The following is a 576,716-nucleotide window of genomic DNA, read 5'->3' on the forward strand; positions in this document are numbered from 1 at the left end:
GCTTAAAAACGCTGAAAAACATGGCTATTCAGCATTTATCAGCGTTTTTGAGCCATAAGCTTTTATGGGAGTATAGTTTTGCTAAAAAAAGCTGAAAAACACTAGTGCAAAAATGCTTAAAAACTCACTCTACAGCTTTCTACAGCTAACTCTACTGGCTTTTTCATAACGTACATTGTGCATGAGGCCTTATTGTCAAAGCTTAATTAAGCAATCTGAAGTTAGAAGCTAATTGGCTACCATGCACAGCTGCACCAGATCCTGAGTGCACCAGTTTTAGTAAACCCCCCCCCCGACTCTCTCTAAGATGCTCTTTTATACCCAGTTTTGTTACTCACCTGATGTCAATTAACCTAATTAGTTTCAAAGATGTTTTTCCAGCTATTCTATTTTAGTATCGCATACCTTGCCAGCTTTGTGTTAACCTGCCCCAACTTTTTTGAGATGTGTTGCTGCCGCCATCAATTTCAAACTGACCTTATTTTTTTCCTAAAATTTTACATTTTCTCAGTTTAAACATTTGATATGTTTTCTACTTCCCATTGTCAGTAAACTATGAGTTTGAGATTTGCAAATCAATGTATTCTGTTTTTATGTAGATTTTACACAGCGTCCTAACCTTTTTGCAATTGGGGTTGTAGATGCTAACCCAATCACTAAAATGTTATAGAACCTTTTTACGATGTTAATGTAATTTCACAAATCATTTCCAACCTCTTTAAATTGAAAGCTTTCATTTAGGGCTCATTTACACTTGCTTCGACTGCACAACACACATCGAATCGCCTATCGCTTCAACATACTTTTTTGATGCTTCAGTGGTGCTTTGGTAAAGCTTTTGGAAGCTTTAACCACTTGCCCTCCCAAAGTGACTAGGACATTTTTTGCGATGCAGCAATGCGTTACTTAAACTGACAATTTTTATTTTTTGCGCTATAAACAAAAAAAAGACCATCAATTTTGGAAAAAAAAACTTTTTTTTTAAATATTCTGCTATAAAACATATCCAATAAAAAAAATGTAAAAAATCGAATGGGCGTTCTGCCTGTGTACTGAACAATCGGCGGGAACTGGTGGACAGAATCCACGGTACCCAACGCTGGGCTCCCGCTGTGTGTGATCAAAAAGGGAGGGAGCAGGATGCGTGCCCCAGACCCAGAAATGTCCCATCACATACTAGGTATGTGATCCGGCACAGCTGTGCCACTTTGCCCCCATATATCTAAGTTATATGGTTGGCAAGTGGTTAATGAAGCTTGGCAGATGCCCTGTGTGTGTGTTGATATCTCATGCCTGCAATACCTCCAAAATAAAGCGAAGCTAAAGCTGAATTAAAGCCTCTCAAAAGCTGCAGCTGCTTCAAGCGAGCTTTTGCATACTTCTATGGAGGCTTTGAAGACGTTTTGAAGCACTAATAAAGCGACATGGACTGTAAGATAACCTTTTTATTTAGTGACAGGAGCTTTGACTGGAATTCAGAGAGCTTTAAAAAAAGCATGTCCGAAGCTATGTTTTGAAGCTAGTGGATCTATGCCATGATGTTCCTTGTTCAGGCCTTTGAGTTATAGCATGACAACTGTCTCCCTGTTGTGCTTCTGTGTTGTCGGCCTGTCACATGCACTCCTGATAGATATTACAAATGAAAATATTAATAGGATAAACTCACGTTTAGACCACCAAGAGCAGCAGCACCAAACCTAGTCTGAACACTAGACTTCACGTGCGCTTATCTCTATAAATAATGTCATATGCTTAAAAAAAAAAACAATTCATGTATGTGAATGTGCAATCAAATACTCAATAATCAAAGTACCACAAAAAATCTTGATCACAAATAAATATACATAAAAAATAATAAAATAAAAAAACAAAATAAAGAATAACCCAGATGTGATCCAATCACAATTTTTTTCTTTTTACATATAAATAGGTATACTGTATACAATGAGGGTGAGGGAAAAGGTATTTGATCCCCTGCTGATTTTGTATGTTTTCCCACTGAAAAAGAAACAATCGGTGTATAATTTTAATGGTAGTTTTATTTTAACAGTGAGTGACAGAATAAGAACAAAAATATCCAGAAAAACGCATTTCAAAAAAGTTATGAATTGATTTGCATTTTAATCAGTGAAATAAGTATTTGACCCCTTCGCAAAACATGACTTAGTACTTGGTGGCAAAACCCTTGTTGGCAATCACAGAGGTTAGATGTTTCTTGTAGTTGGCCACCAGCTTTGCACACATCTCAGGAGGGATTTTGTCTCACTCCTCTTTGCAGATCCTCTCCAAGTAATTAAGGTTTTGAGGCTGACGTTTGGCAACTCGAACCTTACACTCCCTCCACATATTTTCTATGGGATTAAGGTCTGGAGACTGGCTAGGCCACTCCAGGACCTTAACCACTTCAGCCCCAGAAGGATTTACCCCCTTCCTGACAGAGCATTTTTTGCGATTCGGCACTGCGTCGCTTTACCTGACAATAGCGTGGTCGTGCGACGTTGTAACCAAACAAAATTGACCTCCTTTTTTTCCCACAAATAGAGCTTTCTTTTGGTGGTGTTTGATCACCTCTGCGTTTTTTATATTTTGCGCTATAAACAAAAAAAGAGTGACAATTTTGAAAAAAAAGCAATATTTTTTACTTTTTGCTATGATAAATATCCCCCAAAAAACTGATTTTTTTCCTCAGTTTAGGCCGATATGTATTCTTCTACATATTTTTGCAGAATCGCAATATTTGTATATTGATTGGTTTGCGCAAAAGTTATGCGCAAAATAGGGGATAGATTGATGGCATTTTTATTATTAATTTTTATTAATTTTTTTACTAGTAATGACGGCGATCTGTGATTTTTATTGGGACTGCGACATTATAACAGACACTTTTGACACTATTTTGGGACCATTGTCATTTATACAGCAATCAGTGCTATAAATAGCCACTGATTACTGTATAAATGACACTGGCAGGGAAGGGGTTAAACACCAGGGGGCGATCAAGGGGTTAAGTGTATCCTAGGGAGTGATTCTAACTGTGGGGGGGTTGGCTACCACTGACATGCCAGCGATCACTGCTCCCGATGACAGGGAGCAGTAGATCCCTGTCATGTCACTAGGTAGAACAGGGAAATGCCTTGTTTATCTCCCCGTTCTGTCTCTCCTTCTCACGATTGCGGGCCGCCGGCGAACATCAAGTTTGCAGAACCCACGGGCATGCTCCTGTGGGGGGCGTGCGCCCGCAAGGCGGAAAATTCAAAGAGATGTACAGGTACACCCATTTGCCTGAACGAGCCATTCTGCTGGCGTATATTTTTTTGTGCAGCGGTCGGCAAGTGGTTAATGTACTTCTTCTTGAGCCACTTCTTAGTTGCCTTGGACGTGTGTTTTAGGTCATTGTCATGCTGGAATACCCATCCACGACCCATTTTCAGTGCCCTGGCTGAGGGAAGGAGGTTCTCACCCAAGATTTGATGGTACATGGCCCCATCAATCGTCCCTCTAATGCGGTGACGTTATCCTGTCCCCTTAACAGAAAAACACCCCGAAAGCATAAGGTTTCCACCTCCATGTTTGACGGTAGGGATAGTGTTCTTTGGGTCATAGGCAGCATTCCTCCTCCAAACATGGTGCGTTAAATTGATGTCAAAGAGCTTGATTTTGGTCTCATCTGACCACAACACTTTCATCCAGTTCTCCTCTGAATCATTCAGATGTTCATTAGCAAACTTCAGACAGGCCAGTACATGTGCTTTCTTGAGCAGGGGGACCTTGCGGGGACTGCAGGATTTCAGTCCTTCACAGCGTAGTGTGTTACCAATTGTTTTCTTGGTGACTATGGTCCCAGCTGCCTTGAAATCATTCACAAGATTCTCCCATGTAGTTCTGGGCTGATTCCTCACCATTCTAATAATCATTAAAACTCCATGAGGTGAGATCCTGCATGGAGCCCCAGACTGAGGGATTGACAAATATTTGGTGTTTCTTCCATTTGCGAATAATCTCATCAACTGTTTTCCCCTTTTACCAAGCTGCTTGGTGATGGTTTTGTAGCCCATTCCAGCCCTCACATCCTTGGACAGCTCTTTGGTCCTGGCCATGGTGGAGAGATTGGAATCTGATTGCTTCTGTGGACAGGTGCCTTTTATACAGGTAAGAAGCTGAGATTAGGAGCATTCCCTTTAAGCCCCGGTTCACACAGGGGCGGCACGACTTGCAGGTCGCCTCACCGAGGCGACCTGCACACGACTTCCACGGCGACTTGCAAAACGACTTCTGTATAGAAGTCTATGCAAGTCGCCTGAAGTCGCCCCAGAAATACTACAGGAAACTTTTTCTAAGTCGGAGCGACTTGCGTCGCTCCTATTAGAACGGTTACGTAGTACAGAACGGGAGGCGACTTGTCAGGCGGCTATGTCGCCTGACAAGTCGCCCCTGTGTGAACCAGCACTAAGAGTGCTCCTAATCTTAGCTCGTTACCTGTATAGAAGACACCTGGGAGCCAGAAATCTTGCCGATTCATAGGGGATACGCATTTCACTCATTAAAATGCAAATCAATTTATAACTTTTTTGAAATGTGTTTTTCTGCTTATTTTTGTTATTCTGTCTCTCATTGTTACAATAAACCTATCGTTTCTTTGGCAGTGGGCAAACGTTCAAAATCAGCTGGGGATCAAATACTTTTTTCCCCCCACTGTATAATCCAGTCCAAAATTATATGTGCAAATATATACAGTACCTCACAAAAGTGAGTACACCCCTCACATTTTTGTAAATATTTTATTATATCTTTTCATGAGACAACACTGAAGAAATGACACTTTACATTGTAGCAAAGTAGTGAGTTTACAGCTTGTATAATAACAGTGTAAATTTGCTGTCCCCTCAAAATAACTCAACACACAGCTATTAATGTCTAAACTGCTGGCAACAAAAGTGAGCACACCCTTAAGTGAAAATGTCCAAATTGGGCCCAATTAGCCATTTTCCCTCCCCGGTTTGATGTGACTCGTTAGTGTTACAAGGTCTCAGGTGTGTTAAATTTGGTGTTATCGCTCTCACTCTCTCACACTGGTCACTGGAAGTTCAACATGGCACTTCATGGCACAGAACACTCTGAGCATCAGAAAAAAAAAATTGCTAAAAAAAAAATTGCTGCTCTACATAAAGATGGCCTAGGCCAGTGATGGTGAACCTTGGCACCCCAGATGTTTTGGAACTACATTTCCCATGATGCTCATGCACTCTGCAGTGTAGTTGAGCATCATGGGAAATGTAGTTCCAAAACATCTGGGGTGCCAAGGTTCGCCATCACTGGCCTAGGCTATAGGAATATTGCAAAAACCCTTAAACTGAGCTGCAACATGGTGGCCAAGACCATACAGCAGTTTAACAGGACAGGTTCCACTCAGAACAGGCCTCGTCATGGTAGACCAAAGGAGTTGAGTGCACGTGCTCAGCGTCATATCCAGAGGTTGTCTTTGGGAAACAGACATATGAGTGCTGCCAGCATTGCTGCAGAGGTTGATGGGGTGGGGGGGTCAGCCTGTCAGTGCTCAAACCATACGCAGCACACTGCATCAAATTGTTCTGCATGGCCCAGAAGGAAGCCTCTTCTAAAGATGATGCACAAGCCTGCAAACAGTTTGCTGAAGACAAAGGACGTGGATTACTGGAACCATGCCCTGTGGTCTGATGAGACCATTATAAACTTATTTGGTTCAGATGGTGTCAAGCATGTGTGGTGGCAAGCAGGTGAGGAGTACATTGTTATATGTTTATGGCACATGTTTTTTATATTATATATTATTAAAAGATACATTTTTTATCATTGAGATGGTGGTCTGTTAAAGTCCCATGTAGGGGGTTTACTCTTTCTTGAGGTAAAAAGGAGTACAAAGACAAGTGTGTCTTACCTACAGTCAAGCATGGTGGTGGGAGTGTCATGGTCTGGGGCTGCATGAGTGCTGCCGGCACTGGGGAGCTACAGTTTACTGAGGGAACCGTGAATGCCAACATGTACTGCGACATACTGAGGCAGTATTCCAACATAACGACCCTAAACACACCTCCAAGACCACCACTACCTTGCTAAATAAGCTGAGGGTAAGGGTGATGGACTGGCCAAGCATGTCTCCAGACCTAAACGCTATTGAGCATCTGTGTGGCATCCTCAAATGGAAGGTGGAGGAGCGCAAAGTCTCTAACATCCACCAGCTCCGTGATGTCATCATGGAGGAGAGGAAGAGGACTCCAGTGGCAACCTGTGAAGCTCTGGTGAACTCCATGCCCAAAAGGGTTAAGGCAGTCCTGGAAAATAATGGTGGCCACACAAAATATTGACACTTGTGGCCCAATTTGGGCATTTTCACTTGGGGGTGTACTCGCTTTTGTTGCCAGCAGTTTAGACATTAATGGCTGTGTGTTGTGTTATTTTGAGGGGACAGCAAATTTACACTGTTATCCAAGCTGTACACTTACTACTTTACATTGTAGCAAAGTGTCATTTCTTCGGTGTTGTCACATGAAAAGATATAATAAAAATATTTACAAAAATGTGAGGGGTGTACTCACTTTTGTGACATACTGTAGATTCAAAATATATAAAAAGTCCCAGCTCCAAGAAAATAATCCAGTGATAAGGTGCTCTCAGTGCCAAAAATGCCAATCACAGTGCTAAGGTGCAAATTTCATGCAAAGCAGCTTACCAGATACAAGGCTCTCACTGCCCTAAATTCTGATAGCCTGCCGTCATTTGACTACAAGTGGTCTACATGGTCACGCATGTTTGTCTGACAGGATCGGTTAGTAAAGTGTAAATGATTCAATCATTTCTATGGTGCACGGAAAAATGTTTGGTTTTAATCCCTAACTCATTTTACTTTTCTCCCTACCTTTTTGGGGTTTTTTTTCTTTCCTATGGTTTTGTTTTGCTTTGTTCTCTCTTCATATTAGCATTGTCGCATATAGTGCTTGAGCACATCAAAAATTAAGAGTTTACAATAGTGGGTTCCAAGATTGACAAGTGTTGTGCAACTGATTATAATCTAATGTGTTTTTACATTTTTCACTTTGTCTTGGTCATTACTATATGGAACAAATGATGGCAATGCTGTTTGTCTTAGGTTGTTTGCTCTTTGTTCAAAGTGAAAATTGTTCAATAAAAATTATTGGAACAAAAATGAGCTTATGGATATACATGGTAATTAACACTGTCAGTCAGCTCAGAATGACAACCGTCTCATGAGGATCACAGCACAAACTCCAATGTCATTCATGACCAAATATACCAGTTAGAAGATGAAAAATAGTGCAGTAAAATCTATTAAAATAATAATAATGTTATTGCACTTACACACTCAGCAACACTTCAAGCAGTGTATCAAATAGCACGGTCAGCTCTGAGCACCGCCAGAGCCTAGGCGGTGTATTCAGCGCCATACAGCATGTTTCCCCCCGAAAGGGCATCTTCAGGAATTTGGATTGGATCACATTTTGGGTATTATTTTTATTTTATTTATTATTTTATGTATAATTTATTTCTGAAGTATTTTTTTTTTGTGGCACTTGGATATTTGATTGCACATTCACATATATGAATTGTTTTTTAAGCATATGAAATTATTTTTAGAGATAAGTGCAGCTGTTTTATTAAGATATTACAAATGGCTGAGTTGACACATATTACAGTGCCTTGCAAGAGTATTCACCCCCAGCATTTTTCGTGTTTTGTTGCCTCACAACCTGGAATTAACATGGATTGTTTGAGGATTTGCATGATTTAAGTTACAGAACATGCCCACAACTTTCAAGATGTTTTTTTTTTTTTTTTTTTTGTGACGCAAACAACAAATAGGACAAAATAACAGAAAACGTCAATGTGCATAACTATTCACCCCCCTAAAATCAATACTTTATAGAACCACCTTTTGCGGCTATCACAGCTCCAATTCGCTTTGGATAAGTCTCTGAGCTTGCCACATCTTACCACTGGGATTTTTGCCCCATTCCTCCTTGCAAAACTGCTCCAGCTCCTTAAAGTTGGATGGTTTGCGCTTATGAACAGCAATCTTTAAGTCTGACCATAGATTTTCTATTTGATTGAGGTCTGGGCTTTAACGAGAAATTCCAACACATTTACATGTTTCCCCTTAAACCACTCAAGTATTGCTTTAGCAGTGTGTTTGGGGTCATTGTCCTGCTGGAAGGTGAACCTCTGTCCTAGCCTCAAATCGCACACAGAGTGGTACAGGTTTTGCTCAAGAATATCCCTGTATTTAGCTCCATCCATCTTTCCCTCAACTCTGACCAGTTTCCCATTCCCGACTGCTGAAAAACATTCCCACAGCACGATGCTGCCACAAACAGGTTTTACTGTGGAGATAGTGTTCTTTGGGTGATGTGTTGGGTTTGCGCCAGACATAGCAATTTCTTTGATGGACAAAAAGTTACATTTTGGTCTCATCAGACCAGAGCACCTTCCTTTATGCATTTTGGGAGTCTCCCACATGCCTTTTCCTTCGCAAACTCAAAACATGCCATTTTGTTTTTTGCTGAAAGTAATGGTTTTCTTCTAGCTACTCTGCCATAAAGCCCAACTCTATGGAACGTATGGCTTATTGTCGTCCTATGTACAGACACTCCAGTCTCTGCTGTGGAACTCTGCAGCTCCTTCAGGGTTACCTTAGGTCTCTGTGCTGCCTCTCTGATTAATGTCCTCTTTGCCCGGTCCGTCAGTTTTGGTGCGCGGCCGTCTCTTGGCAGGTTTGCTGCTGTGCCATATTCTTTCCATTTGGTTATGTTGGATTTGATGGTGCTCCTAGGGATCATCAAAGATTTGGATTTTTTTTTATAACCTAACCCTGACTTGTACTTCTCAACAACATTGTCCCTTACTTGTTTGGAGAGTTCCTTGGTCTTCATGGCAGTGTTTGGTTAGTGGTGCCTCTTTCTTAGGTGTTGCAGCCTCTGGGGCCTTTCAAAAAGGTGTGTATATGTAATGACAGATCATGTGACACTTAGATTGCACACAGGTGGACATCATTTCACTAATTATGTGACTTCTGAAGGTAATTGGTTGCACCAGAGCTTTTTATGGGCTTCATAACAAAGGGGGTGAATACATACACACATGCCAATTATCAGTTTTTAGTTTCTGAAAAATAGTTTTATGCATATATTTTTCTAATTTTACTTAACCAACTTAGACTATTGTGTTCTGATCCATCACATACAATTCAGATTAAAAAAACATTGAACTAAAGGCTGTAATGTAACAAAATAGGTAAAAAGCCAAGGGGGTGAAAACTTTCGCAAGGTACTGTACACAGGCATGATCCATAGTCAGCAATAATGTGCAGCAGACACTGGAGAGGGTATTTGTAAACAGGAAGTGGCTGAAAGAGTCTGTGTGCGATCAGCAGTACTGGTCTCATACAGATTTATGTTTAGATCTACTTTAAGCTGAAGATTAGGGATTTTTTTGTTTAAACAGCACCAGGAATGGGACTTACCATGAATGACGAGTGTCCTGTGTACTGTTGGCTGCTTTGTTAGGTTGAAATCCTCAGTCCTCCGTCCCCAAAGACCCCTGCAGTTTCCGGTGCCCCCATGCTCTATTCATATAAGCCATACTATCGGTTCCCACAATTAAAGGAGCTGAATGAGTGAAGGATGGGAGGATGAAAGGTCTGCCTCCTCCATTCAAAGAAAGCTTTTCATTTGGGAACCAAATGAATGGCACACAGGGGAAGAAAGGGCAGGCACAGTCGACACTTGACAAGTGCCTATCACAACTGCAGCTGGAATATCACTGCTGCTTCAGCATCTGGGAGGCAAAGGACTTCAGATTGCAACCTAACACAGGCCTAAAGAAGAGGCTTGTGTAGCCTAAAAGCTTGCACTTCAACCTACTTAGCTAACCAATAAATGGTATCACCCTAGATCCAGACTACTTTTACCAATGGCTAACAGGGTACAACACTCTGCTTACCTGTTTGTAATGAAGGAGAGGCATTCCCAAACACATACTCTCTCTCACATATAAAAGGGCTGATGCATGAATGTTCAAGGCTTTATTCATTGCATATAGCTACACAAAAAGAGGGGAAGACGCTTGTAGTTGGAAATAATTCACTCAAAATAGATGGTCTCTCATAGATCACTCACTGTGTAGGGTGTAGTTACCGTAACCAAATACATATAAACACGACAAAACCTGGTATAGAACACCAGAAAGGGTTACTAAGGTAACAAATGGATCATAATAGAGTACTTCTTAAAACATTAATTTATTGTAACAAAGTTGGCTAAAAGATTATCGGCCAAAAATAATAACAACTTCACATAGACAAAGGCTGTCACTGCAACGTACACTGACACGTGTAGATTACCAAATAACATTTAGACATAGATATGACATATAACATAGAACATATAGAAGTGTCTGGGCGCCATGCAACAACACACAGGAGGGATGCCCGGCGTAATCACGCCATGTAATTAACGTTGTGGTTTAAATAAATCTCAGTAAGGAAAGAACTTGAACACTGAGACTGGTGTGCTTAAATTGGATGGATAAGGAAGTGAAGGTAATCAAGCTCAGAGAACTGGTCAGTCCTATTATGCTGTAGACACTGGTGCATGGAAAAGTCTCTGTACTCTGTCCACGGCTCACTATAATAACTGAGGTCCTTTTGATCAAATATGGTATATTCAATAGCTGTATTGGTGAACAGTTAAATAGAGTTCCTCTTGGGAAACAATTCATGTAAATAGTTACTATAGTTGAGACCGCAATAGGTCAGCAAAGTGATGTTGGACAGATGTTCATACTTGCTACTGCAAAGGTACATGGAGATACATAGGATATGTAGGTATAGCCCGGTCAGTGTGGCATGTTTCCTGTGGTTACATCAATGTACTGTGCTTGTGGAGAGTACATAACCATTTCCACGCTGTAGTCCATGAGGGAAAAGAAGCCATTGGTGACCAGTCCAGGCAAGTCCTGTTAGGTTATCTTCCTAATTTACCCACTGGTAACCGAAATGGAGCAGAGAAGAGCATAGCATATTTTTGGCCGATAATCTACTTTTAGCCAAATTTGTTACAATAAATTAATGTTTTAAGAAGTTCTCTATTATGATCCATTTGTTACCTTAGTAACCCTTTCTGGTGTTCTTTACCAGGTTTTGTAGTGTTTGTTCATTGCATATAGCACGCGTTAAACACTCTTGAGTTTACTGCACTGATGTGCAATTATTTTTCAACAGCAGAAACAAAAATACTTTGTTTTTCTTAAAGTGGAAGTCCAGGCTCTAACTTGGCTTAAAACTGCTCCCATTCCCCTTCTAACGCCTATTTACCTTGTGAAAGGAAGATTACCTATTCTCAGGGCGGTCCAGTTACATGATCAGCTCCCAGCCATGGCTTCAAGGGAAAGGAGGGACAGCCAACAACGATACCCCCTAGTAATCCTATAGATGACATCAACGCACAGGCATTTCAGCCATTGTCAGCGATCCCTCCTCTCCCCTGAGAATAAGTAATTATAAGCATCTTCCTTTTACAGGGTAGTTAGTATAGAAGCTATAAGGTGAGGGGAGCAGTTTTAGGCGTAGTTAGTTGGAACCAGGACTTCCACTTTAGAGTGCATTGCAGTGTGTTGCACAGTATTCATAGTTGCATGTGTTCCATTTTCACCATGTGACCCAAACTAAATTGACAGGTGCCACTCAAGGCTCCGCGGGTCCTCTTATGTAGCAACTGCTTTGAGTGCAGACAAGGGAAGAGCTCATCCCAGCTCTAGACATCTATGCCAGTCATGCCATGACTATGCTCTGTGGGCGAAGTGAAATGTGTTGGGGGCGTGGCCTGGTTGGAGTGTGGGCTGAGGCTGTCATACACCCACCTTCTTATGGGGTTTTGCAGAGATGTGCAACATCCTGGACTTCCATTTTCACCCATAGCTGTTGGTACAAACTAGGCCTATTGGACTCAATGGATCTCAGCTTCTTATTGCATTAAGCCTACATTAATCAGTGCAGCCCAATGCACTTGATGTAAAAGGGCCCTTAGAGCTTTGTTTAGAGGGGCTGTATTGGAAGTTTGAATCTGACACCTAACACACGGAGGTCAATTTACTAAAGGAGTTGAGAATAATCACTCAAAAGTCTTGATTCACTTCAATTATCCATTTAATTTCCTGCCACTCAGCCACAAGTTAACATGGCCAGCAGCCATGCAAGTACATGCTGCCATGGTCATTGTGCAGCAACATTTATATAAAATTTTGTGACAGACATAGTTACATAGTAGGTGAGGTTGAAAAAAGACACAAGTCCATCAAGTCCAACCTATGTGTGTGATTATATGTCAGTATTACATTGTATATCCCTGTATGTTGCGGTTGTTCAGGTGCTTATCTAATAGCTTTTTTAAACTATCGATGCCCCTGCTGCTGAAACCACCGCCCGTGGAAGGGAATTCCACATCCTTGCCACTTTAAGGTTAAGGCCAGTTTAAGGTTAAACCTCTTTTCTTCTAATTTTAGTGAGTGGCCACCTGTCTTATTAAACTCCCTTCCGCAAAAAAGTTTTATACCTAATGTGGGGTCACCAGTATGGTATTTGTAAATTTAAATCATATCTCCTCTCAAAGCGTCTCTTCTCCAGAGAGAATAAGTTCAGTGCGCGCAACCTTTCTTCATAACTAATATCCTAAAGACCCTTTATTAGCTTTGTTGCCCTTCTTTGTACTCGCTCCATTTTCAGTAATCCTTCTTGAAGACTGGTGCCCAGAACTGGACAGCATACTCCAGGTGAGGCAGGATCAAAGTATTGTAGAGTGGCAGAATTATCGTTTTATCTCTGGAGTTGCTTTGTTAGCAGCAGCTTGGCATTGCATGCCATTGCAGAGCCTATCATCTACTAGGACTCCCAGGTCCTTTTCCATCCTTGATTCCCCCAGAGGTTCACCACCTAGTCAGTAGATTGCATTCATATTTTTGCCACCCAAATGCATTATTTTAAATGTTTCTACATTAAACCTAATTTGCCATGTAGTTGCCCACCCCATTAATTTGTTCAGATCTTCTTGCAAGGTTTCTACATCCTGTGGAGAAGTTATTGCCCTGCTTAGGTTAGTGTCATCCGCAAATAGAGGTTGAACTATTTACCCCATCCTCCAGGTCGTTTATGATTAAATTAAACAGGATTGGTCCCAGCACAGAACCCTGGGGCACCCCACTTCCCACCCCTGACCATTCAGAGTATTCCCCATTTATTGCCACCCTCTGAACTTGCCCTTGTAGCCAATTTTCAATCCATATACTCACCCTATGGTCCATGCCAACGGACCTTACTTTGTACAGTAAACATTTATGGGGAACTGTCTAATGCTTTTGCAAAATCCAGATACACCACATCTATGGGCCTTCCTTTATCTAGATGGCAGCTCACCTCCTGATAGAAGGTTAATAGATTGGTTTGGCAAGAACGATTCTTCATGAATCCATGCTGATTACTGCTCATGATACCATTTTCATTACTAAAATCTTGTATATAGTCCCTTATCCCCTCCAAGAGCTTGCATATAATTGATGTTAAGCTAACTGGTCTGTAATTCCCAGGGATGTATTTTGGACCTTTTTTAAATATCGGTGCTACATTGGCTTTTCTCCAATCAGCTGGTACCATTCCAGTCAGTAGACTGTCAGTAAAAATTAACAACAATGGTCTGGCAATTACTTGACTGAGTTCCCCAAGTACCCTCGGGTGCAAGCCATCTGGTCCCGGTGATTTATTAATGTTAAGTTTCCCAAGTCTATTTCTAATTCTGTCCTCTGTTAGCCATGAGGGTGCTTCCTGTGATGTTATGAGGACAAACACTGCAGTTTTGGTTACTGAAGCCCCCCAATTCCCTCGTGAAGACTAAGGAGAAGAATAAATTCAATACCTTCGCCATCTCCCCATCCTTTGTAACCAGATGTCCTTCCTCATTCTTTATGGGGCCAATATGGTCTGTCCTCCCTTTTTTACTGTTTATATACTTAAAGAATTTCTTGGGATTTTTTTGCTCTCCTCCTCTATGTGTCTTTTGCGTTCTATCTTAATTCAATACTTTCGCCATCTCTCCATCCTTTGTAACCAGATGTCCTAATTGCCCTCTTACATATCTTGTTGGATTCTTTGTAAAGTCTGAATGTATTTTGCTTTTATATGCATTTTTACATCCAGGACTTTTAAATTTATTTCCCAATGGGATGCATTGGCTAATGCCCTTATTTAATATGCTCTTAAAGCAAACTCATCTCTCCTCCATGTTCTTTGTTTCTAATATTTTATCCCAATTTATATCTTCTAGCAAGGTTCGTAGTTTAGGGAAATTGGTTCTTTTGAAATTCAGTGTTTGTGTTCCCCTTGTGTTTCCTATTTGTGTGATTTATACTGAAGCCAATTGACCTGTGATCGCGGTTTCCTAAATTGTCTTGTATTTCAACGTCCATGATCAGGTCTGTATTGTTGGTAATCAGTAGGTCTAGTAACACCTTTTTTTAAAGTGTGGCGCTATTTGTTCTGTGCATAAAACACAAAAATCCTAAGCATTAAATGACATTAAAACATTACAATGTGAACAAGGAAGAAAAATCAATGTCCAAAGATACATTATCTCGAACCCTACTAGAAATATAGCCAGGGCGGCAACGTCCGGCACGGTACATTCAGGTTTATCCAACCCCTCTCTCTTCAGCCCCCAACACAACTTCCACCCACCATTAATCTGTTTAAAGAATTAGTGATACGAGATTTAGCGAAGATTCCACTTAAACGTAAATTTTATAATCCTTTACCTACAGTGGGCCTAAAAACCCTATGTGAAAATAAAAACTTGGTCATTCGCCCCGCCAATAAAGGCGGAGGCATAGTTCTATTAAACAAAACAGACTATCTAGATGAAATGCATCGCATTTTAGGAGATCGAGAGACCTATACCGAGCTACCAAACAATCCAACACATGAGTATAAAAAGGAATTGAAGAAGTTAGTAACCAAAGGCTACGATTCCTATATTTTAAATAAAAAGGAGAGATCATTTTTAGTTCCCCTTGCCCCACGTATTCCAGTTATGTATTATTTACCCAAAGTTCACAAAGACCCCCTCCACCCCCCAGGCCGACCCATAATTAGTGGCATCGACTCGGTCACTTCTAGAATCGGGAAGTACATAGATTTCTTTCTTCAGCCATCTGTACGTAAGATGCCGTCCTATCTAAAGGATACCAAGGACGTGATCAGATTATTATCAAACGTTCCCTATTCTGGTGACCTTATTATGGCCACTGCGGACGTGGCGTCCCTATACACCTGCATTCCGCACCGTGAGGGTGTGGATGCGGTAAAATGTTTTCTTAACAGGGATGTCTCCCTTGCTTCACCCCAGATTAATTTTATTATGGATCTAATTGAGTTTGCAACGCAACGCAATTATTTCTGGTTCAATGGCAATTACTATCGCCAACATAAGGGGGTGGCAATGGGAGCTAAGTTTGCTCCCAGCTTGGCTAACTTGTTCATGGCCAAGTGGGAGGAGGACATTGTCTATGCCATGGACAACCCACATCTTCTGCTGTGGGCCCGGTACATAGACAACGTCCTCCTCCTGTGGACGGGTAGCCATGATGACCTGGTTGATTTCATGACAACTTTGAATGCTAATGATAGGGGTATCGCCCTGACATTTGAAGCTAGCACCACTTCAGTTCACTTTTTGGATTTGGTCATTGATAGAAAGGAAGGTGGATTTAGTTTTAGTACTTACTTTAAGTCCACCGATAGAAACGGTTACATATCAACCGATAGTTGTCACCACAGCTCTTGGATCAAATCAGTCCCTAGGAGCCAATTTTTACGGCTGCGCAGGAATTGTAGTGATCAAGACACTTATATGGTTCAGGCTGGGATGCTTAAAGACAGGTTTGTTGAAAAGGGCTATAACCCGTCCGACCTGGATAGAGAGATTGAGAATGCCTGCAGTGTAGATCGCCAGATACTATTGCAGGACAGACCCAAACAGTCCAATGATGAATTCAAATGGTCATTTCTGACGTCCTTCTCTATGCAACACAAACATATCAAGAAGATTTTTGAACATCATTGGGATGTTTTAAAAACGGACAAAATATTGGGACCACTGTTACCTGACACCCCTAAGGTGGTCTTTAGAGGCGTTCCATCCCTCAGGAACAAGTTGGCACCCAACGTTATTGATCCACCAAAGAAACCATCTTTTTTTCATAATTGGACTGGTTTTTTTCCTTGCAAAAAATGTTTGGTTTGCCAGTATAATACCTGTGGCAGAAGGGCGAGTCACGAGTTTGCTTCTACCGTGACCGGCCGCACATATGCAATCAAGCAATTTTGCACGTGTGCCACTACCGGGATTGTATACCTGCTGACTTGCCCTTGTGGCAAACAATATGTGGGCCGTACTATTAGATCCTTTACTGTACGTGTTTCAGAGCATATTAACCTTATTAAGGCGGGTAGTACCAAACATACCGTCCCTAGGCACTATAGAGAATGCCATGATAGAAATCCTGCTGGCACACAGTTTCTCATCATAGATAAATACACGGCCCCATGGCGGGGGGGGTCGACTCTTAGGGGTGTCTCCCGTTTGGAGACATACTGGATATACGAATTGGGGTCCCATTTTCCGCAAGGTATTAATGTCGATTGGGACATCAATTCTTTTATTAATCAGGCGTAAATTTAATTTTGATCTCTTCTTTTTTTCATATTGAATATGGACATTTACTATTCATGCTAGCCCGATAGCGATGTTTTTTTAATTTTTTAAATTTTTTTACATATTGTTATGGGACTGTATGACCTTCTATGTTTTTTACCACCCTTATATACTGTATATGTGATCTAGACATTATAGTTGTTCAATAGATTGCTCCTATGCCCCCTATTGGCAGTGTTTGGTAGGCCCTGTGTCCGAACCTCTACACTGTAGATTATGGAGTAATGTTCCCGATTTTTTTAGTACACATTTATATACAAACCAACATTTTTTATAACTTGCTCTGATTTTTTAGATTTTTGTAGGTACTTATAACACATTCAAGTTCTCATGCATCATGTTATTATGATTTTTTTGGGATCTTTATAAGTACTTATAGTGCATTCAAATTCCCACATATCTCAGCACTATGCTTTCCATCCTTGATGACACTTTGATGTCTTTTCCGCCCCTTTTTTAGGAGGCCGGGCTCCACTTCCTGTGTTGTGGTGGATTACTGACTGATAACGAGGCTTGGTTGACGCCTTTGAGCGCACCGCCGTCGTTATTCAGTTACACGCGTGACGTCATCACGTTATACGACGGCTGATTGATAACGAGGCTTGGGTGACGCCTTGGAGCGCACCGCCGTCGTTACCCAGCCACACACGTGACGTTATCGCGTCATCGCGCCCAAACGAGGCTTGGTATTGAGTGTGGAGCGCAGCGGTATCGTTGCGCTCTCACTCATTGGATGGAGACACTGATGGTGAGGCTTGGTCATGGATTTAACCATCCGGACCATTGCCAATCCATATCTGCCTCATTATTTTATTATTTAAGTCTCACAATAAATTACATGACCTGTGTGTCTAGTTTTCTCAAACAAATGGCTTTAAAATGCTAAGCTTGTAATATATGCCCCTCTAACCGGAAATAAGGTCATCTGAATCACTTCCGGTTTCGGACACTTCCAGTGGGGGTCATTATCTATCTGTTTATAAATAGAGCGGTGGGGTGAGAGGGTTCCACACCCCAGAAGACGACTTTTGTAGTTGAAACATGTCGGGTGGACCCCTCATGACTGCCGCTATACGATTTACATGCTATTCTTATCTTCTAAAAATGTGAGTTTGTTTTTTATTGCTAATTTTTTAAAAAAATCCAAGTTTAAACATTATTACACTATGTGAGTGTTTTCATCCCTCACATGCTACACGAATCTTTCGCTTGGCTTATGGTGGTACATCTACTAATGAGGAAGCCGTGCTGACCATTCCCCCCCCCCCTCGTTTTGTGTGATGATGACATCTGACCAGATAACACTTCTAGACCTGTTGGTCATCAAGCTTTTTTCACCTGTATGGCATATGCTATTTCAGGCCACTACTTCTGGTAAGCCTCCATAATTTCTGGTGATGGTCCTGGCACTGTTTTCAACCTTCCGTGCACCTCTGGTTTTCCATGGTCCATTTATCTACCAGGCTGCCGGGTCTAAATAACCTTTCTGCACGTGCAAGAAAACACCTGTTCATCATCGCCTATGCACTGCTATCATAGACATTTTTTTTTTTTTTTTGTTTTTCATATTTTATCCATCGGGATATGGACTTTTATATGATATTGCCTTTGATGTTTATTTGAATTGAACACATATATGTATCACTATTTTGTTCACCAGTCACTGTCACACGTGCTCACGTGGCATCTTCCTTGCTCACATTGTAATGTTTTAATGTCATTTAATGCTTAGGATTTTTGTGTTTTATGCACAGAACAAATAGCGCCACACTTTGAATTTTTTGTTGTTATTTTTGATCCTGAGTCTACGGGTGTGTTGGCTGCTACCTTAGTTTACTTTTAGCGCAGCGCTGTACTTAATCTTTTTAATTTTTTCACACCTTTTTTTAGTTAGTGCATCTACCATCTGACCCATGAAATTGTTCTGCAAGACATTTAGGAACTGGCGAGCCTTAGACGAATGCGTGGTTCCCTCCGCCCAGTCTATGTCTTGATAATTAAAATCCCCCATTGTGATAACACTTCCCATCCTTGCTGCTAATCGATTGTGATAGGAGGTCCGTCTCCCCCTCCTCCCTCAGGGTAGGGGGCCTAAAGCATACTCCCAGTATTATTTTCCCCTTAGCTTCATCCCTTTGGAGCTATACCCATAAGGATTCCACCTCCTCCCCAGCTCCCTTATTGATGTCATCTCTCACATTCACTTGTACATTATTTTTGATATATAGGCATACCCCTCCCCCTTTTTTACCCTCTCTATCCCTGCGATAAAGGGAATACCCTTGAATGGTTGCCAGCCAATCATGAGAGCTGTTGAACCAGGTCTCTGAAATTCCCACAAAATCTAAATCCTCCTCGTTCAACAGTATCTCTAGTTCACCCATCTTGTCCGCCATGCTCCTGGCATTGGTGAACATGCCACGTACCTTAGACCGGTTGCATACCGACCTCTTATTGGGTGTTCCTAAATTGCAAATAGGACTTGTTACTATACTTACCTCGGGTTTATGTGCTTTAGTCAACCTACCACTAATGCCCCAATACTACCCTCTGGAATATGTTCATTGCAGACTATCTCTACCTCTGCCCCCCCATTGCCTAGTTTAAAAACTCCTCTAGCTTTTCGGCCATCTTCACTCCCAGCAGATCAGCACCCTCCTCATTTAGGTGCAGTCTGTCCCTTCTATAGAACTGGTGACCGACTGAGAAGTCGGCCCAGTTCTCCAGGAACTGAAACCCCTCCTTACTACACCAGCTCCTCAGCCACTTGTTTACTTCCCTAATTTCCCTCTGCCTTTCTGGTGTGGCTCGAGGTACTGGTAGTATTCCTGAGAATACTACCTTGGAGGTCCTTTTCCTCAATTTAGCTCCTAAGTCCCTAAAATCGTTCTTTAGGACACTTCATCTGCCTCTGACTTTGCCATTGGTGCCAACATGCACCATGACAGCCGGATCTTCCCCAGCCCCTCCCAGTAATCTGTCCACCAGATCCGTGATGTGCAGAACCTGAGCGCCCGGTAGGCAGAATACAGTTCAGCGCTTAAGGTCTTTCTCACAGATTGCCCTCTCTGTCCTTCTAAGAATTGAGTCCCCTACCACCAGTATCTGTCTATCCTTTCCCTTCACTTCCCCCCACTCTCACTGGAGGAGTTCTTCCCCTGGCAGCTAGAAGAGTCCCTCAGCTCCAGCAGTGCTGGTCCCTGACTGGTTTCACCAATGTCACTCAATGGAGTGTACTTATTGGGATGTTCCAGCCCAGGATCGGCCTCCCTGACACTTCCCCCTCTATCCTTTCTGACGTCTATTCGTTTCTAGCGTCTCCACCTGCCTCTGTGCTGGCACCTGCCGGGTAGGTTCCCGGCTCTCCTTTAGTATGGAGGGTCTTCTCAGTGCTGACAGTTGCTACCTTAGATTCAGAACCTGGGCTTCCAGGGAAACAATGCACTTACATTTTGCACAGCAGTATTCGCCCTCGATCAGATGATCAAGGATGTACACCGAGATGCCACAAGATGTACACCGAGTCACATCTCCACACCCGCCAGGCATCGTACCTACTAATTTAATGAGGATTGGGGATTATACCCTGTTCAAATTACCTGACAACTAGCTTCCTGTCAAATGCAACTCAATCTCTTGACTTTTGGTTGCAGCATTCAAAATAGGCCAGCTGCAAAAAAAAAAAAAACCCAAAAAACAGGCATTCAGGAGGTGGCAGTATCGGATCTGTTTTCAGAGAGTGCCACTCGTGTAAATTAATCAACTAACATAAATGAAAACCATGCTGCTATATATGTACATTAATAAATATAATTGTGCAAATATAAAATAAGTCAGTGCATCCATTGATAGTCCCACTGTACAGACTGAAGTGAACAGTGTTAACTCTTTAAGCCAGTGCTCATGCTCTTAAAACGGTAAGTAGAAAGTGCTCCACTCCAAACGTGCTCCAAATATCCCCACATGGACAGACACTCACCAGATAATATTGACCCACTATTGCTAGTTAGATCACTATGCGCCTTTGGGGTATTCTCCTCAGATAAGTACCACTGTCCACACTGGGGATAGCCTTTTCCTCTTGTTGGACACTTCCGCTCCAGAAAAAATGCTAATAAAGGAAGTATGTAACATAAAACCATCCAATTGGGGGTTTGTTTAATTGACTTCTTATAAGGTGTATCTATTACCTAAACTGTGTATATTTTTTCCATTTTGTTTCTTTTATGAGTGTGTATGCCAGTCACACTTATCACCTTTAAAACCACAAGGAAAAAAAATAATGAGGCACTTGTACTTGTTCTCAGTCAGAGGCAGTTTATTTTATTTTGATTTACATTTATAAGCAGCTTTGACAGGAGTTCTTGATTCATTAATTTGCCTTCAGTTTGAAAACATAAAACCCCTGTCACCTTCAAACTGAATGTACTCTGTCCCCAACAAAACATATGAAAATATAATTTAAACACACTTTTCACAGACACAGTACAATACATTCACTATACACAATGTAACAAAATAGTCCCATCCTTACCTGTTTAATAATACTGTCACACTGAGTAGGTAAATAGAAACTGGAATTTCAGTTTTATAGCTGAAAAGAATTGACATGCAACAATGATATTATTTTACAACTGTTTAGCTATTGAGCAAACATCCTGCCTGGAATATAAAGTAAGTTGCCAAAAAAGATACATAGATTTTTCTTTTCCTTGCAGGTCTGCCAAAATTGCAGCAGATAGCAAATAGCCAAATAGGGTTTGCTGAATGCCTTGGTTCATCCCCATGTCTGGAGCAGCCAAGACAAGTGAAAAGTACTATACAATGATTCTGATCCAACAGAAACAATAGTCTATGGGTGAGTCTTACAGAATCATAACAGCAGCAGTTATTGCTACTTTAATCTGAAATCTGAATTTTCTGTAGTGAAAGTAACATCATTTATTAGAGGAGGAGGAGCTAGATTTTATTTCCTACATTGTATTTGTTTTACTACCGACTTAATATACCTTGTTGGCATTTTTGGAGTTCTCCACCCTACGGTAAACTTGTCACAGCTGCCTGGAAAACTTTTTAAACTTTTTTCAGCAACTGAAAGAAATATTTTTATGGTTTTATGATTGTTCAGATCAGTTGCCATACAACCGAGGCTGCCTAACAAGGAGGCATTCTGGTACTTCCATTGTGGAAAATTTTTAAGGGACAACAAGCAATGTTTTAAGAGACCGTATCCATTGGCATAGTGAAACAGTTTTCTAGTGTAGCTGTTTATTATAAAAAATAAAGGTTTACAGAGTTAGCCCTGGTTCACACCAAAAATCGCACTACTTCACTGAGATTTCAAAGCCGCAGATCAGTGCGATTTTGATGTGAGATTTCATTGCGGCTTGTGAGTTCATTTAACAGAAGTCAATGCAAGTCGAAATGAAATCACAGAAAAGTAGTGCAGGAATCTTTTTCAAAGTCACTGCAACGTGAGTCGCAACGATTCCAACTATCCCATTGCCGCAAATAGGGTGCGGCTTGTCATGCGATCTTCATCTGTCAGATCACATGACAAATCACATTGGTGTGAACCTGGGCTTAAAGCTTATTTTAATATTCTGTTTGCTTGCTATTTTTAAAATATTCAGCATTTAATGAATGCAGTTCAGCATTAAAGGAGAAGCGGTACCAAAGCTCTTTTGGCCCTACTTCTCCTGTAGGTCAGAGGAGTGCACCCCTGTGACCTGTTTTCAGCCAACAGCAGGCTAAAATCCACTGTCGGCTGACATCACTCAGCCAGTTCAGGCTCTGGATCAATCACAACTTTAATGTTGGGATTCACCCAGATGTCTGGACTGGCAGTTGGCTCAGCCTTCCCTGCTCCTCCACAGCCCGGTGCTCCAGTGAGCGCTGGAGGGGCAGAGCACAGAGCCGGTGACTGAGAGTCACCACTCTCTACTCACTGAAGACCGAGAACTGAGCAATCAGCAGTCTTTGATCGCTCAGTTCTTGGTCTTAGAGGCGGCGGAGGACAGATGCAGCATCAGACCAATGCTGCACCCACCGAGGTGAGTATGAATGTTTATTTATTTCAATTCCCATACTTCTCTTTAAAAAATGGTGATCTTGCCTGCAAAATAGATTGTTATAGGAAACATGGCCAGACCATGGAAACACCAACAACCATTAATAATTGTGCATGCTTGGTGCAGCCTCTCTGTGAACTCTGTATAGTACAGTTAGGGCTCGTTCACACGTGCGGCTATTATTGCTGCCCCTATGAAAAGTGATTCCTGGTGTATTTGACAGGCAGTGAGGAGTTATATTGCCTCCTCACCACCTGTTTTGACCCTCAAACTGTGAACCCACTTTTGATCACAGATGCTGGTTGGTTGTGGCTACTTGAATCCAAGTTGACCTGGCTGTGTATTACTTTATAGTGCCTGCACTGATTGGTCTAGCCATACACGCATAGATTTCCCTTGTTCGGCCTGCTTAGTTGCTGATCATCTAAACAACACTTCAAAGCTCAAAGAACTAGTGAACTCCCAAAATGTTGTGATTTTCCAATCTAAGGGGACAGACATTTTCAACTTTTAGAATTTGTTACAGCTCACCAGTATGAAGATTAGAAATGACTGCTGGTCTCCTATTACACAAGCAAGGTATGATCCAGACATGTTAATGTAAGACAGGTGATTTCTCCCTGCAGCACACAGCACTTGGCTCTCAACATATGGTTTGTTGGTTCACCAAGGTGACCTGTAAGGCTAAACAGACAACTCAGTCTGGAATGAAATGACCATTACAATGAAGTCAAAAGGAAAGTACAGTTACAATAAAAAAAAAAAAAAAAAGATTGGTTTAAAAAGTCCACTATAAACATCAAAGGAGAGTCACTATAATTCCCATCCCACAGCCGTGCCTCCTTTCAATGTGGAGAATGTAAGGGTGCAATAATCACAATTATTGGCATTGCAGAAAGCATGAGCTTTGTTGGCAATCAAGAACTACAAAGTGCTTTTAATGTCTCCATGTTAAAATGGAGGATTTTCACAATTTAGACAAAATAAAAAACAAAAACATGGAATTAACACTACAGGCAGCATTGCATGTTTGTGAAAACAAAGGCAAAACCCGGGATTGACAAATAATTTAATGTTCCTGAGAATACTTGAAATGTATTTTTTGTGGCTTGCCTAATGAGCTTAAAAAAGTGTGTTGGGAGAGACACCGATGTGTGTGCAGGAAAAGGGGGATATTTACTAAAGCAAACTGCAAACATCATAATATAGATGCTTGGAAATTCTATACAGTTTTTCTTTACCAGTTAACTGCAGCTAATGTGACACAAATCCAAAGCGTTGTGCCTGGGAATTAGCAGTAAAGACTGGCAAACAAACTTACTTTAATTCCTACTTTATTTCAGGGAAATGTCATGAACCTGCAGCAAGGTATAAAAGTTCTCCTCTTTAGAAAAGGAAATATATAGATTGCTGAAACTTGAAAATAATCAGACGCTGCAATATGAAGTTTACGGAGGCTGAAATCTGTTTTTACAAAAACTTCTGGGTGGTTTTCCCCAAGTTGCTTCACAAACAGTAAAAAGAAAGGTTTGTACATTGAAATGCAGGCCCAGCTGCTCTTAGACAAAAATGCCTCTAGAAGGCGCCATACTGTTTACAGCATGGAGATTAGTACCGCTAACACAAAGCTTCCTGTTGCTTGCATAGTACAATCATGTGACCAGCACATGACCCCCAGCATTTCAGGATCGCACACAGGACAAAAGTTGCAAAAGTTGTCCAGAATGTACCAAGCATTTCCAACGTTTATACAGGTCTAGGCATGTATATAGACACACCTCTTTTGGGTCTAAAATGTCACTTTTGCAAATCATAAGACTCTACTGAACATGTAAAAAAGCTACACATTATTCACTCTCAATATATATATAAAATGTTTTTGTAGTGTTCTAGCAGTAATCAAACGACAGTCATTCAAACCATAGCATAGAAATATAAACGTAAGCAGATGTTCTGCTTAAAACATATATGCAGCCCTAGTAATCAGTCATTAATATATAAATATAACTTGACTTCCATCATGCAATTCTAACAGAGAAAGAGCCTGTGTCGACTGGCATCTGTTCACATCAAATGGGGTTTGCAAGGCCATACAAGTCTAAAGGAAAGCAAAACCCCCTTGAGGTCAACTGCAATTCAAATGCTTTTTAGACTGATGCCATTGACAGAAGCCAAAAGGCCATCAACACAGGCACAAACATTACTATGGTTGATTCTGACTGCTGCTATTTGTGCTCTAATGCAATTTCCTTTTACGGGCTATACAAACCACACTTGGTTGGCTGTTCTCACGGGCAGTACTTCATAATCAACTGACACTTGGTTGGCCATTCTTGTAGATAGTACTGCAATATCTACTGATACTTGGTTGGCCATTCTTGTAGATAGTACTGCAGTATCTACTGACACTTGGTTGGCCATTCTTGTAGATAGTACTGCAGTATCTACTGACACTTAGTTGGCCATTCTTGTAGACAGTATCTACTTAAACTTGTTTTCCTGTTCTTGCAGGCAGTAATGCATTTTCTACTGTCATTTGCTTGGCCATTCTCATAGACAGTACTGCTATATCTACTAAAACTTGGTTGGCTGTTCTCGCAGGCAGTGCTGAATATTTTCTGACACTTGGCTGGCCATTCTCACAAGCAGTACGGCAATATCTGCTGACACTTGGCCGGGTGTTCTTACAGGCAGTACTACAAAATATGCTGACTTATATTTGGCTGTTTTCACAGGCAGTCCTGCAATATCTACTGACACTTGGTTGGCCATTCTTGCAGACAGTCCTGCAATATCTACTGACACTTGGTTGGCCATTCTTGCAGGCATTCCTGCAATATCTACTGACACTTGGTTGGCCATTCTTGCAGACAGTCCTGCAATATCTACTGACACTTGGTTGGCCATTCTTGCAGGCATTCCTGCAATATCTACTGACACTTGGCTGGCCATTCTTGCAGGCTTACTGCAACCTCTACTGACACTTGGTTGGCAATTCTTGCAGGAAGTTACTGCAATATCTGCTGACACTTGGTTGGCTGTTCTTGCAGGCAGTACTGCAATATCTACTGATACTTGGTTGGCTGTTCTCGCAGGCAGTACTGCAATATCTACTGACACTTGGTTGGCTGTTCCCACAGGCAGTACTGCAATATCTACTGACACTTGGTTGGCTGTTCACACAGGCAGTACTGCAATATCTGCTGACACTTGGTTGGCCTTTCCCGCAGGCAGAGCTGCAATACTTAGCTGTTCTGACAAGATTTCCAAATGTTTTGAGGCAGGCATGGTGAGAATTCCATTGTTTCTCAAACCTGCAATGCTGCTTGAAATTATAAACTTGCTCAGTGATGACTAAAACAGTGATTTACCAATGGGAGTAAGTTTTACACTACCTCAGTAGATTCTGTTTACTTACATTCGGCCTATTACGAAGTATGAAGTAAACACAGGGTCACTGACATGAAGTAAAGCTTATGCCCTTTGGTAATTCACTCAATAACCTTAACAGACATTTTAGCAACCTGGTCCACAAAAGAAATTTGTCTACAAATGACAGTTTCAGGCTTATGTGGCACCTGTAAATGCAGTGTCACCACTGGAACATTTTCCGCCTTCTCTTGAAAGCTGATGACGAAATGTTTGAGAACTTTAAATGGTAACAAAAATAGATTAAGCAAGATAATAGGAAAACAATAGCAAGCACAACCTTTATATGTATGTTATTTAAGTATGAAAATATTTTTTACTATATGTTAAACATTCTTATTTATATTTCCATTACCTATGCAACCGATACCAAATATACTGAGTTTAACAAGTAAGGCAGGTTAACAAGTCTGAAGTGGTGAGAATTTGGTATTAAAATGCACATTGCATACCTGTCAGATAATGGCAGGATTCAAGTGGTAAAAGCCACAATAAGACCCAGATGGCAGATTTCCCTTCAGCTTTTCAGGTTCAGCGATCCATACAAATTTGTATAGTATGTGTGTATATGGTGTTTATTACCCAGAATTCTTAGTTTTCAATCTTAGTGATCTTTCTTTTACCTGGTACAGTGAGGGAAAAAAATTATTTGATTCCTTTCTGATTTTGTATGTTTGCCCACTGACAAAGAAATTATCAGTCTATCATGATAATGGTAGTTTTATTTTAACAGTGAGAGAGACAGAATAACAACAAAAATATCCAGAAAAATGGATTTCAAAAAAGTTATAAATTGATTTGCATTTTAATGAGTGAAATAAGTATTTGACCCCTTTGCAAAACATGACTTAGTACTTGGTGGCAAAACCCTTGTTAAAAATCACAGAGGTCAGACGTTTCTTGTAGTTGGCCACCAGGTTTGCACACATCTCAGGAGGGATTCTGTCCCACCCCTCTTTGCAGATCCTCTCCAAATTTTTAAGGTTTCGAGGCTGACGTTTGGTAACTCGAGCCTTCAGCTCTCTCCACATATTTTCTATGGGATCAAGGTCTGGAGACTGGCTAGGCCACTCCAGGACCTTAATGTGCTTCTTCTTGAGCCACTCCTTTGTTGCCTTGGCCGTGTGTTTTGGGTCATTGTCATGCTGGAATACCCATCCACGACCATTTTCACTTCCCAAGCTGAGGGGAGGAGGTCCTCACCCAATATTTTCCGGTACATGGCCCCGTCCATTGTCCCTTTGATGCGGTGAAGTTGTCCTATCCCCTTAGCAGAAAAACACCCCCAAAGCATAATGTTTCCACCTCCATGTTTGACAGTTGGAATGGTGTTCTTAGGGTCATAGGCAGCATTCCTCCTCGTCCAAACTTGGCGCATTTAGTTGATGCCAAAGAGCTCGATTTTGGTCTCATTTGACCACAACACTTTACCTCAGTTCTCCTCTGAATCATTCAGATGTTTATTAGCAAACTTCAGACGGGCCTGTAATGTGCTTTCTAAAGCAGGGGGACCTTGCGGGCACTGCAGGATTTCAGTCCTTAATGGCGTAGTGTGTTACCAATTGTTTTCTTGGTGACTATGGTCCCAGCTGCCTTGAGATCATTGACAAGATAACCCCTGTATAGCTCTTGGCTGATTCCTCACCATTCCAATGATCATTGAAACTCAATGAGGTGAGCTCTTGCATGGAGCCTCAGACCAAGGGAGATTGACAGTTATTTTGTGTTCCTCCCATTTGTGAATAATCGCACCATCTGTTGTCACCCTCTCACCAAGCTGCTTGGCGATGGTCTTGTAGCCCATTCCAGCCTTGTGCAGGTCTACAATCTTGTCCCTGACATCATTGGACAGCTCTTTGGTCTTGGCCAAGGTGGAGATATTGAAATCTGATTGATTGCTTCTATGGACAGGTGTGTTTTATACAGGTAACAAGCTGAGATTAGGAGCACTCCCTTTAAGATAGTGCTCCTAATCTCAGCTCGTTACTTGTATAGAAGACACCTGGGAGCCAGAAATCTTGCTGATTGATAGGGGATCAAATACTTATTTCACTCATTAAAATGTAAATCAATTTATAACTTTTTTGAAATTTTCAGGATATTTTTGTTGTTATTCTGTCTCTCACTGTTAAAATAAATATACCATTAAAATTATAGACTGATCATTTCTTTGTCAGTGGGCAAACATACAAAATCAGCGAGGGATCAAATACTTTTTTACCTCACTGTATAGTTTATGCCCACTATCCTATTTATTTAAAGTGGTTGTAAACCCTTACATAACCCAGTGAAGTGACTGGCCAGTGATACTCAGGAAACAAATCCTCCTATATCAATTGTACCTGTTTATCCGCAGCATTTGTTCTGTACAGCATTCTACAAAACACAAATTAAAGAAGCAGGGGGTGGGAGGGGCGGACTGATAACTCATGGGGCCCCCGGGCAATAGGAGATTATGGGGCCCCCAGGCAATCAGAGATTATGGGGCCACACACACACACACACACACACACACACACACACACACACACACACACACACACACTATACAATCACACAGTATACACATACATGTACACACAGTATACACAGACAGATTTATACATACTGTCCCTGCTTTTACTGAGGCTGGCAACCCTGATGGGGCCCCCTAGTGGCCCAGGGCCCTCGGGCAGTGCCCGAGGGGCTCAATGGTCAGTCCGCCCCGGGGTGGAGATCTGATGTCACACACCATGCAGAGTTAGAGCACAGAATTGCGTATAATCTGAGATCTGATTGAAGGAAACTGACACACACCCCTCTTCACAGGCTCAGAATAACAAAGCTTAGGGTGAGTCATCTGCTGTTTGCTGGAGGGGGGCGGGCCATTTCCCAGGAGACTGTGATGTTGGATTAATCTATTAGGAGTGAGTCATGCAGATATCAGAGAGAGGAGCGATCAGAGAGGAGCCACACTCAGTGCTTTGGATATAGGCAAGCATACACTATAGTGGGATGTGCTTTGTTCATTTTTCATGTCTGAGGTTTACAACCACTTTAAAGGAAACCGGTCATGAGAAAAACATGAAGGCTGCCATTGCTGTCCCGAAAATGGTAGGTGCCTGGCTATCATGCTAATTCACTTGCATCAATACTTTGAATCATCAACCTAGATCAAGTATACAGCTAAAAGGAGGCCCAACTTTATTTAACTTTCCTGATCTGCACTTTTTCCAGGTCAGTGATTAAAAGCATTGACATAAAGTGGTATGCGTAATGGCCAGGAAATTTGTATTTTAGGAAGGTCAATGGCAGCAATGTATTTCTTTCAGTTTTTTAATGGATGGCCCTCTCTGACACTTTATACTTCCTGCAATGCTTTAGTAAACAACAGTATGGTCTTTATCTGACTACTTCATAGATCTCTCTAAGGACTGAACCATATTGATACAGTTTAAAGAGGACCAGAGTATTTGTATGGAGTAGCAGTAGCAGATTTCACCAGGAAGTGGCTACAAAGAAAAAAAATGAAAATACCTTCCTGTCCAGCTGCTATAGCCCTGGAATTCATAATATAATTATTGTGTATTATTGCAGGACAGGATTGCCCTGGTCTTTAGGGACTACTAACAGTGCAGGTTTTCCAGTTCCCTTCACAGAGTCACTGGTAAAATAATGAAAAAAACCTGTGCTCCTATTGGGAACTATGGAAACCGTGAAATGGTAGTGGTCTTTGGGATACATTATATAATGATGTCTGGCATTATTCATTAAGAGTAGCAGTTATTTTCGTACTCTGAGTAATGGGTGTCCGGATAACAGATCCCACATTTTACACTTACATGTATTACACATACACATACTAGGGAGGGGTTGCAGTCTAGCTGGTAATAGACTACGGTGTAGCATCTACATACAGTGCAAGTTACCCTCTGTGTAAGGAATGACTTTGCTTGTGCTCTGAGGTGGCTGTTCTTCAAACAGGCCTGTTACATAACTTCATATTTCAGAGATCAGTGCACTTATTAAATATAATTTTATGGGATTTTACAGGAAATATAGAGTATGTATCATATAAGGGTAGGCATGGGAGAATACCCACTGCAGTAGAAATGCCAATCTACAACTGGTCAGTCTGTGGTGTCTGGAACCCATTGTAACCAGGCCCCTATGTTCATCTGAGATACCAGACCTGTGATGAACTGGCACACAATGTGTTAAGGCCCATACAGACGGGCCGAACATTGGGTGGTATCGGCCGGTTCAATAGAAACTGGACTAAATTCGGCCTGTGTGTATGGCAGCTGGTCTGACAGAAACCGGTTGACTGTCTGTCAAAGGGGCATGACCAAAAAAAGGTCTGCCAGTCGGCATCCGACCAGTGCTCTGAGAGCGCTGACTGGTGTGTTCTGGCGGGGGGCATCCCCCTGTCAGAACACAATAGCTCAGCTGGGGAGATTGATGTACTAACATCAGATTGTTAGTACAGGATCTCTTCCTGAGCTCTCCATGTTTTTTTTAGTTCAGCTCACTGGGTTGAACGGAAAAAAAAAACTGATAGTGTGTACCAGGCTTAAGGGTCACAAAATAATCAGCCACAGTGTACCAAGGCCTGCAGCACCACTGGCCACTTCTATTTCTGTATCTTTTCTTATTCTTACTCTTATGCACTAAATAGACTGTGTGTTTTATAGCTGCACTTTAATGAACAATGCCTGTGGATAGAGTGTAAAGCCGGCCATACACACATAGATGTGTTTCATTTAGCCTGTGGGCTGAACAAAGGAAACCTAGCAAACACCTACATCTTCACTAAGTGTGAATGAACAAATCTCACCCACCAGCTATTGTATTCTGACAGCTGGCTCCAGTGGATGTTACAATACCCAAATAATTTGGCAAGCAATTTGCCATTTAGGTCATTGTTTACGGACCTGTTCCGTCAACCTTTGTCAAGCCAGGTTGTGCCGACAGGGGCATCTACAGCTTGAATTTTGGCAAGTTCAGTATGAACTAGCCAAAATTTAAGCCGTGTACGGTAACCTTAGGAGGTGTACATTGTAAATGTACACTTATCTCTTGCCGCCTATTGCCACAATCCTTTAATTCAGTCTATCTATCAGAAATCAGCATCCAGTCCACTCCATTATAGGATGTTTTCCCAGTGGAAGTCAAGGAGGAAATCCTCTTGCTTCCACTGAGTAGTAAGTGAAGGTGCACACAGATATGAAGATTGGCAGGCTGTAGCAACAAGTGATCAGTCACATTTGCTAGGCCCCTGTCTTCCAAAAGCTTTGGGTGGAGTTCTTCTATAGCGAATTACATTGACTAAGGCCCAGATTCTTTAATTTAAGATAATGCTACCAACATAAAAATATGTTGTTAAATAATAATAATAATATTAACAAGGCTAACATATTAATATGTTACTAGCAATCTTATTTCTTTCTGGCTAGCTTCCTATATAAAGCAAGAAGACAATTGCCCAGGTTCTTACATAGACAAATATAAAAAAATATAAATGTAACAAAATGGCTGCAATAATTCTTTTTTTTAGAAATGCTAAAATAAGGCAGACATTGACAGAAAACACTGCTAGTCGTATGTATGAAAAGTATGCTAACAAAATGTCGTAATACCTGCAGCAACCAATCAGCTTTAACTTTGAACACGAAACAAGTATTCTTATTGGTTGCTATGGATTTTTTTGTTGGGACACCTTTCATAGAAAGGACCATTTGTGCGTATTTAGCAATTATTGTCTTTTGGGTATTATCTATTCTATTTTCCGATGTTGCTCATGCTAGCTGTTGCTTCCTGCTTGAAAGATGAAGTGTAGTGTTGCTAATACCATGCTGCCTTTTTCAGTCAAGCTCATTGTAAGTTTTATTTGTTTAATTGAAGATAATGGGGCCTGTTTTGACTATACATATGTTATGTACATTTTGCTGGCACACATTTTATCAACTCTGTATAAAGGTATCAAGGTGCCATCTCCAGCCCCCGAAATGGGACCATATGCTAGAGCCGTGGGCAGCAGGATTTTAGAAGGGTAGCAGACATCATGCTTTATTATATTTTGACATTTTTATGTAAGTTATTTATATTAAAGCTGGGTTCACACCATTGCCAATTGGATTTCTTCGCATCCAATTTGCATGTCAGTAGATTGTGACCAGCTCTCAATGGAGCAGGTTCAAACTCCGCTGAGAACTGCACAGGAGTCCTGTGTGTCTTCTGGTCTGTTTCAGGTCTGAATTCAGCCAACAATTCAAGCTGAAATCAGACCTGAAGCGGTGAACAGGGACGCACCGGACCCCTGCTGTGAGCCGCTCTGTGCTGTGAACCCAACCTTAAGGTGTAAAGTAAAGCAATGGATGGTTTATATACAGCAACAAAGATCTGTGCTCATAAAGGTGCAGCCCTAAAAGCTGCCTTGGGGGGGGGGGGGGGGTTGGGGTGCGTTTAATTAAAATTTGACCCTGGCCACCCAATCTTCTCATAACTCCAATGATTAAATTGAATATTCCTGACAATATGGAAGAATACTGCAGGGAGCTTTATTTTATTAACTTGGTGTGAAGAGCAATGAAGTGCAGTAACACAGCATCTAGTAAGAAACATTCTTTAGTCTCACTACACTGAAGGCCTGGGCAGTTAGAAGTAAACCATTTTACATCCATTTGGGCAAGATTATATCCTGTGTACAGGACATTACTATGGTGGTCCGAATGATCAAATTTAGGCCAACTGAGCTCATTTAAAATAGTAAGGGGCAATGTGCAAAGTAAAAAGAAAACAATACAACCAGAATAAATCTTTCACTGACTTAACTACGACTGAAATCTGATTGGTTGTTATGAGTTATTGTACTCTACCATTGCTGTATGCAGTGCCCTAGCAGTGTATGCAGTCTTGTGATGATTCTATTAGTGTACAGTATGTAGCCTGATAATGATTCTACTATTGTTTGTGGTCTAAGTACTCTAGTAACGTTTCTATTATTGCATATATGTAACCTATTCATGATTCTATTAATTTATGTAGTATAATAATGTTTTTTGTTACTGAGGCACTGCAATGTATTCCTGTTGCTAAACTGACAATTAATTACATCCTAGATATGACAAACATCTGGTCACCCAGGTTGGTGTATTTGCTTCTGTATGTAGGAGCATTCCGACATCATATGCTGCCCCCTGCTGATAAGACAACACACATTCTGCCTACTCATACTTGCAGGAGGCAGCCGGGGACCAGATCTGTACCTTGCCTCATGCCACCCTGCCTATGAAAAAGTGCTCATCTGTCCTCATGGCAGGAGCATCTCTAGATGTATACCCAGCCCAAGCTGCTAACTGCTGCTGTTGGCTTAAGCACTTTATTGCGCTATATACAACGTTATCAAATAAAGCTCTCAATATTCCTTAATAATAAATAGTCATTACCTAGATATGGCTGAACCTGAACCCTCCTCACTCATTATGATTGGCCAGTGTTCCCTAACTTATTAAGCTCTTCCTACTCTCAGAAAAAAAGGTTTGTTCAGTGTCAGGATCTCTTTCCATTCACACAACACTGCCACATCGAAACATCACAACATACATCCAATTGAATTTAATTCTGGGTGGAGTGGGATATGCATTTCCCCAAAAGAACAGGATTCTTTATATTATTACTGTAGCACCTTATTAAATTAATGAAAATGGGTCTTGTGACTTATGTGTGCAAAGTACAAAAAGGTAATTTTCTTTAGGAAGTACCTATTGACCGTACAAAAAGGAGAAGTCATTTTGTAGGTTGGCCAAGAACAAAGCTTGTCAATTTCCCTAGAACCGGAGTCTGTGGAATGAAGCTATATTACTGTGGCTTGAGGCACTTAGTGCTTTAGACCACAGCAATGTCACCCATTATCAGTGAACTGACTCAATGTGGTCTTGTGCAACACAATGCTTCCTCTACTCTGTATCGGAGATAGGTACACCTTGCAAGACAGGCAACTCCAAACAACTGGAATTCTTTGATTAAAGCATGCGCTGAAACTTAGGTTTCATAGGACTATTGAGCTCTTCCCCTGAAATACATTGGAAAGCAGAAAAACAAAAACAAAAAACAAAAAAACAGAAAAAGGTGGCTATTGTGAACTTCTCATCTGCTGGTGAGGGTTTCTTGGCACAGATGTCTTCAGCTTTTATTGCTGCATTTTCCTGATAATCTCTGCAGAGACGGGAGGATGAAAATTGATTGTGTGGTGACGGAGACCCTGAGCTGTCTTGTAACTCTTCCCGCAGCGGCATTTGAAGGGTTTGCGGACTCGTATTTGTGTTCGGTGGCCGTTCTTGGCATGGTACTTAATACCATTTACATTCTGCACGAGAGAAGAAATCTTGGTTAGAACATGAGTGAACAGATGAAAGATGGCCATACACTAGTAGATTTTTGAAGGTTTGTACAAATATTTATATGAACATTTGCATGCAATTTCTTATTTTGGAAGCAATGTCATTTCCTGAACAAAAACACATTCACTGTTAGAAATTAATTTCCTTGAGAAAAAATTTACACCCAGCTCCTTCAAATTCTCTCAACACTATAGCCTAAAATAAATGTTGATTTGACCCCACTAATGATTAAAAAATCAAACGTTCTTAAAATGAAAATTTCAAATTAAATTCTGCTAGTGTATGGCAAGCTTTTTAATCATCATAACCTGACAATTTTACCTACATAAAATTACCTACATAAAGGAAACCTCTGATTATTGTATAACTACAGTCTTAGGCCCTTTTCACACCAGCGGACTGATTGGGTTCACCTGTCAGTTTTTCAGGCGGACCCAATCGGACCACCCATTGTTCTCTATGGGGCTGACATCCGCTGGGCTTCTATTCCGCCAAAGATCGCTGAAAACAGACATATGGCGATACATTCGCCATCCGTCCAGCGGTTTGGATCGGATGACAATCAGATGGAAATGGGCATGCAGTCCATTTTCATCTAACTGCCCCATAGAGAAGAGCGGGCTGTGTCCGTGTCCGTGTCCGCTCAGTATAGCGGAGCAGACACAAACCTGTCATCCGCCTGCTCAGCGAGGATTAGCTGGATCGATCCACTCCATGTGAAAGGGGCCTAAAGAAGAACCTACTGCAATGTCCATGCATAACATTAAAATTGAACTCCTGGCAAATAGAAAAAGATACAAATTAATTCAGGTCTGTATTCATTAAACCATCATTTAATGTATTCTTTTAATGCAGCTAGTGTAAGTACCTATATCTGACTAGTTATCAGCCTTTTGCAAGCTCCCCATACAGCAGAGTTCAGACTTGGGGAGGGAGAAGCAGCACAAGGAGCCAATCAGTTGTATAGCAATCCTCATGTGCTAACAAAGGGACATGCTAATAGGAGGGAGCAGAGTGACAAGATGATCTCACCAGCCTTCTCCTTCTCCTTTTGCTGTCCATTCACTTTTTGGAGGTGGGGAGGAGACCTGTAAGTATTCATCTGTGTATTACGTTTTTTGCCAGGAGTTCAGCTTTATGGAAAAATTATAGCATGTAATAATGTATAGAGAGACTAAGATGGGAGACATTTATAAAAAGGGTGCAGCCTGAAACTCAGGCAATTTCAGAGCTCAGTAAAAACATACTGTTTTGCTTAATATTTGCCTTAAAAAAACCCAGCAAAAAAGTTCAGCTGTGCTTTAATAACAAAAATCTAGGAAACAAAATATGCAGAATTACAGTAAAAGGTATTGGGCCTCCCCTCTACCATTTCACATAAGCAATGGTGAGGCATGTAGTGTGAGGACCTCAATGACATCATTTTGCTCCTTAGCTTTCGTCTTGTTAGTGACTGGAGGGAATGAAAATGGGAAGGGCTGCACACAGCAATCAATGAGATGTTGGTTATATATTACAACATACATGAACAAATATCTTACACACGGTCTACTCTCACCATCCCTGTGCTTTATCCTCCCACTTTTATAAAGTCCTTATTTTGAGATTTAGGGTAATAGATATCACTTGGTACAACAGTGAAACATTTGATTAAGCCTAGGTTTACACTGAATGCGGGTTTGAAATTGTGTAAATTCAGCTGAACAAGTTCAGCTAGAGTGCCAAGGTTGCCTTTACCTCCGATCTAATGCCTTTAGCCCACGTCACATGTCAAAGCGGCCCAATGAATGTGGTGAATGTGGGCTAAAGGCATTAGACCGGAGGTAAGGGCAACCTTGGCTCTCCAGCTGTGTTGAAACTACAAGTCCCATGAAACACAGCAAGACTGGCAGCCACAGGCATGAGTTCCAGAGGCAGAGACATGTTGGGATTTGTAGTTACACCAAAACTGAAGTGCCGAGGTTGCCTATTCCTGCATTGGACTGTATTAACACAGAAGTTGATGAACCTTATGCAATTAAGGGAGGATCAGTAACACTTTTATTTTCCATTAATTCAATAAAGTGAATCAGACGGTGAGAAAGGTTTTCTCTTTAGTAGAGGGAAGGGGGGAAGGGGGGGGGGGGGTTCTTTAACTGACTTAAAAAAGGGAAAAGTTTAAGAATAAGAGGGAGAACAGGAAAGGAAAAAACGAGTACAAGGTCGGGTGCAGCAGTCGTGTTGGTAAAAGTAGAGTGTGGCGTCTTTTCTACCCCTCCTTTACCCTCTCCTCCAATCCACCTCACCAGGAGCACCAACTACGTCTCTCACTTGTACACATACTGGGTAAAATGCATGTGAGGTTATTTTAATAAATAAATGATATAAAAAAGCAGTAACATTGTAGTTGTCAGAGACATAATTGAACAAGGTTGTTTGAAGAAAAACCTCAGAATTTTGCTTGGCTTGTTTGCTGAACTGACACACACGGCTCTCACGTCTTAAAACGCAGATAAAGGTGAACCTGTTCTGTTTGGTTTTTATAAGCTATAAAGAGAGCTAACCTTCAGGTAAACATATCTTCAGATATGCTGACGTGTAGGAACTCAATAGTTGTGCTTCATCAAGTTAAGTGTCACGTATAGCCTTGTGTATAATAGTGGAGGCAGGAGAAGTGAATGTGTTGACTCCAACACCCATTATCCAGTAACCAATGACAAGAGCAGAATCTAAAGAATCTTAAGTGTTGTGAAGGGCATAACCTACTATTTCACCTTGTGTTTTATAAACTTTATTCCTGCAAAATACACCCTTCACATTTCTCTGTATTCTCCACTATATACATAGCATACTGGTCACTAGATCATACTCACCAATAATTATTGCAGTCGCTGTGTTAGTAAAGGCCAAGGCGAGTGAGAATAGTAGGGTGGGAGGATAGAAGGTAGGTATTACCTATTATCTCTGTTACCAGATAGATTAAGGCAGAATGGGGCCCTTGGCAAGGTAGCAGCTTTGGCCCGCCATTGCAATAAACATAGAGAAGATGCTATTTACATTGTCGTTACTGGCATGACCAATCTGTTTACAAGTGTATCCCTGTCATACAGTAGCAAGCAGATACACAGCTTTGACCTGTTGCTTTACCCTTCCTGGTTTATGGCAGGAATAAGACGTTTGTAGCTGGTCCCCTGGAAATGAACCAGGCCCTAGGCACCTGCTTGGCTTGGCTTTGGAAGACCCAGCCCTGAACATTACTTGGCCCAAGTGTAACGTTTCTCAATGTGTGCCATGGCACTGTGGGGAGGTGGTTGAGGGATCAAGTCACTCCTGCTGTATGCATTCAGAGTTACTGACTGTCGATATATACGGTGGATTGCAGTGGCAACATCATATATCCAGGATCTCAGCTAATCACTTTTAATTGCTTTATGACTTCTCATTGTAAGGGTCATACCATTCCTGTAAGCCTTTGATTTGGGCACTGCTGTGGGAGCACAGAGTTTTTTTGTTTTTTTACACCATATGAAGATTACTTCATCTTAAATTCACAGTGGACTTTTTTGTTTGCATGGACATTCTGGACTGTTATCAGTTTTGTTTTTGTTTTGTGAGCATTGCACTTCAGTTTGAATTTATTTGATATTACCATTTTGTATCTAATAGTGTGCTAGTTGCTGGTTTAGGGTTTTTACCCTTTTAGCGCAATTTTTTCATTTTAAAGTGATCCAAAAGAAAAAATATATATATTTTTTAAAACAACAAACATGTTATACTTACCTGCTCTGTGCAATGGTTTTGCACAGAGCAGCCTGATCCTCTTCTTTTTCAGTCCTCCGCTGTTGGTCCTGGCCCCTCCCCCTGTCAAGTGCCCCCAATAGCAAGTCTCTTGGTATGAGGGCACTCAAGCAGGCTCTCTCCCAAGCCACACTCTGTGTGTCCATTCACACATAGAGTGTGGCTTGGCCCTGCCCCCCACTATCTCCTTTTTGGCTCACTGCCTGTGATTGACAGCAACAGGAGCCAATGGCTCTCCCTGCTGTGTGAGCCAATGAAGAGAGAGAAACCCGGGAGAAACCCCCTGCTCTTGTGCTGAGATTGAGGCTTGTGTAAGCATAAGGGGGATGCACCCAGAAAGTTTTTTACCAAGGTAAAAACCTTGATCCTTTAGAATCACTTTCGGTGTTATTGGCAAGATTACAGGTAAAACTAAAGGAAACAATGTCTAAAAAAAGAAAACCTTTGCATCCGGCACATCGAAGGACTGGTAAGCTGCAATATATTACTGGTTCACACCAATGCATTTTTTAGTGCATTTTCATTTTTGCAGAAACTACACTACACTACAGTCCATTTAACATTGTTTCCTATGGATGTACAGTCAGGTCCATAAATATTGGGACATCGACACAATTCTTAACTTTTTAACTCTATACACTACCACAATAGATTTGAAATGAAACAAACAAGATGTGCATTAACTGCAGACTTTCAGATTTAATTTGAGGGTATTTACATCCAAATCAGGTGAACGGTGTAGGAATTACAACAGTGTGTATATGTGCCTCCCACTTTTTAAGGGACCAAAAGTAATGGGACAATTGGCTGCTCAGCTGTTCCATGGCCAGGTGTGTGTTATTCCCTCATTATCCCATTTACAAGGAGCAGATAAAAGGTCCAGAGTTCATTTCAAGTGTGCTATTTGCATTTGGAATCTGTTGCTGTCAACTCTCAATATGAGATACAAAGACCTGTCACTATCAGTGAAGCAAGCCATCAGGCTGAAAAAAACAAAACAAACCCATCAGAGAGATAGCAAAAACATTAGGTGTGGCCAAATCAACTGTTTGGAACATCCCTAAAAAGAAAGAACGCACTGGTGAGCTCAGCAACACCAAAAGACCCGGAAGACCACGGAAAACAACTGTGGTGGATGACTGAAGAATTCTTTCCAAGTGAAGAAACCACCCTTCACAACAGTTGGCCAGATCAAGAACACTCTCCAGGAGGTAGGTGTATGTGTCTCAAAGTCAACAATCAAGAGAAGACTTCACCAGAGTGAATACAGAGTGTTCACCACAAGATGTAAACCATTGATGAGCCTCAAAAACAGGAAGGCCAGATTAGAGTTTGCCAAACAACATCTAAAAAAGCCTTCACAGTTCTGGAATAACATCTTATGGACAGATGAGACTAAGATCAACTTGTACCAGAGTGATGGGAAGAGAAGAGTATGGAGAAGGAAAGGAACTGCTCATGATCCAAAGCATACCACGTCATCAGTGAAGCATGGTGGTGGTAGTGTCATGGCGTGGGCATGTATGGCTGCCAATGGAACTGGTTCTCTTATATTTATTGATGATGTGACTGCTGACAAAAGCAGCAGGATGAATTCTGAAGTGTTTCGGGCAATATTATCTGCTCATATTCAGCAAAATGCTTCAGAACTCATTGGACGGAGCTTCACAGTGCAGATGGACAATGACCCGAAGCATACTGCGAAAGCAACCAAAGACTTTTTTAAGGGAAAGAAGTGGAATGTTATGCAATGGCCAAGTCAATCACCTGACCTGAATCCGATTGAGCATGCATTTCACTTTCTGAAGACAAAACTGAAGGGGAAATGCCCCAAGAACAAGCAGGAACTGAAGACAGTTGCAGGAAAAGGCCTGGCAGAGCATCACCAGGGATGAAACCCAGCGTCTGGTGATGTCTATGTGTTCCAGACTTCAGGCTGTAATTGACTGCAAATGATTTGCAACCAAGTATTAAAAAGTGAAAGTTTGATGGATGATTGTTAATCTGTCCCATTACATATACAAACTGTTGTAATTCCTACACCGTTCACCTGATTTGGATGTAAATACCCTCAAATTAAAGCTGAAAGTCTGCAGTTAAAGCACATCTTGTTCGTTTCATTTCAAATCCTTTGTGTTGTTGTATAGAGCCAAAAAGATTAGAATTGTGTCAATGTCCCAATATTTATGGACCTGACTATAGTTCACATCTTTGCATTTAATGGAAAGGGCTAGGGACTTTTTTCTGTTTTTTTGGTTCCATAGACTTCAGTGGATGAAAAGCGTGTACTGAAAAATGCGAAATGCACCTGCAATATGCAAACTGCAAAAGTGTGACTCAGGCTTAAGTGCATTTTGCATCCAAGATACCAAACTGTTACTTTGGGAACTCTGCCCCATTGTAGTTAAAAACTGGGTTGACCAGCTAAATATTACTCAAGAAAGTGTATAGAAATCCATTTTTTCCTTTGTAGAGGGGGTAAACAGTAATTAGAACAGTGGGTTAAAAAATAAAAAATGACAGGGGATTTAACCCCTCTCTAAAAAAAAAAAAAACAAAAAAAAAAACAGCATAATATATTTTATTTATTGCCTTGAGACTGATTTTAACCTAGTTGCCATCTTTTTTGATGGACTCCAACCAGCAGCAACCACAACACCAATTAATGCTATTTGCTTACGTGTTGGTATGCTTTTAGTACAGAATTACACAGAAAAAGTTATATTTGTAAACTGTAAAAACCTTTCTTTGAAATTCTTTGAAACATTAGACACTGACAATCATTAACATGTTTCCCCAACCGTTAATCAGATGCTTATTTTTTATTACACCCACTAAATACAATTTTGCTTCCCTCTGACACATCCTGTGACTCTAATCTTCTAGACCGCGCATTGAGGAAACGCTTTTATGAATTCTCTGCATAACACATGATGTGTGGACAAGAGAGTTTTTACAACATGAAACAAACAAATAAAAATCATCTTCCACTTATATAAAAAGAACAAAATGTTCTGTTAATGTGACATGATGAGTAGTAAACTCTACAGATCATAAATACCACCCGCTTGTTAAAGTCCATGCAGCTGCACTGATCATTGAAGACAAATCTATTGCTGTTCTTATCGCTGGTGGCTTCTGCGCCGAAGACTGTTATTCAGCAGAAAGATGATGAGTTTGTAAAGGCAGCTTTCTGCCCACGTAAATGAGACCATTAGGATCTCACACCTGAGATCCTAAGATGAGATGAGAATCATCTAGTTGCTGCCGGTGCGAAAAAGAACCTATCACAAGTCTAATGCAGCTGCTGTTACCATCCCAAGAAAACAGAACTTAATGCACTAAAAAAGAACATATTTGTTGTCTTGTTTCGATTTTCATCCGCAGCATGTAAAATAGCTTGGAAATTGAACCTGTCAAAGATTTTTGTCCATACAGTCCTAAGATTTACGCAGCCTTGCCAGAGAACACAGCCAGGTTGCTGACCTAACTTTTCTTGACTGCAGTTAAGAAATAGAGCTTGGTCAACCCCCGTCCCCAGCCTGTGATAGGACAGTGAAGAAACAACAGCAGACTGAAGATGTCATCTCTCTTCTCTTCTGTCAGCATGTTCCTTGTCAGCACATGTGCATACAGCACACCTGGTTCCTAACTGCATTTAAAAACAGCTGCTGAAATAACAAGTACTGGGCGGGGTTGTTGTCTTTTTCTAGCAGCTGTGGGTAAGCAAAGGAGGTTTTTTTCCAGCGCTCGGACTATTAATTCTGTATATGCATTTAAACATAAAATGTAATGATTTTTCAGAGAATACTTAAAGTGGAACATCAATCTCTTAATCAACCTTGACTAGTTTTAACCACTTGACGACCAGCAACTTACCATTATGTCACTTGACTTCAAGTGGTTACACCAGGATGATGCCTGCAGATGCAAGCATCATCCTGGTATTGTTTTTTTTAGAGCCGATGGTCGGCTCTCTTATAATAGAAATTCTAGCGGCTAACTAGCCACTGGATTGCTTTAACAAGCAGCGGGAGGGGACGTTCCCCGCCACCTTCCGTGGCTTTCTCTGGCTCTCCCATCCCACTGAAGGCCCGATTAATCAGCTTCCACTGGCTATAAAAAAAGGGAAAACTGCGTTATAAGTTCCAATGATCCTAAAAAGCAGCAACTCTGCTGTAAGATATATACAGTCTCAAATAAACAGTTGTAAATAGAGTTGCGCTAAACCACAAACATAAATTGTGAATAACTATAAAATAATAAAGAGAGATGAACCAATTAGAGAAAATAAATGTTCCAATATGGAATGACAATCTTTATTACAGAATCAAAATGTGATGTTACACCGATCGTGCAAACCGTGAGAAAGTCTTAATTGGATAAACATGTCCTTCCAGTAATAGTAACACCATCCAACACTGCAAGTGACATGAAACTTTCACCATAAGAAATGCAGGCTTACCAGCTTGCATGGACCTCCTATCACTGGAGGTCTATTGCGCTTGTGGCTAATACTCAGCCAGAGCCTTTATTCTTGCAAAGAGTTATGTATATGGTGATTCCCACTGTATATGAACTTCCCACAACAGAGTTTCAGTGACAATCACAGCTCAATCTCAGCAGGAAATCTCCACAGAGTCCATATGGTATGAAATCCCCCTTCGAATAGTCATGCTCATGGAATTTCCCCAAAAAGAAAAAGGCTCTCCATAGTGTAAAACCATACAGTGGGGACGGTAAGTATTCAGACCCCCTTAAATTTTTCACTCTTTGTTATATTGCAGCCATTTGCTAAAATCATTTAAGTTCATTTTTTTTTTCATTAATGTACAGACAGCACCCCATATTGACAGAAAAGCACAGAATTGTTGACATTTTTGCAGATTTATTAAAAAAGAAAAACTGAAATATCACATGGTCCTAAGTATTCAGACCCTTTGCTCAGCATTTAGTAGAAGCACCCTTTTGATCTAATACAGCCATGAGTCTTTTTAGGAAAGATGCAACAAGTTTTTCACACCTGGATTTGGGGATCCTCTGCCATTCCTCCTTGCAGATCCTCTCCAGTTCTGTCAGGTTGGATGGTAAACATTGGTGGACAGCCATTTTTAGGTCTCTCCAGAGATGCTCAATTGGGTTTAAGTCAGGGCTCTGGCTGGGCCGTTCAAGAACAGTCACAGAGTTGTTGTGAAGCCACTCCTTCGTTATTTTAGCTCTGTGCTTAGGGTCATTGTCTTGTTGGAAGGTAAACCTTCGGCCCAGTCTGAGGTCCTGAGCACTCTGGAGAAGGTTTTCGTCCAGGATATCCCTGTACTTGGCCGCATTCATCTTTTCCTTAATTGCAACCAGTCGTCCTGTCCCTGCAGCTGAAAAACAGCCCCACAGCATGATGCTGCCGCCACCATGCTTCACTGTTGGGACTGTATTGGACAGGTGAAGAGCAGTGCCTGGTTTTCTCCACACATACTGCTTAGAATTAAGGCCAAAAAGTTCTATCTTGGTCTCATCAGACCAGAGAATCTAATTTTTCACCATCTTGGAGTCCTTCAGGTGTTTTTTTAGCAAAGTCCATGCGGGCTTTCATGTGTCTTGCACTGAGGAGAGGTTTCCGTCGGGCCACTCTGCCATAAAGCCCCGACTGGTTGAGGGCTGCAATGATGGTTGACGCTCTACAACTTTCTCCCATCTCCCGACTGCATCTCTGGAGCTCAGCCACAGTGATCTTTGGGTTCTTCTTTACCTCTCTCACCAAGGCTCTTCTCCCACGATAGCTCAGTTTGGCCGGATGGCCAGCTCTAGGAAGGGTTCTGGTCGTCCCAAACGTCTTCCATTTAAGGATTATGGAGGCCACTGTGCTCTTAGGAATTTTAAGTGCAGCAGAAATTTTTTTGTAACCTTGGCCAGATCTGTGCCTTTCCACAATTCTGTCTCTAAGCTCTTGAGGCAGTTCCTTTGACCTCATGATTCTCATTTGCTCTGACATGCACTGTGAGCTGTAAGGTCTTATATAGACAGGTGTGTGGCTTTCCTAATCAAGTCCAATCAGTATAATCAAACACAGCTGGACTCAAATGAAGGTGTAGAACCATCTCAAGGATGATCAGAAGAAATGGACAGCACCTGAGCTAAATATAAGAGTGTCACAGCAAAGGGTCTAAATACTTAGGACCATGTGATATTTCAGTTTTTCTTTTTTAATAAATCTGCAAAAATGTCAACAATTCTGTGTTTTTCCGTCAATATGGGGTGCTGTGTGTACATTAATCTACTCTATGGCCTTGGAGGACTGGAGTGACGTCATAACGTCACTTCCAGTCTAGGCTGAAAGTAAATAATTTTTTTTTTTTTTAAAGCAAAAGATAACATTTTTTATTTTTTTTATTTTATCTTTTTCTTTTAAAGTGGTTGTAAACCCTTACAAACCACTTTTTACTACAGGTAAGCCTATTATAAGGCTCACCTGTAGCTACCGTGGATATCTCCTAAACTTGCACGGTTTAGGAGATATGCCCTGTATCAGCATGTGCCAACGGCATTGGCACATGCGCACTGAAGCAACGGCACCGGCGGCTCCCGCGCGCATGCCAATCACAGCGCCGGAGCCCGCGATACCCGGAAATAATTCTGGGAGACATGTCGCCGGGAAGAGCAGTGTGCCGGGACCGATGCGGGGGCTTTGATCTAAGGTCAGTATTTCATAATGAGCTAGTATGCTATGCATTGATACTAGCTTCTTATATCTTTGTCTTGCAGGGTTTTTTTTGTTGTTGTGGGTTTACAAACACTTTAAAGGTAAGGACCTGTCATCTTTATTTCTATTACAAGGGATATTTATATTTTTAGTAAAAGGAATAAAAGGTGATCAAAAAAATTAAAGGGAGCTTAGAAATAAAAAATAAAATAAATAAGAAAAAATTTAAAGCGCCCCCATCCCTCCCCATACGTAAGTCACGCATGCATATGTAAACGGTGTTCGCACCACACATGTGAGGTATCACCATGAATGTTAGAGCGAGAGCAAAAATTCTAGCGTATCTCTGAACAGGTAACCTGTAAAGGCCTATAAAAGATTTTTAAGTACCGTAGTGTGTCACCATTCCATGAGCGTGCACAATTTTAAAGCGTGACATTTTAGTTATCTTTTTATCATCATCTGTCACATTTTACAAAAAAAATTGGAGTAAATATTGTGTTTTTTTTCTTTTTTTAATTCATTAAGAAAAAATATTCCCAAAAATTGCATTTGCAAAATCGCTGCGAAAATACCATGCGACATAAAAAATTCCTAGGGTTTCTGCTAAAAAAAATTAATTAATTTATAATATTTGGGGGTTATAAGTAATTTTTGAGCAAAAATACTGATTTAAATTCATAAACAAAAGGTGCCAGAAAAAGCCTTGTAAGTGGTTAAGTTGGCTAAATATGAGTAGTTTTATTTTCCTTAAGCCAGCAGGCTGAATTAAAAAAAAAATAATATAATGAATAGAATAAACAAGATAACAACAGCTTTCAAATTGATAAGTAAATAGTTTTTTGTGAAGTAAGAGTAATTCCTTCTGCAGGAGAGGGGAGAACATGAATTATGACGGAGGACAAGACTTCGTTCAGCCCTCATAAAACCTGTACAGCACACAAGCAACAGGCAGGGGGTAAGCAAAGTAAAGCTGGAGCCGGATCCGAGTGAGTAAGAGAAATAAATTCTGTTGCTATAATTAATGGGGACTTGCTACTTCTTTTTCCACTCTGCTAATGTCAACATTTTGTTGTGTGTCTTGGTGGAGCTTGCCAAGGTATGGAGGTATGAGGCGAAGAACACTGCCAATCTTGTAAAGGGGTTTTTACTGCCTGGCTAAACTGCACTGAGGATGACAAATGATGAATTCAGGCAACAATCATAAAAGATAAAAACACGGCTGACGGTGGACTGTGGCGCAGAAAATATCTCACGACTACATCATCTTTTCAAAACACTTAGCCTTAATCTAACCCTGAAACTTATCCCTTAGACCCCATTCACACCCAATGTTTTGCAAAGTGTTTTTTTGTTTTTTCCGCATTTACGTGCAACTCGCATAGGGCAGCCTGCTTATTTCAATGGGCTGCCCTACGTGGGACAAATGTGGCAAATTATCTGATGTAGCTTTTTGCCGTCTTCTTTATTGCCCGTTTTTCTCCATTTGTTGTGGCAAAACCTTTATCGGCTTGCTGCATTTGGGGTAACATTAACAATGCATGCCTATACAAAAGCGGCACGTATTTCTAACGCGTTTTGTAAATGTGTGCATTTATCAAATGCTCAGGTTAGAATGGAGCCATAGGGCGTTTTGTACACACGTAAATGCAGCACTATAGGAATCAATGGGGCCACACACACAGCTTTTACAAACAAAAATGTGTGCCGAGTTTAGTGGTGTACAAAAAAGAATAGGACACAGCTATATCTGGGGCCTTACATATCTGTAGATTGTGCACATGTATGTGTCTAAACGCATGTAAACACATATATGCATACATGTGTAAAGTCAACAGAAGAATTGTATGTACTGTATATTTGTAATTGTATATATTGTAAGATTTAAGGCTACATTCACACTTGTGATTAGGGCCGGTGCAAATAGTAGCAGCAGGAAACAGAGATTCACATTCTCAGCAGCTAGGCACTACTGTTCACTATAATGACAGGTTGCCAGTGGCCACAGCTATTCGCGGTTCTTTGCACAGTCAGCAATTGATTACTGTACTTGCATTGATCACTGCTGGCCACTGAGAGCAGAATCATGGACTGCCGCTACAGTTGCACCGGCCTTAATCGCAAGTGTGAATGAAAAGGATGCATATGTGCAAAAATCTAAAAAGGTGTATTCAGCACAGCTCCCCAATACATGCACATTTCCTCTCTTCTAAATACACTGCAAGCCCAGAAAAATTTCCAGTGATGTACTAGAAGTCCAATAAGCTTCTAACTTCCTGCCTGCCTGCCTCTGCTGCACTCAAATCCCAAGCAGTGTTGTCAGCCCTGCCTTAGTTCTCCTATGTTGGTGAACACCACCCCTTTTCTTCAAAGCTCCTTCTTGTATACCAGCTGCCTGGTATTTTCCACTTTCTCCTAATATTTCAGTGCAGCAGAAACAGCAATGTCAGTACACAACAGGAAGTTAAACGTTTACTGGATTTCGCTCAAGATCAACAATTTCTCTGTACTAGCAACATTTCACAGGGAAATGTGCATGTATTGCAGAGAGGTTTTAAAAAAAAATGTTCTTTGTTTAGATTTTGCCCTGACATACACTTTAAGTTACGGTTTGTCTAACATAATTCTTCACAAAAATGTTATACTGTATATTAAAGCTTACCAACTTTAGATATGGTGGACGGCTGCATTTTGAAAATTTTTTTCAGGCTAAGAACATTTTTAGTATAGAATATACCTGTCAGTCTTGCTAAAAATGCAACATCCTTTCAATTACTTGTGAGATGAGCTGGAAGTAAAAAAAAGTTATTATTCTTTGTGTAAACTACTATTCCCATCATCCCCCATGTAATAGAGGATGACATGTTTAAAAGAGATGTATGGGATTTTCTCTTCAAAATCATACCAATCATACTGATGCTGCATCTGTCCCCGCCGGCTCTAACACTGAGAACCGAGCAATCAAACACCACCAATCGCTCGGTTCTCAGGGCTCCGTGAGCAGAAAGCTAGTGACTGTCAGTCATCGCTCTCTGCTCCCCCCCCCCCCCCCGAGCTCACTAGAGCTCTGGTCTGTGGAGGGGGCGGGATTGACCGGCACAGGCTCTCAGTGGCTCGCAAGTGGGCGGATCCCGACTTCATTGTCCCGATCCTGGACCGGATCTGTGACATCAGCAGAAAGCGGCCCTCCGCCCGCTGTCTGCTGAAAACGGGTCATAGGAGTGCAAAGCGAACTGCACTCCTGTGATCCATAGGAGGAGTACAGCCAAACAAGCTTTGGCTGTACTTCTCCTTTAATGCTCAGCCAGGGTGACAATCTTGGCTCCTTCGCTAGATACAATGGAGGAATGAGAATAGCCACCCAGAGACTGGAAATGGGCAGGATCATTAGGTGAAAATAAAAAAAGTCTGAAAAAAGGGAACTCAGGGCCAGTTCACACCAGAACACGTTTGTGTTCCCTGCAGCTTTCCCATGCCACATTCAAAATGCACTGCAGTTGCGACCTGCAGTGGAAGTCAGTGTTAACTTAATGACACCCCAAATACAGTGCGTTTGCCTGCAGCGGATTACTGTACCATGTGATCCAGTTCCTGTGCATTTTATAAAGTAGTGCATGGCCTACTTTTGGTGTGGCCCAGCATGATTTCAGCCTATTCAAGCGAATGGTCTAAAATCGCACTGCACCCGAATCACATGTTAATCGGCAGTTAAAGTGTAACTAAAGGCAAATCTTTTTTTATTTTTTTTTTTATTTTTAGTTTTGGTTAACGTGGAGAGTGATTAGAACACTTGTCAGTTTTTAGTGCTGTCTTTGTCCCCCGCCCCGTTAAAGAAGATTCACCCTCTTTATTTCTCCTGTTTATCATTTTTATCGAAAGTGAAAAAAAATCTAAATTTTGGGTTGACATTAGAACATTAAAAGTTGCTTTAACCTTAATGAATGTAAAAAAAGTAATATAGAAGTCTTGGGATCTATTTATAAAAAAACAGCTTTGTGAATGTTCCATCATTTGCCCAAACATAATAGATAATACTATATGTATGTCATTTTTTTGTTGCCTTTTGCCGGGCAAATGTAACATTCTCTAACATTTGTCCATGAGAGTTAATATTCATCAGAAGGGAAAATAGTCTAACACTATAGGCTAAGAACATTCAACCTGCAGGGGAAATATTATGAGGGAGACCTCAACACTGTGTACATCTATGGAGATTCCTATGTGAATGGCTGAAATAATGGGAGTTTGGCTAAGCGAACCTCTAGCTGCATTCACAATGTGAAGTGAAACATTTAGCAATGGTATTATTACCACTGCTAAATGTGACCGCTTCCTCCTGGTTGTTAGGCAGATGGCACCTGCCAGTGTCCTAACAACCAGTGACCCATCCCAGCCCAGCACATTCTGCTGTAAGATACTTGACTGATAGGTGAATGTAAGCATACAGCAGGGATAGTGTAAAAAAACAAAACAAAAAAACAACTGTGGGGTCTCCACCAAAATTTACAGCAGCTCTTTAGGTCTAGTGTAACTTAGTCAGTGTACCCCCCCAGACAGCGTCAGTTAGTGTCAGAATTCAAGCCACACTATCACAATCCCACTATAAGTTGCTGATCACCACCATTACTAGTATAAAAATAAATAAATACAAAAACTTACAGTATATATACCATAGTTTGTAGACGTTATAACTTTCACACAAAACAAATAATATACACTTATTTTTTACCAAAGACATGTAGCAGAATAGATTGGAAGGTAAGATGGTGAACCGATATTGGCAAAAATTGAGAGCTTGTACTGTTTTTTATCCTGTAAGTGTTTTAATCTTTGGGGGAGTGATAATAAACAAAAATATAGAGCTCTATGGTTCTGCTTTCTTGTTTTATATGATCTATACTTAGGGATATCTGTGCAATATGGAGGAGAAAGGAGTAATGTGAAGCTGAAGCAAGTGATGAAGTAGAAACTGAACTATCTTCCAATCTGTGGAGAGAGTATCACAAGCAATTTATGACCCATATGTATGGCCTTAGGAGGGGGTATGCAGATTGCGTGACCACTGGGTGGAGGCACATTTGACACATAAGGTAGAGTTAAGATTGTACATCACTAGGGATGGGCGAACGGTTCGGCCCAAGCATAAGTTCGGGCCGAACTTTGGTTGTTCGGATGTTCTGCGAACACAGAACAATATGCGGCGTTCGGGGCAAATTCGAAAGCCACCGGAACACCGTTAAAATCTATGGGACATTAACATGAAAAATCAAATGTGTTCATTTTAAAGGCCTATATGCAAGTTATTGTCATAAAAAGTGTTTGGGGACCCGAGTCCTGCCCCAGGGGACATGTATCAATGAAAAAACATTTTTTTAAAAACGTCCATTTTTCGGGAGCAGTGATTTTTTTTAATGCTTAAAATGAAACAATAAAAATGAAATATTCCTTTAAATATTGTGCCTGGGGGGTGTCTATACTATGCCTGTAAAGGGGCGCATTTTTCCCGTGTTTAGAACAGTACCACAGCAAAATTACATTTCTAAAGGAAAAATTGTCATTTAAAACTGATTGCGAAAACTGACTGATTGTCATTGAAAAAAAGAGCATGGGGTCCCCCCCAGTCCATTACCAGGCCCTTTGGGTCTGGTATGAGTATTAAGGGGAACCCCGAACCAAAATTTAAAAAAAAATTGCATGGGGGTCCCCCTAAAATCCATACCAGGCCCTTCGGGTCTGATATGGAAATTAAGGGGAACTCTGCGCCAAATTTTAAAAAAATGGCGTAGGGGTCCCCCCAAAATCCATACCAGACCCTTCAGGTCTGGTATGGATTTCAAGGGGATCCCTGCACCAAAATTTTAAAAATCATGGCGTAGGGGTCCATACCAGTCCCTTATCCGAGCACGCAACCTGGCAGGCCACAGGAAAAGAGGGGGGGACGAGAGAGCGCCCCCCCCTCCTGAACTGTACCAGGCCACATGCCCTTAACATGGGGAGGGTGCTTTGGGGTAGCCCCCCAAAGTACCTTTTCCCCATGTTGATGGGGACAAGGGCCTCATCCCCACAACCCTTGCCCAGTGGGAGGCTCCCACCGTCTGACGCTACTTTGCTGATGACAGTTCTTATATAACTGAGGGTGGGGCCACCTGGGTGACCCTGCCCCCTCTGACGCCACAGGGACTTCCCTATGGCTTCCCCGTGGTGTCAGAGGGGGCGGGGCCACCCAGTTACATAAACAGGTGACCCCCACCCCCCTCTGACGCCACGGGGAAGTCCCCAAGGCGTCAGAGCGGGCGGGGTCATCCAGGTACATCACCGTGTGGCCCCCCCCTCAGTTATATTAGAACCCATTGAGGCGGATCAGTCTCGGCTTTTTTTTTCTTTTTCGGTCCATCGCAGGGAGAAGAAGATGAATTGACATCGTGGGACATTTTTTTTTAATAAAGGACTTGTGCCCAAGCTGTGTCTTGTGGTTTTTAACATTTTGACACTTTTTTGTGAAATGATAGGGGCACATTTGTACCCCATTACCATTTCACACAGGGGGGGAGGCTGGGATCTGGGGGTCCCCTTGTTAAAGGGGGCTTCCAGATTCCGATAAGCCCCCCACCCGCATACCCCCACAACCACGAGCAAGGGTTGTGTGGATGAGGCCCTTGTCTCCATCAACATGGGGACAAGGTGCTTTGGGGGGCTACCCCAAAGCACCCTCCCCATGTTGAGGGCATGTGGCCTGGTACGGTTCAGGAGGGGGGGTGCTCTCTCGCCCCCCCCTCTTTTCCTGCGGCCTGCCAGGTTGCGTGCTCGGATAAGGGTCTGGTATGGATTTTGAGGGGGAGCTCTACTCCATTTTTTTTTACATTTTGGTGCAGGGTCCCCTTAAAATTCATACCAGACCTGAAGGGTCTGGTATGGATTTTGGGAAGGACCCCTACACCATTTTTTTTTTTTTTTTTTTAATTTGGCGCAGGGTTCCCCTTAATTTCCATATCAGACCCAAAGGGCCTGGTATGGATTTTAGGGGGACCCCCACGCAATTTTTTTTTTTTTAGATTTAGATCGTGGTTCCCCTTTATATTCATACATGACCCAAAGGGCCTGGTATTGGACAGGGGGGGGGAATCCCATGCTCTTTTTTTCAATGAGTTTTATCTATATTGCCGAGACCCGACAATTAATTACAGCTGCGAGCAGTTTTAAATGACAATTTTTCCTTTAGACACGAGAAAAATGTGCCACTTTACAGGCATACTATAGACACCCCTCAGGCACAATATTTAAAGGAATATTTCATTTTTATTGTTTGACTTTAAGCATTAAAAAAATCACTGCTCCCGAAAAAAACGCCCGTTTTTTAAAAAAATGTTTGCATTCATACATGTCCCCTGGGGCAGGACCCAGGTCCCCAAACACTTTTTATGACAATAACTTGCACATAAGCCTTTAAAATGAGCACTTTTGATTATTCTTGTTCGTATCCCACAGACTTTAACGGTGTTCGTGTGTTCTTGCTGAATTTGATGCCTGTTCGCATGTTCTGCTGCAAACCAAACAGGAGGGTGTTCGGCTCATCCCTATACATCACGTTTTCACAGCGGTATTGGTTGTCACTGCAGTTATTAAAGATTGAATATACAAGTTGCTGGCACTGATTTTGTTTTGTTTGATATATATAGTTGCATTACACAACTTTTTCAAGTGTATTTATATGATGGAGGTGTTGTGGAATCACGTGTAAGTGTTTGAGCGGCAAATAAAAGTATTAATTGAGCATAGTTATATACATATCACATATAGGAATTATTTATGTTATTTCAAAGTGGTTGCGCAGATTGCACTTTAGCTTTGGTATACCACCAAAAGAAAGCTCTATTTGGGTAAAAAAAAAATTTACTTTGCGTACAGTGTAGCATGACTGTACAATTGTCAGTTAAACTAGCGCAGTGCCAATGTCCCAACAGTGATCCCCTTAAAAATGTTTTGTATCATCAACTTGATATTTAGGACTTTTATATGGTTAAAAAGGCCTCCAAGGATTAAATTGGAACAACCTCAGAGACCTAAAGATGCGTGGGGGATTGGCACTGCCCAACCCATGGCTTTATTACCTTGCAGCCCAGTTGCAACATATTGCTCGAGCCATGCCCACAGACCCAATTGCAGTGGGCGGGGGTGTGAATTCCACCACTGCCTTGATGTGTCATGTAACTGGAGTTAGTGATATGGCTATGGGCCTGGAGGCATTGGCATACGCCAATTCTAACAAGCGCTTCCCCACGTATGTCCTCATGCAAAAGGAATGGAATAAGACCAGACAATTACTTCTGCAAAGCGTGACTAGATGGAAAAAAATATGGGGTTACCTGTCTGAAGCATATATTCCTTAATGGTAAATTATGTCCTTTTTCTGACCTGCAAGGTAAATTCCATCTACCGCAATCAATGAGCTTTTACTATTTCCAGTTACGGCATGCTTTTAACGCACAATCGGGTGGGGAACTGTGGATACAATTCTCAACTCCTATTTTCAATTATATGGCTGAGATCCCTCATCTTAAAGAATTTATATCAAACTGCTATTCTATGTTATCTTCCATATTCTTAAGAAGCTTTCTTGTTGGAGTCATGAGCAGATGGGTGAGGGATGTGGGCACATTTGAGGATGAACAGTGGGAGGAAGCTCTGCAGGCTGTGTAGTCCTCAAAATGTCCTCAATGTCACACAACGCTTGTCAAGCTTTATATTGTCCTCCAGGTGCATCTCACTCCCACTAGACAGTGTAAAATGAGAGTGACAGACAACCCAATGTGCACTAGATGCTCTAGGGGCCATGGAGACTTGATTCACATTTTATGGAGATGCCCAAAATTACATCTGTATTGGAGTGGGGTAATTAATACCCTTTAATAAGGTATTTCAGGTCAATAATCCTACTGATCCCAAGCCTTGTCTATCAGGTATCCTGGATGAGCTTTCAATTGAGAAAAATTCTAAACAGGCCATTGCCAGAGCTTTTATTTTCTGCTCACTCAAAAAAATTGCAGCATAATGCAGCGCAACAGTGTGAAACCAGCCTAAAACTTAACAACTCTTAACCCCATTAAACCCAAATCTAACCTTACATGTGTTATTATTTACTGATATGAAAATTTGGATTTTATTGTGATCACAAGCCATGTTGTTTCAGTTACACTTGCTTGCTATGTGTTTATATTAATATTAGCACTGATTACGTTTCTGACATCCTGCAAGTGCTTATCCAAACTGTTCACAACTAATCAAACCTTTCAAGAACTTGGTAGTTGGCTGGGGGAGTGTTATACTGAGGAAGGGACAGTCCTATAATATACAATATGATGCCAAAAGTATTGGGAGACCTGCCTTTACACGCACATGAACTTTAATGGCATCCCAGTCTTATGCCCCGTACACACGGTCGGACATTGATCGGACATTCCGACAACAAAATCCTAGGATTCTTTCCGACGGATGTTGGCTCAAACTTGTCTTGCATACACACGGTCCCACAAAGTTGTCGGAAAATACGAATATTCTGAACGCGGTGACGTAAAACACGTACGTCGGGACTATAAACGGGGCAGTAGCCAATAGCTTTCATCTCTTTATTTATTCTGAGCATGCGACACACTTTGTGCGTCGGATTTGTGTACACATGAACGGAAATTCCGACAACGGATTTTGTTGTCGGAAAATTTTATAGCCTGCTCTCAAACTTTGTGTGTCGGAAAATCCGATGGAAAATGTGTGATGGAGCCCACACACGGTCGGAATTTCCAACAACAAGGTCCTATCACACATTTTCCGTCGGAAAATCCGACCGTGTGTACAGGGCATTAGTCCGTAGGGTTCAATACTGAGTTGGCCCACCTTTTGCAGCTATAACAACTTTAACTCTTCTGGGAAGGCTGTCCACAAGGTTTAGGAGTGTGTCTATGGGAAAATTTGACCATTCTTGCAGAAGCGCATTTGTGAGGTCAGGCACTTGTGTTCAACGAGAAGGTCTGCCTTGCAGTCTCCGCTCTAATTTATCCCAAAGGTGTTCTATTAAGTTGAGGTCAGGACTCTGTGCAGGCCAGTCAAGTTCCTCCACCTCAAACTCACTTATCCATGTCTTTATGGGTCTTGCTTTGTGTACTGGTCCAAATCATGTGGTAGAGGGGGGGATTATGGTGTGGGGTTGTATTTCAGGGGGTGGGCTTGGCCCCTTAGTTCCAGCGAAAAGAACTCTTAAAGTGGTTGTAAAGCCTAAATATTTTTACCTTAATGCATTACTTGCATTAAAAAAAAAAATGTTTAGGTGTCAGCATCCCTCCTCACCCCCCACCTTTTACTTATCTGAGCCCTCATTTGATCCAGCGCCATGCACGTCTGCAGCTCTTATATCCCCTCACTTCCGGGTCTTGCTGGCTTTGCTGGGGCACTGGGAGCCATTGGCTCCCAGTGCTGTCAATCAAAGCCAGTGATGAGGGCCGAGTCTCGCTGTCTGTGTCAATGGACGCAGAAGTGAGGCTCAGGTGTGAAGCAGCTTCTCATGAGGGTACGGGACAGAGTGGAGGGGCCAAAAGCAACGGCAGAGGACCCAAAAAGAAGAGGTTCGTGGCAGCAGGTAAGTAAATATGTTTGTTTTGTTTTTTTAAAACATTTACCTTTACAAGCATTTAAGGCGTCAGCATTCCAAGACATTTTGGACAATTTCATGCTCCCAACTTTGTGAGAACAGTTTGGGGATGGCCCCTTGCTGTTCCAACGTGACTGCGCACCAGTGCACAATGCAAGGTCCATAAAGACATGGATGAGCAAGTTTAGGGTGGAGGAACTTGACTGGCCTCCACAGAGTCCTGACCTCAACCCGATAGAACACCTTTGGGATGAATTAGAGCGGAGACTGCGAGCCAGGCCTTCTTGTCCAACATCAGTGCCTGACCTCACAAATGCTCTTCTGGAAGAATGGTCAAACATTCCCATAGACACACTCCTAAACCTTGTGGACAGTCTTCCCAGAGGAGTTGAAGCTGTTATAGCTGCAAAGGATGGGCCAACTCAATATTGAACCCTATGGACTAGGACTGGGATGCCATTAAAGACTGTGTGCGTGTAAAGGCAGGCATCCCAATACTTTTGGCAATATAGTGTATGTTGAGCTCTATAATAAAATTGAATATTTTATCTTATGTTTGACAAGATAACTGACCCAAAAGCCTTGGAGAGAAAGAAAAAAAAAGCACACCTTATATTTATTCGAATCCCTGTATCATTACATTTTATTTCCTGCCCTCTCAATGTTTGTCATCTTTCCCCTGCCTCATTAATTCCATTCCCTTGTGACTTAATGGTGTGCAAGATATTTTTGAGACAGTCCTTGTGCACTGGAGATGAAGGTGATGTGATAGGAAAAGCAGGCAGGAACAGTTTGCTTATTTGGGCAATAAAAAGAGGGCTGGCAGTCAAACAGAGAACAGACAGGATGTAGCAAATTACAGGCCTCTACCTCCAGCTTTTCTCTTCTGAAAAAACACTTGCTGCAGTAGAGATACCCCCTGGGAAAATGCACCCTTCTAAGGTCACAATGGCTTGTTTGCTTCCTGGCTGAAGACATTGTCTGGTTTACAATACATCCTCCCACTACCAGCACTTTCCTCATAAACAAACTGTATTCTTGAAAAGCAAAAGGATGCGCCTGTCTAATGGCCATCAGTGGCATTCTGAAGGTCTGAAAGAGCTGACCACCAATCCCAGACAAAGCGGGGGGGGGGGGGAACAAAAAACATCTTGACAGCTGCCATCAGCCAGAAGCTCTGGGTGCACTAATGGTGCCATAATTAAAAACAAGAGCTGCATACAGTAGAGTAGCTGGGTGTGCCACAGAATACCAGGCTAACACTAATTTATTGTATCTGGCTGCGCCATAAATATGTTCACACTATTAGAGGTTTAAACGGACAGGAATAAACATCATGCGAGACACAAGTGTTACTGAGAGAGTCAAGAGGCTACAGAAGAAAGAGGCCCAGTCAAAGCAGCGACAGCCCCAGGCACCCCCTCTGCATGCGCAGCGACAGAGACACCACATTTAATTGCTGCTTTAATACGCTTTTATTTACAGTCTCTCCCTTTCAATACACAATATTATATGTGCACGTACCTCTAGGCATAAACAGGGGACAAAGGCAATTAGGAAAGCAGCTGAAAACGCCACCAATTATATTGTCAAGTAAAAGATTAAGGTGTGCATGGAAGGGAGCAGAACAGAATTTCAACAAGCCTCAAGCAAGACTGTAACATGTATCGTGTGGGAGATCCTAAACGATGCAATAAAATGAATAGAGAAGGTACTAGGTTTGTAAAGTAAGCTGGAACGATCTGTTCACAATAATTGAATTTCTAACAAAAGAGAAGGTTCCAATACTCTACTGTGACCCGCTGTTAAGTGGAGTCTTAAAGCTCGGCTAAATTAATAAAAGTGATTAGCAGTGTGACCAGAAGTGAGGTCATCGCAGTCCAGAATTGGGATTTGATGAAGATATTGGCACCTGGCCAGAGGGTTTGTGCTTCAAGGTCCTTGAGGTGGGGTTGGTATTAAAGAAGAGACCCTCTGTAGGCTGAATTTACAATATTAACGTTTTACTAAACCCAGGACCCTGCATTCACTATATCTGGTCTCCCACAGTACACAGAACATGAAAATGCTATTATTTTAGTAAATATAAACTGCTAAATACTTTTTCTCATCAGCAGTATATAGCAGTCTTATGACTTCTTTGAGTGTTTAGCTAAAGCTTGTAGGAGGAGTTTTCATTCTCCTTTGACTGTCCTATGAGGCTGAATGACCCCTGGCTTTCTGTCTGGACAGTGCTGATTGACCCTGTGCTGATCACATGCACCCTCCCAAAAAATAGCAATACACACCAAACTGAGCATGTGCAGAGGCCCCAAGGCTTTGTTCTATCAGGAGATAGATTGGGGACCGAGGAAGGAGGGGAGGATCAGAGAAGACATGATCAAACAGCCTTTTTACACAATACGGAGGACTAACCCCTTAAGTACCACAGTGAGTATAACAAGCATGCTTTACTGCATATAGCCCCTTCTAGATTGTAAGCTCTAACGAGCAGGGCCCTCTAAACCCTCCTGTATTGATTTGTATTGTAAGTGTACTGTCTGCCCTCATGTTGTAAAGCACTGCGCAAACTGTTGGCGCTATATAAATCCTGTATAATAATAATAATAATAATAATAATAACAACAATATACATTTAGTAACACTTTAAATGTAGTGTCCCTTTAAAGCAACCCTTTATGAGATGAGCCACAGCTAGCCACCTAAAGTGATAATGAACCCTTATTATTATGGGGTTTTTTTTAAGTTAAGGTCCACACTTTCATTAGACGATGATTGTTTTTAAAATTACAGTCAGTCCTTAAACCACTGCCACCCACTTGTTAAGGAGACACCCATGCGTGCATGTTACTGGCCCATGCTGTGTGCGTCTACAGATAAACGCACTCCCCAGCAAGCCACACCTCCGCTCCCTTCTCCTAGCATTTTGACTGATAGCAGCAGAAGCATATTGCTCCCTAAAGGAGGTAGATCTAGGAGGCAGTGCAGATTGCGGAGGACCCAAGTGCAGTGATAAGGGATCACAGGTAGTTGTTTGGGGACAGGGGGACATAGAAAGGTACCTTAAAGATGAATTCCAGGCATGGTATATTTTCACATAACTGCATTGGGTAAAGTGGTTGTTAAGCCACTTCTATAAAATGCTCCTATCCCCTGTGTAATATTACAATAAGCTCCCCTGTGTCTGTGTTATATAATAAATATACTTATCTGTACTGATAACACATCGGCTCCTGGCGCTCAGGTGCCTCCTCCGTACAGCTGACAGTTCCAGCAGGTGGGGCCGAGCACTGCCGCCAACCTCAGTCGGGGAGGAGAGGAGAGAACCGAGGAGTCACATGATTACAGGGAGTCGCTGAGTTATCAGTACAGATAAGCATATTTATTATATAACACAAGACACAGGGGAACTTATTGTTATAATACAGAGGGGATAGGAGCATTTTACATTTAATATGAAAGCAGCAGGAGTTGCGAGGGTGGGCGCTGACACCAGCAGACAGACAGGCAGGGAGGGAGGGGGGAGAGAGCACAGAGGAGACAGACAGCAGGGCTGCAGATGACGGAGGCACGTAAACTGAACACGGTGTCAGTGCTCAGCAGCCATGATACACTGTGGTCAGTTTACAAAGGGGAGGGTATAGCCAGGCAAGATCAGACAGGTATTTTTAGGTGTTACAGGGGTCCAAATGACACAGCACAAGCACTGTGCTGTATAACATGCTTTAAAGGAACAGGATCTTTTTTTTTTTTTTTTTGGGTTAACAAACGCTTTAATCTCGGACAAAGTTCAAATTTAATTTTATACATACCTGGAATCTGGAAATCACTGAAGTAGACACCACTATCAACACCTAATTTCTGCGTTTGTGTATATAGCATTCCAGAATGCCAGTGTGTATGGTGTACATTTCTGGATCTCGTAAAAATAGGTCTACATGATGTAACTATTCATGGAAATACAGGCAGTTACATGTTTGTATGTGGATGTTGGATGGTGGGGTTTGTTGAGGGTATGGTGTATATGTGGTGTTTCTATGCATGTGCGTTGATTGTTGAGTTTCTACTGTTCTATTGGTGCATGTCTGAGTGAATGTGTTGGGTGAATGTCTTGTGTTTGTAATTTGGTCTTGTGCGGATGTGGTGGTGTGTGTTGTGTGTATGCATGCCTTGGGGCCCATTTAGTCTTGGCGTAGGTGCATCCAAGGGGGGTAAGGGACTGTTTTGATTGGTCCATCCTCATTCCCCCTATAAATCTAATTTGTATTTAGATCTTATGTATGACACCCTTTCAAAAGGCAGCAGTTGTTAAACTTTTGTTTGACATTGTAGTAAGCCCCAAGCAGTTATATTATGATGTATCTTGTCAAAAAATGTTAATTCGTAATGATATATGTACTGTTAAAATTTCCTTCAACCTTTCAGACAATCCCACGGGGACCCTGATGAAGCAGCTGTGAACTGCGAAACGCATGGCTAACCAGCGGGATACAACATTTTTCCATGTATTTGTATTGTTTTTAATATTTGGTGTATAATTACATTTGTAACCTTTATATGGATTATGAACTACCCCACATTTTTTTACGGGATTAATTAAATATATTGTGCTATCTATTTGTGTTGTCATTTTAGTATGGTGCCTTAAAAGTCCCTTAATCTTTATTGGTGACCCTTCTTCTGTTGTTTCTGATGTAACTATGTAAGAAAATACTATAACTGGAATTTATCTTTATTGCAGAGAATGCAATAAAGAAGGTAAAAAAAACGCCTAGCATTTAGTACAACTTTACAATACTAAATATGCTTAAACTTTAAGATTCTATTTATGTACAGTGCCTTAAAAAGTATCCATACCCCTTGAAATTGTCCACATTTTGCCATGTTACAACCAAAAACTACAACCAAAAATGTATTTTAATGGGATATTATGTGATAGACCAAAACAAAGTGGTACATAATTGTGAAGTGGAAGGAAAATGGTAAATGGTTTTCATTGGTTCATAAATATAAGTGTGGCGTGAATTTGCATTCAGCCCCCTTTACTCTGATAATAACTAAAATCTAGTGGACCCAATCGCCTTCAGAAGTCACCTAATTAGTAAATAGAGTCCACCTGTGTGTAATTTAATCCCAATATAAATACAGCTGTTCTGTGAACCCTTAGAGGTTTGTTAGAGAACCTTACTGAACAAACGGCATCATGAAGGCCAAGGAACATACCAGGCAGACCAGGTATAAAGTTGTGGAGAAGTTTAAAGCAGGGTTAGGTTATAAAAAAATATCCCAAGCTTTTAACATCTCACAGAGCACTGTTCAATCCATCATCTGAAAATGGAGAGAATATGGCACAACTGAAAACCTACGAAGACATGGCCATCAACCTAAATGGACAGGCCGGGCAAGGAGAGCATTAATCAGAGAAGCAATCAAGAGGCCCATTGTAACTTTGGAGGAGCTGCATTAATCCACAGCTCAGGTGGGAGAATCTGTCCACAGGACAACTATTAAGCCCCATACACACTATTAGATTTTCTGCAGATTTTTGTCTTCAGATTTACCAAAACCATGTAGTGCAAGGGCCTGCCTGATTGCGTATAAATTTAAACTCTTAAGACTTAATCTCATATTATATGGTTTTGATAAATTTCTGATGACAAAAATCTGCAGAAAATCAAATAGTGTGTATGGGCCTTTAGTCGTGCACTCCACAAGTCTGGCCTTTATGGAAGAGCAGCAAGAAGAAAGCCATTGTTGTTGAAAGAAAGCCAGAAGAGGTCTCATTTGCAGTTTGCGAGAAGCCATGTGGGGGACGCAGGAAACATGTGGAAGAAGGTGCTCTGGTCAGATGAGACCAAAATTGAACTTTTTGGCCTAAAAGCAAAACACTATGTGTGATGGAAACCATCATTGCACATCACCCTGAACACACCATCCCCACTGTGAAACATGTTGGTGGCAGCATCATGTTGTGGGGATGCTTTTCTTCAGCAGGGACAGGGAAGCTGGTCAGAGTTGATGGATAGAGATGGATGCCAAATGGAGCCAAATACAGGACAATCTTAGAAGGAAACCTGTTAGAGTCTGCAAAAGACTTGAGACTGGGGCGGAGGATCACCTTCCAGCAGGATAACAACCCTAAACATACAGCCAGAGCTACAATGGAATGGTTTAGGTCAAAGTCCAGACCTAAATCCAATTGAGAATCTGTGGCAAGACTTAAAAAATTGCTGTTCACAGAGGCTCTCCATCCAATCTGACAGAGCTTGAGCTATTTTGTAAAGAAGAATGGGCAAAAATGTCTCTCTCTAGATGTACAAAGCTGGTAGAGACATCCCCAAAAAGACTTGCAGCTGTAATTGCAGTGAAAGGTGGTTCTACAAAGTATTGAGTTGGCTCTTCCACAACAAAGGTGTGCAGTAACTACGACAGTGATGTCACTCATTTCTGGTTAGCTGATTTTGGCTGATACAGCCAATAACATATATGCCTCCATTTTTGCCTGGAAAGTGGATTTAAAAGGACACATTTTTAACTACAGTACATATATGAAAACTAAAAGTGGTTGTAAACCCTCACATATACCCAGTGAAGTGAGTGGCCTCAGGTGATACACAGAGATTAAACAAATCCTCTTACATAAGTTGTACCTGTTTATTTGCAAACATTTGTCCTAAACATCCTCAGAGATGAAAAAGATCTTCATGAAAAGGGTTTTTCACACTCACAAAGCAAGTCTGAGTCTGTCAATCACAGATTGATCCCTCCCCTGTCACCTTTTTAGCTTTTGGTGTCAGGAAAATTTGTCAGAAGTGACTCATGCTGATAACAGAGGAACTAGACCACAGAGAGAAATGACACTTAGTGCTTTGGAGAGAGGCAAGTAAACACTATAGAAATATGTGATTTGTTCAGATTTCATGTTGGTGGTTTACAACCACTTTAAGTATATCTAAAGCCAAAGTCTAAAGCAGTATTAAACTCAAAAACAAAAATGTGTTATATTGCCGCTTACCAATGTGGCGGCTTCTTTAGTATTCTTTTATTACAATGGATGTTTTTCTTTTGTTTTCATCTAGTGATCCAGCCTGCAAGTCTATTATTTTACAACTTCCTTTAACAGACCAAGCTGTTCATCAAACGTGGCAGCTAGAGGGTTGAAACAAACCATTCGGTACTGACAGGTACCTACAATAGTCCGATTTTATTTATTTTTATAAAACCTTTATCTCAAATAAGAAAGTGCTTGGAAAGTGTTAGCTGGAGATCAAGTTTAATTTGTTAGGTCCAACTTATTTTTCTAGTGGATCTAACACTACTCTCTCCACAAGCTGATGTCTAAAGTGGTTTAGGTTGCTCCTCCATCCAGAGCAGAGACACCCTAAAACATGAAATGTGTTATTGGCAGGATCACTAGCTAAAAAAAAAAAAAAAAAGGAAAAATGCCTAAAAAAAAAACTACAGCAACGACCTCATCTAAGAATTGGTAAGCTGCGATATATTAGGCTCCATGCACACCTGGGTGTTTTGGGATCACAGCAGTATTGCTGCTATTCTGCCCATGAACTCAAAACGCTCTACAATCGCAAAACGCCGGTTCAGGTGCCGTTATTGTCAATGGCACCTAAAACGCAATGCGGTTTTGCCTCAATTTATCATGTGGCAAATTGTATCCCGTGAAGCTTGTTGCCCGAAAAGGAGCAGGAGCAAGAGAGCAAGAGAAAATTACACCAAAATAAAAGAACAATTATCACTGGAACAAGTGTCCAAGCTGAAAGATTTCCCTACAATTCCTGTTTGGCAACAACTCAACATTTTAGATTTTCTCCCACTTTCAGTCCTGTGACAATGGTCACTATTGGGGACAAAGACACCAAATAAAAACCTAATAGAGTTCTATCCAAAAAAAATAAATACATTTTATTTTAGCTGCACTTTAATTGATAAAATAATCGAATGCGCTCATACATAGACTGATCATGTATGTATCTGACGTATATAATAAAACTAGAATGGAAGATACGGTCATCTGTCCATGCTTGCAGTTCCTGTACAAGTTTTCTATTGCTCCCTGCACCACATTACTTGCCACCATACCGAAAGGCCACATTGGTCAAATGTGGCCACCACTATGGATCTATAGCAGATCCTTCAGTATATGATTTACACATATTTTATTACATTTTTATGTGGTGGTTTATACTGTATCAAATATTCAGCATCATACAAGCTGTACTCCATAACTCAATCAGAGAAAACCTGTTAGCAGTTACCTTTCAGTGTCTCTTGTTGATTTTACCACCTCTTACAGTAAAACTTCATTTTCCATTTTACCTTATATCTCTTTTTACACCCAGGAACTGGACAGGCAAATGGCTTTTCATCCCCTCCATTCATACACATGGAGCTCAGGATTGCTTCGGAGCTAATGGCACTCTCTGTGGTCCAGGATTCATCGCTATCTGAGTCTTCATAGTCCACTTCTTCCTCGTCATACTCACTACCTGCAGAGGGGGAAGATAGGATATCAGGATAAATTATCACTGTGCCTTATAAAACATACTGCCAGCATTATCTGAATATGAATGTGTACTTTGACAATATAAGATACTACTCTCACACATTCCAATTACGTGTGGAAATAGACTAGGGAATCCATTGACTCTTTATACAATTTCAGTGGTTTCTGGAGGAGGGGGTAACACATGGAAATATATGTAGTCAGCAATTTTTTGATTGTCTCCATGTTGCTGGATATGAGTGGATCATTCATTGAGATTAGTGGTGAGACATCCATTGATGCTCATGGGGACTGTACACCGCTGGCACAGATTGTTTCTCTTTTTTATAGTAGAATGATAAACTTTGCTGTTACTTTTAACATTCTGGGAAATATATCCCTGCAATATTCAGCTCACAAGCATAAGTAACCACTTAGCCCAATAATAACAGGTATTAGCCCTGGGGCAAGGTGTGAGCAGATGGTTTGCAGGCTGTCCCACTGTCCGGGTGTATTCTGGCAGCGTTTAATTGCCAGTAGTGTAGGTACCTCCAAATTCCAAATATCCAACTTTCAAAAAGTAGTAATACTTATAGCAATAATATACAGTATATGACAACTATCAGTTAGAAATTAAGGATGCCCATAGTAAATATTAATCCAAAACTGAAAATATCACCCAATATATTAATATTCAAAAAAACAGGATTAAGCTGGAATATTCTGCTCCTGCTTGGATCTGTTTGGTAACTATGGACAGCATATTAGATTTCTAAATGTCAGACAATGTCTTTGTAAGAATTATTCGGCTAAAAAGGTACCACAAAATATTAATGTATATGCTTAAAAGTACAAAATGTTAACAAAATACTATATATGATATATAAATATATAAAAAATGACTAATGACACCACATAGCAATTTATTTACTCCTTGATTATTTCCCGCCTTGACTACTGCAACTCTCTCCTTAATGGCCTACCCTTATGCAGGCTATCCCCCTTTAGTCTATTATGAATGCTGCTGCCAGACTAATACACCTCACTAACTGATCCGTGACTGCTGCCCCTTTCTGCAAATCCCTTCACTGGCTTCCCCTACCCCACCGTATAAAATTCAAAATGCTAACCACAACATACAAGGCCATCCACAACATCGCCCCCAGCTACATCACCAACCTCATCTGCAGATATCGCCCAAATCGTCCCCTCTGGTCCTCCCAGGACCTCCTGCTCTCTAGCTCCCTTGTTACCTCCTCCCATGCTTGCCTTCAGGACTTCTCCAGAGCCTCTCCCATCCTCTGGAACTCCCCGACCCGGTATATCCGATCAGCCCCTAACCTGTCCACCTTTAGGAGATCCCTGAAAACGCACTTATTCAGGGAAGCCTATCCCACACCCACCTAACAACTGTTCCCGAGCCACCCCCATCAAATCATTCCCCGCATCTATTACCTTTTGTACCACCAATCCCCTCCCTTTAGAATGTAAGCTCTACGAGCAGGGCCCTCCTGTCCCTTCTGTATTAAACTGTACTGTAATTGTGCCGTCCCCTTCTACATTGTAAAGAGCTGCATAAACTGTTTAATACAAATCGTGTATAATAAAAATAATAATAAAAAAACAAAAGAGCTGACAACAGGTATAAAGTGTGACCACTTAGCAGCACTGGTTGCTCTTTCCGTATGTTCAAATGCTGTGCAGCTCTTGAAGTCCTTGTAGTGATGAAGCTTCCCTACAGAACCCCCGCCATCACCCCACAAATACATACATTCCTTTGGCCCGTGACACGGCCCATTATAGTGATAGCCCAAAAAGAATGTGGGGAAGGGGGAGCAAAAAAGCTCTGACATGCTCTACTTTGAAGTGTCAGAGCTTGGCCTATTACAAATAGTAATGATTTTGAGTATACAGGGAGCATGGTGGGTCTGCTCAGGCAGCTCTAACAACTTTATTTTGGTAAAATGTATGTAAACCCCAATAATAAACATCTTTTATTTGCTTCTTTTTTAGTCTGCTAAATATACTAAAAAAAAGTTTTTTGTTATATCTGTTTGAGCAGTGCAAAAATACTCGTTTATTTTGCCAGAATTCTGTTGATAAGTTGATAACTTCCTATGCTCTCTGCCTGTACACAAGAAGGGATTATGGAGATGTGGAGAGGGAGAGGAGATGAGGATGGATTATGGAGATGAGGAGAGGATGAGGAGATGAGGACGGATTATGGAGATTTGGAGAGGGAGAGGAGATGAGGATGGATTATGGAGATGAGGAGAGGGAGAGGAGATGAGGAAGGATTATGGAGATGTGGAGAGGGGGAGAAGATGAGGATGGATTATGGAGATGAGGAGAGGCAGAGAGGATGGGAGGGGAGGGGTTGAGGAGAGATTATGGAGATGAGGAGAGGGAGAGGAGATAGAGGAGTTATGGAGATGAGGAGATAAAGAGGGGTTATGGAGATAATGTGGGGTTATGGAGATGTGGAGAGGGGGAGGAGATGAATAGGTGTTATGGAGATGCAGAGAGGGAGAGGAAATAGAGATGAAGAGGGGGTTATGGAGATGAGGAGAAGGGGAGGGGATGAGGATAAATTGTGGAGAGGGAGAGGAGATGAGGATGTATTATGGAGATAAGGGAAAGGAGATGAAGAGGGACAATGGAGATGAGGAGAGGGGGGAGAGATGAAGAGGGGTTATTGAGATGAGGAGAAGGTGAGGAGATGAAAAGGGGTTATGGAGATGCAGAGAGGGCAAGGAGATAAAAAGGGGTTATGGAGATAAAAAGGGGTTATGGAGATGAAGAGGGGTTATGGAGATGAGGTGAGGGGGAGGAGATGAGAATAAATTGTGGAGAGGGGAGGAGATTAGGATGTATTATGGATATAAGCAGAGGGGAAAGGGGATGAAGAGGGATTATAGAGATGAGGAGGGGGGGGGGAGGAATTCAGAGCTAAAATGACAGCAAGTTGTCAAATCAAAGAAGAAGATAGGACCATGCAATATTTCTGACACAGTAACAGTTCATTTCCTGTACTTGCAGTGTGTTTAAGATATAAAATTGATGACATATGCATGAACTGTGGAGATGTCAAAAATATTTTTCTTAATTTTGACTTGTCATATACTTTTAGCAACAGTTAGTATAAAGATTTACTGAAAAAAATGTGAAAGTGTCTTAACCTGTGCTTTATTTCTCACCCCAGTCAAGTAGAGAAACCGACTGCACTGTCTGACTTACAAATAGCCAAGAAAGCACGTAAAAGCTGAAATTCCCAATAAGATGATTTTGCAATAACAACTTGAAATATGTACCCACTAAATGCATGCTCCAGTTTCCCTTTAAAAAATGTTACCTACACCATTAACACCAAAGACATTGCTAGCTATTGATTAAAAGCTCAGGCATCACCACCTTGAAAAGTGCTTTTGGCCAGCCTGAAAAGACCTTTCTCCAAGGTAAAGAGCAGGCCTTTCTTCAGTGCTGCCCAATCCAGAGGAGAATAATTCTACAGATCATAAACTGTGTCAAATAATATGTTGACAAGTCCTAATGCATTTACTAGCCCTGTGGAATTAATAGGAATTATGTCAGAACATTAATAAGAGTTACAGCAATTACGCTCGCTCACTTCAATCCCTCAGGTGTGGGAATGAATGGCATTGTATGGCTGGCCTGGCCCGGCTCTTTGTACACAGCACAAGGTGTCCAGGCACCTGGAGTTCATTTCTCTTTTCATTTCAATTTGTGTTTTAAGCTTATTAATCAAACTGTCGGAAGGGGAGCTGCACCCGAGGGGGGGCCTAGTTTTACTACTGTTCTTTAATCAAAGGGAAGCCTAAAGACTGCGCACGGACAGGTTACATTATATTAGAGTGACACAACAAAGCAGAAGCACATAGAAAACCACCATGGGAAATCACAATAAACATTATAAGCATTAATACTGTAGGTACATATCGCTTCCAACATGAATTGCTGCTAACATATGTATAGGTATGCATAGCTTTCAACATGAATTGTTTTAACGTACATATAGGTATGTGTAGCTTCCAACATAATTTGTCTAGCCTGCCTCTTAAAGTGGTAGTAAAGTCACAATGTTGATTTTTACCTATAGGTAAGTCTATAATAAGGCTTGATTTCACCAAATCTTCAGTGTAACCCAGAATAATTCCAACAATGTGTGTGATATGTCTAACCACGCACCAGAAAGTGAATAAATTCCAGTATGAGATAAACATTACCCAATGTGCTTGGGAACAATTAGTCACACACGTGCACCTCCACCAATCTGTACACTCACCAGATATAAAATGATAATGCGCCTTTAGGTCATTACTCTGAAGCAAAGAGACATCTCACCTGGTATGTTCGTAGGATGGTGGTCCCCAAAAAACAAAAAAAGTGCTTCAGGAATGCATCTGTGCTGTGACAGCGGCTGTGTGCGGAGCCGGGACCGGGGACCACCCAGGGGAGGGGAGAGCCGCCATCCGGGCTACAGTCATCATACCTGTACCGTACATACTGTATCACTTTTTTTGCTTAGTGTCTGAGTTTTTTGGGGTTCACCATCCTACCAACATACCAGGGTGAGATGTCTCTTCGCTTCAGAGTAATGACCCAAAGGCACAATATAATTTAATATCTGGTGAGTGTACAGATTGGTGGAGGTGCACGTGGGTGACCAATTGTTCCCAAGCACATTGGGTTATGTTTATCTCATACTGAATGTTTATCTCATACTGGATATCTCATACCAGATTCATATATCGGGACTTTATCTATATTATAGGACTGTTATGTACTTATTTACTTATCACAGGAAGCGCTATACATTTATTGTTGTTTTTTGATTATTTGAAGGTTGTATTTTCCCCTTTTTTGTGTCAGCTGCTAAACAAATTCAAAGTGCTCACATTTTTCTTATTCTATAATAAGGCTCACCTATAGGTACAGTAAATATCTCCTCAATGTGCACCGTTGAGGAGATATTTACTTTAGCAGCAGCTAATGACGTCACCAGTGCATGTGCACTAGGCCCTGAATGGACTATGCTGTCCATTCAGAACAGGAGTGACATCATCGTGACTCAGCCATTCATACGCCCGAAGGCCGCAAACCCGGAAGGAAGACCGGGTGAAGATGGAAGCGCTGGGACCCGTGTGTTTTTTGTTTTTGTGCGGCTTGCTTTAAGTTGGCCAAACACGATTAGATTTTCATTCAAATGTTCGCAAAAAATGAGTTTATTAGAACATTCCTTCTTGCCATCAATGAGTATTTTTGTTCAAAAGTCATTAAAACTTCATCTAGACCTTCTATTTGAATGGAATCCCAGACCTAATAAACAGGTTTCATCTCAATTTGCATAATTTTTCTAGAATGAACACCACGCTCACAGTTAGAATATTGTTTGTTCAATCACATTTTCCACACCGGTCCTTCGAATTTTTTATGTCCCAGCATCGAAAATATATGACGATTTGACCTGCTGGAAAATCGAACAAACGTTCTAAAAACTAATATTTTTGAAAGGAGTTCTACTGGTTTATGGCCAGTTGTCATGAAAGAATTATGTTAGCTGCCACTGCTGACCTCCATCTGGAAATGCTAAATGGCTGGCTTTGATTAATTATTTTCTGGAAAGTCAGAGTAAAGTGCTTATTTGCAAAGTGTGCCCTTTGTAAACAACTGAAATGTAGAATGCACATGGTATGATCCTGTAATCAGATATTTGAGGGAATTATTCCCGCGCTATCAGATATGGAGGCGGCTAGGGGTGGAAAAGCTGCATGTACGGGTAAACACCTGACCTTTTTAAATGAGTATTTGTATGGGTGGTGCTGCGCTAATCCTAAATATAAAAACCAGTGAAATTTATGTGATAATCATATCTTAATCTCCAAAAAAGGAAAAAATATTTAAATATATACAAACTGGTTAAGTGGTGCGTATCACTATACTGGATATACTGGATATAAAAAACATAAAACATGGCAGAAATTAATGTGATAAAACACACATAATACTGATAAAATCACCGAAATAAATAACTGATATGTGTTAAGTGGTTCAAAAAAAATCCTAAATAATGCGCAAAGTGATCGGAGTAGTGTGCATCCCCTAGTCAAACGTGACAGTGTGCCAAATTCAGACAATGTGTACAATGTGGAAAACCTCTATAAAATAGGACAATGCAAAGCTATATTTCACATAAAGTGCATAATGTGCAAAATGCCATAGAGACAATTGATACGATATCAATATCATCTGTGTGACAGCATGTATCTCTACAGTGATCCACTGGTAGCTGATAACAGTGAGAAACAGATCATTACATTTTTTTTTCTAATTTTAATTAATTAAATATGACAAAATAAAAATATATGTACTCAAATGTGCTACCAAGCTAAAGCCTTACCTACCTATACTCCCAAATCTCTGTAAACTGGTGGCGGTAAACAAACCACCTGAACTCCCCCCCCCCCCCCCGTTCGGTTGGTCGGTTATCAGATCCCTCTCCATGTGGGTTGGTCGGTGGGTGGTATTCATGCAGTCATGATTTTATGGAGTGCTTCATACTCTCCAGCTACCGGAGGCTGCATCTGTCCGCCCAGGAGTGACTTGCCTCTATTTTCCAGACCACCTGGTGCTGTTCGTCAGCAAGTTCTTGCAGGTGTTCTTCCTGTCTAGTACCCTTCTGTTCACCCACACGGTGATAATGCCGCTGTGGTGCTGCATCTGCATCGGAGTGCTGCTGATATTTGCCATGAGATGCACAGCCTTTGTGTTCAGCTGCCACCTGTGTGCCGCCTTCTTCCTGGCCTATGCCTTCATCAGTCCATCTCCTGGATCTCCCCGTACATCCACCCTAGTACTGGCCAATACCGTTGCTTCTCCTCTCGACCAATCGGGTCTCAGGACCCGCTTCCAGATTGGCTGGGAGGAGAAGCAGGAAGATAATAGCGAATATTAATTCGCTATTGTGACACAAATGGTTGGGCTCAGGGTGCAGTGCTTTGCGCCCCGAGCCCACCCTTTTTTAAGCCAATTAAAGCCTCAGGCTCTAATCAGGTGCTTAAAAAAAAAACCCATTGGAATCCATGCGTCCAGCGCCCTGCATGTAGATTAGGGGCCTGGCACATTGATTGGGGGGGGGGGGGGGGGTCCCTAATGGAGCAGCTGCCACTGTATGAAACCAATGTGAAAAACTTTGATAGCTGTGAGAAAAAAACTCTGGGAATCAGGAGCTCCGGAATACAGGAGCTTAAAGCTACACATACACTCTACAATCCAATTGTACAATCTCCTTTAGTACTACCAAAAACTATGTAAAGAAAGGACCTGTGCAATGTGATAGAAATTGATTGAACTGTATAGATATGTCTGCTTATTACATAGTTCTGGTAAATTTAATTGAGATTGTTCAGCGATTGTACAATGTGTATGGCCACCCCAAGAGTTAGGGTTGCACCAATACCACTTTTTTAAGACCGAGTACAAGTACCGATACTTTTTTTAATGTCATGTGACAGTTTTCAAAGTACAGTTTTGTAAATAAGTAAGTTTTATCCTTGCGCTGATGAGGTTGCATTGATGAGGGGGCACTGAAGGGCACTGATGGGGTGGCACTAATGAGGAGGCACTAATATGCAGGACTAATGGGCACTGATATACAGCACTGATAGGTTGCACTGACTGGGCACTGATAGGCTGCACTGATGGGCACTGATAGACAGCACTGATGAGTTGCACTGATGGCTGGCACTGCTTAGTGGCACTGATAGGCGTCACTTTTTGGGCTCTCTCACTGGCCCGGCAGCAGGGAAAGGAGGAGGGAGGAGGAGGGGGCCGAACTTGTGACGTAACTCGCCGCATTGAGGTCCAACGGAAGTGGGAAAAGGGTACCTGTTAAAAACAGGTACCTGCTCTCCCCTCCCCCCAAAAGGTGCCAAATGTGGCACCGGAGGGGGGAGGAATCAGTTAAGTGGAAGTTCCACTTTTGGGTGGAACTCTGCTTTAAGAATGCTGTCCAAAAGGTTTCTCTTAGTAGAATTGACTTAGGGCAATCATTATGTCTCACTCTTGACCACTCTATTACAGGCCATACATGGGTAGACTTTCGAAGAATTTGTTTAGAAATTATGTGCATTTTCTAATCCGATGGTGCCACCATTTCGAAATCTGACCAACCAAGCCTTAAGTTTCACCTCATGTTGCTACAGAAAAGAAATTTTGTGTCCGGGAATTTTATTTTCTTTCCAGGTCACAGCTCAAGTGCATTTCTTTTTCGATTACACTTCTCACATGATTTTCCCATCATTGATTAGAAATTTGTTAGTTTTTCAAAAAAATTTCCAACATGCCCGATCACTCAAAATTGACAGCTGCATGAAAATCGTCCCAATAATGGTGTAAAATTCAAATGAAAATTCATAATTATGATTTTTGAAAGAAAATTTGTTTGGAATTCAACCCATGTATGGCCGGCTTAAAGCAGAAATAGTAGCCACACATGGAGTGCATTGTTTTCAATATGTCGGTCAAATCATATACTTGCATTTTGTGTAAGAGCAGTAAAGCACAACAATCTATAGTTCCAGCATACTGTATGTGTATATATGTAATGATCTGTATTTAACGTAAACCAAGTACAGTACAAATACCTTTACATTCCAGACCGGGTAACGAATCGAAGCAACAGTGTTTCATTCTCACTGTGCAGTAAATAACGATACTGAAATTTTACAGAAAAATGAACATTGTTTCCATAAAGCCATATGCCAGTGTAATGTATCCCTTGTCTACTCTGTGGTATAAGCAGGAAAAAATATAGTATAGTTTTCAGAAAACAAAGCAAGACATTTTCCACCTCCAGTCACGGGATGTTAATGGCACTCTGGCAAATGTTTAAACGATCTCCAAGACGCCCCCTCCATCAAACACTCACCAAGAATTAAAAACAGTTGGGGCAGAGAAAAATGAACATCTGGTACAGGCTTATACAGTATGCGCCTTCGAAGTACTCCCCTAATTAATGTGGTTTTGGCATGTGTTACTGGAGAATGTAATTATAGATAGAAACACAATTCTGAATAAGCTTACTAACAAACTCCCCTGCTGCAAATAAAGAGGCCGTCCAACTGTTTAGAAAACCAAGCGGCTCATCCACACTTTGAGGGAAGAAAAAGCGTATGAATGAAAAAGGCATGAAGTGACTGAACGTGAGCATTACTGAGAGCAGGAGAGTGAACCATCTCTACTGGAGAAAGAGAACAGTGTGTACTACTGCTGTCAGTCACTTGCATTCCCATAAATATTCAATTTACACCAGCTGCCATTACCACAACTGTCCTGGCCAACGTAGTTCTGGTTTGGACCCTAAAGTGGTTGAAGCTAAAAGTGGTTAAAAACCTCGGAAATGCAAAATGAAAAGGCATATATCTTTCTATAGGGTGTACGCACTTGCCTCTGTCTTGATTTCTGTCTGCTCTATGATTCCTCTGCTTTCTGCATAAGTTATCTCTGACAAGTTATGCTGACACCAGGCAATCCTGCAAGAAGCCCTGCTCCCTCTCCCCAGCACACAGTAGGTGACTGACAGCCTCAGTTGGTTATGTTTCCCTATGAGACAGGGTAAAGGGGGTGCGTCCATTCCCTCCACTCAGGTCTCAGATTACACTCAGCTCTCCACTCTGTGCTGTACAGTGTATCAGATCCCCATCCCCTGAATGCTGGAGCAGAGAAATACTGTGGCTAAGCTGCTTCATGTTTCACAGTGTAATAAATCCTTGTGGTATGCAACCCAAAGTTTTGTTTTTTTTGCCAGAAAAAAAACACGATTGCAAAACAGCTATTTAGTGGCAAAATTCACAAAGATGCAGCACTTAAATAAAAAAAAAACAATGTGTATGTACGGGCAAAAAAAAAAAAAAAAATTCAGTACATTTCTCAAATACATTGATGTTTTATCACTCTATAAATGTTACATGTACAGAAAAATAACTGGTAAACCTCCCCAACCACAGAACAACTCCCCTTTATGCTACAGAGATGGTGGTGGGGAAGGGGGGTGGTATTTTGTAGTCCCGAGACATTCCCTGTTATATGGTGACAAATATTTCCTTCATAGATACAATACATTTAATGAGTGTTGTCATCCTGGACAGGAAGTATGTTACTGGCAGGCTGACAGGTGAAAAAAAAAAAGAATAGAGCCACCACATCTAAGGATTGATAAACATAATTATATTATTTTTTTTATTCTTGGGTTTAGATACACCTTAGCAAATGGATAAGCTAGCTATAATGGATAAGCTAGCTATAGTGCCATGCTAAAAAACAATGCCTGCCTCCTGGGTCTGTAGGTACGACTGTGAAATGCTCTACGGTCTACCTATTAAATGACATAGTAACATGATCTTTCATAGCCCAACTGGATTCCAATTACTGTCTATTAGGTATCCTAGAGGGAGGTGAACTATCAGACCACACTAAAGTGTCTATTTCTAGAGCCCTGTTTTAAGCTAGGAAACCTATATTGCAATATTGTAGGTCTGAGCAACCACCAAACCATCAGGAATGGATCCTAATGTAACCTTACTCTGGAACCTTTAATAAACTTTACCTGATTAAAAAAAAATATATATATACCGGTATATATATATATATATATATATATATATATATATATATATATATATAAAAATATATATATATATATATATATATAAATATATATATATATAAATAAATATATATATATATATATATATATATATATATATATATATATATATGAGACAGTGCCAGTGAGTCTTCTGCTCTAGCTACCGCTCTCATTGTCTGTGCTATGTGATGTCTGTGCCGCACACTGATGGACTTATCCAGCCACCTGAAAAGTGTAACGTAGGACAAAAGACAACAGAAATCAGCCACCTGAGTATTGTCATCTCTTACAATACTAAGAGAGAACATTCTGTTGTGTACTTACGCCAGTCATAGTTGGACGGTCTCTTTATATGTGGCTGGGGAGTTTCTTGGTAAGCCTACTCCTAACTGTTTATCTTGTTAGGCTGTATTTCATGAGCAGCTGGATCTCTAGGGCACAGTATCTACATTTTGCCTTGCCATGAATGCAAAGATTATGTCTTTCTTCCAAGAATATCATTTTTTTTTTAACCTCTGAGCACACATTCATGGTTACATCCCTGTTCTTGTGTACATCCAGAAACACAGCCAGCGTTTTTTACTTGCCTGTTCCATATATTGACAATCTTTTTAAAACTGTGATACACATAGCTGGAGACTTTTATATAGGCTGACCCTGTGAATTATTTCATATGAAGCCACATTCAAAGGCATTATTGGTAGGGTGCATTGATTAGCAGTGCTTTAGGAGTCTAGCCTTCAAAGTGTTTAAAGGAGCCTTTATCAACATTCCCCCCCCCCCCCCCCCCCGAGGAATTCTTGAAATCATTCTGCTAAAATGGATTATACCTACAGTTCATGGGGTATTACCATAATCAATAAGTTGAAGAAAGTTTTAAGTTATAAAATAAGTAAAGTGACATGTCTAACATATTTGAAATCCAAGGCAGATAATTTTGTTACGAACCCCTACAAAATTATTTTCAGTATTATTTTTTAAACTACAGAAAAGAAAGGTAGACATTAAAAATTGTGGTGGACAGTGTAGAAGTGATCCATTACTTTGGTGCATTGTACTATCAGGTATTGCACACTGCAAGTCCCCGCCTTAAGAACTCCAGGTCTAAAACTGTGTTGTCTCTATCAGTAGTGGTCAGTGTAGAAGTGACTCTTTACATTGGTGGTTAGTGGAAAATTGCCCCCTTGCCTTGGTGATCAGTGTAGTTGGAAAAATCAATCCACCACCTGAAACCGTTCAAGAAACGCCTAAGAACCTCAGAAGGAACCCCAGAGTTCTACAGAACCATGGTTAAGAAACACTGGCTTAAAGGGCTAGTCTTATACTATACTAAGCTAAATCACCCATTAGCTTTAGGTGTATTTGGGACTCTGTTGAAGATTCATTCATATGCCCAGCTGACATGGTCTTAACAAGCAAGATTTATACTCCTTGGATGACATAATAAATCTTATAATAAATAATGTTTCAGGAGGGAGGTTGACACTCCTTTTGCTGCAACGAGAGGAGTGTGACATTACAGCTTGGCTGAGAACTTGGTATTTTGGTATCTTGTCACCATTTTTAAGTAGTATGTAGATGAAATGGAATGTTTGTATACGTATAGAGGGGTCCAGAAGAGGTTATACCATTTTTGATCCATCCTGGGAAATGCTTCTATAGCTTGGTATACATGTGAGATTTCACCAGTTCATTGAGAAGTAATACAGTCAATGTAGTCATAAAACTCTGTGACTCTGTATTAAAAACGATATTCTGTATACACTTTATAAAAGTATTCCTGTAGTTAATTGTCATAGACAACTATCACAATAAAGAATAATAGGGAACCAAGGGCAAGTGGCTAACCTTACAATTCTTTATTTGTTTAAAACTCTTTTCCACATATCCCATCTACTCTGTTCTTTTTCATCACATGCCCCGCACAGAGAATGTAAGAAGCCATTCAGTTTGTACTGGAATGAAAGCATGCTTACCTTTACAGGAAGGAAATAAGTCTGTGTGCTATATATTCTGCACTAAATACAGGGAGGACTGAGTGGCCCTAATCCTGCTCTAGGCCCTCTTTGTGTCTCTTTGATGTCACTGCTACTTATGGTTGACCAACTAATTAAGGGTTTTGAAGTCTGTTGTACACTGATTTTCCCACTGTGGCTCTGGACCATCACCTGTGGAGCTTGGCACACAGACCTGCACTCAGCTGTGTGTATTTACAGATGTGATACCTATTAGGACTACAGTGTAAAATGTCTGTAATGGATTTAATAAACTCTCCGGAACAACAAATGTGAACCATATTTGTGCTAGTACTAGCCTGTAGCTTGTCTCCGAAGGAAGCAACAGTGAAAGCATACTAAAAGGTAAACACAGTACAATTGTATGCTGCAAAAAAAGCTAATAAATCTACATTTAATATTTAAAATGTAATTACTGGTTTTTAAAAATGGGCATCATTTATAATGTATATGCCTTACATGCAAACTATAATAAGGGCCTATTTACATTTGTGCAGTGCGTTATTTTATGTTATGTCACATGTTAAAAAAGAACTTATCCCTTATCATACAAATTACAACATAGCCACCTTTAGAAATGTTTATTAATGATAATCTAAAAATGCATAATTGCAGCTATTTTATTCTTTCCCTCCTTATTTTTCTCACAGTGGCCATTTTCACAAAGGGCAGATAAATCCATTCAATCCATCATATGTGGCCGGGTCATACTCATACACTGTAGCTCAGCAAGTTTTTAGAAACCAGGGCATGTAGTATTTTTTTTATAATAATTATTTAATAATTTCTATTATTGAATGTTCCATTCCCACTTTGGATAATATATGTATAAAAAAATGCATTTTAATGCAACTGTAAAGCAACAATGTCAGTTCCATAACAAAATCCAAAAAGAAATTCCCTGTAATAGAAGAGGTGTTGTAATACTCTAGAGCATCTCGTGTCTCCTACCTCCCCTTCATTCCACTGCTGCAGTCTCTGTCAGACTTTTCATGCCAGTGTACCCCACTAGGAGCTGTGGTCTCCCCCAACCTCTACTTCACTGCAGAACTGAGTCCTGATTTAGGGGCCGGAGAAAGGAGTCATAGCTTGCAACAGGGGATTGCATCATTAACCTCTTGCATTACAGGGATCTTCCTTTTGTTTTTTGTTACAGAAATAACAGGCTTTTACAGGTGCTTATGGTAACAACAGTACTGATGTGAGGCACCTTCTGGTTCCTGCAAGTCATGTATAAACAGAAAAAAGAAGGAGAGTAAAGCACCACTACCTAAGTGTAGCATTTATTAAAACAGTGGTGGAATGAAAAACAATAAATATGCACTCATAATTAAAAGACATTAAAAAGCGTATCAATAAATCTCCAGCAGGTGGCAACCTTCCAAGTGGTCAATGGTGAGCAAGCCCCTCCACGTAGATGTAATGCAAGATGTTTGGAACCAGGAAGTTGACAGGGAAAGACAAGGAAGAGCCAGCAAAAGCAGCGGACTGAGTGTGTATATCACATGGATGAGAACTGCTGTGGACAGCAGGGAAGTGTTGCAGGCACACAAAATGGCCATGATAATGTCATGTGTGATGCCGATGGTCGTGGTTTTATATTTCAGGGTGTGGCCCCTGAAGTTTGACAAAGGGGGCCACACCCCAAAATGCATAATTATGCCCATAAACATCACACATGGCATCATCACGGCCATTTTGTGAGCCTGCAACACTTCCCTGCTGTTCACAGTGATTCTCATCCATGTGTCATACACACTCAATCTGCTGCTTGTATTGGCTCTTCTTGGTGTTTCACTGGTCAACTTCCTGGTTCCAAGCACCTTACATCACATCCACATGGACGGGCTTGCTCACCATGGACTACCTGGAAGGTCGCCACCTGCTGGAGATTTATTGATACGCTTTTTAATGTCTTTTAATTTTCAATAGGTCTTTATTACATTTTTTGAAGATACATGGAATAACCTGTACAAGTGTTCAAATGTAAACAACATTGTAAAAAAAAAGTACAGAGTGCAGCTGTAAGCCATAGAAAACAATAACGGCTATGATGATACAGATCAATAAGTATGGCACGATGTGAGTTAGGTTTACAGTTATAATACACTTATTACAAGCTACAGGGATAGGTAGGAAAGGGTAGGTGGAGAGGAAAGGGAGGGGGTCAAAAGTTTAATGACCATAAACCGGGAGTAACTCTTAGAGTAGATATGAAAGTCAGGTCTTGCACAGAGGATAATCAAGAGACTTAGTTGCTTTTGAATATCTTTTAAATGTGAGTGCATATTTATTGTTTTTAATTTCACCAGTATGTTTTAATAAATGCTACATTTAGGTAGTGGTGCTTTCTTTTTTCTGTTCATACATGGTTTACTGGTGGAAGCCTCCCCAGATCTTGCTTGGAAGAGAGACTGCTGATGCTACCATATTGGAAACTTCATGCCACTGTGTTTTTATGGACTTTTCTCAAGGATTAAAAAACCCTACTGTTCCTTTATCATTCCTTGCCTGTTTTTTTTTTTGGTAGCTGCACCAGTGCCAACCCCCCTTTTTTTTGCATCTGGGTATGTTTAGGGTGCTAATGCCCTTTACAAATCTCTTTTTGGTTCCTGTAAGTACCTGGGTTAGAGCTGCTCACACTTAAGTGGCTTGGCTCAGCATTGAGCTGCATATCTGCCGATGAGAACTAGACTATTTTATTCAACAATTCAGTTCAAATGTATGGGGTTGCATGCAATGGACACTGGCAGTGTCACTGTATTCAAACTGAACTCTGAAAGCCACATGTATTTTTTTGACCATGGGTTTTTGTCACTGAAAAGTAATGGACCCCTCAGTTTTCAGACAGATCCGTGTATAGCTATATGAATACCAATCAGGATACTGCCTGCATGGAGTTTGCATATTCTCCCTGTGCCTGCACGGGTTTCCCTGGGCACTTTAGTTTCCTCCTACACGCTAAAAACATGTTGATAGGTTAATTAGCTCCTTTCAAAACTGGCCCTGGTATGTGTATGTATGTATGTATGTATGTGAGGTGGGAACCTTAGATTATAAGCTCCTTGAGGTCCAGGACTGATGTGAATGTACAATATGTAAATAGCTGCGTAAATGGTAAATATTAAAAAAACCCTATAATAAATAAATACATTAAATAAATGCAGCCCTAGGCTCAGGCTATGGCACTTGACAGTTGACAGTTGACTGACAAAAGGTTGGGCTTAGTGTGGATATGGGGCTTCATCTGGGCTTGGGGAGAAGTTGAAGTGTACAGTTTGGGCCAAAGGATCAAAGGGGAGCTTGAAAGAACATGAGGATCACCTGAAGACCAAACCAGGGTACTCACACATTCCTTATCAGTGTTATCTTTTTTATTGACCAGGTCAGGTTCAAGTGTTCTTCCACAATCCAAAATCATACTGATGTCTTAATAACATTCTTACCATACTGGCTTTGTGCATGAATTTGTCAATGTTGTGGGGATACTGACCTGAAAACGTTTTAGGGGACAGTAACGTGTACCCTGAAAAATTGCATCACTATAAGGGCCTGTGCTGATGGTCATGATCTTTCACAGTTGACTGACAGGTGTTTTTTACCTGCAGTTGACTTCCTTCTGACCTGCATTAGACCTCCCTCTAAGCTGCATCACCCAGAATCCAACTTTTGCATTCCCATTGACTTGTATAGGGAGAGAAGCAATTCTGACACTAACAAAAGCCCACTGATGTAGGCCATTTACCTGCAGGAAATAAATAAGTAAAGGACTATAAAATGGGAGAATTGTGATAGTTTTTTCTGAGCAGCAAAAATATGTATTTTGTTAAATTCTACCTATTGTACTGTATATATTATACAATGGTAGCTTATACACATATACAATATATATAAAATACAATTGGGCGGGAAAAAAACCCAATATAGGTATGTGACATTGTATAAGCTTTTGAATAGCAAATTATTTTTCTTTCAGCATAGGTCAGAATGTAAGCTGACATTTTCAGAAGCTGTTATAGTTTGTATCTATCAAGCACTGAAAGTGAGTCATTCAGTTCCCACAATATCTTAAAATACTTATTAAAGGGATGGCTGGATAATTTTGTACTTTATCTTTGAGAATAAAGAGAGTGGCTAAACATAATTTTTGTGCCAGCCGCTGACACCCGCTGTGGCAGCTCTAGATGCATTAGAATTACTTAAGAGATATTCTGAAGATGATTGGGGAAAGTGGTTGGACAAGGAAACTTTACAACTATCAGGGTGGTCCTGAAATCCACAGGCTTGTTTCACTGCATATGCAGACTCCATTACCTCTCTGTAATAAAGATTGTGAGGGAGAGCATTCTAAGCCACTTCTAGCCTATGCCTCATATTGAGACAAAGCTGAGGTGGCTATAAAGAGTTGCTGTAAATCTTTTTTTGGACTGATTTTCACAGAGCTGTGTAAGGATAAAACATGGTATGATTAATTTGGAGCTGCTAAAGCTGTCCACAGGCAGCACATCATGCGTGTACAATTCAGTCATCAGTCAATCGTTCAGTTGTTTAAAAAGAAATTATAACCCACAACTTTAAAATGAAAAGGGACTAAAGGAACCAAAAAGCTGAGGCATAGTAGAGTCTTCTTTGAACAGAAGGTATTCACATATCTAATTTCATCACATATCCCAAAAATCTGAGGATTATTCCTTATTTCAAACAAGTAGGAGAGCAAAGTAAATAATTCCTTTTCACACCAATGGCTAACTGTACATCCAAAAGCACTGGTGTATATCACAGCTGCAACCTAATGTCATAGAGCCATTTATCCCAAACTGTATACAGCTATTTCAGGCTTATATTGCCCTTCCTTGACCTACTGATTACGCTTCAAGATGGCCGCCTATTCACCCGTACGTTCCGCAAAGAAACGTCGGCAAATACCCTCCTGAGTGCCACCAGTCACTATCCACATTGGTTAAAGAACAGTATAACAGTAGACCAATATTTACGAATAAAAAGAAATTGTACAAAGACCAGTGACTACAGGAAAGAATCCCTAGAACTCTATGCGAGATTCCACGAACGCGGCTACTCGCATAGACAAATCAGAAAGGCAAGACAAAAAGCAGCAGCCAGGGACCGCGCCAGTTTACTCACATTACATACATCTGACACTACAGTTTCTAAACGGACAGCAAGTGACCAAACTAGGCTAATCACTACCTTTGGCCCCCAATGGACGGAGGTCCGTTCCATATTGGAAAAACACTGGGGGGTCCTCACTAACTCACCAACCCTGCTGAACATAGTCGGCACCTCACCAAAATTGGTGGCCCGCTGGGCCAAAAACTTGGGAGACCTGTTGGTGAAATCCGAATTTACTAAAATGCCTGACCCCAACTGGCTAACCAACTACCCACGTAGCAGAGGGATGTTCCCCTGCAATAAATGCCAGATCTGTCCATTTGTCCATAGAACAGCCACTTTCTCTGACTCCTTAGGACAAAAAAACTACCAAATACGAGATTTAAATAATTGCTCTACGCCTAGGGTAATATATATGATAACCTGCCCCTGCCCGAAAATTTATGTGGGTAAGACAAAGAGACCCCTTAGGGTTCATATTGGCGAACACCTAAGGGAGATCAAAGACAAAGAAAAAATTCCGGAAAAACCATTAGCCAAACATTTTGCAATAAAACATGACAGAAACATCAAGGGTATGCAGGTGAAAGGTATATATGCACTTAAGCTGTCAAGTCGACGAGGTGACTTTGATCGGGTGTTACTACAAAAAGAAAAGCGCTGGGTATACCGGTTAAAGTCCCTTGTCCCTCTAGGCCTTAACACCGAATTGAATTTACAGGCCTTCTTAGAACATTAATGACCACATATGAGCAAAGTGATCCTATTTATGGGCACAAAAGATCTTTACTTGTTCAAATCATGCGTTTTCATTAATGCAGAAGGTGGTGTGAATTAATGCTTTAAACGATTTCAACCCCTTAAAACAGACCCTAGGCCCCTTATCTGTCTTTACTGTTCCATATTGTGGTAATCGTTATGTAACCGTATGTATTTCCCTCCTCCCCTCTCTTTAAATTTGCAGCAGATTGTACTCCCTTTAATATGCCTCTTTCTTCATGCATATAGCATACCGTCTAAAATGATTTATTAAGGACTTAATAGAGTAGCAAATGTCTCCTGACAGAAGCATGCCTTGGTTATACCCGACTTTGAAGACAACTGCCAATAATATGTGGACGTATGCCCCATATCATTCTATGGCCAAAGACAACGTTTACTGTTTAATCACACAGCTGATTGGATACACGGCTGTCAAAGCACACAATATAATGGGTGCGCCGGCCTTACCAATCAAACGTCCAGGAAGAAGCTACGCCATCGCGTTGACGTCATCACGACGCCGTCACGCCCCACCAGGCGGGCCGTGTTAGACGAGCAGAACAGCTGAGACTACCAGCCGTGTGTCACCAAACTTATGCGGATAACGATCCAGGAAGCCTGACAGACCGGGTAGGAGATAGACGCTTATACACCACAAGACCAAAGGCACAGCCCTCGATTCCCCTCCCTCCATCGAACCAAGCAGGGCGGTACCGTATGAGTGGAATCAACATAACTCCTGCCTCAATATATGTATAGTATTGCTGCCAACTACTTGCATAGCTGTTATCTATACTGGTTTTACATCTAATCCCTATGCTTATGAGCAGTGCCTTACTATTGGAGTCTGTTTGGAACTCTGCGGTGATCTGTGCTATGTAAACCTCTTCAAGTCTATCATCTACTAGACCATCTTGATCAATTAGCGTGTTTAGCTCTATATGCTTTATATACCAACTTGCACCAACAATTATTACTTTGCCATTGCTGGACACAGCCAGGCACCCTATCCACGCTAATCGTCCACTCCTGTCAGCCGGCTGCCAGGCAACAATCTCCAGTGACCCCCAACAGTTCTCTCTCCCTCTTTCCTCCCCGCCTCTCATATATGCTCCTCAGGCAGGATAGTCATTTAAATTTATAACCCATATCAGACGGCTATGCCACTGTGCCTGCCCATATCAATTTTGACCCACTAGCTGCCGAACAGCATATTAAGTCCAGACCGTGTCGGTGTCGTTATGTATGTGTGTCTGTTTTTAATGTTATCCTAGGTATAGTAATACCTTGGTTATTTTTGTTGTTTTTTGCCATATCCATACCGTCAGCAAAACCTCCTTGATTACCTCTAACATATGTCGTGGATTTTAAATCATTCAATAAACTGAGTATTTTATCTAATTACCTCTGGTCACTCATTGCCAAAGTAACCGTTTTCCCACTTGATATCCTATATATCAAGAGCCCCTTCCCCTACCCTTCCTTAGCATCCCCTTTTGATTCTTATAGCCATCATCAGTGCAGTACAGTATATGGAAATGATGGCTTCTAATGGGTTGGGTTTGGGAAACAATGAGAAAGTATAACCTAGAAGGTTATGGTGAGAGGGAAATGAAAGGAATCAAAAATCCCTCCACTGAACCACTGGGTAGCACAACCGAGATTATGCTTTGTCTCTCTTCCCCAAGCCCTGTGCCATAGAAGTAATTGTTTTCATACAGTACATCAATGATAGCCAGCAAGACCATCATCAGTGGAGTGAAGACCATAAAACATCTGTATGCATGTTGTTTACAAATCGGTGTGTAAAACAATCCCATATAGTGATGTCACCATACAAAATCCCTGCCATATGTCTACAGTGTATATACAGTGCTGTGCCTTGCCATTGGGTTCAAATTGACAAAAAACACACATGGTTCTCAAGGTTGCAGACTGAGTGACTCCAGAAGATCTGTTCAGAGAGGAGAAAACTGGTCTTTTGGTTTTCTCTGGGTTTTGTAACTACTAAATAGTGGCTTGGAGACCAGAAACTTCAACGAGCTTTGGGATGGAAAAAGCCTTGAACCAGGTGTCTAGGTCATATCAGAGACCAGCATGCTGTGTGTGTAGGCTGTGTGCACAGCCTTTATAATTTGGAGCATGGGTGCTCAACTTGTGGCCCTCCAGCCTTTGCAGAACTACAAGTCTCATCTTGCCTCTGTCTTTGGGAGTCATGTTTGTAACTGTCAGCCTTGCAATGCCACATGGGTCTTGTAGTTTTGAAACAGCTGGAGGGCCCCAGGTTGAGCACCCATGATCTAGGGCCTGCCCATAATTAAGGTCTCCACCTGGGAGACAGGAGGTCCCCTGCTCAGGCCATGGCAAGAGTGCAGAGTGGGCCAAGTGAGTGAGCTGCGAGAGTGAAGAGTGAGCCCAGTGAGAGCAGAAAAGAGGTACAAGAGGGGCAGAAGTGTGCACAAGCACAGTGGTGCTGTGTATGGTCGGAGGCACCAGTAAAAGTTATGTTACAATAATAGTCTGAGATTAACCAATTGATATTCCGCATAATCAAAAGTTCAGCCAACAGATGGAAAATCTGTCCCAGGGGTTGAGGAGACAAGGAATGGGCTGAAAAATGCCCAGAGGGTGAAGGTGAATGGGCAACCATGGATCACGCACCAAAAAAAGCCCAACTCAAACATCCATAATGACCAAATGCTGAGTAATGTAACCCGTCCAATAAATTGGTACAAAATGTCTTGTCTTGTATCCTTAACGCGTGGGACAGACTCTCCATCTGGTGGCTGATCTTTGATCATGCAAAATATCGATTGGGTAATCTCTGGCTATTACATACATTCTGTCAGAAACATCAACTCCTGATGAAGTGGACACTGTTTAACAAAATGTATTCTAAAGTATTATAGGAAAAGGGGGAGACGGTTTCAATTCCTCCTTTTTCTTATGGGACAGCGGCAGGAATAGGCAGTTTCAGGTCTCCCCTGGGAGTGCGTGGCTCTCAGTGGAGACTTCTAGAGGCTCATGTGGCTTGGTAGGGGAATACAGGTGACCTCTGCTAGGTCACGTGTACCTTTTTTGAAAACTGGAAAAAACCGGAACCCCAAAAGAGCTATAAAAAGGGGGTTCCGTTGAAGCAGGCTCAGTCGCCTCAGAAGACGCTGTTTGCCTAGTGAAGACAAGCTCCTAGAGCACCACAGCTCTATCTTCTGAGGCCAGTGGGCGCGTCCCGTAGGCGGAATCAGAGGCAGAGCCATGGTACAGAGGCTGTTTGTGAGTCAGCGTGCAGAATCTCCATGGCAACGAATGTCGCCGATAGAAGCCAGAGCGGAGTCAGCGCCAGATACCGCAATTAATACAGCTCCTATCGCTCAAGTAAGCAGTGAGATTGATAGTGCCATCTCGGTTCTTGGTTCATCTTTAGGTCCTATAACACAACAAAAAGGGGCTGGTGAGTTAACTTCTATTCCTCCCTTATCCAAAGCTCCCACCTGTCCCTGATTTCGAGTGAATGTCCCTATTTGGAACAAAGTCCCTCTGTCCCTCAAAGCTCCTCATTTGTCCCTCATGTTGGTCAAATCTATATAGTTGTATAAAAAATGTACTATTTATCTATCAAAAAGTGTTTCCCAGTGCTAAACCTTCTAAACCTTTCTAAATTGCTGCTTTTGTAAATTCCAAAAGCCAATATAACAGGATTTAGTACTGGTAAAAAAGCATTTGTGGGTTTAACCAATCAATTTCTTTTGTACAATTCTCCTTTGGGGGGCGTGGCAGGGGTGTGACCTATGCCTACATACTTGTTCTAATAGGTGTCCCTCATTCCCCTTTCAGAAAGTTGGGAGGTATGCTTTATCTAAGGCCCCTTTCACACGATCGGACCGTTCAGGTCCGTCTGTCAGTTTTGACGGCGGACCTGAACAGGCGCTCCATGTTAGTCTATGGAGCGTCGGATGTCAGCGGAGACATGTCCGCTGACATCCAACCCGGTCCGATCCGCTGAAAAGCAGACGGATGGCTCTACGTCCAGGTCCATCGCTGGCTGATCGGATCGGTTGAGATCTGATGAAAATGGACATGCTGTCCGTTTTCGTCCGATCCCTCCATAGGCGGCAGCGGCGCCTGACAAGCCCCTTGTCAGGTGAGCAGAGAGGGACTCGTCATCCGCCGGCTCAGCGGAAATCAACGAACTGATCTCCCGATGAGCCAGCAGACCGAGGCGGGTTCCGTGGAAACGGAGTCCGCCTCGTGTGAAAGGGGCTTAATATAGCTGAATTGTTGGCTAAATATCTGCAGTCAGCTAACAGCCAAGCTCAGGCTATGTCAGCTTCTGTTATTCAGCAAAATTATGTTTCTGCTGTTGGGGTATGGGCGCCATCTAGTGGTATTTCTGCTAATGGTGTTCAGTCGTCTCAACATAATTTAGACCCATATGTTTCTTCTACTTACCAATTAACTAAGTCACAGAACATACCTGAGACTTGTTTAAAAGAGTCTATACCACGTGAACTCCATTAGGGTTCTATTTATCTCTGTCAATAAAAGAAAAAATTTGGCACGGAGAGTTTATAGATATTTTATCTTTGCTTCCGTCAGCCAAAGATTTTAATGTTAAATCAGAAAAAAAGAAGATGAGGATAGAAGAAGACCTGTTTCCAGGTCATTTAACAACTGGTTACAGGCCTTTTGTATTTTTTCGGGAATTTTATGTGAAAATTTTCCAGAAAAAAGCACTGAACTTCTCCAGCATTTAGATATTATCCTTGAAGCTTTTAAGAATTTGGGGGGTACTGCTTGGTATAATTACGACGAGGCGTTTTGTCAAAAATTATAAGTGCATCCTTTGAAATGGGGAGTGAAAGACGTTGCCCTCTGGCTCAACCTTTTTCTCCCTGAAAGGTCAGTTTACACCAAGCAGAACCCCAATTCTCAGCCCACAATCAATTCTGTTTATAAAAAAGGAATTTGTTTCAACTTTAATGATGGCCAGTCCAAATGGCCGAACTCATGCAAGTACAGGCATGAGTGTGCCTTTTGCACCGGAGCTCATCCAGTATCAGAGTGTTTCAAAAAAATGTCCACAGCTAATCAACAACAGGGTGTTTCAAAAAGCATCAACACCAGTGAGATGGCAAGACATGCTACCATGGCTCCAATGATACAAAAAAGACGCCACTTGCCCCCATCTATAGCTGGCTATCGCAGTAAGAAGCATTGGAAGGCTAACAACAGGCATAAACAAGACCAAGGATAAATCCAAGAGCAAAACCAAGTTTAACTTACCACCAGCCCGCAGATAACCAAATAACCTGTCTAACAGTATGCGTTAAAAGCAGGAGTTTAGTCTGCGGGCTGGTGGTAAGTTAAGCTTGGTTTTTTCCCTTGGATTTATCCTTGGTATTGTTTATACCATGGCTCCAAGCATTTCCAGACAGATTAAGGACCCAGCTTCTAATTGAAGGTTTTCGGGATGTTTTTTTGTTACCTACCTTCTCTGGTCAGGGATGCACTTTGGTTAACAATTTCAAATCAGTAGAGAATTTTTCAGACATTGTTGTTGAAAAAATTCATAAGGAAGTTAAAGAAGGCAGAATGGAAGGCCCCTTTAGTTCCTCGCCTTTTCATAATTTTAGGATTTCTCTTTTGGGCATTATCCCAAAGAAAGAAAAAAACTCATAGATTAATTCATCATCTTTCATTTCCAAAAGGAAAATCCCTTAATGATCAGATTGATGATAACCTTGTGTCAGTTAGTAACGCTTCTTTTGAAGACGCTCTTAAAAAATTTTGATGTTTAGGCAAGGAAGCTCTCATGGCGAAGGCTGACATCAAATCAGCCTTCTGCCTTTTGCCAATGCATCCATTATGCTTTAATTCTTTAGGTTTTTTCTTTCGATAAATGTCTACCGATGAGGTGCCCGCTGTCTTGTTTCGATTTTGAATTATTTTCTTCTTTTTTAGAATGGGTTATTCGTAAACAATCTGGTTCCCAATCTGTTTTTTTTAGTTTTAGGTTTGGCTAATTCTTCTGACTGTTTTTTATTATTGGAAACATTTTTTAAATTTGTTCCCACTTTGGCATTCCTTTGGCTTTTGAAAAGACGGCTTGGCCCTCAACTTGTCTGGAATTCTTAGGTATCACTATTGATACTAATCTAATGGAGTTTAGGTTTCCTGAAGAAAAGATAAAACAAGCTCAGATCCTTGTTGTTGCTTCTGATTCACAAAAAAAAGTGTGTTTAAAAGAAATGCAGTGACTACTGGGTCTTTTGGCTTTTGCCTCTAGGATTATGTCTCTAGAAGATTATATTTAGCAATTTCTAGTTTAAAATCCCCTTTTCTCATGTCAGAGTTACGCATGATATGAGGGAAGATCTATTAGTTTGGCTGCAATTTCCCTTGTGGCAAGAGGAATTTATTTTAGACAAAGAGTTTCTCCTCTTCACTGACTCAGCTGGGTCCTGTGGTTTTGCCGCAGTTTTGGGGTCCCATTGATGTGATGACCTTTGGAATCCCAGCTGGCAGGGCAAGGGTTATTTAAGGAAACATAGTTTTACTGGAATTATTTCCAATTATTGTGGCTTTGGAGATTTGGGGGTCACAACTTTACAAATAGTTACATAGTTAGTAAGGTTGAATAAAGATACCAGTCCATCCAGTTCAACCTGAGTGAGTGTGGGTGCGTGTCTACAATTATCCCTATTTATTTAAGGTACCCATATAGTGCTATCAATTTACACAGCGCTCCACACATATGTCGCACACTCACATCAGTCCCTACCCTCAAGGAGCCCACAATCCTAGGTCCCCAACTCACATTCATATACCAGGGCCAATTTTGTATACTAAGTATTTAATCGGAGATGTCTGTAAACTACCCAAATACTCCCACAGACATCTAGGAAAAAATAAGAGGCGCTTTCAAACAAAAAATCAAGTGTATTAAACACAGTGATGGTGTGACCCTCTACACATGTGTATGTGAACACTAATGCAAAGGTGAAATCTATAAACAAATCTACACAAAATGTATATAGGTGTAAATGTACCAGCCAGATCAGTGGTCAAATAAAAAATAAGAGGCGCTTTCAAACAGAAATCAAGTGTATTAAACACAGTGATGGTGTGACCCTCTACACATGTGTATGTGAACACTAATGCAAAGGTGAAATCTATAAACAAATCTACACAAAATGTATATAGGTGTAAATGTACCAGCCAGATCAGTGGTCAAATAAAAAATAAAAAATAAGAGGCGCTTTCAAACAAAAATCAAGTGTGTTAATCACAGTGATGGTGTGACCCTCTGCACATGTGTATGTGAACACTAATGCAAAGGTGAAATCTATAAACAAATCTACACAAAATGTATATAGGTGTAAATGTACCAGCCAGATCAGTGGTCAAATAAAAAATAAGAGGCGCTTTCAAACAAAAAATCAAGTGTGTTAATCACAGTGATGGTGTGACCCTCTACACATGTGTATGTGAACACTAATGCAAAGGTGAAATCTATAAACAAATCTACACAAAATGTATATAGGTGTAAATGTACCAGCCAGATCAGTGGTCAAATATCGATCAACACAGTGATTTTGCGACCCTCTTAATGTGTATAAACCTTACATGCAGTGTAATCTTAGGAAATACATATCTCAATACATTTCCAGTGATAAAACCTATCCTGTCACTTCATATCATGCTGTACATGCAAAAAATATATCCAAAAATAAAAAATACAAAATACAAATTAACTTCAAAAATATAAATCAATCCACAATAAAACGTGACCACACACGTGAGAAAAATGTGTCCGAATAAAGTGGTAATAAATCTTGATAAAGCACAGGTGATGTTGTGTCTCCTCCACCTCTCCTCTTGTGTGCAGTGATTCCACTCCCTCAAGACCTACACTCACCGACTTAATTTGCCAGCACTCTCATGCAAGGCAATAATCGCTTATCTACCATACACCAAGGTAGTAGGATCAATCGTTATTCCACAGTGAATGTTTCCAACCCGGTCCACATGAAAAAAATAATATGTGCTCCAATAGTGTAAACCAGTATCACACATTTATTAAAATCACTGCAATCTTCAATCAGTACACTCACATGTAAAATGATAAAATACAGCTCAAATAAAGTGCAAATCACATCAAACGTAATTCCAGTGGATCCAGATAAAACAAGTGGTCACGGCGGACCCGAGGTGTGCTGGTGCAGGGTTATCAATCTCACCCCTCCCTTGGATGTCCTCCGTCCCTCCGTGTAAACAATGCTCCTCTCCTTCAGTGTGGCTCACAGTGCTGCACGTCACGTCTCACAGCCATGCCCCCGACGTTTCGTCATAGGTTGACTTATTCATGGGATAGGCTGTGCTCCCTGCCACTCATCCTTTATATGCCTATCTAGCTAATGCTCATTGGCCGGCTCATCGCGCATGCGCACATCTCGGGTCCCCGTTATGTGAATTACGCTGAGAGCTCCGGTACACAGCATAATGGGAATCAGGCATTCTAGCGATGTGAACTGATGTTTGCAAAGAATCTCTTGTTATGTGAGGTGTCATGCAGATACAGCTGACGCTCCAACTGATCGCTGCATGTCACAAGGGATGAGTGGCAGGGAGCACAGCCTATCCCATGAATAAGTCAACCTATGACGAAACGTCGGGGGCGTGGCTGTGAGACGTGATGTGCAGCACTGTGAGCCACACTGAAGGAGAGGAGCATTGTTTACACGGAGGGACGGAGGACATCCAAGGGAGGGGTGAGATTGATAACCCTGCACCAGCACACCTCGGGTCCGCCGTGACCACTTGTTTTATTTGGATCCACTGGAATTACGTTTGATGTGATTTGCACTTTATTTGAGCTGTATTTTATCATTTTACATGTGAGTGTACTGATTGAAGATTGCAGTGATTTTAATAAATGTGTGATACTGGTTTACACTATTGGAGCACATATTATTTTTTTCATGTGGACCGGGTTGGAAACATTCACTGTGGAACAACGATTGATCCTACTACCTTGGTGTATGGTAGATAAGCGATTATTGCCTTGCATGAGAGTGCTGGCAAATTAAGTCGGTGAGTGTAGGTCTTGAGGGAGTGGAATCACTGCACACAAGAGGAGAGGTGGAGGAGACACAACATCACCTGTGCTTTATCAAGATTTATTACCACTTTATTCGGACACATTTTTCTCACGTGTGTGGTCACGTTTTATTGTGGACTGATTTATATTTTTGAAGTTAATTTGTATTTTGTATTTTTTATTTTTGGATATATTTTTTGCATGTACAGCATGATATGAAGTGGCAGGATAGGTTTTATCACTGGAAATGTATTGAGATATGTATTTCCTAAGATTACACTGCATGTAAGGTTTATACACATTAAGAGGGTCGCACCATCACTGTGTTGATCGATATTTGACCACTGATCTGGCTGGTACATTTACACCTATATACATTTTGTGTAGATTTGTTTATAGATTTCACCTTTGCATTAGTGTTCACATACACATGTGTAGAGGGTCACACCATCACTGTGATTAACACACTTGATTTTTTGTTTGAAAGCGCCTCTTATTTTTTATTTGACCACTGATCTGGCTGGTACATTTACACCTATATACATTTTGTGTAGATTTGTTTATAGATTTCACCTTTGCATTAGTGTTCACATACACATGTGTAGAGGGTCACACCATCACTGTGTTTAATACACTTGATTTCTGTTTGAAAGCGCCTCTTATTTTTTTTTTAATTTGACCACTGATCTGGCTGGTACATTTACACCTATATACATTTTGTGTAGATTTGTTTATAGATTTCACCTTTGCATTAGTGTTCACATACACATGTGTAGAGGGTCACACCATCACTGTGTTTAATACACTTGATTTTTTGTTTGAAAGCGCCTCTTATTTTTTCCTAGATGTCTGTGGGAGTATGTGGGTAGTTTACAGACATCTCTGATTAAATACTTAGTATATGCATTATAATTTAAAGGGGCTGCTTCATAGTGGGTGTGGGAATTCAATTCCCCACGTGGGTTATTGTATAGATTGATTTTGAGCACATTCACATTCAGTTTGTGAAACATAGTGGCGCGGTGGAGGTATTAGTTTTTGGTGAAGGGCGGTATACCATTTATAATACCTATTACTTATACAGGGCCAATTTTGGACAGAAACCAATTAACCTACCAGCATGTCTTTGGAGTGTGGGAGGAAACCGGAGTACCTGGAGAAAACCCACACAGGCACAAGGAGAACATGCAAACTCCAGGCAGGTAGTGTTGTGGTTGGGATTCGAACCAGCGACCCTTTTTACTGCTAGGCGAGAGTGCTACCCACATCATCACTGTGTCGCCAAATAAGAGGATACTTGTCAGAACAGATAACAAGGGCGTGCTCTATGCTATCAATTGCCTAACATCCAAGTCTCCGCCAGTTATTGTATTGCTGCGCCACATGATCTTCAAATGTCTTAGTATAAATATTTGGTTAAAGGCGATTCATGTGGCGGGGAAGGACAATGACATGGCGGAATCGTTATCTCACCTGCAGATGGATTGTTTCTTCTAGCTGTTTCCAGATGTGGACCAAGTGGGAATACCGTGTCCATCCAATTTATGGGACCTTCTTTAGGGTCCATATCTGAGTGTATTAAAAATTCTGTGGCGTCTTCAACCTGGGCTGGATCTCAATCAGCCTGGTTACTTTGGCTTTCTTTTTTAAACGCTATGCAGGAACCAGCTGTTTCTTTTTCTGAAGGTTTGGTTTTGCTATTTTTGAATTTTTTATTTAATAAGCAATATTCTTGGTCGTATGTACAGAAAATCTTTCCTGGAATTTCATTTTTTCTTAAATTAAATAATAATTTACTTTCTTGTTTACAATATTTCTCGGTTAAACAAGCTTTGAAGGGATACAAGAAAAGTAATTTTAAGACGGATCAACGTAAACCTATAACATCTGATATTCTTATTAGAATTTGTTCGGTAACAAGTCAGGTTTGCTTTTCATTCTTTGAGTCAGTACTATTTAAAGCGGTATTTTCTGTTACATTCTTTGCAGCTCTTAGAGTTTCTGAGCTGAGTATTATTCAAGCTAATGATATTATTGTTTCTGATACAATGGTAAAAGTATATATATTGGAAGGTCATAAAACCGACCAGCTGGGAAAAGGTAATTGGATTAATCTTTATGCTTGTATTGGCTCTCCCATTTGTCCTGTAAAATTATTAAAGGATTATTTACAAATCAGACCATTAGCTGGTTTTGTTCATGAGTCTGGTACCCCTCTTACAAAATATCAATTTATATGCGTCTTTAAACTTTTTAAAAAAAGTTTGAATTTACACGGTTCTCATCTCACATCTCATTCGTTTAGAATTGGGGCAGCCACTGAAACATCAAGATTAGGATTGGAAGCTAGCATCCTAAAAAAATTTAGGTAGATGTAAGTCTGATAGTTATTTATTATACATTTGTCCTAACCATTCTCTTTGATTCGTTTCAGGTAAATCCCGGGTAATATTGATTGTTGGACATTCTTACACCTTTTGGGCACAACAGAGAGCAAGGTAAAGGGTTTATACGAAAAATTTAGGTTTGCATCCACAGAAGTTTAGGGTTTTTTGGAGCGGTAGGAGAGGTATGGTGTGGGCTGACCTAAATTTCAAAATAGGCAAGCTACACCAGCGTCTTCCCCCGCCAGATGTATTGATTATATATCTTGGGAGAAATGATATAGGGCAAATGAAGACTTTGAAGCTCTTTTTTGTCTTTGCCTCACACTGTGATATTTTTTTCCAAGGTGGTTCAAATGTTAAGGTAGCTTTCCCCCCCTTGAAAAAAATTAGAGAACGGGTTAATAGAGCAGTTTCCATATTATTACTGGGCTTAGGTATTTTATCCTTTATGCATGTGGAATTGGAGGGACGTATCGAGGGTCTGTATAGAAAAGATGGCATTCATTTATGTGAAATTGGGACGGATATTTTTAACGCAGACTTGGATTCTTGTGTTGAAATGCCCGCGGTGCGGGGGACGGGTGGGTTTAGGTCCACCTGTCTTGTGGAAAGTTATTGATTCTGGAATATATTGTATGCAGCCTGAGTCATAGTGGCTAGGTTGTGTTAAAGTTGATATATTTGAGTTATATTTGTGATGAATTAATCTATTTTTTTTAAATCAATAATAAACGGCCGCAGCCTTATTAATTCCAATACTTGTCTGAGTTTTTTTATTCTTAAATTTAAGATTTATTCTTAGGGGTTTCCTGCCTCCTGTTCCATGATAGGAAAAGGGGGAGACAGTTTAAATTCCCCCTTTTCCCCATGGGACAGCGGCAGGAATAGGCAGTTTCAAGTCTCCCCTGGGAGCGCGTAGCTCTCAGTGGAGACTTCTAGAGGCTCACGTGGCTTGGTAGGGGAATACAGGTGACCTCTGCCAGGTCACATATACCTTTTTTGAAAATTGAAAAAACCAGAACCCCCAAAAGGGCTATAAAAAGGGGGTTCCGATGAAGCAGGCTCAGATGTCTCAGAAGACAGAGCTGTGGTGCTCCCCTCCTCTTAGGTCGCGGCTGTTGTTATGTGGTGGTGTCACCTTTGTCCAAAAAAAAAAAAAGAGACAAAGGGGGACTAATATATGTTTAATAAAGTTATTTGAGTACCTATGATATTGAGAAATGCTGAATTTCTTGTGTGGAAAGTTATTGATTCTGGAATATATTGTATGCAGCCTGAGTCATAGTGGCTAGGTTGTGTTAAAGTTGATATATTTGAGTTATATTTGTGATGAATTATTCTATTGTCTTAAAACTAATAATAAACAGCCGTGGCCTTATTAATTCCAACACTTGTCTGCGTTTTTTATTCTTAAATTTAAGATTTGTTCTTTGGGGTTTCCTGCCTGCTGTCCCATGATGTTTCCCATTTCTGCACTTGGAGTATTCATATAACCTGTATCGGTCTGGAAGAAGAAGTCATATAATCTGCATTGCAAAATTGTAACAATGATGTTTGTAGAATTTTCTATGTTTTTAACTTTTTTTTATGTAATAAAATATATGAATTTGTTTTTATGCATAGTATTTATATTTGTCTACACCTCCATCAAAAGTCCCTTGGGCAGTCTTATTTGACTTCTTTGCAAATATTTGGGATGGAAGTATTTTAGCCTCTGTATTAGTTAGATCTAGTTATTTTTTTGGAAGCTGGGAGTATGCCTTGTTTGGTGAAGTTACTCAGTGCTACTTCAGTACTACAGATGTCATACCGTGGTGACACCTTACACCCAGCTCTTGTCATAAAAATAGTAATTAGCACCCTACCCGTTGCAGGAATGGGTCACTGACTTTTAGTATAAGAGCTGGTGGGTCGTTTTAGGGAGGTGTTTTTTTGGGGAAAGGGCTGTACCATGTAGCTGTACTTTAAATATGTTTCCACCTTTTAGCACTAACACAATCTGACCTTTTCAACATGACTACAGAATGATTAGCAGGGAAAAGCAGTGTGTACCATCTGAATCACGGATCTGGCATCTGTAGAGTAAGAGGTTGACTAGATCAGGGATAGGCAAAGCCCTGATACAAATGATGAAGTGACATTTATAAAGAGAGCTGAACTTTAAATCTGTGGGACAGAATAATGATGTTTTCATTTTACACTCCATTAGCCTTCTGCTGCCTTTGACATGTTATGATTCCACATTTGCAGAAATAACAGAAGTGTTCTTAACTTGTAGAGTTGTAGAATTTGTTATAAGACTGTGCGTCTGTGGTTTATATACACAGATAGGTGTGTGCAGTTGCAGCCTTTTCCACGCAGATAATATTTCTTTGTGCTCAAACTGCCAAGGCGTGTAATATAAGACTATATTCAGAGGAGGGATTTTCACAAGAATACACTTTTAAATTTCAATTATTTTTTCTTTCTGTAACCAGTGTCCAAATTTTAATCACCAAGAACAAACTTTACTGCCTGTCTTTCTATCTACTAAGACTAAAATTATGCATGCAGGTGTTTAGAGATTGCAGATCCAACTAAATAGCTATGATCTGAAATAAGACAACATTACAAATAGTCCACCAAAGATACCTCACCAGCCATGGAAGGGTCTCACTTGAATATTTAAAGGTTATGAGTATCCTCCTACTGTATCTTTATGGTGCTTATGGAAGAAAGAATTACTTTAACCAAACATTCAACCTTAACCCAGTACAGGGGGTCCCCTAGTTACAAACATCCGACTTACAAACGACTCCTACTTACAAACGGAGGGAGACAACAGGAAGTGAGAGGAAATCTACCCCTAGGAAGGGAAATTCACTCCTGTAAGAGCTATTATAGGGAAAAGTTGTCTCCACTGATGCTTTATCACCAATCCTTGTTTCTACAACAGCCCAAAATTTTCAAAATCCAATTGTCATTGGGACAGACAGTGAGGTGAAATCTTCTGAACAGGGGCAGACACAGCAAAACAAATGTTACAGGGGTGTTAACCCTTCCCTATGCTATCCAAAAAGCTTAAAAATAGTTTTTTTGGCTGGAGCTACACTTAAAAAATGTACCTGTTCCGACTTACAAACAGATTCAACTTAAGAACAAACCTACAGTCCCTATCTTGTTTGTAACCCGGGGACCCCCTGTACGTTCATCCAACCTTGGAGAACCACAACACGATCAGCATTTGTCTCTAACAGGAGTGTAATCAACTGAGGGGTGTAGTATCATCTTAGGCCACCAATACAATCTCCCATTTACATTACTGCGCTTACCTACAGTACAATAATCAAATACTGAATCAAATATGTATGAGTATGTGCAGACTTTATGGTCTTCTAAAAATCTTCAAAACCTTCTTTCTAGAACATCTGATAATGTGAGGCAGAATCTTATTTCCTTATATCTGAAATTGATCTGTCAGTGGAATGTGTTCTCTTTGTGGGAAGAGTTTCTTGTTGTCATAGGAAAGTTGTAGATTCATTGCATACTCTGTCTTAGAATCAATCCATAGACCACTGTATATAATAGTAGGCACCTGTATTCACACCTCATATATGGCAGTACTCAAAATCAGAGCTTTTCTTTTTAGATAGTTCAAAAGCCTGTTTAAGTATAATGGAACAATCTAAGCAGGGTAGCCAGATTTAATGTACAAAAAAAGCCAACTCTGGCCTTGAAAGGAGGCAAATATAGCCAAGACCCTTGCCAAAACTTGCACAAAGAACAAAGGATTATAATAAATGACCGAAACCTAGCCAGTCTGGAATCCCCAAATATAGCTAACAGATACTACTTGGAGACATGGATAGTTAACATTTCTTTCTTACTAGATACAGTTTGGTAAAGTTATGCTGTCAAAACCATCTGTATCTGTCTGGAAAATTCAGTTGAGCATATAATAAAAAAAAAAAAAAAAGCAGAAGTTTAAAGTAATAATAAACAGTTTTTTTAGCCCCCATTCACACATGTACAACTTGTCATGCGACTATGGACCTCACAGTCATGTGACAAGTCGCACCCCATTTTTCCCTATGATAACCTTTCATATCTGTGCGACTTCAAGTCGCAACAACTTTAAAGTAGTTCCGGCATCACTTTGGTCTGACTTTAATGTGACTTGAGGTCCATAGACCTCAAAGTAAATCCTCAAAAGACACATGAAAGTCGTACCTGCATGATATAGATGCAATTTGGGTGCGGCCGGTGTGCGACTTGTAAAAAGAATGCCAGCAGGCCCTTTGGGTCTGGTGTGGATTTTAAGGGGAACCCCATGCCTGCATGGGGTCCCCCCCAAAATCCATACCAGACCCTTATCCGAGCATGCAGCCCAGCAGGTCAGGAAAGTGGGGAAACGAGAGATGCCCCCCTCCTGAACTAGACCACATGCCCACAACCAGTCACTCAACCGGGTGGCACCCTTGTGATGTCACCAACTGGTGTCTCCCTTGTGACGTCAACGACCCAGCATGTCCTCGGTCAATGACCTTACAAGGGGCGATGCTGTGGTGGGGAGATGAGACTGATAAGTTCTGATTTATCTTTGCTTGTGAGTGCATTTTGTTATGTTTTTTAATTACAAAAATAAAGAGTATTGCACCAGAGCCTGTGTGCTCTTCTCTTCTGTTGGTGTGCTTCTAATAATGTTTGTGATGGCCTAGCAACTCAACCCTTTCCCTTCTCTCCTTACATAACCATTCATATAGATGCCAGGGAGGAGCAAAGTAATACTATATAGCAACCTTTGTCATCCAGGGTTCTGTGGATTCCTAGAGTTCCTCCAGAGATTGCTGGGGTCCTTGATCAATGAGCACTTTCTGACAGGATGAGTAACCACTGACACCAATGATTCTTTTTTAGTAATCTGTAGGAGAACGACTTTTCTTTCTGATTACAAATTTGAGGAACACTCTTACTAACCATCACGCACACTCTTACTAACCATGTACTGTGAGCTGTCGATATAGTAATTGATAGCTGGGGTTCCTTGACACCATAAAGCTATTTCAAGAGTTTCTCCACGTTAAAATGGATGAGAAATACGGCAAAAGAGTGTCATTTGAGTGACAGCTCTGAATGTGCTGGGGCTACTGACATCACATCCAAGATGGTGGCACCCAGCAGCAGTTTCACGTGTAGATATTTACACAAGGGGGTATTTACAAGTAAATACAATGCCTAAAATATGTAAACAATGCATATGTAGGTATATCGTATGGGAAGATTATTGTTGAAATGATTGGTCTGATGACAGGGTCTCTTTAACCACTTCCCTACCAGGCCAATTCTGACATTTCTCTCCTACATGTAAAAATCATCATTTTTTTTTGCTAGAAAATTACATAGAACCCCCAAACATTATATATGTTTTTTTAGCAAAGACCCTAGAGAATACAATGGCGGTTGTTGCAACTTTTTATCTCACACAGTATTTGCGCAGGAATTTTTTGAACGCGTTTTTTTGGGGGAAAAAAACTGTTTTGTGTTTTAAAAAAAACAAAACAGTAAAGTTAGCCCAATGTTTTTACATATTGTGAAAGATGAAGTTACGCCGAGTAAATAGATACCTAACATGTCACGCTTCAAAATTGCACACGCTCGTGGAATGGCGCCAATGCTCGGTACTTAAAAATCCCCATAGGCGACGCTTGAAATTTTTTTACTGGTTACATGTTTTGAGTTACAGAGGAGGTCTAGGGACAAAATTATTGCTCTCACTCCAACGTTCGCGGCGATACCTCACATGTATGGTTTGAACACCGTTTTCATATGTGGGCGGGACTTACGTATGCGTTCGCTTCTGCGTGCGAGCACACGGGGACATTGACGCTTTAAACTTTTTTTTTTTTTTTTTTTTTTATTGTTAATTATATATTTTTTTTTTATTTTGACACTTTTTTGAAAAAAAAAAAAAAATTGATCACTTTTATTCCTATTAAAAGGAATGTAAACATCCCTTGTAATAGGAATATGACATGACAGGTCCTCTTAATAGTGAGATATGGGGTCAATAAGACCCCATATCTCACCACTAGGTTGGGAAGCCTGAAATAAAAAAACAAAATAAAACGATCACCGCTTCCCAGCCGAAGCGGCGCCTTTTTTTGAATGGAGAGGCCGGGCGTGACATCATAACATCGCGCCCGGCCTCCGATGATCATAGAGACTCCGGCGACCATCTGGTCCGCCGGAAATCTCTATGATCTACATCGCGGATCTGCTCTCCGTCTCACTGATCGTAATGGTGAGTCGGAACAAGCACCGGAGGGCGGCGGGAGTGGGGGGACGTCCCCTCTCGCCTCCCATAGGAACGATCAAGCGGTGGAACAGCCGCTATGATCATTCCTATGGTGTAGAGATTCGCCGGCTGAAACCGGCAATATCTGAATGATGTCTGTAACTACAGGCATCATTCAGATATACCCGCTCAAAGCCCAGGACATCATATGACGTTGGCGGGCGGGAAGTGGTTAAAGTGTATGTAATCCTCAAATTAATTCTATGTAGTTGGCAATTACACTAGAAATATGAAGAGCCTATGGGTTTAAATCTGTGCTGTGGTTTTTCTTTTACCTGTTGACCCTGACAGTTTATGCAGTGCCTCTTCAATTTCATAACAGGGCAACAATGCTAAGCTAGCGACTTTCAAATCTGCCAACCTTCTGTGCCTCCTGTTTACTGAGCATGCAGCAACATCACCAGCATTAAGCATTTGCTGCCACTTTCTATGTAGCGCCATAGTGATCCCAGACAAAACCTACCATTACATTGGGCTAGACACAACAAACCATGTTACTTATTGTAATTAAACCTAACCGTGGACACCTGCATTATTCTACATTATGTAAACCTATAGGACTTTTTTTTTAAATTTTAGAATCAGGCCCCTTTGCAGCCCATAATAAAAGTAGGCAACCTAATATTGTACAATTTCCCTGGCAAAATATATCTTGCCTGGATTTTTCATTTAGCATAAATATATCTCTATATCCAATGACATCTTCTAATATTATGAGCAGCACACTGATTAAAAAAAAAATATTGTTAAACTATTGTTTTTAGGCTGTATGAATAATTTGTTATTTAGCTGTAAAAATCTAAGACACGTCTGCTGATTTCCTAAACTTATGGAAAATATGAAGAAGGAATCTCAGGAAGTGACATTACAGAAAAAAATAAGGTGTGGTCTGTGGAAGCTGAAATTTACGAGTCTTTAGGGTCTCTCCACTATGGATAAACACAACTCTGCAGCAATTAATGCATTGTTTATGTGCTTATGTGACATTCCAAAATCAAGCTATTCATTATCCATCTCCTACCAATGCTTTAGGGGATTGAGACAACGGATAATAAGCCAGGAGACAGTATCCCATAATGCCTCTCTCAACAAGAACCTAGAAATGAACAAAAAGGCTAATTTTCTAATACAGAGGTCACTGTTAATTTGAATGGATATACTGTAAGACAGTGTTAGTGAAAGCACATAATGTATACTAAAGTTCACATAGAGCCAAAACTTTGTTTCAGATGAAATGGGGAAGAGTTAGACCGGTAGTTACTGGGTGGGCAAGTCTGCAGTAAAATTCAAAGTTCACGGAAATCAGAGTAATGAGTAATTTACTGTACATGGGAAAGAAGTTTAATTAAAAAAAACATTTCTAAAGAAGAAGAAATTATCTTGTAACAAAGTAGGCCAACAAGGCAAGATCTGTTACAGCATACATACACGCAGGTCTAAAGTCCAGCTCCAGCCTCAATATTATTCTTTTATTTTAGATAAAGCAAGGAAGTATTAGACCTGCTATACGATGTCTGATGAGATTTATCCTCACTTTCTGTCTCTGTGACACCAGCATCAGAATTTAGGGAATGGATCTTCCTGTACAGGACACAGACACTTTTAATCTTACCTCGCTGTGCTTAAAAAAATGTTTTTTTGTACTGTTGGGCTCGTTTACACTTTCTTTCGGCTCCAACAACATTAAAGTGCCTATCGCTTCAACATGCTTTCTTGATGTGTTTTTGATGCTCGGTGGTGCTTCGGTGAAGCTTCGGTGATGCTCTTTTGAAGCTTTGTTGAAGCTTGACAGATGCCCTGCATGTGTTTGGATATCTCATACCTGCAATTTCTCCAAAACAAAGCAGAGCTAAAGCTGAATAAAGCCTCTCAAGAGCTGCAGGTGCTTCAAGCAAGCTTTGTCATAGACTTCTATGGAGGCTTTGAAGACGCTTTGAACCACCACTAAAGCGACACAGGGTATAATTTCTGAAGCAAAGCAAAGCAAATGCAAGGGTAAACACGACTGTAAGCTAACCATTTTATTTAGTGACAGGAGCTTTGACTGGCATTAAGAGAGCTTTAAAAAAGCATGTCTGAAGCCCTGTTTTGAAGCAAGTGTAAACTAACCCTTAACCACTTCCCAACCAGCCACAGCAGTTATACTGCAGCAGGATGGCTCCCCTGCGTGAGCCGTCATAGCTGTAGATTCGCTTTTTACGATGCTTTAGCAGGTGCGCGTGCGCCCGCAGCGTGTCCCCAGAGCCAATGTGCGTGCCCGGCAGGCGCGATAACCGCCGAGCACCCATGATCGCACATGACAGAGCGAGAACCGGGATCTGTGTGTGTAAACACAAATCCCGGTTCTCTCAGGGGAGTAGAGACAGATCGTATGTTTGGGAAAAAAAAAAATATTTTGTAGAGTTTCTTGAAGCGTTCTTCCAGTAGAAATGCTGCTAAACGCTCCTAAATGCTACTAATAGCGTTATAGCTTTTTTCCCCTTCTACTGCAAAAACGCTAATAAAATGCTAACTCTCAGCGCTCTTAAACGCTCCTAAAACGCTACTACAGAAAGCTATTACCAGCATTTTATATCTAGCATTTTTTCCAGTGTCTTTTTAGCTTAAAAAAAATGCTAGTGTGCATGGAGCCTCAGACCTACTCTTTACAAGGATCTAAAAAATAGATAGTTATTACACCCTGCTTTGGCACTTCGTTCTAGTGTACAACAATAAGGGAAGCAGGGCACACTCACCGGTCACCCCCACTTTCTCCCTTCAGATGGTACACTTGTACACCCTTCTAGCATATGTTCAAATAATGTGGCAAGTTTTATTTTTTATCTACAGACCTGCTTCAATAAAGATTGAATTGGTTTATGAGAGGCTGTAATTAAATAAGTCACGTTAGTAAACACAGCCGTCTCTAACAGAGAGAACTATGGGGCCACATTTTACACTTATTCTACATTCTGCTTCATTGTGTAATAATACATTCTGGATTTGAGTTTTACACTACACTATTTTTACATGGAGGTATTGTGAAAGAAAAAAGCACAGGAAAAACACAAGCATCCTATAGTTAGGTTTTGGACATTTAAATGATTGTATATATAGTAAAAAGTCAGATTCCTTTTGCTAGTATGTCCCTTATGGGGAGTACACACGGTCGGACTTTTCAGCTACAAAAGTCCGACAGCCCGTCCAACAAACTTTCGACGGACTTTTGGTGGACTTGCGGCGGACTTTCTAACGAACGGACTTGCCTACAAACGATCACACAAAAGTCCGACGGATTCGTACGTGATGACGTACACCGGACTAAAATAAGGAAGTTGATAGCCAGTGGCCAATAGCTGTCCTAGCGTGGGTTTTTGTCCGTCGGACTAGCATACAGACGAGCGGATTTCTGGGTCCGGCGGAGTTACGACGTAAAGATTTGAAGCATGTTCCAAATCTAAAGTCCGTCAGATTTGTGACTGGAAAAGTCTGCTGAAAGTCCGGGGAAGCCCACACACAATCGGATTGTCCGCCGGATTTGGTCCGTCGGCGTCCGTCGGACTTTTGTAGCCGAAAAGTCTGACCGTGTGTACGCCCCATTACTCTGCGCTTACAAATCACTTTAAGTCCAGGTTCACACTGACTGCGGGTTAGAAATCGCGTGAGTTCAGCTGAACTCGCACTATTTCAAACCTGCATGTCAGTCCGACTTCGGGAGTGATTTCAGAGACATCTGTGCGTCTTCATGCTCAGATGTCTATTGAAATCGCCCCTGAAGTCGCCAAATAGCCACCGCCGATTTGGCATGCGATTTGACATTTGAACGTGCATATATGATTAGGTTGGGTTTTTCCCAGGTGATCAATAAATTAGATATGACGTGGTTGTAAGGGGGTTGTAGGGGCAGGACGGAGCTTGTACTGAAATTACCCACGCTTCGCTGGAGTTGGCATCATGGCGGTTTACATTGTTTCAATGCACTATCCATAGGATGTTCTGTGAGTAGGTTTTATGTAATAGAGAATGATGGACATTATGTTACATTGAATATGTATGGAAATTTACCTTATTCACTTTGTCACTTGAGGTGATCTTTCGATTTATTTTATTTATTTATTTTTGATTTTGCATTCACTGACTGAGATTTTATACAGTATAGTGCAACAGCATTGATGTATATCAGGGGTATTGAATTAAAATTCATGGAGGTCCGATCAGAAACATTTTCTGCTAGCAAGTTTGTGCGATGACTCAGGTCCTTCACATCATAGCCCCCCTTTTTTTATATCACAATTCCATTCTTACATCATAATCCTCTGCCCCCATCCCGTCACACCCCACAGTGGTGTCCTCTGCCCTCCTTTATAGCATCCCCTCCCCACAGCAATGTTCTCTGCCTCCTCTTCCCATCACAGCCCCCCGTGGCTCTGCCCTCCTTCACACTGCAGCCCTTGCAGCTCTGCCCCCCCCATTCACATTACAGCCCCCCACAGCTCTGTCCCCCCAATATACATTGCAGCCCCTGCAGCTCTGTCCCCTATTCACATTACACCACTGCAGCTCTGCCCCCCATTCACATTACTGTCCCCTCACAGCTCTGTCCTCATAATTTACATTACAGCCCCTGCAAATCTGCCCTCCATTCGCATTAAAGCCCCCCACAGTTCTGTCCCCCAATTTACATTGCAGCCCCAACATCACTGTCCCTCCCCCACATTCAAATTACAGCCCCTGCATTGCTGCCCCCTCCATTCACATTACAGCCCCTGCAGCTCTGCCCCCCCCCACAGTCCCTGCAGCTCTTTCCCCTGCCCATCCACGGCCCCGTCCCCCTTGCAGCCCTGTCTCCCCCCCATTCACATAACAGCCCTTGCAGCTCTGTCTTCCCCATTCACATTACAGCCCCTGCAGCTCTGTTCCCTCCCTATTCACATTACAGCCCCTGCAGCTCTGTTCCCTCCCCATTCACATTACAGCCCCTGCAGCTTTGTTCCCCCCCATTCACATTACAGCCCCTGCAGCTCTGTTCCCTCCCCATTCACATTACAGCTCCTGCAGCTTTGTTCCCCCCATTCACATTACAGCCCCTGCAGCTCTGTTCCCTCCCCATTCACATTACAGCCCCTGCAGCTTTGTTCCCCCCATTCACATTACAGCCCCTGCAGCTCTGTTCCCTCCCCATTCACATTACAGCCCCTGCAGCTTTGTTCCCCCCATTCACATTACAGCCCCTGCAGCTCTGCCCCCTACAGCCCCTGCCCCCCCACATTATAGCCCCCGCAGCTCTGCCCCCTCCTCCCATTCACATTACAGACCCTGCAGCTCTCTTCTCCCAACCCCATTCACAATGTAGCCCCTGCAGCTCTGTTCCTTCACTCTTCTACCTTACTCGGGCACAAAGCAGAGAGCCACAGTAAAGACTGCTCTGGATGAAGGGCAGGATTGGCATCTGCTGGAATTAATTTATGACTGCCCTGCATCCCAACAACCAGTCACCGGCTGGTTAACTTCTAGAGTTAACTCCGGTAGCTCCTGCACCCACCCTCCATTCATAGCAGCTGTGCCTCCCAACAGTGACAGCGTCTGATTCCAAAAACCAGCTCCTATATGGTAGAACCAAGGTGGGCTGGGTGGAACAGTGATGTGGGCGGAACCTGCACCGCGGGCCACCATTTAGGGATGCCTGATGTATATGAACATTGCACTTGTATTTTTGTTCTTCTAAGTGCAGGTGTGCAGAATAGTCACTACTTTCATATATGGTTAATATTTCTTTAATTATTATGAATTTTTTTCTTTATTTAATTCAAGCACCGAGCGCAGTTTTTTATTTTCTATAAAGTGGTTTTAAACCTCAGCATGAAATATGAACAAAGCATATCCCTCTATAGCAGCCTTTAAACCAGGGTGCCCAGGCACCGAGGTGCCTTGAGGTTTCTTCAGGGGTGCCTTGGCAAAATTGCCCAAAAATTGTATACAAGCCAGCCGGTGGATCAAGCCTACCTTTTAGTTACAGAAAACCACAGGTTTTCATGGTGCATCAATAGGACATGCTAGCCACCGGCATCCTAACAACCAAATATTGTCTTCAGTTTAAAAGGAGGATGTCGGACACCTACACAGCATCCTTTTGTAACCCTCCCCTGCCCCTCTCTATCAGCATTGGGGTTACATTAGCTGACTGATGGGAGAGAAACTGAGGGAGAAGAGAAACGTTGGAATACTAGTCAGTACCAGTGTGCAAAAGTGTACAGTATTTGCTTTGGAAGAATAAATCACCTCTAACATTGGGTTTCCTACGCATGGATGTTGCTGCATTATGTAAAACTATTGGTATAGTTTTTTTACATTTTAGAATGGGGTGCCTCGAGATTGTCCTTAACTTTAAAGGGTACCTTGAGATTGTCCTTAACTTTAAAGGGTACCTTGAGATTGTCCTTAACTTTAAAGGGTACCTTGACTGAAAAAAGGTTGAGAAACACTGCTCTATAGTATGAACTTGTATTAATTAGGAGCATTAAGTACGATTTTTGTCTCCTGCTTCGTTCCTCTGCTATCAGCATGAATCACTTCTGACAAGTTTTCCTGACACCAAGAGAAAAATGGTGACAGGAGAGGGACCTCCAACAGATTGGCAGTCTCAGCTCTGTTCTTGTGTGCTGTGTGAAGCAGGTGTGTCCCTTCCCTCCAATCAGCTCTCAGAGCTCTCCTCACTGCAGAGTGTAATTTCAGCTATTTGTCCCTTTTATTCTGACAGCCAAGACAAGCTTTATAAATTCTGGACTTTGAACAGTTGTAGAGGAAAGAAGACTGCAAATTAACAGATGCAACTAATGTAGGAGGATTTGTTTCATCTCTGTGTATCATCTGGGGACAGTCACTTCACTGGGTACATGTAAGGGTTTAAAACCACTTTAAATGGCTGTACATAAATAATTGCTCATCACCAGTATATTTGAAACTGATCAGCAGTTGATCATGAGTTCACTATAAACACATATTATACTTTTACATATCGCCTATGGCTATCTTTAGTATAAGGAAAAAATAAATGTGAGGACAAAAATATGCAAGCAGAGATTACCGACTTCTAATTCTGGCTTTAATACCAAGAGGGTCACTGACATGGAACAAGCATGTGACCAGAGAAGTCAACCTGTACTTTAACCAGGTAGGGCAAAGCAACATGTTGACTTTATTCCCCCCTTTAATTCCTTCTCCCCAGCAACATACTGTATACTTGCATTACTTTTGCTACACGTTTGCTCCATACACAAACTGGCAACAAGAAAAAAAAACAAAAAACAGTAAACTGAGGTCAGCCATATAACAGCTCTGGGCCAATCACCAAGCAACAGAGCTATCACATAGGTTATGTCATATACTTCTCCATAACTAGAAGTAAGAGGTATTTCCATCGCTCCCAGTGCTTGGATGGTGTTAAGTGCAATGAAGAAATGTGAGTATGACCCGATGCCCAAAGCATGGGTTCGCTTTGATGCCCAATTGAACTCTCTTTATTACTGTAATGCTGTTAGGCGGCATAAACAGTAATAAATATGCCTCTTTTTTACTGTTTTTATCAGTAAGGTGCTGCAGCAAGGGTTACAACCTTGTACTGCCACACAAAGGCTCATGTACCGGACACTCCTGCAGTCTACTTGCATGCTCTGTGCAGTGGGGGCACCCAAGTAGGTTCGCTCCCGAGCTGCTTCTCTGCGTGTCCATTTCTCTCTTCTCATTGGCTCCCTGGCTGTGATTGACAGCAACGGGAGCCGATGGCTCCCGCTGCTGTCTCAGCCAATGAGGAGGGAGAGTCCCCAGAGAGCCAAGGCCCTCATGCACATCGCTGGATCGTGATTGGGTTCAGGTAAGTATTAGGGGGCCTGCTGCACATAGAAGGTTTTTTTTACCTTCATGCATAGGATGCATGAAGGTAAAAAAACTTGAGCCTTTAGAATCACTTTAATGCCTAAGCACAATTTTGCAATTTTGCCATGTGTTAGTAAAATCATGCTTATCATCATAACTACTTTGTGCATCCAGGTGGATTATAATTTTTTTTTTTTTTTGCTGCAGCACTTTGGTAAAAAAAAAAACATACTCATTACTGTATATGCAGCCTGACTGCAATACAGAAATACATTAGGATGGTTCAATTGGCCCTAAGACCCAGCTTTAAAGTCAGTAATGGCAACTCCTGTATTACTGTCCTCATATATTCCCCTTAACGTGTTCTCTGTGGAAGCTAGAGCAGTCTGTCATGGTTATATTTACTACATGATCCCATTTTTTGTACCATGATGAAAACAAATTACAGAACCAGAATCGGTATCCAAAACAAACTGGTTTTTAAGTCCCCGTGTACAACACAGTATAAATTACTGGAAACACAAGCATTCTCTAAAAATTTTACTGAGCGAAAATAGAAAATGAATCTGTAGACGGAAATATGCCTCCTCCTTTATTGCTTGCATTCTCTTCTCTATGCGGCAAAAATTTGATAGCTTAGTAATGGATCTGACAGACATTGGGCTGCTTACGTCCAGACCACATCATAAATTACCTTCTTCAACAGTGGCTAAGTGAAAACTCATGTTTTACTCTTCCCTGAAGTAGAAGCCAAATGAAACAGTCATCTGCATTCTTCTGAATTCATTGATGAAGTCACATATGTGTATATGCATTAACTCCTTACTACCTTCATTTCCAAAATGATTAGCAATTTTTTGTGAACTAAAGAAAAATTACAGTTTTTAAAGTTCAACTCTAGGTTCAAATTCTTGGATTTAAATAGATTCCTCAAAAGTCACAAAAGGTATATATGCACTTTGTGTGTACCAAATGCCTTTTAAAAGCCAGATGTTACTTTGTAAATGCAGCAGTGACATCATTACTGTGCTGTACATTTCCTGTGCAGAGAGTAGAGCTGTGGAAGGGATCCAGCAAGTCTGCCCACTACAGGCTGCCTGCAGAAAAAACAGGAGGAGGGGGTGGACACAAGACCAGTCACCTAGCACAAGGAGAGAAGTAGCAGTGACTGGTCTTTACTACATGAAACTCCTGCACAGAGACAAAGTAAATACGATTAGGAATACACATTATTATAGAGGATTATACAGGGTGCCTCCTGTATTTAAACAATATTTATTTAGACTTGAGTTCAGCTTTAAAGGCTGTTAATATATAGATTTGATACCTCAAACCAGGGGTTCTTACACTGGCCTTACACTGGCTTGAGTTGCAGTGGCATTTTGTAGAATCCAAACATCCAAATAGTAGCAACCAACACATCAATGTTACAGCTTGCTACAATACATACACTACCAGGGGTATTGAATTAAAATTCACGGCGGTCCAGCCACTAAAGTTTTCTTCCAGCAGTGGTCTGAATCGTATGTTTGATTCTTAATGGCACCTTGAAGCATTGGCAAAAGCTGCACGTTTTTGTGAGCGCCAAACCAGCTTGGTGCAGCGCAATTTAAAAGGGTCAGGGACTACTTTATGTGTTATAAACCAAACATCACATCACAATCCCATCATTACAACAGTGTTCTCAGTCCCCCTGCACATCACAACCCCCCCCCCCCTTTACATCACAGCCCCCCTTCACATTACTGTCCTCAGTCCCCCTTCATATTACCCCCCTCCCCTCACATCCCTGTCGTCACCCCCTTTACATTCCTATACTTATCCCCCCTTTATATCACCTCTCTTCCTTCAGATTCCTGTCCTCAGCCCCCTTTATATCACCCCCCCTCCTCCTTCACATTCCTGGCCTCAGCCACCCATCACATTACTGTTGTCACACCCCCACCCCTTTACATTCCTATCCTCACCCCCCCTCCCCCTTTACACTCCTGTCCTCACCCCCACTACCCCTTTGCATTCTTGTCCTCACCCCCACTACCCCTTTACATTCCTATCCTCACCCCTTCCCCCTTTACACTCCTGTCCTCACCCCCTGTGGCCAACCTTTTGCATTCCTGTCCTCACCCCCACTACCTCTTTATATTCCTATCCTCACCCCCCTCCCCCTTTAAACTTCTGTCCTTGCCCCCACTACCCCTTTACATTCCTGTCCTCACCCCCACTACCCCTTTAAACGCCTGTCCTCATCCCCACTACCCCTTTACATTTCTGTCCCCACCCCCACTACCCTTTTACACTACTGTCCTCACCCCCACTACCCCTTTACATTCCTGTCCTCACCCCCCCTCCCCCTTTACACTCCTGTCCTCACCCTCACTACCCCTTTAAACTCCTGTCCTCACCCACCCCTTTACACTCCTGTCCTCGCCCCCACTACCCCTTTACATTCCTGTCCTCACCCGCACTACCCCTTTACATTCCTGTCCTCAACCCCATTATCCCTTTAAACCCCTGTCCTCACTCCCCCTACCCCTTTACACTCCTGTCCTCACCCTCACTACCCCTTTAAACTCCTGTCCTCACCCACCCCTTTACACTTCTGTCCTCGCCCCCACTACCCCTTTACATTCCTGTCCTCACCCCCACTACCCCTTTACATTCCTGTCCTCACCCCCACTACCCCTTTAAACCCCTGTCCTCACGCCCCCTACCCCTTTGCATTCCTGTCCTCACCCCCACTACCATTTTACATTCCTATCCTCACCCCCCCTCCCCCTTTACACTCCTGTCCTCACCCCCCACTATCCTTTTATACTCCTGTTCACACCCCCACTACCCCTTTACACTCCTGTCCCCACCCCCACTACCCTTTTACATTCATGTCCTCCCCCCACTACCCCTGTACACTCCTGTCCTCAACCCCACTACCCCTTTACACTCCTGTCCTCCCCCCACTACCCTTTTACATTCCTGTCCACACCCCCACTACCCCTTTACACTCCTGTCTTCATCCCCACTACCCCTTTACATTCCTGTCCTCAGCCCCCCCCCCCTTTATACCACCCCCTCCCTTCAGATACCTGTCCTCTGCCCCCTTAACATCATCCTCGGCTTCCTCCACATCATTTACAGCAGTAAGAGCTCTCTTTAATGTCCTACCTACACAAAGTGGGAGGTACATCAGTCTAGAGCTGACATTGGCAGCAGGACAGCCCTGCATGGATGTCGGGAGGCTGACAACGGAAGCAGGACAGCTCCAAGGGCACAACTTTTCCTGGTAACCAGCTTGTGATTGATTGCTAGCAACCAATCACCTGCTAGTTAGCTTGAACTCCCTCCTTCCATCCAGAGCTGTACTGCCTTCGATATTAGCCTCCTGCCATCCATGCGGAGCTGTCCTGCCACCAATGTTGGCTTGAAGAGTATGACAGCAGTGAGGGCGGCTGAGCGGGCTCCTAAATGGCAGGATAGCGACTGGTCTGAATGGAACAATGACTTGGGCTGGACACGGACCACAGTTCGCCATTTAGTGATGACTGCACTATATCGTGTGTTGTTGCACACTGCCTTGCAGAAAAAGCTGCACATGTAAAACACGTTCATTAACACAAACACAGGAGTAAGGGGACCCCTAAACATCTAAGTGCCCAATTAAGGATTTTACCCCCAGATTTAAAGTGAGTGAGCCTGCTCATTTTTTAATGACAAGCCCATTACTGGACACTGTAGAACTGATTTATGGGATAGCTGGTGGATAGTTAAACCCCTAAAATTGACAAATAATTTGAAATACCACCTAACTCACTCTTTTTTTTCAGTACACCTAAGCAGAAAAAACTTAAAGCGGCGCTCCATTCAAAAGCGGAAGCTCCGCTTGTTTGCCTCCTCCCCATCTCCGCTGCCACATTTGGCACCTTTCATGGGGGCGGTAGGGGGGAGCGGGTACCTCGTTTTGACAGGTATCCGCTCCCACTTCTGGCTGACTTCGCCGCAGCAAACTCAGCCGGAAGTTCGGCCACCCTCCTTCCTACGCCGCCGGGCCATTCACAAAGGCACATCACGTCTTCTGCATGCGCAGTGGGGAACTGGCTGTAAAGCCTCAAACCTTCACTGCTGGTCTCCCTTAGCCGAGATGGCGGCGGCAGCATCTGAGAGCCGATTAAAAAATCGGCTCGGGTGAAGACACCGCTGGATTCGTGGACAGGTAAGTGTCCTAATATTAAAAGTCAGCAGCTACAGTATTTTTTTTTTCTGAAGGAGCTTGGAGCTCCACTTTAAAGCTGGTCATAGATGGATCAAATCCTGGCTGGTTCAGCCAAGAAATCGATCCATCTATAGGTAGGCTGATTGTATCCAGGTCAATCCATTGCTCGACTTTGGTACAACCAGCATGTTGGATTTTTAGCATGCGGTATATAGCCGCTAGCAGTAATCACTATGTTCTCCCGGCAGGGATGGCTCCTAGCGACCCCCTCTCCTGCTGCCAGCATCACTGAACACTGCTCCTCTGCAGAATAATCCCCAGGTAAAGTCTTTTAAAAAATAAATGACGCTACTGTATCCTGCAGTGACAGGTCAGCAATACCAAACGGTGCTGATTGGACACAAGAGATCAACACTACCGAAACTGCAACTGAGTAAGGAAGAGTTGCTTTATAGTTAAGGTCCATTAAAACTTGGAAAAATATGATGTAAAAAAAAATCTTAATTATTAGAATAGGATTAAATTGGTTCTTTGGTAAGGTTTCAATTGCTGTCTGTGCCCCCAATAAAATTTCCTGTCCTGCAGTGTCAGTTCGTGTCAAGGTGTTAGGGACATTAGGGAAACTCTTTCCAATGGGGATGCAAAGAATAAAAATCCATCAGAAGCTCTAATCTTTCCTCTACCCAAAATGTAAAACTGATTGGCTGCAGTTGGAATTAACAAAACAAGTTTGTCACAACCTTATAACTACTCTACTAAAACAGAAAACATTTTTTTTACTTGAAAATGTGAATTGTTGCTAATTATCGCCCTCTAACTTATAGCAGTTTCCTAATATTACTGGTAAATTATCCAAATATCTTTATTGGAAAATAATTTTACTGCTAAGCATTTGTACTAATCTGGTTTGCGCAAACTGCTGGAAACTGCCAAGGACTGAACCAATCAGAGAACAGAGGCTTTGTTATAATTCCAAAGCACACTCCCCAGGTTTTAAGGTTTGACTTGACTTCTTACATGGCCTTCATTTATTCCTGCACACAGTAGTGAACCCCATGCTGGCAGCAGCGCTGATACATATAACATTTTCCTTAATATGCTTCTTAAACTGATAAAACTATTCAGTGAGGGTCCTGTCATAAAATGTGTGCACATTATCCAATATTGCTTTGGGTGCTCCTAAGATTTCTATGGTTGATTAACAATTTCTACGGTTTAATCATTCTGCAGGAAAGGGAATGTTTACTTTGGAATAAAAAAGTCATTATATACTGCCCTTGGAGCATAAAAAAGCCGCCAGGACCCAAAATGAGTACAACTTGGAGTGATTCTTTCAAGGCCAAAAAGATGAATTTATGACGTCCAAAGTAAGATATGAAAAGGCGAGACTGCAGTGCGGTGTCTCTGGGCAAAGATGTGGGATAAGACTTTCCGATCCTTGGGGCTTAGCATGTCTGGTCCATGCTTGTTCAATTATTCCACTCACACCACCAACTACAGACTTGGATGGGGCACTGCAAGGTGGTTCAACTTATAAAAGGAGTGTCTAGTATGGATAAATCCAATCTGGCTTATGAAAGACCGCCACTAACAAACATTAATTAGAGAACCATCTGCCTCCCTTGGAAGCCTGGAAGTAGAACCCTTGCAGCAAAAGCCTGGATGTATAATGTAAGAAAGAAATGTTTAAAGAGGACTTTTGTAGGTAAAAAGCAGTATGAAGCAGTAAAAAGTGGTATGAAAGCAGTTCCATAAGGTGGTAGAAATACATGATAACCTCTCCACACATGCCCTGTATTAGACACTATATCTAATATGATATTGCACTAAGGAGCATATTTAAAAAGCAGTAATTTTCACTTTCACTAAACACTCACTGGTGGTGTATCAAACACTGCCATTTAAACACAAATACCTGGTAGATTCACCTGCAGTGAATGTTTGTTGAATGTCAGATTCATAAATACACCCCTATTTGTAACTTTGTACCTACTTTTCTTGGAGTCCACTGAGGGACACAAGAACACTTTTGGGTTATACTTCCACTCACAGGAGGATTGGACACCAGAAAATAAAAATGGTAGGCCAGCCCAGGATAACTCCTCCGGCTACCAGCATGCCTCAACTGTAGCAAATCAGTACAGACAGCATGATCATAAACACAGGAGTGAAACCTGCCCCTTGAAAGAAAATGATTTTATGGGTTTTTAGGATTAGAAATTTTCAATCTCATCCATTGAGGGACACAGGAAGTCTTTGACCTTTGGGACATTCAAAAGCAGGTAGAGCTTTGAGAATGTGTGAACAGACCAGGTAGCAGTCTTGCAAATCTGAGAGAAAGTTGCTTGATGCTAAAAAGCCAACAAAATACTATATTATAGTGTGCCTTTACAGAAAAGGATGGAACCGGATTCATGAGAACATAAGTTTGGATGATGGTCTTCCGGAGCCACCTAGAAATGGTGGAATGAGTTATAGAAACTAGAAAGGAAATCCTTCTTGTTAAAAGAAGCAGTGCCTGAGAGATAGACTCTCACAGTCCAAATTACATCTAGACAATGGAAGGAAATTTCCTTTTAGTGAACTGGAGCTGCACAGAGGGACAGAAGAACAATTTCCTGGTTGATGTGAAAGGCAGAGACTACCTTGGAGAAGAAAGTAGTCCTGGGCTTCAATAGCACCTTGTCCCTATGCAGAACCAGAAAAGGTTTCATGCAGGAAAAGCCACCAGCTCAGAAACTCATCTGGCAGAAGTAATGGGCACAAGAAACATCACATTTTGAGTAAAAGCAGAGAGAGGAGTGTCTCTAATGGATGCAAAAGGCAATTTATGAAGCACAAAGAGAACCAGATTCAGATTCCATAGAGTAATAGGGAACGGATAAGGAGAGACACATGGGAAACCCCCTACACAAATATTGTCATCAGAGAGAGATGCCCAAAATCTCAGAAACAGAATAAAAAAGTAAAAAACCTGACCCTTTCTAGTGCTGAGAGCCAGACCCTGGTCCAGACCTAGCTGTAGGAAAGAGAGAATTAGTTCCACTCCTGGGGTGAAAACCCTAAGACTTACAACAAGTAAATGATGCCTTCCATGTTCAATGACAGACAATGCGAGAAATAGATTTCCTGGCTTTAAGCATCATAGGAACCACAGACTCAGATGTTCCTGTCCCTCCAGAACCTAAGCTTCAACTGCCATGCTGTTAGAGTCAGAGAATGTGAAGCTGGATTGCAAATCAGTCCTTGGGACAGATATTGCTGACGATCTAGTACAACCCACATAGTGTCTGCTGGGACCCCTAGTCTTACTGGGGCTTGTGTACCACATACACCTGTGCCAGCCTAATGCAATGAGGATCATCAGAATGCCCTCCAGCTCGATCCTGCAAAGCAGATAAGGAAGATGTTTTAGGGGAGGAAAGGCATAGATTAGGGTGTACTGATCCCACAGAACCTCCAGAGCATCCATGGCTTCAACCAGATGTTCTTTAGACCTGAAAACAAACCTGTCAAAGTTTACTGTTGAAACTGTCAGCCAGGAGGTCCACATCTGTTGTCGCCCCCCCCCCCCCCCCTGACAACACCTGAAGCAATCTGGAGTAGATTTTTAATTTCTTTTTTTTTTTTAGCCCTGATAGTAAAGATACAAAATATGTACACATTCACTATGCGTTCCTTTTAAAGGGGTTTGGGAGTATAGACGAGCAGTAAAATCATCACTACATGTGGAAACTCTTTTTTGAATAGATTTTTGGTAGGTGAATTATACTAAAGACCCCTTACCTGTAGGGGTGCTGCTACGGAATGATGAAGATGGAGTGATGGGTGGGGTGACTGGTGGGGTGAGGCTGCCGCTCCCATGACGTGGGGGTGTGGACACATTTCCTCGGGATACAGAATTTGACAATGTCAGTGAGAGCTTGGGCTGGATTTTCTTCTTTAAGGTTTCTTGTTCTCGTCGAGCTGCATCAGTCATAAATCTACAAAATTACAATAAAAAAAAAAAACATTGTAAATTCAACAGTATGAACAGTAGATGGATGCCTTATAATGATGTGCTCCTGTAACTATGTGACAAATAAGTTTACCGTTACCTTTGCATCTATTTTTATTCACATATTGCCAGCATGAATCATACCAGACCATATTAAAATATTTCTTTGCTGTGCTACTAAAATCTAAGTCATCTGATACACATTTTTATTGTTAAAGACCCAATGGCTTTAGGATGAAGTTTCCGGGGAACCAAAAGTCCCTTAACAGCTGACTGTTGGGTACTGCTTCTAAGTTGTTTTGTACACAAAAAAGTACCACTACTATACAGTTGTATTGTTGGAAACTTAATGAAAATTACTGATCCAAAAAAAAAAAAAAAAGCACCCAGTGTTCCCACATTTGATGCGCTATGGATACAATCTACGTTAGACTTGCCAATAAATATGTATTGTGAGGGCCAAACTGAGAAATGAATTCAATTTATATTCAATCAAGTAAACCCTGATTGCACAGATTGTTGCATGTGCGGTCAGCTTTATCTCTTCTGCAATGTTTTTACTGAAGCTTTCATAACTGAAAAGAGAAACAAAACAACATGGGCACTTCCTGCCTTCTCTTTTTTTTTTTCTCGAACCATGGGCAAATGTTAACAACACACCCTTTAATCCAGTGATGTGCTTTACATTTACTGTAAAGCACAGGTACCTTCAGGAGTTTTTATATCAGCCTCCTGTAATCCCTTATACAGCAGCATTTAGACTGGGGTAGGGAGGATCAGCACTTTGAGCTAATCAGTGCTTCATTGCTTTCCACAGCTCTTGCAGCCTAAAGCCCCATACACATGGGCAGTTCAATAGAAACCAACCGGCATGCTGCCCATGTGTACTAAAGCCAGTCCGAGGCCAGCTGTTCAGTTGGTATCTGTCAAAGGGTCAAGACTGGAAAAGGTCTGCACTTACTGGAGTGTTCTAGCGGGGGGGGTTCAGAACACAACAGGATAACATCGGATTGTTAGTACAGTGGTCTGATCTGAGCTGTGTAAAAATAGTGTGTACTAGGCTTTACACTAAATGCATTTACAGGAAATCAGAGGCATAATGTTTTCAAAGTCATGCTGCTCCTTCACTTCCCAATCAGGGGCTCAGGGAGAAGAAATAACCAATTCAAATGTCATGTTTTTCAATATATACCCATCAGGTACTGATAGCTATTTTCATATTTATAAGGGGTTAACCTAAGTATGCAGCTATAATGCTGCATACACATGGTTGGAATTTCCATCAACAAATGTTCGATGTGAGCTTATTGTCGGAAATTCGTGTGTAGGCTCCATCGGACATTTGTTGCCAGAATTTCTGACAACAAAAATTTGAGAGCTGGTTCTCAAATTTTCCGACAACAAAATCTGTTGATGGAAATTCCGATCGTGTGTACACAATTCCAACGCACAAAATTCCACGCATGCTCGGAATCAAGCAGAAGAGCCGCACTGGCTATTGAACTTCATTTTTCTTGGCTTGTCATACGTGTTGTACGTCACCGCGTTCTTGACGTTCAGAATTTCTGACAACATTTCTGCGACCGTGTGTATGCAAGACAAGTTTGAGCCAACATCCGTCGGAAATAAACCCAGGATTTTGTTGTCGGAATGTGCGATCGTGTGTACGTGGCATTAGGGTAATTAAGAACATACAACATATGAAGGGCATACAACTGATATCATGAGATAATTCACTTTTCTTGCAATTAAAAAATATTTTTTTTCTAACAGAGCTTGGTACACTGTTTAAATTCTGTCTTCAGTTTGTGCTTCCTTGGGGGTATTCTAGCTTACGTCAGCCATCTTTAGATTGAGTTGCAAAAGAACTTTGGAAAGTTGCATCACCACCCAGAAAAGGCTTAATAAGCAACCAATCATAGGATTCTGGCAGCAAACTAATCACCTTTTGTTCTAAAGAACGTGCAATAAAGTTAAAAGTAATAAGAATGGAAACATTAGCCAGAATAAAACAATGGGAAAATATCTGCAATGTAATTAAAACAAGTGGAAGAGTTTAACAGTATTTGGATGTTACAGCTGAGTTATAGTTCTCAAAACTCACAAAATGCAACTAGGATCATATTAAACAAATAATAGGATTTTGGACTTACTAGTAACATTCTTTTCTTGGAGTACAGTACAGGACAATAATCGTTAGTCCTAATCCATGAGTTTTATGTGCCTACCTTCAGGTAATTGGACACTGGCAAAATAAAAGAAAGGGGCAAAATACAACATCTCCCACTCCGAACAAGCCTCAGTTTTAAAGCAATTCAATAGGCAGATCCTAGAAACAGAGGGGAAGGACCAGTGTCCTTTACTGTACTCCAAGAAATTGATTTTAGTTTGTCAAAATTCTTATTTTCTTCATTTAAAAACCATGGAACGTCCAAAAGCAGTCCAACTGAGGGGTGAGCAAAACAGCAAATAAACCCCAACAAATCCATGTAACAAATGGGTCAAGAAGGCTTGACAGGCTCAGATAGCAGCTTGTACCACCATATGCCTGAAACTGGCACAAGAAGAAGCCTGAACATCCACTTTGTAGAGCTTAGGAAACGTAAGAAAAAAAGGTCAAGTGGCAGCCTGAGAAACAGATGCCTGATGCTGAAGAACCCATTAAGCATTAACAGATCTTGGTGCACTTTAACAAGGAAGGGATGAACCCTATTCTTTAACCCAGTGGTCTCCAAACCTTGTAGACAAAGGGCCAGTTTAGTGTCCTTCAGACTTTAGGGACTGAGGCCAGTGGAAGTAGAAAATGCCCCTGCATCAATGGGAGTAGACCATATCTCAGGCTTGATGGTCAGTGGAAGTAAAAAACTATTACCTAGTGGAGTGGTCAGAAGGTGGAGGAATAGTGCCCCATCATTGGTGCTAGTGAGAGCAATAGTGTGCAACTGTTTATATCAGTAGAAGGAATTATGCCCCATCATTGGTGTCAGTGGAAGGACTAGTGCCCCATCGTTGGTGTCAGTGGAAGGAATGGTGCCATATTGTCAGAGGGAGAAACAATACCCCAAAGGGCTGGATAAAGGCAAGCCAAATTTGGCCCAGAGGATGCAGTTTGGAGACCACTGCTTTAGACCATAGGCTCAAATGATAATCTGTTGATAATATGTTTAATCTACCTAGCAATGGTGGAGTGAGAAACAGGAAGTCCCCTGTGGGAACCCTCTAAAAGCACAAAGAAGGGATCTGATTGCCTAAAAGAGGCTGTTGCTGAAGGTAAACTCACATAGCACATACCCCAGCCAAATTAATGGAGTCAAATCTCCTTTGGATGTTTTGGAGCAGGATATAAGGAAGGAAGGAAGGTCTATTTGGTCCTCATATACATTTCAAGGCTTACTTTTCAATTTGGTTTCTAGGAACCCCCCTTTCCTCATGAGATCATGACAGGAGGTAGTTTCAAGGCTCCCCTTTGTGAGCTTAAGGTATGCAGGGAGCCTTGTTTAGGTTTAGTGACCTGAGGTGAGTTCACATGGCATATAGGGGTAGGCCATGTGAGTCTTGCCACAGTATATTCAGGCTAGATAAGAGCCTGATTATGATTGGTTATTTTAAAATTGAGGTCACATGGCTTGCTAGAGTGGGCCATGTGAATTCAACCGGAATATTCCAGATCCCCCCTCTGAGCCTGCCTATAAAAAGGGGTTCCGTTTTTGGCGAGCTCATTCGCCTCAGAAGGCACAGCTATGGTGCTCCCCACTCTCCCAACCCCCCCAAAAAATATATATATATTTTTGTCACGGCCAAGATATTGTGTGGTAAGGTCACCTTGAAATCAAGGGGGACATTTGGAGTACTATGCAAGTTGGCCTGAGTTTTAATGACTGGGTCTAAGGCCCCTTTCACACAGGGGCGGGAGCAGCGTCGGGGATAAAACGGCGCTATTTTCAGCACCACTTTACCATTGTTTTAGCGGCGGTATTCGGCCGCTAGCGGGGGCGGTTTTACCCCCCCTGCTAGCGGCCGAGAAAGGGTTTAAACCACCGCAAAGCGTTGCTGGCGCTATGCTGGCGGTATAGCCGCGCTGCCCCACTGATTTCAATGGGCACCGCTCCTTCACCGCTCCAAAGATGCTGCTAGCAGGACTTTTTTTACTGTCCTGCCAGCGCAGCACTCCAGTGTGAAAGCCCTCAGGGCTTTCACACTGGAGACACAGCAGCGGCTCTTTCAGGGCGTGTTGCAGGCGCTATTTTTAGCGATGTAGAGCCTGCAAAGTGCCCCAGTGTGAAAGGGGTCTTAAAGTATTATAAAGCTGAATTTGAGTAATTTTGGGAAGTTTCAATTTTGAATTATTTATGATACAGCTTGAGCCGTGGTGGCTAAGCTGTTTTGAGTGTTGTCATTTATTGAAAATTAATTTTATTATTCAATATATCTTGTTTTAACCACTTAAGCCTCTTTCTGAAATTTGTTGTTTACAAGTTAAAAACAGGTTTTTTTGCTAGAAAATTACTTAGAACCCCCAAACATTATACATTTTTTTTTCTAACACCCTAGAGAATAAAATGGCGGCCATTGAAATACTTTCTGTCACACTGTATTTGCGCAGCGGTCTTACAAGCGCACTTTTTTTTTTTAAAAAATAGACTTTTTTGAATTAAAAGATAGAAGTTAGCCCAATTTTTTTTTTATACTGTGAAAGATAAAGTTACGCCGAGTAAATTGATACCGAACATGTCACGCTTCAAAATTGCGCCCGTTCGTGGAATGGCGACAAACTTTTACCCTTAAAAATCTCCAAAGGCGACATTTAAAAAATTCTACAGGTTGCATGTTTTGAGTTACAGAGGAGGTCTAGGGCTAGAATTATTGCTCTCGCTCTACTGATCATGGCGTTACCTCACATGTGTGGCTTGAACACCGTTTTCATATGCGGGCGCTACTCATGTATGCGTTCGCTTCTGCACACGAGCTCGTCGGGATGGGCGCGTTTAAAAATTTTTAAATTATTTTACCTTTTTTTTTACACTTTTTTTTTTTTTTTTTAAAGTGTAAATTTTATTCCTATTACAAGGAATGTAAAGCATGACAGGACCTCTTAAATATGAGATCTGGGATCAAAAAGACCTCAGATCTCATATTTACACTAAAATGCAATAATAAAAAAATAAAAAAAATAAAATAAAAATTGTCATTTAAAAAAATACTTTAAAAAAAATGGCTCCTTAAGAGCTATGGGCGGAAGTGACGTTTTGACGTTTTTACATATTTCTAACTCTCTCAGTAGAATTTTATTTTCAGCCTGACTAGGGGCTAAATACTATTAAATAGACCATAAATAGACAATTAAAAAAAAAAAGCCTCACTCCAAATCTCTTAGCTGCAGTTGACCTTAATGATCTTGTGCAAATTAGACTACCAAGAGCCTTCCGTTGATGCATTTCATCATTTAACTACTTCCCGCCCAAGGTAAGTCATATGACGTTCCTTGAATTTGTGGGGGTATATCTGAATGATGCCTGCAGCTTTTTCAGCTGGCGATTCCCTGCACCATAAGATTGATCACAGCGGCTGCTCCGCCGCTTGATCGCTCTTACGGGTGGCGACAGGGGACGCCCCCCCTCCCGCCACCCTGCGGTGCTTCTATCGACTCACCGCTTCCATCGGTGAGTCGGAGACAGGATCCGCCAGCCCTGGATGGTGACGATAGAGATTTCCGGCAGACCAGATGGTCGCCGGAGTCTCTATGATCGTTTGGAGGCCGGGCGTGATCTTATGGCGTCATGCCCAGCCTCTGCATTCAAACTAATGGCGCTGCCTCAGCTGGGAAGCCGAGATTGTTTTATTTTTTTATTTTTATTTCAGACTTCCCAGCCTAGAGGTGAGATGTGGAGTCTTATTGACCCCATATCTCACTGTAAAGAGGACCGATTGTGCCATATTCCTATTACAAGGGATGTTTACATTATAAAAGTGATCACATTTTTTTTTTTTGTCAAACTAAAAAAAGAAAAGTAAAATTAACAATAAAAAAAAAAAACTAAAGCACCCCTGTCCCCGTGTGCTCGCTTGCAGAAGCGAACGGATACGTAAGTCCCGCCCACATATGAAAATGGTGTTCAAACCACACATGTGAGGTATCGCCGAGAACGTTAGAGCGAGAGCAATAATTCTAGCCCTAGACCTCCTCTGTAACTCAAAACATGTAACCAGTAAAAAAATTTAAATTGTCGCCTATGGGGATTTTTAAGTACCAAAGTTTGGCGCCATTCCATGAGCGTGTGCAATTTTGAAGCGTGACATGTTAGGTATCTATTTACTCGGCGTAACTTCATCTTTCACATTATGCAAAAAAACTGGGCTAACAAATTTTTTTGTTTTAAAGCTTGAAACTGTTTTTCTTTAAAAAAATAAAACGTGTTCGAAAGATTGCTGCGCAAATACCGTGCGAGATAAAAAGTTGCAACGACCGCCACTGTATTCTCTAGGGTCTTTGCTAAAAAAAAACATATATGATGTTTGGGGGTTTTATGTAATTTTCTAGCAAAAAAATTATGAATTTTACACGTAGAGAAAAGTCAGAATTGGCCTGGATGGGAAGTGGTTAATGAGTGATTATTGAGCAAAACAACTTTTCACCAATAATCAGAAATAAAGGCATTAAAACTGAATATTAATACAAAAAAATCTGTAAATAAAAAACACATGGAATGTCATTACCGAAAGCATTAAATGTACTTCAGAGACCCAGAACAATGATGTACAAGTCATGCTGAAAACATTACATAACCACATAAGTTCAAGACCAACACGTATAATGCTAACTTTTCCAAACAGTTCCTGCCACTGCCACAAAATAAAAATAAATAAATAGAAATAAATTATTATATATTTTGGAAATGTAACATCACAGCTAAAGTGACAAAATTCTAACTTTCACCATAGGCAGAAAGTAACTAACCACACCAAAAAACATCTGGGAAGCCATAACCCACTTAAAAGCATAATCCAGACACTATTTGAACATTGCTAAGCCATCATATTACTTGATGTTCATTAGTAATTAAAAGGATATTTATGAATGAATCCATAATGTATAAGCCTTTATAATACACATAAAATGTTACATATACTTTAAGTTAAACACTAATTACTGCTGGTACATGGAAATGCATAGAGACATTTGAGACTGATTTACTAAAGGAGCACAGTATGTTCAGTTTGCAAGTTAATTTTCATTTAGGGGCTAATTTAAAGAGAAAAGAAAAAACACATTTCTGAAGCACAGCAATTGTCTTCACAAATGTGCTTTGCACTTGACTGGCTTCAGAGTCCCGATTTTAAAGAAAGTAACAAAAACAATGTGAGGAAAGTCTGGTCATGTGACCTGTTAAAGTCACATGACCAGCTCTCCTACAATCATGGAGTTCTCTCTGCTCTGTTACAGAGTATTACGGGGCAGTGTTATGGAGAATTGGAAGTAATACCTGTTCTCCGTTATAAAGTATACACTAATGCCGCGAACACTCGAGTGGAATGTCCGACAGAAAAAGTCAGACGGAAGCCTTTCATCGTCTATTCCGATCGTGTGTATGCCTCATTGGACTTTTTTTTTTCGAAAATTCTGATGGACCTAGAAATGGAACATGTTCTAAATAATTCCGACGGAACCAATTCCTATTGGGAAAACCGCTCATCTGTATGCTGTTCCAACGGACCAAAAACAATGCCTGCTCTGAAGTGCGAGACAAAAGCTATTGGCTACTGGCTATTGAACTTCCTTTTTCTAGTCCCGTCGTACATGCTGTACGTGCTAAAGCTATATGGACTTCAATTGTGGGAGTAAATTAATTTTCATTGAACTTAATTGGCTATTCTTTGCAAGTTTATTTTCACCTAGCTTCACCTCATTCACTTACCTAAGACCCACCCCATTCACATCTAAGTATTGTGCTTATGTCAAGCCATAAAAACGCCAAATTCATAGAATCCAATTCATGTCATTATACCCTAGTCACATTGCAACGCTCTGTAGCATGTTGCCCCTCCCTAGACAAGGCACAGGAGCTTCAACATGAGCACCTACCTAGGGTAAAGTTCTGCAGCAGAGAGGTGGTGACATGGGGTGGAAAAGTGAATATACCTTGCTGTTTGGGTGGTCTATCAGCAGATGCTTTCACTTTGCCTTAAATAGGTAAAGTGACCATGTCACTTTATTTTGCTGTAGCCAGATAGTAAAAACCAAGTCCTCTTCTGGTAACAGTTTGCACCAAAGGATACTGGTGTTATTGGTCAGAACTCATGATGCACTTGCTACTCCTATGGCTTGTTGAACCTTTGGAATGTAAGTGCTACAGTTTGTACATGTAAATAGCTGTTTTTCCCCGTGTAGTGTAAAGTGTACAAAATGCTTCTCCCTGTGCTTGGTAATATAGTTAGGTACACACCTACATATTAGGACTACCACTACTAGAATTCAATTGAATCCTATATGCAAGTGGTGAGCAGGCCACCTTCTCTGTGCTGACCCAAGCCCAATATAGGTAGGGTTCAGACAGCCCCTTAAACATTCATTAACACATGCCCTAGATATATTTTGATTCAATCTGTATTTGTTAACGTTTGGGCAGAAATAATACAAAACAAGAAAGTATAACATGTAAGATATACATACCATATACTGTATATACAGTATAGTGCATACAGTACAGAGTTCTTGAGTTGGGATAGTAAATGAGAGTTGTGAGAGCCCTGGATATGTTGTAAATGACCAAAGCCTTTAACTTTTCATTAGCATTAGATTTTGCAAACAAGCCTCAATCACTTTAATCATTGATAACAGTTTGTAGTGTGAAGCCTCTGATTTGATTTCTAGTAGCATGGATTAAAGCAGACATTTAATCAAACAATCCAGGATGAGGTTATTGAAGGACAGCAGGGAATGATTTCTTTTGGCACCCATATATTATTCTTAAAATAAACCTATGTGGAATGCAAAGCAGGTGCAGACTGCAAGATGTTCTTTAATTTCTCGAACTTCAATTTAAAAACATTATTGATAAGTCAGTTAAAAGTCTGTGAACATTTACTCATGATCCCAAAAAGAAAATTCCAAAAAGTGTAAAGACAAGTTACTAATATCTGCTCCTAAGCATTTGGTTAACCATCCTTTTCTCCTGCAGAAATGTGACCCTAATTGTTCTTACTTTGGTGGGACACTTTTAGATTGTGATATCTGTGGATATTAGTATGGTAGGTATGTGTTGTCTAAAAATGAATACATTTGAACATAAGTATTGGCAGATCTGGTGTAGTGTAACGTGTTAAGTCCAAGCAAAAATCATAATCTCAGGATCTCACTTATATGAACCACATTCACAGCTTACCATTTTATATCTAAAGTGGTTCTAAAGGCTCAACATTTTTACCGTAATGCATTCTCTGCATTCATGTAAAAATATCCCAGTAATTGTACTGCCCCCTTATACTTACCTGAGTCCTATCTTGATCCAGCGCTGTGCCAGTCTGCAGCAGCTCTCTCCTCTCTGTGATCACAGAGGCAGCAGTGGGAGCCATTGGCAATCAAATGTTTCAAGTGTTTGGTGGGGCTGAGCCGCGCTGTGTGTGTCAATAGATACACACATAACCTAGCTTGGAATTGAGTCTACAGGTGTGCTCCCATAGGAAGCGGCTTCCTATAGTGGTGTACTGAGAAGAGGAGGAGCCTGGAGCACCGGTGGGGGACTCCAAATAAGGAGGTTTAGTGCCGCTTTGTGCAATACAATTGCACAGATCAGGTAAGTATAACGAGCGATTACAAACGCTTTAACAATTTTAATACAATGGTGGACTAAAACTTATTTTTAATTCTGAACTTTGAGTGTCTTCATTTTTTTCTTGTAAGATGTTCCCACTGTTGCATTATCATAAGTGACATTTAAAGCACTAGAAGAAAGTTAATATTGGTTTGTGTGGGCAGACCTACAGTAGTTAGATGCCCAGATTGTAGTGATATGATGTATAGTGGTATCGGGGGTAGATAATTAACAGATACCAACATGGCCTGTTTCACTCACCCCTTCCTGGCCTGGTCAATCTTGTACTGTATGTGAACATATATATATATAAAATAATAATATAAAATCCCACATAAATCTACCAACATATTACAACACAGATTAGACGTGCTTTGACAGGAGGTTGAGATGCCACACCCAGATCCATATTTTCTAACTTCTCACACACATGTATGATTGTTGGAGCCATGTTTTCATGTAGCTATAAAACAGCCACATTTTCTAAGTAGTGACCTACACCCATCCAATCTTCTTGGTCACTCACAATCACACTACAAGCCCTGGTCCACAGTAGAACGCATAAGCGTTTCCCGCACGGCGTTCAAATCACACTGCCCTTGGAATGTGCAGAAGGTGTCAGTACAATGATAATGTCACCCCAAATGCAGGTCTAAAAGGCAGTGCGTTTGACTGCACTGGATTGCATGGTACAAAATGATCATGTAAACCGGTTGCAGTGCACTTCTAAAATTGGTGCATGTACTACTTTGGTGCTATGCAATGAGATTTGAGCCCATTCAAAATGAATAGGCTCAAATGGCACTGCACTGAATCGCATATGAATTGCACAGGAATGCAGTCTGATTCATAGGCGATTCATAGTGTGAACAAGGCATAAATGTGTTTTGTTTGCTAACTGCATAGAAGCCATTTGATTCCATAGAATCAGGTTGGCTTTGTACTATAAACCAACCGCTTTGAGTGTATAGTTATCCAAAGGGGAATAAAACATAAATCTGCATGGTTTTGCCTGCTGTCTTAAAATGAAGAATAGCCCCCCTTATTTTGGGGATTTGTGATGGAGTGAGACATGTTACCTATTTTAAGATGGCTCTACTGTGCTTTGCACTAATTCAGTGGAAGGTAGTTTGGTCCCTTTTGGCGCACCTCACCATAACCAGTTGGGTTATGTTTTCTCATTTACTAACATTACTAAATTATATAAACACAACATTAAAGTTGTATTAAACTCTCAGTGTTTCTTAGTTTAACACATTGAGCATGATAAAATAAACTTTCCCCAGTAAACTATTTCTGAACATTTTTACTCTAGCACTCGCAGTTTAGAACTTTCAAGGCTGCTGGCTCTTGCTCTCTCAGCGCTGCTTTCCTGAGCCTCTCGTCTCCATAGGAAGGCGTTAACAGTGGACAGTGCGGTCTCAAATTAGTCTGTTAGTGAAGGTGGGGATCAGGAGAGCACCTTGCAATCCTCAACGACAGAGCTGTGTGTTTCTATTGATGCACACAGTGTATGGAGACACATCTCTAGTCCATGCATTGCAAGGATGACTCCATAGTGCGCTGCAAGGGAAATGAGCCACCCTGAGAGAGAGGAAACCCGGGGCAGCAGTCATGGCACAGCTTTAAACTGCACCATAGGCATGGATTAAAAGATAAAGAAGCTGCATACTCTGATTAAATGAGCTGCTGAAAGTCTTTAAAAAAAAAAGGGAGAGTTTAATATCACTTTTTATTGTGTGTATTTTATTTCAGATATGTGGATAATTAGATTTTTGGGAGGGGATATGTTTTTCAGTTTAGCTGTGCTCAATGCTGCCACCCTGATTTAAACATCCTATCCTGAGAAGACAGAAATGTTTGGATAGTTTGTAACTTTACACCCTGGTGATGGATAAAGCTTCAGCTTGCTTGCATTATCTCATCTGCGTACAGACATTGCTCAGCTAAAAGCTTCGGATGGATGCCAGAGGTTTGAAATACTTTAGCATTAAAGTCTGGTTTAAAAATGTGTAGCGTTCTAGGCTTTATATTGGTAATATGATTAATCCAAGCCTACTAGGATGCAAATAACTGATTTATACAAAGGTACTTCTTTTATAAGCAGTGAAGCATACAATACAGTCAACATAGTTTTTCTTTATGGTATTACTGATACACCTGATAATTGACTTTTCTTTATCATACATCACAGGACACAGAGCAGGCTATAAACATTACTATCTGGGTTATGCGCCACCTATAGGTAAATGGACACTGGCTGACCAAACAAACAGGAAGTCCCCCTCTAACCTCCCGTGTGTCCTTGAGACTTAAACTTAGTTTTGTCTGTTTTGCAAAAACAATCATTTGAATCTATTCACAGGATTCCTTTAATTCTTTTGACAAGGAAAATAGCCTTATTGATCGCTACCACTTTGGCAAGAAGGGTGTCCAAGTTGAGAGTTCTTTCATGTAAGGATCCATTTTTTGGTCTTTCACCAGGACAGGGTGGTGTTGCGCCCTCTTCCTTCTTTTTTGCCTAAGGTAGATTCCAGTTTAAATTTGAATCAGAATATTATTTCTTCCCTTCCTTTTTCCACAACCACGTTCAAAAATGCTGCATTCCTTGGACATAGAACGAGCCATCAGAGTTGATCTGAAGATGTCGGCACAGTTCAGGAAATCAGATTCCTTGCTTGTGTTAAAAAAACAAATAGATAAAAAAACTAAATGATTTGCGCTTATGGAATAAACATATACAAATGTAAAAGAACAATGTAATAAGCAGCCAGCACAAAAAGTTCCTGAGAAACCAAATCATAAATAGCTATAGAAATGCACCGCTTATAAAATAGTAACCACCAAGTGAGATACGGTGTTACATGAATATAAAGTCCATATATTAAGAAAAAGTCCCACTAGCTCCAGTGACAATGATCCAAAGCGATAGGTGTTACAATGAAGGCCACCACCGATAGGGAGGACACACACTGACCCTTACCCTATGTGTTGGACTACCCAAATAGAGCAGCCAAAACAGCTTTATTTAAATATGGCTTTGAGGCTCCTCAAAGTCCGCAACAGGTAAGATCATCAGGTGTGGTCTCCTTCCCAAGGGTCAATCAGATCTTGCTTGTGTTGCCAGAAGGTGCCAGAAGGGACAAGCTGCATCCATGGCATCTATCTCCCATAGGCCATCAAGCATCAGTGGCTCAGATCTGCAAGGCCTCTACCTGGTCTTCACTACACACATATACAAAATTCTACCACATGGATGTTAGAACTGCAGAGGATACTGCTTTTGGCCATAGTGTCTTACAGGCTGCGGTATAGGTTTCTTGGCTGTTGATGGTTCTTATAATAGGTGTCTCCCTCCCCTCATGGGTATTGCTCTGGGGTGTCCCAGATAGTAATGTTTTTAGCCTGCTCTGTTCCCCGTGATGTGTGATGTTCATTGCTTGCTACAAAATTGAAGTGCTTCCTGTATGGGAGGGGTTATATAGAGGGGGACTTCCTGTTTGTTTGGTCTACCAGTGTCCATTTACCTATAGGTGGCGTATAACCCAGATAGTAATATTTATAGCCTGCTCTGTGTCTCGTGATGTACTCCAAGAAATGGATTTTACAGGTAAGTATGTAGAAAAAATCCAATTGTAAGTGACAGGGTAAGTAAGTAAAGTAAGTAAAGGTAAGTGACAGAATATCACCCTCAAAGCTACACAGCTCTAGCAGAGTTTCTCATTAGCTTACATGGCATTTAGTGGAGGATCACTACACCCCTTTATCACTCAGAGAGTTCAACTGGAGCAAGAATATTACCAAACCACTGCATACTGTATATGTGTAGATATTCTTAAACAATCTTAACCCTTACCCTTAAGGTAGTCCTAAACTTCATTTTACAGCGGAGTTCCAGCATTTCCAGAATTTTTTTTTAAAGTCAGCAGCTACAAATACTGTAGGACACTTATTACTTGATCCGTCCATCGCCTTTGGGTGCAGGCACCGACATTGCAAGTAAAGGGAAACTGGCAATGAAGCTTTGAGGCTTCACAGCTGCTTTCCTACTGCGCATGCACGAGTCGTGCGGCGCTTTCTGAATGGTCCCATCATCTTCTGGGACACACACAGGTCCCAGAAGGCAGCGTGTAGAAGGAGGAGGGCCAGATGCAACCACGGAAGTGATGTACCTCGCCGCGGCGACATAGAATGGAAGTCCCGAAGAAGAAATACAAAAAAGGTACCAAAAAGTTAAAAAAAATACCTAGCCTTTGAACTTATCCTTACCCCATCTCCCAAGTCTATGATGAGAAAACAAATACTATGGTACTGGCAGATAACACCACCTATAAATAATAACTAAATATAAGTATAAGGCTGGGTTCACACTATTGCGAATTTATTGCGAATTGGATGCGGATTCACCACATCCAATTCGCATAGCAGGAGATTGTGACCGGCTCTCTATGGTGTGAATTGCACAGGAGTTCTGTGCGTATTTTGGTCCATTTCAGGTCCGAACTCAGCAAAAAATTTGGGCTGAAATTGGACCTGAAACTGTGAATGGAGCACCGGACTCCTGCTGTGAGCCGCTGTGTTCTCCAGTGTGAACCCAGCCTTAAGGTCAAGATTTGTGTGCCCCTGAATTCACCAACATATCACCTCTCAAGACTAATAACCCAAATTTAGTGGTATCTTAGTAAAAAAAACATTTTGTAAACCTCTTCTGTACAAATAAGAGCTATATAATAAGCTATAATGATAAAAGCTTGTCAGTGTGTTTTCTGCCCGCTAGCCCAACTCCAACACAAATCATTTTTGCTTTGAATAGTATGGAAGTAGGTCAGAACCTCTCTTGTATGTTATTGCTGTTTAGGACGATTTCCCCTCACTTCCTGTTCCAGTAACATCATTATGTCAAGGTATGATGGGGTGTCACTAGGACAGGAAGCAAAAGGAATCTACGCTAAAAGCGGCATTGAACTCATTAGAAATGTTTTTTAAAATGGTCCCCTGTTGTTTGTTTTTTGTTACAATGGTACAAAGGTAAATCAATATACATCTCTGGCAGTAGCATAAAAGCAATAAGAACAATAATAATGAATTCAAATGGTATAGCCATATATACACGCACCGGCCACTTTATTAGGTACACCTGTTCAATTGCTTGGTAACACAAATTGCTAACCAGCCAATCACATGGCAGCAACTCAATGCATTTAGGCATCTAGATGTGGTGAAAACAACTTGCTGAAGTTCAAACCAAGCATCATGTAATTAAAGTAATACCGTGGATTATGAGCATAATCCCTTTCAGAAGCATGCTTGTAATCCAAAGCACTCATATATCAAAGTGAGTTTCCCCATAGGGATCAATGGAAACTCAGATAATTCGTTCCACAGTGACTGCTGGTGTATGCAGTACTGTATGTGGCCAGAGGTGCGGGGGCGCCGGTGTATGCAGTACCGCATGTGGTCAGAGATGCGGGGGCGCCGGAGACACTTGGAGACGCTCGGGAACGGAGTGTCTCAGAGTGTCTCAGAGCATCACCGGCGTCACCGCACCTCTGGCCAAATGCGGTACTGCACACCCCAGCGGCTTGAATCCTGCTCATCTTGCGAGACAAGGCTCGCAAATCGAGTCAGGATTTCTAAAAAAAAAAAGTTCTTATTGCGACGCGCTCGTAAACCGAGGTTTTACTGTACTTTTTTTTGCAAAGTGGGAAAAACATACTGGTAAACATGTGTATATGCACTTTCTTAGGTGAAGTTATTGTCCAATTAGGTGGCTGATTTACTAAAGAAGTAGAGGTTGTTCACTGAGAAAAGTTTATGTTCACTTTGTATAATGAATGCTAGTGAATAAGGTGAAGCTGTGTTCATCTAAAGTACCCGATCATGTGGGAGAGAAATATCCTTGTGGCGTGAAAAAAAGGGGGGATCATGCCTTTCAGACCAGCGTCTATCCTTCTATGATGCTGCATCATAGAAGGATAGATGCTGGTCTGAAAGGCATGATCCCCCCTTTTTTTCTTACTGCACAAGGATACCCTATAGGTAGCCATAGAGGGGTTCATTGCAACATATCTACTCGAGGTGGAGAGAACCTGGAGGAGCTAAGGAGTCCAGAGATACCCCAGTATCCATTGAGCTAAGGAGGAGGTGATCATCCCGTGAACTGCCTGGACACTCACTACACGCTTTCTACCCCTGCAGGGGTGCAGAGTTCTGGTGAGTGGGGACCTGAAGTGGAGCACGAAAGTCACCTGTTTTAAGGTCACAGCAGGAACCACATTGGTTAAAGCACAAAAGTCACTGGAAATTTTGACACTACATGCAATATATTTTGTGGTTTTTAAAATAGAAATATCAAATTAAGTGTACCAGATTCTGCTGTAGAAATTCTTCACTGGACTTTCACCATATCTTTTTTTACTGCATTTTCAAGTTTATTTTTTTTCATCACTTTTCAAGATTGTATTTGTATAGTTTATAAGGAATTATTTGTCATGTATGGTAGGGTCTCCCATGTGGTAGATTTCCAATTTAATTGGGGGGCACATGCAGACCTGATAAGAAATATATTATAAACTTGCACATGCACTTTAAGTCTATAGTATCAAGTATTCACAGGGATAAAAACATCACTGAAATAGGAGCACAAATCAGTATACACATATTCTCTGGTAAAGAGAACACGGATAATATTCCTTACCCCAAATGTCCACCTGGGATAAGCGATCCAAATAGTGGTTCACTTTTCTGGTGACGGAAGTGAAAAAAAACACCTTCCCTGCTTGCACACCCACCCGGTAAGAGTGACCCATTGTGACGGACAGTGGCATAAACCCTGCACACACATATATATATATATATATATATATATATATATATATATATATATATATATATATATAAAAAGATTTACATATGAAACCGCCGACATGATACAATACAAAATGAACTAAAATGTTGCCTGCAAATTCTTCATTTTAGATGATTTACAATATTACCAATGTTAAAATGAATCTGACTAGTTTATAAAATATGCCTCGTTAAAAAAAAAAGAAAAAAATAATAAAATAAAAAAGGGGGCTGGGGGTCTTAATAAACTGTCACATCAAAGATGATATCTACACATTTGAATTACCATGAAAGAAAACTAAGTAATAGCAAATATATTTGTATTTTACTTGTTACTGAAAATTGCTTTGCATGTTATATCTAAATTTCTGTTAAAATCAGTGAAATCTGGGATAAAATGAAATATACTTTGGGAAAATTCACATTTTTGGACCCATTTAAGCGACAGCTACAATTTTAGTAACTAATAATATAAGATTATTAAATGATTGCTAAACAGCTCAAATTCAATTTCTTTGAGTAATAGTTTTTCAAAAGAAAAAACAGTCTGTGGGAATATATCAGCCTGCACACACAAATCATGAATAATACCCGTGTGAATAATTACATTTGTGGGAAATGTTATTTTCTGCTATTCACATTGTTTTGCAGGGCAAATGTAAAATTAATTTAGAAAATTCTGTTTGTCAAATCGAATGTAACTAGAATGTGTTAACCAATATTTATGTTATTGTATGGATTTCTCGGCCAAATATAAGCAGTACTGAATTCAATACATTCTAAGAACATTTAATCCTAAGAGAAAATAGCCTAAAACTGGCAATAAACTGTTTGAATCTTGGCCGCTTCAACAGGCACTGGCTGCGATTCGAACCATGTATGGACAGGCTGATTATACCCATGTTAATCAATCAATCAATCATTCAACCTGGGTACAAGCAGCACGTCGGATTTTTCTTCATACGATTACTGGTAGCAGCTATAGCCACTAGCAGTAACCATAGTATTCTGCTGGCTGAGAATGCTTCTCACACCCCACACTGATAGAATACAACAGCGCAGCGGGAGGCATTTCTCCATCAACACTGACTGTGTTAATGGGGAAATCGAGTGATTTTCTAGCCTTCCACCCATGGTGGAAGGGAAGAAAATCGTATCATCTATGGCCAGCCCCGTACACACGATCGGACTTTCCGACGGGAAATGTGTGATGACAGGCTGTTGGCGGAAAATCTGACCGTGTGTACGCTCCATCGGACAATTGTTGTCGGACTTTCCGCCAACAAATGTTGGCTAGCAGGTTTTCAAATTTTCCGCCAACAAATGTGTGTTGTCGGATTGTCCGAGCAACTAGTCCGTTGGACAAAAGTCCAAAGTACAAACACGCATTCTTGGAAGCGGAAGCGGTCGGTCTTGTAAACCAGCGTTTGTAATGGAGAATTAACATTCTTGACGTGGCAAATTATGAAATCTCCAAATGCAACACACAATTCTCTTCTTCTTTAATGGGATAATAATGAAGCTGCTTTGCTGGTGATACTGATGGAATTATTGTAAATTAATTTTCAAAGGCTTTTTTTTCTAGTGATATCAAGAATAATATTATTATGTTTTGTTTTGTTTTTTTTTTATTTGTGCAAGTTACCACAACACCATTATCCCATAGTTTATAAGATCAAAGATACAACTATGTTGGTGCCCCTTGTCAATTTTACATTGTATTTTTTAAAATGTAACTGCCTACTCCCAAACTGTCATTTGAAGTAAAACACATAGCCAAGTATTATTCTTCACAATTTTTTTTATTGTGCAATAGAAAAAAAAAAAAAAAAATTAGACATGCTATCTGCCAATAAAACTTAACCTAAAAGTGCATTCTATGCATCCAAAAATATAGAAAACATACCAAATCAAATCATTATTCAACCAAAAAAATAATGTCAAAGCAATAATTTCAAGGCGAATAATAAATAAGGCGTTATCTCCTCCGATTCCGCAACATGTCTGGTTGATGAACGGACTGAAAAGCACGAAATGAAAAGCGCAAACTGAAAAACGCTAAATTAAAAACGCAAAAAGAAAAGCGCAAATCAACACTCACCAAACTTCTACTAACATGAAATTAGCAGAAGGAGCCCAAAGGGTGGCGCTAAAGAGCTGCAAAACCACGTAGTACGTCACTACGTTCGTAATTTTTGGACAACATTTGTGTGACCGTGTGTATGCAAGACAAGTTTGGGCTAATGCCCTTTGGACAAAATTCCACGGTTCTGTTGGCCAACAATCCGATCGTGTGTACGAGGCATAAGAGCATTTGATGATTTCCTTTGAAGCTCAATATGCATTTGGATCGTGCTTCAGAGGCTACCGACAGGCAAGCAATACGACACCTCCTCAACACCTGTTTTAACCCTACTTTTGCTGACATACACGTTTGCAACACTTCCCTATTTGCTTGAATATCTAGCGTTGGGTGAGCTTGCCGCCCGCCGATTGCTACATGTCAGGTAGTAAACAACCCCATCTGCTGCCTATTGCAGCTTAAAGTGATTGTAAAGGTGAATGATAAAAAAAAATAACAAACATGTCTATACTTACCTGCTCTGTCCAATGAAATTGCTCAAAGCGGCCACGAACCTCCTCTTTTCGGGTCCCCCCACTGGCGCTCCTAGCCCCTCCTCTCTTTCCAGTGCCCCTATGGAAAGCCGTTTGACACCTAATGCAAGGAATGCATTAAGGTAAAAATGCTTAGGCTTTTCCACCACTGAGAGCGGTTCGTGGGTGGCAAAAATGTGGCTCCAATGTGCATTTTTGTCATCCCCTTACTGCATGTCTAAATGAAGCCTAAGAAAAATGCGAGAAATATCTGATCAGAATAGAAAATGCTTTAACATTCGAGTTCGCCCCATTCGCACTACAGCATCAATTTTATTTATTGGCACCACAGCAACAATTATATTTATTCGTACGACAGCAACAATTTTATTTATTCGCACCACAGCAACAATTGTATTTATTCACACCAGAGCCACAATTTTATTTATTCGCACCACAGCCACAATTTTATTTATTCGCACCACAGCCAAAATTTTATTTATTCGTTCCACAGCCACAATTTTATTTATTGGCACCACAGCCACAATTTTATTTATTCGCACCACAGCCAAAATTTTATTTATTCGTTCCACAGCCACAATTTTATTTATTGGCACCACAGCCACAATTGTATTTATCTGCTCCACAGCCACAATTTTATTTATCTGCTCCACAGCCACAATTTTATTTATTGGCACCACAGCCACAATTTTATTTATTTGCTCCACAGCCACAATTTTATTTATTGGCACCACAGCTACAATTTTATTTATTTGCTCCACAGCCACAATTTTATTTATTCGCTCCACAGCCACAATTTTATTTATTGGCACCACAGCCACAATTTTATTTATTCGCAATACAGCAACAATTTTATTTATTCGTACTACAGCAACCATATTAAACATTATGCGAAAAATCCCTGTTGGGTAATTAACACAGAACAAATGTAAATGCAGCTTCGCTGGCTGAATAGCTATGCAAGTTTTTTTTATATAACTAGACCCCCCTAGTGTATAAGTAGAATGCGGCATTGGTCAATTTTTAAAAAAAATTAGAGCGTTGTGCTATCACGCAATAATAATCACTATTACTTGCAAATACTACACTAAATGCAACTGCTTGTTCCTCCTTTTTAGCAATTGATTGATGCAACTTTAAATGATTAATTGTAAATCTGGGCGCACAAATAAGCTAGTAAAAATGCCAGTAGTGCAATATTTTTGGAAACGAACAAAGTTAGAAAGCGTGGTGCATCTGTGAGTTCATGGCAAGACGGTGGAATTCTTCAAATCATGTAGACCTGGCTCTACAAACAATCGCATTGTAAATGTGTCTCACACAAACCTGGAGGCAGTGAAGGTGTTTGTACAATTTAAATGCAACTAATTTTACTCTGAAATTGCGTATTTGGGTAAAACCCCTAGATAAATAACACTGGATCTAAAAAAAATGCATAAAAATGTACAGCTCGTGCACACATCACTCAATCAAATTTCCTGTTTCAATGTCGGTGCGTTGCCATGGGTTACTGTTCTCTAATTCCTCCGGTTTCTATAAATGACCTCCTTGTAGTATCACCCTTCTGCACATAGTGCCGCTTTTGGGCAGGTAACAGGAATTTTAACTGCTCCTGGCCAGCTTGCTCTGCTGTTTTTACTAGAACCTTTGATTTTCATCATACGAGGAACAATAATAATATGCGGCTCACTTTTATAGTCCAGACTACTAATGCACTAAAAAAACACAAAGTAATACAGTGAGGCTTAAGACATGGAAAAAAAATCAATGCGCGGCGATCGTTATTAATACGCTAATGGAGAGTGCAGCGACAGAAAAAAAAACGGAAAATATCATGTAACTCACTTAACGTTAATTGGAGCTGGACGCCCCCCCCCCCCCAAAAAAAAAAAAAAAAATTGAACGCTTGCTTTTAGACAATGTCAACACTTCAACAATACATTTACAGATGAACTGGCAATAGTAAATGAGTCAGGCACATTACCTAAATGAAAGTAATATAATAACGCTACAATATAGCAGTTTTGGTTTGTAACAATTAAATGCCTATTTCTTCAGACTCCCGCTGCTGCTCCAAAAAACTATTACCATCTGACAGCTGTAGCCCGGACTGAGTCATATGATTTCATAGTTGGTGCTGAGCCGAGAGATCGGACACTGCCCACAATTCTGGGCTGTTTACCAGACTCAGGCTAGACTGCTTGCAAGAAATGTGCTGCTAAGCAACACTCCCCTCCCCCCACCCTCTATTACCATCTTATTGAATATAGTACAACAGCACCCTCTGCAGGCCACTGCGAAAATGAATGCGGGAAATGGGTTCAAATATAGCAACTCCATCAAAACATCACATTTTTATATATCTGAAAGCAATTAATTATTATTATACATGATTTATATAGCGCCAACAGTTTACGCAGCGCTTTACAATATTGAGGGGGGACAGCACAATTACAGTACAGTTCAATACAGAAGGGACAGGAGGACCCTGCTCGTAGAGCTTACATTCTAAAGGGAGGGGGTGGTGGTACAAAAGTTAATAGATGGAATGATTTGATGGGGGGTGGCCCCCATTTGATTAATAAATTAATAAACTTTTTAATTAATTAATAAACTTTTCAATTAATAAACTTTTGCTTTTACTATGCATAGTGAATACAATTCACTGTAAAAATAAGTGAAAAAATACAAGATTTTTTTGCTTGCACATGATGAATGCAGTGAACACTGCTTCTTCATAATTACTGAACCTAAACATGCAAAGTAAACATTCCCTAATTCTTTCTAAAAAACAATCCCTGTGTTTCAAAATGGGGATTTCGAAAGCACGTCCCTTTTAACAACTTAAGGACCGGAAGATTTGCCCCCTTAATGACCAGGCCATTTGTTGGCGATGCGGCACTGCGTCACTTTAACTGACAATTGCGTGGTTGTGCGACGCTGTACCCAAACAAAGTTGACATCCTTTTTTCTCCCCACAAATAAAGCTTTCTTTCGGTGGTATTTGATCACCTCTGCGGTTTTTATTTTTTGTGCTATAAACAAAACAACAATTTTGAAAAAAAAAAAAATTTTTTTTTACTTTTTTGATATAATTAAAATCCCCCCCCCCCAAAAAAAAATTTCTTCATCAGTTTAGGGCAATATGTATTCTTCTACATAGTTTTCGTATAAAAAAAAATCGCAATAAGCGTATATTGATTGTTTTGCTCAAAAGTTATAGCGTCTACAAAATAGGGGATTGAATTATGGCATTTTTATTATTTATTTTTTTACTAGTAATGGCGGCGATCTGCAATTTTTAGCGGGACTGCGACATTGTGGCTGACAGATCAGAATTTTTTGACATTGACATTTATACAGCGGTCAGAGCTAAAAATAGCCACTGATTACTGTATGTATGTCACTGGCAGGAAAGGGGTTAACACTAGGGGGTGATCAAGGGGTTAAGTGTTCCCTAGGGAGTTGTTTCTAACTGTAGGGACAGTGTACTCACTGGAGGAGGAGAGAGATCGCTGTTCCTGATCACTAGGAACAGCAGATCTCTCTCTAGTCCCATGTCAGAATGGGGATCTGTTTGTTTGCATACACAGATCCCCGTTCTGACTCTCTGTGGAGCGATTGCTGGTGGCTAGATGACATTGTGGCCGCCGAGCACGTGCCTCGGCTCTGGCGTCGTGCCACGGGTTCTCGTGCCCCCTATTGCTCTTAAAGTGTCCGACGTACACCTGCAGTGATTCACCCAGGTTAGCCAACCTGCCACAGTATAATGACGGTGGCTGGTTGGCAAGTGGTTAAAAATCACTAAGACCCCTTTCACACTGAGACGTTTTTCAGGCGCTACAGCGCTAAAAATAGCGCCTGTACAGCGCCTGAGCTGCAAACCCAGTGTGAAAGCACATGGGCACTGCGCTGGCAGGACGTCACAAAAAGTCTTGCCAGCAGCTTCTTTGTAGCGGTGGAGGAGCGGGGAATACACTGCTCCTCCACCGCTCCTGCCCATTGAAAACAATGGGGCAGCGACGTGATACCGCTGGCAAAGCGCCACTGCAGTGGCGTTTTGCAGGCGGATTTAACCCCTTTTCGGCCACTAGCCGGGGGTTAAAACCGCCCCGCTAGCATCCGAATAGCGCTGCTAAAACGCCGGTAATGCAGCGCTAAAAATAGGGCCGCTTTAGCACTGACGCCCAGGGCGGCTCAGTGTGAAAGGGGTCTTAAGAAAAGTTACCTTTTTTAAAATGCAGCATTAAATCCAAAAGAAAACATTATTATATTGCAGCTGACCATTTCTTAGATGTGATGGCTACATTAGTTTTCTTTATAGGCTTTCTTCATTTTCATCAAATTAGAGAAGGTGTCCAATATGGACACAGGCAGCAATAAAACATTGTCAGCACTAAAAAATCTAAACTAAAAAAAAAAAAATTGGACTAGAGTAATACATTAACGTTCAAACTCCAGGTATGATCTTGGACCAATGTAAGTATGCATAGTTACCTCATACCTGAGAGGCTGCTGGGGAAGCTGACAATCACTGTAGTACTCGGCGCTATCTTCTGGGTCAGGAATGTATTTTTTTATTGAATACGAGACTCTCTTTCTGGATGAGGTGGAACACCATGTATTAATTTAAAAAAACACAAGGTATTCTGTGAATGGAAGCAGTGCCAAGCGGGTGGCCCAGGAGGTGTCATAGGTGTGCCCGGGGGGTGTGCTGGGTGTGCCTGGGTACACCCTAATCATTATTATTCCCCAATTCTTGGAATGGTGCTAGGCTATCAGCGCTCAATCACTCATGAGAAATGTAAATGATGCAGTTAAAAAACAATCCATAAAATGAACAAAGACAATACAGACCGCTTTATGAGCGGGTAGCCCTTATAGCTAGACAAAAGGAACTGATGACCTAAGGGTGTTGCTGTCAAAACGGAGGTGGGACTCCATCTGTAAAACAAATGGGAATCCACTGGATAGTGTAAGACTGGAAGACCAACTGAGGAAGAGGAAGGTCCCTCAAAACGCATCCCGTGTCCCTGGACTCTAGGTGGACATCACCATCCATCATTGACACCGGGAACAAGGAAGTTTCGACACTACACATGCTTACTGGGCTATCAGCGTCATTTCCCCATTAACAGCCAGTGGCACAGAGGTCCAGATTTTGTGCCTGTAGCAGCTCATCATCCATCCAGCGGCACCCTTTTAGGACTATGCCTCCACCAAAGGCTTACACTCTCCCGTGGACTTCTATATATATATATATATATATATATATATATATATATATATATATATATATATATATATATATATATATATGTGGTTTTTATACTTTTGTGAGTATCCATTTTTAACTTTTCTTTGTAATCAAACCTTCTTGGAACTTAATATACCAGAGTGGTTGTGCTGTCTCCCTCCCTCCCACACCCTTATCACCCTGTGCAGATTCCCCCGTTGTCTGGTGCTGATATTTCACCAAAGCCCCCCCATCAGGGCTCCCCAAAAAATTGTAAAAAAAAATATATATATATTATTGCAAAAGAAAAAAAAAAAAAAGAAAAAACTACTGACCCCATCCAATGCCCTACTTACTGACCCCATCCACTGTCTTACTGACACCAACCTCTGCTCTACTGACTGACGTCACCCTCTGCGATACTGACACGTCAACTGCTCTATTGACACTGTCCATGTTTTAATACATTTTAAAATGTTTGTTTGTGTGTATGTGTTTAAACTTTGGGGTCCACACCCTAATGCAATAAGCTGCGCACACCTATGGTCAGTGTATAGAAGGCAAATTGCTTGGCACAGGTTATAAAAAGATTGTGTCCATCACTGTAGTAGTACTGACTACTACAGTGAGGCTACTTTCACACTGGGGTGGGCGCCGGCGTTAAAGCGCCGCTATTTTTAGCGGCGCTTTACCGTCGTTTTAGCGGCGATATTCGGCCGCTAGCGGGGCGCTTTTAACCCCTGCTAGCTGCCAAAAAAAAGGTTAAAATGCCAGCAAAGCATCACTACAGCGGCGCTTTGCCAGCGGCTTGACGGCGCTGCCCATTGATTTCAATGGGCAGGGTGCTTTAGGAGCGGTGTGTATACCGCTCCTACAGCACTGCAAAGATGTTGCTTGCAGGACTTTTTTTTACTGTCCTGCAAGCGCACCGCTCCAGTGTGAAAGCACCCGGGCTTTCACACTGGAGTGAGAGGAGATTGGGATTGCAGCTGAGGCTTTTTTCAGGCACTTTACAGAGGCTATTTTTAGCGCTAAAGCTTCTGAGAAACGCTTCCAGTGTGAAAGGGGTCTAAAAGCTACAATCCAGGTAGACCTAAAATACCTCTTGTAATCCTCTGCACAGCAGGAGAAGGTGGCACAGTACAGGTGTGCTGCATTACCATTTGCTGACAAAGAATGTGCGCCCACAGGAGGAAAGAGCAGAGAGATGACCTAGAGATACAGTAAGTCAGGTCATCACACTGGCTGGGCTGTGTAAATATGAATGGCGGGACAGTGTTTCAAACCCGTGGCAGGTAAATATACTCCCAATTTTGTATTTCAATGGTGTATTTCGATTTTTGCCATCAGTTCAGCTTTACTATTGCACGTAAACAATTACAAAATATGTTCCTTTTCATTTGTTTACCTGGCCTGTGTACAGCTAACCTCATCTTACCAAGCAGACCTGTATCTGTCCCACTGAGCCAAGTAATGGCATCAGAAGGGGAATTTATTCAGCATAAAGATGCATGTTAATCCAGTTAACAATTGATTATCTTGTTGAACATTTAGATCTAAACGGGTGTTAGAAAAATGTCTGCAATTACTTGTGCTCTTCACACCATCTCGTCTTCAGCACCCTAAACAAACTGTGAATGAATTATTAAGTAAAGAGCAGCCTTGTGAATTAATAGCTTGAGGCATTTGTGGTGGGGGTTTAATCTCTAATGAACAACTAATAGTGTGAAAAGTGGTTCCATTACTGTCTGATGGAGACAGATGGAAATGAATCAACTGCAATGAAGTTTTGTAAGCGTCATGTAGTTCAGGAGACAGCAAGATAAACATATTGATCATAACGTATTGCCAGCAGAATGGTGTGAGCTGCAGAATTCAGTTACTCCTGATATTTTTAGTGTTACTAAACCCACAACAGTAAAATCAGTCTGTATATGCAGTAAAGCATGCTTCTTATACTAACTGTGGAACCTAAGGGGTTAATCCTCCGCATTGTGTAAAAAGGCAGTTTGATCCTGTCTTCTCTGGTCCTCCCCTTCTTCCACTGTCCCCGATCCATCTCCTGATAAGACAGTCACTCTGCACATGCTCAGTTTGGTGTGTATTGCTAGAGAGTTTTTTTTTTTTCCTGGGAGTGTGCATGTGATCGGCACAGGGTCAATCAGCACTGTCCAGACAGAGGGTCAGAGGTCCTGCAGACCTTATAGGACAATCAGAGTAGGATGAAAACTCTTTCTACAAGCATTAACCAGACATTGATAGAAGTCGCAAGGCTGCTATATACTGCTGATGAGAAAAGGTATTTAGCTGTTTATATTTACTAAAATAATTGCATTTCCATGTTCTGTGTACTGTGGGAGACCAAATATACAGTGCCTTGAAAAAGTATTAATTCCCTTTGAAATTTTCCAAATTTTGTCATGTTAAAACCAAAAACATAAATGTATTTTTATTGGGATTTTATGTGCTGAGCCAACACATAACTGTGAAGTGAAAGGAAGATGATAAATGGTTTTCACATTTTTTTACAAATAAATATGTGAAAAGTGTGGCATGCATTTGTATTCAGCCCCCTTTACTCTGATACCCCTAACTAAAATCTAGTGGAACCAATTGCCTTCAGAAGACACCTAATTAGTAAATAAAGTCCACCTGTGTGTAATTTAATCTCAGTATAAATACAGCTGTTCTGTGAAGCCCTAAGAAGTTTGTTAGAGAACCTTAGTGAACAAAAAGCATCATGAAGGCCAAGGAACACACCAGACAGGTCAGGGATCAAGCTGTGAAGAAGTTTAAAGCAGGGTTAGGTTATAAAAAAATATCCCAAGCTTTGAACATCTCACGGAGCACTGTTCCATCCATCATCTGAAAATGGAAAGAGTATGGCACAACTGCAAACCTAACAAGACATGGCCGTCCACCTAAACTAACAGGCCGGGCAAGGAGAGCATTAATCAGAGACGCAGCCAAGAGGCCCATGGTAACTCTGGAGGAGCTGCAGAGATCCACAGCTCAGGTGGGGGATTCTGTCCACAGGACAACTATTAATCGTGATGAGAAAAGATGGTCTGCAACTCCTTGCTTGAACAGTAGTGAACAAGGCCCGCAAGGCCTGCAAGGCTGAAATGCGTTTACATCTGCTGTCTGTGCCTTTTATAGAGAACCAATAAATTTTAAAGAGCAAGCAAGGAGTTGCTGACCATCTTTTCTCATGATTGCTACTGCAGCTGTGCGACTGCCTTTCCACACCCAAGTAGCTCTAAACAATCTTCTGATCATATTGGGTAGTAGCACCCTACTTCTGCTCTAAACTATTAGTCGCGCACGCCACAAGTCTGGCCTTTATGGAAGAGCGAAAAGCAGAAAGCCATTGTTGAAAGAAAGCCATAAGAAGTCCTGTTTGCAGTTTGCGAGAAGTCATGTGGGGGACACAGCAAACATGTGAAAGAAGGTGCTCTGGTCAGATGAGACCAAAATTGAACTTTTTGGCCTAAAAGCAAAAAGCTATGTGGGGCGGAAAACTAACACTGCACATCACCCTGAACACGCCATCCCCACCGTGAAACACGGTGGTGGCAGAATCATGTTATGAGGATACTTTTCTTCAGCTGGGACAGGGAAGCTGGTCAGAGTTGATGGGAAGATGGATGGAGCCAAATACAGGCCAATCTTAGAAAAAAGCCTGTTAGAGTTTGCAAAAGACTTGAGACTGGGGCAGTTTTACCTTCCAGCAGGACAACAACCCTAAACACAAAAAAAGAGAGGAAAGTGCACCAAAAATGAGCCACGTCCATAAATCATTGAGGATACAAAATAAGGTAGTACTGAGTATTACCAGGGAGGAGGACTTTTTAGGCTAAGAAACAGTGGAGAAGATATAGCAGTATAAAAAATATAAATTTATTGAAAAATACAAAGGTTAAACCTTGGCCGTGTCCTGAGGAAGCCTAATGGTGAAACGCGTAGACATACAAGGGTTCACTGCACAATAATCATAGATGCTATATGTTACAATTGTCATTGTTTTTTAGATATTTGTATTTATCAAAAAATTTATATTTTTTATACTGCTATATCTTCTCCACTGTTTCTTAGCCTAAAAAGTCCGCCTCCCTGGTAATACTCAGTACTACCTTATTTTGTATCAACAACCCTAAACATACAACCAGAGCTACAATGGAATGGTTTAGATCGAAGCAAATTCATGTGTTGGAATGGCCCAGTCAAAATCCAGACCTAAATCCAATTGAGAACCTGTGGCAAGAGTTGAAAATTGCTGTTCACAGACACTCTCTATCCAATCTGACAGAGCTTGAGCTGTTTTGCAAAGAAGAATGGGCAAAAAATGTCACTCTCTAGACATGCAAAGCTGGTAGAGACATACCCAAAAAGGGGATGCAGCTGTAATTGCAGTGAAAGGTGGTTCTACAACGTATTGACTCATGCCACGCTTTTCACATATTTGTTTGTAAAAACAATTTGAAATCATTTATCATTTTCCTTCCACTTATTATATTCCACTTTGTGTGGAACACAAAACACATAATGTTTTTGGTTGTAACATGACAACATGTGGAAAATTTCAAGTGGTATGAATACTTTTTAAAGGCACTGTAGAGAATGCAGGGTCCTGGGTTTAGTAACACTTTAAATTTATGTAATCCATATGCAGTATGAACATAGGTCGGATTGAGCATTACGCACTGTAGGCCTGTGCCTATAGGCTGCAGAAGTAAAAAAACGGCTTTTCTCTTTATAGTTATTGACCACTCATTATTTTCCCATTATCAGAAGAAATGTTATCATCTCATTTACTTGAATTTAAACCGACTGGGCATGCCAGGTTAAAACCAGTACACAAGCAAATGTTTTGTTCGATGGGTATCTAAATCCAAGAACAAAATGTAATATATTGCAATTGTTGTGGCTGCATTCATTTTCTTTTTTCAGGCTAAATGCATTTTATGCAAGTAGAGGAAAAATGCCTGTTGATCCTGCCAGAAATTCAGGGTGATTGTAACTTAAACCGTGCACTGAACTGAAATGTGAAGCAATGTTATTAGACTTCCAAGTTTTCAACTGTGAAAAACAGAATTAATCCCTTATGTTCTGGGGGTGAAGAGAGGGAGGTGTTCTGTAATCGAATAAAAGAAAGTAACCCACCTTGGGTGACAATTCTGTTTCTCCATAGATACTGTACTGTGACTGAGGGTTGTCACCCTAGGGCAGGAAGCATGCTATTGGCCAAATCACCATATGAAAGTAAAGGCATAAAAACCTGTTGGAACTGAAACCATCATACTCATAAAGCCACTCCACAATAGCAAGGATGAGCCACAGTGGATCTGGCAAGCACACCTGCATGTACCTGAACCGGTAAAAAGAAACGCACCGGACCCCATGCTAGAAACTGCGGCCGCACATATGTCAACCCGGCCTAAATATAAATAAATTCACACCAAAAAACATTAGTATATATAAATTTACATGAAGTAGAGACCTTTTTTCATTTGGATATATGTATATTAATGTTTGTTGGTATGAATTTATTTATATTTAGAGCATATTTATTAATGAGCACAGGTTAAATAGGTGGCGCAGCATTAATCATGTAACACATGTTGAAATACTGTGGGAACACAAGTTTCTGTTTTCAGCCACTGATTTATATTGTATAACATTTTTATTTTGACACGTGGTTGTACAATTTATATTTTTCATTTTTCATTATTTGTGGTAAAGTAATTGATTACATTTTTGTACATTGTGAGGAGCGTGGGAGCGTCATAAATATAAGTATTTCACACGCACATTTAGCTCCCTGTCCTGGACACATTTGGATGCAAGAAAATCTCTTCATTTTACAACTGATAGCTCACAAACAAGTGTATGTTCTCTTTATAACTAAGATCTCCCAAATTTTCATTATAAAAGTGATCATTTTTTTTTTCTGTAGCAGAGATCCAGATATTAGTAGCTGCTTTTCTGTCTTTTAAAGCTATCCTTTCCTTCTTCTCTATCTGCCCCTCTTTTCTTTTATGGTGTCTCCTTGCCCTAGCAGGGTCCTATTGAGCCACCTGTTTGTATGCATTCACATAGTCCTGATGGGTGTGGGCGCTCAGATCAAAAAACTTTAGGGAAGTGCACAGAAAGCACTATACTGCAGATGGACATTAGTTGATTTGTAAGATTTAATGGACTGTGCTATCTACAATAATTTATTGCAATGTGCTATTTGGATTAGACAGATTGGTTTTTGAAGAAAATGAGGAGGCTTTAGTACTACTTTAAAATACAGTAAGTTTTGGACAGAGTCTGGGTGCCTGTGTACTAATGGGGTGATTTCCATTCATTTCCTGTCCTGCATACACAACAGGCAATTTCTCCTCACCTTCTTTTCTGGTGATAACTGCAAAGTCTTGGATTTCCCGTCACCTTGTATTCCCATTTGTGCTTTATGGTGTGCTGTATTGCACTTATGTTGGGGTGCACTTGCAAGGTCTATTAAAGTGGCATTCATACTAAATGTCAATGCAATACTCTGCTGACGCTGTGTTGCCATGGGGGTTATTTACGAAAGGCAAATCCACTTTGCACTACAAGTGCAAACTACAAGTGCAAAGTGCACTTGAAATTGCACTTAAAGTGCACTTGGAAGTGCAGTCGCTGTAAATCTAAGGGGTAGATCTGAAATTAGTAGAAGCTCTGCTGATTTTATTATCCAGTCATGTGCAAGCTAAAATGCTGTTTTTTTTAATTTTCCTTGCATGTCCCCCTCGGATCTACAGCGACTGCACTTCTAAGTGCACTTTCAGTGCAATTTCAAGTGCACTTTGCACTTGTAGTTTGCACTTGTAGTGCAAAGTGGATTTGCCTTTAGTAAATAACCCCCCATGCGTTGTCGGGGCACATATTACAGCATGTTCCTGAGACAATTCTGCAACAGATTCACATACACGTTACTGACAGTTACATGAATCTGTCACAAATCATGCAATTTTTTTTTCCGAGGACTGGAAAAAGACATCTAATAGGTGTCTACAGCACTTTTTAGGATTTTCTAGGGTGTATGCACTTAGTAATTAATATCACAGTAACAATTACAACTTAAAATATTTTATCCACAAAAAAAAATACGATAAAACATTTCCTGAACCAATCAGCTGTAAAAAATGTACACAAGCATAACCTTTATCCACCGGAGAACAGCTGGGGCTGATTGGATTTAAATCTTTAAACCGACTGAGGGGTGCAAGGATGGAGTAAGAGGGCTTCATGCATCCCAAAAAAACACTAATTTGACGTTACTGCCGTAAAGCTGAACTCCAGGTATAGATTTTTTTGCATAGTTACATTGGTCCAGCTTGGCTCAAAGTATATGTATTGCATACATGGCTGATCAATTTGGAAGTGGAGAATCACAATAGTAGCCACCACCACAATGATCCTCATGGTCTTCCTGTGCCTGTGCTGAGCAGCTGCCTTGCTACATAGTAGCCACAGTAGGTTACCCACTTGGCAGGGATGCCATTTAGACACCTTGTATTTTTGTCAATTAAAAACATTTTTTAATTGGATGAGATGGAGATTGTGTTGTCAATGCCCTGCCTCTCCAACTTCTCCAATCAGAGAATACAAAGCATTCTCTGAATGGTACTTGTTCCAAATGAGTGATTGTAACGAAACATCCCACACTCCGCATGTGTGCTTTCGTCATATACCACTTCCTCCCAGTCTGAATATAGATATTAGATATTCCAACTGCTAACAACTCCAAAGAAGGCAATACTCATTTTGCTGAACATGGACTGTTTATTGAAAACACAGGTACACAGGTAATACTCTGGACAAACCCTCCACCTTTGCATTTCGGGCGGGGTAGACTGTCCAATCAGCAGTGAGAGCTGTTGAAGGAATTCACCCCCACCAATTTCACAGCTAATCCACATACACATCCCATAATATCCAAGGCAGACAGACACAATAGAACACTGGAATACAGCCACACCCCAAACGGCAGAGACCATCATGGCCTCCTTAATAATGTCCTTTTGCACTACATAACAGAATATCTTCCTATATGCTTGTAGCTCCCTCAAATGCCAGGGCCCATAGTCGGTAGGCAAGAGGCAAGCATTCAGTCCCCTCCAAAAGCCTCTGTCCCAGATGAGACTGTCACAGTGACCCTGTCTTTTATTTTTTTTAATTCTTTATTTAATTGTCAAGGAATTCGGCACAGCAATGCGGAACAATACAAAGTCACATCCAGTCACTTTCAGTGCACAACAATCACTAGGTCAACCTGAAAAAAAAAACACACTAATAAGTACACCAAATGTTATCAACAGTACAAAGCACAGGATGGTCAAAAGTATAGATTGTCAAATTCCAAGAAATTTTTGTATATTATATGAAAGACCAAAGAGTCGGTATTGTAGACCAAATAGAGGTGCAAAGTGCACATTAAAGGGACAAAGAGAAAGTGAAAACGTCTAGGAGATGGGAAGGAATTAAGAGCTGAGGGGGAAGCAAGGTGAGGGAGAATTGCCGGATAGAGGGGGGGCAGGGAAAGAAAAAAAAGGGGGAACTAAATGATGAAGTGTACTCCCTCTCGAAGCGCTCACCCAAAAGAACTCACCGCACCATCAGTCGCCCTGAAGAACTGTTAAGATTGGGAGGCAAGTGGGGTCTGATCCCTATAAAAGAAGTAGGGAGTCCAGATCTTCCAATATTTGTCCTCCCGTTCCTTCAAGATCATAGTGAGATCTTCCATAACCTGGATTTTTGCAATTCTCGCCCGCCAATGAGCTACTGTAGGGGGACTTGCACAATGCTGGAATACAGGCGTTAGCCGCTGTGAGTAAATGACTGAGTAGTAAATTCTTAAATCTCTTGTTAGATAATGGAGTATAAATTAACATATATGCCCTATTAAGGGAGAGTGACCCTGTCTTCCCTATGCAGCAGGGCAGCAGTACTCTATACCAGGGACCAGCCAGGTATAGAGTACAGGTGTATAGAATACAACTATGCAAAAAAAAAAAATCCCTACCTGGAATTCAACTTTAAGGAGAACATGCTGTCAATAGTCTGGTGACTGTCAACAGGAAAAAGGACTTTTGAAGACTGAAAGCAAAAACACACCTATAACAAATAGGAGGTGGAGGCATACCTCCACCTGGCCCATGCTGCTATTGCTTTACTAGTAAGGCCGTGGGCTGGAGGAAGCCAATGAAGTGAATGGTTTGGTGCAGTCCAAACATTCGGGATGGCAGAGTGCAATAATGTTCCAAAAGAACACAAAAACAATATACCCTCTATACACCGGCCACCTGCCATGTGTGAACTTTAAAGTGGACATGAAGGTTCTCAAAACCTTTTAGTAATGTAAGGCTGCAAGAACTACTGTATTTATTGGCGTATAACACGCACTTTTTCACCCTGAAAATCGGGTGCAAATAGCATGTGCGTATTATATGCCGATAGTGCAATTTGGGCTCCCTAGGAGAGAACGGGGAGGGGGGCAGGACGAGCGCCATCAAATTACATACAGCCATAATCTCCTGTCTACTCAGCTGCCTCTGTAATAGGAAGTCCCATCTCCTGGGCTGGCATTGGACCAGTGTTCTGTCTATCATAGAAGCCGGTCCAGGAGGCGGGACTTTGTATTAAAGAGGCCGCTGAGTAAACAGGAGATTCTGGCTGTATGCAATCTGACGTCGCTCGTCCCGCCCCCTCCCTGTCCCCTCCAAGGTAGCAGTAATCTGAGGTGAGGCTGCAGATAGGCATTGATCAGGCTGCAGATGGACATTGATCAAGCTGCATTGATGGGCAACTGTGAGGCTGTAGATGGGCATTGATCAGGCTGCATTGATGGGCAATTGTGAGTCTGCAGATGGGCATTGATCAAGCTGCATTGATGGGCAATTGTGAGGCTGCAGATGGCATTGATCAGGCTGCAGATGGGCAATGGTGAGGCTGCAGATGGACAATGGTGAGGCTGCATTGATGGGCACTGTCCCTTTTTTTGCTTCAAAACCTGCATAAAATGTATATATTCTCCACAATTTTCAGATTATTTTAATCCCAAATGTATAACGGCAAGGTACATTTTGATAAAACTGGTCCTAATATATGTGTGTGTGACTGTTGAAAATACCTTAGGTTGCAATCAATTCCTCTAAAATCTTTCCTCTAAAAAGTTATCTAATGAGTCTGATTTGCTAAGGGCCCATTTATAGTTGTGTGGTACATTAATACATGTGTGTTAACAAGTAACATGCTGCTCGTTAAAATTCACTGTGTTAATGCAATCCTTTAAAAACAATGGGCTTTCAATGCACCAAAACATCACAAATATCAGACATGACACAAGTTTGTTGCCCAATCACACGGCCATGTTGCCTTAATGTGCTGGGGTGCTATTCAAAATGAACGTGGTTGTTAAGCCACTATAATCTATTCATGCCATCCCCTCTGTTATATAATAATTTGTGTCCGATCTATATACCAAAAATGCCATCTATACTACATATCAGAGCGTCTCCCGTCGCTCACGTGACTCCTCGGCTCTCTCCCCGGCTGACAGCTATAGCGGCGGGGCCGAACATTCCCGCTGACGTCAGCCAGGGAGGAGGGGAGGAGAGAGGAGAGAGAGCTGAGCGGTCATGTGAGTGCTGGGAGACGCTCTGATTTAAGGAATAATCTGCATTTTTTTAATATAGATCAGACACCGGGACACATATTGTTATATAACAGAGGGGATGGCATAAATATATTATAGTTTTTAAAGCAGCAGGAGGGGAGGGGCAGGCACTGTCACCAGGGACAGGCAGGGAGGGAGTGGGGAGAGGAGGACAGAGAAGGACAGAGCAGAGCTGCGGATGATGGAGGCATGTAAATTGACCACGGTGTCAGGGCTCAGCAGCCATGATAAACTGTGGTCAGTTTACAGGGGGGAGGGCAGAACCAGGCAGGATCAGCCAGGTATTTTAGGTGATACAGGAGAGCAAATTACACAGCACAAGCATTGTGCTATGTAACATGATTTAAGGGAACAGGATCCTTTTTTTTTTTTTTTTTTTTTTTAGGGTAACAAACACTTTAATGGCGTCACAGTTTGTCATTGCATGTAACATATGTTGCTCTAACATATGCATTAATGCCTGTGCTCCTGTAATACATTGATGTAAATCAGCCCTAAAGGATTTGAGAATATTCACACAAAAAAATGTGTGAAAATTTGCTTCAATTATCCAATCATGTAAAAAGAAAATCCCTGGTTATTTATTTTACCGGCACGTGATTAATAATTGAAGCCGATATTCACAAAATGTATTGTGTGAACATTCTCTAATCCTCAGTAAATCAGCTTCATTAGATTGGGGTTATATAAATATGGGACTTTCATTAATGGATAGCAGTAGCACACAACTTTTGCTACAGCTTCTAATCAGTAGTCCAATATATACAGTATAGCAATGCTGTCTAGCTTCTTGTATTATGAGTGCTCTATTTGCTCTGGCATGAAATTAGCGAATGTTTCATTTTTACTGATCAGACCTCAAACACTGTAGCTGTTGTTACCATGGCTACCCGCTGTGCCCATCACAGCTTCTGCATAGAATGTGTTTTATGTCTATAGCTACACGCGTGCTACCTCGGCTGCTGAGTTATGTCCGGTTTTCTTTTCCAAAACAGACAAAACTTCAAGTATTGCTCTGTTTCCTTTTTCCCATTCGCCCATAGTTTCCCAGCAGAGCGAGGCCAAAAAAAGTAACTGCTTTCAAAGTGCAGTCTGATTAGCTTGGTAACGTTCTGCTACAATACCCAAACAGTACAAAATTGAGAGCTGCCAATCACTTTGCTTCAAGTTCACAGAGATGTCTGGCCAGTTCTTTACGGTGAAATGTCTTACTATTTATGCCACTTGCGCTATTTTGTTTCAGTATGCTCTTATATTAAAGTGGTTGTACATCTCAGACATGAAATATGAACAAACCCTCTATAGCAGTGATTCTCAACTCCCGTCCTCAGGACCCACCAACAGGCCAGGTTTGCAAGATAACCAAAACACATCACAGGTGATATCATTTGCTGCTCAGTGATTGCAGTATTCTGGTCTGCATCACCGCAAGGTAATACTTAAAATCTGGCCTGTTAGTGGGTCCTGAGGACAGAAGTTGAGAACCACTGCTCTATAGCATGTACTTGTCTCAATTAAGAGCACTAAGGGATTGATTTACTAAAGGTAAATAGACTGTGCACTTTGCAAAGTGCAGTTGCTCTAAAGCTTAGTAATTGAGGTAACGCTTTACTTTGCAAAAAATACCCAATCACATGCAAGGAAAATGAAAAAAAAAACAGCATTTCTGCTTGCACGTGATTGGATGATGAAAGTCAGCAGAGCTTCTGCTCATTTACTAAACTCTGTAGCAGCACAGTCTATTTGCTTTTAGTAAATCAACCCACAAGTGCCCTTTCTGTCTGGTTTTTCCTTCCACTGCAATCAGCATGAATCTCTTCTGACAAGTTTTCCTGACACCAAGAGAAAAATGGTGACGGGGAGGGAGCTCCAGCAGATTGACAGCCTCAGCTCTGTGTGAAGTGGGAGGGTCCGTTTCTTCCAATCAGCTCTCAGAGCTCTCCCCACTATTCTCTGCAAAGTGTAATTTCAGCTCTCTGCCCCTTTTTTTCTGAAGTCTCAGACAAGCTTATAAATTGTGCACTTTGAACGGACGTAGAGAAGAGAGGGCTGCAGATAAATTGGTACAACTTATGTAGGAGGATTTCTTTAATCTCTGTGCATCACCTAAGGGCCAGTAACTTCACTGGGTATATGGAAGGGTTTAACCACTTTAATATACAGTGGTGGAAAATAGTTATTTTAAACCCTGCAGATTTTGTAAGTTTGCCCACTTACAAAGAAATGAAAGAGGAAGTAAACCCTGATGGGTTTTACTTCTTTTGCTCCCTGCAAATTAAAAGCATAATGGGCTAGTATGCATTGCATACTAGCCCATTATGTGACACTTACCTGCAAACGAAGCCCGCGCTGTCCTCTATGCAGGCTGCGTCCATCTTTGTCCCACTTCCTTCCGGGGCCACGGACTCCAGGCTCTGTGACTGTCTGGAGCCGCCTGATATCACTCCCGCGCATGCGTGTGGGAGCCGTCAGTCACGACACACGCTGGGAAAGAAACGCCACGGATCGGCGCACTACAAGTAAAATATCTCCTAAACGGCGCATGTTTAGGAGATATATCCACTACCTATAGGTAAGTCTTATTCTAGGCTTACCTATAGGTAGGAGTCACACAAAATAGTTTACAACCACTTTAAGGGTCTACAGTATAATTGTTATCATAGGTGTATTTTAAATGATAGAGAGAGAAAATCAACCAAAAATGCAAAAAAATATAAACTGAGTTGCAGTTCAGTGAGTAAAATAAGTATTTGATCCCCTACCAATCAACAATAATTCTGGCTCCCACAGACTGGCTACAGTATGTGCTTATGTGGTACACAGATTTTCCTGTCAATTCAAGAAGATGCTCCTAATGACAACTCGTTATGTGTATAAAAGACACTTGTCCATAGAATCTCTTTCTTACATTCAAACCTCACTATCATGGGCAAGACCAAAGAGCTGTCAAAGGACGACAAGAATTTAGACCTGCACAAGGCTGGAATGGGCTACAAGACCATTAGCAAGAAATTTGGTGAGAAAGAGCCAACTGTTGGAGCGATTATTTGCAAATGGAAGAAATACAAAATAACCATCAATAGCCCTCGGTCTGGAGCTCCGTGCAAGATTTCACCTCATAGGGCAAGGCGGGAAAAGTGAGGAATCAGCCCAGAACTACACGGGAGGAGCTTGTAAAAGATCTCAAGGCAGTTGGGACCACAGTCACCAAACAAACCATTGGTAACACAATACGCCGCCATGGATTCAAATCCTGCAGCGCTTGCAAGGTCCCCCTCTGCAAGAAGGCACATGTACAGGCCTCTCTGAAGTTTGCCAGTGAACATTTAAATGATTCATAGAAGGATTGGGAAAGTGCTGTGGTCAGATGAGACCAAAATTGAGCTCTTTGGCATTAACTTGACTCACTGGAGGAAAAAAAAATGCTGACTACGACCCTAAGAACACCATCCCTACAGTCAAGCACGGTAAAGTTATGCTTTGGGGCTGTTTCTCTGCTAAAAGTACAAGCCGACTTTTCCACATTGAGGGGCCAATGGACGAGGCCATGTATTGTAAAATCTTGGTTGAGAACCTTCTTCCCTCAGCCAAAACACTGAAGATGATTGTGGATGGGTCTCCCAGCATGACAATGACCCAAAACATCCGCCAAAGCAAGAAAGGAGTGGTTTAAGAAGAAGCACATTATGGTCATGGAGTGGCCTAGCCGGTCTCCAGACCTTAATCCTACAGAAAATTTATGGAGGGAGCTGAAACTTCGAGACAGCCAAGAAACCTTAAGGACTTAGAGAAGATCTGTTAAGAAGAGTGGACCAAAATCCCTACTGAGATGTGTGTGAACCTTGTAACCAACTACAAGAAACGTCTAACCCTTGTGCTTGCCAACAAGGGTTTCTCCACCAAGTACTTATTTTACTCACTGAACTGCAACTAAGTTTATAGCATTTGTATCATGCTTTTTTCTGGATTTTGGTTGATATTCTGTCTCTATCATTTAAAATACACCTACGATAAAATTATAGACCTTTCATTCCTTTGTAAGTGGATAAAATTACAAAATCTGCAGGGGATCAAATAATTATTTCCCCCACTGTATAGGCCAACACAAAATACTGACCCAAAAAGACATGTATATCTGAACTTGTGGAAAGCATACAGGATGGATGGTTATGTGTAAATGCTTTTGTCTGTAGATCAAACGTTGAGTTCGGAAATTATTACTACTCAAAAATGTCTCATCTAATTAGTTAAAGCAGATCTTTACTCATAAAAGCAATTTCCTCTCATCTGCTCCCCATTCCCTTCCGCTTTCATAATTGAAGATATCAAAAAGGTTATGGGGTATTCCTGCGCTATCGTGAGACGGGGTGAGGGAGAAAAGAAGAAGCCCAAATCAAAGTAAAACAAGGAAAAGCAGCCTACACCGAATAGGGTACAGCCTGTCCCCAGCTAGAGTAGAAATGGATAAAATGTGGTGCTGCGCTAATCCTTTAGATAGGCAATGGTTATACGTGTAATAACTCAGTGATGGTGGGTGCCTCCAAGCACAAATAAAATAAATATTTTCAGATATAAATAAATAATATACCAATAAAACAGTGACAGTGGTAAAAGTATATAGTGATGATATATCTGACTATATACTTATTATACAGGTGCTCTGCTCTGCTAGTGCTAGCAATAAAACACACGCAATATGTGAAAAGTGATTAGTGCTTATACATCATAATACACAGAATATATATAAGTATATAAAAAATATATATATAGCAGCTAGCTTTAAACGTAACCAGTCTCTGATTGGCTTAGCATATACCTGGTGTAACTCAACACACTCCCAGGTGTGTGTATATATACAAAGTGAACCGTGCTTAAAGTGCATAACATACAGTTACAATCTTAATATGGCTAAGTGATAAAAGGTTCATTCCTATGCATGCAAATAACGCATGCAAAAAAATATAATATAAATAATGCTCCGCTTGGAAATGATAAATTATTCAAAGTCCACAAAATATGAGTGATTCATTTGGTGCTAAAATATAGGTGACGGTGATGGTAAATCTTCATGCAGCAACGCACATACTGGTGGGCAGTAGCCCCTTACCTGAAGGTAATGGGGTACTCGCATTTAGCCACTTTGAGGCATGGCAGCCTTTGTAGAAACCGTGGAAACAACCAGCTGTGAGAGATGATGGAGATGTGGTCCTATCCTGGTCACTTCTCTTATGGGGGCGTCTAGTCCTTTCAAGTAGTGTCCCGGGGTCAACCAGATAAATTAGAAAAGGAAGCCCACAATAGTATAATATTGTATGGAAAATGTACCACTTTTTATAAAAAGAATCATGTGTACTCACATAACAATCATTAAAAACCGGGTGGAGATCCGACGAGCGGCGAGCTCGTAATACAACAACAGTCATAGAGTGCCTGTCCCGTCCCTACGCGTGACGTCACGGTCACGTGACTTCTTCAGGGGATACAGGGAGGCACTATCAGTGTCCTTAAATATCTCCCCATAGACTGTAATGAGCGGCCATTTTCCAAGAGCCGCCAGGAAGTGTTAAGGACTTAAGGACACTGATAGTGCCTCCCTGTATCCCCTGAAGAAGTCACGTGACCGTGACGTCACGCGTAGGGACGGGACAGGCACTCTATGACTGTTGTTGTATTACGAGCTCGCCGCTCGTCGGATCTCCACCCGGTTTTTAATGATTGTTATGTGAGTACACATGATTCTTTTAATAAAAAGTGGTACATTTTCCATACAATATTATACTATTGTGGGCTTCCTTTTCTAATTTATCTGGGTGACCCCGGGACACTACTTGAAAGGACTAGTCGCCCCCATAAGAGAAGTTACCAGGATAGGACCACATCTCCATCATCTCTCACAGCTGGTTGTTTCCACGGTTTCTACAAAGGCTGCCATGCCTCAAAGTGGCTAAATGCGAGTACCCCATTACCTTCAGGTAAGGGGCTACTGCCCACCAGTGTGTGCGTTGCTGCATAAAGATTTACCATCACCGTCACCTATATTTTAGCACCAAGTGGATCACTCATATTTTGTGGACTTTGAATAATTTATCATTTTCAAGCGGAGCACTATTTATATTATTTTTTTGCATGCGTTATTTGCATGCATAGGAATGAACCTTTTATCACTTAGCCATATTAAGATTGTCACTGTATGTTATGCACTTTAAGCACGGTTCACTTTGTATATACACACACCTGGGAGTGTGTTGAGTTACACCAGGTATATGCTAAGCCAATCAGAGACTGGTTACGTTTAAAGCTAGCTGCTATATATATATTTTTTATATACTTATATATATTCTGTGTATTATGATGTATAAGCACTAATAATTTTTCACATATTGCGTGTGTTTTATTGCTAGCACTAGCAGAGCACCTGTATGATAAGTATATAGTCAGATATATCATCACTATATACTTTTACCACTGTCACTGTTTTATTGGTATATTATTTATTTATATCTGAAAATATTTATTTTATTTGTGCTTGGAGGCACCCACCATCACTGAGTTATTACACGTATAACCATTGCCTATCTAAAGGATTAGCGCAGCACCACATTTTATCCATTCATAATTGAAGATAGTATCTTTAATTTTTTTTAAGGAAATAACTTTTTTTTGTCACTAGTGGCCCCTCACTTCTGGATTCCTTACCTAGATGAGAATGACCTATTATCCACCAGCGGCAGCCATCAAGGATACCTCAAAGGATACCTCATTGGAGGCTGTGCCAAAGTATCATGTTAATTTGAACCAGCTGGCTGTTTAAGACCTGTGGCAATTCTGAACATGCATTGTTGGGGGGCAACTTTTGTTGTTCAAGATGGTGACATGGGATGTGCAGCAGGTAAGAAAAGGACAACACAGGATTCACTGGACTGGGGATTATGATATATGGCAATTAAAATTCATTAGAGAGGCAGGAAGCTTGTGGAACAACTTACAAAGCCTTTGATGTGACCAGTGGTTCAACATCAGTTACTCCTCTTGCAATGCCCTCCTTCTCTAGAACTCCCTTTCATTAACTATCAGGCACTCATCTACTTTGCAACACCTTATAAAACCCCTTCCAGTCAAAAACATAAAAAACATAGTTCACATTTCTTGTTTCAGACTGTAAGCTATATGTTAAGAGGGTACTCATTCTGTCCTAACTGTGAACACTGTCCTATTGATCCTGCCAGAACTATTGTGAGTTGATAACATTCTGTGCTCACTACCCATGCTGTCACATCGCTCCCTGTTATCTCTGAGGACTAGGGCCCCCCTTCCATGTTATTGAGAAAAAGGGAGGTGTTCTATAGTCTTGTTCTAGGTTGGCAACAGTGCTTCTCCATAGCTACCATACAAACCATGAGCATTGTAACTCTGGGACAGAAAATGTGTTACTGACAGGATCACCAGGTGAAAAAAAGAAAAAAACCTCATCTGACCACCTTAAACGTACCATGAAGATTCCGCGGCCACATGGAAAATGTGTTATGGTCAGTTGAGACTAAAATGTAATTATTTGGCCTCAACACCAAATGATATGTCTGTCAGAAATGCAATACAGCTCACAATCCAAATAACACCATTCCTACAGTAAAGCATGGAGATGGTAATATCCTGGTATGTCTCTGCAGCAGGGACTGGAGCACTTGTCAGGATAGAAGAAAAATGGATGGGGCAAAATAGCTTCAAATTCTTGAGCAAAATCTGCTGCCCTATGCCAGAAAGTTGTCAATGTAATTGTGACAGACTCACCCGGGACAGAGGCTTTCGGAGGGGACTGAAGGCTAGCCTCTTGTCTACTGACTATGGGCCCTGGAATTTGATGAAGCTACAAGCATTTAGGAAGATATTCTGTTATGTAATGCAAAAGGACATTATTAAGGAGGTCATGATGGTCTCTGCCAGCTTGGGACTCAGTGGACAGATGTATGTGAAAGGAATGCTGATTAATGAGATCTTGATAGCCCGGGTCTTTCACTCAATAGTTTATTGAGTTCATTAACACACCTTTGTCTCCTAGCAAACTATTGGGGGATGTGTTTATACTTATGTGTATTGTAAGCTGTGAGTGAGGAGACGGCAAGTCTACCCTGAATGGTCATATCTCTGAGTCACCTAGTCTGGGTAAATGATTAGTAAACTAGCTCATGTTAATTAGGTTTCTGGTTACAGTTTGTATTGTCATCCTGCTGTATATTTGTGTGTCATCTCAAATAAATCGGTTCATGTTGAGCAACCAAACGAGTATTGCCTTGTTTACTGGTTGTCAGCGGTTGGAATATCTGATATCTATATTCAGACTGGGAGGAAACTGTGTACTGACGGAAGCACTCAAGCGGAGTGCGACGGGGATCTGTTACATTGGTGGCAAGCAGTGGGATGCTTCCTGCAGTCTGGGACATCCAAACCTCCACCTGGATCCAAGATCCGGATAGCAGGAGAGGAGAGGTACAGATACCAGCCGCCATGGAAGAGGAATTCGGAAGGAGGTTGTGAGAGATGCAGATACAGCACAGAGGACCAGTATCAGAGCAGGTCCTGCTGGGATGGTATGATTCTATCCGCTGAAAACTCTGGAAGGAAATGCTAGCCCGTGAGCAGCACCACCAGGGAAAAGTTCTCCCCTCCATCCAGGAAAGGTACTGATCGCAGTATGGATTGCGGGTTCTGTTTTTGGGAGAAAAACCGCAAGGCGCAGACAGCTGAATTAAACAGGTTGGTCTGGGCAGAGATGCGGCTGGATGAGAGCTACAGAGCCATCCAGTGGCATGTATCCCAGCCTTGGATAGCGGATGACAGCCCAACGGAAGGCTTTAGTTACGGCAGACTGGGACTGTTGTACGTGAAGCTGACAGGGGACCCTAACTTTGGTAGTGATTTGGGGTGGTGGTTGGACGAAATCATGGATGTCAGAGGAGAGCTACTGAACGTCTCGGAAGTGCACTTGAAGATATAGAGTTTATGGCCCTTCAGGAATGGGAGCTGGAGATCGCCTACTGACGGCTGCTAGACTCTGCTCAGCGCCAGACAGAGCTGGGCTCCCTTTGTCTGGGACTATCAGGAAATACCAGCAGACAGCTCTGAAATCCTGACCATAGAGTGGGAAAGGTGGCATAGTAACAGTGTGCTTTGCCAACCAGCCCCCGCAGCTATGGACGCGGAGGTCTTATAACGGATGCAGCAAGTGCTGACTGACCTTGACGAACCTGTTTCTGCTCAAGATGAGATTGGATGGAGGAATGTGCCTGTTCAGCAGCATGCCAGAGAATCGGCAGTGGAAAATCTGGAGATTACCATCCCCAAAGCCCAAAGCTGAAGTGTTGACAACAGGGCAGAGGTCTGCTAACCTCTGCCCAGCACCGATTGCATCTTTTGCGTTCCACGGACAGGAGATGGTGAACCTCTATGCCCAGACACCAGTTGCACAGAGACAGGGAATTTGATAGACTTTTCTGCTGAAGAAGAACAACCTGGTGAGCCTCCAGCAGAAGAGCTGGTATAAGGGCCAAACTTCACTGAGCTCTGCCCAGCACCAACAGCAGTATCTGTGAAGTTACAAGGAACTTCCCCAGCTGAAGCACTGGCCACCAGACAGAGGGTCCAAGACAGTTCCGGAGGCTCAGGGTGAAAAGGTGGCGGTCACTTCCCAGCAGCAGATCAGGATACAGGGGGAGAAGGGAGAGGAGGTGTTTGTCATCCCTCCCTAACAGTTGGCCAGGGTGGAGAAAGCGGTCTTTCCTCCCCAGTAAAGATCCGTGCACCTGGGAGACAGTACCACGGACATGTCGTCCCAGCAGCAAGATGAGGGAATGGAAAAGAAAGCAGCAGGCTCACCTCCCCAATGGTAGCTACACAGTTTGGGAGTGGAGGAAGCCAGCCTCCTGCCCCAACGGTTAGCCGGAGCGGAGGATGTGGAGTCCCCAGCAGAAATGCTGGCAACAGGACAGAGTGCTACCAACCTCTGCCCCACACCGGCAACAACTGTGGAGTTCCAGGGATCCGGGGAAGTCGGCCCCTCTCTCCAGCATCAGCTGAATCACTGGCAACAGGGCAGACTGCCACTGGCCTCTGCCTAGCACCTACAATGTCTCTACAGCTTCCGGAAGCTAGGGCGATCGGCCCCTCTGCCCAGCAGCAGACCGAGCCGAGGAATGTTAAAAAAACCACCAAGCTGAAGCGCTGGCAACCGGACAGAGTGCCAATAACCTCTGTCCCACACGTACTGAGGTCAACTATTCCTTGCAGCCAAGAATGGAGATCATGCGGACTGACTATGTGGGTTCACTCTGCCCGACTAACGCATGTCCAGACCAGGTGGGGGTCTGAGACCTTATTAGTTGACCTTTGATGGGGGAGAAATGTGACAGACTCACCCGGGACAGAGGCTTTTAGAGGGGATTGAAGGCTAGCCTCTTGCCTACTGACTATGGGCCCTGGCATTCGAGGGATCTACAAGCATTTAGGAAGATATTCTGTTATGTAATGCAAAAGGACATTATTAAGGAGGCCATGATGGTCTCTGCCAGCTTGGGACTCAGCGGACAGATGTATGTGAAAGGAATGCTGATTAATGAGATCTGGAAAGCCCGGGTCTTTCACCCAATAGTTTATTGTGCTCATTAACACACCTTTGTCTCCTAGCAAACTATTGGGGGATGTGTTTATACCTATGTGTATTGTAAGTTATGAGTGGGTAGACGGCAAGTCTACCCTGAAAGGTCATATCTCTGAGTCACCTAGTCTGGGTAAATGATTAGTAAACTAGCTCATGTTAATTAGGTTTCTGGTTACAATTTGTATCCTGCTGTATATTTGTGTGTCATCTCAAATAAATCAGTTCATGATGAGCAACCAAACGAGTACTGGCTTGCTGAGACTGCCATCAATCAAGGCAGCTGGCGGATCGAGACTTGGGAAGTCAGGATGACGCTCTGCCTCGACTGATGGCAGTGACGTCAGCAGAGAGCGGACTTCAGTCTACTCTCCACTGAAAACGGGTCACAGGAGTGCAAAACTGATTGCAATCCTGTGACCCAGAGGAGAAGCCCTGCCTAAAAAGCTCAGGCTGGACGTCTCCTTTAATGGAAATATTTTAACTTACTACTCATTTTGCTAAGTTTAAGGTCACCAGCCTAAATAAAGTATTCCTGTGCTCCAGCACTAAAATTAACCAAAATCAGGACAATTTCCAGACATCCTGAAAAACCCAGGTTACTCAACTAAGCTGACAGTAACAGAAATTGCTATGGCAGCCCTGTGGTCCTTACCCTTCTGCTCCCTTAGTCTTCCTATACCCTGTGAAGGGGGCAGGTGCCCATAAGGATCAAAAAGAAGGTGAGAAGAACAAGTAGACCCCACAGCATCACCAGAACACCTCTGTTCACTGTCAAGTTAGTGTTATGACCTTGGTTATTTGGGGTTCCCGGGCCACTGTGCAAATTAATTTTAGATGCTGCATTATCTTCCAGATGCTTTTTAGTATGATGCTGGAGAAAATGGGTTTGCTTTAAATTTTATATATATATATATATATATATATATATATATATATATATATATATATATATATGTATATAGTTTCTTTCACTTGAGCTTAAGTTAGTCAGGGTTTCATGTAAATGTATACCATATTTTAATATGTACTGCAAAGGAAAAATAAATTAATCAACATATGATACATGTAAAACTTCCTTCCTATAACACACTGACATAAAAAGAAAGACCATTCTCTATATCAGCCTTTTTTAATGGCTTGTCTGTATCGTTCTATATGCAGATGTATGCAACATGTGGCCAGCTTGCTGAGTGCTGGAATCGACTTGCTAGGCAAGGGCTCTTTTAGCGTACAAAATATTCACAGCAGCCTGTGTCTCAATTTTGTGCTGTGTAACTTTCTGCTATTAAATGACTGAAACAAAAACCGACACCAGAAGAATAGAATGGCTGGTGTACAGATTCCAATTTAATCTGCTATGCCAAGTTCAAAGACTTTATAACAAGTCCTTGCTTCTGTGAGAGTTGGCAATTAACATAGAACAAGATAAAAAATATTTTGGAATTTTGGAATTTATCACATGGTATTTAACTATTTCCAAGCAAATTAACACCTTTTACAATTCATTCTAATAAGCAGGACATAATATAAAGCGCCATGACTGATATATCAGAGAGGAGATTATTTGGGGTATTTTCTTGTTAAATGACTATATACTTTACTCTGGGGTTTGCAGTAATTTCTCTTTAGATATCATCGGTATACTTAAAAGACTTTATAGGATCATCTGTTTATAGTTTATACTTCAATGGCTTCTAAGGGAAAGATAAAGAAAATGAGTAAATATGGTTACTATCTAGTTTAGATGTACATACTTAAACAAAACAGATGAACCTAGAGTAGTAAGACTTCAGGGCACCTTGCAGATGGGACAGGACCTGCCTTGTCACATCTAGGGTTGCCACCTCATCCCTTTAAACCCAAACAAATATTAATTACACAGCTTCTGAGGCTGATTAAGGTGGTAATTAAACGCACTTGTTGCCTTATCTGCATTAAATTAGCCTTCAGAACCTGTGTGATTCATATGTGTTCGGGTTTAAAGGTGGCAACTCTAGTCACATCACACATTTGCCTTGCTAATCCAGTGGTATGCAGTACTATGGTCAGCCTATAGACATTCAAATATTTCCATATTTTAAAATAATAAGTAGAACAGCTTAAGACCTCATACACAAGGGCGCCTGGGGCCAGATAACATAAAATATGAGAGTCCAGGGCCGTACACAATACTTGCATACAGTCACTGATTTCTATGGATGGCTGTATGCATCTAAATTTCATGTTATATGGCCACAGGCGTCATGTGTATGAGGCCTTAAGACAAGCCCTCACTGACCTCTGTAGCTGCAGGCCCTGTGGAGCACAGCAGAAGCACTAAAGTCATTTGCATTCTTTTCTACGCAGCTCTGCTCACACTACTCCCCCTAAAAAGCATTGCCTCAGCAGTCTTCTAATGTCCACTGTAAACACCGGGCCGTTTTGTGGGAGGGGGAGAAGTGTGAGCTGCTAAGAGAACCACTTGTTTGTCTTCAGTGCTTCTGCTGTGAATATTGATAACAAATTGCCCCATAGTGCCTGCAGCTACAGAGGTCAGCAGGGGGGCTTGTTTAAAAGCCTATTTACTATTTGTAAGTAAATAGCTTGGCAACATTTTATGTTTTAACCACTTAAGGACCAGCCTCGTTTTGGATTTTAGGTGTTTACATGTTTTAAACAGGTTTTTCTGCTAGAAAATTACTTAGAACCCCCAAACATTATATATGGTTTTTCTTCTAACACCCTAGAGAATAAAATGGCGGTCATTGCAATACTTTTTTTTTGCACCGTATTTGCGCAGCGGTCTTAAAAGCGCACTTTTTTTGGAAAAAAATCACTTTTTTGAATAAAAAAATAAGACAACAGTAAAGTTAGCCCAATTTTTTTTTATATTGTGAAATATAATGTTACGCCAAGTAAATTGATACCCAACATGTCACGCTTGAAAATTGCGCCCGCTCGTGGAATGGCGTCAAACTTTTACCCTCAAAAATCTCCATAGGCGACGTTTAAAAAATTCTACAGGTTGCATATTTTGCGGTACAGAGGAGGTCTAGGGCTAGAATTATTGCTCTCGCTCTACCGGTCGCAGGGATACCTCACATGTGTGGTTTGACCACCGTTTTCATATGCGGACGCTACTCGCGTATGCATTCGCATATTTATTTTACAATATTTTATTTATTTTTACACTGTCTTTAAAAAAAAAAAAAAATGGTGTCACTTTTATTCCTATTACAAGGAATGTAAACATCCCTTATAATAGAAAAAAGCATGGCAGGACCTCATAAATATGAGATCTGGGGTCAAAAAGACCTCAGATCTCATATTTACACTAAAATGCAATAAAAAAAAAAAAAAAGTACTTTAGAAAAATGACATTTGAAAAAATGTGCCTTTAAGAGGCGTGGACGGAAGTGACGGTTTGACGTCGCTTCCGCCCACCAGTGTCATGGAGACGAGTGAGCGCCATCTTGGCCTCACTCGTCTCCAGACAAACCACGGAGGAGGACGCGATCGCCTCCGCCGCTCCGGAGTGCACCGGATCGCAGCGGGCGGGGGGGCCCCTCTCCCGCCACCGATAAAAGTGATCTTGCGGCGAATCCGCCGCAGGGACCACTTTTATCTGACAGCCTGTTGCCGCACGAAAATGGGGATACCGGGGTTATGGCAGCTAGCTGCTGCCATAACAACGATATCCCCGTTCAAAGTTTGGATGTACATCGTCGTGCGGCGGTCTTGAAGTGGTTAAGGGGGAACAGTATTACCATTTGGCTCCAATGAGTACTCTTTCAACCTGTAAGGCACCTCTCACACGGGCATTCTGATCAGATCTGCCTGACAGTTTTTCAGGTGGACTTGGTTGGAAGATCCATTCAACCTTTTGGACTGGTGGGTATAAACTGACTTTTACACCCGCCTACCTTCGGGTTTGATCGGGTCTGCTAAAAATAAAAACTGAAGGGACTCCATCCTCTTCTGTTTAGATAGAGAGGATCAGAGACAGTCAGGTATAAACGGACAGCGGAGTCAGTTTACTCCTGATCGCCCATGGAGCAGGGTGGGGTCTCTGTCCATGTCCAGAAACTGAGTGGACATGGATGTGTCATCCGCCCGCTCTGCTCCGATCTGTGAGCTGATCCCCTGCTGATCAGAATGTAATCTACCCCATGTGAAAGAACCTAGGAGTATAGGGCACAATAACTAGGCCGTTATTAAAAAGAAGCCCTGTCATGTAAAGCCCATATTTATGGTTAAGCAAATTTTATAGAGCAATACTTTATTAAGGCAACTGAATTCTAGCCAAATGGGCAATAAAGCAGTTACCAGATGTAGAATGTTAGTTTGGCAAATTGCACATATCTGGCTAAAACACAATCAAAACACAATAAAAGTAATAAACAAAGCCGTGGAAAAATAACATCCTCATAACTTTGCCAGGCAGGTCCTCTTCAGAATGGATTCTTTCTTAAACTGAGAAGGAAGATTTGTTTTCTTCAGGAAAATGTGTCATAAATTACTGGAGTGTAAACTAATTAAATTGAAGCTGCTTTAAATTAGATGTACAGTGTTCCACTAATGTTAATACGTTAGCTTTCCTTAAAATAACAACATATCTTTCCTCAAACCTGTCATGTTTTTGATAGAAGAATAATTTTTAATGTAATGCCGCATACTGGTGATTTAGTTCTTAAACGTTCTTTGTTCCTTAAATGAGGAAACTAATAAACAGGCTGTTTCTATGGATAACTATTCTGGAGGAACATAACCATGTGGCCGACAGGAGTCAACATTGAATTGAGGACAATAATAATATATAATGCCATCTTATCTCCTGGTGTATAATTCTAGTTCATGATTTAAAAAAAAAAAAAAGGTAGCCCAACATTTGTAAAAAAAAAATGCACCTCTTGCTACAATACTCAACTACTTTATAGTGCTGTCTCTCCTCCGCACATCCCAGAGATCCAGGACCAGTCTTCTTCTTGAATGACTGACACCCGGTGTTATTTAGCTCACTTCCTGTAAGTGTAGGTTGTCAAGAAACAAGAGACCCCATTGGATGCTTTCCCAACTATTGTTCTATATGTTCTGGTGAGAAAAAAGGAGCACGCAACAAGTGCAACAGGGGCCGCCCCCTTGGACTTTTAAGGCAGAAATAAAGGTAATGGAGTAAATAAAAGGCAACCATGTGCCACTTTTATTGAGTACACAATACCTGATCAATTTTGTAGTCATAAACAGTCACATTAAAATATACAAAAAGTACACCAATGAACCAATTAATCCGTAGACATATATATCAAACCCAAAGCTAATAATTCAGGCACTGCCAGAGTCGAGCTGAGGTCAGTCCACAAAGATTTGTAGAATACATCCCAACATGTTTCGGAAATTTTATTGGTACATATTTTCCTTCATCAGGGGAGATTTATACTAGGGTGACTTTATCTTTATATATAGGGTTCATTGGAAAGACATGGGAAATGGTAAAAACAAATGCAGGGAATCCACATTGGCTGAAAGAGTCCGCATGGACACAAAGATGGACAAGCATGCAACCCAGAGCCGGCCACTGATTCACATCCACAAGAGACGCCCCGATGTTAGACCAGCAAAGGAGTATTGCTGTCTTTCACTGTGCTGATAGAGGTGCAGACATCAGAGCGGCAGTCCTCAGACTGCCAGAGTCAAGTCCTCAGACTTGACTCTGGCAGTGCCTGGACTATTAGCTTTGGGTTTGATATATATGTTTATGTATTAATTAGTTCATTGGTGTACTTTTTGTATATTTTAATGTGACTGTTTATGACTACAAAATGTATCAGATACTGTATACTCAATAAAAATGGCACATGGTTGCCTTTTATTTATTCTATTACCTTTATTTCTGCCTTAAAAGTCCAAGGGGGTGGCCCCTTTTGCACTTGTTGCATGCTCCTTTTTTCTCATGTTTTAAGGATGTTGGCAGTCCTACACATTCCCATAAATAACCTTCTTCTTTATATGTTCTGGAGACAATTTTGCATTTTCCCTCACTTTCTGACCCAGTAGCAATGGGAGACATAGCAAATAGAGAGGGGCACAACAGTAAAAACCTGACGGGCTGTCATGGATGTCAGGCTAATGGCTGTCATTTTAATGCTTTCGTTTCAAAATTTTCAGATTAAGTGTTAGGCCCCTTTTACACCAGCGGACCCCCATCAGGTCCCCCTGTCCGTTTTTCAGGCGGACCCGATGGGACCACCCATTGATCTCTACTTGGCGGCGGATGTCCATTGTCACCTGCCGGCATCCAATCCAGGCTGCTAAAAATCAGACCAATGGCGATACATTCGCCATCCAGCGGATCGGACAACAATTGGATGTAAACGGACAAGCAGTCCGTTTCCATCCGACTGCTCCATAGAGGAGAGCGGGCTGTGTCCACTCTGCATAGCGGAGCGGACACAGACCTGTCATCCGCCTGCACAGTGGGGATCAGTGGACAGTAGACATGTGCGCTGTCAATAATCAATTTTGTTTCGTTACGTTCCATTTCGTATTAAAATGATTTCGTAATTCATGTCCAAAATTAGATTCAGATTCGTATGAGATACGAATTTTCGTTAGGTTCGTAAATTTTTTGTAACAATAACGAAAGTTCGTTATGATAAATTTATCATTATGAGGAGCACCCACCATCCCTGTGCTGTGCTGACTTCCTGGGGTTTTTAACTTTTAGGTTCGTTAACTTTTCGTGACAATAACGAATGTTCGTTATGATAAATTTATCATTAATGAGGGGCTCCCACCATCCCTGTGCTGACTTCCTATGGTTTTTAACTTTTAGGTTCGTTAACTTTTCGTAACAATAACGAAAGTTCGCAGCGCTTTACATATACTTTGTACATTCACATCAGTCCCTACACTCAAGGAGCTTACAATCTAAGGTCCCTAACTCACATTCATATACTAGGGCCAATTTAGAGAGAAGCCAATTAACCCACCAGCATGTGTTGGAGTGTGGGAGGAAACCGGAGTACCCAGAGGAAACCCACGCAGACGCAGGGAGAACATGCAAACTCCAGGCAGGTAGTGTTGTGGTTCGAACCAGCGACCCTTTTTACTGCTAGCGAGAGTGCTACCCACTATACCACTGTGCCGCTAGTGAGTGAGATTTTAAAGCTTTTTGGCCAGGGAGGGAGTGCCTCTATATGGTAAATGGTAGCCTCTCCTCTGTGATTCTGCTATTAGTGACATGTCACCAGTAGTAGAACTGCCCATCTGACATGGCCCTAACTCATTTAACAGCTCCTGCCAGCTAAACAACTGCTACAGCACAAGCAAGGGGAGGACGACGGGTAAAGTCAGGTTGCTAACAAACTGACACATTCCAAAAGAATGTATGAAAAAAAGGGAGAATAAAGCCATTGAGGCCAAATTCTATCACATTTCTCTGGGCAACCTTAATGTGCAACTACTAGTTTTTTAAAGATCATCTGAGAGGTTTATCCACTGGGAAACACAAGGACAGTCATGGCACAGCCAGTGAAGGACAACAGCCTTTCTAGCTTGAAACAAAAGTTTGTGAAAGAGGGTGGGAGCAGATGATGAGGATAAAGTCAGGGTCTGCATAACACCCAATACACAAGTAGAGTAAAAAGAACTGGACAGCCCATCAAATTACACAGGATTTCTTGGACCTTTATCCAAAACGTGTTCACCCTGGGACAAGCCCATAGCATGTGAAAAAAGTAGGTTTGGAGCAACTACTGATGGTATGGGGATGCATTAGTGTGTATGGAATGGGCAGCTTGCATATCTGGAAAGGCCCCATCAATGCTGAAAGATATATCAAGGGTTTGAGCGGCATATGATTCCATCCAAATGATGTCTTTTTAAGGGAAGGCCTTGCATATTCAGGCAGGATGATGCTAAACTGCGTACTGCATCTATGACAACAGCATGGCTTCGTAGTAGAAGAGTCTGAGTCCTTAACTGGCCTTCCTGCTGTCCAGACCTTTCACCAATTGAAAATATTTGGTGCATCTTGAAACAAAAAATAATACAAAGAAGACCCAGGACTGTTGAGCAGTTAGAATCCTATGTCAGGCAAGAATGGGACAACCCTCTAGCAACCGGTCTCTTCAGTTCCCAGATGTTTACAGAGTGTTGTTAAAAGAAGAGGGAATGCTGCACCTTGGTAAACATGGCCCTGTCCCAACTTTTTTGAGACGTGTTGCTGCCATTCATTTCAAAATGACCTTTTTTTTTTCCCTTAAAATGGTACATTTTCCTGGTTTAAACGTGTGGTACATCTTCTATTTTCTTTTGAATAAAAAAAGGGTTTGTGAGATTTCCCAATCATTGCATTCTGTTTTTTATGTAGATTTTACAGCGTCCCAACTTTTTTGGAATTGAGTTGCTTTAGAGAATTTAACCAATATTTGTGGAGTTGATGAATAATGTATGTTTGAAAATATTGCTTCCTTGCACATAAGGATACTCAACCAGCTCATACACCTTCTGCATTATGAGTTTGGCCCTTGTGTCCACCAACCACCTGTAAAGGTCTGCTAATAAAACTTAACTGTAGCCTACCTATATCGCTTGTACCAGGTCATAATGAGTGGGGTTTGGGAATTGTTCCTGGTAGAAGGACAGAGAACTTTTATACAGCTGTTTCTTGCTCCTAGACTGAGCTGCCACCACAGTGAGCTTTTCCAGATACGGACTTCTACTCTTTATGGACATTTTGCCAATTGTGAACTCAAGCGCCATTTTAGTCCTCCATATTTGCGCCAATTTCTGTTTTTGTTTGAAATTGATCCTGACGTGTGTGCCTATTTTCATCTGTGTATTTAGCCATTTGCTTGAAGTTTAGCTTTAACTTATCTAATAGCTGAAACCTGATCCACAGCTGTGAGTTGCGCTACTTTGTAAATTACAACTGTGATTTGTACCTTTTAATCAATTGTGGACCAGCCGTCCCAGTTTTATTGTGGCAGGTGGCTCGGCTGGGCAAATCGATGTTACCTTACATCGCTTTTCCTTTTGGCCACTAGAGGCGCGTGCGTGCGTGCATGCCTGCAGCGTGTGCCCAGAGCCGATGCGAGTCACTCGTGACAGAGCGAGAACTGGGATCTGTGTATTTAAACACACAAATCCCAGTTCTTTCAGGGAAGTAGAGACAGATCATATGTTCATACTAAGTATACATACTAAGTATACTATACTAAGTATACTAAGCTCCTCCTAGACAGTCCTATCCCCCTACAGTTAGAACACAGTGAGGGAACACGGTTAACCCCCTGATCGCCCCCTAGTGTTAGCCCCTTCCCTACCAGTGACATTTATACAGTAATCAGTGCATTTTTATAGCACTGATCACTGTATAATTGTCAATGGTCCCAAAAATGTGTCAAAAGTGTCCAATTTGTCCGCCGCAATATCGCAGTCCTGATAAAAATTGCAGATCGCTGCCATTACTAGTAAAAAAAAAAAGTATCAATAAAAATGCCATAAATCTATCCCCTATTTTGTAGACGCTATAACTTTTGCGCAAACCAATCAATATACACTTATTGCGATTTTTTTTTTTTTTTTTTACCAAAAATATGTAGAAGAATACATATCGGCCTAAACTGAGAAAAAAATTTGTTTTTTTGAAAAAAAAAATGTAGGATATTTATTATAGCAAAAGATAAATATTGTTTATCAAATACCACCAAAAGAAAGCTCTATTTGTGGGAAAAAAAGGATATCAATTTTGTTTGGGTGCAGTGTCGCACGACCGCGCAATTGTCAGTTAAAGCGAAGCAGTCCCATATCGCAAAAAATGGCCTGGTCATTGAGCAGGCAAATTTTACGGGCTGAAGTGGTTAATTAACATACTTGCAGGAGTTTTGATTTTCCATACAGTAATCACCTGTCCTATATTTTTCTCCTTGGCTGTGAAGAAAGATGTGTTGCCTGTAAATGGACGATGGCCTATTTTGTGGCGATAAAACTGTACTTAATATTTTATTCATCATTAAGGAGTATTTACTGTGTGACCCTGACAGCTTTCTGCTGCCTTGATAAATTATCTGATTCAAGTTCCGTGGAAAAAATGCAAAGACATAGCTAATTAACCTAACAGAACTACTTAATAAAAGCTTTTCTCGTCAATTACAGCTTCACAGCGTGGGTGCCATTCACGCACTGGAACAAGGCTCTAGCTAAGATGATTCCTCATAATGCACCCGTACCTGACACATGTAAATACAGTGTTTGGGGATATCTGAAGTGACCTTTAGTATTGCCTTCACTAAAGTATATCTGCTAATTGCTAGATAAATGTCACTGCTGGAAATGTAAAGACTACAGCTTAAACTGTTGGACATTACGGTAATACCCAATGTCTGAGAGATGTATTTTCCCCCTAAGCCAACAACTCATCAAATGAACAGCAGTATGGCAAAGGCAGTTGGGGACTCATTAGCTGGTTTCCCTTAAAGTGTTACTGAACCCAGGACCCTGCATTCACTATATCTGGTCTCCCACAGCACACAGAGCATGGAAATGCAATTATTTTAGTAAATATAAACTATAAATACCTTTTCCCATCAGCAGTTAGCGCAGTCTTATGACTTCTATCAGTGTCTGGTTAATGCTTGCAGGAGGAGTTTTCACTCTACTTTAATTGTCCTATGAGACAGGACCTCTGACTCTCTGTCTGGACAGTGCTGATTGGCCCTGTGCTGTTCACATGCACCCCTCCAAGAAAAAAAAAAACTTTTTAGCAATACACACCAAACTTAGCACGTGCAGAGTGTCCCCAAGGCTCTGTTCTATCAGGAGATGGATTGGGGACTGTGGATGAAGAGAGGATCAGAGAAGACAAGATCAAACAGCCTTTTTACACAATGCACAGGATTAACCCCTTAGGTTATACAATGAGTATAACAAGCATGCTTTACAGACTGATTTTACGTTTGTGGGTTTAATAACACTTTAACCGCTTTGAAAAGAGGTCATTGAAGCTTAGATGCCTAGACTATCGAGCCCATCAAGGGCTTGAATCTTGGTCAGTTTGAGCCGTAGGTGGCCCTGCAACCACCACCCACATACCTCCCAACTTTTTGAGATGGAAACAAGGGACACCTATTAGCAAAAGTATGTAGGCATAGGACACACCCCCTGCCGCGCCCCCTTAAAGGAGAATTATACATAAAAAAAAGATTAGTTAACCCACAAGTGCTTTTTTTTTACTACTATCATTCCTTTCCAATTTAGAAAGTGGATGAAAGGTTTAGCACTGGGAAACACTTTTTGAAAGATAAAAAGTGCATTTTATATACAACTATATAGATCAGACCAAAATGATGGACAAATTAGGTGGATAGAGGGACAGAGGGACATTGTTACAAATCAGGAACAGTCCCTCAAAATCTGGGACAGTTGGGAGCTCTGACCACCCAGCTTGACAAAAGTCTATTTAAAAATTCAGGTTGATAATATATTGGTCAAACTGCTTTCTATCAAATGCAGTCATTGTTCGGAAGTGCCAGTGTATTCAGGCAGCCGTGGGTGATGCAGCTGCCTGAATACAATAACCAGCAGGGGAGATTTCTCCACACTGTTAGCCAAGGCATGTTTGGCGACCTTTAATGCAGCAGCTTCTAAATGTTTAAAGTGACTGTGATAATAATTTGATTTGTCCACCTAAATAACTTAACTGTGTTTTATAATAACATACAGTGCCTTGCAAAAGTATTCACCCCCTTGGCATTTTTCGTGTTTTGTTGCCTCACAACCTGGAATTAACATGGATTTTTTTTATTGTGAAGCAAACAACAAATAGGACAAAATAACAGAAGAAGTCAATGTGCATAACTATTCACCCCCCTTGTGAACAGCAATCTTTAAGTCTGACCACAGATTTTCTATTGGATTGAGGTCTGGGCTTTGACTAGGCCATTCCAACACATTTACATGTTTCCCCTTAAACCACTCAAGTGTTGCTTTAGCAGTGTGTTTGGGGTCATTGTCCTGTTGGAAGGTGAACCTCCGTCCTAGCCTCAAATCACACACAGAGTGATATGCCGCATACACACGATCGGAATTTCGGCCCACAAAAAACCGATGAGAGTTTTCCGTCGAAAAATGCGACTGTGTGTATGCTCCATTGGACTTTTGCTGGCCGAATTCCAGCCAGCAAAAGATTGAGAGCATGTTCTTAATTTTTCAGTTGGAAAAAGTTCCTATCCGAAAATGCAATAATCTGTGGCAAGTCTGACGCGCAAAATTCCAACGCATGCTCGGAAACAATTCGACGCATGCTCGGAAGCATTGAACTTAATTTTCTCGGCTCGTTGTAGTGTTGTACATCACCGCGTTCTTGACAGTCGTAAGTTCAGCGAACTTTTGCGTGACCGTGTGTAAGCAAAGGCAAACTTGAGCGGAATCCCGCTGGAAAAGCCGTCATATCTTTTTCCGACGAGTGTGTACGCGGCAGTACAGGTTTTGCTCAAGAATATCCCTGTATTTAGCACCATCCATCTTTCACTCAACTTTGACCAGTTTCCCAGTCCCGACTGCTGAAAAACATCCCCACAGCATGATGCTGCCACCACCATGTTTCACTGTGGGGATGGTGTTCTTTGGGTGATGTGATGTGTTGGGTTTGCGCCAGACATAGCGTTTTCTTTGATGGCCAAAAAGTTCAATTTTAGTCTCATCAGACCAGAGCACCTTCCTCTATACATTTTGAGAGTCTCCCACATGCCTTTTCACAAACTCAAAACGTGTTTTGCTGAAAGTCATTGCTTTCTTCTGGCCTTTCAAAAAGGTGTGTATATGTAATGACAGATCATGTGACACTTAGATTGCACACAGGTGGACATCATTTCACTAATTATGTGACTTCTGAAGGTAATTGGTTGCACCAGAGCTTTTTATGGGCTTCATAACAAAGGGAGTGAATACATACGCACATGCCAATTATCAGTTTTTTTTATTTCTGAAAAATAGTTTTATGTATATATTTTTCTAATTTTACTTCACCAACTTAGACTATTGTGTTCTGATCCATCACATATACGTAATTCAGATTAAAACTAAACTAAATAACTAAAGGCTGTAATGTAACAAAATAGGTAAAAAGCCAAAGGGGTGAATACTTTTGCAAGGCACTGCATATCATGTTTATTTGTTACACTGTTTTAATGCCCTACTCTAGTACTATATTCTACTGATTTTTTTTTTTTTTTGCATTATTAGCTGACAAATTGACAAAAACTTTTAAATAAAGGAGTAAAGGGAAGCACTAATGTATTTTTGTTTCACAAAAGTTTTTTGGGGATTTTTGAAATAATAAACAAAGGGTGTTGTACAACGTACTGGATATCAGTACCAGAATACAAATACAGAGGCATTTCAAATCACATCTCCAAAGGATATGTAGTTATGCGTAAAAGTAGGAAATGGTAAATTTACAAATCCTATGAGAATTGCTCAATGACAAAATCATAAAATGCCCCTATAAGGAAAGGAAGGGATGGATGAATTCGCTCATGACTCAGACAATAAAGACTAGAAGAGGGGGAAGAATATAGAGACAAATAAATGGAAAAGAACAAACACAAAAAAGGAAATTGGGACACTGTAAAGGAAGGGGAGAAAAGGGGGCAAAAGCACTAATGTATTTTAAAGCTGTTGTAAAGCTTTTTTTTCTGAAAATAAAAAATATTTTATACTTATCTGCTTTGTGCAATGGTTTTGCACAGAACAGCCCTGAACCTCCTCTTCTGGGGTCCCCTGCCAGCGATCTTGGCACCTCCTCTTCTCCGAGTGCCCCCATAGCAAGCCCATTATTTGTGCTGGCTTAATCCCTGTGCCCAAAGACACACACAGCACAGCTAGGCCCGCGACATGTGCTCCCTTCTCAAAGGATTTGACTGATAGCAGTAGAAGCCAATGAGAGGGAAGAGCTGCTGCAGACAGGCAAAACGCTGGATGGAGAACGGGCTGGGAAAGCAGCTTTTAAAAGTTTTTTTACCTTAAAGTAACATTAAAGCTTTGTATTTTGCATTAAAATAACAAACATGTTAAACTTACCTGCTTTGTGCAATGGTTTTGCACAGAGCAGCCCCCAATCCTTTTCTTCTGGTGTCCTATACTGGCTCACCTGACCCCTCCTCTTTTTATGAGTGTCCCCATAGGTAGCTGCTTTCCATGGGGCCACTGGTGCGGGCTCGCTCATGAGTCGCCTTGTCTGCATCTATTGACACAGATAGTGTGGCTCGGCCCCCCCCCCCCCCCCCCCCGCTCCCTCGTCATGGAATTTGACTGATAGCAACAAGAGCCAATAGCGGGGATTTTAGTTTTTTCCATATTTTGCATTTTGTATATCATATAAAGACTTGGAAATGCTTTCTATTGTGGTCAGATGCATCCCATGAATAGGACTAAAGATTACCTGTCTGTATAACAATTGTCTGTCTGTATAGCAATACACAAACTGCCACTGCTGACCTGTTTTTCTGAAACTGCAACCTTTGGGGTACCGCTGTCATCCTAACTTCACTAACTGATAATGAACTTTGGACAGACATTATATTATAGGCATATTTGGTTTCCTGATACTTTACTAGCTGCATGCATATAAACAGTGGCACCATGCTTATTTCTTCAAATATTTGTTCTTGGTACTTGGATTCTGGTGAACTGCTTTTAGCTGATCATGCTGAGAATACAATGCCTACAGCTCCTCTATCGGCTGTGCCCATGCTTCCCCGAAGCCTCTGCCACTCTCCTTAATAGCAGAGCGGGGTGAGAGGTAAAACAGTGCTGTATGGAGGGTGGGAGCACGGCAGCTGCTTTGGTTAACTTTGCAAGTCAACCAGCAGGTGATTAGTTGCTTGTTAACATGAAAGGTTAACTCTGGCAGCTCCTACCCCCACCCAGCACTGTGCTACCTCTCACTCCACCCTGATGTACAGCCTGTGTACACGTCTGTGTGATGTGAAGGGGGCAAAAGACACTACTTGAGGGGGACAGAGAACACTCCTTGGGGAGGTGCAAAGGAAACAGCTTTAGAGGGGCAGAGGACACTACTGTGTCTGTGTGTGTGTGTGGGGGGGGGGCAGAGGACACTGCTATGGGGGTGGGGGGCTTCAGAGTACAGTGCTATGCGGGGGGGCAAAGGATGCCTGGGGGGGGCAAAGGACACTACTGTGTGATGGGGGGGGGGTGAAGAGGACAGTGCTATGCAGGAGAGGCAGGGGACACTACTGTTGGGGGTGGATGCAGAGGACATTGCTCTGGGGGGGGGCAGAGAACATTACTGGGGGGGCAGAGGATACTACCATGTGGGGGTGCAGGGGATTCTACTGCGTGGGGAGGGGGGAGGGGGCACTGCCGGGGGAGGCAAAGGGGCAGACAACACTAGAGTAGTTTTTTTGGGATGATGTGAAAAGGGGGCAAAGGACACCACTGGTGGGGGGGGGGGGGGGCAGAGGATACTACTGTGGGGGGGTGTTTTGAGGTGGGCCAGAAGACATTACTGTGACTGTGCTCTTCATGCGTTCTTTTTTTTAAAGGGTGGCGACACTCCATGTTGTCCAGGTAGATCTCAACGTCTGAAAGTTTGCCTACACCTGTATTAAAGCATCTCAACCCCCTTTACACATAACCTAACCAACGACACATATCCCGACCCATGGCTTATTGCCTAACCCCCCCTCCCCAACCCAACTACTAAAGTGAATCCTAAACACTTAACCTTCCTCTCAACAAATAATTCAAAGCCGGTCATACCACATCCTCACCTTATACTGCGCTGCAAATCTCCGCACCAAAAGAATACAGGTCCTGTGCCAAAGTCATGCAGCTCCAGAAAAAGTTTAGGATATGTTTAGGTCTTCCAGTAGTTCCCTTCTCACTTTGGATACTATCTTCATGGAGTTTGCATGTTCTCCCTGTGTTAACATTTTCTTCAGGCTCTCTGCTATTCAACTCCAAAAAAACTTACACAATACCACACTGGCCCTAGTTGAAAATTCCTGTTCCACCATAGCTAATCCTTAGCCTGTGCTGAGAAATACAAAGAGGGTTGGGTATACAGCTAGGTACAAAATCAATCACTGGAAACACGGAACAGCTGCTCTGTGTTCTCTGCCATGAGTTATATAATATAGTATTAGTATTAAGACATGCTATGGGGGACTCTTACCTCTAAACAGCAGTTTTTAACATCTGTATCCCACTGGGGTGATCTCCCTTTGCTTCCCGCCCTATAGACACAAGTGAGTGGTACTTTTTTCAAAGTGAAGAAAATCACCAGTTTAACAGTTGTCCCCATTGGAAGATGTCTGCCCTATAACAGCTGTCATCAGAGCATGAATCCCCATTGAAAGATTTCTGCTCTATTTCTTCTCTGTTGACATCTCACAATTTTGGATTTTCTCTCACTTTCAGTACCAAGACAAGAGAGAGAGAGTGAATCTCCTTAGCGGGGCCACAGACAATGATAAGGAACCAGAGTGAGGTTCTTAACACTCTACCATTCTATCAAAAAAAAAAGGTTTTGGCTTTTGACATATTAGTGTATCATTATACTGAAAGAGGCACTGAGCGTTGAATAACATTATATGATCCCTACTTAAATGACAAAGGAACAAATCTGCTGTCAAAAAACATTTTGCAACTCTTTATATAAGAATATCATAAAACATATTAATCTGAATACAGAATATAAAAAGACTGCTTAATGTTTTTTTTTTACTAACAGCCATAAAGCAATCTAGGGCAGCCAAACAGTCTGAATAAACTGTTTTACATGTCTCTGAGGGCCTACGATACACTTCATGAAAAGGAATCCCAGCCACAGAATGCATAAATAAAACTGTAATTGGTAATCCACTAATTCATTAGTGAAACGAGTCCAAGAACATAAAAGTCAACTTGTGAGACCAGTATCTTTAAAGGGTTGAAAGGCAGAGAGGTATTTTCTTTATTTGTAGATATTTTTGCCTTGTTGTAAGTTGAAAAACATTTGCTGATATCCTCTCTTACTCCACAGTAATGAATAGGAGTGCAGAGTGCATGGCGAGGTCCATTCGGGAAGATGTGTGATCTACTGATCAAAATTTTGCTGCACTGCTGCAAGGTGGGTAAAAATCTGGGAGGGGAGTTTGGGAACACCACACCAAAGATGCATTCACACTTTAAATAGAACTTGGAGGATAACTATATGGAAATTAACCTTGTTGACTTGCTTTTAAAAGGTGCAAGCTCCTGTGTCGTCATCTTGATTATGGTTGTCCTGAAACAAGTATTTAGGAGAGGAGTTCAGACTTTTCAGGTCTCACATGCTGCCTGTTTGTTCTAGGTCTTTGACTGAGGTATCTGCCATATGTTTAGTATCTAAAGACAAATCATTTAGTTTTTAGGTTTTTATAGTTGTCCTGGTGACCACTGTCCATGGGACAGAAAGTGATGGAAAATACATAATTTGGAATTGTCACCAAAATAGAAGGTGGAGGGAAAACTCGACTGGGGGCACTTGTTCTGTCTAAGAGGGTATTTCCCTAATTTTGGAGAGATTTGCTATCACTTCCTGTTAGGTCCATAGGACAGGATGTGAAAGGAAATCTCCCCAATGGGACAAAGGATACATAAAAGAAATCCAACAGGGGTTTTATCCATTCCTTACCCTTTTTAAAACTAGAAAAAAGTTTGGCTTTTAAAAAAGCTTTAGTGATGTCTCATATTTGATATTTCTAAACCTTTTTTGAATGAAAAGATACATAGAAATGCTATGGTTGAAATAACTACTACTATAGCAGCCTATATGGTTGCTATGGTGCCTATGGGCTGGGTGAGCCCAACTATAAATTTTGAGTGTCTAAATAGAGTCAAATGAGCACAGTGCTTAAACCAATATCTACCTGTGAATGTTGGCTGTGAATGTTGATAAATAATAAATGGCTTCAGCCAAACACTAACCATGAGAAATCATAAATTGTATGGTATCTAAACTGTGTGTGTGTGTGTGTGTGTATATATATATATATATATATATAAATATAAAATATCTTTTTATATATTTATATTCTATGTAATATGTTTCTCACAGTACAAATTCAATAGTGCATGGGCTTAGGTATTAGGTAGTGGTTTTAGCGCTACACTCATTTGATTCTATATTTAAGTAGCCTGTATGATACATAGGAGTGCTGGCAAGATTAGACAGATAGAGGATACTTTTTAAATGCAGAAGTTTCCTATGTGTAAGCAGAAAAAACACAATATACTGTGATTTCATCTTTGCATTAGTATATCATATATATATATTTTTCTAATATACATAGATGAAAAGCAGACACTGTACAGAATGCTTGTTAGAAGCATTTTTAAAGCCTTTATGCCTCAGTTATGCTTAGATCTTTGGCTGGCAATAGACTTCAGTTTTTGCCCTCTTCTCATGACCTAACCCAAGCTCCCCGTCACACACGCACACTTGTATACTTACCTAGATTCAATGGATGTGGTTGCACTGTTTGTTTACATCCAGCAGCATTAGTCTTCAATGTCCTGAATGTGCCTGGGTATTGGAGCCTCGCAGACTTCTCTGGCACCACCTCTGAGCATCTCAGCCTTGGAACCCAGCTCCATAGAGGTTTAGGGTGCACCAATGTGCAGGTGTAGCCGGACAGTGAAAATGTGCACTGCTGGATGTAAACAGAAGATCCACAGCCCTCAGATAGAGCTAAGTGTGCATCTGTGGAGAGGGAGGGTGTATTTTTAGGCCAGGGGAAGGGGGCAAAAAGGATAAATGCACTTTAATTTAAAGTGCACTGATCCTTTAAGATAAAGAAGTGAACGGGATGATATAGACAAGTGAACGGAGTCTACTGCCAGACACAGATCTAAGCATAGCTGAAGTGCATAAAAGCTTTATAAATGCTTCCAATAATCATTCTGTGCAGTGTCTGCTTCTCATCTATATATCCTCATCCTCTATCCTTTAAAGTATTTTTATGAGCTGCATGTGAAAAAGATCAGCATAAAGTAAATAATTTAATCAAAGTGTGTTCATGTTTTCAAAACTTGTATTGTTTATGGATATTATTTATATGGTGGAAGCCTCATTTGCTCATTACATATGTAGGCTCTGCTTCCTAATGATTTTCATATATCAGTGCTAGTCTATTAAACAGCGTTGGCTTTACTGAAAATATTCGCTGCACTCTCAAATGATGCCAAAAAATTATCTAGAATGCTTCAACCAGAGGCCATATTATCCTAGAGGAGCACTCTGGTTCTTTCCCTGGACTTTTACATCACTACAAGAGTCAGCAGCATGCTGCAATGGACACAGGCATCCAACGCTTCCACAAGTGTCGAATGCTAAAGAGAATAACAGAAGCTGCAGCACTGAAACACAGTGAAGGTAGAAAGCATAGACCGCTGGGGAGTTGAGTGTACTACCTCTTCCATTGTAGGGAATTGGCATATTGTTTTTTTTTTGTTTTTTTTTAGGGTCCCTTTAAGCCCAATGATAAAGTATCCAAAAGATATACTGCATGTGGCCCCTAGAACATGCCCTGTATGGACTTCTTTAAATAATATGCTATCACACTTGTGTCAGCATCAGAGCTTGAGCAGTCCTCACTGTGAAACAGACAGATAGGGAGCACACCAATCACATCATCTTCTTCAAATCAAACTTTATTTATGCAAACAAAATATACTACCAGTTCCAGCCAAAAAATCACACCTTGCTAATGCATTTCACTCTCCCAGGCTTAAAGCAGAACTGACGTAATTTTACAACTATTAATGCAGTAGAGAGCTTGCAGTCTTCCAGGGCATGTAAACTAAGTTGCACATGCGCAGCTCAGCTTACATCTCCAACACAGCCCCTGTGTGTCGGGATGACTAGCTACTACACATTCACAGGAGTTATGTCATCTCACGCCATCCAATATAGATGCCGGAGACCAGCATCCAAGAAGAAGTGTGGCACAGTGGTGTAGAGGGTAGCACTCTCGCCTAGTGGTAAAAAAGGGTCGATGGTTCGAATCCCAACCACGACACTACCTGCCTGGAGTTTGCATGTTCTCCCTGTGCCTGCGTGGGTTTCCTCTGGGTACTCCGGTTTCCTCCCACACTCCAAAGACATGCTGGTAGGTTAATTGGCTTCTGTCCAAAATTGTCCCTAGTATATGAATGTGAGTTGGGGACCTTGGATTGTGGGCTCCTTGAAGGTAGGGACCGATGTGAGTGTGCTATGTATGTGTGGAGCGCTGCATAAATTGACAACGCTATATGGGTACCTTAAATAAAATAATAATATAATAGATGAGTATCTTAATGAGACACAATGTACAGGGATAGGGACAACACTCAGGTTGAACTGGATGGACTGGTGTCTTTATTCAACCTTACTAACTATGTAAGTTGGCAAGGGACTCAGACTGTTAGAGCGGAGTTAAGTAAGGTGCTTTTAGTTCCACTTTAAGGCCTCATTCACATGGCTGTAACATTTTTCTGATCATTAGGCAAGGAAGTAAAGTTCCTGCGTAAATGATCAGTAAATAGATCTTTTTTTTAATGTGTAAAATTTTCCTGTTCTTTTTTCAATGGTATACTGTGCGGTGCATGTTTATGCAACTGTGTGACTGTCTCCATTGAAAACAATGCAGCTGCATTCAGATCTGTAAATAAAAAACGGTTGGAAATGCATTTTATATGGCGATGAGGCTTAGGCGTTCAAATAGCGTTAAGCCCAGGAGGGAGAAATGTGTTAGGCTTCATGTACACATAACCTAATATGACCACCGGCAGCGGGTAAACTCAAAACCCAGCAAAATTGTGGCACGTTATTCGGTGGGCGGTCAAAACGTTCCTATCCTGAACGCGATTCTTCTGCATTCAAGAGAGGGAGGTTAAAGGTGGTTCAATCTCCCCTAACCGCAGCAGCTCCTGAACGATCCTAGAAGCCTATGTGTACATGGACACAAAGGCTTTTGTGGAGTTGAGTTTAAGAGCTTTGGCAAAAAAACACCAAAAGCTCCTAAACTCAATATTAGGAGCTGTAGTTTACATGAAGCCTTATAAGGGGGGTTCATGGGAAGGAGTTGACAAGATGTTTTAACCACATGAATAAAGTTTGATTGAAAAAGGTGACATTATTGGTGTCTGCCCTTATGTCTCTTGTAGCGCATTACAGGGTGCAAGGACAGGCTCCCAGTGCTGGCACCTAGAGAACCCAAAGGGATTTACGGGAATTGAAGAAGTGGGTGTCCTTTTGAACTGTACTGAGTTTTTACTGAATGTCTACCATAATATTCTTACAATTGTTATGGTCATATAAAGTGTTTCCTAAAATGAACAGAACTTATGTTAATGCAATGTTGTAGTAACTGTGCTTTTTTCCTTCTTATTCTCCGAGGGTGTAAAGCACTTATATTTTCTTTTCAGACAACTGATCTTTACAAACCATGCCTATGTACCGATTATATGGCTCCAGCGGAGCAGAGTTACAAAACCCCAGGCTTGTTTTACACTTTAGTACCACACAATTTATTGAAATACTAAAATATTACAAGAGGCACTGCAGTGTTTAAATATTTTTATGTGCCTTTCAAAGAGAATGCACACACTGAAGACAGACTGCCAAGGAAGCATAAATCCCAAATATGAGCCCGTAAGAAGTAATAAGCATCTCTTCTAATGAATTTATATAGAACTGTATATAGGAAAACAATCTTCCCCTTTGCAATGTTAGTGTGTCACTTTGCTTAGTTGGTACAATATTTTTTTTTCAATACCATAGCTGCCTTATTTGTAAAGGTAGAAAAATCAAAAGGACAGAATTCCTGCCTTAGTCTGAGTGAAAAAATGCAACTATTATTTCTCTATCTTGTGGGAAGGTAAAGCCCGGTACACACTGCTAAGAGTTCAAGAGTAGACGCTGTACTAACCTCCCACCAGAACACACTGGTCAGCTCTCTCAGCCGTGATCGGATGCCGATCGGCAGACCTTTTTTGGTCATGCTCCTTCGACAGAAGCCAGCCTAACGCTCAGCTTTTGCTGGATTGTTGTGTCTGCCGAACACATGGGCCGAAGGTTCAAAAGAAACTGGCCAATTCCGCCCAATATTCGACCCCTGTGTACTAGGCTTAACATACAAAGTCTAGAAACTCACAGCTGCCAATCAGAAATCAATCGCTTAGCCTATTTAACATAATCTAAAACTGAATTGGTTGTTGTTATGCAGCGTACACACGGGCGGACTTTCCGACCGGACTGGTCCGACTGACTTTCCGACGGACTTTTGACAGACTTCCGACGGACTTTTTTTACGAACGGACTTGCCTACACACGACCGGACTTTCCGGCGGACCTAGTTCCCGACGGAGTTACGGACTTTCCAAATGAACGGACTTGCCCACACACGAACAAGTCCGTTCATTTCGAACGTGACTCGGGTACGACGGGACTAGAAAAGGAAGTCAATCTCGCCGCTTTTATCGGCGAGATTGACGCCTTGCGAGCCCCGTTGCGAGGCATACCAGGCCCTTAAGTCTGGTATGGATTTTAAGGGGAACCCCCTACGCCAAAAAAACGGCATGGGGTCCCCCCAAATTCCATATCAGACCCCTTTCCGAGCACGTAGCCCGGCCGGTCAGGAAAGGGGATGGGGATGAGCGTACGCCCCCCCTCCTGAACCGTACCAGGCCACATGCTCTCAACATGGGGGGGTGGGTGCTTTGGGGGAGGGGGGGCGCCCTGCGGCCCCCCCCTCCCCCAAAGCACCTTGTCCCCATGTTGATGAGGACAAGGGCCTCTTCCCGACAACCCTTCTTCTTCCGACTTCGGGGGTCTTCTTCCGACTTCGCCGCTGTCTCCAGTGTCTTCTCCTGGTGTCCGGTTCTTCTCCCGATGTTCGACCTCTTCTCTGGGTGTCCTGTTCTTCTGCCGGCCCCTCCGCTATCTTCTGCCACTCTTTTGCTAGCGGTGGCCCGGACTTCTGCGTCGTCTTCTTCCCTCTTCTCTTCTTCCGATGTTGACACAACGCTCTCTTCCGCTGTAATGCTGTGTGAGCGGTGCACGATGACTTATATAGGCGGTGACCCCGCCCCCTTTATAACGTCACAGTCACTGGAGATGCTGGGACTGTGACGTCATAAGGGGCGTGGTCAACATCACACGGTGACCACACCCCGTATGACGTCACAGTCCCAGAATGCCCAGGGACTGTGACGTTATAAGGGCTCGGGGTCACCGCCTACATAACTCATTGCGCACCGCTCACACAGCATTACAGCGGGAGAGAGCGTCGTGTCAACATCGGAAGAAGAGAAGAGGGGAGAAGATGACACAGAAGTCCAGGCCACTGCTAGCAAAAGAGCGGCAGAAGATAGTGGAGGAGCCGGCAGAAGAACCGGACACCGGGAGGAGAGGTCGAACACCGGGAGAAGAGGCCGGAGAGCGGGAGAAGAACCGGACACCGGGAGAAGAGGCCGGAGACAGCGGCGAAGTCGGAAGAAGACCCCCGAAGTCGGAAGAAGACCACTGGAGCTGTCTAATAAATTACTTTAAAAACCTGTCTAGTGTGTTTTTTTAATTGACACTTTTTTCCCTAGGTGAATGGGTAGGGGTACGATGTACCCTATACTCATTCACATAGGTTGGGGGTCGGGATCTGTGGGCCCCCTTATTAAAGCGGGCTCCCGGATTCTGATGAGGCCCTTGTCCTCATCAACATGGGGACAAGGTGCTTTGGAGTGGGGGGGGGCGCAGGGCGCCCCCTCCTCCAAAGCACCCACCCCCCCATGTTGAGGGCATGTGGCCTGGTACGGTTCGGGAGGGGCGCTCGCTCGTCCCCACCCCCTTTCCTGACCGGCCGGGCTGCGTGCTCGGATAGGGGTCTGGTATGGATTTTGGGGGGACCCCACGCCGTTTTTTCGGCATAGGGGGTTCCCCTTAAAATCAACACCAGACCTAAGGGACATTGTTGCATTCCCCTCGCATTTGCTGCAATAGGAAAATTTGTTTTTCCTATTGCAGCGAGCGTAAGATGCAGTACCGTGCCCTTGTCATATCTGGCCCGTCGGACCAGCATACAGATGAACGGGCTTTCCGTTAGGAACTGAGTCCAGCGGAGTTACGATGAAGAGATTTGAAGCAGGTTTCAAATCTAAAGTCCGTCGGATTTCCGACCGAAACGGTCCGTCGGAAGTCTGATGCAGACCACACATGGTCAGATTGTCCGCCGGATTCGGTCCGTTGGACCAGTCCGGTCAGAAAGTCCGCCCATGTGTACACGGCATTAGATACAGAACTTTTCACATCATCATTGCTCTGATACACAGCTTCAGCAAATAAGCTTGTAGGTGTGTCACATAGAAATGATTTATGCATTCCATTGCAGAATATGATTGCTATATGTGAAAGTACCTTATAACATCCCTAGCAGACTTTACTATGAGATGTTAGCTGGGCAGAATCGACAGCCTATCCCTTTAATTACTGACACATATAAATCGCACAGGTTCTGTGATCGATTAATGAGCAATTCCAAGCGACAGGTGAAATTGGACAGTGAATTATTGTTCAGTAAAATGTTCAGTAAAGGGAAAGTGTAGTGGTTTTGTTTCAATTACAGACAGCGATGTCTGAATGAGATGATGGGGTCTCTTTAGTGGTCAGAAACACACCAGAAATGCAGTAAATGCCCAGGGCTTCCAGTATAGGTTATGTTTCTGGCCACTTTCCTACAATCATAAAATGCTCACCAGTCTTCCCCGCTCCATGCAGACCTCTGATCAGCGCAACACCCAGCTAGCAAATATAAATCTTCTGTCCCTGACATCCCTTATTTCAGGAGTAGGCAACCCTGGAAAGGTGGAGATCTACCTGAACAACATGGAAGAGATCAAAGATAACCAGGGTGCAGCAGGTTTGGTTTCTTTTTTTTAAGGAAACCTAGCAGGGTCCCATAAAGAAAGTTTGAAGAGTTCAGGGGTCAGTAGTAAGTATCGCAGAATTCAGAGGTCCCGAGCCCCTAATGCAGAGTTCAGAGGTCATTAGTAATTACAAAGAGTGCATAGGTCAGCAGCAAGTAATACAGAGTGCAGGTGTCAGGAGAAACCATTGCAGAGTACCAGTGGTCAATTGTTTGTAAAGCAGGATTCAATAGTCAGGTGTAGGTAACACAGAGTACAGGGGCCAGTAGTAACAAAGAGTTCAGAGATCTGTAGTATGTAACCGACAGTTTAGAAGTCTACAGTATGTAATAATGTAGTAAGTAACACAGAATTCAGAGGTCAGGAGCAGCTAACACAGAGTACATAGTTCAGCAGTAAGTAACACACACAGAGTGCAGGGGTCAGGAGAAAGTACTACAGAGTTCAGAGGTCAGTAGTATCATGTAACCCAAAATTTAGAGGTCTGCAGTATGTAATGCAGAATACAGGGATCAGGAGTAACACAGAGTACAGGGGTCAGTAGTATGTAATCCATAGTTCAGAGGTTAGTAGTTTGTAAAGCAGAGTGCAGGATTTAGGAGTAAGTAACCAAGAATTCTGGGGTTAGAAGCAGCTAATGCAGAGTACAGAGGTCATTAGTAATATTGTGGAGGTCAGCAGTAAGTAACACAGAGAGCAGGTGGCAGGATTGCCAGAGTGCATTGGTATATAATATGTAAAGCAGAATTCAAAGGTCAGAAGTATTGACTGCCATTTTTGCTCTTACTCTCGTGGTTGGGCACCTGGTATTCAAATCGGTTTCAAATCGGTTTCAAAGATTTTCTTTCCCACTCCACATGCTTTTATACGTACGGTGTTTACATCTTTTTTAAACTAAGGGATGATAAATGTCCCTATCATCTGTAGAACTTGCTATGACATTCACATAAACCTAATTAGAGGTACTTTACAATTTTTACATATAGTCATTAAAGCTTTCATAAAGCCGGTGGCTGGGTTTGCCATTTTCCTTATGTTAGCAGCTAATGTGCTTGAATATTTATCTACCCCTTTCCCTTTGTTTTCTTTTAATATTGCTGTGGCATTTGTGTTGGCTTAAAATATTATATATTAAAATGGAGAGATATTGCTTTACCATCAAATTTATATGAACCATTTCTTGAGCTGAAACAGTGTTCTGAGTTAGCCTTCAGGTACCAAATAATTTAACTTTCAAAGTTAATTTTAAACTGGGGCTCCCCCAAAGCAAACTAAGTTCAATGGATGTCAGTTTATTAAACTTGCAGGAAATGCAGTGTCTCATATATCTACCCATAATCCATTCAGTTATCACATATTTGCCAGTTACTAAGCACTTAGCCATAAATGAGGCTGTGTTCATTGTTCCTAAGCTGATGTAGTGCTATGGAAAAAAAACGGGAAAAGTTAGGTACTTAGAACAAAACTATTCTTAATATAAATATTACTATAAGTACTCTTAAGTTAATAAAATATACTTAACAGTACATAAAACTTAGGGATCCTACCATTTGCCTTTAAAACATGGTTATGGATTGCAGAAAGGATAGAAATCATCTAGATTGCTCATGTATAAGCATCAAAGAGAAATGAAATGAGGCATTTGAAAGCAAAAATAAGTGCAAATACATGCTAGTAATGCAAGTGCCCACATACTACTGTCTAGATATATAATTCTAAAACACTATCCATTACTGTAGTCTAAAGCCAGCCATAGACGGTTCGAATCTCGGTCGGTTCAGCAGGAACTGGCCAAGATTCAAACTATCTATGGGCAGCCTGAACGTACCCTAGTTGATCAATTGATGAACTTGGGAACAACCAGAATGTCAGATTTGTATTGCGATTATTGCCAGTAGCTATACCAGCTAGCAATACTCACTGTGTTTTGCAACTCTTGGTTGCAGGAAAGAAAATCGAACCATCTATGGCCAGCTTAAGTTATAGGGTGTATACTGATAAACTGCCTGGCATCGATGTGAATAATTTTCAGTGTGTGCCAGACACAGACTAGCCATATGGCATGTATGGCAAACACCAGAAAATTTGGTTTGTCTAAAGCCGGTAAAAAAAATACCAGCCGACATTCTGCCCATGTGTATGTCGGTCTGTCTGATATAAGCTTCTGTCGAACGTGCACGCTGGAAAACCAACAGCCAACCAACTCCCTATCAGCGCTCGCAGCCAATGGCAGAGTTCTGGCGGAGTGGCTGCCCCCCTGTCAGAACACAACAGCTCAGCGGGGGAGATCACTGGACTAACCTCACATGACCAGAGCTGTCAGTTTTTTCATGCGAAAACTGTAGTGTGTACCTGACTTAAAGCCGGCCATAGATGGAGTGATTTTCACTTGATTCCCCCATCAGTACAGTCAGTGTTGATGAGGGAATCCCTCCTGCGGAGCCATTGTGTTCTCCCAGCGGGGGGGGGGGGGGGGGGGCAGGGGGAGTATCCCCTTGGGAAAACACAGTGATTATTGATAGTGGCTATAATAGCTGCTAGCAATAATTGCATGTAAAATCTGACAGGCTGGTTGTACCCAGGTTGATTGATCGAACTTGGGTACATTCAGCCTGCCCATACATGGTTTGAATTTTGAACCGTCTATGCCCGGCTGCAATCCATTCAATATCGATCTGTTCTACAGGGAAACAGACATACTGTATATCGATTTTTTTTGGTGAAGGGTGGTGGTTTGCTAGAAAGTAATTTTACCCATTTATGCAGTTTAAAAAAGAAATATCGTGACTCTCGAAGCAGATTTGCCAATATATACCTTCTATCTTCTTATTTTGTCTATGTATTAGTCTAAAATCCTGTCTGAGCCAGTTCAAGCTGACATATAATGCACAATTACCCATCTTTACAACAGATGTGCGCACAAGAGCATCTTTCGACAGACAGCATAGTAAACCTTTAATGGGCAAAACAACAGCATACCATGCTGGGTTCCACACCCATCATCCGAGAAAGGAAAAATTAGGCTATAATGAGCAAAAGATCAGCAACACTGCATGTCTGAAGACTGGAAAAATTTTCTCTAGCCAGATTAATCTAACAATTCTGCTGCAACAGAACTAAGGTCAACATTTCACAGACGCAAGGTGAATCTATAACTTTATCCTGTAAATCAGGGGTCTCAAACTGGCGGCCCTCCAGCTGTTGCAAAACTACAATTCCCATGAGGCATTGCAAGGCTGACAGTTACAAGCATGACTCTCACAGGCAGAGGAATGATGGGACTTGTAGTTTTGCAACAGCTGGAGGCCTGCCAGTTTGGGACCCCTGGTGTAAATAGATGGTGCAGGTATAATGGTGTAAGGAATGAGAGTATTATTTACAGGTCACAAGGTACCCAAGAATTGGTGCTAGCCATGTACACCACTGTTTAGTTACTAGCAGGTGTACCTAATAAAGTGGCCATGGAGTATGTATAGAGTACATATATGTTGAGTATGATTTAATGTCTTGTATCAAGATGTACAGGAAATAAAATATAGCTCGGTAATGTGTGGTCTCTGTCAGATAGCACTGGTCATTTTTCTATTAACAAAGGGCATATTTTGTAACATATACTTCTTTGTTCCCCATGGATCCTTTTTTGATCTTTACTACTGATATATAAATAAGATGGAAGTGTTTTTATCAAGTTCAAGAAAGTTACACTCTGGTGAACCTAATATCTGATAAAAGGATAGAAATTGAAGTCAAAAACATAAATCATTGTGCAACACAACACGTTTCCCTTTTCCCTGACCCAGGAGCCATTTGTGCACATCTTGTTTGAATTGATATCTAAAGTTTTCCTGTTTCTTTTTGTAGAAAGAGCTCAGATAGCACAATGTAGAGGTTTTAGCTCATGAATAAAAACACATGATCAGCGTAGTCACCACAACATAAAAATGGGAAGAAGAAGGAATTATTATCTGATGAGAGATGTGTGGCTTTGATCCATCAGTATCTGCCTCACGTCAAAGAAATCTGAACCAGCTCCTATTGAAGGACTAAAACTTCCACCATAGCACTAAACTCCTCGGAAAAAAAAAAAAGGTTTCCATAGCAATGAGGCTGAAAATGTTCAGACATTCTCAACGTGGTGAAAATGGCATTTTATCTACTCTCTTATATAAGCCTGGCATAAGCTGGAAATGTAATTTGTGTTTGCATCGGCATTGCCTGGCATAAGCTGGAAATTTAATTTGTGTTTGCATCGGCATTGCCCAAAGTGCTTTCAGCACTTTTGCAGTGTCGTTAGATCAAGCTCAACAGAATCATTTACTAAAACACAAAAATGGATTTGCAGACAATGAAAATCTAATAGTGAGCGTGTGTTGGTTCTGGAACAAGAGGCTTGTAGGTAGACCTTTTAGGGACCTAAAGCCTAAACTATATAGGGAATTTTAGCAAGCTTTTCAGTCTTATGCCCTGTACACACGGTCGGATTTTCCAACGGAAAATGTGTGATAGGACCTTGTTGTCGGAAATTCCGACCGTGTGTAGGCTCCATCACACATTTTCCATCGGATTTTCCGACACACAAAGTTTGAGAGCAGGATATAAAATTTTCCGACAACAAAATCCGTTGTTGGAAATTCCGATCGTGTGTACACAAGTCCGACAGACAAAGTGCCACGCATGCTCAGAATAAATAAAGAGATGAAAGCTAATGGCTACTGCCCTATTTATAGTCCCGACGTACGTGTTTTACGTCACCGCGTTTAGAACGATCGGATTTTCCGACAACTTTGTGTGACCATGTGTATGCAAGACAAGTTTGAGCCAACATCCGTCGGAAAAAATCCTAGGATTTTGTTGTCGGAATGTCCAAACAAAGTCCGACCGTGTGTACGGGGCATTACAATTATTGCTCATGGCTAAGGATTCCTGTAGTCAATCACAGGAACCTCTTCTCTGATTTAAACTGTGATCACTAGGGGTCGACCGATATATCGGCCGATATTTGGTGTTTTTTTACTTAATCGGCATCGGCTGATTGTGCTGATAAAAAAGGCCGATATCAGCGGACTTGCAAATGACTTCTGTAATAGAAGTCAATACAAGTTGCCTGAAAACTTCTGTGAAGAGACTTCTGCCCTCCTCTGGGCAGCCTGCCAAATCTGATAAAAAGAACCTGAAGGATACAATGTTTACACTTATGAATGAACTGAGCTCTGTGTGTAAAAGCTCTCAGTTTAAACATTTAAAGACTAAATCTTTTATGACACTTGTTGCTTACAAGTAAAAATCCTGTATTTTCTGCTAGAAAATCACTTAGAACCCGCAAACATTATATATATATATTTTTTTTTTAGCAGAGACCCTAGGGAATAAAATAGCGGTTGTTGCAATATTTATGTCACACGGTATTTGCGCAGCGGTCTTTCAAACGCAATATTTTTTGAAAAAATACACTAATTTAAAAAAAAACTAAGCAGTAAAGTTAGCCCATTTTTTTTCATCCAAAAGTTTTGATTACCTGTTTTTGTGTATTTAATATTTAAGATATATATATATTTTTATATATATATATATATTTTTTTTTTTAATCTAAATTTTACATACAAGTGAACTGATTGGAGGTTTGTTTTGTTTAATAAATGTTTAAATGTAAAAATTTTTCTGTATCATTTAAGGTTGCTTTCACACTGGAGCAGGCATGCGTTGACGGTAAAACGCTGCTAGTTTTAGCGGAGCTTTAACGTCATTTTAGCGGCGCTATTCGGCTGCTAGCAGGGCGCTTATAACCCAGCTAGCAGCCGAGGAAGGGGTTAAATGCGCCCCTGAAGCGCCACTGCCGAAACGCTTTGCAGGCGCTTCGGCAGCGGTGCGCATTCATTTCAATGGGCAGGAGTGGTGGAGGAGCGGTATACACTGCTCCAAAGATGCCGCTTGCAGGACTTTTTTTTAACATCCTGCCAGCACATCGCCTCAGTGTGAAAGCACTCAGGATATCACACTGAGACTGCAGGGGAGCAGTTTTACAGGCACTTTACAGGCGCTATTTTTAGCCCAAAAGCGCCTGAAAAACGCCCCAGTGTGAAAGGGGTCTAACTGTTAGATTTTATGAGATGAATGGAAAAAAAAAAAATCGGCCTAATATATCGGCCCAAAAAAATCGGCATCACATATCGGCCATCGGCCACCGCGATTTCTAAATATCGACATCGGCCAGAGAAAAACCCATATCGGTCGACCTCTAGTGATCACTATTGAATGCATATTGGTCCACAATTGCAATGGGTATTATGCCCATTGAGCCCTACAAGGGTTAAAGAGACCATGACCGTCTCCTTTTCTGGGAGTGTCTGATTACTTCCTGTGCTGTCCTAGCTCCTCCTGGAAGTAGATATTATTCTCTACAACTAGAAAAGTGAGGTCTAGGGATGAGGTATCTTGCAGGACTTGGAATCTAATGAAACCCTGAAATGTTGGTTGGTGGAAAAGGTTGGTGTTACCCATTACTAACTAGCTAGTTGGGCAGTTCAACCAAAGATCATTTTATAGCGGAACTTCACTCTCCCAGTTAATATTATTTTTGCTCATTATGCTGCTAGCATTAGTAAATAGAAGGGAAAGTATTTCATATTTACTTGTTTTAAACTTTTTTTTTACGTTTCTTCAGTTACTTCATGGTTTCCAGGCCTAGGCAAATTATGTCATACATCCCAGGAGTCATCAGGAGGGGAAGAGGTTTTTTTTTTTTTAGCTAAGCACACCCTCCTGCATGCATGCCTGTGTTAAGAGCAGATGGATTCCAGGAAGTAAATGCTACATGAATCATCTGCCCTTACTTAAGATGGCCACAGCCAGAAATGCTAAGAAGGGTGCTTTTCAAAGTGATTTCTCAGCAAAAAAAGCATTGAGATGTGGATGGATGGGTGAGTTTGCTTTGATTATTAAAAATTAATTACCACTTGCTGACCTGCTCACGCAGATATACTGCGGCAGGTCGGCGCTCCTGCTCCAACCGACGTACCTGTATGTCAGTCAGTAAAAGCAGGGTAGCGAGCGCACGCAGACTCGATGTCTGCCGGTGGCCCGCAATCACGGTGAGGAGAGGCAGAACGGGGAACTGCCTATGTAAACAAGGCATTTCCCTGTTCTGCCTAGTGACATGACAGGGATCTACTATTCCCAGTGATCGGGAGCTGTGATCTCTGTCATGTTTCAGTAAGCCCATCCCCACTACAGTTAGAACACGCTGAGGAAGCACACTTATCCCCTTGATCACCCCCTAGTGTTAACCCCTTCCCTGCCAGTGTAATTTTTACATTGATCAGTGCATTTTTATAGCACTGATCAATGTAATATCACTGGTCCCCAAAAAGTGTAATTTGGGGTCAGATTTGTCCGCCGCAATGTCGCAGTCCTGCTAAAAATCGCAGATCGTCGCCAATACCAGTAAAAACAATAAAAGTCCCTAAATCTATCCCATAGTTTGTAGACGCGATAACTTTTGCGCAAACCAATCAATATACGCCTATTGCAATTTTTTTTACCAAAAACATGTAGAAGAATATAGATCGGCCTAAACTGATGACTAAATTCTTTTTTTAATATTTTTTTTTTTATATGTATTATAGCAGAAAGTAAAAAAAGTGTTTTTTTCAAAATTGTCAGTCTTTTTCTGTTTATAACGCAAAAAAACCCCCAAAAAACGCAGAGGTGATCAAATACAACCAAAAAGAAAGCTCTATTTGTGGGAGTAAAAGGAAGTCAATTTTGTTTGGGTACAGCTTCGCAATTGTCAGTTAAATCGACATAGTGCCGTATCACAAAAAATGCTCTGGTCAGGAAGGGGGTAAATCCTTCCAGGGCTGAAGTGGTTAAATAGCGTTTTTAGTTTGTGGTGCTCAGATGCAGTGTAGTTCTGCTTTAAGGTGGAGCTGATCATAAAATGTACTTTAGATGAGTGTTGGCCAACATTTTTTGGCTGAGAATGGAACTTGGGTTTAAAGTTCTATATACCACATATCTGTCCAGTGCAACATAGTACAACGTGAATAAAATGATTGCCTCTGAGAAAAAAAGCCCATGTCTTCATAACAGATGGGGAACATGTATTACTTTGCAACCCTGTTTTGTTGAGCTTGGTATACATGGCTTCAATTTTGGCTGATTTCTGCTGAATTCAAGCTTTTGGTGGCCCTACCGGCTTGAATAACTTTGGTTGAAACCACAAAGTAGCCGGATGGAAAATCTTTGCTTGAACAATAACTGCATCCTATCATCTATGACTCAGCATTTTCACACAGAAGAACCAACATACATGTATTGACCATTATGGTTCTTGAAGGACGTTTGTTAAACTTTCAAGATACAACCGGGTTGGTAAGCAAAAGAAAAGCCATAACATTGTAATCATAAGCCTAGTCTGAAATATTCACCTCATAAATGTGAGTAATATAAATCGGGTCAGAACTTGCCCCTAGTGTCATCCCAATAGTATGCTCTGACTGCAATGATTGATATTACTTAATAATGTTTCTTTGACTCTAAAACTGCTAAAAAACATAATATGACCAAATATTTTAATAAAGTAACAAAGCTGTTTTCATGGCATCGTAAATCTGGTTGCACTGTCGTATGTTGTGGCTCGGCTGCCTCAATTTCCATAGCTCAGTTCCAGAATCAGTCACCACCTTATTAGATGCTTGTAGGGGACTATGCACAGTGCCAAAACAGTTTTCTTTCACAGCTCATCCCAAACAGTTCGGATTTAATGACACTGGGACTTTAATGTAATCTTTAGAATGCTAAAATAAATGAATGTCTAAAAACTCCAAACAGAATAGTATTGGTAATATAAAGAAATGCACATGTACCTGTTGATGTAGCTCAACGCAACATATGTTGGCTGCTGAAGTTCCTGCTTCTCCAAAACACGTGGATCTGTGTCTGTAATAAAAACATAGCTGTGAGCAAAGGACTTAGATCCCATAGAAATGATATACAGTAGATGTTTGAAGTAGTATTCTCCATATTCTGATGATGATGATGTAAATGAACAAACTAGTTTGATATAAAACTCCCTATAGCAGGTATAAAGACTGTATACATACACATACACACACAGTATATACATGCATACACACACACACAGTATATACTGCACATACACACACACGTACACACAAACAGATGCTGAATGGCCATGAGGAATACATGACTATGCTACAGTTTGTTACCAAGCTTTTCCCCTATGATCTCAGCTTACATAATTTTGGAACATATAAAATGCAGTAGGGTATCACCTTTTTGCTTCAGATATAAATCATATTACATAGTACTTGCAGAAGATCCTTGCCATTATTTGCCTAGTCTAGACTTTATTCAATTTTGACAAGCTGAAAAGTAAACATCATATACAGGTCCCACTTCTTTTGTTTTTCTTTTACACCTGCCTCCCTGTTAGCAAGAGGACCCCTATGAACCAAAACTGTCCTTGTCCAAAGCAAATCTAAGGTAATACAAGTGCTAAATTGCAAAAATCTTATGTATGGTGCATTGCAAGTTTATCTGCTTGAACCTGACTGTGCAGTAATCCATCCCCCTAGCAGTTGGCATAAGATTCGGCTGGTGGGTTCTTCTTTGGGGGTGGCAGCAAACAAACAATCCCCCCCACCCGGCAGCGTTGTACGGCGCACCCCCCCACGGCACTTTATTGCTCGTGTGGTGGGCTGTGGTGTCCTCTCCTAGAGTGCGGGCAGCAGCCACGGCGGCTGCGGTGTCCGCTCCTCCAGCTTCCTCCGTCGTGTGTCTTCTGCCAAAGCGCTAGGCATCCAATAGGATCATCTGACTCTTTGGCCAATCGGGAAACAGCTCTAACAGACCTGCCTCCTAAATGGCGGGGAGGAACTGTAGTGTGCTAATAGCAGAGTGCAATGCTCTGCACCCCGAGCCCACCCTTTTTTGAAGCCTATTAGAGCCTCTGGCTCTAATCAGGTGCTTCAAAAAAACACCATTAGAATCCATGCTCCGGTGCCACTGATATGTAGATGCACCCTCTATGGACGGGCCGCTACTGCCCCCTAGACTGTCTTTTGAAAACAAAGCATACCGGCAAGATTATGTAAACTGGTTTTACATTGTTATGGAACCTTTACAACTTTCTTTCATAAGAAAAAGCTTTTAATGCATGTTCTCAAGATTTCTAAACAATGCCCTTGTTCTGTTGCTTTGATTGTTACTTTTAGGCCTTAGACACACTAGTATGATTTCAGACGTGACTTAATTCACACAGAGTCATATGACAATTGAAATAAATTTGTTCTCTAAGGTGCTCGTTCACATCAATACGCACAGCATAGTGTGTTTTTGGAGAAGGGTCCTGTACCATTTTGGTGTGGTTGCTGCACAATTTTGGCCCCATAGAGGTCAATGGAAATACAGTGTCGTGTTTTTTACGTGTTTTTGTAGGTTGTTAGGTAGCCGGGAAACTCACCAACACCCTAACAACCAGTGACTATTCCTGCTGTCAGCCCGGGATTCCCGGCTGACAGCAGAATGTAAGCAAAGGAGCCTGTCATTGAAAAAAAATAAATACAGTAGTATCAAAAAAAGCATGAAAAACATAAAATACAACCAAGTCACACTATATAATTGGCCTGAAAATCATTTTAAATTTCAGCTGCACTAGTGTAAAAGGCTAGGTCCACACCACTGCAGCTTCCCTGCGGCAGCGTTTGCACAGGCACAGCAGTCTGTTGTACCTACAGAAAACGCATGGACAGGGTCCCTGTGCCTTTTCCAAAATCTCAGGGAAACCGCATAGCTCTATGCATGATCATAGCTCATCTCAGCATCTATTGGTTTATGAAACTGAGATGATCAGCGGAGTACATGTTCTCCACTGATCATCTCAGTATACAGAGAATTTGTCATTAACAGAAACAGAAACGGCCAGTTTATGAAGGTGAGATCTCCATACTTCACTGGTGATCTCTGAGAATTCTCCGAGGTGGAGAATCGGGGAGAGACGACAGCAGCCCTGGAGAACTGAGGAGGAAGATTATTGACTCAATCAGACCCCTCAAGACAATAAAAAAAAAGCCCCCCTGCCTCTCACAAACCCCCCCAAACCGGTAAAGCAGGTTAGAAACACTATATATATAAATTTGTGTAGGCAGGAATTTAACTTTTATTAATATGAGGTGTAGTGTGCGGTACTGAGGAGAGCGGTCTCCTCTGAGAATGCCGGAGAACTCAGCAGCGGTTATTTTCCACTGCTTGATAAATGGATACCTGCAGTAAGTGTCATTTCTGTCTACTGCTTTGTTCCTCTGCTATCAGCACAAATCATTTTTGACAATTTTGACACTAAGAGAAAAATGGTGACAAAGGAGGGACCTACAACATATTGACAGCTTCAGCTCTGTTCCTGTGTGCTGGGTGAAGGGGTGTGTGTCTCCTCCATCCAATCAGCTCTCAGAACTCTCCTCATTGAGCTCTGCAGAGTGTAATTTCAGCTTTCTGTCCCCTTTTTCTGACAGCTCAGACAAACCTTATAAATTCAGCACTTTGAATTGATGTAGAAACGAGAAGACTACAGGTAAACAACGTACAGTATGTAGGAGGACTTGATTCATCTCTGTGTATCACCTGAGGTCAGTCACTTCACTGGGTATATGTGAGGGTTTACAACTACTTTAATCACTTCCTGCAAAATCACGTACCTGCACGTCATTTCGCTTAAGTGGTTGTACCGGGGTGATGCCTGTAGCTGCAGGAATCACCCCAGTACCATTTTTTAGAGTCGAAGGTCAACTTTCTTGTAATAACAACCAATGCAGCAAAGCAGCCGCTCGACTTTTACTACACACAGCGGGAGGGGACGACGCCCCCCTCCAGCCACCTTATGCAGCTCCGCCGAGGTCTCCTGTCCCACTGGGAGACCCGAGCCACCACGTCCACCGGCTGGCCGGAGACCAGAACAAAGCTGGATTTGGCTTTGATTGGGTCTCCGATGTAGAAACCCGGAAGCAATGTCACTTCTGGTTTACTCACCAGCCAATTGTGAGAGTTTTTAAAAAAAATGGCAGTATTAAAAAATGCAGATCTTGGCGCTTTAAATACTTTCAAGTGCAGAGGAGGGGTTTGGGTCTTCTATCTAGACCACAGATCCCTCCATAAAAAAGTACCTGTCACTGTCTATTACTGTCACAAGGGATGTTTACATTCCTTGTGAAAGCAGTAAAAGTGTTCAGAACATTTTTTTTTAAAGCTACAGTGTAAAAATAAATAAATAAGAAAAAGGTATCGCCGCAAATGTTGGAGCGAGAGCAATAATTCTAGCGCAAGACCTCCTCTGTAACTTTAAACAGGTTTTTTAACGCATCGCTTATTGAGGTTTTTAAAGAGGAACTGCAGTCTGCTCACATAATTTGTAATAAAAACATCTTTGCCATTCTGAAGCTTCCCTCCAACCACTTATTATTTTATATATACAGTGATTCTGTACTTGCCAAGTGTGCTGCATAAATCTCCCTTAGCTAAGTCTGGCTGCATCCATTTTAACTGTGGGCAGCTGAAGCTGCTGCCTGTTCACTTCCTGGATTCACACAGAGGCACACATCCAGCTCTGCAGCTCTCATTGGCCCTCTTATGACTCATCCCTCCTCCCTTCCTGGCAAACTCTCACGAGAGTTAGAGAGAGAGAGAGAGCTGTGCATGATGTCATAAGCCTAGGCAAGAAAGAAAGAGGAGGTGGGCTGTATAAGGTATTTACTGGTAGAAAAAAAACTTTCTATCTAAAGTTAAAACAACAAGGGCAGAAGATTTAATAGATGGAAAGATGAAAAAATAACTGATGGTCCGCTTTAAGTACCGTAGCTTGTCGCCATTCCACGACTGCATGCAATTTGAAAGCGTGACATGTTAGGTATCTATTTACTTGGCATATCATCATCTATCACATTATACAAAAAAAATTGGGCTAACTTTACTGTTTAGTTTTTTTTGTTTTTTTTAATTCATTGAAGTGTACTTTTTCCCAAAAAAATGCATTTGAAAAACCATTGCACAAATACAGTGTGACATAAAATATTGCAACAACCGCCGTTATATTTTCTAGGGTCTCTGCTAAAAAGATATATATAATTTTTGGGGGTTCTAAGTAAATTTCTAGCAAAAAAAAATGATTTTAACTTGTAAACAACAAATGTCAGAAATAGGCCTAGTCTTGAAGTGGTTATGTTCTGTTTTTTTACCTGCAATAAAGCCAGTTTCAATTTAATTAGCTGCTCCAAACATCACACTCTTATTTCCTATACTCTAGGGTTTATACATTACAATTTTCCCCCATGAAAGTTCCTAACAACTTTTCTTTTCAGCAGCTACTATTTCAATACATTGTTACTCATGACATATTATAGAAATATGCTCTTAATTCTCCATTAGGATTCTGATTAAATATGACTGTCCATTCCATCATTTATCATCCATTTGTCTATTTGCAGAGGATGGAAAGAGATATATATCCCGGCATAAAGCAATAAGCCCAACTATAAAATGCACAGTAACGCACACAAATTCTGTTATTTAGGTGATTTGTGTTTTCTGACAGCTGCAAATAATGTTCATTCAGCATTTTATCAAACCATAGCTTGCATTACAATGCTTGGAGTCTGCAGCCTCTAAATTCTGCTACATAGAAAAACCATGTCATCTGAATCATACATATTCCTCCCAAGTCCAGTCTGTTTTATTATGCTGCCAACCATGCGCCATAAGACATATATTACTGGCTGAAATTGACTGTCAAACTGTATCTGTTCGCTGCCAAAGACCCGGAATGATTTAACCCCGCCCATGCCGCAGTCTGGGGAGCCCTTGGTCGAAAAAAGCTGGCTTAAAATATAGTGCTTTGCCTCACTTCAATTAATGATGTTGTTGTTGCTGGGTAATGGCAAACTTTATAGCAGAAAAGCCATAAAATATTTATGTTGAGTTAGCGAAGATCAAGAGCAGTTCGTTCGGCTCCTTGAACGAAAATTGATTCTTGTTTAAAAAGTTTGTTAATGTGTATTAGCAGGGCTATAGCCAAAGTGCTGGGTACTTTCCAAGGTTTGTTTTCCTGGGCCTGGTGTTTGCTTGGGGTAATTATTGTAAAACGGAATATTCTTTTAAAACAGAAATGATCCCTGGAATCTGGTGTTTTTTAAGTGGTGTGACAGTTGTAGCAGAAATGTGTCAACTGCATAGTGTTTGCACTTACTAATCTGGTCAGGCTGGGTTCACATATATACAGGTCCGGTTTTGGTGCAGAGTCAGGTACGGTTTCCCTTCAGCGGTTCAGGTGCGAATTTGACACTGAAATCGCACCTGAATCGAACTGAAAAACACACGACTCTTTTTTAATTCGCATCGCCTGTATATATGTGAACCAGCTTCATTGAAAGCCGGTCTTGTTCACATGGTATGCGAATCTGATGCGGTTCAAAATGCGGTTCCCTGAATCTGTGTGTGCTGGGAGGGAGAATCTGCCACTGATGTATAAAACGTGAAGGAGTTGGGCACAACAGCCAATCCAGAATCAGCTTTTTTTTTTTTCCACTCTGCACTGAACACTAAAAGGTGTTGCTGTTATGAGTTTAAAGCTGAATTCCTAGAATTCAGCAACTTTGCAAAAAGTGCAGGCACACTATGAGCTATATCCATATCACCTCTGGGGCTTATTTCTATTACTTATATGTGACAGGTTTATTGCACTCTCATAGGATATCCTTGTCCCTCCCCTCTGCTGCCCATTTACAGAAGCCTTTGTATTTTGTGAATGAATTCACATAATACAAAGGCTTCTGTGAATGGGCAGAAGGAGGGAAAGGGCAAGCATAGCAGTTCAAGCAACTCTGCTCTTAAAGGAACCCAGAGTGAGCAGCGTTGGAGCTCCAGAAGTTATCTTCCTGGAGTACAATAAATCTGTCAGATAGGGATAAGTCTATGAGGCGGCAAGCACTATGTTAGACTTAATTCATGGCATGCCTGCAATTTTTACAAAGTAGCAGAATTCCTGGAATTCAGCTTTAAGCTGAACACCATGCAAATAGCTAAATACCTATTGTTTGAAGAAAGAGGTTTGGGACTTTGTATGAGGCATACAGCTGGGGGGTGACCATGATGCAAATTGTGTCTGACCAGTTCGTTATATAACTGTAATTACCAAACTTCAATACAATGCACATACAGAGTATAATAGAATAAAAATGTATTCCATATATGATGTGTACAACCAAAACATCATAAAAATAATACAGCATAATAATCCATAATAATAATAATGTCAGACACATAACCCATGTATCACACAATACATATATAAAAGTGCATGATTGTTACAACATATTGCAATAATAAATATTTATAGATATATATCAAGCATCTGCTTCTGGTGAGTGGAGGTCATTCCTGAAATGCGTCGAGCTATGTTTATGCCACTATCATCTTTACAGTCAGGATCATTCCATCAGTTTTATTGCAATATGTTGTAACAATCATGCACTTTTTTATATATGTATTGTGTGATACATGGGTTATGTGTCTGACATTATTATTATTATGGATTATTATGCTATATTATTATGATGTTTTGGTTGTACACATCATATATGGAATCATTTTTTTATTCTATTATACTCTTTATGTGCATTGTATTGAAATTTAGTAATTACAGTTATATAATGAACTGGTCAGACACAATTTGGATCATGGTCACCCCCCAGCTGTATGCTTCATACAAAGTCCCAAACCTCTTTCTTCAATGAATTGTGAAACAGGGATGGAGGCAATGTACCTACAGGTCCTACGTCTCATATAAAGTCCCCAATCTCCCCTTTCCCCCAAATACCTATATGTTTAGCCTGCCATTTTATTTGTCATTCTGTTTGTGACACAGGGACATCTTCCAGACATCACAACCAGGCCTTTGACCTCACTGCAAACTACACTGCAGCTAAGCACTGCAGCTTGGTCAGGGATCTATACAAGCTTATGAATGGACAATGCACTACACAAATGAGATCCCCCTTGGCTTTTCCGAACTGTATGTTCACAGTGTTAGACTGACAATACTGTGCTGACCCCTCTCTCCTATTATGAGTTTTGTTGCATAAAGGATAGCAGGAAGCCAATATAAAACCAAATTCAGGTAGATTATAATGCTTTATTTAAAACATATTTAGGGCCCATTTATACTTGTGCAGTGCATTAATGTACAGGCATGGACGTGCATATAATGTGTGTTGAATTAAGGAATCAAAAGGCTTCTGACATAAACCATCCCAAAAATCGCACAAAATTCTGACACAAGGCACCATAGTGCCTGTGCTTTGCCTTAGCGCACTGGAAGTGCCAAAAGTTGTGGGTCTCCATCACAGGAAGTAAAAGAAATCTCTTTAAATGACAGCAAAAGAAAATACCTGACAGCAGTTAAAGCCATTTACTACCCTATCCAAACATTTTGGTTTCACAAATACACTGATCAGCCACAACATGATAACAACTGACAGGCAAAATGAACAACATTGATTATCTTGTTATAATGGCATCTGAAAGTGGATTGGACATATTAAAGCGGAGTTCCACCCAAAAATGGAACTTGGGCTTTTCCGGTCCCCCCCCCCCCCTCCGGTGTCACATTTGGCACCTTTCGGGGGGGAGGGGGGAGCAGATACCTGTCTAATACAGGTATTTTGCTCCCACTTCCGGGCATAGATACCAGAGCCACCCGCGGGTATCTACGCCACTTCCGGCGCCTTCTCTGTCCCCCCCCCCACCGCTGTCTTCTGGGAGACACACAGGTCCCAGAACACAGCAGGGACCAGTGGGATAGCGCAGCGCGAGTCACGCATGCGCAGTAGGGAACCAGGAAGTGAAGCCGCAAGGCTTCACTTCCTGATTCCCTTACCAAAGATGGCAGCAGCACCCAACAGCCGAGGGATAGATCGGCTTCGTGTGCCGACATTGCGGGCGCCATGGATAGGTAAGTCTCCTTATTTTAAAAGTCAGCAGCTGCAGTATTTGTAGCTGCTGACTTTTTTTTTTTTTTTTTAAATCGGCCGACCTCCGCTTTAAGCAGCAAGTGAACATGTTGTCCCTAAAGTTGATGTGTTGAAAGCAAAATAAAATGGGCAAGTGTAAGGATTTGAGCGACTTTAACAAGGGCCAAATTGTAATGGCTAGACGACTGGGTAAAATCATCCCCAAAATTGCAGCTCTTGTGGGATGTTCCTGGTCTGCAGTAGTAAGGACCTACCAAAAGTGGTCCAAGGAAGGGAAAACCACCAAACTGGCAACAAGGTCATGGGTGGCAAAGGCTTATTGATGCACGTGGGGAGCAAAGGCTGGCTCGATCCAACAGAAGAGCTACTGCATCTCAAATTGCTGAAGAAGTTAATGCTGATAGCCTGGTCTGATGAATTCAAGAATGGAGCAATCATCTACCAATGAACGGGACCAATATAGTATGTCTATCAGTACATACAAACATACACTCTTGTAGATTATGAATGTACATTCACCGGCCACTTTATTAGGTACACCTGTTCAATTGCTTGGTAACACAAATAGCTAATCAGCCAATCACATGGCAGCAACTCAATGCATTTAGGCATCTAGACGCTGTGAAGATGACTTGCTAAAGTTCACACTGAACATCAGAATAGGGAAGAAAGGGGATTTAAGTGACTTTGAATGTGGCATGGTTGTTGGTGCCAGACGGGCTGGACTGGGTATTTCACAAACTGCTGATCTACTGAGATTTTCACACACAACTATCTCTAGAGTTTACAGAGAATGGTCTGAAAAAGAGAAAATATCCAGTGAGCGGCAGTTGTGTGGACAAAAATGCCTTGTTGATGTCAGAGGTCAGAAGAGAATGACACACAAATTCAAGTTGATAGAAAGGCAACAGTAACTCAAATAATCGCTCGTTAAAACCAAGGTATGCAGAATACCATCTCTGAACGCTCAACACATGGAACCTTGAAGCAGATGGGCTACAGCAGCAAAAGGCCACACCGGGTGACACTCCTGTCAGCTAAGAACAGGAAACTGAGACTACAATTCACACAGGCTCACCAAAATTGGACAGCAGAAGATTGGAAAAACGTTGCCTGGTCTGATGAGTCTCGATTTCAGCTGTGACATTCAGATGGTAGTTAGTACCAATTGAGCATTGTTTAAACGTCATGGCCTACCTGAGTATTGTTGTTGACCATGTCCATCCCTTTATGACTACAGTGTACCCATCTTCTGATGGCTACTTCCAGCAGGATAATGCACCTTGTCACAAAGCTCAAATCATCTCAAACTGGTTGAATCTATGCCACAAAGAATTAAAGCAGTTCTGAAGGAAAAAGGGGGTCCAACCCAGTACTAGCAAGGTGTATCTAATAAAGTGGCCGGTGAGTGTATATTCCTATGCCACAGTTGGCCAAAGGAAAGATGTCAGTAAAGCCACGTACACATGATCGGATTTTCCAACGGAAATTGTGTGATGACAGGCTGTTGGCAGAAAATCCGACCACTTGTACGCTCATCGGACAATTGTTGGATTTTCCGTGGACAAATGTTGGATGGCAGGCTTTAAAATTTTCCGCAGACAAATGTCTGTTGTCGGATTTTCCAAGCGGGTGTACACAAGTCCATCAGACAAAAGTACAAAGTACAAACACGCATGCTCGGAAGCAAGGACAAGCCAGAAGCGGTCGGTCTTGTAAAATAGCGTTCGTAATGGAGAATTTGTGATGTGGCAAATTATGAAATCTCGAAATGCAGTGCACAATTCTCTTCTTCTATAATGGGATAATAATGAAGCTCTTAATATAGGGGGTCAACAAAGCCAAGAGTTGGTGAAAGCAGGGGTCCATCATCCGGAGATAATTCTGAAAATCATCCGGTTTATTCTCCTGAAGCTCCCGCAGCAAAGGCATATGACATAATTGGTCACCATTAATAAAGCAACCAATTTTTGGTCCAAGAAATCCTCCTCCTCCTGTTCCTGGACTGGACTTGGGTCAAAGCAATAACTCCAAGGCCAATAATAAATAACACGTTATCTCCTCCGATTCCGCAACATGTCTGGTTGACGAACGGCCGTTCAGAAACTAACTGAAAAGCGCAAGATGAAAAGCGTGAAATGAAAAGCACAAAATGACAAGCGCAAACTGAAAAGCACGAAATGAAAAGTGTGAAATGAAAAGTGCTAAATGAAAAAGCACGAATCAACACTCACCAAACTTCTACTAACATGAAATTAGCAGAAGGAGCCCAAAGGGTGGCGCTAAAGAACTGAAAAAACACTTAGTACGTCACTATGTTCGTGTTTGTTTGCCGACAATTCCTTGCCATTTGTATGCAAGACAAAATCCAGGCACACGTCTTCGGACAAAAGTCCGAGGTTTTGTCTGCGGAAAATCCGATCGTGTGTACGAGGTTTTAGACTGAGTAGCTGGATCACTTGAAAACATTTTACCACGATCTACTTTTTGGGCAACTTTGGTTTAAAAAGACAACCAAAGCAGCTCTAAGAACAGAAATAAAAACTCCTTTTACTAATTGGACAGATCTTTATATATGGTTTAACATAGGATTCGGGAATACAGGTTTATGGAGACAGCCAATCATTTTGAATTTAGCTGCAGAATCCGAATTTCTTCTGATGGTTACTGACACACAATTACCCAGAACCCCCTGCTGCATTGATTAGGCAGGTGCATACAATCAAGACATCTGTAGATTGCCAAAGGAAAAATGTGAAAGTCCTGTACATGCCCGCGCTGAGCAGAATTAATAATGATAAATGTAGTTATCTCTAATGATTTCCTGACTTACAACTGGCTCGCACACCAGAACAGCCTGACTTTGCACTTTCCAGCCAGTTAAAACACAAAATCCCGGGACTCTTTCTATAAATTATTCCAAATCTGTACGAGCGCCGACCATTATTAAAGCCTGCTCAGTAAATCATGCACAGTTTTTTCATCTTCTGCCACTTTTACGATAGAAAAATATCTTCATCATATGAAATTATGTGCGTCTCGGCCGTTACCCACCTCTTCTCCATATCAATTATTACAGCACAGTAATGAGACGAGCTGCTATATATGTATGAACAATTGGTCTTAACTGTAACCTTTACAGCTGTCATGGCTGCCTGAAATATGCAATTAAAATGAAAAATAAGTGTGTGAAGAGGATTCATGCATATTATTCCTTATAACACAGAGATTCAGACAGCAGCAAGAGGGCGGCACTGCAAATGAACATTAATCAGTGACTGGCTGAAGGCAATCAGTTTTAACATCAGTGCCCATCATGCATTTACTGGAGAGCTGAAGAGCCAAGGCAAATGGCAGAATCTGGGTAGGAATTAAATGAAGAATTTAGGAATACTCATGAACAGGACCCATTGTAAAAAGCTTGATAAGAGCCTTTGAAACACTCCCAGAAGAATATGAAAATGAAGGTGTATCTAAACCCAAAACCAAAAATATAATCTAATACAGCTTACCAGTTCTTAGATGTGGTGGCTGCATTCGTTTCCTTTATTCGGTTTTTATTTGCTTTATTTTCACTTGGTGATTTTGTCATTAGCACACTCCCTGCCCTGGGGTGATAACGTTCATTCATTACACTGTATCCATGGCAGAACAGCCTAGTCACCCAGGACAGAAAGAGTGTTAGGACTACAAAACACCTTCCCTTCTCCTGCGTAGAGGGGCATTGTTTTGGGGTTCACAAAATATACAGTGCCTTGCAAAAGTATTCATACCCCTTACAACCAAAAACCTAAATGTATTTTATTGGGATTTTATGTGACAGACCAACACAAAGTTGCAAATCATTGTGAAGTAAAAGTAAAATGATAAATGGTCTTCAATTTTTTTTTACAAATAAATATGTGAAAAGTGTGGCGTGCATTTGTATTCAGCCACCTTTACTCTGATACCCCTAACTAAAATCTAGTGGAACCAATTGCCTTCACAAGCCACCTAATTAGTAAATAAAGTCCACCTGTGTGTAAATTTATCTCAGTATAAAAACAGCTGTTCTGTGAAGCCCTCAGAGGTTTGTTAAAGAGCCTTAGTAAACAAACAGCACAAGGAACACACCAGACAGGTCAGGGATAAAGTTGTGAAGAAGTCTGAAGCAGGGTTAGGTTATAAAAAAATATCCAAAGCTTTCAACATCTCACAGAGCACTGTTCAAACCATCATCTCAAAATGGAAAGACTATGTCACAACTGCAAACCTACAGAGACATGGTCATCCACCTAAATTGACAGGCCGGGCAAGAAGAGCATTAATCAGATAAGCAGCCAAGAGGCCCATGGTAACTCTGGAGGAGCTGCAGAGATCCACAGCTCTGGTGGGAGAATCTGTTCACAGGACAACTATTGGTCGTGCACTCCACAAATCTGGCCTTTATGGAAGAGTGGTAAGAAGAAAGCCATTGTTGAAAGAAAGCCATAAGAAGTCCCGTTTATAGCTTGTGAGAAGCCATGTGGGGGACACAGCAAACATGTGGAAGGTCGGTGCTCTGGTCAGATGAGACCAAAATTGAACTTTTTGGCCTAAAAGCAAAACACTATGTGTGGCCGAAAACTAACACTGCACATCACCCTGAACACACCATCCCCACCGTGAAATGCGGTGGTGGCAGCATCATGTTGTGGGGATGCTTTTCTTCAGCAGGGACAGGGAAGCTGGTCAGAGTTGATGGGAAGATGGATGGAGCCAAATACAGGGCAATCTTAGAAGAAAACCTGTTAAAGTCTGCAAAAGACTTGAGACTGGGGTTGAGGTTCACCTTCCAGCAGGACAATGACCCTAAACATACAGCCAGAGCTACAATGGAATGGTTTCGATCAAAGCATATTCAGGTGTTAGAATGGCCCAGTCAAAGTCCAGACCTAAATTCAATTGAGAATCTGTGGAAAGACTTGATAATTGCTGTTCACAGATGCTCTCCATCCAATCTGACAGAGCTTGAGCTATTTGACAAAGAAGAATGGGCAAAAATTTCAGTCTCTAGATGTGCAAAGCTGGTAGAGACATCCCCAAAAAGACTTGTAGCTGTAATTGCAGCAAAAGGCAAAAGATGATGCTACAAAGTATTGGCTCCTGGGGGGGTTGAATACAAATGCACGCCACACTTTTCACATATTTATTTGTAAAAAATGTTGAAAACCATTTATCATTTTCCTTCTACTTCACAATTATGTGCCACGTTGTGTTGGTCTATCACATAAAATCCCAATAAAACACATTTACGTTTTTTGTTGTAACATGAAAAATGTGGAAAATTTCAAGAGGTATGAATACTTTTTCAAGGCATTGTAGCTGGGAAAGTTGATAACATTGCAAAGAAAAGAAGGAAACTAATGCAGCAATCAAGTCTAAGGACTAGTAAGCTGCAATAAAAAATTTTTGTTATTGAGTTTAAATACACGTTAAAGTGACTGTAAAGGTTTGTAAAAAAAAAAATAATTAAAAAATCACAAATATGTTATGCTTACCTTTTCTGTGCAAGGGTTTTGCAAGGGTTTTGCACAGAGCGGCCCTGATCCTCCTCTTCTGGGGTCCCCCGCGGCGCTCCTGGCTCCTCCTCTTCTCGAGTGCCCCCACAGAGAGCCACTTTCCATGGGGGCACTCATGCGAACGCGATCCCAAGTCCTGCTGCTGCGTCCATTGATACAGACAGCAGGAGTCGGCCCCGCCCCTGGCGTCACTGGATTTGAGTGACAGCAGCGGGAGCCAATCAAAATCAATCTATCCAATGAGGACCTAAGATAGCGGCTGGAGCTGCTGTGCTCGTCTCCATTGCTGGAACGATCGGGTTCAAGTAAGTAAAAGGGGGGCTCTGGGGGCAGCTGCACTAAAGGTTTTTCACCTTAATGCATAGAATGCATTAAGGTGAAAAACCTTGAGGGTTTACAACACCTTTAAGCTTTGAAAGTCATACAGTGAACACAGTCTACATGTCAAGGCACAACTTTAGTACACCAGCCCACCCTTCCATTTTGTTAGTGATCTGGGAACTCTTTTTTGCTTACCTATGTTGCCAAACACACTGACTGTAGGCAACTTGGCGTCTCTTACATACCAAAAGCCTGATGTATCAAAGTGTCAGAACTTTCTCATGGACACCAACTACTGTAGGTACAAACCATCCCTAGAATTACACCAAGCAGAAAGACTAGAGCAGTGACTAAAATAAGCCATAGACAGTGCAAATTTCTTTTGCATGATTTCTGCTTCAACTCAGTGTTGACAGGGGAATCCCCCCTGCTGAGCAATTGTCTTCTCCCCAGGGAGGTGGGAGCAGGCGAGGGAAGCTGTGCCCGCTGGGAGAAGACAGTGATTATCTCTAGCGGTTATAGTAGCCACTTGCTATAATCGCAAGCAAATTCGGCAGCCTGGTTGCACCCAAGTTAATCGATCAACTTGGCACATTCAGCCTGCCCAATAATGGTTCAAATCTCAGCTGGTTGATGCTGAACAGGTCGAGATTCAAACCGTGTATGGCCGGCCTTATGAAAAAGACTCATACATGTAACATTTAATGAGCTCTGTGAAATCTAGCTTTGGGTGGCGGTGTCAGTGAGAGGGTGGAGGATAACTAAAATCTTAAAAATGGGCTTTAAAGTAATAATCAAGACAATCCACATCCCCTAGTACTACCCTGTTCACCCCCATCCCTTAAAGTAAAAAAAAGGCTAAAGAAATGATGAAGGTTAGTCTTATAACAAAATGCGAAGGCATTAGATATGTAATAACTGCAGAAAAGAAGAATCGCCTTTCAGGTAAAGCTGCCGATTACCCTTTGGTCATATCACTGGCCACCTTAAGATTTTCTATCAAAGTAAGTATTTCAAGACTTTCAGTTTCTTCTCAATTAAGTGAACCTGTACTTTGTCTTTACTATGAAAAGTAAGAGCTATCATTTAAAGGAGGGACTATAGGGACTCACAACCTTACTTTCCACATGCTTCTGATCCACCACCAAACCACCAAGGAATACCCAGTACTTAAAGGTACTGGGAAACATGTGATACTCCTTATGCAAGGAGCCCATTGCTGTTACCTGAGGGCAGATGGAGTTTGGTAATACTCAATAAGCCAAAACATGCACAGGGATGCCTGGTGGTAAGGTAGCACAGGGAAGGTAAGCTTTACTTCGGTAAGTACAGGTTCACTTAATTATACACTAGCAACTGTCCATCCAGGGCAAAGTGAAAATGAGGCCACATCTGCAGCAAGACATGCGCACCCATTTAAGCTCTTTCACTATTTTAGGAGTCTACCCTGAATAACTCTGGTGTCGTAGCTTACCCGGTTAGGTGAGCTGCTTCTCTATACCAGATAGCATGCTCCATTAGAGCAGCAACAGAGTGAGGGCTCCGAAGGAGTGGGGACTTGGCAAGGGAGTGTGAAATGATAACTATAACTTGATGAGCAAAAGGAACAGGGGGGCTATTAGGAAACATTGTCACTTTACCTTAAATGGGCAAGTGACTGTGTCCCTTTAAAGGAGTTAGGTGGGCAGGGAAGCTGGGGAGTGGTTTGGTTTTTGGCAACAAATATGATAAATTTGATGAAATCTAGCAGAAATTTATTTTTTTCCAGTTCTCCTGCAAAGCAGTCCAACACAAATTTTGTTTTAAAAGGAACTATATTTCTTGGAAGATAAAGAAAAATGTCTTTGTGTTTTGGGTACATAAAAAATTGCTCTTATTTGAACCGCACATAAAACAAATTTAATAAAAAGGTCAAACCTGGAAGCCAACATGGAGAGCAGTGAATGAAATGTATATATCGCTAACTAGGAGATCATTAGGCCTTTTTACATGGTGTAATGTTTTTGTAGCTTATGCTAATGTGAGCTGATTTAAAAGCTATAATTATCTCCATGGCCCATGGCATTTATTAATGGGCAATTCAATTTGGCAAAAACCTTCATTAATCAAACCAGCCAACAGTAGACCCGGAGAGTTAAGGAAGAAATAACAAGCAGAGTAAATCATCAGTGTATTTTAATAAATATGGCTCAAGGCTAGAAACATTCCTTTTTGTCAAAGAAAGGAGGTAAATATAAAGCAAATATTTTACTTTGGCTCCTAAACTGTACTGAATAGTCACTATTGTTTTATTTCCACTTTGTTTGAAGATTTCTCCTTAGAAATTATGTTCCTGGCGCTGTCCCTTATTTTAAGGTTTGATCAATTCCAGTACAAAATTCTCATTTTTTGATCTGTTCTATTCAGACGTTATTTTCAATTGAAGCAATTCAGGTAACAAGTGAAAACTGTAAACTGCTAATGTCAGCAAACATCATAACTGTGAGAAATTTAAGTCAATATTCTTTTAGCTAAATTATCCATAATTTACAAGGAGGTGAGTGGATCTGCCTCCTGCAACCTGAGCTTTATAAGGTCATCTCTCTCTTCTGGATCTATCACCATTCACATTCAAACTTGCAAGGTGGGTTTGAATCTAATTGATGGCAGTTAGAAATCTTACTATTGACAGTTTAAAACATTTAGGACTTCTGTAACCGCAATAACAGGGAGCCAGCACTGCGTGTGTTTAGGGACAGATTTCCTGCATTACAAGGAAAAAAGAGAAAGCACTCCCCGATGACCAGTAAAAGGTATTGTAGTACCCTGTACACTAAAGCAATGGCCGACTAAAATGCTGAAGCCCCAATATGTGTTACCTGTATGCATTTCAAGACTGACTTTTCTTGACACCAAGACTAAGCCCCATGAACTGTCATCATCCTGTCTAATAAGAGTGACTGTACTGGTAACTGGACAGAAAATGGCAGTTGACAGACCAGAAAAAGTCAGAACCCAGTAATCAAATGAAACTAAATCAGACATGCCCCTAAAAAAGGGCAACGGCAGGAATACTGTGCAGTCTGCCAAAGCTTTTTACTTAAAGTGGTTGTAAACCTCAGACATGAAAAACGATCCTTTTTGGAAGTTAAGGTCCTGCAGGATCCAGGTGATGCCCAGTGGAAGTCAGGTCAGAAAACTGACCAACAAAAGGATCCCCCTATTACTTGGGAGCTGTTTGTCCAGAGAATGTATCTCAAGGGACAGGCAAGTCGATACATATGTTAGGGAATTCTTCCAAGGATAGAGGGAAGGGACCATTCTCACCCTGGCCAGAGTCTGACAAATTACATCTGGGACTTCTTAGTCCAAAGGCCAGCATAGAGCCTTGCCTAGATTCCAGACTCTCTAACTCAGAGCAAGAGGCCAAAAAGGACTTGGAGACAGGACAAGAAGAGGTGGCCTACCATATGGAGATTTCAATAATCCCAAAACCCCACAAAAGAGGCAAACAGAAAAAAGTCCGTCATACATAAGGGAAGGGTCAAAGGTGCACAGGGAGTTGACTCAAAGTTCCACTTCACGGCTACCCAAGTTTACTAACACCTGATAGTTGGAAATTCATATCTAGACAAGGTTTGCAGAAGGCAGGACCCTTGGCTTTGCTTGAACTCAGATAATCTAGAAAATTGACTCTTCAGACTTCAGGAGAGGTCTCCTGAGCATTCCACTTTGGGGATGTCAGAAAACAGTGCAATGGACAGGGTCAGGAAACTATTGGAGGACAAAGAAGAGTCAGGTACTGCTATGGAAGGGAGCCATACAGACTGGTCCTTGTTGAACTTGTAGGTCAATAATTCCTTCAGGAGAGAAATAGGTCTGAGGGGAGTCAAGCTCCACAAGGGATGCATCCATCTGTGAAAAAATTACTCCTCTCTAGGGAAGAGTGCATATTTAAGTGGGATACCATCCCTAAGGATCAACTGCTACTAAAGTAGGAAGGTCCTAGGATGTGGTAAAGGTAAGAATGTCCCAGGATGTGGTAAAGAGCACGCAGGGTACACGCCACTCCTAGGCAGCCTGTACAGAGATCCACAAATGCTAAAGATACCTGGGTGCCAGCCCAGTCCACAGCCGCAATGGATAGAAATGAAAGGTGAAGATGGTAGTACTCCAAGATAAAAAACAGCTTCTTTATTGGGTCATTCTGTAAAATGGAAAAAAACAGAAGACACACACAGTCCAAGAACAGTCAGTAAACGCATTTCACATGTCAGTGCTTATTTTTTACTAACGAACACAAACATGTAATGAATAAGCACTGACCTGTGAAACGCATTTGCTGACTGTCCTTGGTCTGAGTGAGTCTTCTGTTTTTTCCATCTTAACGGAATTACTCTATTTTTTTTATCTTGGAGTGCCGCCATCTTCACCTTTCATTTGTATCTCAGGATGTGGTAAACCCAACCAAACCTGAAAACGTGCACAAATTGGTGCAGCTTTACCAGACGGTGAGGAAGGGCAGCTGAAGGAGGAGCTGACTGGGGGCTACAGATGGAAGCTTGAGCATCCAAACTGCATGGTAAACTACCAAGGAACCCAACAGGATGAATAAATAGCCCCCCACTTACATAAATTGGCATGCACCTTTATACTGAATACTGAACCAAGGATTTAGGGGACCTCTGACTTTGAGACATGTGGTACAGATACAAGGTAAATGATGGTTGGCGTTCCTCTGCTCCATCAACAGATCTCCTGCATAAAGGTAGGAGCACACGCTGAACACCAGTGGCACTGCTGATGATGGTGTCGAGGGCATGTCCAAAAAGACTACTTTCCTTAAAGAGCAAATTAATCAGATTTTTTTTGTTCTGGGTATCCTTGGCATCCCAGGCACATAGCCAAAGTGCCCGACACAAGTGAACGGACATCGGCCCCATGCAAGACACAAGCTTAGATGCTTGTAAGAGACCATCACATCTAAAGAGCAGGGCTCCAGACATTAGTTCCAAATGTTCAAGGACACAAGGTTTGGCCTTGTGATGGAGGGGGTCTGCTTTTAGGGATTTTAGTGAAATGGTTTCACAAATAAAAGTTACTGCCAATAGAGGACGAACAGTCACTGTAGCTAATTCAAACTAAGACCTAAGTGGGGAGTCTCTCAGTGAAATCTAGAAAGGTAAATACACCATCAACCTGTTTGTATGTATACTTGTTAAAGTGGAGCAATGGAGCATTTACAGTGGGCAGAGATCATTTATCAATACATTTCTTGTTAAAGGTAAGAAGTTCCATCACATTATCAAGAGAAGTCAAGAACCCTATAGGTTGTGTCCATTCCTCGTAGAGGAATGTTTTCAATACTGGGCATAGTGGGAAGATCTTTGCAGCCGTAAGAGCTTTAAAAGACGCTACACCTAAAACAGCAGGCTGATCCTCCAAATACAGGGTATTACATACTGCATCAATCAGGTTAGAAAAAAACCCTTGTAAATGAGTTGTATGGAGTTTGCTCAAAAACAGCCTCTCCAGAACAGTGAGTGATGATTTTGAATCTGACTCAGATATGTTAATAGGGGCCTTAGACTTAGGGGCCCCAGAAGGGGATTAGATAGTGCCAGGTACTTAAGAGCTCCCCCGAGCCAATTACACCATTAATTGTGCCCAAACTGACAAAAAGTGTAAAGCATACTAGGTAGCCAAGTGGATACAGGGGAGGAGCCTCACCTGACTGAGCTGCAGAAGCCTCCACTGAGGAAGTACCTATAAGAATAGGGGTCCCAGGATCTAGGATACAGGCATCGGCTCCTTCTGGGGATACTGAGATATCACTCCTTGTTGTAGGGGAGAATGGGCTGAGGTCACCCTTTGCAATAGGACCTTTTAATCGTCTGCCCGTCCTCCATTTATAGATCTTGTTTCATTTAAAGGGGCTTCTAGTACCGGCTTCTAAGAATGGAGAAACTGGGCAGAAAGGTGGGCATAGTTGATGACCATCTGTCACAGCTCTCTTAGTTAGATTATGGCAGCATGGTTTGGGGGGGCCTTCGGAGGAGAAGAATTTCTTCTAAATCAGGACACAGCAGCACAAGGGACTTATCGCAAAGTATGCTGCATCTGTCCCCCGGTGCTTCTGACACTGAGAACTGAGCGATCTAACATCGCATAGCTCCCCGAGCAGTGAGTTGTGACTTTCAGTCAGTAGCTCTCTGCTCTGCCCCCCTCCCCACCTCTGCGCTCACTGGTGCCAGTCCAGGCATGTGGGCGGATCCCAACTCCATTGTAGTAATCTTGCCCAAGTCTGGACCGGCTCTGTGACATCAACAGACAGCGGACTTCAGCCCGCTGTCTGCTGAAAACGGGTCACAGGAGTGCAGAATGAACTTCACTCCTGTGATCCACAGGAGAAGTACAGCCAAACAAGCTTTGGCTGTACTTCTCCTTTTAAGGTAAAAATAAAGAAAGACATTTCTTAAACAAATTATTAGATATTATATATATCTGAATAGCTGACAACAACATACCTTTAAAATAGTCAGTGGAAGGAATGGCAGTCCTTTTGAAGTCCTGTTAGAACCAAATTCCCCATCCCTCTTTTTCTACACAAACGTCCCACTTTTAGGTCTAGCTGAACAAATAATTGCACTACTTTAGTTTTAAAATGCATATGAAGTCCTAGATTTTATGACCAATATCTAAATTACTTTGTTGCAAAAGTACGGCTGGCAAAAAGGAAATAAGTAGCGATGTATGGAATATGTTTAAAGTTTAACCACTTCAATACAGGGCACTTATACACCTTCCTGCCCAGACCAATTTTCAGCTCTCAGCGCTGTCGCAGTTTGAATGACAATTACGTGGTCATGCTACAGATCGGGAAAAAAAGTCCTGCAAGCAGCATCTTTGGGGCTGTGCGGGAGCAGTGTACACACCGATCCTAAACCGCCCCTGCCATTGAAATCAATGGGCACTGCTGCCGAGGCACCTTCGGACGCTTTTAACCCTTTCCTCTGCCGCTAGCGGGGGTTACATAGTTACATAGTTACATAGTAGGTGAGGTTGAAAAAAGACACAAGTCCATCAAGTCCAACCTATGTGTGTGATTATGTGTCAGTATTTCATTACATATCCCTGTATGTTGCGGTCATTCAGGTGCTTATCTAATAGTTTCTTGAAGCTATCGATGCTTCCCGCTGAGACCACCACCTGTGGAAGGGAATTCCACATCCTTGCCGCTCTTACAGTAAAGAACCCTCTACGTAGTTTAAGGTTAAACCTCTTTTCTCCTCTTTTCTTCTAGTTTTAATGAGTGGACACGAGTCTTTTTATTTCTATTGTAGGGTCACCAGTACGGTATTTGTAAATTGAAATCATATCCCCTCTCAAGCGTCTCTTCTCCACAGAGAATAAGTTCAGTGCTCGTAACCTTTCCTCATAACTAAGATCCTCCAGACCCTTTATTAGCTTTGTTGCCCTTCTTTGTACTCGCTCCATGTCCAGTGCATCCTTCGTGAGGACTGGTGCCAAAGCTCCCCGCTCGCGACCGAAAAGCGCCACGCTATAACAGCGGTAAAGCGCCGCTACAATTGGCGGCACTTTACCGCTAGCGCCGCCCCAGTGTGAAATTAGCCTAAATATACTTTCAACTAAAGCCCCAAACTCCACCCTGCTCTACACCACCAGGTTTATTTATTAAACGTGCAGATATACTTTAAGTGTATCTTTAAAGCAGTATTAAATGCAAAAGCAAACATTTATTATATTGCAGCTTACCAATTCTTGTGATGGCTGCATTAGTTTCCTTATTTTAGGCTTTCTTTCTTCACTTTTCATTTGGTAAACCAACCGGGAAGTCTGTTTTTTAAAAGCGCAAGCTATCCAGCAGAATGTATCAGTTTACATGAATGAGACAACCACGTAACACTGGCAGGGGTGATTAAAATTCAGCTTTTATTCATTCATGCAAAACTTTTTCCCAAAAGGAAAAAAAGTTTGCTGTAACTGCTAAAAGTATGTGAGCTGGAGCTTGGCTTCAATTTGTTAGTGTATCTAAATCTGGTAAAACATTTAACACTACCCTTTACCTAAGACTGACAATGCTGCTGTCTGCTGTGCCTACTGTCTCATTCCTCCAGAGTTGTATCTCATTAATACAGGAGGTGTGTTATTGGCCAGATCACCAGGTGAAAACAGAGGGGAAAAAAGCCAAACAAAAATAGCAACCAGCAAAATTCTTACTTTTCACCTTAGCATTAAAGTATTAAAGGGAGAGTCTCATGGAATGCTATGATGAGGTTAGTCTTCTCAATCAATTTTTTTAAGCACTGTGTATGGGCACAAGCTGAACTCTAAAAAGCAATCTTTCTGACAAACCTATTCCGCATATACTGTAATGAATGCATGTACACTACAGTATGTGTGTAAATGTGTATATATGTAATGACACTTTGCTACAATGTAAAGTAGTGAGTGTACAGCTTGTATAACAGTGTAAATTTTGCTGTCCCCTCAAAATAGCTCAACACACAGCCATTAATGTCTAAACCGCTGGCAACAAAAGTGAGTACACCCCTAAGTGAAAGTGTCCAAAATGGGCCCAATTAGCCATTTTCCCTCCCCGGTGTCATGTGACTCGTTAGTGTTACAAGGTCTTGGGATTGTTTGACCATTCTTCCAGAAGTGCATTTGTGAGGTCAGGCACTGATGTTGGACAAGAAGGCATGGCTCTCAGTCTCCGCTCTAATTTATCCCAAAGGTGTTCTATCGGGAGACTGCGAGCCAGGCCTTCGCGTCCAACATTATTGCCTGACCTCACAAATGCACTTCTGGAAGAATGGTCAAACATTCCCATAAGACAAGGAATTGGAACTCCAAATTATCTCGATGTCATCTTTATTGTCAAAAAAGGGTCAGACAGATACAGGCAATGATAGACGTTTCACAAGCGATAGCTTGCTTGTTCACAACCAATGTAACACTAAACACCAAGGAATTGGTCGCACACTGGAACTCCAAATTCGATGTCATCTTTATTGTCAAAAAAGGGTCAGACAGATACAGGCAATGATAGACGTTTCACAAGCGATAGCTTGCTTGTTCACAACCAATGTAACACTAAACAGGCAGGTCTTTTAAGGGAGTCCATCCAAACTGGGATACACCCAAAAACACACGTGGCTCTAATAGTGCCACATACAAACATTTCAACCAACATTTTAAAAACATTGCAACGTTTAAAACGCATACATATGTCTAAACAAATGCACACAAAAACAATAACAGTCATAATAAAAATATATATAAGTAAGCTTGCGGTGTATCCAAAGTTGAATCACAAGCAAATCACGAAAAAGGAGAAAAAGTAAAGAAAAGGACAACAAAGTCTAGAGAAAAAAGACACAAAGTGTCCAAATCCAGGCTTGTAAATGCCCAAAAAAGGTTAACCAAAAACACACCTGCTCACTGAATATATGAAATGCAAAATATCTATGCACACATTATGAACATTCATAAATTTATTAGGAATGTGGCACTTAAGAAACACTATTATAACAATCATGTGTCAGATCATGAAGATTTTGTAGATTTGTCAGTTTGTAGTAGTGTTGATGATCAGGATGTGTTAGATAGGTCTCCGTGTGACATTGATGAGAGAGAGGGAGTTTCTGTTGTTTTCTCATCGTTCAGGGAGCAATGTGCACTGGGAGATTTGGAGGAGCTATCATGGGAGGGGGCGTCTGGGAATCACAGTAATAGTGGGTCCATATGTACACCTGCCCACTTGTTTACCAAATGCTCAGATTTTTATCCGGTTAATGCACGTTGCCCAGAAATGGATAGATTTCAAAAGGCTGTTGAAAGAGACCTGACCAAACTGTCCATGCAATCATCTTTGGACAGTTCAGTGAGGCATGACTACCTTTCTAGTCAGGAGAGAAAGGCACATAAAATCTTAGAACAGGACAAAGGTATTACCATCAAAAACTCCGACAAAGGAGGTTTGGTGGTGGTAATGGACACTGAACAATACAGGTGTGAGGCTGAGAGACAGTTGTCTGATCGTGACACATACTCTAGACTCACTGGTAATCCCACCAAAAAATACAAAATGTTGTTGACCAACCTAGTGAATGAAGGGGTGTCTTTGATACAAAAATGGCAGCCAATTTGATTCCGGAATACCTGGTATACCCAAATATATATTTTTATTATGACTGTTATTGTTTTTGTGTGCATTTGTTTAGACATATGTATGTTGCAATGTTTTTAAAATGTTGGTTGAAATGTTTGTATGTGGCACTATTAGAGCCAGGTGTGTTTTTGGGTGTATCCCAATTTGGGTGGACTCCCTTAAAAGACCTGTCTGTTTAGTGTTACATTGGTTGTGAAGAAGCAAGCTATTGCTTGTGAAACGTCTACCATTGCCTGTATCTGTCTGACCCTTTTTTGACAATAAAGATGACATTGAGATAATTTGGAGTTCCAGTGTGCGACCAATTCCTTGTCTTGTTCGTCTTCCACGGTGGTGAGCCGAGGTTTGCACCTGTGATCCATCCTGCACCTGAGTTTGCCTGGAGCGGTGTGCTTCTCTGTTCTTTGCTGAAACATTCCCATAGACACACTCCTGGTGGACAGCCTTCCCAGAAGAGTTGAAGCTGTTACTGCTGCAAAGGTGGACCAACTCAATATTGAACCCTACAGACTAAGACTGGGATACCGTTAAAGTTCATGTGCATGTAAAGGCAAGCATCTCAATACTTTTGGTAATATAGTGTGTGTGTGTGTGTATATTTTTTTTTTTACAAATGGATGTATGCACACACTTTTACTGTGCAAGCCTGTAGTAATTACATCAAATTTGCAACAGCAGTTAATTAATCATGAAGTTGTCCTGTCCGAGCAAATGTAATGAATCAAGGTAAATCTATGATTATAAATGACTTTTATTTAGGTAAAGAGACTAAATCATTTCTCTGCTTCCTAAATGCACAAGGCCCTGCTATGTTAAAGCAAAGCATGGAGCATTTTCTAAACACAGGCCTTGGATTAAATGAACCGGTTGGGATGGAGCTTCCATTCCTCCTGTTTTAAGTGGAAATTTTGTTTGCACACAATGGTCTAGTGTGTGAAGGAAAGTAGCTAGTTACACAGCTCTCCTTTCCCATGTACAGCAGTTGTGCTCTGCTATATAACTTAGCACTCTCAGCAGGATATCTTGGTAACCAGGTGCAGAGAGATTGACAGCATAAGTTTTATGACAGCTGTCATTTTGCCTGACTAAAATTAAAAGACACTCCAGTCAGCTAACATTTATAGGTTGTATTCATTCTTTTAAGCTGCGTAATACCTCACGTTAAAATGAAAAAAGTAAATAAATAAAAAATTGACCGCTGAAAAATTTCTTAAAAAGATTTTGCCAATATTTTAACGGATTGCTTAGACTAATTTACAATGTTAGAAAAACGGTTTTGTTTTGCAAAGATAATAAATGCCGGCTTTGGTTGTGATAAAATCTGGCATAAGGAACCGAGTAAAACTGTCTTTCTTTTTAATGTCAAAACACATGTGTTTAAAATATTATAGCCAAAAATAATGAATTTGAAGGGTTCTTCAAAGCTTTCGCACTTTTTTTTTTTAACTGTATCAAATATAATAAGATATATATATATATATATATATATATTTACTTCCAATTACTTGTAGTATTTATATATTACCTTATACACCGTTAACCTCCCTGGCGGTATGATTATTTCAGATTTTTGATGCTGAAAGCGGTACAATTATTTTGCACGGAAATTTGGCGTTTTATGTTGTAGACCTGTAATTCTTAGGAATAACTCACTTAAATCTGTCCAAACAAGAGTCTAGTAGACATCCCGGGTATGATAAAGTTTGCAAAATGAAATAAAAAATTATTTTATAATAAATAACTATAAATAAATCTAACAAATAATAATAAAAATTATTCAATAATGTAATCAAATCAAAAACACTGACATTTGCTCAGTTGCAGAATTGTCGCTTTCGTTACTTTCAGTGTTTAATGACGGATTTCCCCACAAATCACTATCGCTCAATTCTGCAAGTGATTCTAATTTATTATCGCTGTTTTCTAGCTGGTCTAAAAGCACTTTTGATGTAAATAGACATTTTTTGGTTGCTATGGACAATCTCCAGTTTCCAGGCAGAAAGAACAATATATATATATAATATAAAACTGCATGCAGGACACTGGACAAACCACTAGGAACAAAGGGGATGTGTAATTATTTGATGCAGTACTGTAATCTGTAAGATTACAGTATACTGTATCTATACTGTGTTTTTTACTTTTTGAATTTGGCGCCGAACTCCCTCCCCGTGCGTCGCAACGCTCGCAGGGAATGGAAGCTCGGCACTGTGAATTGAGCGAGACACGGCGGCTCGCAGATCACAGCGGGGAGACATTGCAGGATCCAGGGGACAAGGCTCGGGGTTACCACTTTTGGTATTGAAAATCCACCCCGAGCCAGACTCGGGAATACCGCCGGGGGGGGGGGTTAAGGTTGATTTACAAAAAAAAAAAAAAAACACTTGAAAATGCATGTAGGTGTCTAAAAATGGCCATACACCATACCATCTGATTGTACAATCTCTGTACATCTTTAAGTTTTATGTGAAAAACATCACTGCTGCCATGGAAGTTTAGGCTGTACCTATGGGGGAGATTTACTAAAAATGGTGCATACAGAATCTGGTGCAGCTGTGCATAGAAACAAATCAGCTTCTAACTTCAGCTTGTTCAATTAATCTTTGACAATTAGCCCTTGTTCACACTGCCACAGATTCAAAGTCATGTGATTTTGAATCTGACCTCCTTGCGTGACTTTATCGAGGCTTGCATATGGCTTCTTTAAAAGAAGTCAATGCAAGTTGTGTTGAAGTCACACCAAAAGTAGTACATAAACCTCTTTCTAAGTCAGAGCGACTTGAGTCGCATCAATTAGCACAGTCCCATTGCTGTTAATGGGATGCGACTTGTCATGCAACTCTGAGCTCTCAAGTTGCATGACAAGTCGCTTCAGTGTGAATTGGGGTTAAATCTGAAGCCGATTGGTTACTAGGAACAGCTGCACCAGATTCTGTGTGCACCAGTTTTAGCAAATCCCCCCCCCCCCCATCTGTCACTCATTTATGCCCTAAATACTCAATTTTTGATTGCATTAGATATCAAATGGGTTCTATGTATGTATGATTACAATAGGGTCTGTTACTGACCACATAAATAGAATCTTCTCTCATGACATCAGTGGTCAATCTCCAATTTCTGAGCTACATTGTAATTCCAAGACAGTAGATCAAAGAGAAGCTGAAAAGTTTCAGCTTTACTGCCCTGAACCTAACATGGTGCTGCAAACTGATCAGACACTACTGTCAGATGATGGAGGCTGTTTCTAACAGGGAAATAGATCAGCAATAATAAACCCGTCACAGCCAGGATAATAACTGCATGGAGTTTGCATTTATTACCTGTGCTTGTGTGGGTTTCCTCCGGGTACCCCAGTTCCCTTCCACGCTCCTAAAACATGCTGGTAGTTTAATTCACTCCTGTCTAAATTAGTCCAAGTATATGTTGTATGTATTTATGTATATAGGTGCAGTGTATTTATGTATGTACAGTATGTTTGTGTGTATGTATGTACAGTATATTTGTGTGTATTTATGTATGAATGTACAGTATGTTTGTGTGTATTTATGTACAGTATGTTTGTGTGTATTTATGTATGCACAGTATATTTGTATGTATTTACAGTATATTTGTGTGTATTTATGTATGTACAGTATGTATGTATGCATGTATTTACAGTATATTTGTGTGTATTTATGAATGTACAGTATATTTGTGTGTATGAATGTACAGTATGTTTGTGTGTATTTATGTATGTACAGTATATTTGTATGTATTTATGTATGTATTTACAGTATATTTATGTATGTACAGTATATTTGTATGTATTTATGTATGTATTTACAGTATATTTATGTATGTACAGTATGTGTGTATTTATGTATGCTTGTAAGGTGGGGACCTTAGATTGTAGTGAGATAATGAATGAAATGTATTTTAATTGATGACACTATACAAAGTACAAAAATGTCTGAAATTAAAGTATACAGACAGCAGTATGGGATTGATTCAACACTAAACTGTAATGCATTAGTCTGTGTATTTTTTTTTTTTCATTTCCTTTATTTTCTTACAGAGTTTAAACCCCCCCCCAAAAAAAAAAACAGCAAAGCAGATGATTTGTAACTTAGAAAAATAATCCCATCCCACAGATATTGTCATTCAGCACCGCGAGGATGTCTAAACTGTCCGTTTAGGCAAGGGTCACACTACTGCAGTTGCTATTTGATCCGATTTTCAGTGTGATCATCTAGTGCGACTTGGTGGCATTTTGGATTGGGTTTGCATATTCTATTGGGCCAAAATTGCGCTGGAATCACACAGAAGCAGCACAGGATCCTTTTCTAATATTGTGCTGTAATTTGCTACAGTGATGTGATTTGCTAATAAAAATATTAAGTGGAAATACCACCAACCCGGGCAAATGGCAAAAAAATCTTGTGATTAATAACAATAGTAGCAGCACGTTGTAACAAAGGAAAATGTTAAAAATGTATTAATTAATTGAATAAATTAATTGGAACCGCGCTCTCTATAGATGTAATAAAAGTGCTGAAAGTGCATAAACCAGTGACCACAAACACAACAGATAATAAATTATATATCATATGTAAACTTCTTGGCTTAAGAGTCCAAGTAGAGGAATCAAAAATCAAACACAAAAATCAAAAACCAAAAAATGAAATAAAGTACCCAAATATACAATTTATGGATATGGATAGGATCTTCCTATAATTGGCAGTCAGCAAAGAAGTAAAGAATGTTGTGTTTTTGTTATGCAATTGAACCTGGGTATGCCCAATAGGCTCTGTTATGTAATGTTAATTTGGAAACCTGCAATAAAAATAATTTTCAAAAAAAAAATCACACTAATGTGAGCCAGGCCTTAATTAGGGACAAAGCAGCTATGGCAATTTTTATAATTTAAAAAACTGTGACAAATTATGTACAGATAACCAAGTTGGAAAAACCCAAATCCCAAATATTTTTAATAGAAGCGCCTATATTATAGATTTCTATATTTATATTATGGATAATATTACATTTACATTATAAAATAGTATATTATAGTATCATTTTTCACAATCCATTTCTTTTGGATTGATATATTTTCTTTTTGCTATATAAACAAATAGGGAGTCTAGAACATGTTTGACAATGGAAACACACTGCCATCTAGTGTCTGCTATATATTATGTACAGGGTGTTGCGTTATTATTTAGGTGTTGAAATTATAATATAACAGACAACCTAACAGGCCTGATGTATTAACTATCAAAAAAGAAGCAGCCACATTTGTGCTTTGAAAATTTTGCCTGATACCTCATTTACATTTCTGGGGTTTTTTTTGCATTCATAAATGCTAATACAGATTCAATATTTTTGTAAAAATCTTGGTTTATTCATGCAAAGCAGTAGAACTAAAGGCAAAACTTTCCCTTCAAATAACAATGAAAACTTTGTGCCACAAACAAAAAACCACCAAAAAAAAAAAAAAAAAAAGGAGCACAGATGAATGTGATTGTGGTGGCTGCAGTCTTCAAAATGTGTCCTACTTCCACATTTGTGAACCCTATAAATGTGTATATAGACCGCACTGCCAAAAAGTGAATCAAAATTACTAAATTATTTGCTACATGTAAAAGTAAACAACACCGGAAAATACAACTAATTTCTAATATATCAATAAGTCCCATTCAAATAATAGTTGCTAAAAATAAAAGGTTGGTGAACAGGTGCTGGTGCCGTTAGTATGTGAAACCATGACCACTTCCAGGTGCTCCAAGTGACCCCACATAGATTTACACCCACCACAATGGATGGACCTTCTATCACTAGATAGGTCTCACTGCACTTTTTTGTGCTTGGATTCCCAGCGGCAGCCGCCTTGCTCTGCTTGCAGGGAGGAAGCCGGAGTTAGGGGGCGGAGCTGGTAGGTGGACCGGATCTAGGGCTAGGAAAACTCCACATATGAGCAGCGGCAAAAGCGTCATTGGTTGCTAGAAAACCGGCAGTCCTAACAGCCAATGACTTCAAAGCAGATTATGTAGGGGGGGGAGGAGAAGACAAGACAGAGGGATACAGAGGTGCAGCTGACAGGGTCTGAGTTGCTGCACTGGCTTCACAGGACAGACAGATTTACCTGATGGGACTGGAGATATGTTGTGTCCGGGTTTCAGGTGGACAGAAACCCGGGCACAAGTTGCAAAACCCGGACTGTCCAAGTCAATCCTGTACAGGTGGCATTACTGTGTATCTTGTCACCAACTTGACCATTCACATGTACCAGGATGCAATTCTTTCCAATGCCATACACCGCCACTCAAAAAACAGTATCAGCAAAAAAAGGTTCATTGCGCAAAGCAGCTGACTTTATAAACCATATAAAATCTTACAATTACACTGCACTAACATATATGTGTGCCTATGGACTGGCACTAAGTACATACAACGCTTTTTTGGTAAGATGGCTGACATCGCCTCGTAACTGGAAGGCGACCTGCGCTCCAGGGATGGGATGTGACGTCACCGGAAGTGACGTATCAGCTAGGGGACACTGTCTCAACTAGTTTTGTCTGTGATTAGACATCTTCAGGAAGCTGTCATTTGTCAAGACGGCTGATTTTCAGGTTTTCAGTTTTATTCCATGTCATCTATTATAAATTTGGTTGTATATAATCCTAAGTAGCATTTTAAATGCAAAACATATATTTAAATTAATGTAAAATACAAACCACACTTCTTGCTATTATAATCCATATTGGATGTTTTTGGAAAACATGCAAAAACCTTTTTTTAGTCAGAGCTGCAGATTTTTTTTCCAGTAACTTTTAGGTCCTATTTAGATAGCATGTTGAGGTGTGTTTTTAGTAGCGTTACGCGGGTGCATTGTCATGCATCAACGTATGCTTCCTCTGTGTGCTGACATGCAATTTGACATATGTTTTACTTATTTATTACAGGTATTTATAGAACACTGACAATTTATGCAGCACTTTACATAATTTATGTTCACATCAGTCCATGCCCTTAGGTGGCTAAAAATCAAAGGTGCCTATCTCACATATACGGTATTCATACATCTACTAGGACCAATTTTGTACAGAAGCCAATTAACCTACCAGCAAGTTTTTGGAGTGTGGGAGGATGTGTGTGAGATTCATACTGAGGATGCCAGTGATGCAAGGCTGAAATGCTAACCACTGAGCCACTGTGCTGCCCCATACCCTGCATTTTTGAATTAAGAATTTGAAGTGGGGTTAACAGCAATTGATCAAGGCTTGGTTTAGCAGCACTGGGGTCATTGGTTTGAATCCCAACCATGGCACCACCTGCACAGAGTTTGCATCTTCTCCCTGTGTCTGCGTGGGTTTCCTCCGGATACTTCGGTTTCCTCCCACACTCCAAAGACATGCTGGTAGGCTAATTGGCTCCTGTCTAAAGTGGCCCTAGTATGTGTATGTATGAATGTGAGTTAGGGACCTTAGATTGTAAGCTTCTTGAGGGCAGGGACTGATGTGAATGTACAATATATATGTAAAGTAGAGCTGCACGATTAATCGTCAAGAATTGTTATCGCGATTTTTTTCCCCTTTGCGATCTTGAGAAAAGTATTTCCCGATTCTTTCTATGCAGAGAATTTTCTCTGCTCTGCTGAAGCCACAGCTGTCAAAAGAAAGGAAGAAAAAAAACGGGCAGTCTGCCAAGTATCACAACATTCTTTAGCAGTGGAACTAAGTCTAAACATTGTAACAATTTGTCAAAGGAACAGACTTCGATGTGTAAATGAGGAAAGTTTAACCAATTAAATACTAAACCTTTTTCTGACATTCATTTTTTTGCTAGAAAATTACTTAGAACCCCCAAACATTATATATATATTTTTTAGTAGAGACCCTAGAGAATAAAATGGTGGTTGTTGCAATATTTTATGTCACACTGTATTTGTGCAGTGGTCTTTCAAATGCAATTTTTTGGGGAAAAAATTAATTTAATGAATAAAAAAAAAAAAAAAAAAAAGAAAAACGCTAACCAGTAAAGTTAGCCCAATTTTTTTGTATAATGTAAAATATTTTATGCCTTTGAGAATCGCGAGAGAATCGTGATGTTTATTCTAAGCAAAAAAATTGTGATTCTCATTTTGGCCAGAATCGTGCAGCGCTAATGTAAAGCGCTGCATAAACTGACAGTGCTATATAAACACCTGTAATAAATAAATAAATACCCATTGCCAATGCATTGTACAGCATGCTATATGCATATGTTTTGATGCTCTGCCATTGACCTCTATAGGCCTCTCAGAGCATCAAAACCCAGAAAAAAACAGGCATGGTGTATGTTTCAAAATGCACTGTACTGCTGCGTTGAGACTGAAACTGGCACCATTTTTATTATGGGAAAGATGGTCACAACACATGCGTCAAAATACAATAGTGTAACTAGGTTCTAAGGATGCTGGATCAGCATGACAGCCAGGCAACTCGCATTGTCAAAAGTCGATCAGTTCATCGGCCAGTCATGACAGCTTCTGATAACTATACCGTGCCACACACTCTTCCAAGACAGCACCACTTGTGAGCAGCTAAGGTTTACTGGCTGAGCATCAAGATCTCCTTGGGAATTATTTTAAAAAGTTGGCAGCTATGTTTATGTACTTCAGGAAATATAGTAACTATTTTCAGGACAAGTGCATAATGCGTATAAACCTATTAGAGAACACTGCAGCTACAAGCCCCAGCAGTACACTGTGTCTGCTGTCCTCCAGCCATGAATGATAAGTATCTGGCACTTGTTTGAAGTAGTCTTGCACTCTGGCCCTAAACTAAGTAAATGTCATTGTATCCCTCTGCTGGAAGAGTCTATCTAGCATCCTGTTTGATTACTGCTTCCTGTTGTAGTCTGTTGTGACTGGCAGGATATAATAAATGGGGTCATCAGAAGCACGGCTGGACGTATATCACTTAGGATTACCAGCACGCCCTTAGTACAGTCCTTTGACTAATTTCACCCAAGATCAGAGAGAACAGTGATACTTTACTCACTGCAGAATGAGAGAATGGGGTGTCTTTGAAACTTAATATAAATAAAATTGGGGGGAGGGGGTCTTTGAAACTTAATAGGAATAAAAAGTGTGCAACCTCTCATTTGCAACCATTTTAAAGTTAAATTATAAACATATATTGTTATTATTATTAAAATTATAAAGAAATGTATAATAATACTATAATATATTATAATATAATATACCATACTGAGTCTGAATAGCTAAACCAAAATGTATGTTTGATAAGCTGTCATTCTCTGGCAACAGAAAAAAAAAATTACGGGGTTATATCCCTTCCCTAAGCCTACTACACACCGAATATCTGGCGGCATCAGCCGGTTCAATAGAAACCGGTTCACATTCGGCTTGTGTGTAGGGCAGCCGGTCCGATAGAAGCTTGGCTGCCTTTTGTCGAAGGAGTATGACCAAAAAAGTTCTGACGATTAGCATCCGATCAGCGTTCCCAGCCATTGGCTGACCGATGTGTTCTGGTGGGGGGGTTTGATAGTTTTGTACAGCGGTTCTTCCCAAGCTGTCAAGTTTTTTTTTTTTTTTTTTTTTTTTTTTTTTTTTCATTCAGCTTGCTGGGTTGAATGAAAAAAAAAGAAATAAGCTGCGCTTCAAACAACAAATGACAAAAATATGTGAATGAAGGGATCCGTGATGGGTCCATTCATAAATCAAAAAACAAATAACATTAGTGCCAATGAGAATGACAGAGTGACTAAAGAACATTGACCAGTGAATCATAAAAAAAAAAAAGATAAAAAATAAAATAAAATAAACTCTGTGAGTATGAATTCAGTGATGGTTCAGTAAAGGTGAAATAAGGCTTCCTAGTCCCGCAGATAACACCCCATGATGTGGTCCACCACCGTATAAACTGCACGCTTACCAGAGGGCAAGCTTGTATAAGCTTGTAAAGCAGCCTGATGTCCAATCTGTAGTACCATCACAGCACGGCTTCATAGTGTAGAACCAGAGACAAACAGGATGACTCCATCCAGTAGGCATGCGGGGAAGTCAGCAGAAGGGACCCAGAGAGATAAAAAAATGGCTCTCCATAGTGTAAATCAGTGTGGCCCAATTTTATTAAAAATAAAGGTAGCACTTACATCCAAATGCAGATAACGTGGATAAAAACAGTAGCCGGCTGGCTTGCAAACACCCATTCAGGACGAGGTAGACCGCGATGACGTCAGCGCGTCAACCACCCGACGTACGTTTCGTCTCAGAAAGACATCGTCTAGGGAACGTCAGGTGGATGTAAATTTACTATATTTGTGCATATCTCACATTTTTTGAGCTACAGCTATTTTTCACTTATCTTGGCCCACTATCTGTTTATTAGGTAGCGCAATAATCCTTTTTGTTTTTCCATATTGAATGAAAAAAAAACTAGTAGTGTGTACTAGGCTTAATAGTGAGTACCAGGCTTTTCTTGTTTGGCTGTCCTTCTCCTATGGATCACAGGAGTGCAGTTTGTTTTGCACTCCTGTGACCCGTTTTCAGCTGACAGCAGGCTGAAGCCCACTGTTGGCTGATGTCAACCAGCCGGTTCAGGCTGGGGAAAGATCGTGACCATATGAGCCTGGATCGGCACTTGGCTAAGCCTCCCAGTGAGCCGCTGAGAACCTGAAAAAGCCGCTGCGGCCCACTCCACAGCCCAGCACTCTAGTGAGTGAGGAGGGGGCAGAACAGAAAGAGTGGTGACTGACAGTCTACAGCTCTCTGCTAAGGGAGCACTGAGAACTGAGCGATCAGCGGTGTTTGCTCACTCGGTCCTCAGCTTTAGAGCCGGCAGGGGGGGGGGGCAGATACAGCATTGGACTGATACTGCATCCACCTAGGTAAGTATAATTCTAAAAAAATAAATTAAAAAAATACCCACACTTCTCTTTTAACGTACTTTATTCTTAGTCTGTCCCAACAAATTGTTTAGAATAGCAGCTTGCAATCTGTAAACAAACCTGCTTCAAATAAACAAGAAAAAAGGTATGAAATATGTGTTTTATTAATTTTAGGTATGTTGCGAAAACCCAAATTTGGAGCTTACGCTGGGTTTATTACTTCCTCCCCTCTCTCAAATGACAGTATTCAGCCTGGTGGATGGAGCTCAGACCCGAGCCCCTGCATCCTGCGAGGAAGTCACATTTCCCAATGGAGGGGTGTAATGAAAGTATCTGCAAGTATGGGGGGGAGGCGGAGGTGAGAAGTTTCTCTTTCAAGTGAACCTGTCCCTTTTCTCTAATGGACAAAGTGGCCCATTATCTCTAAAGGGTCATAAAAAGCATTAAAGTGATAATGGTAATAGCCAATGAAGCTTTATTTCCAAAGTTATAACTGAAGAGTCTTAAAAATGTATATATACAAACAAGATTTAAAAGAGAGTAATTGGAGAGAGAATAAAAAGAATGGCAATGGCATTTATCTCTGATAGGGAAGGCAGTTTATAAATAAATAGCTATAATAAGAATTCTAAGCATGGCTGCAATGATACGTGCATACTGTAAGTCTCAGTGAGAAAATAGAGAGCACTTTTGGCAAGTTCTTTTACAAGTGATCTGATTTCCAAAGATTTATTTTATAATACACCACACACACAACTTGTGGAAGCCAGAACACCTCCTGCTGGGTGAGCAGAAGCAGTGAAATACATAATCTGCCTGAGAACTAAATGCACACAGGCCATGTCGTCCAGTACTACACCCAGCCTGTGCCTGTATCCTAACACAGGAAAACATGAGGGCAGCGCTTAAAACTGGAGCCGTGATTCAACCTTTCAGGGTACATCTGCTGGTGACGAACAAAGTATTTATTGCACAGTATAAAAGCAGCAAAAGCTGGACCCAATACACTGGCAAGGCTCTCCTCTTGCCTTGAGGTTTTACACTTGTTTTGTCCAGAATTTGTCATATGCATAACTTTACTACTTAAAGTAGTATTAAACCCTTTTAAGTTTAACACGCTGAACACAATAAAATCAACATTCCCCATTGAACTATTTGTTAAAATTCTTACCCCGGTAGTTGCAGTTTACAAACTTTCAATGCTGCTGGCCCCTGCTCACTCAGTACTACTTCCCTGAACTTCCAGTCTTCACAAGAAAATGTTTACAGTGGACTTTGCAGTCTCTATCCAGTCTGCTAGCTTGAAGAAGGGAGTGGAGGGGAGGAGGGAGGAGCAGGGGAGTGCCTTGCCACCCTAGACACAACTCTAGTCTCTGAATATTAGGGTGGCTCCATAGGGTGCTGCAAAAAAAGGAGCCAACCTGAAACAGGAAACCTGGGGCACTGGTCATGATACCAGCAGGTACATAGGCAAAGATTAACCACTTCAATACAGGCCACTTTCCCCCCTTCCTGCCCAGGTCAATTTTCAGCTTTCAGTGCTGTCGCACTTTGAATGACAATTGCGTGGTCATGCAACACTGTAGTCAAACAAAATTTTTATAATTTTGTTCACAGGAATAGAGCTTTCTTTTGGTGGTATTTGATCACCACTGGAGTTTTTTTTTTTTTTTTTTTTCTAAACAAATAAAAAAGACCGAAAATTTTGAAAAAAAGTTTTTCTTTGTTTCTGTGATAACATTTTGTAAATAAGTACGTTTTCTCCTTCACTAATGGGCGCTGATGAGTGTGCACTGACCGGCTATGATAAGGCGGCGCTAATGAGGTGGCACTGATTATGAAGCACTAATATGCAGCACTGATGGGCACTGATATGCAGTACTGATGGGCATTGATAGGCGGCACTGATAGGCGACACTGATGGGCACTTGTGGGTGGAACTGATGGGCACTTAAAGGGCTGCACTGATAGGCGGCATTGATGGGCACTGATAGGTGGCACAGATAGATGGCTCTGATAGGCAGCACTGATGAGGAGGCACTGGCAGGCATTACTGATGGGCACTGATTGGCACCTCTAATGGGCACTGATTGGCAAACCCAGGTGGTCATGGGTGGGCAAACCTGGTGGTCCTGGGTGGCATCCCCAGTGGCCCTGGGTGGCATCCCGGGTGGCCCTGGGTGGGCATCCTCAGGGGGGCTGCATTGATAATCAGTGCAGACCCCCCCTGTCAGGAGAGCAGCTGATCGCCTCTCCTCTACTTGCGTCTGTCAGCGTGAGTGGAGAAAAATCCGATAGACGGCTCTTCCTGTTTACGCTGTGATCAGCTGTGATTGGACATGGTAACGAGTCAGAAGCTCTTTACCAAGATCAGACTGACACACCACACCAACGATGGCTTTGCTGCGCGCCCCCGCGGGCACGCGATCGCAGCTTATCCTGCTGGACGTCATATGATGTCCAGTCAAGATAACTTAACCACTTTGCGCACATCATTCTGTTATATGGCGGGTGCGAAGTGGTTAAAAGATAAGAAAAAGCTACATACCCAGTAAGTGATTAAATCCGCTGCTGAAAGTGATTAAAAAATCTAAGGGTTTAATATCACTTTAATGTACATTGATGCATAGTATATTATTATTATTATTATTATTATTATTATTAATAAACAGGATTTATATAGCGCCAACAGTTTACATAGCGCTTTACAACATGAGGGCAGACAGTACACTTACAATACAAATCAATACAGGAGGAATTAGAGGGCCCTGCTCGTTAGAGCTTACAATCTAGGAGGGAGGGTCACTAAGAGGTAGGGTATATTAGAACTTTATAGATAAAGCCCAATAATAAAAGCTGCTGCACACTTATTTTCATTTATTCAATGTCTGTTGGGTTAGAAAGATTAAAAAAGAAAGATTTTGGTCAGGTTAAAGAAGAGCTTCAGTCTGGGAAAAAAAAAAAAGCCAGCAGCTACAAATGCTGTAGCTGCTGACTTTAAAGATAAGGACACTTACCTGTGCAGGGATCCCGCGAAGACGGCACCCTGGGCTGATTCGTCAGTTGGGTTTGGGTGCTGGCGCCGGCATTGTAAGTAATGGAAACCAAGGCTTCACTGTCGGTTTTGTACTGCACATGCACGAGTCACACTGCGCTTTGTGAATGGTCCCGCCGTCTTCTGGGACCTTTGTGTGTCCCAGAAGGCAGAGGGTGAAAAGGGGAGGGGCTAGAAATGCACGTAGATAGCCAATCTATGACCTTACTCAGAAGCGACCCCCCCCCTCCCCCCCCAAAAGTGCCAAATGTGGCGATTGGGGGGTGGGGGTGGGGGTGCGAACAAGCAGAGCTTCCCTTTTGGGTGGACCTCCGCTTTAATATATTATTTAATATATTTTTAAATCTTAAATCTTTAAATCTATATCTTTTAAACTAAACTTGAGGCCTATATAAAAGCACAAATTAATGTAGCTAGAAATAAATGATTAAACCTCTATTTAATATTTACATGTGTATAAAATTACATTTTTGGAGCATTAGGCAGGTGCGTTGCCATACACAAATGTAGCTCTCTTTTGTGCGTTGAGGTGTTTTGATGCGCATTTCCAGTACATTTTTCAAGATTTGGAGTGGATAATGGTAACAACCATTGACCAAGGCTTTATAATACCTGTTGCCATGCCTGAAAACACATGCTACATGCATTTTGACGTATTTCAATTGACTTCTATGGGCTAATGCACTAAAATGCATTCTAATGCACTAAAACGCAAAACAAATGGTCATATTTGTAAAAATGCATTGCACTGCAACACTAAGGTGAAAACTGACACTTAATTATGAGGAACCATGACACATGCATTTTTGTGCATCGGAATGTGTGCATTAAAAAGCAAAAGTGTAAATGGGCCCTAAATATATTCTTTAAATGCAGGTGTTGTAAGTACATTCATTTGACTTGATATCAGCCTTAAATCCATGAATAAATGTATTTTTGAAAAGCAACTAATATAAGTACCTGCATTTGACTTTACATCAGCCTCTTGCATTCCCATAGCTTAAGCTTTCCCCAATTAAGTGGGGATACACGCTGAGAAAATCGGAAAGCAAATTCAGTACAAGGCACTATCATTAAATTTTCTTATAGTGTGTATACAACTTTTGACATCAGATTCAGGACTTTCCAAACAAAAATTTCCGAAGGGACAAACCCCAAACTTTTTCTCGTACGTGAACAGATTTTTGTTTAACCACTTAAGGACCGGAAGGATTTTCCCCCTTAATGACCAGGCCATTTTTTGTGATACAGCACTGCGTCGCTTTAACTGACAATTGCGCGATCGTGCGATGTTGTACCCAAACAAAATTGTCCTTTTTTACACACAAACAGAGCTTTCTTTTGGTGGTATTTGATCATCCCTGCAGTTTTCTATTCTTTGCGCTATAAACAAAAAAAGGTCGACAATTAAAAAAAAAAAAAAAAAAATATATATATATATATATATATATATATATATATATATATATTATAATTTTTTTTTTTTACTGCAACAAATATCCCAAAAAAAAAAAAATACACAACAAAAACAAATTTCTTCATCAGTTTAGGCCAATATGTATTCCTCTACATATTTTTGGTAAAAACAAAAAATCGCAATAAGCGTATATTAATTGGTTTGCGCAAAAGTTCTAGCGTCTACAAAATAGGGGATATATTTATGGCATTTTTATTAATATTTTTTTTTTTTATTAGTAATAGCAATGATCAGCGATTTTTAGCAGGACTGCGACATTGCGGCGGACAGATCGGACACTTTTGACACTTTTTTGGGACTATTGACATTTATACAGCGATCAGAGCTAAAAATAGCCATTGATTACTGTATAAATGTCACTGGCAGGGAAGGGGTTAACACTAGGGGGCGATCAAGGGGTTAAGTGTTCCCTGGAGGGTGTTTTTAACTGTGGGGGCAGTGTACTGACAGGAAGTAGAGATTACTATGAACAGACAATCTCACTCTACTCCCCTGACAGAATGGGGATCTGTCTGTTTACATTGACAGATCCTCGTTCTGGCTCTCTGAGGAGCCACTGAGGGTTGCCGGCGGACGTCACGACCCCTGGCCACGCACATCGGCTCCGGCGTCACGCCCTCTAAACCTCTTAAAGCGGCTGATGTACACCTACGGCGATTCACATAGCCGTGCCAATCTGCTGCAGTATAATGATGGCGGCTGGTCGGTAAGCGGTTAATGTGTACTGTTTTCATACAGTTTTCGTATGAGAAAAATCTGATACGAAAGACTACGCATGATCATAACAAAAAAAAAAAAAGCCTTTGTCTTACAAGAGTTTTTGTACAATTAGTACCATCCTCGGTTTCGATTTGCTGTGAAACTTCAAGGAAAACCAGATGATCATTCATCTGATTTTCTTAGTGTGTACTGGGCTTAACACTGGGAAAGGGAGGGTCAAGACTTTAAGGCTGTATTTGTGAGCATGCAAATGTGCTGACAAGGAACATGCTGATAGAGAAGAATGAGTGAGCAGGGGGATGAAATCATAAGTCTGCTGCTACTCCCTCACTAGCCAATCAGCAATTGGGTGGGGGGGTGGAGGGAGGACACTACTATATTCCTTAACTGTATATGGGGTCATCCACCTGGCTGTGTGTTTGAAGGGTCTATGAAAATCTTCAGAATAGACAGACTGAACCACAAATACTTTGGCCAATAAAACCATTCCCTTATATGATTTTAGCTTGTGTATTTAGGGGTCTGTTTGGAGTTTAGCTTTATATCTGTAAGTTTAAAAACTGTTGTAAATTATTTTTTCATTTGTAAAAAATCTATATTATATAAACATTGATTATATACAGAGGATGTTGTAAAGACATTTACAAAGGAATATCTTTGGAATATCTGCAATATTTCATGCCAACGTGGTTACACTGCTGTCTTACCAAGCTGCTCATAGTGCTGATAAACACTGCTGACCTTGGGAAGTAGGTGCTTGCCCAGGGCTAGTGGCGTCATATTGCAAGCAGAAGCAGTGGGCATGCACTGTAAACATTAACAGGTGCACTCACAACAGATAGATGCAGAATTAAAGGAGCTCTGCCTGAGCTCTGCAACAGCCATACACAGTAAAGAGTTATGCAGGGGGAAGAGGCGTGTCAGCACTCTTCTCCTTTTCTCCATTAAGACTTATATGTGTAGGACTGTCAGCAGTACTACTACATTTATGAGTGTGAATGTCAATAGAAGTACTCACAAATCGGGCTTCTGACAGGGGAGGTGCTGACAAACTGGATTGGAAAAAGTAAAAATCTCCACAATGATTCAGTGTTTCTTTGAAAAAGCAATGACGATTATTTCTAAATTAATCTGTATACAAGCATTTAATTTTTCAAAGCTACGGAGTCTTCTTATTTTATAACTCCTCCTACAATCTCCACCCTTTCAGTTAGGTTTCAGCCTCATATACTTCAAAGTTGCAAGCGCAGGGAGAGAAAGAAACTGATGGAAATGCTGTATTGTCAGAGCATGGCTTCCTAGGTATATATCTAACTGCACACAGCTTCCCCGCATTAATAGAACTGGGTAGATTTCTTATTAAATTGAAATAAATTGTACTTATCTTACCTACTCATTTAGACTGCTCAAAATGGGTAGCTGAGCTTGCTTTTTGCTTTTTTTAATTTCAGATGCTCATCTAAATGCAAGTATTAGGGTGGAGCACCCTATTTTTTTTTCTATTAGTTCCACATGAATATATAGAAGAAATAGAACCTCAGTCAGTTGTTTTGTTTTTAATCTCAGTGTGCCTCTTGGGAACATTTTCACTTAGGCCTGGTTCACACTTATGCATTTTTTAGTGCATTTTCAGTTTTGCAGAAACATACTATAGTCCATTCAACATGGTTTCCTATGGGTCATGTTCACATCTGTCCATTTCATGGAAAGGGCCAGGGACTTTTTTCTTTGTTCCATAGACTTCAATGGATCAAAAACGTGTATCAAAAAATGCAAAATGCACCCGGAATTTGCAAACTGTATCCTGCATAGGTGTGAAACAGGCCTAAGGCTGGATTCACACCTATGCATTTTTAGTGCTTTTTGCATTTTGCAGATTTGCACTACAGTCCATTTAACATGGTTTCCTATGGAACATGTTCTGTAGTGCAAATTTGCGTGCCTCCAAAAAACAAAACCGCAAATGACGTGAAAACTCCCCAACCAACACAGGCACAATAACTGACTGAGATTCTCCTACCTCTTCACTACAGTTAAGTCCTTTTACTGCCGTGTAGCCCCATCTGAACAATTGCCATTACTTCCTGTCCTGCTGACCATGCAGGAAGTGAATACAAAAATCTCCACATTGGTGTCACAGACAGCAAAAAACCTGAAAGAGGTTCTAACTTTTTCCTAATCTGTTCAAAACTTTTGGCTGCAGTTCAGCCTTTCCAGTCAGGTAGAAAAAGAAAATCATAAATTAGTTGCACAAATCGCAACAGCCAAAATCTCATTACTTGCTGCAGGCAGCGCCTCCACCTTTCAATGCAGACAGTTTTGATATGTGAAGTCGAACATGAAAACCACAAATTACTAGCTTTCCAAAGACTGGCCAAAGTTTCAAAATTTATGCTTTGGATATTTTTTACCTTGTGGACTAAATTGTGCCTGGGGATTATTTTCAAATGTTATTAACTAATTACAGTATTTGTCAGTTGCTCTATAACATTGTGATTGTTCTAAATGTTAAAGGTCAATGTACACTAAAAAGCAAAGAAACTTCCTAATGCTAATAAATGTAAGAGTATGAGTAAAATTAAATAAATGTAATGAGTAAAACAAGAAAAAACGCTTTAATTTGTTGGGAAAATAATTGAGCACTTTACAAATATGCATTTGTATGTAATTACTGCTTTTAAATCACTAACGTTTTAAAGAAATATACCAAAGAAGAGTTCCAGATATGTGCAACTATATCCGGAATCTGCTAAGTCCTCAATATGCAAACAAGCTGTTGGACTCAACAACCAATAAGTTGGTGTGACCATAAAAGTCAAGCCGGTTATCTGGGAAAATTAAAAAAAAATAAAAATAAAATATGGCCGACTCAGCACCTCTATTAAACAGCATTTTCTTATTGGTGCTGCAGGTCATACACTTGCTATTTGCACAGCACCATCTAGTGGCTGAAGGGAAGATTATCACCTATAAAGAACCGAGGGATGTAGACTTTCATGTTTTGAGATGATCATTCTGAAGTGATCTAGAGAAGAGGAGGAAGCGCTACACAGGGGTGCTGCAGGTTTAGATTTTTCTGTGTCTCAGGGGTTGATAAAGCCATATGTACCCCAAACAATGATGTTATTTTTTACAAAGATAAGGTTGTTGTCCCCCAAAACTGCAGTAAGATTTTAGGGAACAGTTTCAATCAAATACTGTTTCCTGAAGGCTTTGTTGGTTTAATTAAAAGAATCGGGAAACAGTAATTAGTGCAAAAATAATTTGGTCTTCGTTTCTCACTCAGAAGTTGGGCCCCATGGCTCAATCTGCATGAGATCTAATCAAACATAGGCTGGTGCTGACTGCCCATGTATAGGCGTCATATGCATTGCAAAAAAACATAGCAAGCCTTATTGCAGATCCCCCTAATTCCTTTTATTCTCAACAAAATATGAACACAAGTTTTCTGCAGTGCTGCAGAAATTTTCCAAAATAATAGCCAAAAAGCAGCCAGCCAAGTTCAGCAGGGGTCATGTTATCATTTATAAGTGCAGTATGTGAAAGTAGAACTGCGTGTCCCATCATGTATCAGTGACTCATAACTGCGTACAATAAATGTTGGAATACCATAGTGACTAGGGTACAGCTCGCTCTTGTATCACAATCAGCCAGAACTAATACAACAATTTAAGGCCACAGTGGATTTAGTTATTGTATAATTTTCTCTTTTTTCCCCCATTAAATATGGGAGGTCACACCAGTGTATATTTGTCTGATTAAATCTGATGCACACTGGGCCATGGGGATTGCGATATTCACATAAAAGCATATTGCACCCGCGATTAGCCTGTCCTCTTCCCTGCCCCTAATGATGTTTTTTCATGTCATTTAGATGGCTGGAACTATGTATATGTACTATCTATGCAATACATCAGCCAATACAATGTAAACACACAGAGCTTATGAACAGTGTTTATAAAACACTGTTCAGATGCTCAATAGGGAAATATGGTGTGACATTGCTTTTTTGTTTCATTAAAGTGGATGTAAATCCGAATTATTTTTTTTTTTTTTTTTTGATATCATACTGTAGAGTATAAGATTTCCTATCATTTGAGCCAAGTCTTGCCACACAGAGTTAATCCATCTCTGAGCAATCCTATTTTATTGTTCAGTGAGAAAAATCTTGACAAACAGAGAAAAACTTTGTCAAATACTCCCCCTTGCTATGAGTGACAGCTTAAGACACAGGCATTATTTTTTAATTCCCTCCCCCATTCCTTTCTTCAGCAGCTCTGCAAGGATTGACTGTTCCACACCTCAGCATGATTTGGCATGCTGAAGTCATGTGGTTACTTTCCTGTCTTTTCACTGGATATTAGAGATCATAGCAGAAGTTCAGTGTAAGAAATACACAGGAGAAAATGCATATTGACAAGGGGAGTGTAGAGGTGGGCGGGGAGTCTACTGACATCAGGACTCCACCCACCGAGCTCCAGACAACAGACCCACCCACAGAATATGCAGTTTTTCCGGCTCTCATAACAGACAGAGGGGAGACATTTGACAGGTAAAGATACATGCAGGAGGCATGTGTATCCTTATAGATAACCCCTATGGCAGTAGTTTAGAAAGGATGACATTGGGTTTACATCCACTTTAAGATTTTAGTTTAAACAACTTTCCATGCAAAAAAAACAAAAAAAAAAACAAAAACATTTTCTTTTAAATGTTGTTCCTTTTACACTAGAGCCCCCCAATCTAAAAAGCTATTTGTATTCTACACAGCCTTCTATGCAAGGAAAGCAATCCTTCTACCATGGAACAAGCCCCTTCCCCCCTCTGTCCAACAATGGCAAACTCTGATAGACCTGGCGCTCCCCCTATATAAGCTGATGCACATGGGACAAAACTGTCCTAAAAAGTTTGATAAAATATGGGTCGCATGGGTTCGTGAGCGGCGGCTACCTCTGGATTAGGGCTCGGAATGCAGAGCAGCAGTATTGATAACCTAAGATAGGCAGAAATATGTATGGGCTCGAAAATGGTAATCCTCCTATACTAGATGGATTCTGACAGCCACGACTCTCAGTGTAAAGGATGTAAAAAATATAGACACCCCTCAAAAAAATTTTTTTTATATTATATAGTTTAAATGATCTGTCCAGCAGCAGCTTGGAACAAAAATCCTGCTCTGAAAAAGGGACACATTTCCTAGAACACCGCCAGCACAGCAGGTGAAAAGGATAATGCAGTAACTTGCTTCTGGTGGGAACTTCCTTTCAGTTGCACCCTGTTCCCCCAGGGTAATGGATGTCCTCTGTGTCAATGCAGCTACCATTTATTAAACACCCAAATTTCACCCGCCCCTATCACACTGTGGAATTCATTCATTATATGTGCAACATCCACCGTCAGAATACACTGATCAGCGGCTGCAACCACTGGTCGAGGAAAATTTTCCAACAAGCCTGTTCCACAAAAGTTAATAATTGGATCAACTTCAGTCAAGCAGGAGTGGATACACATAGATCAAAACTCGGCGGTCCCTGCTGTTCTGGACAAATTTCAATCCATCTATGGTCAGCTTTAGGTAACTTAGGACTAAGTTCACCTTTGGAACATGTTACACATTCCACCCAGTTTTAGGGTGGAATATGTAATATGGGGACCTTTTCTCTACACCTGCTGTCACAATTTAAAAATAGCATGGCCATGCGGGGCTTTGACACATCATTCGTTCACAGTTTCCTGTGAATAAATGCCTACAAGTACCACCAGCCATTGTCGCCATCGGCTTTTTTCCTCAATGAACTACGAGGGCATTGGTGAACACTCTGGTAGTTCACCGATTATCTCTGCTCTCAGGTAGCTGCCTGCCTGTACGAGTCCACTGAACATTGGTGCAATGCTCTGCAAGCTCCTTGGAAAAAATAAAATAAATGCCCTTTTTTTTACCTACAAAAATAAAAGGTGTTTTTTTTTTTTTCAAAAGCGCACTTATCCTTCAACCCTCATCAGCCATAATTAGCTTCCTCCCCTTAGCATTTTTTCAGAATTATTTGTATTTACTATTTTATTTGCTAATATTTTATTTGTTTTGTTTGTTAATTTTTTTTTAGTGTTGTGCAATTTGTGGTTAACTTTGCAACACTTTGTACCAGAATTGTAATGTTATGACGCGTACACACAATCGGAATTTTCGTCAGAAAAACCTTGGATGGTTTTTTTTTCAACGGAATTCCGCTCAAGCTTGGCTGGTCACACAAAAGTTTTCTGAACTTTCGACCGTCAAGAACGCTGTGATGTATAACACGTACGATGGCACTAGAAAAGGGAAGTTCCATACGAAGCGCGCCACCCTTTGGGCTCCTTCTGCTAATCTTGTGTTTATCTCGTTTTAGCAGACCGAGCGCTTCTGTCTCGTACTTGATTCTGAGCATGCGTGGTTTTTGCATGTTGGAATTGCATACAGAGGAACGGAATTTCCAATAGGAACTTTTTCCGAGGGAAAAATAGAGAACCTGCACCTCAATCTTTTGCTGGCGGAAATTTCGCCAGCAAAAGTCCGATGGAGCATACACACGGTCGGAATCTCCGACCAAAGGCTCACATCGGACTTTTGCTGGCGGAATTTCCAATCGTGTGTACGCGGCATTAGTTTCCTTATAAAAACAAGAAATAGAAAAAAAATGTATACATTTTATCTACAGAAACACTATTTTTATTTTAAACTAGCACTGATAAAAGTAGAAAAATTTAAACATTTTTGAAAGTCAATGTCACCATAAGTAAGTTTTGTTTGTCCTGAAAAAAATGTATTACTTAATTTTCTCTTAATGAATTACAAAGTTATCACTGAATAAACAGACATATAGCAGAAATATATAAATTCTTCTGACCCACAAGGTGCCAAAGCTGAAGTGGTTAACATCCCAGTTGTGGTTATGCAAGGAGATGTGCTGGTTGGCAGCTTTTGAAACACAAACTGTATGTCCATCCAAATTTTTTTTTTTTATGTTTTGTATAGAGTGCGAGGGAAATTCTGCTGGGTTTTTAACTACTATCTGAGGCCCTGTCAGAGAGATTCCCCTTCACCTACTGTCGCAGTGCCAAGACATTGGTTTGACAAGACTAATGCCTGGTAAACACTACAAGTTTTATTCTTTCGTCAACAGCTCGGGTTGGAGCTGCTGTACTAACCATCCGAAGTTATTACAGCGATCTCCCCCCGCTGAGCTGTTGTGTTGTGACAGGGGGACGCCCCCCCCACGACACCCCTCCGCCAGAACACTCTGATCAGCGCTCTCTGCCATTGGCTGAGTTTTCCAGCATGCACGTCCGACAGAAGCTGGCCAAACGCCCGACTTCTGTTGGACAGACCGGCATACACAACAGCCGATTGTGTACCGGTCTTTATTGAACCGGCCGATGTCTCCTGACATTCGGCCCATGTGTACAGGGCTTAAAACCTCTTCCTAAAATAGTAGAACTTTTAACAATAGCTAATAATATAACTTTTAATTGCTGTCTGTGTCCCTGTTGTACATTAGATTGTCTATCACTTCCTGTCTGGTAAAGCCGTTATAACCAGGAAAGAAAAGAACACTTGGAGGCTGATTAAAAAAAGATTTGAGAATGTTCGCATAATTAATTGTGTGACTATTCACTTATCCAAGCATGTGCAGATGAAATAAGTACACAGGCATTTTCTTTTCGCATAATTTGATAACTCTTAGTAAATCTTCACACATAATTGATCCCTGGATAGCAGTAAAAATCTGACAGAAGTTCAAACCTCTTACCACTCTATCCAAAACTTAAAAAAAAAAAAAATTGGGTAGACTTTCAATCACAATTTTTAGTGAATACCTACAGCAATTAAATCTGGATCAAACCTATGAATAGACTAAAGAATTAATATATAATTTAATACATAATTAATGCAATCAGGCTAAAAAGTGAAGATTCCCTTCAAGTATTCAATTACGTGTAGATGAAATAAATGAACTAGAATTTGCTTTCCGTGTGACTTTGCCAGGCAACTTCGAGGCAACTACAAGGAATCTTTGAAGCAACTTTAGGGAATTCCTGGGTAATCTTCCTGTAATGTTGGATCCAAATTGGATCCAAATCAAATCAATTAAGATGAGGATCCAACTTGGAGGCAACTTCAATTGAAATCTATGGGTACAAGTCGGCTAGAAGTCACCTTAAAGTAGTACAGGAACCTTTTCTGAAGTCGGAGCGACTTCAGTAGTGTACATTAAGACAGCTCTCATTCACTTCAATGGAATTTCTTATGTCATGTGACTTGGGGCGACTTGAGGTCTGACAAGTCGGATCCCAAGTTGCTGTAGTGTGAACCGGCACTTAGTAAATCAGCCTCAGAGATTACAAAAAATTTCAAACCAATGTTGACTTATACTTTATAAACTTTGTAAAAAGTTGCTATTAAATTAACTGAGCTGGAGTCTTTTGTTTTGGGTCATTGCTGTGGCTATTTTCTTTTTTCTTCTAAATTGTAAATATATATTCCCTAACAAATATATATATATATAATTTTTGTGGACCACACATACCTACAGGCAGCTAAAAAGACCGATTGCTGATCCTGATTTACCAATGGCTAGTAAAGGCTGGAATAATTCCCAAATCTGGCTAGTAAATAGATGTAAACCTTTGATAAATTATGCCCACGTTTTTCAGGGGACTGGAAAATACCGATCCCATTTAATCACTGACGGAAATTAGAAGACATAAATTGTATGAAACATGTTACCAAACAGTTGTGTGAAGACAGCTTCAGGCTCAGCCGCAAAACGTATTAAATATTAGGTGCAGACAACGCTGCCTAAAACTCTGACAATATTTCTTGTACTTAGCAGCCAAAAGTTAGAAGAAAAATTGTAGCTCATTATGATAACATCACACAGATGACAATCAATTGACAGCAATTACAACATTTTATTCTGCTATTGACAAATGGTTCTGCTAAACAAAAACCATATTTATCCTTCATGGCTTACGAAGCCAGGAAGCCCGGGGCTAAAGGTTTGACAGTCCCTATAAGAACACCTGCTGAAAAGTCAATTCATTTATGAAATACTTAAGGGACGGGTTGATCATCATAGGCTGTTTGGGTTCATGCACACGATACTGAAATGTACTTGGGATTTGGCTGGCAGAAAGATCCTGCTTAAAAAATGTTCTGTAGTGTAAATATTTCATCTCATCTCTACACATGTATATCTGTATGTAGCTGAGATGTGTACAAAAGTCATGCATTCAGAATGACAGAAGGCTGAGGACATTCTGCATCTCTGCCACTGCCTCTCAGGTCTTTGTTCATGTTTACATCTCCCCCCTGGCACTAGGAAGTGGCGCCGGCTCAAACGCACAATGTCACTCTGAATGACTGGAGGCCAAAGTCATTATGCTCCAGTACATTCCAAAACAGACCGTAAACTCAAATTTTTCTACTTTAGGTTTATGCAGCGGGTTTACTGACCACAACACAACTTTGTACATGGTCCCTATAGCCTACAGTACAGCTGTGTTAAGATCCATACGCAACCGTAGGCAGTACCGATTTGAATATAAACGCTTCATACTCCCATGTGCATGAGCCCTTACCTTATGTTTACAATTGTGTTGTATTACCAACCTGACCTCTGGGAGGTTTTACCCCTTTCATGGCCAGGTTGATTTTTGCTACTCAGCACTGCGCTACTTTAACTGGCAATTGCTCGGTCATGCAACACTGTGCCCAAATTAAATTTATATAATTTTTTTTCCACACAGATAGAGCTTTCTTTTGGTGGTATTTTATCATTACTGGGTTTTTTATTTTTTGATAAATAAACAACAAAAGACTGTAAATTTTGTTAAAAAAAACCCTGATATTTTCTACTTTCTGTTATAAAATATATCCAATAAAATCAAATTTCTTCTTGTATTCCACTACATGTCTTTGGTAAAAAAAATCCCAATAAGTGTATATTTATTGGTTTGTGTGAAAGTTATAGCATTTACAAATGATGGTATATATATTTGAAAATTGATCAATCCTAATGTACTGACGGCTTATCTCATTTCTTGAAGCCTTGACAGGACAGTACAAATACCACCCAATGACCGCTTTTTGTCAAAACAATTTGTCACAATTTTTTGGAAGATGAAGATGGCCACAGCGGTCGCGGGTGGGGCTCAAGGCACGCTCATCAGCCGTCAATGTACAGGCATGTGATTGTACCTGGCTGTGCCGCCCGCCTGCAGTATAATTACTGTGGGCGGGACGGCAAGTTGTTAAATCCAAAAGATCTAATATTATCTAATACTATCTAATATTTAATGAAAAAAAAAATAGAAACATACAAGAGTGATGGCAGAAAAAAGAGCAAGTGTTCCATCCAGTTTGCCCCATTTTTACATTGTATATATAATTATGTATAGATCTATGTTTGCCCCGGGCATGTTTGAATCCACTAACTGCAGATTAACTCACAACTTACTCCCCCTGCTGGGTAATCCTTGGGTTTGTTGTACAGTAAAGCCTTGGATAGCGAGTAACGTGGTTTACAAGCATTTCTCAATATGAGCTGTTTTTGTTTTGTTTTTTTAAATCTTGACTCGATTAGCAAGCATTGTCTTGCAAGACGAGCAGGATTCAAGCCTCTGTGGCCAGAGGTGTGGGGGTGATGGTGGTGCTTGGAGACACTCCAATTCTGAGTGGTCTCCGAGTGTTTCCAAGTGTCTCTGGCGCCCCCCAACTCTGGCCACACGCGGTACTGCATACACTAGCAGTAACACTGGAACAAATTATCTGAGTTTCCATTGATTCCTATAGGGAAACTCTCTTTGATATACGAGCGCTTTGGATTACAAGCATGCTTCTGGAACGGTACTACTGTATATTTTGTTTAAAGTGGTTCTAAAGGGAGAAGGTTTTTTATCTTAATGCATTCTAAACTGCAAGGTCTGCCTGAATGCTGAGTGTTCAGGTAGGAGGAGATTTCCACTATAGCCTGTATCCTCATGCTGTTATGGGAGGCAGATCATCCATGAATCAAAATATGACATCCCACCCACTGTGTTCTTTTTTAGTTACTGGGCATGGAGGAGGAGGGAGGGATTGGGCTGTCATTTAGGATCTGTATACACACCCAAATGTGTGATGTCAATATCATGTGACCTGGCTAGCTCTGATCAACACGGAACTGTTCTCTCCAGCAATAGAGACCAAACTGAGCATGTGCAGCAGTACTACCCTCACTATATCTTATCTGGCCTTGCCAAGAAGGATCATACAGGAGGGAAGGATCTGTCCATACAGGATCAAAGAGCCTTTTTACACAATGCAGAGGATTAACACCTTAAGTTCCACAGTGAGTATAACAAGCATGCTTTACTGCATATACAGACTGATTTTACTGTTGTGGGTTTAGTAACACTTTAAGCTTTCACCAGAACAGGATTAGAGGAGACATTTTTGAACAGGGACACTGGTTTTCACTTACTGTTGTGTGTATAGTACAGGAAGTGAAGGGAAATCTCCCCAAGGAGCCACAGATGGCACAAAAATTCCTAACTCTATTCCATATTTTTTTTTTTAAATGGCTTTAGATATACTTTAATTTCCAGCGGATGACAGTTGTCCACGCACAGCTGTTCCAGTGTAGACAGCTGTCACTAGGACAAGAGCTGAGCTGAACATTTGGTAAGTCCAGTAACTGTCGAAGGTGCGTTTTCCTCACTTCCAGGTGTATCATTTGGGGAGGTTCCCCAAGTGCGGACTTAGAGTAATAAAAACCTGCCAGACATTCCAATCTCCCTCCCCCCAGGGGTTTTGCCTTGAGTTCCATCTTTTAAAAAAAATGCGTCATCAAGCAAAATACGGTAAGGTGAAATCTCCAATAAGATACCATTGTGTGACTGGATGTATACCTAGATGATCAAGAAAAAAATTGCTTTACTGTATGTAGATATAACAAACACTATAGCAAATCAAAGACACTCAGGAAAAATATGTTATTTAATAAAGCATCATAGACTCCTGTTACACTTATGCCTCATTTATATGGGCGTACTACAGCGTATACCCATGCAAGGGCCGTGTTTGCCCACATAGGGATGCACAGGTGTTCCATACATCCCTGTGCAGGCAGTCCCCTTCATGTTAATTTAGACACAGTGGCTGCATGGGCACAGCTGCTGCTTCCAATTTGACAGGCATGTGGGTGCATGGCCACGAATGTAGACAGTGTGACATGAATGGGATGTACAAAACATGCATCCCCACGTGGGAAAGCACGGCCCTCATACACTGTAGTATGCTGATGTCAACGAGGCCTTAAAGTGGAACACCAGCTACTTTTTTTTTTTTTTTTTTTAATCAAAACTTTTTTTATTATTATTATTTGTTATAACAGAAAGTGACCATACATCCAAACATATATAAGGGACATATCACATGATACAGTGTAATAATCACTTATTAAGGATTGAACAGTAGTCAGTCACATTGTGCATAGTAAAAAGTATCCCAAACACTTTCTGTAATTACTTTTTTATTTTAATTTAACCCCTCTTCCCATGTAAAAAAAATAAAAAATCCAAGTTCTACCTAACTGCTCCATGCTCCAGCACCGTCCCTGGCCTCCATTGTCCAATGCCGGCAGTCCTCTTTGGGGAGCACGGCAGGTATGTCATTCTGACCATTTCCTGTGAGCCCAGCCTGTCATTTACATGTCCCCTAGAGGGCAGGTCTTCATGCAGGCTGGGATCACAGTACACCAGGAATCATCATGACGAATTCCACTCAGTCAAGAAGGGATAGTTAAACAGAGTGCCCAGTATCCATCTAAAAGCAAAATTCCTCAGCTTCCTGTAGTGGAAATTCCTTTGTGATGTATAACTATGGAAGATTGTATATCCTACATAAGGAATGTGTTATGTCTCTTTCTTTTCCCTGTCCTGACCTTTAATAACAATAAAAAGCATTTGGAGTTTAAAAAAAAAAAAACAGCAAAATGGAGGTGAATATGTAGTGGTTTTTATTGAAAGTAATAAAAAACTGATCAAGCCAACGCGTTTCGGTGGAACAAACACTCCCCCTTCTTCAGGGCTGCTGCTGTATGTTAATGGTGAATGGGGCTATATACCAAATTGGTCTTATGTGACAGCGGAATCTGGATAGTTGCTGGTTCGTTTGGCAGTGGCAGGCTCAGTCCAGAAAGAATATGCCCCCCCCCCCCATCAAACGAGTAAGAAGAAGCTGCTGTAACATCTTCAGACTGGCTAGAATATTGCAGAGAAAATGCATGATTAGGGTTTTTTAAATTAAAAAGAACAGGGGGGGGGGCATTACATGCTCCAAGTTCCACTTTAATGCAGTTGTACGTTTTGTTTTAAATACATGATGTCTCTGGAAGTTATGGGCAGTTGATAACGATGAACATGTGGTACGTTCTAAATTTATCATGTTTCAGCGCAGTCTTTTATCTACTAGTTACAGTAAGAATACAGGAAATCCTGCCAAATTATGCTTCGTTTTATGAAAGCACCATCAGTATGCTGCCCGTTTCAGTAGTGATCCAAGTTTATCAAGTCCGGGTCCCACTGCTTTTCTTCTGAATCACTCAAGTTAAGAGACAAACCACTTAGTACCCAGATTCATAGGGCTTGTCGTGCGAGTGTGTGTGTGTGCTGGAATTCCAGACCCTAACAAAAGGTCAAGTTCAATTCCATGAGGGCCAGATTGAAATGATCATTTTTATGACCATCTACACCCATAAGGAACACATTTAAACATACCATTGACGGGAAAAGAAGAAGAAGGATTTTCAAAGCTTCTTTTTGGAAGAGAAGAAAGAGCCACCCTGCCACCTAGTGTTTAAAAAAGGAAAGAGCAGGCTGCAATGATTTATTAGGAGAGGCTGAGCTCTCTGGTGTGGGCTTAGCTGTAAAGAAAAAATATTGGTATTTTCTGCTGTATCAGAGTTACTCAAGACACTGCTAGTTCGCTTAGAGTGCATGCAGCTTTTGATGTTGAAAGTGACAAGGAGAAAGGAGTATTAACCTTCTGCACACCCATCCATATACCTTGCTCTATAATGGAGAGTTAAAATGTTTCATTTGCTGCAATGTTTCTGCTTTCTGTCATTTTGGAATAGCTAACAGGATCATAACTCACATGGGTCACACATTGTAAATACACTCCCAATGTTGTTTCTTCTTTATCTGTAATTACACAAAGTTTTGTTACTTAGCCTACTATAAACTGTTCAGGCTGCCTTGGCTGTAAATAGATTACGTTAAGCATCGGATGATCTTCCTTCTCACACTAAATGCCTCTATTAGTTGAATACCACAACTAATCCTCTTCCTGTAAAAGTCTTGCCTAAGAACATAATCTACAAGGTGCCTGCTATTACCTTTATGAGGCAGAAAAAAAACCCTCTGTGTGCCTCTCTGAAACAGTGTTAATTGTTTTATTACAGGCCTCACTTTCCCTGAATTAGAGGACTAAGCCAACTGCTCTCCTGCTCATTGGCCACTGAGGCTTTCTCACTGAACAGGGGGTTGGTAGATGGCAGGGCTTAAGCTGGCCATAGACGGTTATTTTATTTTATTTCTTTTTAGTTTAGCCAGGAGGTGCAAAGAGGAATATCACCACCGGGACATTGTATTCTGACAGCATGACCCGCCACTGTCTGAATACACTAATCAGTGGATTGGCTTCAGCTACCAATCAATAAAAGTTTTCTAGCATGTTCCTTCAACAGAATTCAAGCAAACAATGGTCTTCGGTCAAGAAGGAATGGCCACACACTAATGGAAATAATAGATAATATGTGCTTTGTGCACTGGTCCAAATCATTTGTGGAGGGGTGATTATGGTGTGGGGTTGTTTTTCAGGGGTTGAGCTTGGTCCCTTAGTTCCAGAGAAGGCGTCAGCATACCAAGACATTTCGGACAATTTCATGCTCCAAACTTTGTGGAACAGTTTGGGGATAGCCCCTTTCTGTTCCAACATGACTGTGCACAAAGCAAGGTCCATAAAGACACGGATGAGCGAGTTTGGGGTGGAGGAACTTGACTGTCCTGCACAGAGTCCTGACCTCAACCCAATAGAACACCTTTGGGATGAATTAGATTGGAGACTGCGAGCCAGGCCTTCTCATCCTCATCAGTACCTGACCTCACAAATGCGCTTCTGGAAGAATGGTCAAACATTCCTATAGATACACTCCTAAACCTTGTGGACAGCCTTCCAGAAGAGTTGAAGCTGTTATAGCTGCAAAGGGTGGACCCTACAGACTAAGACTGGGATGCCATTAAAGTTCATGTGCGTGTAAAAGTAGGCGCCTAAATACTTTTGGTCATGTAGTGTAGCTTTTGCTCGCTTTTTTAATCAGCTGGCATATATATGCAGTCTCCAAATTCAGTAACTCCGTACGTATGATCCGCTGTGCTGTTTTCACCACACGAGACAGGTACTTCTTATCCTCTGCCCTGAAGCTGGCATACCACACTACAGCACAGTGGAGAAGAATACTCTCAATGGTACAATGATAGAAACTGACCAGAAGCCTTAAGGCTTGTACACACTATAAGAAAATCAGGCAAACATTTTTGTCCAAAGAATTTTCGTACGATTTTCGTATAGCGTGTACACATCTTTCAACAACCGATTCCGAATTTTCTTACAGCAGCGCTTTGCGGGTCGTTTTAACCCTTTTTTTGGTCGCCAGCGGGGATTAAAAGCACCCTGCTAGTGGCCGAAAACCTTCGCAAAAACGACGGTAAAGCACTGCTAAAAATAGTGGCGCTTTACCGCCGACGCCCCAGTGTAAAAGGGGCCTAAGTCTGGCTTCAGCCATTTTAACTGTGGGCAGCTGAAGCTGCTGCCTGTTCACTTCCTGGATTTACACAGACACACAGAGGCACACCTCCAGCTCTGCAGCTTTCATTGGCCCTCTTATGACTCATCCCCCCTCCCTTCCTGACAAACTCTCACAAGAGTGGGAGATAGAGCTTTACATTATGTCATAAGCCTAGGCTAATCACCAGACAACAAACAGGAAGTGGGCTGTATAAAGTATTTACTGGCAGAAAAAATAATGTTTTACTATCCAAAGTTAAATCAACAAGGGCAGAAGAATTAATGGATGGAAAGCCAAAAAAATGACTGAAGATCCGCTTTAAGGAGCGGGGCCGCCGCATCCTTAAAAACCAATGACTTATTCAGCTGTCAGTGGGGTTCCCCTGTTGATAGTTGAAATATAAACTGAAGAGCCTGCAAGTTGAGCAGTCAAAAAAAAAAAAGAAGCAGCAGGACAATGTTTACCAACATTACATTGTTTCTTTTTGTATCTTACTTTTTTTCTTCAGATCAAAGGGATGAACTTCGAAGTCAGTTAAAAGCAATCTGTCAAGCAAAAATTTTTTTAGTTGTTTTATCAAATGTTCCTCTGTTTAATCCCTTATTAATCCTTAATTTACTCTAATCAGCCTTAATTAACTCTGTATTCTCCTCCATTTAATTATTATTTTACCCGCTGATTTTTTTTTTTTGTTCACTTGTATTTTATAAACTATTAATAATTAACCTTTTTTTTTTCCTACTTTGTTCATTGATATTTTTACACCTTTAACATATATTTACACATTTCACATAAAAAAAAAAAAAAAAAAAAAAGGGGGGGGGGGGCAAAATTGAAAAAAAAATGTATTTCATTTGTAAACAATTTTTTAATGTTTTGTACCATTGCTGACAGCTGAAGTATATACAAAACAGTTGCGATAGGTATTGGTAATTTGTATCGGCGAGTACAAAAAAAAAATAGTACTCCTAAAAAAAAAAATGGTATCAGTGTATCCCTAGTGTCCACCTCCTCACCACCTATATATGATGAATAACAGGTGCAGCACTCAGAACAGGGGAACCTCCTTTATTGCATAGATATAAACCACAGGTGGGTGCTCTGGCTTCAATGCCCTCAGCATCAGCTGTGCTGTAATCAAGGCGGTTTGCCGAAACATGTTAGCCCTTTTTATACTCTTTTTGTCATGTAACCAATAAATTTTCATATGGATTTGGAGTTGCCGGCTTTTTCACTGGATTTGGTAACCGCCTATATACAACAGACAATGATTGATCTTTCTTGATCGCCTATAATTCATCCAGTCCTGTGGTGGTGTGGGACCAATTTCTCTTTACTTTGTCTGTAGTGGGGAGCTGGGGCGGGTACCCACACAGAACTGCTATCAAGCACTCACCTGAGCGGTATACCTCACTTGGATATTATCAGAAGGGACTAAAGGAATTAGGCCCCTTTCACACGGACGGATAGAATGGTGCTTTTAGCTGCGGATTTTCTAGTTTTCTACCGTAGCTAAAAGTACACAATGCTTTCCTTTGGCCCCATTCACACACTGCGTTTAGCTGCAATTTAGTTACATGCAGTTCTGTGTGGATAGAAAAAATAGAACTGACTGCATCCAGGAGCGATTTAGCGCAGCTATCTGCACATAACCGCAGGTAATCGCAGTGCACTGTGTCAGCTGAGGATAACAGCGCCGAGCTGCTCATCGGGAAAGGAAAAATGTTTTTTCCTTTCCCAATCAGCGACAAGCACGGGGATCTGACTTGAGCTGTGCCCTCCCAAGTTTTAGTTCTGCCTCTTCAGGTCTCTGACTGATCCATGAGGCACTCTGTTGGGGTACTTTTGATGGGGACATGTGATGTAAGGGGTACTCTGATGGGGACACCTGATGCAAGGTGACTCTGATGGGGACCCTTGGTGTAAGGGGTACTCTAATGGGGACCCCTGGTGTAAGGGGTACTCTGATGGGGACCCCTGGTGTCCATAAACACACACAGCATGGCTCGGTCCCACTCCCTCCCTCCTCACAGGAATATACTGACAGCAGCAGGAACCAAGGGCTCCCACTGCTGCCAAGTGTCCTGTGAGAGGAGAGAGAGGGGAGAAGTGCTGTTTCAGACGGGACAGCGCTGGATCATGAGAGGGCTCAGATAATTGTTTAAGGAGGGGATGCAACTATTGACATTGGGAGAAAATGACCAAACCCATCACAAGGCAAAGCAATGCCAAACAGAAGCACTGAGACATATTGCGAGACAGATTTATTATAAGGTTACTGCCTGAGATACAAATTCTTAGTATGGCTACTGTAAAGTCTGCACTTTGCAAACTGTTGCACTTGGCTGTTCAGGAGTACAGATGCACAGGTCTGTAAACCTGGTGCAGAAACCTTGCCAGCAGAAACACAGCCTGATTTGCAAGTTGTCATGGCGCTAATTTGTTTGATAAAGGTCCCCTATTGTATCTTTAAGAACTAAGTGGGAGTATATAGGTATATAGCTGGCAAAATATGTCAAAGAGAAGAGCCAAGTGGACGATCAAAGTTTACGCTGGAACAATAAAGTTTGTTTTAAGCCTTGTAAAGAGTGGTGTATGGCTTCACGTGTGGACTTAATTAAGGGGTGATGAATCCCGGAGTTTCCTGAGCCTGCCACTGGATGGTCATGCTTGCGGTTCTAGAATGATGTCACAAGACAAGTGAGTACTATTGAAGGATAGCCATTCGAGAAAATTGAGAAAATTAGAAATAGGGCAGTGGGGGTGAACTTGTCCTGCTTTAACTTGCAATATGAACAATGTACTCATTCTCTACCAGGCCCTTAAATTTTAATATTTTACTCCTTAAATACTTCTTTATGTTTTTAATGGCTTCCAGAGTTCATACTATAAACGTGAAAAGTCCCACGTCCACAAATACAGTATAGATCAGCAAATGTGAAACCTTTGAAGTTACAAAGTACATAAAAATGATCAACAGTACCGAATAAGCATCTCCTATTCACTGTACAGTCACATCATTTTTTGTTTTTTTTCGTTCTCAATTTAATAGCTACTTTTCCTTCAGCTGAATACACAAAGCATCAAAGTTTTTTCACCCCTATACCAAGGACCAAAGGACTGACATCCCTAAAGAATGGCGCTTTTTAGTTTTGGAATCATCATAAAAGGGCGCTTTAAGGCTTTCAATATTTAGCAAATAAATAATGAGAATGCAAGAGTCTGAAATCATTAACAGGATTCTGGGGGAGATCACACAAAGTCGTCCAGTGAGCTCATTTGGGAAGCAACTTAAAGGAAAACTGTGAGCATTTATACATCTTCATCTGCTGGGAGACTGGAAGAAACACATAACTCGGCCAGGTGTTTGGTGGATTCTCATGCCAAATCCTTGGGAGGATGTAGAGCAGCTGGCAGGCTAAGCCAAGGCTCAGATGCCAGTCTCTATTAACTATTTTGGTGCTAGGGCTGCATGCAGGAAAAATTTACAGGAACATATTTTGTTGCTGATGCAACAAGACAACGGTTGTATTACTTAAAGCCCAACTCCAGCCATGTTTTTAAAGTGTGAGATTCCACCCTCTGACCTGTCTCCATTGATGTGGTTACCAGAGCTGGAAATGAGCAGAAAAAAAAAAAAAAAATACTGTCCAGCGGTGGCAGCCAGTTAATAAGGGGCACCCCACCCCCCCCACCCCAAAGTTCCCAAAGTTAGTTTGCCAAAGAAGAAAGCTACTGTGCCCCGAACCCTCCCACTTTTGATTTTAACAAATCAATATTCGATATTCGTTATCGCGTCACTTCCGACTTCTCGTCCCATAGAACTCAAGGCGTCCTCTGGTGAATGCAGACCTGGAGGGGTTTGTTTGCACTCCCCCAAAAATTTTTGGCACCAGCCGCCACTGCTGTCCTGTCTAACACTAAAAGGAAAGGTTTTTGCAAGAGTTGAGCTCTTAAGGGAAATTCCAGAAAATATACAAAAAAAAGTCTAACATTAGCACCAATTTACACCAATTTATATAGAATTAGCAGAGCCAATTATCCTGGAAAACTGCATGTGCATTAGTTCTGTGCAAATTCCAGCAAAATCATATGTCACTAGGCTATTTTCTCTCCAGGTGTGATGTTCTTTATTCATAAGAATAGCATGAACCAGGAAAATACCTCATGGCCACTATGATAGTCAGCTCCATCTATCGGTCATAATGTGGTATTTTCCCAATTCATGCCATTCTTATGAATGAAGAACATCCCAACTGGAGATAAAATATTCCAGTAACATTCGATCAGCATTCTCACAGAGTGAATGTACATGCCGTTTCAAAGGATGAATAGATTAGCATTTTTAAAAAATAAAAAAAACCCTGTTTTATATATTCAGTTTCTCACTGGGCAAAAGAAATGTAAACCTGTAGATTTGCTATTGCTATAAGGCCCCGAAACGCGTCAAGCCTTACACTTTACTATTATTCTACCATGGACCAATATATATTCTGTACGGTTTTATTCATGTTTATAATCATTCAGTATATGAATTATGGTCATTTCTTTTTATTTTTATTTAGATTTATTTATTTTTTCTCCCCCCTTTTCATATTTTTTTGATATATTTAGTTTTGTTTTTGTTCTAACTTACCTATGTTTATAATACGTATCCATTGTCTGTTCTACAACTGTTTCAATGATTGCGGACTATTATGTAACTTATGTTGTAAACGATCAAATGCTTTTGGAGGTTATATACCCATTTAGTTGTTAGATTATACAACATGAATAAACAGTATTTCCCAGTCACTTGACTTCCTTTTGTGCTGCTGTGTGCTTCATATAAAGTCCCACCACTTGCTCTCAATTGTAAACCTGTAGAAGAATGTGGACTGTCTATAGGAATAAAATATAGTGTACATTAAAACACTGAAGAGCAGAAGGCAGCTACTACATCCCCCCATTTTTTAGGTAAAAAAAAATCGCAATAAGTGTATATTGATTTTAGTTATAGCGTCTACAAAATAGGGGATAGATTTATAGCATTTTTATTATTATTTTTTTACTAGTAATGGCGGCGATCTGCGATTTTTATCATGACTGCAAAATTATGGCGGACACATCGAACAATTCTGACACATTTTTGGGACCATTGGCATTAATACAACGATCAGTGCTATAAAATTGCATTGATTACTGTAAAAATGTCACTGGCAGTGAAGGGGTTAACACTAGGGGGCACTCGAGGGGTTAACTGTGTTCCCTGGGAGGTGATTCTAACTGAAGGGGGAGGGGACTGACTGAAGGAAGTGACGGATCATGGTTCCTAGGTAATAGGAACATCCAATTTGTCACTCCTGTCAGAACAGAACAGGGAAGTGTGTGTTTACACACACTCATCCCTGTTCTGTCTCTCCTGCTCATGATCGCTCGTGGCTGGCGGTCATTGCGACCATCAGCCACGAGCACCGGCACCCCCGCTGTGCAGCAGGCGCGCGCCTGCTATCCCAACCCCGCAAACCAACGTATAGCTACGACGGCTCGTGCAGGGGAGCCAACCTGCCGCAGTATAACTGCGGCGGTTGGTCGGGAAGCGGTTAAAGTAGAAGTTCAGCCAAAAACTACCTAACTCTAAATCTACTGGCAGCCACATTCTAAGACTAATTTATCTAGCCGTGTAAAGCAAAAATCGCTATACATACCTTTTCTGCACCCGCTCCAGTCCCAGTAATTCTACACAAGCTTACCTCACTCTCTTCATAGCTGTTTAAACACACTGCTTGATTACTTCTGCCTTACTTCCTGGTCATATTTTAGGTCATGACACAGGAAGGAGTTGACCAGCTGGTCTCGTTAGCACACACCCTGCATCATCTACCCTTAGCTGGTCAACTCCTTCCTGTGTCTTGACCTAAAGTCTGACCAGGAAGTAAGGCAGAAGTAATGGAGCAGTGTGTTTAAGCAGCTATGAAGAGGGTGAGATAAGCCTGTGTAGAATTAATGGAAAGCTGTTTTATTTTTGTTAAATAAGTACATTAATGCCATATTGGTACATAGGAGAGCTGGAATATAGAAAAAAAAGAAAAAAGGTGAGCAAAGATGAACTTAGCCTTTAAGCCATAGAACTATGGATTTGTATTGGTTAGTTTGGGGTATTGTACATTACCTAACCAACTGATATGTTGAAACAGACTATTAAATAACTAATATATAACAAAAAAAAAACAAAACAATTAAATACATTTATCTCATTAAGGCCATTATTATCCCTATATATTATTTTAAAAGATGGAGGTTATTTTTTTACATTGATAAAAATGTAATCAATGAAATAGTGCCAGGAAATCATTGTACTGAATGTAAACATATACAACATTGAAGGGGTTGTAAAGGTATACATTTTTTCACCTTAATGCATTCTATGCATTAAGGTGAAAAAACTTTTGAAAATACCGCCGCCCCCAGCCGCCCCGGTTTACTTACCTGACATCTCGAAACTCGGCCGCTCGCTCCCGACCTCCATTCAGCCGATCAGCCTGGTCGCTGATTGGCTATAGTGGATGGATTGAAAGCAGCGCAGCCATTGGCTCGCGCTGCTGTCAATCACAGCCAATGACGCGGCGCGCCGGGGGCGGGGCCGAGTGATACAGCGAGCGGCTATAGCCGCCGGCTGTATCACGGGCGCGCGCCCGCAATAACTAACCACCATGCGAAAGAGCTCGCATTAAGGTGGTTAGTTATTGCGGGGAGGAGCTGAGACAGCCGCCGAGGGACCCCAGAAGAGCAGGTTCGGGGCCACTCTGTGCAGAACGAGCTGCACAGTGAAGGTAAGTATAACATGTTTGTTATTTAAAAAAAAAAAAAAATTTACCTTTACAACCCCTTTGATTCCGATTGATCGCTATGAGCACTACATTTTGCACTGAGAAGCCTCCTCCTTGTGTGGTTTTCAATAAAAGATAGACTGATAACTATTTTATATGTGGTCTTCGCAAATAGCTATAGATGTGCATTTTTATGCAAATTCATGCATCTGCTGCAAATGCTTTTATAATACAAAGGAATATAAAATAATGTAAATATTAATTTAATAACTTTTTTTTAAATTAACAGTATGTTTAGTAAATGATGAAGGTTAAAAAAATCTAAAAAATAAATACAAAAAAAAATAAACGTACAAAAAGACAGATTACAGAACCCTAGTTTTCCTAAGTTTAAGAGTTAAACTGAGTATTTTCCAAAGTGCAAACTTCTCCTTCCACTTTACCCAGCTATGTCTGGTGAATGAGGTGCGCCTGCTCTCCATTTGTCTCATTTGAAAAGAGCATACTGAATGTTAATACATTTGACATGTCTGGCAATAGAACACCCTGTGTCACTCACCGCTAAAGGCTGAGCTCTCCAAGACTTGACACCATAGTTCAGATGAATCCAGCTTGAGAGGAAAGCCATGATTTACAGCAGCACAGAAAAGTTCATCTCTGAGACGAAGTGATCTGCGGAGTGCTGATTGATTGTGATGTGGGGCACAGTGCAGCACAGCCAGTGTAATATTCTGACATAGTACATCACATAGCAGGAACACATTTCATTACATCATATTATTTATGTTCCATCTCTCCTAAGTGGTGCTCACCATTACTTTTACCCTAATACCTTGCCCATCATAATACAGCAACAATATAAATTATAAAACTAAATTTATACTGTATACAAGATATGCTAACATTAATATTACATGAGTAGCTCTGCATCAACTATTTACAATAACAGTGGAAATGAACTTGAAGAGCAACTCCAAAGAAAGAAGTTGCATCAATCACTGAGCTGGAAAATCTATGTAGGAAGCCATGCAACAGCGTCAATGTCTAAATCCGTGTTTTTCAACTTCAGTCCTCAAGGTGCCCCAACAGGTCATGTTTTCAGGCTCTCCGTTATTTTGCACAGGTGATTTGACTGCCTTAGTAATTACCACAGTCATTTCATCTCAGGGAGATCCTGAAAACATGACCTGTTGGGGGTGCCTTGAGGACTGGAGTCGAGAAACACTGGTCTAAATAACCCCCAGTCTATGTTTTACATAATCCACGGCAGGCAGACCCGGCAAGCTTGCCTCCTTTGACAGCAGAAATGTGTCGAAGGATTCTATAATATGCAATTTACATTACTGAGAGTGACCAATGATCAAAACCAGGTCCCTGTTTTTCAGCAAATTTGCTAGAAAGAGTGTACATAGCAGTGCTGAGGGTTTGTTCAGAGTTTTTAGTATAAGAACCAGGGAACCTTCTATTTTTATGTTTTCGGGGGTTCAGATATAAAGCTTTTTAGACAGTTAGGACACTGGACATTGCAGGAATGGCCATTTTCAATAGATGGCTGGAAATTAGAGCCATTTGTGGTTTAGCCACTTGACCTCGGGAAGATTTACCCTCCTTCATGACCAGGCCATTTTTTGCGATAAGGCACTACATTATTTTAACTGACAATTGCGTGGTCGTGGGACGCTGTACCCAAACAAAATTTATGTGCTTTTTTTCCCCACAAATAGGACTTTCTTTTGGTGGTATTTGATCACCTAATTTTTTGCGCTATAAACTTAAAAAGACCGACAATTTTGAAAAAAAAAACTTTACTTGCTGCTATAAAACTATCCAATAAAAAAAAATAAAAATGAAAAAAATCTAAATTAGGCCAATATGTATTCTGCTACATATTCTTGGTAAAAAAATCCCAATAAGCATATGTGGATTGGTTTGTAAATTTTTTTTACTAGTAATGGCAGCAATCGGTGACTTATAGTGGGACTGCGATACTGCAGTGGACAGTTGGGACACTAACTGACACTTTTTGGGGACCAGTGACACTACTGCAGTGATCAGTGCTAAAAATATGCACTGTCGCTGTACTAATGACACCTGATGGGAAGGGGTTTTCAAAGGGTGTGCCTAGTCAGTGTTTGTGCACTGTGTGAGAGGTGCTTTTACAAGGGGAAGGCATGGTTCCATGTTCCTGCTTTACAGGAACACAGGATCCATGCTTTCTGTATTGACAGAACGGCGATCTACCTTGTTTACATCGTCGTTCTGGCATTCTGCCTAATGATCGGCAGGTGCTGGTGGACATTGAGTCCGCGGTACTTGCAGATCAGCTCCCGTTGTGTTTAATCACAACAGAAGCGGGCCACCAGTGGCACGCATGCACTCTCCAGACCCGAAAGTGTTGGATCACGTAACTAGTACGTGATCCGGCACAGTAGTGCCACTTTGCATTCTGAGTGTAACATGCACTTCTGATCCCTGCATTCTGAGCGTAACACGCACTCCTGATCCCTGCATTCTGAGCATAACACGCACTCCTGATCCCTGCATTCTGAGCGTAACACGCACTCCTGATCCCTGCATTCTGAGCGTAACACGCACTCCTGGTCCCTGCATTATGAGCGTAAAACGCACTCCTGGTACCTGCATTCTGAGCACAACACACTTCTGATCCCTGCATTCTGCACAAAAAAAACGCACTCCTAATCTCTGCATTCTGAGCACAACACACTTCTAATCCCTGCATTCTGCGTATAACATGCACTCCTGATCCCTGCATTCTAAGCTTAAAACGCACTCCTGATCCTTGCATTCTGAGCACAACAAACTTCTGATCCCTGCATTCTGTGCATAAAACGCACTCCTGATCCCTGCATTCTGAGCACAACACACTTCTAATCCCTGCATTCTGCGTATAACATGCACTCCTGATCCCTGCATTCTAAGCTTAAAACGCACTCCTGATCCTTGCATTCTGAGCACAACAAACTTCTGATCCCTGCATTCTGTGCATAAAACGCACTCCTGATCCCTGCATTCTGAGCGCAACACACTTCTGATCCCTGCATTCTGCGCATAAAATGCACTCCTGATCTCTGCATTCTGAGTGTAAAACGCACTCCTGATCCCTGCATTCTGAGCGCAACACACTTCTGATCCCTGCATTCTGCACATAAAACGCATTCCTGATCCCTGCATTCTGACCGTAAAATGCCGGTGATCTTTGACTTCATTAGTGTTGTACAAATAGATCTCCATCTCTCGAAGGTTGCCTACCCCTGGTCTATAGGCTATGTCCTCTAAATCAGCAATTTCAAATCTGCCTGCAGAGTGTCCTAATAGACTTCATACTGTTTACAATTATCAGTTAACATTTAAAGCAGAACTAAAGTTTCAGATTTAAAGGCTGTAAGCAGGCAGGCTCTTTATTTCAGAGGAGGCAAGCAATGTCTCTTCTGCAATAAAATAAACCTACCTGCCTGCTCACAGCTTAGTTTATTTTCCAGCAAACCTCAGTTTACATTCCAGCACAGTGCCTGTGTGTGAGGATGACTGAACGGACGTTATCCTATGCCGGTGTTTGGTCAGATTAGGTGACCCGTCAAAACTTGTAACGGAAGTGATGTTCCATCGTGGCCATCTTGGTACACCCCGCACTCAGCCAACAGTCTGAAGTGGCCAAGCGGACATCTTTTTACACCCTCCGGGGTCTTGCAATACTGAAATACAGTATTTAGAAGTCCATGACACTGTTTTGATGTTGAATTTTAAAAGCAGCGGTCTTCTGTTACATTAGCAAACATGTGAGATCAGCAGGCTTGCCACTGCTTTTAAAATTCAACATCAAAATAGTGTCACGGACTTCTAAATACTGTATTTGAATATATAAGCTCAGGTAAAAATAAGTGTGAAATGCAAGATTTCGGTGGGTGTAAAAAGATGTCCGCTTGGCGACTTCAGACTGTAGGCTTAGTGTGGGCGATGCGGGGTGTAACCAAGATGGCCATGACGGAACGTCACTTCCATTACGAAATCTGACGGGTCGCCTAATCTGATGGAACACCGGCCAATGAAAGTAGCCAAAGCCTAGCACCCAGAAGTGCTGCTAAAGGTCCTTAAAGGAAAGATAAGTATCAAGACTAGTTACACACTATAACCACTTCAGCTCCAGCCCTTATTTTGACATTTTTGTTTACATGTAAAAATCTGTAATTTTTGCTAGAAAATAAGTCAGAACTCCCAAATATTATATATTTTTTTAAAAGCAAAAGCCCTAGAGAATAAATTTGTGAGTGGTGCAATTTTTTATGTCACACAGTATTTGCGCAGAAATTTCTTAAGGCAGTTTTTTTAGGAAAAAATTAACTTTTTTGAATTTTAAAGCATACAATACATAACTGATTTTTTTAAAAATATAAAAGATGATGTTAGGCCAAGTAAATAGATACCAAACATGTCACGCTTTAAAATTGCACACACCTGTGCAACGGCAACAATTTTACTATTTATAGATGACACTTTTAAAACCTTTACAGGTTACCACTTTAGATTTACAGAGGAGGTCTAGTGCTAGAATTACTGCCCATGATCTGAAGTTTGCAGCGATACCTCACATGTGGGGCGATCGCTGTTTGCGTGCATGACCGATGTGTGTGTTCGCCTTTACACGCTAGCATGAGGAGACGGAGGCACGTATTCATTTTTTTTTAAATGTATTATTTTATTTTTACACTGTTGCTTTACTTTTTTTTTATCACTTTTATTGCTGTCACAAAGAATGTAAACATCCCTTGTGACAGAAATAGGCTTTCTTTATGGAGGGTGTCCTATGTATGCACACATATATATATAAGAAGCTGAAGGAGGTAGCACTGCTAAGCTCTGAGGAAGAAGGTAATCCTTCGAAACGCGTCAGTGAGTAGTGGACCTCATGTCCTCTTTAGGTCCCCGCATATTTAGTGTAGGAAGCCGGCTGTGACGCCGTGCAGCTTCCCAATGTGCATGCGTGAGCCTGCTAGGATTTGCGACTTGTCTCAGAGGGCTGTGGGCGGGGGAATTGTGGGGGTTGGGGGGACTGTCTAGGTTATCCAACCAGATGTGGGTGCCCTAGGTACCCTCTCCCACCTAAATAAACACATCCAAAAGTGTAAGAGGAGGGAGGAGGAGGACATAAAGCAGAACGTTACTTTTAGGGTAAAGTTCTGCTTTAATGTAGTCACACACATTACAAACTTCTGGTACCCCTGGGTGTCTGCACTTATTATACCTGTAAACAGCTTTCACTATTCTTAAAGTGACAGAGTCTGTTTAATATTCACTTATACTGTCATGGATTGGCGGTAACATGGTACCTCCCCTCAACGTGTCCAACCCACTAGACTAAAATTTAAGTTTTATTAATCCATTTAAAATATCTGAAACCTTGTACTTTACGATTCCTCCCAAAAATATTTGTGCCCTATAAATGACACTCAATTGTAAATTTGTAATGACGATCCAAGGGTGTTTGATAAAGGGTTAAAAAGGGAAAAAAAATTTTTACATTCAGGTATGAAATATTATTTTTTCATCTCAGGCTGAAGTACAGAACTGCCCTTCAATATAATCGTCTGCTCTATAGTGAAAGATCATCTGCCAGGAGATGGATTAACCTGCGTACTTTGTATAACGTTCCCCCAGACACTTGAACTTTTATTTACTTGTCGAATGCAAAGTCTTTCATTTAATGTGACTGAATGTGTACAACCATACCAAGTGCAGCAGACATGACCTATCCTAAAGTATTACTTCAGAAAACTACTTTTCCATCTTCTACCAAAACATACGAAAGCTTTAAAGTAACTATGTGCTTTGTAGATAACAAAACTTCATTTTCTATTCCTACTCAATTATTTTCTAAATTGGATTGTTTGCAAGCGGTAGGGATAGTAACTGGAATAAACAGCTGAAAAAAATGATGGACCCCTTTACACCATGTGCATTGATGTGCCATTTTCCATGCAATGAGATGTGCTCTTAAATGAGCAGTTACAGTCAGTCTTCACCCCCCTCCAAGGCACCCATTCTCCTCACATTGCCCCCACTAACCGCAGCAGCCTCAATTTCTCACCATGCCTCCCTGCAGAGCCCCCCGACAGTGCATCCTTATACTTCTCCACAACCCCCAGCACCCAATGGTGCCCCCACATCTGACCCAGAGCTCCCTCCCCCCACTAAGCCCCACATCCCCATTTAGCCTCCTGCATATCCTCAACACTTACCAGGCATCCTAGCTACCCCAAGAGTCCCTCACAGTGTCTCCCAGCCCCCTGCATGGTCCTAACATTTTTTTTTTCAATGACAATGCTGTTGCATTTTTCTCCCTACTAATTATTGACACCGGGGGAAATTTTTTCCTTTAAATGACCACTGATGACCACCAATGACCCCCAATCACCACCGACGAAGCATATTTTCCCTCTACTGCCCACTACCGACAAAGCATTTTTTCCTCCTACTGACCACTGGTGTTAATGCATTATTCCTCTTACTGACCAATGATGTGGGGGCATTTTTTATTTATAAATACCACTGGGGAGGCATTGCTCTTCCTACTTATAATTGACAAGGCATTTCCCTCTCTACTGTCCACTGATGCCAGGGCATTGTTTTTCTTTAAATGACCACTGAGGAGGAATTGTCCCCCGAAAAAAGATAAGGCACCCCCCCATTGACCACGGGTGGGGCATTTTTTCCTTCTACTAAAAACTATGGTCAAGACATTTTTCATCTTACTGACCAATGATGTCAGGGCATTTTTCCTTCTAATGATCATTGACAAGCCATTTTTTTCCTCCTACTAACAACTGACAATAGGGCATTTTTCCTTATTTTAAACACTGTGCCAGTGCATTTTTTCCTCCTCCTGACCACCAAAGTGGAGACATTTCTTCTTTCCTGAAAGGACAAAGTCCTTGAGAAAGTCACATGTTTGTGAAGCAACACGTCGGGAGGAGCCGGGTGACGTCACATACGTTCGTGGGCGAGACCAGAAGTTCGAAACAGTGAAAATATATATAAATACAGCGCTCACAAACAAAAAACCATGATAAATTAAAACAAAAACATACAGTCCATATAAAACTAAAAAGGTGCTTCACATCTAATGTGCAAAGTTGTAGGGAAAGCTTCACATCTGGTGTGCAAAAAATGCAGAGAAAATGTTGCAGACAGAATTTTCAGGCGTACCAATGCACCCCCACATGTGTCCCCACTCACCCGATCACAATTACACCCAGCTTTTCAGTCTGGGAGTCAATACAGGCTTAAAGCGATATCCAGAGGATGTCACAGGATGGCAGATTCACTGATGAGATTATATGGTAAACAATCCTTCAGTGTTAAAACTCAGCCATACAAAACAGGTAACCAAAAAGAAAAAAGGAGGGACCAATAGTGAAGTATGCTAAGAAAGATTATTTATTGCGCATAAAAGGATATACTTACAAACGTAAGTTAAAATCAGGCATGAAAATGGTAAAAGGATGCAGCAAACACCGCTGTTGACATTTTTCCCACGAGACCGGAAATGACGTCAGTCGTGCCGGAAGTGCGTCACATCAATGCATTTCGCCCTCCCACTGGGCGTCATCAAAGGATGTTTGTAAAGTATATCCTTTAATGCTAAATATTTTAGCGTTGTACTGTGCATGACCCTGCGGCCTGCTACACTTACTGTTGAGTGTAAGTTTAAATGTAAGATACTACTTATTTTTAATACATTTTACAAATAGTACTACACTATATGGATCTTTGTCATTATTACATGATACGGAGAGGAGAATCTGTAAACCCTACATTCCTTATTTGGGATGAAGACCTGCTGTTATTCATACAAAGGTGCCTGACCTGTATGTGAATATACGGTAGGTCTACTTTTCAGGTGAGCTGCCACCTTGCACATTGGTGAAGCATGGAATTGCCTTTGAAGTCACTTAGTTAATGGATTATTTCACTTCATTTATGACATTCCTATAGTGTTTGATGGGACTACTAATATTTAAATATTATCTGGATTTGCAGCACTGGTGATTGGATTCACCACCTAATAGGGCACTTGGCCACTTTTTTACCTACCTGTACGTATATTTTTTTTGCCTATATTTTTTGTGTATATATTTTTTTTGGACTTATTTATTATTTTGCATTTATTTATTTATAAAGGAGAGTTGTATTTTTTTATTATTAAATTCATCCAGCACATTATTATGTATAGTTTGTATGTTAATATGGAATTCAAATGAGACACGTGTTTTTGCTATATTTTATGATCATTATTGAGTGTACAGTCTAGTGGTCTAGATGGATTTGGCACCACGCCACCTACTTTATTTTATTTCTTCTTTCTTCCCACTGGCCGGCAGGTTTTTTTTTCTTACTGACACTGGAGCATTTTTCCACCTATTGACCATTGCTTTTTTGCCTTTCCTCTTGGTTTAAAAATATGATGATCGCTGAGTTCTACAACATGAGCATATGCTGTTTGGGGGCCCATAACATTTCTGCTATGGGGTCCTGTGATTTCTAGTTTTGCCCCCTGGTGTGTATCATAAGCTTACAGCTGTAGTCAAGCCGTCACACATTGCAGACAATTTGTACAGTGTACTGGGCAGGTAACTTTCAAGTCACTGGATTGCTCTTTACACGTTCCAGGGCTTGTGGGGGCTTTACACAGACAGGGAGACCTATTATATCCAGCCACTAGGAATGGAAAGTGGCATCAACAAAACGAATGTGACAGCTTATACTGTTCATGATAGTGGAAATGAAAGCCAGGAGGGACAGCAAAGACCAAATGCACTAGAGTTCACACCCAATAACAGAGAGGAAACCAGCCAAATGTTTATGCTCTTACACTACGTTACTTCAGGTTTATGTATTTCAGCTTATGAGGAGGGATACATGTATATTAAAAATAAATGAAGTGCTTGCTTCTCTTGCCAGCCGCCAGGAAACCAGCTTAGAATGAAAAAGCGCACCAACATCTGGGAAAGAAGTGGAGAACACACACTTCTAAATCCTGCTGCAACTTTTTCCCTGTAGCGGTGGTCATTCCTCTCAAACCGCCTATGTCTACTTTGGTTGGTAACCAAAAACATTTCCAAGGCAAACCAACTCCCTCTTCACATTACCTAGTCTGTGTCAGATCGGAGTCTGGGAGTATTAACCCTTTGTACCCTGGTGACAGTGAAGCACAATTAACAAAAGGCTTGACACTCATCCTGGGTGTGAACAATAGGTGACCATAGCAAGAAAAGTTCAAGATTACGGGATAGCAATAAGTGAGCAACTAAAGATATCACTGCATTTACCTCCCTCCAATGGAGAGAATGTTTATCACCTCCTGTCACTGTGGCCTCCCTCAGTCACAAGCACAGGAAGTGGAAGAAAATCTCCCCACGGTGAACACAGAATGTAATAAAAACTTGACAGAGGTTCAATCTCTGCCTTACTATGCTGAAAACACACACAGAAAAGCTTTTGGCTGGAGTTAGGTTTTAACCCTGTTGCCGCTAGAGTCATTTTATTTCATATAGCATAAAGTTTTTACATGGCAATGCACTTTAAAGCTCAAAATATTATTACGTTTTCTGAGCAGAGACTCTGTAGAATGAAATGATGGCAGTTTAAATTTCTTATGTCACATGAAGTTTGCGCTACTGTTTATCAAATCTATATTATCACTAAAAAAAAACTACACTAAAATACGTTCACCATTTTTTGTAACATATTAAAACATGAGGTTGTGTCAAATCTATAGATACAAAATATGTCTAGCCTCAAAACTGCTTGCGTAGGGGGTTAAACCTTTTTTTTTGGTGTCAAGACTCAAAACTTCTTGCGTTCGGGGGTATTTAAAAAAAATTGTAGTGTTTTTATTTGATTATACTTCAATGTTTTAGACATTTTCCCTTTGTTCTTTCCTTTGTTCTTTTCCTATATTAGTTTCTGCCAATCTCCTATGACACCCCTGCACTCTTCTGAAGCAGATCAAGCCCAGACTGTGCTCAATCAGCTGTTTCCCCAGCCACAGTCACTGAGGTTCGACAGCTGAGTGATTCTGGGTTCATACATCAGAGGAAAGATTAGAGAACACAAGTTCTCTGATCTCCCACTGCTTTTCATTCTGAACCCACCATGAAGGGCCTGGGAACTTAAGAGGCCCAGGTAAGCCTGGAAACATTGCAGGTGTGGTAGTGTGAATGTAAAACCACCGGAATTCGTCAAGAAAGCCGGAACCCTGGAATGAAAGGTCAATAAACTCTTGCCTGATATAGTGGTAGCACTGAGAAGGTTAAAGTAGACCTCTGCTTACAGGTTAACTTAAATGCCCCCTCCCCTTTCTTAAACACACCTTGCCTTTACACCCTGGCCGATCCATTTACCCACCAGAAAAATGGCAGCTGCTACTTCCAGGTATGTAGGACTACGTGACTTTTTCTCCTTCCTCCAAAGATGCAGCATTGGGTGGCTGAGCGGCCAAATGCCAGGCACAGAGCAGAGACCTTTGGCCTGTGCAGGTTCTTACTAAATCAATCTAGAAAATCTTTCTCTTTTTTTGTGACAGGTGAACAGTTTATAAAAAATAGGAAGGGGGGCAGCAATTTAGTTAACCTGTTTCTTTTGCTTGCATGGGTGAAGCACAGGTTCTCCTTAAAGTATACTTTAACAATACAATAAAAAGAGCTACGGAAGCAATTTTATGAATCAAACAAAGCAGTCACCTGAGAATGGTAATGTTAATTTGACAATTTACTAAATGCTGCCTCTATAGGTAATTGGTGATGGCCGAAAAAAAATAAAAATTAAGAAAAACGGAAATAAAAATGTAAATTCCATGAGCATTATGAATGGGAGTTTACAGCCAGGTAATTATTTTTATTTACTATCTAACACATCGTTTCTCAACTCCAGTCCTCAAGGCGCACCAACAGGTCTTTTTTTCAGGATTACCCTCAGATGAAATGGCTGTGGTAATTACTAAGGCAGTGATACTGATTAAATTACCTGTGCAAAATAATGGTAAGCCTGAAAACATGACCTGTTGGGGGGCCTTGAGGACTGGAGTTGAGAAACACTGATCTAACATGTCCTCTTCACAAATGCACACGCCTCCTTTTTATGACAGGCTTGAATTGTTGCCAGTTATAATCTGATAAAAAAAAAAAAATCAAAACTAAGGTTATAGTTTGAAGGCACACACATGACCTGGCCTACACACTCACCTAATGACATTGTGTGGGCTCTGTTAGCTATTTGCTGCAGAGTCAGTAAGAGGCTTAAGCTAGAGCTGGCTTCCCTATGAAATTTATTACAAGTGGATCCATATGTCCGCTCTGTTCTTCGGCAGTGTGTCGACTTGATTACAGATTATAAATTACTGCAATTTGGGAGGGAATTCATCAAACATTTCACTCTGTTTACTGATCTGTGTAATTCCTAACTCTGGTTTTATGACTGGTCAGTAAATAAAGGCTATTTATGAGTCATAAAAATGTATGGATATAAGAATCGGTGGTAAAAGCAGGCAAGAAAGACCTTCCTTTGGTGTATTTCAGAGAGGTTATTTGAGGTTTACACAAAGCTGCATGAAAAAGGAGCTCCACTAAGCACCATCTGAATCCCAAATACCCATATATTATAGATCCAAAGTAGTTTCATTTCAGTATTAATCTGTCTCTCCTTCATCTTCTCTTTTTCTAAAAATGGATGCAGGGACAGGCCATGAAGCCATTTCAAATCTATAAAAGAATTGTCTACAAACACAATTTTTGGTTTGGGTGGAGAGAGGAAAAATGTCAGAGAAATGCCACTGCAGTTCTGCATTCAAAGATGGCGCCCTTCACCATACTTTCCAACTTTCTGAGATGGGAAAGAGGGTCACCTTTTAGGACAAAGTATGTAGGCAGAGGCTACACCCCTGCCACGCCTACAGTTATACAGATTGTAAAGAACTAATATGCAAATGATCGGGTAAGCCCCCAATTCATATTTACCAATAATTCTCCTTCATGCTGGCTATTCAAAACAACAAATGTAAGAATTCACAGAAGTGGTCTCCAAACTGTAGCCTGGGGGCCAGATGTGGCCCTTTGCCTGCCTTTATCTGGCCCTTGGGGAACTATTCCTTTCACAGACACCAATAACGTGGCACAATTTCTCCCACTGACACCAACAATGGAGCACTATTTCCCCCATTGACACTATTTCTCCCACTAAAACCATTGATGGGGCATTGTTTACTCTCACTGACGTTGGGGCATTTTCTACTGTCCAAAGTCTGGCCCTCCTAAAGCCTGAATGAAAGTAAACTGACCTTTTGTTTGGTAAGTTTGAGAACCCCTGATTTAGAGGATGGATTAAAAGTATAGTATATTAGTTTTTGTTGTTAAATACAGTATAACATTGTTTAATGAGGTTTATACTTCTAAATCAAAACAATGACAATTGCAGGGAAGTGGGTGAGCACAGAGAAAATGTAGTGATTCATTGACATTTTGCTCCCATAAGCTACACACTGATAGAAGGCGACATATAACTGCCTACTATTAAAATCCAACTCCAGGAAAAAATGCATTTTAAAATTGCATTGTGCATCAATTACCATACCCCTCAGTCTTGATTCCGACCTCCATTTCCTTAGCAATCCTGCAGTGTAATGGATCAAAGTCACAGTTGCCTCTATTAGCAAAGCTAACTTCCTGCCCTGGGGACCAGACATTTTGCCCTGCTCCTTATCTTCTTGGGCACTTGTCCATTTACCATGCTTTGAATTCTCCTGCCTCTGGGGCCTATGAGCAGAAGAAGTATTGCCTCCACCAGTAGCAGATGACTACATCATGCAGGCAGGATCACATTTTTGCCTTGGAGAAATTCATGGGGCTTTCCCAAAAAATGGCTAGGTGCAGTTTGGACCATGCTGGGGTGCATGGGTTGTCCAATCAAATAGAATGGGATGTTTTAACGTGCAATTTGCTTGCATGCATTACCAAACTCCACGGTTGTAATCCCTGCCTAAGGGCGCATTTAAACAGGTGTTTGGAGTGGATCTTTCAGCCTAACTAAGCTCTGTTTAAAGTGGATCTTCAAATAATACTTTTTTTTGTGGATAGTAGGTATAGAGTTGGTAAGATTTCCCAACAATTCCTGCTAAGAATCTTTATAATGGGAGAACTGGTAGCAAAGAAGGCTGTAACCCTTCTTCAGTCTCCGACAAAAGTGATTAACCACTTGATATCCGCGCTATAGCCGAATGACGGCTACAGCGTGGACCTGAATTCCCGGGAGGCCGTCACATGACGGCCTCCCCTGTGCACGCGCTCTGCGTGCGCCCTACAGGGCACGCGTGGAGCGCGCTGTGATCACCGAGTCACTAAGACTCGGGTGATCACCGATCCAAGTAAGGGGCCGGTCCCGGCCCCTTACCATATGATCAGCTGTCAGCCAATGATAGCTGATCACATGATCAAAACAAAAGCTCTGTGATCGTTTCTTTTTTCTCCTCGCGCTGACAGTGCGAGGAGAAAAAAAAGCGGATCACCGGCTCACCAGCAAGGGACATCGGTCCCGAAGAGGAGGAGGCAATAATGCCTCAATTGTGCCACCAGTACCCCCTGCCAGTGCCACCTTACATTGCCTCATCACAGTTCCCACAGTGCCCACCAGTGCCACGTATCAATGCCCATATGTGCCACCTATCAATGCCTACAAGTGCCACCTATCAATGCCCACCAGTGGTGCCAATCAGTGCCACCTAGCAGTGTTGCAGATCAATGTACCAAATCAGGGCCCACTATTGCCAATCAGTGCCCATCACTGCCACCCATTAGTGCCCATCACTGCCACCTATCAGTGCCCATTGGTGTCGCCTCATCAGCGTACATCAATGAAGGAGAAAAATTACCCTTTTTAAAATTCTATAACAAAATATTTAAAAAAATTAATTTTTTTTAAAAAATTCGGTCTTTTTAATTTTTTTTTACAAAAAATAAAAACCACAGAGGTGATCAAATACCACCAAAAGAAAGCTCTATTTGTGGGGAAAAAATGATAAAAATTTCATTTGGGTACAGTGTTGTATGATCGCACAATTGTCATTCAAAGTGCGTCAGCGCTGAAAGCTGAAAATTGTAAGCAAGTGGTTAAACACCTTTTTAAAAAGGAGTTGAACACTTATTCAAATGATACATTTCAGCTTATTTCTCTTCTCACCTGACATTGGTGATCCTTGCTGCAGCGCAAACTGTGTGTACATAACAACAAAGAATGCACTTCTGCTCTGAAGCTGCTTTTTTGTAAATTTTAAAAAGTTCTGGGCAATTTATTTTTAATTTATGTTTAAAACATTGAGTTCTGGTTAAAAGCTAAAAAATTTGAAACATATACCCTGCAGTGGGGCTGCACTCATGCTGCAAGGGTAAGCTGCTTGTTTGGTATTTGGGAGAAGAGAAGCACTTTAACTTACCTTATCCACCATTACTCTTGCAGATAGTGCTCTCCTGCACCATGGCAGCGTACTGTCCCTTGGCATGATCACATCCAGTGCAGGGCTTTAGACCCTACACTGGTCTTGATGATGTCAGGACCTTAGACCACTGCAGAATGGAGGAGAAAAGGCTGCCTGGACTGAGCTAGTAGTGCAGAGGAGCAGGGGATTGGGTATGGGTAAGTAAATCTACTTTAAAGTTGTTCTAAAGCCTTAAAGTGGTTCTGAAGCTTTAAGGTTTTTCACCAATCTATGCATTAAGGTGAAAATCTTCTGTGCTGCTAAATCCCCCCCAGCCCCCCCCCCCCCCCCCATTATACTTATCTGAGCCCGATCTGATACAGCGATTTACACCAGACCAGCGGCTCTTGCTGCTGTCTCCCTTCTCCCTGGGCAGATTGATAACAGCGCTGTCAATCAAATGCTGTGCTAAATGAGCTGGGGGCGGGGCCAAACCACTCGCTCTGTGTCAATAGACGCACAGGGCGACTCAGGAGCGAACACGCACTAGCAACTTTCCATGGGGGAACTTGCCAAAGAGGAGGAGCCTGGAGCATTGGCGGGGATCCCAGAAGAAGAGGATCAGGGCTGTTCTGTGCAAAACCATTACACAGAGCAAGTAAGTATACCATGTGTGTTTTTTTTTTTTAAATGAAGCTTTAATGTTGCTTTCATTTTTTTTTTACCTTAATGCATTCTATACATTAAGGTAAAAAAACCTGTGCCACAGGATCCTCCCCACCCCCCTTATACCTACCTGAGCCCAATCCAGCACTGTGTATGACAGCAGTGACTCTCTCCCTCCACACAGGACAGATTGATAGCTGTTGTCAATTAAATTCTGTGACGAAGAAGCGTGGGGTCGTGGCCGAGCCGTGCAGTCTGTGGCTCGGGATCAAGCCAACACAGGTGTCCCCATAGGAAGCGGCTTACTATGGGGGCACTCACCGAAGAGGGGGAGCCAGGAGCGCCGCCAGGAGTCCTCATCAGAAGAGAAACAGGGCTGCTCTGTGCAAGATCATTGCACAGAGCAGGTAAGTATGACCTGTTTATTTTTAAGTAATATAAAAAAAAAAAATAAAGCTTTACACTCACTTTAACAAGCCCCATAGACCTAAACGAGCAAATAATCCTTGCGGTGGAGGCGCAGCCCCACTGCAAGGGAGTATTTTGAAATTCCCTGGAGTTAGGTTTAAGCATTTTCTGAAGTTTTTTCTAACAATAAACTGTCATAAAATAACGATATTCAACGATATCACAGAAAACTATTTCAGTGTAGCATTTGTTATTCTGCAAATGCTGTATATATCCTACTATAAAGAGCTACGGAATCTGATGGTGCTATATTTTTAAGTAGATAAACAATAATAACTATAACGTGCCACCTCAGCCTCAGAAGTTACAGGTCGCTGTGCCTGCCTCTAGTCTACCAGCTATGGTTATTATTTACTAACACAAGTCTAAAAGATGTTGAAAGGATATGGCACTGGGTTGCCTCATTTCTGCTGATTACACAGGAAACAAGTCAGCACATGAATGGCACGATGAATGATTACCTGTGAAAAGATTGCGGTGATGACAGTGGGAGCAGAAGCCATGGAGAAAATGTGTGCTTTGCTTCTTCTAAAAGAAAACGACAGAATAAATAGACACGTCTGGCGTGAAGGGGAGAGGGTGCAGGCGTTCAATTCACAAGCCTTTCACCTCAGGTGGTCTTATTCAGGCCACAAGCACAGGGGGTATTTCCACTTCCCAGTATTCCTCCAGTGACCAGTTTTCCCGCATTATAAAAAACCTCACAAAAGAAAACATCATTTGAAAGTTCTGGCAGTTTCTACTCATTGGAGACCCATTACATTGTCAGCAATTAAGTGTTGGAGTGAAAGGCCAATGTCTGCTTATCACAGTTAACTAAGATCTTACTTTTTGTTTTCGTTTTCTGTGTGAACTGACTACTTCTGGACTTTTTGAAAAATATAAATATGAATAGTTGATAGGTTGTTATGGTGCATTGCACATTGCAATTCTCTTTTACCTCATTGAATAATATTTCTTTCTTCCTCTATGCTGCAAACAAAAACCACCAGATTCTGCCCATAATTCATAATTCTTTCAAAGGAAGGATACAGGAAGTAAGATGGATTTTTGGTTCCCCTTTAGTTTCAGTCTGTTATATAGATTATATGTTCAAAGTTCTAGTGAAATAGGTTGAACAGGTTAACGGGTCAGATATAAATATTGGTACAGTGATTTACATGCAGAAATAATATGAATGGATTTAAATAACAGCCATCATTCACGGCACATGTATCTGAAGGAACGGCACAGGTGGGCGTTCCTTCAGAGTGCATGCGTCGATGACGTAATTGGCTGCATGTAATGTAAACATCTTCGAAACGGTGTACGTTTAGGCCTAATGTCCACGGGGATGTTTTTACAACCTCTCCTGAACGATTTAACTTGACAGATAAAACTCCACATTTAAAATGTCCATTTTACCGCGTTTAGCGGGGTTTTGTCGCGTTTGAAAAAAATTGTTTTTTTTTTCAAAATAGCCAAAAATGAAAATCGCCTTCAGGGGCAGCTGAAAAAAACAGCCAACTGCCTCTAAACGTCTATTTACCAGCAGCAGTGTACATGAGGCCTTAGGAGATATTTACAGTACCTATAGGTAAACCTTACCTATAGGTACACATTATGCACAGGTGTTTACTTCCTCTTTAAATAAAGATATTTTAAGATTTTGAATTTGGGCTTCATGAAAATGGCTGTTGGGTTCCACGTGCAAAAAGGTTTTCACAAATGATGTTTCCGTACATAAATACATGTCTGGTTAGTATAGTATGTACAGTTACGTTGCATACTGTGTCTATGCATGCATAGTGTACTGGGCCTTCTGACCTCTAGAAGTTTCCACCTTCTTTGATAATCAGTATAATATGGCTCAGCTCCCACGCAAGTAAGGCACAGTGGTATTTAATTGGATGAGACATGGTCCCGGCATTGGCACACAGGTCTTTTTTACAGGTTTGGGAAGTGTATCCCCAACCCGCTCACACCACTCTGCCTATCCCCTCACAACTCTGCCTTCCTCCCACTACTCTGCCACATACCCATCTACCTACCCTTGATATCATTCTTCCCTGCCCCTGACCTACTCTGCAACTCCCCACATTCTTAACACTTTGCCACCCCTCCTGCTCTCACCACTCTGCCACCCCCAAAAACACTGTGTGGACACCCTCCCTTACAACTGTGCCACACGCTCTCACAACTTGACCATCTTCTCCTACTCTACTGCACAGCTCCTGGTCTATACACATTTACCCCTACTTCTTCAATATTCTGCCATGCCTCCCATCCTCAACACTTTTCCCCTTGCGCACCCTCGATCAATTTTATATTAATCATTTTAACATTTTAACAATGCATTTTAAAACAGAATTTAAATGAAAAAAATAAATAGAAACTGGGCAGCACAGTGGCTCAGTGATTAGCCCACCACCCTAGTAGCATTAAAGTTGGCAGTTTGAATCCCAACCATGGCACTACCTGCACAAAGTTAAAGTTCTCCCTGTGTCTGCGTGGGTTTCCTCCGGGTACTCCGGTTTCCTCCCACACTCCAAAGACACGCTGGTGGATTCGTTGGCTTCTCTCTAAATTGTCCCTAGTATGTGCATGTATGAATGTGAGTTAGGGGCCTTAGATTGTAAGCTTCTTGAGGAATGGGACTGATGTGAATGTACAATATTTATGTACAATATTTATTTGTAGTTGAGATTTAAATGGAAATTTTTCCCACATGGTTTGTCTCGACCCTGTAACTTCTACATCTGCAGGCCACTTGTTCTGTTGAAAAACAACAAATTTACTGGGTGGATAACCAGTTGAAAATAAAAGAATGAAAACCTAAAAATGAAAACGAAGACAGCTATCACATCTAAGAATTGGTAAGCTGCAATATAATAAATGTTTGCTTTTGGGTTTATTATTGCTTTAATATGCACCTGTAAAAAATTTAATATACACAACCACCTCAGTCAGTACAACCCCTGGGCTACACTCATTCCAACCAGAGGTGCAATCCTGGAAATGGAGGGGTTTTAATTCTAAGTGAAACAAAGAATGTGACTGTGAAAACAGGAGACTATAATGATAGGCCAGCCCCGCCTCGATCACAGATAGGCCAGCCCCGCCGCTATCACTGATAGGCCAGCCCCGCCGCGGCCGCCGCACATTATCCCATTCCCCGAATCACAGTGCGCCAGCCGCAGTTGAGCTCAGGGACACAGGAAGTAAACATTAGGGGGACGGAGCCTGCAGTGTCACACATTGCCTGGCGTGGGATTTCGCCCCCCTAAATGTTGCACCCGGGGCCACGTCCCCCTCCGCACCCCCTACACTACGCCACTGTCTGTCATCCTTATTTCTATTATAAAGGGATGTTTACATTCCTTGTAATAGAAATAAAAGTGATCTAAATAAAAAGGGACAGTGTAAAAATAAAAAGTAAAATAAAAAAAATAAGCGCAGTTTCCTGTTTTTAAATACTGTTTTCGCTTTTAATGATTTTTAATAAATGTAAGTACCCATCAGTATTATTAATAAATGTTTGGATATTTGTACAGTATCAAACTATGGAGTCTCTTTCCTCTCTACATGTGGGCAACATCTAAGAGGTTAACAGTGAGGAGACCACTTACATGGCAGACAAGGAGGCACTTGGAGAACACAGGACACAGGAAGTTTCCTCCCACTCCACAGGCTGCAAAGTGGCTCATACTGTGAAGGTGAAATATCTCCTTGTGGGGTGAATAAAAACGGTGAGTGCGTTTCTTATGGGGCACTGTTTTCCAAGAAGCACAGAACAATATGAAGAAGCACATTGTCACTTTATTGGACTTTTTTATACACCAGGGTTTAAGGACAGTATATGCATATTTCTGAACCCAGTTTCACAGCAACAATATACACCAGTCATATATGTTGGATTTTTGAAAATAACAATATGCATTATATATAAGCGGTTAGGTAGTTTACACAGTAGGATTTTTTTGTGGATTTTTGTGAATATACAAATATTTATTTTCTGCACTTTTATTGTCACTTTTTGCACTAAATGCACCCGTGACACACACCCCTCAAGTATTTAGAGGTTGTGGGTCACCTCTTAATAAGAGCAGCGCCATACCTATCCCATCTTTTTCACATTTAGACCTCCTCTGTAACTCTAAACAGGTAATCTGTAAAGGCGTTTAAAAGCATCGCCTATGGACATTTTTAAGTAATGTAGCGATTCCACGAGTGTGCGCAATTTTGAAGCGTGAGCAGGTGGCACTCATGGAGGCATGGTGGGGGTGGGGGGGCAGCACTAGGCCAGAATGTCCATACCAGACACTCCATCTGCAGTACATGTTCAACCCTGTGTATGTTCTGCCCCTGTGTCATTAGTAGTTATGGTGCAGGGCTGGCTACCAGCATTTTAGCAACCCATGACACTGTGTGGTCTGAGAGCCAGCATCCAAGAAACCAAAGACCCAGGGGAAGGAAAAGCTGGTGGCAGCAAAAATGACCCTCAATGTGACCATCCAAAAGGTATTTCATAATCTGAAAGATGTACCTCTTAGATTACTTGGACTCTGGATAACAGTTGTTTTTGTAGATATCAATGGTAGACAGGCAGGATTAGTACGAGGGTGGAAGCATTGAGCATTACTGCAATTAAATTAGCAAAGTGCTTATTGCTATATATAGTTGAGTATATAAATTAAAGGCTTGGAAATGTTCTGAATGTAACACTAATACACAAATTCCAGGAATGAGCAAGCAAACTTGCCGAAAATGGTAAGGCAGGTATGTTTTTTCTATAATAACTAACCTAATCCATGTTTTTATGTTGAAGTACATATGCGTGATAAATAACTTGACACAATCTAAGACAAAGCCTCTAATGTATTACTACTTGCATCATGTAAAAGGTTAATATCACAATCATGCATTTTCAAGGTAACGGGAGGGCTGAGAAGAAGAGGTCTTGAATCATGATGGTGTCTAGTCGTGTCATACCACCCTTGTCAGTAACATAAAGGACAGGCAGACAGTCTGTCTCCCAGATCCTTATTTTGCTTAAGGTTTAGGATCCATAAAACTACCTCAGTGTCATCCTCTGTCTCCTTTGCACACATTATTATTCATATGTAGATATTTTACTGCTAAATTCAAGAGAAAAAAAAAGACATTTTATTGTTTTTTTTACTTCCCCACAATCTTTAATTTATGACACTATGAAGAACAAACCAACTTGTTACACTTCAGTGTACAACTTTTGCGCAGTTTCAGCTCCGGTAGATTTTACCCCCTTCATGATCAGGACATTTTTTTGCTCTTCTGCACTGCGCAACTAACTGACAATTGCGTGGTAATGTAACACTGTACCTAAATGAAATTGATATTTTTTCACCAAATAGAGCTTTCTTTTGGTGGTATTTGATCACCACTGGGTTTTTTTATTTTTTATTATATAAATGATATATTTTATTTTCTGCTATAAAACATATCCAATTAAAAAATTAAATCCCTTAATACATTTTGTCCAGAATGTATTCAGTTACATGTCTTTTGTAAAAAAAAAAAAAAAATTCCCAATAAGTGTATTTTGATTGGTTTGCGTGAAAGTTGTAGCATCTGGGCGGAGCTAGCAGCGGACATGTGAGCAGCTCTTCACAGGAGCTCCGGCCGGGACGTAATATACTGCCTAAATCCTGAGTGTCAGAGACACGGATCCTCTACAATACCAGCACCCCCTTACTCACCGGACTCTACAGGTTAAATACGGGCCGGCATCCATGGAACCGGCCGCGGAGCGTCTGTCCCGCTATGCCTGGGGAAGCCAAGATGGCGGCACGCACGAGGCAGCAGAACAAGGCCCCAGCAGAACACAGCGGAGCGGAGCTGACAGAACATCCCCACATCCTGGGAAGGTAAGCCCGCTGCCCCGCAGATCTCAGGGTAGAAAAAGAGGCTTATCCCTGGATAGACTCCCCTGTGATGGTATAAGAGATACAGAGTCAGCAGACGGTGCAGAGGAACCCTCTTTAAAGCAAATTATGGAGGCCATTTACACCTGCCAAACTACTTTGACTGAGCATATTGATGGGATTAGGGCAGAAATGTCCTTTCTGAAGCAGGATGTGCGGACCATTAGAGAGAGGGCCTCGGAAGCTGAGCAAAGAATTAGTGACATGGAGGATGTGGTGCGTCCTATGGAGGATAAGGTACAACATCTGCATAGAGAAATAAATGCCCACACAGATAAGCTGGGAGACATGGAAGACAGACAAAGGAGGAACAATGTCCGTTTTGTAGGTTTCCCTAAAAAAGCTGAGGGAACGCAGCCGGAAGATTTTTCAGAGCTTTGGCTTAAAGATAATATGGCTGACAGTACTTTTTCCCGTTTATTCGCCATAGAAAGGGCACACAGAATTCCTTCTAAACTTCCTCCTCCTGGAGCACATCCGCGCCCTATGATTGCACGCATTTTACACATCAGGGATCGTGAAAGCATACTTAGAGCAGCACGCACTGGAGGTGAATTGCAATATAATGGGAATCGTATATCCATCTATCCCGACTTTTCTGCAGCCATGCAGAAACAGAGAGCCAGTTTCATCCATGTTAAAAAAAGACTCCGAGACTTACAACTTACTTACAGTATGCTGTACCCGGCGAAACTAAGAGTGGTGGATGGGGGAAAGGTGTCGTTCTTTAATAATCCCACGGAGGCCTCAAGATGGCTGGATACCAGAGGGCGTTGCAGCCCAAATGAACACCGGTAACTGTATAAGGAGATAATTGCTGAGTACACATGATGTTTGTTACAAGGAACCCTATACCAGCGTGTAAAGGTGACCGTGCTCATGATACCTTCTGACACTACAATGCTATGGCGTAACGTCCCGCCTGGATCGACATACAGTATATATCAACACTTACCTGGACTGTTCCTGATATAGGAGAGAGAGGGAGGAGATAGGGACTACTGGAGAATTTTTTTATTTTTAAGAGGGAATACTTTTTGTTCCCCCATTGAGTTGTTATTTTTATTATTATATTTTTTTTTCTTCATTCATATCTCCTTTCCCTCAGGTATTTTCCTTATCCTCTATAGGAAGATATCCCCTGGTTGAACTGTCTCAGGTTTTTTAAGTTGGTTGATTTTACGCCTTTATATGACACATCATATATGATTATGTGGTGTTTCTGTTCTTCTTAGAGAACCGTGACCCCCTGAGGTCACTTTAATTCTTCTGCCTTTTTGTTATGGGAGTCAGGCACACAACAAGTTGGGGGTGTGTGCAGGGTGGGGAGGACGGGGTTCATGTTACTGTTCAATGTTGGTTTGTGCTGTGTGCTGCTGGTGTGTTTTGTTCTCTCCCCACAGGAGATCTGTCCATTCAAAATGCAACTTGCAAGCAAATATCCCCGGGTACCCTACAATTGTGTTGTCATGAAATGTGCGCGCCATGAACTCCAAGATGAAGAGATCTCTCATCTTTGACTTCATAAAACGTTACAAACCTCATATCATACTATTGCAAGAAACACACTTGCAGGGATTTAAGGTTATTGCACTAGAAAAAGCTAATGTAATGAGAGTACTGCATGCCGAATACTCAACGTATTCTAGGGGTGTAGCTATTTTAGTCACAAAAAAAGCAGCAGCGCACATATTGCAAGTCAAACTAGATCCGAATGGCAGATATGCTATCTTGGTTTGTCGAATGTATTATGTGTCTTTGACGTTGGTATGTGTCTATATTCCACCCCCATTCTCCTTCCCAATACTAGATAATATTATTAAGGAGGCTATACTGATTGCTTAAGGCCCATTACTACTTTTAGGAGACTTTAACGCAGTGTCGGATGGAGCTCTAGACAGACATGGGACCGTTTCTGATTCCCGACATAATTTATCCTCATGGTTGGAGAGTTATGCACTCACTGACGTTTGGAGACAGAGGAACCCTGGTGTCAGGGAGTACTCATGTCATTCTGAGACCCATAAGACACTCTCTAGAATAGACTTGGCACTGTCATCTATAGATGGCCTTCCTTACATAACCGCTGTCAGACATCTCCCTAGAGCTATATCAGACCATTCCCCTTTGGAGGTTACGTTGGATCTGAACGCTCCACGGGGAAGGAGACAATGGCGGATGAATACAAAATGGCTCCAGGAAGACTATATTACTATAAAATGCAAAGAGAGCATTGATCACTATTGGAAGGAGAATGGGAAGGAAACACCATTGGCTAATCAGTGGGATGCCTTTAAGGCAACTATGAGAGGGGTATTTGCCTCGGAAACAAGGAGTTTCACCAAAGCACTCAATTCCGATATGAAAGATGCAGAGATTAAGGCCTCGGAAGCTGAAAGGGAATATATTCATGATTCATCTCCAGGTAGATACCAATCTTGGCAAGACAAAACACGACAATTTAACTTACCTCTAACTGAGCACACTGTTAAAACACAATTACGTCAGAATAGATCTTTTTTTGAGTTTGGCGATAAGAGTGGATGCCTCTTATCCTTTCTGGTGAGCCCGCTTTATGCTCCGGTTTCGATAGGGAAGATTAGGAAACTAACTGGCGAGGTGGTTGAGGAACCCCAAGAGATTCTAAAGGCCTTCCTAAATTTTTACGAAACTCTTTACCAGTTGCAAACCCAACACACTAATCAGGAATTGGCGCTATATATTGAGAATTGAATTCTCCCATCCCTAGCTCAGGAAGATAGTGAACTTTTGGAGCAGCCAATATCACTGGAGGAGATTAGTGGCGCAATCTCCTCCTTCAAGCCGGGCAAATCGCCTGGCTTGGATGGGTTCCCGGCTGAATGGTACCAGTTGCAAAAAGGGCAGCTGGTGCCAACACTACAAAAAGTTTTTATAGCTGCAGAAAGAGAAGGCATACTATTGGAGTCTATGCTGGAAGCTTTAATTGTAGTGCTACCCAAACCGCGGGAGGATCTGCAGGAATGTGAGTCATACAGGCCAATATCTTTGATAAATTCCGACGTTAAGATACTGGCCAAAATCTTGGCCGGCAGGTTGAAGTCGGTGATCCTTAAATTAATTAATTCAGATCAAACTGGATTTATACCCGGCCGTTCTACTCAAATGAACTTATGTAGACTGTATGTTAATCTTCAGACCCATCACCTAAACAAGGGTAAAAGAGTTGTAGCGTCTTTAGACACCAAAAAGGCGTTCGATTCCATAGAATGGAATTATTTATTTTCTCTTCTAGGTAAACTGGGTTTTGGACCAAAATTTATCTCATGGATCAGACTCTTGTATAATGACCCTCGAGCAAGTATCAGAGTAAATGGCTCTGTCTCTGCTTCTTTCAAGATTCATAGGGGAACGAGACAGGGTTGCCCCCTGTCTCCTCTCCTATTTGCTCTGGCCATAGAGCCACTGGCTGCTAAACTCAGAACTAATGACACTTTACAGGGGTTTCTGGTTGGAGACCTGGAAGAGCGTGTGTCGCTATACGCGGACGACATGCTCCTATATTTGAGAGATTCAGACAAGTCACTGGCCACGGCAGTCCTCTTTCCGCTGGATCCACAGCCGGACTTAATACTTCCAGCCCAGAGCCCTCTGGCCATTGTAGAGAAGTTTAAATACCTGGGAATAATGGTCCAATTACCAGTAGATTCATTCATTGAGGCCAATCTGTGGCCTATAATTAGAACGTTTAGTGAAAGAATACAGAAATGGAAGGATCTTCCGCTTACACTCTATGGTAGGGCCAATCTATTTAAAATGGTCGTCCTTCCGAAATTTTTGTACGTACTTTCTAATGCACCAATATATATCCCGAAAAAAATATTCAAACATATAAATTCCCTATTGACATCTTTTTTATGGGGTAATAAGGCTGCTAGGGTCTCTCTAGAAATGTTACAGCTACCAGTTCAGAGAGGTGGTTTGGCAATACCTGACCTACGATTATACTATTTAGCATCTCAATTAGTATTTATCCATTGGAGAATGTTCCCACAATTAAATAATGCTGCGGTTGCAGTAGAAGCAGCAGCAGTGACTTCATATGAACCTTACTGAATTTCTTTTTTAGGGGAGAAGTCCCCACTGAAGGGGGCAAAGAGATACTCAAATCTGCTAAAAGGATATTGGAGATCTGTATAAAACATATAAAAGATAATCCTCTTCACTTATCCCCTAATGCCCCGCTATGGTTCAACCCTAACCTGAAAGAATTTTTCAATTTGGCAGACGGATTTAGATGGGCCAAGTATGGGCTCACATACTTACACAAGTTGTATATTAATGGGGAACTGAAAACCTTTTCACAGTTGAGAAGAGAATTGAATATCCTGGAGGCATGGGAATACCAATATACTAGATTGAGACATGCTGCCCATGCTCAGTTTGGTGTTGCACCGGTGCCACTGGAGAACTCTAAGATAGAAAGACTACTTGCAAATCCAGATCATACCAAACGAATATCTACATATTACAATACACTAGCAGAAAGGGAGAATTCTAGAGAAAGTAAACTTAAAGAAAAATGGGTGGAGATCATTCCAGAAATTACAGATGGTCAGTGGGAGGGAGTTCTTGCATCATACTTGTCTACGGTTATTTCTGCCAGAGACAAACTAATACAGCTTAGGTACTTGCATCAAATGTATTATACCCCTTTGAGGCTCTATAAAATGGGACGAAGGGAGGACCCCATTTGTCATAAATGTTTGAGGGCAGAAGGATCTTTTATACATATGGTATGGGAGTGTGAAAGAGTGAGACCATTATGGTCACAGGTGACCCAATTTATTGCTGACACTTTAGATATACCAAACATCTGTAGCCCACTTCTGGGTCTACTAGGGATCATAGAAGATGAAGTTATGAGCAATAACACGAGAACACTACTAAGATTACTGTTTTACTATGTAAGAAAACTAATTGCACTTCATTGGATCAGAAGAGACTATCTTACATTGAATGCCTGGAAAGGTTTAGTTAATGCCAATATCACCATGTATAAAATGACGTATGAATCCAGAGGATGGAACAAAAAATGTAATAAAGTCTGGGGAAGATGGATTAATTCTGAAAACACGCTACAATCTGTCTTGTAACTGCGCAAGGTAATCATATCTATTGGATGGTAACTAAATGATCTAGTGGGGAGTTGAATCACAGCAGCACACAGCACAAAGGGTTTACGAGGGACATTTCCCTCTGGTTTTTTGGAAAACTGTATGAATGATATAGTTTCTGTTTATAGGAACGTAAGATATCTTTTCTGCTGTACTACTGTTTAGACAAAGTTTAGTTTTGTCTTGGTTTTCAAAAAAAAAAAAAAACAGCCAAATGTTCAAAGAGTAATGACAAAAGTAATATAATAAATGTATTCATCTTTTATTTGTATGCAATATTAGATTCTGGATACATTTTGGATTGTACTATATATATATGTCCATTGCATTTTGCTAACAACATGTATAACTATTTGGCAAATAAAAACCTTTAAAAAAAAAAAAAAAAGTTGTAGCATCTACAAACTATAGGATATATACTGGGATTTTTATACTAGTAATGGCGGCCACCAGCGACTTATAACGGGACTGCGATAGTGCGGCAGGGCAATCTGACACTAATTGACGCTGGGGGAAAGTAACTGCCACTGATATCACCAGTGACATTTTTACAGTGATAATAATATGCACTGCCACTATACTAATGACACTGGACAGGTAGGGGTTAACATCTAGGGTGATCAAAGGTTTAAATGTGTGCCTAAAACGTGTTTATATATTTACTGTGTGCTGCTTTTACTGGGGATCTGGTGGATTTTATTTCCTGGTTAGCAGGGAATGAACAAACAACCAGATCCCTGTCACTAAATACAGCTCTGTATTGTTTACATTCACAGAGCTGTGTTCGGGGAAGCTTAGAGCCAATCAACCGTTCCCAACCATCCAATCATTGGCTGGGACCCGATGCTTGGCATTTGCTGTGACAAATCACCTGTAAATGCAGAATCATGTGGCATCATTATATTGGGAGAAGCTATGTCGACCAGATTGTGCCTTGGGGAAATATTAGAGTGCAAGTTGACCTCCATTAAATTGAAGTCTGACAATTTGGTAAGAGGCTATTTTTTCCTGTTTCAATATATTTTTATTTTCAAAAAAGGAAAATTAGAAGGGGAAAAGGGGGGAACAGTGCATGACTACATCTCGAGTCAACGTAATACAGACGACCAACACAACTTAATGAAGTTTAGGAGTACAGAACATCATAATACAGAGTAGGCTTAGTTAGACATGAACTTTGTATTTGGTAATCATGAGAAGACATATGATCAGATATAGTAGATAATATATGCGATATTGGGAGGAAGTGGTCCGCCACCCCAATTGGGGACATACTGTGGCGGGGCCTCACCGCCTCCGACCTCCCTCCAACTAGAGAAAGAAAGACATCGATTCTCTGAGAGGGATGGAGGAGATATTATCCGAGGCTATGAAATTTATGCTCACCGCAGTGGGTGTGTGAGTTGATCCGATGTCTTCTGATCAATAACGAGCTCTTATAGCAACTGTTCTACAATAATAACTAAATAGATGATAATGAAAATAAATGAATTAGGAGACAGGGAGTATGAACTCCCATATGGCTGTTACAGTCTGGGCCAGGGCCGGCAACACAAGATGGCCCCCGGCCGAGGCCCAGGTCATGGCCGTTTGAAAACAGTCCAATGCCCGAGACCATCAGTAAGGAGGGAAGGTGGGAAGAGAAAAGGACGAAAGGCGTATGAAGAGAAGAAAAAGAGAGAGAAAAGAAAAAAAAAGGGGGGAGAGAAGGCGGAGGAGATAAAGTTTGAAAGAGGTGCATAAGAGTCAACTGGGGGGGTATAGACATATCCAAATGCGGCTGCTCTGTGTGAGTGTCAAAGCGTGACTCCAATGTAGTTTGCCCAGGGTTCCCAAATTAGTTTGAACTTGGTTGAGCTTTCCAGGATTACACTAGCCATTTTTCTTGGTTCATAATCCAAGAGATCTTTCTCTTGGCTAGGATTGTTGAGACTGAGGGTTTTTTCCAGGCTTTGGCCAGAGTGATTTTAGCTCCTAGAATGATGAAGAAGATGAGGCGTTGCGTAACCCTGGGGACTTCTCTAACTGGGAAGTTGAGGAGTGCTACCAGCGGGGACACCTGCACAGGCCTTTCGGCTATCCTACTAATCCAACTGAAAATCCTGTGCCAGAATTGTCTAATCCTAGGACAGGTCCACCATGTGTGAAGCATGTCTCCCCTCAGGCCACATCCCCGAAAACAGAGGGGTTAAGCCGAAGTCTAGAAGCGAGCTAATTTGGAGGGCACCAGGTACCATCTAGTTAGCACTTTTAAGCTAGCCTCTACTAGACCAGTGTTTAAAATGCCTTTGTAAGACCGGGAGAAATTCCTGTGCCAAGTTTCCAGCTGCCAACTTTGAGAAAGATCCCCTTCCCAGGCTAGCATGTAAGGTGCCTTGAGTTGTGCAGAGGATAGTGCCTTGTAAATCACCGAGATGCCCCCCCTCTGCTCGCAGGCCTGGCCACACCATATTTCATAAGGAGTCATTTGGGGTCCATTTGGTAGGGACCTACATTTATTGTGTAAATAGCTTGAAATTTGGGAGAATCGAAAGGATTCTGACTGTGGCATGTCGAGTTTGCTGACACAGGAAGCTTTAGAGAGTGGACCTAAAGGTCTAAGGAAGTGTCCTATCCTGTACATCCCTTTGTCGAGCCACCATTTAAAAGCAGAGATATTGAGACCTGGGGGGAAATCGGGATTGTGGAACAGGTGCTGTAATGGTGTCGTTGGGGATATTAAGCGGTTGTTGCTTTTCATTCTGTCCCATAATGTAAAGGAATGTGACAATGTTGGGGAGAGGATGGGGGGGTCTAAGTTTCTTTGGGCTCCAGAGGAGGAAGTCTAGGGTGTGGTGGGGGACTGCTTGCCTCTCTATGTGGATCCAATCAGGATGTTCCCATCGAGAGTAGACTGTAGAAATCTGGGCTAATTGAGCCGCTTGTAGGTACCAGAGTAGGTTTGGTAGACCCAAGCCGCCCTCTGACCTAGGTCTAAACAGGGTCGTTTTAGAGAATCTGTGTCCCCCTTTACCCCAAATGTATTTAACAATGTTGGCCTGGAAGTGTTTTAGGCGGATAGTATCTACTGGTATCGGAAGAGCTCTAAAATAGTATAGGATGCGGGGGAGCAGTGTCATCTTGATCGTGTTGATCCTGCCCAGCCAGGTCAGGGACAGCCTGGACCAACGAGATAGGTCCTCCTCCAGTTTTTTATAAAGAGGGGGAAAATTGGCTTGATAAAGGAGTTCAATCTTAGGAGTCAGCTGTATCCCTAAATATGAAATGGAAGAGTCGCTCCATGAGAACCGAAAGCTGTCCCTGAGCCTGGCCAGGAGAGGATCTGGGATATTGATATTAAGTGCCTGGGATTTGTCATAATTTACTCTAAGGCCTGAGATCTTCCCAAAATCATCCAAGAGACGGCAGATAATGGGGAGCGATGTCAGCGGAGAAGATACAAATAGTAAGATGTCATCAGCAAATAATGCACATTTATGACACTTGGGGCCGCTTTGAATGTTTGGGTTGTTTCTGATGGCAATCGCCAGGGATTCGATTGCTATGGCGAAGATCAACGGGGAGAGTGGGCACCCCTGTCTTGTGCCTCTGGTTATGGGGAAGGAGTCTGAGTAGAACCCCTGCAGACGCACCTGAGCTGATGGAGTTGAGTATAATGCGTGAATGACATTGAGAAAAGAATCCCCAAATCCCCATTTTTGTAGTAGATGGAAAATGTAGGGCCATTGGACGGCGTCAAACGCTTTTTGTAAGTCCAGAGATAGAAGACACCCCTGCCTGGATGAGCCCCCATCCCAGTTGGAATTTATAAGGGAAACTATGTCTATCGCTCTTCGTATTTGGTCAGGCCCCTGTCTCCCCGGTATGAAGCCCACTTGGTCTTTATTAATGTATATGCTGATGAAGGAAGCCAGGCGGTCTGCAAGGATCTTAGTCAGGATCTTTAAATCGTTGTTGATGAGGGATATTGGTCTGTAGTTGCTGACCGAGCTGGAGTCCTTATCTGGCTTGGGGAGGACCATGATGTAGGCCGTGTTAAGTGATGTATCGAGGGGATCCCCCTTCCTAAGAGCATTGAAGAATCTAGCCATGTATGGGGCGAGTAAGGTAGAAAATGATTTGTAATATGGTATGGAGAAGCCATCTGGGCCAGGGGCTGAGTGTGATTTCAGGTTTTTGATGACCGCGCAAATTTCTTCGGCAGAAATAGGAGAATCCAGAATCTGGCGGTGCCTAGCTTCTAATTTGGGAATCTGAATGCTGTTTAGGAAGAGGTCCATGGCCTCAGGAGAAGGGCTGCTTCCACTACTGTATAGGGATTTATAGAAGGTTAGGAATTCTCCCATTATCTGTTGTGGGTTTTGGGACAGGGTACCACCCTGAATCCTGATCTTTGGTAGGGCCGGAGATCGAAATTTCGGGGATAATTTGCCTGCCAGCATAGGACCGATGCGGTCGCCATTGCTATAGAATCTATTTCTATTCCACCTAAGCCATTTTTCAGCCTTAGTGGTTAAGGCGAGGTTTAGGGCTGTGCGTGCTGCATCCAGCTGGGTGGTAGGAACTGCATTTCGGTCCGCTTTGTGTTGTTCAATTAAGGCTGTATATTCCCTATCCAGCTTTTCTATGTCTGTTTTGTTTTCTTTATTGATTTGAGAGGCTAATTGGATCAGGTGTCCTCTTATCACTGCTTTATGAGCTGCCCAGAGACAAGAGGGGCTAGTGTCTGCTGTATCATTAATGAGGAAGTAGTTGCGTATGTTGGTTTCAATAGCTTTCGATCTGATCGGATCACTCAGGATGGACTCGTTAAGCCTCCATCTTCGGGTAGGTTTATGGCCCCTCGGTCGCTGAAGTACAAGAATCACCATTGAGTGGTCCGACCAGACTACGTCTTTAATATATGCCCTGTGTGTTAGTGGAATGGATGCTGAGGCTATAAGGATGTGGTCGATTCTTGCGAAAGATCTATGGGGGTTGGAGAAATGGGTGTAGTCTCGCAATGTAGGATTTACTTCCCTTCAAATGTCTATCAGTCCCTGCTGGAAGATAAGTTTAGCTATGCGTAGGCTCTGTTTTGTCGGTCTAATGAGGCGCTTGCCCAGGGGACGTGATTTGTCCATGCCCTGGTCAAAGGCCGAGTTAGAGTCGCCTCCATAAATCACTGTGCCTTCCAATAGTGGCGTTAGTGTTGAGAACATGTTTTGGAAGAAGGCAAACTGGCCCCTATCGGGAGCATAATACGAAATTAGAGAGTATAATTGATTGTCTAATTCCCCCACTAAGAGAAGGTAGCGCCCGTCCGGGTCCCTAAATTCAGATTTGGGGGTAAATTTGCATCGTTTGGAAATAAAAATACCCACCCCCTTTGTTTTATTCTCAGCATTGGCAAGTTTAAAGAAAGGAAATTTGGAGTGGATGAATGTAGGGTTAAAACTTCTAGGAAAGTGAGTTTCCTGTAGAAGGATCACATCTGCTTTTTGGGAATGTAGGTATTGAAAAACTTTGCGTCTTTTGGACTGGGAGTTCAGGCCTTGGGCATTATGGGACACTATTTTAAGGGCCGCGTTTACAGGTGTGTCATTAGCCATTGAGCAGAGGTAAGAGCAGAGCTGGGCAATCAACAGCACTCACCATCCTGTGTCCACGGGTTCCAAGGCTCCAAGAGGCTATTTTTTATGTGGTGGTGGTGGTGGAAGCACAGCACAACGCACAAAGGTTTTTTTTTTTGAATCACAGTGAGAGTTTTATGCATTTGCATTGTTTATCAGTGAATGGACTTATTTAGATTTTTAAACATATTGTGTTAAGTTTTATTTGCTGCATTGTCTATCTTTAATTTCAATAGTCACTAATATTGGCACATATGGCTACAACTTTGACATTTTTAGGATTAGAGTAGGGTTGCGTGGTGCCGATACTAAGCATTTGCATGAGTATCGGTACTCATGCAAATGCACCAATACCTGAAACCAATACTTTCAGGCTTGGTTCTTTCAGCTGTCAGTGGGATTCCCCCCACTGACAGCAGAAAGGGGAAAAAAAAAGCTGGTTGTTAGGGAGAGGAGCCGCCACGCCCTTAACAACCAATGACTTATTCAGCTGTCAGTGGGGTTCCCCTATTGACAGCTGAAGTGTTAAAGAAGTCCAGCATCTCATGAGCAGATATTGTCAGATTGTGGTAGTTACGCTGAATGTTATTACCCTTACTGTGATATAGCATGACCGATTAACTATCTATATGTAATTGTCTTCTCGTGTGCATCTGTCAATAAAAAGATAATTAAAAAAAAAAAGTCCGGCAATTGAAGCCATAAAAAAAAGCAGCCAGGCAATGTTTATCAACAACATTGCTCAGCCACTGAAACACTAAGATAAAAAGAAACATTGTTTTTTGTTTCTTTTTGTAGCTGCCTGTTTCTTCAGCTACAGATCAAAGGGATGAACTTCGGTCTGCAGATGAAGTCAGTTTAAAGTAAATTTATTAAATGTTCCTCTGTTTAACCCCTTATTAACCCTTGATTTACTTTAATCAGCCCTAATTAATTCCTTTTCTCCTCCATTTAATTATTATTTTCCTGCTGATTTTTTTTTTGCTGACTTCTATTTTATAAACTATTAATAATTAAAACATTACTGTTGTTTGCTTTGTTTGTTAATATTTTTACCTCTTTAACATATATTTACACAATTCACATTGAAAAAAGTGCAAAATGTAAAAAAAATGTATTTAATTTGTAAATAACTTTTCAATCCTTTGTACCATTGTTGACAGCTGAAGTGTCAACAAAACAGTTGAGGTAGGTATCGGTAATTGGTATCGACGAGTACCAAAAAAAAAAGAATCAGTGCTCATACTCCTTGTAAAAAAAAATGGCATCGGTGCATCCCTAATTTAGAGGTATGGAGCAACACAAAAAATGTTGATGGTATTGTATTTGGGTACCAGTGAGTGCTGCTATTATTGCATGCATATATAATCTTATATTTGTTTTTAATTTTTAGCCACTTGAGGATTTAACAATTAGCACAGGACATACAGTTTCTTACCAACCCAGTACATTCAATCAGATTCTGGTGGTCGAAATTGAAACAAAAACAATGCCATGCACACAACTTACAATATGATCACTATTTTATAATAGCTGTCCCAGGTTTTCAATTTACTTTTGTGTAGTAACGTCTTCTCAAAATACTGCAAACAATTTCTCCGTGTTATACAATGTTCCATCCTCTTTGTAAGCAACCGAAATGGAACAGTTCTGACCAAGCCCATGTAAGGCTTTGTACGCTCCACGATGTCATCCCTAAAACATTTTAAAACCCCTTTTTGAGGTTAAACTGAGAGAGTAAATATAGAAGCATATTCTAGCGCGAAATATGTTGGGATCCAGAATAAAAATATTTTCTAACTAATTTGTTACTGGAGAAAATACATGTTAGGGCTTTTGCACACGGGCGGCTGAGCCCACTCAGCCCAACTGTAGCTATATTTCCTCCTCCCAGACAGCTCAGGTGCAGCATAAGACTGTCATTGTCATGAATGGCTGTGTGCTGCTGTACTTATGTATACGGTGGTGCTATCATAAACACAGGTACAGAATGTGAGTAAATATTTTTTTTTTCCCTCCAACACAACAAAATCTTTGCTGCTGACATATCTGCATGCTGAAAACAAAACATCTTACAGTAATCTGTTTGAACAATATTTTTAATTATATGTAATGTAATTTCACTTCCTGGCTGATTGAGGTACTGGTGACAATATCAGGGCCCCAAAGCTGCCCTCTGGGTAGGCTATGTCACCAGTACCTTCGGGGAGCTCTCCATGAGATCTGTGTAGAAAACAAAGAATGAATTGGATTTTCCCAAAGATCTCATGAAATCTACACAGATCTGGTGTTGACATCATTGGTGGGCCAATAGCGATGATGTCTATGAGACAGAACAACAGAACAGGATTATACGAGGAGAAGAGACGCATTGCCATGTGGCAAAAATACAACCCATGGGACAAATAATTATAATTAGATTTATTTGGCAATAATTATTACAGTAATGGTGGCAGTTTCAAATGGGGGGGGGGGGGGGGTTGGGGGTTCGGGTGGTGGGAAGGTCTGCCTTAAGGATTGTTTATTGAATGGTAGCCAAGATGATTTAATCCACATCCTTGCCATTGCCTTGTTACATATTACCAAATACCCTATTTGATAATGCCATTTTTTCTGGAGGGAATAAAAAGATAAGCTTCTGTTATTATTGTAAAAAAAGTATGATAGTTATAAGCACACAATAAAGTCACATAAACAGTTTCGTTATTTGACAGATTTCCCAGGTAAGAAAAAGGCCAAATAAGTAATAAACAAATAATAAAATAGTAAATCTATGAGGATGGTGGGAATGTCTGCCTTAAGGATGGTTTACTGAATGGTAGTCACAATTATTTAATCCAACTCTTTGCCATTGCCTTGTTACATATTACCAAATATCTTATTTAATAATGGAATTTTTTTCCATAGACAATAAAAAGATAAGCTTCTGTTATAATTGTAATAACAGTATGATAGTTATAAACACAGAATAAAGTCATATAAACAGTCTAGTTATTCAATAGATTTCCTAGGTAAGAAAAAGGCCAAAAAGTAATAAACAAATAAATACTGTAAATAGTAATCTTTTTATCTCCACTATGTTATGTGATTATTTGTATTAACCATAAAACTTGATTTGGCAGGTCTGATGATTATTTCTAACATCTGCCAGACAGCTCTTCATACAAATCCTGTGTTCCCCTTCAGTTGTCTATTACATGCATGTTTATTTCAAAGCACAGCTCCCCACGGTTCCATATTTGATAATGCCATGTTGGGGTTGGTATGTTATTTTTTGATGCAATTTTTCAGGAATGGGAATTTTCATTGCCAGTGAAATGTACACATGGAATACTCCTGAAAAAAATAAGCTTTAAACGTTGAAAAATCCTAAAGTTTAGTATGTAATTTTCAGTATACTCTTAAAGGATCAATCAACCCAAAAGTGATTTTTAGCTATAAACAGATCCTGGTGGGATCTGGCACTGTTCCTGTCCACCTGTGATTTTTGGGTGTTCCAGCCTACCTTTGCATGTTTCCTCCTATTGTATTCTCCAGAGTAAAAATATATATAATGCGCTACGTAAACTGTTGGCGCTATATAAATCCTGTATAATAATAATAATAAATAGATAAAAAGACTCCACAAAAGGGCACTTTTGGCAGGTGTGCAGACCCAGGAACTCAAGTATAGACCTCTCACCAATATTTCTTGAGTTTTGAACTCCCTGGTTTAGTACTGATCCCCCGTCCCTTAACGTAAGCCCTTCCTAAATATGTCAGGAAAACCATGCCTAGCTTTTAACGGTTACAGTGTATATAAAGTCGAATCCTGTTTTCTTAGCTTTAGATAATGCAGAGAATGAATAAAGCCCATGTTAGGACTTTATTGCTGTCTATGTCCCTGCTGGGGTGATTAGTATTGGGCCAATCTTCCAGTGAGAAAACCTGTTCTGGTGACAACTCATTTGGGATTTCTTCTTAGTCTGGAGGGGTTTACCCTTCACTTCTCGTTGTGTTTTTGGGACAGGAAGTGAGCACAAGTCTCCCCAGCAGGACACAGGCAGCAAAAAGAAAAAAACATGGCAGGGGTTTTTAACTATACTTTATCCAAAACATAATAAAAAAAGTTTTGGCTTCAAATAAACTTTAACCTAACCTCTAAACCTAACCCTTAAATTTAACCTATATTTTATTTATTCTTAAAGGGTAACTCCACTTTCGTGGGGGAAAAAAATAGCAAATAAAGAAAAAATAACATAGTGTATACAATTGTGATACAAGTCATATTGTAATTGAATAATATTAAAATCTACCTTTCCAATCTGCAGCCGCTGTAATTTTCTATAAATGCAATATGACTACATGGAGTTGTTCTGTACACAGAGTGTGTACTGACCACTCCCCAGAAACATAATTTCCTGCTTGTGTGATTGGCTCACCAATTTTCCCAGAAGTCTGCCTCAGATTTCAGGCATCCCCTGCAACAAAAATTTCATTTTTGGTGGGATTTTTTAAATTAACTTTATTCCTGTTAAAGGTGACCCTGAACTTCCAAAGCTAACCCTTAACTACTAAACTATAAACTTAGCCATTAAATATATCCTATATCCAAACCATGAACTTAACCCAATAATCATTAACCTAAACCTTTATCCTAAAAATGCTTAGCAATGGCAGACAATGTTCATAATCCTGTACACCCAAAAACCCAGCCCCCAAAGTATCCCATCAAAAACTACTGATTCAGACTGGGATAGTGTTGAATATAAATTATATGTGCTCACCAGCTTTTGAAAGTATTAACAGTAATTAGTAAGTTGCAACAGGCTTCTCAAGGTTCAACCAAAAATATGCTCTAAGCCGTCAAAATGAGATTAAAATTTTTTTAAGAGCACCTCACCTAGAGGAAGGAGCTGCTTCAGGAAACCACTAGAGAAAGCGATATGTGAGACAGGAGACCTGCTGGTTCAGCAGGGACCGGCCAGATTTCGATCCATGTATGGGCAGGCTGATTGAATCAAGCCAATCCATTGATTGACTTCGGTACAATCAGCCTGATGGATTTTTCTTCATGCGATTACTGCCAGCAGCTATAGCAGCTAGCAGTAATCATTGTATTCTGCTGGTCAGGAGGGCCCCCACGCACCCCCCACTGGCAGAATACAATAGTGCTGCGGGATGCATTCCCCCATCAAGGGCAATCGGGCAGTTTGAAAATTGATTAATCTATGGCTTGCCTTACCCAGAGCTTCTTCTTGTGGTTCCAGGGAGTAGCTTATCGAACAAAGCATGATGTATATAGAACAGGGATCACAGCAAGGGGAGCAATACTCATTTTATTAAGTAATGATACAGACCCACTCCCTTTTTTTGCTAAAGGATAAAAGGCAGGTAAAGAACCAGCCCTGAAAATGCAGTTACCCTTTAAGGAAACCAGTAAACTAGGTAAGCTCTGTCAATTCAATATTTTCTGTACATAGCATACAGGGTATGATATTTCCTGGACATTAAAATCATAAACACTAACTTCCCAGATTAAACTACTTGTAAAAATCCAACATTTTATTTATTGGGTGAATACAATTATCATAATAGCTTTGGTTCTAAAAAAAAATGTAACCCTGTGTATATCCACTGAACTAAGCGGACCACATTCTAAGTTACATAACAGTAGAACTAAAAATGACTGAATGGTAACAGTTCCTTTATAATTATGTAAAATCTATTGTTATTCTCTACAGGAGAAGTAAAAGGTAATATCCACTCTTGAAGATGTCATAAGTTAAAAAGGCTCAGTATACTCTCTACTGTTATTGAACTTTTCAAACTTTGAACTTTCAGACCTAGGCCAAGTACTGTCAACCTAACTAAATCAATTTACATTTGGGAATATTTAAAAGAAAAGTTGGAGCAATGAGGAGAAAAGCGTTAAATAAGAAGCTGTACATAGTGACCAATCATATTTCATGACCTGGAAAATGAAACAAAGTATGTGGTCACCGCAAGCAAATTCTTCTTTTTTTTTCCAAATTGTTTATCCTGGCTTTTATTTATAGACCTTTTTTAACTCCACACTTTATCTGCTACTGTAGTTCTTGTCACCTACATAATGCAAAGTCATATTTACTGCATGTTTATTGAAAAAAAAAAAAAAAAAACCTCAGTTATGGCCAACTTTAAATTAATTCTACTGGCCACCATAAAACTATATCTATAACAAATATAACCTTGAATTTTTTCGCTATAATTATCACACGGCTGAACGATGACTGTATGCACAGTCAGTGTATGAGCCGCCGATGCAAGAATTCTCTTTTTTATAGGCTCCCACTAACAATTACTTCCAGTTCAATCTACAAAATAAATAATATATATGCAAATTCGTCACATCTATATTCTGCACCACAGAAAATGAGTTGGGTGCCAACAGAATGTTTTATAGTCAGACACTTTTTAACTATAAAAAAAAAAAAATTCAATTTCCTTTTCGAAAGTATAGGTGTTATTAAAAATAAACACTTCACCATTTACTGGTTTTGAGTTACCAGGCTTTCCAAAGGGGCTGTGTCATGACGAACTGTAATGGAGGAAACATCTACAGAACACTGCAAAATTCTCTTTCCTGTAAAGTGCTGAATACCACACCAGTAGTTGCAGGGCAGAACCTCAGCTACATTCTTTTCATCCCCTAATATTTATATAAATCTACCCTTTTATACCTTAACGGTTTAATAAAAGCTTATTCCTGCTACACTTGAACATTAAAGCTGGTGTGCAATGTACAACATCACACTCAATGTGATATGCAAGTTAGATTTGTCAGTTTTTGTCGAATGGTAGATCAAAGTTTAAAATTTATAACTTGACATCTGTCAGCAAAAAGCACCCAAACATTATAATATAAATAAAGAGGTAGATATATCTTGAAAAATTACTTTTCATTCCAAAGTTATCAATGGCTTTCTCCAATTAATAGCAATAAGTAAAAAGCAACTGTGGTCAAGACAGTTTTTATTAGGTGGTGTCTGGTGGTCCTCCCCCGGATCCAGCTGCGTTAGACTCTGGCACTCTCTAGTGGCAGCTCAACCTGGTATAACAAGGCCGGGGTAGAGGAAAAATCTCCTTGCTTGCTCCCCAGGCAGCTGTAATTGCCTGGACAAGGACTAACCCTTTAGTCTCTTTTATCTATAGTGCAACAATAATGGATATTATGCAATATTTAAAATTCTACTCTCATGTTGATACAATATACAATGTGGACTGCACATATATATTAGATTACCGTCTATTTTCATTGTTTTTCACACCACATTGGCTATGGGCCACCATCTAAAATAAGAGTTGTTTTTCACACATAATGGCATCTACTGATAAGATGATAATTTAATACAATCAAAAAAACAGGAGGCAATCACTTGAACAGGCCATGCCACTGGATTATTCAGGTGCAAGTGTGTCGGAGCAATAATAGGATCCACCACCCACCAGAGTGATATATTCTTTTGCAGGGTGACTTTTTTTCATTTCTGGTGACAGGTTACCTTAAGACCCCTTTCACACTGGGGCTGTTTGCAGGCATTATTGCGCTAAAAATAGCGCCTGCAAACCGACCTAAAACTGCTGCTGCTGTTTCTCCAGTGTGAAAGCCAGAGGGCTTTCACACTGGAGCGGTGCGCTGGCAGGAGAGAAAAAAAACTCCTGCAAACAGTATCTTTGGAGCGGTGAAGGAGCGGTGTATTCACCGCTCCTTCACCGCTCCTGCCCATTGAAATCAATACCGCGGCTATACCGGCGCTATGTGAGCGTTTTTAACTCTTTTTCGGCTGCCAGCGTGGGTTAAAACCGCACCGCTAGCGGCCGAATACTGCCGCTAAAACGACGGTAAAGCAGCGCTAAAAATAGCGCCGTTTTAGCGCCGATGCCCCCACCGCCCCAGTGTGAAAGGGGCCTAACTATTGTGTATTCTGCAAGAAAGTTCAGGACCTGTCTGTGCAGGAGTGCCTGGCTCCTAAGATTGGACAAAGAGAATTACAATTACTTTTGCAGGTAAAACAATTCACATTTAACTTTTTCAATTTTACTTAGTTGCTTATTTGGAGTATAGTTTTAAGAATGTAACTAAGGTTGAATCACTTACATTAGCCAGGCAATTGCTACAGCTCCCCAAGGTATCAACTGTTGAGTTGTGGATTTATGCCAACAAAAATGCCAACAAACTTTCTAATGCAGCCTAAGGGGCAGCCATTTGCAGTAACTATTTTTATAGATAGCAGAAACAGGAAGTAGAGATCACGTGGTCTGATTGTATTGAGCTAAAGCTATTGCTACTCTTCTTCTAAGAAAAGGTGAAATTTGCATATAGCTTACTGCATACGCCTACATGGGGGCCTATTTCACTAAATTGTTTTGACATCACTTTTTCATCATATGCTCTGTTTGAATAGCCCAAGTCAGTGACAAGCTTATTTATTGTATGTACCTTGTGCTTAGCAGACTTTTTTAATAATGTACTATAAAGAACCTATAACATTATTAAAGTCTAAAATTATTTTTAAGTAACTTGGAGCCACTTACGACAGCTGAAAATGTCTGCAAACTGTATGGCAAAGTAATAGATATGTGAGTGCTAATGCTCTGCTGTGCCACTTGTAAAGTCACAATGCTTTTTCTCATGCAGAAACGCCCTTTAGGCCCCTTCCACATTGACATAGCGAGCACTGAGTGTGCAGTGTACCCATGGGTTTGTGGCGGGTTAGCTGCACTCTCCCATTGACTTCTATTATTTTCTGTGGCTTTAGTGCGCTTTCAGAAAGCGATCCAAAACTGCAGACATAATAGAAGTCAATGGGAATGCACAGCTAACCCGCAGCAAATCTGTGGGTACACTCCGCTGCACACGTGGTGCGGTCAAACTGAACCGCATCAGTGTGAAAGTGACTACACTTTTTATAACTTGAATGCATATTCATCTCATACATATTACTAGGATATACCCTATGTTTAAAATATTTATCAATACAATTGTAGGTAGAAGTAAGGAAAAAAAATAGCTTTACATGAAGGCTGATAAGATAACTTCTCTAAATAAACAAGCTAATTTATTAAATTGGTGATACAGCATAAAACCTAACTAAAGTGAAAAGTGGTCACAACCGTAATAAACAAAATACCCAGAAGTGAACCAATTACTGTAGCATTTAGGATCCAGACAGTCTATTTTAGGAGCCAATCAATTTTTCTAAGCCAGAGAACATATGCTTCCAGTAACAACAAAACATGCTTCAAAAAGTTAGGTGCAAGCCGTGATTACAACTTTAGGTACAAGCTGAAAGTACATTGGTTTCTACCTCCCAGGAAAAGTCCAGCCCCTACAGACACATTTACAAACTTAAATCACATATGCATGCATAAATCAGAATGAATTTAAATACCAATGAGCTGCAAACATTCAAACATGATCAGATGACGACTCTGTTGCATCAAAATAATATATTGTTTCACCCCACAGACTTACCACCATGCAGTGATTTATTAGTGACACCCTTGGTTTGCAAAAACTGCATTCACTGGATGTGGTCCCTTGGTGACTTTAAATGTGTTCTAATTGCATTCCTTGGGGCAGCTGAAAGCTGACAGCTTCCGCTTCCCAGCTCATTATCAGAGCACATCAAGGACTCGTTCAATGAGACACACACCTGGTCTACATTAATTTCAAAGGCCCAAAGCAAAATGGGAAGGTGCTTAATGTTCAACCACGTTGGTGACATTTTTACGACATCCAAAGTTCAGGAACAAATAAATGACTGGTTTGAAAGCAATACAAACAGAATACTGTGACAATAAAAATTCAATATTCACATATCAATTCTAAAACATATACCACCCGTATAGTTTGTTGGAGAAGCCAAAAGTTCAAGTTGTAATGCAAATTTGGTAAATTAAATATCAGTGGAACTTCTTCAGTTCCTCTGCATTCTACTGCAATATTTTTTTTCTCTTGCCATGCGTAATTTACACTTGTTTTGATAACAAGAATCATCTACCTTACACCATAAATGCATATTTGAATTTACATATCAGAACTGTTGCTGATGTGTATATTAGTTTAAAGCTGATTCAATTAATTATAAACTTATTTCTGAGCAGTACAACACTATGGCAGAAGCAAGTTTCTTCTCAATAAAGGTGGTATATTTAGTGTGAAAAAAAAAGTGATTGTAAAGTCTCGTTTTTTTTCCTATAAAAATAACAAACATGTTATATACTTGCTCTGTTGCACAGAGCAGCCCAGATCCTCCTTTTCTTGGGTCCCTCTTCTGTGCTCCTGGCCCCTCCCTCCTATTCAGTGCCATCACAGCAAGCAGCTTGCTATGGGGGCACCCAAGCAGAGTCACAGCTCCCTGTGTCCATCCAGACACGGAGCCCCGCCCCCCCCATCCTCCCTGATTGGCTGTCTGACCTTGATTTGACTTGATTTGATTTGACTTGGGAGCCAATCCTGCCACCACTGTGTCTGAGCCAATCAGGAGGGAGAATCTCGGACAGCTGAGACACTCGCGGACATCGCTGGACAGAGAGGGACCTCAGGTAAGTATTAGGGGGGGCTGCTGCACACACAAGACTTTTTATCTTAATGCATAGAATGCATTAAGATGAAAAACTTTCTGCCTTTACAACTCCTTTAAAAGCCATGAGTGTTAACTGCAGCAGAAGACTAAATGAACACTATGCTTCTGTAATGTTTACTATGGACTTACTTTTCTTTTTAATATATAACAAAAATCCCCAAATTAAACAAATTGACCTGGCTTTAAAAACTTAATGGACAACAACAGTGCTGAAATGCAGTCTTGTGACTTCTGTCCAAGTTGAGGGTAAGTTCCATCATCTCCATTTAATATCACTTACTGGGAGGCAGAAGACGCATGGGACACAACTGGAAAATTACAAAAACATGTATCCATAAATAGCAACTAAATAACATATTATCATTTTGGTGTCAAATGCAAACTGCCAAGTGGAGGTTGCCGTTTCAGTGATAGGGTGAGGATTAGAGGTGGGAGGTTCAGGATTTAATGTCAAACTTGGCAAGAAGTCTGGTCCCATGTACAGTATGGGCCTAAGGGGGCTCCAAATGGATGCAAGGAATGATTTAAAAACTGCCAGAGGTAATTGCAAGGTGTGCCTGAACCTCAGCACTGCTGTTACCTTAGAAACGTTTTAGACCAAGTCAAGTTTAGTTTAAGATACACTGGACCACTGACTATGAAATGGTAAAGGTCTGGACATCATCAGATATATGTGGTTTATGCAAGGCAAATAGGCTGCTTACTTTACAAGGGAATTTTCCCTTAGCTAAATTAATGTGGTAAAAATGTACTTTGCAAAGAATATCCAGCCACGTTAAAATTAAAAATATATATATATTTGCTAGCACACGGTTGGATGATGGAAGTCAGGGGAACTTTGCCTCAATCATTAAGATAACAAAAAAAAATAATTTGGAAAGTGAACAGACTATTTGCCTTATTAAATCAACCCCACAGTTTACTACCCCAATGCTTGATTAAAATCCACCACTGCTCTCATCAATTATTATTTTACTGACATAATTTAAAATATCACACTAAAAAAGCTAGAATAATAAATAACAATAATTTGTAAATCTGTTGTTCAGTTTTGCTCCTTTCTATTTAATTTTAATAAGGTAGGCAACATAAACTAGAAAAGCAAAGAACGGTCATTTGTTTGTTCTAAAGTTTGCTAAAATTAAATACCAGCAGCTAAGGTTTATCTATAAACTTTACTGATGCAAAATTAAGGATCACAGGAGGGTAATACAACACGGACATTACACTAATGCCATAAAAGTTATGGAAGATCAAGTTAAAGGTCTTTGCTAATGCTAAATACTTATATTTCAAGCTATGTAGAATGAATCCCCAGACTCTCAAAAACAAAGTATAACTGTGGAATCACTCACTTACTGGGAGGCAAAAGACACAGAGGACACAACTGGAAAATTACAATAATGTGTACCCACAAATAGCAACTATAATAGCATACTTTCCAACCTAATAGAACTAAACATGTCTGTGTTCAGATCCCGGCTTCCCATAACTGACAGAAATGTCTTAAAGCTATGAAAAAATAAAAGTGAACCAATAGTCAAATATTAACATGAAGCTATGATATCTTAAACTATATCTAAAGCTAAAACTATATATATATATATATATATATATATATATATATATATATATATATTTATTTATTTATTTTTTTTGTAGAGAAGAGAAATTCCCGAATGGAAATACTCGTTGCACTGATAGAAGGGCTGAAAGGCTTATCTAAAAGTATTGGTTTTGGCTCCCTGACGTTTTGGTTATGTAACTAAAAGCAGAGTTATGCTTATGGGGCGTACACACGGTCGGACTTTTCGGCTACAAGTCCGACAGCCCGTCTGACAAACTTTCGACGGACTTTTGGCGGACTTTCTAACGAACGGACTTGCCTACATACGATCACACAAAAGTCCGACGGATTCGTATGTGATGACGTACACCGGACTACAATAAGGAAGTTGATAGCCAGTAGCCAATAGCTGCCCTAGCGTGGGTTTTTGTCCTTCGGACTAGCATACAGACGAGCGGATTTCTGGGTCCGGCGGAGTTACGACGTAAAGATTTGAAGCAAGTTCCAAATCTAGAGTCCGTCAGATTTGCGACTGGAAAAGTCCGGTGAAAGTCCGGGGAAGCCCACACACGATCGGATTGTCCGCCGGATTCGGTCTGTCTGAGTTTTGTAGCCGAAAAGTCCGACCGTGTGTACGCCCCATTAGTGTGATCCAATACATCCCTCACCTCTTCTGATATTTCACATACTAACCACTTTCCCCATCCACCAAGACCTTTGCTATGTTTTTGCTGTACAATGTCTTCTTGAAATTCGTTACTTTTGCATGTTCTTCAATTTCCATCATTCTACACTGTTTGCTCTGGCAGAGTGGGAACTTCCTGGTGGAATACAGTAAGTGGAGACTGTGGTGCTGTGGGAGACTCACAGGACCAACAGTGAAGATTTGAGGAACAGGTTGTGCAGCGCTGAGCAGGCTGCCTGGTAAAGATCTCAGCAAAGAGGATATAGGTAAGTGTGGGGTTTGTCCAGGATGATGAGGGAAAGAATCAGAGCCAACTAGAAGTGGAGTTACACTTTAGGCATTTGGTCATATGATCTAATTTAAGAGGAAGATAAACTAATCTTAACTCTGATTCCCCTTTTCCACAAGAACCACATCAACTGCCTGCAAAGATTAATATAAGTTCACTTGAACAAAGTGAACGTGTTCATCCTAGTAACATTTGTCTGTGACCAATTCTATTCTAATGTAGACTGGATCTCCCAGGTTAGGCTAAGAGTAGAAGTTGCCATACAGAACACGAATGGAGGAATCTCCGCTGCTGGCTATTGTATTCAGGCAGCCGCAGCACCTGCAGATACTCAAATGCAATGGCACTGACAGGATGTAGTCACTGTTCAGCCTATATTTTTTTATAAATGAATTTTGTGGAGCTAGGTGGTACTTGCAGGCAAGACCAAGACAAGGATGGGGGGGGGGGGAGTAGAAGAGGCACATGCAATAGGTGCAGTATTGATATGATGGGGGGATCATCCTCTTGCACCTCACTGACAGGAGGGACTGCAGCATCTACTCCTGTCAGAAGGAGCAGGGGCCCAGATAGTTGGTGGAAGGAGGATTCTGCTCTCTGCTCCAACCAAAAGTAGCCTACTGTGGGCAGGACAGAGTGGGCAATCACTTTGAGCACACCTCCCTCTAAGCATGGTGCTGCTGGGGAGCAAGAGCAGACTGCCCTTCTTCGTGTCTCCCCTTGTCATGTGACCTATGACCAGAGACAAGAAAAAGGAGAAGCTACTTTCATTCCCAGCGGATGTCACACTAAGAGAAAGAGGTCTGAAATTAGTGAGTACACACAGAGAGCTCTAGATCTCCCCTCTTCAGAAAACCCTTAGCCTCCTCCCTCCCTTAGAGACCTTCAGCCCTCCTTCTCCATTAGAGCACCCTAGATCCCTTTAGTTCCATGCACCCCATAAAGCCCACCTCCAAGCTCTCCTCCCCTCCTTCATCCCAAAGCAGTCCTCCTCAGACTGACACCACCAATGCAGGAGTAATTTTTCCCCACTGACACAGCAATATTTTTGCTCTTAGCAACACCATACACAAGGTGCTTGTCAGTGACACCACTTATTCAGGGACAATTATTCCTTCCTGTAACACCACCGACGCAGGGACATTATTCCTTTCAGTGAAACTACCAATGCAGGGATGCTTTTTCCTTCGAGTAACACCACTGATGCAGCAGCATTTTTCTTCTTCCAGTGAGACCACTGCGCAGGGGCATTTTTTCGCCATTGTTGCCCCCTTATTTGTGCAGCAGTATTAACCTCTTCAGTTTGCTGCAATGTACCACAATCATCTGCATTATTTCAGCACATGCCACAAACATTAGATATGTTTTGCCACTAATGGCCCTATTCTCTCCTTAACCTGGGAATGGGGCAAATTTGCTATCTTCGCCCTGGGCTCTGGATGGCCTTGTCACAGCACTGCTTACAGGACAACTCACGGTTCCAATTTCTGCAGGAATTAGCTGTCTACAGGGGCAGGCAATTGCCCCTGGCAATTCACCTTATAAACAGCTCTAAAAAAGGGTTCCAGCATTTTTACTGCTGTCAGTTGTGGAACTGATTTTCAGCCTCTTTTCAGCTTATAAAGCATTGTCTATGAACACTTTGGATGCCGCAGTTTTGTGCTCTTTCATGAACGAGCACATTTTTGAGGCTTGACAAATCTGGTGTTTCATTTTCTTAATGAAACCTCATCTTTTATGTCTGTTTTATGTCCAAAAAGGATGGTATTATATTGTGTTTGTGTAAATTAAAATTAATTTTACTGATTCATTTACTTAAAATATAGATTTGCTAAACAGAGGAGCAAATGTCATATGACATAAAAAATTGCTCATATCACTATATTATTTTACAGTACCTCATCTTTCAGTAAATATATAATGTTTTGGGGGTTTTACACATTGTGCTAACACTTGCTAAAAATGTAATAATAATACAAAAAATGGCTCTGGCAACAGAAGAGTTATGCTCTGTACACACGATTGGACATTGATCGGACATTCCGACAACAAAATCCATGGATTTTTTCCGACGGATGTTGGCTCAAACTTGTTTTGCATACACACGGTCGCACAAAGTTGTCGGAAAATCCGATCGTTCTGAACGCGTTCACGTAAAACACATACGTCGGGACTATAAACGGGGCAGTAGCCAATAGCTTTCGTCTCTTAATTTATTCTGAGCATGCGTGGCAATTTGTGCATTAGAATTGTCCACACACGGTCGGAATTTATGTGAACGGATTTTGTTGTCGGAAAATTTTATAGCCTGCTCTCAAACTTTGTGTGTCGGAAATTCCGATGGAAAAAGTCCGATGGAGCCCACACGCGGTCAGAGTTTCCGACAACAAGCTCCGAACGCACATATTCCGTCGGAAAGTCCGACCGTGTGTACAGGGCATTAGGGTAAATATAGCACTAATAACTCAAAATCTGTGCAACCCCACCACAAGATAAAACCTATATTCTAGCATATATGGAACTTTTCTAGAGCTTGGTTATGAATACCAACAAAACCCCACCCTGGGTGGTTGCTAAATATTTTTATTTCCTGCAGAATTCTCAGGTTGATATCATTCTTCTCCCTATACAGTATCGTGTTATAAAGTAAGTGGACAGGTCATAAAGGAAGCAGCAAAAAAGTAACTTACAACAGACTGTGACGTATAATCTGTAAAAAATGTGCAAAGTTATTTGAATGAGCATTCTAAGGATTGTGCTTTGTGGAAAATAATTTTTCAAGTCAAACTATTGCTTTGGCTGCCTGGTCTTTAAGAACTGTCTTTTTATGGTGTGCTATATCTGCCTTAAGGGGTAAATTCTGCTTAAAGCAACCCTTAGTGACAGATCCCCACCATGACTACAGTTACAATAAACAGATGTCTTCCACTGCTGATTTTATGAGTTTTCGAAAGCCAAGAAGGCCTGTTATCAGGCCAAATGTTCAAGTTATGCCCAAAGCCAATTAAACAAAGGTGCAAGATGACTTCTACGAAGATGCTTTCAAGCTCCTCACCCAACCAAACAGCCAGTGAGCCCTTTCTATCAGGGCCTTTGTAATGCTTGTGTTAATTATTTCCACTCTTTTACTGAGGCACAATGAAATGGTAATAAAGCCAACCAATGCACTGAGCATGAATGATCGTGGACAAAAAGTAAATGCTGTTTGTGTCACTAGCAGTCAGGTGGACAGTAAACCATAAACCACTATTTCATTAATTTTCCTGGCAAAACAATGATTAAAATATTTGTAAGCCCAATCCCCAAAATCACATCTAAGAATTAAGCTGTTAACCATATAGTAGGCCTACACTCCCGGAAATCTTAAATAATAAGTAAAATTAGACCTAGCAATAACAATTATTTATTCATTAAGGATTAAAGGGGTTTATCAATGTGAAAAATTAAAGTGTTTGACATGGCAATTAATCCCTCATGGTCAAAAAAACATTTAAGGCCTCCATAGAGAAAATATATTTCATTTCATAATGTATTAATTATAATTAGTTCAACAGACCACATGGTCTAGGAGTTATATACCCTTGTTCCTTCCTTTACATAGTGAGTTTAAATAAGGAACTGGATACAATATGATTTGTGCATTTTGCTCTACTTTCCTGCACACAGACACACCTAGTATGATGACAGTGGACTCCATTCAAAAAGCAGATCGCATGCGGTATTTAGGTGTTTTTCCAAATATCGCATGCAATCCTGAAAATGTCAATTCACTATTGCTTTATGTGGTATTTACTGCATAAAGCAAAAATGCTTGGTAACAAATGCATAAAACAGAAGTTAAACTCAATTCACAAAAGGTAAAAAAATTGTGTGCTGTAAATTAGTGGTCCTGGCATGCGATATTTAATGAACCGGCAGCCGCCGGCATCCTTAACAATAGGCGAACAACTTGTTGTTAAGGAGCAGGCGGCCTCGTATGGATTTGGTTACTTTTCTATATGTTGGACACATTGTTTAATTTCTTCTATATTTCTTCAATTACACTGGGGTAGATTTACTAAAACTGGAGCACTCTGAATCTGGTGCAGCTGTGCATGGTAGCCAAACAACTTCTAACTTCAGCTTGTTCAATTAAGCTTTGACAATAAAACCTTAAACCATAATATTCATTTTTCACCATATTTGTATTTTATTGATATTCTTATCTACAATATTTTTTTTACTATTTTGGTTTCAGTTTTGGTAGATTTTACATTTTTTTTATTATGTACTTCCTTTTTTGTACTTTTCATATTTTGTAATTTATCATTTTAGTTTTGTGTAATTTTATGCTATTTTCCATGATAATTTAATGTTATTCTCGTGATTTTGTTAACAATGGCTGTATTAACAAATCCAAAAACGTATGGTCCATAGTACTTTATTTAATATGTTTCATATAGTGGAAAACAACCCGAAATAGACATTAACACTATTCCTCCCAGCTCTTGGTTACATGTTATATTTGTATTTTTCCTTGACACTATTATATATTGCTTGTGGCACCAGAAGCTGTACAAAAGCCCTATGTACTTAGGGATATCTAGGCTCGAAACTCATTGCCTAGTAGCCCCTGACATTTGGAAGTAGAAGCCATTGCTGTTCCAGAGTTGTGAGGACATCACCGCATTCTTCCTCTTGGTAGGCCTTCTGCCTTTGATGTAAAGACTGACTGGAAACTTTCCTCACACAGCCCTGCCACTGGCCATTGAAGTTTGCTGAGTAAGATCCTCTTCCTGGCTTCCTACATGTGTTACTTCTTTAACACTCCTGCGGGTACATAATTGTTTTTAGCAAATAAAAATTTTCCTGTTTAAATATACAAGGCTATTGAACCCCTCTCTCCTTTTATATCTTTTATTTGGTTGCAGATCATCCCTGTTTTTACAGACAGTGACCAATCACTAAAATCACCTATAAGCGTTAACATGCTAAAGTCATTTCAAAAATCATTTTCAATACTTTTAAATCTGCAACCTTTTATTATAATATTACAAGGTGATCCCGTCATAAAGGTCCTTGTTCAGGTATTTCCTCTTCTAGGGTTACAAAGCTCTCTCCGTGTTTCCCAATAGTACTAATGCGTTATGACCTTGTCACATGGGCAGTTTCAACACACATTAGCAAGTATGGTCCATTGTTGCCACCATCAGGAAACCCTCCCTGTGAAATGCCATGCAGCCATCACTGGAGTGGATGTAGGCATGAGATGGCTTCAAATGGACTGCAGGAGATCAGTAGCATTGACATTCAACAGAGCAAAAAAAAATAAAAATAGTATTTTACTTTTAAAAAAGTTATTTGTTAGTGATATAGAGTGTTCTAGCAAAATACAGTAATTGCCGTTCAGAAAAGGTTCTTTAACATCTTTAAGCTGGTATTTTCAATACTAGCCAGTAATGGTACTCCATGTTTGAATATCAGCCTGCTTGGTGGCTTGAAACCTCATATCTTGAAGGATTGTACACTTTATCCTGTTGCTGCCTGCTTTGCAATTTATTAAATAGCTTTCAAGACTAATCTCTGTGGATTATAAACGCTCTGTGCGGAAAACTTTTGCTACGTTTGAAAATAGGAAGTAATGGGAACATCACCCAATTTGTACAGGAAAGTGGATGCGCACATGCAAAAAAAAGGTCATCTGAAGGTTTATCTGTTGCTGAATTCACATTCTCCTTTGTAAAGTCACTTCAACATCGCTCATGTTCAGTCTGCCTGTGATTCTGTAAGGTTGGAACAGTATTCCGAACTGGAATGTTTGCCATCCAATCTTTGGCACAGTTCCATAAGTATGGCTCTTTTATTTCCCATCTGCACTCTCACAGCGGGATGATAAACTTTGCAGAATATATTCAGTGATCCTCTACTGAATCTGATAAATCCTGTCTATTTATTAGAACATTATGAGCAAGGGAAACTAGGAAGTGTATGAAAACTCATAAACCAAGGAGGGTAACTGTGTACAAACAATCTGTTCTCGGAGGGTGGTCACAGCAGGACCTGCACCTGTCATCAGGTTATTTAATAATACATTTTACAGTCACATGTTTTAATAACTGTTCTGTAGTAGTTAAATCTCGTACCTCGGGGCGATGATCTTTGGTATATTTTCAGGCACCTTTGCAGACACCAAATGTATTTATATTTACACCAGGTAGTTAAAAAAATTTAATTGAGCACCACTAACATATATGCAGATGGCATAACATAACCTTTACTTTAATTTTGAGAAAAACTACAACTCTTTGTTGGCAACAATATACTGTACATACTGCTTATTTGGGTTCCCACAGTTCTATCAGCCATATATGTATATAAAATGTAAAAAATAAATAAATAAAAGCTGTGTTTGTATATTTGTGTGTGTTATACAGATATCTTCTACAGATACAGAGATCTTACTAACTACCAATTATCTTACAGCATAGGGCAGTCTGGGATAAATGATTTTGGGTGTTTGTATATATGTGTAGACGTTCAACGCAGTGCCAAATTAGCAGCCCTACAATTTCTAACTAATAAGAACTGGTACAGAGAAAAAAAGTAAAGGTAGCAGCGGTTATATGCTTTGTTTCATATTCCCACTGAATTACAACCCCCAAAAAATTGGGACGCTGTGTAAAATCTACATAAAAACAGAATGCAATGATTTGCAAATTTCATAAACCCATATTTTATTCATAACAGAAAACATATCAAATGCTTAAACTGAGAAAATGTACCATTTTAAGACAAAAATAACGTAATTTTGAAATGGATAGCAGCAGCATGTCTCAAAAAAGTTGGGACAGGCCAACAAAGTAAGTGGTATTAACAAGGAAGAGCTGGAACAACATTTTGTAACTTTTGTAACTAATTAGGATAATTGGCAACAGGTCAGTAACATGATTGGCTATAAAAAGATCATCTTAGGCCCCTTTCACATGATTGGACCGTTCAGGTCCGCCTGTCAGTTTTGACGGCGGACCTGAACGGGTGTTCCATGTTAGCCTATGGAGCGACGGATGTCAGCGGAGACATGTCCGCTGACATCCGACCCCGTCCGCTCCGCTAAAAGCAGACGGATGGCCCTACGTCCAGATCCGTCGCTGGCGGATCAGGTGAGACCTGATGAAAACGGACAGGCTGTCCGTTTTCATCTGTTCCCTCCATAGGCAGCAGCCCCTCCCCGCTCAGTGAGCAGAGTGGGACCTGTCATCCGCCGGCTCAGCGGAGATCAACGGAGAGATCTCCCGCTGAGCCAGTGGACTGAGGCGGGCTCCGTGGAAACGGAGAGTCCGCCTCGTGTGAATGAGGCCTTAGAGAGTCAGAGTGTCTCAGAAGTAAAGATGGGCAAATGTTCACCAATCTGTGAAAATCTGCGTCTAAAAATTGTTGAACAATTTTAGCCTAATGCTCCTCACCGTAAAATTGGAAAAGGCTTTAAATTGTCATCTACAGTACATAATATCATCAAAAGGTTCTGGGAATCTGGAGAAATCTCTGTGTGTAAGGGACAAGGCCAATATGCAATATTGTAGCCCTGTGATCTTCGGGCTCTCAGATGGGACTGCATTAAAAACAGGCATGATTCTGTGATGGACCTAACTGCATGGGCTCAGGACTACTTCCAAAAATCTCTGTCTGTGAACACAGTTCGCCGTGCCATTCAAAATGCAAGGTAACACCCCATCAGGCAAAGATGAAGCCATATCTGAGCATGATCCAGAAATGCCACCATCTTCTCTGGGCCAAAGCTCATCTTAAAGGGTCTGTTGTGAAAAATTTAGGTTTTGTCCATATGTAAAAATTAAAGCTCATGGGCCCTTAGTGGTGCTCTAACTAGTCCCAACCCCATACATTACTAGTGTCTGTAAGTAAATCGATCATGTAACAATAAATCAGTGTTTCCCAAACATTCTCAAATGCCTCAGTTCAGTTTTTTCTTTTTTTATGGGTACACTTGGAGTTTACATGTCATGCTGAGCCACTTACATCTAAATTCAAAAACAAAAATGTAACATTGTAGTGTACTAGTCCCTAGATGTGGTGGCTGAAAAACATTTCTTTTTACAGGCTAAGAAGATTTTCAGCAGGTACAGAAAATACAGTACGTGTTCATCCTGGGATCTTAAAAGATACCAACCAATGGAGATGAATAAAGGTAGATGTGTTTGTGTGACAATCATGGCTACCTCCATAGATACAGTGGAGAAATGAGTGCAGACATGAAGGGACTGGAAAAGGAAAATTAATGCAACCACTACATTTAAGGACTAATAAGCTAAAATATGTTACTTTTTGAGTTTGGAAACACTTTAGGCTTCATTTAACCACTTTTGTACCACTGTACGTTTATCAATGGTGGATTAGTGGTCCTTCATTTACCCAGTGCTGCTTATGAACAGCACCAGATAAATAGCTGCCGGGCAGGTAGTCATTAGATATCTAGGTACACAGAGACACTGTACCCAGCCGACTGAAGCAGCTGGGAACCATGTAATCGCTGTGATTGGTCATCACAGCAATCACATGATGTTACTTAAAGCGCTGATCCCTCCTCTAACACTTACATCAGGAGAGAGATCAGTCCTTCTCAATCGGCACAGAATTAATGGATGCATTCATTCTGTCGCAGTGACACAGGAATATTTTTTTAACCATTTTCTGCCCCCCTACTCTCCTACACATACTACAGTATCCATAATACTGTCTTTGGTGCCCTGTGATTTAAACCCTCACCTCCCTTACTCTGCCCATCTGAACATTAATGCCTTCATCTCCATCCTCCCATTGTATGTGACCAATATATTAACTCCTTCACTGCCTTCTTCCTCTGTGTATGACCTGTACAAGAATGTATCTAATGCACCATTCTCACACTCCATGTTTAACTCCTTTAGTACTAGCATGTTTCTTCATTTCCCAAGAATTGTGGAAAAAAATTAGATCACCTTGGGTTGTCTGCTTTCCAAGAAAAAAAAAAAGTTAAGTTAATAAATACCACAAAAAAGCTCTATGTGTCTTAAAAAAATTGTCAAAAAACGAATTTGGGTATAGTGCTGCATGAATAAGTAATTGTCAGTCAGAATATCACAGCACTAAAAATTGAAAAATAGCCTGGTAATGAAGGGGTATTACAGGCTGGCACCAAAGTGGTTAAACCATTGCATTTTACTGCAGTGTATTAAGTAAAACTGTTTGTTGCATATTTGGACCACTTTTAAGCAAAACAATTTTGGGTTCTGAATTAATGGTAAGCCATGTCAACAGATATAAAACACATACTGGGAAATTAACACAGTAAACTAGTGCAAGTGGCGTGCACCACATTAAGGCTGGGTTCACACTGCAATGCGGAGCAGCTCACAGCAGGGGTCCGGTGTGTCCCCATTCACCGTTTCAGGTCCGATTTCAGCCCGCATTTTTGGCTGAATTCAGACATGAAACAGACCAGAAGACGCACAGGACTCGTGTGCAATTTGCACCGGAGCCGCTCCAGAGATGTTGAACCGGCCATGAGTACCGGTCACAATCTCCTGACATGCAAATTGGATGCGGAGAAACCTGCATCCAATTCGCACTAGTGTAAACCCAGCCTAAAAGAGCAGATAGATCTGAAACAGGTCTTTCTGCACCACCTGCACCTAAATAAATCAATATAGAAAACTTCTGCAGATCCCTGGCAGTCCGTACCTGGTGTACAGGATGTGATTTATCAGCAGAAAGCTCACATTTCTCTCTATACCTGTGTAGTTAATACACTGCACGAGCACAGCCTGCACAGCCCCCCTGCTGATCTCAGCTGAGTCGCAGGCAGGGATGAGCAGAAGAATTTGGAGCATGCAGCTCCAGCTGTACTATTCTGTGCCGTGTCTAACACAGACACAGCATACAACAGGAAGAAAATCAGTCCTAATTACCAAAAGGGCTTGCTCCCCTATTGTTAATTAGGAGCAACATCTGCTCTGTTTTCTAAGTTTAGAAGAGCAATGAAGGCTTTCTGCATGCACCACTCTTTATTAATTCCCCCATAAATCTCACAACACTGCAAGTACACCATATGAAAACCAAAAGGTGTAAATGTTGGCTAAATACGGCACCTTTGAAAATGTGAGGTTACCTGCAAACAAAGCACTGCAGATAACCCTTGTGGACCAGTTGGGAAAACAGCAATTAATGATACAGTATCTCTCCAAGCTATTTGAAATTTACCCCATGTCGTTTACTCCTACCTTAAAGTGAGTATGCCATTCCGTTTGCTATCCCATTTATGTGCACTTTTGCATGAAACCTGCTGTAAAATCTTTATTATACCTGCTGTCATGTCACAGCTCTCTAGGAATCCCTAGATAGCAGCTTTGAAAACTCTGTGTAAAAATCAACTTTACCTTCAAAGTCAGATAAGCGGAGCCTGTGCACATGTCTGCCTAGACAGAATGGTATCATATCTCCTTAAATGATTGGCTGGAATTTTTTTTTCTACTGGATGACCTCAGCCAGTCCACACTGCCCAAGGGTTTAATAACATTTTGCAAATGGTTTATTATTTTGAAAGAGCCATAGTTCAATAATTGCTTAGACTGGGTTCACATATATGCGGGTCCGGTTTCAGTGCAGAGTCCAGTGAGGTTTCCATTCAGTGGTTCAGGTGCGAATGTGACATTGAATGTGACACTGAAATCGCACCTGAACTGGACTGAAAAATGCACAGGACCCTCTTTTAATTCACACCGCAACCAGCCCGCATGTATGTGAACCAGTTCTATTAAAAGCCGGTCTGGTTCACATGTAATGCGAATCGGGTGCGGTTCAAAACACATCTGATTTGCATATATCTGAACCGAGCATTATAGCATTTATGAAAAAAGTACTAGATTCCTACTGCATGGATTAGAATGGAAAATTACTTTTTTTTTGGTAATCAATTTATATTTATATAGTGCTTTTCTCCCTGGGGAATCAAAGCATGAATGTAAGCTGGAAAATAAACTATGAACAAACAATCCCTGTAAACATGCAGTAAATCTTTGCTTAACCTTTAAAATTGTACAGTAAGCATTCATGTACGTACTATGTTTAGGAAAAGTTTTCCTTTAGCATTTAACAGTGATTTTGGTGTTTCTTCACATATCACAAAGCCTAACAGGAGACAATCAATTACCAGACAGAATCAAACAGAAATTTATCAGCCAACCAGCAAATTAACAAACTTTATGGAGTCTGAAAGCTGTGTGAACCAGAAATTAATGCATTGTCCTTAAGAAGCATTATGTCTCTAAAAGAAGAAATCCAGCTCATAGGATTTATGAGCTTGGTGAAAGTATGTGACCATTAATCAAACGAACTATATTGACAGACTCGAAGTTTGAGGTCCTACAAAATTAATGCATGTGGTTTTTCACACCATCGATCCAAAAAAAAAATTGCATTTTGTAGTATTCTTTTTATGATCTAGGCTTTGATAATTTTACTGGAATCCTATATTAAACCGACAATTTTATGTTTTTCCTTTTGGCTTCGCAAGAGAAGAACCTGATCTGGAGACATCAGCTGTGCCCTCCATCACAGGAACAAGCTTTATATTTACTCATTACAAACACTGCTAGGTAGTTGAGTTAATCCGTGTTTAGATAGTTTCACGCACTGATTCATGCCTCCCAGAACATCCAGCCACTAAATTACATTTAAACTCCCCTAAATAAAGTAATCTGACATGTCAGCACCTTGCTCTTTATGATATTGCACCGTTCCAATAATTCTGGTTTACAAGTAAATTCCGATTATACTTTAATAAGTGCTGTTGGTGGCTATACTTCGGCCCTTTGAGTAATGACTTGCTTGAATGCAATTAGGACAGCCAGGTGCAGCTGGCCTGGGCACCAATAAAACTTCTGACATTTTACAACTTCCGTTTTCATTTTTTTTTTGGGGGGGGTTACATTCCTCTCTGCCCATTTTACAGAGGAAATTGTTCTGTGGATTGAGCTGCTGTACATTCTAATCATTACTGCTATTCTTTCAGTATCATCCTTTCCCTGCACAGCTGCCATGCCATACTAAATGGATGGCAGCTTCATTAACCACTTCTTGTTCACATTCACAGAACCCAAATTCTGGATTTTTTGTGTAAATAAATACCAATAATTGTTTCAATGTCGCCTACAAATGAACCCTACCTAATAAAATACTCAGGTTGTCAATTAAAAAATATTTTATGATGACGTATATAGACCACTTTTTATTGTCTTAGAAATAAAAGAAAATTTGGAAAAGAAAACATATCATACCATGTCATTAAGAGCCAAAGTTGCTTATTTGACCTCTACTGGTTTTCTACAATGCAATAAATTAGGCCGTTTTCAACTATATTTGTGTTAAAACTATTACTGGGGAAAAAGTAAATTGTTTAAAGAGGGAGGGGGGCATTTATCAATATAGTTACATCAGTTGGGTTTGTTACTGCGTCACAATTCACAAAACTGGCACAGACTTCCGTTGTGCCGCAGTTCGCAAAACAGGAAGCGGCATTCCTAAACCTTTAGCTGTAAAATGTCTAATAGGAACTGCAAACAATTTGAGCAAGTTTGCATGGTGTGATTCATAGAAATAGAGTTGTCCTCCTAGGTATCTCATCTCCAAACATGTTTAAAATGATGATGAAATACATTTCATTAAAAATGTGAAAAAGGTTCTAAAATTTTTTTTTTTGCTATACCTACACTTAAATGAGATTTTCAATAGAATGTAAATGCACTCCAAAGCATGTTACATATGGTTACATAGTTAGTCTTGTTAAAAAAAGACACAAGTCCATCAAGTTCAACCAATACATGTGATTTTACAGAGGGTTTGCGTGATTTTTCTTGTTTTTTAAATGAAATTCCTCTTTTGCTGCTTTACATTTAAAATAGAATATATACTGTGACTTCCAGGATTTATAAATTCCCAGAAACTCCAGCGTTCCTAGAGTTCTAATAGACATGTCAACATATACTAATGTATGAAACACTATAACGTAATGCTTTTGGAAGCATTACTGTGCATTTAAAATTCCCTAATAAAATCTTTTCTGAAAAACACATATAGCCGTGTATATAAAACATACCTGTATATAGACAATATTGTACTGTATATAAATAAAAAAGCAAACAAAAAGATATAAATTCATTAACAATATTCAGTTCACAACTGCAATAAACTTGTATCTATAAATCAATGTACAGTATAAATGTTCAGTTTATAATAATTTATAATAATTTTCTGTGCACACAACTTTTGCCTTTGTTTTGGCATGGCATAATCAATAAAATAAATAATAATTCGATTTTTTTCCTCCAAATATATATATATTTTTGTATTTAATATTTACAGTCATAGTCATCAAGTGAAAACATGTTAAGGGAAATTGCAAGAGGAACAAGCAATGGTATCAGTAACAGTAAATTTTAATAACAGCAGTCTAGTGGACAAGACTCATCACTTATTTGCTTCTGCGGACAAGAAAGGGTTTTGGACACATTTAAACCATTACAAGTGCCACATGTTGGGAGATCACGTTACTTTTTTGATATCATAATCACAGGCATTTTTGCAAGGTTATTTAATCCAGCCTGGAAATTGATTTTTCAGCGTAAAGGCTCACAAAACCCCATGTGAAATCTGCATGTTAAGAAATATACATTATTTATATTAATTATTTCATTTTTATTACAATTAAAAGCCAGATGAAAGCCACATGCACTTAATGGCAGTAAAGAAAACATTAGCCTTCTCTGCCTCTGCTTTTAATAACCGATCCACTTAACAAAGGTTTTAATTTTTTTAATTTTTTTTTGTTTGACCTGTAGATTGTATTGAAAGTAGAATAAACACAGTTTAGCCATTTTAGGCTTCTCCATAATAAATTAGGGATCAATATGTGCAGCGTCTGTCACTGACCCCCTTGTTATAATGCTTTGATGATGATATATTTACTAAAAAGCCATAAATTTCAAACCTTCCGAGTTACATGCCAAAAAAGTAAAAGGAGCTTTGCGAGAGCAGCATGGGCAATATTACCGGAGCATTACAGTGGAATGTGAAATATAGGCTTTGTTTAGAATCAAAACACTATGCTGAGTATTGGTTCCAACAGAACCAGCAGTAGTCTTAGTGCGGTGTTACTCGAGCTTCCCCTACAGGCTGTACAAGAAAGGGCCAAAAAAAAAACAGTGGAATATGCGTGCAAGGAATGCATGCGTGTGACCTACAGTAGAGTTTTGGAATTTTCTCAGCACGACACGTATAGAGGGACTGATGTTAGAAATGGGAACAAAACATATGGGCATTCTTTTTTTTTTTCTTTTTAACCCTTTTCTACCTTAATCAATGCCATGTTATTACATTGGGTAATGGGCTGCAGCTGAGGTTTGCAGCAATGAGACGAGACAGGAAAATAATTATGTGACTGAGACTTGGCTATAAACAAGGTACATAGTAGGCCATATAACCTGCAGTAATAACGAAAGCAAGCTGCAGTATCAGCACATTAGCAGGTGTTTGAGACCACAGTCTGCTTTCACACACCTGCACAGAAGACTTGAATGGGTTACTGAAAGTACTCAGTCAAAGCTATTTTGTGCACAGAGCAAGCTTCATTCACATAGCAAGGGGGAATTACTGGACCTCCTCTTTTCCAAATCCTCCCACCCTCGCATTTTAAGCTGCGGACACTTTTACACGCATTTTACTTTAATATGTTTGCCTTATTATGGGCATTTGATGGCAGTGCAAGGCTGTTTTTTTTCTAAAAAATAAATGGGGCAGAGCAAAGTTTAAGGATGAGGGTTTGACGGTTAGACTTGATGTGGAAAAAAGAGAAAATGTCAACGAATTGGGCGTGTGTACTAAATGTTTTATTGTAAAAAAATGTACATGTGTATATGTACTGGCAAGAAGGGATTTGAGCTTTGAGACAGAGAGAAACAACGATTGCACACTGTTACAGAAGAATTATTGCTGGGTCACCATCCAAAGTGACCTGCTTGGTCACCATCCCCTACACCAGGGATCGCCAAACTACAGCCCTCCAGCTGTTGCGGACCTACGCATCCCCTGAGGCATTGTAAAACTCTGACATTCACAGACATGACTAGGCATGATGAGAATTGTAGTTCCTGAACAGCTGGAGGGCCCACAGTTTGGAGATCCCAGCTCTACACCATCCAAGGATTAAAGAAGGATTCCAGGTATGGCATTTTTTTATAGCTTGTAACTATGTGTATGGTATATACCATACCTGGGGGATCCCTCTAGAACACCCATTTTCAACCAGGGTCCTCCACAGGATGCTAGGGGGTCCTTCAGCTGTGACTGATTGACATTCCATTTGGTGGTGGCCTGCACAGTTCTGGGGCCAATACCACTCGGCAGAGCCAGCAGCAAGACACCAATGATCTTTTTAGCTGTATGCAAGGGTTGCGTTCTCTTGTAAGGGGCATTCTTCCCATTGACCTCCAATATAAGGATCATTCTTCCCACTGACCACCAATATAAGAGGCATTCTTTCCATTGACCACCAACATAAGGAACAGGGTTAAGAAAGGCTGCTCTAGAAGCTGGAAATCACTATAATAAACACTGGCCCTCCTCTCCACCTCGTCCAATCAGAGAACACTTTGTATTCATTGTGAAAATGTAAAGCATTCTCCGAATGTCACCTGTGCCAAGAGACCAACCTCCTGTGTTCAGAATGCAGCAGGGCAGCTGCTTGGTACCCGAAAGCTAGTGGAGATTACTGGAGTGGTGTCTAATAAAGTGATTTACATCTTCCACAGGGATCCTACAAGTATGATACATGCATAGTTACATTTGCCCAAGCTGGACCTGTAACTATGTAAAAATGCCATAGCTGTTATTCTTCTTTAACATAGAAGAGCAGGCTTTCTTAACCTTTTCAACACAAAGGAACCCTTCAAATAACTTTTGCAGTTTCCACTCTCAGGGAACCCCTGCTAAAAATGACTATATCTGTAACTCAAGATACATTAGTGTGATGGTCAGTGGGAAGAATGCTCCTTACACTTGTGGTTATTAGGAAGATTTACCTCCTACAGATAGCAAAAAAGATCAATGGTGTCATCTGAGAGGCAAAGGTTCAAGGAACCCCTAGAAACCTCTGGAAGAAGCTCTAGGGTTTCAGGGAACTGTGGTTGAGAAACCCTGTAGTACAGCAACCCTAGTGTGCACATCTTGTGAAGCTGCATCATGTATTTTGTCTGTCACTGTTATTGTGATTAGGTACAGGAGACCATTCTACCCCACTATACATCTGAACCATGGCATAATAAGGTTCAAAAAAGAAGAATGTTCCATCAAGTTCAACACAAATTGCAAAATTGGTCCAGAGTTTGGAAACCCAATACCCCTCCTCCCCAATGAACACACCAACTACTGCTGTCAAATTTTTTCCACACAGGAGAAAAGAATTGCTTCCCGGGCCTCTAAAAGCAGTTGGATCAATTCCCTGGATCAAAATATCTCCCTTTAATTATAACTTTAGTGTATCTAAAAGACTTTGGATCTGAGAGTTTTTTTTTCATTGCACTAATAATGTCCCAGTCAATTTTTGCAAACAAAAGGACTTTTTTTAAACAAATTTCTGTAATGCCACAGAAGTCTATGCAGAGACATTTCAGAAGTGTGAAAATGCCTCTAAAAGGCAAATAATGGAACACTAGTGACAAAAACTTTCTAACACCCTTTTAAACTTTTAGACACTAGCTGTTAATGAGATATAAAAACTCATAAGAGACTACAGGTTTAAGTTGGTAGGACTAAGTCGACAGCATGGCACCAATGTCTGGAGACTGCAATCTTTGGTGGATTTTTTTCCCAATATCAGTGGGGGAGGGATGCTCGCTATTCTCCTGTGAGAAGATTTGTGTGAAAAAATAAAGTCCCAGATGTACATTCTTTTCCCAATATATCTTTGTAGCACAAATGGGCACTTAAACTGTAATTTTTACAGCATCCATTTTGAGGGTTAAGCCAACATTTTACATTCTTTAACTCATTTTATTGATCTTATTTCTATACTCTCAAAATCTGACCATATCCATCCACACTCAAGGTAAACTTTACTCTTTTGACAATCAAGTTGGTGAGGAGATATGGCACACCTCTCACCTCTTATAGTTAAAAATAGGACACATTAAAAATGAACTCTAGGGAGGTATAAAAATAAACAACCAGTCATTTATTCATTAAAATAAAATAATAAAATGTGTGTTGAATGCAGGTATTGTAAATACCTGCATATTACCCAGTAATATTCTCTAAAGTAGCAGTATTATTTAACCCCAAAGACTGAGGAGATCTGGGGATGGAAAGGAAGTACTGTGGGGGGCAGCTGCAGATCGAAGGTGTGTATTGCAGCAGACGCTATTTTTTTTTAACAAAAATCTATTACTGGGCTACTTATTTACTTTTTTTTTGGGGGGGGGGGGGTAGCTTTAAATTGGACCTTTACCCTAATAGTCAAATTTACAATAAAGGCACCTTTAGGACAGTTGTGTAACACTAATTTCACTTTAGCTAATGATCTTGCAATTGCTGCCTTTTTTCTTTCTCAGTTCTTCACATTTTTAGAACGCACTACTCTCCTGCTGGTGGACATTTGCATTAAGGGTAGCAGAATGCAGCTCTCTTCACTTCCTGGAACTCTTAATGGTCCCCCACCTATGAAGTGCAGCAAGAAACCGTGCCTGCATACCACCTTTTCTTTAGAAGTTGCTATAGTAGTGGCAATGTAGGCAGAAGGTTGCCAATATTGCAACTTGCAAACATAAGCTATCCTTTTCTTCCCTCAGGCCAGCAGGCAGGTGGTTTGATGTGCTTCTCTTCTAAGCCATCTCTTTCTAAATCTCTAGCTGAAGTGTCAGAATCCACACCTCCGACATTGGTGCTGTCAGGTGGAAAGGAAATCTTGCAAAAAAAGGTGCCCAAAGCCTTCTGAGATATAGAACACTGATATCCTAGGAGACTCAAAGACAGTATAAGCTACTGTACGTCAGGTGGGAAAGACAGAAGTTGGTGGAAAAAAAATCAATATGTTTAAAATAAAAAATAATAGTAATAATAATTAGACATGTGCATTCGTTTTCGTCCAAATGCATTTTTGTCCGAATTTCGGGTATTTTCGTTATCGTTTTAATAAACGATAACGAACGTGCAGAATCCGAAAACCGAAAGATCCGACATAAACAAATGCTTTATTTTCGTTTTTGTTGCGACAATGGTTCAATATATATAGGAGATTCGACATGACGTTGTCGAATGTGCCTAACCTTAGCTCTATTAGTCCAAGATTACTCTACATAGAGAGAAAAGATTTGACATAGAGAGAAAAGATTCGACATTATAGAGACAATAGCAAAAAAGGTAGAATGTGCCTAACCTAACTCTATTAGTCCAAGATTATTCGACATAGAGGGAAAAGATTCGACATGAAGATTCGCCGAAGCAGTCACCGCGAGCGGACATTTATGGTCAAATGCTCTGCCCATAGGCTATAGAAGAATTCTAATGTTGGTTGACTAGTAATAATAATTAATAAATATAATTATTACTAGTGTCATACAACATTAGAATTCTCCTATAGCTTGTAGGCGGAACATTCGACCGGAAATGTACGATTGCGGCATGGTACAGTTTGCTCCGTCGAATCGTCTTAGAACATTCAACAGACACCATAAGCCTTCAATGACAGATTTGACCTTAATTATTTTGGATTTTCGAATGAATGCATTTTTTAACGAAACAAAATAAATAAAAATGAATTTCGTGAGTAACTAAATAAATTTATTTTTCGGACGAAAACGAAATTTCGAAACAAAATATTTTAGTGTGCACATGTCTAATAATAATATCCTATTATGTTAAAGGAGAGGGCTATAATTAACACTAGAGAATTATAAAAATGATGGTGAATGTCTGCTTTTTCTAGAAAAACTCCAGAAGAAAAAAATTAGCAATCAAAATTTGCTGGCATCCAAGAAGATGCCACGTCCTGGATCTCTTTTTTGTTTACAATTTACCGGTTTGCAGAAAGTATAGTTTTCACTAGACTCCGATGCTCCGAGAGGTAAGATATGGTTCTCCTATACAGCAGCCGCTCTGTGTGCCCCACCTCTCACCTGGCTATTCACAGAAGGCTTTGGATTTTGGGAATGGGTGGATTTTGTGAAACAGCGCTAAGGCTGCTGCAGGACACCCGAAGCTGGGGTGTTGGAGCATCACAAGTATATTAATAGGGATACTATCATCGCTCAGTGAAATAGTAAAACTGCACATAACTCCTTGTGTAGAAGCAGATTATAAGACCTTCTATAGAGTGCTTCTCTAACTGCAGCAGAAAAAAGACAGGGCACTAGGCTAACTATGCTCTATGGCAGGGGTCGGCAATGTTTCGGACTTCTTGGGCCACTAAACTCACAATACATCATCAATTATATTTTTAAATGCAAGCTGTGTAAGTACCTGAATTTGACCAGGTATCAGCCTCATTCAATCCCTTTATACCAGAGCTAGAGTGTTAGAGGAGTGGCAGCACAAGTTGCCAATCAGTTCATGTGCTGGCAAGGAGCATGCTGATAGGAAGAGTAAGATAGATGATCCCCTGCTGTGCTGTTTCTTATTTCACTGTCTAGTCACAGGATGACCTGGGCTCAGAGGAAGTGGGTTAAAAAATGTAGCCCATCAGACTGAGAACATCTAGTTGCAGGCCAAAATTACTGTGGGGGAAAATCTCTGGATTTAAGGTGAATGATGCAGCAAAGGCTGGTTTTGTTGTTCTATGTTTTAACGGGCTATTCATTTTTAACTTTTAATTTTTGCAAGGAGTTTGCTCCTTTAAAGAACAACCCTGTGAATGACGTTAGTTTAAGCACTTACTTTGGGCCAGCTTGGCTAAAATGAATTATCTAGATGCCCCTTTTGTGTGGCTGTAGGTGAAGCTGTAATTCGCTGCTGTAGCCTATGCCACATACAGTAAGCAGAGTTCTCTTTCCTTAGGAGCTCCAGCGACTTCCCCTCTGTGCATTAAATATAGAGCGCTGCTCACTCCTATACCTTCACCACTCATGAGAAATCTTTTTTTCAATGAAAAGAAGGTGTTCTGTGATTGGCCGAAACAGATTGTGGCATCTGTCGTCCATTCTCTACATCTCGGCCAATCGTTCATTGAAAAAATACAAGGCTTCTTCTTAGTGGTGGAGGTGCGGGAGAATTTAATGCTCTATATTTAGTGCACAGAGGGGAAGTGGCTTGAGCAACCACTGGAAGAGGACACTGCTAACTGTATTTAAACTTCGCCATCAGTCATATGGAGATGGCATCTGGATTATTTGTTTGAGCTATGCTGGCCCAAAGTAAGTGTTTAAACTAATCTCATTCCTGGAGTTCCTCTTTAAGCATGCTCCTTGTTCACCAAAATGCCATCCTCAGTTTTCTAAGTCCAAGCCTTTTTTGGGATTAAAAGACTGCAGGGACTTCCAGTCTATTGTGGGTTCAGTCAACAAAATGACAAGTTGACATCTTGAGTTTTTTGAGATTTTGATCATCTCTGTTCTCTGACTGCTGTGATCCTATGATTTTTCAACCTCTGTGCCTCCAGTTTTGATGAAGTAAAAAGGTTTCCTAATTTAGGGGCTCTTTAATGGGGATAACCAATTTAAGGGGGCATTCTTCCCATTGACCATAAAGTAGGTAGCATTCTTTTCATAGACCATCAACTTAAGGAACATTCTTCCCACTGACCAACAATGTATGGGACACTCTTTACTCTGATTAAATTGGCTTAAGCAGGGGTTCTGTTTCCCGAGAACTAAAATATGTATGGGTTCCTGGGGGGGAAAAATGTTGAGAAAGGCTGCTCTAAAATCTGGAAACCACTATAGTAGACGCCGGCCCACCTCTCCACCTTGTCCAATCAGAGAACACTTTGCATTCATTGAGTAAATGCAAAGCATTTACTAGACTGGAAGTTCCTGCAGTCTCAATTTGTAAGTCCCAAAAAGGGCTTGGGCTTAGAAAACTGAGGGTGGCATTTTGGTGAGAAATTGGAATGGGAACTCCAGGAATGAGGTTAGTTTGAACACTTACTTTGGGCCGGCGTGGCTCAAATTAATTATCTAGATGCCACCTCCATATGATTGATGGTGAAGCTTAAATACATTTAATGGTGTCCTCTTCCAGTGGTTGCTCAAGTCAATTCCAGGACATCATGGGAGGTGTAGTTCCTTTGTTGCAAAGAAATGGGGGGAATTGATGTGTGGCACTACTCTGCATGCTCCCACATACAGTAGTCCGGAGAGATAAGAAGAAAAAGTGTCTAGTGATGAGATCACAGGTACCGATATTTTCATGTTTGGGCGCATTTTACATTTTTTCTTAGGTAGTATATGGGGAGCAAAAGGAAAGGTTGTGAGATCTGTTGATGGTATTCCAGGGATCAGCTGTAAGGATTCTCTACATTTCGCAAAGTCTTTCAAATGGAGACACTGACAGTAATAAAAAACTAATTCTGTTAAAACAATAATTGTTTTGGTTGTTGTTTCCCCTTTGAATGTTGGATTGTGATGTAGGCTGCATCTCGTTGTTAGGTCACTGGGCTAGGTGCATTGTCTAATGCTGTGATTTTATAACGCTATTTTATGGCAAGTTTTAGTTTCATTATACAGTACAGAATGTGCAGTTCTATACAAAGCAGACCATTACAGCAGAACGATTATCAATCTTACTAGGTGACTATTGATTCTTGTGCAAAAGCATCTAGGACTAATGTCATAGCTTCCCAAACGCTGTACATTACTTCCTCATTAATTACAACATTACGGATCAGATAAGAAGTTTTTTAAAAACACCTGATATGCTCATAAACTATGAGGTTAGAATTATTATTGAAAGGTTTGTGAGCACAGATGCGATTCCTTCCAGCATTTGTGGATTCCACAAAATTTAGTTTTTCCTGTAAAAACAAGCTTGTCATGTACAGGAAACTGCTATGAAAACAAGCACTAGGACAAGCAATTCTATATCACATGTCACTGTGTATAGTATTGGCATAACATTTAACAAAAAAATTCAAGAATTGATCCACAATGGTATGTTACATATACATCATACAGAAAGCTTGGAGTTTAAAGTAGAACTAAAAGTAAAACTGTTTTTTTTTTTATTCATTTTGGATAGAGTACGGGAGGGTTACAAACCCTGTAAATTTTTTGTTTTTTGGGTTTTTTTTTGCCATTTGTATTGGGGAGATTACCTTCACTTCCTATCCTGTAGCCAAACAGGAAGTGAAAGAAAATTCTTCCAAAGTGATGGAATCCCTGGTTGACATGAGAGTATCCCCATTGGAAGACTCCCCCTCTACTACAGTTTTGGTAACAACTCAAAATTTGGGATTTTATTTATTTACTTATTTTTTTGATGATACATGACAGAGAGGGTGAATCTCCCTAACAGGGGCACAGGCAGCAATCAAAACCGCTAACCCCCCCAAAAAAAAAATAACCTTTAGTTATACTTTAAGTGATACCCTTTATGGGCTAACATAAGTGATTAAAGATGCAAGCTTTTGGGATAACTTAGGTCCCTTGTTCAGGTTTTATAAATATAAATGTATTGTATATATTCTACAAAACTTCTGATAACTCTGCCTTCAGTGTTAGACAGTGGGGTCAATTCACTAAAGATTACCGCATGCAATAACACAGTCACATGACTCATTTGCATAATTTATTGCATGCGGTAAAAAAAGTGAAATTCACAAAAAATAAAAATAAATAACGATTATGCGGTATTTAAGATAAGATTAAAAATTTGTCGGTAAATATCACAAAAAAAAACAAAACAAAAAAAGCCATGCAATAAGCTGTTAAGTTCAATTCACAAATAGAACAGAAAGTAAAAACAAGATGCAATAATTATCACCAGGGTTTTGCTGGTGGTATCACAATCAGTATTGCTCAGATGCAGCGTGAGGGTCCCCCCCAATAGCTGGTTGTTAAGGAACGGGCCGGGAAGCCGGCCGGTGCATCCTTAACAACAGATGACTCATCAGCTGTCAGTAGGTTTCCCATTGACAGCTGAATGTAAAAAAAACATGCCAGCAATTAAAAATTCTTTAAAAAAAAACTGAATGGGGGTCCCCCCCTCCAAATCCATACCAGGCCCTTTGGGTCTGGTATGGATATTAAGGGGAACCCCATGCCAAAATGTAAAAAAAATAAAAACAGCTTTGGGGCACCCCACCACAAAAAATCTATACCAGATACTTATCCGAACATGCAGCCTGGCAGGCCAGGAAAGGGGGAGGAGAGAGTGCCTCCCCCCTCCTGAACCACACTAGTCCACATGCCCTCAACATGGGGGGGGGTGCCAAGGGGACAAGGGCCTCTTTCCAACAACCCTGGTCGGTGGTTGTGGGGGTCTGCAGGCGGGGGGCTTATTGGAATCTGGGGCCCCCCAGATCCCGCCCCCCCATGTGAATGAGTATGTTAAGGATGTGGCGGCCCAACCCTTAACAACCAGCTACCGTAGGATAAATTACCGCATTACCGGTATTTTACTACACAAGCTATTTACTGGCAAATTCTTGAACGTTTGTACAATTGTTTCCGCATGCATTATTTGAAAGCATTTTTTTCAGTTGATATTTAACTCTTAATGAATTGACCCCAATGTGTCATGTATGTACCATTTAGCAAAAGTTTGGAGGATCAGAATGTTTTTCCCACCTGTGTGTATGTGTGTATATATATATATATATATATATATATATACAGTATATAAAACAAAAAAACAAGCAAATCTTCCAATTTACAGCTGTAAATGTGACATCTCATTAAATAGGAATACAATGTGATGGATTAAAGTTGAACAGAGAGAGAGCACAACCGCAGCATAAAATCCAATGTCATTCCAAACAAGTTTAATAGTTTTGGGCAATTGTTATCAAACATGATTCTGTTTTATTGCCAAAATGCTTTTAATGAATTGTAAACTTTTACACTACTCCCCAATTACAGCATAGGCCAGTCTGTGAATGTAAGAAACCTGTATAAATTAAACAGGCAAGGTCCAGTTATGAATTTATTTAAAAAAAACATTGGGGGTTATTTACTAAAGGCAAGTCCACTTTGCACTACAAGTGCACTGAAAGTGCAGTTGCTGTAAATCCGAGGGGGACATGCAAGGAAAATAAAAAACAGCATTTTAGCTTGCACATGATTGGATGATAAAATCAGCAGAGCTTCCCCTCATTTCAGATCTACCCCTCAGATTTACAGCGACTGCATTTCCAAGTGCACTTTCTAGCGGCGCTTTACTGTCATTTTTGCGGCACTTTTTGGGCACTAGCGAGGAGCTTTTAACTCCCACTAGTGGCCGAATAAAGGGTTAAAAGCGCCTGCAAAGCGCCACTGCCAAGGCACTTTGCAGATGCTTCCCATTGATTTCAATGGGCAGGGGTGCTTTAGGAGTGGTGTATACACTGCTCCTAAAGTGCCTCAAAGATGCTGTTTGCAGGACTTTTTTTGACGTCCTGCCAGCACAGCACCCCAGTGTGAAAGCATTCAGGTTTTCACACTGGGATTGCAGGTGAGGCTTTTTTCAGGCGCTTTACAAGCGCTAACAGAAAAAAATATTTTACCGCACTGTCCCAAAAGTAATTGTGTGTATAGAATTAAACCTAAAATGAAGTGAAAAAAAGCAGCAACTAACAATGTGAGACACGCACACCACAAATATCATAAAAAGGAAAGCTGCGCTGTGAAAATAATTTGTGATCATAAGAAAAAATATTACAGAATTTAAATCATACAATTGAAAATGTATAAAAAGATCATGCAATATGATATCACATCAGCATTTATGTTGTAACCAGTGATAAGTGCAAAGAATTGTGAAAATAAGGTACATAGCAGGATGCACACGCAACAGAATCAAGTCCACTCAGATAAGCTAGTTGAAAAAAGCCCACTTAATAAACAATTTTCTAGATGGTGGCTCTGCAATCTTGCTGCCAGCGATGACATGCAATTTCAACACTCTGGGGGATGTGATGGGATGCAATAAAAAAGTGCCTCCACCCACGAAAATACTGCCACTTACCAGCTCCTTAGATCTCTTGTTTAAGGAGATCATGCATGCCTGTGGCTCTTAACCCCAGCCTCGGGTCTTTCAAAGCTAAAGAGGCTCCTCAGACTCTCCACGTAAGATGTCATCTCATGTGGCAGATGTATATTCATTCACCATGAAAGGACATGAAAACTTCCATAGCGTAATACGTTTTTAAAAAATGTTATTGGTATAAAACAGTAATGCACTTACAGTTATGCAGGAAATGTAAAGCGATGGATTAAAAACAAAACCACGAGCCGGTAGGCTCTCGTATGCTGCCCATAGCTTCCGGGACTAGCGCCACTAGTATGTGGTGACGTCAGCACGCCACTCCTCCCCACGCCGTTTCGTCACAGATGACGTCTTCCAGGGGCACTAAAGCACCTCAAAAATGCCTCAAGTGTGAAAGGGTTCTAATACAGTGATCAGTGGCTGGGAATGGGTTCACATCTTGGGGCGATCAAGGGGTTAAATGTGTGCCTAACAATGTTTACTGTGTGTGTTATGTGCTGCTTTTACTAAGTGATCTTGCTGTTTTTTTTCCCGCTTTGCAGGGAATAAAAAAAAAAAATCACCTGTCAGTGTTTGGAGCTGTGTTGTTTTTACAACACAGAGCTCCCTTCCCTGAATGACGGAGCCTATCAGCGGGTGCCTTCGATTACTCATTGGCCAGGACTGGCTTGTGCCGGGACCCGCTGATCAGCTTGTGCTGTAATAAATCACAGCACAGAAGTACTGATCACATATCAGATATACGTGATCCAATGCAGAGCGGCCACCCTGCAGCAGTATATCTGCATGGGGCAGTCAGCAAGAGGTTTAAAAGACAACTTTAAAGTGAAATGAATTATTTTTCCCTTACCGACTTGCAGACATAAAACATTCAATTTAATAAAATCCATGTTGAATGCTATAAACCCATTACACCTACACTGAGCAGTTCTTTAAATCTCCATTCTTTACACACGGTATAACCGAAGATCACATAATCTCCAATATACAGTGTTGTGCTGCCCTCTGCTGGTCAACTTGTAGATACACAGCAACTAATAACTACCAAGCAATGTACATTTGCCAAGTGCCAGTAGATGAATCAGCACATCATAGCCTAATTACAAAAAACAGGCTGAAGTAAATATTGCCAGGAGGATAAAATGCCATCTGTATATCACTGTGCAAATCCTTCTAATGAAAAGGGCATATGTGGGGAGTGATGTAGCCCAGCATTACATCTGCTATCCAGGGAAGAAATTGGCTAACCAGCATTCAGCAAAAAAAAAAAAATTCTACAAATTTGTAATTTAACTCTGTGTACCCTGTAAAATGCCTTTTTTTCCCTGTGTCTATACTTGGCACTAAGAAGTATTGTCACATAAATATGATGGAAAATGCTTTTCCAGAAATGGAAATTTACTGTGGAATTAAAGCGAATCATTAGATGCGGTGGCTGCATTTGTTTTCCTTTTTTAGGCTTTTTCCCTCTGTTATCACCTGGAGATCTGGCCAGCAACACACCTCCTGTATTAGAGTGCCCCCACTCTGGATGAAGGACCACAGGGGGCAGATTTGGACAGCAGCATTGTCAGGGTGGGGGGATGGGAGTTTTAGATGTACTAGCATATTTTAAAGTGGTTGTAAACCCACAAAAAAAAAAAAAAACCTGCAAGACAAAGGCATAATGAGCTAGTATGCATAGCATACTAGATTAGTATGAAATACTCACCTTAGATCAAAGCCCCCACAGCGGTCCCCGTACACTGGTCCGGCCGGCGACATCGCTCCTGGAGTTACTTCCAGGTATCGTGGCTCCGGCGCTGTGATGGCGTCACTCCCGCGCATGCATGCGGGAGCTGCCGGTAACGGCACACTAGCTGAAGCAACGGCACAAACATCGGCACATGCTGATACAGGGATATCTCCTAAACCGTGCAAGTTTAGGAGATATCCGGGGTAGTTACAGGTAAGCCTTATTACAGGCCTACCTGTAGTAAAAAGTGGATTGTAAGTGTTTACAGCCACTTTAAATACAGTAACAAATTGAAGCCAAACTCCAGCTAACACTTTACAATCAGGTTTAGGAAACAGTTTTTTCTTTCCTTTTGGGATACATTTTTACATAAATAAATAAAAGCTGATCATCCTAAGTGGTAAATGGCTTGTCTCAAGATCTGTAAGAGAGCTTGTTCTTTCAAACAACAACAGTCTTACTGGCTGAATGACCAGATGAATATAGAAGGAAGAAAGTCTAAAAAACAAGAATGAACACAGTCATTAAATTTAAGAATTGGTAAGTACTGGTACCCTAGGCATAAATGAGCATTCACCCCTTATAGTGTGGAGAAGCCCCAATGCAAGGGAAATTTTATTTGTTTACCCCGGAGTCCAGCTTTAAAGAGGAACTCCGGGAACATTTTTTATTTTAACTGCTCATTTTCGTCTAGGCCTTGGTGATTGCAGGGCAGAAATATACTTACCTAATCCGGCGATCCCCCAACCACAGGACTGGTCCCCAACTCCCTGCCCCCCTGCATGCTAGCAGTCTTGTGAATGGTCTGTTCCTGGCGTCATCATGCCCATAGACCGGCTCTGGACATGAGGATGGCAGGAACAGTCCACCGCTGGATGTGGGGGAGCGCAATTTTTCCAAAAGATCGAAGGACTAGGTAAGTACAGCTTTCCCTTGTGCCTCTAGAGAAAACAAGCAGTTAACCCATGCAGTGCGGGCATACCTCCACTGCAGGGAGAATAACATTTTTTCATGGAGTTCTGCTTTATGATATTTTGTTCACTGTAGTCTCTGAGAACTACAGAACCCCTCTTTTCTATGTTATGGAGAAGAGAAAAGGGGGAGTTTTCTGTCTCTGTATCTTGTCGCATTCGGCAGGCCATAGGATGTGACCTATTCAAGTGAATGTGCAATACACGTGGTTGAGGCACAGTTGATTGGTATTTAAGGGGTTAAAACAGGCAATACAGTGATACAACACCTGCTCACTGCCTGCCAAATGCTCTCTGAAAAGCGATCAGAATGCAGATTGCTCTTCAGAAACCACGCAAGTGTAAATGAGGCCTAATGCAACATATTTCTCTCAGCAAAATCCATTATAAAAGATCAGTGTCATAAAAATAAATACAATGTAGAGGCTGGATGGACAACACAGAATGAAAAAAAAGATTGTGTAAAGAAATATACCAAACCATTTAAAGTGTTACTAAACCCACAACAGTAAAATCATTCTATATATGCAGTAAAGCATGTTTGTTATACTCACTGTGGAACCTAAGGGGTTAATCCTCTGCATTGTGTAAAAAGACTGTTTGATCCTGTATGCACAGATCCTCCTCTTGTTCCACTGACTCCATAACAGGTTCAAATAAGACAGAGTCTATGGAGTCAGGCTTGCAAATGCTCACTTTGGTGTGTATTGCTAGAGAGTTTTGATTTTGTGTTCTTGGGAGAGTGCATGTAATCAGCACAGGGCCAACCAGCACTGTCCAGACAGAGGTCAGGGGTCCTGCATCCTGATAGGTCAACTCAGTGCAGTATGAAAACTCCTCCTACGAGCTTTAACCAGGCACTGATAGAAGTTACAAGACTGCTATATACTGCTGATGAGAAAACGTATTTAGCAGTTTATATTTTCTAAAATAATTGCATTTCCATGTTCTGTGTACTGTGGGAGACCAGATATAGTGAATGCAGGGTCCTGGGTTTAGTAACACTTTAACTATTAGACACCAGTCGAATTTTTTTTTTCTAATATTTTTCCTTCACTGACACCGAGCACCAAATCACAGACTACTGTCTATAGGAGCCTCAGGGGCTGAACAATAACTGCCAAAGGGCAGCAGGTTAGACAGGGATTTAGCATATCACTCCCCCTAGAGGCCATTGAAATCGGTAAGACATTCATGGTAAGATAAGATATTCACAGTCCCTTAACACTCCAGCTCAGATGTAATTTCCCATACAAGCCCCGACATACCAAGAAGCGAGCTGTGATAGGTGTATACGAAAATACCCTTTAAGGGTTATATCACCAGTAAACATCGCCTGCACTAATACAAAATTCATTACCCAACAAAATGTCATCCGTCATCTCCATCATCACAGATTGAGACAGATCACTCACCACCACCTGGTCAATGCCAGGATTCTAAACCTGGCCTCCTCTAATCTCCCCGGGCCAAACTTCTGAGTACCAGCATGTAACAGGCATGCCGTGTGGAAATACCCCTAAAGGTTACTCTGCTTTTTATAAGCTGCTTCTAAAAAATCTAAAGAGATCTTATTTCCCTGACTTTTCAGAGAAGGCTTCAGATATGTTTGGCAGCTTAGAGCTGCTTTATAAGGATTAACACTCTACTAAGCATCAATATCAGATCTAGCATTGTACAAGCAGTCTGTGATTACTGCTGAATGATGGTGTAAACCAGGCCAGGGGTGGATCTGGCTGACTTGGCTATTGTTTGGGAAGAGAATTATGCTAAGCCTCCTGTGGAAAGCAAGGAAAGGTATATTTAGAAGAAGATAGCTGACAAAAGAAACTGATGGGTAGTACAAGGCAAACACCACAATAAAGAAAAAGAGGTTTCTATACAGGGAGTTTCATACCTCTACTGTAAGTTAGCTCTGGCCCTGTACAGAAAACAAAGGATCATTCTAAGCACTCAAGGGTTTTCGAAAATCCCAAGATGAATCTTAACAGCATTACCCACCTTCCTACTGGGCACTGTACTAAAACGGCTGCTAGGAAGAGCGGTTATTTTAAATGGACGTTTAAAAATATGTTCGATTGTTTACTGTGGTGCACACGCTCACTTAAAAAAATGGGCAAAGTTTACCGTGCGATGGCTGGGGCCAACATTTGCAATTATATATCAAAAATTTAACAGAGTATTTACATTTTAATTTCCAAATCTACTATTTTACAAAGATTACATACAAAAAGTGTCATAGGCACACTGTCTGTCAGGAAAGGCATGTCCATGCAGCAGAAATTGCACGATAGGCACGCACACTTGGCGCTAACGCTGGCGCCAAAGGAGCTATTTAAACTGGGTGCACCAAGGACTCTTTACTGTTTGGTCTGCAGCTGCTGTGTGTTCTGACTTGTTACCTGTACTGACCTCTGATCTTGATCTGACTTGTTCCCACTAACACTGTCTGCTTGATATCCTGACCCCAACTTGTTTTGGACTTCTCTTCTGCCTGCTGCTCTGCTTATCTGCCTGATTGTTACCGACCCGGCCTGCCTAACCCTGCACCTGCTCATCCAGCCTGCCACGGCTCAGCTCTGCCAATCGCATATGGTTCCTGCTCCTGCTGCGATTCCAGCCTGCCACGACTCTGGTTTGTCTAACTGTCACCAGCCAGCCTGCTGTACATCCGGCCACGGACAAGCAGCTATACTGACTACTTGACTGATCTCAGGCACACCTACATCACCGTGCTTCTGTGGTTGCTGTCTCACCTCCAGTGGCCCGGTGTGGTACAAGAGGCTCTCCTCTACACGTCAGGCTCACAAACCAGGTACGTCACAGTACCAAACAGCCATGACTGAGCCTGCAAGAGGACCCTCTCCACTAAAGGAGATCTGCCAGCACCTTGCCTCACTCGCCCAGGCGGTCACATCCCTACAAGAAGGCTATACTTGGCTGCAGGGTCGTGTCCAGCCACTGGCCACACCTGCTGTGACTTCTGCTGCGACTTTTACTGCATCTGCACCTGCTACATCCACTGGGGCCTCTGCAAGTTATACAATAATTATGCTACCTCCCGAGCCTCGTGTACCAGCCCCCGAGAGGTTTTTCGGTGATCGGAGCAAGTTTAGAGCCTTCGGCAATGCCTGTCAACTCTATTTTGCTCTTCAGCCAAGGACATTTTTTCTAGAAGCTACAAAGGTGGGATTTACCATTTCTCTGCTCCTAGGAAATCACAGTCCTGGGCCCATCGTCTACTGGAGGAAGATAACACACAGTTAAATACCTTGCAATTAATCTTCACGGCCATGTCGCAACTATACGATGACCCGCAACAAACTACTACTGCCGAGATGGCCCTGCATGCCCTTCAACAAGGCCATAGACCGGGGGAAGATTATGTCACTGATTTCCGACGTTGGAGTGCAGATACTGCTTGGAATGATGCAGCCCTGTGTCACCAGTTCCATTTGGGCCTCTCAGAAGGTCTTAAAGATGAACTTGCCCGGGAGGCGTACCAAACACACTGGAGGCTTTGATCACGTTATTTATACAGATTGATCGCCGTTTACGCGAATGCAGATCTGAGAGATCTTCACAGCAGTTCAAACCAGTATGGATGTTGCCCAAGGCACCCATGCCTGCTGATCCTGTGTTTGGAAATCCTGCCCCACCTGTTCCAGAGGCACCTGAACCAATGCAGCTGGGCCTGATCTGCCCGTCACTAACCCCGGAGAAACGCCAACGTCGACGGTTGAACAACCTCTGCCTCTACTGTGGGGAGTCCGGTTACTAAGTACACACCTGCCCTGCTAAGTTACGTAAGTGCCTTTCACTTTCTTCAGTTAATCAACCCAACATATCTGCCAGTACAGCTCACATAGTCCTGCCCATCTCATTCCAGCTTCCGGGAAGAACTGTGCCAGTGACCGCAATCATTGATTCGGGAGCTTGTAGTTGCTTCATTGATCTGTACTTCACAGCCCAGCAGCACATTCTGCTACAACCTAAGAACCAAGGGCTCACTGTGTTCCTGGCTGACGGATCATGCATTAAATCAGTGACCAAGGAGACCCCTCCGCTTCTCATCATCACTGCTAATAACCACCAGGAACTATTATGCTTGAATGTGATTTCATCGCCACTGTTCCCTGTCAACTTGGGCCTCCGTTGGTTGCAGGCTCACAACCCACATATTGACTGGGAATCTGGAAGAATAGAGTTTCTATCACCTTACTGCCAGAAACAATGCTGTCCAGCACCACTTCAACCTCCTGCTTCTTTACTCATCTTGGAATCAAGCCCAAACTGTGTCAGGTAGTCCCCAAATGCTACCATGAATACCTGGATGTATTCAGTTAATGGGGTGCAGACAACCTTCCTCCGCACAGACCATATGACTGTCCCATTGAACTTCTTCTGGGGGGCAGAAATTCCCTTCGGACGTATCTTTCCCTTGTCTGAGCGCAAGCTAGAGGTTCTGAAGAACTATATTGATGAGAACTTACAGAAAGGGTTCATTTGCCCCTCAACTTCACCAGCCGGTGCAGGTATCTTTTTTGTGGAGAAGAAAGACCGTTCACTAAGCCTATACTGTGACATAAATAAAATCACAGTCAAGAACCGCTACCCCCTGCCCTTAGTTCCTGAACTCTTTCAAAGACTTAAGTCTGCAAGTGTGTTTACCAAACTTGACTTACGAGGAGCCTATAACTTAGTCCAGATCAGGGAGGGCGATGAGTAGAAGACCGCCTTCCATACCCGCTTCGGTCACTATGAGTATCTGGTCATGCCATTTGGCCTATGCAACGCACCAGCCACGTTTCAACACTTCGTCAATGATATATTCAGAGACTTCCTAGATATCTTTGTCGTTGTCTACCTGGACGACATTCTGATATTTTCCATTTCGTTAGAGCTACACCGGGGACACATCAAGAGTGACATCTACAGTAGGTCCTGTATAGTGCTAGGGTTAAGGATTCAGGGTCCTCCTCATGCACAAAGGAACTGATCTGAAGACAAGTACACAGTGCCCACACCTTACCAGTAGGTGGTTTAGCTCAACAGTGGGACATCTACAGTAGGTCCTGTATACTGTTAGGGTTAGGGATTCAGGCTCCTCCTCATGCACAAAGGAACTGATTAGATGACAAGTACCTAGTGCCCACACCTTACCAGTAAGTTGTTTATCTCAACAGTAAGACATCTACAGAAGGTCCTGTATACTGCCAAGGTTAGGGATTCAGGGTCCTCTTTATGCACAAAGGAAGTGATTACAAGACAAGTACACAGTGCCCACACCTTACCAGTAAGTGGTTTATCTCAACAGTAAGACACCTAAAGAAGGTCCTGTATACTGCCAGGGTTAGGGATTCGGGGTCCTCTTCATGCACAAAGGAACTGATTAGCAGACAAGTACACAGTGCTCACACCTTACCAGTAAGTAACTGACTAGTACACTGTTAACTAAAGATAAAAGAGTGAAGTGAGCTGAAGTTCACCCTTTTATAACGAGGATCTGCTAAAATCACATTATATAGAGCCAAAACAAAAAAAACTTTTATCTGGTTTCCTTGCACTGGGAGAAAAGTCAAGTAACTGACATCTGAAAAATGTTGTGTCTGTGCCAAGAGATCTCCCCTTTGTCTTCAAAGAAAACACAACACGGCACTGGCTTATCATTATTGAATCATGAGAGAATAACAGCTCATCGTATGAATTGTCTGCACCCTGCAGTGGTCTTTTTGTATGATTTTCATGCCCATAAACAATGAGAGTCTTGAAAAATCTCTGAAATCATGTGTTCCGTGTAACACAGTCTGTACAATGTGTGGCCTACTTTGCATTTTAAAGGGAACCTGTCACATCTGCACTAGTTCCTAATTTAGTGCAAAAGCCATGCCGCTTGAAACTTTTTGGAAGGGAGTACCTAGTAAATGTGATGTGTTAATATAAACACACGTTGTTTTTGTTCCAAGTCAATAATATGCATAATGTATAGATTTAAAACTTGTGAGCATTACATTTTTTTTTTTTTAGTGTTAATATTTGTTTATAGCTTTGCTACCACTGCCCTGCCTTGAGTCCAGCCACTCTTTTAACTTTGTCCCATCTCTCTATCTGCACACATTATTGCATAAGGAGGGCAAAGAGTTAGGATGAACAAAGGGCAGAGACCCTTACCAAATGTCTAGCTACCCACAGCAACTAATTCAATGACAACTATTTTTTTGTCAGTTCGCAATAATGTTTTAGGAGTTGGCATCTATGCATTTTAAGAACAAAGTGTTTTTTCTTTACAAAATCCTGCTTTTTTTGTTTCTTTGTCCTAATTTCTAGCAAGCCCAGTTATTAGTGGTACTGCATATAAAATAATGCAAAATCCACTGCAGCAAATAAAAAATGGAGGTGTGAATGACCCATTTGCCTCAAAAAGTACCACAGCACCTATAAAAAAAGATGTTCGGCTTTACGATAGTTAATATGTCTCACCCTCTGGATGCAGTTCAAATTCTAATTAGTATACCATAATTTAGGCAAGCTCAAGTTGAAGATATCATATAAGGCGTATAAAAGAATGAAAGCATTTTTTCCATAAATGGTATCATATTAGTCCCATGGTCTGGATTAAAATATGTTATACAGTCCCATACCTGTTTTTGTAGAAAGCTGGACCATTAGTATTAAATGCTGCAATTTCAGCAGCAGGATGATGCAAAACTGGTAGAAGTCAATGCGATAATGTGTTGAAGGTTGATTTTAAGGACTAGGTTAAATGTTAGAGTTAATATTTAGGGTTAAGGTAAGAAAGGACCAGGTTAGGGTCGAAGGTCATGTTAAGTGTCATGTTGATAGTTGGGGGTCATGGGTGCATACTGTAAAATTCATGTTTGTGACAATCCTGTACCCTAATGTCTTATGTCATATTTCAGGTGCTAGGAACTAAAATACTGGTAAAAGCTCAGCTTACCGCCATGTCTGTGTCATCATAAAAAAGCGGAAGCAGGTTCTGGTCCATAAAGAAAGAGGACCAGTAAACCAATGAACCCACATCATTCTCACCTTAGCACAGATGACTGCCTCTAGTGAAGGCCATGGAATGCTAATTCTGGCACTCTCTACTGACTTGGTGTAGAGGTAACTTTCAGGGCAGAAGGTGGCCGATCGCACATTTTCTTTTCTGCAAAACCATTTTGGTTGTGCCAACACTAGAACCCAATTTAAAGACATGGTCCATAAAGACATGGAAGAGGAAGTTTGGGGTGTAGGAACTTGACTGGCCTTCACAGAGTTCTAACCTCAACCCAAAAGAACTCCTTAGGGATGAATTAGACTGCGAGCCAGGCCTTCTCGTCCAACATCAGTACCTGACCTCACAAATGCGCTCTGGAAGAATGGTCAAACATTCTCATAGACACACTCCTAAACCTTGTGGACAGCCTTCCAGGACAGGACAGGTTCCACTCAGAACAGGCCTCGACATGGTCGACCAAAGGATTTGAGTGCACGTGCTCAGCGTCATATCAAGAGGTTGTCTTTTGGGAAATAGACATATGAGTGCTGCCAGCATTGCTGCAGAGGTTGAAGGGGTGGGAGGCAGCCTGTCAGTGCTCAGACCATACGCCGCACCCTACATAAAATTGCAATTGTTCTGCATGGCTGTCCTCCCAGAAGGAAGCCTCTTTAAAAGATGATGCACAAGAAAGCCCACAAACAGTTTGCTGAAGACAAGCAGACTAAGGACATGGATTACTGGAACCATGTCCTGTGGTCTGATGAGACTTATTTGGTTCAGATGGTGTTAAGCGTGTGTGGCGGCAACCAGGTGAGGAGTACAAAAACAAGTGTGTCTTGCCTACAGTCAAGCATGATGGTGGAAGTGTCATGGTCTGGGACTGCATGAGTGCTGCCGGCACTAGGGAGCTACAGTTCATTGAGGGAACCATGAATGCCAACATGTACTGTGACATACTGAAGCAGAGCATGATCCCCTCCCTTCAGAGACTGGGCTGCAGGGCAGTATTACAACATGATAACGACCCCAAACACACCTCCAAGACTACCACTGCCTTGCTAAAGAAGCTGAGGGTAAAGGTGATGGACTGGCCAAGCATGTCTCCAGACCTAAACCCTATTGAGCATCTGCGGGGCATCCTCAAATGGAAGGTGGAGGAGCGCAAGGTCTTTGACATCCACCAGCTCCGTGATGTCATCATGGAGGAGTGGAAGAGGACTCCAGTGGCAACCTGTGAAGCTCTGGTGAACTCCTTGCCCAAGAGGGTTAAGGCAGTGCTGGAAAATAATGGTGGCCACACAAAATATTGACACTTAGGGCCCAATTTGGACATTTTCACTTAGGGGTGTACTCACTTTTGTTGCCAGCGGTTTAGACATTAATGGCTGTGTGTTGATTTATTTTGAGGGGACGGTAAATTTACACTGTTATACAAGCTGTACACTCACTACTTTACATTGTAGCAAAGTGTCATTTCTTCAGTGTTGTCACATGAAAAGATATAATAAAATATTTACACAAATGTGAGGGGTGTCCTCACTTTTGTGAGATGCTGTATAAATAACTATACAGATATATATATGTATGAAACAGACTTCAGCTGTGTTTACTTTCGTTTTCATACCATGAGCTACAGTGCCATCTTGCCACAAAACATGGTTACTGCAGGATCAAACATCTCCATTATACAAATACAAGACATCTGTTTTCTAATAACACTTTCGCAAAAAAATCAATAAAAATAAATGATTTAATTTAATTTAATCTGTTGAGGAAACACAACCCCCTACATACAAATGATTTTTACTTTTATAATATTTTTGTACTAATATTTAACTGATGGAATGTATACAGAAAAGAAGACCGTGCATTTCTTTGTGTGTGTTTTATTATACTTTCTGGATCCAGCCATATACTGTATATGTCATTAAAAAAAAAAACTAAATATTCTTATCCTTCAAAAATAACCCATGCACATCAGATACTTAATGGCCCTGTAATCTATTTATCAATAAATTGTTTTTTACTGTTTTTCTGCCTCCCTGTAACACCCTCTTTGAGCTCCCGTACCTGTCCTTTCCCCCTTACTTCCGTTATTTTTGAATGAGCAGTGCAAGTTAGTTGCGGTCATGTGAACTGCTCTATGTACACTACAAAATTTATAGTACATCATTTCTGATCCATCTTGGGAAAGATCAATTGAGGGTGGCTACATTCTCACATACAGTAAGACCATGGAGAATGAATCTAGCCACCCTCTAACACCAAGTCAGATCACAGCAGAAAAAAAAATTGGAAGAGGCTGAGAGGAACAGAAGGTCATTTTTGAGTTAAGAATATATACTTGAGTAGATTTTTTAGAGCAGAGTTTAGCGGCACTTTAATCTCTTGCTGTCGGCCGCACGCAAATATGCGGCCTCTCGGCGGGTGGGCACAGTTACGGGCGGCTAACGGAAAGCTCCCGATTGCTGCTTGTGATCGGGAGCTTTCCGATCATGTGACCGCTGTGACAGCCAATCAGAGTGGTCACGTGATCATAAACCCCGCCTCCTGGCATCTTAAACTCCTTGAAGGGCAGGGATGCGCCAGTGCCAAGGGGTTAATGAGGTTTAGCCACACAAAACTGATATGTGTGGAAGCTACAGGTCTGAACCACACACAGGGCTGGTTTACATCTGAAAATCAATTTCCCACTTCAGCCTACCCTTACCCAAGGATATTCACTCCCTCTGAATTATCTGTAATGTAAAAATATCCAATGGTGTGAGTGAGATCCTTTGTACAAGCGTTTTCTGTACTCCAATACAAAGCCTGATTGTACAATAATAAAGTGCTCTTTTGGTACATAAAGATACAGATTCCCAGCTTATACCATGCTTTTTTTTAAATAATAGACATGGGGCCAAACTACTACTTAGCAATTAGGCAATGGTGGTCCTTTGTGGTAATAAGTGTTATTGGACATGCGCAGTGCGCGGTGCTTGTCTGTTGTTTTGGGCTGTCTTAGCACAAAACGTGTTAATGTGCAAAAAAGGGTGCATCAAAGCAGGTGCCTAGATTTATTTGCAAAGCTGTAAATGGGCCCTTGAGCCTGAATCCCATCTTGCAGACCCACAGCACTTCTGTTACAGTTTAGGGTCTCCACCAAGTGGTAACCTTCCACTGGGGAAAAAGAGGGTGTAAGGCAAATTAATTTTAATCATTGACTTAAAAGATTACATACACCACTTACTATGATGTTCACTAAGACATGACATGAAGGGTGATCCAAGGGTACCTAGAAGAGGAAATAGTTTGACAGAGAAATAAGAGCCTTTTGTACACTTCAAGCAGCTTTTGTGTTCTCAAATTTTAGGGATGCAAAACCCACTGTGACAGCGCAAGACCCCGTCACTGTGAAAATGGAAGAGACTATGACACAGTATTCACATAAAGCGTTAATGTATAGAAAGGGTGGTATATGGACAGGCTAGGGTGGTATATAGCCAGGGTGGAATATAGCCAGGGTGGTATAAAGACAGGTTGGTATATAGCCAGGGTGGAATATATAGCCAGGCCAGGGTGGTATATAGACAGGGTGGTATATGGACAGGGCGGGGTGGTAAATGGACAGGCCTGGGTGGTATATGGACAGGTCAGGGTGGTATATAGCCAGGGTGGTATATGGACAGGCCAGGGTGGTATATAGACAGGGTGGTATATGGACAGGGTATTATATGACAGGCCAGGGTGGTATATAGAACGGGTGGTATATGGACAGAGTGGTATATGGACAGGCCAGGGTGGTACATAGCCAGGGTGGTATATGGCCAGGGTGGTATATGAACAGGGTGTTATATGGACAGGCCAGGGTGGTATATGGACAGGGTGGTATATAGACAGGGTGGTATATGGACAGGCCAGGGTGGTACATAGCCAGGGTGGTATATGGCCAGGGTGGTATATGGACAGGCCAGGGTGGTATATAGCCAGGGTGGTATATAGACAGGGTGGTATATGGACAGGCTATGCCCTAGCCTAGTGGGTCAGAGGGGGAGAGGGGAGAGAGGAGGGTGAGGAGGAGGAAGAGAGTTGTAAGGAAAAGAGGAGGGGAAGGGTAGAGAGAGAAAAAGAAAGGGGGAGGGGGGGAAGAAGGTGTAGAGCACAAAGTGGTGGGAACAGAGAGGGGGGTTGTTCTGGGGATGTCACACTCACCAATTATGTCTCCCCCATTCAGCCTGGTGTCCCTCAGGGCTGTGGAATCTATTGTTTGAAAAGTGCCTCTCAGCTGTTCACAGAACTCCTCCCGCAGCACAGAGCCAGTGCATGGCATGCATGTGGATGGAGTGTGGATGGAGTGTGGATGGGGTTGGGCGGGCACAAATGGGAGGCGGTGTATTGGATTGGAGAAGTAGCAGAGTGAGGGTGGGGTTAGGAGGACAGTGGAGACAGGATACAGCCCGACTCCTGTGTAAGCTGGCTTTCCCCGCTCTCACTGGGCGACTAAGACAGGATGGCAGAGGCTGTGAAGCGCCGGAGATAAAGGTATAGCTGCTCTCCAACTCCACTCTACAAGTCATGGTGCCTGGGGGAGAAGACGCTCCTTCCACAGCTGCCCACACAGACTCCGCCCCCTGCTCCACCCGCGCTTGTTTATCCTTACTACTGCCCATCCGCTGGCTTGTCACCCTGCATCCTGCAATAGAGCTCCAATCTGCTTGGTGCTGTGGGTGTGTAACAGCAGGGAGCGGTGCAGAGTCACTTTGTCAGCAAGGATTTTACCGCCCCTCCTATCCTGCCACCCTAGGCGGCTGCCTGTTCCGCCTAATGGTTACGCCGGTCCTGTGTCTGAGTACACAGGTGTGCAGGGTTGTTATACAGTCAAACCTGAGGATAGCTCAGAGCTCTCAGTGTGGGAGACAGAAGGTCTGACCCGGGGGTCAGAGGTGCCACAGCCAGGAGAAGAAGGTCTCAGTCCAGGAGTTAGGTCAGCTCCTATTGGGGTGTCAGGAGAACCCTTATCCAGAGGCCAGGATTGGGTCCGTGCAGCAGGACGCTGAGACTAAAGGCTAAGAGAGCCAAGCGAACCTGTAGAACTGGACAACACACCCTGCGTGGGCAACTGCTGCCTATATGAACTTTTCGTTTTTATTCAATAAAAGTGGGCTGACACGTCCTAAAATACAGTTTGGACTGGCGCAGCTCATTGAAAAAGCAGCTACCACATGAGTATAATCACCCCAATACCACACCACTTGAAACAGGTCAAATGTGGATCAGAAGGAGGTCAACTGTAGAATAAATGCAGCTGTTAATGAATTCTAAAAGATCTCAGAAACATCTCAAACTTATGCCATTGACACAAGCCAAAGGCAGTTGGCACATGCTTTAGACCTCATGCACACTGGTTGTTTAGCCTGGTGCATGAGGCTCCAGTAATTAGGTGTCGGTGGAAGGTACAGGCACACATACCAACCCTACTGTTGGCAACCTGTAAAAGTCTATGAGAGGCTGACAGCTGGTGCAGCTAAAGGGAGCTGGATGGTGCTCCGATTGGGGCAGTATGAGCCAAGAGACGAATGCCTGGAAGCAGTCCACGTTTCGAGATGTGTCTCAAAAACTTAAGTATAGCTTGGTGTACTGTCCAGTCGCAGCATGTGGCCAGCCTCTCATAGACTTTTACAGGCTGCCAGCAATGGGGTCGGGCAATGGAACTGGACAGTGTGCCTGTTCCTTACACCCGCACGAAAACGCTGGAGGCTCATGTCCTGGGGCTAAACAACTAGTGTGCATGAGGGCTTAAGTGACACCACTTATGCCCCATACACACGAGCGGAATTTCCGTTGGAAAAATCTTGGATGGTTTTTCCGCCGGAATTCCGCTCAAGCTTAGCTTGCATACACACGGTCACACAAAAGTTCTCTGAACTTTCGACCGTCAAGAACGCGGTGACATACAACACTACGACGAGCCGAGAAAATTAAGTTCAATGCTTCCGAGCATGCGTCGAATTGATTCAGAGCATGCATGATTTTCTGCACGTCCGAATTGCATACAGACGAACGCATTTTCGAACAGAAACTTTTTCCGACCGAAAAATAGAGAACCTGCTCTCAATCTTTTACTGGCTGGAATTCTGCCAGCAAAAGTCTGCTGGAGCATATACACGGTCGCAATTTCCGACCAAAAGCTCTCATCGGACTTTTGCTGCCGGAATTTCCGCTCGTGTGTACGGGGCATGATTGTATCTCCCCATCACATCAAAGTTCTTCCTTCACATCAGAGTCATCCCTTCGCCGTAGAAGCCCCAACCACATCAGAGCCTGCCCTATACACTCCTGTACATCAAAGACATACAGTAAGTCCCCCAACACCTCAGAGCCCCCCACCCAAACACACAGTTAAACCTTCACAGAGCCCTTCAGTCACGCAGCCACCCATCAAAGAGCCATTAGTTGTAATGGTGTTGGTTGCCAACCTGCCTGCACTATGGCAACTAATTCTGCCTATCCAAGGCAAACTGGGACTGCACCCCAGGGGAACTCAAGGGGAACCCAAACGGCACCCTGGTTGAAAAAAGGCTCCCCTGTACTTATCAAGCATTTAAAGTGGTTGTAAAAGCTATGTTTTTTTACCTTAATGCATTCTCTGCATTTAGGTAAAAAACCCTCCATTAATAGCCCCCCACCTCCCCCATACCTTATCTGGAGCTGATCTTGATCCAGCACAGTGCTGAAGCAGCGCTGCTCTCTCACTCTCCTTACAGGACTCAGGACTCAGAGGCAGCAGAGTGAGCCATTGGCTCCTGCTGCTGTCAATCAAATCCAGTGACAAGGGAGTTGGGTTGGGGGAAAACGGTGCTATGTGTGTCTACAGACACACACAGCCCAGCTCAGAAGCGATCCTACAACATCTGTTTCTATAGTAAGTGGTTTGCTATGGAGGGTAGGCAGAGAAGAGGAGGAGACAAGATTTCCGGAGGGGGACCTCAGAAAAGGGGTTTTGGGGCAAGCTCTGAACAAAACCACTGTACAGAACAGGTAAGTATAACATGCTTGTTATTTTAGTCATAATAAAAAAAAATCCTTTAGTAATGCTTTACCCCTTGCAGTGCAGGGAAAGCCCACTGCATAGTTTTTTTTAAATGCAGTTCATGGAATTCAGCTTTAATTGTGTATGTGGTGCTTCCTCCTGTCAGCATTGTTGTCATTTAGAAGATATAAGAATAAACAGATATCTTACTACGCTCCTCAACGTGTCTCATAAATGCATATTAGTACAAGCGAGCACACATGAAAACACACACAATAACGATTGATTACACAGGTATGAAAGGATAAAAGATTTGTAGCTTCTTCAAGTGAGGCACTCTGAATCAAAACTGAAGACAGTGACACAGAGACGAACATATAATCCAAACTAAAACTATCCCACCCACCTAAATATATACACCGACACACATTACTAGCTGATGACTATCTCTCTACACACAATATTAACCTTTATAGCCAGAAACCTCCCAAAAAATAAAGGAAATGCATTTGCTGGCCACAGTAACCACACAGTTTCATAACTGCAACACAATGACTTGATTTTCACTGTGAGCCTTTCCAGTCTTAAAGCTGAAGTCCGGGACGAGCAAATATTGTCAAAATACAAGAGGCAAGATATTAAAGCGGAACTTCAGTCATTTTTTCATCTTTCCATCTATTAAATCCTCTGTCCTTGTTGTTTTAACTTTGGATACTAAAATATTTTTTTTTTTTGCTAGTAAATACCTTATACAGCCCACTTCTTGTTTATTGTCTGGTAAAAAGCCTAGGCTTATGACATCAAGCACAGCTCTCTCTCTCACTCTTGTGAGAGTTTGCCAGGAAGAGAGGGGGAATGGGTCATAAGAGGGCCAATGAGAGCTGCAGGGCTGCAGAGCTGGAGGTGTGCCTCTGTGTGTCTGTGTAAATCTAGGAAGTGAACAGGCAGCAGCTTCAGCTGCCCACAGTTAAAATAGTTGCAGCCAGACTCAGTGGAGGGAGATTTCTGCAGCGTATTTGGCAAGTACAGAATCACTGTATATATAAAATAACATGCAAAGTGCTTCAGAATGGCAAAGATGTTTTTATTACAATATATGTGAGCAGACTGCAGTTCCTATTTAAGCCTTTAAAACTGTCCTTCTACCCTGTCCAATGAGACTCTTAGGGCCGATTCACACTTGTCCAACATGTGCTCCGATTTCCAGAGCACAAGTCGCATGACGTGTCCAAATTAATGGTTCCTTATGAGAGCCATCTTAAAGCAGAGTTCCACCAAAAAGTGGAACTTCTACTCATTTGTCTCCTCCCCCCCTCCACATTTGGCACCTTTCAGGGGAGTGGGGGAGCGGATACCTGTCTTTGACATGTATAATGTCCACACTTCCTGGAGTCCGGGCTGCGGCAAATTACGCAAGCAGCTTGGCTCCCTCCTCCCTCCGCCACCGGGCCAGTAGGAGAGTGCAGCGGAGCATTGGGCATGCGCAGTAGGGACCCGGCATGAAGCCGTAATGCTACACTGCCAGGTTCCCTTAACTGCAATGGCGGCGGCAGCACCTGACAGCTGGTGGAAACATCAGCTGCGGTGCCGACATCGCTGGACTCCAGGACAGGTATGTGTACTATTATTAAAAGTCAGCAGCTGCCATATGTGTAGCTGCTGGCTTTTAATTTTTGCAGCGGTGGGCGGACCTCCACTTCAACTGGTCCGACTTGTGTCCGTCCGACATTGAAAATACTTCCTGCACTACTTTGGTCCGACTTGGCCACGAATTCAGCCTATTGATTTGAACGGAAGTCAGGATCATCATCTTAACTGATCTGACTTGTGGCATGCGACTTGTGCTCTGAGGATCTTCGGTCTGGTTAGGATTTTGAGGGGGGACCCCACGCTAACAAAATAAAAATAAATGGCATGGGGTCCCCCAAAATCCATACCAGACCCTTATCTGAGCATGCAGCCTGGCAGGTCAGGAAAGGGGGGGGCGAGTGCTCCCCCTCGGATCATACCAGACCACATGTGGGGGGGTGCTTTGCATGATGATGGGGACAAGGGCCACTTCCCGACAACCCTGAGCGGTGGTTGTGGGGGTCCGTGGGCAGGGGCTTATCGGAATTCCACCCCCCCATGTGAATGAGTATGGGGTAAATTGTACCCATACCCATTCACTTCTAAAAAAAGCAGTGTAGTGTAAATAGAAACAAGAGACGGTTTTTGACAAGTCCTTTATTAAAAGTGAAGACTGTCCCCCGTCGTAGCTGACACCAGTCCCACCACTGTTGTATTCTTCCTTCGGTCTTCTGCCTCCGCTCCTGTCGTCTCCCTCCGGTGATGTGTTCTTCCTCTGGTCTTCTCACTCCGCTGTTGTCTTCTCCTCTGATGCTGGCTCCCACCGTTGTATTATCTCTGATGTCTGCCTGTTCTTATATAACCATGGGGCATGGCTAACCGGTGACGTCACCAAGTGATGTCACTCTCAAAGTCGGATTCCGTTCATCGAAGTCGCATGGAAGTCGGACATGAAGTCACAGGGCAAAGTCGTACGACTTTCGTGTTGGATCAGTGTGTAGCCTTAGATGTAGGTTGACTTTGACTCATCTGTCAACTGAGTAGTCCGTTTCTCTGCCCAACCTGCAATTCCAAAGCAATGATCACTCTTCTTCAGCTGGATCCCATCATTATTTGTATGCTACACGCTGTATAGAATCCAGAAAAGGAAAGTGACACCATCATGCATTACCAAAATGGAAGCCGCAACTGGACAGAACTGGCCATAAATATGTAGAATACATCTCGGCCTAAACTGAGAAAAAAATTTTTTTTTTTTTTTTAATGGGATATTTATTATAGCAAAAAGTAAAAAACATTGTGCTTTTTTCAAACTTGTTGCTCTTCATTTGTTTATAGCGCAAAAAATAACCGCAGAGGTGATCAAATACCACCAAAAGAAAGCTCTATTTGTGGGGAAAGAAATGATAAAAATTTCATATGGGTACAGTGTTGCATGACCGCGCAATTGTCATTCAAAATGTTACAGCGCTGAAAACTGAAATTTGGCCTGGGCAGGAAGGTGGTGAAAATGCCCTGTATTGAAGTGGTTAAGCTGGGTATACACATACATTTTTTTTTTCATTCAACCAGCAGGTTGAGCAAAGAGAAAAAAAAAAAAAAGACAGATCCCTGTATCAACATAAATGATGCTGCGCCCCTGCCACACTAATGCATTCTGACAGGGGGAACTTCCCCCTACCAGAATGCACAGATGAGTCCTTGTAGCCAGTGGCAGCAAGAGTTGATCAAATACTCGATAGAAGACGATCGTTAGAACGGCTCCTGTTGAAAAGACAGCAGTACACGAGGCGTGAAAGTTGCCCAGTTACAGCTGAACAGGCCAATTTTTGGTCCGTGTATACCCAGGCCATTGTAAATATAAAAAATAATAAATATAAAGAGCCCTTTATAACAAAGAGGCAGCCGAAGTAGGGGTTAAATGTTGTACTGAAATTGAATCCCCCTTTAAGAGCCAGTAAAGGGTTAAATGGCTGCATCATTTAAGTGAAGCTGCTGAAATAATATTGGCTATGTTTATTTTAAGCAACTGTACATGCCATGTTCTTTTCTTCAGCTCTTATCTTGTTTTTTAAATATGTGTTTTTTTATGCCTGCCAAAAGAGCTACTTGTACAAAACTATGTGCAGAATGTTTTAAGATCTTCATTCTTGCAAACATAGCAAACAAAATGGATGTTATGTAGGTGTAAGCTAAGGAAAAAGACAAGATCCCTTTCAGAACACTATAACAGCAATTTTTGGGAAGAAGCACAACTTTACTGAGCACAACAGATCACAGAGGTGATATCAGGGGTCTCATAGACCTCTAAGACAGAGAGACTGTCACCTGCACAATTTTATAACGTGGGGATTTTTAGCCTCCTTGTGACAGCAATGAAGTTAACAAAAAAAAAAAAAAAAAAAAAAAGAAACATTAAAAAAAAAAAATCAACTTTTATAAAATAAAATAACATCCAAAAAATGTTTAAAAGTCCCCGAGCCCCCACACCTTGGAATGCAAACGTGCATGCCAGGTACAGACACCTATGAAAATTAAGACTGCCCACACAAATTGTGTATTGCCACGCTTGCCAGAGGGAGAATGTGACAGACCCAACCGGGACAGAGGTTTTTGGAGAGGACTAGGGGCAAGCCTCCTACCCACTGATTATGGCCCATTGAGAGAGAAGATCATTCTATAATGATGGACAACAACGTAATGGAAGCTGAGAGCGAGGCTTGGATTACTTCTCTGAATAAGGACAATAAAGCTTCCCTTTTGGAGTCAATGGAAAGGTGTAATATTAAGCCTGTATAGGTTATTGGTCAGAGGAAATATGGTGTCCCTCCTGCAGACTGGGTTGGAGAGGATCCTTTAATTAGGACAGAAATATTTATCAACATCCCCTAAGAAATCTATGAAAATAAATTAATTCCACCTTTTTTAGACTGCTGGAATATTGTAGGAGTTTGTCTGAGAGAGCCCAGGTTCACATTGCTATGGGTTATCCTCTTTACTCTGCCTGGCTGACAGCTCCAGTGGGCGGGGCCGGGCACTCCTGATGACGTCAGCTGGGGAAGAGAGGAGAGAGAGAGCCGAGGAGTCATGTGATCGCAGGGAGCCGCTCTCATATAGGTACCAATGGGCATAATTTTTACATAACACAGGGACACTTATTATTATGTTACAGAGTGGATGGAAGGATTTTTTAGTAGGTATGAGAGCATTAGGAGCAGGGGGGCTGTCATGAGCAGATAGGCAGGGAGGGAGGGGGGAGAGAGCACAGAGGAGACAGAGAGCAGGCTGCGGATGACGGAGGCATGTAAACTGACCACAGTGTCAGGGCTCAGCAGCCATCATACACATGACCTGTTTACAGAGGGGAGGACATCAGCCTGGTTTTTTAGGTGTTACAGGGGGCCAAATTACACAGCACAAGCACTGAGCTGTTATTCATGCTTTAAAGAAAGAGGATCTGTTTTTTATTTCTTTTTAACAAACGCTTTAAGTTAATTTCACCTATTGTTTCTGTCTGTTGGTTAACTCTTGGAGGTATCAATGATGGGATTAGCCTTTTGTCAGCTATACCTTGTTGTCTAAACCATTCATGTGGTGACTGACTAATTTTTGAAGTATATTAAAACCTGTATTTCTGTTCAATAAACAGTCATTCCTTTGGTTCTATCCCAACATCTTGTCAGGGTATGATGCTTGGGGTAAAAAGGGCTGGTATTAGCTCTTGGTCTGCTCGGAACGGTTTGGAGGGCAGGAAGCACTGTTTGGTGGAAGGAAGCACTTAAGCTTGGTGCCAAAGTGGTTCCGTCACAGAGAGCAATCATTGTAGAGCCATCATTCCCTAATAAAGCCTAAGTGTAGCTAAAATTAAAAAGAGAAAAATTAGCACAAGGGTTATAACTTACAGTCAGATCCAAGAATGGAGGACAAGCACTCCCTCCAATCATAGATCATGGTTCATTCGGAGAAACTGTGATTACGGCTTCTTAAAGTGATTTTTTTACTACAAATATTCAATACAGATAAACAATTTCCGTGTGCCATAAAAATAAGCAACTTATATATATATTGTTTTGGGGGTTTTAACTAATCTTCAGGCCTAAAAATGTGTGTTTAAACATGTATGGGGGGGGGGGGGGATCCAGCAGTAAGAGGTTTAGAGAATAGATGAGTACTACAAAATGTAGTTCTATTTACTTGGAAATCAGACTTCTTTAATCAGTTACTTAAGTTTAGCACACTGAAAATTTTCCAAATTGGATTACTGCAATTTTCCAATCGCCCTACAAAATGAGACACTGATGCCAGATGAGCTTGACTGAAAAGGACAGTAATTGTCTTGTCGTTACCAGTATAGTCTTCAATTCCCCTCTTTCTGCGCAATCAGCGATTGTGGTTTTGAGTAATGGCTAAAATACCTGGAGAGCAGCAGTACTGTGCATTCAGAAACCTGCAAACTACTCACGGGGAACAGATTAACACAGGCTCAATGCAAGCACACATAGAATACAATTGTTTTTTTTACATGTCCTGTGTACACTACAACACTGCAATGAGGTGAGGTTTGTAAAAATACATACATGCTGCATTTTTTGGCACCACACCTTGCCCAACATTAGCGCATTTCACCACACCGCACTTCTGAAAAGCACTCTATGAATAGAAGATTGGCGGATGAATGAAGGGTTCATGTGCTATTAGGGCTCTTGGCGATTAGCCGCGGGATCAGCCCTGGACACAGAATGTTGCTACTCGAGCAATTACATGCGAGTGGCCGTGATTAGCCATGGGAGCTGTCAGCCTCCCATTGCTATCAAAGGGCTTCCTCCTGGAGCTATTGGGGTTCCTACACGAAATTGCACACAGCCCCATTCGCGTGTGAATAAGGCCTTAGGGCTCTTTCACACGGGGCGGATCAGTGATGATCTGCCCCGTGAACACCCGCTTGCTCAGCGGGGATCGCTCCACCGATCCCCGCTGAGCAGGAAGATGACAGGTCCATCGCTGCACACTGTGCAGTGATGGACCTGTCACAGTGCCGCTCTCCCCTATGGGGGATCAGATGATGACGGACTGTAGTGTCCGTCGTCACCCGATCCGATCCGAAAACAGATGGAAAAGTAGGGTTTTCCTCCGTTACACTTTTCGGATCGGAGCGGGTCGGATGTCAGCGGACATGTCACCGCTGACATCCGACGCTCCATAGGGATACATGTATGTCTGTTTTTCATCCGAAAACGGAAGGATGAAAAATGGACATACGGACTCCCCGTGTGAAAGAGCCCTTAGTGTTTTCAATAATTTTTTTTTGTTAGATATGTTTGTTTTCAATAATTTTTTTTTGTTAGATATGTTTTCATATACAGTTCAATGTAAATAATCTTATAAGTTGGAGTTAAACTTTTATATTTGTCCTGAAACAAACTATATGGGTGCATTCACATCTGCTAATGCACCCACATTGAGATTATATGCAAGAACCCCAGTGGGGATTTCTGCAACTAGCTGCAAGCGGCAGCCCTATTGAAAGCAATGGGAGGCTGCCAGATCCCGCAGCTAATTGCGGCCAATCGCTCATGCAGCAAACACATGCGAGTGATTGGCCCTGAGCGCGACATTTCACTGGGGCTGCTTCTCACAGCTAATCAGGGGAAACACCCACAGTGAGAGTGTGAATGCACCCAATATGGGGTCAGCCATATTTGATTTTTTTTACATACTAAGGCCCCATACACACTATTCGATTTTCTGCAGATTTTTGTCTTCAGATTTACCAAAACCATGTAGTGCAAGGGCCTGCCTGATTGCATACAAATTGAAACTCTTAAGGTTTGACCTCCTTTTTTTTTTGGTAAACCTGAAGACAAAAATCTGCAGAAAATCTAATAGTGTGTATGGGGCTTAAGACTCTGCTTCCTCAGTGATACAAAATTGTTGTGCTCCACCTCACAATCCAAGTTTATAAGTTAATTTAACAGGGATGTCAAATCAAACAGTGGGCCGAATTGAAGGGGCTGCATTATGTCTACTGAAGGTAATATGCATTTAAAGCATATCTATGGACACATTTTTATCTTTTTGTTTTCGATAGGGTACAGAATGATTAAAACCTCCGATAGATTTTTTTTCCACCATGTACAGTTGTGTTCAAAATAATAGCAGTCCAACATCCATAACCAGATCAATCACTGTTTTTGGTATAAATTTTATTTCTACATGGCAAATAATTTACTAGTAGGTGTAGTAGGGTAATAGAAAACCTACAGACCCAACAGTCATGACATGCATGCTGATGATTCTCTGTAATTGAATCATTAATTGAAAGGGGCATGTTCAAAATAATAAAGGTGTGGAGTTCAATTAGTGAGGTCATTCAGTCTGTGAAAAAGCAGGTGTGAAACAGGTGGCCCTTATTTAACAGCTTCAGATCCGGGCCATTGCCAAATGACGGCAACAGCGCGGATCTAAATTGCCGGGACAACGTCTATTGACGTCGTCCCGTGCATGAGCGGCCTGCGCGCCCCCTGCAGGGCGCGCGCGGCGCGCTCGGTGATCAGCGAGTCTATGAGACTCGCCTGATCACAGATCAGAGTAAGGGGTTGGTCCCGACCCCTTACCACATGATCAGCTGTCAGCCAATGACAGCTGATTATGTGATGTAAACAGAGCCGGTAATCGGCTATTTTTCCTCCTCGCGCTGACAGCGCGAGGAGGAAAAAAAAAACCCGATCACCGGCGGCCGTGATCGGGACATCAGTCCCGATCACGGCGATCTTCTAACACAAGGCAATAGGCAGCAGTGCTGCCTACCAGTGCCCACCAGCGTCACCCATCAGTGCCCACAGTGCCAACAATCAGCTCCACCCATCAGTGCCCACAGTGCTACCCATCAGTGCCCACAGTGCCACCCATCAGTGCCCACAGTGCCACCCATCAGTACCACCCATCAGTGCCACCCATCAGCACCCACATCAGTGCAACCTACCAGTGCCCATCAGTGTCACCTACCAGTGCCCATAAGTGCCCATCAGTGCCACCCATCAGTGCCCCCCCATCCGTGGTACCTATCCGTGCCACCCATCCGTGCCACCCATCCCTGCCACCCATTCGTGCCACCCATCCGTGCCACCCATCCGTGCCACCCATCCGTGCCACCCATCTGTGCCACCCATTTGTGCCACCCATTTGTGCCACCCATCCGTGCCACCCATCCATGGCCATCAGTGCCGCCTTATCTGTCCCCATCAGTGCCGCCTTATCTGTCCCCATCAGTGCCGCCTTAACTGTGCCTATCAGTGCCGCCTTAACTGTGCCCATCAGTGCCGCCTTATCTGTGCCTATCCGTGCCCATCAGTGCAGCCTATCAGTGCCCACCAGTGCTGCCTCATCAGCGCATATCAATGAAGGAGAAAAATAACCTGTTTGCAAAATTTTATAACAAACTATTAAACATGATTTTTTTTTTTTCAAAAATGTCCATCTTTTTTTGTTTGTTTAGCAAAAAATAAAAATCCCAGATGTGATCAAATACCACCAAAAGAAAGCTCTATTTGTTGGAAAAAAAATGATAAAAATTTAATTTGGGTACAGTGTTGTATGACCGCGCAATTGTCATTCAAAGTGCGACAGTGCTGAAAGCTCAAAATTGGTCTGGGCAGGAGGGGGGTTGAAGTGCCCAGTAAGCAAGTGGTTAAGGACGAAGGCAGCAAATGTTGTACATGCTGGGTATAGTGCATTTTCTCTCTGAAAATCAAAGTAAAATGCATCATTCCTGTTCAGAAAACAGCATACATTGATTATAAAGTTGATTGGAGAGGGAAAACATAAAGAAGTGCAGAAACTGATAGGCTGCTTAGCTAAAATGATCTTAAATGCTTTAAAATGGCAACCAAATCCAGAAAGACGTGGAAGAAAACGGAAAACTACCATTTGAATGGATCAATGCATAGTCAAAATGGCAAAGACTCAGCCAATGATCAGCTCCAGGGTGATCAAAGAAGGTGTAAAGTTACCTGTGAGTACTGTAACAATTAGAAGACGCCTATGTGAAGCCAAGCTATTGGCAAGAAGCCCCCGCAAAGTCCCACTGTTGAAAAAACGACATGTGATAAAGAGGTTACAATTTGCCAAAGGACACATTGACTGGCCTAAAGAGAAACGGCATAACATTTTGTGGACTGATGAAAGCAAGATTGTTCTTTTTGGGTCTAGGGGCCGCAGAGTTTGTCATATGACCCCCAAACACTGAATTCAAGCCACAGTACACCATAAAGACGGTGAAGCATGGTGGCACAAGCATCATGATATGGGGATGTTTCTCATACTATGGTGTTGGGTCTATTTATCGCATACCAGGAAACAGTTTGAATACGTCTAAATACTTGAGGAGGCCATGTTGTCTTATTCCGGAGAGGAAAGGCCCTTGAAATGGGTGTTTCAATAAGACAATGACCCCAAACACACCAGTAAGCGAGCTGGAGCTTGGTGCCAGACCAACAAGATTAACGTTATGGAGTGGCCAGCCCAATCCCAGGACCTTAATCCAAAAGAAAACTTGTGGGGTGACATCAAAAATGCTGTTTCTGAGGTAAAACCAAGAAATGCAGAGGAATGTAGTGCAATCCTGGGCTGGAATACCTGTTCACAGGTGTCAGAAGTTGGTTTACTCCAGGTAACACAGATGTGAAGCAGTTTTCAGAAACAGTGGTTATACAACAACATTTTAGTTCAGTGATGCACAGGAAAGCTAAATCTTCAAGCATTTTTTAGTTTATACAGTAAAAGAAAAATGCAGACTGCTATTTTTTTTGGAAAAGCCTAATATTTCCTTTTCTTCATTTTCTGTAAAGTAGTAACACATTTGAAACTTTTTTCCTTATGTTTTGATTTGGAATATACTGTGCAGTGTTCCCAATGCATTTGCTTGTTTGGAAATAAAAGCTATTATAATGATTTTGAGCTTTACTCACTTTATTAAACACACTGCTATTATTTTTAACACAACTGTATATCCTCCTGGGGAGATATCCTTTCCTTCCTGACCTGGAGGCACAAGAGGAAGTCAAGTCTTGTTCACACAAGCTGTAAAAACAGGCGGTTTGGCAGTGTTTTTACTTCCCCCTGATCACCCACTGAAAGCCTAACATGGCACTGCCTGTTTAACTCACCCACTGAAGTCAAAGGGACCGCGTTGCAACCAAACTTGGCTTGTGGTTGTGGTGCAGCATTTCATTACAAAAGAATCACCTCCTGAATATCTGGAAGCCATTTGCCCTTTGAAAAGTGAATTGGGCTTTATGGGCTTGTTTCCACAGGCAGCCAGATGGCAGTAAAAGTAGGGGGTTGAGCTGCAGTTTAACCACCCCCAAACATCCACCTAAATAAGGGCATGCAGCTGTTCAAATCTGTGCACCTGCTGTAGCAAAAATTAGAAAGCATGGTGATTTAAAGCATGTTGGATTTACAGTGCCTTGAACAAGTATTCCATCCCCTTGAAATTTTCCACATTTTGTCCTGTTACAACCAAAAACGTAAATGTATTTTATTGGGATTTTATGTGATAGACCAAAGTGGCACATAATTGTGAAGTTGAGGCTGGGTTCACACTGTTGCGAACTGGATGCAGGTTCTCCGCATCCAATTTGTAATAGCAGGAGATTTTGACGGGCTCTCTATGGAGCCGGTTCACATATCTCCGCTGAGGCTCTGGTGCAAATTTGCACAGGAGCCCTGTGTGTCTTTTGGTCCATTTCAGGTCCGAATTCAGTCAAAAATTCAGGCTGAAATAGGACCTGAAACGGTGAACAGGGACGACAGGACCCCTGCTGGGAATCGCATCGGTATTAGGTGTGAAACCAGCCTAAAGGAAAATGAGAAATGGTTTTCACATTTTCTTACAAATAAATATGTGAAAAGTGTGGCATGCATTTGTATTCAGCCCCTTTACTCTGATACCCCTAACTAAAATCTAATGGACGCAATTGCCTTCAGAATCACCTAATTAGTAAATAGAGTCCACTTGTATGTAATTTAAACTCAGTATAAATACAGCTGTTCTGTGAAGCCCTTTGAGGTTTGTTAGATAACCTCAGTGAACAAACAGCATCATGAAGGCCAAGGAACACACCAGACAGGTCAAGGATAAAGTTGTGAAGAAGTTTAAAGCAGGGTTAGATTATAAAAAAAATATCCCAAGCTTTGAACATCTCAAGGAGCACTGTTCAATCCATCATCTGAAAATGGAAAGAGTATGGCCCAACTGCAAACCTAACAAGACATGGCCGTCCACCTAAACTGACAGGCCGGGCAAGGAGAGCATTAATCAGAGGAGCAGCCAAGAGGCCCATGGTAACTCTGGAGGAGCTGCAGAGATCCACAGCTCAGGTGGGGGAATCTGTCCACAGGACAACTATTAGTCATGCACTCCACAAATCTGGCCTTTTTGGAAGAGTGGCAAGAAGAAAGCCATTGTTGAAAGAAAGCCAGAAGAAGTCCCGTTTGCAGTATGCAAGAAGCCATGTGGGGACACAGCAAACATGAGGAAGATGAGACCAAAATTTAACTTTTTGGTCTAAAAGCAAAACACTAGGTGTGGCAGAAAACTAACACTGCACATCACCCTGAACACACCATCCCCATCGTGAAACATGGTGGTGGCAGCATCATGTTGTGGGGATGATTTTCTTTTGCAGGGACAGAAAAGCTGGTCAGAGTTGATGGGAAGATGGATGGAGTCAAATACAGAGCAATCTTAGAAGAAAACGTTAAGCCGCGTACACACGAGCGGAATGTCCAATAGAAAAAGTCCAACGAAGTCTTTTCATCGTATAATCCGCTCGTGTGCATGCCTCATCGGACCTTTTTTTAAAAAAAATTCTGATGAACCTAGAAATAGAGCATGTTCTAAACCTTTTCGCCGCAACTCCGCCGGAAACCAGTTCCTATCGGGAAAACCGCACATCTGTATGCTGTTACCACGGACCAAAAACGACGCATGCTCTGAAGCAAGTAAAAGATGGAAGCTATTGGCTACTGGCTAATGAACCTCCTTGTTCTAGTCCCGTTGTACGTGCTGTACGTCACCGCGTTTCTGGACGGTCAGACTTTGGTCAGACTTTAGTTTGACCGTGTGTAGGCAAGACCGCTTGAATGGAATTCCGACGGAGATCCGTCAGAGAAACCTTCGGAGTTTAGTCCGACGGCAAAAACGGTCTTGTGTACATGGCTTTAGAGTCTACAAAAGACCTCAGACTGGAGCGGAGGTTCACTTTCCAGCAGGACAACCCTAAACATACAGCCAGAGCTACAATGGAAAGGTTTAGAGCAGCGCAATTTATGTGTTAGAATGGCCACACCTAAATCTAATTGAGAGAATGTGGAAAGACTTGATAATTGCTGTTCACAGACACTCTCCATCCAATCTGACAGAGCTTGAGCTATTTTGCAAAGAAGAATCGGCAAAAATGTCACTCTCTAGATGTACAAAGCTGGTAGATACATCCCCAAAAAGACTTGCAGCTGTAATTGCAGTGAAAGGTGGTTCTACAAAGTATTGACTAAGGGGGGCTGAAATTTTGAAAGCCATTTATCATTTTCCTTCCACTTCACAATTATGTGCCACTTTGTTTTGGTCTATCACATAAAATCCCAATAAAATCCATTTACATTTTTGGTTGTAACACGACAATATGTGGAAAATGTCAAGGGGTATGAATACTTTTTCAAGACACGGTAAATAATTTAAGTTAATGGGGCCGTCTCTACCGCCTGCCACCTGTAATCCACACAGTTGCAGAGCGGTGGTGTGATATTTTTAGGGTTAAAACAGGTGGTGAGAAGGCGACATATTACCTCCTCACCATGGATCGCAGCTACAGTATGGGCTGCTGCACATATGAACAAGACCTAAGGCTAGTGCCAGGAGTGACTACTAATTCTACAGCACTTCATAAATGTACATGATAGGAGAGTACAAGCGTGCATGTTTATGTAACTGTTTGGATATAATTGAATGGCTTTGCATTGATACAGTGCTGTGATAACATCCACACGGGTCACAGTGCAGATGCTAGCTGTGTTTCCTCCTGTTTATACATGTTGAAATCAGAAGTAAAGGAAATTGGACGACACCAGAGAGCGCAGTCAGCTGGCAGCTGTTGAAACGCGTTCCCTCAGTGCAACTTCGATTTGCTAAAATTTTAATGATTTGGCTTGCAGGGCTGAGTTGTTTTTTGTATAGATTAATTATGTTTACCTACCGCACAATGACAACCATATGGGAGATGAAATGTTCAGCCGACGGGCAGATGGAGCAAACGGCAAAAACTTTTCTGTTTACATTTCGGCAGAACTTCGCCTGCAGCACAAATGAAATGACTGATATATTTTGGACCTGATGCATCCTGGCCTGACCTGGTGCGATTCCAGGCATATACTGTATACTGACAACTTCACTTCTGAACTTTGCTGATGAGTGAAACAGAACAGAAATGATAAGAATAAGCCTCCTACAAAGCAATACAATTTAAAAATAAACTTCTCTGAATTCCATCTTCCAGAATCCAGATCTAAGGCACATTTTATGTTTTGGTATCATGCGCTCGGTGGTAATATACACAGGCGCTTGGCTGTGTTCAGGTTACAGGTCCCAGCTGTGAATAAAACCCAGGGGTGATTTTGTAGCAGAGATCTGTAGAAGCTATAGAGCTTTCTTAGGGCTCATTCTCACATGTGACCACCCTTGCCTGTGGATCACTTTTCAGAGGGCAGTTAATAGGCCGCTGGGAGGTGATATGCTGCCTATTTTAGCCCTCAAAAAGCTGCACCACCACACTGCAACCATATGCATTGCATGTCACGGCTCTGCCTCTCCACCTCATCCAATCAGAGAACTCCTTGTGTTCACGGAATAAACAAGCCGTTCTGTGAATGGTGAGTGCTGCTGGAAGATAACAGGGATCACTGTAGTAGCCCCCTGCTGACTACTAAGGTGATTTCCAGCAGTCCATCAGGTATGAAGTATACATAATTGCATTGATCCAGGCTGGACCAGTGTAACTATGCAATTAAAGCGGAGTTCCGCTTAAAAAAAAAGTCAGCAGCTACAAATACTGAACAAAGCCCCGCTTGTCTCCCCCTCCTCTCTGCGGCACCGGCATTGTCACTGTAGGAGCCGGGCATGAACTGCGCATGCGCGAGCCACGCGGCGCGCTGTGACTGGCCGGGCAATCATCTGGGATCTGTGACGTGTCCCATATGATTGCCAAGAGGGAGGGGGGAGAGGTGAATGTACTTCCGATGCCGCGGTGCCCCGGGAGGCAGTGGGAGCTGGAACCCTTTAAAAAGAGGGTTTCTGCTCTCCTTCCCCCCAAAAAATGACATGTCAAATGTGGCATGTCAGGGGGTCACCTTCCCTTAAAGCGGAAGTTCCATTTTTGGGTGGAACTCCGCTTTAAGATCATCCCTGGAGTTCAGCTTTAATGACCCTTTCACACGCATGTGTTTATGCTGCATTTATACCTTGCTAAAAAAAAAAAAAAAAAAAAAAAGGAAAATGGTTTCCCTTTAAATCCAATAGGACTCTTTACACCACTGCGCTGTGATTTTGCGCTGTGAAGTCCTGCTTGCAACATCTTTGGTGCGGTTTTCAAACCCCCACTGAAATTAATAGAAAACACCTCAAAAATGCATCACCTGCATTGCATTTTTGGTGTGTTTTTTGAGTCATACGTCCACGTTTCACAGGTGTATGCTGGGTAATAGGCACCCAATAAACGCACTGAAAATACAGCAAAAATGCATATGTGTTTTGATCCATTTTTCCAGCATAGCAGTGTGAAAGCAGTCTTAAAGTGGTTCTAAAGGCAGAACGTTTTTTACTCTAACCTCCCTGGCGGTATAATTATGTCAGATTTCCGATGCTCAATACATATAAAAATAAAATATACAATAAATAACCCTAAACTTTAACCTCTACCCCTTAAAAAAAAATAATAATTAATAACTAAACACCCTAATCTTAACATAAAATAAATAAATAATTATTATTAATAATTTATTTTTTTTGTTCAGGTTTGGATGTTTATTGTTATTTTATTAGTATTATTATTATTATTATTATTATTATTATTAATAATAATAATAATAATAATAATAATAATAATAATAATAATATTTTCATATTTTTTAAGGTTAGGGGTTAATTATTATTTATTCATGTATTATTACATATTATTATTTAATTTTATTTATTTATGATGATTTTTATCTATTTGTGTATTTATTTTACATTTATTTATTCATGTATTATCACTATTTTATTTTATACTTTTTTTCATTTGACCAGAAAATCGCACAAAAACGCATGACAAAACTCACGAATGCGCACAAAAACGCACGAATGGCGTGTTTCCATTAATTTCTATGAAAATAAAAATGCCAGAACTTTTTTGAGCTTCAAGCGTTTGGTTTCAGACGACTTGGAGTGGAGATGTGAACCATCTCCATAGAGAATAATTGATTTTTTTTCCCCACCAGCATTTTGGAGCTTCAAGCTCCAAAATGCTGAGGTGTGAATGGGGCCTTATAAACAATGTTGTTAATTCACTATAGTCATCAGGATTATCAGTTGTTTATATTTCAACAAAATGCTGACTACACTGGCTGATTTAAGAAAAACTCAAGCAAAAATGTTCTCCAAAAAAAAATCTCTTATTTAATTTGATAGATGGAGCCTGATTGGTCATATTGTTAAAACCTTCTCTTTTGCCCCAGTTTCCACAAAACAACTATAACATTTGTTCAGTTCATATGTATGCTTAGTGCATTAACGGAATAAGTTGACAAAAAAGTCTAGAATGTCACTGACTATTAAAGTAACTGGCTTTGAGTAGCTCGGGAGGAGGTCACCATACTAACGATGCAAAGTTAGCACAACAATTTCCCAGCTGAGCTATTGTGTTCTGACAGGAGGACTGACACCCCCCTGCCAGAACACAGCGGTCAGCACTCACAGCCATTGGCTGAGAGTGCTGATCGAATGCCGATCGACGGATGCTTTTCTGGCATGCCAGTTCTACAGAAGCCGGATGTTCGGCCGGCTGTGGTTGGACAGGCTGCTGTACACACGGGCCAAATGTTGGCCGGTTTCTGTTGAACTGGCTGATATTATAGCTGACATTAAGGGTTCATTTACACGTGAGGTTGGCGGTTGTGGGAGATCAAGAGGTTAAAGCAGGCATTAAAGAGGCAATAAAAGACCTCCTTAACACCTGTCCAATGCTATCTGAAATGCAATCCAAAAGCCGTTTGCTCTTCAGAGAGCACCATTAGTGTGAATGAGCCCTAAATGGGAATCACGATTTGGGTAGAACCTCAACTGTCTTTGATCTACTTATCATTTTGACATGTGGACTTCATTAAAAAAGCCAAGATAGATAATCTCCCTCTCTCTGCCACATTCTCCCTGATATAAAATGGTGCCTCTAATGACCAGAGTAGACAGACTTCCAGTAGCTAGGTGGAGGCAGGATCTAGGTGATCTGCCTTTTGGAGTCCCCAGAAACCAAAGGAAATCTGTAATGAGGAAATATGGAGGCAGCAATCACTAACCTTTCCTTATAAAAATGCTAATTGCCTGGCTGCAATGCAGATATATGCAGATGTGAGTATTTAGTACTGTCTGAGATTCTGACTTTCAACAAGTATGTAGATCAGGAGTTCTGACTTCAATTGTATGTTGGGTTTTGAAGCTTGCTCCAGGCCAGGGACTCAAAATACCGAAGCCAGAGGCAGTCAGGGAACTGGCATTTTCAGATAAAGGTCAACAAAGACAGCCTCTATATTCCTACCAGCACACATCTCCCTTAAGATCTGAATATAAATACAGTGGAACCTTAGATTACAAGCATAATCCATTCCAGGAGAATGCTTGTAATCCAAAGCACTCGCATTTCAAACGAGTTTCTCCATAGAAGTCAATGGAAACGAAGATAATTAGTTCCACATTGACTTCTATTGCATGCAATACCGCATGTGGCCAGAGGTGGGGGGGGGGCCGGAGAGCCTCGGAAATACACGGGGACAACTCCGCTGAACTCGGAAAGTCTCGGAAATACTCTGTTTCCGAGTATTTACGAGTGGTTTAGAGTATTTCCAAACGGCCCCTGAACCGCTCCAAGTGTCAACGGCGACCCCGCACCTCTGGCCAAATTCGGTACTGCACACCCCATTAGCTCGAATTCTGCTAGTTTTGCAAGACAACACTCGCAAACCAAGTCAGAATTTAAGAAAAAGAGTTGCTTGTCTTTAAAAACGCTCGTTAACCGCGTTACTCGTAAACCAAGGTTCCACTGTATCAGTTTTGGACAGACTGAAGCAGTTCCTGATCTCTATTTCGTCTTGGTCTGAAATGACTTTGATTGGCTGCTGCCTGAAAGAAAGCTTTTCAGCTTTCCCAAGAACACACAGAGGAAATTCTTGCTATGAATATAAGTCGATAAAACATGTCTTTTAAGTGCATGAAAAAAAATTAAAAATCCACATAAATGTTTTTCTAGGCAGGAATCCACTTAATTAATTCCAAATTACATTAAATGTTTAAAAGATGGAAATGAGCATCGATTTACAGAAATGTTTTACTTGTTGCTGGAATGGACTCAAAAGACCTGGAAACGCTAATGAGGCATATTTTCCACAAATGACTGTAGAATAAGATACAGAATAAGTAAATGTTTGGTAAGAGATGAGTATTTTCACACAATAACCCAAATTCTTTTGTTGGGGTATTGGTGATGTTTACCCAGTCTGCCTTGTACAGATAATCGTGGTGTAGAACAGGATGTACACAGAAGTTACTGAACACCTAAACAGGCCAGGATTTAGAGGCAGAAAAAGTCATTTTACTAAGAACTGATCCATACTGTGGGAGTGAGAGATTGAAGCCGTCCTCCTCCAAAATTCTGCAGAGAAGGACCCTTGTTGTTTGTGTGGAAGCCATTATTTCTCTGCAGAGGTCAGACATGCCCCTTACTAAGTCATACCTATATCTCTGCAATCAGCAAAGAGCATGCTTCCTACTGATTGGAGAGTTCTGATTTTTACTCAGAAGGGGGTTTGTCAGACCTCTTCAGAGAGGCCACTGCTTCCTCACAGAGAACAAAGGTCCTGCCCTGCAGGATGCTGGCAGGAGACAGGCTTTTCTTTTCAGGCTGCAGCTGATTTCTAAAAAAAATTAACAGTAAAGTTGGGTATAAATTTCCATTTATTTTATGTGGAGCCCCCCCCCCCCCAAAAAAACAACTAACATCCTTCCATCCACACAACCCCCCCGCCGAGGCATTGTATTCTGAAAGTGGCACCCACTGTCCCACAATGACAACGCTTGCTCGATGTACAGTATCTGTGGAGGAACAATGTTGTCACCGTCTCCATAACCAACTGGGAGGAAGTTCTATAATTCACAGAGGTGAACTGGGAAAGGCTGATAGCAATTCTTGAGATAACACTGGAAAGTGCACAGAACATAGAACAGCACTGGATTTCTAACAAGTATTTTTTATGCGCAGGTAACACATTATGCTTTTTAGCCCCTTGGCGCCGACCCCCTCTTGCCCCTTTAAGAGTTCTAAAAGCTGGGAGGCGGGCATTCGGGTCATATGACCGCTGTAATTGCCTGTTATATCGGTCACATGATCGGAAAGCTCCTGATCGCAAGTATGCATCGAAAGCTTACTGATCCATGCCAGCTACCATACTGAGAGCGTGCAGTTAGCGCTCTCAGCACGATCTTTAGTTTAGACAGGGCCGCATATATGCGTGTTGTCGGCACCAAAGGAATTAATGGTACATTTGACAGATCAAAGCCAAGCAAATAAAGAAGTTAAAGGGGTTGTAAACCCTTGTGTTTTTTCACCTTAATGCATCCTATGCATTAAAGCAGAGTTTCACCCAAAAGTGGAACTTCCGCTTTAAGTACTCCTTGCCCCCTGACATGCCACAATTGGCATGTCATTTTTTTTTTAGGGGGGGGGCGCTGGGTACCTGGTTTGGAGTGGGACTTCCTGTCTCACTTCCTCCTTCTGGCCGTCTAGGCGACTCCTAAGCGGCCCCTCCCTCCCGGAAATGTTCTGGTACACGTCACATGTCCCAGAACATTGCCTGGCCATTGACGGAGCGAAGCTGTAAACTGTCACAGCCGGGCGCCCACACTCACAATGATGGCGCCATGAAGAGGAGGGGGAGAAAACGGAGGCTTCGGGCGGCCACATCGCTGGACCATGGGACAGGTGAATGGCTGTTTATTAAAAGTCAGCAGCGATACTTTTTGTAGCTGCTGACTTTTAATAAACTCAAAAACCAGCGGAACTCCGCTTTAAGATGAAAAAACACCTGGCAGTCACCGGCCCCCCAGTTTTACTTACCTGAGCCCCTTCATCTCCTCGGCGGGGACGCGCTGTCCCTCTCTCCATGGGGTCCCGGCTCTTGATTGGATAGATTGATAGCTCCCGCTGCTGTCAATCATATCCAATGATGCGGGCGCCGGGGGGGCGAGGCCGAGTCCGGCATCCGTGTCTGTGGACGCAAATGCTGGACTCGGGAGCGCACCCGCAAGGTACCCCTCTTGGGAGATCGCTTCTCCTAGGGGGTTGTCTGATGCGGGGAGGAATCGCGAGAGCCGCCGGGGGAACCCAGAAGAGGATGTTTGGGGCCACTCTGTGCAAAACGAGCTGCACAGTGGAGGTAAGAAGGATATGTTTGTTATTTAAAAAATATAAAAAACGATCCTTTACAATCACTTTGTCTACCTTAAAGTGGAACTATACTGCATCTGAGCACTACAAACCAAAAATTCTATTTAAATAATTTTTAATATTGAAAGCAAACTTCCCCATTCATCCATGTCTCCATGCTTTATTTTGTTAAGAAATCACTTTTAAAAACACCCCCATAGCATTTTCTGGTGGAAGCCATCTTGAGTAAGGGCAGATGATTCATGTAGCATTTAATCCCTCTGCCCTTATACAGAGAGGAGGGTGCACTTAGCTCTCCTCCCCTCCTGAAGACTCTTGGGATGTATGACATTTGCCTAGGCCTGGAAACTAAATATGATATACCTTCCTATCTATATCCTAATGCTAGAAACATAAGTATTAAAATTAGTCAATGCTGATTAAGAGAGTGAAGTTCCATTTTAAACACTGATGACTATGACATATATAAGGTTAGTGTCGCACTAGTCTACCTCGATGTGGGGTATGAGGAGGGTGGGGGTGTGATGTAGAGTAGTGAGTGGCAGGCTAGGAGAAGAAGATGGGGCCAGGGAAGGGAGAAACAAGAAAAAAAGAAAGAAGAAAAAGCATACAGAAAGAAAACAAGAAATTAAAAAAAACAAATGAAGAAACTAAACTGAAGTTAAGAATCCTAAATAAGCTTCTTAAAGAAACTTGCTTCTTCTTAATCCCTTGAAAACAGTGCTGGAAATGAAGGCAAGCTTGTAGTACATAGGATTGTGACAAATCCGGGATGGGAAGATCCTGCCTTCTAAGAGACACAATCAAAAAAAGCAAGAGGCATTTTTGTCATTAGCTACTCCACAACTCAGCCCCTCCAGCTTCCAGGTGACCTCCAAGTCAAGCTGGCACTGTAAGAACAAGCCTAGATTGAAATACACACTACAAAGTAGACCCCAAGTGCCCTGCGGGGCAAGTCTGATCGTTCTGTCTACTGGGACTGGGCCACTGCTTGGAGCCACTGTCCCATAAGTATGATGGGGTTCTGGCAAACTATTGGTCCCAAATACAGGATTAGTTCTGGATGTTTCTTCTGTAGAAGTAAACAAGAATTTTCAGAACAGCAGAGAAATCCAATCTTCCACATTATATAGTCCAATAACAATGCCAGATGTAAACAAAATAAAGTGCAAAAAGACGTTGAATTAATCCAAGGACCCACCCATGTATTGTCCTAATACCTACAGTATATAGCTGTTCTGTGGACACTAGGAATATTGTGGACTAGATCTCACTGAATTTCGGTCAGTCTTGAGTGTAATTCTGAGATGTGTTCCTGGATCTCGATTGCCTAATCCTTTTGTTAAGAGCATCTTGGTGAGGTATAGATTGGAGGTCCTCCAGCAGTTTGAGCCAATTTGGGATATCTATGTTTTTAGTGTCCAGAAAGAAGAACAGCGCAAGTAATTGTGTAGGAAAAAACAGATGAAAGTGCTTTTCAAACCTACAGGTGAATAGTATGGCCCTATCGGTAAAAGACCCTGGTAGCCTGTTTGCATTCCAGGATAGGTAGCTTTCTCAGATCGAGTGTGTGTTAATAAAGTGAAAGGTGGCCCTATCAAAATTAATGGATTATTTTCTGTCATGCTTTTCTCATTAGTTTTTCTGCCTAGTAGTGGACTTTACTGAGGACATCTCTGGGTCACTGCAATCCTGCGACTTAGGGCCAGCCACTTGGAACCAAGTTCCAGCTCTGCATCAAGTTTCTTGTCCACTTTAGCATTAGAACTGGCCATACATGAGTCATAATTTTCATTCAGCCAGCAGGGTGAAAGAAAGAAAATGACTTGATTCTCCCATACACACCCACTGTAATGCCCTGTACACACGGTCGGACATTGATCGGACATTCCGACAACAAAATCCATGGATTTCTTCCGACGGATGTTGGCTCAAACTTGTTTTCCATACACACGGTCACACAAAGTTGTCGGAAAATCTGATCGTCCTGAACGCGGTGACGTAAAACACGTACGTCGGGACTATAAACAGGGCAGTAGCCAATAGCTTTCGTCTCTTAATTTATTCTGAGCATGCGTGGCATTTTGTACGTCGGATTTGTGCACACACGATCGGAATTTCTGACAACGGATTTTGTTGTCGGAAAATTTTATAGCAAGCTCCCAAACTTTGTATGTCGGAAATTCCTATGGAAAATGTGTGATGGAGCCTACACACGGTCAGAATTTCCGACAACATGGTCCTAGCACACATTTTCCATCGGAAAATCCTATCGTGTGTACAGGGCATTAGTATAGACTGATGAGCACTGCCGGCTATAGCTCGCGGCACTGCTTGAGAGATAATTTCCAACAGGCTGGTTGTATACAAGTCAATCAATGGATTGACTTATGTACAACCTGTCTGCCCATACATGGATCGAAATTTCGACATCATCCCAAAACTGCATGATTCTACCTGTATGAGCTCCGCTCCGGGTGCTCAGCTGATTCCTCTGCCCTGTTCTGTCTCCGGCTCATAGCTTCAGTGGGCGGGGCTGAGCCCTCCCACTGACGTCAGACAGGGAGTAGATGGAGAGAGAAGACACAGAGCGCCAAACCGCCTATAATCAGCTGAGCGGCGGGAGCTGAGCTCATACAGGTACAATCGTGCAGTATTTTTACAGAACACAGGCACAGGAAAACTTCTGATAATGGTGCAGAGAGGATGGGATGCTGTAATAGAAGATATGAGAACACGTAGAGCAGCAGGACCAGGGGGGGGGGCGGGCACATTGTACGAGCAGAGAGGGGAGGGAGGAGGTAGAAAGACAGACACAGGAATCACGCATCAGACCACGGTATCAGGGGTTCAGCAGCCATGATTATCGTGGTCTGTTTGCAGAGGGGAGGGCATAGCTAGGCAGGATCAGCCAGGTATTTCAGGTGATAAAAGGGGTCCAAATGACACAGCCCAAGCACTGTGCTGTATAACATGCTTTAAGGGAATGGGATCTGTATTATTTTTTTTTTTTGTGGGTTAACAAACGCTTTAAGTATGGTGGTGACCATACCCTTTAAATCTATGCTGATAGTAGCTTCTGGGATGCCTCACAATTGTACATTGTTTCGCCAGCTTCCGTTTAGTATTCATACTTTGAAATAACAGGCTTTTTGTACGTGAGACACAGCAATGAACTCTCTTTAATAGAATGGAGAAAACATTTCCTATGATTTTATTAAAAGCACAAAACATTTGCATGAGCAAAATATATAACCAAGAGTAAAATAAACACTGAAAAAGTAGATGTGTCTGCATTAATTGAGCAATTGGTTGGAAACAATACTCCCAAACTTAATCTGGGTCTTAGGCAAAGTAAATTCAAAACGGCTAGCTTAGAAAGAAGATTTGTATCCATAGCAATAAACATGCTTTCTCATGATTTTTTAACAAACAGAAAGGTAAAAGCAATGCATTCTGGCTCAAAAGGTTTCCACCAAAAGATAAGGGTAAGAGAGCTCATAGCAGGAATGAAGAATAAAAGGATCCCTTTGTACTAGTAAATGGGTTTTCTTCCAATGGGCTATTGCTGTCCTACCTCAGCCAAAAAAAAATTCATTTTCCAGTTTTGCATAGAGTGAGCAGGTGAGATCTTGTGTATTTTATCACTGTATGAATGGAAAAGGGTTAGAGGCGACGTAATGGATTACTGTAGTTTGTATTTGCCTATTCCACACGCAATGGTCTTTGTAAACCTAACTCTTGCCCACTCTATCCAAAGAGTTGAGTTCTAGAGTTATTTTGCAGGTTTTTGGAGGTTCTCTTCCCTGTATGGTATTCAGTTCTTTTTCAAAACAGACCCAGTTCAGCATTACTAACAGAGCTATAGAATCATACTCCCATACTGTACGAAGACCAGTCAAAATCAAGAGGTGGCAGCCTTCTATAATATATTTTCTACTTGTCTATTTTTCAAAAATTATATAACTGAATTTTACTGTAATTTAAAGCTCTTGCTGTACCACACTTTAACCTCAATAAAAAAAGTTTGTAAACAAAAAAGTAATAAGATGTTTGACCTGCTGTGTCAGTTTTACAGCAATGCCCGTGTACGCATGCCCTTAAAAAATTTAGTGTCTGTACCCCTTTCTCTCAATACATCATCCTATAGCTGCTACTGCTGTAGGAGAGTGGAAAGAAGCTTGCACAGCCGGCATCAGTGGGAATCTTATAGGGCAGGGAAAGAGAGCATCATCATTGAACCTCATCATTTTTATTTTATTTTTCTTAAGTCCGCAGTGGTGCAAAACCTAGAACGAAAAACACGTAAGTGAACAAAAAAACATGCATGTGAAACACACACTAAAAAGTGCACTTAAGGGTGTGCTATAGTCCACTCCCAAAGGGGTAGGACCTCTACCCTGACCCGCGGGGCGCAAGGCTCCTGATGGGACATAGGTTTACATGGTCTGCCTAGCCAGAAGGTCTGGCAGACCCCGTTCTTCCAGGACAGCCAAAGCCATCCTCGAATACTAGGTCAGGGGAGCTCTCCCGAAGAGAGACCCCCCCAGAGGCAGGGGAGGAAGGAACCTGATGGCCACACATCCTTCCCCTAGATGTCAGGGTAAGGACTCACACACTTCATCCATGAGAAAACACACACAAAAGTGATAGGTGGCAAAAGTAATGCACTGGCAGGGCCCTGAGGCCTGGTAGACTAAAATTGCCCAGGACTTTAGCCAAAAGGCTCAGCCCATGAGGTGTAGCGCAGAAAGAAAGCAAATTTGGTGACTGTGACCATGTGCCTTTTCACACTGTGAGGTCCTACACCCAAGTGTTACTAAGACCACCCCTAGGGCAATCACTCCCAGGGGGCACAGACACTGTGGACCTTCTGCCTTCCCAGTCCATGGCCAGACAAGGTAGGGAGATAATGGACTCTTCCAGCTTTCCTGGAGGAATTACTCCCATGCCCCAACTGCCTGTGGGTGCCCTGGTTTCTGTTCCAGTCGGTACTAACCTCCCTGCTTCACTGGTTTTTATTAAGAATTTTTATTAAAAAAAAGTAACTCTCAACAGGTACATTGACTACAAATATTGGACAATAAATTGTGCATCAGAAAACAAAAAATCTTAACATAGAAAAACATCATATGGTCAATATATATAACTCTATGCCCAGACCGCTTAACAGCCCAAACTTGGGCACAACAAAAATATACCTTCTCCTGCCCAATCGCATTTAATCTCTCCCCCAACCACTAGTCACAGGGGGGAGGAGATGGGGATGGTGCTGCAGTGTACTTACAGATAATCAATGCCTCTGCTAGGGCCCTATGAATGGGGAACCAGTGGGAAGGAGCAGCAGCGTCTCAGTTATCCTCATCCCGTAGCATATTCCCTATGTAGCGAAATGGGCACATAATGTAATATACTTAATTTGGCTGAGAGGCTTGGTACTACCCTTCCAAGCCCCCATCACTCCAGCAGGTTTGCATAGCCACCACCCCAACCTTGGTCAGGTCAGGATAATAGCATAAAATCTCCACTGGATCACTGATAAGAACAGATACTACACTTGATCTTAGCCAAAAGGCCTCATCATTAGACACCATCATTGGCTTCTTATTTCCCTTGGAGGTTAGGCTGAACTGGGGACTCTGGCACCATCATCTTACCATGCAAAACAAAAATATCTTAGTGAGAAAAAAATACCTGCACTAGTGAACAAATCATATAAGTAACATTAAGCCAAAAAATCAAAGTGAGACAGCAGCAGTCAAAAATATTGCACATAACAATATAAAGTAATATAAAGTAAGTAAAAAATTGATGCGCTATAGTGCATATAGTGAATATTAAATCAGCTAATCACTATAAACCATATAATCAAAGTGCAATAAAGTGCAAACATAATCCAAAAGAATTTTTTTTTCTCATAACATATAAATATATTGTGCAAAGGCTCCTGTAAAGAAAAAAATACTATATATAGCAAATATGTGAGTCCGTGTAAATGTAAGAATAAATTGTGCAAAGTCCCATGGAAAAATATAGTGTGATCAGGAAAAGTCCCAACAACCAATCAGTTTATAAGATGTAATTCATTCCGGATAGGCTCTGAACAATCACCATTCAACAGTGCACTATGCCTGTGCAGAGAGTTGTCATCCCATAACAAGAAGTACTGAACCAGGAACTTCATGGCAGAATCACAATGATTTTTTAATGAAAAATATTGAATTTTGAATATATTGAATTGAAAAAATAATCATATATTGAATTGAAAAAATAATCAAATATTGAATTGAAAAAATAATTATATATTGATATAGTGAAAAAAAATACTGAAATCATCAAATGACATGTTAGAATTTATAATGAGATTTTAGTAATTGGTTTTATATGCACTTTTGAGCGTAATTTGTGTACAGTATTTCTGCCCCTTAGCACCTAAAATGCAAATCACTATCTTTGACATGGATGTAAAATGTAACTTTTGTTCTTTTGCTTCTCCGGTTTGTTTACATTTTGCATGCATTCCTGCCTAACTCATGGGAACAGGGATATCATTAAAATAATAAAATAAAATAACAACATACAGGGTCTCTTTTATGGCATGCGGCCATCTTATGTTCTTTCTTATAAAGGACACATCAGTAAGGAGTCTATACCACAGAGCTGTACTGCCTAAAGGCTTTGGAGAAACACTCTGATGAGATATTTGTATATTCTATGTCTAGAATTCCCTTATGATTGTATACTTTAAAACAATGTCGCATTTCATAGTCTTTTACCCTGAGAACTGAAAGTATAGCAAACTCACATAAAGTAAGACCTAAAGTGCAAAACTGGTTCAAAAGTAAGGTCTTGTTCACACAGGGCGATGACATGCGTGCCTTGTGCAGGGTCGTGTTTTGCTGGCATGGGGATGCACAGGTATTGCGTGCATCCCGTGCCGCCAGTCCCATTGTTGTCTATTGGGATGCAGTGGCTGCATGGACACAGTTGCCGTGTCCCAATATGACATCCATGCGGATCCGGGTCTATGGCCCCCAAACTCACTCTGGGTGAGTTCAGGGGCATGCACCCGCACCTACACAGATGTCATATTGGGATACAGCGGCTGTGTCGCTTTAGACATGAATGGGACTAACCGTATGGGGATGCACAGGTGTCTCCTGCGCGGCGGCATGGATGTGATTGCCCAAAGTAAACAAGGCTTAAAGAGAACCATGGACAGGTAGATTCTCTTCCATCCTCTGCTCACCTCCATAACAAAGTGGACTTGACCCAATCACAGGCAAACATTCCTGATTGCATTATCTCCAAGAGCCAAGGAGTGCTTCTGACTCCTGAAGATGCTAATTATCACCACCTAAAACTGTTTGGATGGTCGTGCAATGTCCAACTACTATTGAGCAACACCACTATGACTGTAAAAAAGGAAATGCAGCTCACAAACACTCTTGCTCTGGAGTGACACCGCCCTAGTAAGAACTGGTTCCAGGTGCTGGCTTTGCTGGTTTGCAGTGAGGTAGAAAGAAATCCTGGATAGCCGCACTCTGGGATAAGGACATCTTTATTTCAATAAAATCCAACAATACAGTCAATTGCAGAGACGTACAGTGTGGTAGACTGCTAACGCGTTTCACATCATTTGGATGCTCATTCTTAGCTAGAGAGGGATAGTAGTAGTGTGGTATAAATAGAAAAGTGAAAACATTAAAAGGGGGGGCAGGGTATGCATGCCAGTAAAACAACCAATCACCGCGCTGCATAGCAAACCCACCCTCTCAGTGTGATGAAAACAATACTGATCCCATTATAAAAACCTACACCTGCAAAAAGAGGAGAGAAAACATCCATTGTTAACCTAACCAAAATGCATAAAGAGAAATATAAGTAGACAAAACTGTCATGCCAATAAAAATCAGCACAAACTCATAAAAATAACTGAAAAAAAGAGAAAAGAAAAGGTAGGTATTGGATGCTAAAACCCTCCATAGCAGGTGAAGCCACAACAATGGAACAAACTTGAGTAGTTGGGAGTGCTAAAAAAGTGTTAAACCATAAAGTCGTGTAACCACAAGGTACTCTGCTCACACATTTGCAAACAAAAAATACACAAAAAATATATGTATGTACATAGACCTAAATAGGACATGCATAAATGTGTGACAGCGCAGTCCCGACATAGCGTACATAAACACTCCAAAGCACTCTCGCAACCCTAAAACAGCAAATGTGCATAAGCAGTTTAGATGAAATATACACACATTTTCATGAGATCAAAGTACAAGCATATTAGACATAAGATCAGCGTGTATGTACATTAAACATGAAATTAGAGATTTATGCATATTACTCCTCCAACTCCTCCAATCATTCTTAACCACTATGACTGTAATGTATGTCCTGTTTCATGATACTTCCATACCATAGGGTTCAACCAGCTATGGTATGGGGAAGGCTCCTTCACATTCTATGGACAGCAATGATTAAACAAGCAAATACTGGTGTGCATCAAACCAGATGTTTCACTTGATGGCAACATTACCAAACTCAGGCTCACTTATTTCGGACATGCCATGTGATCAAACTAACTGGAGGAGTCAATTATGCTTGGATTGGTCAGTGGCAAAGGGCTCTAAAGAACACAATCATAAGACTACATAAAAGCTGCCGACACCAGCCAGAACATGTAATAACTAATAGAAGTGGTACAAGATCAGGAAATGTGGAGAGAGAGCCGGCCCACAGAATTATTTAGAGTCAGACATACTGTAGTTCATCATCATCAGAGGTTCAACAGCCTGATCATTGCAAATGATGCTAACATCATGGGTACCACCTATAATCATGATGTTTATGGACAACCTAGGCCTTCATTTAAAAGTCTACACCCAAGTCCAATATTTCAGTTAAGCCTCATACACGATAAGAATATCGGACAAATGATCATCCATTTTTTTATTGCATGCTAGTCTCATATCGAAACCCAATAGGTTACTAAAGTTACGAAAATTCTATGACAGAATAAGATTTCGGAAGTGGTGTAATGTATTGTATTGTAATGTATTCTTACATTTCTGAGCATGCCTAGCTCTTGGTCACACAATTTTTTTTGTACTAATTACATAAAAAATAATTTGTTCTGTTAATGTACGTTATTTTCCTGTTTGTCCCTTCGAATAATTTTGCATGAACTGTTGTGATCGGCTCTCAAAAGCTGTGTACTATCAATCAGATTATGGAACGGCTGCTCCAAAAGTGGTATTTTTCATCCAATTTTCTCATTGTGTGTTTTAGGCTTTAGGGATAAACAATAAGAAGTTAAATCACACTGTGGCCTCCTATATTTGTTTGTAAAAATCTTTTAGCACATTTTTAGCAACTGGACAACCTTGCAGCTCTTCCAAAAAAAAAAAAAAGCCTTGCGATCATTAAACAATGTTTCCTGTAACCTCCACGTCTACCAAGCTAAGCGCACTATCTTGAACTTTCTTTGTGGTGGTACACGGTTGCCACTTTCCTTTGGATACAAACCACCGGTTTACCAAGGGAGAAAATCTTAATGGGGCTCCCAAACATGATGTGACCTTTACCATACTGTCCATTCTGCTTCCTACTCTGGTCCGAAAGAGAAACTATGATTTCTGTAAATTTTATATTATTATTATTTCTGTCAATTTCATATTATTTGTATTATTTTTTGATTCAGATAACTTTTTATTGTGATTTTGCAATTTGATAGTAGGTAACAACCAACCTTGACATTCACAATTCAGTCAGGTTCTGCATATAGGAGTCTGTTATGTCCCCACAGTTGGCAATATATACCGCTGACACAAGTATAGCAATCAATATGAGTATAAAACCAAGAGAACCTGTGCTGTCCAAAAATCTCTCCGGTGTAAACAAAACTAAACACGTGACCTGGGTTTCAATAAAAGATATTAGACTATACTATATAATCTGTACGGTCTTTAATTTGCACAGAAACAACATCAGCTCTGTATATTTGGCATTTGGCTAGGGGTATCTCTCTGTTCCCTGACAAAGGCTATTATACGCCATGTAACCTGCTTTCCAGTTATGAGAGTAACCTATGTAGTACAAGGGAGGGTGTTGCCAGCCACATGTCCCATAATTTCTTGAATTTTGTTGAGCAGTTCCTGTCCTGAAAAGGGAATTTCTCTCTAGCAAAAGTGTTGACTTGATTTCTCCATTCATCAAGTGTTGGGGGATATAGGGACATTCACTTTTGTGCAATTAATTTACGAGCGTGGAATAACAATCTGATGATGGCCAGTATCTGTGAAGTTTGGGGCAACGCCATAACATATCCATTTGCGGCGCGTGCCCGCTGCCCCATCTGCACTGTGATTCGGTACAGCACAAGTTGGTCAGCAGGTCCCAGCCAATGATTTAGGGCCAGGATTTACTGATGGACTTAGCGAATCACAGTACAGAGCCCTGTGATTACTAACAGCACAGGGCTCTGTACACGGAACAATGATGTGGCTGTTTTTTCCTCCCTACAAAGCAGAAAGAAAAATCAGCCCCATAAAATTAGTAAAAGCAGCACTTTTTGCACATTGTTAGGCACACAGTTAACCCCTTGATTGCCCCTAGATGTTAACCCCTCCCCAGCCAGTGTCAATAGTACAGTGACAGTGTATAGTTTTAGCACTGATCACTGTATTAGTGTAATTGGTGATGTCAGTGTCAGTTAGGGCCCTTTCACACTGGGGCGGTTGGCAGGCGCTATTGCGCTAATAATAGCGCCTGCAAACCGACCCGAAAAAGCCGCTGCTGTCTCTCCAGTGTGAAAGCCCCAAGGGCTTTCACACTTTAGCGGTGCGCTAGCAGGACGGGAAAAAAAGTCCTGCTAGCAGCATCTTCGGAGCGGAGTATATGCCGCTCCTTCACCGCTCCTGCCTACTGAAATCAGAGGGGCAGCGTGGCTATACCGCCAGCAAATCGCTTTCCGATGGTTTTTAACCCTTTCTCGGCCCCTATCGGGGGGTAAAACTGCCCCGCTAGCGGCCGAATACCAACGGTAAAGTGCCGCTTACAATAGCGGCGCTTTACCGCCGACGCCGCCCCCACCCTAGTGTGAAAGGGCCCTTAGGCAGTTCCCACCCAGTGTCAGTTAGTGTCAGAGTCCCACTATAAGTCGCTGATCACCACCATTACTAGTATGAAAATAAATAAATAAATAAAAAATTCAGTATACGTATATACCATAATTTGTAGGCGCTAGAACTTTCACGCAAACCGATCAATATACACTTATTGGGATTTTTTTTACGAAAGACATGTAGCAGAATACATTTTGGCCCAAATTTATGAAGAATTTTTATTTTATATTGGATATGTTTCATAGCAGAAAGTAAAAAATAATGTTTTTTTTAAAAAAGCGATTTTTTTTTAATCTATATAGTATAAAATAAACAACCCAGTGGTGATCAAATACCACCAAAAGAAAGTTCTATTTGTGTAAAAAATATCATATAAATTTCATTTGCATACAGTGTTGCGTGACTGCGCAATTACCAGTCAAAGCAGCGCAGTGCCGAATAGCAAAAAATGCTCTACTCATGAAGGGGTAAAACCTTCCAGAGGTCAAGTGGATATGAATTAAATCTGCTGGACTATTACATTTAGTGCAAATAGGGTTTTTCATACAATTCCACTGAAATAATTTCTCTAGCATCTGATACGTTCTATGTAATATGAACAATTATAAGTCTATGGGGTAGATTTACTAAAACTGGAGCACTCAGAATCCGGTGCAGCTGTGCATGGTAGCCAATTAGCTTCTAACTTCAGTTTTTTCCATTAAGCTTTGACAATAAAACCTGTAAGCTGATTGATTTCTATGCAGTTACACCAGATTTTGCACGCTCCAGTTTTAGTAAATAACCCCCTACGTGTAGGAGACAGGGAGATTAGCTGTAGTGTGGATAATGCTGCTTCCCACAATTCCTCTGAAATTGGGCCTAGATCTTCTGCCCATCCCTCTCTGGCTTAAAATAAACTGCACCATGGAATTTGTTATGAACTATACCATATATCTGGTGTCACAACATGATAAAACACTAGTATAAGGTAAGGTTTGAAGCTGTATCACATGGGTACATGTTTACATCTGAATAGAATGCCTTACCTGTAGATATTGAAAAAATCTTTGGTGCGGGATGTTAAATTTAGAATGTAATTGTTTAAACACCTTTAGGGTCGGTTCACACTGGGGGCAACACGACTTCAGCGCGACTTTGTACCGCGACTTCAACGCGGCTTCAGCGCGACTTCAGCAAATTACAAGGCGACTTGAAGTCGCCTCCATGACAGGCGACTTCGCCTGTGGCCAATCAGCTCTCTGGGAGGGAGGGGGGGAGGGAGGGGTTTTCCCTGGAAAGTCGCTTGACTTTACAGAGAGATCCGACTTGGAGGCGACTTCCATTGATTTCTATGGTACAGGTCGCCTACCAAGTCGGATCAAAGTAGTACAGGGAGTACGCTCTGAAGTCGGAGCGACTTCAGTAGCGTCTATTAAGACGCTAGCGTTCACTCCCATTGAAACTATTTCTGGGGCGACTTGGGGCGACTTGAGGGCGTACAAGTCGGATCCCAAGTCGCCCCAGTGTGAACCGAGGGTAATAGTACCATTCTCATAAAGTTGGGAGAGAGATTTAAACAGCTATTTAATTCATTTTTAATATTCAAAGCAAACTCACCCATCCAAGCATGTCTCCATTTATTTTTTTAGCTGAGAAATCACTTAGCGAAACACCCCCTAGCTTTTCTGGCCATGGCCATCCTAAGTAAGGGCAGATAAACTATGTAGCATTTACGTCCACTAATCCATCTACCCTTAGCTCAGGCATGCAGGCAGGAGGGTGTAGTTAGGTGAAGACTAGGCATGGAAACCAGAAACTAAACTAAAGAAATGTAAAAAACTGTTTAAAACAAGTAAATAGGATAGGATTCAAAATAGTCAATGTTGATTGAGAGAGCAAAGTTTCACCTTAACCACTTAAGGACCAGCCTCGTTTTGGATTTTAGGTGTTTACATGTTTAAAACAGGTTTTTTTTGCTAGAAAATTACTTAGAACCCCCAAACATTATATATTGTTTTTTTTTCTAACACCCTAGAGAATAAAATGGCAGTCAATGCAATACTTTTTTTTGGACCGTATTTGTGCAGCGGTCTTATAAGCGCACTTTTTTTGGAAAAAATTCACTTTTTATAAAAAAATAAGACAACAGTAAAGTTAGCCCAATTTTTTTTTATATTGTGAAAGGTAATGTTATGCCAAGTAAATTGATACCCAACATGTCACGCTCGTGGAATAGCGTCAAACTTTTACCCTCAAAAATCTCCATAGGCGACATTTAAAAAATTCTACAGGTTGCATGTTTTGCGTTACAGAGGAGGTCTAGGGCTAGAATTATTGCTCTCGCTCTACCGGTCGCGTCGATACCTCACATATGTGGTTTGACCACCGTTTTCATATGTGGGCGTTACTCACGTATGCGTTCGCTTCTGCGCACGAGTTCGCCGGGACGGGGGTTTTTTTTTTTTATTTTTTTAGTTTTTATTATTTATTTTACATTATTTTATTTATTTTTACACTGTTTAAAAAAAAAAAAATTGTGTCACTTTTATTCCTATTACAAGGAATGTAAACATCCCTTGTAATAGAAAAAAGCATGGCAGGACCTCTTAAATATGAGATCTGGGGTCAAAAAGACCTCAGATCTCATATTTACACTAAAATACAATAAAAAAAAAAAAAAAGTCATTTAAAAAAATGACATTGAAAAAAATGTGCCTTTAAGAGGCGTGGGCGGAAGTGACGTTTTGACGTCGCTTCCGCCCAGCAGTGTCATGGAGACGAGTGGGCGCCATCTTAGCCTCACTCGTCTCCAGGCACAGAAGGGAGACGGACGCGATCGCCTCCGCCGCTACAGACGGCTCCGGTAAGCGGCGGAGGCCCCTCCCCCGCCACCGATAAAAGTGATCTTGCGGCGAATCCGCCGCAGGGACCACTTTTATCTGAATGCCGACCGCCGCATGAAAACGGGGATATCGGGGTTATGGCAGCTAGGTGCTGCCATAACAACGATATCCGCCGCCAAAGTTTGGACGTACATCGGTGTGTGGCGGTCGACAAGTGGTTAACCACTTGCCCACCAGCTCACGCAGATTCCATTTCCTCACTATGTTCCTCACAGTGGACGCTGACAGCTTATATCTCTGCGATAACTTTTTGTAGCCTTCACCTAAACCATAATGTAGAACAATCTTTGTTTTCAGGTCATTTGAGAGTTGTTTTGAGGCCCCCATGTTGCCACTCTTCAGAGGAGAGTCAAAGGGAACAACAACTTGCAATTGGCCACCTTAAATACCTTTTCTCATGATTGGATGCACCTGTCTATGAAGTTCAAGGCTTAATGAGCTCACCAAACCAATTGTGTGTTCCAATTAATCAGTGCTAAGTAGTTACAGGTATTCAAATCAACAAAATGACAAGGGTGCCCAAATTTATGCTCTCATTGGGAGCCGATCGGCAGACCTTTTTCAGTCATTCCATTTCGACAGAAGCTGGCTGAACGGCCGGCTTCGGTCGGACCGACTCCGGTACACATGGGCTGAATGTTGGCCGGTTTCTATTGCCAGCTGACATTTGGCCCATGTGTACTAGGCCTGAGTTTTCATAGCTTGTTCTATTTTATCTGGAAGGATACAGGTAAGGTAGTGCACATATGTTTTCATGCACCTGGATTCTAAATGAGCAAAAAGGGGGCAGTTTCCAAGTATTGTCAATAATACACACCGTATCGGGTCGCTCATACGTTCCTCATCCCAGCCCGCTAATTGTTGAAGTTGGGAGGCTAAAAAATATAACTTAGCACATGGACTTGCCAGGCCCTCTGTATTACAATTTTTTAAATGGAACTCCATTTTTTACAGTTTTAGGTAGAGTGGGAAGTATTATTATTATTACAGAGAACTTATATAGCGCCAACAGTTTGCGCAGCACTTTACAAAATGGAAGTATGAGAACGTCTGCCATGTTTTTATGTCTGTCAGCAATTGGGGAGAGTCGTGCCTACTATTTGTTTTCAGAACCAAGTCAATGTAGACAAAGTGAGGGGAAATGGACAGGAGTAGAGTAGATATCGTCCATATGTATTTCGGTGACCACTGTCAAAGGTAGTATTTCCCCTTAGCTTTGGAAAGATTTCCACTTATTTCCATTACTATGAGTAAGGCTTGCCATACATATATAGATTTCTCTCATTCAGCCTGTGGACTGAACAAGAGAAATCTAATATAGACCCAATCCTCCATCTACGCTAATCATTGCACCCGTTGCTGCCTAAATACAGGAACACTGACTGCATCTGTGGATGTAGCCACTGTTCGGCTGACAAATTAAATGGATCCTTCTATTTTTCAACTGAAGTTTGACAAGCTGAATGGTGCCAAAAGGGCCACCAATGGCACAAATTTCAGCCAATTCAGCAGGAATCAGATGAAATTTAGGCTGTGTATGGCCGGCCTAATTGAACTGAAATTGGGTTTGAAACTGAAACAAATTAAAAAAAAACAATGGGGACATAAACAGTAATAAGAATCTGACAGAGGTTCTAACCCATCCCCACTTTATCTACAACCAGATAAAAAGATTAGGCTAGACTTCTACTTTATCTGATTACATTTGTAAACCAAATGATTACATTTTTGTTTTACAAATAAAAATTTAATACAGCACCAATAACACCGGTATTACATGGACTACCTAAAGAGACAGAACAGTAAAAGCTGTTTACTTTCAGACTGTCTCTCTCTAATTGAAAGTCCACTTAGTCCTGTGCCACTTGTTGCAGATATAGTACACCAGAACAGAATGACTGCTGCATGTGTTTGTACAGTAGCTTGGCTTGTACTAGCTAATTAAGTGTGTGGTTGTATCATCCTGTATAGGAGGAAGTTATTAACATATTAGGTCCAAAATAACATTCATCCTCCAGATCATTCATTCACGTATGAGCATATTAAAAATCCTGTAGCTAACACTTCATCTGCAACACAACATACTCCAGATGTTCTTCAAAGACAGAAATCTTTATTGGATACGTCAAAGCCTTACTGGATCAACAAAAATCTAAGCATGCAACACAGAATACTAGAAGTAATAAGTGGAAGCTGTGTAATAACTACTGCTGCACCTACAGTATGTAATCAGTCTTTATTTCAGCTATGCTATGTTTAGTACATGGCTGACATGGCTCATTATATTTTGTTTATGCTCAAAGGAACTATGAAACATCAGACATACCTCTGCTGATAACGTTACATTCCACCACAGCAGACAAAGGGTGTCACCGTCCCTTTGTGTCACTGCTCTGGATGTTTGCAGGTTAGATTTTTCTTTTGGCTGTTATGCAAAATCTCAAAGTATTTCTGAAGAAATTCTACTTCTTGTTCACAGTACAACCAGCTGGATTCACACTTTTTTGCAACAGTGGGTAGGGTAAAAAAAACCTTCAAGCATAGGGTTCGGAGCACATTCACAACTGCACATGCGTTAATGCGCACTTGCATTCTGGCAGCGTACTACAACATACTAAAAATACAGCTGCCCTATTTTCTGCAAAGCAGTGCACCACATATGTATTGTGGTGGGCTGCAGCACAGGGGAGTTACTATCTATTGTACATGTGCAATGGGGTACACTGTGTATTTGTGAGGGTGATCCAATAAAGCCCTTGCAAAATGTTTGTGACAGCATGGCCATAGGTATGGAAACAGTAGGAAATTAAACCAAGTCAATGTTGGCATACACAGACACGCCAGAGTGCTTAAAGTAAGGCCAAAGTGTGCATATATCTTTGCGTGCACCACCCCCTACTCACCCCAAACCTGTCACAGGTGGCTAGGACACTGTTAGCTACAAAGCATCGCTGCTTGTTAGGACAATGTCAACTGCGCAGTGTCATCGGTTCCTAGGATACTGTCAGCTACACAGTGTCACTGGTTGCTAGGAAGCCATCAGCTACACAGTGTCACTGGTTGCAAGGACACCATTGACTACACAGCGTCACCAATGGCTAGAATACTGTTAAGAAACCGTGTTACTGGTTGCTAGGACGCTACCAGATGCATAGCATCACTGATTGCTGGGAGGCTGTCAGCTACACAGCATCAGTGGTTGCTAGTATGTTGCTGGCTACACAGCTCCAGTGGTTGCTAAGATGCTGTTGGCTACAAAGTGTCACTGGTTGCTGGGACGCTGTTGGCTAAGCAGTGTCACTGGTTGCTAGAACATTGTTAGCTACACAGCATTAATAACGGCTAGGATGCTGTCATCTACACAGCATTACTGGTTGCTAGGACACTGTTGGCTACACAGTATCACTGGTTGCTAGGGCACTGTTGGCTGCACATTGTTACTGATTGCTAGGATGCCATTGGCTGCACAACTTCACTGGCTTTAGGACACTGTTGGCTACACAACGTCAGTACTTGCTAGGAGGCTAAAGGGTACACAGCATCACTGGATGCTAGGACTTTGTTGACTAAACCGTGTCACTTGTTGATTGTCAGTTGCACAGTGTCACTGGTTAATAGGATGCTGTAAGCTACACTGGGTCAATGATTGCTAGGACGCTGGTAGTTACACAGCATTACTGGTTGCTAGGACACTGTTGGTTACAATGTCACTGGTTGCTAGGACACTGTAGGCTACACAGCGTCCTAGCAACCAGTGATGCTGTGTAGCTGGGTAGCTGATAGCATCCTAGCAACCAGTGGTGCTGTGTGTCCCAGAGGCTGAACAAGCACTGAGGGCACTCCAGCCTCAGTGCTAACACCCTCCCCACCCCCCACCAGCACTCCAGCAGTGTTAGTAGCTTCAGACACGCAGTCATTCCCAAGGCTCTATGTCTGCCTTGGGAATAGAAGGCCAAGAATCCCTTGGCAGGCAAAGCCTTACAGGCTATGCTGCAATATGCACTGTATGTCCACTGAAGGGCCACTGGTTTCTGAGTCTGATCGGAAGGTTTATAGACACCGTCCATTACCATAACACATAGATGGCTGCTTTGCTGTAATGGACTGTGTACAAATACAGATCAGACTCAGAAACCAGCCTCTTCAATAGCTAAACATATCTCATTCTCAGTATGGTGTAAGGCCTTTTTCACATGGATTGCAGATTTTACCGTTCTCTGAAAGTGACCTGTGGTGCCAATACTGCCCCAGGGGGGCATCTTCTATCCCAATGGGGATTATATATTGAACGACCTCACCATAACCATGCATGGCGCATGGTTGTGGCACAGTTCCACTGACTTTAATGGGCAGGTTTGTCAGGCGGTGCTGCCTGTCAAAATCGACATTCCAAGTTAAAATTCCCACACCGCAAAGCATTGCAGCCTCAGCAATGTGAACTCACCCTTTTAGTCGCCATGTCAATATGGAGGTAGGTGGTTGGGAGGAGGTAAAAACATGAATCTACTACCAGTTTGTACTAAGCCTAATGCCGCGTACACACGGTCGGACTTTTCGTCTACAAAAGTCCGACAGCCTGTCCGACAGACTTTCGGCGGACTTGCAGCAGACTTTCTAACGAACGGACTTGCCTACACACGACCACACAAAAGTCCGACGGATTCGTACGTGATGACGTACACCGGACTAAAATAAGGAAGTTCATAGCCAGTAGCCAATAGCTGCCCTAGCATGGGTTTTTGTCCGTCGGACTAGCACACAGACGAGCGGATTTCGGGTCCGTCGTAGTTACGACGTAAAGATTTGAAGCATGTTTCAAATCTAAAGTCCGTCGGATTTGAGCCTGAAAAAGTCTGCTGAAAGTCCGGAGAAGCCCACACACGAACGGATTACCAGCCAGCTTTAGTCCGTCGGCGTCCGTTGGACTTTTGTAGACGAAAAGTCCGACCGTGTGTACACGGCATTACACTTGTCCTTTTGTGATTTCTCGTGTACGTGCAATAAACAAAATGTCTGGTTTCTAAGCCCAGTCAGTTCAGACTTATTGAGAAAGTAGAAGTAGGGATGAATAATAATCCCATCCAGACACTACAGAAATGCATCTACAAAGCAGCTGACGTGTTTCTAAGTTTGGGAAAATGTAATAAAAAGTTTTTATATGAAAGACTGATAAAGTCAAGACACTGTCCACTCATTTCAATTTGGAATGTAACAATGCGAATTGAAACAGAACTTCAGACAAAACTTCTTTCCTAGTTGTGGACAAAGCAAGGAAGGAGTACAACCTCTGCCAGGTTCCTATTGCTGTCTATGTCCTCATTGGGGACACCCACCCCACTACTTGTCCTGACACTTATCCTCAACAGGCCAAATCCAATACTAACAACTGTGACCAACCGGACAATAGGAGATATCTTCCAATCAGGACACCTGCTCTGGTGGCAACCGCTAAAGCTGGGATTTTTCCTGCTTTGGAAATTTTGTACTAACTTCCAGAACAGGAAATAAGGGGAAATCTCCCTAATGGGAGAAAGATTAGCAATAGAAAACCACTGATATAAGATGTAACCTTTTCAAATTATCCAAAATCAAATCTACACCGATCAGCCATAACATTATGACTACTGGAAGGTAAAGTGAATAACATTGATTTTCTTGTTCCAATGGCAACTGAAAGTCAGTAGGATATACTAGACAGCAAGTTGTCCCTGAAGTTGATGTGTTGAAAGCAGAAAAAATGGGCAAGCGTAAGGATTTAAGTGACTTTGGAAAAAGAAATGGCTGCACACCACAGCTGGTGCTGAGTTCTTTTATTGAAATATCGCAACGTGACACACACAGGACACTGAGAGGCTACAGATTGTTGACGTGTTTCACACAAGAAAGCTGTGCTTAAAAGGATGGTTCACCTTTACAAAAAAACTGCCTATACATATAAGAGATGTTTGTAGATTAACCACTTGCCGCCTGGCTCATGCCGATATACATCAGCAAAGTGGCACATTCCCGAAAAACGACATCTAGGTACGTCATCCCCTTTAAGAGCCGCCGGAGGCGTGCGCGCGCTGCATGGCGGGGGACCCGATGCGTGTGACCAGCCGGTGCGTTTGCCACTGGACACCCTTGATCGAAGGCATGTGAGCCAGAATGGGTAGTTGTGTGTGTAAACACACAAATCCCTGTTCTGGCAGCAGAGAGGAGACAGATTGTTTGTTCCTAGTTAGTACAAACAGCGATATGTCTTCTCCCCCAGTCAGTCCCATCCCCCCACAGTAAGGAACACTCATGAGGGAACACATTTAACCCCTTGATCGCCCCCTAGTGTTAACCCCTTCCCTACCAGTGACATTTACACAGTAATCAGTGCATTTTTATAGCACTGATCGCTATATACATATCAGTGGTCCCAAAAATGTGTCAAAAGTGTCTGATTTGTCTGCTGCAATGACGCATTACCGTTAAAATCGCAGATCACCGCCATTACTAGTAAAAAAAAAAAAAAAGTAATAAAAATGCCATAAAAATGCCATAAATCTTTTCCATAGTTTGTAGACGCTATAACTTTTGCGCAAAGCATTGAATATACGCTTATTGCGATTATTTTACCAAAAATATGTGGAAGAATATATATTGGCCTAAACTGATGAAGAAATTTGTTTTTTAAAAACTTTTTTTGGGGATATTTATTATAGCAAAAAGTAAAAGATATTGGGTTTTTTCAAAATTGTCGCCCTTTTTTTTTTTTTTATAGCGCAAAAAAAAAAAAAAAAAACGCAGAGGTGATCAAATACCACCAAAAGAAAGCTCTATTTGTGGGGAAAAAACAACGTCAATTTTGTTGGGGTACAGCGGTGCACGACCACGTAATTGTCAGTTAAAGGGACGTAGTGCTGTATCGCAAATGGCCTGGTCATTAAGCAGAAAAATCTTTCAGTCTGTAAGTGGTTAAAACAATCTGTGCAGCTCTGACTGATGAGCTTGCTATAAGTGTAGGTCATTTACATAGCTTATGAAGCCTGACTGGAATACTCCCAGGATGTTGCTAAGTGAGGCCTAGTTGTCACTGCTCACCTCCACCATCGCAGGAAAGAGTTTTTCCTCAGATTCAAACCCCCTCACATACTCTTTCTCTCCCCTGATGCAGTAGATCGGAGCTCAGCATTTGAGAGCACATTCCCATCTAAATTTAGATGTTCTTTGAAATTTGACAAATGCAAAAGATGCAGCACCATACAAAACGGTAACTATGGTGTACACTACCATACTGAACGGTATATATGGTGTATACTACTACCATACAGAACGGTAACTATGGTGTACGCTACTACCATAAAGAACTGTAACTATGATGTACGCTGCTACCATAGAGAACAGTAACTATAGTGTAGGCTACTATCATACAGGACGGTAACTATGGTGTACACTACTACCATACAGAACGGTTACTATGATGTACACTACTACCATAGAGGACTGTTACTATGATGTATATTACTACCATAGAGAACGGTAACTATGGTTTAAGCTACTATCATACCGAACGGTAACTATGGTGTACACTACTACCATACAGAATGGTAACTAGGATGTACACTACTACCATAGAGAATGGTAACTATGGTGTAAGCTACTACCATACCGAACGGTAACTATGATGTACACTACTACCATAGACAACGGTAACTATGGTGTAAGCTACTATCATACAGAACGGTAACTATGGTGTACACTACTACCATACAGAATGGTAACTATGATGTACATTACTACCACAGAAAATGATAACTATGGTGTAAGCTACTACCATACCGAACGGTAACTATGATGTACACTACTACCATAGAGAACGGTAACTATGGTGTACACTACTACCATACAAAACGGTAAATATGGTGTACACTACTACCATATAAAATGGTAACTATGGTATACACTGCTACTATACAGAACAGTATCTATGGTGTACCCTCAACAGGCCATGTTTGCAGATTTGCCTTTATCTTGCACAGGTGCTTTAAATCAGAGTCAATGGCTTGGTATTTTGGACAGCTATTTTATCTAAGAGATATTCCCAAAACATGGCCTGTTGGGGGTACTTGAAGACAGGGTTGAGAACCACTGGTGTACACTACTACCATACAGAACAGTAACTATGGTGTACACTACTACCATACAGAATGGAAACTATGGTGTACGCTACTCCCACAAAGAATAGTAACTATAGTGTATACTACTACCACACAGAATGGTAACTATGGGGTACACTACTAAAACACAGAATGTTAACTATGGTGAAAACTACTAAAACATAGTATGGTAACTATGGTGTATATGACTACCACAAAGAAAGGTAACTATGGTGTACACTACTACCACACAGAATGGTAACTATGGTGTACATTACTAAAACAGAAAGGTAACTATGGTGTACACTACTCCCACAAAGAATAGTATCTATGGTGTACACTACTACTACACAGAACGGTAATTGTACACTACTAAAACATAGAACGGTAACTATGGTGTACACTACTACCACATAGAAGAGTAGATATGGTATATAATACTACCACATAGAATAGTAACTATGGTGTACATTACTCCCATATATAAGAGTAACTATGGTGTACACTACTACCACATAGAAAAGTAACTATGGTGTACACTACTACCACATAGAAGAATAACTATGGTGTATGATACTACCACACAGAATGGTAAATATGGTGTACACTGCTATCACATAGAAAAGTAACTATGGTGTATAATACTACCAAAAAGAATGTTAACTATGTTGTATACTACTACCACATAGAAAAGTAACTATGGTGTACACTACTACCACACAGGAGGGTAAATATGGTGTATAATACTACCATATAGCAGAGTAGCTATAGTGTATAATACTACCACATATACGAGTAACTATGGTGTATAACTATGGTACTATCACATAGAAGAATAACTATGGTGTACACTACTACCACACAGAATGGTAACTATGGTGTAAATGTCTACCACATAGAACAGTAAAGCTAAAATTACACTTGCAGTTGGGGGGGATGGTAAGAACAGCCATACTTTTACTGCCCCGTAAATGCGACCTATTCAATGGAATGGGGCCATGCCATAAAGCCCCCCAATGGCATACAGACTGGGCCCCCAACATGGCAGTGTGGGCTGTCAGGGGTTAAACAGGCAATGAGGAGGCAGCATAATGCCCTCTGAAACGTGATCACCCATGGTTTGCTCTTCAGAGAACACTGTTAGTGTAAATAAGCCCTAACTTTGTTGTAAACTTTTACTGCATAGATGGGTCATTTTGGTGGGTATAGAGTACCTCCATACAGACGGGAAAGTGTGCGGTGGACTACTATAACATAACAGGTAAGTTTGGTGGGTGTAGAGTACCTCCATACAGATGGGTGAGTGTGGGGTGGAGTATTATGACATAGAAGGTAAGTTTGATGAGTATAGATTACCTACATACAGATGGGTAACTGTGGGGTGGAGTACTATGACATAACAGGTAAGTTTGGTGGGTGTAGAGTACCTCCATACAGATGAGTAAGTTTTGGATGGAGTACAATGACATAGTAGTTAAGTGTGGGGTGGAGTACTATGACATAGTAAGTAGGTGTGGGATGGAGTACTATGACATAGTAGGTAAGTGTGGGGTGGAGTACTATGACATAGTAGGCAAGTGTGGGGTGGAGTAGGTAAGTTTGGTGGGTGTAGAGTACCTCTTGACAGATGGGTAACTGTGCAGTGGAGTACTATGGCATAGTAGGTAAGTGTGGGGTAGAGTACTATGACATAGTAGGTAAGTTTGGTGGGTGTAGAGTACCTCCATACAGATGGTAAAGTGTGCGGTGGAGTATTATGGCATAACAGGTAAGTTTGGTGGGTGGAGTACTATGACATAGTAGGTAGGTGTGGGGTGGAGCACTATGACATAATAGGTAAGTTTGGGATGGAGAACTATGACATAGTAGGTAGGTTTGGGGTGGAGTTCTATGACAAAGTAGGTAGGTGTGGGGTGGAGCACTATGACATAGGAGGTAGGTGTGGGGTGGAGCACTATGACATAGTAGGTAAGTTTGGGGTGGAGTACTATGACATAGTAGGTTGGTTTGGGGTGCAGTACTATGACATAGTAGGTAGGTGTGGGGTGGAGTACTATGACATAGTAGGGAAGTGTAGGGTGGAGTACTATGACATAGGAGGTAGGTCTGGGGATGGAGTTTCTGCATCATTTTAAAGGGTGCCTTAACTGAAAGAAAGTTGAAACACTGTTGTAGAGTACTTCCATACAGTCTGGTAAGTGTGGGATGGAGTACTATGACATTGTAGGTAGTTTTGGGGTGATCTACTATGACACAGTAGGTAGGTGTGCGGTGGAGTACTATGACATAGTATGTAAGTTTGGGGTGGAGTACTATTACATAGTAGGTAGGTTAGGGGTGGAGTACTATGTCATAGTAGGTAGGTGTGCGGTGGAGTACTATCACATAGTAGGTAGGTGTGGGGTGGAGAACTATGACATAGTAGGTAGGTGTTGGGTGGCGTACTATGACATAGTAGGTAGGTTTGGGGTGGAGTACTATGACATAGTAGGTAGGAGTGTGCGGTGGGGAACTATGACATAGTAGGTAGGTGTGGGGTAGAGTACTTTGACATAGTAGGCAGGTGTGGGGTGGAGTACTATGACATAGTAGGTAGGTGTGGGGTGGAGTACTATGACATAGTAGGTAGGTATTTGCGGTGGAGAACTATGACATAGTAGGTAGGTGTGGGGTAGAGTACTTTGACATAGTAGGCAGGTGTTGGCTGGAGTGCTATGACATAGTAGGTAGGTGCGCGGTGGAGTACTATGACATAGTAGGTAGGTGTGCATCGAGTACTATGACATAGGTAGGTGTTGGGTGAAGTACTTGACATAGTAGGTAAGTGTGGGGTGGAGTACTATGACATAGTAGGTAGGTTTGGGGTGGAGTACTATGACATAGTAGGTAGGTTCGGGTGGGAATACTATGAGATGGTAGGTAGGTGTGGGGTGGAGTACTATGACATAGTAGGTAGGTGTGGGGTGGAGATCTATAACATAGTAGGAAGGTGTGGGGTGGAGTTCTATAAAAAATAGTAGGTACATTTGGGGTGGAGTACTATGACATAGTAGGTAGGTGTTGGGTGGAGTACTATGACATAATAGGTAAGTGTAGGGAGGAGTACTATGACATAATAGGTAGATTTGGGTTGGAGTACTATGACATAGTAGGTAGGTTTTTTGGTGGAATACTATGACATAGTAGGTAGGTTCGGGGTGGAATACTATACATAGTAGGTAGGTGTGGGGTGGGGTACTTTGACATAGTAGGTAGGTGTGGGGTGGAGTAATATGACATAGTAGGTAGGTATGTGCGGTGGAGAACTATGACATAGTAGGTAGGTGTGGGGTAGAGTACTTTGACATAGTAGGCAGGTGTGGGGTGGAGTACTATGACATAGTAGGTAGGTGCGCGGTGGAGTACTATGACATAGTAGGTAGGTGTGCATCGAGTACTATGACATAGGTAGGTGTTGGGTGAAGTACTTGACATAGTAGGTAAGTGTGGGGTGGAGTACTATGACATAGTAGGTAGATTTGGGGTGGAGTACTATGACATAGTAGGTTTGGGGTGGAGTACTATGACATAGTAGGTAGGTTCGGGTTGGAATACTATGAGATAGTAGATAGGTGTGGGGTGGAGTACTATAACATAGTAGGTAGGTGTGAGGTGGAGATCTATAACATAGTAGGAAGGTGTGGGGTGGAGTTCTATAAAAAATAGTAGGTACATTTGGGGTGGAGTACTAAGACATAGTAGGTAGGTGTTGGGTGGAGTACTATGACATAATAGGTAAATGTAGGGAGGAGTACTATGACATAATAGGTAGATTTGGGTTGTAGTACTATGACATAGTAGTTAGGTTTTTTGGTGGAATACTATGACATAGGTAGGTTCGGGGTGGAATACTATACAAAGTAGGTAGGTGTGGGGTGGGGTACTTTGACATAGTAGGTAGGTGTGGGGTGGAGTTCTTTGACATAGTAGGTAGGTGTGGGGTGGAGTTCTATGACATAGTAGGTAGGTGTGGGGTGCAGTACAGTGACATAGTAGGTTGGTTTGGTGTGGAGTACAGTGACATAGTAGGTTGGTTTGGGGTGGAGTACTATGACATAGTAGGTAAGTGTGGGGTGGAGTACTATGACATAGTAGGTAGGTGTGTGGTGGAGTACTATGACATAGTAGATAGGTTTGGGGTGGAGTACTATGACATAGTAGGTAGGTTTGGGGTGGAGTACTATGACATAGTAGGTAAGTGTGGGGTGGAGTACTATGACATAGTAGGTAGGTGTGGGGTGGAGATCTATAACATAGTAGGAAGGTGTGGGGTGGAGTTCTATAAAATAGTAGGTACATTTGGGGTGGAGTGCTATGACATAGTAGGTAGGTGTTGGGTGGAGTACTATGACATAATAGGTAAGTGTAGGGAGGAGTACTATGACATAATAGGTAGATTTAGGTTGGAGTACTATGACATAGTAGGTAGGTTTTTTGGTGGCATACTATGACATAGTAGGTAGGTTCGGGGTGGAATACTATACATAGTAGGTAGGTGTGGGGTGGAGTACTTTGACATAGTAGGTAGGTGTGGGGTGGAGTTCTTTGACATAGTAGGTAGGTGTGGGGTGGAGTTCTATGACATAGTAGGTAGGTGTGGGGTGCAGTACAGTGACATAGTAGGTTGGTTTGGGGTGGAGTACAGTGACATAGTAGGTTGGTTTGGGGTGGAGTACTATGACATAGTAGGTAAGTGTGGGGTGGAGTACTATGACATAGTAGGTAGGTGTGTGGTGGAGTACTATGACATAGTAGATAGGTTTGGGGTGGAGTACTATGACATAGTAGGTAGGTTTGGGTTGGAGTACTATGACATAGTAGGTAAGTGTGGGGTGGAGTACTATGACATAGTAGGTTGGTTTGGGGTGGGGTACTATGACATAGTAGGTAGGTTTGGGGTGGAGTACTATGACATAGTAGGTAGGTGTTGGGTGGAGTACTATGACATAGTAGGTAGGTTTGGAGTGGAGTACTATGACATAGTAGGTTGGTTTGGAGTGGAGTACTATGACATAGTAGGTTGGTTTGGGGTGGGGTACTATGACATAGTAGGTAGGTTTGGGGTGGAGTACTTACTATGACATAGTAGTTAGGTGTTGGGTGGGGTACTATGACATAGTAGGTAGGTGTGCAGTGGAGTAATATGACATAGTAGGTAGGTGTGCAGTGGAGTACTATGACATGGTAGGTAGGTGTGTGGTGGAATGCTATGACATAGGTAGGTGTGGGGTGGAGCTCTATGACATAGTAGGTAGGTGTGCGGTGGAGTACTATGACATAGTAGGTAGGTGTGCGGTGGAGTACTATGACATAGTATGTAGGTTTGGGATGGAGTAATATGACATAGTAGTTAGGTGTGGGGTGGAGTTCTATGACATAGTAGGTATGTTTGGGGTGGAGTACAATGACATAGTAGGTATGTTTGGGGTGGAGTACAATGACATAGTAGTTAGGTGTGGGGTGGAGTACTATGACATAGTAGTTAGGTGTGGGGTGGAGTACTATGACATAGTAGGTAGGTGTAGGGTGATGTACTATGACATAGTAGGGAAGTGTTGGGTGGAGTACTATGACATAGTAGGTAGGTTTGGGGTGGAGTTCCTGCATCATTTTAAAGGGTGCCTTAACTGAAAGAGAGTTGAGAAACACTGCTGTAGAGTACTTCCATACATTCTGGTAAGTGTGGGTGGAGTACTATGACATAGTAGGTTGGTGTGCAGTGGAGTAATATGACATAGTAGGTAGGTGTGCGGTGGAGTAATATGACATAGTAGGTAGGTGTGGGGTGGAGCACTATGACATAGTCGGTAAGTTTGGGGTGGAGTACCATGCAATAGTAGGTAGGTGTGGGAAGGAGTACTATGACATAGTAGTCAGGTGTGGGGTGGAATACTATACATAGTAGGTAGGTGTGTGGAGGAGTACTATGACATAGTAAGTAGGTTTGGGGTGGAGTACTTTTACATAGTAGGTAGTTTTTGGGTGAAGTACTATGACATAGTAGGTAAGTTTGGGGTGGAATACTATGACATAGTAGGTAGGTTAGGGGTGGAGTTCTATGACATAGTAGGTAGATTTAGAGTGGAGTACTATGACATGGTAGGTAGGTGTGGGGTGGAGTACTATGACATAGTAGGTAGGTGTGCGGTGGGGAACTATGACATAGTAGGTAGGTGTGGGGTAGAGTACTTTGACATAGTAGGCAGGTGTGGGGTGGAGTACTATGACATAGTAGGTAGGTGTGGGGTGGAGTACTATGACATAGTAGGTAGGTATGTGCGGTGGAGAACTATGATATAGTAGGTAGGTGTGGGGTAGAGTACTTTGACATAGTAGGCAGGTGTTGGCTGGAGTGCTATGACATAGTAGGTAGGTGAGCGGTGGAGTACTATGACATAGTAGGTAGGTGTGCATCGAGTACTATGACATAGGTAGGTGTTGGGTGAAGTACTTGACATAGTAGGTAAGTGTGGGGTGGAGTACTATGACATAGTAGGTAGGTTTGGGGTGGAGTACTATGACATAGTAGGTAGGTTCGGGTTGGAATACTATGAGATAGTAGGTAGGTGTGGGGTGGAGTACTATGACATAGTAGGTAGGTGTGGGGTGGAGATCTATAACATAGTAGGAAGGTGTGGGGTGGAGTTCTATAAAAAATAGTAGGTACATTTGGGGTGGAGTACTATGACATAGTAGGTAGGTGTTGGGTGGAGTACTATGACATAATAGGTAAGTGTAGGGAGGAGTACTATGACATAATAGGTAGATTTGGGTTGGAGTACTATGACATAGTAGGTAGGTTTTTTGGTGGAATACTATGACATAGTAGGTAGGTTCGGGGTGGAATACTATACATAGTAGGTAGGTGTGGGGTGGGGTACTTTGACATAGTAGGTAGGTGTGGGGTGGAGTAATATGACATAGTAGGTAGGTATGTGTGGTGGAGAACTATGACATAGTAGGTAGGTGTGGGGTAGAGTACTTTGACATAGTAGGCAGGTGTGGGGTGGAGTACTATGACATAGTAGGTAGGTGCGCGGTGGAGTACTATGACATAGTAGGTAGGTGTGCATCGAGTACTATGACATAGGTAGGTGTTGGGTGCAGTACAGTGACATAGTAGGTTGGTTTGGGGTGGAGTACAGTGACATAGTAGGTTGGTTTGGGGTGGAGTACTATGACATAGTAGGTAAGTGTGGGGTGGAGTACTATGACATAGTAGGTAGGTGTGTGGTGGAGTACTATGACATAGTAGATAGGTTTGGGGTGGAGTACTATGACATAGTAGGTAGGTTTGGGGTGGAGTACTATGACATAGTAGGTAAGTGTGGGGTGGAGTACTATGACATAGTAGGTAGGTGTGGGGTGGAGATCTATAACATAGTAGGAAGGTGTGGGGTGGAGTTCTATAAAATAGTAGGTACATTTGGGGTGGAGTGCTATGACATAGTAGGTAGGTGTTGGGTGGAGTACTATGACATAATAGGTAAGTGTAGGGAGGAGTACTATGACATAATAGGTAGATTTAGGTTGGAGTACTATGACATAGTAGGTAGGTTCGGGGTGGAATACTATACATAGTAGGTAGGTGTGGGGTGGAGTACTTTGACATAGTAGGTAGGTGTGGGGTGGAGTTCTTTGACATAGTAGGTAGGTGTGGGGTGGAGTTCTATGACATAGTAGGTAGGTGTGGGGTGCAGTACAGTGACATAGTAGGTTGGTTTGGGGTGGAGTACAGTGACATAGTAGGTTGGTTTGGGGTGGAGTACTATGACATAGTAGGTAAGTGTGGGGTGGAGTACTATGACATAGTAGGTAGGTGTGTGGTGGAGTACTATGACATAGTAGATAGGTTTGGGGTGGAGTACTATGACATAGTAGGTAGGTTTGGGTTGGAGTACTATGACATAGTAGATAAGTGTGGGGTGGAGTACTATGACATAGTAGGTTGGTTTGGGGTGGGGTACTATGACATAGTAGGTAGGTTTGGGGTGGAGTACTATGACATAGTAGGTAGGTGTTGGGTGGAGTACTATGACATAGTAGGTAGGTGTGTGGTGGAGTACTATGACATAGTAGGTAGGTTTGGAGTGGAGTACTATGACATAGTAGGTTGGTTTGGGGTGGGGTACTATGACATAGTAGGTAGGTTTGGGGTGGAGTACTTACTATGACATAGTAGTTAGGTGTTGGGTGGGGTACTATGACATAGTAGGTAGGTGTGCAGTGGAGTAATATGACATAGTAAGTAGGTGTGCAGTGGAGTACTATGACATGGTAGGTAGGTGTGTGGTGGAATTCTATGACATAGGTAGGTGTGGGGTGGAGCTCTATGACATAGTAGGTAGGTGTGCGGTGGAGTACTATGACATAGTAGGTAGGTGTGCGGTGGAGTACTATGACATAGTATGTAGGTTTGGGATGGAGTAATATGACATAGTAGTTAGGTGTGGGGTGGAGTTCTATGACATAGTAGGTATGTTTGGGGTGGAGTACAATGACATAGTAGGTATGTTTGGGGTGGAGTACAATGACATAGTAGTTAGGTGTGGGGTGGAGTACTATGACATAGTAGTTAGGTGTGGGGTGGAGTACTATGACATAGTAGGGAAGTGTTGGGTGGAGTACTATGACATAGTAGGTAGGTTTGGGGTGGAGTTCCTGCATCATTTTAAAGGGTGCCTTAACTGAAAGAGAGTTGAGAAACACTGTTGTAGAGTACTTCCATACATTCTGGTAAGTGTGGGGTGGAGTACTATGACATGGTAGGTTGGTGTGCAGTGGAGTAATATGACATAGTAGATAGGTGTGCGGTGGAGTAATATGACATAGTAGGTAGGTGTGGGGTGGAGCACTATGACATAGTCGGTAAGTTTGGGGTGGAGTACCATGCAATAGTAGGTAGGTGTGGGAAGGAGTACTATGACATAGTACTCAGGTGTGGGGTGGAATACTATACATAGTAGGTAGGTGTGTGGAGGAGTACTATGACATAGTAAGTAGGTTTGGGGTGGAGTACTTTTACATAGTAGGTAGTTTTTGGGTGAAGTACTATGACATAGTAGGTAAGTTTGGGGTGGAATACTATGACATAGTAGGTAGGTTAGGGGTGGAGTTCTATGACATAGTAGGTAGATTTAGAGTGGAGTACTATGACATGGTAGGTAGGTGTGGGGTGGAGTACTATGACATAGTAGGTAGGTGTGCAGTGGAGTACTATGACATAGTAGGTAGGTGTGGGGTGGAGTACTATGACATAGTAGGGAGGTGTTGGGTGGCGTACTATGACATAGTAGGTAGGTTTGGGGTGGAGTACTATGACATAGTAGGTAGGTGTGGGGTAGAGTACTTTGACATAGTAGGCAGGTGTGGGGTGGAGTACTATGACATAGTAGGTAGGTGCGCAGTGGAGTACTATGACATAGTAGGTAGATGTGTGGAGGAGTACTATGACATAGTAAGTAGGTTTGGGGTGGAGTACTTTTACATAGTAGGTAGTTTTTGGGTGAAGTACTATGACATAGTAGGTAAGTTTGGGGTGGAATACTATGACATAGTATGTAGGTTTGGGATGGAGTAATATGACATAGTAGGTAGGCTTGGGGTGGAGTTCTATGATATAGTAGGTAGGTGTGGGGTGGAGTAGTATGACACAGTAGGTAGGTGTTGGGTGGAGTACTATGACATAGTAGGTAAGTGTGGGGTGGAGTACTATGATATAGTAGGTAGGTTCGGGGTGGAGTACTATGACATAGTAGGTAGGTGTGCGGTGGAGTACTATGACATAGTAGGTAGATGTTGGGTGGAGTACTATGACATAGTAGGTAGATGTTGGGTGGAGTACTATGACATAGTAGGTAGGTGTGGGGTGGAGTACTATGACATAGTAGTTAGGTGTTGAGTGGAGTACTATGACATAGTAGGTAGGTGTGCGGTGAAGTACTATGACATAGTAGGTAGGTATGCGGTGGAGTACTATGACATAGTATGTAGGTTTGGGATGGAGTACTATGACATAGTAGGTAGGCTTGGGGTGGAGTTCTATGATATAGTAGGTAGGTGTGGGGTGGAGTACTATGACATAGAAGGTAGGTGTGGGGTGGAGAACTATGACATAGTAGGTACGTGTGGGGTGGAGTACTATGACATAGAAGGTAGGTATGGGGTGGAGTACTGTGACATAGAAGGTAGGTGTGGGGTGGAATACTATGACATAGTAGGTAGGTGTGGGGTGGAGTACTATGACATGGTAGATGTGTAGTTGAGTTCTATGACATAGTAGGTAGGTGTGGGGTGAAGTACTATAACATTGAATGTAGGTATGGGGTGGAGTACTATGATGTAGAAGGTAGGTGTGGGGTGGAGAACTATAACATAGTAGGTAGTTGTGGGGTGGAGTACTATGACGTAGAAGGTAGGTGTGTAGTTGAGTTCTATGACATAGTAGGTAGGTGTGGGGTGGAGAACTATGACATAGAAGGTAGGTGTGGGTGGAGTACTATGACGTAGTAGGTGTGTAGTGGAGTACTATGAGGTAGTAGGTAGGTGTGTAGTTGAGGTCTATGACATAGAAGGTAGTTGTGGGGTGGAGAACTATGACATAGTAGGTAGGTGTGGGGTGGAGTACTATGACGTAGTAGGTAGGTGTGTAGTTGAGTTCTATGACATAGAAGGTAGTTGTGGAGTGGAGTACTATGATGTAGTAGGTAGGTGTGGGGTGGAGTACTATGACGTAGTAGGTAGGTGTGGGCTGGAGTACTATGACGTAGTAGGTAGGTGTGGGCTGGAGTACTATGACGTAGTAGGTAGGTGTGGGGTGGTGTACTATGACGTAGTAGGTAGGTGTGGGGTGGAGTGAACTATGACGTAGTAGGTAGGTGTGGGGTGGAGAACTATGACATAGTAGGTAGGTGTGGGGTGGAGTACTATGACATAGTAGGTAGGTGTGGGGTTGAGTACTATGACGTAGTAGGTAGGTGTGGGGTGGAGAACTATGACGTAGTAGGTAGGTGTGGGGTGGAGAACTATGACATAGTAGGTAGGTGTCGGGTGGAGTACTATGACATAGAAGGTAGGTGTGGGGTGGAGTACTATGACATAGAAGGTAGGTGTGGGGTGAAGTACTATGACATAGAAGGTAGGTGTGGGGTGGAGTACTATGACGTAGTAAGTAGGTGTGGGGTGGAGTACTATGACATAGTAGGTAGGTGTGGGTGGAGAACTATGACATAGTAAGTAGGTGTGGGGTGGAGTACGGTGTGCGGTGGAGTACTATGACATAGAAGGTAGGTGTGGGGTGGAGTACTATGACGTAGTAGGTAGGTGTGGGGTGGAGTACTATGACGTAGTAGGTAGGTGTGGGGTGGAGTACTATGGCGTAGTAGGTAGGTGTGGGGTGGAGTACTATGACGTAGTAGGTAGGTGTGGGGTGGAGAACTATGACATAGTAGGTAGGTGTGGGGTGGAGTACTATGACATAGAAGGTAGGTGAGGGGTGGAGAACTATGACATAGAAGGTAGGTGTGGGGTGGAGAACTATGACATAGTAGGTACGTGTGGGGTGGAGTACTATGACATAGAAGGTAGGTGTGGGGTGGAGAACTATGACATAGTAGGTACGTGTGGGGTGGAGAACTATGACATAGTAGGTACGTGTGGCGTGGAGTACTATGACATAGAAGGTAGGTATGGGGTGGAGTACTGTGACATAGAAGGTAGGTGTGGGGTGGAATACTATGACATAGTAGGTAGGTGTGGGGTGGAGTACTATGACATGGTAGGTGTGTAGTTGAGTTCTATGACATAGTAGGTAGGTGTGGGGTGAAGTACTATAACATTGAAGGTAGGTATGGGGTGGAGTACTATGATGTAGAAGGTAGGTGTGGGGTGGAGAACTATGACATAGTAGGTAGTTGTGGGGTGGAGTACTATGACGTAGAAGGTAGGTGTGTAGTTGAGTTCTATGACATAGTAGGTAGGTGTGGGGTGGAGAACTATGACATAGAAGGTAGGTGTGGGTGGAGTACTATGACGTTGTAGGTGTGTAGTGGAGTACTATGAGGTAGTAGGTAGGTGTGTAGTTGAGTTCTATGACATAGAAGGTAGGTGTGTAGTTGAGAACTATGACATAGAAGGTAGGTGTGGGGTGGAGTACTATGACGTAGTAGGTAGGTGTGGGGTGGAGTACTATGGCGTAGTAGGTAGGTGTGGGGTGGAGAACTATGACGTAGTAGGTAGGTGTGGGGTGGAGTACTATGACGTAGAAGGTAGGTGTGGGGTGGAGTACTATGACGTAGTAGGTAGGTGTGGGGTGGAGAACTATGACATAGCAGGTAGGTGTGGGGTGGAGTACTATGACATAGAAGGTAGGTGTGGGGTGGAGAACTATGACATAGTAGGTACGTGTGGGGTGGAGTACTATGACATAGAAGGTAGGTATGGGGTGGAGTACTGTGACATAGAAGGTAGGTGTGGGGTGGAATACTATGACATAGTAGGTAGGTGTGGGGTGAAGTACTATAACATTGAAGGTAGGTATGTGGTGGAGTACTATGATGTAGAAGGTAGGTGTGGGGTGGAGAACTATGACATAGTAGGTAGGTATGGGGTGGAATACTGTGACATAGAAGGTAGGTGTGGGGTGGAGTACTATGATGTAGAAGGTAGGTGTGGGGTGGAGAACTATGACATAGTAGGTAGTTGTGGGGTGCAGTACTATGACGTAGAAGGTAGGTGTGTAGTTGAGTTCTATGACATAGTAGGTAGGTGTGGGGTGGAGAACTATGACATAGAAGGTAGGTGTGGGTGGAGTACTATGACGTAGTAGGTAGGTGTGGGGTGGAGTACTATGACATGGTAGGTGTGTAGTTGAGTTCTATGACATAGTAGGTAGGTGTGGGGTGAAGTACTATAACATTGAAGGTAGGTATGTGGTGGAGTACTATGATGTAGAAGGTAGGTGTGGGGTGGAGAACTATGACATAGTAGGTAGGTATGGGGTGGAATACTGTGACATAGAAGGTAGGTGTGGGGTGGAGTACTATGATGTAGAAGGTAGGTGTGGGGTGGAGAACTATGACATAGTAGGTAGTTGTGGGGTGCAGTACTATGACGTAGAAGGTAGGTGTGTAGTTGAGTTCTAAGACATAGTAGGTAGGTGTGGGGTGGAGAACTATGACATAGAAGGTAGGTGTGGGTGGAGTACTATGACGTAGTAGGTGTGTAGTGGAGTACTATGAGGTAGTAGGTAGGTGTGTAGTTGAGTTCTATGACATAGAAGGTAGGTGTGTAGTTGAGAACTATGACATAGAAGGTAGGTGTGGGGTGGAGTACTATGACGTAGTAGGTAGGTGTGTGGGGTGGAGTACTATGACGTAGAAGGTAGGTGTGGGGTGGAGAACTATGACATAGAAGGTAGGTGTGGGTGGAGTACTATGACGAGTAGGTGTGTAGTGGAGTACTATGAGGTAGTAGATAGGTGTGTAGTTGAGTTCTATGACATAGAAGGTAGATGTGTAGTTGAGAACTATGACATAGAAGGTAGGTGTGGGTGGAGTACTATGACGTAGTAGGTGTGTAGTGGAGTACTATGAGGTAGTAGATAGGTGTGTAGTTGAGTTCTATGACATAGAAGGTAGGTGTGTAGTTGAGAACTATGACATAGAAGGTAGGTGTGGGGTGGAGTACTATGACGTAGTAGGTAGGTGTGTGGGGTGGAGTACCAATGTCAGTATGTAGAGAGGTAGGTAGGTGATAACGGGCAGTGTGTGGTCCTCCCCCTCCTCGGGCCTAGCCTCAGTAGTACACAGAGTGATGACAGAGGAGGAGATGGGAGGAGATGGGCGGACGGGGCGCTCACCCTCCGTCTATACAGATGTATGGAGCGGGCGGAGTGTACACAGTGCGGGGATGACAGCTCTGGGGACACCTTGTGCTCCGCCCACACACGGGCTGATGACGGGTGACACATGACAGAGGTGACAGCACACCTAGGACGAGGGGGGGGTTCAGCATCCCTGATCCCAGCACTCCGGGGAGGGAAGGAGGGGGGCGGACACTACACCTAGAGGGGGGCGGGGGAGATCCGCTGACCGGGACCTCCGCTCCCCCAGCACCCCGCACACCCACCCCCCATACAGTGCACACCCCCCCACCCTGCACACAATGCTCTGCTCCCTGATCGGGGCTGATCGGGGCACACTCACCGATATGGCTGTCCTCGATGTGCTCGATCAGCTCGGCCAGGGTGGTGAAGTGGAGCCCGCAGCCCCCGAAGCGGCAGGCATTGGAGAAGAAGGAGGCGGCGGCGATCCCTGTCATCATGGTGTGGTCATTGATGTCCGGGTCGGGCTGTGAGTGGGGGAGCCGGGCAGAGATGGAGGGACAGAGGATGGCAGCCGGTGCTGGAGGACAGAGGGAGGGAGGGAGGGATGGAGGAGGAGGCCCGAGTGGAGGAGGCGGCTGGAGGGAGCAGCTGAGAGGAGGAGGAGGAGGAGGACACAGCTGGGACTGAGGAGGAGGAGGAGGGACCTCAGCATCTCACAGCTGGACTGACAGACCGGACCTCAACTGACAGATCTGTCCCCTCCACCACCCTACACTGACAGATCTGTCCCCTCCACCACCCTACACTGACAGATCTACCACCGACCAACATCCATACACTGACAGATCTGTCCCCTCCTCCACCCTACACTGACAGATCTGTCCCCTCCACCACCCTACACTGACAGATCTAACACCAACCAACATCCATACACTGACAGATCTGTCCCCTCCTCCACCCTACACTGACAGATCTGTCCCCTCCACCACCCTACACTGACAGATCTAACACCAACCAACATCCATACACTGACAGATCTGTCCCCTCCTCCACCCTACACTGACAGATCTGTCCCCTCCACCACCCTACACTGACAGATCTAACACCAACCAACATCCATACACTGACAGATCTGTCCCCTCCACCACCCTACACTGACAGATCTACCACCGACCAACATCCATACACTGACAGATCTGTCCCCTCCACCACCCTACACTGACAGATCTACCACCAACCAACTTCCATACAATGACAGATCTGTCCCCTCCACCATCTTACACTGACAGATCTACCAGGAACCAGTCCCCACACTGCACCCTGCCAGTGGCGTCACTAGGGTTGGTGTCACCTGGTGCAGTAAAACATGGTGTCACCCCCTCCTGTCTAGCCTGCCCAGTGCCCTGCAGGCAGGGCATGGTCACTGGTTGCGCCCAAACCGGCCCATGTAAATGATAGTAAAGGATGTTATAGTGACAGGTTGGGGTGGTATAGTGGCAGATTGGGGTGGTATAGTTGGGGTGGTATAGTGGCAGGTTGGGGTGGTAAAGTGGCAGGTTGTGGTGGTATAGTTGGGGTGGTATAGTGGCAGTTTGGGGTAGTATAGTGGCAAGTTGGGGTAATATACTGGCAGGTTAGGGTGGTATAGTGGCAGGTTGGGATGGTATAGTGGCAGGTTGTAGTGGTATAGTGGCAGATTGGGGTGGTATAGTGGCAGGTTAAGGTGGTATAGTGGCAGGTTGGGGGGGTATAGTGACAGGTTGGGTAGTATAGTGGCAGGTTGGGGCGGTAAAGTGGCAGGTTGTGGTGGTATAGTTGGGGTGGTATAGTGGCAGTTTGGGGTGGTATAGTGGCAGGTTGGGGTGGTATAGTGGCAGGTTGGGGTAGTATAGTGGCAAGTTGGGGTAATATACTGGCAGGTTAGGGTGGTATAGTGGCAGGTTGGGGTGGTATAGTGGCAGGTTGTAGTGGTATAGTGGCAGATTGGGGTGGTATAGTGGTAGGTTAAGGTGGTATAGTGGCAGGTTGGGGTGGTATAGTGGCAGGTTAAGTTGGTATAGTGGCAGGTTGGGGTGGTATAGTTGGGGTGGTATAGTGGCAGGTTGGGGTGGTATAGTGGCAGGTTGTAGTGGTATAGTGGCAGATTGGGGTGGTATAGTGGCAGGTTAAGGTGGTATAGTGGCAGATTGGGGTGGTATAGTGGCAGGTTAAGGTGGTATAGTGGCAGGTTGGGGTGGTATAGTTGGGGTGGTATAGTGGTAGGTTGGGGGCGGTAAAGTGGCAGGTTGTGGTGGTATAGTTGGGGTGGTATATTTGCAGTTTGGGGTGGTATAGTGGCAAGTTGGGGTAATATACTGGCAGGTTAGGGTGGTATAGTGGCAGGTTGGGATGGTATAGTGGCAGGTTGTAGTGGTATAGTGGCAGGTTAGGGTGGTATAGTGGAAGGTTGGGATGGTATAATGACAGGTTGGGGTGATATAGTGACAGGTTGGGGTGGTATAGTGGCAGGTTGGGGTGGTATAGTGGCAGGTTATGGTGGTATACTGGCAGGTTAGGGAGGTATAATGTATAATCCTAACCTGCCTTATACCAGCCTAACCTGCCTCCTAACCTGCCCTATACCACCCCAACCTGCCACTATACTACCCTAGCCTGCCACTACACCACCCTAGCTTGCCATTATACCACCCTATACTACCCTAACCTGCCACTATACCACCCTAAACTATCATTTACAGGGGTCGGTTTGGGGTGTGCCCTCTGACTGCGAGCTGCCTTCAGGCCGCTGGGCAGGCTAGACAGGAGGGGGGGTGACACCATGTTTTACCGCACCAGGTGACACCAACCCTAGTGACACCACTGGACTGGGGAGTGTTAGAGGCAGCCTCCCCCGCACCGCTGCAGCTCTGCAAGCAATATAGTACAGTGTGTAGCAGCGGCCCTGGTGTCACCCCTCTGGTGGGTGTCACCTGGTGTGGGCTGCACCCCCCCGCACCCCAATAGCGACGCCACTGGTCAAGTCCTATACACCACTGATCAGAACCCATACACCTCCCTGCACTGACAAATCAGTATTCATACACCAGCCTTCACTGCCCAACTGCACTGTCAGATCTATTTCCTCAACCACCCTGAACTGACAGCTCTGTCCATTCCTTCACCCTCCGCCACTGACAGCTCCGCCTCCTCCATTACTCTGCAATCACAGTTCTGTCCCCTCCACCACCCAGCACTGACAGCTCCGCCCCCTCCATCATTCTGCAATGACAGTTCTGTCCCCTCCAACAACTTACACTGACAGATCTACCAGGGACCAGTCCCCACACTGCACCCTGCCAGTGGCGTCACTAGAGTTAGTGTCACCTGGAGCAGTAAAATATGGTGTCACCCCCTCCTGTCTAGCCCGCCCAGTGCCCTGCAGGCAGGGCACGGTTACTGGTTGCCCTCAAACCAGCCCATGTAAATGATAGTAAAGGGTGGTATAGTGGCAAGTTAGGGTGTTATAGTGGCAGGTTGGGGCGGTATAGTTGCAGGTTGTGGTGGTATAGTTGGGGTGGTATAGTGACAGGTTGGGGCGGTATAGTGGCAGGTTGTGGTGGTATAGTTGGGGTGGTATAGTGGCAGGTTGGGGTGGTATAGGGTAGGTTGGGGTAGTAAAGGGCACCCTAATCTGCCCTATACCACCCCAACTTGCCCTATACCACGCCAACCTGCCCTATATCACCCCAACCTGCCACTATACTACCCTAGCCTGCCACTACACCACCCTAACCTGCCATTATACCACCCTATACTACCCTAACCTGCCACTATACCACCCTATACTATCATTTACAGGGGTTGGTTTGGGGTGCGCCCCCTGACTGTGAGCTGCCTGACAAATCCGTATTCATACATCAACTTTCGCTGCCCCACTTTACTGTCAGATCTATCCCCTCATCCACCCTGAACTGACAGCTCTGTCCATTTCTCCACCCTCCACCGCTGACAGCTCCGCCCCCTCCATTACTCTGCGATGACAGCTCTGTCCCCTCCACCACCCAGCACTGACAGCTCCGCCCCCTCCATTACTCTGCGATGACAGCTCTGTCCCCTCCACCACCCAGCACTGACAGCCGCACCCCCTCCATCATTCTGCAATGACAGTTCTGTCCCCTCCACCACCCTACACTGACAGATCTGTCCCCTCCACCACCTTACACTGACAGATCTACCAGGGACCAGTCCCCACACTGCACCCTGCCAGTGGTGTCACTAGGGTTGGTGTCATCTGGTGCAGTAAAACATGGTGTCACCCCCCTCCTGTCTAGCTCGCCCAGTGCCCTGCAGGCAAGGCACGGTCACCGGTTACCCCCAAACCGGCCCATGTAAATGATAGTAAAGGGTAGTAGAGTGGCAGGTCGGGGTGCTATAGTGACAGGTTGGGGTGGTATAGTGGCAGGTAAGGGTGGTATAGTGGCAGGCTGGAGTGATATAGTTGGGGTGGTATAGTGGCAGGTTGGGGTGGTATAGTGACTGGTTGGGGTGGTATAGTGGCAGGTTTGGGGTGGTATAGTGACAGGTTGAGGTGGTATAGTGGCAGATTGGGGGGTATAGTGGCAGGTTGGGGTGGTATAGTGGCAGGTTATTGTGGTATAGTGGCAAGTTGGGGCGGTATAGTGGTAGGTTGTGGTGGTATAGTTGGGGTGGTATAGTGACAGGTTGGGGCGGTATAGTGGCAGGTTGTGGTGGTATAGTTGGGGTGGTATAGTGGCAGGTTTGGTTGGTAGAGTGGCAGGTTCGGTTGGTATAGTGGCAGGTTGGGACGGTATAGTGGGAGGTTGTGGTGGTATAGTGGCATGTTGGGGTGGTATAGTGGCATGTTGGGGTGGTATAGTGGCAGGTTCGAGTGGTATAGTGGCAGGTTGGGATGGTATAGTGACAGGTTAGGGTGGTATAGTGGCAGGTTGGGGTGGTATAGTGGCAGGTTGGGGTGGTATAGTGGCAGGTTATTGTGGTATAGTGGCAGGTTGTGGTGGTGTAGTTGGGGTGATACAGTGGCAGGTTGGGGCAGTACAGTGGCAGGTTGTGGTGGTATAGTTGGGGTGGTATAGTGGCAGGTTGGGGTGGTATAGGGCACCCAACCTGCCCTATACCACCCCAAACTGCCACTATACTAGCCTAGCCTGCCACTACACCACCCTAGCCTGCCATTATACCACCCTATACTACCGTAACCTGCCACTATACTAGCCTAACCAGCCACTACACCACCCTATACTATCATTTAAAGGGGTCGGTTTGTGGTGCGCTCCCTGACTGTGAGCTGCCTGCAGGCCACTGGGCAGGCTAGACAGGGGAGGGGGGTGACACCATGTTTTACCGCACCAGGTGGCACCAACCCTAGTGACGCCACTGGACTGGGAAGTGTTACAGACAGCCTCCCCTGCACCGCTCCGCTGCAGCTCTGCAAGCAATATAGTACAGTGTGTAGCATCGGCCCTGGTGTCACCCCTCTGGCGGGTGTCACCTGGTGTGGGCCGCACCCCAATAGCAACGCCACTGGTCAAGTCCTATACACCACCGATCAGAACCCATACACCTACCTGCACTGACAAATCAGTATTCATACACCAGCCTTCACTGCCCCACTGTACTGTCAGATCTATTTCCTCAACCACCCTGAACTGACGGCTCTGTCCATTCCTCCACCCTCCACCACTCACAGCTCCGCCCCCTCCATTACTTTGCGATGACAGCTTCTGTCCCCTCCACCATCCTACACTGACAGATCTGTCCCCTCCACCACCTTACACTGACAGATCTACCAGGGACTAGTCTCCACACTGCAGCCTGCCAGTGGCATCACAAGGCTTGGTGTCACCTGGTGCAGTAAAACATGGTGTCACCCCCCTTCCTGTCTAGCCTGCCCAGCGCCCTGCAGGCAGGGCACGGTCACTGGTTGCCCCCAGAACGGCCCATGTAAATGATAGTATAGGATGGTATAGTGGCAGGTTGGGGTACTATAGTGACAGGTTGGGGTGGTATAGTGGCAGGTTAGGGTGGTATAGTGGCAGGCTTTTGTGGTATAGTTGGCTGTGGGTCGTATAGTTGGGGTGGATCCCCTTCAATCCACCCGCTCTCACCTATCCATCAGAATGCATGTGCCTCCACTGTGGGGACACTTATAAGTTAGTGTTAGGTACCACAGATACCAGGGTGCCTTGACAAGTCTTTGTGGCTTACGCAGGCATTCGCAAATGTGTGCAGACTAAACCCCTGCTTTTAATGCATACTGTTAGACAGGTTATTTGGTTGTCAGCGGGCTGGTCGGTAAGTTAAGCTTTTTTTCCTTGGATTTATCCTTGGCCTTGTTTGTACCTGTTGTAATCCTTCCAATGCTTCTTACTGCAATAGCTATCTATAGATGGGTGCAAGTGGCGTCTTTTTTTGTATCACTAGGGTGGTATAGTGGCTAGTTGGGGTGGTATAGTGACAGTTTGGGGTGGTATAGTGACAGGTTAGGGTGGTATAGTGGCAGCTTAGGGTGGTATAGTTGGGGTGGTATAGTGGCAGGTTGGAGTGATATAGTTGGGGTGGTATATTGGCAGGTTGGGGTGGTATAGTGGCAGGTTATTGTGGTATAGTGGCATGTTGGGGCGGTATAGTGGCAGGTTGTGGTGGTATTGTTGGGGTAGTATAGTGGCAGGTTGGGGTTGTATAGTGGCAGGTTGGGGTGGTATAGTGGTAGGTTGGGATGGTATAGTGGTAGGTTGGGATAGTATAGTGGCAGGTTGGGGTGGTATAGTGGCAGGTTGGGGTGGTATAGGGACAGGTTGGGTGGTATAGTGGCAGGTTAGGGTGGTACATTGGCAAGTTGGGGCGGTATAGTGGCAGGTTATGGTGTATAAGTTGGGGTGGTATAGTGGCAGGTTGGGGTGGTATAGTGGCAGGTTAGGGTGGTATAGTGGCAGGTTGGGGTGGTATAGTGACAGACTGGGGTGGTTTAGTGGTAGGTTATTGTGGTATAGTGGCAGGTTGGGGTGGTATAGTGGCAGGTTGGGGTGGTATAGTTGCAGGTTATTGTGGTATAGTGGCAGGTTGTGGTGGTATAGTGACAGGTTGTGGTGGTATAGAGGCAGGTTGGGGTGGTATAGTGGTAGGTTAGGGTGGTATAGTGGCAGATTGGGGTGGTATAGTGGCAGGTTGGGGTGGTGTAGTTGGGATGGTGTATTGACAGGTTATTGTGGTATAGTGGCAGATTGGGGCGGTATAGTGGCAGGTTGTGGTGGTATAGTGGAAAGTTGGGGCGGTATAGTGGCAGGTTGTGTCATTGCTAGGGGCTGGCTTATGGCTACCAGTGGGTGTCAGTTTAGGGAACGCTTGTCTATATTATGCCCTACATAAACTCTAGGGCTCTTTTAGACTTGCAGTGGACTGTGGTGCCCTCTGAAAAGCTATCTGTGTTTGGAACACTTTTCAGAGGACATTTGACAGGTGACAAGGAGGTGTTATATCACCTGCTTAACCACTTAAGCCCCAGAAGAATTGGCTGCTCAATGACCAGGCCATTTTTTGCGATACGGCACTGCGTTGCTTTAACTGACAATTGCGCAGTCGTGCGATGCTGTACCCAAACAAAAGTGACCTCTTTTTTTTCCCCACAAATAGAGCTTTCTTTTGGTGGTATTTGATCATCTCTGCGGTTTTTATTTTTTGCGCTATAAACAAATAAAGAGCGTCAATTTGGAAAAAAACACAATATTTTATACATTTTGCTGTAATAAATAGCCCCATTTTTTTAAAAAAAAAGCTAATTTTTTCCTCAGTTTAGGCCGATATATATTCTTCTACATATTTTTGGTAATAAAAATCACAAAAAGCATATATTGATTGATATGCGCAAAAGTTTTAGCGTCTACAAAATAGGGGATAGATTTATGGCATTTTTATTATTTATTTTTTTTTTTACTAGTAATGGCGGAGATCTGCGATTTTTATCGAGACTGCAACATTATGGCGGACACATCGGACACTTTTGAAACATTTTTGGGTCGATTGACAATTATACAGCGATCAGTGCTATAAAAATGCACTGATTACTGTATAAATATCACTGGCAGGGAAGCAGTTAACACTAGGGGGTGATCAAGGGGTTAACTGTGTTCCTTATGTGTGTGTTCTAACTGTGGGGGATGGGACTTACTAGAGGAGATGAGAGATCGTGGTTCCCAGCTCGTAGGAACTCATGAGCTCTCTCTCCTCCCCTCACAGAACTGGGATGTGTGTGTTTACATACACACGTCCCTGTTCTGCCTCTCGTGGCCAGCGGTTATCACACCCCCGCCGTGCAGTGGGTGCGCGCGCGCCTGCTGTCCTGCTTTAAGGGACCAACGAATAACTACAACAGTTCGCAGGATCGTGCCGACCTGCCGCCATATAATGACGGCTGCTGGTCAGCAAGTGGTTAATGCCTCATTTAACTCTGTAATACCTCACTACAGCACCACATTCAGAGCTCCATTGAACTCAATGAGCGAGTCTGACAGGCGGTATCACTGCATCCTCTGTTAAAAATGTGGCCATCATATGTTTACAGCCCCGTCCGGCTGTATTTTGCCAACTTGGGTGGGCAGCTAGAGGGCAGTAAAACCACGGCTCAGGCACCTATTTTTACCACCAATCCCACCCCCCAGCTTGGGGCGCTATCACTCACCACTAGCATTCATTGGGATCAGATATACAGTATCCATCAGCCAGTGGAATTTTTATTTGACCAAAATGGTAGGTGGCATTCATTGTGATTGACATGGATCTGCATTACTGGACGATGCAACTGATGATGGATTTACATCACGGCACTTTTCTTTTTCTTTAACCACTTCAATACCAGACACTTTCACCCCCTTCCTGCCCAGGCCAATTTTTAGCTTTAAGCACTGTCGCTCTCTGAATGACAATTGTGTGGTCCTGCAACACTGTACCCATATGAAATATGTTATTATAATTTTTTTCACACAGATAGAGCTTTCTTCTGGAGGTATTTAGTGTTTTTTTTATTTTTTGCTAAATAAACAAAAAAAGACCAAACATTTTGAAAACATTTTTTACTATTTTCTTAGTTTCTTAACATTTTGCAAATAAATAATCTTTCTTCATAAATGTAAGCCAAAAATATATACTGCTAGATTTCTTTGGTGAAAATAACCCAAACCAGTGTATATTAATTAGTCTGCAGGAATGTTGTAGAGTCCACAAACTATGGTATATATCTGAAAATTGATCAGTCCTGATGTACTGACGGCCTATCTCATTTCTTGAGGCCAGAAAACACCAAGATAGTACAAATACCCCTCAAATGACCCATTTTGGGAAAGTAGACAGTCCAAGGTATTTAGTAGGAGGCATGGTGAGTTTTTTGAAGTCGTAATTTTTTTTGTCACAATTTTTTGAAAAATGAAGAATTAAAAAAAAATATATATATTTTTCACAATTTTAACTTGATTTGTTGTAGCCGTATTACTTGGACCTTGAAGAAGGGGACATACCCCGAAAGCTTGTCCTGAAAAATTGTATGTTAGTGCAAATAAAAAAAGTATCACGGACAATACTCAATTTTCTCTGTCACAATTTAAAAAAATGTTTTACATGTCAGCAGTGCAGAGTAGCGTATAAGTATGAATATGTAAAAAAAAAAAAAACACTGTACTATTCTGGGGAGGTGATCATGAATGCTTTTAACTGTGACTTATAAGCAACCATTTTTTTCTGAATGAAAACTATTTATTCAGTGTTTACTACTGAGATTAGCTGTGATTGGCCACCTTGTGTGACACCTTGGTAATGACACCTTTTCGTAGGCCATCAGTTGGGACTGAATCAGCTGATATTAGTTTGCATTGACAAGGGGCAGGATTGTTTTCTAATTACTGATATATTTCAGCTGGTGTCTTGTCTTTCCATGCCTTTTTGCACCTCCCTTTCTTCATGTGTTCAATATTTTTCCGTGTGTCATTCCATTTTTATTACACATAACTTAATTTCTGAACTTATTTATTTAGGTTTCTTTGTATGTATGGGTTGTAGGGGTTGTTTTCATGTGGCGACGTGGTGAAAATTTCATGTCAATAGCACCTTTTAGGCTCAGTTCACATATGAGCCGCATGCAGCTCACAGCAGGGGTCCGGTGCGTGCTGGTTCACCGTTTCCGGTACGATTTCAGCCTGAATTTTCTGAAAAACCAACTGCGGAGATATGTGAACCGGCTTCATAGAGAGCCGGGTAAAATCTCCTGCTATTGCGAACCCAGCTTTAGAAATACGGTATATTTACCTAGAAAAATGGTGATGTGTTCAATACTTATTGAGCTGTTTTTTTTTTTAACTGTTGTATCAATTTACAAAATGCAAAGTGAGTGAACAGAGGAAAAATCTAAATCTAATTGATATTTGGAGTGACTGCCCCCGATGTCGAAGGGAAGTCAGCATGATGTGTCTTTCATTTCCTGCATTACGTTTATTTGGCCAACCACCGCATTTATGGTTCTCAACGTTACCCAGTCTTCTCAATGATGAGAAACAAAGGCAGATGCTTATGCATCATGCCATACCCTCAAGGAGGCGTGCGATTGGCCCCAAATTTATTCTGCAGCAGGACAACAACCCCAAATATACAGCCAATGTCATTAACCACTTAAAGACCAGCCTCGTTTTGGATTTTAGGTGTTTACATGTTTAAAACAGTTTTTTTTGCTAGAAAATTACTTAGAACCCCCAAACATTATATGTATTTTTTTTTTCTAACACCCTAGAGAATAAAATGGCGGTTTTATTGCAATACTTTTTTTTGCAATGTATTTGCGCAGCAGTCTAATAAGCGCACTTTTTTTGGAAAAAATTCACTTTTTTGAATAAAAAAATAAGACAACTGTAAAGTTAGCCCATTTTTTTTATATTGTGAAATATAATGTTACGCCAAGTAAATTGATACCCAACATGTCACGCTTCAAAATTGCGCCCGCTCGTGGAATGGCGTCAAACTTTTACCCTTTAAAATCTCCATAGGCAGGGCTGGACTGGGACAAAAATTTGGCCCTGGACTTCATCCAGACCGGCCCACTTTACTCCAAACACCTGGTGTTGGCGCTTCAATATTCTCGGCACCATGGTTCATATGGTGTCAGGATGATTGAAGCGCATTATTTCTATTATTACATTGTAATATAACATGAAATAGTTCAACTCACCATAATGCAGAATCAGTGGGAGCCTTGAGTGTGTCACCTGCCACCTCACTTGCCACATCGCCTGCCACCAGATGCAGTGTTTCACTTGCCACGTCACTTGTCAGCAGAGGCAGCTTGTCATTTGCCACGTTGCCTGCCACCAGATGCAGTGTTTCACTTGCTACGGCACTTGTCAGCAGAAGCAGCTTGTCACTTGCCACATCGCCTGCCACCAGATGCTGCATGTCATTTGCCACGTTACCTGCCACCAGATGCAGAATGTCACTTGCCACGTCACTTGTCAGCAGAGGCAGCTTGTCATTTGCCACGTTGCTTGCCACCAGATGCAGAATGTCATTTGCCACGTCACTTGTCAGCAGAGGCAGCTTGTCATTTGCCACGTCGCCTGCCACCAGGTGCCGCATGTCACTTGCCACGTTACCTGCCACCAGATGCAAAACGTCACTTGCCACGTCACTTGTCAGCAGAGGCAGCTTGTCACTTGCCACGTCGCCTGCCACCAGATGCTGCATGTCACTTGCCACATTGCCTGCCACCAGGTGCTGCATGTCACTTGCCACCATCGCCTGCCACCAGATGCAGCGTGTCACTTGCCACGTTGCCTGCCACCAGATGCAGCGTGTCACTTGCCACGTCGCCTGCCACCAGGTGCTGCATGTCACTTGCCACCATTGCCTGCCACCAGATGCCACATGTCACTTGCCACGTTACCTGCCACCAGATGCAAAACGTCACTTGCCACGTCATTTTGTCAGCAGAGGCAGCTTGTCACTTGCCACGTCGCCTGCCACCAGATGCCGCATATCACTTGCCCCGTCGCCTGTATCCTGCCAAGTCACTTGTCACCAGATGGCAGATGCAGTGCTACTACATGACTTGATGGGCACCTCCAACCCAGCTCTGTAACCCCCCCAACACACAACGTGACAGGGGAGGAGAGAGAGATACACAGCACCAATTGTAGCATTAAAACAACTTGTATTCCACTTAAAGAACGTTACTGACAAAGGTAGTAGGGTGAAAGGCATTAAGACACTGTGATCTGAATTAGGAGCCGCCACCGGGAACCGAACGGGCCAGTAGATGCAGAGCATCGGTGTGTACTACTACTTCCTGGTAGCGGTGGAACGCATGATGGGGCGGACGTGATGTCATCATCCGGAAATGATGCAAGATGTGGGAGGTGACGCATCCTTCAGGCCATCATTCCTCCGCCACCAGGAAGTAGTAGTACACACCGATGCGCTCTGCATCTACTGGCCCGATCGGTTCCCGGTGGCCACTCCTAATTCAAATTGTTGACAAGCCTGGATTCTTGCCAGTGTTTCAATGCCTTTCACCCTACTTTGTCAGTAACGTTTTTTAAGTGTATTAAAAGTTGTTTTAATGCTACATTTGGCGCTATGTATCTCTCCTTCCCTGTCTCTGAAACTGGCCCACTGAGCCATCGGCCCACCGGGAATCTCCCGGTAGTCCCGATGGCCAGACCATCCCTGTCCATAGGCGACATTTAAATAATTCTACAGGTTGCATGTTTTGCGTTACAGAGGAGGTCTAGGGCTAGAATTATTGCTCTCACTCTACCGGTCGCGGCGACACCTCACATGTGTGGTTTGACCACTGTTTTCATATGCAGGCGCTACTCACGTATGCGTTCGCTTCTGCGCGCGAGCTCATCGGGACAGGGCACTTTAAACAAAAAATTTTTTTCTTATTTATTTTACTTTATTTTGATTATTTTTTCACAGTTTAAAAAAAAAAAAAAAAAATTTGGATCACTTACATCACTATGTAAACATCCCTTGTAATAGAAAAAAGCATGACAGGTCCTCTTAAATATGAGATCTGGGTTCAAAAAGTCCTCAAATCTCATATTTAGACTTTAATGCAAAAAAAAAGTCGTTTGAAAAAATTACACACAAAAAAAATTGTGCCTTTAAGACAAATGGGCGGAGCTGACGTAATGACGTTGCTTCCGCCGTCCTATGGTATGGAGACGGGTGGGGGCCATCTTAGCCTCACTCGTCTCCATACCGAGGAAGTGAGAGGACCCGATCGCCTCCGCCGCTACCGACGGCTCCGGTAAGCGGCGGAGGGCGCGGGGGTGGCACCTCTCCTGCTGCCGATAACGGTGATCTCGCGGTGAACCCGCCGCAGAGACCACTATTATCGTGTACAGAACCGCCGGCCCTAAACATGGATACCTCGGTTGTGGCAGCATCTGCTGCCGTTACCGAGATATCCATCTTCAAAGTAATACATGGCCAGTCGGTAAGTGGTTAAGAACTATCTTCAGCGTAAAGAAGAGCAAAGGAGTCCTAATCTCAACATCATTGAGTCTGTCTGTGATAACATGAAGCCTACATCCACAGAATATCTGTGGTTAATTCTCCAAGATGTTTGGAACAACCTACCTGTTGATTTCCTTCAAAAACTGTGTGCAAGTGTACCTAGCAGAATTGATGCTGTTTTGAAGGCAAATGGTGGACACACCAAATATTGATTTGGATTTCTCTTCTGTTCATTTACTTTGCATTTTGTTAATTGATAAAAATTAATTATTAATACTTCTATTTATGAAAGCACTCTAAATTTACAGCATTTTTTTTCACACCTGCCTAAAACATTTGCACGGTACTGTATATAGTTTTTTACTTTATTTTTCTAATATTCATTAGACCTCAAATGTGTTAAACCACCAACCTCAAATGTGTTAAACCACCAACTTTCAGTGAAATCTCCTCACCTGACTACCGAGGGCTGGCCACACACTGATCGAAATTCAGCTGGTTCAGCAGGGACTGGCTGAATTTCAGTCAGTGTGTGGCCATCCCAGCTCGACAGAAGCCAAACATTTGATCAACTTCTGTTGAAGAAGAATGTTGGTAAACTTTTCTTGATCAGTGGCTGCAGCAAGTGGGCCTAGTGCTTTCTGACAGCAACGAGTCATTTGCATATCTCTCTCCTTCTACAGTGTTTCAGTATTTTATTATGGGGTAGGTTAGAGCAAGTAGTTATTACATCTGAAGAAATTCCCCTAGAGATATACAATACCAAGATAGCGGGTGTTTTACTAATCACTAGGAGCAGAACTATGAGTTTTTATTGGATTACCACATTCATCTTTCTTCTTTGAGTTCATTTTTCATTTTTCTGTTTTTACAATGTGGAATAACGATGAGAGGGAATATTGTATGAAATATACATTATCTACATAGAAATAAAATGTATTTAATTTGAATGACACCTTGCATGTGCTTGTAAGCATTCCTGCTAAACAGAGCATCTTTATTCTCATTATGAGAATAATCAAATACAGTTACGGCTTGAACTGGTATGTGTACTGGCCTTTGAACAGGCCTGGGATCAAAAACAGCATTCAGTGAAAAAAAAATAATCAGAGCTTGTGGTGAAAACTTTGTATAACTTGTAGCACAGTCCTCATGGTTGCCACCTGTCCAGGATTCACCTGGACAGTCCGAGTTTTGTATCATGTGTCCAGATTTCCCAAACCACCGGAAACCCGGACAAATTTCTCAGACCTATAGGCATGCGCACAGGGTGTGCCAGATGTGCCTGGGCACACCCTAATTACCCCACGCCGCCCAGATTCCCCCCCCTCCTGCTCAGGCACACCACCCCAAACAAAGGGGAGAGGAGAGAGGGTTTGATCTGCTCGTCCTTCTCCCGTCCCTACCCCTCTATGCCTGCCCACCCACACTCCAATCCCTGGCGTGCTGTGCCTCAGAAATGGATGTATGGGAAGGAAATTTGAAGCCCAGTAGCCAACAGATGTATCATGGATGAAAGGTGCTGATGCCTAAGCCTCCATTTTAGGTGAGTGAGCTCACCATTCACTGTCTGTGACTGAAGTCTTCCCCTCCCTTCTCTTTTCTGCCTCCAAGAAAATGTGTACACTAAGGTAAGGGTGGCTCAGATATAAGAGGTGCCCTGTGGTCTCTGATGTAAGGAGAGCCTTGGGAACTCTGATTTAAGAGGGAATGCTGGGATGTAAGTGGGGTTTTAGTGAGCAGCAACCATATTTTCTGTGTTCAGGTTTGGCTTGAAGAAAAGGTTACCACCCTGGCCTTCCTAGTTAGGCTGCTCAGCAAATTTAATTTTTGTCTCCTGCTGTAACTAGAGGGGTAGTGATTGTTTGGTCTGGTCTTCCAGAGGAAGTTTCTAGAGCTAAGGGAGGGAGAATTCAAATGACCAGCCTGAATATTGAGCAGGGCCTAGCCAATCCCTGGAGGGTGTGAGGTGGTGCCCAATAGGTGCCTGGGATGCTGTTAAATAGTCTGGAGCCCTGAGGAGCTTGTTTTTTCCCTCCTGAGGGAATGGATCAGTGGGCTAAAAGGAGGAGGTTGCTTGCCCTTGGAACCCTTTGGACTGCATACTAGGTTTCTTTGCAAGAGGCTGCACCTATGGACCTTCTAGATCTTATACCAAGCCAAACCCCCTAGGTGGGACTTTAAGGTAGTAAGGAAGTGTACACTTGTATAAAATGAATAACAAACTTTATTTATACATAATAAAAGTGTGGTAACTAAAAGAAAACCAATGTAGGCAACATAACGTTATACATGGTTACACAAGAAAACCACATAGATCTGTCAACAATTGCACCATGAAGATAGAAAATACCCAACGCGTTTTGAAGTGTATTTGTTTCTGTTTTCTTCCTCAGGGGTAAGTGGTTAACAAATATTTATATAGATATCTAGATATAGATATCTATATAGAGATAGATATATATATCTCACATTTCTGTAAATATATAGGTATATATAGTTAAGTGTCTATATATATATCTAGATATATATATATATATATATATCTAGATATAGATATATATATGTATGTGTATATATATATCTATATATATATATATAGATATATATATTTATATATATTTGTATAGAGATAGATATATCTATATCTCACATTTTTGTGAATATTATATCTTTTTATGTGACAAAACTGAAGAAATGACACTTTGCTACAATGTAAAGTAGTGAGTGTACAGCTTGTATAACAGTGTAAATTTGCTCCCCCCTCAAAATAACTCAACACACAGCCATTAATGTCTAAATCACTGGCAACAAAAGTGAGTACACCCCTAAGTGAAAATGTACAAATTGGGCCCAAAGTGTCAATAGTTTGTGCGGCCACCATTATTTTCCAGTACTGCCTTAACCCTCTTGAGCATGGAGTTCACCAGAGCTTCACAGGTTGCCACTGGAGTCCTCTTCCACTCTTCCATGAGGACATGACGGAGCTGGTGGATGTTAGAGACCTTGCGCTCCTCCACCTTCCATTTGAGGATGCCCCACAGATGCTCAATAGGGTTTAGGTCTGGAGATATGCTTAGCCAGTCCATCACCTTTACCCTCAGCTTCTTTAGCAAGGCAGTGGTCGTCTTGGAGGTGTGTTTGGGGTCGTTGGAATAGTGCCCCGCGGCCCAGTCTCCAAAGGGATCATCATGCTCTGCTTGAGTATGTCACAGTACATGTTGGCATTCATGATTCCCTCAATGAACTGTAGCTCCCCAGTACTAGCAGCACTCATGCAGCCCCAGACCATGACACTCCCACCACCTTGCTTGACAGTAGTCAAAACACACTTGTCTTTGTACTCCTCACCTGGTTGCAACAACACACGCTTGACACCATCTGAACCATATACATTTATCTTGGTCTCATCAGACCACAGGACATGGTTCCAGTAATCCATGTCCTAGTCTGCTGGTCTTCAGCAAATTGTTTGGTCGACCATGGCGAGGCCTGTTCTGAGTGGAACCTGTCCTGTTAAACCGCTCTATGGTCTTGGTCACCGTGCTGCAGCTCAGTTTCAGGGTCTTGGCAATCTTATTATATCCTAGGCCATCTTGATGTAGAGCAACAATTCTATTTTTCAGATCCTCAGAGAGTTCTTTGCCATGAGGTACCATGTTGAACTTCCAGTGACCAGTATGAGAGAATGAGGGCGACAATACCAAATTTAACACACCTTCTCCCCATTCACACCTGAGACCTTGTAACACTAACGAGTCACATGACACCGGGGAGGGAAAATGGCTAATTGGGCCCAATTTGGACATTTTCACTTAGGGGTGTAATCATTTTTTTTGCCAGTGGTTTAGACATTAATGGATGCGTGTTGAGTTGTTTTGAGGGGACAGCAAATTTACACTGTTATACAAGCTGTACGCTCACTGCTTTACATTGTAGCAAAGTGTAATTTCTTCAGTGTTGTCACATGAAAAGATATAATAAAATATTTCCAAAAATGTGAGGGGTGTACTCACTTTTGCGAGATACTGTATGTATATATATATATATTGTATAGTTTTTGTCCGACTAAGGGTAGACACAAAAATGAGTACACCCCTAAGTGAAAATTTCCAAATTGGGCCCAATTAGCCATTTTGTCATGTGGCTCGTTAGTGTTACAAGGTCTCAGGTGTGAATTAGGAGCAGGTGTGTTAAATTTGGTGTTATCGCTCTCACTCTCTCATACTGGTCACTGGAAGTTCAACATGGCACCTCATGGCAAAGAAATCTCTGAGGATCTGAAAAAAAGAGTTGTTGCTCTACATAAAGATGGTCTAGGCTATAAGAAGACTGCTAAGACCCTGAAACTGAGCTGCAGCATGGTGGCCAAGACCATACAGCGGTTTAACAGGACAGGTTCCACTCAGAACAGGCCTTGCCATGGTAAACCAAAGAAGTTGAGTGCATGTGCTCAGCGTCATATAAAGAGGTTGTCTTTGGGAAATAGACATATGAGTGCCGCCAGCATTGCTGCAGAGGTTGAAGGGGTGGGGAACCAGTCTGTCAGTGCTCAGACCATATGCCGCACACTGCATGAAATTGGTCTGCATGGCTGTCATCCCAAAAGGAAGCCTCCTCTTCTAAAGATGATGCATAAGAAAGCCCGCAAACCGTTTGTTGAAGACAAGCAGCCTAAGGATATGGATTACTGGAACCATGCCATGTGGTCTGATGAGACCAAAATAAACTTATTTGGTTCAGCTGGTGTCAAGCGTATTTGGTGGCAACCAGGTGAGGAGTACAAAAACAAGTGTGTCGTGCCTACAATCAAGCATGGTAGTGGGAGTGTCATGTTCTGGGGCTTCATGAGTGCTGCCGGCACTGGGGAGCTACAGTTCATCGAGGGAACCATGAATGCCAACATGTAATGAGACATACTGAAGCAGATCATGATCCCCTCCCTCCGTAGACTGGTCCGCAGGGCAGTATTCCAACATGATAACGACCCCAAACACACCTCCAAGACAACCACTGCCTTGCTAAAGAAGCTGAGGGTAAAGGTGATGGACTGGCCAAGCATGTCTCCAGACCTAAACACTATTAAGCATCTGACACTTAAATATATTTTTCTATTGTAGATATAAATATTTGTAAAACACTTACCCCTGAGGAAGAAAACAAAAACGAATACACTTTGAAACCCATTGGGTGTTTTCCTTCTTCATGGTGCAATTGTTGACAGATCTATGTGGTTTTCCCGTGTAACCATTTATAACATCTTATGTAGCCACATTGGTTCTTTTTTAATTACCACACTTTTTATATGTATAAATAAAGTTTGTTATTCTTTTTATACAAGTGTACACTTTCATGCCCCTTAAAGTCCCACCTAGAGGGTTTGGCTTGGTATATTTATGATAGGGATGAGGGCACCCTTTCCCACAACAACATATATCTCAATAATTATAGACTGACCTTGTTCCTGTATTCTGTGAGTAGAGCCTTCTTTCTATGCTACACCCTAAAGCTACTTCATCATGGTCGCCAGCCTTAAACAGCTCTATCTGTACTTGTGCTAAATCTACTTCATAGTCACCAGCCATGAACCTATAGATTGTCACAGTCCAACTATACCTGTTCTGCAAAATATCTTATGGTTCCCAACTGTGAGTGAAAGTCTGTGTTGCTACCATTTAGAGAGAGAGAGAGAGTTGTTCTCTTAAGAACTGAGCATTTTGGAGTATTCCACTTGACAAATACCCTCCCAACTTTCTACAAGCAATAAAATACAAAGACAAACACCTAGACTGTTTAATGAGCTGGAGTGAATGGACTGTTGCTGTGTACCTGGCTGCCTCTGCACTGCTGTGGGAAAGAACCAGTTAATTCTAAGCGGCTCCTTTGGTGGTAGCGCTACAAACCCAAGCAGAAATTGTCATTGTAATAATGAGAAATAAAGTCCTACCAAAAGGATATATTTTTTTCTTAGCTGATGCTTTTGAAACAGCCTTGTATTTGAAAGATAACTCCAGCCTAAGTTACGTGCATGTTTATTTAGTTCCTATACTTTGACTGAGGCCTACTTTGTACATATAGTAATGTATTCTGCTTCTATATGGATGTCTATACCAGGGAACTTTTTAAAATCAGAATTCCTGAGAATAGGGGTTGGGTAGTAGGTTGGCTAATAGTCTCACACATATGGTGGATGTGGCAACATTGTGCCAACACTGGGAGGGGCTTCAAATTTGAGCCTGCGTACAGAGTGCAGGAGTCAGCAGTATGTATTGCACATAGTGCAGGGGTCTGGGTTGGGTAATGTACATAGTGCAGGGGTCAGGTAGAGAACAGTGGGCTGTGTCTGTGTTGGCTCTGCATAAGCGAAGCGGACACGGACCAGCCATCCGCTTGCTCATTGGGGATTGGCGGGCAGATTTCCCTCCGAGCAAGTGGACTCCTTGTGGAAGGGGGCCTATGAGTCAGAAGTATACACAGAAATATAAAAGTACAAGGAGCATGTAGGTGTTTGAGCTGTCAAACTTTTATTCAAACAATTAAAAACAATATCCATTCACATGTAGATAACAGCAGAAAGAAGTATATTTTCAAAGCTCCATAGGGAGATCAGAGCACTACAGAATGTAAACAGAAGTATATACAGCCCAGCACACAGCACCCCTGTGATTCTTTTCACCACCACCATACCACTCATACATAGCACAGCAGTACCAGTTATGCATATACAGTACATGTGCACCACATACACTCGCATACAACAAACCTACGTATTGCATACAGCATACATTCAGTTGTACTCAAAAGTTTTCATACCCTCGGGGAATTGGTAATATACGGTACATTATGTACCAAAATATGAATGAGCAGGCAAAAAACATTTCCTTTATTTCTTATGGGATTCAGGTCATAACAGGTCAGATCATAACAGAATGGCACAATCGTTAAACAAAATATGGCAACAAGTAAATAAATTAAATGACCCCTGTTCAACTGTCTACATACCCTTAGTTCTAATTACTGTGTATTGCCCCCTTTAGCATCAATGACAGCATGCAGTCCCTGTTCAGCCTGGCTATCTTCCCTTTGCCCATACTGCAGCCAGTCAGGGAGGTATCCTTCATCTCCTGCCAATCAGAATGGCTTCTCCCTCTTGCCTTGTCTATTTAAACTCAGTGCAGCTCTTGGCTTGTTGCCTGAGCAACGCTTTTGCAAGCTAGCAGCTGAGCCTTGTTCTGGCCTGCTATCCAGCCTGCTTTGCTGCATTGATTCCAGTGTACAGTACTGAACTCTGACTTTGTTTCCTAAATAAACGAGTCTGCTACCTGCCCTGACCTTTGGCTTAATTCCTGGTTATCAGTCTGTTGGCAAATCTGACCTCTGATCTTTACTTTCCATTCTGTGCCTGCAACTAGCTACCTCCTCTAGACTGCCACCACAGTGTAGCGCTGCCCTCTTGAGGGTTGCAGAATAAATCAGTACCCCACTGGTTGCCCTGACCCTGTGAGACCTCTGCCACCTCTGACACTCTGGGTTCATACATTTTTTTCCTTCCCTCTTAATAACAGCAAGAAGAAGGAAAAACACCAGGATGCATTAAGGTGAAAAAACACGAGGGTTTACAACCCCTTAAATCAAAAGAGTTTACTTAATGATATACAGTGGGGACGGAAAGTATTCAGACCCCCCAAAATTTTTCACTCTTTGTTATATTGCAGCCATTTGCTAAAATCATTTAAGTTCATTTTTTTCCTCATTAATGTACACACAGCACCCCATATTGACAGAAAAACACAGAATTGTTGACATTTTTGCAGATTTATTAAAAAATAAAAACCTGAAATATCACATAGTCCTAAGTATTCAGACCCTTTGCTCAGTATTAAGTAGAAGCACCCTTTTGATCTAATACAGCCATGACTCTTTTTGGGAAAGATGCAACAAGTTTTTCAAACCTGGATTTGGGGATCCTCTGCCGTTCCTCCTTGCAGATCCTCTCCAGTTCTGTCAGGTTGGATGGTAAACATTGGTGGACAGCCATTTTTAGGTCTCTCCAGAGATGCTCAATTGGGTTTAAGTCAGGGCTCTGGCTGGGCCATTCAAGAACAGTCACGGAGTTGTTGTGAAGCCACTCCTTCGATATTTTAGCTGTGTGCTTAGGGTCATTGTCTTGTTGGAAGGTAAACCTTTAGCCCAGTCTGAGGTCCTGAGCACTCTGGAGAAGATTTTCGTCCAGGATATCCCTGTACTTGGCCGCTTTTATCTTTCCCTCGATTGCAACCATTCCTCCTGTCCCTGTAGCTGAAAAACACCCCCAGAGCATGATGCTACTAACACCATGCTTCACTGTTGGGACTGTATTGGACATGTGATGAGCAGTGCCTGGTTTTCTCCACACATACCGCTTAGAATTAAGGCCAAAAAGTTCTATCTTGGTCTCATCAGACAAAAGAATCTTATTTCTCACCATCTTGGAGTTCTTCGGGTGTTTTTTAGCAAACTCCATGCGGGCTTTCATGTGTCTTGCACTGAGGAGAGGCTTCCGTCTGGCCACTCTGCCATAAAGCCCTAACTGATGGAGGGCTGCAGTGATGGTTGACTTTCTACAACTTTCTCCCATCTCCCGGCTGCATCTCTGTAGCTCAGCCACAGTGATCTTTGGGTTCTTCTTTACCTTTTTCACCAAGGCTCTGCTCCCCCGATAGCTCAGTTTGGCCAGATGGCCAGCTCTAGGAAGGGTCATCCCAAACGTCTTCCATTTAAGGATTATGGAGGCCACTGTGCTCTTAAGAACCTTAAGTGCAGCAGATTTTTTTTGTAATCTTGGCCAGATCTGTGCCTTGCCACAATTCTGTCTCTGAGCTCTTCAGGCAGTTCCTTTGACCTCATGATTCTCATTTGCTCTGACATGCACTGTGAGCTGTAAGGTCTTATACAGACAGGTGTGTGGCTTTCCTAATCAAGTCCAATCAGTATAATCAAACACAGCTGGACTCAAATGATGGTGTAGAACCATCTCAAGGATGATCAGAAGAAATGGACAGCACCTGAGTTAAATATATGTGTGTCACAGCAAAGGGTCTGAATACTTAGGACCATGTGATATTTCAGTTTTTCTTTTTTAATAAATCTGCAAAAATATCAACAATTCTGTGTTTTTCTGTCAATATGGGGTGCTGTGTGTACATTAATGAGGAAAAAAAATGAACTTAAATGATTTTAGCAAATGGCTGCAATATAACAAAGAGTGAAAAATTTAAGGGGGTCGGAATACTTTCCGTCCCCACTGTAGAAGTAAAATAAATCTGAGAGTCAACTCAAGTTTGCACTTTTAAAGTGGTTGTAAACCTACTTTGAAAACAAAAACAAAAACTAACACCTGCAAGACAAAGGCATAATGAGCTAGTATGCATAGCATACTAGCTCGTTATGTAATACTCGCCTGAGATCGGTAACGTGCCATTGCTTCAGTTTGCTTCAATGCGCAAGTGGTCTGTAAGGGTTTACAACCACTTTAAAAAGTTGTCTTCTACAGGAATGCTATTAACAACTAAATAACAATCACCTATCAGATTCAAACATTTATCAGGGAACACTATAATTTCTGTGCTCCAACAATTGCATATAATGCCTATGTGAACAGGCTGCAGGAGAGCAGAGTAATGGCTCTTTTGAGTGCCAGACCCCTCTCTACTGTTCCTTCACACATAAATGCAGAATAGTAAATAACAAATACAACTTTAGCAAAGAAACTATATTGCAATTCAACCTGCTCTCTGGGAATTAAAGCTCTATGAACTTCAGTAAGACAAACCCTGAAGTGGGGAGGGAGGTGAAAGTAGCCCAATATTGCTGTGTGGCAATCCAAGCTCTTGGATGTTTAATTGCATGCAAGGGGAATTTGGATGGTAAAGAAAAATGACTGACTCAATCTTCACTGTCACTCAATCTTCCTCTGAAAATTAACTGTAACTGGATTCACGGTGATCACTGACTTAAAGATGTTACTTACTGTAGAACTACAAGCCACCGCAGAACAATGGAAAGCAAAGATGTCTGTATATAGTGTCTATGATGTTTTAGCATAGATCCTTGAAACTAAAGATAAGGGTGCAGGAGACAATGGTGTCTATATACAGTGTCCACAAGACTGGGCTATTGCTCGCTCATCACTCTGGAACAGGAGATGATGGTGATGATGATAATGGTCTCTCTGGAACGTGGCTCAAGGGATGACATCCGGCCTCCGCCGCACCGCACCGCGGCTCACCTGAATCTGAAACCACTGCAGGATGGATGGGATAAGAGCGACCTCCAAGCTGCCACCGGACAACTAAAGGGAGCTTATATAAAACAAAAAATTGCGCTTGGAAAAATTAGTGAAGAAATAAAAATTGTGAATAAAGATGAAATGACACCTTAAATAAAATAAAGTAAAGTTCAATAAGCTGCGGTTAGAAGTGGGGCCCACCAACAGAAAATAAAAAACAAATAAACCGCGCTAAATTTGAGTCCAATTAAAATTGAGTGAGAAATTCAAATAAGTCCAAATGGTGTAAAAAATCCTTCTAAGTGATGAAATAGGACAACTGTGTGATGAACTGCTTACCAGAACGTAAGCGAAGTCAAACAGATGGCTTTAAACCCAGCCTGGGCCTTTCGAAGTACTCCAAGATGGGTAGAGTCCGACAGGCTCATGCAGCAGACCGGATCCACATAAGTTTAGCAAATAAAAAACAAACAAAAAACCATAGCGTGATACTGACAAAAAAATGTGTTACACTAAAAAGAGTGCTCACACAAAATCATCATAAAGATCATAAATGCACCCTGAATGCATAGCAAATCCAGGGGCGTGCAAACAAAAAAAGAAGTGACATGCAGCATGCAATAGGTGATGTCCTTGAAATAGGAACTCCAAATATATCTGGTTACCAGAAAAGATTTAAACAGGCGAACACAAATCCAAGTAGGGAGAACACCCGGTGCATAGACACAGGAGGCCGCTTACCAGATGATAAACCGGTGAAGGTATAATCAGCGGTAGGCTTATAGCCTCTGTATAGCCCAGAATATAATCCTGATTAAAACTATAGGGGTTCCTGCTCACCAGAAGATCGACTGGAAGAAGCCAAAAACGAAAATGTGGCGGAGTCACCGCGATCCCGTCCTGGCAGGCTCTTCACAGGCTCAGATCGTGGGTATTCAAAGAGGAGAAGCAGCCAATAGTGTGATAACGTAACGAAGAATTGGACAGAAAGCTATCAGTGGTTATGTTCAATCGGTTCCACCTTTTACAACAACTGAAATCTTTAGCTCTACTTTAACCGATTTGCAGCAAATTCTTAAGGCCTCATGCACACTGCTGCTCCTAAACTGACGTTTTTGGGGCTTTTGGCGTTTGCTTTGCCTAAGCCCCTGAATGTTCCTCAATAAAAGCCTATGGGGTTGATTTACTAAAACTAGAGTGCAAAATCTGGTGCAGCTCTGCTAAACTAAAGGGAGCTGTCCGCAGGTGTCCCTCCAGATATCTGTTGGATAATTCTGCAGAGCAGGCCGCGACTCGGTTGCAGCTCACACGCTCTCAGATTCACAGCATACAGATCAGCGCCGTTCCCAAGAGAGAGCGCTAGGCCTCAATCCCTCCTTCTTATAGTCTCTCCCAACAGTCTGCTCTTCCTCATCAGCCAGCTGGTAGTTGTAGTTCCACATCATTCAGCCAGAGGGTGAATCCATTCCGTACGGACTACATGTCCCAAGATGCTTTGCTCTGTCTTCTCACTGATTAAGAAGGTAACAGGTCAGCATCACACTCAACACTAAAGGGAAACAGCTCCCCCTGCAACAATGCCACACAGTGTCTCCTGATTGCAGGAATAAGTAGATATACAGCTCCTGGCTACATCCTCCCCCCATCAATCTTTGCCCCCCCAAAGAGGCAGGGATTTTAAACTATTGCTAGAAAGAAAAGAGTTAGTTAACTTTAACCATTATTCAAATTCAACAAATATTGACCTACGTCTGGATTCTGCTGAAACCACTTGTACACATTTTCAGTTAACTCATAATTAGTTTTCTGACAGGCCAGGGCAATAGAGTCAGAGTTTACAGCAAGGCCACGTTCTACCCAATTAATGGTAGCAGAGTCGGGTGTGGGGACTGGCTTTTGGATAGTAGGAATCAACTTATCAGAGTTCTCTCCCAGCACATCATAGGTGAGTCTTCTGGGAGGGTGTATATTTCTCCTCAGTCTGATAGGAGAATGAGTTTCTGACTTTGGTGTAAGATTTCTTTCAAGACTTTTTACAGGATTAGAATCCCTCTCAATACTTTCTACGAGAGTAGAGTTCCCCTCAGGACTGTTAACGGGAGTAGAATTCCTCTCAGGGCTTTTCATAGGAGTAAGGTTATGAGTCACCGACACTGACAATAAATCTGGGCATGGAGTAGAGGGTCTGGTAAGACCAGCCTCATCACCAGCATTGAAGTTTAGGACGATGCTTCCACCTTCCTCCTCCTCTAACAATGACGTTTCCTTCTCCATCTGACTTCTTGAATTTATTACAGGTAAATCTCAATCTACAAAGCTAATCAAATCTCCTTCAGCTGAATTCAGGATTGGTCCAATACTTCCAGTTTCAAGAGCATCTATTCTCCTAGGCGTTGAAAAAGTATTCACTCTTTGATCAGGTGATTTTTCCACCCCTTTGGTTGATCTTCTCTCTCTAGTCCAATTACTGATCCCTGCTTCAGCTTCAACAGCCGGGGGCCACAACCAGCAAGGCACTATCTCCTCATCCTCTTCTTGTGCCAGCACCACAGGGCAAATGTGAAGTCTTCGACAAGAACGAGTTCTAGGTGGACTCAGTTCCAAGGGAGGTGGAGGAGAAACAGGAGGCACCGGAACAGCATCTGATAAAGGAAGCAGATGATTATGATGCCACATTATGAGAGGCATTAGCTTCCCTTCAGGTTTGATTTGGTAAACTGGTAACCCTGGAAGCTGCTTACAGACAACATATGGTTGAGGCCTCCAGCGGTCATAGGGGCGGATCCGGGGGGGGGGGCAACAGGGCAATTGCCACCCCCGAGAAATTTGTTGCGGGCCTGGCAGATAAGACCGTGTGCCACTCCGCAGGTCTCTCCATGAGCAAACTGGGCGGCGTGGTTTGCGAGCGGTCAGCGCAGTTTGTGGGCGGGCGGGCCGGGCTGCACGGCAGTGTGTGGGCGGCTCGGCGTGAGCGCACAGCTGGCCAATCAGCTAGCCGAAGGACGGGGAGCAGAGAAATTAGATCATCTCTCACCGTCCTGCATCCCTGCAGTAACTAAGTTCCGCCCTCACTGTGCAGGCAGCGTGGGCAGCAGAGAGATTACATTATCTCTCTGCTGCCTGAGTCTGGGACACAGCAAGAAACAGACAAAACACCACCTTAACAGGCAGATGACTATCCGCAAATTGTGGCAGGTGACGTGGCAAGTGACAATCCGCAAGGTGTGGCAGGTGATGTGGCAAGTGACAGGTGATGTGGCAAGTGGACAATCCGCAAGGTGTGGCAGGTGACGTGGCAAGTAGACAGTCCGCAATGTGTGGCAAGTGACAATCTGCAAGGTGTGGCAGGTGACGTGGCAAGTGACAATTTGCAATGTGTGGCAAGTGACGTGGCAAGTGACAATCCACAAGGTGTGGCAGGTGAGGTGGCAAGTGACAATCCGCAAGGTGTGGCAGATGACGTGGCAAGTGACAATCCGCAAGGTGTGGCAGGTGACGTGGCAAGTGACAATCCACAAGGTGTGGCAGGTGACATGGCAAGTGACAATCCGCAAGGTGTGGCAAGTGACAATCCGCAAGGTGTGGCAGGTGACGTGGCAAGTGACAATCTGCAAGGTGTGGCAGGTGACGTGGCAAGTGACAATCTGCATCTGGTGGCAGGCAGGTGACAATTCGCAACGTGTGGCAGGCGACGGTGGAAAGTGACACACTCGGGCTCCCAGTGATTCTGCATTATGGTGAGTTGAACCATTTCATTTTATATTACAATGTAATAATAGAAATGCACATCAATCATCCTAACACTATAACAACCATGGTGCAGTGATGAATGAAGCACCAACATCAGCCATTTCCCCGATAAATTGCCCACAAAAAAACGTATTTCTGACAGTGCCCCTCCCGAGACAAGACTCTGGGTCCGCCCCTGAGCAGTCAGCCAATTTATGTTTTCCCGGCACAACCAAGTTCTTTAGCAGCACTCGATCCCCTGGCTGTAAATCTTGTGCTTTCACCTTAAGATCAAAATTCTTCTTATTTCTCAATTCTTGGGTGGCAGCATGTTCCGTAGCTCTCTCATAAGCTTGCTTCAAATTTTTCCGTAAATGTTCTACATACCCCCTATGGCAAGTTAAGGAAGTATCATCTGTGGATGTTCCGTCAATCAGATCAATCGGAAGTCGAGCTTCTCTTCCAAACATAACTCTGTATGGCGAATATCAAGTGGCATCACTCACTGTACTGTTGTATGCAGGGCTTTTTTTCTTAGGGAATAGGTGCAGGAACTCAACCATGCCTGCCACACACACATACCTGCCAAATGGCATCAAATAGTAGCTTTTCCCTCCGCATACAACCCCTGCCTACACAGCCCTCATCTTTTCCCCCCTCCTTAAAAGCTCCACCATCTGTCATATTTCTTACCTTTGTTGCAATATTAAGCTGAAGCACCTATCTGGCTGTAGTACCTCCCAGCATACTATACTATACTACAGTCACTTGCAAGGGAGATCATGCAGTAGGAGCATCAACAACTGGTCACCAGAAAATGGAGACCACAGAGGGTGCAGCCTACCACGCACCCTCTCCTGCCCATGACTGCACTAAACCCTGGTCACCTGTTCTGTATCTCCCTTGTCCCTGTCTGGCACTCAGTGGGATCTGTGCAGGAGATCTGACCTGTGGGAGCTACTGGGAGATAAGCTATCACTTGTAAACACAAAAGCTGGACTTCAGCGTTACCAAGTGATAGTGGTAAGCAGGGAGCAGAAGACCTGAGCCAGAGGTGGTGGAACTGAGTTCCCCCTAGTTCCTGCTGAAAAAAAGCCCTGGTTGAATGCATGTACAGCTGTAGCAATATAATTTCCCCAATGTTGTTTCTTTTCAGTGGGTAAATTTCCCAACATGTTCAGTAAAGTCTGCTTGAACCTTTCAGATTGGGGTCTCCCTGAGGATGGTCAGGCCCGGATTTACTCCCTTTGCCGCCCCAAGGCCGGGCCCTTCAATGCCGCCCCCCCCCCCCACACACACACACACACACCACCAGAAAGAGCCCCCAGACATAATACGGTCAAAGACTGCAGACATGATACAAGAGATGGTCAGAGACTGCAATCATAGTACAGGAGATGGTCAGAGACTGCAGACATGATACAGGAGAGGGTCAGAGACTGCAGACATGATACAGGAGACGGTCAGAGACTGCAGACATGATACAGGAGACGGTCAGAGACTGCAGTTCCTATGGACATTAGTAGATAATGGCCGATCGGCCCTCTCACCTGACCCAGCGATACAGCAATGGTTCCTCTGATCAGGAGTCAGCTCACTCTGAATTGCCCGTGGCGATTCCGCTGGGTAGCACCCAGATCTGTATTCCTGCAATGACTCCATTCCTTTCTCCGCCAGGGATGGCACCAGGCTGTGTGGCTTTCCCTCTGGTGGCACAGGGCAGCCGGGTTCTCTCTCTCTAATGGTTTTCCCTCAGCAGTGTCCTCTCCCTCTGGAGTCCTGGGTGTACTTTCCTGGGTGTAGACCCCCCCAGGACAAACCACCCCCCTCCATTAGTACAGACCCCCCCAGGACAAACCCCCATCCATTAGTACAGACCCCCACCAGGACAAACCCCCCTCCCTTCATTAGTACAGATCCCCCCAGGACAAACCCCCCTCCCTTCATTAGTACAGATCCCCCCAGAACAAACCCCCCTCCCTTCATTAGTACAGACCCCCCCAGAAAAAACCCCCCTCCATTAGTACGGACCCCCCCCGGACAACTCCCCCTCCATTAGTACAACCCCCCCAGGACAACCCCCTCTCCATTAGTACAAACCCCCCCTCAGGTCAACCCCCTCCATTAGCACAGACCCCCCCAGGACAAACCACCCCTCCCTTTATTAGTACAGACCCCCCAGGACAAACCCCCCTCCATTAGTACAGACCCCCAGGACAACCCCCCCGGACAACCCCCCCTTCATTAGTACAGACATCCCAGGACAAACCCCCCCTTCACTAGTACAGACCCCCAGGACAACCCCCCCTCCATTAGTGCAGACATCCCAGGACAAACCCCCCCTTCACTAGTACAGACCCCCAGGACAACCCCCCTCCATTAGTGCAGACATCCCAGGACAAACCCCCCCTTCACTAGTACAGACCCCCAGGACAACCCCCCCTCCATTAGTGCAGACATCCCAGGACAAACCCCCCCTTCACTAGTACAGACCCCCAGGACAACCCCCCCTCCATTAGTGCAGACATCCCAGGACAAACCCCCCCTTCACTAGTACAGACCCCCCAGGACAACCCCCCCTCCATTGGTGCAGACATCCCAGGACAAACCCCCCCCTTCACTAGTACAGACCCCCCAGGACAACCCCCCCTCCATTAGTGCAGACATCCCAGGACAAACCCCCCCCTTCACTAGTACAGACCCCCCAGGACAACCCCCCCTCCATTAGTGCAGACATCCCAGGACAAACCCCCCCCCTTCACTAGTACAGACCCCCCAGGACAACCCCCCCTCCATTAGTGCAGACATCCCAGGACAAACCCCCCCCTTCACTAGTACAGACCCCCCCAGGACAACCCCCCCTCCATTAGTGCAGACATCCCAGGACAAACCCCCCCTTCACTAGTACAGACCCCCAGGACAACCCCCCCTCCATTGTTGCAGACATCCCAGGACAAACCCCCCCCTTCACTAGTACAGACCCCCAGGACAACCCCCCCTCCATTAGTGCAGACATCCCAGGACAAACCCCCCCTTCACTAGTACAGACCCCCCAGAACAACCCCCCTCCATTAGTGTATAGATGGAGACAGGCTTGGGCGGGAGTGAGAGACACAGGAGGACACGCGCCCCCCCCCTCCCCCGCACAGAGACCAGCCGCTCCGATCTCCTTCGGCTGCTCTCCTTCTCTGACAGGAGGAGGGAGGGGGGACAGGCTTGAGCATCGTAAAACCAGCAGCGGCGGTGACCTGCGGAGGACGCCGCCTCAGTCTGGACACACACAGAGAGGAGGAAGAGGAGGGAGAGGAGCACTCTAGTGCTTCAGCGCCCCCACCTCTCTGGCGCCCGGGTGCGCTGCATCACATGCTGCTATGTTAGTGTGGGGGGCGGCCGAGAATTCGTTGCAGGAGCGGCGCCGCCCCTGTACCACTGCCGCCCCGAGGCCTGGCCTCGGTGGCCTTGTGGGAAATCCGGCCCTGAGGATGGTACGGTGTAGTTCGGGACTTTTTGATGCCCAGCAGCTTGCACAACTGATGTATGAGTCGGCTTTTGAAATCTCTTCCTTGATCAGAATGAATCCTGACAGGTAGCCCATAATGAATGAAGAACTTTTCTACAAGGACCTTTCCCACAGTAGTAGCCTGTTGATCTTTGGTAGGGTAGGTCTGGGCATACCGAGTGAAATGGTCAGTCACTACAAGAATATTACTTCTTCCTGTATCAGGTTCAAGGCACAGGAAGTAAATACACACCAACTCCATGGGCCCCTGACTCTGCAGATGTCCCATGGGAGCAGCTCGCCCTGGGAGAGTTTTTCTCTGAATGCAGGGTAAACAGGAACAGCAATAGCTCTCTATCTCCCTCCTCATATCAGGCCAATAGAACCTATCTCTGACTAAGCGGAAAGTCCTTTCTATGCCCAAATGTCCATGTTCATCGTGCAGATCTACCAACAGTGATGTGCGATGCTTTTCAGGAAGGAAAATTGCCATGTTTCCTCTAACTCCTCAGCAGGGCCCCTCCTATATAGCAGACCATCTCTCAGCTGCAGCCGATTCCACTCTCTGTGTGATATCTTAGCACCTACTACAGGACTCTTCAACAGCCACACTGGATCTTGCTTAGCCAGAGCTTCAATGACTAAGTGGCATTGGGATCCTGCTCTTGATCAGTTTTTATATCTCTTTTTGATACTTGAGGAAGACCCTCACCTCGCACTTGTGTTAATCCACAGTAAAACTGAGGCACTCCAGAGGGGGAACTCCTATAGATTCAGCTCCTATAGTTCCTCTCAGCTGTTGGACCAGGCCTCTGCATAAAGCTTGCACTCCTTCTGTAGGCACAAAAGTCCATTCTCTTCCACTGTTCTTCCACTGGCCGTTGAGGCCTATGGAACAGGGCATCTATATCCCTGTTTCCAGTTCCAGGCCTATACTTCAAACTAAACTGGAATACGGCCAGTGCAGCTAACCATCAATGTCCAGTGACATCCAGCTTAGCAGAAGTTAAAATGTAGGTCAAAGGATTATTGTTTGTCTTCACTACAAACTTGGCTCCATATAAATAATCCTTTAGCTTGTCAACTACCACCCATTTGAAGGCCAAGAACTCCAATTTGTGAACTGGGTAGTTCTTCTCAGAGGGGATGAGGCTTCGGCTCACATATGCCACTGGTCTAAGTCCACAATCTTGTTCTTGGTAAAGGACACCCCCAACCCATCTTGACTAGCATCCACATGGAGTTCATAGGGCTTAGATGGGTCAGCATAAGCCAAGACTGGGGCTTCCGTAAGACTCCTCTTTAAACGTTGATAAGCCTCCACACATGGACAAGTCCATTGTTCTCTGATGTATTCTTTTTTTCCTCTTGTTCCCGGCTTCTTCACCTTCATCTTGCCTTCTTCCTCGCCCCAAACTACTTGTAACAACTCTTTAAGAGGTCAGGCTATCTTCGCAAAGTTAGCTACAAACCTTCGGTAGTAGGAGCAAAACCCCAAAAAGCAGGGCCGATCCTAGGGTCACAGACGCCTGGGTGCAGAAATATTTCTGGCGCCCCCACGTGGGCGTGGTCATCTTACCAACTCCTCCCCTTTACAAATGTTTCTATGGCAACGACTCAAACACAGAGATGTTCCCCTAAGAACTCTTCGTTACCCTGGGATCCTCCCATGATCTTTTAACAATAAAGAAATACAGGAAGAGTGTACACTAATGAGACCTGGAGGGGGGTCTCTCTGATGCACACAGAGATGGCTTCTGTTAGAGAATCTGTTAGAAAGAGCCCCTAGACATAGTACAGGAGATGGTCAGAGATTGCAGACATAATACAGGAGATGGTCAGAGACTGCAAACATAATACAGGAGATGATCAGAGACTGCAGACATAGTACAGGAGATGATCAGAGACTGCAGACATAGTACAGGAGATGATCAGAGACTGGAGACATAGTACAGGAGAAGATCAGAGGCTGCGGACATAATACAGGAGATGATCAGAGACTGCGGACATAATACAGGAGATGATCAGAGACTGCAGACATAATACAGGAGATGGTCAGAGACTGCAGACATAATACAAGAGATGGTCAGAGACTGCAGACATGATACAAGAGATGGTCAGAGACTGCAGAAATAATACAGGAGATGATCAGAGACTGCAGACATGGTACAGGAGATGGTCAGAGACTGCAGACATAGAACAGGAGATGGTCAGAGACTGCAGACATAATACAGGAGATGATCAGAGACTGCAGACAAAGTACAGGAGATGATCAGAGACTGCAGACATAGTACAGGAGATGATCAGAGACTGCAGACATAATACAGGAGATGATCAGAGACTGCAGACATAGTACAGGAGATGGTCAGAGACTGCAGACATACTACAGGAGATGGTCAGAGACTGGAGATATAATATAGGAGACAGTCAGAGACTGCAGACATACTACAGGAGACAGTCAGAGACTGCAGATATACTACAGGAGATGCTCAGAGACTGCAGACATACTACAGAAGACGGTCAGAGACTGCAGACATGGTACAGAAGATGGTCAGAGACTGCGGACATGATACAAGAGATGGTCAGAGACTGCAGACATGTTACAAGAGATGGTCAGAGACTGCAGACATGTTACAAGAGATGGTCAGAGACTGCAGACATGTTACAAGAGATGGTCAGAGACTACAGACATGATACAAGAGATGGTCAGAGACTGCAGACATGTTACAAGAGACGATCAGAGACTGCAGTTCCTATGGGCGTTAGTAAATAATGGCCGATCGGCCCTCTCACCTGACCCAGCGATACAGCAACAACGGTTACTCTGATCACGAGTCAGCTCACTCTGAATTGCCCGTGGTGACTCCGCTGGGTAGAGCCCAGATCTGTATTCTGGCAATGGCTCCATTCCTTTCTCTGCCAGGGATGGCGCCAGGCTGTGTGGCTTTCCCTCTGGTGGCGCAGGGCAGTGGGGTTCTCTCTCTGATGGTGTTCCCTCAGCACTGTCCTCTCCCTCTGGAGTCCTGGGTGCACTTCCCTGAAAGCTTTCCTGGGCTCCTGGCTCTCTCTCTCTCCCATTCAGCTGAGCATGCTGTGTGGGCTGCAGTTTCCGTGTTACAGTGGGGCTGCCAGTCCTTGGGACTACATGTCCCACAATCCTCTTCTTTGCTCCTTTTTTTTTCTTCCCTGGCCGATATGAAGACAGGGAAAAAACATAGTGCGCCACTCACTAGTACAGCAGCGCACACGAGGAGGAGAGGGAGAGCGGAAACAAGAGCCTGTGGCTGCAGTGGCGTCACTAGGGTTGGTGTCACCCGGTGCGGTAAAACATGGTATCACCCCCTCCACCAACTATAGTCGCCCTTCAGTACAGAACCCCCTCCACTAAGTATAGACCCCCCTCCTTCAGTGCAGACCCCCCCACTAAGTATAAACACTTCCCTCAGTATAGACCCCCCAGGACGAAACACCCCCGTTTATCAGAATAGACCCCCTCAGGACAAATCACCCCCCCTCCATTAGTACAGACCCCCCTCAGGACAAACCACCCCCTTAATTAGTACAGAACCACCCCCCTCCATTAGTACAGAACCCCCCAGAACAAACCACCCCCTCTATTAGTACAGACCCCCAGGACAACTCACCCCCTCTACATTAGTATAGACCCCCCAGGACAAACCACCCCCCCACATTAGTATAGACCCCCCAGGAAAAACCATCCCCCTACATTAGTACAGACCCCCCAGGACAAATCACCCCCCTTACATTTGTTTAGACCCCCCAGGACAAACCACCACCCCCCTACATTAGTACAGACCCCCCCAGGACAAATCCCCCCCTACATTAGTTTAGACCCCCCGGACAAATCACCCCCCTACATTAGTATAGACCCCCAGGACAAACCACCCCCCTACATTAGTACAGACCCCCCAGGACAAACCACCCCCCACATTAGTACAGACCCCCCAGGACAAATCACCCCCCCTACATTAGTACAGGCCCCCCCAGGACAACCCCCCCCACATTAGTACAGACCCCCCAGGACAAACCACCCCCCTACATTAGTACAGACCCCCCAGGACAAATCACCCCCCCACATTAGTACAGACCCCCCCAGGACAAACCACCCCCCACATTAGTACAGACCCCCCCAGAACAAACCACCCCCTACATTAGTACAGACCCCCCCACGACAAATCACCCCCCCACATTAGTACAGACCCCCCCAGGACAATCCACCCCCCCACATTAGTACAGACCCCCCCAGACAAATCACCCCCCTACATTAGTACAGACCCCCTCCATTAGGCTAATTAAAAACACCTGGGCGGCAGCTGGAGAGGAGAGGATGGTATGCAGCTGTGCCACCCGGGTGGAGAACAGAGCGTGTCAGGCTTGTGCAGCAGGCAGGACTCAGAGTTACACACAGGAGAAGTGGAACACGTCAGTCTCGGACCCCCCCCCCCCCCCGTGACGTCACTGCGCGGCCACGGCTGGTCTCTCTCTGAACACAGAGACAGCCGCTCCGGTCTCCAGCTGTCTCGCTCTCCTCCTCTGAGGAGGGAGGGCGGATGGGCACATCGGCGGCAGTGGCGGTGACTGGCGGAGAGAGCCGCCTACGGACAAGGAGAGGAGAAGGGAGGGGAGCACTCTGGTGCTTCAGCACCCCCACCTCTGTGGCGCCTGGGTGCACCGCACACCGTGCACCCCGGCCAGGAACGGCCCTGCCAAAAAGGACCTTAATTCCATGACAGTCTCTGGTCTAGGCCATGCAGTGACTGCTTCCAGCTTCTTCAGATCTGTAGATACTTCCTTGGCAGAAACAACATGGCCCAAATAGGTGACTGAAGTTCTGTAAAATTGACACTTTTCCAGAGATGGTTTAAGCCCTTCCTCATGTAGCCTTTCAAAGACTTTTCAATCGTGGCTCATGTTCTTCTAAGGTCTTCCCAAATACTATGATGTCTTCCAGATACACCAGGACATCAATCAAATTCATATCTCCCACAGTCTTCTCCAATAATCATTGAAATGTTGCTGGTGCCCCCGAAAGTCCTTGTGGCATCTGATTAAATTCAAAGAACCCAAGCGGGCAGATGAAAGTGGTCTTCTCCTTATCTTCAGCATGCATTGGTATTTGGTAATACCCACTTTTCAAATCAAGCACACTAAACCACTTAGCCCCTGCAGGGCACTGGAGAGCATCTTCAATACGAGGAGTTGTATATTGATTAGGAACAGTCCGTTGATTCAATGTTCGATAGTCTATGCACATGCACAGGGTTTCATTCCTCTTCCATACCACCACAATGGGTGAAGCGCAGGGACTTCTGGATTCTTGGATTACTCCTGACTTCTTGAGCTCAGCCAATTGTTCCCTTAGATCCTCCAGGTCACTAAGGGGTATTCTCTGGGCCCTCTCCCGGAAAGGTTTGTCTTCTTGTAGCTGGATTCGATGTTGGGCACTTTTAGCACAGCCTACATCAAAATCATTGTCAGAAAAGATCTTCTCCCAACGGGACAACTGTAACTTCTTCCTTTTCTGCCATGCAGGAGGCAACACCTCAGTACACTTCTCCATTTCTTTCTGCAGCCCCTGGTACTTTTCTCTCACAATTTCTGCTGGAGGTACGGGGATGGCTGCACTCACTTGCCCCACCAGCATTCGAGCTCCTAATACCACAATATGGTCGGTGAGTTTGACAGTGGCGTTCCATAACTGCCCCACTCCCTCGACAGGGGCATTTTTCTCCTTAAACACTCGTTGGCATGCCTGAAATAGTCCTGGGTGGATCCCAGTTGGCACAGAACCATCTTCTCCAATCACAGTTGCTAACAGCCTTTTCATTAGATCCGTGTTAGTCACAATAAACAAGGAGTTCTTCTCAGCTCCAGGAGGCCTGGGGCACACCACAGCCGGTGTGTCTAATGTCTCCATCTTCCCTGTGGTGGCTGGCCCAAAGGAGATTTTTATGGGAATTTACTCATCATATGGAATCTTGTCAGTCCCAATTCCCCAGATTTCCAGCTGTTCAAGGTTGCTTAGGGGAATGTTTTTTAATTATTTCTCATAGAAGTCCCGGTAAAGTAAAATGATCTGAGCCCCCTTATCTAACAGTGCCCTGGTATAAACACCTTCTACCTGTACAGACACAGTTAGGGATGTGTAAGGTACTTGTGGTAGGTAGTGTCCGATGTGGAGCTTGTATGCTGAGGAGTCAGGCGAAAACTTAGTCAGGCAGGTCAGGTCGGCAACAGATCAGGCAAAACGGTACAAAGTCAAAATCAAGAGAGTGGTCAGGGAAAGGAAGAGGGTAGACAATGCTTCCGCTGTAGGTAATCCAGGGAGCGGTACAAAATGAGACATTTTGGAAAAGGGATAAACTATAATCCATATAGCAGTCATACCATCGGATTTGGGTAACTCCGTAATGAAGTCTATAGTCAAATTGGTCCAAGGCTGACGAGGTGCAGGAAGTGGCTGTAACAGCCTAGTAGGCAATGTGCGAGGTACTTTAATAGCAGCACAAGTTGGACAGGCATAGTCGGTAACATCTTTTTTCATGTGAGGCCACCAAACATGACGCTGCAAGGTCTTAAGAGTGATGGTGACACCAGGGTCACCGGATAACACTCCATCGTGTGCCCAGAGGAGTACAGGTTTTCTGAGGCTGGGGGCTACGAACAGGTGACCTGGTGGTATCTTCAAGCCATGAGGAGCACGATTCACGATTCACGATTCTTGTAACTGTTGGGAAAGAGCCGCAGAGATCTGTGTGACAATCTTGTGAGGTGGTATTATATACTGCTCTGTATGTCGATCTTCTTCAGAAGTAGCAAACTGTCTAGAAAGAGCATCGGCTTTCTTGTTCTAATGCCCAGGGACATAAGAAAGAACAAAATTAAAATGGGAGAGGAACAGGACCCATCTAGCTTGACGTGAATTCAAACGTTTAGCAGTCTGAAAATATAGCAGGTTTTTATGGTCAGTCAGAATAGAAAAAGGCTTTGGAGCCTCTTCCAGAAGATGTCACCATTAAGACAATGCGAATTTGATAGCCAGTAATTCTCGATTCCCAACATCATAATTCATCTCCGCTGGAGAAAACTTTCTAGAGAAAAATGCCACTGGATGGATTCTACCAAATGTAGGTTGTCTCTGGGACAGCACGGCACCTGCTCCTACTTCAGAGGCATCAACCTCAACTATGTACTGGAGATCGGGGTCTGGATGCTGAAGAACTGGAGCCTTGCTGAACATGCCTTTTAATAGCTGGAAAGCTGATTCTGCTTCTGAGGGCTACACTTTGCAATTTGTCCCTTTCCTAGTCATAGCAGTAAGGGGGGCAGCAATGGAGGCAAAACCTTTGATGAAGAGCCTGTAGTCATTTGCGAACCCTAGAAAGCTTTGGAGTCCCCTCAAAGTGGTCGGTTGGGGCCATTGCAAGACTGCAGAAAGTTTTTGTGGGTCCATTTGGAAACCAACAGCACTTATGATGTATCCAAGGAAAGATATGCGGTTTTGATGAAAACTGAATTTCTCAATCTTTGCATAGAGGTGGTTTTCTCTCAGTCGCTGTAATACTTGCTTTACATGTGAGATGTGCTCTAGGTGAGTCTTGGAAAATATTAAAATGTTGTTCAAGTAGATAATCACAAAACTGTTGCTGAAATCATGAAAAATATCATTCATGAAATGTTGGAAGACAGCAGGGGCATTACAGAGTCCAAATGGCATAACCAGATACTCAAAATGTCCATTGCGGATGTTGAATACTGTCTTCCACTCATCTCCCTCTCTAATTCAAATCAGATTATAAGCCCAACGGAGGTCCAGCTTAGTGAAGATAACAGCTCCCTTAAGCACATCAAACAATTCTAGAATAAGAGGCAAAGGGTAGGAGTCTTTTACGGTAATCTGATTTAACCCTCAATAGTCAATGCATGGTCGGAGACCCCCATCTTTCTTTTCAACAAAGAAAAAACCTGCCCCTACTGGAGAAGAAGAGGGGCGGATAAAACCTCTTTCTAAATTGTCCTTGACGTATTCCTCCATGGACTTTTGTTCAGGCAGTGACAGGGGATAGGTCCTTTCTTTGGGAAGAGGTGCTCCAGGAATTAGATTAATCGCACAGTCAAAAGGACGATATGGAGGTAAAACCTCTGCCCTTTGCTTGCAAAATACATCTGCAAATCCATGGTATTCATGAGGCAAGGTAGTAGGGATGGTCACGGAAGCCAACAGACAACCTGAAAGTCTTTTGGGTCGAGACAAACAGTTCAGATAACAGGAATGCCCTCAGGAGGTTAGTTCTCCATTTACCCAATCAAAAGAAGGGTTGTGTTGTTGTAACCATGGGTAACCAAAGATAACAGGCAGAAGTGGAGAATCAATAAGAGACAGGACAATTATCTCTTTGTGAAGTGCGCCTACCTGAAGGGTGATTGTTGTAGTCTCAAACTTTACAAGGCCATGTCCCAACGGTTGTCCATTCAGGATGGTGATGCTCAGGGGTCTAGACTTGGGAACAAATGGGATGTTGTTCTCCTTAGCAAAAGTGTAATCCAGGAATATGCCAGCAGCTCCACAAAAGCCTCACAGGAGACAAATTTAGAGGCTAAATGGATATTGCAGGTATAGTAATCTTGGTCTTGGAGGATGTACTTGTAAAGTCTAACCCAGCTCCTCCAACACTGGTTAGACCCTGCCTTTTTTACTGAACGGGAAGGGCAAACAGCTAACAAATAGTAGCGGCCCATCCATAGGGCCCCCCCCAAGTTTTTGGCAAAAAAAAAAAAAGTCACTTTAAGTGTGACCAGGCGCCGGACACACGACGGTCTATGGGAAGCTTCCCAGCTTGCAAACACTCCCACTCTCCAGTGATTTGTCCCTGACTCTTGTGCATTGTTTTTCATTGGTCGAGACCGGAGGGCGACTGGACGGTGCTTTTTCAGCACTACCGCATCACTTGCAGTTTCCCTGGAGTCAGAGCGGAGTGCGGACACTGCAGAGACTCCTTTATTGCAACCCGAGACCCTGTAATGTGAGGCGGGGAGCTGAGATGCGGCGGGTGGATGCAGAGCTTAGCCTAAGGTATACAGAGAGCAGAAGGTGAGTGAGAGTGACTGAGTGCGGGGATTGGAGGTGATCTCTCTAACAGCGTGAATGACAGTCACAGAGGATTTTTGCATGTCTCTCCCTCCCGGCAACATGCTTCCCCATCCCCTCCTCAGACTCCTCTGCAGGGCGGCTACAGAATGACTGCTCCACTCGCTGTGTAGTGTGTCCTGCTTTGAGCCTGGCCCCCCCTCCCCTGCAGAGCTTCATGGAGGGGGAGGGGGGGCTGCTGAGTATTGTGGTGCGTGGCAGTGACTGGCAGCTGTTGGTTTCCCAACCCACTCCCACTTTCCTGCATCCTAAAACGGCCCTTCCCCCTGCCTTTCCACCCTAAAACGGCCCCCCGCCTCTCCACCCTAAAATGGCCCCCCCTGCCTCTCCACTCTAAACGGCTTCCCCTGCTTAAACAATAACCCCCCTTCCTGCCTCCACCCTAAACAAAAACCCCCCTCCCTGCCTCACCACCCTAAACAATAACCCCCTACCTGCCTTCATCCTAAACAAACCCCCCTCCCTCCCTCTCCACCCTAAACAATAATCCCCTTCCCTGCCTCTTCACCCTAAACAATAACCCCCTCCCTGCCACTCCACCCAAAACAAAAACCCCCCTTCCTGCCTCCACCCTAAACAAACTCCCTCCCTGCCTCGCCACCCTAAACAATAACCCCCCTCCTGCCTCTCCATCCTAAAGAATAACCCCCTTCTCTGCCTCTCCACCGTAAACAATAACCCCCCTCCCTGTCTCTCCACCCTAAACAATAACCTCCCCCCTGCCTCCACCCTAAACAAACCCCCCCCGCCTCTCCACCCTAAACAATAACCCCCCTCCCTGCCTTTCCACCCTAAACACTAACCCCCCTCCCTGCCTCTCCACCTTAACCACTTCAATACCAGGCACTTAGACACCTTCCTGCCCAAGCCAATTTTCACCTATCAGCGCTGTTGCAATTTGAATGACAACTGCAAGGTCATGCTACACTGTACCCAAACAAATTTTTTATCATTTTGTTCCCACAAATAGAGCTTTCTTTTGGTGGTATTTGATCACCTCTGGGATTTTTATTTTTTTGTGCAACAAATAAAAAAAGACAGAAAATTTTGAAAAAAAACAAGTTTTTCTTTGTTTCTGTTAAAAATTTTTGTAAATAAGTACGTTTTCTACTTCAATGACGGGCACTGATATGGCTGCACTGACGGGCACTGATAAGGCGGCACTGGTGGGCACCGATGAGGTGGCACCAATGAGGTGGCACTGACGGGCACTGATTACGGGCACTGATAGGTGGCACTGATGGGCGCTGATAGGTGGCACTGGTATGCGGCACTGGTGGGCACTCATAGACGGCACTGATGGGCACTCATAGGCGGCACTGATGGGCACTTGTAGGTGGCACTGATGGGCACGTGTAGGCGGCACTGATGGGTACTTATGGGTGGCACTAATAGGTGGCACGGATGGGCACTGATGGGCACTAATAGGTGGGCACTGATGGGCATGGATGGGAACTGACAGGTGGCACTGATGGGTGGCACTGTTGTCACTCATGGGTGGCACTGCTGGGCATCACTGATGTGTTTGTACATACTTGTACCAATTAGTGCCCATTTGTGGGCACTGATTGACACAGATTGGGCATTCATTTATACATGTGGATGGCCATGGGGTACATACCTGGCCATCCACATGTTGCCCCCTTCCCTGGTGGTCCTAGTGGTGTCCCTGGTGGTCCAGTGTGCTCATCTGAGGGGGGTCTGCATTGATAAACAATCAGCGCAGACCCCCCCATCAGGAGAGCCGCCGATCGGCTCTCCTCTACTCGTATCTGTCAGACGCGAGTGAAGAAAAGCCAATCAACGGCTCTTCCTATTTACATCATGATCAGCCGTGATTGGACACAGCTGATCACGTGGTAAAGAGCCTCCACCAGAGGCTCTTTACCGAGATCAGTGCAGCGGTGTGTCAGACTGACACACCGCTCCACCGATCGCCATGATGCGCACCCCCACGGCGGCTCTTATTCTGAAGGACGTCATATGACGCCCAGTCAGGATAACTGAACCACCGCCCGGCCGTCATTTTGCTATAGGCCGGGCGGGAAGTGGTTAAACAAAAACCCCCCTTCTTGCCTCAACCCTAAACAAACCCCCCTTCCTGTCTCTCCACCCTAAACAATAACCACCCTCCCTGCCTCTCCACCCTAAACAATAATCCTCCTCCCTGCCTCACCACACTAAACAATAACCCCCCTCCCTGCCTCTCCACCCTAAACATTAACCCCCCTCCCTGCCTCTCCACACCAAACAATAACCCCCCTTCCTGCCTCCACCCTAAACAAACCCCCCTCCCTACCTCTCCACCCTAAACAAACCCCCCTTCCTGCCTCTCCACCCTAAACAATAACCCCCCTCCCTGCCTCCACCCTAAACAAACCCCCCTGCCTGCCTCTCCACCCTAAACAATCTACATACCGTATCTGTGGTGCTGATCTATATACCATTTCTGTGGTGCTGATCTATATACCATATCTGTGGTGCTGATCTATATACCGTATCTGTGGTGCTGAGCTATTGACATTTACCTGGGAGGTGAGCCTGACGTGCAGAGGGAGACCTCTCGTACGGCTCTGGTTCAGGGATCACTGGAGTGGGAACAGTGACCCTCGGAGCACAGTGGGGTATGAGAGCCTGCAGGGTCTGCTTGGCTGAAGATGATGTCCGCTTGGCAGAAGCAGGAACAGGCTTGATTGCTGTGGATGCAGGAACGCTGGGAAGCAGCAGGCAAGTGCGCACGGATGCAGGACTTTTAGGCAGGTGCGCACGGATGCAGGACTGTAGGCAGGTGCACACAGATGCAGGACTGTAGACAGATGCGCACAAGTGCAGGACAGCAGGCGGGAGCAGGGTCAGACAAGCCAGGTCACAACAGCGGATCAATCAGACAGAGGCAGCAGGCAGAGAATGGTCAAATAGCATAAGGAGGTAGCAGCGCTAATGCCAAAAAGTGATAATGCATAAATATGTGATTTAGACCAACATATACAATACCATATAAGCATGAAAAAACATGTGTGGAAAATAAAAATAAAAATCAACAATAAATTAATAAAAATAGTCCATCTAGATGCATGTGAAAAGCCTTAAGCCCAGATCACAATCTTCATAGTGGTAATAAATGCAGCAAATAGGTGAATAGTTCCTCCACCGCACCGCAGTGATAACACCAATAAAAATGCGCGCTTACCGCAAGGCAAGCCCAAAAAAGCTTGGGGCCTTAACCCGGTCGGGGCCTTTATCCACCAAGCCACACAGAGGGATCAGTCACAGCCGGAGCAATAAGTATACAAATCCAAGGTACCGGGATAGGTAACACTCAGGAGTTCCCCAGGAAAAGAAAAGGAATCGACATAACGTAATCCTGATAACTTCGTTTAATAGAAAATTTTAAAAAGCACTTACAATATGGTAGAAATAAAACAGCAGAAAGTATCAGCCGGCCGGCTTAAGTGATCACCCGTCCTGCAGACGGTATACACAGAACGTCAGCACGTCAGCTCCTCCCGATGCGCGTTTCGTCACACAATGACGTCGTCTGGGGCACTGATCCCTCTGTGTGGCTTGGTGGATCACCGCCTTCCAGCTATTCCTCCTGGATAAAGGCCCCGACCGGGTTAAGGTCACAAGCTTTTTTGGGCTTGCCTTGCGGTAAGCGCGCATTTTTATTGGTGTTATCACTGCGTTGCGGTGGAGGAACTATTCACCTATTTTCTGCATTTATTACCACTATGAAGCTTGTGATCTGGGCTTAAGGCTTTTCACATGCATCTAGATGGACTATTTTTATTCATTTATTGTTGATTTTTATTTTTATTTTCCACACATGTTTTTTTAGCTTATATGGTATTGTATATGGTATTGTATATGTTGGTCTAAATCACATATTTATGCATTATCACTTTTTGGCATTAGCGCTGCTACTTCCTTATGCTATATGTTTTTGTGTGTATCTCACATCTCGCGGCTGCTCTTATTAGTTGTTTGTAGGTTTTGTATATAACTTTTTACCTTTGATGAAGGTTTATTTTTGTGTCACGATTTGCACGGTAATATTTACCCACGTATAGCGCGGTATCTTTTCTATTTTATTGTATTTTTAGAGAATGGTCAAAGTTCAGGCAGGATCGGCAACAGGAGATCAGGTAAACAGTAACACAGAGCAGGTCAAAGCCAAGCCAAGGGTTCAGGACTAGAGACAGCAGCGAGGTCAGGAAAGTCGGATAAACACTGGAGCAGATGCGGGTTCAGGATCGGGTTACAGGATGAGCTGCAGATCAGATAGCAAGGATGCATTCTGAAGAGGCCCCTTTTAAAGATCACTGGGCGCCAAAGCAGTGTTACTATGCGCGCGTGCAGATCTGCGCACGTGCACGTCTATTCACCGCTGAATGCCCATGGACAGGAACACATCCCGATGGATCCGTGCGCCCGTGGCCAGTTGCAGCACCATGCGCAGTACGTCCATGACAGCTATATATCGTATCTGTGGTGCTGATCTATATAGCGTATCTGTGGTGCTGATCTATATACCGTAACTGTGGTGGTGATCTATATACCGTATCTGTTGTGCTGATCTATATACTATCTGTGGTGCTGATCTGTACAGCGTATCTGTGGTGCTGATCTATATACCGTAACTGTGGTGGTGATCTATATACCGTATCTGTTGTGCTGATCTATATACTATCTGTGGTGCTGATCTATATCCTGTATCTGTGGTGCTGATCTATATCCTGTCTCTGTGGTGCTGATCTAAATACCGTATCTGTGGTGCTGATCTATATACCGTATCTGTGGTGCTGATCTATATACCATATCTGTGGTGCTGATCTGTACAGCGTATCTGTGGTGCTGATCTATATACCGTAACTGTGGTGGTGAGCTAAGTACCGTATCTGTGGTGCTGATCTATATACCGTATCTGTGGTGATAAGCTATATACCGTATCTGTGGTGCTAATCTATATACCGTATCTGTAATGCTGAGCTATATACCATGTCTGTAATCTGTATACTCTGTTCTGTGATGCTGAGCTGTATAATCCTGACACTATGGGTGGAAGCAAGTGGAATACAGGGGACGGAGTGGGTTGATTATATAAGGGGTGGGGCTTATGGGAAGTGGGATTGGTCAAAAAGGAAGGGCGGGGTCTAGCGCCCCCCCATTATAAAACTTCACCAGCCGCCACTGCTAACAAATATCCTTTAAGTGCACAGTACAAGCATAGGCCAAATCCCCCCTCTTTTGTTTCTCTGACTCTGTTAGGTGGAGACAGCTGACTTCCATGGGTTCTACAGGTGTCTTGGACTTAACTGAAATTTCAGGTTCAGGCTGAGGTGGTGCTTGGAAGTTAAGGGCCAATCAGTAAACTGGCCTAGGAAGCTTGCGAGTTCTAAAGCCTCGTACACATGATCTTATTTTCCGCCGGGAATTGTGTGATGACAGACTGTTGGCGGAAAATCCGACCGTTTGTACACTCCATTGGACAATTGTCGGATTTTCTGCGGACAAATGTTGGATGGCAGGCTTATAAATTTTCCGCGGACAAATGTCTGTTGTCAAATTTTCCTGTCATGTGTACACAAGTCTGTCAGACAAAAGTCCAAAGTACAAACACGCATGCTTGGAATCAGTGTTTACTAAACATAACATTAGCAGAATGTGTCCAGAGCGTGGCGCTAAAGAGAAGATGCTGTTCATGAGCTGGCTCCCTCACTGAGACCCACTAAAGTTTCCCGCCTTCTGAATGGTTAGCAACTGCTGTATTGCTTTCACCAGTTCTGCAAGGAAGTTCGACTCTCCCTTTTTATTCGAGGGCACTACCTCTGAAAATGCCCAGACTCCCCACACTGAAAACACTTTCTGGGCTCAGTCTTGTCCAGCTTAGCTGTAGCCTGAGCTTCCATCACCAGCAATGTCTGTTGCATCTGATCTTGAGCTTGAGCTACTTGTGTAAGCAATTTAACCGTGGCGTTGAAAGGAACAGGTGGTACTAGAGGGGTCTTGGGGCACTCCCCCACTCTGATTATTAATCACTGTCCACTTCTTGAATCCCCTTCTCTACCCGCACAGGCTGGGCCGACACTTTCCCTGTCTTTGGCAGGGGCTTTTATCCCTTCTCACGATCCTTGTTTTTTTCATCCAACAAGGCTTCTTCCTCCCTAACCAGCTTCATTAACTCTAGGTAGGTTGGGGCAATCTGCATCCCTTTAAGCATCAGATGAAGCACAATTGGGTGGTTGGGTTCGAGCCCCTTGCAGAATCCTCTCCAGCCTAACATTATCGGCCTCTTTCGGATCAATTCCTTTCTTCAGAATGATCTGATGCAGAATTCGGTCCACTCTAACAACATAGGCAGATAGTTTCTCCCCTCTATACTGCTAAGTGTGCTCAAACTTCTACATCGGGTCGGGGATCTTTTCCACCCTCCCATAGACTGCAGACAAAGCTTTGATATAGTCCATGGCTATACAATCGGGCTTTCCCCTCTTCAAACTCCGAATGACATCTGCCGCAGGGCTTCTGAGGCTCTCACTTATCCTCTGTCTTTTCACTGCCTCAGGCACACTCCATTCTTCCACTGCTTGAATGGCTTGATCCATCTTATTTTCAAACTCCTCTTCACCATCTGGGGTTGGTGTGCGACCCGAGAAGAACTGTAACTTTCGGTATACTTGATTTACCAAAATATTCGTGCTTTTTATCAGACTCTCAACCAGCCGGCTCATATCCATATAAAAGGAAGCAGGAAGCATTCCCATCCTAGAAGCATCTACTTCTTCCTCGGTCTCAGGGCTCACTGAACCATGTCTGGAAGGCTCTTCCTCTGGATTTCCCACTGTTTGCAAGGGTATCATTTGAGCCTCTAACCCGTCAGCTAAACTCAGTCTCTTTCTGAAATTCAGCCGGAACACTCTCTCGCCACTGTGTTTCTCATTGCACTGAATATTTGGTGTGGTTAAATAGAGGCTCTGGTTATATACCCTCTTATATCACAGTTACCCTTTACACCACAGTCTGCAGTGTTCCCTTACATCAGAGTCCCCTCCTTAAATCAGAGTCCCCAGAGTTCTTCCTTACACCAGAGTCCCCAGAGTTCTCCCTAACACCAGAGTCCCCAGAGTTCTCCCTTACATCAGAGTCCTCAGAGTTCTCCCTTACATCAGAGCCTGCAAAGTCCCCCCTTACAGTGTAAGGGAACTGATATAAAGGGGAACTCTGTGAGTTCAGATGTAAAGGGGAATTCTGCAGGTTCAGATGTAAAGGGGAACTCTGCGAGTTCAAATGTAGGGGAACTCTGCGAGTTCAGATGTAAAGGGGAATTCTGCAGGTTCAGATGTAAAGGGGAACTCTACAGATTCAGAGGTAAAAAGGAGCTCTGCTAGTTTAGATGTAAGGGGAACTGTCATGAAGGCACTAGCTATAGTACAGATGAAGCCTCAAGACATACACGGGTTCGCAGGCCCAGATGAGCGGGCGTCATTTTTTTGTTTTGTGCACGACTGTGCACAGATGCAGATGTGTATGCGCTAACATGCACGTTTTTGCACCGGTCACTAATGTTGGTGCCAGTGGGACTGTTTAAACTGCAGCAGTTCCATTAGCCACTGCTTGTATCTTGACCATTCTCTGCCTGCCATTTACCCCTGTATCTGACACCTGATCCCTGTATCTGACCATCTATTGCTGAGCTTGTATCCAGTCATCCACTTGTCCTGCTCCTCATGCTACCTGGTCTCTGCTGGTCCTGTACCTGCTGAATGCTGCCAGATAAGAACTCACCGCTCTAGACAAACCATCCCAGGGTTACACCTCCTGCTAGCAAAAGACAGGTGCAGGCTAGGGATGAGCCAAACACCCCCCAGTTCAGTTCGCAGCAGAACATGCAAACAGGCAAAAAATTTGTTCGAACACGCGAACACCATTAAAGTCTATGGGACACGAACATGAATAATTAAAAGTGCTAATTTTAAAGGCTTATATGCAAGTTATTGTCATAAAAAGTATTTGGGGACCTGGGTCCTGTTCCAGGGGACATGTATCAATGCAAGAAAAAGTTTTAAAAACGGCCGTTTTTTCGGGAGCAGTGATTTTAATAATGCTTAAAGTGAAACAATAAAAGTGTAATATTCCTTTACATTTCGTACCTGGGGGGTGTCTATAGTATGCCTGTAAAGTGGCGCATGTTTCCCGTGTTTAGAACAGTCCCTGCACAAAATTACATTTCTAAAACTACTACTCGCGGCTATAATGAATTGTCGGTCCCGGCAATACAGATAAAAGAAGTCATTGAAAAAAACGGCATGGGATCCCCCCAGTCCATTACCAGTCCCTTTGGGTCTGGTATGAATATTAAGGGGAACCCCGAACCAAAATTAAAAAAAAAATTGCGTGGGGGTCCCCCCAAATTCCATACCAAGTCCTTCAGGTCTGGTATGGGTATTAAGGGGAACCCCATGCCAAAATTTAACAACAAAAAAATGCCGTGGGGGTCCCCCTCAAAGTCCATACCAGACCCTTCAGGTTTACATCTATCTTAAGACATGTTGGCATAGTGTGAAAAACAATTATAAAAGAGATTTTCAAAACAAAAAAACGGAGAAGAGGAGTGCTCCCATGCAAGAAGGAGGATGGAATATCAATACTTGCAACAGCTATGCTTTCACGACCCTATTGGAAGCTGCACCAGTGGGTTGATCATGTAAATACTGCACTATTTTAGAGAGGTTCCCTAAAGATTTTTGCTAATATTCAGTGCAATTTTGAGCTTGGTCCATTAAGCCCTGACTGTGACAAAAGTTGAGGCATGATCTGCTTCTTTTTATTACTTCTTATCTGTCAGGTTCCCCACCCAGAACTTCCATCTCAATCCTCCCACATACCACACCTTGCCCCTCATCACCAGTATTATGTTTACCCCTACCACCATCACTCTTATTACGTTTAGCCTTAGTATGAAGCATGTAATTCTCCTTTCTTCTATTAATTATTTTCTTACAGTAGGTCTCCTTCCACCTCAGACTTTAGAAGCATACCAAACTATTTTGCCAAATATCTTAAAGATGCAAAGCATTTGAGGGGCTTTAGACCAATATCCTCACACACACTTGATTTACATTTATTTTTCACATTTTTTTTGTATTTAGATATTTATTTAAAGCAGTACTCAACTCCCCCCACCCCCTCTATGTTTTTTTCCCTCTTACCTGCAGTGCTGTAGTGCTCCTCAAAGCAAATACTCACTTGCACAGTGAATCCAGTGTTGTCCCACTGTGATCTGCTATTCGGGTGCCACACAGCAGGTCCCGCACCACCATCTTGGTCTTCTTCAGCTGGCTGCCTCTTCCGGGTGTTGATATTTTCATGCAGACCAGAAGCAGAGACTATTAAGCAAGTATTCCTATGTTCTAATAATTTAACTGCAGCTGCCTATTGCTTCTTGAGCGTACATTCCAGGGATGTGTAATCAGGGGAGGCAGAGCCTCACCTGCCATCAACATAAAAAAAAAACAACTGAGCTTCGAGGGTCGTAGCCAAAGTTCTACCCCACCACTGGTTAAAATTTGGGACACCTGGCACCTATGGTTCCGGAGATACGGGGGCTCCTTGCCCAGCCTGTCAGAAGCTACATACAGTGCGGCCAGTTTAAATACAAGCTGGCACATGCTGTTTCCAGCAGACTGAGAGGATGAGCTCAGAGTGCCTCTGACTTCTTGTCAGAGGCAAAGTCCATAAAGACATTGATGAGCCAGTTTGAGGTGGAGGAACTTGACTGGCCTGCACAGAGTCCTGACCTCAACCCAATAGAACACCTTTGGGAGGAATTAGAGCGGAGACTGCGAGCCAGGCCTTCTTGCCTGACCTCACAAATGTGCTTCTGGAAGATTGGTCAAACATTCCCATAGACACACTCCTAAATCTTGTGGACAGCCTTCCCAGAAGAGTTGAAGCTGTTATAGCCTCGTGGGCCAATTCAATATTGAACCCTACGGACTAAGACTGGGATGCCATTAAAGTTCATGTGCGTGTAAAGGCAGGTGTCCCAATACTTTTGACAATATAGTGTTTATTTATTGAGTCTCGCATGACAAACACATGATTGCAGTATATACTATATGTTTGTAAATACCATGTAAACATATTGTAAATGATGACATTTTTCTCCAGATGAATGCTATACTTCTCTCATGAGCCCTGATGAAGCAACATTGGCGAAATGCGCTTGCACATGAAGATTTATGGCTTCATCACTCAACTTTTGGTGTATAACCGTATGCGACAAATTTTGCCAGCACCACCTGGTTTAGTTTTTTCTTTTATAGATACATACATGTTGTATGATCTTAACTTTTGTTACCTAATAAATTGTATAATTTTATAAAATATCAAGCTCCTTGTCTGGCCTGTACAGTCCAAAATCTATTTGCTAATATTCCCTGCTCTAATTGTAAATGGGATCCATAAGATCCACAGAGCTAAGAGAAATTAAACAACAACCCATGACCAATATCCAATCACCATAACTGCGCAGTTCTCTGCAATATGGGTTTGGCTGAATGATTCTCTCTTTCCCATGCTAGAGCCTTATAACATCTGGTCTTTGTTATGGTCGTACGCCCTTCACCATGGTTATGCCTTAGGGCTTAGATGACCATATAGAAATCGTATCGTAACATTTACATGTGTTTTATAATAAACAATATACCTGGTGATTATGTTTGTCATCTATCAAGATAATTATGTTTTTAAATACCTATGTTATCTATGTAATGGCTCACTCAGTGCAGAGTACAATTATATGGATTGCAATAATGTCTAGCTAAAACTCAGGAGAGACTTGAGCACCAAAATGAGAGGGAATGATGTATTACTTGTTGTACTATATGGAGGTATTTGGCTTGCAGCCCATATTCAGACCTGTCACCTAAAAATGTCCAGATTCCTTGGAGAGATTACTTCATACTGGGGCTCTAATACAACTTGTCCCCTTGCAATAATTCTTCAGAGCTTATAATATTATATAATTGTAGCCAGGTGCTGGGCTTCAGCAATATGGAGAAGGAGACATTGCCTTTTATTCTTCTCTCCTTCCACCGAGATACTGTTGTTACGCTGCACCAGTCTCCTCCAGCAGGCAGGGGGAGAGCAAAAGCCAACCAAGCCCATAGATATCTATGCAGAGCGCTAAGAATCCTGGGAGTTGTAGTTGTGAGACAGCAGCCATATAATGGGATGAATAGACTCCTTACCAGTGGCGGTGTGTCCACGGGCGCCGCCCCCTCTCTCCAGCCATCCCCTCTATGACCAATGGATAGATTCATGCATTGCATGAATCTATCCAGGGCCGCTGCTGCCACCCCCTAATTCAGGCACCCGGCCCCTTTTTGGGTGCCAGGCGCCTGAATTACAGCGGCGGGGGGTGTTTTTGAAGCACCTGATTAGAGCCATAAGCTCTAATAGGCGTCAAAAAGGTGACCTGCGAGCGCCATGCTTGGCGCTTGTAGTTCACCCAGGTGTTACATAGTTACATAGTAGGTGAGGTCGAAAAAAGACACAAGTCCATCAAGTCCAACCTATGTGTGTGATTATATGTCAGTATTATATTGTATATCCCTGTATGTTGCGGTCGTTCAGGTGCTTATCTAATAGTTTCTTGAAACTATCGATGCTCCCTGCTGATACCTCCGCCTGTGGAAGGGAATTCCACATCCTTGCCACTCTTATGCCCTGTACACACGGTCGGACATTGTTCAGACATTCCGACAACAAAATCCTAGGATTTTTTCCAACGGATGTTGGCTCAAACTTGTTTTGCGTACACACGGTCGCACAAAGTTGTTGGAATTTCCGATCGCCAAGAACGCGGTGACGTACACCATGTACGACAAGACTAGAAAAGGCCAGTTCAGAACCAAGCGCGGCACCCTTTGGGGTCCTTTTGCTAATCTCGTGTCAGTAAAAGTTTGGTGAGAGACGATTTGCACTTTTTCAGACTCGTGGTTTTCAGATCGTTTTCTGCTGTTCAGTTTGTGTTTGTGGGTTTGTATCTGCTCTTCAGTGCGTGCAAGCAAGCTACGCGTGACTTTGTCATTGTGTTCTTGTTCGTTTGTTACTGTTTTTCAGGTCGCTCTTCACAGGCCTTGCTGTTCTTCAGTGCGTTCTGTTACTTCGTTCTGAGCAGCCGACCGTTTTCTAGCCATGTTGCGTATACGTACTCCTCGTAGAGTTCATGCTGTGCGGGGACTTGGTGTTGGGGTCCTGACCTTGACACAAGTCCAGTCCATGAACAGGGTGGGGAGGAGTTCATGGACCAAGAATTGGTTGCTTCAGCGTGACCAGTTCTGTCATATGCCTTTGCTCCGTGAGATCCGTAAGAATAATCCTGATGATTTCAGGAATTTTCTCCAGATGACGGACCCCGTATTTCACCGTTTGTTGGCTTTGCTGACCCCCTATATCAGCAGGCAGGATACCTGCATGAGGCAAGCCATCACTCCGAGGCAGAGTCTCGTCGCCACCCTGCGGTACTTGGCGACGGGGAGAAGCCTGCAGGACTTGAAGTTCTCGACAGGCATCTCCCCCCAGACTCTGGGGATTATCCCAGAGACCTGTTCTGCCATCATCCAGGTCCTGCAGAAGGAGTATATTAAGGTAAGATTTTTATCCTTTAATATCACATTTTATTGTATATAATGTTTGATAATATATTGTATTTCTTTCCTCATTCCCTAATTACCATGATTATAATATGCTGTGAATATCCCCTTTGTCCTCATGCATGCTGGATTTTTCTGTAATTATTTTTGTTGTCCTTCATACATGTTTGCCTTCACTTACCTCCCCAGCATGCTCTCCTGGCCCTATATTCACCTCATGTGGTCACTTAACAATGTATTTTATCAGCTCCATAGTAGTGCTTTACCCCAAACACCCCCTAAAATGTGTTGAAATGTAATTTGTGCGTTAAATTCAGGCAGAGTGCCAGAGGCTTTTTTTGGGGGTCCCCAAATCATTTGGAACCCTCCCTCCCCCCAACTGCTAAGTCAGCTGATACCAATTCTCTATCTATCCTCAATCATCTATCTGCTGACTTTGCCAAACCCATACACACTATACCCACCTCTTTTGTGGTCAGATTTATGGATGAATTCCCCAAAGCATGTAGTGCAAGGGCCTGCCTGTATACTTTCAATCGGTACTGTTTAAAGTTTTTGTATACTATTATTATCTTGATAGGTGATAGCAGAATGTCCAAATGTGCTCAAATGTGTACAGTGTGTATTTATATCTTTGTATTATGACACTTCTTACCTGTCCAGTGGGCTGTCAATAGTGTAACTAAGGAGGGGCTGTTCAAAGTAATACCCATTATTTATGCATTCATCTCTCAATGAAGTGGAGAGGGTTACCTGTCCAAGAGCTCCCCCCCCTATAATGTTAGAAATGGCCCATGGGGGGGGGGGGATATGATAGGTGTACCTTATACTTTGGTCTTTAAAAATTCCCATAAATAAATGTTATCTTGATGTTGGCCAAGAATGTTTGTGTCTAATCTGCTTTCCATGTTTATGTGCAAAAAAACTAATTTTTTTTGTTTTCCTCAACAGTTTCCTTCCACGCCACAGGAATGGCAGACTGTGGCCTCCCACTTTGCCCAGTGGTGGGACTTTCCTAACTGCGGAGGGGCAATTGATGGGAAACACGTCCACATCATCCCACCACCCAACTCGGGGTCGTACTATTATAATTATAAGGGGTTCAATAGTATTGTGATGTTGGCGGTGGTGTCGGCTACTTATGAGTTCCTGTATGTGGACGTGGGGAAGAATGGCCGGATGTCCGATGGTGGAGTCATCGCCCAGACGGAGTTCTACAGGTGTCTCCAGAATGGCAGCTTGGACTTGCCACCTCCAGAAGACAATGTGAAAGGACTCCCATTCGTCTTCATTGCGGATGAAGCCTTTGTGCTGGGGGACCATCTTATGCGGCCATTCCCGATGAGGACCCTCACCCCAGACCAGAGGGATTTTAATTACCGGCTGGCCAGAGCCAGAAGAGTGGTGGAGAACATGTTTGGAATCATGGCCAGCCGGTTCCGCCTATTTCTTACACCCAAACATATGGCGGAGTATAAACTGAATCATATTATCCTGGCGTGCTGTGTTCTACACAACTTTTTACGGCAACATTCTGCCAACTATGCTAGCTCAGTTGGGCCTGAGGCCGGAATTCAAAATGAACCAACCCTGACGGCGCTTGAAAGTGGCCGTCCTGGCTTGCCCTCCCTGAGTGCCCGTGATGTCCGGCTAAGATACCTGGAATTCTTTGCAGGTAGGGGGGCTATCAATATGCCAGACAATGTGTGAAACCTTTATCAAATAAAAAAAAACACTAAGCAAATCTTTGGTGACATTTACTGCTTGTGTTTGTTTTAGCTGACCCTGACAGAAATGTGTTGAGTCCTGAAAATGGCGTGATTGTGTAACCTTACAAAGCATTGTTGGGTGTTATTTACTAAAGGCAAAGACACTTTGCACTCCAAGTGCAGTTGAAACTGCACTTGGAGTACAAAGTGGATTTGCCCTTAGGAAATAACACCCATTGTCACAGAAAACACCAATTAGAGCACCACAAAAGTGTTGTAGCGTTGAGACAATAATCCACACATTCTTGATTAACAATCTTTTTAATACCTGCACAATCACATGTGCATTTAGAAAAGGTTTTTAAAACAAACCAACATGTTTGTTGTATAACAATACACAAATAGCCGAATGTCAAAATGTGCTAACTGCCATCATGGGGGATCAAGGGACGTGTTTTGGGGGAGCCACCCCTTCTTCACAGCTACTTTATTATTGAGGAAGGGGTTGCACCCCCAAAACGCATCCATTGATCTCCCGTGATGGCAGATAGCCACACTGTGTGCATCCTCAAAATTTGGCTTTTCTCCAATTAGACAAAAAATGTTAAAATTGTAGCACACCATAAAAGAAAGGGATTTGGAGGGGTTTTAAACTCTCCCCAAAACATCAATGATGTTCTTATTTTTTTGAATAACATCATTGATGTTTTTCTTGATGTTTTCCAAGTCCCTATTACACCCCATGATCTCCCCAATCAGGATCTGTGCACTTTCCGAGGTGAAATGCCCTAGATCCACAACATCACGATCACCTAAAAAGATAGAAACCAAAAAAAAACATGTATTATAAATATGCTGGCATCCATCTCTTACCTGAGCCTGTGGTCGCAGACACTCACCTGTTGTGGTGACAATTTCCACCACGTCTTCCTCCTCCTGCTCTTCTTTGGGGGATTTCCCCTTCTCCCAGAGGTGGGGGGTCTCTGGTCTTGTCAGAAGAAGCCCTCGTTCCGTTCCGGTCGTTTCTCACGCATTCCCTGCGGAATGACGTTCCGGCGCATGCGCGTTCGCGGCTCAGCGCTACGGCGCTCGCGCACGCGCATTGGCGCACACCTAACGTGATTCCCTGGGCGGCCTATAAAAGGCACTCAGAGAATCACACAAGTTGCTGGTTTGTCTCAGCTTCCTGTGTTACCTGAATTTGTGTCCTGTATCTCTGCTTGATTACCCGTTGTGACCCGGATTTGCCCTTGGACTTCTCTTGCCTCTCTCCTGGACTTGACCTCGGCCTGTTTATCGGATTCCCACCTATCTCCTGTGTTTGACCCTCGGCCTGCTACCTGGACTGTCTCCTAGCCTGATCCTATTGCTTGTACCTGGACTCTCTTCTCTTGTCTCCCTACCTTGCAGATTCTGCAGTGCCATAGCACCACCCCGGTGTTTGAGCCCCAGCCTGGTTCTGGACTTCCCGCCTGTGGTCTTCAGCTGCACCTTACCTACTAAGTACCTGCACAGCGGCTCTTCTCTGTCAAGACTCCACAAGCAAGTCTTCCGCAGTCCATTGGGGAGCCTGTGCCTCTTCGTGCCGTTCTCTCCCTGTACCAACTCCAGGGGGCGAGCTGCGCTTAGTCGCAAGGGCAGAACCGCTCTCGGCATCTTGGCCTTGGTGAGTACGATTAGTGACAGGTCTCCTCGGATGAGGGGTGTCCTCCGAGTCTTTTCTCCCCTATGTAAAAAAAAAATGGTATACTTAGCACACAGATATTTGATGGCAGAACTATAAATATGAAACATTGCTTGGAAGTGGGGTACAATTTTCTGTTTTGGCAGAGTTCCAAGATGTAGAATTTTTAGTGTCCTTTGTCAAGCTTTAATACTTTACCTGTTTTGTCCAAGCTTCACAGATGGAGACACCCCTATAGTATACACTGGAGCACCTGTGTGGGGCCCCCTAATAAAAAGGGTGTTCTTGTGTCCCACACTAGTGCTCCAGCGTCCAGATGTGAAAACTGCTGCTGAGTGTCCTCTCCTTACACAGAATCGAGTTTGCATTTCATTCTAGTAACAAACCCATCTACACAACCAAATTATTTTCATACAAGTAGGCCCTAAAAAATGTGGTCAAATGCATATGGCCAAAACAATGGTGTTTTATAGGCCGAAAGAAAAATGTTTGATACGAATGAATAATGTGCCCATGAACATGAAAGTTGACATTTTAAACTGGATAACAGTTAAGAAAAGCACATGGAGCAGCACGAACGTAATAAACACAAAAAGACTAGGAACACAGCACAACTACTTACTTTTTTGCAGCACTCTCCGGATCTTTTGGTACTGCTCGTGCTCTCTTAATTTTAGGTCTGACCACCGCTTCCTGAGCTGATCTTTCGATCGTCGTACCCCGAAATTCCGGTGCAGACTTTTGACCACTTTCGCCATCTTTACTTTATCTTGGCATTTCTGACACTGGGGTTGGGGTAAGGTCCATACTTTCCATCATAGTCGGCCCTCTTCAGGATGTCGACCATCTCCAACATCTCCCCAAAGGACATATTTGAGGCCTTAAATCTTCTCCTTCTGGATCCAGACGTTTCCGGCTCCGGGCTTTCCTCCCCCTCCTCCTTGTTGCTATAATTAGCACGCACCTGCTGTGTCTCCGCCATGTGCTCTTCCCCCACTGCGCCGAAAGAAAAGGGGCGGGGAATAGACTAGAAAGAATGTCAGGGGCGGGCGGAGTTTCACGCATGCGCAGTGTGTATAAAGAGTAACACGCGTGCGTAGTACGTACGATCTGTGAGCGGAGGAAGGAGTATCGGAGGCACCGATCGTGATAACGAAGGTAAGATCTAAACTTGGGCCTATACTGCTTCTAGATTGAGGCCTATATTGTAACAAGATTAGGAGAGTTTTGCCTGACATTAGGGTTTGTCTCGTATTGTGTTTTGCAGATAAAATGGATGGCTTCAATGACCACAACTTCCCCCCCCTGCTCATAGACAAGTACAGGGAGCTGCCCTGTCTGTGGCAGGTGAAACATCCACATTACAATCATAAACAAAAGAGGCAGGCAGCGCTGGAGAAACTGCTGGAGTTGGTGAAGCTGGTGGTCCCTACGGCAACCATCCCCTATTCAAAAGCCAAAATTGGTGGCCTGAGGAGCACTTATCTAAGGGAACTCAAGAAGGTCACGGATTCCCAGAGATCAGGAGCTGCAGCAGATTACATTTATGTCCCCAGGCTGTGGTACTATGAGAGACTGCGATTTCTGTCAGACCAGACTGGAGTCAGGGAATCCCTCTCAACCCTTCCTTCCACTCTTCCTTCCACCCCAGCTGAGACTTCCGATGTCCAACCTGGGACTTCCAGCCAGGAAGAAGTGAAGGAGCCCAGATGGAGTCAGGTATAGCATTCTTCTACAGATTTCTGGTCAATAAATAAATTATCTTTACTAGATGTTATTATTGATCACTAATTGCTGATTTCATAAAGTGTTTTACATATCAATAGACAGTAGTGGGCACAAAAAAGTGGGACAAGAATGAAAAATGCTGGGTTTAGAATTATAGTCTGTTATATTTGTTAACATTCAATTTGTAACAGTCATGAGATGAAAAATGTGTGATTGATGAATCAAAAACTCAAACTATGTCCCTTTTTTATACACAGGAAGACCTCAGCCAGGACGAGGCTCTGGAATGTGGCACACAGGAGGAGGCTGTGGAATGTGGCAGCCAGGAGGACGCGGGGCTAAGTGGCAGCCAGGAGAAGCCTGGGACCAGTCAGAGCCTGACCAAATCGCAGGTTCCTCCCCTTCGCCTTCCATACAAAAGACCCAGGAAGGGGAGTCACGTTCAGGATTCAGCACTCAAGCTCATTCAGGAGGCTTCTGCGTCCCTCAGAACCTTACCCACCCCTGAAGAGGCCTTTGCCTGCATGGCTGCCACCAAACTGAAGGGCATGCAGGAGGGTCAACGCCTCATGTGTGAGAAACTTATTTATAAAGTCCTAACTAAGGGGGTGAGTGGCGAAATCACACCCAAGACCGACGTGATTGAGTTGGACCATCCTCCTCCTCCTCCTCCTGCCACAACTCCACCACCAGAGCCACAGCATGGAAGGAAGCGTGGAAGGAAGACCAGAGAGTGATGACCTGGGTTCAGTCTGGTCTGACAAAAGATGCAGTCTCTTGTATGACCACAGCCTGGGGACACAGATGTCATCTGCTGCTTTCTGGATCTCTGTGACTTCTGGACCAGACTGCACTCCCTTACATATGGACTCCTCAGGCCACCAATTTTGCAGCAAAATAATTGATGTCTGCCCTGGGGGCCAAAGGCTTCGCCAATTTCAGCTGTTTCTCCAGTGTTGCCTCCCTCTTTGTTTGGTTCTGAGCCCTTAATAATGGAATTTTTGGTTCAATTATACTCGCCTATGTGTGTTTTCCTTTAAAAAAAAAAACAGTTTGTTGGTGAGGAGGCAGGTACATTTCAAAATGTGAAATTAACAAGAGACACCAACACCAAACAATCTCATTGAGATGAAATAATACAAGATAATAATGGTGTTGTGGTAACTTGACACACAAAACACACACAAAAATATTCTGGAATAAAAAGCAGAAAAAAAAAAAAAAAACAGCCTTGAAAAAAAATTTTTTACAATTAAAAACAAAAAAAAAAAAAATTGGTCAGATGTGACAAATCAAAATATATTGAGGGAATCCCGATAAATAATAAAGGAAGAAGTTTGTGAGAAGTCTGTGTGAATATGAGCAGCAAAACTACTTCATTCTTCTCACATTATAAAGAAGAAGAGAGTGCGTTGCATTAAACCATTTTTTACATAGCAGCGTGACGAAAGTGCTGTATCCATTGCGAACGCTAATTTTACCAGACCGAGCTGTTCCGTCTCGGAATTTCTTCTGAGCATGCATGGCACTTCGGAACTGGCCACACACGGTCGGAATTGACGCGATCGGATTTTGTTGTCGGAAAATTTTATAGCCTGCTCTCAAACTTTGTGTATAGGAAAATCCGATACAAAATGTCTGATGGAGCCCACACATGGTCGGAATGTCCGACAACACGCTCCGATTGGACATTTTCCATCGGAAAATCCGACTGTGTGTACGGGGCATTACAGTAAAGAACCCTCTAGAAGGGCAACAAAGCTAATAAAGGGTCTGGAAGATATTAGTTATAAGGAAAGGTTGCGAGCACTGAACTTATTCTCTCTGGAGAAGAGATGCTTGAGAGGGGATATGATTTCAATATACAGATACCATACTGGTGACCCCACAATAGGCATAAAACTTTTTCACGGAAGGGAGTTTAATAAGACTCGTGGCCACTCATTAAAATTAGAAGAAAAGAATTTAACCTTAAACTCCCTTCCGTGAAAAACTTTTATGCCTATTGTGGGGTCACCAGTATGGTATCTGTATATTAAAATCATATCCCCTCTCAAGCGTCTCTTCTCCAGAGAGAATAAGTTCAGTGCTCGCAACCTTTCCTTATAACTAATATCTTCCAGACCCTTTATTAGCTTTGTTGCCCTTCTTTGTACTCGCTCCATTTCCAGTACATCCTTCCTGAGGACTGTTGCCCAGAACTGGACAGCATAATCTAGGTGCGGCCAGACCAGAGTCTTGTAGAGCAGGAGAATTATCATTTTACCTCTGGAATTAATCCCCTTTTTAATGCATGACAATATTCTGTTTGCTTTGTTAGCAGCAGCTTGGCATTGCATGCCATTGCTGAGCCGATCATCTACCAGGACCTCCAGGTCCTTTTCCATCCTAGATTCCCCCAGAGATTCTCCTACCGGTGTATAGATTGCATTCATATTTTTGCCCCAACCCCCCCCCCCCAATGCATTATTTTACATTTTTCTACATTGAACCTCATTTGCCATATAGTTGCCCACCCCATTAATTTGTTCAGATATTTTTGCAAGGTTTCCACATCCTGCAAAGAAGTTATTGCCCTGCTTAGCTTAGTAACTCCTGCAAATACAGAGATTGACCCCATCCTCCAGGTCATTTATGAACAAATTAAACAGGATTGGTCCCAGCACAGAACCCTGGGGGACCCCACTACCCACCCCTGAGTACTCCCCATTTATCACCACCCTCTGAACTCTCCCTTGTAGCCAGTTTTCAATCCATGTACTCACCCTATGGTCCATGCCAACGGATCTTATTTTGTACAGTAAACGTTTATGGGGAACTGTGTCAAATGCTTTTGCAAAATCCAGATACACCACGTCTATGGGCCTTCCTTTATCTAGATGGCAGCTCACCTTCTCGTAGAAGGTTAATAAATTGGTTTGGCAAGAACGATTCTTCATGAATCCATGTTGATTACTGCTAATGATACCGTTCTCATTACTAAAATCTTGTATATAGTCTGTAATTACCATGGATGTATTTTGGGCCCTTTTTAAATATTGGTGCTACACTGGCTTTTCTCCAACCAGCTGGTACCATTCCAGTCAGTAGACTGTCAGTAAAAATTAGGAGCAATGGTCCGGCAATTACTTGACAGAGTACCCTAAGTACCCTCGGGTGCAAGCCATCTGGTCCCGGTGATTTATTAATGTTAAGTTTCCCAAGTCTAATTTTAATTCTGTCCTCTGTTAACCATGGAGGTGCTTCCTGTGAAGTGTCACGAGGATAAACACTGCAGTTTTGGTTACTGAAGCCCCTCGATTCCCTCGTGAAGACTGAGGAGAAGAATAAATTCAATACCTTCGCCATCTCCCCATTATTTCCAACCAGATGTCCTTCCTCATTCTTTATGGGGTCAGTATGGTCTGTCCTCCCTTTTTTACTGTTTACATACTTAAAGAATTTCTTGGGATTTTTTTTGCTCTCCTCCGCTATGTGTCTTTCATGTTCTATCTTAGCCGTCCTTATTGAACCCTTACATTTCTTGTTGCATTCTTTATAAAGTCTGAATGCTGATGACCCCTCAACCTCATATTTTTTGAAGGCCTTCTCCTTTGCTTTTATATGCATTTTTACACTGGAGTTAAGCCATCCAGGACTTTTGTTCGCTCTTTTAAATGTATTACCCAATGGGATGCATTGGCTAATGCCCTTTTTTAATATGCTCTTAAAGCAAACCCATCTCTCCTCTGTGTTCTTTGTTCCTAAGATTTTATCCCAAGTTATGCCTTCTAGCAAGGTTTGTAGTTTAGGGAAGTTAGCTCTCTTGAAATTCAGTGTCTTTGTATTCCCCTTATGTTTCCTATTTGTGTGATTTATACTGAAGCCAATTGACCTGTGATCGCTGTTACCTAAATTGCCCCGTATTTCCACATCCGTGATCAGGTCTGTATTGTTGGTAATCAGTAGATCCAGTAACGCTTTATTTCTAGTTGGTGCGTCTACCATCTGACCCATAAAATTGTCCTGCAAGACATTTAGGCACTGGTGAGTCTTAGATGAATGCGTGGTTCCCTCCGCCCAGTCTATGTCTGGATAATTAAAATCCCCCATTATGATGACACTTCCCATCCTTGCTGCTAATCCAAATTGTGATAGGAGATCTGTCTCCCCTTCCTCCCTCAGGTTAGGGGGCCTATAGCATACTCCCAGTATTATTTTCCCCTTAGCTCCATCCCTTTGGAGTTCAACCCATAAAGATTCCACCTCCTCCCTAGCTCCCTTAGTGATGTCATCTCTCACATTCACTTGTACATTATTCTTGATATATAGGCATACCCCTCCCCCTTTTTTACTCTCTCTATCCTTGCGATAAAGGGTATACCCTTGAATGGTTGCCAGCCAATCATGAGAGCTGTTGAACCAGGTCTCTGAAATCCCCACCAAATCCAAATCCGTACAACAGTATCTCTAGTTCACCCATCTTGCCTGCCAGGTTCCTGGCATTGGTGAACATGCCACGTAGTTTAGACCGGTTGCATATTATCCTCTTATTGGGTGTTCTGAGATTGCAACTAGGACTTGCTACTATACTTACCTTGGGTTTATGTGTATTAGAACAGCGAATTAATATTCGCTTTCCTAACATTGAACCGCCTGTCCGCCAATCAGGTGCTCTGGTGACAGTGGGGGCATTCGATGGCACAGTGGCAGTATTCGATGGGCACAGTGGAAGCATTTGATGGGCACAGTGGCTGCATTTGATGGGCACAGTGGCAGCATTTGATGGGCACAGTGGCAGCATTTGATGGCACAGTGGCAGCATTTGATGGGCCCAGTGGCAGCATTTGATGGCACAGTGGCAGCATTTGATGGACACAGTGGCTGCGTTTGATGGGCACAGTGGCAGCAGTAGATGGGCACAGTGGCGGCATTTGATGGGCACAGTGGCTGCAATTGATGAGCACAGTGGCTGCGTTTGATGGCACAGTGGCTGCAATTGATGGGCACAGTGGTTGCGTTTGATGGAACAGTGGCTGCGTTTGATGGCACAGTGGCTGCAATTGATGGCCACAGTGGTTGCGTTTGATGGGCACAGTGAGGCTGCAATTGATGTTTTTTTTCAGAATTTTTCAGTATGTTTGCGCCCCCCCAAAAATTTTGAGCACCAGCCGCCACTGCTCCTTACACTACAGATCCCAATAGGTACTGTGCGGTGTGAGGAGTGGAGAGATGATTTTTAATAAACTGCCAGGGAAAGTTCTTCCTCTTGGTACTGGGGGAGTGAGAGAGAGAGCACCTCTGTCTAGATATTACTGAGGAAGTCCTGCCCATGAATGTAATGCATATAGGGGGCAGAGCCATGCAGTGTTGATGTCATCCAGCGACCATTTTGAATGATGATTGCTAGACCGTGAAGCTGAGTATATAGCCACTTGTTCATTTTAAAGTGCCATTGATAGAACTAGATGTGCTTTTCATCTGTGAGTGTTTTTAATCCTTTTAGTACCATTTAATACTATATACAGAGAGCACTATTGGTCCTCTTTTTGCCCTTACATGTTCTATATCAGTCTGAGTGGTGTATACAGTGGTGAAAAGCTTTTTTTGGTATATATTTCACATAATGAGGGTGTAGTGAGGTCACTCTATCGGTTTTTAAGCTAGCAAGCCATATTGACATTTTTTGTCACATTTCATTTTATCATATTTTTGTTTTAACTGTGCTGATTGATTTTCACTATATGGATATTCGCCTGCTAGAGGGAGACAATGCCAGCAGAGATCCAAGCCTGAGACTGGGAGTGAGGACACCCAGGGGCAGCGCAGCATTGCCCACATAAAAGAACCTGTACCACTGCCGCAGGAAGACTGGAATATCCACGCACCCTCTGTTTCCCACCACCTAGCACTGAAGGCTTTCTGGGAGAGATCGAGGGCCCTCCCTTCGATAGCGAGAAGTCACTGCAGCATCCCGAGACTGGTGAGAGGGTATTTGCCCATTGCTAATACTGCTAGCAGAGACTGAGTGTCAGTACTAGGATCCCTTTAGGACCCAGCAAAACTCACCTGACAGCCTTTGCCTGGGAAACAACGGTGATTGGCCAACTCACCTTTAAATCACCTGTATCAGTATACCACCAGTGCTTGTGATAGAGTTGTTACCTTGTGTGCTACTGCTTGACCCATCTGATATCTGCTCTGTATATTTTGTGTATGACCCAGCTAGTTTTGACCCTGCTTTGCTCGCTTCTGATTCGGTACTGTTTGGACTCTAATCTGTATGACCCAGCTTGCCTAGACTATGCCTTGCCTGATTCTACTGTAGTGCCAGACTCAGCATTACTACTTGGCTGCCCAGCCAACCTCTGCCAGTAGTAATGCTGAGCGGTGAACTACAAGCACCAGCCAACCGCTACCTTTTTTTTTATCCAAGAAAAAGTTTTTATTGAAAAACATATACATACAGTCCAAGAAATCCACAGTTAAATTATACATAGTAGCCTAAGCAGGCGTAGTTCCATAATAGAATCAAGCTCATACAATAATAATAATATAAAGTACTTCCCACTGTTAGAGAATAAAATAGGAAATAAGATCACTGCCTCCTCTTCTTTCCAAATTCCAACCCTCTATCTGTAACCAGCAGGAGCGCAGAGCTCCATTCAGGACTAATGCAGGGTGCACCATGCCTTCAGCCATTATTAAGGCGCAGTAATCTATCCATGACCAGGTCCTCAGGGGCTAGCCCAGGAGTGCCTAGCCATGGTTCCCATAGTTTGTCAAATTTCCTTGAGCATCCCCTGTGTTGGTATATAATTTTCTCCATTCTTAATATATTTCCTAATGCAGTAATCCATTCCTTGACTGAAGGAGGCGTTTCAGATTTCCAATGTACCATGATTAGCTTACGGGCCCCAAAAAGGGCTCTAGATAAAGCTTCCCTGACATGGGGTTCCCACTCTAAGCCAACCGCTACCTTAATCTGCAGCGGTGAACTACAAGGTCCAGCCAACCTCTACTTTCATCTGCAGTGGTGAACTACAAGCACCAGCCAACCTCTACCTTTAACTTTAGAGGTGAACTACAAGGTCCAGCCAACATCTATCGTCATCTGCAGCGGTGAACTACAAGTTCCAGCTGACCTGCTCTGCTTAGACCTGCTCATGGTATGTGCTCTTGTTCATTCAACTCTTTGCATAATCAGCAAATCTGAACTGTTACCTGTTATCTGCTCCTAGCCTGACATTGAGCCACTGAGGGCAAGACATCAAGTGTACCCAACCAATACCGCACCCATACTGCACTCTATACTGCACTTATTCCAAACCTAGACTGCACCTCTACTAACCCTATACCACATTATACCGAACCTTTACTGTATATGAACCACATCTGCCTTGCACCTGTGCCAAGACTATACGTACCTATACTGTACCTACACTGCATGCAGGTTAACTGGGACTGTTGTTAAGTGCACCGCCGCTCTTAAAGGGCTCCAACAATAGCCAGTAGAAGAACTTCTTAAGGACTATCCTTCCCATAATAATTATTCTGCATGCCCCCTTTGTTCCTCTGCACACTCTACTACCATCCTCCTTTTCTTTTGGACAGTGCATACCAAGTTGGTCTAAGACTAGCATCGCCGCCATAAATGCACTCTGGCAGTATAGTTCCAGCACTCAGTAGATTAAACTTAACTACTGCTCACTGCTGCACTTGAGGTGGCCTTGTTACTGTTTATGCTGATTTGGACGCCAAATGTCATCTTATGCCTAGTCCTTACTGGGAATCACTTTGTATGCTAAATTGTGTTACAATATATTAAGTTTGCCTTTTTCTTCCTGGTGCCCGTTTTCTTTGATATAGCACAAGTTATAGGAATCAGGCTGAAAGCTCCACTTCAAGAATGTATGTTTTATAAGGTTTTCTATGGCTTGACATTTTTTTTTATCATATTAGAGCGTCTATTTTTACATACATTTAAAGCATGTTGTCTCTGTTATTTGTTAGTTATTAGCTAAGTTGCTAATTTAATGGTCAAGGGTAGTCATTGAGCCTGACCCTAGCCTTGTACCTTTCAAAGTCCTCTTTAGACTATGATGGTGATCAGCTAAGCTATTATTGAATTTTAATCCTGACAGAACACAGGAACTAAGTGGTAAAAAAAGAACTTGAGGAAGACAAAACTTATTTACAGAAATTTAGGAGCGGGAGCCCCCTTTTTGAATTCCAGTAATGCCCTGTACACACGATAGGATTTTCCGATATAAAATGTGTGATAGGACCTTGTTGTCGGAAATTCCGACCGTGTGTAGGCTCCATCACACATTTTCCAACACACAAAGTTTGAGAGCTTGCTATAAAATTTTCCGACAACAAAATCCGTTGTCGGAAATTCCGATCGTGTGTACACAAATCCGACGTACAAAGTGCCACGCATGCTCAGAATAAATTAAGAGAAGAAAGCTACTGGCTACTAGTCCTGACGTACGTGTTTTACTTCACCGCGTTCAGAACGATAGGATTTTCCGACAACTTTGTGTGACCGTGTGTATGCAAGACAAGTTTGAGCCAACATCCGTCAGGAAAAAATCCATGGATTTTGTTGTCAGATTGTTGTCCGATCAATGTCCGATCGTGTGTACAGGGCATAAGAGTGACTTAATTTAAGGAATGGAAATATGGTATAAATCACCCCATCCTAGAAGATGCCACATAGAATTTATCTAGTACATTTTTTAAAACTCTTGCTCTTTTTAAAAGAGATACTCTATTCAATACGATAAAAACACAATTTCAAGTAATTATAATGCCCATAGCTTACCAGTAAACCTTTTTTTATTCATAGACAGTTCTTCACACAGATACAAGAGCCACATTGATTCAAGGTATGAAAGGTATGAAAGGTATGAAACCCCCTTCTTAGTGTCTTAAAGTGAACCTCTACTATCTCCAAATCTATTAAGCTAAGAGTAGTTCAGAAAAATAGGCACCATCTCATTCCTGTTGGTTTGTTTTGAGTACAAAGCTCCTTGTTTTTGTGCGGGGAGGCATCTTGAATGCAGATGTACATTTACTGAAGTCCTCAGTGTGGGCATCTACTATTCTCCTGGCATCCCACAGTACAATGTGGGAGATGTAGAGATCAGCAATGAGGATCTTAGATTCCTTTCATGTTTAACCACTTGACCTCTGGAAGATTTACCCTCCTTCATGACCAGGCCATTTTCTACTATTCGGCACTGCGCTATTTTACTGACCATTTCGCACTCATGCAGCGCTGTACATAAATGATATGTATGTCATTTTTTTCCCCACCATTAGAACTTTCTTTTGGTGGCATTTGATCACCTCTGGGTTTTATATGTTTGGCGCCATAAAGTAAAAAAAAAAAAAAACTACAATTTTGAGGAAAAAAAATGTTTTTAACTTTAACTTTCTGCTATAAAGCTTATCCAATAAAAAAAAATCGTATTTTTGCTAAAAATAATTCCCATTAAGCGTAAATTGATTGGTTTGCACAAAAGTTATAGCATCTACAAACTATGGTGTACATATACTGAATTTTTAAATTTTTTTATACTTGTAATGGCAGCGATCAGCTACTAACTCAATAAGCGGGACTGCATTTTTGCGGTGGACAATCTGATACTGGCACTTTGTGGGAACAAGTTACACTAATACAGCGATCAGTGCTAAAAATATGCACTGTCCCTGCATTAATGACACTGGCTGGGAAGGAGTTAACCACTTCAATACAGAGCATTTTTCACCCCCTTCCTGCCCAGACCAATTTTCAGCTTTCAGCGCTGTTACACTTTGAATGACAATTGCGCGTTCATGCAACACTGTACCTATATTACATTTTGATATTTTTTTCCCCACAAATAGAGCTTTCTTTTGGTGGTATTTGATCACCTCTGCGGTTTTTATTTTTTGCGCTATAAACAAAAAAAGAGCGACAATTTTGAAAAAAACACAATATCTTTTACTTTTTGCTATAATAAGTATCCCATAAAAAAAAAAAAAAAAAAAAAACTAAAACTATTTTTTTCCTCAGTTTAGGCCGATATGAATTCCTCTACTTATTTTTGGTAAAAAAAATCACAATAAGCGTATATATATTGCTCTACAAAATAGGGGATATATTTATTGGATTTTTATTGTTGCTTTTTTTTTACTAGTAATGGCGGCGATCTGCGATTTTTATCGTGACTGCGATATTGCGGTGGACACTTCGGACACTTTTGACACTATTTTGGGACCATTCACATTTATACAGCGATCAGAGCTATAAAAATGCACCGATTACTGTGTAAATGTGACTGACAGGGAAGGGGTTAACACTAGGGGGCGAGGAAAGGCTTAAATGTGTATCCTAGGGAGTGATTCTAACTGTAGGGGGAGGGGACTCATAAGGGAAAGAGATCGATCGGTGTTCCTCTGTACTGGGAACACACCATCGGTCTCCTCTCTGACACAGATCCACGGTCCTGCTGTATTTACGGGCAATCGTGGGTGCCCGGCGGACATCGCGGGCGTTCGTGCCCCCTAGAGGCTCAGGAAATAAAAAGACATCATATGACAGCGGCCCGCAGGGACAAAAGGTTCCTACCGCCGTCATATCACTATGCGCGGTAGGGAAGTGGTTAAACATCCAGGGAGCTCAAAGGGTTAAATGTGTGCCTAACCAGTGTTTTTATTTACTATGTGTGGTGCTTTCACTAAGGGATGTGATGGATTTTGTTCTCTGCTTTGCAGGGAAAGCAATTCCATAACATCCCTGCTGTCAGGACAGAGCTCTGCTTTGTTTTTGCAGAGCTCTATCCTGTGTAGGACTGAAACAACTAATCGATTAATCGACAACTAATCGATTATGAAATTAATCGATTACTAGTTTCATAATCGATTAATCGGCCAGTAACATAATGGGGTTAAAAAAAACTAAAATGAGCCCTTTATAGTACAAAAAGAGCAAATAATCGCTATTGTAAATATTACTTTCACAGTTCTACAGTAAAAAAATGAACCCCTTACAGTAGTGATTATCTGCTTTTTTGTACTATAAAGGGCTTTTTTTTTTTTTAACCCCATTATCTTACTAAACATCTTAGACCTGGTTCACATCTATGTGTTTCTTTGGTGCTTTTTGCAGAAACGCACTACAGTTCATTTACATGGTTTCCTATGGGACACGTTCACATCTATGCTTTTTTCAGCCACTGCGTATTTGGAAAGGGTCAGGGACTTTTTTTTAACACGAAACAGTGCTTTTATGGTTCACTATACTTCAATGGAGAATCTGCAGAAAAGCATGTAATGCGTTTTTGCAGCAATTTGTGTTTTTTAATCTGCCCAACAACAGATTGGCCAAAAAAAAAATGCAAAAATGCAAATTTCAGCAAAATCACGTGTGCAAAAATCAAAACGCACAGCAAAAAGCACTGTAGAAACAGATCAAAAGCAAACTGCATAGGTGTGTACTGAGCCTTATGCTGGCCACACGGATCAATTTTCAGACGAGAATATTCAGACGAAAAATCTTTGTACATTCGCTGAATGAAAGAATGTTTGAAATTTTCACTTGTTTTTAACATTCTGTTTTAAAAACAAATGTAATTTCTGAGCGAAAACCACATCCACTGTCTGAAAATTCCTTTCACAAAGAAGTTTTCTATTTCCAAATTTTCCCATCACTGTGGTTGAAAATGAACGTCGATTTGACCTCACTAACGATTAGAAAATCGAACGAACGTTCTTAAAATTACATTTTTTTTTTTTTAAGGAAGACATTGTTTGTTCTTTAAATAAAAAAAATTTGATCTCTGAGTCTGATGATATATACCAGATTTACCCTTTAATAGTATATATCCTCTAAAAATATATACAGTATATCTCTCCTCTAAAAATATATACACAGTATATCTCCTCTAATAGTATATTCAGTATATCTCCTCTAATAGTATATCTCCTCTAATAGTATATACAGTATATATCCTCTAATAGTATATACAGTATATCTCCTCTAATAGTATATACAGTATATCTCTTCTGTCTGTTATTCTCAGAGTGGATTAGATATTTTGCTCCTTAACCACTTGAGCCCCGGACCATTATGCTGCCTAAGGACCAGAGGTCTTTTTCCAATTTGGCACTGCGTCGCTTTAACTGCTAATTGCGCGGTCATGCAATGCTGTACCCAAACGAAATTTGCGTCCTTTTCTTCCCACAAATAGAGCTTTCTTTTGATGGTATTTGATCACCTCTGCGGTTTTTATTTTTTGCGCTATAAACGGAAAAAGACCGAAAATTTTGAAAAAAAATGATATTTTCTACTTTTTGTTATAAAAAAAATCCAATAAACTAAATTTTAGTCATACATTTAGGCCAAAATGTATTCGGCCACATGTCTTTGGTAAAAAAAATGTCAATAAGCGTATATTTATTGGTTTACGCAAAAGTTATAGCGTCTACAAACTAGGGTACATTTTCTGTAATTTACACAGCTTTTAGTTTATGACTGCCTATGTCATTTCTTGAGGTGCTAAAATGGCAGGGCAGTACAAAACCCCCCCAAGTGACCCCATTTTGGAAAGTAGACACCCCAAGGAAATTGCTGAGAGGCATGTTGAACCCATTGAATATTTATTTTTTTTGTCCCAAGTGATTGAATAATGACAAAAAAAAAAAAAAAAAAAATATTTACAAAAAGTTGTCACTAAATGATATATTGCTCACACAGGCCATGGGCCTATGTGGAATTGCACCCCAAAATACATTCAGCTGCTTCTCCTGAGTATGGAGATACCACATGTGTGGGACTTTTTGGGAGCCTAGCCGCGTACGGGGCCCCGAAAACCAATCACCACCTTCAGGATTTCTAAGGGTGTAAATTTTTGATTTTACTCCTCACTACCTATCACAGTTTCGGAGGCCATGGAATGCCCAGGTGGCACAAAACCCCCCAAAATGACCCCATTTTGGAAAGTAGACACCCCAAGCTATTTGCTGAGAGGCATATTGAGTCCATGGAATATTTTATATTTTGACACAAGTTGTGGGAAAGTGACACTTTTTTTTTTTTTTTTGCATAAAGTTGTCACTAAATGATATATTGCTCACACAGACCATGGGCATATGTGGAATTGCACCCCAAAATACATTTAGCTGCTTCTCCTGAGTATGGGGATACCACATGTGTGGGACTTTTTGGGAGCCTAGCCGCGTACGGGACCCCGAAAACCAATCACCGCCTTCAGGATTTCTAAGGGTGAAAATTTTTGATTTCACTCTTCACTGCCTATCACAGTTTCGGAGGCCATGGAATGCCCAGGTGGCACAAAACCCCCCCAAATGACCCCATTTTGGAAAGTAGACACCCCAAGCTATTTGCTGAGAGGCATGGTGAGTATTTTGCAGCTCTCATTTGTTTTTGAAAATGAAGAAAGACAAGAAAAAACATTTTTTTTTTTCTTTTTTCAATTTTCAAAACTTTGTGACAAAAAGTGAGGTCTGCAAAATACTCACTATACCTCTCAGCAAATAGCTTGGGGTGTCTACTTTCCAAAATGGGGTCATTTGGGGGGGGTTTGTGCCACCTGGGCTTTCCATGGCTTCCGAAACTGTGATAGGCAGTGAAGAGTGAAATCAAAAATTCACGCCCTTAGAAAGCCTGAAGGCGGTGCTTGGTTTTCGGGGTCCCATACGCGGCTAGGCTCCCAAAAAGTCTCACACATGTGGTATCCCCGTACTCAGGAGAAGCAGCAGAATGTATTTTGGGGTGTAATTTCACATATTTCCATGGCATGTTTGAGCAATATAACATTTAGTGACAACTTTGTGCAAAAAAAAAAAAAAAAAATGTGTCTCTTTCCCGCAACTTGTGTCGCAATATAAAATATTCCATGGACTCGACATGCCTCTCAGCAAATAGCTTGGGGTGTCTACTTTCCAAAATGGGGTCATTTGGGGGGGTTTTGAACTGTCCTGGCATTTTATGCACAACATTTAGAAGCTTATGTCACACATCACCCACTCTTCTAACCACTTGAAGACAAAGCCCTTTCTGACACTTATTGTTTACATGAAAAAGTTATTTTTTTTTTGCAAAAAAATTACTTTGAACCCCCAAACATTATATATTTTTTTAAAGCAAATGCCCTACAGATTAAAATGGTGGGTGTTTCATTTTTTTTCACACAGTATTTGCGCAGCGATTTTTCAAACGCATTTTTTGGGGAAAAAACACACTTTTTTAAATTTTAATGCACTAAAACACACTATATTGCCCAAATGTTTGATGAAATAAAAAAGATGATCTTAGGCCGAGTACATGGATACCAAACATGACATGCTTTAAAATTGCGCACAAACGTGCAGTGGCAACAAAATAAATACATTTTTAAAAGCCTTTAAAAGCCTTTACAGGTTACCACTTTAGATCTACAGAGGAGGTCTACTGCAAAAATTACTGCCCTCGATCTGACCTTCGCGGTGATACCTCACATGCATGGTGCAATTGCTGTTTACGTTTGACGACAGACCGCCGATTGCGTTCGCCTTAGCGCGAGAGCAGGGGGCGACAGGGGTGTTTTTTTTTTTTTTTCTTTATTATTTTTCTGCTTTTTTTATCTTATTTTTAAACTGTTCCTTTCATATTTTTTTTTTTTAATCATTTTTATTGTTATCTCGGGGAATGTAAATATCCCCTATGATAGCAATAGGTAGTGACAGGTACTCTTTTTTGAAAAAATTGGGGTCTATTAGACCCTAGATCTCTCCTCTGCCCTCAAAGCATCTGACGACACCAAGATCGGTGTGATAAAATGCTTCCCCAATTTCCCAATGGCGCTATTTACATCCGGCGAAATCTAAGTCATAAAATGCTCGTAGCTTCCGGTTTCTTAGGCCATAGAGATGTTTGGAGCCACTCTGGTCTCTGATCAGCTCTATGGTCAGCTGGCTGAATCACCGGCTGCATTCTCAGGTTCCCTGTTGAGACAGGAGAGCCAGAGAAAAACACGGAAGACGGTGGGGGGGGGGGCATTCCCTCCCACGGCTTGTAAAAGCAGTCTAGAGGCTAATTAGCTGCTAGGATTGCTTTTACATGAAAGCCGACCGCTGGCTGAAAAGAATGATACCAAGATGATACCTAAACCTGCAGGCATCATTCTGGTATAACCACTCAAAGTCGTGAATGGCGTACCTGAAGACAAAAAAATGGTTAACAATAAAGCACAGCAAACGGTAAAGTATAAAAAATTGCATACCTGAAAAGCAAACATGATAAAACATAATAACAATAAAACATTGCAGAATAGAATACAGTAAAAAAGAGCAGAACAATAGAGAGAGAATAGAGAGAGAGAGAACAATGAAACGACAACTATTTTTTTTAATTTTTGTTTGTGTTTTTTTTTTTTTTTTTTTACACTTTTTTTTGTAACTGTAACTTTTATAACTGTAACCGGTTCCAGGTTCGGGTCTCTCAAAATGCGATGGCATCTTGGGAGACCCTGTGAAAGTGTGCCTAGCCTGTGCAATGCTGTACCCTACGCTAATACTCAACTAGTGTATGGTAGCGTTCAAAACATTCACCAATGCAAAGACCAGGATTGTCAGGACAGGAGGGACAATAATAGCGGGTGTCACGCCTATATCCGCGCTTGCTGCAGACACAACATCTTTTTTGGGGGTTTGTTGGGTAGGGGTACTCGGTAGGACATAAAGAAAATGCCTCTCATGCAGCCGACTGCATTTGGTTGGGGATGTGAATGGGGGAAGTACGGGCGCTGCAGAAGTGGTGGGTTCCCAATTAGGATTGGCGAATGCAGCAGGAAGGGCACTATGGGCACGACGGGCCTGTTTGTCCTCTTCTTGGTGGCAGCGGGACACTACTTGTGCTTGCCACCTCACCAGCTTGAACTGCACTTATGGGACTCGCCACGTCACCAAGTGTTACTGCAGTGCTGGTTTGACTACGACCGGGGTGTACTAGGCCGCTGGTGCTTGCCAGTTTACCAAAACGCTACCAAAAAAACTGTTAGCGATCGCAGGGATCAGGCCTGACTCTGCGAACGCTGCAGTTATGCGTTTAGTGTTTTGTAAGTGTCAGTGATCGATCGATACTGCACTTAGGTGGGCTGGGCTGGGCCGGGCGGAGGGGCAAAACACAGGTGCTAGCAGGTATCTGGGCTGATCCCGCTAACACTGCGTTTTTGGGAACCCTAAACTGCTGGGGACGCTAGTATAGATCTGATCGGATCAGATATTGATCCGTTCAGATACTATACCACTAAGGGAGGTGTATGCTGCGTGCGTGGGTGTTAGCGGTACTGGCGCTAACCTGATGCTGCCTGGGGCTGGTGCTTGCCAGTTCACCAAAACGCCACCAAAAAAACTGTTAGCGATCGCAGGGATCAGGCCTGACTCTGCGAACGCTGCAGTTTTGCGTTTAGTGTTTTGTAAGGGACAGTGATCGATCGATACTGCACTTGGGTGGGCCGGGCCGGGCGGAGGGGCAAAACGCAGGTGCTAGCAGGTATCTGGGCTGATCCCGCTAACACTGCGTTTTTGGGAACCCTAAACTGCTGGGGACGCTAGTATAGATCTGATCGGATCAGATATTGATCCGTACAGATACTATACCACTAAGGGAGGTGTACGGTGCGTGCGTGGGTGTTAGCGCTACTGGCGCTAACCTGACGCTGCCTGGTGCTTGCTTGCCAGTTCACCAAAATGCTACCAAAAAAACTGTTAGCGATCGCAGGGATCAGGCCTGACTCTGCGAACGCTGCAGTTATGCGTTTAGTGTTTTGTAAGTGACAGCGATCGATCGATACTGCACTTGGGTGGGCCGGGCGGAGGGGCAAAACGCAGGTGCTAGCGGGTATCTGGGCTGATCCCGCTAACACTGCGTTTTTGGGAACCCTAAACTGCTGGGGACACTAGTATAGATCTGATCGGATCAGATATTGATCTGTACAGATACTATACCACTAAGGGAGGCGTATGCTGCGTGCGTGGGTGTTAGCGGTACTGGCGCTAATCTGACACTGCCTGGGGCGACGCATATCACCGCCGGGCGATCAGGGGGCTAAACCTTTATTCGGTAATAAACGGCGGGTGCCCTGACACTATAAAAAATAAACAAACTAACCAGCGTCAACCGTAACGTTTATACGGTGATCAGTGGTGAAAGGGTTAACTAGGGGGCAATCAAGGGGTTAAAACATTTATTAGATAGTATATGGGGGTCCCTGACACTATAAAACGCTGACGGCGAACCTAAATATTTACGTCCCTAACTAGCGTCACCAGCGACACTAATACAGCGATCAGAAAAATGATCGCTTAGCAACACTGGTGACAGGGGGTGATCAAGGGGTTAAAACTTTATTAGGGGGGGTTAGGGGGGTATCCTAGACCTAAAGGGGGGTAATACTAACTGTCCCAACACTGTAACTGTCACAAACTGACACTATGCAGTAATCAGAAAAAAAAAAAAAAAAAAAAAAAAAAACCTGCTGGTGTCAGTTTGTGACAGGGGGGGGGGTGATTGGGGGGGGATCGGGGGGCGATCGGGGGGGGGATCGGGGTGTTTTGTATGCCTGGCATGTTCTACTGTGTGTGTAGTGTGTTGTGCACTTACATTGATGTCTTCTCCCCTCGGCGCTGGAACGGAATACCGAGCTGAGGGGAGATGACATCATTTCCTTTGCTGCTGTTTAGCATACAGCAGCAAAGGAGTGTTCCCATTGGCCGGCGGCGATCGCGAGGGGGGGGCCACGAACGGATGGCCTCCCCCTCATCTCGGATCGCCGGGGAACAGAACGGGACCGCCTCGGGCGGCGGGGGGGGGTCCGATCGGACCCCCCACCCGCGGAAGGCAAATCACGTACATGTACGTGATTTTGCCTGCCCGTGCCGCTTTGCCGACGTAAATCGGCGTTAGGCGGTCCTTAAGTGGTTAACCATATAGTTGGTTATTTATATTTACCACTGCATATAGATATTTAAGAATAAATTGCCTTTTAAAACTTTACATATTAACTAAATTATACACCACACTTTTTTTTTTCAAGGTTATTAACCGATTAATTGATTAATCGAAACAATAATCAGCCAACTAATCGATTATGAAAATAATCGTGAGTTGCAGCCCTACAAGCATGTAATGCGTTTTTGTTGCAATTTGTAATTTTTAATCTGCCCGATAACAAATTGGCAAATGTAAAATCACGTGTGCAAAAATCAAAAAGCACTGCAAAAACAGATCAAAACCAAACTGCATAGGTGTGTACCGAGCCTTATGCTGGCCACACGGATCAATTTTCAGACGAGAATATTCATACGAAAAATCTTTGTACATTCGCTGAATGAAAGAATGTTTGAAATTTTCACTTGTTTTTAACATTCTGTTTTTAAAATGAATGTCATTTCTGAACGAAAACCACATACACCGTCTGAAAAACGGAAAATTGTATACTCACCTTTCCGTAATTTTCCTTTCCTGTCGCATCTTCATGGCAGCATACACGTTGGGTTGTGACTCCGCCTCCACAACCTGATAGGACCACATAGCTATAAATTAGAGAGTAGACACCTGCCCCAGTGTTCTCTGTAAATATATACACATGTCACCTCAGAGGGTGGGTGATTGTATGCTGCCATGAAGATGCGACAGGAAAGGAAAATTACGGAAAGGTGAGTATACAATTTTCCGTTTTCCTGTCGCATCATGGCAGCATACACGTTGGGGAGTAACTCGCCAAACTGGGTGGGAATGCAAAAATCAAATTTATTGACAAGAAACAGAAGAATTGGCCTGTATGACGGCCCTCCCAAATTCAACTGCTGCTAAGCGTGCAGCGTCTATTCTATAATGGGAAATGAAGGTGTTTCTCGAAGACCAAGTGGCCGCTCTACAAATGGTTTCCGCTGAAACTTTACAGTAAGCTGCCCATGAAGTAGCCATTGCCCTGGTGGAATGCGCTCTAAGATCTTCCGGAATCTGCAAGGTGCTTAAGGAGTAGGCCTTCTTGATAGCTTTCACGAGCCATGAGGCGATGGTACGGGCAGAAGCTGCCTGGCCCTTCCTGAACCCATGTGGGATGACTAAGAGGTTCTCGCATTTCCTGAATGACTTGGTTACCGAGAGGTAATGCAAACCATTGTGTTTTTGGTTTTTTTTATTTTTTTATTTTTTTTTTAAATGCAGAATGTTGCCCTTTACATCCAAGGGATGAGGAACGCCCTGATCCGTGATCAAAGCCGGGAGGTCAATCTCCTGGTTAAAGTGGAATGAAGAGGAGACTTTTGGGATAAACCTGTCTGAAGGCTTCAGGGTTAGCCTGTCTGGGTAAACCATCAGATACGGTTATTTGATCAGCAAAGCTTGCATTTCTGAGACCCTCTTCGCTGAAGTGATGGCAATATCTTTAGAGTCAGGTCCCAGAGGGAGGTATCTTCAAGTGGGGAGAATGGTTCTCCGGATAGAATCTCTAGGACAGTTGATAGATCCCATGTTGGAAATGAAGGCTTTCTGGGAGGCCTTAGCTTCAGGCATGCTTTTTGGAATTGAACCACGAGAGGGTTAAGTGCCCACCTAACCCCTGTCAGAGCAGAGATGGCAGAGACTTGGACTTTCAGGGTGCTGGACCTAAGGCCTTTGTCTAGACCTGACTGGAGGAACTCAAGCACTTGTATTGCTGATGGGGAAGAAGGGTCCCAACCTTGTTCCTGAGCAAAGGAAGATAACTTTCCCCAGACTCTCTCGTAAGTGCTATTCGTGGAGGATTTCCTGGCTTGAAGCAGGGTCTCGACTACCTTCTGAGAACAGCCTTGATCTAGGAACCTAGACCTTTCAGTCTCCAGGCCGCTAGGTGTAATCTCTCTGGATTCGGATGTAGTAGCTGGCCCTGGGTTAGTAGATCCGTTGTCACCGGAAGTGGAAGTGGATCCGCTGTGCTCAGTTGCAGGAAGGTGGTGAACCAAGGCCTCCGTGGCCAAAAGGGAATCACGGCCAGGACTAGAGCTGTTGAATGTTTGAGCCTCAGAAGGAACTTGGCTATCAGTGGGGTCGGTGGGAAAATGTAACCTAGGCGAAAGTTCCAGGCGTGCTGGAGACAATCCGTTCCCTCCGCTGAGGGGAAGGGGTTCCTTGACAGAAACCTCTGACACTTCTTGTTCTCTGGTGTTGCTGCGAGGTCTATGTCTGGATGACCCCATGTCTGGCATATGAGGGCAAAGGCCTGCGGGTTTAGACACCACTCGTTGTTGGAAACGAATGTTCTGCTGAGAGAATCCGCCAGTAGGTTCTGAACCCCCGGAATATAGGCCGCCTTCAGGTCCCGCAGGTTCAGTTGAGCCCATCGCATCACCGGACCGACTTCCCGCATCATGGAGATGTTCTTGGTACCCCCCTGCCTGTTGATGTAGGCTACAGCCACTCGGTTGTCCATTTGAATGAGGACCTGTTTCCCTCTCAGAAGTGAGCTGAATGCCAAGAGGGCTTGGAAGGCTGCCTTCATCTCTAGGACGTTTGATACTACATCCCTGGTTTTGAAGTGCCAGCGGCCCTGAGCTGCATAATGTAGGTAGTGTGCCCCCCATCCCTCCAGACTGGCGTCCGAAGTTACCACCTCCTGGTGGAGGATGACTATCTGTTTGCATCTGCTGAGGTTGTCGGGGTGGGTCCACCACCGTAGAGATAGTCTGGCTTCCTCTGAGATGTGAATCGATTGGGACATGGACCATCCATCCCACTGGCACAGGAAGGAGGCTTGCAGAGGTCTGGTATTCCATTGCGCCCATCTGACCATTGGAATGGTTGCTGATAGGGAACCCAGAAGGCTGAGGTATGCCCTGGCCGGTAGGCATGATGCTGGAACCACATCCTTCACTTTCTGAATTAGTAGGGACAACTTCTCCCTTGGCAGTTCTACCGTGTTGGCTCGGGTGTCTAGTTCGGCTCCCAGGAAGACCATCCTTTGAGTAGGCTGAATGTTGCTCTTCTGCCAGTTGATTATCCAACCCAGACTCGTTAGGGTGGAAACTAAGACCTCGCGATGTTGCACGAGTGATTCCTGGCTGTTTGAGAGGAGAAGAATGTCGTCCAGGTAATGGTGGACCCTTAGACCCTTCTCCCTCAAAGAGGCTATCACTGGAAGCAGAACCTTCGTAAACGTTCTGGGGGCCGTAGAGATCCCGAAAGGGAGGCTTCGAAATTGGAAGTGCTCCTGACCCACCGAGAATCGCAGGAACTTCTGGAATGCCACGTGAATTGGTATGTGTAGGTAGGCATCCTGGAGATCTATGGAGAGCATCCAGTCTCCTAAGTTTATGGCCTGAAGGATAGACTGCAGGCTTTCCATCCTGAAAGACTCCACTCTGATGGACTTGTTGAGGTTCTTCAGGTCTAGAACCGGCCGAAAGTCCCCTGACTTCTTTTTGACGAGGAATAGTGGAGAATAGAATCCCCTGCCTCGTTGTGCTGGCGGAACCTCTGTTATCGCTCGTTTTTGAAGAAGTTCTAGGACATAATTTAGAAGGGACAACCTTTTCTCCCCGGGTGGAGGAATACGGGTTGGGCAGAATTGAACCCTTGGGGGTCGATTTTTGAAGGCCCATCTGTGGCCGAAATTGACAGTGGCCAGGGTCCAGGTATCGTGTATGGTCCCCGCCCAGACCAGCTTGAAACTGGAAAGTCTTGCTCCTACTACTGCTGGCCGGACGGGCGCACCTTCAAAAAGGCTTCTGGTCACTGGAAGTGGGAGTCTTAGGCTTCTGGAATTTCATGAAAGAGGTTTGAGGGTTCTTCCAGTTCCTTCGGTACTCCTTCCCTGGTCTCTACGCTTTCGCGTCCCTATACCTTTCTGGGAGATTCCGCTTAAAAGGAGGAGGTCTCTGTTTAGGCCTCCTATCTGAGGGAATGAGCCCGGATTTTCCACCAGTTACTTTGGAGATGGCCGTATCTAACTTTGTTCCGAAGAGGTGCTCACCGTCGAACGGAATACGGCACCAGTTAGACTTGGATGCCGGATCCGCCGTCCAGGGCTCCAGCCATAAAGCTCTTCTGGCCATCACTGAGGCCAACATAGACTTTGATGCAGACCTGATAGTGTCGACTGAGGCTTCAGCCACGAAATCACCAGCCAAGCTTAACTCTTGTAATGCCTTCACTATTTTCTCTTGGTCTGCACCCTCTAATACCAGCTTCTCCGTGCTAGAAGACCAGCTCGAGATGGCCCTTCCTACTGCCGCGAGTGCTATTGCAGGCCTGCATGCGCCTCCAGCCGATAGGTAAGCCCGATTAAGATCCATGTCGATCTTTCTGTCGAGAACGTCTCTAAACGTTACCGCATCTTCTAGCGGGAGGGTAACATGCCTGGCGAGGCGCATCAAAGATGCGTCCACTACCGGAGGGGACACCAGAGGGTTCACTTTAGGCTCCTTGAGTGGGTATAGCTTCTGGAGTCTGTTGTTCAGACTAGATTTCTTCTCCGGTCTCTGCCACTCTTCTTTGATTAAATCTTCCAGTTCGTCGATGAACGGAAAAGTTTCTGGTTCCTTCTTAAGCTGAGGAAAATATTTCCTTTGCTTTGGCTGGACTTCCTGGGGTTCCTCCCATCCTATTGCCTCCTTAACCGATTTAACAAACGGCTCTATCAGACCGAAGTCGAATCCGGCCGACACCTCCAGACCCTCATTATCAGACAGGGAGTCTTGCTCCTTTGATGTGCTGGCCCGGGCTGGAGAGGTAATGGTGGAGAAATCCACATCTGGTATCGAGGCCTGAGGGGCTGAGTCCCCAACTTCCGAGGCTCTCTCTCTTGTGGCCTCTTCCAGGCAATTTTGACAAACCAGTTTATCCGGAAGAGCCGCTGCACCACAAATCCAGCATGCGTTCCCGGCGGGACGGGAATGGCGTGCAGGGGAACGGTGCCTGCGTGAGGACGACCTTCTGTGGCGGGATCGACCATGTCGGGAATGCGACCTGGAGCGGCTTCTTCTGTGGCTTCCTCTTGAGCGGCTTCTTCTATGGTAGGAGCGGCTCCGTCTATGTCTGGAGCGACTTCTCCTGCGTGAGGACTCCCTTTGTCTTGACGCAGACGTTCTTAAGGACCTGGTAGGGCTGACCAATTTAGGCAGCGTTAGAAGTGCTCTCTTTTTCAATCTTCACTACTTACCCTCGTCTTCCCCCCCCCCTTACCTAGTAGGCTGGCGGTGATCTGCTGGGGCAGCGGTCTCCATGGTGAGTGGGCTGGAAACCTGCAAGGAAAAAACAAGCAGCAATGTAGAGAGAGAGAGGGAGAGAGAGAGCAGGGTTCCTGACACAGAACTGAACAGGAGGAGGGACACCCACCTTTGTAGAGCGTTTTTCCACAATGGTTTGCAGTAACAGGCGATCTGTAGCATGCAGCAACCATCAGCAGCATCTACAGCTAATGCTGGGTTTTTAAATCCACCGCCATCAGCGTCGGACGCTCGCGCATGCGCAGTAGCGCCGCAAGACACCCGGCGCCATCTTGGAGGCTGGAAAACAGCATAGAAGTGCCCAAAGAGCCGTACTGCGCATGCGCGAGGACGCTGAGAACGCTCGGCGGTCCCACACAGCACTATGTGAACCACAGAGCCCAGCAGAACACCAAAAAATGGTATGAGAGGGGAGGGGGGGGGGAGAGGGGGAATGGAGACCGCTGCACACAATTAAGTCTGTTTAAGGCTTATTTCCTGAGGCCATACTGAGGGTTCCCTGGCCAATCCTCCAGCAAGCCTGTTTAAGGCTTTTGTGGGCTGTTGCACTTGAAGCCTGTTTAAGGCTTATATTCTGGCAAACAGTTTGAGTTGTGATGAGTGCCCCTGAGACCACCAGAGTGGGGCTCCTTCCATTTAGCTCGTTTAGAGGCTGTACAAGAAGGACTTCCACCCAGGAGAGGCTAGAACCTGGCTGGGGCGAAGCGGTAAGGGGGTGCTGATCCGTGCGTCCTGACAGGTGAGGAAAAATAAGAGAATACTGGGGCAGGTGTCTACTCTCTAATTTATAGCTATGTGGTCCTATCAGGTTGTGGAGGCGGAGTCACAACCCAACGTGCATGCTGCCATGATGCGACAGGAAATTCCTTTGACCAAGAAGTTTTCTATTATTTCCAAATTTTCCCGTCACGGTGGTTGAAAATTAATGTAGATTTGACCCCACTAACGATTAGAAAATCGATGGAACGTTCTTAAAATTACATTTTTTTTTTTTAAGGAAGACATTGTTTGTTTTTTTATTAAAAAATTTTGATCTCTGAGTATGATATTTACCAGATTCACCCTTTAATATACTATTAAAGGATATATACTGTATATACTGTCTCTTCTTTAATAGTATATACAGTATATCTCTCCTCTAATAGTATATACAATATACATCCTCTAATAGTATATACAGTATATCTCCTCTAATAGTATATACAGTATATCTCTTCTGTCTGTTATTCTCAGAGATGAGATATTTTGCTCCCTAACCATATCGTTGGTCATTTATATTTACCACTGCATAGAGATATTTAAGAATAAATTGCCTTTTTTTTTAAACTTAACATATTAACTAAATTATACACCACACTTTTTTTTAACCGATTAATCGAAACAATAATCGGCCAATGAATCGATTATGAAAATAATCGTTAGTTGCAGCCCTAGTGCCTTGCAAAAGTATTTACCCCCCTTGGTATTTTTTGTTGATTTAACATGGATTGTTTGAGGAGTTGCATCATTTCATTTACAGAACATGCCCACAACTTTGATAATGTTTTTTTTTTATTGTGTAACAAATAACAAATAGGACAAAATAACAGAAAAAGTCAATGTGCATAACTATTCACCCCCCTAAAGTCAATACTATGTAGAGCCACCTTTTGCGGCTATCACAGCTCCAAGTCGCTTTAGATAAATCTCTATGAGCTTGCCACATCTTACCACTGGGATTTTTGCCCATTCCTCCTGCTCCAGCTCCTTTAGATTGAATGGTTTGCGCTTATGAACAGTAGTCTTTAAGTCTGACCAAGGATTTTCTATTGGATTGAGGTCTGGGCTTTGACTAGGCCATTCCAACACATTTACATGTTTTCCATGTTTGGGGTCATTGTCCTGCTGGAGGTGAACCTCCGTCCTAGCCATAAATCACACACAGAATAGTACAGGTTTTGCTCAAGAATATCCCTGTATTTAGCACCATCCATCTTTCCCTCAACTCTGACCAGTTTCCCAGTCCTGACTTCTGAAAAACATCCTCACAGCATGATACTGCCACCACCATGTTTCACTGTGGGGATGATGTTCTTTGGGTGATCTGATGTGTTGGGTTTGCGCCAGACATAGCGTTTTCTTTGATTGCCAAAAGGTTAAATTTTAGTCTCATCAAGACCAGAGCACCTTCCTCCATACATTTTGGGAGTCTCCCACATGCCTTTTCGCAAAATCAAAATGTGCCATTTTGTTTTTTGCTGAAAGTAATGGCTTTCTTCTGGCCACTCTGCCATAAAGCCCGACTCTATGGAGCGTATGGCTTATTGTCTTCCTATGTACTCCATACTCCATTATATACTCCATTATATTAGATACTCCAGTCTCTGCTGTGGAACTCTGCAGTTCCTCCAGGGTTTCCTTAGGTCTCTGTGCTGCCTCTCTGATTAATTCCCTCCTTGCCTGGTCCGTGAGTTTTGGTGTGCGGCCATCTCTTGGCAGGTTTGCTGTTGTGCCATGTTCTTTCCATTTGGTTATGATAGATGTGATGGTGATCCTAGGGATCATCAAAGATTTGGATATTTTTTTATACGCTAACCCTGACTTGTACTTCTCAACAACATTGTCCCTTACTTGTTTGGAGAGTTACTTGGTCTTCATGGCAGTGTTTGGTTATTGGTGCCTCTTGCTTAGCTGTTGCAGCCTCTGGGGCCTTTCAAAAAGGTGTGTATATGTAATGACAGATCATGTGACACTTAGATTGCACACAGGTGGACATCATTTCACTACTTATGTGACTTATGAAGGTAATTGGTTGCACCAAAGCATTTTATGGGCTTCATAACAAAGGGGGTGAATACATACGCACATGCCAATTATCAGTTTTATATTTCTGAAAAATAGTTTTATGTATATATTTTTCTAATTTTATATATATATATATATATATATATATATATATATATATAAAAAACATGTTTTTATTTTGATACATATTTGAACCAGTTTAGTAATTATAAACTCATTAGCTTTTTTTCCCCTTTAATTGTTATCTTTAATCCTTTTGTTATCCGGTTCATAAGTCGTACAGACCTGACAACGGGGGGGGGGATTTTACACACATTCCCAGTTGCTACAGCCACCAGGATTGTATGTAAAACTGACAACCAGGCTCCTGCCTGTCAGATAGAAGAATTCGGGCAGATATACTGCCGCCCGAATTGCTTCCCCACGCCTGTGGTGGCGCCCATGTGATAGTAAAAAAAAAAATGTAAATAGTAAAAAAAATAGTACAATAGTTCGTATGCACACAAATTCAAGGTTTGACATGTTGGCTACCTTTTTACTCGGTGCAAACTCATCTTTTATATTTTACCAAAAATTCTGTCATTTTATTGTGCTTGTGTTCCCGGAAATTAACTGTAGTGTATTTTTAACAGAAATGTTGTGTTTCATATTGCCTTTGCGGTCATATTGTATGACATTAAAAAAATTGGAGCTGCTACTGTTTTATTCTCTAGTGTGTCTGCTTTCAGACAATATATAATTTTTTTTATGTGATTTTAAGGTCTAAAATGATTTTTTAAACACATGTAAAAAAAAAAAAAAAAAAAAAAAAAAACCAGCAGAAATGCTCTGTCAGCAAAAGGGTTAAACCACAGTGAAGCAGCCACGCCCACTTTTTTCTGGCCACACCCATATTTTGCCAGAGTACACATAGCATGCCACATTCTTCCCCTTTTAAGAATTGTCCCTCTTTGTCAAGTTCAAATGTTGGAAGGTATGCATCCTGTCATATCACCCTATCCCCTAACAACCCCCCCACCTCTTCCCCATACACTGACCCTTCAGCGTAGCCAGCATGCTTTCTCTTCCTGGCATACTCCTCCCAGAGAGCCTATTAGACATTTGCTCTGCAGATATTAACAATTATCCAGCCAGGATTGGGTGAGCTGCAGTCCGGAGCAGTGGTGAGCACCCCCATTTTTGTAGAATGGACCGATCCGAGAAAAAGCTTTGATCAGATTGGAGGTGGCCGAGGTGTGCACAGCTCTGCACCTATTCAGACCTCTCCTTTGGCCCATTCCTGTGTAGATGTCACTCTCTGTGATGAGCTCTGTACAATTCCATAACGCGTGTGCTCATGTGATCTGTCATTACTGATCCAGTGTTGTCATCCTCCTCCTGAACCTTACTCCTCCCTCATCATTCCCCTATAATGAGCGGGCAGACAGGTCTGATCTCCTTCTTACAGGTGATAAGGATGACATCACTTTTCTAAATATATTAGTGGTGGCTTCCATATTTGTTCCTCATAATGTAATAACTGATAGGGACACAGACAGCAATAAAAACCTGACAGGTGTCCTAATCCCTCCCCACACAAAACTAAGAAAAAGTTTGGACATTGTTGATGGGGAAAAATGAGCAACCTGTGGTGGAAGGAAAGAAAGTTGCAAAATCTCTGGCCTACTTTAGTTCACCTTTCCCAGAAACTGATGAAGCCATCTGTGTACTGTGATTAAAGCTGAATTATGTCCCTTCTGTTGGTGTAGGCTACGGGTAGGGAACCTGGGGCCCTCAAGCTGTTGTGGAACTACATTTCCCATGAGGTATTGCAAAGCTGGCAGTTACAATTACTGCCAGAGGCATGATGGGACTTGTAGTTCTGCAACAGCTGGAGGGCCCTAGGTTGCCTACCCCTGGTGTAGGCCATTTACGTACCTCTCAGAGATGGAGCTTATCCTGTCCTGCCCTAATACTAGTATATTGCTAAAATAATTCCTGTGCATGCGTTGCTTGTGCTCTCCTCAGTCAGAGGAGCACTGAGCTCAGAGCTACTGTGACCAGGAAGAGGGAGTACACATGTGCAGGGATTTGTAAGTAGTAGCACCAGGGATCACCCTAGCAAAGTTCTAGCAACAATGCACACAATATTAGCACAACTGTTTATCAATTTTCAGTAAAAATACACTACTACCAAGTTAAACGTAAGTTCTCGCTAAAGGTGAACCTTCTGCACACAGCTATATAACCTTCTAGCAAACTTTACATAAAAATAGGGATTTTTAGTTCACATGCATTGCAATGCATGTTTAAGCTGGCCAACTGCGTCAAAGTAATCCCTCTCTGGCCAGGCCCTACACTACACTATACTAATCTACACTACACTACATTACACTAATTTACTCTACCCTAATCTGCTCCACCCTGCCCTAATCCTCTCCACCCTGCTGTAATTCACTCCACCCTGCCCTATAACCCAGCCCTAATCCACTCCACCCTGCCCTATAACCCAGCCGTAGTCCGCTCCACCCTGCCGTAGACCACTCCACCCTGCCGTAGACCACTCCACCCTGCTGTAGACTGCTCCACCATGCCGTAGACTGCTCCACCCTGCCGTAGTCCGCTCCACCCTGCCGTAGTCCGCTCCACCCTGCCGTAGTCCGCTCCACCCTGCCATAGTCCGCTCCACCCTGCCATAGTTCACTCTACCCTGACCTATAACCTAGTCCAAATCCACCCTGCCTTAATCCCCTCCACCCTGCCCTATAACCCTGCCCTATTCCACCCTGCCTTAATACCCTCCACCCTGCCCTATAACCCTGCCCTAATCCACCCTGCCTTAATCCCCTCCACCCTGTCCTCTAACCCAGCCCAAATCCACCTTGCCTTAATCCCATCCACCCTGTCCTATAGCCCAGCCCAAATCCACCCTGCCTTAATCCCCTCCACCCTGCCCTATAACCCAGCCCAAATTCACCCCGCTTTAATCCCCTCCACCCTGCCCTATAACCCTGCCCTAATCCACCCTGTCTTAATCCCCTCTACCCTGCCTTATAACCCAGCCCAAATCCACCCTGCCTTAATCCCCCCCACCCTGCCCTATAACCCAGCGCAAATCCACCCTGCCTTATAACCCAGCGCAAATCCACCCTGCCTTAATCCCCTCCACCCTGCCCTATAACCCAGCCCAAATTCACCCTGCCTTAATCTCTTCCACCCTGCCATATAACCCAGCCCAAATCCACCCTGCCTTAATCCCCTCCACCCTGCTCTATAACCCAGCCCAAATTCACCCTGCCTTAATCCCCTCCACCCTGCCCTATAACCCAGCCCAAATCCACCCTGCCTTAATCCCCTCCACCCTGCCCTATAACCCTGCCAATATCCACCCTGCGCTAATCCCCTCCACCCTGCCTTAATCCTGATAAATATACAGTTTTATAGATATAAGCAAATTCATTTTTTCTGTGTTTTTTAGTTTTTTTGTATTTTTTGTTAATGTTTTAAAATGTACACTATACTATTATTGGCACCTCCCTGCCCTAATCCACACACAATTTTTTTTATAGATGTAAGCACATATACAGTTGCTTTTTTTTTAATAGTGTACACTAAGCATCACTAAATGGCGGGCCGAATGCAGACCCTGTCACATCTGGACCGCCGCGGTTCCACCATTTAGGAGCCAGTTGTTTATTGCCACTGTCATCTCTACATGGCAGCCTTGGGGACAATGCTGGACAGAGGTCGGAAGACAAAGCATCTTTGGATGGAGGGTGGGGACTGCTGGAGTTACCATTTTAAGTGTCCCAGCAGGTGATTGGTTGTTAGGATGATGGGCAGTTCTAGCAACCAATCACCTGCTAGGACACTTGAAAAGTTAACTCCGTCAGTGCCTGCCCCTGCTTTCCATCCAAAGCTACTGTGTCTTCCTCTGTATAGAGCTGAGTGGGGATGCGCTGTGAATGGGGGTATAGAGCTGAAGTGGGCTGCACTGTGAATGGGGGGGCAGAGCTGTGAGGTCGTCTGTAATATGAATGGGGGGGCAGAGCTGTGGGGGAGGCAAAGCTGAGGAGGGCTTCCCTGTGAATGGGAGGAGCAGAGCTGAGGGGGCCTGTAATGTGAAATAGGGGAGCAGAGCTTAGAGGGGCTGCATTGTGAAGGGGGCAGAGCTGAGGAGAGCTGCAATGTGACTGAGTGGAGCAAAGCTTAGGGGGCTTCAATGTGAATAGTAAGAGAGGAGCTGAGGGGGCTGCAATGTGATAGGGGGGCAGAGCTGACGGGGGCTGCAGTGTAAATGGGGGAAGCAGAGCTAGGGGGGCTACACGGTCAATGGGTGGCTGAAGAGCTAAAGGGGGCTGCAATGTCAATGGGGGAGCTGTAATGTGAATGAGAGCACTGGACCTGGCTCCATCTGTCTAGTGCCTCTACGGGCCTGGCTCCATCCGCCAAGTGCCTCTACGGGCCTGGCTCCATCAGCCTAGTGCCTCTACATGCCTGGTTCAATCTGCATAGTGCCTCTTTGGGCCTGGCTCAATCCGCCTAATGCCTCTACGGGCCTGCTCCATCCACCTAGTGCCTCTATGGGCCTGGCTCCATCCACCTATTGCCTCTACGGGCCTGGTTCCATCTGTCTAGAGCCTCTACGGGCCTGGCTCCATCTGCCAAGTGCCTCTACGGGCCTGGCTCCATCCGCCAAGTTTCTCTACGGGCCTGGCTCCATCCGCCTAGTGCCTCTACGGGCCTGGCTCCATCTGCCTAGTGCCTCTATGGGCCTGGCTCCATCCGCCTAGTGCCTCTATGGGCCTGGCTCCATCCACCTATTGCCTCTATGGGCCTGGATCCATCCGTCTAGTGCCTCTACGGGCCTGGCTCCATCCACCAAGTGCCTCTACGGGCCTGGCTCCATCCGCCTAGTGCCTCTACGGGCCTGGCTCCATCCACCTAGTGCCTCTACGGGCCTGGCTCCATCCGCATAGTGCCTCTTCAGGCCTGGCTCCATCCGCCTAATGCCTCTAAGGGCCTGGCTCCATCCACCTAATACCTCTACGGGCCTGGCTCCATCCGCCTAGTGCCTCTAAGGGCCTGGTTCCATCCACATAGTGCCTCTTCGGCCTGGCTCCATCCGCCTAATGCCTCTACAGGCCTGCTCCATCCGCCTAGTGCCTATACGGGCCTGGCTCCATCCACCTATTGCCTCTACAGGCCTGGCTCCATCCGTCTAGTGCCTCTACGGGCCTGGCTCCATCCGCCAAGTGCCTCTACGGGCCTGGCTCCATCCGCCAAGTGTCTCTACTGACCTGGCTCCATCCGCCAAGTGCTTCTACGGGCCTGGCTCCAGCCACCTAGTGCCTCTACGGGCCTGGCTCCAGCCGCCTAGTGCCTCTACGGGCCTGGCTCCATCCACCTAGTGCCTCTACGGGCCTGACTCCATCCGTCTAGTGCCTCTACAGGCCTGGCTCCATCCACCAAGTGCCTCTACGGGCCTGGCTCCATCCACCTAATGCCTCTAAGGGCCTGGCTCCATCCATCTAGTGTCTCTACGGGCCTGGCTCCATCTGCCAAGTGCCTTTACGGGCCTGGCTTCATCCGCCAAGTGTCTCTACGGGCCTGGCTCCATCCACCAAGTGCCTCTACGGGCCTGGCTCCATCTGTCTAGTGCCTCTACGGGCCTGGTTCCCTCCGCCTAGTGCCTCTACGGGCCTGGCTCCATCCGTCTAGTGCCTCTACAGGCCTGGCTCCATCCGCCAAGTGTCTCTACGGGCCTGGCTCCATCTGCCAAGTGCCTCTACGGGCCTGGCTCCATCCGCCAAGTGTCTCTACGGGCCTGGCTCCATTCGCCAAGTGCCTCTACAGGCCTGGCTCCATCTGCCTAGTGCCTCTACGGGCCTGGCTCCCCCCACCTAGTGCCTCTACGGGCCTGGCTCCATCCGTCTAGTGCCTCTACAGGCCTGGCTCCATCTGCCAAGTGTCTCTACGGGCCTGGCTCCATCTGCCAAGTGCCTCTACGGGCCTGGCTCCATCCGCCAAGTGTCTCTACGGGCCTGGCTCCATCCGCCAAGTGCCTCTACGGGCCTGGCTCCATCCGCCAAGTGCCTCTATGGGCCTGGCTCCATCCGTCTAGCGCCTCTACAGGCCTGGCTCCATCCGCCAAGTGCCTCTATGGGCCTGGCTCCATCCGCCAAGTTTCTCTACGGGCCTGGCTCCATCCGCCTAGTGCCTCTACGGGCCTGGCTCCATCCACCTATTGCCTCTACGGGCCTGGCTCCATCCGTCTAGTGCCTCTACGGGCCTGGCTCCATCTGCCAAGTGCCTCTACGGGCCTGGCTCCATCCGCCAAGTGTCTCTACTGACCTGGCTCCATCCGCCAAGTGCCTCTATGGGCCTGGCTCCATCCGCCTAGTGCCTCTACGGGCCTGGCTCCCTCTGCCTAGTGCCTCTACGGGCCTGGCTCCATCCGTCTAGTGCCTCTACAGGCCTGGCTCCATCCACCAAGTGCCTCTACGGGCCTGGCTCCATCCGCCTAATGCCTCTAAGGGCCTGGCTCCATCCGACTAATGCCTCTACGGGCCTGGCTCCATCCGCTTAGTGCCTCTACAGACCTGGTTCCATCCGCATAGTGCCTCTTCGGGCCTGGCTCCTTCCGCCTAAAGCCTCTACCAGCCTGCTCCATCCACCTAGTGCCTCTACGGGCCTGGCTCCATCCCCCTAGTGCCTCTACAGGCCTAGTTCCATCCGCATAGTGCCTCTTCGGGCCTGGCTCCATCCGCCTAATGCCTCTACGGGCCTGCTCCATCTGCCTAGTGCCTCTACAGGCCTGGCTCCATCCACCTATTGCCTCTATGGGCCTGACTCCATCCGTCTAGTGCCTCTACGGGCCTGGCTCCATCCGCCAAGTGTCTCTATGGGCTTGGCTCCATCCGCCAAGTGCCTCTACGGGCCTGGCTCCATCCACCAAGTGCCTCTACGGGCCTGGCCCCATCCACCTAGTGCCTCTACGGGCCTCGCTCCATCCGCCTATTGCCTCTACAGGCCTGGTTCCATCCGCATAGTGCCTCTATGGGCCTGGATCTATCCGTCTAGTGCCTCTACGGGCCTGGCTCCATGCGCCAAGTGCCTCTACGGGTCTGGCTCCATCCGCCAAGTGCCTCTTCGGGCCTGGCTCCATCCGCCTACTGCCTCTACGGGCCTGGCTCCATCCGCATAGTGCCTTTTCGGGCCTGGCTCCATCCGCCTAATGCCTCTAAGGGCCTGGCTCCATCCGCCTAATGCCTCTATGAGCCTGGCTCCATCCGCCTAGTGCCTCTACAGGCCTGGTTCCATCCGCATAGTGCCTCTACAGGCCTGGCTCCATCCAACTATTGCCTCTACGGGCCTAGCTCCATCCGTCTAGTGCCTCTATGGGCCTGGCTCCATCCGCCAAGTGCCTCTACGGGCCTGGCTCCATCTGCCAAGTGTCTCTATGGGCCTGGCTCCATCCGCCAAGTGCCTCTATGGGCCTGGCTCCATCTGCCTAGTGCCTCTATGGGCCTGGCTCCATCCGCCTAGTGCCTTTATGGGCCTGGCTGCATCCGCCTATTGCCTCTACGGGCCTGGTTCCATCCTCATAGTGCCTCTACAGGCCTGGTTCCATCCGCCAAGTGCCTCTACGGGCCCGGCTCCATCCGCCTAGTGCCTCTACGGGCCTGGCTCCATCTGCATAGTGCATCTTCTGGCCTGGCTCCATCCGCCTAATGCCTCTTCGGGCCTGGCTCCATTCACCTAATGCCTCTATGGGCCTGGCTCCATCCGCCTAGTGCTGCTACAGGCCTGGCTCCATCCAACTATTGCCTCTACGGGCCTGGCTCCATCCGTCTAGTGCCTCTATGGGCCTGGTTCCATCTGCCAAGTGTCTCTATGGGCCTGGCTCCATCTGCCAAGTGCCTCTACGGGCCTGGCTCCATCCGCCTATTGCCTCTACGGGCCTGGTTTCATCCTCATAGTGCCTCTACGGGCCTGGATCCATCCGTCTAGTGCCTCTATGGGCCTGGCTCCATCTGCCAAGTGCCTCTACGGGCCTGGCTCCATCCGCCTAGTGCCTCTACGGGCCTGGCTCCATCTGCATAGTGCCTCTACAGACCTGGTTCCATCCGCATAGTGCCTCTACGGGCCTGCTTCATCTGCCTAGTGCCTCTACGGGCCTGGCTCCATCCACCTATTGCCTCTACAGGCCTGGCTCCATCCGTCTAGTACCTCTACGGGCCTGACTCCATCTGCCAAGTGCCTCTATGGGCCTGGCTCTATCAGCCAAGTGTGTCTACGGGCCTGGCTCCATCCGCCAAGTGCCTCTACGGGCCTGGCTCCATCTGCCTAGTGCCTCTATGGGCCTGGCTCCATCTGCCTCATGCCTCTATGGCCCTTACACCATCCACCTAGTGCCCCGCCATGCCTGCTTCAATCTGCCTAGTGCCTCTACGTTCCTGGCTCCATCCACCTATTGCCTCTATGGGCCTGGGTCCATCTGCTTCGAGCCCCTACAGGCCTGGTTCCATTTGCCTAGTTCCCAGCTGGATTTGGCTCCATCCACCTTGTGCCTACAATAAAGAGGACATCGAGATAATTTGGAGTTTCAGTGTGCGACCAATTCCTTGTCTTGTTCATCTTCCACGGTGGTGAGCCAAGGTCTGCACCTATGATCCATACTGCACCTGAGTTTGCCTGGAGCGGTGTGATTCTCTCTATTCTTTGCTCCTCTACAGGCCTGGCTCCATCCGCCTAATGCCTCTACGGGCCTGCTCCATCTGCCTAGTGCCTCTACAGGCCTGGCTCCATCCACCTATTGCCTCTATGGGCCTGACTCCATCCGTCTAGTGCCTCTACGGGCCTGGCTCCATCCGCCAAGTGCCTCTATGGGCCTGGCTCCATCCGCCAAGTGTCTTTATGGGCCTGGCTCCATCCGCCAAGTGCCTCTACGTGCCTGGCTCCATCCACCAAGTGCCTCTACGGGCCTGCCCCCATCCACCTAGTGCCTCTACGGGCCTGGCTCCATCCGCCTAGTACCTCTACGGGCCTCGCTCCATCCGCCTATTGCCTCTACAGGCCTGGTTCCATCCGCATAGTGCCTCTATGGGCCTGGATCTATCCGTCTAGTGCCTCTACGGGCCTGGCTCCATGCGCCAAGTGCCTCTACGGGTCTGGCTCCATCCGCCAAGTGCCTCTTCGGGCCTGGCTCCATCTGCCTAGTGCCTCTACGGGCCAGGCTCCCGTGTCTCTATGGGTCTGGCTCCATTCCGCCAAGTGCCTCTATGGGCCTGGCTCCATCTGCCTAGTGCCTCTATGGGCCTGGCTCCATCCACCTAGTGCCTTTATGGGCCTGGCTGCATCCGCCTATTGCCTCTACGGGCCTGGTTCCATCCTCATAGTGCCTCTACAAGCCTGGCTCCATCCGCCAAGTGCCTCTACGGGCCCGGCTCCATCCGCCTAGTGCCTCTACGGGCCTGGCTCCATCTGCATAGTGCATCTTCTGGCCTGGCTCCATCCTCCTAATGCCTCTTCGGGCCTGGCTCTATCTGCCTAATGCCTCTATGGGCCTGGCTCCATCCGCCTAGTGCTGCTACAGGCCTGGCTCCATCCAACTATTGCCTCTACGGGCCTGGCTCCATCCGTCTAGTGCCTCTACGGGCCTGGCTCCATCTGCCAAGTGTCTCTATGGGCCTGGCTCCATCTGCCAAGTGCCTCTACGGGCCTGGCTCCATCCGCCTATTGCCTCTACGGGCCTGGTTTCATCCTCATAGTGCCTCTACGGGCCTGGATCCATCCGTCTAGTGCCTCTATGGGCCTGGCTCCATCTGCCAAGTGCCTCTACGGGCCTGGCTCCATCTGCATAGTGCCTCTACAGGCCTGGTTCCATCCGCATAGTGCCTCTACGGGCCTGGCTCCATCCACCTATTGCCTCTACAGGCCTGGCTCCATCCGTCTAGTACCTCTACGGGCCTGACTCCATCTGCCAAGTGCCTCTACGGGCCTGGCTCTATCAGCCAAGTGTCTCTATGGGCCTGGCTCCATCCGCCAAGTGCCTCTACGGGCCTGGCTCCATCTGCCTAATGCCTCTATGGGCCCGGCTCCATCCGCCTAATGCCTCTATGGGCCTGGCTCCATCTGCCTCGTGCCTCTATGGCCCTGACACCATCCACCTAGTGCCCCGCCATGCCTGCTTCAATCTGCCTAGTGCCTCTACGTTCCTGGCTCCATCCACCTATTGCCTCTATGGGCCTGGGTCCATCTGCTTCGAGCCCCTACAGGCCTGGTTCCATTTGCCTAGTTCCTAGCTGGGTTTGGCTCCATCCACCTTGTGCCTACAATAAAGAGGACATCGAGATAATTTGGAGTTTCAGTGTGTGACCAATTCCTTGTCTTGTTCATCTTCCACGGTGGTGAGCCAAGGTCTGCACCTATGATCCATACTGCACCTGAGTTTGCCTGGAGCGGTGTGCTTCTCTCTATTCTTTGCTCCTCTACAGGCCTGGCTCCATCTGCCTATTGCCTCTATGGGCCTGGTTCCATCCGCATAGTGCCTCTTCGGGCCTGGCTCCATCCGCCAAGTTCCTCTATGGGCCTGGCTCCATCCGCCAAGTATCTCTATGGGCCTGGCTCCATCCGCCTAGTGCCTCTACGGGCCTGGCTCCATGCACCAAGTGCCTCTACGGGCCTGGCTCCATCCGCCAAGTGCCTCTACGGGCCTGGCTCCATCCGCCAAGTGCCTCTACGGGTCTGGCTCCATCCGCCAAGTGCCTCTACGGGCCTGGCTCCATCCGTCTAGTGCCTCTACGGGCCTGGCTCCATCTGCATAGTGCATCTTCTGGCCTGGCTCCATCCGCCTAATGCCTCTTCGAGCCTGGCTCCATCCGCCTAATGCCTCTATGGGCCTGGCTCCATCCGCCTAGTGCTGCTACAGGCCTGGCTCCATCCAACTATTGCCTCTACGGGCCTGGCTCCATCCATCTAGTGCCTCTACGGGCCTGGCCCCATCTGCCAAGTGTCTCTATGGGCCTGGCTCCATCTGCCAAGTGCCTCTACGGGCCTGGCTCCATCCGCCTATTGCCTCTACGGGCCTGGTTTCATCCTCATAGTGCCTCTACGGGCCTGGCTCCATAGACCTATTGCCTCTACAGGCCTGGCTCCATCCGTATAGTACCTCTACGGGCCTGACTCCATCCACCTATTGCCTCTACAGGCCTGGCTCCATCCGTCTAGTACCTCTACGGGCCTGACTCCATCCACCAAGTGCCTCTACGGGCCTGGCTCCATCAGCCAAGTGTCTCTACGGGCCTGGCTCTATCCGCCAAGTGCCTCTACGGGCCTGGCTCCATCTGCCTAGTGCCTCTATGGGCCCGACTCCATCCGCCTAATGCCTCTAAGGGCCTGGCTCCATCTGCCTCGTGCCTCTATGACCCTGACACCATCCACCTAGTGCCCCGCCATGCCTGCTTCAATCCACCTAATGCCTCTACGTTCCTGGCTCCATCCACCTATTGACTCTATGGGCCTGGGTCCATCTGCTTCGAGCCCCTACAGGCCTGGTTCCATTTGCCTAGTTCCCAGCTGGGTTTGGCTCCATCCACCTTGTGCCTACAATAAAGAGGACATCGAGATAATTTGGAGTTTCAGTGTACGACCAATTCCTTGTCTTGTTCATCTTCCATGGTGGTGAGCCAAGGTCTGCACCTATGATCCATACTGCACCTGAGTTTGCCTGGAGCGGTGTGCTTCTCTCTATTTTTTGCTCCTCTACAGGCCTGGCTCCATCTGCCTATTGCCTCTACGGGCTTGGTTCCATCCGCATAGTGCCTCTTCGGGCCTGGCTTCATCCGCCAAGTGCCTCTATAGGCCTGGCTCCATCCGCCAAGTATCTCTATGGGCCTGGCTCCATCCGCCTAGTGCCTCTACGGGCCTGGCTCCATGCACCAAGTGCCTCTACGGGCCTGGCTCCATCCGCCAAGTGCCTCTACGGGCCTGGTTCCATCCGCCAAGTGCCTCTACGGGCCTGGCTCCATCCGTCTAGTGCCTCTACGGGCCTGGCTCCATCTGCATAGTGCATCTTCTGGCCTGGCTCCATCCGCCTAATGCCTCTTCGAGCCTGGCTCCATCCGCCTAATGCCTCTATGGGCCTGGCTCCATCCGCCTAGTGCTGCTACAGGCCTGGCTCCATCCAACTATTGCCTCTACGGGCCTGGCTCCATCCATCTAGTGCCTCTACGGGCCTGGCCCCATCTGCCAAGTGTCTCTATGGGCCTGGCTCCATCTGCCAAGTGCCTCTACGGGCCTGGCTCCATCCGCCTATTGCCTCTACGGGCCTGGTTTCATCCTCATAGTGCCTCTACGGGCCTGGCTCCATAGACATATTGCCTCTACAGGCCTGGCTCCATCCGTATAGTACCTCTACGGGCCTGACTCCATCTTCCAAGTGCTTCTACGGGCCTGGCTCCATCAGCCAAGTGTCTCTACGGGCCTGGCTCCATCCGCCAAGTGCCTCTACAGGCCTGGCTCCATCTGCCTAGTGCCTCTATGGGCCCGGCTCCATCCGCCTAATGCCTCTAAGGGCCTGGCTCCATCTGCCTCGTGCCTCTATGGCCCTGACACCATCCACCTAGTGCCCCGCCATGCCTGCTTCAATCTGCCTAGTGCCTCTACGTTCCTGGCTCCATCCACCTATTGACTCTATGGGCCTGGGTCCATCTGCTTCGAGCCCCTACAGGCCTGGTTCCATTTGCCTAGTTCCCAGCTGCGTTTGGCTCCATCCACCTTGTGCCTACAATAAAGAGGACATCGAGATAATTTGGAGTTTCAGTGTACGACCAATTCCTTGTCTTGTTCATCTTCCATGGTGGTGAGCCAAGGTCTGCACCTATGATCCATACTGCACCTGAGTTTGCCTGGAGCGGTGTGCTTCTCTCTATTCTTTGCTCCTCTACAGGCCTGGCTCCATCTGCCTATTGCCTCTACGGGCTTGGTTCCATCCGCATAGTGCCTCTTCGGGCCTGGCTCCATCCGCCAAGTGCCTCTATAGGCCTGGCTCCATCCGCCAAGTATCTCTATGGGCCTGGCTCCATCCGCCAAGTGCCTCTACGGGCCTGGCTCCATCCGCCAAGTGCCTCTACGGGCCTGGCTCCATCCGCCAAGTGCCTCTACGGGCCTGGCTCCATCCGTCTAGTGCCTCTACGGGCCTGGCTCCATCCGCATCGTGCCCCTAAGGGCCTGGCTCCATCCGCCTAATGCCTGTTCGGGCCTGGCTCCATCCACCTAATGCCATCTGCCTCGTGCTTCTACGGGCCTGGCTCCATTTGCCTAGTGCCCCGCTGGGCCTGGCTCCATCCACCTAGTGCCCCGCCGGGCCTGGCTCCATCCACCTAGTGCCCCGCTGGGCCTGGCTTCATCCACCTAGTGCCCCGCCAGGCCTGGCTATATCTGCCTAGTGCCCCGCCAGGCCTGGCTCCATCCGCTAAGAGCCCCGCCGGGCCTGCCTCCATATTTTTTATGCATATAACAACAATATACATTTTTATCCATTTTTTAAAAAATTTTGTTTTTTTTTAGTTTTTTTTTAGTTTTTTGGGTTTTTTTTGTGTTTTTTTTGTTTTTGTTTTTAACAACACTACTTTTCACAATCCTGCTGTAAACGTGAAAAAAAAAAGGTGTTACACATAGAGGACAGCACGGTTATGACCAAATTCATCAATTTCATATACTATCCGAAGGTTGATGAAGTCTTCTAGAGTTAGGGTGGCTATCTCCCAGAGCTCGATCCTCCGGGGCACTCTTCTGTTTCCATCCTGTAGAGGAAAAAAAACAAGTACAGCTCTGCAAAGGGGGCATGTATTGCTTTGCACCCTCCATGTTCCGATGCAGGTCGAGTGAAATAGGTGGGAGCAGGGTAGAGTTGTATTGTCCTCTCCCACATCCATTTCACTCAAACAGATGGAACAGGTGGGCACCTCCTGATACTCCCTGGCCGGTGGTCTGGCTGGTGCAGGCTGGTCCTCAGCAACGATGCGGTTCCTTGGAGAGCGACTTCTATTGGGCCTGGCATTCTCTCGCTGCTGTCGAAGAGCTGCTCGTGTTCGGTGAGCAATGGGTGAATCCATGTCTGTAATAACAATGGCAGAGATTTCAGCATGTTATGTAACCCTTTCTATCACAATTTTAAACTTAAATGACAAGGGCAAGTGTCTTATTTCTAGCAGATTTTAAGTGAGGCATGTGGCTGTCTCATAGGTAAACCTAAAAATAGAAGATAATTTAACTACTTCAGCCTCAGCGATGTACCCATACATCGCCAGATTGAAGTGTTTATACCTGCAGCTACAGGCATCATCCCAGTATCTATTCTTTTTAGGCAGCAATGCTCTTTAATGTAAAAGTGATCCTAGGGGCTACTTTAGTGATAACTAATTAGCCGCTGGATCGCTTTTACAGGCAACCCCCCCACTCCGCCACAGTCTGCCCGGATTCTCCTGTCCCACCCGGGAGCCCGGGACTGAAGCCAACAGTTTCGCCATCTATAGCAAAGGGAAGACACACTAAGGAGAGATATAAGTGCTGCTGACCCCAATATGGACAGAGATATATGGAAGAAAGTCCCACAGGGGTTTTTTTAGGCAGCTAACTAAAGATATGAGCGAATAAACATTGAATAAAGCATTGAATTTCTTTATTAAAAAGTAATAAATAGATAAATTGATAAACGAGTGTTAAAGTATGAGCTCAAATGAGAATATGCCCATGCCAAATACAGATAATAGCAAACATATAGGTTATACACAACATGTAGTGATGGCTATTGCATAACAGTTCTGACGCGTTTCGACCCATAAAGTTTGGGGTCTCTTCAGAGGATGAGTTTGCTAAGGAGAAAAAGAGTTTATAATAACATATCCAATTTATTTAAAAGGTTTATAACATATGCACATTTGTTTGATAACACATTGCATATAATTACCACTGAATTTGGATATACCCCTCGATCAGAGCCTCTCCACATAGCAATCAGACCATCCAGTGTGCCCGCACGCAATGTGTTATCAAACAAATTTGCATATGTTATAAACCTTTTAAATAAATTGGATACGTTATTATAAACTCTTTTTCTCCTTAGCAAACTCATCCTCTGAAGAGACCCCAAACTTTATGGGTCGAAACGCGTCAGAACTGTTATGCAATAGCCATCACTACATGTTGTGTATAACCTATATGTTTGCTATTATCTGTATTTGGCATGGGCATATTCTCATTTGAGCTCATACTTTAACACTCGTTTATCAATTTATCTATTTATTACTTTTTAATAAAGAAATTCAATGCTTTATTCAATGTTTGTTCGCTCATATCTTTAGTTAGTTGCCTAAAAACCCCCATGGGAGACTTTTTTCCATATAGATGACTGAGGGTAGGAACATCCCCAGATCTCTCCATAAAGAAGATCTGTCACTCTTCTGGCTATCACAAGGGATATTGTTCATCCCTTTTGATAGCCATAAACGTGAACATAAAAACTAAAAAGCGTAAAAATTAAGAAAATCAAAAATAAATAATTATTAACATAGAAAAAAAAATGAAAGCGCCCCTGTCCCCCCATGCTCATGCACTAAGGCAAACGCATACGTAGGTCACACACACATATGTAAATGGTATTGCCACCACACATTACACATGAGAGGTATCGCCACAAATGTTATACAGAGAGCAATAATTTTAGCACCAGACCTCCTGTGTAACTCTAAACTTGTAACCTGTAAAGGCTTTTAAAGCGTTGTCTACAGATAATTTAATGTACTGTTGTTCGTCATCAGTCCATGAGCATCCTCAATTTTAAAGCGTTAGGAATCTATTTACTATGCGTAACATTACCATTTATATTTTACCAAACAATTAGATATTCCATTGTGTTTTTGTGTTTGTGTTTGTTTAAGATTCACTAAAGTGGAAAAAAATTGAAAAAACGCTGCGCAAATACCGTGTGGCATAAAAAATTGCAACCCCCACAATTTTATCCTCTAGAGCCCCTGCTTTTAAAAAATATATTCTGTTTGAGGTTCCAACTAATTTTATAGCAAAAAAATGCTGATTTTTACAAGTAGGAGAAGAATGTCAGAATTGGCCAGAGGATGAAGTGGTTAAAGCGGAGCTCAACCCAAAAGGGGAAGCTATGCTTGTTTGCACCCACCACTGCCACATTTGGTACTTTGTGGGGGGGGGGGGGGGTAACCTGGTTTTGACAGGTACCTGTTCCCACTTCCGGGTCAGATCACCACTGTGATCTTTGAGGATCTCCGGCCCCTCCTCTCTACCCCCACAGCCTTCTGGGACACACACAGGTCCCGAAAGACTGCGGGACCATTCACAAAGAGCAGCACATGCATGTGCAGTAGGAAACTGGCTGTGAAGAATTGTCTTGGGTGCTGACATCGTTGTATCCTTGGACGGTTAAATGTCCTTATATTACAAGTCAGCAGCTAAAATACTTGTAGCTGTTGACTTTCAATTTTTTTGCCCAAATTGGAGCTCCTCTTTAAAAAAGTAGTTCTAAAGGCAGAAGGTATATACCCTCACATGGTCAGTTTGGAATCAATTCAGACATTCTCCAAAGTTTGCCTCTTCTGTATAATTTGTTGCTCTACTGTCTGCCAGTCTCGATTAGATGCCTCAGCTTCATTCCTCCATAGCGCTCGAGTCCCAGCCCCCCCCCCATTTTTTCCCCCTTCCCTCTTCCCCCTCTCTACCTTACCTCATACTGTACACCCTTTCTCTCTCCTATATAGGTTACTTGCATATTGATTGATTTCCGGATGTCTATATACTGAATACTTAGATTACATCTACCACTTTACTACTTACCACATATTTATGACTACATAGATGGCAGAATTGATACTCGTGTCATTCAAGATATTGGCAGAGGCTCCTTATATACTTGGTTTCATACTGTTTCCATATTGTAATTTTTACAGCTATTAAAGTATTGTGTTTAGGCCCATAAGCTCGCCCTTACAGGTGATTACAATAACTTGGTACACACCCTCTATTTTGTCCAGCGTGCACTTACGTTCTTTTTCCTACTAAATGCACCAGCAGTCTCTTTGTATCGCCTTTAATGAACCGGTGGTGGTAAGTACATTCTTTGTGATCTACAATTTCTCTGTTTATTAGTTATGTAAGGTTGCTCTCAGCCTCTCATAATCTAGGGACTGCTGTGCAGAAAATCCTTGGAGTACTAGGATCCAAAATAATTGTGAAACATAAATAGTGCGCTGTCTAACAGTGACATTCAAAAAACAGTATGTCATATGTGCATCAAAGTTTAAATAAAAATCCAAAGTAATCAACCTTGTAAATATATAAATCAGTATAGAATTTAACACATGCAAACCTTAGTGAGTTAATAACTGAATGTACTTAAAGAGGTTGTAAACCCTCATGGTTTTTCACCTTACTGCATTCTATGCAGTAAGGTGAAATACCTTCTGTAGTGCTGCAGCACCCCCCCCCCCCCCCCCGGTTTACTTACTCGAACGCTGTCATCCTCCGGCCGGGAACAAGCACGCCAGATCTAGCTGGTGTCTCGTGCCCTGATTGGATAGATTGATAACAATGCAGCCATTGGCTTCCGCTGCTGTCAATCAAATCCAATGATGCGGCGCCAGGGGGCGGGCAGAGTTCTGCATTCTGTGTGAATGGACACAGATGCAGGACTCGGGGAGCGCGCCTGCATGGGTGTCCACTAGGGTTGTCCCGATACCGATACTAGTATCGGTATCGGCACTGATACCGAGCATTTGCCCGAGTACTTGTACTCGGGCAAATGCTCCCGATGCTTCCCCCGATACCCGGAAGACAGCTGTGATCGGCGTGTGGGGGAGTTACAAGCTTCTCCCCCAGCGGCTTTCACCAGCTTTAGTGACACAGCGGTGATCGCTCACCGCTGACTGTCACTGCATCCTCCTCCGTGCCCCCCTCCGTTCTGCTCTCCTTATCTGTCCCCTCCGTTCTGCTGTCCTTATCTGTCCCCTCCGTTCTGCTCTCCTTATCTGTCCCCTCCGTTCTGCTCTCCTTATCTGTCCCCTCCGTTCCTCTCTCCTTATCTGTCTCCCTCCGTTCTCCCCCTCCGTTCCTCAGTCCCCCTCCTCCTTCCTTTGTGTATGGATAGAGTCAGCTGACTCTGTCCATTCACAATAACTGAAACATTGTAATCTCCTGTGATTACGATGTGTCAGTTTATGAATGGAGAGAAGCTGCTGTCTTCTCTCCATTCATTCTCAGTGCAGCTGAGGCTGCAGAGAAAGGGACTGGGGAATCTCTATCCTCGGTCTCTTTCTCTGTCTCAACGGGGAGATATCAGAGGTCTGTTAAGACCCCTGATATCTCACCAAAGCCCCCCAAAAGGGCTAATTAAAAAAAAACAAAAAAAAAACAATAAAGAATAAAAAAAATATTATTGTAAAAAATAAAAGTTGTAAATAAAAAAAAAAAAAAAACACACACATACCCCGTTCACTCCCCCCCCCCCAAAAAAGCAAGCACTGTTAAAAAAAAAAAAAAAAAACCCCAAAAAACACTGTCACGTGACATTTAAAAAAAAAGTATCGGTAATCGGTATCGGCGAGTACTTGAAAGAAAGTATCGGTACTTGTACTCGGTCCTAAAAAAGTGGTATCGGGACAACCCTAGTGTCCACCAAGGAGAGCCTTCTCCAACGTGGACACATGATGTGGGGAGGAGCCACCAGTGCCGCTGAGGCACCCCAGAAGAGGAGGACCGGGCCACTCTGTGCAATAGAACTGCACAGTGGAGGTAAATATGACATTTTTGTTATTTAAAAAAAACAAAAAAAACGAGGATTTACAACCCCTTTAAAAAGTAGTTCATAAATACACAAGCACATTCAGTGTGAAATGACTATTACACTCAGAACCCCTATTAAAAGGGATTATGTGACAAAAAATGTAAAAACAAACCAAACAGAGATGATAGTGAAATCAAAAATGTTCATAAACAGGTGAGTAAAAGTCCACTAAAGGTGTTCATCCATATCGATGGTATTGCAGTGTCCTCGTGCACAACAAATGCAAAGTGTCAGTGATCCACCACCGTGTTCTAAGCAAACTAAATGGCCGCTTACCAGAAGTTTCGATCCACAAGCGATCCTATGTGCATTTCAAGTGTACTGATAGAATGGATACCAGTTTATACTTTTGATCTCACTATAATCTTTGTTTGATTTTTTTTTACATTTTTTGTCACATAATCCCTTTTAATTTGGGTTCTGAGTGTAATAGTCACTTCACACTGTTAAATTTAATACTGATTTATATATTTACAAGGTTGATTAATTCGGATTTTTATTTATACTTTGATGTACATATGACATACTCTTTTTTGAATGTCACTGTTAGACAGTGCACTATTTATGTTTCACAGCAGTTTCTCTATTTGTTTTTCTTGTGTAAAATTTGAAAATGCAATAAAAACATAAAGGCAGAAGTTTTTTTTACCCTAATGCATTTTCTGCATTAGTGTTAAATTCCTTCTGTTTGCAGCTCTCCCCCTTACACTTACCTGAGCCTGATCTTGATCCAGTGCTATGCACGAGAGCAGAGGCTCTCTCTGCTCTCTCCCTCTTCATTGGCTCAGAGACAGCAGTGGGAGCCATTGTTTCTTGGTTGCTGTCAATCACAGCCAGTGAGATGGGAGCAGGGGGGCAGGGCCGTATGGGCACACAGGGCCAGCTTAGGAGTGCCCTCATAGGAAGTGTATTGCTGTGGGGGTACTCTGCAGAGAGGAGTAAGCAGGAGAGCCGTAAGGGGGGTCATGACATGATGCCGGTTTGTTTACAAGTGATCACTCTGTCATTTGACGGAGTGATCACGTGGTAAACGGCCGCCATCAGTGATCCAGAGGACCCGACTGTCACGGATGAGTTCGGGTGCACGCCCCAGGGGGCACGCGAGAGCGGCATTCTGGGAGGATGTCACTGTACTCCCTCCCAGAGTTATGCAACCACCCTGTAGCCGTCATTCAGCTATGGGCCGGTTGGCAAGTGGTTAATGGTCAGATTTAGGCATAAGTCCAATGAAGACTGGTTGAATTGAAATTAAACCTTCCTAATCTTCTATTCACAGAGAACAGAGCCATCTATAATATATCATACTGTGCATTTTCATGAAAAATACACTTAAATGAATTTTAGTGCACAAAATAATACCCAATATTGCTGGTAAAATATAAAAGATGATGTTTTGTCAGGTAGTTCATTTTCCAAATGCCAAGATTTAAAATTGCACACTCCTGTGAAAAGGCAACAAACAAAGGTACCTGAAATTGTCCATAGGCCACAGACAAAAGCCTTTATAGGTTATCTGTTTAGAGTTAAATGTGAGCTTTGGCTGTAGAATTATTGCTCTCACTATGAGGTTCACAGCGATACCTCACGTGTGTGATGCAATTATTATTTTTTTTTTTATTACATTTTTTTTACACTTTTTTAAATGTATTTTTTTCATTCAACTTTATTGCTATTACAAGGAGTGGACAAAACCCCCTGTGATAGCTTTGGGCAGTGACAGCCAGGTACTCTTCATGTAGAAATCAGGGGTCTGTTGGATCCTTGATCCCTCCTCTGCCCTGCAAGACAGCTGATTAGATAGGGGTCTGCTTTTTACTGCACACAAACACAATATAATACACATTTTTTTTTTTGCTAAAATATAAAAGATAATGATGCATCAGGTAAATATATGCCAAACAATAAAAAATAAAAAATTGTGAATGCATATGAAATAGCGACAAAGTACACTACCTAAAATTGTCCATAGGCAATGATTTAAAAGGCTTTACAGGTTATACATTTAGAGTAAAAGGTGAGCTCTGGCATTTAAAATTATTGTTCTCACTCTGATGTTCACAGTGATACCTCATTGAGTGATGCAATCACTGTTTACATATGTGTGCAAGACCTACATGCGCATTTGGGTGTGTGAACAGGGGACGGGGTGGTTTACATTTTTTTTCATATTTTAAAAATAAATAAAAGTGAATGGACGGCTGTAAAAATTGATAACAGGATTATGGCTGCTGCTGCACCCATAATCCTAGTATAACTGCTTTTCATTCAGAATGTACAGTATATATAACTATGCTGAATGGCAATTGGTTAGCATATAAACTCTAAATAAACAATTTGAAACTGGTAGCAAAATTAAATTATTTAACAAGGGTATAAAAGGAATTCTTCTCCCCTTTAGCCTAGGTTCACACTGACAGCGGGAATGAATTAGATTCCTTTTTACCGCATGTCAGTCACGACATCGGGGGCGATTTCAGAGACATCTGTGTGGGTTTCTGCACAGATGTCTATTGAAATCGCACCCCAAAGTCCCCAAAAGTAGTACAGAAACTTCTTTTGGGAATCGGTGAGGCGTTGCACCGATTCAGACGATGCAATTGCCGGCAATAGTTGCCAATTTTGCATGCGATTTGACATGTCAAATCGCATGCCAATTCGCTGCAATGTGAACCAGGGCTTATGACCAAAGTCAATGCCCAATCCTAATTTTGCAACTTTGACATGTGTTCATAAAACTGTGCATATCATCACAACTACTTGTATCCAGGTGGATTATACTGTATCTTGTTTTTTTTTCAGGACAGCTTTCAGTAGGTGGGAAATTTTAAAGGATATCTCCTGATTTTTATTATCAAAGGGAAAACTGGTCCAAAAAAGTAGAAAAAATAACAATTCTTTAACCACTTCGTATCTGGGCCAATTCTGACACTTTGCTCCTACATGTAAAAATCTACTTTTTTGTGCTAGAAAATTACTTAAAACCCCCAAACATTATATATATTTTTTAGCAGAGGCCCTATAGAATAAAATGATGGGTGTTGTAATTTTTTATGTCACACGGTATTTGTGCAGCAGTTTTTCAAACAAATTTTTTTGGAGGGAAATAATAAAATAATAATAATACATTTAAAAAAAAACACAATATTTACTCCAATTTGTTTGTATCATGTGAAAGATGAAGTAAATAGATACCTAATATGTCACACTTTAAAATTGCATCTGTCTGTGGAATGGCGGCAAACTTTGGTGCTTAAAATTCTCCATAGGCAACGCTTTCAGTGCTTTTACAGGTTACCAGTTTAGAGTTACACAGGAGGTCTGGTGCTAGAATTATTGCTCTCATACTGATGTTTGCGACAATACCTCACATGTGTGGAAAGATCACCCTTTACATATGCAATCGCATTTGCGCGTAAGCACAGTGGGATGGGAGTGCTTTTATTTATTTTTTTTTTAATTATTATTATTTATTTTATACAAACTTTTTTTATTTTTTTTTTACACTTAGAGCTTGGGAAAGGCGGCAGAGGGAGGGGGGGGGCCTTCCACCACCCACAGAAGTGATTGAGAGGCTATTTAGCCACTTAAATCACTTCTGCCACAAACAGAATCGATGACTGAAAAAACCCATACTGGAATGAGGTCTGTAGGTTCAGACATCATCCCTGTATAACTACTTCAACGGAGGACTTCCATGGATGTCCTACAGGCAGGAAGTAATTGAATTTAGCTGTATATTTTAGGACATTACAGTGTATCACCACCAAAAAAAGCCTGCACAAAAAAATTCTCCTGTTCCTGACGATCGCAGCGATACCACATATGTGTGTGTAATTTGTTTTTTGTGCCCATAATAGAGCCAAGAGATAATAGTATGTATTGTAAGAACACATATATGGAGCACCCAGGTTTAAAGCCCACTTCCTGGATGCCTCATATATGTGTTATGCGGTCATGAATGGGTTAATATGGTACAATTGTCATACCTGTTGGGTCACGTGGTGGTATTTCACGATTGTTGCGCTGTGGACGCCGCGGCATCTTGATGGTACTAGATGGTATCGCAGGTGAATGAAGGTTTACCTAAAAATAAATACTATTAATACTAATAATAATTTACAACACTATAATAATAAGAGAAATTGTAGTTTTTGGCGGTAATCGCTGGAGTCTGGCTTCAGAGATGCGTCCCAGTCGAGATCCTCTTCACCGTTTGCCTGTCAGGACCCCTAGAGGAGCCCTAAACATCTGCACCTGTGCAGAGATCAACTGCCAACCAATTACAGCATTGGCCTTCTCACACTAGCTGCCCCGATCCTTTGCCTGAAATATACTGGCTCATACAACACAGTACCCAAATGAAATTGAGCTTATTCCATTGTTATTAAACAAATAAAGCTTTATTACGGTATTTAATAAACAATGGGTTTGATAATTTCATAATATAAAGGAACTGTGACAGTTGCTCTGGTATCAGGCAGTGATAAGGACAGACTGGGGATCCTTTGTGGGGTCCTGAGGGCTGTAGGGGAACCAGGAAGTGGGTTATGAATGGAGTTGGGCTGAATGTTGATCCAGTCAGTACATATATCTGTGTTCTGTGTGTGTAGTACTGTGTATGGAGGGGACCCGGGTCACTTCTGTCCGCAGGCAGGCTTGGCTTTCATATTGTGTGGTGACTGTGCGCTCCCATGTCTCAGAGAGGGCTGAATGTCACTGGTAACCATAGCAACGGTGTATACACTTCATCCCTATGTGTACTACATAACCCTGTGTGTGTATAGAGCCCTCTAAAACATACATACCTACCTGTATACTATGTGTATAGAGCACCCACATGTCTACCTTCCTGCATACTGTATATATAAAACCTACTCCTGTATACCTACCTGTATCCTGTGTGTATAGAGCCCACTCCTGTATACCTACTTGTATCCTGTGTGTATAGAGCCTACTCATATATACCTACCTGTATACTGTGTATAATTACAGCCTACTCATATATACCTAACTGTAGACTGTGTATATTGCTCCTACGCATATATACTATACCTACCTGTATATACCCAAATAAAATGAATGTCCTTTTTTCCCACAAATAGAGCTTTCTTTTGGTGGTAATTGATCACCTCTGCATTTTTAATTTTACTTTTGAGCACTATAAACAAAAAAATACTGATGATTTAAAAAAAATATATATATTTTTTACATTCTGCTATAAAACAAATCCAATAAAAAAATTGAAAAAAAAAAATCGAATTTCTTCATAAATTTAGGCCTATACATATTTTTGTTAAATAAAAAAATCCCAATAAGCGTATATTGATTGGTTTGTGCAAAAGTTATATCATTTACAAACTATAGGACATTTTAAATTATTTTTTATCTATTAATGGTGGTGATCAGTGACTTATAGTGGACTGTGATGTTGCGCCGGACATTCTGACTCTAACTGACACTTTTTGTGGACCAGTGACACTAATACTGTGATCAGTGCTAAAAATATGCACCGTCACTGTACTAATGACACTGGCTGGGAAGGGGTTAACATCAGGGGTGATCAAAGGGTTAACTGTGTGCCTCACCAGTGTTTATGTGACCTGTGTGAGGTGCTTTTACTAGGGGAAGAGATGGAATGTAGCAGGCACACAAACGCCATTCCTTCCCTCTGTCAGAACGGCAATCTGCCTTGTTTACATAGGCAGATCAGAGTTCTGTCTTTGTTCCCTGATGATCGGCTTGCGGACATCTAGTACCTTGCACCCGCCGATTGGCTTCCGCTGTGTATAATGAAGCGAGCTGTATTTATACATGATCCAGCACACAGATGCCACCCTGTAGCAATAAAGCTGGAATAAGGCAGTCCAGAAGCCCTTTAAAGGAGAAGTCCAGCCTGGGCTCATTCGGTCCGATGAGGTATCCACCTAAGTAAGTATGAATATAGGATAAAAAAAAAAATCCATACTTTTCTTTTAATATTCAAAGTAAACTCACTCATCCATACATGTCTCCATGCTTTATTTTGTTGAGAAATCACTTTGAAAAACATCCCCAGCATTTTTAGCAATGACTATCTTGAGTAAGGGCAAATGATTCATGTAGCATTTACTTCCTGGAATCCATCTGCCCTTAGTTCAGGCATGCAGGCAGGAGTGTGTGCTCAGCTGAGAAAGTCTCTCCTTCCCTCCTCCTGATGAAAGAAAAAATACCCATGAAGACTCCTGGGAAGTATGACATCATTTTAGCCTAGGCCAGAAACCAGGAAGCAACTGAAGAAATGTAAAAAAAAAAGATTAAAACAAGTAAATATGATATATCTTCTTATCTATTTACTCATGCTAGCAGCATAAACATTTAAAATAGTTAATGTTATTGAGAGACTTTAGTTGCACATTAAGACCCCTTTCAGGCTGAGGCGGTTTTCAGGCACTTTAGCGATAGAAATAGCCTCTAAATAGCACCTGAAAACCGACTCCCATTCACTTCAGTGTCTCTTTTCACACTGGAGCAGTGCGTTTGGGGGACGTTAGGAAAGTTCTGCAAGCAGCATCTTTGGAGCGGTGTGGGAGCGCTGTATACAGCGCTCCTAAAACGCCCTGCCCATTGAAATGAATGGGAAGCGATTTCAAAGCGCCTGAATAGCGATTCGAAAGTGCCGCAACATGGGTGTTTTTAACCCATTCTTTGGGGTCAAAAGCTCCCCGCTGGCGCCCAAAAAGTGCCACTAAAACAAGAAGCGCTTTAGCGCTAACGCGGCTGCAGCCCCAGTGTGAAGGGGTCTAATGTATTTATCTTTGATTGACTGACAACACCTGCTCACCACCATCCCATATAAGAGAGTGGAGAGATTGACAATCTTATATGAGAACACAGCGCACCTGGCACTATAATTTGGCAATAACAGAACACAGCGGAGTGTATTGCAGCTTTTATTGTATGTACGCTTTGGACTGTAAATCTAGCCATTTTTTTTCTTTCTATTTAGTTTGAAGATTAGTTCAAAACTTTGTTGTGTTTTTTTTATTGCTCACTTTTTTATTGGTCACATTTATGACTTATTCTGTCCCAGTTCCAGCTACCACAGCACCAGTATGCTGTCATCGACCTGCTAATTTATGTTTTTTTTAATTCTTTATTTATTCCAGATATGCCAGGAAGTTTCACAATTGAAAACAATTTCACAATTGAAAACAAGATCAACAATTATGAGAGGTCCTCCCCCGAAACAAGGAGGTAGAGAAGTGACTTTCCAGGTAATTTCAGCAAATAGAGAGGAAGCACCAGCAAACACAGACATGCATATGAATTGTGTCATAACACTTGACCACCATTAGGCAACGCTAATGAAATTACATTGCATTCCTTATTTTAGATGTCATTATATTACATTTTTGTGTTTCTGCGCTACTTTATGCAACGCAGGCAGATCATAGTTGGTACAAGGTGCTGGCAGGGAGCTGTACATAGCTTCCTGAATGCATCACCGCACCGTCCCTCGGTACTCTTCATAACAACCCTCAGCCCTGATGCAAGCAGTGTGTTGGCTCTTGAAACAAGTTATGCAAAAATGCCTTGATGCATTGCAATCTGGAGGAGTGGGTCTTCCTAGGCAGGCTTTAAAGAGGAAGGAAAGTCCACTTTTTAACTTGTACCTATAATAAGGCTTAAGCAAACAAAAAACAACGACTCCTGCGCACAGGTGGATCACCATATGGAGATGCATCAACACAGGCCTTGCTGCCCTCAAGGATGGGGAATCCTAGTACAAACCGAAATAAAAGAAAAACAGGGGCGCACCAGCCTTGTGTATTAACTTTTTAAAAAAAAATTATTAAAATGATTAAAAGATTTTATTAGCTGATTGTGATGTGTATACATCTCTCCACGATCTTTGGAAGGCATCGCTCATCCTAAAGTCGTATGCTGGCTGTCGGTACACTTCGTATTGTGCTTCTTCCACCTATTGCTTGTAAGTTGCTTCTTTTAATCATTTTAATAAATTTTTAAAAGTTAATACACAAGGCTGGTGCGCCCGTTTTTCTTTTATTTCGGTATAATAAGGCTTACCTGTAGGTACAGTAAATATCTTCTAAACTTGCATTGTTTAGGAGAAATTCACATGGGATGCAGCCAGTGTTGTCACCGGCACATGCGCTCTGAAGGGATGGCAAACTCATCCATACAGCCCGCAAACCCAGAAGGGTGAAGATGGCAGCACAGGGGAGCCGTGACAGCACTGCGCTAGAGGACTCCATGTGCAGGTAAGTCTGTCATAATGTGCTAGTATGCAGTGCATACTAGTACATAATGACTTAAACCTGCAGGGGGCCTTTTTTTATATTTTTGTGGTGGTTTACTACCACTTTAATTAGCTTAAGTTTGCCTTTAATTTGTCAGGTCCATCTAAATCTGCTAGTACATCTAACACTACCCTTTCCCCAGATTGACAATGCTGTTGTCCAAAGGTGGAGATGCTCTTAAGCTGTACAAAAATCATTTGTACATTCAATCAAAAATCGCAAAAAATAGTACAGGAACCTTTTTTTCAAATCGGTGTGGCACTGCAAAGTAGGAGCCGCACCAATTTGTACCATTGCTGACAATATGCAGAGACTTTTCATGCGATTTGGAACCGCATGACAAGCAGCACCGGTGTGAATGGGGGCTTATTGATTTGTATTTCTGCCGGTCCTGAGAATTACACAGCTCTGCCACACAGCACAGCCAGGCTTGAAGTATAGTAGATCTGATTTTTCTCTGCTGCCTGGATACTGAAAAGATATGCTGTAGTCTGATGAGCTTGTTTCTCTGTTACTTTGCTCTCTCCTCCCAGAACTGACTGGCTCCCTATGTTGCTCCTCCCTTCCCAATCTGAGCTCTGCTGTACAGGGACTATGAGTGGCTGATGCCAGATTGAATATAAGTGTTTACAGGGCTTGCATTGCAAAAAAACATTTAAAGATGTAGTAATGAATATCCAGCAGATTCATTTATGTATTTTAAACTAGAGCTAAAGGCAAAACCTTTCATTTGGGACAGAGTAAGGGAGGGTTATAATCCCTGTTGTATTTTATTATTATTTTTTTGCCATCTGTGCCCCATTGGGGAGATTGTACTTCACTTCATGCCCCATAGTCAAGACAGGAAGTGAGAGGAAATCCCTCCAAAATGAGGGAACCCCTGGTTTTCACCAGGGTCACCAGAACTAGTGTCCCCATTGGAAAATTTCCCCTTTATTACTGCTTTAAGTGTCAAGCTAAAAATGGGATTTTCTTTCACTTTCATGAGAGCAAAATAAACCCAATGGAGTTCTAATACTTATCCACTCTATCCAAAACAAAACAAAAAAAAAGTTTTGTCTTTATTTATACATTAAATCTGCCCGGAGTGCACCATTAAATTTTATATTTAGGAAGGAGTTAAAGTATAGCTAAAGGAAAAACATTTTACTTTTGGATAGAGTGGAGAGGGATGAGAACACCTGTCAGGTATTTATTGCTGTCTGTGCCCCTGTTAGGCCCTATTTGCACCTGTGCGTTCTGGAAATGAACGCAGAAATGTGCTTTTTTGCGCATCTTGCTGGGACATGTGCGAAACAAGCATTGTACTTACAGTGGCATTACCTTTCAATGGCACCCCAAACGCGGACAGCATACGAGCAATTTGTGCATAGCAAAACAGGCCACAAATGTGCCAAAACGCGCTGTAAAAAATAAATAAAACGTGAAGCTTCTTTGGCATGTTTGCCACACATAGGGCAGCCCATTTAACCACCGGTCCATAGCCGAATGATGGCTACAGGTCAGTTGCTTAACTCTGGGAGGGCGTACAGTGACGTCCTCCCAGAATTCCGTTTTCGTGCGCCCCCTGGGGCACGCACCCGAGAACATCTGTGACCGCCGGGTACAGAGGACCCAGCGCATCACGGATCACGGTAAATCGCGGCCGTTTACCATGTGATCAAATGACGGAGTGATTACAAGTAAACAAACCGGTGTCATGAAATGACGCCGGTTCCCCTCTCCCCTCTGTGTACCGATCAGTACAGTGTGAGCAGAGAGGGGGAGGGATCGTATGGCAGCAGCGCTGTGGGCTGGATGTGTAGTGCCCACAGCGCTGCTCTGTGACACAGAGCCACATCTATCCATGCTCAGCCATCCCTCCATGCTCAGAAATACCCTGCAATACTCTGCAATACCCTATGCATTACTCTGCAATACCCTGTGCAATACTCTGCAATACCCTGTGCAATACTCTGCGATACCCTGTGTAATACTCTGCGATACCCCGTGCAATACCCTGTGCAATACTCTGCAATACCCTGTGCAAAACTCTGCAATACCCTGTGCAATACTCTGCAATACCCTGTGCAAAACTCTGCAATACCATGTGCAATACTCTGCAATACCCTGCAATACTCTGCAATACCCTGTGCAATACTCTGCAATACCCTGTGCAATACCCTCTGCAATACCCTGTGCAATACCCTCTGCAATACCCTGTGCAATACTCTGCAATAGCCTGCAATACTCTGCAATACTCTGCAATAGCCTGCAATACTCTGCAATAGCCTGCAATACCATGTGCAATACTCTGCAATATCCTGTGCAATACTCTGCAGTAGCCTGAAATACCCTGCAATACTCTGTGCAATACTCTGCAATACCCTGTGCAATACCATGTGCAATACTCTGCAATACCTTGCAATACTCTGCAATACCCCGCAATACCAAGCAATGCCCTGCAATACTCTGCAATACCCAGCAATACCCTGCATTACCCTGCAATACTCTACCATAACCAGCCATACTCTGCCATACCTGGCCATACTCTTCCATACACGGCCATACACGGCCATGCTCGGCCATGCTCACCCATACTCGACTGTACTCAGCCTCTGTATGTGGCCAGGCTGTGGAAGTCTCACACATGTGGTATCGCCGTACTCAGGAGGAGTAGGAGAATCTATTTTGGGGTGTCACTTTTGGTATGTACATGCTATGTGTTAGAAATATTGTATAAATGGACAACTGTGTTAAAAAAACCACTTCCCGCCTGCCATCATATGACGTCCTTGACTTTGTGCGGGGATATCTGAATGATGTCTGCAGCTACAGGCATCATTCAGATATGAGCTTTTTCAGCCGATGATTCCCTACACCATAAGAATGATCATAGCAGCTGTTCCACTGCTTGATCGTTCTTACGGGAGGCGAGAGGGGACGTCCCCCCCTCCCCCCCTCCTGCCACCCTCTCGTGCTCTGGTGCTTGTACCGACTCACCGCTACGTTCGAAGCCAGGATCGTTTTTTTTTTTATTATTTCAGGCTTCCCAGCCTAGAGGTGAGATGTGGGGTCTTATTGACCCCATATCTCACCGTAAAGAGGACCTGTCATGCCATATTCCTATTACAAGGGATGTTTACAATAAAAGTGATCAAAAAATAATTTTTTTGGAAAAAAGTGTCAAACTAAAATAAAGTAAAATGAACAATAAAAAAAAAAATATTTAAAGCGCCCCTGTCCCCGTGTGCTCGCATGCAGAAGCGAACACATACGTAAGTCCCGCCCACATATGAAAACGGTGTTCAAACCACACATGTGAGGTATCGCTGTGATCGGTAGAGCGAGAGTAATAATTTTGGCCCTAGACCTCCTCTGTAACTCAAAACATGTAACCAGTAAAATATTTTATAGCGCCGCCTATGGGGATTTTTAAGTAGTAAAGTTTGGTGCCATTCCACGATCGTGTGCAATTTTGAAGGGTGACATGTTAGGTATCTATTTACTCGGCGTAACTTCTTCTTTCACATTATGCAAAAACATTGGGCTACCTTTACTGTTTTTTTTTTTTTAAAGCACAAAACTCGAAGAATTGCTGCGCAAATACCGTGCGTGATAAAAAGTTGCAACGACCGCCATTGTATTCTCTAGGGTCTTTGCTAAAAAAAATATATAATGTTTTGGGGTTCTATGTAATTTTCTAGCAAATAAATGATGATTTTTACATGCAGTAAAGAAATGTCAGCATTGGCCTGGGTGCTCCAGGATGCTTGAAGGTGCTCCGTGCATGTTGAGCCTCTGTATGTGGCCACGCTGTGTAAAAGTCTCACACATGTGTTATCACCGTACTCAGGAGTAATAGCAGAATGTGTTTTGGGGTGTAATTTGTGGTATGCCTATGCTGTATGTGAGAAATAACCTGCTAATATGACAATTTTGTGGAAAAAAAAATAAAAAAAAATCTTGATTTTGCAAAGAATTGTGGGAAAAAATGACAACTTCAAAAAACTCACCATGCATCTTTCGAAATACCTTGGAATGTCTTCTTTCCAAAAAGGGGCCATTTGGGGGGTATTTGTACTTTTCTGGCATGTTAGGGTCTCAAGAAATTAGATAGGCCTTCAGTACTTCAGGTGTGATCAAATTTCAGATATTGGCACCATAACTTTTGGACTCTATAACTTTCACAAAGACCAAATAATATACACCAATTTGTACTTATTTTTACCAAAGATATGTAGCAGTATAAATTTTGGCCAAAATTTATGAAGAAAAATTACTAATTTGCTAAATTTTATAACCTAAACAAAGAAAAATTAATTTTTTTACCGAATTTTCAGTCTCTTTTCTTTTATAGTGCAAAAAATAAAAAACCCAGTGGTGATTAAATACCACTAAAAGAAAGCTCTATTTGTGTGAAAAAAAAGGACAAACATTTCATATAGGTACAGTGTTGCATGACTGAGTAATTGTCATTCAAAATGTGAGAGCACCGAAAGCTGAAAATTGGTCTGGTTATTAAGGGGGTTTAAGTGCCCAGTGGTCAAGTGGTTAAGTGAATGGGCTGCCCTATGTGTGTTGAGTGAAAAGACGTGAGGTGTGAATGGGGCCTTAGGGACATTCACCCTCTCTATTTGTCCCTTTTAGGTTACCAAGCATGAAAGTAAAAGAAAATCCCACATTTTGAGCTGTCACCAAGATAGAAATAGCGGGGAAATCTTTTCATGGGAACACTAGTTCTAGAATACCCCCAATATGGAGGGTTTTTCTCTCACTTCCTGTTTCAGCTATCGAACAGGAAGTGAACGGAAATCTCCCCAATTGGTAATGGCAAAAAAATCCTAACAGCCACTGCACCAATGCAAGTAACCTACGTTACTGTGCAATGTGGTAATATTAATTCGCTATTGTCACACAACTGGGTGGACTCGGGGCGCAGTGTTCTGCGCCCCAAGCCCACCCTTTTTTTAAGCCTATTAGAGCGTCTTTAACGACAATTAAAGTTTGTCGTTTTAAAAACAAAATGCTTGCTCTATAGATCAGTATTATCCTTTAAATTTATTTCAACAAGCAAGCAGCCTCTGTTATAAAAAATAATTAATATTATATACACATGCTTCTGGCAGTCGGTGAGTCCATTTTTCACTGTCTTGCAAAGGTGTGAGCACTGTGGTTTTCTGACACTTTAGGTACTGGTACTGGTTGACTGGCAGTCATGCTGATTCTTCATCCTCAAAAACCTGAATCCCTGACCTGGAACAAGCATGAAGATCAGCAGTTCTGACTTGGTTCCACCATAATGGAAACCGTGCAGGCCAGACAACTATCATTTTTAGAAGGTCAGCAGTGACCGCTTCCATGTTTCTATTGGTACAGGTTTCTGTTAATGCCATAATTTTGGCAAATCTTGAAAGGGGTCAGCAAGTCTAACCATTCAGGACTTTGAATTCATGGAAATCGGTCCTTATCCAGCAAGGAAAATGATTAACCCTGTGACACAGAATTGGATCTATAGTCAGTTGTATTATTGTGGGGTTTTTTTCTTTTTACAGCCGTCCTATATAGTATTATACGACTATTGGATACTAAGTATTACTTTCAGTAGACATGTGCACACTGAAATATTTCGTTTCGGAATTTTGTTTTCATCCGAAAAATAAATGTATTTAGTTACTCCCGAAATTAGTTTTTATTTATTTTGTTTAGTTAAAAAATGCATTCGTCCGAAAACCTGAAATAATTAAGGTCGAATCTGTCATTGAAGGCTTATGGTGTCTGTCAAATGTTCCAAGAAGATTTGACGGAGCAGCTAAATTGTACGACGCTGCAATCGTAAATTGCCGGTCGAATGTTCCACCTACAAGCTATAGTAGAATTCTAATGTTGTATGACACTAGTAATAATTATATTTATTAATTATTATTACTAGTCAACCAGCATTAGAATTCTTCTATAGCCTATGGGCGGAGCATTTGACCATAAATGTCCGCTCGCGGTGACTGCTTCGTCGAATCTTCATGTCAAATCTTTTCCCTCTATGTCGAATAATCTTGGACTAATATAGTTAGGTTAGGCACATTCGACCTTTTTTGCTATTGTCTCTATAATGTGGAATCTTTTCTCTCTATGTCGAATCTTTTCTCTCTATGTAGAATAATCTTGGACTAATAGAGCTAAGGTTAGGCAAATTCAATCACAGGTTCGATGGACACAGATCGCTATTGTCAGCATCATGTCGAATCTCCTCTCTATATCGAACTGTTGTCACAAATAAAAACGAAAATAAAGCATTTGTTTATGTCGGATCTTTCGGTTTTCAGATTCTGCATGTTCGTTATCGTTTGTTAAAATGATAACGAAAATACCCGAAATTCGGACGAAAATGCATTTGGATGAAAACGAATGCACATGTCTAACTTTCAGTGAATTCCTGTGATATTGTATGTTTGCACACTCAAACTGGTGTGTCAGAGGGGCTGAGATTCTTGAGAAGTTTGAGGCAAAGAACAGAGGGCCCATCCTATTCAGCTGCTCATACAGGGTTGGCACTACATTATATACAGTGGGGACAGAAAGTATTCAGACCCCCTTACATTTTTTACTCTTTGTTATATTGCAGCCATTTGCTAAAATCATTTAAGTTCATTTTTTTCCACATTAATGTACACACAGCACCCCATATTGACAGAAAAACACAGAATTGTTGACATTTTTGCAGATTTATTAAAAAAGAAAAACTGAAATATCACATGGTCCTAAGTATTCAGACCCTTTGCTGTGACACTCATATATTTAATTCAGGTGCTGTCCATTTCTTCTGATCAACCTTGAGATGGTTCTACACTTTCATTTGAGTACAGCTGTGTTTGATTATACTGATTGGACTTGATTAGAAAAGCCACACACCTGTCTATATAAGACCTTACAGCTTACAGTGCATGTCAGAGCAAATGAGAATCATGAGGTCAAAGGAACTGCCTGAAGAGCTCAGAGACAGAATGGTGGCAAGGCACAGATCTGGCCAAGGTTACAAAAAAAATCTGCTGCACTTAAGGTTCCTAAGAGCACAGGGGCCTCCATAATCCTGGAATGGAAGACGTTTGGGGCGACCAGAACCCTTCTTAGAGCTGGCCGTCCGGCCAAACTGAGCTATCCGGGGAGAAGAGCCTTGGTGAGAGAGGTAAAGAAGAACCCAAAGATCACTGTGGCTGAGCTCCAGAGATGCAGTCGGGAGATGGGAGAAAGTCAACCATCACTGCAGCCCTCCACCAGTCGGGGCTTTATAGCAGAGTGGCCCGACGGAAGCCTCTCCTCAGTGGAAGACACATGAAAGCCCTCATGGAGTTTGCTTAAAAAACACCTGAAGGACTCCAAGATGGTGAGAAATAAGATTCTCAGGTCTGATGAGACCAAGAGCAACTCTGAAATGGAAAAGCTGATGCTCCAGAGGCAAAAAGAGATGATAGAGATGAAAACACTCCTCCATGGTTCAAGAACTCGAAGAGATTGTGAATTCAGGGGGCCTCAGGTAACAGTGGGCATGAGCAATGGAATTGGTCAATCTTGTAAAAGAACTGGTCAGAGAGATGCCTGTGGGCTGGAAGGGTGAACCCAGATCCCTTTCAAAAGGAACCCAACTGCCATAACCAAAGATCCTACCAGGTGGCTGAGGAAGTGCCAACTCACGTGGACAGAGTTACCATGAGACAAAACAGCAAGTTACTGAGTCTCATTGGAAAAAGGTGCCTTGTGAACTGTGAAATAGACAATACTCCTGTCCAGGCCCTATGGGATACCAGCTCTCAGGTTAGCATCATCAATGAGAGCTGGAGACAGCGGGTTCTGCCACATACAGTACTCCTATCTTTTGAAGAATTGCTTGGGCCAGGAGTCCTCCTAGGAAAAGCAGCAAATGAGCCTGAGATTCCCTTCTCCGGGTGGATTGAGGTAGTTTTTCAGCTAACAGAAGGAAGTAACACCTCCCACAGCTAATAGTGCCCCTTGTATCGGAGGATGAGAAAGTAGCTGAAAAGCCCATCATCAATTATAATATCATTGAAGAACTCTTCAGGGAGACAGCTGCCAAGGGAAAGGAAGCTATTCCAGGTTTTGTGAATGTACTAGGGACAGCATTGGAACTGTTGACCACCAAAACAGAGATCCTTGTAAATATACTACAAGCAAATCATAGAGAAACCAGTGGTACTAAACTAAAGACTGGTACTAAGAGCCAAAGAATTCCGGCAAACACTGTGATGTATCTCAGGTGTAGGGCTCATGCCAAACCAGCATTACAAAATCAGACAGTTTTGTTTACACCTGATGAGGCCCAGCATTTGCCTGATGGACTGCATATCTGTGAGATATTAGTATCACTCCAAAAGGGACAAGTTTCCAATCTATCCATTTCGGTTTGGAACACAACTCAGCGGGACATTACTTTACCAGGTGAGACTGGGATAGGGTGCCTCGAGCCCATAAAGGCAACATACCCAGCTCAGGTGAAACTGAAACAATCAGTGAGTGTGGCCACTCACTCAGTAACTCATCTGCCACAGACATGCAGACCAAGACCGGAAGGTCGAGTGGATAACCTAAACACGAGCCAGTCACTGGTAAGCGATGCTAATCGGGAGCACTGGGATCCACCAGTGCCTATCGAAGACCTACCGGAAGAAGATCAACAGGTAGTCAAGACAATGTTAAGGGAGGAATGCAATGCTTTCGCCAAAGATGACTCTGAGGTAGGAGTCATCTATTCCTTCACTACAATTGCAACTTCGCCTCATAGACAAAACAGCTGTTAGGAGAACTTACATGTCTGTACCGAAACCACTGCACCAAAAAGTGAAAGAGTACCTGCAGGATCTGCTGAACCGCGGATGGATTGCAGAGTCAAAATCTTCATACTCATCACCCATTGTGTGTGTAAGAAAGAAGGATGGTAGTTTAAGGCTGTGTTGCGACTATAGGGAATTGAACCAGAAGTCCATCCCTGACCGTCATCCAATCCCTAGGATTCAAGACATGCTGGACAGCCTAGGAGGAAGTTCATGGTTTTCTGTGCTAGACCAAGGGAAAGCACCATCAAGGGTTTGTGTTTGTGGAAGAATCCAGTCGACCACTGACTGCCTTTATCACTCCTTGGGGTCTGTATGAGTGGATCTGAATACCCTTTGGCCTTAGCTCTGCACCAGCTGAATTTCAATGCAGCATGGAAACCTGTTTAATGGGATTGAGGGATGAGATCTGTCTGCCGTACCTAGATGACAACCTAGTTCACAGCAGATCATTCCAAGAACATGGGGAACATGTCCGGTTGGTACTGAAATGGTATCAGCATCATGGAGTCAAGTTAACAGCGAGGAAGTGTGAACTCTTCCGAAACAAAGCCAGCTTCTTGGGTAAGAACTTGTCCAAAGATGGCCATTCCATGGATCCAGCAGACACGGTGCTGGCCTTGAAAAACAACCAGCCAAAGACTGTTGGAGAACTCGGGAAACTACTAGGATTCATTTCCTACTATCACCCTTAGGTCCAAAACTTTTCCAGAATTGCAAAACCCCTCTATGAATTACTGTTAGTGGACACAACACCTGCCACAACATCAGCACAAACTAGCCAGTCCAGGAAGAAAAAGCCATCACCAAAGTTAAGAGGTCAACTACCTTCCCATCGGTCTATAGTTTGGACTGACCAACATCAGGTAGTGCTGAACCGGCTTATTGAGGTGTTAACTCATCCTCCAGTGATGGGTTATCCTGACTACAGCAAATCCTTTGTTCTGCACTGTGATGCCTCACAAGAAGGACTAGGAGCTGTGTTGTACCAAGAGCAGGAGAAAAAGTTAAAGGTAATTGCTTATGGCTCTAGAACTCTAACACCTGCTGAGAAGAACTATCATATGCGTTCTGGGAAACAAGAGTTCCTAGCGATGAAGTGGTCCTTATGGGATAAGTTCCGAGACTACCTATACTACTGTCCATCCTTTGAAGTATTTACTGACAATAACCCCCTAACTTATGTTACATGCAACAGTGTTTGCAAGACGTGGACCCCACAATTATCGGATGCATAACCCAAGCACTTCAAGTACGTCAGAAAGAAGAAATGCCTTGGATGTGTCCAATAACCATTGCCCATACAGCGTCAACAATAGATGGTACCCAAAAGAAGGTAGCTCAAATACCCAAAGGGACCATAAAGACAGCCCAAAGAGAAGACTCTGTGATTGGCCCAGTGTGGAAGTACAAGAGCCAAAACAGGTTCCCATCAAAACAGGAACGACAAGGTGGACCGATTGATCTCCTCATGCTAATGAAACAATGGACCAAACTGTACCCCGACGAAGATGAAATCTTGAGACGAAAAACATCATCTGGTTCTCAACTAGTGTTGCCCAAGTTGTATCATCAATTGGTGTTGAAAGAATTACACAAAGAAATGGGACACTTAGGAGTCAAAAGGACTGTAAATCTGATCAGAGAAAGATTCTTTTGGCCACATATGCAGAGGGACGCTGAGCTATACATCAACCACCAGTGCACTTGTCTGAAAGACAAACGCCCACATAAGCCTACTAGCGCTCCATTGAACAACATTGCCACCACTTACCCTTTTGAGTTGGTCTCCATCGACTTTCTCCATCTCGAGACTTGTAAAGGAGGTTATGAGTACATATTAGTGGATCGACCATTTCACCGGGTTTGCTCAGGCCTACGCAACTAAAACCAAATCAGCAAATACTGTTGCCAACAAGATATTCAGTGACTTTGTCTTGAAGTTTGAAGTTTGGAGTTTGGACCAGAATTTACCTTGACATGGGTAAGGAATTTGAAAACCAATTGCTCTTGGCATTAGGGAAACACTGCCACATCCAGAACTCTCACACAATTTCATATCATCCAGAAGGCAATGGACAATGTGAAAGATTTAATCGTACCCTGTTATCTATGCTTCGGACCCTGTCACCAGCTTTCAAGAAAGCCTGGAAAAGTTCACTTGCACAGGTAGTACATGCATACAATTGCACCAAAAGTGAAGGTACGGGATATTCCCCATTCTTTCTACTGTTCGGAAGGTCCCCAAGATTACCCATAGATAGCATGTTTGACACTCCAGTAATGGAAAAATACAAGACTCACTCTGAGTATGTGAAAACGTGGACAGATAGGATGACTGAGGCCTACCAGGTTGCTTCAAAGGTAGCTACTCAAGCTGCACAAAGAGGAAAAGAAAACTATGACAAGAAGACTCATGGAGTTGAACTCTCACCTGGCAGCAGAGTTCTTGTAAGAAACCTTACTGAAAGAGGAGTACCAGGAAAACTGAGATCGTTCTGGGAAGATGCCGAACATGTTGTACTTAAGAGAAAATGTGATGATAGTCCAGTGTACGAGGTCAAGCCAGAAATTGGAAAAGGACGAACAGGCATTCTACACCGCAATTTGTTATTACCATGTGATTACCTACCTGTCGACCAAGGTCAGAAGATACCTGACAGACCCAGTGCCAGAAAACAAGGCAAAGTTCCAAAGACGATGAATCTGACCATGAATAAGAGCAATAAAGACCGTTCATTCCTGTAACTCAGAGAGACCACACAAGGGAAGATACAGAGTTGAATCCAGAAGCAGCAGAGTTTTACCCTTGTCAGCTTGGAATGAGTGAGGTATTTGCAGAGGAAAGTACAGAAGAAGCTACAGCAGAAGTTACAGAGGAAAGTACAGAAGAAGCTACAGCAGAAGTTACAGAGGAAAGTAGAGAAGAAGCTACAGCGGTAGTTACAGAGGAAAGTACAGAAGAGGCTACAGCGGCAGTTACAGAGGAAACTACAGAGGACGAGCCTTTGGATCAGCCTGAACAAACTGTATGTTCACCAGGGGATATAGAAGAAGAAAATCCTTCACCAGGAAAGCCAACAGAGACAGTTGACAGTGACGAAGGCGAGCATGAGGATGTTTCAGATGCCCTTCCTCTATTCAGGATCCAGCCCAACAGGAACAGGAGACAACCAAAGGTTCTGACTTATGACACTTTGGGTCAACCCAGTAGTGTTGCCAGAAATGCAGCTGTACAGGTCATAGACTTTATTCATACCCCACCTATTTGCCCTAGCTGGTATTTAAGCCCAGATTGTTTTGCTGAGGACTCTAAAACCTGGTAAAAAGTAGTCATGTCTATTATGCTACGGCCTAATAATGGTTACTATGTTAGAATTGTTTACTTATGTCAAAGATGTTAGGTGTTATTTTCTGTGTTTAAAAAAAAAAATGTCTTGCACTCTCACTGCAGAGATTCCAGATCAAGCAAAAATAGCTTCAAGTGATGGGACTAGGTAGTTAAGATAAAGTCGGCCGACAACAAAAGGGTAGAGAGTATTAGGTGGTTATACTGTACTGTATTGGTAACGTACCATGGGTATTCCACTTTATTGGAAAAAGGACAGAAGTAATAAGGTGTTCCCTAGTTTTCCCATCACACCTCATCTTCTCAATAACCTGCACAAACCTGTGTTGTAAAAAAGAAAGAAGGACGGCGCCCTCTAAGTGCAGCATGTATGTTAAAAATATTTATTACAATAGATAAAAACACTCACATTTGAGTTGCTAAAAACCAGCATATAAGTAGTTTCATCCGCATGCTCTCGGGGGATGTGGGTGTCACGGGCTGGTGGGGGGGTTCCTGGGATGTGAGTCCTGTGACCTGGGTCCTGGTAGCTGTTCCGGTGGTGCCGAGGGTCCTCAGAGCCTCCGGGCAGCCAGGATGTCGGTCATGGATCCTCCATGGAGCGCCGTGCTGACCTGCGTCTTCACTTCCGGGAGCGGGGTGAGGCGGGCGGTGCTTCGCGTTCAGAGCATGCATGCTCCTTCATCAGGCTATGCTGGTGGCCATATTCAGTGTGGGAATTTATACCATAGGCACTGGGAGGGGTGGAGAGATGATTGAGAGGAGGGCGGGACTATGTATAATGATTGGGCGTGTAGGTAACCATGGAGATGGGGTGTACACAATGTTGAAGTTGAGTGAAGGGAGACGGGGAGTGGGCGGGGCGGGGAGTGAGGGGGGGAGGAAAGGAGATATGCAAATGTTGTATTGATCATAGTGGACGGGGGATGGGAACAATATACATATATATATATATATATATATATATATATATATATATATATATATACACACGTAAATATATATGAGAAGGGAATACAAAAATGCAGAAAACGGTATATAATTATAGGGAGAGATGGGTGGTATATATGAGAAGAAATGATGCAATGATGGAAAAGGAATAAAACATGTACAATGTATATATGTGTGTAAACATAAAGAAGCATTTATATAGGATCCTTTCACACACATATACACATATATACACATTTAAATGACGCGTAAGATTGGGACAAAAGGAGGGGGGGAGTGTGTTTCCACACGGATATTTGGGAATGAGAGGAATGTTATGGGGAAAACTGGGAAGTGAGTAAAAATATTAATAAAAATAAAAATAATAAAAATAAAAATACAAATACAAATAAATAAAAATAAAAATAAAAATTATAGTAATAAAAATAAAGAAATTTAAAATAAAAATAAAAATAACATTTTTATTTAAGGGTGGGTGGAATAGACTCAACAACCCATACGCGTAGCCCTGAAGATGTTTGTCCATGATGTTCTTTAAAATATCTCGGTATGCTATGCTTGTCAATGCCCTTCTCTACAAGGTTACGATGCTCACCAAACCTTTTGCAGAGCGGGCGTATAGTGCGGCCTACTCCCTACCGCTGAATGCTACAAAAGGTTTTGTGAAAGAGAAAACTACTGGATATACACACTAGACACTTTATTGCCCGGAGGCCTCAATGAAGGCATCGAAATTAACATTTTGCTGTGACCCCAACCACATCCCTGCCTCATCACATCATCTCATCTCAATTCACCACGTATTGTTTCATCCATTGTCCTACCTGTTTATCCATCATCAAGTCACTGCCCCATTAACTTACTGTCTACGTGGAACACGTGTATGGGTATACCCGTACACTAGTGTGAGTGTACACCTGTATCCCACCTAGTTTATAACACATACCATTTTTATTTTTATTTCATTTTTATTTTTAATTTCTTTATTTTTATTTTATTACTATTATTTTTATTTTTATTTATTTGTATTTTTATTTTTATTATTTTTATTTTTATCAATATTTTTACTCACTTCCCAGTTTTCCCCATAACATTCCTCTCATTCCCAAATACCCGTCTGGAAACACACTCCCCCCCTCCTTTTGTCCCAATCTTACGCGTCATTTAAATGTGTATATATGTGTATATGTGTGTGATCCTATATAAATGGTTCTTTATGTTTACACACATATATACATTGTATATATATATAGATATATATATATATATATTTTGTTCCCGTCCACTATGATCAATACAACATTCCTCTTCATATAGACCGCCTTCTCCTTACCCCACGATCCATATACACACATATATGTTCTTACCACAACATACTCATTTGCATATCTCCTTCCCCCCTCCTCACTCTCCGCCCCGCCCACTCCCCATCTCCCTTCACTCCCCTTCCACATTGTGTACACCCCATCTCCATGGTTACCTACACACCCAATCATTATACATATAAAAAGGGGAATACCATCCAAGTAGGTCATAAGAGTTGCCACCATCCCTAATATCAGGAGAAAGAGAGATAACCCCTCAACAAGTTGGTGGGACTTTGAAGGCAACAAAGTAGTAAAAAACTATTTTATTAATACAAATATACAAAGATACAAATATACAATATAGGAAAAGTCTAATACAATTCACTACATAAACAATAAAATGAGTAAGGATATGAATATGCTGATGTAGAATTCGTATGTATATTCGTGTAATCTTCCACCTTGGGCCTACGCGTTTCGGGACTACCTATAGAGTCCCTTCATCAGGGGAAATTGTAGGAGGAATCACACCTAGCATGTTCAATCAAAGAGACTCACTGCCAAAGTCCAGGAGGTGAGTATGTACAAGGCGCCCTGAACATCCAAAGGAAAGTCGGGCGTATTACTGGCCCTGCCTTATCCGCACTGGTCCCCCTGTGTGACCCCAGAGGCGTCAAGCTCAACAGGGGCAACACTATCCCAGAGGAACCTGGGTAGGATGAGAACCAAAGGGGGATCCTAATGATGGTGCATAACAAGAATTACCGGGGATAGTAGAAAGGGAACCCCAAAATCAAAAAGCGGAGTAAGAAACCCTTAGATGCACAGGCAGCTCCAAAAAGTTACAGTGGATAGAAACTTCCTGAGAGTATAGGATCGTATTGGTCATAGAGCTGTATCTCTGTGCATTGAGGGAGCTCCGCTCATAGAGTCCATGAATGCCGCCACCGAGCAGGACAGTTTTGTCATGAGAAAGTAAAACTCATGGCATTTCTATTAAATCACCAATAGATGGAAACATAGAGTGAAAAGCCTGAATGACATAAAGCACATTCTAATTGGACCTTTACTAATAAAAAGGGGAACCAGAAGACTGACCGTTGTTTCTGGTGGGAACACAATAGCAGTTGCTACCCAGTCTATCAGTCTGAAGGTCCTGTGTTTGTGTCATTGCAGGTAAGAGGGAAAATATTTAAGGCTATAAACAGGGTGGAAGTGATTTAATTTACATCCATGTGATCAGTAAAGGCTGCTGTGTGATTAACATATCAATATATGTACAATTGGTTATTATTTTCTATGAGAACATTATTCCGGTATATGTGAACGTTATTATTATAGATATAGATATGTATTATTTTGTATGAACCCAATAGCAGTTGCTACCCAGTCTATCAGTCTGAAGGTCATGTGTTTGTATCAATGCAGAAACTTTTCAATAAAAACACTTCTGGTTTTACCCAGCCCGCTCCCTTCGCACATTGGAATTATTGACCATACTTTCAGCATATGTGCAACATCTACACACATTAAAGATTTGACCATTGGTTCAAACATGGTTCCAGATCCTTCTTTCCATGGGAACATATATTCCTTTGTCTACATGAGAAGAGAGAGTGAACTTGAAAGGCACAAATGTTCATGTGCGCTCTGTCAGCTCAAATAGAGAGAAAAAGGGCAATTAGTCTGCTCTCTATGGTGGGGAGTCAATGCATGGGAGTTCAAATGCAGCACGAGGTGTGTTGATGGTTACAGGTGGGCTGACTCTGCATGGCTGCCGGCTTGTAACAAGCTAGAAGGGGCTCTGTAGACAGTAAAACACAAAAAGAGAGCAGAGCCATTTAAGTGCAGCATGATACAATCATTTTAATGAAGGGCAAATGATTAAAAACTCACAACTGATGTTCCCGGCTTCGCTGAAAGAGAGACAACCAGGAAGCGATGGGAGCCACCAGGGAAGCCGGGAACATCAGTTGTCCCTCTTTCTGCTAGCCAAACACCTTCCTCCAGGAGTGGATGAACTTCTTATACCCCCCTAAATGCGCTGTGATCTCTATGATCTTGTGAGTTTTCAATCGTCTGTCCTTCTCTAAAATGATTGTATCATGCTGCACTTAGATGGCGCTGCTCTCTTTTTGTGTTGAACTTGAAAGGCACCTCCAGCATCCGTCTACATTTAAAAAAAAAATGGAATTAGCTAAGAAAAATACAGGGCTATAAAAATATATAAAAAAACACAAGACTTTTATTAGACTTCAAAGTAATAAAAGTACAGCATATTGGAGTAATTTTTAGCAAACCTTGTAAAAATTCATACTTGTTTCTGATCTTTAAATATTGCAAACAAATTATATTATGTGGTGTGAACATTTTTCACAGATTTTGCAATATTAAAATATTTGGGATGCGTATCAGTGAGAATATAGTCAATAGTTTTGTATATATAACTAAGACTAACAATCATTGCATAGTGCTGTCAGAGGTATGTCTGATGCAAGCGGAATGATAACACTATTGCAAGATCATGAATCATTAATCTTACTGTATCCCATGGCTAGGTCCAGTTCCTATTAGCGTGCTGTAAATTGGAGAAGATTTACATAGTGTACTTTTTGGATGCCCTTCCTGTGGATACATCACCTGCATCTATGGAGGAAGTGCTGTGTAGGGTTCTCTTGTGAGTGATTCCACTGCTCAGAATCCCCATTATTACAAATAAACAGACAATGAATGGTGGAAAGGGAATATGTATTTCAAACAGCAAAATGTCAGTAATAATAAAATATGTATATATCTAATTCTAACATTTAGAATTCAGATTAGCTCAGCTACCTAAACATAAAAATGTGTTGTAGTTTACCAGGGGCTGGGATTTATATGTGACATGCATGAAGACTAAAGTCTATGCAATTTATCCCTGTTTTCAGCCATGCTTTCTACTGTAGCCTTTCTCAACCTTTTCAATGCAGAAGAACCATTTAAATAATGTTCATGTCTTAGGGAACCCCTGCTAAATTATTACATCTCTAGCTCATGACACATTTATGTGGTCAGTAAGTTGTAAATATAGTAATACATAAAAGAATAAAGAATGTAGTTTATCCGCTATATTTGGCACCCAGAGCAGATAGTGTTTTTTTTTTTTTAACACTCCATTGCGCTATAAGAAAACATTGTTTTAGTAACAATCATGAAATGGAACAAATAATAAAAATGGCCAGAAAAGAAACCAAGTCAAATTTGTAGTGCCAGCTTTATTGGTGCTTTCGTATACTGGTAGTTGGTGTAGTGGTCTCGTACAATGGGAAAAGACCCCCTTATAACAGTGGTTTAGCAAAAGAAGGACACTTAAATTGCTGACCAGTGGGAAAACTGCCCCACCCCATTACAGCTAAAAAGATAATTGATATCAGTGATTACTGGTAGTTAGAAACTCCCCCTAGCAACGAATTAAGGAGCCCCTACAAATCTCTGGAGGAGCCCCAGAGTTCCATGGAACCCTGGTCGAGAAACCCCGCTCTAATGTGTTAAAGTATGTGTGATCCCCTACCTTGTAAAACAACCAATTGAGTATAAAATAGAAATGAAAGGCAAAGCATTGGTGTATACATATACAGTGGGTATAGAAAAGAATCAACCCCTCTTTAAAATAATTACATTTTGTTGCTTTGTAGCCTGAAATTAAGACACATTTTTTGTTTTATCCAGCTACATTTACTCAGTGCAACTTACAATATCCAAGTGAATGATATAACACCAACATGTCAGAAAAAAAAATGAAAGAAAAATTCAAAAACAGAATCACTGAGCCGGAAAAAGGATCACCCCCTCCTCAAAATGTCTTGTAAACTCAATCAGGTGTAGCTAATCACCTTTTCAATGACACACAAAGCCATTTGACTTTCACCTGTGATCAGCTGTGGTCATTTTGATTAACTCAGCATTTAAAAAGCCTTCCTGGAGCATTTCAGTCCCTGATAGTGCAAATGAAACAAACAATCAACTATGGATGATGAGGTATTGTCAAAAAATCTCCAGGATAAAGGTGTGGACAGGCACAAGTCAGGAGATGAATACAAAAAGATTTCAAAGGCTTTATCAATGCCTAGAAGCATAGTGAAGTCTATTACTAGAAGTATGAGATTTTTTTTTTCTTTAGAATCATACTTACCTAGCTGGATGCAGCATCGGTCCAATGCTGCACCTATCCCTCGCCGGCTCTATGACTGAGAACCGAGCGATCGAACACCGCCGATCGATTGGTTCTCAGGGCTCCCTGAGCAGAGAGCTGGTGACTCACTGGAGTGCTGGGCTGTGGAGGGGGTGGGAGTGGCCGGATTAGGTTCTCAGCGGCCTGCTGAGAGGCTGAGCTGGGTTCCGGTCCAGGCATGTGGGCAGATCCCGACCATATGGTCGCGATCTTTCACGAGTCTGGACCCACTCTGTGACGTCGGCCGACAGCGGGCTTCAGCCTTTACCAGGGATGAAATGGAATAGAATGAAGGGATGAATGAAAACAACTTTATTTATTCTGAAGAGTTGACTAGTTGGATGCATAGAGAAAAAATTATTTTCCTGTAATACAGATAACAAACGCACAAATGTTCAAAGGCTGTCATACTGGTGATGCCCAGCACAGCCAGCAGTGCTTGTGCTCCAGCAGCTGCATGGCTGTAACAAGACCACTCACTGAGACTACTCTCTTCGTGCTGCAGGTACTTGGAATAGCCTAGGGAGGAGAGGGAGGGATCAGAGCAGAGGAACAGCACTGGAGGAAGGCTCTGTGTACTTGTTTGAAGGGAGAGGGCAGAAGGTGAGAGACTGAGAAAAACTGCAACTGGAGGAACCATCAGCCCCCCAGCTGGAAGAGGCCTGTAGGAGCTGCAGGGACTGGTGGGAGATGTAGTTCCCAGGAATCAGCCCTGAAGGAAATAGATACTTTGTGGTAATACAAGTCCCAGGAAGAAGAGCTGCTGTAGGAGGAGAGAGGAGCAAAAGCCAGAGTTCCTCTCTGCTTGTCCACGCTCACTAGAGCACTGAGCTGTGAATGCAATTAATCAAGGCAGCTGGTGGATCCAGACTTGGGAAGTCGGGATGACACGCTGCCTCGACTGATGGCAGTGACGTCAGCGGAGAGTGAATTTCAGACCGCTCTCCGCTGAAAATGGGTCACAGGAGTGCAAAACTAATTGCACTCCTGTGACCCAGAGGAGAAGCCCAGCCTAAAAAGCTCAGGCTGGACTTCTCCTTTAATGTTTTTTTTACTTATAGATATTAAAGAGGTCTGTTCTCATTTGAAAACAGTATTTCTTTTGGATAATCAAACTTATAACTGTCTGGAGAAAGAGAAATGTCACTTGAACACAAACCTGCCCTTTTTTCAAGGCTGGGTCTGGGGAATGACCAGGGGCAGGCCCAGGGGTGGGTGCTAAAGGAGGGACAAGGGGTGGGGCTGAAGGGGGCCCTGTCAGGTAGGCTATACAGGGCCCCGTGATTTCTATCAGCGGCCCTGGACCTACTAAATGAGGGAGGAATGTCTGCTGTGTCAAACCAGGTGTGACTCGACCAGTTCGGGCAGAACACGCTGATCCAGGTTGTGACCAGACGTGGGGCTCCTAACTGCATTGGATCAGTGTGTGCTTCAGAATTACCTTTGAGCACAACTGTATAAACAAAATATTGTGCACTCTCTGATATGAAAAGTATTATACCTATATGGTCATATACCTTGTAAAGTGCAAATTCATATAAATAGATACAAAGAATACTAATTCATGTATGATGGATCACAATTATAGAAAGAAAAAGTAAAAACATAGTCCATCCTTTTCATCTTTGTGATTATGAAATCCAATTCCACCAACAACATTAAGGGTGCTATATGTTCAACACAATCATGTGCTCTCTATCACACTTAAGCCTTTTACCGGAAAAAGTGGATCCCCAACTACAGGGATCAAGCCTGCATGTATATCTGACATCTCCAGGCATCCTACGGCTCTCTAGATCCAACTTATTGGATTCCAGCCACAAGTCCTCAAATGGCTCAGAATATATCAAGTCCAGACCAAATTGTATTAAAATGGAAAAAACACATGAATTAGAGTCAGCCGTATGCCCCAAAAAGTATTTTGAAAGAAAAATTGGGAAGTTCCCCCAAGGGTTTTTTTTTTAGCAGCAATAGTGATGTATTCATGAAAAAGAGTGAAGATATAATAAAATCATTTATTTGTGCAAACAACAAATTGCAAATCATTCATCAAAGTTTTTATAACAATACAGAACTCTTGTTTCAGACATGTCTCAAAATATTCCATCAAAGTTTGATAATACAATGCATTTAAAATGTAAAATCAATTAGTTAATAGACATCCATATGAATACCTGAAGCGTTTCGACCCATGCTGTTGCGGTCTTCTTCAGGGCGTTTGTGTTCTGGTGAGATATATCTAAAGATTTCAATGTTCCAACACTTTGTGTCGTACTAAAAGCTATATATATATGTAGTATTATATTTACCACTCGAGGGATGAATTTTGAAGAAAATGTCACATATCCAAAGATTTCTAAAAAGAGGCACTGATCCAGGGATCCTCATGAGTCAATCCCCACCCCTCCAGGCGGGCGCCAACACCAAGGGGCTTGCAAGAAGTCACACACTGTTGGGACAACAGAGGGGGAGGCGATGGACGACACCTGAGTTATATTGCAATAAATAATTCAGTATTTATGTTATTTAATGGTGATATCCTAGCGCCCAATGAGCTATATCCCCACCTGTATATACAAGTGTTAGATTCTTGACTCAATATATGTAGAGAAGAATACAGTATACTGGAATATGCTATATTACTGTATCTAATTTATCATATTGTAGTTTCATAACCAAAGGGTGGATACAATGGGTGAGATGAAAAATGTATTATTTATCAAATAGCATGTAGGGTATAAATATGTAATAAAACCAATGTGAATGAGGTGAGTGAGTACATGTGTCAAAAGAGTGAACAGAAAGTGTTTGAGTGTAAAGCCTAAGAGTTGGAAGTGGTGTGTGAATGTGTAAGGATATGTGTGAGAACAAGTGACAAAATAAGCTAAAAAACAAACAAAAAAAGAAAAAACAAAGTGCAAAACAAGCTAAAAAAGTGATGAACATAGGTGAGCGAATGATGTAATCAATTAGGTGAATTAACGGTGATATGTGGTTGTTGCATTTATACCATAATACCTATAGTATGTGGCCTAAATGGTATAGTCTCTGAAATAAATATATGGGGTAATCAGTGTAGTGAATTGATAGTGATTGGTGGTATTATTGCATCAGTGCCATAGTATCAGTGGTATATGGCACAAATGGTAGAATCTTTAATTAATATAAGATGGTAGAAAGTGCTAAAGAAGGCACTGGAAGTGTTTGATATATCAAAGTTGTATAGTATGCACTGATATTGTATTGGAAGATAAAAGGTAATTTACTATGCTAGATATTATACTTACGTTTAACCTGAATCCTTCCTATGTGTGTGGGGAGCTCTCCTGGGATCACAACAAGATCCACAGGGGGTAAGGTGCTTAAATAGTTTCTGGACTGATTGGTCACAGGTGTCGTTCCAAACGTTCCACCCCCTCCTTGTCCTCACCGCCAGAGGCGGTCATTGTGTGGCTCCCTCAGCGTTCCTGTGGGCTGAAGCTCTGGCCATTGCCGTCTCCTCTGTTGCAATCGCGTGACGTCATGACGCTGCGTGCACATGGGACCGCAGCCTCCAGTGCAAGCCGCGTCATTAGGCATCCAGTGGAGGTCAAAGAACGCCGCCTTCACAGTAATGCTCCCTCTGGTGGGCGTCCCACCATAAAAGGGAGCATAAGGAAGGGAAATACTTTTTGGGGCATGCGGCTGACTCTAATCCATGTGTTTTTTCCATTTTTGTATCTTTTGGGAGATTAAACACCCCTCCCCCTCAACACATAAGAGTCAGACAAGAGCTGTAAAATAATGCATTACTGAGTACAGTACTAATTTTTTCCTTTTAAAGCAACTATCACTGTCCTCGATCAAACAATGGTTTGGATCGTGACGGTCTTTGTAGGAATTATACTGTCCTGATAAGAGTTAATATATAGATTTAGACTACAGGCCGCTACATTTTGTGTGGCCTAAGGGACTCATCCTGTATGTTTCCACTCCGAAAGGTTTGTCTAAAGATATGGATCCAGAAAGACAAAATTCTGGCCCAATAAACTCACCAATATATCCAATATGGCTTTAATATAGGAATAGTACACTCTATAATGTTTACAGCTCCGACAAGTATGAAACCTTGTATTAAGCTTTAATATTACAATTGTATACAATAATATTCATTTCTAAGGATTGCATTATTGCACTGATCCATTTGGTTTCCTCTCAGTTTCTCACTCCCCTCCCTTCTCTTTGGGGAGCGCCGGCTCCTATTCAGGTTTCCGGGCACGGTGGGGAGACATGAAAATCATTCACGGTTCTCCCTTCCTTATGCTCCCTTTTATGGTGGGATGATAATCCCTTCGCCCACCAGAGGGAGCATTACCGTGCCGGCGGCGTTCTTTGATCTCCACTGGACACCTAATGACGCGGCGTGCACTGGAGGCTGCGGCCCCATGTACACGCAGTGTCATGATGTCACGTGATTGCAACAGAGGAGACAGCAATGGCAGGAGCTTCAACCCACAGGAACGCCGAGGGAGCCAAATGATGACCGCCTCTGGCGGTGAGGACAAGGAGGGGGTGGAACGTTTGGAACGACACCTGTGACCAATCAGTCCAGAAACTATTTAAGCACCTTACCCCCTGGGGATCTTGTTGTGATCTCTGGAGAGCTGCCCACACACATAGGAAGGATTCAGGTTAAATTTACATTCTAGCATTGTAAATTACCTTTTATCTGCCAATACAATATCAGTGCATACTATACAACTTTGATATATCAAACACTTCCAGTGCCTTCTTAATTAAATTAATTAAAGATTCTAAAATTTGTGCCATATACCACTGATACTATGGCACTGCAATAATACCACCCATCACTACCAATTCACTACATTGATTACCCCATATATTTATTTCAGAGACAATACCATTTAGGCCATATACTATAGGTATTATGGTATAAATGCAACAACCACATATCACCATTAATTCACCTAATTGATTACATCATTCGCTCACGTATGTTCATCACTTTTTAGCTTGTTTTGTTTTGCACTTTGTTTTTTTCTTTTTTTGTTTGTTTTTTAGATTATTTTGTCACTTGTTCACACACACATCCTCACACATTCACACACCACTTCCAACTCTAATGCCCCATACACACGGTCGGACTTTGTTCGGACATTCCGACAACAAAATCCTAGGATTTTTTCCAACGGATGATTGGCTCAAACTTGTTTTGCGTACACACGGTTGCACAAAGTTGGCGGAATTTCTGATCGCCAACCACGCGGTCACGTACACCACGTACGACGAGACTAGAAAAGGCCAGTTCAGAACCAAGCGCGGCACCCTTTGGGCTCCTTTTGCTAATCTCGTGTTAGTAAAAGTTTGGTGAGAGACGATTCGCGCTTTTTCAGACTCGTGGCTTTCAGATCGTTTTCTGCCGTTCAGTTTGTGCTTGTGGGTTTGTATCTGCTCTTCAGTGCGTGCAGCAAGTTCCGCGTGACTTTAATTAGTCATTGTATTCTTGTTTGTTTGTTACTGTTTTTCAGGTCGCTCTACACAGGCCTTGCTGTTCTTCAGTGCGTTCTGTTACTTCGTTCTGAGCAGCCGACCATTTTCTAGCCATGTTGCGTATGCGTACTCCTCGTAGAGTTCGTGCTGTGCGGGGGCTTGGTGTTGGGGTCCTGACCTTGACAAAAGTCCAGTCCATGAACAGGGTGGGGAGGAGTTCATGGACCAAGAATTGGTTGCTTCAGCGTGACCAGTTCTCTCATATGCCTTTGCTCCGTGAGATCCGTGAGAATAATCCTGATGATTTCAGGAACTTTCTCAGGATGATAGACCCCGTATTTCACCGTTTGTTGGCTTCGCTGACCCCTTATATTAGCAGGCAGGATACCTGCATGAGGCAAGCCATCACTCCGGAGCAGAGGCTCGTCGCTACCCTGCGGTATTTGGCGACAGGGAAAAGTCTGCAGGACTTGAAGTTCTCGACAGGCATCTCCCCCCAGGCTCTGGGAATCATTATCCCAGAGACCTGTTCTGCCATCATCCAGGTCCTGCAGAAGGAGTATATAAAGGTAAGAGTTTTATCCTTTAATATCACATTTTATTGTATTTAATGTTTGCTAATATATTGTATTTCTTTCCTCATTCCCTAATGACCATGATTGGAATATGCTGTGAATGTCCCCTTTGTCCTCATTCATGCTGTATTTTTATGTAATTATTATTTTAGGTCCTTCATACATATTTGCCCTTCAATAACCTCCCCAGCATGTTCTCTCCTGCCCCTATATTCACCTCATGTAGTCACTTAACAATGTATTTTTTCAGCTCCATAGTAGTGCTTTACCCCAAACACCCCCCCCCCCCCCCCCAAATGTTTTGAAATGTTATTTTTGCTTTAAATTCTGGCAGAGTGCCATAGGCTTTTTTTTTGTGGTGTCCCCAAATAATTTTTAGTAACCCTCCCTCCCCCAACTGCTAAGTCAGCTGATCCCAATTCTCTATCCTCAATCATCTATCTGCTGACTTTGCCAAACCCATACACACTATATCCACCTCTTTTGTGGTCATATTTATGGATGAATTCCCCAAAGCATGTAGTGCAAGGGCCTGCCTGTATACTTTCAAATGGTACTGTTTCACGTTTTTGTATCCTATTATTATCTTGACAGGTAATAGCAGAATGTCCAAATGTCCTCAAATGTGTACAATGTGTATTTATATCTTTGTATTATGACACTTCTTACCTGTCCAGTGGGCTGCCAATAGTGTAACTAAGGAGGGGCTGTTCCAAGTAATACCCTGTATTTAGGCATTCATCTCTCAATGAAGTGGAGAGGGTTACCTGTCCAAGATTTCCACACACCCCATAATGTTAGAAATGGCCCATGAGAGGGGGGGGGGGGGGGAATATGATAGGTGTACCTTATACTTTGGCGTTGTTAAATTCCCCTTAATAAATGCTATCTGGAGGTTGCCCCATAATGTTTGTGCCTAATCTGCTTGCCATGTTTCTGATCAAAAATAGTAATGTTTTATTTTTTTCCTCAACAGTTTCCTTCCATGCCACAGGAATGGCAGACTGTGGCCTCCCACTTTGCCCAGCGGTGGGACTTTCCTAACTGCGGAGGGGCAATTGATGGGAAACACGTCCACATCGTCCCACCACCCAACTCGGGGTCATACTATTTCAACTATAAGGGGTTCAATGGTATAGTGATGTTGGCGGTGGTGTCGGCTAATTACGACTTCCTGTATGTGGACGTGGGGAAGAATGGCCGGATGTCCGATGGTGGAGTCATCGCCCAGACGGAGTTTTACAGGCATCTCCAGAATGGCAGCTTGGACTTGCCAGCTCCAGAGGACAATGTGGAAGGACTCCCATTCGTGTTCGTTGCTGATGAAGCGTTTGCGCTGGGGGACCACCTGATGCGGCCATTCCCGATGAGGACCCTCACCCCGGAACAGAGGGTTTTTAATTACCAGCTGGCCAGAGCCCGAAGAGTGGCGGAGAACACATTTGGAATCCTGGCCAGCCGGTTCCGCCTATTTCTGACACCCATCCATATGGCGGAGTATAAACTGAACCATATTATACTGGCGTGCTGTATTCTCCATAACTTTTTAAGGAAACATTCGGCCAACTATGCTGGCTCAGTTGGGCCTGAGGCCAGATTGATACATGAAACCACACTGACGGCGATTGAAAGCGGCCGTCCTGGCTTGCCCTCCCTGAGTGCCCGTGATGTCCAGTTACGCTACCTGGAGTTCTTTGCGGGTAGGGGGGCCATCAATATGCCAGCAAATATGTGAAGCCTTTTTATAATAAAAAAAAAAAAGAAATTCTTTGTGGACATTTACTGCTTGTGTTTGTTTTAGCTGACACTGACAGAAATGTGTTAAGTGCAGAAAATGGCGTAATTGTGTAACCTTATACAAAGCACTGTTGGCTGTTATTTACTAAATGCAAAAACACATTTCACTACAAGTGCACTTGCAACTGCACTGAACCTGCACTTGTAGTGCAAAGAGGATTTGCCCTTAGGAAATAACCCCCATTTTCGCTGAAAACAGCAATTACATCACCCCAAAAGTGTTGTAGTGTTGAGACAATAATCCACACATTCTTGATTAACAAACTTTTTTATACCTGCACAAACACATGTGCATTTACCAAAGGTTTTTATAACAAACCAACATATTTGTTGTATAACAATTTTTGGGGTGGCATTATCAAAAACAGAAATGTCCATTTACGATAAAACAGGCCTGTGTAAAACCAACAAGAAAGACAAAAAACTTGAACTTACAAAGTTCACATTAGGTAAAACCTGAAGGCAATATCAGACATCAGTATTTAGGAACTGTGTTTGATATTGCGTTCAGATGGGGGGAAATCACCCCAGGAAAAGCCAAATTTGGAAGATGCACACCAATTTACCAATGTCAACATGTGCGACCTGCCATCACGGGGGATCAAGGGATGTGTTTTGGGGGAGCAAGCCCTTCCTCTCAGCTACTTTATTATTGAGGAAGGGGTTGCACCCCCAAAACGCGTCCATTGATCTCCCGTGATGGCAGATAGCACATGTTGGCACACTGTGTGCATCCTCCAAATTCGGCTTTTCAAAACATTGCAAAAATATTTAAAACATTGGACCACAATAAAAAAAAATGATTTTGTATGGTTTTAAATTTGCCCCAAAACATCAATGATGTTATTATTTTTTTGAATCACATCATTTATTTTTTTCAGGATGTTTTGCAATTCTACATTACACCCCATGATCTCCCCGATCAGGATCTGGGCACTTTCAGATGTGAAAGGATCTCGATCCCTAACATCACGATCACCTAAAAAGAGAGCAAACAAAAACAGGTATCAAAAATCTGCCAGCATCCATCTCTTACCTGAGCCTGTGGTCGCAGACACTCACCTGTTGTGGTGCCAATTTCCACCACATCTTCTTCTTCCTCCTGCTCTTCTTGGGTTGGGGGTATTTCACCTTCTTCCATAGGTGGTGGGTCTGTGGTCTCCTCGGATGAGGGGTGGCCTCCCAGTCTTTTCTCCCCTATGTAAAACAAAAATGGTATAATTAGCACACAGATATTTGATGGCAGAACTATAAATAGGAAACATTGCTTGGAAGTGGGGTACAATTGTCTATTTTAGCTGAGTTCCAAGATGTCTTTTTTTTATTGCCCTTTGTCAAGCTGCAATACTTTACCTGTTTAGTACAAGCTTCACAAATGGAGACACCCCTATAGTATACACTGGAGCACCTGTGTGGCCCCCCTAATAAAAATGGTGTTCTTGTGTCCCACACTAGTGCTCCAGTGTCCAGATGTGAAAACAGCTGCTCAGTGTCCTATCCTTACACAGAATCTAGTTTGCATTTCATTCTAGTAACAAACCCATCTACACAAACAAATATTTGGCATCCAAGTAGGCCCTAAAAAATGTGGGAAAATGCATATGGCCTAAACAATGGTGTTTTAGAGGCCGAAAGAAAAATGTTTGATACGAACGAATAATGGGCCCATGAACATTAAAGTTTCCCTTTTAAACTGTACAATTAAGAAAAGCATATGGAGCAGCACGAACGTAATAAAGACAAAAAGAATAGGAACACAGCACAACTACTTACTTTTTTGCAGCACTCTCTGGATCTTTTGGTACTGCTCTGGCTCTCTTAATTTCAGGTCCAACCACCGCTTCCTGAGCTGATCTTTCGATCGTCGTACCCCGAAATTCCTGTGAAGACTTTTGACCACTTTCGCCATGATCTTGGCTTTTCTGATATTGGGGTTGGGGTAAGGCCCAAAATTTCCGTCATAGTCCTTCTTCAGGATGTCGACCATCTCCAACATCTCCCCAAAGGACATATTTGTGGCCTTAAATCGTCTCCTTCTGGATCGGGACGTGTCCGGATCCGGGCTTTCCTCCTCCTCCTCATTCCTGTAATTATCACGCACCTGCTGTGACTCCGCTATGTGCTCTTCCCCCACTGCGCAGAACGAAAAGGGGCGGGGAATAGAATAGAAAGAACGTCAGGGGCGGGCGGAGTTACACCCATGCGCAGTTTATATAAAGCGTAACACACGTGCGTATTACGTACGATCTGTGAGCGGAGGAAGGAGCATTGGACGTGCCGATCGTAAGAACGAAGGTAAGAGACAAACTTGTGCCTATACTGCTTCTACAATGAGGCCTATATTGTAAAAAGATTAGGAGAGTTTTGTCTGACATTAGGCTTTGTCTTGTGTTGTGTCTTGCAGTGAACATGGATATGCTAGTGAAAGACAATGACTTCATGTCACTATTCATTGATATGTTAAGGGAGCTGCCATGTCTGTGGGAGATTAAACACCCACATTACAAGAACCAAGCAAAGAGGAAGGCAGCACTGGAGCAATTGTGTGAAATTGTGAAGCAGGTGATTCCCACGGCAGACATCACCTATTTGAAGATCTTAATTGGTGGCCTGAGGAGTACATATCTAAGGGAGCGCAAGAAAGTCCTGGATTCACAGAGATCCTGGAGCAGCAGATGACATCTATGTCCCCAGGATGTGGTACTATGACAGGCTGCATTTTCTGGCAGGACAGACTGAACCCAGGTCATCACTCTCCAGTCTTCCTTCCACGCTTCCTTCCCCTCCAGCTGAGGCTTCTGACGCCCAACCTGGGCCTTCCAGGCAACATGTGGAGGAGCCCAGATTGAGCCAGGTATAGCATTCCTCGAAATATTTCTGCTTGTCCAATCAATGATGTTAACTAGATGTTAGTTGGGAGTACTAATTTAGGATTGTGATTGATGAAGCAAAAACTAAAACCATGTCCCTTTTTCATACACAGGGAAGTCTCAGCCAGGAGGTGGCCGGGCCGAGCCGGCTGGCTGATCTGCAGGTCCCTCCACTTCCCCTGGAAAGAGAAAGTGGCAGGAGGAGGAGTGCCCTAGAGGAGGCTACCAGAGGACTCTTTTGGAGGGCTACAGAGGTCCTGGGAGCACCACACACCGTGGAGGAGGACATTGCTGCCACCATTGCCTATAAAATGCAGAGGATGGAGGAGGGACAACAACTCATGTGTGAGTTGCTCATATTGGAGGCCCTTAAGAAAGGTATGAGGGGCCAAATTACAGCTCAGACACACCTTTGCGATGGTCCTCCTCCTCCTCCTGCAGGTCCTCCTCCTCCTCCTGCTTCTCCTCCAGGTCCTCCCAGTCCTCCTCCTCCTCCAGGTCCTACTCCTCCTCCTGCCACATCTCCAACAGCACAGCCACAGCCGGGAATGAAGCGTGGAAGGAAGACCAGAAAGTGAGGACCCTGGATCCAGTCCGGTCGGCCAAAAGATGCAGCCTCTTGTGGTACCACAGCCTGGGGACACAGATGTCATCTGCTGCTATCCGGATCTCTGCGAATTTCTGGACCAGACTGCCCTCCCTTACATTTGGACTCCTCAGGCCACCAATTTTGATGTTCAAGAATTGATGTCTGCCCTGGGGGTCCCAGGCTTCTCTAATTTCTCCTGTTGATCCAGTGTTGCCTTCCTCTTTGGTTCTGAGCCCTTAATAAAGGATTTTTGTTTTGAATTATACTCTCCTATGTGTTTTACTTCAAAAAGGACAGTTTGTTTGTGAGGATTCAGGTACATTTCAAATATACAATGTGAAATGAACAAGGGACACCAACAACAAACAATCTCCTTGAGATTAAATAATAAAAGATATCAATGGTGTTGGGGTAACTTGACACACAAAACACACACAAAAATATTCTGGAGTAAAAATAAAAATAACATTGAACAAAGATCAGCCTTGGAAAAAATACAAACATTAAATCTAAAACAAAAAAGGCTTAAAATCCCCCCAAAAAACAAAAAAAAACCCCAAAACATTCTGTCAGATGTGACAACTAACAATATATTCAGGGAATCCCAATAAAAAAACAAAAAAAAAAGTTTGTGAGAAGTGTGTGTGAATATGAGCAGCAAAACTACTTAATTCTTGTCACATTATAAAGAAGAAGAGAGTGCGCTGTATTAAACCATTTTTGACATTGCAGCGTGACGAAAGTGCTGTATCCATTGCGAATGCTAAGTTTACCAGAACGAGCTGTTCCGTGCCGGAATTTCTTCTGAGCATGCGTGGCACTTTGTGCGTCGGAACAGGCCACACACGGTCGGAATTGACGCGATCGGATTTTGTTGTCGGAAAATTTTATCTCCTGCTCTCCAACTTTTGTGTGTCGGAAAATCGGATGGAAAATGTCCGATGGAGCCCACACACGGTTGGAATTTCCGACAACATGCTCCGATCGGACATTTTCCATCGGAAAATCCGACCGTGTGTACGGGGCATTAGGCTCTTTTGACACATGTACTCACTCACCTCATTCACGAAACTACAATATGATAACTTAGATACAGCAACAGTAATATAGCATATTCCAGTGTACTGTATTCTTCTCTACATATACTGAGTCAAGAATCTAATACTCATATATACAGGTGGGGATATAGCTCATTGGGCGCTAGGATATCACCATTAAATAACATAAATACTGAATTTTTTTTTTGCAATATAACTCAGGTGTCATCCGTCCATCGCCTCCCCCTCTGTTGTCCCAACAGTGTGTGACTTCTTGCAAGCCCCTTGGTGTTGGCGCTGAGCTGGAGGGGTGGGGATTGACTCATGAGGATCCCTGGATCAGTGCCTCTTTTTAGAAACCTCTGGATATGTGACATTTTGTTCGAAATTCATCCCTCGAGTGGTAAATATAATAATATAATACTACATATATATATATATATATATATATATATATATATATATATATATATATATAGCTCTTAGTACGATACAAAGTGTTGGAACATTGAAATCTTTTGATATATCTCACAGAATACAACTCCCCTAAAGAAGACCGCAACAGCATGGGTCGAAACGCGTCAGTAAAATGCATGCTGATGTCTATTAACTAATTGATTTTATATTTTAAATGCATTGTATTATCAAACTTTGATGGAATATTTTGAGACATGTCCGAAACCAGAGTTCTGTATTGTTATAAAAACTTTGATGAATGATTTGCAATTTGTTGTTTGCACAAATAAATGATTTTATTATATCTTCACTCTTTTTGATGAATACATCACTATTGCCGCTAAAAAAACCCTTGGGGGAACGTCCCAATTTTTCTTTCAAAAGACCAAATTGTATTAATCAGCCACCATAGAAGAGGAAAAACATAGCATGAATACTGCTAGATCTGTATTTATTAAAAATGTACAAGGGTACTCACATTCTTAAAAACAAATACGGTACATGCGATCAAAGACAAACACCTTGCAGGCAGGTGGCCTCAGTGGGGGTGTGATGTCATCACAGGTTCTGGTCCCTCTCAACAAGTGTTACATGCCCAATCATGTGGATGGTGCAATTATTTTTTGCATTGCGCCCCACGTTCGCGCTCCTGTTTCCCCCCGACGATGAACTATGATACGAAAAGGCATTTCCAACTTGTCCTTTAGGTGTGTGGCATCCAGAAACCCCTTCTCTTTTTAATGGTGTATGCTATAAAGTACTTTATGTAACCACCACGCAAAGTGCTGATATGGTTTGCCAAGTGGAAAATAAGAGTCAGTGGGGAGTGAGATCTAAGGGGGGTTTGTTTACAAATGTCATGACACAGTTTTAAAGTGCTTGTAAACCCTTACCTATACCCAGTGAAGTGACTGGCCTCAGATGATACACAGAAGTGAAACAGCCATTTGTCTTGTACATCCTTGTAAAACTTAGAGATGAAAAGGATTTTTAACAAACTCACAAAGTAGGAGGCAGGAAGCTGCAGTTACACACTGTACAAGAGCTCTGATTGGAGGGAAGGGAAGCTGTCAACCACAGGCTGTGTGCTTGATGTCCCTCTACTGTCACCTTGTCAGAAGGGACTCATGCAGATAGCAGAGGAACAAGATAGCAGAGAGAAATGACACTTTGTGCTTTGGAGAGAGGCAAGTAAACAAAATAGAAATGTGTGCTTTGTTCAGATTTCATGACTGAGGTTTCCAACCACTTTACCGCTTACGGACCGCCCGCTGTCGTTATACGTCTGTACATTGAAGAGGGGTATCGTTGTTATGGCAGCAGCTAGCTTTTTTTAAACGCGCCCCGTCCCGCCGAGCTCGTGTGCAGAAGCGAATGCATACGTGAGCAGCGCCCGCATGTGAAAACGGTGTTCAAACCACACATGTGAGGTATCACCACGATCGTTAGAGCGAGAGCAATAATTCTAGCCCTAGACCTCCTCTAACTCAAAACATGCAACCTGTAAAATTTTTTAAATGTTGCCTATGGAGATTTTTAGGGGGAAAAGTTTGTCACCATTCCACGAGCGGGCGCAATTTTAAAGCGTGAAATGTTGGGTATCAATTTACTCAGCGTAACATTATCTTTCACAATATAAAAAGAAAAAAAATTGGCTAACTTTACTGTTGTCTTATTTTTTAATTAAAAAATGTGCTTGTAAGACTGCTGCGCAAATACGGTGAGACAGAATGTATTGCAATAACCGCCATTTTATTCTCTAGGGTGTTATAAAAAATATATATAATGTTTGGGGGTTCTAAGTAATTTTCTGGCAAAAAAAAACTGTTTTTAACTTATAAATACCAAATCTCAGAAAGAGGTTTGGTCCTTAAGTGGTTAAAGAATAAGACAGAGTTGGACTTAAAATGGAGTACAGTAGTGTTGAAAACGTATGGACTTTTTAGGCACAGAAACACAACTTTCCATAAAAATTTATAATTTTATTTGACATCATTAAAAATGACATAAAATATTGGAAAATATTACAAAAGAGTTTTGTATAAAAAGAAACTTTGGACTTAAAATGGTTGGTCTCTGTTTTATATTATAAGAGATCCACTTGATATACACCACAATTCCTGGACTCTAGACGTATCCAGTAAGGTGAATATGTAGCAGGATTTATCATAGTGCAATTTGTACTGCCCTGATATAATGTATTATGTGTTTACTTGTATTCATTGTTGTTTCCTAAAGTGTAGAACCCTGCACAAGAGACTGCATATCCTAGATTTCATAACTCATTTTGTTATTGTATTGCTATTGTTTTGGTATTGTAGTTTCCATGAACTCCAATAGGTAGTGGGATAGGTAGTGTTCTGAATGAAAAATATTTTAGGGAATGATCTTTACTGCACTAATTCTGCCCATCCAGGATAAACTGTATGTAATCCATTTGTCCAACTCACCTTTCAATTCTCAGAATCAGGGTGCATAATTATTTTCTGTTATATCAGAGATGAAATAAATATGGGGTGGTTTTGGATCTCCCCTATTTATTATAAATATGTATTATCTTATCTATTCCTATAGTGAGCTAGTCTATCAAATCTCTGATAAGGTTAATGGTGATGATACAATAACAATGTTAGCTATAAAATAAGCACACTGCTTACATAAGCTAGGATCTCATTTATTTACCAAGAAAGTAAAAATGCTAACATAAAACATTAAAAGAATACTACAGAGCATATAAAACAAAAGAACAAAGAAGATACGTTACGTAAGGTCATCCTCAGTGTTCTGTAGGTTAGCTGGGCTCCAGGAGAAAAAAAAGAGGAAGAAATCTAGCTGGACATTACCTTTTAAATCACACTCAGACATCACCCACACAAACACCCTTAGCCCGCCTGTCTAGCCCTCTGTCCAATGAAAATCGATAAGAGGCCGTCATTCCTAATCACCAGGAAGTATAATCTTCCCCTGCCCATCTTCCAGAAAGCATGCTGTAGTCACCACTAGGGGCAGCATTAGTCCATGAATCACTGCTTTTGACCTGGTTCATCTTTCAGTACGACCCCTTTCATACTGGGGCGTTTTTCATGCGCTTTTGGGCTAAAAGTAGCGCCTATAAGGCGCCTGAAAAACGCCGCCCCTGCAGCCCCAGTGTGAGAGTCTGAGTGCCCTCACACTGGGGCCGTGCACCTGCAGGAATACACCACTCCTCCACCTCCCCTGCCATTGAAATCAATGGGCACCACTGCTGAAGCGCCTGCAAAGTGCCTGCAAAGCGCTTCGGCAGCGGTGCTTTTAACCTTTTATTTGGCCGCTAGCCGGGGTTAAAATCGCCCCATAGTGGGCGAAATTAGCGGCACTTTACCACTAACGCCACTGCCCCCCCCCCCCCCCGCCCCAGTGTGAAGTAGCCTAACAGCTGGCCTTTGATGTTGCTATAACTCAGGAAATCAGTCATTTTAATTTGCACCTCTCAAGGAGGTCTTATCTGATACTCCTCTACACCCATACATGATATCAAGAAGCCTATGCGAGAACATTCTATTAGGATATGAATTACCATTTATAACTCCTTGTTATGAACACCCTGCTGGGCTAATTTGCTGTACTGGCATTCCAAGACAATAATTTCCAATATACGCCAAATGGCTGTATCAACCAGGCAGTAAAACTCCAGAAATATATGATAATAAACCAAGTTGCCTTCCAAAAAAGAGGTCCAATTAATTCTCTGGTAAAGTAAAGCAGTCTGTTGCCATGTAGATGATAATTGGGATCTTGGATGAATTACAGCGCTATCAGGTAAAACATATGGGATCGTAGACAGTATGACATGGACATAAAAAATAAATACGACAACAAAAATTAATTAAGATCTTTTATTATTATTTTTTTTTTTTTTAAAGAAAACATTAGAATTATATTATATATACTTTTTTTTTTTTTTGGTAAATAATTTTGGCCATGGCTATTATTATTGGTTTATTTTAATATCATATAACGTAAGAAAAAATGCATATCAGCATTAATACACATAACACCTTTTCTAAAAACACTCAGCTCAGCCACTCTGACTCAAGCTGAAATAAACTTTCAATATTCAAATTTTATATTTCATTTTTTATCAACAACTTTCCCAGCTCAGCCAGTCAGACTCAAGCCGAATACAATTTTATATTTTATTACTATATATAGCTGCAACGAAAAAAAAGGGGGGTGGGGGGGGTTTGGGTGGGAAGCTCCGCTGGATGTTTCTCCCACAGGCGACTGGCCATGAACCCTGTGAGGAAGCCCTTTTTATAGGGAACCCCAGGGTTCCAGAAGCTTCCATGGGGTCATGTGATCTTTTTCACCCAATAAAAACAAGAACCCTAAAACTAGAATATTCCAGTTTGTCCTCTAACCTAGTTGACCTATAATAAACCCACCCACTAGTTGCACCAGGAGGAGGGGCTTGAAACTGCCCCTGTCACGATCCCATAAGGAAAAGGGGGGCCTTAAAACAGGCTTATCCTCCCTTTCCCTGTATTATTATCACATTGACATTGAGGTCTGACACTGCCAAACTGCCCAAGAACCTTGAAGAGTTTAGGCAATGTTCTGATGGGGACTGTAATAAATATAAGGAAGTAACTGGCAAAGAGAGACAAATAATCTGATTACCGTATTTATCGGCGTATAACACGCACTTTTTTTCCCCTTAAAATCAGGGTAAAATCGTGGGTGCGTGTTATATGCCGATCCCCGACGATCTCCGCTGATTGTGAGCAGAGCAGAGCGAGCACCAGCGATATTCACATAGCCGAGTGTACTCGGCTATGCTCGGCTCTACTCACAGTCAGGGGCGGGACTGCGAGAGGAGCCGACACTAGCTGATTACACTCGGCTATGTGTTTGTCGGCGCCGCTCGTTCCTCTCCTCTCGCAATCAGTGGAGATGGGTGGGACTGCAAGAGGAGCCGAAACTAGCCGAGTACACTCTGCTTTGTGTATCTCGTTGGTGCTCACTTCTCTCCGCTCACAGTCAGAGGAGATTGGGCGCCAATTTTAAAAAATAAGCGGCTGCAAAGAGACTGGTAAGGCTACAGAGGCACTGGGCAAGGATGCAGGGACACTGGGCAAGGCTGCAGAGGCACTGGGCAAGGCTGCAGATGGACATTGGGCAAGGCTGCAGAGGCACTGGGCAAGGCTGCAGATGGACACTGGGCAAGGCTGCAATGATGGACAAGGCTGCAGATGGACACTGATAAGGCTGCATTGATGGGCATTTAAATGTAAGTTTTTCCCTTAAACTTCCCTCCTAAAAGTTTTTTTCCTTAAAATTCCCTCCTAAACTTGGGGTGCCTGTTATACGCCGGCGGGTGTTATACGCCGATAAATATGGTATGTGGTTTATATAAATATTTTTTGTAGATTGTGACGTGCATTATTATTCTTTGAGCAGATTCCCATGGGTTTTTTGTGCTTTTTTTTTTGCTCCCCTGCCTATACACTATGGGGATGATTGAGGACATATGGGCACATATGTTGAACAGTGCTGATGATATTTAAAAACTGATGTAAGTGTGTGGAGACATTGGATTTTGTCAAACTAATTATATGTGTATATAGCAGGGGTGTCCAACCTGCACCCACGGGCCGCATGCACCCCAAGATGGCTATGAATGTGGCCCAACACAAAATCATGAACTTACTTAAAAATGTTGAATCTCTTTGTAAAGATGCGTTTACACTTAGTAAACACAAGCGACGGAAGAAAAATTTGACAGTGTCTCTTTACTGAACTTGTAAAAGTTTTATCCTACCAAAGAAAAATACTCTTCACAATCATGCCTTATTCATGAATGTCATCAGTTTTTGGCAGCACCTATGTTTGTGAGCAACTATTTTCCAGGATGAAGCACACGAAGGGCAAAATTAGAACCAAAATATCTGATGAGCACCTTGAGAATTCATTGAGAATTGCTACTACATCCATTGAACCAGATACTGATGCCTTAATTTACTAAAAACCGTGTCAAATATCGCACTAGTTTTATGTTGCCCTCTTTTGACAAAAAAATTACAAAAAAAAGTTGTTTTACTCAGATAGGTACATTATTTATATCAGTGATCGGTAACTTGTGATTTGCCTAACTTTTTCTGCTCATCGACTATCCTTATTGTTAGTGTATTTTATGTGTGACCCAAGACCTCTTTTTCCAATGTGGCCCAGGAAGCTTAAAAGGTTGGACCCCCCTGGTATAGAGGATGTCATTACATACAGTATTTGTACGCCTATATTTCAGATTGACCATGGCTTCCCCCTGATGAAGATTTATTTGAAATTGAAACGTGATGGGGCTTACATATAATCATTTAAAGGTAGTAACATCTTATCATCTATCAGCTGTTTTTTACTGTTATTTATTGCATTGTGTTTTTATATATGGGGTCTAAAAGTAAATTTGTAACTTTTAAGTATATTTTCTATATATTTATTAGCCGCTAAAAAATCCCAACCAAGATTTTCTACTTATTTTGATGTTTACTGTTGTATAAGTGTATTCCGTGTCTAGGATCTCTGCCCTTGTAATAGACTGTTTGCTTGGAGTTGTGCTTTAAAGTGGATGTAAACCCTCTCCTATACCCAGTGAAGTAAACAGCCTCAGATGATACACAGAGACGAAACAAATCTCCCCACATAGGTTTTACAAGCATATCTGCTGTCTATAGGTTGCTATATTCTTTAGAATTCTAACATCATGTTAGAATTTTTACTTCCTCATTCAGCAGTAGGAGTGGATTCTTGGCATACACTGTGTGACAGCTGATTGGAGGAAAGGCACACACCCCCTTCCACATAGGCAGGGGAAGGAAGAAATGTGCAGAGCTGTGCTGTGACAAGGCAAGCTCTTTGCTAATCTATTTATAGCACCCACCCCGATACAAATTTTAGGCTGGTTTTATCTTGGTTGTCAGAGAACTTGTCAGAAGTTATCATGCTGATAGCAGAAGAACAAAACAGCAGAAAGACACGGGACTTAGGGCTTTGGAGAGAGATAAGTAAACACTACAGATATAGGTCAAATTTCATGAATCGGTTTACATCCACTTTAAGTGCAGTCAAGAATTGTCAGCTCAATCCCATTTCTGAAAAATTTAAACCATGTACTACATATTACCGAGGAAACCTATTGTAAGGCCTTATATAAATCAATATATAGCAGCATTCTCTGTCCAAGTGTCTCTCTATCCCAGCTAGAAGACTAGACCTCAAAAATAAGATTAAATGCAAAGATCCTGGTGAACACTTTATATGTTGGGTAGAAAACCCACCTGATCCTTGTGGATATACTAATCCAGTACAACCGGCTATCCAGTTAACTTATATTTTGGGAATTTTCCCTTACTTTCAAATAGAGCTTGGGAACCTCCCCAGCGGGGTTATAGACAGCAATACAAATCTGACAGGGGGGGGGGGGTATAACCCTTCCATTCTTTATCCAAAACTAAAAAATGATTTGGCTTTAGATGAATATTTAAATACTTGAATAAGGCCAGTCATTACTGGTTCACCTTAAAAACCTACATTATACTGCCCTTATATAAATGACCAACTGTACGGTTTAGTTACCATAATTACTTCTGGAATGTGGTATGTACTGATTGACAACCAAGGTAATAAAATGTCAGTGTCCACTTGTAACAGTAAGCATTACAAACTTCCTGTGATGTTTTGGGCTGTGGTTACCATAAGGATATTGATGATCTGCTACAGCCTGACAACTTAATGAAAAGTCAACTTTGTGCTATCATTAAACACCATTTGTGCAAAGCAAGATTACCATTAACATTCCACCACACTGATTTTGTCACATATTTTCTATATATTTTCATTTTGTAAAGGCTGCGCAAACTGTTGGGCGCTATATAAATCCTGTATAATAATATATTTCAGGCTATTTTAGAAAACTGTAGATCAATACTTTAGAGTGCTAAATCAGATAATATAGTAAACCAGTACTGTGCAAAATGCTTTAACACACATAACAGCCATTCATAAATGATCTTTTTGCAACAAACTGCTGATAGCTGACATTCATTTTTTTTCTTGAAAGGGACTACCATGTTACTTTAAGAATACTGAAAACTGCTGACAAATAGGCAGTGCAGGCACCCAGAGGTTCCTACATACTGTATACTCGCAGGAGCTTTCAATTTCCCCATCCAAACATTCTTATTGGCAGCTAGGGATGAGCTTCGTGTTCGAGTCGAACCCATGTTCGACTCGAACATCGGCTGTTTGATCGTTCGCCGAATTGCGAACGTTATGGGCCGTTCGCGCTAAATTCGTGTGGCGCGTCACGGCCCATAATTCACTGCGGCATCGCAGTGCATTGCTGGCTGATGATTGGCCAAGCATGCACTATGACCCGCATGCTTGGCCAATCACAGCGCCGTCAGTAGAGAGAGCTGTAATTGGCCAAAGCCAGGGTGGCTTTGGCCAATTATGGCTCAGGGGATTTAGTACACACCCCACACTATATAAGGCCGCCTGCACGGCGGCCCTGTGTAGTGTGTGTTCCGGTGTGCTGAGAGATAGAGAGAGAGAGAGACAGTGTCATTTGATTTGAGTTAGATAGATTAGGCAGAACAGTCAGTCAGTTAGCTGCACTTACAGTGTATTGTGTATATATATGCATCCCAGGTGTTGCATATATATATATACACTGTATTCAGTTTAGCTAGATCCGTTCCTGTTATCTTCTATCTAGACTATTTACATTTAATGCAGTGCGTCCTGCTCACAGTGTTCAGCTAGATCCGTTCCTGCTATTTACATTTAGTGCAGTGCGTCCTGCTCACAGTGTTCAGCTAGATCCGTTCCTGTTATCTTCTAGACTATTTACATTTAGTGCAGTGCGTCCTGCTCACAGTGTTCAGCTAGATCCGTTCCTGCAATTTACATTTAGTGCAGTGCGTCCTGCTCACAGTGTTCAGCTAGATCCGTTCCTGCTATTTACATTTAGTGCAGTGCGTCCTGCTCACAGTGTTCAGCTAGATCCGTTCCTGCTATTTACATTTAGTGCAGTGCGTCCTGCTCACAGTGTTCAGCTAGATCCGTTCCTGCTATTTACATTTAGTGCAGTGCGTCCTGCTCACAGTGTTCAGCTAGATCCGTTCCTGCTATTTACATTTAGTGCAGTGCGTCCTGCTCACAGTGTTCAGCTAGATCCGTTCCTGCTATTTACATTTAGTGCAGTGCGTCCTGCTCACAGTGTTCAGCTAGATCCGTTCCTGCTATTTACATTTAGTGCAGTGCGTCCTGCTCACAGTGTTCAGCTAGAGCCGTTCCTGCTATTTACATTTAGTGCAGTGCGTCCTGCTCACAGTGTTCAGCTAGATCCGTTCCTGTTATCTTCTAGACTATTTACATTTAGTGCAGTGCGTCCTGCTCACAGTGTTCAGCTAGATCCGTTCCTGCTATTTACATTTAGTGCAGTGCGTCCTGCTCACAGTGTTCAGCTAGATCCGTTCCTGTTATCTTCTAGACTATTTACATTTAGTGCAGTGCGTCCTGCTCACAGTGTTCAGCTAGATCCGTTCCTGTTATCTTCTAGACTATTTACATTTAGTGCAGTGCGTCCTGCTCACAGTGTTCAGCTAGATCCGTTCCTGCTATTTACATTTAGTGTAGTGCGTCCTGCTCACAGTGTTCAGCTAGATCCGTTCCTGTTATCTTCTAGACTATTTACATTTAGTGCAGTGCGTCCTGCTCACAGTGTTCAGCTAGATCCGTTCCTGTTATCTTCTAGACTATTTACATTTAGTGCAGTGCGTCCTGCTCACAGTGTTCAGCTAGATCCGTTCCTGTTATCTTCTAGACTATTTACATTTAGTGCAGTGCGTCCTGCTCACAGTGTTCAGCTAGATCCGTTCCTGTTATCTTCTAGACTATTTACATTTAGTGCAGTGCGTCCTGCTCACAGTGTTCAGCTAGATCCGTTCCTGTTAAATTCCTACTGACAGGCAGGCTTGTCTGGTTACAGTATATAAAGCTACCTGAAGAAAATTACAGGTGTTCTATTTGATCCTATTAGTACCACGGTCAGGCAGCTAGACTATTTACATTTAGTACAGTGCGTCCTGCTCACAGTGTTCAGCTAGATCCGTTCCTGTTATCTTCCTACTGACAGGCAGGCTTGTCTGGTTACAGTATATAAAGCTACCTGAAGAAAATTACAGGTGTTCTATTTGATCCTATTAGTACCACGGTCAGGCAGCTAGACTATTTACATTTAGTACAGTGCGTCCTGCTCACAGTGTACAGCTAGATCCGTTCCTGTTATCTTCCTACTGACAGGCAGGCTTGTCTGGTTACAGTATATAAAGCTACCTGAAGAAAATTACAGGTGTTCTATTTGATCCTATTAGTACCACGGTCAGGCAGCTAGACTATTTACATTTAGTACAGTGCGTCCTGCTCACAGTGTTCAGCTAGATCCGTTCCTGTTATCTTCCTACTGACAGGCAGGCTTGTCTGGTTACAGTATATAAAGCTACCTGAAGAAAATTACAGGTGTTCTATTTGATCCTATTAGTACCACGGTCAGGCAGCTAGACTATTTACATTTAGTACAGTGCGTCCTGCTCACAGTGTACAGCTAGATCCGTTCCTGTTATCTTCCTACTGACAGGCAGGCTTGTCTGGTTACAGTATATAAAGCTACCTGAAGAAAATTACAGGTGTTCTATTTGATCCTATTAGTACCACGGTCAGGCAGCTAGACTATTTACATTTAGTACAGTGCGTCCTGCTCACAGTGTTCAGCTAGATCCGTTCCTGTTATCTTCCTACTGACAGGCAGGCTTGTCTGGTTACAGTATATAAAGCTACTTGAAGAAAATTACAGGTGTTCTATCCCAGCTTAGTGCAGCTACAGGCCATTAGTATGTCTGGAAGGCCAAGAAGGAGAGGCAGACAGTCACAAGCCAATAAGAGAGGGCAAGCAGGCTCTGTGTCTAGTGCTGGTTGTGGAGACGGTGCATCCTCATCAGCACGTGGCCATGGGACACGCTTGGCCTTTTTTTCGGCAGCTGGCCGTGTTGAGCCGCAACATGCGGAAGACTTGGTCGAGTGGATGACCAAGCCGTCCTCATCCTCCTCATCCTCTCTCACCCATGCCCAGGGTGCTTTGTCTGGCAAAGCAGCGGCCTCTTCCCTCAGCTCAATGTCATCAGTGACTCCTTCCCTAGCTCCACCATGTCCTCATGAGGATTCCCTCGAACTGTTTGACCACAGTGTTGGGTACATGCTCCAGGAGGATGCCCAGCGTTTGGAAGGCTCTGATGACGATACTGAGCTCGATGAAGGCAGTAACATGAGCGCGGACAGAGGGGGTGCCCAAGAAGGACAGCAATCTGGCAGTCATGCTCCCCCTGCTGCAGCATACTGCCAGGTTTGCTCCAGTGATGAGGAGGGAGGGGATGATGAGGTCACTGACTCAACGTGGGTGCCTGATAGGAGAGAGGAGGAGGAGGAGGAGGAGGAGGAGGAGGAGGAGGAGGCGGCAGCACATCACCAACGAGGCAGGATGCCCTCCAGGGGCCAGCCTAAGGGCAGCACATTGACTGCATCACACCCCAAAGCTCCACATGTGCAGGGCGCTGCAGTCTCTGCGCGTTATTCAAAAAGTTCTTTGGTTTGGGCCTTTTTTGAGACGAGTGCATCAGATCGCACCGCTGCTATTTGCAACATATGTCTCAAGCGTATCTCGCGTGGCCAAAACATCTCCCGCTTGGGTACCACATGCTTGACCAGACATATGTTGACCTGCCATGCAGTTCGTTGGCAAGCGTATCTAAAAGACCCACACCAAAGAACAAAGAGGATCTCTCCTTGCTCCTCATCAGCTGAGATTTCCAACCCCACTAGACCTTCAGTCCTCTCTGAGACCTGCAGTGAGAGGAATGAAGGTGTAGAATTAGGTGTGTCACAGCCAAGTACTTGTGGGCAATCTGCTTTTGGTACACCGACGTCAGATTGTACCAGGCAAATTTCCCTGCCCCAGCTGCTGCACCGCCGAAAGAAGTTTGCTCCCAGCCATCCACATGCCCAGCGGTTGAATGCTAGCTTGGCAAAATTGCTAGCACTTCAACTGCTGCCTTTTCAGTTGGTAGACTCTGCCCCCTTCCGTGAGTTTGTGGAATGTGCGGTTCCTCAGTGGCAGGTACCCAAACGCCACTTTTTCTCACGGAAGGCGATTCCGGCTCTCTACCGGCATGTGGAAGGCAATGTCCATGCCTCGCTGGACAGGGCGGTCAGCGGTAAGGTGCATATTACCGCTGACTCATGGTCCAGCAGGCATGGACAGGGACGTTACCTAAGTTTCACGGCGCATTGGGTGACTCTGCTGGCAGCTGGGAAGGATGCAGGACAAGGTGCAGTAGTGTTGGAGGTTGTTCCGCCACCACGCCTCCAAAATGCTGATTGTGACACACCTCTCTCCTCCACCCCCTCCTCTTCTTCTTCCTCCATGGCCTCTTCCTCGGAACCAGCGGTGCTCCGTAGGCGTTCAAGGGGCTACGCAAGTACGCAGGCCAAAAGATGCCATGCGGTGCTTGAGCTGGTGTGCTTGGGGGACAGGAGCCACACTGGGGCAGAGGTTCTGTCAGCTCTGCAGGGGCAGGTTCAGAGGTGGTTGACACCACGCCAACTTAAGGCAGGAATGGTGGTTTGCGACAATGGCACCAACCTCCTCTCTGCCCTCCGACAGGGACAAATGACCCATGTGCCCTGTTTGGCTCACGTCCTTAACTTGGTGGTGCAGCGGTTCTTGGGCAGGTACCCGGGCTTACAGGATGTCCTGAGGCAGGCCAGGAAAGTCTGTGTGCATTTCCGCCGGTCATATAATGCCAGTGCTCGGCTGACGGACCTCCAAAAGGAGTTTAACCTGCCCAAGAACCGCCTAATCTGTGACATGCCCACCAGGTGAAACTCAACGTTGGCCATGCTGCAGCGGCTGCACACGCAGCAGAGGGCCATCAATGAGTACCTGTGCGACTATGGCACCAGGACAGGGTCAGGGGAGCTTGGTTTTTTTTCCCCACGCCAGTGGGCCATGATCAGGGATGCATGCACTGTCCTGTCACCATTTGAGGAGGCCACGAGGATGTGAGGCAGTGACAGTGCATGCATCAGTGACACTGTCCCCCTTGTCCACCTGTTGGAGCACACGCTGCATGGAATAATGGACAGGGCACTTGAGGCAGAACAGAAGCAGGAAGAGGAGGACTTCCTTAGCTCTCAAGGCCCCCTTTATCCAGACAGTGTTCCTGCGTGCCCGCCGATCACACAGGAAGAGGACGAGGAGGAAGAGGAGGAGGAGGAAGATTGTGTCAGTATGGAGGTGGAGCCTGGCACTCAGCATCAGCAGCAGTCTTTAAGGGATCAGTCCCAAGAAACACATGGACTTGTACGTGGCTGGGAGGAGGTGGCTGCGGACCATGTCGTTCTTAGTGACCCAGAGGACTCCGGACCGAATGCCTCAGCAAACCTACGCTGCATGGCCTCCCTGATCCTGCAAAGCCTGCGTAAGGATCCTCGTATTCGTGGTATCAAGGAGAAGGACCAATACTGGCTGGCAACCCTCCTTGATCCACGTTACAAGGGTAAGGTTGCGGACCTTATCTTGCCATCGCAGAGGGAGCAGAGGATGAAACATCTTCGGGAGGCCTTGCAGAAAGGTCTGTGCAACGCGTTCCCAGAGACTGGGAGGTTACAAACTCCTGTTTCTGGACAACGTGTTGCTGAGGCTTCGGTCAGTCAAAGAAGGAGCGGTGGAGAAGGTGGCCGTCTGACCGATGCGTTCAGACAATTTTTTGGTCCGCAGCCCCAAGGTATGATCGGTTCCAGCAACCATCGCCAGCGTCTGTTTTACATGGTGCAGGAATACCTAGGGGCAAGATCAGACTTGAACACCTTTCCCACCGAAAATCCTCTGGGTTACTGGGTCTTGAGGATGGATCACTGGCCAGAGCTTGCACAGTATGCAATTGAGCTACTGGCCTGTCCTGCATCCAGCGTTCTTTCGGAACGCACATTCAGTGCTGCTGGAGGTGTGGTAACCGATCACAGGGTGTGTCTGTCCACCGACTCGGTCAATCGGCTGACCTTCATAAAAATGAATGAGTCTTGGATCACCACCAGCTACCAAGCACCTGATGCTGATGTAACCGAATAATTTTTTTTGAAATCTCAGATCCCTTCAAAGACTGCCTATGCTGATGCTGAGTGACTATCCCTGAGTAATTATCCTCTTCCTCCTCAATCATCACGCTGATAGCTTGTAAGAACATTTTTGGTTCTGGGCGCCACCACCAGTGCCTAAGGCACAATTTTTCAGCCCCTGTTTAACAGGGGCGTGTAATTACAATTTTTGATGTAATACTTTGCAGCAGGGCTCGTTCCTGCATTCCAACTAGAGTGTCTGTGAGGGGTTGCAGTGTTGTGGCACCAGCACCAGTGCCTAGGGCCCAATTTTTCTGCCCCTGTCTAACAGGGGCGTGTAATTACAATTTTTGATGCAATACTTTGCAGCAGGGCTCGTTCCTGCGTTCCAACTAGAGTGTCTGTGAGGGGTTGCAGTGTTGTGGCACCAGCACCAGTGCCTAAGGCCCAATTTTTCTGCCCCTGTCTAACAGGGGCGTGTAATTACAATTTTTGATGCAATACTTTGCAGCAGGGCTCGTTCCTGCGTTCCAACTAGAGTGTCTGTGAGGGGTTGCAGTGTTGTGGCACCAGCACCAGTGCCTAAGGCCCAATTTTTCTGCCCCTGTCTAACAGGGGCGTGTAATTACAATTTTTGATGCAATACTTTGCAGCAGGGCTCGTTCCTGCGTTCCAACTAGAGTGTCTGTGAGGGGTTGCAGTGTTGTGGCACCAGCACCAGTGCCTAAGGCCCAATTTTTCTGCCCCTGTCTAACAGGGGCGTGTAATTACAATTTTTGATGCAATACTTTGCAGCAGGGCTCGTTCCTGCGTTCCAACTAGAGTGTCTGTGAGGGGTTGCAGTGTTGTGGCACCAGCACCAGTGCCTAAGGCCCAATTTTTCTGCCCCTGTCTAACAGGGGCGTGTAATTACAATTTTTGAAGCAATAATTTGCAGCAGGGCTCGTTCCTGCGTTCCAACTAGAGTGTCTGTGAGGGGTTGCAGTGTTGTGGCACCAGCACCAGTACCTAAGGCCTAATTTTTCAGCTCCTGTTCAACAGGGGCATGTAATTACAATTCTTGATCTAATATTTCACAGCAGGGCCCTGTGAGGGCTTACAGTGTTGTGGCCACAGCAACACCTAAGGCCCAAATTTCTGCTGAGTATATAGGGCAGGACCCTACTTTCAAACATCTAACTTACAAACGACTCCTACTTGCAAACGGAAGGAGACAACAGGAAGTGAGATGAAATCTACCCCTAGGAAGGGAAATTCTCTCCTGTAAGAGTTAATATGGGAAAACAATTTCTCCTTTCCACTGATGCTTTCCAATCCTTGTTCCACAAAAAAACCCAAATTTTCAAAAAACATTTTTCATTGGGACAAAAAAGTGAGGTGAAATCTTCTGAAGAGGAGGAAAGACAGCAAAACAAATGTCACAGGGGTGATAACCCTTCCCTATGTTTTCCAAAAAGCTTAGAAAAGATTTTTTGGCTGGAGCTAAACACGTTAAAAATGTTCAAAATTACAAACAGATTCTACTTAACAACAAACCTACAGTCCCTGTCTTGTTTGCACCGCCTGTATACTGCTGTTCAGAGTATATAGGGCCTGGTGGCCCCACACCTTTCCTTATTTTAATTTGGGTGCGGGGTTCCCCTTAATATCCATACAAGACCCAAAGGGCCTGGTAATGGACTGGGGGGTACCCATGCCGTTTGTCTCACTGATTTTCATCCATATTGCCATGACCCGACATGACATTAAACCCGCAAGCAGTTTTAAATGAGATTTTTTCCTTTAAAAATGACATTTGGTGCAGGGACTGTTCTAAACATGGGAAACACGCGTCACTTTACAGGCATACTATAGACACCCCCCAGGTACGATATTTAAAGGAATATTTCACTTTTTTTTTTTTTTACTTTAAGCATCATTAAAATCACTGCTCCCGAAAAAACGGCCGTTTTTAAAAGTTTTTTTTGCATTGATACATGTCCCCTGGGGTAGGACCCGGGTCCCCAAACCCTTTTTAGGACAATACCATGCAAATTAGCCTTTAAAATGAGCACTTTTGATTTCGAACGTTCGAGTCCCATAGACGTCAATGGGGTTCTAACGTTCGTGCGAACTTTCGGTCCGTTCGCGGGTTCTGGTGCGAACCGAACCGGGGGGTGTTCGGCTCATCCCTATTGGCAGCCCATTACAATGATAAGCCAATAGGAATGTGTAGGGCAGGGCTAGGCAACATGCTCAGACACCACCAAGAAGTGTCATGCCGCGTACACACAAGTGGTTTTGCCGTCGGAATAAACTCTGAAGGTTTCTCCGACGGAATTCCGCTCAAGCGGTCTTGCATACACACGGTCACACCAAAGTCCGACCGCCAAGAATGCGGTGACGTACAACACGTACGACGGGACAACACGTAGGACGTCTCGTACTTGCTTCAGGGCATGTGTCGTTTTTGGTACATCGGAACAGCATACAGACGAGCTGGTTTTCCGTATTTTCCAGTAATTCGTTCCATCGGAAAAATTTAGAACATGTTCTCTATCTAAGTCCATCTGAATTTTCCACAGAAAAAGTCTGATGGGGCATACACACGTTTGGAATATACGATGAAAAGCTCCCATCGGACTTTTTCTGACGGACATTCCGCTCGTGTGTATGCGGCATCAGAGTTTTGTCTGATCAGAATTGTGGGAGAAGCAGAATATAGTAAATGCCGCTGCACCTCTGAACCTGCACTTCATGTTCTACATGTCATCATGTGTCTTAAGGTGACAGAGATTTTTTAAAAGGACCACTAAAAGCAAAAATATTGTCTTCTTCTAAGTGTATGGGGTTTATACCTGTAATGATAACATTCGCAGAATGCTGACGTCACAGAATCGGTCCTGGCCCTGCAGGGATCCCGATACAAATGTCGAGATCTGCCCAGATGCTTGTCTGGCAACTGGTTCAGCCTCTTAGCATGCTGCTGAGTGCCTGAGCCAGCTGTTCTCTCTGTAGCCCAGCTCTCCAGTGAGCGCTGGAGGGGCAAAGCAAAAAATTGGTGACTGACAGTCACGGACTCTCTGCTCACAAAAGACCAAGAACTGTGAATCAGATCAATTCTGCATCTACAGTATCTCACAAAAGTGAGTACATCCCTCACATTTTTGTAAATATTTTATTATATCTTTTCATGTGACAACACTGAAGAAATTACACTTTGCTACAATGTAAAGTAGTGAGCGTACAGCTTGTAAAACGGTGTAAATTTGCTGCCCCCTGTAAAATAACTCAACACACAGTGATTAATGTCTAAACCGCTGGCAGCAAAAGTGAGTACACCCCTAAGTGAAAATGTCCAAATTGGGCCCAATTAGCCATTTTTCCCTCCCCGGTGTCATTTGCTAGTGTTAGAAGGTCTCAGGTGTTGTGAATGGGGATCAGGTGTGTTAAATTTGGTGTTATCACTCTCACTCTCTCATACTGGTCACTGGAAGTTGAACATGGCACCTCATGGCAAAGAACTCTCTGAGGATATGAAAAAATGAATTGTTGCTCTACATAAAGATGGCCTAGGCTGTAAGAAGATTGCCAAGACCCTGAAACTGAGCTGCAGCACAGTGGCCAAGACATGCAGGGGTTTAGCAGGACAGGTTCCACTCATAACAGGCCTCGCCATGGTCAACTAAAGAAGTTGAGTGCACGTGCTCAGCATCATATCCAGAGGTTGTCTTGGGAAAATAGATGTATGGGTGCTACCAGCATTGCTGCAGAGGTTGAAGGGGTGGGGGTTCAGCCTGTCAGTGCTCATACCATACACCACATACTGTATCAAATTGGTCTGCATGGCTGTCGTCCTAGAAGGAAGCCTCTTCTAAAGATGATGCACAAGAAAGCCCGCAAACAGTTTGCTGAAGACAAGCAGACTAAGGACATGGATTACTGGAACCATGTCCTGTAGTCTGATCAGATCAAGATAAACTTATTTGGTTCAGGTGCTGCCAAGCGTGTTTGTGGCGGCAACCAGGTGAGGAGTACGAAGACAAGTATGCATTGCCTACAGTCAAGCATAGTGGTGAGAGTGTCATGGTCTGGGGCTGCATGAGTGCTGCCGGCACTAGGGAGCTACAGTTCATTGAGGAAACCATGAAGGCCAACATGTACTGTGACATACTGAAGCAGAGCATGATTCCCTCCCTTCGCAGACTGGGCCGCAGGGCAGTATTCCAACATGATAACGACCCCAAACACACCTTCAAGACGACCACTGCCTTGCTAAAGTAGCTGAGGGTAAAAAAGGTGATGGACCGGCCAAGCATGTCTTCAGACCTAAACCCTATTGAGCATCTGTGGGGCATCCTCAAATGGAAGGTGGAGGAGCGCAAGGTCTCTAACATCCACCAGCTCCGTGATGTCATCATGGGGCAGTGGAAGAGGATTCCAGCGGCAACCTGTGAAGCTCTGGTGAACTCCATACCCAAGGGGGTTGCTGGAAAATAATGGTGGCCACACAAAATATTGACACTTTGGGCCCAATTTTGGACATTTTCACTTAGGGGTGTACTCACTTTTGTTGCCAGCGGTTTGGACAATAATGGCTGTGTGTTGAGTTATTTTGAGGGGACAGCAAATTTACACTGTTATACAAGCTGTACACTCACTACTTTGCATTACAGTATAGCAAAGTGTCATTTCTTCAGTGTCACATGAAAAGATATAATAAAATATTTACAAAAATGTGAGAGGTGTACTCCCTTTTGTGAGATAATGTATATGGGTAAGTATTAATGTTTATTTATTTTTTTTAGAAACCTGCACTTCTCTCAACACTTTTATATTATATTTTATTATTGTATATTAGTACTATTTAATCTTGCCAGCAGGATAGCTCTGAGTTTCTGATAAAATCAAGAGATATTTTTTGCATTTATTGAACACACACTGAGCAAAATTATAAACACAATACTTTTGTGTTTGTCCCTATTTATCATGAGCTGAACTCAAAGATCTACGACTTTTTCTATGCATACAAAAGGTCTATTCCTCTCAAACATTCACAAATCTGTCTAAATCTGTGTTAGGCTCGATTCACATCTATGCATGTTGCTTTTGAGCGTTTCTGCAGTGTTTTTTGCGGTGCTTGCCGCGTTTTGCGTTTTTTTTTTTTTTAACAGTGTTTTTTTTATACTGTATAAAGTGTAAAAAAAAAAAGAGAAAAAAACCCACAGAAGTGGCAAAAACGCTGTAAAAACGCTGTACTTGCGTTTTTGATGCTGGTCCATGGAATTCTATTACATGCGAAACGCTGCATTTTGCATGAAAAAAAGTCCCTGACCCTTTCCAAAAACGCAGAGGCACAAAAATGCATTGATGTGAACATGTTCCATAGGAACCCATGCATTTCTGAAAAATGCAAAATGCATCAAAAAACGCATTAGTGTGAATAGAGCCTTAGTGAGCACTTCTCCTGCCTAGATAATCCATCCACCTCACAGGTGTGGCATATCAAGATGCTGATTAGGTGTGCCTTAGGCTGGCCACAATAAGGCCAGGTTCACATTGGTGCGACACGACAGCCGTCCTACTTTGGATCCGACTTTGCCCTGCGACTTGAAGCCGACATACGTCCGACTTTCAATGAACAGGGATCCGACTCGGATCCCCACCAATACCAGGCACTGTGTTTGGTATGAATCTTGAGGGGGAACTCCACGCCAAATTTTAAATAAAAAACCGGCATGGGTTCCCCCTGCAAGAGCATACCAGGCCCTTGGGTCTGGTCTGGATTTTAAGGGGAACCCCCTACCTCAAAAAAAATGGCGTGGGGTCCCCCCAAAATCCATACCAGACCCTTATCCGAGCATGCAGCCCGGCCGGTCAGGAAAAGGGGTGGGGACAAGCGAGCACTCCCCCTTCCTGAACCGTACCAGGCCACATGCCCTCAACATGGTGGAGTGGGTGCTTTGGGGCAGGGGGGCGCCATGTGGCCCCCCCACCCCAAAGCACCTTGTCCCCATGTCGATGAGGACAAGGGCCTCTTCCCGACAACCCTGGCCCCCAGATCCCAGCCCCCCACCCTATGTGAATGAGTATGGTGTACATCGTACAACGGGCGGGGGGCTGGGATCTGGGGGCCCCCTTATCGGATTCCGATAAGCCCACAGACCCCGACAACCAACGGCCAGGGTTGTCGGGAAGAGGCCCTTGCCCTCATCAACATGGGGATAAGGTGCTTTTGGGTCGGGGGGGCCGCAGGGTGCCCCCCTGCCCCAAAACACCCCCCCATGTTAAGGGCATGCGGCCTGGTATGGTTCAGGAGGGGGGGTTTGCTCATCCCCATCCCTTTTCCTTACTGGCCAGGCTGCGTGCTCGGATAAGGGTCTGGTATGGATTTTGGGGGGACCCCTACGCCGATTTTTCGGCGTAGGGGGTTCCCCTTAAAATCCATATCAGACTGAAGGGCCTGGTATGCTCTTGGAGGGGGAACCCATGCCGGTTTGTATTTAAAATTTGGCGCGGAGTTCCCCCTCAAGATCATCAGAGCGCAAGTCGCATGCCAAAGTCGGATCATGCAAGGTGGCGATCCGACTTTGATCCGACTTCAATGATAGTCAATGGGCTGAAGTAGGATCAAAGTCGGACCAAAGTAGTACAGGGAGCATTTTCAAAGTCGGACCGACTTGTGTCAGACCAGTTAAGACGGCTCCCATAGGGAAACATTGATTTTCACACGTCATGCGACATGAGCTCCCAATGTTGGAGCGTTTGTCGCACCAGTGTGAACCCGACCTAAAAGGCTACTCTGTGCAGTTTTACTGTATTGGGGGGGGTCCGAAAACCAGTCAGTATTTGGTGTGACCACCATTTGCCACATGCAGTACAGCACATCTCCTTCGCATAGTTGATCAGGTTGTTGATTTTGGCTTGTGGAATGTTGGTCCATTCCTCTTCAGGGGCTGTGCGAAGTTGCTGGATGTTGGCAGGAACTGGAACAGGCTGTCGTATGCGCCGATACAGAGCATCCCAAACATGCTTAACCACCCAAGCCCCGGACCATTTGGCTGGCCAAAGACCAGAGCACTTTTTGCGATTCGGCACTGCGTCGCTTTAACTGACAATTACGTGCGATGTGGCTCCCAAACAAAATTGACGTCCTTTTTTCCCCACAAATAGAGCTTTCTTTTGGTGGTATTTGATCATCTCTGCGGTTTTTATTTTTTGCGCTATAAACAAAAAGAGCGACAATTTTGAAAAAAACGCATTATTTTTTGCTATTATAACTATCCCCAAAAAATATATAAAAAAACATTTTCTTTCCTCAGTTTAAGCCAATACGTATTCTTCTACATATTTTTGGTTAAAAAAAAATCGCAATAAGCGTATATTGATTGGTTTGTGCAAAAGTTATAGTTTCTACAAAATAGAGGATAATTTTATGCCATTTTTATTAATTTTTTTTTTTCTAGTAATGGCAGCGATCAGCGATTTTTGTCATGACTGCGACATTATAGCGGACACTTCGAACAATTTTGACACATTTTTGGGACCATTGGCATTATTACAGCGATCAGTACGATTAAAAATCTACTGATTATTGTAAAAATGTCACTGGCAGTGACGGGTCAACACTAGGGGGCAGTGAAGGGGTTAAGGGTGTCCTAGTTTGTGTTGTAACTGAAGGGGGATGGGCACTGTGCAGAGAAGATAACAGAGTATGAACAGACAATCTGTCACTTCTCCCCTCAGAGAACCGGAAACTGTGTGTCATCCTTCCCAGGGAGAACGCTTCTCCTAGGGGTTATCTGATTAGAGGAGGAGCCACGAGAGGCCGAGGGACCCCAGAAGACAATGATTGGGGCCACACTGTGCAAAACGAGCTGCACAGTGGAGGTAAGTACGACAAGTTTGTTTAAAAAAAAAAAACGCACAGGTTTACAATCACTTTAACCACCTCAATACAGTGCATTTTCACCCCCTTCCTGCCCAAGCCATTTTTCAGCTTTCAGCGCTGTCACACTTTGAATGACAATTGCGCGGTCATACAACACTGTACCCAGATGAAATTTTTATAATTTTTTCCCCACAAATAGAGCTTTCTTTTGGTGGTATTTGATCACCTCTCCGGTTTTTATTTTTTGCGCAATAAACAAAAGAAGAGTGACAAGTTTGAAAAAAAACACAATATTTTTTACTTTTTGCGATAATAAATATCCAATATTTTTTTCTTTAAAACAAATTTTTTCCTCAGTTTAGGCCGATACGTATTCTTCTACATATTTTTGGTAAAAAAAATCGCAATAAGCATATATTGATTGATTTGCGCATGTTATAGATTTATAACATTTTTACTATTATTTTTTTTTTTTTACTAGTAATGGCGGCGATCTGCAATTTTTATTGTGACTGCGATATTGCGGCAGACACATCGGACGCTTTTGACACATTTTTGGGACCATTCACATTTATACAGCGATCTGTGCTATAAAAATGCACTGATTACTGTATAAATGTGACTGGCAGGGAAGGGGTTACAACTAGGTGGTAATCGAGGGGTTAACTGTTTGCTAGGGAGTGTTTCTAACTGTAGGGGGAGGGGACTCACTAGGGGAGGAGACCGATCGGTGTTCCTCTGTACTGAGAACACACCATCAGTCTCCCCTCCTCTGATAGGACCATGGATCTGTGTGTTTACACACACAGATCCACGGTCCTGCTGTGTTACCGGCAATCGCGGGTGCCCGGCGGACATCGCGGCCACTGGGCACGCGCACCAGGGGCCCAGTGACACAGCGCGTGCGCGTGATCGCTGTTGGCGGCGCGCGCGCCCGCCCCCTGGGTGGCCGGGAAAGCGAGGCCATCATATGACGCCCGCCCGCAACGAGAGCTGCGCCGCCTGGACGTCAATTGACAGCCGGCGGTCAGCAAGCAGTTAAGGCCTCTTTCACATGGCCACATACACCAAATTCTGACGGCAAGAATCAGCGGATTCTTGCAGCTGGAATGACAGATGCATGTAAATCGCGTCAGCTACTCTGCCTGTACACAGTAATGACACGCTGACAGCAGCTGTCTCTGTTCGCATTTAGCCACACACCAAGTGGTTAGAGATGCATGTTAGAGCCTGGATGCATCTGATGCATTGATTCTTGCCTCTTGTGTCCAGTGTATGCGGCTAAACCTGCGGTTCACACCTATGCATTTTTTAGTGCATTTTCAGTTTGCAGAAACACACTACAGTCCATTTAACATGGTTTCCTATGGGTCACGTTGACATCTGTGCATTTTTTGGAAAGGGCCAGGGACCAGCAGGTTGTGTTTTTGGTTCTATAGATTTCAATGGATCAAAAACATGTTTTGAAAAATGCATCTGGAATATGCATCAACTGCAACCTGCATAGGTGTGAACCAGGCCTAAATGTCTGTCACTGCAGTGCAGAGCCAACCCCAATGTGCCCATGCAAATACAAGCATACCTGAAGTGAGTGTAGCATGGCCCCCTCGAGGACTGCTTAGAATTACCTGCTCATCTGCATGTCCGTGACCTAGTGAACATTCCAACCCACCTGACACTCTGGGTTCAGACATCCTTGTATGCTGTAAAGTAATAAATCAGACACTTTGCGTATTTAGGTTCTAAGAATATTTGACTGGAACCAATAAAGAAGAAGGTTGTTACAATAGGGAGGGGGAGGTAATAGATCTGCTGGGTTTTGGCAACAGTGCCAACTCAGCAAAAGAATTCCTCCAAAAAGACACAAGACAACATTAATACATACAATACTGTATAAAGACTTCCTTGAGAAATAGGGTTAACTCCCAAAATGATGTTACAGCTAACTGACTGTACTGACACTCTGAAAGAGATGGAATCTGGCTAGCTTATACTGCTATCAGAAGGAAGAAGAGCAGTTTTAAGAGTGATAATATAAGGAGGGGCCCTTTTATCATTAATGACAATAAAGTCCACTTTGCAGATCTGATGTTCTTCACCGGTAAGTGGCTCGTTAACTGTAATCGAATTAGGTGTAGTGGTAAACAGTGGATTCCTTGTAGTGTGGAAGGCTAAACTTGTCTTAAGCACAATATTCAAATAAATTCAGTAAAGTATTCCTGGCGTGAAGGTGTCTGTGCAAGGTGTCCCAATGTAACTGTGACAAAGGATGGATAAAGGTTTAGTGATTTGACCTCTCACCAACGACCAGAACGCTCTGATGTCTTCCGAACAGGAACTCGTGTAGCCACACTCGTGCAGTGGATCCGCTGTCTCGATCTCCCGATGTAAAGCTTGACACACCAAAAGGCAGGTGACTGGAATGGTGCTGGAAGGATGTCCGGTAGCAAACGACAGAGCTAGGCTCCTCAGGTTAAGGGTAGGAGGGTGGAACTCTGCATGGTATGCCGCGACCTCTCCTCCTGTGTTTCACGGAGAGGTCTGTCTTGTGTCAGGCCCAGAAGGAAGAGAGCGCCGCGCAGGCTTTCCACTTCTTTTATAGCTACTCCCAGCAGTCTTCCTAACAGCTGCAAAGATCCCTGGGATATGTAGCCTGGACACATAATCAGGCATAGCAATTATCTGGCTAGAGAACTACTCATCTCACAGTCCTTTCTGCTGAGCACACAAATATGATGTCACCTGATACACTGAGCACTAGAGGGACAGGTGAGGCTTTGAAAGACCCAAGATACGGTGCCTTACAATTGTAGTCTATTTTGCTACATCCTCCCCCCCATTTGACAGTCTTTGGTCCCTAAAGACAGAGCACAACCTGGAATCACTTTACTGTATTGTGAAAGCTAAACAATTAACTATCTATTAAACTAGAAGTTGCAACAGCTAATAACTGACCTAGTAAAGGGTCCTCTTATAACAAAGTATATACATCAACAGGCGAAGTCATATTCAGTTTTTGACAGGCCAATAATAAATTAGTGGCCCACACAGTAGTGTCAGTGGCAGGATCAAAGTCATCCTTTACTAAAGACTCGGTAAAGGAGGCAAGTGCTTGACTGGGACATTGAGCATTGGGTATGAGTTCATCAGAATTTTCTCCAAGAGTGTCATAAGTCAATCTCTTTGGGGGCATATCTTTTGTCTCAACTGGGAATGCATGTCTTCCAATGACCCGGTCACTGTTCTGCTTCCCAAAAACTGTACCCAGCCTCCAGTTCAGGTTCTACTTCGGTCTCCAGCTCTACTTCAGGCTCTGGTTCCCATTTAGGGACTGTCTCTCTGCATGCAGTGTTTGTTAGTAGGGGGGATTAGAGTATCAGTCACTTCTGTCATTTCACAGGGTTCCGGCTTGACTTCCTCATTTCGTCTAAATGTGTAGGGAGCTACTACCTCAGTGTCAGGCAAATGGGAGCCTGTCCCTGAACAGCCTTCTTCTTCAGCATCAGGAACAATAGAATCACCTTCCAAAGAGGGAACCCACAGCCAACCCATTGTTAATTCATCATCATCACTCTCTTCTTCCGGCAGTGCACCTGGACAGGTATTCCTGACCCTAGGCCTCAACGTGGGGGGCTGATGTGTCTCCGAGCAAGGAGCTGAGGGTACTCGAACAGCCTCCGAGATGGGCAGCATATGGTTTCGATGTCAAGTCTTGAGAGGGCCAGTCTTCCCTTCAGGCCAAATCTGATACACAGGGAGTCCAGGTAGTTGTTTGCAAACAATGTAGGGTTGGGAACACCATTGATCGGCCAGCTTATATTTTCTGGCACCCCTAGATTATGCAACAACACTCGATCTCCAGGTTGTAGATCCTGAACCCTGACTTTAAGATAAAAGTTTTTTCGTTCCTTTGTTCTCTGATGGTGGAGGCCTCTGTGGCTTTCTCATAAACCACCTTTAAATTCTTCTGGAGCCTGTCGACATATCCCGTATAGGAGGCTTGGGTGGTGTGATCTATAGATGTTGCGAAGATCTATGGGTCAGCGAGCCTCTCTCCCAAACATCAATTTGTAGGGCGAGTATCCGGTCAAATCATTTGAGGTACTATTGTAGGCATGAACTATTGCAGCGATATGGTCTCCCCAATGCTGTTTCTTCTCTAATGGGAGGGTTCCTAGCATGTTCAACAAAGTTCAGTTGAAACGCTCAGGTTGTGGACCCCCTTGGGGATGGTAAGAAGTAGTCCTGGATTTCTTTATGTTTAAGAGTTCACATAGTCTGCGGATCAATTTGCTCTCAAAGTCCCGACCTTGATCTGAATGTAGGCACTGAAGCAACCCGTAATGGACAAAGAACTTCTCCACTTGGCCACTGTACTAGCTTGTTGATCCCTGGTGGGGAAAGCCTGAGCATATCGGGTGAAATGATCTGTCACAACCAGGACATTACTCCTTTCGCTCAGATCAGGGCTCAGTCCAAGGGAGTGTGTAGCCTTCTTACCAAGTTGGTGTTGGTGCCTATCAGTAGAGAACTTTGGCCAGCTCTGGGCGGTCAAGGGTGTACGACAGCCAATGTGTCAAAGGTTTCTGGTCTTCCTGCTAGAGCAGAGTCAAAGGTTATTTTGATGAGCATGTAACCATCATAAGGGCACTTCTGGGTCCCGATACCCCAAATTTCTAGCTCATCAGGTTTGCACAAAGGAATATGCTTCAAGTACTTGTGGTAAAAGTCTAGATATAGCAGTGTTACCTGGGCTCCAGCATCCAGCAGTACTTGTGTATAAATGCCCTCTACCTGTTCTGATACTATGGGGGAAGGCCCCACTAAGTTCTTGGGTAGGTTTCCCACAGGCGACTCTATAGTTTGTGCCTTAACTGGCCTCATTGGAGGCGGTGGATTTGGTTTAACTGCTCGTTTAGCAAGGTGTGCATTGATTTCCTGTCCCCGTCTTCCATTCTCTGAGGGTTTTATTTTTGCAGCGCGCTTAGGCACTGGAGGGTTAGAGAGGACTTGTGGCTTGCTTCCCCCTTTCACTTTCCTCTTTTCTGGTCCCTTTTCTTGTCTTTTGAGTGCAGTTTTTCCTTGGGACTCTCAAGTAGCTCCTTCACTGAGGTCCCTTGAAGTTTCCCGCCGGCTTTGGAAAGGGCAATTTCTGTAAAGTTCTTAGGACCTCGTTGAGGAGTTGAGGGCTGACCCTGAATTTGGGGCAGTTGGCTCGGAAATGTCCGACCTCTCCACATCCGTAACATCTCTTTTCTCTCTCTGGGTACAGTTTTTGTTCACTTGCATGAGTCCCTTGCTCCTGAACTTACACTTGGGTCTCCATCACTCGCATCAGAGCATGATACATTTGAGCCTGAACTACCTGGGCCATTAGTTCTTTTGGCCCTAGTTCTGCGACTGGTTTATGGATATTAGGGAGGGCTGGTCCCTTCGGTTCAGACTCAGTTCTACTATCTTCATCGGAGAACTCCATTTCTGCATGGACAGCGCAGGCCACCACTTTCTCTTTGTTCCCAGTAGCAGATTTCAAGTCGTTTGATCAGTGACTTTTCTCTTCCAACAGAGCCTCTTCCCCTCGAACCTCCCTTATCAACTCAGGATAGGTGGGTACCACCTGAGGTCTCTTCAGCAATAATTTCAACACAATAAGATGATTGGGTCGGGCCCCATGCAGAACCCGGTCCAGACAGGCCTGGTCAACATCTTTAGGGTCAATGCCCTTTTTGAGGATAATTTGATGTAGCATACTGTCTACTCGGAGATGTATTCGGATAGACTCTCCTCCCTCTGCTGGTGGGTGTGGTTGAATTTATACATCAAATCTGCAGTAGTTTCAACCCCTCTGAAAACAGCACACAAGGCATCGATGTAGTCCATGGCAACACAAGTCCCCTTGCCCATCCTCAGGTTACAGATCACATCAGCCGCTGGGCCTCAAAGGCTCTCACTAAGCCGCTGTCATTTCATAGCCTCTGGAACACTCCATTCTTCCATAGCATGTGGAGCCTGGCTCACCCATGTTTCAAACTCGTCTTCTCCCACAGGAGTTGGTAATTTCCCTGAGAAAAATCTAAGTCTTTTGGTAACTCTGATTAGCATTCCCAGATCCATTCTTCACCAGACTATCGACTAAGCGACTTATATCTGTGTAGAAAGAGAGAGGAGGGGCACTGGCCCCTTGTGAGTCGGCTCCCACAAGTACAGGGTTTTTCTTCTGAGTTTTTGCAGGGGGTGGCTTCTCGGTCTGTTCTCTCTCCATTTTGTGTGGGAACACCCTTGCAGTCACCTCTTCTGTTAGATGGATCTCTTCCACCTGAAAGCACACTGGCACCGCTTCCTGCCATTCTATCAGTGCCCTGACTTGATCCAACTCCTCTGAGGCTTCTGTTTCCACCAGGTAGGCCGGTGTCATGGTGCCAGAGCTCTCAGCCACCTTCTGATCTCCTTCTCGGTGTGCTCATTTCCCAAGATCTCCAGAACGGTGCTTCTGTCAGTTGGGGCCCCATGACTTCTACCCCAAACAACCGCCGCCATTGAGACGGCTTCCCACACAGATTGCAGCTCCGATCCAGGTCGGCTAGGGCCAGCTGCAGATTGCATCCCGGATGAGCCCCCAAATATAGCACGGCCCCCTAGAGGACTGCTTAGAATTTCCTGCTCATCTGCACAGCCGTGACCTAGTGAACGTTTCAACCCACCTGACACTCTGGGTTCAGACATCCTTGTATGCTGTAAAGTAATAAATCAGACACTTTGCATATTTAGGTTCTAAGAATATTTGACTGGAAACAATAAAGAAGAAGGTTGTTACAAATGGGAGGGGGAGGTAATAGATCTGCTGAGTTTTGGCAACAGTGCCAACTCAGCAAAAGAATTCCCCCAAAGAGGCACAAGACAATATTAATAAAGACAGTACTGTATAAACACTTCCTTGAGAAATAGGGTTACCTCCCAAAAGGATGTTACAGCTAACTCATGTAGCAGATCTGCTGTCTCGATCTCCCGATGTGAAGCTTGACACACACCAAAAAGGCAGGCGACCGGAGTGGTGCTGGAAGGATGTCCGGTAGCAAACGACAGAGCTAGGCTCCTCAAGTTATGAGTTGGAGGGTGGAACTCCGCATGGTAGGCCGCGACCTCCCCTCCTGTGTTTCACAGAGAGGTCCGTCTTGCGTCAGGCCTGGAAGGAAGAGAACGTCGCGCGGGCTTTCCGCTTCTTTTATAGCTACTCCCAGAAATCTTCCTAACAGCAGCAAAGATCCCTGGGATACGTAGTCCGGACACATAATCAGGTATAGTAATTATCTGCCGGGAGAACTACTCATCCCAAAGTCCTTTCTGCCGGGCACACAAATATGATGTCACCTGATGCACTGAGCATTAGAGGGATAGGTGAGGCTTTGAAAGACCCAGGATACGGTGCTTTACAATTGTAGTCCATTTTGCTACATGAGTATTTGTATATGGATTGTTTGAATATGCATAGCTCTCTCATTCCATACTACAATGCCGGTTATGACTATTTTTTTTTTTTATCTTTTCTAAAAACTTGTATGTTATATGGTGGCAGCATTTTTTTTATAATGGTACAGGTCAGCTATATATGAGCAGACATTTAGCAGAGTTCATAAAAAATTATATGAAAGAATTCTAGAGGGCATTTGTGTCTAGTTAATATATACAGTATGTACAGCATATTTGGTACAAAAATGAAAATTTGGTACATTAACCATATGAAAATGTGAAAATCATAAAAAAATGTATTTCAAGTAAACATTTTTAGGTTCTGGTTTCATTTTGCCCCTGAGAAAATCAGCTTCCCCCCTTCCCCAGTGAGATCCCACTTCCGGGATACAAATTGGTCATTCCCCAGTGAGATCCCACATCCAGCATACACATTGGTCTTTCCCCAGTGAGATCCCACCTCCTGCACACATCTTGGTCTTTTCTCAGTGAGATCCCACCTCTAGCACATACATTGGTCTTTCCCCAATGAGATCCCACCTCCAGCACAAACATTGGCCTTTCCCCAGTGTGATCCCACCTCCAGCACATGTTGGTCTTTCCATTGTGAGGTTGCACTTCCAGCACACACATTGGTCTTTCAGTAACACTTTAACTACCACCAGCAGCTCAGGTGCATTAACCCATCTGGGCATATGTGTTAAACCTCTTGACGTTCAGTGTTCAGCCCAGTGCTCAGTCCTCAAGCATGTATGTTAACCCCTCAGCACTCTGACTCTGGTCCAATGTGAATTTCTGTCCACTGCCCCATTTCCTGTTTAAACAATTCTCTGCAACAAACCGCTGGCCCATCTCAGTTTGTGATGGTGCTGACACAATTCCCACCACCTCCAATGTGCCAGAATAATCTGCTTCATTTTTAAGGTTCCAATGATAAAACATTTATAAATGCACATTTTTTTAACCAGTGTGGGTGCATTTATCATTTTTTATGCAAAGGGTGGATAAGGCCCTGGCTTTACACCTATGCATTGCAGAACCTTATGTTCGTAGTGGTATTGCAGTGCTATTCTTTTTTTAATAGCACCCCAACGCACTCTCACAATGCATGGTAATGCACTACTTTTTATACTTAACATACCTTGGTATAAAGCAGCAAGTGGGTTTCTTTGTACTTTTTGATGAGTTGGAAGCTCGTTGGAAACACGTCGAGTGTCAACTCACAATCCTTAACACAATGCACCGGTTCTGAAGGGGGGGTTTATGCATGATCCATTGTTATTACTAGGGCTTTTTTTCAACAGGAACTAGGGGGAACTCAGTTCCACCACCTCTGGCTCAGGTCTTCTGCTCCCTGCTCACCGCTATCACTTGGTAACACTGAAGTCCAGCTTCTGCATTTAGAAGTGATATCCTATCTCCCATTAGCTCCCACAGGTTAGATCCCCTGTGCAGATCCTACTGAGTGCCGGAC

General features: G+C 42.7%; 1 protein-coding gene across 1 annotated transcript; it reads right to left on the bottom strand.

Moving 5' to 3' along the window:
• Nucleotides 1-21,096: 21,096 nt before the first annotated feature.
• JAZF1 (JAZF zinc finger 1) lies at nt 21,097-403,731 on the bottom strand. Its single transcript, XM_073630160.1, has 5 exons — nt 403,490-403,731; nt 196,394-196,466; nt 116,532-116,728; nt 64,131-64,300; nt 21,097-34,652 (listed from the first exon to the last, which is right to left on the bottom strand). The coding sequence occupies exons 1-5, from the start codon at nt 403,605-403,607 to the stop codon at nt 34,476-34,478; spliced, it is 735 nt and encodes a 244-aa protein (XP_073486261.1). The 5' UTR covers nt 403,608-403,731; the 3' UTR covers nt 21,097-34,475.
• Nucleotides 403,732-576,716: the final 172,985 nt, after the last annotated feature.

The sequence above is a fragment of the Aquarana catesbeiana genome, linkage group LG05 (assembly GCF_042186555.1).
Source record: "Aquarana catesbeiana isolate 2022-GZ linkage group LG05, ASM4218655v1, whole genome shotgun sequence".
In the NCBI taxonomy this organism is placed as follows: Eukaryota; Metazoa; Chordata; class Amphibia; order Anura; family Ranidae; genus Aquarana; species Aquarana catesbeiana.

Coding starts and splice junctions, on each gene's coding strand:
- JAZF1 (XM_073630160.1), bottom strand. CDS start 403,607: ATGATGACAGGGATCGCCGCCGCCTCCTTCTTCTCCAATGCCTGCCGC. Junction 196,467..403,489: donor CATCGAGGACAGCCATATCG/GTGAGTGTGCCC, acceptor TTTTTATTACAG/ACACAGATCCACGTGTTTTG. Junction 116,729..196,393: donor GCGTTGAGCTACATCAACAG/GTACATGTGCAT, acceptor GTAATTTTGTAG/ATTTATGACTGATGCAGCTC.